Here is a 497,500-nt window from a genome sequence, read left to right as displayed (position 1 = left end):
TAAGACCAAAAAGCGAATATTTGTTTTCATGCTATTTTTACAATATAGCCAATTTTGACTTTGCAGCTGACCCATCCAGCAGAAATCTCTTAGTGCTGCCTCCAGGGCAAGATTCATGACAATAAACGTCAACCTGCGACACTGAGAGGAAGGATAGGACAGGGAGGGTGAGCGATGGCAGCACGGCTGGTAAAATGGAGTCAAGACAGCGAGCTGGGATGAGACCGTGTCAATGGATCAGGGGGTATAATGCTGCATTAAATCCCATTCTGCAGCTGTCTTACAGTAAGCAGCTTAAAGACCTCTGCAGGCCTGGTCTTTATGAAGGGACAGAGACAAGACAAAGACAAACCGCAGTGGAGACCATGGGACGGAGAGGGCAGGGTGGGACCTATCGGACCTATCGTCTGTTCTCTGTTCTTACTCTACCTATCTCAATCCATCCTTCCCACATGAAAAAATACTATGGTTTTCTCTGTACTGTTTTTGGAGCGAATACTGTTGTATTTACTGTAGTATTGCAGACATGACTGTAGTATTTCCAGTTTTCTATAGTATAAATACTGAAGTAAAAAAAAACTGTTGAATTTACTGTAGTATTAACTATAGTGTTTTTGTTTTATTAACTCTGACATATCAGTGGGGCCTTTCTCCTTGAGGAAGACTACTGGACAAATACTCAAGGCACATTTTATATAACCTGTAGGTAGGTAGGACTGGGGTCTGAATGGAGAGTTCAGAGCTTCTGCTCTTTTCTATAACCTGTAGAGAACACAATATATGGTCGATACTTGGCATGTACAGTTGAAGTGGGAAGTTTACATACACCTTAGCCAAATACATTTAACCTCTTTAATGGTTTAACTACTTAACCTTTCTGGGAAGAGGGTTCCGCTAGCAGAACACCCGGCCTACAGCCAGTGAAATTGCAGAGCGCCAAATTCAAACAACAGAAATCTCATAATTAAAATTCCTCAAACATACAAGTATTATACACCATTTTAAAGATAAACTTCTTGTTAATCCAACCACAGTGTCCGATTTCAAAAAGGATTTACGGCGAAAGCACACCATGCGATTATGTTGGGTCAGCGCCTAGCCACAAAAAACCATAGACATTTTCCAGCCAAGGAGAGGTGTCACAAAAGTCAGAAATAGCGTTAAAATGAATCACTAACCTTTGATGATCTCTATCTGGTGGCACTCCCAGGACTCCATGTTACACAATAAATGTTTGTTTTGTTCGATAAAGTTAATCTTTATGTCCAAAAACCTCTGTTTAAATTAGCGCGTTATGTTCAGTAATGCATTGTCTCAAACAAACATCCGGTGAAATTGCAGAGAGCCAAATAAATTTACAGAAATACTCATCATAAACATTGATGAATGATACAAGTGTTATACATAGGCTTAACGATACACTTCTTGTTAATCCAGCCACTGTATCCGATTTCAAAAAGGCTTTACGGCGAAAGCACACCATGCGATTATGTTAGGACAGCGCCTAGCCACAAAAACCATACAGACATTTTCCAGCCAAAGAGAGGTGCCACAAAAGTCAGAAATAGCGTTAAAATGAATCACTTACCTTTGATGATCTTCATCTGGTGGCACTCCCAGGACTCCATGTTACACAATAAATGTTTGTTTTGTTAGATAAAGTTAATCTTTATGTCCATAAACCTCCTTTTTTTTGCGAGTTTGGTTCAGTAATCCATATGCACAAAGCGCGGGTACAACTTCCAGACGAAAAGTCAAAAACGTTCCATTAAAGTTTGTAGAAACGTCAAACGATGTTTCTAATCAATCCTTGGGGTGTTTTTATCATAACTATTCAATAATGTTTCAACCGGACAATACTGTTTTCATTAGAAAGGAAAGGGAACGAACGTCGCGCTCACAGCCACTCGCGATAAACAACTCATGGCTTTCAGCTGAGCCACTTGCTCTGAGTGGTCTTATTCTCTCCCCTTTCACAATAGAAACCTGAAACAACTTCTAAAGACTGTCGACATCTACTGGAAGCCTTAGGAAGTGCAATCTGACCCCACAGACACTGGATATTTGATAGGCATTCACTTGAAAACTACAAACCTCAGAATTCCCACTTCCTGGTTCTATTTTTCTCAGGTTTTCGCCTACCATATGAGTTCTGTTATACTCACAGACATTATTTTAACCATTTTGGAAACTTGAGAGTGTTTTCTATCCAAATCTACTAATTATATGCATATTCTGGCTTCTGGGCCTGAGTAACAGGCAGTTTACTCTGGGCACACTTTTCATCCAAACTTCCCAATGCTGCCCCCTATCCCAAAGAGGTTTTAAACTCAGTTTTTCACAATTCCTGACATTAAATCCTAGTAAAAATTCCCTGTCTTAGGATCACCACTTTATTTGAAGAATGTGAAATGTCAGAATAATTGTAGAGAGAGTGATTTTATTTCTGCTTTTATTTATTTCATTGCATTCCCATTGAGTCAGAAGTTTACATACACTCAATTAGTATTTAGTAGCATTGCCTTTAAATTGTTTAACTTCGGTCAAACGTTTCGGGTAGCCTTCCACAAGCTTCCCACAATAAGTTGGGTGAATTTTGGCCCATTCCTCCTGACAGAGTTGGTGTAACTGAGTAAGGTTTGTAGGCCTCCTTGCTCGTGCACACTTTTTCAGTTCTGCCCACAAATGTTCTATATGATTGAGGTCAGGGCTTTGTGATGGCCACTCCAATACCTTGACTTTGTTGTCCTTTAGCCATTTTGCCATAACTTTGGAAGTTTGCTTGGCGTCATTGTCCATTTGGAAGACCCATTTGCGACCAAGCTTTAACTTCCTGACTGATGCCTTGAGATGTTGCTTCAATATACCCACATAATTCTCCTCCCTCATGATGCCATCTATTTTTTGAAGTGCACCAGTCCCTCCTGCAGCAAAGCACCCCCTCCAACATAATGCTGCCACCCCAATGCTTCACGGTTGGGATGGTGTTCTTCGGCTTGCAAGCCTCCCCCCTTTTCCTCCAAACATAACGATGGTCATTATGGCCAAACAGTTCTATTTTTGTTTCATCAGACCAGAGGACATTTCTCAAAAAAGTATGATCTTTGTCCGCATGTGCAGTTGCAAACCTTAGTCTGGCTTTTTTTATGGCGGTTTTGGAGCAGTGGCTTCTTCCTTGCTAAGCGGCCTTTCAGGTTATGTTGATATAGGACTCATTTTACTGTGGATATAAATACTTTTGTACCCATTTCCTCCAGCATCTTCACAAGGTCCTTTGCTGTTGTTCTGGGATTGATTTGCACTTTTCGCACCAAAGTACGTTCATCTCTAGAAGACAGAACGTGTCTCCTTCCTGAGCGGTATGACGGCTGGTGGTCCCATGGTGTTTATACTTGCGTACTATTGTTTGTACAGATGAACGTGGTACCTTCAGGCATTTGGAAATTGCTCCCAAGGATGAACTAGACTTGTGGAGGTCTACAATTCTTTTTCTGAGGTCTTGGCTGATTTCTTTTGATTTTCCCATGATGTCAAGCAAAGAGGCACTGAGTTTGAAGGTAGGCCTTGAAATACATCCACAGGTACACCTCCAATTGACTCAAATGATGTCAATGAGCCTATCAGAAGCTTCTAAAGCCATGACATCATTTTCTGCAATTTTCCAAGCTGATTAAAGGCACAGTCAACTTAGTGTATGTAAACTTCTGACCCACTGGAATTGTGATACAGTGAATTATAAGTGAAATAATCTGTCTGTAAACAATTGTTGGACTTGTGTCATGCACAAAGTAGATGTCCTAACTGACTTGCCAAAACTATAGTTTGTTCACAAGAAATTTGTGGAGTGGCTGAAAAACGTGTTTTAATGACTCCAACCTAAGTGTATGTAAACTTCCGACTTCAACTGTGGGTTTCTCACTTACGGGATATGGGTGAGTGGAATGGACACGGTATATGCAAATTAAATCATTTAGTATTTACTATAGTGTTTTTGTGGACTGTACTGTTTTTGCAGATATTACTGTAGTATTTAGCTACACATATGATTGAGGGATACAACAGTATGTAGTATAGTACGGGGTGTCAAACTCATTTTGCCCCAGGGGCCCCATTCGGTTTTCAACGAGGGCCGCACAACATTTTTTATATTTCCTTTGTCAAAATGTGCTAACAATAGTCCTCTATCCATCATTTTGGGAATTGTCAATGATCCCTGACTGTTTAGTGATTATTTGCGAGCTGGACATTCAAGAAACTGTACGAATATCACTAGACAGTCAGGGATCATCAGAAATCTCTCTCTCTGTTCAGTGAAGTACAGTGTGTGCTAACAGACAGGTCCTGGCACCGTATGAGTAACTGCATGATTTCTCCGGTCTCATCTGCCCATACATGATACCGCGAATGTAGCTAGTTGCCGCAAGTCTTGGGGAAACGACGGGATGGTGGGGTTGCCATGGAAACTGAGGCAGTGGCGCTCGCTTGGCGAAACGACGACATCTGTCGCTTGGCGGCACACAGTAGACATTAATATTTGAGCTTGATGAACACTGACATATGACACTTCCAGCAGAACCCTGATTCAGAACCTGTTATTTCACATGAGAAAATAGAGGAGATGGAAGCAGAACCCTGATTCAGAACCTGTTATTTCACATGAGAAAATAGAGGCGATGGAAGCAGAACCCTGATTCAGAACCTGTTATTTCACATGAGAAAATAGAGGAGATGGAAGCAGAACCCTGATTCAGAACCTGTTATTTCACATGAGAAAATAGAGGAGATGGAAGCAGAACCCTGATTCAGAACCTGTTATTTCACATGAGAAAATAGAGGAGATGGAAGCAGAACCCTGATTCAGAACCTGTTATTTCACATGAGAAAATAGAGGAGATAGAAGGTTGGAAAGAATCATTTACATACCTCACATTTAATCTGGGATAGAGAAAAGGAGAAAGAAAAATTGAGAAAATGGTGGTTAGAAATGAGAATGGTTAAGAGGATGAGAGAGAGAGAGGGAATCAGAGCAGGAACTGAAGAGAAGGCTGAGAGGAGAGACAGAGAGACTGGGAGATGGATGGGGCACAGGGGAGAAAGGAGAGCAGGGGTTGGAGAGAGAGAGAGTGATGTTGTGCTGTGAGACCAGTAAACTTGGGCAGTGGCGCTTCCTAGGCTGTGATACGCTTTTTTGCGTGCCTTTTCTTTTCTTGGAAGATCCTGCAGCATCTTCTTATGAATCCTCTCAGCAGGCTGTCTGTTTCCTCTGCAGCCATAACTCTCTAACTCCCTTAGCTCCACAATGAAATAGGGTGCAGGCCAGCCAGCTTAGTGGAGTCTGCCACTAGCACAGTCAGTGTAGTCAGCTCAGCTATCCCCATTGAGACCGTGTCTGTGCCTCGACCTAGGTTGGGCAAAACTAAACGTGGCGATGTTCGCCTTAGCAATCTCACAAGAATAAAGTCCTCCTCCATTCCTGCCATTATTGAAAGAGATTGTGATACCTCACATCTCAAAATAGGACTACTTAATGTTAGAGCTCTCACTTCCAAGGCAGTTATAGTCAATGAACTAATCACTGATCATAATCTTGATGTGATTGGCCTGACTGAAACATGGCTTAAGCCTGATGAATTTACCGTGTTAAATGAGGCCTCACCTCTTGCTTACGCTAGTGACCATATCCCCCGCAAAGGTGGAGGTGTTGCTAACATTTACGATAGCAAATTTCAATTTACAAAAAAAAAGAAGTTTTCGTCTTTTGAGCTTCTAGTCATAAAATCTATGCAGCCTACTCAATCACTTTTTATAGCTACTGTTTACAGGCCTCCTGGGCCATATACAGCGTTCCTCACTGAGTTCCCTGAATTCCTATCGGACCTTGTAGTCATCGCAGATAATATTCAAATTTTTGGTGACTTTAATATTCACATGGAAAAGTCCACAGACCCACTCCAAAAGGCTTTCGGAGCCATCATCGACTCAGTGGGTTTTGTCCAACATGTCTCTGGACCTACTCACTGCCACAGTCATACTCTGGACCTAGTTTTGTCCCATGGAATAAATGTTGTGGATCTTAATGTTTTTCCTCATAATCCTGGACTATCGGACCACCTGGTATACAGAAAATACCCGAGCTCTGAAGCAAGCTTCCAGAAAATTGGAACGGAAATGGCGCTACACAAAACTGGAAGTCTTCCGACAAGCTAGGAAAGACAGTACCGTGCAGTATCGAAGAGCCCTCACTGCTGCTCTATCATCCTATTTTTCCAACCTAAATGAGGAAAACAAGAACAATCCGAAATTTATTTTGATACTGTCGCAAACCTAACTAAAAAGCAGCATTCCCCAAGAGAGGATGGCTTTCACTTCAGCAGTAATAAATTCATGAACTTCTTTGAGGAAAAGATCATGATCATTAGAAAGCAAATGATGGACTGTGTATTAAACCTGTGTATTCCTCCAAAGCTCAGTTGTCCTGAGTCTGCACAACTCTGCCAGGACCTAGGATCAAGGGAGACACTCAAGTGTTTTAGTACTATATCTCTTGACACGATGAAAATAATCATGGCCCCTAAACCTTCAAGCTGCATACTGGACCCTATTCCAATTAAACTACTGAAAGAGCTGCTTCCTGTGCTTGGCCCTCCTATGTTGAACATAATAAATGGCTCTCTATCCACCGGATGTGTACCATACTCACTAAAAGTTGCAGTAATAAAGCCTCTCTTGAAAAAGCCAAAACTTGACCCAGAAAATATAAAAAACTATTGGCCTATATCAAATCTCCCATTCCTCTCAAAAATTGTTGAAAAAGCTGTTGCGCAGCAACTCACTGCCTTCCTGAAGACAAACAATGTATATGAAATGCTTCAGTCTGGTTTTAGACCCCATCATAGCACTGAGACTGCACTTGTGAAGGTGGTAAATTACCTTTTAATGGCATCAGACCGAGGCTCTGCATCTGTCCTCGTGCTCCTAGACCTTAGTGCTGCTTTTGATACCATCGATCACCACATTCTTTTGGAGAGATTGGAAGCCCAAATTGGTCTACACGGACAAGTTCTGGCCTGGTTTAGATCTTATCTGTCGGGCAGATATCAGTTTGTCTCCGTGAATGGTTTGTCCTCTGACAAATCAACTGTAAATTTTGGAGTTCCTCAAGGTTCCGTTTCAGGACCACTGTTGTTTTCACTATATATTTTACCTCTTGGGGATGTCATTCAAAAACATAATGTTCAATTTCGCTGCTATGCGGATGACACACAGCTGTACATTTCAATGAAACATGGTGAAGCCCCAAAATTGCCCTCGCTGGAAGCCTGCGTTTCAGACATAAGGAAATGGATGGCTGCAAACGTTCTACTTTTAACTCGGACAAAACAGAGATGCTTGTTCTAGGTCCCAAGAAACAAAGAGATCTTCTGTTGAATCTGACAACTAATCTTGATGGTTGTACAGTCGTCTCAAATAAAACTGTGAAGGACCTCGGCGTTACTCTGGACCCTGATCTCTCTTTTGACGAACATATCAAGATTGTTTCAAGGACAGCTTTTTTCCATCTGCGTAACATTGCAAAGATCAAAAATGTATCCATGCTTTTGTTACTTCTAGGTTAGACTACTGCAATGCTCTACTTTCCGGCTACCCGGATAAAGAACTAAATAAACTTCAGTTAGTGCTAAATACGGCTGCTAGAGTACTGACTAGAACCATAAAATGTGATCATATTACTCCAGTGCTAGCCTCCTTACACTGGCTTCCTGTTAAGGCAAAGGCTGATTTCAAGGTTTTACTGCTAACCTACAAAGCATTACATGGGCTTGCTCCTACCTATCTTTCCGATTTGGTCCTGCCGTACATAACTACACGTACGCTACGGTCACAAGACGCAGGCTTCCTAATTGTCCCTAGAATTTCTAAGCAAACACCTGGAGGCAGGGCTTTCTCCTATAGAGCTCCATTTTAATGGAATGGTCTGCCTACCTATGTGAGAGACGCAGACTTGGTCTCAACCTTTAAGTCTTTATTGAAGACTCATCTCTTCAGTAGGTCCTATGATTGAGTGTAGTCTGGTCCAGGAGTGTGAAGGTGAACGGAAAGGCACTGGAGCAACGAACCGCCCTTGCTGTCTCTGCCTAGCCGGTTCCTCTCTCTCCACTGGGATTCTCTGCCTCTAACGCTATTACAGGGGCCGAGTCACTGGCTTACTGGTGCTCTTCCATGCCGTCACTTGAGTGGGTTGAGTCACTGACGTGGTTTTCCTGTCTGGGTTGGCACCCCCCCTGGGTTGTGCCGTGGCGGAGCTCTTTGTGGGCTATACTCGGCCTTGTCTCAGGATGGTAAGTTGGTGGTTAAAGATATCCCTCTAGTGGTGTGGGGGCTGTGCTTTGGCAAAGTGGGTGGGGTTATATCCTGCCTCTTTGGCCCCGTCCGGGGGTAGTTTATGTGTCGGGGGGCTAGGGTCAGTCTGTTATATCTGGAGTATTTCTCCAGTGTCCTGTGTAAATTTAAGTATGCTCTCTCTAATTCTCTCTTTCTTTCTCTCTCTCGGGGAACCTGAGCCCTAGGACCATACCTCAGGACTACCTGGCATGATGACTCCTTGCTGTCCCCAGTACACCTGGCCGTGCTGCTGCTCCAGTTTCAACTGTTCTGCCTGCGGCTATGGAACCCTGACCTGTTCACCGGATGTGCTACCTGTCCCAGACCTGCTGTTTTCAACTCTCTGGAGACAGCAGGAGCGGTAGAGATACTCTGAATGATCGGCTATGAAAAGCCAACTGACATTAACAACAATAATCAAGGATCAAAATAACCATACAGTGGACAATAACAATGTCATTGAGGACATGTCCAGGTTAGTTGGTCTGTTAGACACTGTCCCTCATCTTATGGCAGGCAGCAATGTCTCTCTCTCTCTCTCTCTCTCTCTCTCTCTCTCTCTCTCTCTCTCTCTCTCTCACTAACCATGATTCCGACAGTCTTCGAACAAGGCATTGAATTATGAGAGGAGTTAATTGTGTATATTTACACAGAAACATAATCTGACTGCAATGCATTAAAATCCCATGAACTGACATATTTGTGTCCCAATTGTCTTTCATCTCTATAACTATGATTCATTTTAACATTACATTGTTGTTTTTGATCGACAAAGCCAAGGACCTAATAGTTTGACCTCTTATTCTGGCCAACAGTAGTATTATTGGGTCCCAGGAAGCCATTCCTACCATCCACGAATGATGTTGTTCGTATTGTCTCTTCATCGTGATGGTTTTCACACCTGCCCCAGAGGTTCCAACCAACGGTATGTTCCTTTATGGGCCTTGGTACTGAAAATACTGCCACTTGACAGAGTACTGCTGAAAGCTCTGAGTGTAGCCCTGTTTGAGTTAAGTTGTTTGAGGAGACTGGAATTCCCTAGCTCCAACGCCGGGTGGAATATGAGGTCAGCTATGAATGGATGGGGTTTATTCGGAATGGGCAGAGGGTAATAAGGGGGTGCTGAACCTAACCAATTAACCATCATTCACTTTCGGGGATGTGAGGGCTTTAAGGACTTGCTGATGCTGGACTAGGAGACACAGCAGGTTAAAGATCAGATATGATCAGCTGTAGCCTCCATTGTCAGCTTATATTTATGAGCAATTTACAAGTCTTGTTTGATGTTAAAAGGCTTTAGGCTTTTACAAGCCTGTTTCATTGCTTCTATTAAAGTTATTTGTATAGTTATTATCATCATCATACTATACTCACAGTGGGACCTTTGTAAATGTTATTATTCAGGCCTTGGGCAATGTAGCCTAATCCTGCTATAAGTTTCACACTCTCCAAAAAAAAAAGGTGCTATCTAGAACCAAAAAGGGTTCTTCAGCTGTCCCCCTTTGAAGTACCCCTTTTGGTTCTACATAGAACCGTATAGTTTTATCTGGAACCGAAAAGGGTTCTACCTGGAACAAAAAAAAGTGTTATCCTATGGGGACAGCAGCAGAAGCCTTTATGAACCCTTTTATTCTAAGAGTGCAGTATCTCATTCCATGGCTGTAGCTTAGGTTTGGACTGTGACACAAATGTTTAAGATATTATTTTTTTCTTTCAGTGAAATCATTCCAATCTCTGATCCAGGGAGGGATGTTTTAGTTTGGGGGGGGGGGGGGAAAGGGGAGGGATTTATAGTGAACGCTTATTATCCCAAAATATCCATGCAACAGCTGCATAATTTCCTCAGCAACACCTGTCGCCATGGCGCCGCGATGTCGACATGCCTCCATCTCAACGTTTTCTGGCATTCACTGGCTGACAAGAGGGTGAGAAACACACACACGTATTTTTACATTACACAAACACATTAGTACGCATAACAAAATTCTACAGTTTTATCCACTTGTCAGCACCCTCACGTTATAGCTTTATGAACACATGCAAACGCACAGGAACACCAGATTACATTCACACACACATGCAGACAGATACTACAGCCACATTACATTATCATAACAGTCTCATAGCAATCCCGTAACAGTCCCATTTAAAAAAAAATGTAACCGTTATTTAACTAGGGAAGTCAGTTAAGAACTAATTCTTATTTACAATGACGGCCTTCCAAAAGGCCTCCTGTGGGGATGGAGGATTAAAAATATAAAAATATAGGACAAAAACACAGATCACGACAAGAGAGACACCACAACACTACATAAAGAGAGACCTAAGACCACATAGCATGGCAGAAGCTTCCATCTGGTGCTGTGGTTTTAGGGAAACCTTCCCCCCACCTCATTCCCCCTCTAGTCTAGCCCCCTTAACCCTCCCCTCCCAATCCCTCTCTCAACTCATTCAACCACCCCTGTCCCCAATCACCCCCTACTCCCATTACAGTCCCACTACAGCCACATAACAGTCCCACTACAGCCACATGACAGTCCCACTACAGCCACATAACAGTCCCACTACAGCCACATAACAGTCCCATTACAGCCACATGACAGTCCCATTACAGCCACATGACAGTCCCATTACAGCCACATGACAGTCCCACTACAGCCACATGACAGTCCCATTACAGCCACATGACAGTCCCATTACAGCCACATGACAGTCCCATTACAGCCACATGACAGTCCCATTACAGCCACATAACAGTCCCACTACAGCCACATGACAGTCCCATTACAGCCACATGACAGTCCCACTACAGCCACATGACAGTCCCACTACAGCCACATGACAGTCCCATTACAGCCACATGACAGTCCCATTACAGCCACATGACAGTCCCATTACAGCCACATGACAGTCCCATTACAGCCACATGACAGTCCCATTACAGCCACATGACAGTCCCATTACAGCCACATGACAGTCCCATTACAGCCACACGACAGTCCCACTACAGCCACACAACAGTCCCACTACAGCCACACAACAGTCCCATTACAGCCACATAACAGTCCCACTACAGCCACATGACAGTCCCATTACAGCCACATGACAGTCCCATTACAGCCACATGACAGTCCCATTACAGCCACATGACAGTCCCATTACAGCCACATGACAGTCCCATTACAGCCACATGACAGTCCCATTACAGCCACATGACAGTCCCATTACAGCCACATGACAGTCCCATTACAGCCACATGACAGTCCCATTACAGCCACATGACAGTCCCATTACAGACACATGACAGTCCCACTACAGCCACATAACAGTCCCACTACAGCCACATCACAGTCCCACTACAGCCACATCACAGTCCCACTACAGCCACATCACAGGTCCCATTACAGCCAAATCACAGTCCCACTACAGCCACATCACAGTCCCACTACAGCCACATCACAGTCCCACTACAGCCACATCACAGTCCCATTACAGCCACATAACAGTCCCATTACAGCCACATAACAGTCCCATTACAGCCACATAACAGTCCCATTACAGCCACATAACAGTCCCATTACAGCCACATAACAGTCCCACTACAGCCACATAACAGTCCCACTACAACCACATAAGTCCAATTACAGCCACATAACAGTCCCACTACAGCCACATAACAGTCCCACTACAGTCCCACTACAGCCACATAACAGTCCCACTACAGCCACATAACAGTCCCATTACAGCCACATGACTGTCCCATTACAGCCACATAACAGTCCCATTACAGCCACATAACGTTCCCATTACAGCCACATAACGGTCCCATTACAGCCACATAACGGTCCCATTACAGCCACATGACTGTCCCATTACAGCCACATAACAGTCCCACTACAACCACATAAGTCCAATTACAGCCACATAACAGTCCCACTACAGCCACATAACAGTCCCACTACAGCCACATAACAGTCCCATTACAGCCACATAACAGTCCCACTACAGCCACATAACAGTCCCATTACAGCCACATAACAGTCCCACTACAACCACATAAGTCCAATTACAGCCACATAACAGTCCCACTACAGCCACATAACAGTCCCACTACAGCCACATAACAGTCCCATTACAGCCACATAAAAGTCCCATTACAGCCACATAACAGTCCCATTACAGCCACATAACAGTCCCACTACAGCCACATAACAGTCCCATTACAGCCACATAACAGTCCCATTACAGCCACATGACTGTCCCATTACAGCCACATAACAGTCCCACTACAACCACATAAGTCCAATTACAGCCACATAACAGTCCCACTACAGCCACATAACAGTCCCACTACAGCCACATAACAGTCCCATTACAGCCACATAACAGTCCCACTACAGCCACATAACAGTCCCATTACAGCCACATGACTGTCCCATTACAGCCACATAACAGTCCCATTACAGCCACATGACTGTCCCAATACAGCCACATGACTGTCCCACTACAGCCACATGACTGTCCCATTACAGCCACATGACTGTCCCATTACAGCCACATAACAGTCCCATTACAGCCACATAACAGTCCCATTACAGCCACATAACAGTCCCATTACAGCCACATGACTGTCCCATTACAGCCACATAACAGTCCCACTACAACCACATAAGTCCAATTACAGCCACATAACAGTCCCACTACAGCCACATAACAGTCCCACTACAGCCACATAACAGTCCCACTACAGCCACATAACAGTCTCACTACAGCCACATAACAGTCCCATTACAGCCACAGAACAGTCCCACTACAGCCACATAACAGTCCCATTACAGCCACATGACTGTCCCATTACAGCCACATAACAGTCCCATTACAGCCACATGACTGTCCCAATACAGCCACATGACTGTCCCACTACAGCCACATAACAGTCCCACTACAACCACATAAGTCCAATTACAGCCACATAACAGTCCCACTACAGCCACATAACAGTCCCACTACAGTCCCACTACAGCCACATAACAGTCCCACTACAGCCACATAACAGTCCCATTACAGCCACATGACTGTCCCATTACAGCCACATAACAGTCCCATTACAGCCACATAACGGTCCCATTACAGCCACATAACGGTCCCATTACAGCCACATAACGGTCCCATTACAGCCACATGACTGTCCCATTACAGCCACATAACAGTCCCACTACAACCACATAAGTCCAATTACAGCCACATAACAGTCCCACTACAGCCACATAACAGTCCCACTACAGCCACATAACAGTCCCATTACAGCCACATAACAGTCCCACTACAGCCACATAACAGTCCCATTACAGCCACATAACAGTCCCACTACAACCACATAAGTCCAATTACAGCCACATAACAGTCCCACTACAGCCACATAACAGTCCCACTACAGCCACATAACAGTCCCATTACAGCCACATAACAGTCCCATTACAGCCACATAACAGTCCCACTACAGCCACATAACAGTCCCATTACAGCCACATAACAGTCCCATTACAGCCACATGACTGTCCCATTACAGCCACATAACAGTCCCACTACAACCACATAAGTCCAATTACAGCCACATAACAGTCCCACTACAGCCACATAACAGTCCCATTACAGCCACATAACAGTCCCACTACAGCCACATAACAGTCCCATTACAGCCACATGACTGTCCCATTACAGCCACATAACAGTCCCATTACAGCCACATGACTGTCCCAATACAGCCACATGACTGTCCCACTACAGCCACATGACTGTCCCACTACAGCCACATGACTGTCCCATTACAGCCACATGACTGTCCCATTACAGCCACATAACAGTCCCATTACAGCCACATAACAGTCCCATTACAGCCACATAACAGTCCCATTACAGCCACATGACTGTCCCATTACAGCCACATAACAGTCCCACTACAACCACATAAGTCCAATTACAGCCACATAACAGTCCCACTACAGCCACATAACAGTCCCACTACAGCCACATAACAGTCCCACTACAGCCACATAACAGTCTCACTACAGCCACATAACAGTCCCATTACAGCCACAGAACAGTCCCACTACAGCCACATAACAGTCCCATTACAGCCACATGACTGTCCCATTACAGCCACATAACAGTCCCATTACAGCCACATGACTGTCCCAATACAGCCACATGACTGTCCCACTACAGCCACATAACAGTCCCATTACAGCCACATAACAGTCCCATTACAGCCACATAACAGTCCCATTACAGCCACATAACAGTCCCATTACAGCCACATAACAGTCCCATTACAGCCACATGACTGTCCCAATACAGCCACATGACTGTCCCACTACAGCCACATAACAGTCCCATTACAGCCACATAACAGTCCCACTACAGCCACATAACAGTCCCATTACAGCCACATGACAGTCCCATTACAGCAACATGACAGTCCCATTACAGCCACATAACAATCCCACTACAGCCACATGACTGTCCCATTACAGCCACATGACTGTCCCATTACAGCCACATGACTGTCCCACTACAGCCACATGACTGTCCCACTACAGCCACATAACAGTCCCACTACAGCCACATAACAGTCCCACTACAGCCACATAACAGTCCCATTACAGCCACATGACTGTCCCATTACAGCCACATGACTGTCCCACTACAACCACATAAGTCCAATTACAGCCACATAACAGTCCCACTACAGCCACATTACTGTCCCACTACAGCCACATTACTGTCCCATTACAGCCACATAACAGTCCCAATACAGCCACATAACAGTCCCACTATAGCCACATAACAGTCCCATTACAGCCACATGACTGTCCCATTACAGCCACATGACTGTCCCATTACAGCCACATGACTGTCCCATTACAGCCACATGACTGTCCCATTACAGCCACATGACTGTCCCATTACAGCCACATGACTGTCCCATTACAGCCACATGACTGTCCCATTACAGCCACATGACTGTCCCATTACAGCCACATAACAGTCCCACTACAGCCACATAACAGTCCCACTACAGCCACATAACAGTCCCACTACAGCCACATAACAGTCCCACTGCAGCCACATGACTGTCCCACTACAGCCACATGACTGTCCCATTACAGCCACATGACTGTCCCATTACAGCCACATGACTGTCCCATTACAGCCACATGACTGTCCCATTACAGCCACATGACTGTCCCATTACAGCCACATGACTGTCCCATTACAGCCACATGACTGTCCCACTACAGCCACATGACTGTCACACTACAGCCACATGACTGTCCCATTACAGCCACATGACTGTCCCATTACAGCCACATGACTGTCCCATTACAGCCACATGACTGTCCCATTAAAGCCACATGACTGTCCCACTACAACCACATAATAGTCCCATTACAGCCACATAATAGTCCCATTACAGCCACATGACTGTCCCATTACAGCCACATGACTGTCCCATTACAGCCACATGACTGTCCCACTACAGCCACATGACTGTCCCACTACAGCCACATGACTGTCCCACTACAGCCACATGACTGTCCCACTACAGCCACATGACTGTCCCACTACAGCCACATGACTGTCCCACTACAGCCACATGACTGTCCCACTACAACCACATGACTGTCCCATTACAGCCACATGACTGTCACACTACAACCACATGACTGTCCCATTACAGCCACATGACTGTCCCACTACTACCACATAATAGTCCCATTACAGCCACATAATAGTCCCATTACAGCCACATGACTGTCCCATTACAGCCACATGACTGTCCCACTACAGCCACATGACTGTCCCACTACAGCCACATGACTGTCCCACTACAGCCACATGACTGTCCCACTACAGCCACATGACTGTCCCACTACAGCCACATGACTGTCCCAATACAGCCACATAACAGTCCCATTACAGCCACATAACAGTCCCATTACAGCCACATAACAGTCCCACTACAGCCACATAACAGTCCCATTACAGCCACATAACAGTCCCACTACAGCCACATAACAGTCCCATTACAGCCACATGACTGTCCCATTACAGCCACATAACAGTCCCATTACAGCCACATGACTGTCCCAATACAGCCACATGACTGTCCCACTACAGCCACATGACTGTCCCATTACAGCCACATGACTGTCCCATTACAGCCACATAACAGTCCCATTACAGCAACATAACAGTCCCATTACAGCCACATAACAGTCCCATTACAGCCACATGACTGTCCCATTACAGCCACATAACAGTCCAATTACAGCCACATAAGTCCAATTACAGCCACATAACAGTCCCACTACAGCCACATAACAGTCCCACTACAGCCACATAACAGTCCCACTACAGCCACATAACAGTCTCACTACAGCCACATAACAGTCCCATTACAGCCACAGAACAGTCCCACTACAGCCACATAACAGTCCCATTACAGCCACATGACTGTCCCATTACAGCCACATAACAGTCCCATTACAGCCACATGACTGTCCCAATACAGCCACATGACTGTCCCACTACAGCCACATAACAGTCCCATTACAGCCACATAACAGTCCCATTACAGCCACATAACAGTCCCATTACAGCCACATAACAGTCCCATTACAGCCACATAACAGTCCCATTACAGCCACATGACTGTCCCAATACAGCCACATGACTGTCCCACTACAGCCACATAACAGTCCCATTACAGCCACATAACAGTCCCACTACAGCCACATAACAGTCCCATTACAGCCACATGACAGTCCCATTACAGCAACATGACAGTCCCATTACAGCCACATAACAATCCCACTACAGCCACATGACTGTCCCATTACAGCCACATGACTGTCCCATTACAGCCACATGACTGTCCCACTACAGCCACATGACTGTCCCACTACAGCCACATAACAGTCCCACTACAGCCACATAACAGTCCCACTACAGCCACATAACAGTCCCATTACAGCCACATGACTGTCCCATTACAGCCACATGACTGTCCCACTACAACCACATAAGTCCAATTACAGCCACATAACAGTCCCACTACAGCCACATTACTGTCCCACTACAGCCACATTACTGTCCCATTACAGCCACATAACAGTCCCAATACAGCCACATAACAGTCCCACTATAGCCACATAACAGTCCCATTACAGCCACATGACTGTCCCATTACAGCCACATGACTGTCCCATTACAGCCACATGACTGTCCCATTACAGCCACATGACTGTCCCATTACAGCCACATGACTGTCCCATTACAGCCACATGACTGTCCCATTACAGCCACATGACTGTCCCATTACAGCCACATGACTGTCCCATTACAGCCACATAACAGTCCCACTACAGCCACATAACAGTCCCACTGCAGCCACATAACAGTCCCACTGCAGCCACATGACTGTCCCACTACAGCCACATGACTGTCCCATTACAGCCACATGACTGTCCCATTACAGCCACATGACTGTCCCATTACAGCCACATGACTGTCCCATTACAGCCACATGACTGTCCCATTACAGCCACATGACTGTCCCATTACAGCCACATGACTGTCCCACTACAACCACATGACTGTCCCACTACAGCCACATGACTGTCACACTACAGCCACATGACTGTCCCATTACAGCCACATGACTGTCCCATTACAGCCACATGACTGTCCCATTAAAGCCACATGACTGTCCCACTACAACCACATAATAGTCCCATTACAGCCACATAATAGTCCCATTACAGCCACATGACTGTCCCATTACAGCCACATGACTGTCCCATTACAGCCACATGACTGTCCCACTACAGCCACATGACTGTCCCACTACAGCCACATGACTGTCCCACTACAGCCACATGACTGTCCCACTACAGCCACATGACTGTCCCACTACAGCCACATGACTGTCCCACTACAACCACATGACTGTCCCATTACAGCCACATGACTGTCACACTACAACCACATGACTGTCCCATTACAGCCACATGACTGTCCCACTACTACCACATAATAGTCCCATTACAGCCACATAATAGTCCCATTACAGCCACATGACTGTCCCATTACAGCCACATGACTGTCCCATTACAGCCACATGACTGTCCCACTACAGCCACATGACTGTCCCACTACAGCCAAATGACTGTCCCACTACAGCCACATGACTGTCCCACTACAGCCACATGACTGTCCCACTACAGCCCCATGACTGTCCCATTACAGCCACATGACTGTCCCTTTACAGCCACATGACTGTCCCATCACAGCCACATGACTGTCCCATCACAGCCACATAACAGTCCCATCACAGCCACATAACAGTCCCATGACAGCCACATAACAGTCCCATCACAGCCACATAACAGTCCCACTACAGCCACATAACAGTCCCACTACAGCCACATAACAGTCCCACTACAGCCACATAACTGTCCCACTACAGCCACATAACAGTCCCATTACAGCCACATAACAGTCCCATTACAGCCACATGACTGTCCCATTACAGCCACATGACTGTCCCATTACAGCCACATGACTGTCCCACTACAACCACATAATAGTCCCATTACAGCCACATGACAGTCCCATTACAGCCACATGACTGTCCCATTACAGCCACATGACTGTCCCATTACAGCCACATGACTGTCCCATTACAGCCACATGACTGTCCCATTACAGCCACATGACTGTCCCATTACAGCCACATGACTGTCCCATTACAGCCACATGACTGTCCCATTACAGCCACATGACTGTCCCACTACAGCCACATGACTGTCCCATTACAGCCACATGACTGTCACACTACAGCCACATGACTGTCACACTACAGCCACATGACTGTCCCATTACAGCCACATGACTGTCCCATTACAGCCACATGACTGTCCCACTACAACCACATAATAGTCCCATTACAGCCACATGACTGTCCCATTACAGCCACATGACTGTCCCATTACAGCCACATGACTGTCCCATTACAGCCACATGACTGTCCCACTACAGCCACATGACTGTCCCACTACAGCCACATGACTGTCCCACTACAGCCACATGACTGTCCCACTACAGCCACATGACTGTCCCACTACAACCACATGACTGTCCCATTACAGCCACATGACTGTCACACTACAACCACATGACTGTCCCATTACAGCCACATGACTGTCCCACTACAACCACATAATAGTCCCATTACAGCCACATAATAGTCCCATTACAGCCACATGACTGTCCCATTACAGCCACATGACTGTCCCATTACAGCCACATGACTGTCCCATTACAGCCACATGACTGTCCCATTACAGCCACATGACTGTCCCATTACAGCCACATGACTGTCCCACTACAGCCACATGACTGTCCCACTACAGCCACATGACTGTCCCACTACAGCCACATGACTGTCCCACTACAGCCCCATGACTGTCCCTTTACAGCCACATGACTGTCCCATCACAGCCACATGACTGTCCCATCACAGCCACATAACAGTCCCATCACAGCCACATAACAGTCCCATGACAGCCACATAACAGTCCCATCACAGCCACATAACAGTCCCACTACAGCCACATAACAGTCCCGTTACAGCCACATAACAGTCCCACTACAGCCACATAACAGTCCCATTACAGCCACATAACAGTCCCACTACAGCCACATAACAGTCCCATTACAGCCACATAACAGTCCCATTACAGCCACATGACTGTCCCATTACAGCCACATAACAGTCCCACTACAACCACATAAGTCCAATTACAGCCACATAACAGTCCCACTACAGCCACATAACAGTCCCACTACAGCCACATAACAGTCCCATTACAGCCACATAACAGTCCCACTACAGCCACATAACAGTCCCATTACAGCCACATGACTGTCCCATTACAGCCACATAACAGTCCCATTACAGCCACATGACTGTCCCAATACAGCCACATGACTGTCCCACTACAGCCACATGACTGTCCCATTACAGCCACATGACTGTCCCATTACAGCCACATAACAGTCCCATTACAGCCACATAACAGTCCCATTACAGCCACATAACAGTCCCATTACAGCCACATGACTGTCCCATTACAGCCACATAACAGTCCCACTACAACCACATAAGTCCAATTACAGCCACATAACAGTCCCACTACAGCCACATAACAGTCCCACTACAGCCACATAACAGTCCCACTACAGCCACATAACAGTCCCACTACAGCCACATAACAGTCCCACTACAGCCACATAACAGTCCCATTACAGCCACATAACAGTCCCACTACAGCCACATAACAGTCCCATTACAGCCACATGACTGTCCCATTACAGCCACATAACAGTCCCATTACAGCCACATGACTGTCCCAATACAGCCACATGACTGTCCCACTACAGCCACATAACAGTCCCATTACAGCCACATAACAGTCCCATTACAGCCACATAACAGTCCCATTACAGCCACATAACAGTCCCATTACAGCCACATAACAGTCCCATTACAGCCACATGACTGTCCCAATACAGCCACATGACTGTCCCACTACAGCCACATAACAGTCCCATTACAGCCACATAACAGTCCCACTACAGCCACATAACAGTCCCATTACAGCCACATGACAGTCCCATTACAGCAACATGACAGTCCCATTACAGCCACATAACAATCCCACTACAGCCACATGACTGTCCCATTACAGCCACATGACTGTCCCACTACAGCCACATGACTGTCCCACTACAGCCACATAACAGTCCCACTACAGCCACATAACAGTCCCACTACAGCCACATAACAGTCCCACTACAGCCACATAACAGTCCCATTACAGCCACATGACTGTCCCATTACAGCCACATGACTGTCCCACTACAACCACATAAGTCCAATTACAGCCACATAACAGTCCCACTACAGCCACATAACAGTCCCACTACAGCCACATAACAGTCCCATTACAGCCACATGACTGTCCCATTACAGCCACATGACTGTCCCACTACAGCCCCATAACAGTCCCATCACAGCCACATAACAGTCCCATCACAGCCACATAACAGTCCCATCACAGCCACATAACAGTCCCACTACAGCCACATAACAGTCCCATTACAGCCACATGACTGTCCCATTACAGCCACATGACTGTCCCATTACAGCCACATGACTGTCCCATTACAGCCACATGACTGTCCCATTACAGCCACATGACTGTCCCATTACAGCCACATGACTGTCCCATTACAGCCACATGACTGTCCCATTACAGCCACATAACAGTCCCACTACAGCCACATAACAGTCCCACTACAGCCACATAACAGTCCCACTGCAGCCACATGACTGTCCCACTACAGCCACATGACTGTCCCATTACAGCCACATGACTGTCCCATTACAGCCACATGACTGTCCCATTACAGCCACATGACTGTCCCATTACAGCCACATGACTGTCCCATTACAGCCACATGACTGTCCCATTACAGCCACATGACTGTCCCACTACAACCACATGACTGTCCCACTACAGCCACATGACTGTCACACTACAGCCACATGACTGTCCCATTACAGCCACATGACTGTCCCATTACAGCCACATGACTGTCCCATTAAAGCCACATGACTGTCCCACTACAACCACATAATAGTCCCATTACAGCCACATAATAGTCCCATTACAGCCACATGACTGTCCCATTACAGCCACATGACTGTCCCATTACAGCCACATGACTGTCCCACTACAGCCACATGACTGTCCCACTACAGCCACATGACTGTCCCACTACAGCCACATGACTGTCCCACTACAACCACATGACTGTCCCATTACAGCCACATGACTGTCACACAACAACCACATGACTGTCCCATTACAGCCACATGACTGTCCCACTACAACCACATAATAGTCCCATTACAGCCACATAATAGTCCCATTACAGCCACATGACTGTCCCATTACAGCCACATGACTGTCCCATTACAGCCACATGACTGTCCCACTACAGCCACATGACTGTCCCACTACAGCCACATGACTGTCCCACTACAGCCACATGACTGTCCCACTACAGCCACATGACTGTCCCACTACAGCCCCATGACTGTCCCATTACAGCCACATGACTGTCCCTTTACAGCCACATGACTGTCCCATCACAGCCACATAACAGTCCCATCACAGCCACATAACAGTCCCATGACAGCCACATAACAGTCCCATCACAGCCACATAACAGTCCCACTACAGCCACATAACAGTCCCACTACAGCCACATAACAGTCCCACTACAGCCACATAACTGTCCCACTACAGCCACATAACAGTCCCACTACAGCCACATGACTGTCCCATTACAGCCACATGACTGTCCCATTACAGCCACATGACTGTCCCATTACAGCCACATGACTGTCCCATTACAGCCACATGACTGTCCCATTACAGCCACATGACTGTCCCATTACAGCCACATGACTGTCCCATTACAGCCACATGACTGTCCCATTACAGCCACATGACTGTCCCACTACAGCCACATGACTGTTCCATTACAGCCACATGACTGTCACACTACAACCACATGACTGTCCCATTACAGCCACATGACTGTCCCATTACAGCCACATGACTGTCCCACTACAACCACATAATAGTCCCATTACAGCCACATGACTGTCCCATTACAGCCACATGACTGTCCCATTACAGCCACATGACTGTCCCACTACAGCCACATTACTGTCCCACTACAACCACATGACTGTCCCACTACAGCCACATGACTGTCCCACTACAACCACATGACTGTCCCACTACAGCCACATGACTGTCCCATTACAGCCCCATGACTGTCCCATTACAGCCACATGACTGTCCCACTACAGCCACATGACTGTCCCACTACAGCCACAGTACAGTCCCACTACAGCCACAGTACAGTCCCACTACAGCCACAGTACAGTCCCACTACAGCCACATAACAGCACTGAGACGTTGGCCTGTTCCTCTAATCCTACATGGAAGATTGCTCCCTTTGTTGGCTTTCTTTCTTTAATTCACTCCTCTCTTTTTCAGTATCTCTCCCACTCCTTTTCCCCTCTCACTCCCACTTCCGTGCCTTCTTCCTCCACTGTCAGAGAGGGGGAAAAGCACTGTTTCCAGGACAACTGCAGACGTGGAGGAAATGGATTTGTGAAATGTAGAGTGCTAATGGTGTGTTTTGCAGCTAGAACAGATATGGGAACAGGGGTAGGGGGATTGGAATGGGGTGATTGGGGACAGGGGTGGTTGAATGAGTTGAGAGAGGGATTGGGAGGGGAGGGTTAAGGGGGCTAGACTAGAGGGGGAATGAGATGGGGGGAAGGTTTCCCTAAAACCACAGCACCAGATGGAAGCTTTTGATCCCACAAGAGTCTCTGTTTCATCATGACTAATGAATGATATTCTACTCCATTTGATTCAGTTCAGTAGTTTTAATTCTGATTCACTGTATGGAGCTTTCTTAACCTACAGAGTGCTTGAATGCTTGAGTTCTTTCCCTTCTGAATCATCTACCTTAGTGGGCTGTTACCTCATAGAGCTCTGCACTTGACCTGAGTAAATGTATTTCATACGTTTGACCTTTGACTTCTGCTCTTGGTGGGGTTAAATTGGGGTAGCCAGTAGGAGTGAAAATACCCCCCTCATCAACCTCTTATTTTAAATCTTAGTTCTGATTACAGTGTAGCCCTGTCTGTCTGTCTGTCTGTCTGTCTGCCTGTCTGTCTGTCCCCTTTTCTGTCTGATTTCCTCCCAGCTGAGAAAACAGGCGCGGGGACTCTTGGCAGAAGAGACGAGGAGAGGCCTTTTCAGATGGAGAGAAAAGAGAGTTTGCCACAATGAAAGAGAGCATTGTGCTAGCCTTACATTGGGCTACACATCTCTAGGCTACATCTCTAGCTCTGTTAGCAACCACAGCATTACTGTGTCTCTTTAAAGCAGAGGAGATAGCCCCTGGCAATGCAATGACTGTGTCCCAGTGTGTTTATTCAATGGGTTCTTCCATTTCCTAAGGACACTTCTTGCCATTTTCTCTTACATCATAATATATACATGTAAACAGGAGTAATAGTGACCAGTACCAGGATAAATAGATACTAATGGTAATATATACATGTAAACAGGAGTAATAGTGACCAGTAACAGGATAAATAGATAGATACTAATGGTAATATATACATGTAAACAGGAGTAATAGTGACCAGTAACAGGATAAATAGATACTAATGGTAATATATACATGTAAACAGGAGTAATAGTGACCAGTAGCAGGATAAATAGATACTAATGGTAATATATACATGTAAACAGGAGTAATAGTGACCAGTAACAGGATAAATAGATAGATACTAATGGTAATATATACATGTAAACAGGAGGAATAGTGACCAGTAACAGGATAAATAGATAGATACTAATGGTAATATATACATGTAAACATGAGTAATAGTGACCAGTAACAGGATAAATAGATAGATACTAATGGTAATATATACATGTAAACAGGAGTAATAGTGACCAGTAACGGGATAAATAGATACTAATGGTAATATATACATGTAAACAGGAGTAATAGTGACCAGTAACAGGATAAATAGATACTAATGGTAATATATACATGTAAACAGGAGTAATAGTGACCAGTAACAGGATAAATAGATACTAATGGTAATATATACATGTAAACAGGAGTAATAGTGACCAGTAACAGGATAAATAGATACGAATGGTAATATATACATGTAAACAGGAGTAATAGTGACCAGTAACAGGATAAATAGATACTAATGGTAATATATACATGTAAACAGGAGGAATAGTGACCAGTAACAGGATAAATAGATACAAATGGTAATATATACATGTAAACATGAGTAATAGTGACCAGTAGCAGGATAAATAGATACTGATGGTAATATATACATGTAAACAGGAGTAATAGTGACCAGTAACAGGATAAATAGATACTAATGGCAATATATACATGTAAACAGGAGTAATAGTGACCAGTAACAGGAGAAATAGATAGATACTGATGGTAATATATACATGTAAACAGGAGTAATAGTGACCAGTAGCAGGATAAATAGATAATACTAATGGTAATATATACATGTAAACAGGAGTAATAGTGACCAGTACCAGGATAAATAGATACTAATGGTAATATATACATGTAAACAGGAGTAATAGTGACCAGTAGCAGGATAAATAGATACTAATGTTAATATATACATGTAAACAGGAGTAATAGTGACCAGTAGCAGGATAAATAGATACTAATGGTAATATATACATGTAAACAGGAGTAATAGTGACCAGTAACAGGATAAATAGATAGATACTAATGGTAATATATACATGTAAACAGGAGTAATAGTGACCAGTAACAGGATAAATAGATAGATACTAATGGTAATATATACATGTAAACAGGAGTAATAGTGACCAGTAACAGGATAAATAGATAGATACTAATGGTAATATATACATGTAAACAGGAGTAATAGTGACCAGTAACAGGATAAATAGATACTAATGGTAATATATACATGTAAACAGGAGTAATGGTGACCAGTAGCAGGATAAATAGATAGATACTAATGGTAATATATACATTTAAACAGGAGTAATAGTGACCAGTAACAGGATAGATAGATACTAATGGTAATATATACATGTAAACAGGAGTAATAGTGACCAGTAGCAGGATAAATACATAGATACTAACGGTAATATATACATGTAAACAGGAGTAATAGTGACCAGTAACAGAATAAATAGATACTAATGGTAATATATACATGTAAACAGGAGTAATAGTGACCAGTACCAGGATAAATAGATACTAATGGTAATATATACATGTAAACAGGAGTAATAGTGACCAGTAGCAGGATAAATAGATAGATACTAATGGTAATATATACATGTAAACAGGAGTAATAGTGACCAGTAACAGGATAAATAGATACTAATGGTAATATATACATGTAAACAGGAGTAATAGTGACCAGTAACAGGATACATAGATACTAATGGTAATATATACATGTAAACAGGAGTAATAGTGACCAGTAACAGGATAAATAGATACTAATGGTAATATATACATGTAAACAGGAGTAATAGTGACCAGTAACAGGATAAATACATAGATACTAATGGCAATATATACATGTAAACAGGAGTAATAGTGACCAGTAACAGGAGAAATAGATACTAATGGTAATATATTCATGTAAACAGGAGTAATAGTGACCAGTAGCAGGATAAATAGATACTAATGGTAATATATACATGTAAACAGGAGTAATAGTGACCAGTAACAGGATAAATACATAGATACTAATGGTAATATATACATGTAAACAGGAGTAATAGTGACCAGTAACAGGAGAAATAGATACTAATGGTAATATATACATGTAAACAGGAGTAATGGTGACCAGTAGCAGGATAAATAGATCGATACTAATGGTAATATATACATGTAAACAGGAGTAATAGTGACCAGTAACAGGATACATAGATACTAATGGTAATATATACATGTAAACAGGAGTAATAGTGACCAGTAACAGGATACATAGATACTAATGGTAATATATACATGTAAACAGGAGTAATAGTGACCAGTAACAGGATAAATAGATACTAATGGTAATATACACATGTAAACAGGAGTACTAGTGACCAGTAACAGGATAAATAGATAGATTCTAATGGTAATATATACATGTAAACAGGAGTAATAGTGACCAGTACCAGGATAAATAGATACTAATGATAATATATACATGTAAACAGGAGTAATAGTGACCAGTAGCAGGATACATAGATAGATACTAATGGTAATATATACATGTAAACAGGAGTAATAGTGACCAGTACCAGGATAAATAGATACTAATGGTAATATATACATGTAAACAGGAGTAATAGTGACCAGTAGCAGGATAAATAGATAGATACTAATGGTAATATATACATGTAAACAGGAGTAATAGTGACCAGTAACAGGATAAATAGATACTAATGGTAATATATACATGTAAACAGGAGTAATAGTGACCAGTACCAGGATAAATAGATACTAATGGTAATATATACATGTAAACAGGAGTAATAGTGACCAGTAACAGGATAAATAGATACTAATGGTAATATATACATGTAAACAGGAGTAATAGTGACCAGTAGCAGGATAAATAGATAGATACTAATGGTAATATATACATGTAAACAGGAGTAATAGTGACCAGTAACAGGATAAATAGATACTAATGGTAATATATACATGTAAACAGGAGTAATAGTGACCAGTAACAGGATACATAGATACTAATGGTAATATATACATGTAAACAGGAGTAATAGTGACCAGTAACAGGATAAATAGATAGTCTAATGGTAATATATACATGTAAACAGGAGTAATAGTGACCAGTACCAGGATAAATAGATACTAATGGTAATATATACATGTAAACAGGAGTAATAGTGACCAGTAGCAGGATACATAGATATACTAATGGTAATATATACATGTAAACAGGAGTAATAGTGACCAGTAACAGGATAAATAGATACTAATGGTAATATACACATGTAAACAGGAGTACTAGTGACCAGTAACAGGATAGATAGATACTAATGGTAATATATACATGTAAACATGAGTAATAGTGACCAGTAACAGGATATAATAGATACTAATGGTAATATACACATGTAAACAGGAGTACTAGTGACCAGTAACAGGAGAAATAGATACTAATGGTAATATATACATGTAAACAGGAGTAATAGTGACCAGTACCAGGATAAATAGATACTAATGATAATATATACATGTAAACAGGAGTAATAGTGACCAGTAGCAGGATACATAGATAGATACTAATGGTAATATATACATGTAAACAGGAGTAATAGTGACCAGTACCAGGATAAATAGATACTAATGGTAATATATACATGTAAACAGGAGTAATAGTGACCAGTAGCAGGATAAATAGATAGATACTAATGGTAATATATACATGTAAACAGGAGTAATAGTGACCAGTAACAGGATAAATAGATACTAATGGTAATATATACATGTAAACAGGAGTAATAGTGACCAGTAACAGGATACATAGATACTAATGGTAATATATACATGTAAACAGGAGTAATAGTGACCAGTAACAGGATAAATAGATACTAATGGTAATATATACATGTAAACAGGAGTAATAGTGACCAGTAACAGGATAAATACATAGATACCAATGGCAATATATACATGTAAACAGGAGTAATAGTGACCAGTAACAGGAGAAATAGATACTAATGGTAATATATACATGTAAACAGGAGTAATAGTGACCAGTAGCAGGATACATAGATAGATACTAATGGTAATATATACATGTAAACAGGAGTAATAGTGACCAGTACCAGGATAAATAGATACTAATGGTAATATATACATGTAAACAGGAGTAATAGTGACCAGTAGCAGGATAAATAGATAGATACTAATGGTAATATATACATGTAAACAGGAGTAATAGTGACCAGTAACAGGATAAATAGATACTAATGGTAATATATACATGTAAACAGGAGTAATAGTGACCAGTAACAGGATACATAGATACTAATGGTAATATATACATGTAAACAGGAGTAATAGTGACCAGTAACAGGATAAATAGATACTAATGGTAATATATACATGTAAACAGGAGTAATAGTGACCAGTAACAGGATAAATACATAGATACTAATGGCAATATATACATGTAAACAGGAGTAATAGTGACCAGTAACAGGAGAAATAGATACTAATGGTAATATATTCATGTAAACAGGAGTAATAGTGACCAGTAGCAGGATAAATAGATAGATACTAATGGTAATATATACATGTAAACAGGAGTAATAGTGACCAGTAACAGGATAAATACATAGATACTAATGGTAATATATACATGTAAACAGGAGTAATAGTGACCAGTAACAGGATAAATAGATACTAATGGTAATATATACATGTAAACAGGAGGAATAGTGACCAGTAACAGGATAAATAGATACTAATGGTAATATATACATGTAAACATGAGTAATAGTGACCAGTAACAGGATAAATAGATACTAATGGTAATATATACATGTAAACAGGAGTAATAGTGACCAGTAACAGGATAAATAGATACTAATGGTAATATATACATGTAAACAGGAGTAATAGTGACCAGTAACAGGAGAAATAGATAGATACTGATGGTAATATATACATGTAAACAGGAGTAATAGTGACCAGTAGCAGGATAAATAGATAGATACTAATGGTAATATATACATGTAAACAGGAGTAATAGTGACCGGTAACAGGATAAATAGATACTAATGGTAATATATACATGTAAACAGGAGTAATAGTGACCAGTAACAGGATAAATAGATACTAATGGTAATATATACATGTAAACAGGAGTAATAGTGACCAGTAACAGGATAAATCGATACTAATGGTAATATATACATGTAAACAGGAGTAATAGTGACCTGTAACAGGATAAATAGATAGATACTAATGGTAATATATACATGTAAACAGGAGTAATAGTGACCAGTAACAGGATAAATAGATAGATACTAATGGTAATATATACATGTAAACAGGAGTAATGGTGACCAGTAGCAGGATAAATAGATAGATACTAATGGTAATATATACATGTAAACAGGAGTAATAGTGACCAGTAACAGGATACATAGATACTAATGGTAATATATACATGTAAACAGGAGTAATAGTGACCAGTAACAGGATAAATAGATAGATACTAATGGTAATATATACATGTAAACAGGAGTAATAGTGACCAGTACCAGGATAAATAGATACTAATGGTAATATATACATGTAAACAGGAGTAATAGTGACCAGTAACAGGAGAAATAGATAGATACTGATGGTAATATATACATGTAAACAGGAGTAATAGTGACCAGTAGCAGGATAAATAGATAGATACTAATGGTAATATATACATGTAAACAGGAGTAATAGTGACCAGTACCAGGATAAATAGATACTAATGGTAATATATACATGTAAACAGGAGTAATAGTGACCAGTAGCAGGATACATAGATAGATACTAATGGTAATATATACATGTAAACAGGAGTAATAGTGACCAGTACCAGGATAAATAGATACTAATGGTAATATATACATGTAAACAGGAGTAATAGTGACCAGTAGCAGGATAAATAGATAGATACTAATGGTAATATATACATGTAAACAGGAGTAATAGTGACCAGTAACAGGATAAATAGATACTAATGGTAATATATTCATGTAAACAGGAGTAATAGTGACCAGTAGCAGGATACATAGATACTAATGGTAATATATACATGTAAACAGGAGTAATAGTGACCAGTAACAGGATAAATAGATACTAATGGTAATATATACATGTAAACAGGAGTAATAGTGACCAGTAACAGGATAAATACATAGATACTAATGGTAATATATACATGTAAACAGGAGTAATAGTGACCAGTAACAGGAGAAATAGATACTAATGGTAATATATTCATGTAAACAGGAGTAATAGTGACCAGTAGCAGGATAAATAGATACTAATGGTAATATATACATGTAAACAGGAGTAATAGTGACCAGTAACAGGATAAATAGATACTAATTGTAATATATACATGTAAACAGGAGTAATAGTGACCAGTAACAGGATAAATAGATAGATACTAATGGTAATATATACATGTAAACAGGAGTAATAGTGACCAGTAGCAGGATAAATAGATAGATACTAATGGTAATATATACATGTAAACAGGAGTAATAGTGACCAGTACCAGGATAAATAGATACTAATGGTAATATATACATGTAAACAGGAGTAATAGTGACCAGTAACAGGATAAATCGATACTAATGGTAATATATACATGTAAACAGGAGTAATAGTGACCTGTAACAGGATAAATAGATACTAATGGTAATATATACATGTAAACAGGAGAAATAGTGACCAGTAGCAGGATACATAGATACTAATGGTAATATACACATGTAAACAGGAGTAATAGTGACCAGTAGCAGGATAAATAGATACTAATGGTAATATATACATTTAAACAGGAGTAATAGTGACCAGTAACAGAATAAATAGATACTGATGGTAATATATACATGTAAACAGGAGTAATAGTGACCAGTAACAGGATAAATAGATAGATACTAATGGTAATATATACATGTAAACAGGAGTAATAGTGACCAGTAGCAGGATAAATAAGATACTAATGGTAATATATACATGTAAACAGGAGTAATAGTGACCAGTAACAGGATAAATAGATAGATACTAATGGTAATATATACATGTAAACAGGAGTAATAGTGACCAGTAGCAGGATAAATACATAGATACTAATGGTAATATATACATGTAAACAGGAGTAATAGTGACCAGTAGCAGGATAAATAGATACTAATGGTAATATATACATGTAAACAGGAGTAATAGTGACCAGTAACAGGATAAATAGATACTAATGGTAATATATACATGTAAACAGGAGTAATAGTGACCAGTAACAGGATAGATAGATACTAATGGTAATATATACATGTAAACAGGAGTAATAGTGACCAGTAGCAGGATAAATAGATAGATACTAATGGTAATATATACATGTAAACAGGAGTAATAGTGACCAGTAACAGGATAAATATGATACTAATGGTAATATATACATTTAAACAGGAGTAATAGTGACCAGTAACAGAATAAATAGATACTAATGTTAATATATACATGTAAACAGGAGTAATAGTGACCAGTAACAGAATAAATAGATACTAATGGTAATATATACATGTAAACAGGAGTAATAGTGACCAGTAACAGGATAAATAGATACTAATGGTAATATATACATGTAAACAGGAGTAATAGTGACCAGTAACAGAATAAATAGATACTAATGGTAATATATACATGTAAACAGGAGTAATAGTGACCAGTAGCAAGATAAATAGATAGATACTAATGGTAATATATACATGTAAACAGGAGTAATAGTGACCAGTAACAGGATAAATAGATACTAATGGTAATATATACATGTAACAGGAGGAATAGTGACCAGTAACAGGATAAATAGATGCTGATGGTAATATATACATGTAAACAGGAGTAATAGTGACCAGTAACAGGATAAATAGATAGATTGTAATGGTAATATATACATGTAAACAGGAGGAATAGTGACCAATAGCAGGATAAATAGATATATGGTAAATGAAATCAATAATCAACGAACAGCAGTGTAATTGAGTAATACATCTAATCAATAATTTTTTTAACAGCAGCGTAGGTTGTGTCTGAGTGGGTAGAGACCTGTGGAGCAGCATAGAGTTAGGTAAACTGTATAGATCATCTGTGGTAGATGGAGAGCACTAGTTGTTAGCCATTTAACAGGCTTATGGCTAGGGGATAGAAGCTGTTTAGGAGTCTGTTGATCTCAGCCTTTATGCACCGGTACCGCCTTCCAGACAGGAGCATGGAGAACAGTCCGTGTCTCGGGTGGCTGGAGTCTTTGGCAATTTTTCAGGCCTTTCTCAGACACTTCCTAGCATGTATGTCCTGGACGGTGATGCGCTGGGTCGTCCGCACCACCCGGTTGCGGGCGGTGCAGTTGCCATACCAGTTGATGATACAACCAGTCAGGTTGCTCTCGCCTTCTTCACAACTGTGCTGGTCTGAGAGGACCATGTTAGGTGATGTGGACACAGAGGAACTTGAAGCTCTCGCCACTACACGGCCCTGTCGATGTGGATAGGGGTTTGCAACAGGGGTTGGAACCAGTTCAGGGAACAGAACCAAAAGCCCAAAAATAACAATTTTAGCGGAACAGAATCAGAAACAAGAACGAAAGTAATTGATACTGTTCCGGAAGAGAACCATTATTTTAAAAGCATGGGATCCGGTAAATAATGTTATTTTACATTCTGGGCAGTTTTCTGTCCCACCAAAAACGCAATAAGACACCTATGCCAAAGCCCTCACTCTGTCACTCAGCTGAAAAGCTTTGCCAGTGTGTGTGTGTGTGATGTGTGTAGGCAACCTGCCACTCCCCCTCTGAAGCTTAGACTACTGTAGCCTACTGACGTTACAAGCGTGATTCAGAAATTAGGGAGAGATTTTAATTAGAAAAGAATGGATTAACTTTTTCAATGGTATAGTTATGGATACTGTAGTTATCACATTTCACATTGGATTTATTAACTACAAAAATGTAAGACATGTTTTTAATTCTGGTGCCGCTCCACCCACACATGCTTGTTAGCTAGCTAGCTAACTCTGGTCCAACTCTCGGAAGTTCAAAGGACATTCAACGTTCCTCCATAGAAGCCGCTCCTCCTAGGTATAATTCTGTGGAGTCAGATCATGCATGTCATAACAAGATGCCCAGCGCTTCAAGACTCCTCCTCAACCCTCTCTTGCTCTCTCCCCACCCACAAAATTTCAGTTGCATCTTGCGCCCAACACTGGGTTGTCCATTGCACATGTAAACAACTATAGCCTCGGCTGCCTAGGCTACAACAAATATAGCTTGCTCGCCTAATAGCAAACTTCTCTATCCACACTGATTGATGAAGTCATTTAATGTCCAGCTAATAGAAAAAAAAGTGGAACGGCCCCCCCCCCAAAAAAAGAATGGTTCTGAATCAAATGATTGGAAAATAATTTGGACTCCAACCCCTGGTGTCCCCCCCCCAACACCTTACTCTCACCACTTGTGGTCGGCCCGTCAGGAAGTCCAGGATCCAGTTGCAGAAGGAGGTGTTCAGTCCCAGGGTTCTGAGATTAGTGACGAGCTGAGATGGCACTATGGTGTTGAACACTGAGCTGTAGTCGATGAACAGCATTCTCACATGTATTCCTCTTGTTCAGGTGGGAGAGGGCAGCGTGGAGTGCAATTGCATTGTGGCGGTATGTAAATTGTAGTGGGTCTAGGATGATGGAGGTGATGTGTGCCATGAAAGCACTTCCTGATTACAGATGTGAGTGCTACAGGGCTGTAGTCATTGTGGCAGGTAGCCTTAGAGTTCTTGGGAACAGGAATGATGGTGGTCAACCTGAGACGTGGGGACTACAGTGACAGTGAAGATGCCTGCCAGCTGGTCTGCGCATGCTGTGAGAACGCATCCTGGAATATGGTCTGGTCCTGTGGCCTTGCGAGTGTTGACCAGAGATGGTTAGCTCATCGACGCTATCGCCGGAGCCCCGAAACATATCCAGTCAGTGCTAGCAAAGCAGTCCTGCAACTTAGCCTCTGATTTGGCGGAGCATTTTTCTACAGAGCGTGTCACGGATACTTCCTGTTTGAGCTTCTGTTTGTAAACAAGAAGCAGGAGTATAGAGACATAATCTGATTTGCCAAAGGGGGGACAAGGGATGGCCTTGTATGCTTGCTTTTGGGTTGTGTTACAGTGGTCTAAGACTTTATCGGCCCTAGTGGTGAAGGAGACGTGTTGATAAAAGTGTCTTAGTGAGGCGGATTTTAAAATCGCAAGCAACAAGAAAAGCAGTCTCCGTGTGCATGGTTTCCAGAGTAGATGGCGCGAAGAGAATGGCTGATGTTTTACATGCTCCTAACCAACTATGCTATTTTGTTAGTATTTTTGTTGTTTTTCCAAAAATATTTCACTTATTTTGTACATAATCAAATTCAAATCAAATGTATTTTTATATAGCCCTTCGTACATCAGCTGATATCTCAAAGTGCTGTGCAGAAACCCAGCCTAAAACCCCAAACAGCAAGCAAAGCATGTGAAAGAAGCACGGTGGCTAGGAAAAACTCCCTAGGAAAAACTCCCTAGAAAGGCCAAAAACCTAGGAAGAAACCTAGAGAGGAACCAGGCTATGAGGGGTGGCCAGTCCTCTTCTGGCTGTGCAGGGTGGATATTATAACAGAACATGGTCAAGATGTTAAAATATTAAAATATTCATAAATGACCAGCATGGTCAAATAATAATAATCAAAGTAGTTGTCGAGGGTGCAACAAGCACGTCCGGTGAACAGGTCAGGGTTCCATAGCCGCAGGCAGAACAGTTGAAACTGGAGCAGCAGCACGGCCAGGTGGACTGGGGACAGCAAGGAGTCATCATACCAGGTAGTCCTGAGGCATGGTCCTAGGGCTCAGGTCCTCCGAGAGAAAGACAGAAAGAGAGAAAGAGAGAATTAGAGAGAGCATATTTAAATTCACACAGGACACCGGATAAGACAAGAGAAATACTCCAGATGTAACAGACTGACCCTAGCCCCCCGACACATAAACTACTGCAGCATAAATACTGGAGGCTGAGACAGGAGGGATCAGAAGACACTGTGGCCCCATCCGATGATACCCCCGGACAGGGCCAAACAGGCAGGATATAACCCCACCCACTTTGCCAAAGCACAGCCCCCACACCACTAGAGGGATGTCTCCAACCACCAACTTACCGTCCTAAGACAAGGCCGAGTATAGCCCACAACGATCTCCGCCATGGCACAACCCAAGGGGGGGCTCCAACCCAGACAGGAAGACCATGTCAGTGACTCAACCCACTCAAGTGACGCACCCCTCCCATGGACGGCATGGAAGAACACCAGTAAGCCAGTGACTCAGCCCCTGTAAAAGGGTTAGAGGCAGAGAATCCCAGTGGAAAGAGGGGAACCGGCAAGGCAGAGACAGCAAGGGCGGTTCGTTGCTCCAGCCTTTCCGTTCACCTTCACACTCCTGGGCCAGACTATACTTAATCATAGGACCTACTGAAGAGATAAGTCTTCAGTAAAGACTTAAAGGTTGAGACTGAGTCTGCGTCTCTCACATTGGTAGGCAGACCATTCCATAAAAATGGAGCTCTATAGGAGAAAGCCCTACCTCCAGCCGTTTGCTTGGAAATTCTAGGGACAATTAGGAGGCCTGCGTCTTGTGACCGTAGCGTACGTGTAGGTATGTACGGCAGGACCAAATCGGAAAGATAGGTAGGAGCAAGCCCATGTAATGCTTTGTAGGTTAGCAGTAAACCTTGAAATCAGCCCTTGCCTTAACAGGAAGCCAGTGTAGGGAGGCTAGCACTGGAGTAATATGATCACATTTTTTGGTTCTAGTCAGGATTCTAGCAGCCGTATTTAGCACTAACTGAAGTTTATTTAGTGCTTTATCCGGGTAGCCGGAAAGTAGAGCATTGCAGTAGTCCAGCCTAGAAGTAACAAAAGCATGGATTCATTTTTCTGGCGTCATTTTTTGGACAGAAAGTTTCTGATTTTTGCAATGTTACGTAGATGGAAAAAAGCTGTCCTTGAAACAGTCTTGATATGTTCTTCAAAAGAGAGATCAGGGTCCAGAGTAACGCCGAGGTCCTTCACAGTTTTATTTGAGACGACTGTACAACCATCCAGATTAATTGTCAGATTCAACAGAAGATCTCTTTGTTTCTTGGGACCTAGAACAAGCATCTCTGTTTTGTCCGAGTTTAAAAGTAGAAAGTTTGCAACCATCCACTTCTTTATGTCTGAAACACAGGCTTCTAGCGAGGGCAATTTTGGGGCTTCACCATGTTTCATTGAAATGTACAGCTGTGTGTCGTCCGCATAGCAGTGAAATGTAACATTATGTTTTCGAATGACATCCCCAAGAGGTAAAATATATAGTGAAAACAATAGTGGTCCTAAAACGGAACCTTGAGGAACACCGAAATTTACAATTGATTTGTCAGAGGACAAACCATTCACAGAGACAAACTGATATCTTTCCGACAGATAAGATCTAAACCAGGCCAGAACTTGTCCATGTAGACCAATTTGGGTTTCCAATCTCTCCAAAAGAATGTGGTGATCGATGGTATCAAAAGCGGCTCCAAGATCTAGGAGCACGAGGACAGATGCAGAGCCTTGGTCTGACGTCATTAACTTCTTGGGGCTATGTGGGACGCTAGCGTGCCACCCCTGGTGCACCCTATCAACAGCAGGTGCATTTCAAGAGCGGCAAATTTGAAACCAAATAAATGTCAAAATTCAAATTTTTCAAACATACAACTATCTTACACCCTTTGAAAGATAAACATCTCCTTAATCTAACCACGTTGTCCGATTTCAAAAAGGTTTTACGGCGAAAGCATAAAGTTAGATTATGTTAGGAGAGTACATTGACAATAGCTGTGTGTAATGTTTTGTCAATTCAAAGACAGGGTCACCAAAACCATAAAACCAGTTAAAATGATGCACTAACGTTTTACAATCTCCATCAGATGACACTCCTAGGACATTATGTTAGACAATGCATGCATTTTTAGTTCTATCAAGTTCATATTTATATCCAAAAACAGCGTTTTACTATGGCATTGATGTTGAGGAAATCGTTTCCCTCCAATAACCGGCAGTCAAGTCAGCACCACAAATTAAATAATTAAAATTAGAAAACATTGGTAAAATATTATATTGTCATTTAAAGAATTATAGATTTACATCTCTTGAACGCAATCAACTTGCCAGATTTAAAAATAACCTTACTGGGAAATCACACTTTGCAATAATCTGAGCACTGCGCCCAGAAAAATATGCTTTGCTATACAGACAAACGGCCATGTTGGAGAGATCTAAAATCGAAAATACTATGTAAATAATCCATTACCTTTGATTCTCTTCATCAGATGTCACTTCCAGGAATCCCAGGTCCATAACGAATGTAGTTTTGTTCAAAAAAGCTCATCATTTATATCCAAAAAGCTCCATGTTGTTAGCACATGATCTAAGCCAGCCGGACTTCTCGTCATGAACGAGGGGAAAAAATATATTTACGTTCGTTCAAACATGTCAAACGTTGTATAGCATAAATCATTAGTGCCTTTTTTAACCAGAACATGAATAATATTCAAGGTGGACGAATGCATTCTCTTTTATAACATATTGGAACGAGGGTACCCAACATGAACTCGCGCGCCAGAGTCTAATCGGCCATCACCGTTCCATGGCTCTTGTTCGGTCAGATCTCACAGTAAAAGACTCAAAACACTTTGTAAAGGCTGGTGACATCTAGTGGAAGCAATAGGAAGTGCCAAAACATTAATCAACCCCTGTGTGTTTCAATGGCATAGGCTTAAAGGTAATTCAACACATCAGGTATCCACTTCCTGTCAGAAAATGTCTCAGGGTTTTGCCTGCCAAATGAGTTCTGTTATACTCACAGACACCATTCAAACAGTTTTAGAAACTTTAGGGTGTTTTCTATCCATATATAATAAGTATATGCATATTCTAGTTACTGGGTAGGATTAGTAACCAGATTAAATCGGGTACGTTTTTTTATCCAGCCATGAAAATACTGCCCCCTAGCCCCAACAGGTTAAAAGGTCATTTACCACCTTCACAAGTGCAGTCTCAGTGCTATGATGGGGTCTAAAACCAGACTGAAGCGTTTCGTATACATTGTTTGTCTTCAGGAAGGCAGTGAGTTGCTGTGCAACAGCTTTTTCAAAAATTTTTGAGAGGAATGGAAGATTCGATATAGGCCGATAGTTTTTTATAATTTCTGGATCAAGATTCGGCTTTTTCAAGAGAGCAACATAATGTTGCTGCTGTCTTTTATGACTGAAAATAATTTCTGGATATCAGTACAGAGATTACTCACCTCAAACTGGAAGAAGCTTTTTCCTTTAACGAGTCCGACGAGAAGGATATACTGCTTTCCCGGGAACAGGCTCAAATCCCTGTCATTTGCGTGAAGAAAAGACGGAGAAAAAGCGGGTGGAGGTCGGGCTGCCTTCTGAGAATTCGTAGGCGAGCGAGTAAACTCCCACTGCCATCCGTTGGCTAATGTGCAATCATTGGAAAATAAAATTGATGACCTATGATTAAGATTATGCTACCAACGGGACATTAAAAACTGTAATATCTTATGTTTCACCGTGTCGTGGCTGAAAAATGACGGATAATATAGGGCTGGAGGGATTTTCCAGAGCAGAGAAGCTACGTCTGGTAAGACGAAGTGTGGGGGTGTGTGTCTATTTGTCAATAACAGCTGGTGCGCGATGTCTAATATTAAAGAAGTTTTGATGTATTGCTCGCCTGAGGTAGAGTACCTTATGATAAGCTGTAGACCACACTATCTACCAAGAGAGTTCTCATCTATATTATTTGTAGGCGTCTATTTACCACCACAGACCGATGCTGGTACTAAGACCGCACTCAACCAACTCTATAAGGCCATAAGCAAACAAGAAAATGCTCATCCAGAAGCGACGCTCCAAGTGGCCGGGGACTTTAATGCAGGCAAACTTAAATCAGTTTTACCAAAGTTTTACCAGCATGTCACATGTAGAACCAGAGGGAAGAAAAAAATTATGTTTACTCCACACACAGAGATGCATACAAAGCTCTCCCCTGCCCTCCATTTGGCAAATCTGACCATAATTCTATCCTCCTGATTCCTGCTTACAAGCAAAAACTAAAGCAGGAAGTACCAGTGACTCGCTCAATATGAAAGTGGTCAGATGACGCAGATGCTACTCTACAGGACTGTTTTGCTAGCACAGACTGGAATATGTTCCGGGATTCATCCAATGGCATTGAGGAGTATACCACCTCAGTCATCGGCTTCATCAATAAGTGCATCTACGACGTCGTCCCCACAGTGACCATACATACGTATCCCAACCAGAAGCCATGGATTACAGGTAACATCCGCATCAAGCTAAAGGCTAGAGATGCCACTTTCAAGGAGCGGGACACTAATCCGGACATTTATAAGAAATCCTGCTATGCCCTCAGACGAACCATCAAACAAGCAAAGTGTCAATACAGGATTAAGATTGAAAACTATTATGGACTACAAAGGGAAACCCAGACGTGCGCTGCCCAGTGACACGAGCCTACCAGACGAGCTAAATGCCTTTTATGCTCATTATGAGGCAAGCAACACTGAAGCATGCACGAGAGCACCAGCTGTTCTGGATGACTGTGTGACAACGCTCTTGGTAGCCGATGTGAGCAAGACCTTTAAACAGGTCAACATACACAAAGCCATGGGGCCAGACGGATTACCAGGACGTGTACTCAAAGCATGCACAGACCAACTGGCAAGTGTCTTCACTGACATTTTCAACCTCTCCCTGACCGAGTCTGTAATATCTACATGTTTCAAGCAGACCACCATAGTCTGTGTGCCCAAGGAAGCGAAAGTAACCTGCCTAAATGATTACTGCCCCGTAGCACTCACGTAGGTAGTCATGAAGTGCTTTGAAAGGCTGGTCATGGTTCACATCAACAGCATCTTCCCGGATACCCTAGACCCACTCCAATTCGCATACCACCCCAACAGATCCACAGATGATGCAATCTCAATCGCACTCCACACTGCCCTTTCCCACCTGGATAAAAGGAACACCTATGTGAGAATGCTGTTCCTTGACTACTGCTCAGCGTTCAACACCATAGTGCCCACGAAGCTCATCACTAAGCTAAGAACCCTGGGAATAAACACCTCCCTCTGCAACTGGATCCTGGACTTTCTGACGGGCCGCCCCTGGTGGTAAGGGTAGGCAACAACACGTCTGCCACACTGATTCTCAACACTGGGGCCCCTCACCGGTGTGTACTTAGTCCCCTCCTGTACTCCCTGCTCACCCATGACTGCATGGCCAGGCACAACACCATCATTACGTTTGCTGACGACACAACAGTTGTAGGCCTGATCACTGACAACGATGAGACAGCCTATAGGGAGGAGGTCAGAGAACTGGCATTGTGGTGCCAGGACAACAACCTCTCCATCAATGTTAGCAAGACAAAGGAGCTGATCGTGGACTACAGGAAAAGACGGGCCAAACAGGCCCACGTTAACATCAAGGGGGCTGTAGTGGAGCGGGTTGAGAGTTTCAAGTTCCTTGGTGTCCACATCACCAATGAACTATCGTGTTCCAAACACACTAAGACAGTTGTGAAGAGGGCACGACAAAACCTTTTCCCCCTCAGAAGACTGAAAAGATTTGGCATGGGTCCCCAGATCTTCAAAAAGTTCAACAGCTGCACCATCGAGAACATCCTGACCGGTTGTGTCACTGCCTGGTATGGCAACTGCTTGCCATCTGACCGTAAGGCACTACAGAGGATAGTGCGTATGGTCCAGTATATCACTAGGGCCAAGCGTCCTGCCATCCAGGACCAATCCAGGACCTATATCAGAGGAAATCCCATAAAATTGTCAGAGACTCCAGTCACCCAAGTCATTGACTGTTTTCTCTGCTACCGCACGGCAAGTGGTACCTGAACGCTAAGTCCAGGACCAAAAGGCTCCTTAACAGCTTCTACCCCCAAGCCATAAGACTGCTGAACAATTAATCAAATGACCACCGGACTATTTACATTGCCCCCCCCGATTTGTTTTGTACACTGCTGCTACTCGCTATTTATTATCTATGCATAGTAACTTCACCCCTACCTACATGTACAAATTACCTCAACTAACCTGTACCCCCGCACACTGATGCACACAAATCGGAAGTTTACATACACCTTAGCCAAATACATTTAAACTCAGTTTTTCACAATTCCTGACATTTAATACTAGTACAAATTCCTTGTCTTAGGTCAGTTATGATCACCACTTTATTTTAAGAATGTGAAATGTCAGAATAATAGTAGAGAGAATGATTTATTTCAGATTTTATTTATTTAATCACATTCCCAGTGGGTCAGAAGTTTACATGCACTCAATTAGTATTTGGTAGCATTGCCTTTAAATTGTTTAACTTGGGTCAAACGTTTCGGGTAGCCTTCCACAAGCTTCCCACAATAAGTTGGGTGAATTTTGACACATTCCTCCTGACAGAGCTGGTGTAACGGAGTCAGGTTTGTAGGCCTCCTTGCTCGCACAGGCTTTTTCAGTTCTGCCCACAAATTTTGTAGATTGAGGTCACGGCTTTGTGATGACCACTCCAATACCTTGACTGTGTTGTCCTTAAGTCATTTTGGCACAACTTTGGAAGTATGCTTGGGGTCATTGTCCATTTGGAAGACCCATTTGCGACCAAGCTTTAACTTCCTGACTGATGTCTTGAGATGTTGCTTAAATATATCAACATAATTTTCCTCCCTCATGATGCCATCTATTTTGTGAAGAGCACCGGTCCCTCCTGCAGCAAAGCACCCCCACAACATGATGCTGCCATCCCTGTGCTTCACGGTTGGGATGGTGTTCTTCGGCTTGCAAGCCTCCCCCTTTTTCCTCCAAACATAACGATGGTCATTATGGCCAAACAGTTCTATTTTTGTTTCTTCAGACCAGAGTACATTTCTCCAAAAAGTACGATCTTTGTCCCCATGTGCATTTGCATACCGTAGTCTGGCTTTTTAATGGTGGTTTTGGAGCAGTGGCTTCTTCCTTGCTGAGCGGCCTTTCAGGTTATGTCGATATAGGACTCATTTTACTGTGGATATATATGCTTTTGTAACTGTTTCCTCCAGCATCTTCACAAGGTCCTTTGCTGTTGTTCTGGGATTGATTTGCACTTTTCACACCAAAGTACGTTCATCTCTAGGAGACAGAATGTGTCTCCTTCCTGAGCGGTATGATGGCTTATACGTAAGCATTTCACTGTAAGGTCTGTACTTGTTGTATTCGGCGCATGTAACAAATAAAGTTTGATTTGATTCCTGCTTGTTTATTGCCTTGTACTTTTCATCAAGTGCCAGTTTGTTGTTGTTGTTGTCCTGAGGTGGAACATATACAGCAGTCATGACAACAGATGAAGACTCTCTCGGGAGGTTGAAGGGTCGGCACTTGACCATCAGATTTTCCAAGACGGGAATACCTGATGCACACCATCTGTTGTTGATATAGAGACATATTCCTCCCCCTCTGGAGTTCCCTGAATCCGATGTCCTGAATTGAGAATCCATTGAGTTTGATAGCCATGGGGGGTATCTTGTCCGAAAACCATGTTTAAAAAATACTGAGAATGTTGCAGTTACGAGAGTTCCGTTGGTAGCAAATCAGCGATCAGAGGTTATTCATCTTATTATGAAGTGACAAATAGAATGAAGGGAAGTGGTGGCCAGTTTTCCCTTCACCTTAATCTCAACAGGACTTCAATCTCTTGTCACTTTTTCACTTGCGTTTCCTCTTGGGTAGCCTGAAGATTAGATCGGAGGTAAATGAAGAGACAAGGGCAGATAAGTTGAAGCCGATCTGATGTTAAAAAGTTTTTGAAGAAATGATAGCGGATACACCCCAAAATAATCACAAAATAGAAAAGTTGGGTCTCAAGACGGTAGCCATGAAGTATGGCGCCATCATAGAGAGAATGTTTCCTCTCTGTGTGAATGGTCTAACACTAAACTGCTCCCCTGGATCCCCGTCTGAGAGCCAACACCAGAAACAGATGTTCCATTTTCCCCCATGTTCATTTTTCATTAATCATTCCCAAGCCAGCGGAATCTCTCGCTCTCTCTCTCTCTCTCTCTCTCTCTCTCTCTCTCACTTTCTCCATTTCTCTCTCTCTCTCTTCTCTCCCTCTCTTTCTCTGCCTGTCCTGCTATGCTGGCTAGTGCCTCAGAGTGGAGATTACCTAGAACTCTGTGTTCTGTCACAAGTACCAGAACTCTGCTGCAGTCATCATTACACAGATATCATGATCTCATCTTTAATGTATCTTCAGGTCACCTGTTGCTGCTCTGGAAGAGACCTACAACTCTACCAGACATAGACATAACACAGACTTTATCCTTGTCTTTTATCCTGTGTCTGTCCAGGGCTGTATTTTATAGTACAGCATGTGTTGACCTATATTACTCTATAAAAGCACTGTGGCGCTTCATCCTCTGTCAGTGGGGCAGCTGCCGGATGCGGACACGGGGGTGGGGTGCTGGGTAGAGGTGGGGGTTCCTCCCCCCTGGACGGGCCAGAGCTGTAACGGCAGAGTAAAGAGCTTAAAATGGCACGGAAATGAACTTCCTGTCCCGCCATACACATATCTCATTACTTCCTGCTTTCCTCAAATGGATCAGATGCCTGTTTCCCAGAGCCTTCATTCCCTCCTCTGTCTTCCCTCCTCCCTGCTCTTCTACAGTGGCCTGATGGTTCAGATGAGGAAGAACAAGTTGTTTCCTGCCTTTACTTTCTATATAAACAAAAGGGGTGTTTTTGATAACTTTGTCTCAACAATCCATCCTAGATTTTTTTGTCTCTGTGTGGAAATCTATGTATGGTGTGTGAGTCTGGTGTGTGTGACTGTCTGGTGTGTGTGACTGTCTGGTGTGTGTGACTGTCTGGTGTGTGTGTCAGGTTGGTGTGTGTGACTGTCTGGTGTGTGTCAGGTTGGTGTGTGAGACTGTGTCTGTTGTGTGTGACTGTCTGGTGTGTGTGACTGTCTGGTGTGTGTGACTGTCTGGTGTGTGTGAGACTGAGTCTGGTGTGTGTGACTGTCTGGTGTGTGTGAGACTGTGTCTGGTGTGTGTGAGACTGTGTCTGGTGTGTGTGACTGTCTGGTGTGTGTGACTGTCTGGTGTGTGTGACTGTCTGGTGTGTGTGACTGTCTGGTGTGTGTGAGACTGTGTCTGTTGTGTGAGTCTGGTGTGTGTGACTGTCTGGTGTGTGTGAGTCTAGTGTGTGTGACTGTCTGGTGTGTGTGACTGTCTGGTGTGTGTGACTGTCTGGTGTGTGTGAGACTGTGTCTGTTGTGTGTGACTGTCTGGTGTGTGTGACTGTCTGGTGTGTGTGACTGTCTGGTGTGTGTGACTGTCTGGTGTGTGTGAGACTGTGTCTGTTGTGTGTGACTGTCTGGTGTGTGTGACTGTCTGGTGTGTGTGACTGTCTGGTGTGTGTGACTGTCTGGTGTGTGTTATTGTCTGGTGTGTGTGAGTCTGTTGTGTGTGATTGTCTGTTGTGTGAGTCTGCTGTGTGTGAGACTGTGTCTGTTGTGTGAGTCTGGTGTGTGTGTCATTCAGTGTATGATGACATGTGTGATGTCCTTTGTCCAGAATGTCTGACTAACGTTATTACCACACAAAGACAGTCTATTGTCAAGGTTCCCATTAGCCTGGCTAGGCCTGGGATCCCCTAATGCTCTTTCCAGTGCTGCACATGCCTGATCCGTGTGTTCATGTGAGACTGTGTATACCTCTTTGTGTACATCTGTGTGTGTGACTGGTGGAAATGTGCCTAATGAAGCCAGATGGGGAGATGGGATGAGTGTATGATAAAAGAACAATCCCCCCATTCTGTTGTGTGCCCCCCCAAGGCATCGCCTCACTTCCTGTTGCACAGTCACAGGAAGTAGGAAGTCTATGACATGTTGACCATGAGGACCGTTGCTGCCCCTGTCACTGGGAGAAACAGAGGGCCAGGTTGACAGAGGGGGATGGAGGTATTAAGGTAGGGGTAGGGTAGAGGGTTAGGGTTGAACTGGAACGTGGACATGAAGCTGAATTCCAAATTTAAGCCATGACTTCTACTTTCACAGAATTTGGCTTGGGCTACTAACAAGTGCTATAATATTGACTCATGTCTGTGTAAGTGTGGGATAAGCTCTAGCATAGTTCCTCTGCACGGTCCTGTACTGACTAGTAGCATGTGTTTGTGTTCTACAGCACATTATCTCTGCCAGCTTTACCCAGAATGGCTTGGGGCTGAGCTAATGAAGTCGACCAGAGGGTTTAATGAAGATGCTGAGAAACAGAACAGGGCCCTCTCAGAGCAACCGTTGCCTTGGCTAGAACCTAGGTTGAAAATATGCCATCTTTAATTTAGGGTAGAATAAGAGAGGAAGAGATGGACATTTTGGGTTTAGAAGTGGATCCACTGATGCCGAAATAGATTCCTTTTTCTTCAGAATTGACTGTAGGACTGCAGTACACAGTATGAGATGAATGCAGGTCAGAATTGAATATGACAGTGTAGACGTCTTAGCACCTTTGGCATTCAGAAACAGGTTAATTGTATCACATTTTGTATTGTGTTTCAATTTTCATGCTGTCTTGGATGTCTTCTGGTTTGTTAATTTTGAACTGTGTTGTTAATGTATTTTTGTCCTCAGGCGCAGGCTAACTAAGGCATCCTCAGAATAGCAGGGTGAGTTGTTTTGGTGAGGAAGGACTGATTCCCCAGCTTGGGTCTACATCAGTCTACTCCTCCATCCCTGAGTCAGGACCCATTCTCTTTGTTTTGGTTAGTGACGTGTACCGTTAGGGATATTTATACATGTTCTGTTATTGTGTAAGCTCTTGTAAGACCCTGAAACCTACGCCTGCCTGCCTGCCTGCCTGCCTGCCTGCCTGCCTGCCTGCCTGCCTGCCTGCCTGCCTGCCTGCCTGCCTGCCTGCCTGCCTGCCTGCCTGCCTGCCAGCCAGCCAGCCAGCCAGCCAGCCAGCCAGGAAAAGTGGCCCCACTGCTATGATGAAGAAAAGGAAAAGGGGCCCTGAATAATTAATTGATATGATAACTTTCTGGTGGCTTCCTCTTGACTGTCATCACTGGGATCCTAGGGGCTCGATTCAATCTGGACTGGCGGAATATCCTCACTATCGCACAATTTAAATTGAAAGGCAACGTTCCCATGTTTGCAGAGACCGCATTCACGGTATTTGCTGCACATGTCAGCTCAATCAGAAATGACCTTTAAATTTCAATCACATTATAACGTAGATATTCTGCGGTCCTGATTGAATCTAGCCTCTAGGATCCCAGCGACGCTAGTCACGAGGAAGCAATGAAGAGGAATCGTATGAAAGATGGATTCTATATTATATCAATGTGATACTAAAGATATTTATCCATTACATAGAATTGTGTAACATAGTATAAAATGTGTAGTGTATCCTAAAAGCTTAACAACATTCTCTCAATAATGTAGAATGTTCTGTATAGTTCCATCGATTGCAATACATACATATTTAAAACTTTGGAATATGATCAATTTATAGCAAAAAAATATGTCTTCAGATAGGCTATGTATTACATAATGCGTATCCACATTCACTTTGAGGACTGTCGGAGGAAGTTGTCACATTTGTGCTGAGGAAACATTGTCCTCTTTCTTTCATCCCCCCTTCCCCTCATCCCATTTCCCCTGTCTTCACATCGCAGCGGATACTTCAAACGGGCGTGGGAGTTGAGGCTGCTGGGAGCAGAGGATTGTGGGATAGCGTGATGCTGATGAAGCCTGGTGGATCTGGGTCACAGATAAAAGCTGAGAAACATTCAGCGAACTGATGCAGAACTACTGCATCTTAAAAACCCCTGGCCAACAGAACAGCCTGGAACACTGTGGCTGCCAGGACAACTTTACTAGTTGTTTAATGTGCTGTAATGCCTTAGTTGGGTATCTATAATCATGATACATTATGGTAGAATTTAAGTTGGATCCTAATTATGTTGTTAGTGACTGTCTTGAATATTGTATCATTCTGCACTATTTTATTATTTATTAACACAATTTATAAAATTCCCTTTGCTAAAATACATTTTTCCCATCTTACAAACCAAGCTGGATGGTAGAAAATACTCTAGATGGACAACGAGGGTTTAATGATTTCAGAACCTTTTATTTGAAACGTCAGTGTTCAAGAGAAAATAAAACAGCAATATAAATATTAGCATAACAAATAAGAGATTAGGGGGGGGGTCTAAGAGTTTCATAAGAAAGATATCAGGCCACAGCACGGGAGAGGATTAATTCAGCAGCAGACGGACGTACACACATATATAATATTTATAATAATTTGTTCATATGGACAGAGAGAGAGGCATTCCTGCACAAATGCGCGATATGAGTCACAGAAAAAAAACATAGAGGTTACAGAAGGATAGAAACATTTTTTCAATATACTTTTTTTGTTTCGTTTCTTTACAGGGTGGTAAAATGGAGAGAGTGAAAATGAACACAAAAATATGCGCAACACATATCACAAGTTAACTAGTCTATGTGTGTCACTGTTTCCTCATCGTCTAAAGTTAGAAACTTTATTTATTTACACTGAAGAGTTAGTTGACCTTCATGGTGTTTAGTTACTACATTGCAACACAAACTGTAGAAGAACATTTCAGAGATCTTTTTTTTCTCGTGTGGTTTTCATATTTTTCTTGAAAAACAAATGCAACACATTCCAGTAGTAAGCCACGCCTTGTGGAGAGGACTTTTAATTTGAAAATGCTGGACGTGGTCCGTACTATACAAACAACTGGCTCACGCCATCGACAGGACCAGTGTTTATTTACAGTGGGGAAGAGCCTTCACAGGACCAGGTAGTGGAGGGCAGAGTCTGAGGTTAGCTTTACCAGAGTGGATTTACACTGAGGGGATAAATACAGCGAGGAATGGAACTAGCGAACTCTGTCCCACCTCCCTTCTTCTGAAGTGGTATCTCCTCTGTGACATGGAGAGATGTGCTTGGCTCTGTCAACCTCTAACCTGGGTCAGTGCATTAGAGGAAGTTTAGGGGTGGACCTTGCCTATGTACATTCAGTGAGTAGAGCCAAGGTCATTGCCCCCCTACCCGTCAATCTAATGGTACCAACCCAGACGTCGTACCCCATCCCTTTCCACTCCCCCTTGAACCCTGCCTCCATGCTGCCTCTTCATGCAGTGGTGTCTAACCAGTTGACGGACGGACTGGCGGCAAAGGAAATACTTCATACTTATCTTCTAAACAACTCTTATACTACTGAGTCGTCAAAAAACCTATCTTATCACGTCAAGAAATAGAATCCTCTGCACTTCAGGATACATAGCAATCTGGAGCCTAGTGACCTAAGAAGTGTAACTTCTAAGCAATTTGTTAAAGATCTCTACTTGTGCCCTCCTGTGAAGGGCTTTTTACCCTACAGCTCATCTTTATAGTATGAACAGTGATCTCCTATGGTTGAAGTGGGATAGCCAGTGAGGGGAGGGGGCATAATGGGACAGCAGGTGGTCTCTATGCCCATCTATGGTGTTTTAAAAAAGGGGCAGTGCCTACTATGTCACCAAGCCAGCCAATAGGGCTGATGATAGTACTATAACATGCCCCTCCCCCTCAGCCCTCTAATAGGGTTCACGCTAAGGTCATAAAAACAACAAAAGATTCTAATCTTACCATTTAACTAATGCTTACAAAATCATATAACTTTTCTCTACCACGTCAGATAAATGCTACAAGTGCATTTATCAACCAGTATTTTTGGGAGAGGAGTTAAGGTGGTCATCCTCTTTGCAACACTTAAGCAACGCATTGTTGAATCTTCTAGAAGGTCTGTGGTTTGAAGCTATAGGAACATGCAGAGGAGTAGAACACTACCAGTGGACAGGATACCCTTGTGTTCCAAAGAGCTGTGGTGTAGGATCCTATGAGGCTGATCCTATATAGCGGTGGAGGCTCGAGGGTCATGTTGGGATTTTCATTTTCAACTAGGTGCCGCACAGATTGGTTTAAGAACTGCTATATAGGAATCTGAGCATGGCAAACTAGTATAGTCAACACTGATCTACTTTCCAAATCAGGAAAATAAAGAATTACAAATCCAACATGAAACATCTTAGGGAACATGGTTAAAATATCAACCTGTGAATACGTCAGTGGGTGAACCTTGTTACCCCAGCAAGGTTTCTTACACTCAATCTGTTGTCTGAAGTGAATCCAAATTCATGACCAAACCCCCCTCCAACTCCAGTCTTCCTTACCAGGAAATATCATTAATACTTTGCTGTTGAGTAGAACAGAAAACAGGCTTTCCAAAAACAGAAAGAAAACAAAAATAACCGTTTCTAACTAGCCTTCAGAAAGAAAACAAAAATAACCGTTTCTAACTAGCCCTCAGAAAGAAAACAAAAATAACCGTTTTTAACTAGCCTTCAGAAAGAAAACAATAACCGTTTCTAACTAGCCTTCAGAAAGAAAACAAAAATAACCGTTTCTAACTAGCCATCAGAAAGAAAACAAAAATAACCGTTTCTAACTAGCCTTCAGAAAGAAAACAAAAACAACCGTTTCTAACTAGCCCTCAGAAAGAAAACAAAAATAACCGTTTCTAACTAGCCTTCAGAAAGAAAACAAAAACAACCGTTTCTAACTAGCCTTCAGAAAGAAAACAAAAACAACCGTTTCTAACTAGCCCTCAGAAAGAAAACAAAAATAACCGTTTCTAACTAGCCCTCAGAAAGAAAACAAAAATAACCGTTTCTAACTAGCCTTCAGAAAGAAAACAAAAACAACCGTTTCTAACTAGCCTTCAGAAAGAAAACAAAAATAACCGTTTCTAACTAGCCTTCAGAAAGAAAACAAAAACAACCGTTTCTAACTAGCCTTCAGAAAGAAAACAAAAACAAGATGTCCATGCTGTTCACTCTTAAACCGTCAACCCTTTCCAGATTCAAGAGCCCAAAAACAAACATTCCCAAACCATCTCCATATTTTGTGTTATCATATGAGCATGACCAATACAATTCCAACCATGGTTAGAGTAAACGCATTGTGTGGAAAAGTGGGGGTGAGGGAGGGTTGAATTCACAGGAGGTTGGTGGCACTTTAATTGGGGAGGACAGGCCTGTGGTAATGGCTGGAGAGGAATGAGGCAACTTCATTACGAGCATTCCTCCCCTCAGCAGCCTCCTGTGGTTACATTTTAGTTCTCATCGGGTCGTTCTCTTCTCATCCTGTACTCCATATCTATCCATTCATCGTTCCTACTTCCATCCATCCTACTTCTTCTCCTTCTTGGTGGACTTCTTCTTGGAGGCGGGGGTCTGGGCAGCCTTGGGGGGTTCAGGCTGAGCCGAGGCCTCAGAGGGCTGGGCCTGCAGGGCCTGTTGTTGGGCTGCCATCTGCTGCTGCATCAGCATCTGCTGCTGCTGCTGCTGCTGCTGGGGATTGGAGGTCAGGGTGGCCGTGCTGCCAGGGATGTAGACGTTCTGACGGTAGTCGGGCACGTGCTGCAGGGTGAACTGGGGGCTGTAACGGGTGCTTAGACCCATGGTGCCCGGCCCCAGGGTGGCGGTCGCCTCGCTCACTTCTGGGGAGAATAGGGGCAGAGCGGGGAGGAGGAGAACAGAGAGGAGATGGAACATATTAATAACATGTTTTGATACGGCAGTGACGACTTGTATAATACATTGATTATTTACCATTTGTTACGATTTCAATGATCATTTCTATATGTTGCTTGGTAAAAGTGTGTGTTTATGCAAAGCTAATTGGACTGAAATGAAGTAAATCGAGAGAGACTGTAAAGAAATTGAGAAAGGCAGAGACCTTTTGTCAAGGTGGAGAAACTTGTGAATTTATGGTGTGCATAAGTGTTCATTTCTGAATGTGTGTGTTCATTTCTGAATGTGTGTGTGTGTGTGTGTGTGTGTGTGTGTGTGTGTGTGTGTGTGTGTGTGTGTGTGTGTGTGTGTGTGTGTGTGTGTGTGTGTGTGTGTGTGTGTGTGACCGACCTAGCTGCTAGCTCATAATTCTTTCCCAGCCCAGAGCTACAGGGGGACACACACATCCCGACCCTGCTCTCTGCCTCCACTACACGCACGCACGCACGCACGCACGCACGCATGCTCACACACACAAACGCAAACACACAAGCTTGTAGAATTAGACTACAGATAAAAGAAGCTGGGACAATAGCTGATTTGACAAGACTGTTTCTGCTACCTCCTAACGGACTGTGCTACCTCCTAACGGACTGTGCTACCTCCTAACGGACTGTGCTACCTCCTAACGGACTGTGCTACCTCCTAACGGACTGTTCTACCTCCTAACTGATTGTGCTACCTCCTAACGGACTGTGCTACCTCCTAACGGACTGTGCTACCTCCTAACTGATTGTGCTACCTCCTAACTGATTGTGCTACCTCCTAACTGATTGTGCTACCTCCTAACGGACTGTTCTACCTCCTAACTGACTGTTCTACCTCCTAACTGACTGTTCTACCTCCTAACTGATTGTGCTACCTCCTAACTGATTGTGCTACCTCCTAACTGATTGTGCTACCTCCTAACTGATTGTGCTACCTCCTAACTGATTGTGCTACCTCCTAACTGATTGTGCTACCTCCTAACTGATTGTGCTACTTCCTAACTGATTGTGCTACCTCCTAACTGATTGTGCTACCTCCTAACTGATTGTGCTACCTCCTAACTGATTATTAAAACACTACCTAAAGCACCATCTGCCTTTGATAACATTCTAAACCCTCTGTTTCTAGTTGTTAACATGACTGGTCTGGTAGCCTCTGTTTCTAGTTGTTAACATGACTGGTCTGGTAGCCTCTGTTTCTAGTTGTTAACATGACTGGTCTGGTAGCCTCTGTTTCTAGTTGTTAACATGACTGGTCTGGTAGCCTCTGTTTCTAGTTGTTAACATGACTGTCTGTAGCTGGTCTGGTAGCCTCTGTTTCTAGTTGTTAACATGACTGGTCTGGTAGCCTCTGTTTCTAGTTGTTAACATGACTGGTCTGGTAGCCTCTGTTTCTAGTTGTTAACATGACTGGTCTGGTAGCCTCTGTTTCTAGTTGTTAACATGACTGGTCTGGTAGCCTCTGTTTCTAGTTGTTAACATGACTGGTCTGGTAGCCTCTGTTTCTAGTTGTTAACATGACTGGTCTGGTAGCCTCTGTTTCTAGTTGTTAACATGACTGGTCTGGTAGCCTCTGTTTCTAGTTGTTAACATGACTGGTCTGGTAGCCTCTGTTTCTAGTCGTTAACATGACTGGTCTGGTAGCCTCTGTTTCTAGTTGTTAACATGACTGGTCTGGTAGCCTCTGTTTCTAGTTGTTAACATGACTGGTCTGGTAGCCTCTGTCTCTAGTTGTTAACATGACTGGTCTGGTAGCCTCTGTTTCTAGTTGTTAACATGACTGGTCTGGTAGCCTCTGTTTCTAGTTGTTAACATGACTGGTCTGGTAGCCTCTGTTTCTAGTTGTTAACATGACTGGTCTGGTAGCCTCTGTTTCTAGTTGTTAACATGACTGGTCTGGTAGCCTCTGTTTCTAGTTGTTAACATGACTGGTCTGGTAGCCTCTGTCTCTAGTTGTTAACATGACTGGTCTGGTAGCCTCTGTTTCTAGTTGTTAACATGACTGGTCTGGTAGACTCTGTTTCTAGTTGTTAACATGACTGGTCTGGTAGCCTCTGTCTCTAGTTGTTAACATGACTGGTCTGGTAGCCTCTGTCTCTAGTTGTTAACATGACTGGTCTGGTAGCCTCTGTTTCTAGTTGTTAACATGACTGGTCTGGTAGCCTCTGTCTCTAGTTGTTAACATGACTGGTCTGGTAGCCTCTGTTTCTAGTTGTTAACATGACTGGTCTGGTAGCCTCTGTTTCTAGTTGTTAACATGACTGGTCTGGTAGCCTCTGTTTCTAGTTGTTAACATGACTGGTCTGGTAGCCTCTGTTTCTAGTTGTTAACATGACTGGTCTGGTAGCCTCTGTTTCTAGTTGTTAACATGACTGGTCTGGTAGCCTCTGTTTCTAGTTGTTAACATGACTGGTCTGGTAGCCTCTGTCTCTAGTTGTTAACATGACTGGTCTGGTAGCCTCTGTTTCTAGTTGTTAACATGACTGGTCTGGTAGCCTCTGTTTCTAGTTGTTAACATGACTGGTCTGGTAGCCTCTGTCTCTAGTTGTTAACATGACTGGTCTGGTAGCCTCTGTTTCTAGTTGTTAACATGACTGGTCTGGTAGCCTCTGTTTCTAGTTGTTAACATGACTGGTCTGGTAGCCTCTGTTTCTAGTTGTTAACATGACTGGTCTGGTAGCCTCTGTCTCTAGTTGTTAACATGACTGGTCTGGTAGCCTCTGTCTCTAGTTGTTAACATGACTGGTCTGGTAGCCTCTGTTTCTAGTTGTTAACATGACTGGTCTGGTAGCCTCTGTTTCTAGTTGTTAACATGACTGGTCTGGTAGCCTCTGTTTCTAGTTGTTAACATGACTGGTCTGGTAGCCTCTGTTTCTAGTTGTTAACATGACTGGTCTGGTAGCCTCTGTTTCTAGTTGTTAACATGACTGGTCTGGTAGCCTCTGTTTCTAGTTGTTAACATGACTGGTCTGGTAGCCTCTGTTTCTAGTTGTTAACATGACTGGTCTGGTAGCCTCTGTTTCTAGTTGTTAACATGACTGGTCTGGTAGCCTCTGTTTCTAGTTGTTAACATGACTGGTCTGGTAGCCTCTGTCTCTAGTTGTTAACATGACTGGTCTGGTAGCCTCTGTTTCTAGTTGTTAACATGACTGGTCTGGTAGCCTCTGTCTCTAGTTGTTAACATGACTGGTCTGGTAGCCTCTGTTTCTAGTTGTTAACATGACTGGTCTGGTAGCCTCTGTCTCTAGTTGTTAACATGACTGGTCTGGTAGCCTCTGTCTCTAGTTGTTAACATGACTGGTCTGGTAGCCTCTGTTTCTAGTTGTTAACATGACTGGTCTGGTAGCCTCTGTTTCTAGTTGTTAACATGACTGGTCTGGTAGCCTCTGTTTCTAGTTGTTAACATGACTGGTCTGGTAGCCTCTGTTTCTAGTTGTTAACATGACTGGTCTGGTAGCCTCTGTTTCTAGTTGTTAACATGACTGGTCTGGTAGCCTCTGTTTCTAGTTGTTAACATGACTGGTCTGGTAGCCTCTGTTTCTAGTTGTTAACATGACTGGTCTGGTAGCCTCTGTTTCTAGTTGTTAACATGACTGGTCTGGTAGCCTCTGTTTCTAGTTGTTAACATGACTGGTCTGGTAGCCTCTGTCTCTAGTTGTTAACATGACTGGTCTGGTAGCCTCTGTCTCTAGTTGTTAACATGACTGGTCTGGTAGCCTCTGTCTCTAGTTGTTAACATGACTGGTCTGGTAGCCTCTGTTTCTAGTTGTTAACATGACTGGTCTGGTAGCCTCTGTTTCTAGTTGTTAACATGACTGGTCTGGTAGCCTCTGTTTCTAGTTGTTAACATGACTGGTCTGGTAGCCTCTGTCTCTAGTTGTTAACATGACTGGTCTGGTAGCCTCTGTCTCTAGTTGTTAACATGACTGGTCTGGTAGCCTCTGTTTCTAGTTGTTAACATGACTGGTCTGGTAGCCTCTGTTTCTAGTTGTTAACATGACTGGTCTGGTAGCCTCTGTTTCTAGTTGTTAACATGACTGGTCTGGTAGCCTCTGTTTCTAGTTGTTAACATGACTGGTCTGGTAGCCTCTGTCTCTAGTTGTTAACATGACTGGTCTGGTAGCCTCTGTTTCTAGTTGTTAACATGACTGGTCTGGTAGCCTCTGTTTCTAGTTGTTAACATGACTGGTCTGGTAGCCTCTGTTTCTAGTTGTTAACATGACTGGTCTGGTAGCCTCTGTTTCTAGTTGTTAACATGACTGGTCTGGTAGCCTCTGTTTCTAGTTGTTAACATGACTGGTCTGGTAGCCTCTGTTTCTAGTTGTTAACATGACTGGTCTGGTAGCCTCTGTTTCTAGTTGTTAACATGACTGGGTTCTGGTAGCCTCTGTTTCTAGTTGTTAACATGACTGGTCTGGTAGCCTCTGTCTCTAGTTGTTAACATGACTGGTCTGGTAGCCTCTGTTTCTAGTTGTTAACATGACTGTCTGTAGCTGGTCTGGTAGCCTCTGTTTCTAGTTGTTAACATGACTGGTCTGGTAGCCTCTGTTTCTAGTTGTTAACATGACTGGTCTGGTAGCTGTGCTCTGGCTCTGTCTGAACCTGCACAGAGAGTGTTTCCTCTTTCTCACTGTGATGACAAACACACTGTCCAGCCAGAGACATTCTATCATTCTCCTAATGGAAACCGTAAGATCACGTCTGAGGTGTGTGAGCAGTGTCTAGGAGGGAGGGGTGTATGTGTGGGCGTGGGAGGATTGATGTGTCAATGGTAGAAATAACAATGAAACAATGACAGAAGTCTATGTGCTAAGACGTCTTATTGAAGACTGTCTGTTTGTCTGTCTCTCTGTACAATGGGTCATGGAAACATCTTTACATCTGTATCAATGAGTCTGGCTTCATGCCCTCTAACATAACAGGAACAAATCCTGACCCCCCCCCCTCCCCCTTTACCCCACCTCATTGAGGGAGAGCGGGGGATAAAAACAAATGAAGATAGGGATGTGGTGATGGAAAGAGAGGGATAGAGAGTGGTAGAGGATTGGAATAAAGGATAGAGAGATGGGATAGAGAGATGAATGGAGAAGTGTTGGACTCACCGTTGGCAGCGGCCATCAGGGCTTGGAGCTGCTCAGCCTCGGTGGGGGGGTTGGGCCAGGGTCCGGTTCCCATGGTCATTTCAGGGGGGCCTCCAGCTCTGCAGGGACAGAGAGAAAGAGGACACATATGTCAACAACTGGCGGCCATTTTGGAACTCTAGTCTTTTGAGAGTGTTTTGTTGTGTTGCTGGTCCCTGGTGTGACGTTTGGTGGTTCATGATGTCAAGTCACAGCGTCTGATCATGAGTAGACACAGCCTGCATGTACATCCGCAGATGTGCACACACACACACACACACACACACACACACACACACACACACACACACACACACACACACACACACACACACACACACACTTCAGTACATTCTCACTCTCTCTAGCATGTCCCCTAGCACAGCACCATGTAGTAAATCTGATGAAACCTTAATGACACCACATTAAAAAGGAACAGCTGGCTAGACACACACGCAGAGACACACGCAGAGACACACACACACACGTTGAACATTTCCATATGGGCAGCGTTGATCTTCAAAAGGGTTGTTTTTTAGTCTGTAATTAGCATGTAGAGGAAGAAAGGAAGGAGTAGACCTGCTCTCTAGAACGCTCACCTTCTTACACTAACTCCCAGACCCCCCCCCCCACACACACACACACACACACATATTTAGGTCAAATAGTTCTCTGCTCGTCCCGTCCTGTTTCACAAGACCTAACGGAGAAGGCCACTGAAACTCTTCAGTTCTGTGTCTGACTGCCTGGGCTTTACAGGGTCCCTGTTCTCTAACCTTCCCTACCCTGCCATATCTCACAGAGACCTATAGGCATTAGGCACTGGCATGTCCTTGAAGCAGTCTACTGATGGTTTTCACCCACACCAGTCTCTTCAGCAGCTGTTTGATGGCCTAAAGCAGTAGTTCATTAGCTCCAGGAGGTTGTGGGCAGTGTTGGGGGTTACGTAATCAGGTTACTTTTATGAGTAACGGTGTAAAGTAACAAGTTACTTTTTACAGTTACTTTGTCAAACAACGCAACGCGTGCATTACTTTCAGAATCATATCTCTACCGGGTGCATGTATCCCTGATCCGGTCTCCATTTGTTTCCTCATTTAGTTCTGGAGTGAGCGGTAGTGCTGAGCAATTCCGTGACATTTAGGTTATTTTTCATTTTTTAAAACAACTAATTGACCGACGTCAATTCAATTATTTGAATTCCATTTCGTTCATATAATTTTTTTCTGTGAACTAAATGCAGTTTCTTTAGAGATAAATCAGATTAAGTCCGAACTGGGCAATGTAGTAGGAAGTTGTAGTTTCCAACAGGCCAATATCCTACATAGTTTAGCACAGAAAACGTGGTAATTAACTACATGACCATAATCCATTGCGCGCCTACTAGTCCGGTCTGTGTGGGGCAGACACAGAGGGAGAGAAGAGAAAGAAGAACGCGCGATGGAGAGGGATAGAGAGCAGTTGCTTCGCAAAGTATCTCTACCTAAAAATACATGATCTAAGTGATTGATAGTTGGTATTCAGCAGTCATAAAAGTATGCCTCATTTACTTTGAAGAACTGCTGAAATAGTGATTTTGGTAGACAGCAGCTCTATAGAGATGAGATGAAATGATGGTTAATAAGTGATAAGTAGTAATGAATGGACAGTCACTACCATCATGGGACTTTTATTCATCGTTTCAGTCTGTGTTGTTACAGCATTCAACCCACATAATGCAAAGTGCATTTCATGTTTTTTTTTAAATAATCTAAATCGTACCGAAACTGAACCGACCTTAAAAAGCACTAATCGCTCAGCACTAGCGAACAAAGAAAGGATGTTTGGAGAAATGCAATGACAGCTGCTTTCCATAGAAATGTGTAGAGGGCACTCCTCTGATCTTTGCCATTGATCGCTTCTGTAATATTTGTTTTGTTTATTTGGATCCCCATTAGCTTTTGCAGAAGCAGCAGCTACTCTTCCTGGGGTCCACAAGAAAAACAAAACATGACAAGTAACACAACACTGACAGACAAGGAAAGTCAAACATATAGGGCTTTCCCGTCTAGCGGCAAGTGTGCCCTCTATACATCGCTATGGGTCCGTGTACATGCAGTATAACCAGAATTGACGTCTCGAGAAAAAGATTTTGAATGAAAAGATAGGAAATCTGTACAGATGTTTGGCTTACAGTATATATGGCTAATTAAGCAACACGTGTATAGCACAGCACTTGTAGACTAGCACAGGAAAGCAGAGTCCCAGATGAAAGGAAGAATAAGTGATTAAACTTGAGTTAGTAAGTAGCCTATCAGATTGAAGGAACTAGCCATTAAACCTGAGTTAGTAAGTAGCCTATCAGATTGAAGAAGGAACTAGCCATTAAACCTGAGTTAGTAAGTAGCCTATCAGATTGAAGAAGGAACTAGCCATTAAACCTGAGTTAGTAAGTAGCCTATCAGATTGAAGAAGGAACTAGCCATTAAACCTGAGTTAGTAAGTAGCCTATCAGATTGAAGAAGGAACTAGCCATTAAACCTGAGTTAGTAAGTAGCCTATCAGATTGAAGAAGGAACTAGCCATTAAACCTGAGTTAGTAAGTAGCCTATCAGATTGAAGAAGGAACTAGCCATTAAACCTGAGTTAGTAAGTAGTCTGTCATTGGTAGAGCGTGCGCGGCTCGCCTTGCTGCTTCCGACAGTCAAACAAACAGTGAGATTAATTTTTTTTAATCATGAAACTAACGTAAAGTAATATAGCTACTAATATAGCTGGTAATATAGCTTTTTTATGATGTTTTAAATTTAACTAGGCAAGTCAGTTAATAAGAACAAATTCTTATTTTCAAAAACCAGGACGACGCACAAATGTAGCAAGTAAATGTAATATGTACTGTATTACTTTCCCAAGTAACTAATGACACCACTAGCTGTAGGTAAAGTCTGTGCCCCTGTTTGAAGCCCCAGGGAGGAAAGAGAATGGCACGCGAGGGGTTAAAAAGGTCTCAGGTCCAGCTTCCTGACTTATACGAGCAGCAGTAAAAATAAGATGAATGCGTGTTATGGACTGCAGTTTAAAAAAATAACTGAATGCCAATTAAAACCCCATTGGACTAAATCACATGGAGCGGGGGGGGATTTTGTTTATTATCTACTTCACTTGCTTGGGGAATGTTAACATATGTTTCCCATGCCAATAAAACCGTTAAATATGAGACCAGTGGAGGCTGCTGAGGGGAGGATGGCTCATAATAATGACTGGAACGGAGCGAATGGAATGGCATCAAACCATGTGAGGATAGAGATTGAGCATGTTTTTGTAAAAACAAGTGTGGCGATCCAGCTTGCCAAAATGTTCTGCCAAATTTTTACCCACTTTTAATTTTCTGCCAAAAAATTACTAATGTGCCAAAGCGTGAGACAGTCTTGCATGTTTGACCAGTGCCAGCATCTGAAATGAGAACCAGACAAGGTTAAAGCGGGGTCAGCGGAGGCCATTTTGATTAGTTTCCTTTGGTGGATTGGAGAGATGAGGATGCCTTGTTTGTCGCTAATTAGCCTCTCCTTGCTCTATCACTTCCTGCGGTCAGAATAATCACTTCCTGCGGTCAGGACTATCTCTTCCTGTGGCTAAGATGATTACTATTCATGCTCAGAGGGATCATTCTCACTGGTCAGTAAGAGCTGCTTCTGTAACCATGCATGAAATAACCCTCTTATCTATGAGGAGGCCTTCAAACGGCTTCCTCAACTCTACTGTCCACTTCAACTATGGGTTACTCCTGTCCAATCCTTCTACAGAGTAGTAGGCATTATTCCTGTCCTTCTTTACAAGGTCCTGTTCAACCCCCTTCTCAGCCAGCTGGGTTCAATCCATCATTACACAGTCGTTTCAAAACCCTCTTTTCTGGCCACCAGGGAGAGCGCAACAAATCACAGGAATCTCTATTTGGGATAAAACATATTTTACACCAAACTAAAAACAGGACAACTATTCCTCAGAGATTTGAGACGACAGTCTTTGATTACACAACCACACCATGTGAAACTCTCTCTCCTCTGCTCTCATACTTCTAGACCTATCTGCTGCCTTTGATACTGTGAACCATCAGATCCTCCTCTCCACCCTCTCCGAGTTGGGCATCTCCGGCGCGGCCCACGCTTGGATTGCGTCCTACCTGACAGGTCGCTCCTACCAGGTGGCGTGGCGAGAATCTGTCTCCGCACCATGCGCTCTCACCACTGGTGTCCCCCAGGGCTCTGTTCTAGGCCCTCTCCTATTCTCGCTATACACCAAGTCACTTGGCTCTGTCATATCCTCACATGGTCTCTCCTATCATTGCTATGCAGACGACACACAATTAATCTTCTCCTTTCCCCCTTCTGATAACCAGGCGGCGAATCGCATCTCTGCATGTCTGTCAGACATATCAGTGTGGATGACGGATCACCAGCTCAAGCTGAACCTCGGCAAGACGGAGCTGCTCTTCCTCCCGGGGAAGGACTGCCCGTTCCATGATCTCGCCATCACGGTTGACAACTCCCTTGTGTCCTCCTCCCAGAGTGCTAAGAACCTTGGCGTGATCCTGGACAACACCCTGTCGTTCTCCACTAACATCAAGGCGGTGACCCGATCCTGTAGGTTCATGCTCTACAACATTCGCAGAGTACGACCCTGCCTCACACAGGAAGCGGCGCAGGTCCTAATCCAGGCACTTGTCATCTCCCGTCTGGATTACTGCAACTCGCTGTTGGCTGGGCTCCCTGCCTGTGCCATTAAACCCCTACAACTCATCCAGAACGCCGCAGCCCGTCTGGTGTTCAACCTTCCCAAGTTCTCTCACGTCACCCCGCTCCTCCGCTCTCTCCACTGGCTTCCAGTTGAAGCTCGCATCCGCTACAAGACCATGGTGATTGCCTACGGAGCTGTGAAGGGAACGGCACCTCCATACCTTCAGGCTCTGATCAGGCCCTACACCCAAACAAGGGCACTGCGTTCATCCACCACTGGCCTGCTGGCCCCCCTACCTCTGAGGAAGCACAGTTCCCGCTCAGCCCAGTCAAAACTGTTCGCTGCTCTGGCACCCCAATGGTGGAACAAGCTCCCTCACGACGCCAGGACAGCGGAGTCAATCACCACCTTCCGGAGACACCTGAAACCCCACCTCTTTAAGGAATACCTAGGATAGGATAAAGTAATCCTTCTAACCCCCCCCCCCTTAAAATATTTAGATGCACTATTGTAAAGTGGTTGTTCCACTGGATATCATAAGGTGAATGCACCATTTTGAGCGTCTGCTAAATGACTTAAATGTAATGTAATGTAAATAAAAACTCCACAAAATACACACAGTGAAGAAACTCGAAGCATCCCACTACACACGAGGGAACCAATCAGAGATCCCCATCAAAGTCTCACTATCGCAGAGGGACCAACAGCCCAGCTCAGCACAGGCTAGTGAGTCTGCAGTCTAGCAAAAGGATCAGGGATGCCTACACACAACACTGCAGAGCTCTACCTACCAAGCTGTGGCTACTCTCTGCCCTTAACAACTGGTGTCAGATCAGCTCCCCTTACCTCAGCTCCAACATTACCCATTTACCAATGACTCAACAAAATTGATCCAGAACAGTTGTTAAGGGGATAAAGTGACCACACTGTATACTATACACATGTTGATACCTTATGCTTCGCTTCTGTGGCCATCTTATGTGATCACCATGGTAGTTGCAGGGACTGGAAACACAAGAGAAGTGTTATGACTTCTATTTCATTAGGATCTACAGGCTAGGGGAAGATCAGGCAATGTCAACTCAGCGGCGCTGCACTCTCCTGTGACATCCATCTAACTTTTCAAAGAGAAGCCAAGTTTTCCAAATGGACCACAACCACAGTGGCATACAGCATGGACAGCTGTCGTGTCTTTGTTCCCTGCTAAAGCTGCCTTGTGTGTGTGTGTCCGTGAGTGCATTTGTGTGTTGTGTAAGTGTGTCCGTGAGTGCATTTGTGTGTTGTGTAAGTGTGTCCGTGAGTGCATTTGTGTGTTGTGTACGTGAGTGCATTTGTGTGTTGTGTAAGTGTGTCCGTGAGTGCATTTGTGTGTTGTGTAAGTGTGTCCGTGAGTGCATTTGTGTGTTGTGTAAGTGTGTCCGTGAGTGCATTTGTGTGTTGTGTAAGTGTGTCCGTGAGTGCATTTGTGTGTTGTGCAAGTGTGTACGTGCGTGCGTTTGAGTGTTGTGTGTGTGTGTGTGTGTGTGTGTGTGTGTGTGTGTGTGTGTGTGTGTGTGTGTGTGTGTGTGTGTGTGTGTGTGTGTGTGTGTGTGTGTGTGTGTGTGTGTGTGTGTGTGTGCGTGCGTGCGTGCGTTGGGGTGTGTGCGTGTGTGTGTGTGTACGTGTTTGTGCAAGAGAAGCAGGCTAGGAGAGGAGAGAGAGTTTCCTCTCCCAGATGGTTGATTTCAGATGAGGACTCATGGAATGTGTTGTGTAATGTTCTGTTGTGGAAACTGTTGCAGCAATTTGGAACACAATGTGGGCCGAATAAGCAATGAAGGGGGACACAGTCACACACACACACACACACACACACACACACACACACACACACACACACACACACACAGATTGGGGTCGGTAGATGCCATTTCCCAGCTACCGCCATGAAACAGCCAATCATTGATGTCAAACAGTAAATCTCAAATGCAAGCACCCAGATGGAAACACAGCGATCAATGAGCCACAATGTGGAGGTTAGAAATCTGTACACTTATGTTCTCCCCTCCCTGTCACTCTGGTCCCCTCCCCCCTCACTCTGGTCCCCTCCTCTCATCACCAGTACTGAGTGATGGCACACAGGCTGGTTGAGCAGAGGGATGGAGGGAGAGGAATGGCAGCCATTTTGTATGTGAGGGAAAGAGCATCCTGGAGACAGGCAGGAGAGACACTCGGGAGAGAGAGAAGAATCTGACTGTTCACTCAGAGGAATCAGAGCTCAGATGCAATCTCTCCGTTATCTTCAGTCTTTGTGCCTCAGTATCTGATGTCATCACCGCTGAGAACTGTATGTTCCTACTGCTTCCTCTCCTCACTCCCTTCCCCCATCTCTCCATCTCTCTCGCTATCCATCGCTTTATCTAGCTGTCTCCCCATCTCCAGGCCTCACTCTCTTGCTCTGCTCACTCCTCTGTTGCTCTCCTTCCCTCTGAAAGCCTCTGAGCAACACCAAAGCCCAGTTACTTGTCATGAATACATAACGTGTGTGTGTGTGGGAGAATCTATGTACTCACCCACTGGGTCCAGGTCTCTGGCCTTGGGTGAAGCGCCAGTCGGCGTTAGGAGGCTTTTGCTGTGAAGAGAAAACAAAATAAAATCTCTGTTTCTACACACCAACAACGGAACCATGGGACTGTGTGTCCGTCTGTCTGTCTTATGCATTACTGTTTGGGTCGCAGGCCATTCGGGCGCGTGTGTGTGTGTGTGTGTGTGTGTGTATGTATGTGCGTGCGTGTACTCTTTTTGTCTGTAGTCAGGGGGCTGAATAAAGGGCATGTAGCTTCCAGCCTGCTTGGGAGGCCATTTTGTTCTGAAATCCATGGAGCAGAAAATGTCAGTGAAGTGCACAGAGACACACACAGAGAGACTGGGACACCGCTCCCAATTACAGTCACAAAACAAAATCAACTGGGGACATAAACGGGATTTCACGGGATATGGACGGGATTTGTGTCATCCTTGTTACCTTAATGATTATAAAGTCTCTACTAGCTTCTACAAGATGAAAGTCTTAGTTTATCAGAGTCAGACAACACAAGGTCTCCATTGAAGAGATATTCCCTAGCATTTATTCACAATAGGTGACAACATCTAAAACGTGTTGTGGCTGATTCACAGTGATAAGGACTCTATATAGCCTGTATATAGACAAGTTAACTGGTTGTAGCTGATTCACAGTGATAAGGACTATTTTCCCTTTCTCTCTTCCTATATTTCCTCTAGCTATTTTCTCTCTCTCCCTATTTCCCCCTCTATTTCTCTCTTATCCCTCTCTCCCTATTTTCCCTCTCTCTCTCCCTATTTCCCCTCTCTCTCTCCCTATTTTCCCTCTCTCCCCCTATTCTCCCTCTCTCTCCCTATTTTCCCTCTCTCTCCCCCTATTTTCTCTCCCTATTTTCCCTCTCTCTCCCCCTATTTTCTCTCTCTCTCTCTCTCTACCTATTTTCCCTCTCTCTCTCTCTACCTATTCTCCCTCTCTCTCTCTCTACCTATTTTCCCTCTCTCTCTACCTATTTTCCCTCTCTCTCTCTCTCTCTCTCTCTCCCTCTCTCTCTACCTATTTTCTCTCTCTCTCTCTCTCTCTCTACCTATTTTCCCTCTCTCTCTCTCTCTACCTATTTTCCCTCTCTCTCTCTACCTATTTTCCCTCTCTCTCTCTCTCTCTCTCTCTACCTATTTTCCCTCTCTCTCTCTCTCTCTCTCTCTCTACCTATTTTCCCTCTCTCTCTCTCTACCTATTTTCCCTCTCTCTCTCTCTCTCTACCTATTTTCCCTCTCTCTCTCTCTACCTATTTTCCCTCTCTCTCTCTCTCTCTCTCTCTCTCTCTCTACCTATTTTCCCTCTCTCTCTCTCTACCTATTTTCCCTCTCTCTCTCTACCTATTTTCCCTCTCTCTCTACCTATTTTCCCTCTCTCTCTCTCTACCTATTTTCCCTCTCTCTCTCTTTCGCGTTGGGCATCGAGGCGGTAAATAGACCCTTGGCTCTGTCTCCTAATCAACACAGGTTGGAGAAACCAGGAGAGAAAAGAGAGGCTCCCCAGAGAGAAGCCAGCACTGCTGCCGCCCACCTCCCTTGAATTATCAACAACTGTTCTGACACACAGAGAGGGAGGAAAGAGAGAGGGGGAGGGATAGAAGAAGGAGGGAGGTAGAGAGAGGGGTAGAGCAACACACTATCCATTTTCAATAACACCTTCCCCACCAACACGGAATTTACAAGCTGCACCAAAATGACCCACTGATTAAATAACAGTCTACCCAAGGGTCTCATGTAACACAATAATACACATCGCTCGCATCTGTATGCAAATTCTATCCTGTCATGGATCCTTTAAATGTATACCAATGAACAGCGGCAGCCATCTTTGTGTGCCACCGTGTGTGCCTATATGATTATATACTGATAAGAGACTGTGAATAAAACCAAACAGAAATACCCAGGTCTCTAAATCAGACAATCATGACCGGGAGGGAAGAACGATGTGTAATCTAATCTTCTCCACTCATGTCGTGGGTATTTGGTTTCAAACTGAGACACACACACAGATAGATATTTCCCCATTTCTCTCTCTGCTGGTTTTGGCGGCAGTTGTCATGGCAGTACGGGAGAAAAGAGAAAACGTGTTTCCTCATCTGAAAATGAACGAGGGGCCCAACATTCCAGCAGTGTGACGCTCACTGCCGACAAAAACATTCCCAGAGGTCATTCCCAGGTCTCGCCACAGGCATGTGGGATAAAGGTAAACAGGTTCTCGGCTGACGTTCCGTACAGGGACACTGTGTTACTGTACTGAGGTGAGTTCACACATTTAAAGGGTCAAGTGACGTTAGCAAGAGCACAAGCTTCTGTTAGAACAGAATTTCTTCAGTTTGTATGTAACGTAATTAATGTGTACTAACTTTCTGCCCCTAAAACCCTTAATTGTTCAAATAGGGACCAGTGCTCCAGAAGCTGATCCAGAAAGCTGATCCAGAGTCAGTTATTAAAGGCAGAACCAAGAAAGTGACCAGAGGATCAAATCCACTAGACTCCCTCAGTGAGAAGCTCTGCTGGCTCGGAGGGCAGATGGGGATTATAGTTTTCCTGTTCTGATCCATAGAGACTTACCAGAATTATAGCTCCTAGCACACAGTTACCACTGGACAGAGTTAGAACTCTAGGTAGAAAACCTACTGCCTTACAGCCTGTTCATGTCCGTAACATACTGTGGATGAAAACAGTCAGTACAGAGGTTTAAAATCATTGAGGATTTATCTGATGTGGAGAAGGATAATCACAGTGAGTGATAGCTCTGGACTCAAGTGGGAAAATACACTAATCGCTGGACATGAACGTCTGCCTGCCTGCCTGCCACCCACCCACCCACTCACCAGGCCAGAATCTGAAGAATAGAAGAGATTCACAGCAGGCTTCCCTGCCAAAACACACACACACACCCTCCATTGGGATGGTTATCACACAGGCTGGACCCACCTGGTGCTCTGTGCTGTGTGAGGAAGTTACCGTTTTCAAACACACACACACCCAAAGCTCTTGGCATTGACAGAACTGCTAGACTGCACCTGGTGCTCTGTCTGAAAGTGGAAGTCCTTCCACCAGTAAATAGTATAATAATAATAATAATAATAGTAAAATAATAAACAGTGCCAGACAAAAGTTTAAACACACCCACTCATTCCAGGCTATGTTTTAATTTGGGCTATTTTCTACGTTGTAGAATAATAGTGAAGACATTAGTACTATGACATTTTTAACTGGTACTGTACATAGGCCATTTAACAGATGTGGCATGTGTGCATCAAGTTTACATAAGGGGTGGTCCCGGGAATCGAACCCACTACCCTGGGGATACAAGTGCCATGCTCTATCAACTGGGCTTCACAAACCCCTCACTCCTGCATAATATTATCCTACTTTTCACAATACATGCTTTTTAGTTCCATTGTCCACTAAGCCATTCTGATGACGACACTTGAGGAAAAAGTGATTATTATGAATCCTAATACTAAAGCTCTAGCTGGACCCTAGGGCAGGAGACATGAAAGGAAGACTGTAGATGAGCTCTATTCAGATGCACTGGACCACACTGAGTCAGGGACAGAGTCAGTGAACAATGCAGGCCTGTTGGTGGCACGTGCTGCTTCTTCATCAGTAAAACACACAGTATTTACCAACCACTCTATATCTAGTCAACCCACGTGACCACGCGGACACAGCTACATACTATAGTGTCAACATGAGCCTATACACACACCCTGAATGTGGTACTTTACTCCTTGTTTTCAACCCCACTCCAACAGGTCCAAACACAAAGAGCCTTTGATGAAGAGCTACACACTCCTATTGAAACGAGAGGAGATACGGGGACACTGAGGAGTCTCTCTCTCTGTCACAATGGGACATTGGGAACCTAGGGCCCTGCTAAAATGACACACCCCTGTAGGGCTTGGAACACCTGACTATAAGCTGTTCACACACACACACACACACACACACACACACACACACACACACACACACACACACACACACACACACACACACACACACACACACACACACACACACACACACACACACACACATTGTGCCCTCTGTGGCCCTGGCCCATTAGAGGCCAGTCCATCTGTCACTGCGGCACACGTGCGTAAAGTCATCCCTTGCTCTATTTCTCTCCCTTCATTCTTCTCTCCTTCCCTCTATCGTCACAGTTCTACACGTGTCACTGGAGCATGGAGACAGATGTTACCCTGACAACCCCGGGGACAGGCAGATTCAGGGAGCAGAGAGAGACAGAGAGAGACAGAGACAGAGAGAGAGTAAAATCTGATGCAAAGGTAAACACCCTGCTATCTTTAAGGAGAGAAACGTAAGCTGTGTAATTCATCCAGAGAAACAGCTGCTGTGTAACTCACCAGAGAAACAGCTGCTGTGTAACTCACCAGAGAAACATAAGCTGTGTAACTCACCAGAGAAACAGCTGCTGTGTAACTCACCAGAGAAACATAAGCTGTGTAACTCACCAGAGAAACATAAGCTGTGTAACTCACCAGAGAAATCTAAGCTGTGTAACTCACCAGAGAAATCTAAGCTGTGTAACTCACCAGAGAAACATAAGCTGTGTAACTCACCAGAGAAATCTAAGCTGTGTAACTCACCAGAGAAACATAAGCTGTGTAACTCACCAGAGAAACAGCTGCTGTATAACTCACCAGAGAAACATAAGCTGTGTAACTCACCAGAGAAACATAAGCTGTGTAACTCACCAGAGAAACAGCTGCTGTGTAACTCACCAGAGAAACATAAGCTGTGTAACTCACCAGAGAAATCTAAGCTGTGTAACTCACCAGAGAAATCTAAGCTGTGTAACTCACCAGAGAAACATAAGCTGTGTAACTCACCAGAGAAACAGCTGCTGTGTAACTCACCAGAGAAACATAAGCTGTGTAACTCACCAGAGAAACATAAGCTGTGTAACTCACCAGAGAAATCTAAGCTGTGTAACTCACCAGAGAAACATAAGCTGTGTAACTCACCAGAGAAACAGCTGCAGTGTAACTCACCAGGGAAACGTAAGCTGTGTAAATCACCAGATGAAACGTAAGCTGTGTAACTCACCAGAGAAACAGCTGCTGTGTAACTCACCAGAGAAACAGCTGCTGTGTAACTCACCAGAGAAACATAAGCTGTGTAACCAACCAGAGAAACATAAGCTGTGTAGCTCACCAGAGAAACATAAGCTGTGTAACTCACCAGAGAAAAATAAGCAGTGTAACTCACCAGAGAAACATAAGCTGTGTAACCCACCAAAGAAACGTAGGCTGTGTAACCGACCAGAGAAACAGCTGCTGTGTAACTCACCAGAGAAACATAAGCTGTGTAACCCACCAAAGAAACGTAGGCTGTGTAACTCACCAGAGAAACAGCTGCTGTGTAACCCACCAGAGAAATGTAGGCTGTGTAACTCACCAGAGAAACAGCTGCTGTGTAACTCACCAGAGAAACGTAGGCTGTGTAACTCACCAGAGAAACATAAGCTGTGTAACTCACCAGAGAAACAGCTGCTGTGTGTAACTCACCAAAGAAACATAAGCTGTGTAACTCACCAGAGAAACGTAGGCTGTGTAACTCACCAGAGAAACATAAGCTGTGTAACTCACGAGAAACGTAAGCTGTGTAACTCACCAGAGAAACATAAGCTGTGTAACTCACCAGAGAAACAGCTGCTGTGTAACTCACCAGAGAAACAGCTGCTGTGTAACTCACCAGAGAAACGTAAGCCGTGTAACCCACCAGAGAAATGTAAGCTGTGTAACTCAACAGAGAAACGTAAGCTGTGTAACCCACCAGAGAAACGTAAGCTGTGTAACTCACCAGAGAAACAGCTGCTGTGTAACCCACCAGAGAAACGTAGGCTGTGTAACTCACCAGAGAAACAGCTGCTGTGTAACTCACCAGAGAAACGTAGGATGTGTAACTCACCAGAGAAACAGCGGCTGTGTAACTCACCAAAGAAACGTAAGCTGTGTAACTCACCAGAGAAACAGCGGCTGTGTAACTCACCAGAGAAACAGTGCTGTGTAACTCACCAGAGAAACGTAAGCTGTGTAACTCACCAGAGAAACCTAAGCTGTGTAACTCACCAGAGAAACATAAGCTGTGTAACTCACCAGAGAAACGACTGCTGTGTAACTCACCAGAGAAACAGCTGCTGTGTAACTCACCAGAGAAACATAAGCTGTGTAACTCACCAGAGAAACAGCGCTGTGTAACTCACCAAAGAAAAGGCTGTGTAACTCACCAAAGAAACGTAAGCTGTGTAACTCACCAGAGAAAAATAAGCAGTGTAACTCACCAGAGAAACATAAGCTGTGTAACCCACCAAAGAAACGTAGGCTGTGTAACCGACCAGAGAAACAGCTGCTGTGTAACTCACCAGAGAAACATAAGCTGTGTAACCCACCAAAGAAACGTAGGCTGTGTAACTCACCAGAGAAGCAGCTGCTGTGTAACTCACCAGAGAAACAGCTGCTGTGTAACCCACCAGAGAAACGTAGGCTGTGTAACTCACCAGAGAAACAGCTGCTGTGTAACTCACCAGAGAAACAGCTGCTGTGTGTAACTCACCAAAGAAACATAAGCTGTGTAACTCACCAGAGAAACGTAGGCTGTGTAACTCACCAGAGAAACCTAAGCTGTGTAACTCAGAGAAACGTAAGCTGTGTAACTCACCAGAGAAACATAAGCTGTGTAACTCACCAGAGAAACAGCTGCTGTGTAACTCACCAGAGAAACAGCTGCTGTGTAACTCACCAGAGAAACGTAAGCCGTGTAACCCACCAGAGAAATGTAAGCTGTGTAACTCAACAGAGAAACGTAAGCTGTGTAACCCACCAGAGAAACGTAAGCTGTGTAACTCACCAGAGAAACAGCTGCTGTGTAACCCACCAGAGAAACGTAGGCTGTGTAACTCACCAGAGAAACAGCTGCTGTGTAACTCAGCAGAGAAACGTAGGCTGTGTAACTCACCAGAGAAACAGCGGCTGTGTAACGCACCAAAGAAACGTAAGCTGTGTAACTCACCAGAGAAACAGCGGCTGTGTAACTCACCAGAGAAACAGCGGCTGTGTAACTCACCAAAGAAACGTAGGCTGTGTAACTCACCAAAGAAACGTAAGCTGTGTAACTCACCAGAGAAACATAAGATGTGTAACTCACCAGAGAAACATAAGCTGTGTAACTCACCAGAGAAACGTAGGCTGTGTAACTCACCAGAGAAACAGCTGCTGTGTAACTCACCAAAGAAACGTAAGCTGTGTAACTCACCAGAGAAACAGCGGCTGTGTAACTCACCAAAGAAACGTAGGCTGTGTAACTCACCAAAGAAACGTAAGCTGTGTAACTCACCAGAGAAACATAAGATGTGTAACTCACCAGAGAAACATAAGCTGTGTAACTCACCAGAGAAACGTAGGCTGTGTAACTCACCAGAGAAACAGCTGCTGTGTAACTCACCAAAGAAACATAAGCTGTGTAACTCAACAGAGAAACGTAGGCTGTGTAACTCACCAGAGAAGCAGCTGCTGTGTAACTCACCAGAGAAACAGCTGCTGTGTAACCCACCAGAGAAACGTAGGCTGTGTAACTCACCAAAGAAACATAAGCTGTGTAACTCACCAGAGAAACGTAGGCTGTGTAAGTCACCAGAGAAACCTAAGCTGTGTAACTCAGAGAAACGTAAGCTGTGTAACTCACCAGAGAAACATAAGCTGTGTAACTCACCAGAGAAACAGCTGCTGTGTAACTCACCAGAGAAACAGCTGCTGTGTAACTCAACAGAGAAACGTAAGCTGTGTAACCCACCAGAGAAACGTAAGCTGTGTAACTCACCAGAGAAACAGCAGCTGTGTAACTCACCAAAGAAATGTAGGCTGTGTAACCCACCAGAGAAACATAAGCTGTGTAACTCACCAAAGAAACGTAGGCTGTGTAACCCACCAGAGAAACATAAGCTGTGTAACTCACCAGAGAAACAGCTGCTGTGTAACCCACCAGAGAAATGTAGGCTTTGTAACTCACCAGAGAAACAGCTGCTGTGTAACTCACCAGAGAAACGTAGGCTGTGTAACTCACCAAAGAAACGTAAGCTGTGTAACTCACCAGAGAAACAGCGGCTGTGTAACTCACCAAAGAAACGTAGGCTGTGTAACTCACCAAAGAAACGTAAGCTGTGTAACTCACCAGAGAAACATAAGATGTGTAACTCACCAGAGAAACATAAGCTGTGTAACTCACCAGAGAAAAAGCTGCTGTGTAACTCACCAGAGAAAAAGTTGCTGTGTAACTCACCAGAGAAACAGCTGCTGTGTAACTCACCAGAGAAACAGCTGCTGTGTAACTCACCAGAGAAACATAAGCTGTGTAACTCACCAGAGAAACGTAAGCTGTGTAACTCATCAGAGAAACATAAGCTGTGTAACTCACCAGAGAAACAGCTGCTGTGTAACTCACCAGAGAAACGTAGGCTGTGCAACTCACCAGAGAAACAGCTGCTGTGTAACTCACCAAAGAAACATAAGCTGTGTAACTCACCAGAGAAACGTAGGCTGTGTAAGTCACCAGAGAAACCTAAGCTGTGTAACTCAGAGAAACGTAAGCTGTGTAACTCACCAGAGAAACATAAGCTGTGTAACTCACCAGAGAAACAGCTGCTGTGTAACTCACCAGAGAAACAGCTGCTGTGTAACTCACCAGAGAAACGTAAGCCGTGTAACCCACCAGAGAAATGTAAGCTGTGTAACTCAACAGAGAAACGTAAGCTGTGTAACCCACCAGAGAAACGTAAGCTGTGTAACTCACCAGAGAAACAGCTGCTGTGTAACCCACCAGAGAAACGTAGGCTGTGTAACTCACCAGAGAAACAGCTGCTGTGTAACTCAGCAGAGAAACGTAGGCTGTGTAACTCACCAGAGAAACAGCGGCTGTGTAACGCACCAAAGAAACGTAAGCTGTGTAACTCACCAGAGAAACAGCGGCTGTGTAACTCACCAGAGAAACAGCGGCTGTGTAACTCACCAAAGAAACGTAGGCTGTGTAACTCACCAAAGAAACGTAAGCTGTGTAACTCACCAGAGAAACATAAGATGTGTAACTCACCAGAGAAACATAAGCTGTGTAACTCACCAGAGAAACGTAGGCTGTGTAACTCACCAGAGAAACAGCTGCTGTGTAACTCACCAAAGAAACGTAAGCTGTGTAACTCACCAGAGAAACAGCGGCTGTGTAACTCACCAAAGAAACGTAGGCTGTGTAACTCACCAAAGAAACGTAAGCTGTGTAACTCACCAGAGAAACATAAGATGTGTAACTCACCAGAGAAACATAAGCTGTGTAACTCACCAGAGAAACGTAGGCTGTGTAACTCACCAGAGAAACAGCTGCTGTGTAACTCACCAAAGAAACATAAGCTGTGTAACTCAACAGAGAAACGTAGGCTGTGTAACTCACCAGAGAAGCAGCTGCTGTGTAACTCACCAGAGAAACAGCTGCTGTGTAACCCACCAGAGAAACGTAGGCTGTGTAACTCACCAAAGAAACATAAGCTGTGTAACTCACCAGAGAAACGTAGGCTGTGTAAGTCACCAGAGAAACCTAAGCTGTGTAACTCAGAGAAACGTAAGCTGTGTAACTCACCAGAGAAACATAAGCTGTGTAACTCACCAGAGAAACAGCTGCTGTGTAACTCACCAGAGAAACAGCTGCTGTGTAACTCAACAGAGAAACGTAAGCTGTGTAACCCACCAGAGAAACGTAAGCTGTGTAACTCACCAGAGAAACAGCAGCTGTGTAACTCACCAAAGAAATGTAGGCTGTGTAACCCACCAGAGAAACATAAGCTGTGTAACTCACCAAAGAAACGTAGGCTGTGTAACCCACCAGAGAAACATAAGCTGTGTAACTCACCAGAGAAACAGCTGCTGTGTAACCCACCAGAGAAATGTAGGCTTTGTAACTCACCAGAGAAACAGCTGCTGTGTAACTCACCAGAGAAACGTAGGCTGTGTAACTCACCAAAGAAACGTAAGCTGTGTAACTCACCAGAGAAACAGCGGCTGTGTAACTCACCAAAGAAACGTAGGCTGTGTAACTCACCAAAGAAACGTAAGCTGTGTAACTCACCAGAGAAACATAAGATGTGTAACTCACCAGAGAAACGTAAGCTGTGTAACTCACCAGAGAAAAAGCTGCTGTGTAACTCACCAGAGAAAAAGTTGCTGTGTAACTCACCAGAGAAACAGCTGCTGTGTAACTCACCAGAGAAACAGCTGCTGTGTAACTCACCAGAGAAACATAAGCTGTGTAACTCACCAGAGAAACGTAAGCTGTGTAACTCATCAGAGAAACATAAGCTGTGTAACTCACCAGAGAAACAGCTGCTGTGTAACTCACCAGAGAAACGTAGGCTGTGCAACTCACCAGAGAAACCTAAGCTGTGTAACTCACCAGAGAAACATAAGCTGTGTAACTCACCAGAGAAACAGCTGCTGTGTAACCCACCAGAGAAACGTAAGCTGTGTAACTCACCAGAGAAACGTAAGCTGTGTAACCCACCAAAGAAACGTAGGCTGTGTAACCCACCAGAGAAACAGCTGCTGTGTAACTCACCAGAGAAACAGCTGCTTTGTAACCCACCGGAGAAACATAAGCTGTCTAACTCACCAGAGAAACATAAGCTGTGTAACTCACCAGAGAAACAGCTGCTGTGTAACTCACCAGAGAAACGTAAGCTGTGTAACTCACCAGATGAAACGTAAGCTGTGTAACTCACCAGAGAAACAGCTGCTGTGTAACTCACCAGAGAAACAGCTGCTGTGTAACTCACCAGAGAAACGTAAGCTGTGTAACTCACCAGAGAAACGTAAGCTGTGTAACCCACCAAAGAAACGTAGGCAGTGTAACTCACCAGAGAAACGTAGGCTGTGTAACCCACCAGAGAAACGTAAGCTGTGTAACTCAACAGAGAAACGTAAGCTGTGTAACTCACCAGAGAAACCTAAGCTGTGTAACTCACCAGAGAAACGTAAGCTGTGTAACTCAACAGAGAAACGTAAGCTGTGTAACTCACCACAGAAACGTAAGCTGTGTAACTCACCAGAGAAACGTAAGCTGTGTAACTCAACAGAGAAACGTAAGCTGTGTAACTCACCACAGAAACGTAAGCTGTGTAACTCACCAGAGAAACGTAAGCTGTGTAACTCACCAGAGAAACGTAAGCTGTGTAACTCACCAGAGAAACGTAAGCTGTGTAACTCAACAGAGAAACGTAAGCTGTGTAACTCAACAGAGAAACGTAAGCTGTGTAACTCAACAGAGAAACGTAAGCTGTGTAACTCACCAGAGAAACCTAAGCTGTGTAACTCACCAGAGAAACGTAAGCTGTGTAACTCAACAGAGAAACGTAAGCTGTGTAACTCACCACAGAAACGTAAGCTGTGTAACTCACCAGAGAAACGTAAGCTGTGTAACTCACCAGAGAAACGTAAGCTGTGTAACTCACCAGAGAAACGTAAGCTGTGTAACTCAACAGAGAAACGTAAGCTGTGTAACTCAACAGAGAAACGTAAGCTGTGTAACTCAACAGAGAAACGTAAGCTGTGTAACTCACCAGAGAAACGTAAGCTGTGTAACTCAACAGAGAAACGTAAAAACTAAAACTAAACCACAACTCCACCCACTGACCTCTTTCTGTATGGACTTTACTAAAACTATAATCACTGGTTAGGCTAAATTAAAAAAAGGATAAAAGAAATGTAAATAGGGGAAAGAGGCCACAGTCTCTCCACATGAATCATCAAAACTAGAGCACAGGCAGCCATCTTGGAAACCCAGAGCTACATAGTGAGTCAGTGAACAGAGAGGTGTCCTCTGTATACTGTATGTGGACAGATTTTCAACAGAATATAACTTTCCATCCACACCCCGAGAACATAGAGTGGAATGGTATTCTTAACAAGTGCTCTGGGAATGAGGTTTGGGAATGTTTGGCCAGAGCTGCTGCCACAGGCGTACAGACGTCCACACAGGGCGAGGCCATGGTTGTCTTGTGACTCAGAAGCATGGAACCAATCAAGGTTCAGAGGACAACAGGAAGTGAGAGGTCGAGCGCTGACTCTGGAATTCCTGTTTTTCAGCTTCTGCTTTACTCTTTGACTGATTCACCCCCTCTTCTCCCTTTCCTTCCCTCTGTTCTATCCTCCCCCCTGTCCCTCACACCCCTCCTCTTTTCCAGCCCCTCTCTCTTCCGCTCTCGGTCATCCTGTTCCCTTCCACTTCCTATCTCACTATTCCATTACTCTATTTCCATCTGTCGTTACTCTCCTCCTCTCCATCTGTATACTCTAAACCTTCCCCTCTATCTCCCTCCTATCTCTGCCCTCCAATCCATCCATTCCCTCTCTCCCTCCAATCCCTGCCCTCCAATCCATCCATTCCCTCTCTCCCTCCAATCCCTGCCCTCCAATCCATCCATTCCCTCTCTCCCTCCAATCCCTGCCCTCCAATCCATCCATTCCCTCTCTCCCTCCAATCCCTGCCCTCCAATCCATCCATTCCCTCTCTCCCTCCAATCTCTGCCCTCCAATCCATCCATTCCCTCTCTCCCTCCAATCTCTGCCCTCCAATCCATCCATTCCCTCTCTCCCTCCAATCTCTGCCCTCCAATCCATCCATTCCCTCTCTCCCTCCAATCTCTGCCCTCCAATCCATCCATTCCCTCTCTCCCTCCAATCCCTGCCCTCCAATCCATCCATTCCCTCTCTCCCTCCAATCTCTGCCCTCCAATCCATCCATTCCCTCTCTCCCTCCAATCTCTGCCCTCCAATCCATCCATTCCCTCTCTCCCTCCAATCTCTGCCCTCCAATCCATCCATTCCCTCTCTCCCTCCAATCTCTGCCCTCCAATCCATCCATTCCCTCTCTCCCTCCAATCTCTGCCCTCCAATCCATCCATTCCCTCTCTCCCTCCAATCTCTGCCCTCCAATCCATCCATTCCCTCTCTCCCTCCAATCTCTGCCCTCCAATCCATCCATTCCCTCTCTCCCTCCAATCTCTGCCCTCCAATCCATCCATTCCCTCTCTCCCTCCAATCTCTGCCCTCCAATCCATCCATTCCCTCTCTCCCTCCAATCTCTGCCCTCCAATCCATCCATTCCCTCTCTCCCTCCAATCTCTGCCCTCCAATCCATCCATTCCCTCTCTCCCTCCAATCTCTGCCCTCCAATCCATCCATTCCCTCTCTCCCTCCAATCTCTGCCCTCCAATCCATCCATTCCCTCTCTCCCTCCAATCTCTGCCCTCCAATCCATCCATTCCCTCTCTCCCTCCAATCTCTGCCCTCCAATCCATCCATTCCCTCTCTCCCTCCAATCCCTGCCCTCCAATCCATCCATTCCCTCTCTCCCTCCAATCTCTGCCCTCCAATCCATCCATTCCCTCTCTCCCTCCAATCTCTGCCCTCCAATCCATCCATTCCCTCTCTCCCTCCAATCTCTGCCCTCCAATCCATCCATTCCCTCTCTCCCTCCAATCTCTGCCCTCCAATCCATCCATTCCCTCTCTCCCTCATTCTCTCAGAGCACAGTGCTTCCCTGCTGATCTTGTTTAGTAATTGAAAGTCAGAAAGAGAGGGAGACCTCATTTCCTAGCCTTGGGTCAGATGAAATATTAAATCTCTCCTCTTCTCCTTCATTTCCTCCTCTAGCTGGATGACACAGTAAGGAGGGCCCCTTCACCACGTCCTAAAGAGAAGGATGAGGCTCAACAACACTAGGCTTTAGGAGAAATACTGCATTGTTAGGTGACTTAGTCAATCTAGGTGAGAAGGCTCAAGACTGGATGTTAAAGATAGTATCATAACCATGAATTGAATTCTCCATACAATATGGTAAGCTAACTCAATAAAGACAACCATCTTTGGATAAAACCTTCACCGCCACTGGTTATAACCTAGTCCGTATAGACCTCAAATTTTCAGAAACACCTGTGATATGGCTAATAGAGTTATCTCACCAATACCCTGCCTTCTGCCCCCTGGTGCCCTCACCTCATTGGCTGAGTTCATTAGGTGCTTCCTGTTGAGCGTCATACTGAGTGTGTTGTTATGGCTCATCATGGGTGTCTTGACAAACATGAAGTCACTGCGGCTGGAGGTGGTGGAGTAGCAAGGTCTGTATGTTCGTGTTCCTGGGGGGTCCTGAGCCCCTCCCACCACCTCCATGTAACGGATGGGTCCATCTGTGTTGAGCTGCAGGTGGAGGTCCTTGTTGGGCCTCTGATGGTAGGCCCTGCTGGGCCGGTAATGGCTGTAGCAGCAGCCTGTCCCTCCGAGGTCGCTGCGGTGGCGGAGGCATCGCACCATGAGGATGAGGAAGGTGAGGAAGGACACGGCCGAGACGCAGGCCAGTGAGATGATGAGGTACAGGGTGATGTCAGACATCCCAGTCTGCCGCATCACCGACGTCTTCCGGTTGTCCATGGCGGTGGCGCTGGCGCCCTTCTCCTCCACGGTTACCGTAATGGCCACAGTGGTGGAGAGAGTAGGTTCGCCGTTGTCCTGGACGACCACGATGATGTCATAGGCGGAGCCACCCTCCTCCTCAGCTAGCTTGCGAGTGGTGCGGAGCTCGCCGGTGTGGGGGGTGATGAGGAACAGAGCAGCGTGAGGCCCGGGGGCGATGGAGTAGAACAACCAGGCGTTATGACCACTATCAGGATCCACCCCCAGCAGTTTATTAATGAGATGGCCTGGCCCAGCCGACTGCGGCACACTGAGCTGCAGCACCGTGTCCTGGGGGAAGGGGGGGTACACGATGACGGGCGCGTTGTCGTTAAGATCTACTACGAACACATGCACGGTGACGTTGGTGGTCCGGGGTGGCGCCCCGGCGTCTCGGGCCTGCACCTCAATGCGGAAGGCGTTGAGGGTTTCATGGTCCAGGGAGCGCATGCTGTAGATGTGGCCAGTCTCTGGGTTGATGTAGACATATGAGGAGATGGCTGAGCCCTGGACCATGCTGGGCAGGATGGAGAAGGAGACGCGGGCATTGTCCCCTATGTCCGGGTCAGAGGCCATCACCATGGCGATGGGGGTGCTGGGGGCGTTGTTCTCGGGGACGTCCACTGAGTAGGAGGGCTGGGAGAACGACGGAGCGTTGTCATTCACATCTGACAGCTTGACCACGAAGGTCGTACGCGACGACAGGGGAGGGGAGCCAGCATCGGTCGCCATGATGACCACGGTGTAATCAGCCATGGTCTCTCGGTCCAGGTTGCCGTCGGTAATGAGGTTATAGTGCTCTCCAAAGGCGGAGTTGAGTTTGAAGGGCAGGCCAGACTGGACCTTTAATGTTACCTTGCCGTTCTTACCAGAGTCCAGGTCCCTTGCGCTGATGAGGGCGATAACTGTGCCCGGTGCTGCGTCCTCCTGGATAGGACTGGTCAGTGACGTCAACATCACCTCCGGAGAGTTATCATTCACGTCAGTGACTTCAACTTTGATGTTACAGGATGCTTCCATGGCGGGCGTTCCCCCATCCCTGGCCTGCACAGTGAGGTGATACTCATTCGCTGTCTCATAATCCACGTGACCATTCACACGGACCTCACCGGTTTTCGAATCCACGTTGAATAGCTTGAGCACCCGGTCCGGCGTGTATTTACTAAACAGGAAGGAGATCTCCCCGTTCTGAGCATAATCCGCGTCGGTCGCGTTCAGTTTCGTTACTAAAGTGCCCTTTTCAACATTCTCCAACACGCTAACCTTTTTCACCGACTTGTCAAAGACGGGCGCGTTGTCATTGACGTCCAGAATTTTTATGAGTAGAAGAGTGGAGCCAGACTTCTCTGGCTGTCCCCCGTCTAGGGCAGTAAGCAACAGGCGAAACGAGGCCTGCGTCTCCCTATCCAAAGCCTTCTCTAAAACTAACTCCGGGAACTTACTCCCGTCACTTTTCGTTTCCACATTCAAAACAAAGCGGTCGTTGGGTGCGAGGTGATAAGTACGCAGAGAGTTGATACCCACATCTGGATCGTGCGCACTCTCCAGTCGGAACCGGGTGCCCGGCGCGGCCGCCTCTGATATCTCCAAGGAAATATTCTTAGTGGAAAACTGCGGCGCATTATCATTCACATCCACAATATCCACAAGAACCCGATGTATTGCTAAAGGGTCCTCGAGTACAATCTCAACATGTAGTGAACATGTTGCACTTAATTCGCACATGTGTTCCCTGTCAATTGTCTGTCTAATAATAAAATCCCCAGTCGCCTGGTTCACCTCGAAGTACTGCGCGTTAGATTCCGAGACCACCCGCAATTTTCTCTTAATTATCATTTGAACGGTGAGACCCAAATCCTTAGCGATATTCCCGACCACAGACCCCGGCCGGAGCTCCTCGGACACCGAGTAACTAAGCTGGGCGGTCGCGCCCATGAGGCACGCCAGGGAAAACCATAGCCCCAGCACGGGCCACCCTCCGCAGTGCTTCCTCTGTCTGGATTCCATTATGAGATGGGTTCGGGGGATGGAAAAAGTTAAAAGTTCCTCTTTACCGTAACTAATCCATAGTTTCGTGAAAACGACGGTACCAGGCTGTTGGTAAACACTTCCGTTTCAGAAAAAGTGCGGTGGGAAGTTTATAAGTAGTCATGACGCCCTAATTGTTATATGTAAAATAAAGAGGAAAGTTAAATTGTATGAAGGCTCGGCTAAAACTCTCCCCAGTCTGTCTCCTCTGCTCCGCTCCTCTTAGGGCGGGGACACAGACACAAAGACCCGTTTCCTATTGGCCGAGAACCCGGGGCTTGCTCCCCATACAGAAACAACTCTTTCACAAAGCGGAGAGAGTGAAAACTTTTTAGAGGCACTTCTTTTGCACTAACAACCAAGTTACCGACACGTTACAGGCTAAATCCATTATTGTTTTAAGCAAAACAACTCCGAATGCAGAACATAAAGGCAACGGGAAGCGTAAAATAAAATTATTGAGTTTTTTTTTTAAGAAAGTGACTTATGCCTTTTCCAAAGGCATGCTGCACAGACCGAAACAAACAAGGGTAGGTATGAACCACAAGAGTAAGTATGAACTTGTTGCTATGTTTTTTCAACGAAAGGAACTTATTCCACTGAATATAGGCAACGTTAAAAAGGAAGTGATAAACTGATGGTCAAATTGCAATGCTAGATTTAGCCGCAAGGTGGCATGTTTCCAAAGCGTTTCCTTTTCAGAAGTGTTGATAACGCTTGAACAATACACCATTATGTAACCTAGACTCGTCTTGACTAGGAGGCAGCAATGTCATTTATAACAAATACATTGGCCTACTTACAACAGCTGTGTTGTAACAGGCCTACTACAACAGTTAATAAATGGCATATGCACTTATTTACATTTGAGTAATTTAGCAGACGCCTTTATCCAGAGCGATTTACTGTTAGATAACAAAAGTCACTTATCGTTTGATCCGGTGCAAATTAGTAGGCCTACTGTACTGACAAAATACTTTAATGAGAAATTACAGTGCTACGATATAGGCCTAAAGAAATCCATATAATTCACTGGTATGCTAAATGAGGTAATAAACGAAAGAGGCTTTAATAACTATTAACACTATTTGTCTGATATAAATTCATATTTTGACAAATCATAATAGTCTTCATCATTTTCGTTATGAAGAAAATGTTTTTCATGAAACCACAAGTCTACATTTTTTATGTAGTTGATAAGTGTTTAAAATGTATTATTTTTCGGAACTACTCGACAACCATATATGACATGCAGGTTAAGATATCATCCCTTTCTCATAGGCTACAACGTTGAGGTGAATGTGCATACCGGTAAGCATGATTTGGCGCTAATAATATATAATATTAGGCCGACATTATTATATCATAAATTGCACCCTGGACAATTAAACGTCATAATACAGGCTAATGTTCATCATACACTCTCAGGGTGTGATGTCATAACTGATGGTGGATCTTCACTTACGGATTATAACATCATAGGCTACGTGAAAAAGTAACTCTGAATTCTCATGATAGGACGTCATATAGCACTAGAGTCAGGAATATTATTCGTCACAATGCTGTTGTTTACTGCTCACCTGCTGGCTCTCAAAGGTCCAGGCGCTGTCAGGTAAAGACGCGTCTAGGACGTTGATCATCTCCTTAAAGTCAGTGGTGCTGCTGGGCTTAACGAAGGTGAAATCACTGAACTCTGACATGGGAGAGAGACAGGACCTGAAGGACTGACTCTGAGACAACATGTCCCCTCCCAGGACCTCCACGTACTTAATAGGTCCGTCAGTGTTGAGCTGGATCTGCAGGTTTCTATTGGGGTTATTGTAGCCGTCCAAGTCGTCCAGTCTCATGCAGCAACTACCGCTGCTCCTGCTGTTTCTAACGCACTTGACCGCTAAGATGAAAAAAGTCACCAGAGACAGCATGGACACCGAGGCCAGAGAGAGGATCAAATACAGGGTGATTCTCCCGCTATTCTTTCCGGGCTCTGGCGCTTTCTGCCGCAGGTCCAAGATGGGTTCTTGGAGCCCGTCCTCTACCAGTATGGCCACTGTGACCGTGGAAGACTGTACCGGTTCCCCGTCGTCCTTTATCTCTATAAGCAGCCTCTGAGAGGAGTCATCCTGCTCGGACACAGCGCGTTTAGTCCTCACCTCCCCTGTGTAAAGATTGACATTGAACAGAGACGCGTCTGTGGCCTCCGCCAGCTTATACGAGATCCAGGCGTTATGGCCCGAGTCTGCGTCCACGGCCGTTACCTTAGTAACCAGGTGGCCTGCTTTAGCGGAGCGGGGCATCTTCTGGTGAGAGAGCGAGCCCAGGGCAGCGGAGGGGTAAATAACAGCGGGGGCATTGTCGTTCTGGTCCAGGATAAAAACATGGACAGTGGCGTTGCTGCTCAGAGACGGAGAGCCGTGGTCCTTTGCCTGCACCAGAATCTGAAACTCCTTCAGTGTCTCATAGTCAAACGAGTGCATGCTGTAGATGCTGCCGTTATCAGAGTTCATATACACATAGGAGGAGACAGACACGCCCTGCACTTTGGAGTCTAGGATGGAGTAGGAGATCTTGGCATTATCCCCGAAATCCAGGTCAGATGCGGATACTGAGGAGAGCGTGGATCCTGGTAGTCCGTTCTCTTTTAAATAGACATCATAGGAGGACTGAGTGAATTTAGGGGGGTTGTCGTTGACATCAATGATACTGACAGGTATAGTTTTCTTGGTAGTCAGGGGAGGGGAGCCCGAATCAGTGGCTGTTATCTCAATATTATACTCTGAGAAGCTCTCTCGGTCTAAAACACCACTGGTGACCACTGCGTAATTATTAGAAAATGACGGTTTCAGTTTAAAAGGATAGTGTCGCGGGAGCTGTAACGTTACGTTACCGTTATTCCCGGAGTCTAGGTCCCGGGCACTGATCAAAGCCACTACTGTGCCACTGGGTGCGTCTTCGCGCACAGGGCTCGGTTTAGAGGTGAGGACGATTTCAGGAGAGTTGTCATTAACGTCTACGACTTCTACCTGCACACTACAATGTCCCTCCATTTTAGGGGTGCCTTTGTCTTTCGCGCTGATGTCAATTTCAAAATGTACAGCACTCTCGAAATCTAATTCCCCCTTTAAAAACAATTTCCCGGTCACAGGATCAATCTCAAATACAGACAGCACGGAATCTGGTGTGTGCACACCGAACGAATACTCTACCTCCCCATTTTGGCCCTCGTCGATGTCTGTCGCTTTAGGTTGTAGTATTAAAGTACCCTTCCCGCTACTTTCACTTACATAAACATTTATACACAGTTTTTTCAAAAACGGGAATATTGTCATTATTATCAAGCACTGTAATGGTTATTTGTGCCGTTCCGGATCTTATGGGATTGCCCCCATCAAGCGCTGTCAATAATAGCTGATGGACAACTTTTTTCTCTCTGTCCAGAGGTTTAGCCAAAACCAGTTCTGGCACTTTTCTTCCACCAGTGATTTCTTTTAATTTTAAAGTAAAACATTCGTCTTTACTAAGAGTATATGATTTAAGAGAATTACTTCCAACATCTGGGTCTTGTGCGCTTTCTAATGGAAAACGTACACCTGCCGCAGTAGATTCTGCAATCTCTAATGTATGTTGTTTTGAAGGAAAACTAGGGGAGTTGTCATTCATATCTTGTATTTCTACCTCAACACGATACAACTGTAACGGGTTCTCAATGACAACCTGCAGAGGTAAAACGCAGCTGGCGCTTTGTCCACATAAAGTCTCTCTGTCTATTCTCTCATTGACGACCAGCTCGCCCTTCCCTGCATCCACACTGAAGTACTGCTTTCCAGCCTCAGAAGCGACACGCAGTTTACGGTCAAATATCTCAGATAGTCCCAACCCCAGATCTTTGGCTAGATTTCCTACCACAGAGCCCTGTTTCAGTTCCTCCGGGATGGTGTAGCGAGTCTGTCCGTCTATTGTACTCCACAAGAGAAAGAAATGATGCCACCAAAGAGCCAGCCATCCCCAGTCTCGGTATCCCATTCTCTTTGTCATCCCTGATCCGTTATAACACAATTCCCACTTAAATACTGTCCAGAACAAAGAGTTTCATATCAAAACACATCTCCAGAATGTATATTCCATTTAGCATCTTCCATTAGTTTTGATATAGAAACTGATGTTTAGATGACATTATCCTTCCATCTGTGTAAGCACATCTCTCTCTCTCCTCCAGCTCAGAGTAGTGTAAGGGTTACTGTGCTGAGGCTGGGGGGAGAGAGTAGATCTCTTTGTACAGTTCTGCACACTATTGGTGCACAGCGTACATCTCTAACACCCAATGAGGGGCCAACAGTACAGACCTCTTAAAGCCACAGCAGTCACACTACCCACGCGCTCTAACTTACAGCACACAGAGAGAGTACCATTAGCCCGTGCAATGATATACTGTTCATATTGATGTACAACATCCTATGGGCAGCCAAGAGGTAAGCCTATGACTCAGAATGTGTAAAGGTGTAAACCAGGATGGAAAATAAAATATTGTATTGCTCACAGACTTCATCCAAAACAGTCATTCTAAAAAGAGCCCAGTGGAAGGAAACACTTTTTTTTACTACTAAGTTTATATAAACTATCAAATGAGCTGCAATCAATCATAAAAATGCCAGCAATTGTACAATTTAAAAATGTACAACAACTGTAAATGTATTTCTCTGTTAGCCTGCCATGAGCCCACAAAATCACACCGTTGATTCAGAGGGGGTGTCGCCGTCCACACTGGTGGTGCTGAAACCCGTCAGCCCCCATTGCGTGGTCAGATACCAGAGCATCTTCATTATGTTAATCAGGGTCACAATAGAACTACCACCACGTTTAACACCCACAGAAACATTATCTCTCAGAGTCACTGATGATTATGTCCAGGGGATTCCTGGGCTTTTTCATATCATCCGTTGGAGATAGCTGCCTACGTCAGCAGTTCAATATTAAGAGTAACCAGCTGATAATAGTTTTTACATAATTGTATTATGAAAAACTGAAACCATGATTTCGATTCATATTATTGTAAGGTTTTTCACTGCGCCTACTTCCTCTAAAACATGACAAAATACTGAGCATAAACTATGCGCTAGCTACACAATATTCTTATTCAATCTAAACAACCACCCAAAACAACAGCTATGCTTTCTGGAATGAAAGACACCAGTGGAGGTTATTTTGTTACGTATTCTTCTAATGGTGATTAATGACGTCACTAAACAGTCTACATTCGAACATCATGATAGTCACAATCAACTACCATTCACTGCTCACCTGCTGGCTCTCAAAGGTCCAGGCGCTGTCAGGTAAAGACGCGTCTAGGACGTTGATCATCTCCTTAAAGTCAGTGGTGCTGCTGGGCTTAACGAAGGTGAAATCACTGAACTCTGACATGGGAGAGAGACAAGACCTGAAGGACTGACTCTGAGACAACATGTCCCCTCCCAGGACCTCCACGTACTTAATAGGTCCGTCAGTGTTGAGCTGGATCTGCAGGTTTCTATTGGGGTTATTGTAGCCGTCCAAGTCGTCCAGTCTCATGCAGCAACTACCGCTGCTCCTGCTGTTTCTAACGCACTTGACCGCTAAGATGAAAAAAGTCACCAGAGACAGCATGGACACCGAGGCCAGAGAGAGGATCAAATACAGGGTGATTCTCCCGCTATTCTTTCCGGGCTCTGGCGCTTTCTGCCGCAGGTCCAAGATGGGTTCTTGGAGCCCGTCCTCTACCAGTATGGCCACTGTGACGGTGGAAGACTGTACCGGTTCCCCGTCGTCCTTTATCTCTATAAGCAGCCTCTGAGAGGAGTCATCCTGCTCGGACACAGCGCGTTTAGTCCTCACCTCCCCTGTGTAAAGATTGACATTGAACAGAGACGCGTCTGTGGCCTCCGCCAGCTTATACGAGATCCAGGCGTTATGGCCCGAGTCTGCGTCCACGGCCGTTACCTTAGTAACCAGGTGGCCTGCTTTAGCGGAGCGGGGCATCTTCTGGTGAGAGAGCGAGCCCAGGGCAGCGGAGGGGTAAATAACAGCGGGGGCATTGTCGTTCTGGTCCAGGATAAAAACATGGACAGTGGCGTTGCTGCTCAGAGACGGAGAGCCGTGGTCCTTTGCCTGCACCAGAATCTGAAACACCTTCAGTGTCTCATAGTCAAACGAGTGCATGCTGTAGATGCTGCCGTTATCAGAGTTCATATACACATAGGAGGAGACAGACACGCCCTGCACTTTGGAGTCTAGGATGGAGTAGGAGATCTTGGCATTATCCCCGAAATCCAGGTCAGATGCGGATACTGAGGAGAGCGTGGATCCTGGTAGTCCGTTCTCTTTTAAATAGACATCATAGGAGGACTGAGTGAATTTAGGGGGGTTGTCGTTGACATCAATGATACTGACAGGTATAGTTTTCTTGGTAGTCAGGGGAGGGGAGCCCGAATCAGTGGCTGTTATCTCAATATTATACTCTGAGAAGCTCTCTCGGTCTAAAACACCACTGGTGACCACTGCGTAATTATTAGAAAATGACGGTTTCAGTTTAAAAGGATAGTGTCGCGGGAGCTGTAACGTTACGTTACCGTTATTCGCGGAGTCTAGGTCCCGGGCACTAATCAAAGCCACTACTGTGCCACTGGGTGCGTCTTCGCGCAACGGACTCGGCTTGGGAGGTGAAGACGATTTCGGGAGCATTGTCGTTCAGGTCAACCACTTCCACCTGAACACTACATTGTCCCTCCATCTCCGGAGTACCTTTATCTTTAGCACTGATATCAATTTCATAGTTTGCAGCATTTTCGAAATCTAATTTTCCTTTCAAAAATATCTCCCCTGTTTCCGTAACAATGTCAAATGTCGAAAGTACAGACTCGGGGGTGCGCTCACCAAATGAATACTTCACCTCCCCATTTTGACCATCGTCTATATCTATCGCCTTAAGTTTAACCATAAAAGTGCCTTTTGGACTATTTTCGCTTATGGAAACCTTGTACAATGATTTTTCGAACACGGGGATATTATCGTTTACATCAAGCACTGTGATAGTTATCTGTGACGTCCCGGATCTGACTGGACTCCCCCCATCTAGTGCTGTCAATAGTAGCTGATGGACAGCTTTTTTCTCCCGGTCAAGGGGTTTCTCTAATACTAACTCTGGGACTTTTCTTCCATTACGAAGCTCTTTTACCTTTAAACTAAAACAGTCGTCTTTGCTAATGGTGTAGGATCTTAAGTGCGTTGCTTCCCACATCTGGGTCCTCTGCGCTCTCCAATGGAAAACGAACACCCGCTACAACAGATTCTGCTATTTTTAAAGCCTGCTCCTTTGTGATAAAATTTGGTGAATTGTCATTTATGTCTCGTATTTCCACCTCAATTCGATACAACTGTAACGGGTTCTCAATGACAACCTGCAGAGGTAAAACGCAGCTGGCGCTTTGTCCACATAAAGTCTCTCTGTCTATTCTCTCATTGACGACCAGCTCGCCCTTCCCTGCATCCACACTGAAGTACTGCTTTCCAGCCTCAGAAGCGACACGCAGTTTACGGTCAAATATCTCAGATAGTCCCAACCCCAGATCTTTGGCTAGATTTCCTACCACAGAGCCCTGTTTCAGTTCCTCCGGGATGGTGTAGCGAGTCTGTCCGTCTATTGTACTCCACAAGAGAAAGAAATGATGCCACCAAAGAGCCAGCCATCCCCAGTCTCGGTATCCCATTCTCTTTGTCATCCCTGATCCGTTATAACACAATTCCCACTTAAATACTGTCCAGAACAAAGAGTTTCATATCAAAACTCATCTCCAGAATGTATATTCCATTTAGCATCTTCCATTAGTTTTGATATAGATACTGATGTTTAGATGACATTATCCTTCCGTCTGTGTAAGCACATCTCTCTCTCTCCTCCAGCTCAGAGTAGTGTAAGGGTTACTGTGCTGAGGCTGGGGGAGAGAGTAGATCTCTTTGTACAGTTCTGCACGCTATTGGTGCACAGCGTACATCTCTAACACCCAATGAGGGGCCAACAGTACAGACCTCTTAAAGCCACAGCAGTCACACTACCCAAGCGCTCTAACTTACAGCACACAGAGAGAGTACCATTAGCCCGTGCAATGATATACTGTTCATATTGATGTACAACATCCTATGGGCAGCCAAGAGGTAAGCCTATGACTCAGAATGTGTAAAGGTGTAAACCAGGATGGAAAATAAAATATTGTATTGCTCACAGACTTCATCCAAAACAGTCATTCTAAAAAGAGCCCAGTGGAAGGAAACACTTTTTTTTACTACTAAGTTTATATAAACTATCAAATGAGCTGCAATCAATCATAAAAATGCCAGCAATTGTACAATTTAAAAATGTACAACAACTGTAAATGTATTTCTCTGTTAGCCTGCCATGAGCCCACAAAATCACACCGTTGATTCAGAGGGGGTGTCGCCGTCCACACTGGTGGTGCTGAAACCCGTCAGCCCCCATTGCGTGGTCAGATACCAGAGCATCTTCATTATGTTAATCAGGGTCACAATAGAACTACCACCACGTTTAACACCCACAGAAACATTATCTCTCAGAGTCACTGATGATTATGTCCAGGGGATTCCTGGGCTTTTTCATATCATCCGTTGGAGATAGCTGCCTACGTCAGCAGTTCAATATTAAGAGTAACCAGCTGATAATAGTTTTTACATAATTGTATTATGAAAAACTGAAACCATGATTTCGATTCATATTATTTTAAGGTTTTTCACTGCGCCTACTTCCTCTAAAACATGACAAAATACTGAGCATAAACTATGCGCTAGCTACACAATATTCTTATTCAATCTAAACAACCACCCAAAACAACAGCTATGCTTTCTGGAATGAAAGACACCAGTGGAGGTTATTTTGTTACGTATTCTTCTAATGGTGATTAATGACGTCACTAAACAGTCTACATTCGAACATCATGATAGTCACAATCAACTACCATTCACTGCTCACCTGCTGGCTCTCAAAGGTCCAGGCGCTGTCAGGTAAAGACGCGTCTAGGACGTTGATCATCTCCTTAAAGTCAGTGGTGCTGCTGGGCTTAACGAAGGTGAAATCACTGAACTCTGACATGGGAGAGAGACAAGACCTGAAGGACTGACTCTGAGACAACATGTCCCCTCCCAGGACCTCCACGTACTTAATAGGTCCGTCAGTGTTGAGCTGGATCTGCAGGTTTCTATTGGGGTTATTGTAGCCGTCCAAGTCGTCCAGTCTCATGCAGCAACTACCGCTGCTCCTGCTGTTTCTAACGCACTTGACCGCTAAGATGAAAAAAGTCACCAGAGACAGCATGGACACCGAGGCCAGAGAGAGGATCAAATACAGGGTGATTCTCCCGCTATTCTTTCCGGGCTCTGGCGCTTTCTGCCGCAGGTCCAAGATGGGTTCTTGGAGCCCGTCCTCTACCAGTATGGCCACTGTGACGGTGGAAGACTGTACCGGTTCCCCGTCGTCCTTTATCTCTATAAGCAGCCTCTGAGAGGAGTCATCCTGCTCGGACACAGCGCGTTTAGTCCTCACCTCCCCTGTGTAAAGATTGACATTGAACAGAGACGCGTCTGTGGCCTCCGCCAGCTTATACGAGATCCAGGCGTTATGGCCCGAGTCTGCGTCCACGGCCGTTACCTTAGTAACCAGGTGGCCTGCTTTAGCGGAGCGGGGCATCTTCTGGTGAGAGAGCGAGCCCAGGGCAGCGGAGGGGTAAATAACAGCGGGGGCATTGTCGTTCTGGTCCAGGATAAAAACATGGACAGTGGCGTTGCTGCTCAGAGACGGAGAGCCGTGGTCCTTTGCCTGCACCAGAATCTGAAACTCCTTCAGTGTCTCATAGTCAAACGAGTGCATGCTGTAGATGCTGCCGTTATCAGAGTTCATATACACATAGGAGGAGACAGACACGCCCTGCACTTTGGAGTCTAGGATGGAGTAGGAGATCTTGGCATTATCCCCGAAATCCAGGTCAGATGCGGATACTGAGGAGAGCGTGGATCCTGGTAGTCCGTTCTCTTTTAAATAGACATCATAGGAGGACTGAGTGAATTTAGGGGGGTTGTCGTTGACATCAATGATACTGACAGGTATAGTTTTCTTGGTAGTCAGGGGAGGGGAGCCCGAATCAGTGGCTGTTATCTCAATATTATACTCTGAGAAGCTCTCTCGGTCTAAAACACCACTGGTGACCACTGCGTAATTATTAGAAAATGACGGTTTCAGTTTAAAAGGATAGTGTCGCGGGAGCTGTAACGTTACGTTACCGTTATTGGTGGAGTCTAGGTCCCGGGCACTAATCAAAGCCACTACTGTGCCACTTGGCGCATCTTCTCGCACCGGACTCGGTTGGGAGGTGAGGACGATTTCGGGAGCATTGTCGTTCAGGTCAACCACTTCCACCTGCACACTACAGTGTCCTTCCATCTCCGGAATACCTTTATCTTTAGCAGTGATATCAATTTCAAAGTTTGCAGCAGTTTCATAATCTAATTTACCTTTCAAAAACATATTCCCTGTTTCCGTAACAATATCAAATGTCGAAAGTACAGACTCGGGTGTGTGCTCACCAAATGAATATTTTACCTCACCATTTTGACCATCATCTTTATCCGTTGCCTTAAGTTTAACGATGAAAGTGCCTTTTGCGCTATTTTCGCTGATGGAAACTTTATACACTGATTTTTCGAATACGGGGATATTATCATTTACATCAAGCACTGTGATTGTTATCTGTGACGTCCCGGATCTGACTGGACTCCCCCCATCTAGTGCTGTCAATAGTAGCTGATGGACAGCTTTTTTCTCCCGGTCAAGTGGTTTCTCTAAAACCAGTTCAGGGACTTTTCTTCCATTACGAAGCTCTTTTACTTTTAAACTAAAACAGTCGTCTTTGCTGATGGTATAGGATTTAAGTGAGTTGCTTCCCACGTCTGGGTCCTCTGCGCTCTCCAATGGAAAACGAACACCCGCTACAGTAGATTCTGCAATTTTTAAAGCCTGCTCCTTTGTGAGAAAAGTAGGGGAATTGTCATTTATGTCTCGTATTTCCACCTCAATTCGATACAACTGTAACGGGTTCTCAATGACAACCTGCAGAGGTAAAACGCAGCTGGCGCTTTGTCCACATAAAGTCTCTCTGTCTATTCTCTCATTGACGACCAGCTCGCCCTTCCCTGCATCCACACTGAAGTACTGCTTTCCAGCCTCAGAAGCGACACGCAGTTTACGGTCAAATATCTCAGATAGTCCCAACCCCAGATCTTTGGCTAGATTTCCTACCACAGAGCCCTGTTTCAGTTCCTCCGGGATGGTGTAGCGAGTCTGTCCGTCTATTGTACTCCACAAGAGAAAGAAATGATGCCACCAAAGAGCCAGCCATCCCCAGTCTCGGTATCCCATTCTCTTTGTCATCCCTGATCCGTTATAACACAATTCCCACTTAAATACTGTCCAGAACAAAGAGTTTCATATCAAAACACATCTCCAGAATGTATATTCCATTTAGCATCTTCCATTAGTTTTGATATAGAAACTGATGTTTAGATGACATTATCCTTCCGTCTGTGTAAGCACATCTCTCTCTCTCTCTCCTCCAGCTCAGAGTAGTGTAAGGGTTACTGTGCTGAGGCTGGGGGGAGGGAGTAGATCTCTTTGTACAGTTCTGCACACTATTGGTGCACAGAGTGCATCTCTAACACCCAATGAGAGGCCAACAGTACAGACCTCTTAAAGCCACAGCAGCATCCAGGAGCTGCATATAACCACTCTGACACAACACACACACAGAGAGATAGTTATGGTCAACTCACTATTTTTGATAGACAGTATATCTATATTGTTGTGAAATCTATTATGGACAGGGCAGCCCATAGCCAACAGAAAGGAATAGGTTAAAGTGAAAACAACCATGATCATCATATAAATGCGTTAAAGTGTAAACCATGACCAGAAATATTCTCTCTCATTACGCGCAGACATCATCCAAAACACTGCCATTCTAGTGGAGCCCATAGGAAGGAAACACTTGGTTTTACTATTATACATTAACTATTGATTGAGCTGCAATGAATGTGAAAAATATCTTACAGCAATTATAGATGAGCCTCTCTTTGCCATCGCGGCCACAAAACCAACACAGTTCATTCAGATGGAATGTCTCTGTCCATGGTGCTGAAACCCTCAGCCTCTCTAAACCAGTCAGACTGAAACATAATCCTTCACAACACCCACTACAGACAGTAACAATAGATATTACACTGTCTCTGAGGATTACAACCAAGAGTCAAATCATTCAGCTATTTCGAAATCATAGCAAAATCATATAGCAAATGATCTAACGTGGATATGCCTAAAGGATGGAACAATTGCGCTGTTTTGTTCAATGGTGAAATGATTTCGAATTGACAAAACACTGGTTGAATTCTAAGTTTCACTCCGACTTCAGTTGCACAGCACAGTTAGTAACTATCTATTTACTGGCTTTAGTACGTGACATATGGAGTCTCAAAATGAACCTACCATTATATTCCATCATTGTAAAGGAAACTATTATCAGAAGAACAAGTTGAGATTTGGTAAATGTTGAAATACAAAATACTATACGTCACTAAACAGTCTACATTCGAACATCATGATAGTCACAATCAACTGCCATTCACTGCTCACCTGCTGGCTCTCAAAGGTCCAGGCGCTGTCAGGTAAAGACGCGTCTAGGACGTTGATCATCTCCTTAAAGTCAGTGGTGCTGCTGGGCTTAACGAAGGTGAAATCACTGAACTCTGACATGGGAGAGAGACAGGACCTGAAGGACTGACTCTGAGACAACATGTCCCCTCCCAGGACCTCCACGTACTTAATAGGTCCGTCAGTGTTGAGCTGGATCTGCAGGTTTCTATTGGGGTTATTGTAGCCGTCCAAGTCGTCCAGTCTCATGCAGCAACTACCGCTGCTCCTGCTGTTTCTAACGCACTTGACCGCTAAGATGAAAAAAGTCACCAGAGACAGCATGGACACCGAGGCCAGAGAGAGGATCAAATACAGGGTGATTCTCCCGCTTTTCTTTCCGGGCTCTGGCGCTTTCTGCCGCAGGTCCAAGATGGGTTCTTGGAGCCCGTCCTCTACCAGTATGGCCACTGTGACCGTGGAAGACTGTACCGGTTCCCCGTCGTCCTTTATCTCTATAAGCAGCCTCTGAGAGGAGTCATCCTGCTCGGACACAGCGCGTTTAGTCCTCACCTCCCCTGTGTAAAGATTGACATTGAACAGAGACGCGTCTGTGGCCTCCGCCAGCTTATACGAGATCCAGGCGTTATGGCCCGAGTCTGCGTCCACGGCCGTTACCTTAGTAACCAGGTGGCCTGCTTTAGCGGAGCGGGGCATCTTCTGGTGAGAGAGCGAGCCCAGGGCAGCGGAGGGGTAAATAACAGCGGGGGCATTGTCGTTCTGGTCCAGGATAAAAACATGGACAGTGGCGTTGCTGCTCAGAGACGGAGAGCCGTGGTCCTTTGCCTGCACCAGAATCTGAAACACCTTCAGTGTCTCATAGTCAAACGAGTGCATGCTGTAGATGCTGCCGTTATCAGAGTTCATATACACATAGGAGGAGACAGACACGCCCTGCACTTTGGAGTCTAGGATGGAGTAGGAGATCTTGGCATTATCCCCGAAATCCAGGTCAGATGCGGATACTGAGGAGAGCGTGGATCCTGGTAGTCCGTTCTCTTTTAAATAGACATCATAGGAGGACTGAGTGAATTTAGGGGGGTTGTCGTTGACATCAATGATACTGACAGGTATAGTTTTCTTGGTAGTCAGGGGAGGGGAGCCCGAATCAGTGGCTGTTATCTCAATATTATACTCTGAGAAGCTCTCTCGGTCTAAAACACCACTGGTGACCACTGCGTAATTATTAGAAAATGACGGTTTCAGTTTAAAAGGATAGTGTCGCGGGAGCTGTAACGTTACGTTACCGTTATTCCCGGAGTCTAGGTCCCGGGCACTGATCAAAGCCACTACTGTGCCACTGGGTGCGTCTTCGCGCAACGGACTCGGCTTGGAGGTAAAAATGATTTCAGGAGGGTTGTCGTTTACGTCAACTACCTCCACCTGAACACTACATTGTCCCTCCATTTCCGGAGTGCCGTTATCTTTTGCACTGATATCAATTTCATATGTAGCAGCATTTTCGAAATCTAATTCTCCTTTCAAAAATATCTCCCCTGTGTCTGAATCAATGTCAAATATAGAAAGCACAGCATTGGGGGTGCGCTCACCAAATGAATACTTCACCTTCCCATTTTGAACATCGTCTATGTCTATCGCTTTAAGTTTGACCATAAAAGTACCTTTTGGACTATTTTCGTTTATGGAAACCTTGTACAATGCCTTTTCAAACACTGGAAAATTGTCGTTTACATCAAGCACTGTAATAGTTATCTGTGACGTCCCGGATCTGACAGGATTCCCCCCATCTAATGCAGTTAATAGTAGCTGATGGACAGCTTGTTTCTCTCGATCTAGGGGTTTTTCTAATACTAACTCTGGGGCTTTTCTTCCATTACTAAGGTCTTTTACCTTTAAACTAAAGCACTCGTCTTTACTAATAGTGTAATACTTGAGTGCGTTACTTCCCACATCTGGGTCCTCTGCGCTCTCCAAAGAAAATCGCCTGCCTACAACAACAGATTCTGCTATTTTCAACGTGAGTTCCTTTGTTATAAAATTTGGTGAATTGTCATTTATGTCTCGTATTTCCACCTCAATTCGATACAACTGTAACGGGTTCTCAATGACAACCTGCAGAGGTAAAACGCAGCTGGCGCTTTGTCCACATAAAGTCTCTCTGTCTATTCTCTCATTGACGACCAGCTCGCCCTTCCCTGCATCCACACTGAAGTACTGCTTTCCAGCCTCAGAAGCGACACGCAGTTTACGGTCAAATATCTCAGATAGTCCCAACCCCAGATCTTTGGCTAGATTTCCTACCACAGAGCCCTGTTTCAGTTCCTCCGGGATGGTGTAGCGAGTCTGTCCGTCTATTGTACTCCACAAGAGAAAGAAATGATGCCACCAAAGAGCCAGCCATCCCCAGTCTCGGTATCCCATTCTCTTTGTCATCCCTGATCCGTTATAACACAATTCCCACTTAAATACTGTCCAGAACAAAGAGTTTCATATCAAAACACATCTCCAGAATGTATATTCCATTTAGCATTTTTTCCATAAATGTTTTATCACGATATGGATGTTGTGTTTAGAGTATATAGTCTTTCCGTGTATGGAAGCGCATCCCTCTCTCTCCTCCAGCTCAGAGTAGTGTAAGGGTTACTGTGCTGAGGCTGGGGGGAGGGAGTAGATCTCTTTGTACAGTTCTGCACGCTATTGGTGCACAGCGTACATCTCTAACACCCAATGAGAGGCCAAAATAACAGACTTTTTAAAGGCAGAGCAGGAGCTGTCCAAGCGCTCTGACACAGCACACAGAGAGAGAGCGCGCGAGAGAGAGTGAAGGACTGTATTTTCCATTGAACAATAATACACTGTTTATATTGATGTGAAAAATATTATGGACAGTCCAGAGGTAGGTTATACTTAAGAATTCATAAATGTGTGAAGCAGCGTCGGAAATATAGTGTGACTTTGCGCACAGATACCAAGACATTGGCATTCCAATAGAGCCCCTTGCTTGGAAGAAAATACATTTGACTAGATCTCTTATAGTTTACATAAAATAATAATTGAGTGGCAGAAAAAATACATCAAAATATCTCTAAATTCGGTGACCCAGTTATTCATTATTTATCAACCGACCTTTGTTCTGAATCTAAAATAACAAGCATTGATGTGTGCAATGTTGAAACAAAAGAGTGGTGCTGCTGGGCTTAACGAAGGTGAAATCACTGAACTCTGACATGGGAGAGAGACAGGACCTGAAGGATTGACTCTGAGATAACATGTCCCCTCCCAGGACCTCCACGTACTTAATAGGTCCGTCAGTGTTGAGCTGGATCTGCATGTTTCTGTGTCACACAGGAGGAGACAGACACGTCCTGCACTTTGGAGTCTAGGACGGAGTAGGAGATCTTGGCACTATCCCCCGGGTGTGGATCAGTAACGGAGATTGAAAATAATATTTTCCCTGGTGTGTAATTGTCTTTTACATATACTGGGTAGGAAGGCTGAGAGGATAGCGGTAGATTGTCATTCACATCCAACACATCAACAGTGATAGTTTTCTTGCTGGATAGAGGGTTTTTTCCTGAATCACTAGTACTGATCTCTATACTGGCAGTGACGCTCAAGAGGTGCGTTAGTTACCAGTGCATAATGCTTGGATACGGACGGGTTCAATTTGAATGGAGACGTTGGGGACACGCTCAACCCATTGTCTCCTGAATCTGGGTCTTTAGCGCTTGTCAAAGCTGTCCCTTTCCTGATAGGCGAATCCTCCGGAACAGTAGTACTTAGAGACGTCACAATGATTTCTGGGATGTTGTTATTTTAAGTTGAACACCACAATGCCCATCCATCTCTGGGTTGCCTTTGTCTTTAGAAATAACGTCAAATACATGTGAATACGTTTTTCATTATCTAGTTCACCTTTTACGATAATTACCCCAGATCAGGGGCGGAAATCCCGGGGGGGGACGGGAGGGACACGACCCCCCCATCCTGGGAAAAATATGATTTGTCCCCCCCAATATATCACTGAAACATAACTATGTAATTTAAATAATATTAATAATACGCAATGAAAGCAATTGTGCTGATTATAGACACTTAATAGCACGTTTTTAAGTTTCAAAAGATTGCGACCCCCCCACCCTTTGCCTCACAATGGTTTGATCCACTGCCAGTTCCTTAGTTGGCAAGGTAACAGAGGGGTCGTGTCTACTGTCTGAAAGGCACTCAATGAACGTAACTGACTTAAGGTTAATCCAGTCAATCGCGCACACACACTAGCTGAATATGCAGAGCTAGCGCGCAAATATTAACTATTAAGCTAGCTAGTACCTATTCCATTTATGTGGCGTCGTCAAAGATGGAATCTTTGCTATTGTCAATTTATTCCAAGATCAGCATGCAGATGATGTAAGGTTAGCGATAAACTGAAGTCCAAACTGAACTACACTCTCTTCTACCATTGTCTTAAATATATTTAATGGTCTCGTTGCAAAAGCTAAATTGTCGCAAGGGAACTTTTATTTATTTATTTTATTTCACCTTTATTTAACCCGGGTAGCAAAGATTATAGCAAACACCACTGAAACGGAATTGGTGCTCGCTAGCTTTGCAAATTCAGCTATTGTTGGAAGCCAGCCAATATGAAACAAACTATTACAATTACAAAAGGTTGCAGCATATGTTGTGTAAATGGTGAACTCATACAGCTGTCAACTCTTGTCATTTTAATCCGTTTCACATTTGCTAGCAACCTTTTAGATCGAAGCCCAAATAGAATGATAGAAGATGATAGAAGCCCATCTCCTACTGTAAATAACCTACACACTGTGTGTGTGTGTAGCCAGCCAGCCAGCCAGGTAGAAAAATGGCAGAAAAATAAAAGACGGACATCAGAGTATTTTTCAATACACCAAAACGCATAGTAAGAACCCTAGTAGCCTAATATCTCAAAGACTAGTTGATAAAATGTTCATAAGAAAGAAATGAAATTCTAATGAAAATGTTTCACAATGATGTCATTAGGCAGAGCAGGCAACAGATGGCACACAGACAGCAGAGTTGGGGACAGATATGCAGGGACAGACTGGCAGAGACAGGGAGTCTCAGGTAAGTTTGTTGAGTCTTTGTTTGGCAACATTATGAAAGGTTCTCAATTTTTTTGACTTGTAAAATAGGAACATAATTGGAAAATGCCATGGATACCCCCACTCTCAACTTAAACTGGTGACTGAACTAAGATTTGTTAAAGGCAATGGTATTGCTGTTGTGATTAGTTGTGTAGTTTTGGGTACCGGTAGTTAGGAGTACGGCAAACACCTTATTTCTTTGGTTCCTCAATATACATTTACCATATTACAATGTTGGCTATGTGTTACAGCACTACTTTTGGTGTCCCCCTCAGGAATTGCTCTTGAGAAAATGTAATGTAATTGTCCTCTCCAAAGTTGATATCAGATTTTCGCCCCTGCCCCAGATAAATGATGCATTTCAAATAATGTTGCCACTGAGTCTGGCGTTTGATCGACAAAGACCTACTTGATATCCCCATTACGTTCTTCATCTGGATATGTCGCTTTTACGCGTAAAATCACAGTGACATGAGCAACAATTTCGTTAACACTAGCATCATAAAGCTGTCGCTCAAACACTGGTGCGTTGTCGTTAATATCAGGCACCCTAATACTAGTCTCAGAGGTTCCTGAACGTACTGACCCCCCCCTCTCTGTCTATCCTCTCACTGACGACCAGCTCCCCACTCTGAAATACAGCTCATCATCCTCCGAGGTTATCCGTCATTTACGACGGTAAATCTCAGATAGTCCCAACCCCAGATCTTTGGCTAGATTTCCTACCACAGAGCCCTGTTTCAGTTCCTCCGGGATGGTGTAGCGAGTCTGTCCGTCTATTGTACTCCACAAGAAACAGACATGATGCCACCATAGCAGCACCTGCCACACACCCAGTCTATTCCACATTGTTCCACAACACATCAAAACCTTTATATTATTCCATCCAACATTCGGCCTCTCGCAGCAGTGGTAATAATCAGTAATCCAAAGCGTCTCATATTTTACAGTGATGGGGAAGCTTTTTGTCAATGCGCATGCTTCTCCGTGAGGGTTACAGTTCTGAGGCTGGGGGAGGGAGTAGATCTCTTTGTACAGTTCTGCACGCTATTGGTGCACAGCATCTAATATGAGTTAAACATCAGGATTTAGCTGTCATTTATAGCTACAGTGAAAATATCAGCACGTGGGAAACCGATGAAGCACCATAGCAATTCAACATGGGGAAAGAACAGTACTCAATTTCATGTGTAATACTAGTAGTACTGCTACTATACAATTTACATTACTCACTATTAGTAGCCGATAATGATCTTTTATCATTATCAGCTGGTGAAGGATCTAAATGTTCTTATTAAAATGTTAGAAATGAATTACAGATGGAATACTAGTGCACAGCTGTACTGTAAATAATTGCAGAGTTAAAAGAGGTGTTATAGGTTGTAAAGTGGTGGTTCTAAAACTCTAGGTATCATACAGTGTATCCCCACGGTCTCAATGCTTCCTGATGTCTGTGTGGGAGACAAAGGCTCTCCGTTGCCGTCCTGTGGTAACAGAAAGCAAGCGCAGCCTGAGCACGTCATCAGGGCAACCCACGTGGCTCCGAATAAAAATACATTCCACAAGCCGCCTTAAAAATATCTGCATGAGGTCTGTAGAGCAAATGAAAAGAGAGGGGGAGCGGAGATCGCTCTCTCACACACTCCACTAGCCTATTTCCATTACATTAACTAATTAGCTGAAAGCTGAATAGACCGCCCTAATATTTTTGATTTGGACATATTCTATCGACACTTTTGTTTTGGTCGACCACCAATCGGGTCTCCGAGATTAAAGGGTTGCGCGATTTCGTCATCCCTCAAGGTCTGCCTAGCAACACTGGCATCTGACGGAATTATTTATATCCGCAATGAAAAAAAAAAAAAAAAAACTCCAGTGAAAATAAACGCTATATTATTATACAAATCACAAGCCGTAGCTTACATCATATCACAATAGTGCAACGAATGTATCTAAATATGAAAACAATATATCAGCTTTGCTATTAGATAATCCGAGTTTGACAGAACGACGGAGGTAGGTAGAGAGAGCGAGAGAGGGAGGGGGAACGCGCTTCCACTGAGCTCTGAAGCGCGTTTCAGCACCACACGGGTGGACAGCTCACACTGCTGCTGAAATGTGGGCGACCGCGTGGTGGCTGCTGCACAGACACAGTCTGAGTCCTTCCCAAACAAAGACTTTCGAAAACACAACCACAACATACCCTTGCTAACCTCCTCTTCTCTCTCGATTCAAACAGAAAAACGTTCTGCCTTAATAAACAATCCAAATATTTTCCAATAACATAATTTTGATCGAGCAAATCATTTTGTTTTATAAACCTATTATTTTAAATGCACTGCCAAATCGGGTGCCGAAAGCAGTTATTGTAGGCTACCTACGCCACAACATACTTACGTCTAAAAACATTTAGTAACGTAGGATAAACATCGTGTTTGAACATCCATCATACTCTGATCGATGTCAGATTTGTTCTGACGTGCCAACACGGAGTCACTACAGAGATTTAGTCATCTATATGTCCTTATAGACTCTCTCTACATTGCAACGCTTTCAAACGTATCTGCCAACATAGAATCTGGTATCCACACATCATCCACCCATATAATGAAAGGCTCCAGCCTTATATTCAGTCCCTTTCCTTTGTTTGGAACTGTGGATTGCATGGCAATGTATAGTTTATTATGTGCAAATGATATACAGTCCATCTTCCCAGCTATTGGTGGAATAACACTCAGTGCTGGGTGCCACTGTATATGTGGATCATAAAGGTGCTTCGTTGTCTTACTTTGTCCGTTTCTATGAGGTCATTTCAGTCAGTAAGGTCATGGAGGTGTGCACTGTATGTGAGTTGTGATGGTGGAGTCCTTCTAACTTAAAGTATTTCTTACCTTATTTGGAGAGCCGGGTGAGTAACAGAAGACATGTCCGCAACAGCAGCAAAGGAGAGACATGGAAGAGAAGAACAGAGAGACAAAAGAGATGTGGGTTAGCACACAAAGTGTGTCTTGGGACAGACACATCCCTGATACTTACCGGTCACCTTACAACGGCAATGTAGCCTTGTAGCCTTGGGACAGACACATCCCTGATACTTACCGGTCACCTTACAACGGCAATGTAGCCTTGATTGACTCCAGAGTGGATGAGAGTGATGATATGCACTGTGAGACCTGTGACTTTTGGCCAAATGATGATGTTCCCAGAGACGATCTGCTATGTCAACTGTTTGTGTGCGTCAAAGAAAGGTGGGCTAATATCAAAACAATACAAATAAGTAATTTGTCTGCTGTATGTGAGGTGTGCTTCTTTGTTCACACACACAGAGAGACAGAGAGACAGAGAGACAGAGAGACAGAGACAGAGACAGAGAGACAGAGAGAGAGACAGAGAGAGAGACAGAGAGAGAGAAAGAGCGACAGAGAGAGACAGAGACAGAGAGAGAGAGAGAGACAGAGAGAGAGACAGAGACAGAGAGAGAGACAGAGAGAGAGAGAGACAGAGGGTGACAGAGACAGAGAAAGAGAGAGACAGAGAGAGAGAGAGAGAGAGAGAGAGAGAGACAGAGAGACCAGATCCCCACAAGAATCTGAAGTCAAATGTCTACTGTTGATGATCTGGAGCTTCTGTCCCCAACCAAGGAGGACCTACAGCAGAACCTAGATCTTCTGCACAGATTCTGTCAGACCTGAGCCCTGATAGTAAATCTCAGTAAGACCAAAATAATGGTGTTCCAAAAAAGGTTCAGTTGCCAGGACCACGAATACAAATTCCATCTAGACACCGTCGCCCTAGAGCACACAAAAATATACATACCTCGGCCTAAACATCAGCGCCACAGGTAACTTCCACAAAGCTGTGAATGAGCTGAGAGACAAGGCAAGAAGGGCCTTCTATGCCATCAAAAGGAACATAAAATTCCACATACCAATTAGGATCTGGCAAAAAATACTGGAATCAGTTATAGACCCAATTGCCCTTTATGTGAGGTCTGGGGTCCACTCACCAACGAAGTATTCACAAAATAGGACAAACAATAAATTGAGACTGCATAAATATCCTTCGTGTACAACGTAAAACACAAAATAATGCATTCAGAGCAGAATTAGGCCGATATTAGCAAATTATCAAAATCCAGAAAAGGGCCGTAAAATTCTACAACCACCTAAAAGGAAGCGATTCCCAAACCTTCCATAACAAAGCCATCACCTACAGAGAGATGAACCTGGAGAAGAGTCCCCTAAGCAAGCTGGTCCTGGGGCTCTGTTCACAAACACAAACGGACCCCACAGAGCCTCAGGACAGCAACACAATTAGACAATTAGTTTAATGAGAAAACAAAAAGATAATTACTTGACACATTGGAAAGAATTAACAACAAAAAAACAGAGCAAACTAGAATGCTATTTAGCCCTAAACAGAGAGTACACAGTGGCAGAATACCTGACCCCTGTGACTGATCCAAACTTAAGGAAAACTTTGACTATGTACAGACTCAGTGAGCATAGCCTTGCTATTGAGAAAGGCCACCGTAGGCAGACCTGGCTCTCAAGAGAAGACAGGCTACAAAATGAGGTGGAAACTGAGTTGCACTTCCTAACCTCCTGCCAAATGTATGACCATATTAGAGACACATATTTCTCTCAGATTACACAGACCCACAAAGAATTTGAAAACGAATCAAATTTTGAGAAACTCCCATATCTATTGGGTGAAATAGCACAGTGTGACATCACAGCAGCAAGATTTGTGACCTGTTGTCACAAGAAAAGGGCAACCAGTGAAGAACAAACACCATTGTTAAACACAACCCATATTTTCCCTTTTGTACTTTAACTATTTGCACATCGTTACAACACTGTACATAGACATCATATATTTGAAATGTCTTTATTCTTTTGGAACTTCTGTGAGTGTAATGTTTACTGTTAATTTTTATTGTTTATTTCACTTCGGTTTTTTTTAAATCTAGTTCACTTGCTTTGGCAATGTAAACATATGTTTCCCATGCCAATAAATGTGATTGAATTGAGAGGGTGGTTACGGAGGAGAAGACTTAATAAAAGAGAAATACAACACCCTTATTGACCCAGCCTCTCTAGAACAGGAGTGTGAGCAGTGGAGTTGATCATCATCTGCATGTCCCAGCCAGGAGGCTGATAGCGCCATTTAAAGAGGACTGAGGGTGTGTCCAATATGGCTCGCTATTCCCTATGTAGTGCACTACTTTGACCAGAGTTCTATGGGAACCTGGTCCAAAGTAGTGCACTATATTGGGAATAGGCTGCCATTTCAGATGCAGTGAGTCCCTGGGGGAGAGGGGGGGGGTTCTGTCCCAGAGTTGCTGCAGGATAACATCACTATGCTGCAGTACAGGACGTTGCTATGCTGCAGAGGAACACAGGAACAGCAGGTGCACTCGAGGAGATGCCCAGGTATTATGTACTCTTTATTAATTACTTGCTTTCATGCTGTGCTTCTGATAAAGGAACAGAGCTGGTGGTACTGTGTGTTAGACATTGATAACCACTATGATACACACACAAGAATGCACATGTACCAGTCAATAGAAAATCAATGTATAGCCTGTGATCAAAGGACACAGCATCTACAGAGCCTTGAGGGTTTAGTTTAGACAGCGTTTTCACATTCCTAGTCAGAGCAACAGGGAGGTGAAACCGTGAAAGGTATTCAGGGCAGGGCAGCGTCCATCTTACGGAAACAGAGAGGTAGAGCCTTCAACGTACCCCCACTCCACCCTGTCATACACCCTCTCTCCCACCAATCCAGCTCTGAGCCCAAGGACACTGCACCTCTGTGTCCTAAACAGGGGTACGTCTGCCCTCTTTAAAGCCCACAGCTGCCTGTATCCTATCAGACAGCAGACACTGCATCTGCTGATGCCCCCCTGTGTACCGCACCACAATGGTACAGTCCTGACAGTGAGTCAGCTTGTTGCTATGGTAACACATCCCACCTCTCTTCCTGAGAGTGGAAAGAAAAGAAGTATGTAGAAAACAGAATGGAGAAGAGAAGAGAGAAAGGAAGGGTGATAGGGTGTCTAAAAGGTTCCTCATACACTGTACAGTCCTCTCTTCTAATCATTCATCACTTACCAAGGCACCAATACAATTAGTAGCGTATCTAAGTTAAGAATGTACAGGCTTGTGGACAGCAGCAATAACCTACTGACCAGTTACATAAAGAGACCAGAGGGAAAAAGAGCTCCTCTGATAAACACAACACAGGTGTGACTTTGGACGCCCAAATGCGTCCATGGTATTATGCACACAGTACACCATGTTTTGGAACGAGCAGAGGAGATCTCGCTCTCCCTCTTCCTCTCTCTCTCTCCTCCAGCTCTCTCTCTCACACTCACTGAATCAGAACGGTGCAGCTGGAGAGGGGGAGGGGAGAGAAGCAGAGAAACAACGAGATCAGGAAGAAAAAGGAGAGGACCAACAAATCCAGAATGCCTTACAGAGGAAACAGCTCACCAACAGACAAACATACATGTTGAACCATCCCCAAAATGATTATCGCTGTCACCACTACTTTTATCCATGGACATCATCACTGGTAATGATCATGACAATAATGACATTAAGACTATTAACGATAACCATCATTGTGATGACATTAACAATCCTATTGACGACATGCAGTAGCCATTTAGTGCATACTAACTCTTTCTTCCTGCTACTGTTGTGTCAGGGCTCAGCCTGACTCCCAGCAAAATGGCTGCAGTGAGTCTATCCAGCCTGACTGATCAGAACAGCATCACACACCACCACCCACATGCCCTGACCTCAGGACTATCACCCAGTGTGTGTGTGCATCGCGGAGTGTGCATCATGTGAATGTCTGTGACTCAGATGGCGTGTAACAGTATGTGACGTACAAGACAATTCTGGCTGAGCCTTACTGTTACACTGGCCTGTATAATCTCTGGTGTAATCCTTTCCAGAGGAGAAGCAAGTCCAGACTCCATGGGCATCACTACTGGAACAGTAACACAAATAACACACAAACAAGCAGAGTGTAAAAACCAATAGAAACACACCACACACACAACTCCATCTGGGGCATACAAGAGCACCTGGACCTAAGAGTAATATAACAGGTGAATGTAGTCCTTAATATACACTGAGTGTACAAAACATTAAGAACACCTTCCTAATATTGAGATTCATCCCCTATTCGCCCTCAGAATAGACTCAGTTCATCAGGGCATGGACTCTACAAGGTGTTGGAAGCGTTCCACAGGGATGCTGGCCCATGTTGACTCGAAGGGTTCCCACAGTTGTGTCAAGTTGGCTAGATGTCCTTTGGGTGGTGGACCATTCTTGATACACACGGGAAACTGTTGAGCGTGAAAAACCCAGCAGTGTTGCAGTTCTTGACACACTCAAACCAGCGTGCCTGGCATCTACTACCATACCCTGTTCAAATACACTTAAAAATGTTGTCTTGCCCATTCACCCTCTGAATGGCACGTATACACAATCCATGTCTCAAATTTCTCAAGGCTTAAAAATCCTTCTTTAACCCGTCTCCTCCCCTTCATCTACACTGATTGAAGTGGATTAAACAGGGGACATCAATAAGGGATCATAACTTTCACCTGGTCAGTCTATGTCATGGAAAGAGCAGGTGTTCATTATGTATGTATGTATGTATGTATGTATGTATGTATGTATGTATGTATGTATGTATGTATGTATGTATGTATGTATGTATGTATGTATGTATGTATGTATGTATGTATGTATGTATGTATGTGCCCAGTTCCCTGCACATTGCTCAAAGGGCCAGGTCAGGCCAGGCCAGGTGAATACTCATAATGCCAATGACTGCTTTGAGCACCTGAGACTCAGTGTTCAGAGGACATCTGCCTCATCATCAGGCCTCTTCAGGCCTCTTCAGGCCCCTTCAGGCCTGCACACTGAAAGTACGTACGCAACATGGCCTCCTTTTCATTCTAATTATTGTCCATTGAATGTAGAGAGGCAAAGGAACCTTTGGCTGTAGACTATTGAGACAGCCTGGGACTGTAAGACTGTAGGATTGTGCCCCTTGGCCTGTAGGATGGAAGGACTGTAGGACTGTTGGGCTGTAGGCCACTGCAGGGAAACAGGACACTCTTACTACCAGGCCAGAGAAACCAGAACAGCAGATCACCACAGCTGAGAGCCTGAGGGTTTACTGTCATGACTGAAATAGACTGAGGGTATAGATGATAAGTATTCAGGGGTACATGGCAGTAGAAGCAGAGTTGAACTGAGATGACACCATACTGTTGGAGTGATTCCACAAGGAAGGATGATTAAAGAAAACGTACTGTTCCAGCTTCTCTTTACTTCCATCAGATCACACACAGTCACTACACAGACTTATGGATAGAGCTGACAAACTGTTGTGCGGTCTCAACTCCCCTTAGCAGAATATTTGAGTGTGTGCAGGTGTGTGAGAGAGAGGATAAAGTCCCTCACAAATCCTCCAGACATCCCTGATATCTAATCAAGGATCTTAATGGGGCAGGAGGAGCAGAGGAATCAGATATGTGAGAATCAGAACTTCTAACCCCACTTTCCAGAAGGCTAGATAAGAAGCAAGCAAGCACACACACACACACACACACACACACACACACACACACACACACACACACACACACACACACACACACACACACACACACACACACACACACACACACACACACACACACACACACACACACACACACACACACACACACACACACAGCTCAATGCATCCTGATCACCATACACAGCAACCATGCTCAGACACTGCTCAAAGTCCAACGTTACTCTTCAGACAGAGCAACACACTGTAGAGAAACAGCTGCTCACCAGATGACTGGGCCAGTGAGGAAGGAAGTACAGTATAAACAACAGCTGTGGGAAAGCAGTTTCTTCCCATCTCAATGTGGACAGTCACAAGGTCTAGAAACTACAGGACCTCGGCTCAGGGTGGGATCCAAAATGGCTGCCAAGGCAGGGGACTGCTAAATTCTGCTCCAGAGGACTATAGCCTTGACATACGTCAGCAACCCACTGTTCTACAGTTCAAAGGTCATCCAAGTGGGGATGTGAACCAGAAGCAAGAAGTCATATCCAAGGGTCACCCACACACCATCCACATCTATACACTGGACTGGACCATTCAGGGCTAGACCGAGGGGTGTATGGGTCGGTGGGGTCTGACCCCCACAGAGACGCAGTGAGTTCAAGGGTCCATAGTAAAAGCCTTCCTCGCTGACAAGCCTGAGAACCAGGGTTTAGTGGTTCAAAAGTGGTTTAAACGGGTAAAACGGACACCGATGTGGGGTGATAATGATGATAGACTGTTTCCAGAGGGACAGAGGTTTCCTCCATAAAACCTTGTGTTTTTGTGTCATGTCAGATGTTTATGAGAGGAATATGCTACTCTTCTACACAGAAACATTCAACACAAACAGCATGCCTGTGCAGTATGTACACAAACAGCATGCCTGTGCAGTATGTACACAAACAGCATGCCTGTGCAGTATGTACACAAACAGCATGCCTGTGCAGTATGTACACAAACAGCATGCCTGTGCAGTATGTATACAAACAGCATGCCTGTGCAGTATGTACACAAACAGCATGCCTGTTGTCTATGCCAGGGCCACACCCTCCATCTGCAGCTCTGCCTGAAAATACACCACCTCTAGCATTACATACTATGTCCCCCCATACAATAAAGCCAGCATCATGACTCCCTACTAAAGAATTTAACAACATTGACATACAATAGAATCACCACGTAGTGAAAAAGAGTGTGACCATCACCTATTTTATGAGGTAACCTATCAGTTGGCGGGACACACTCTTTTCACGCCACTTCGATACAAAGTGATTTTCGCGGCAGGTTAGGAGAGCATTTTCGCTAACCCTAACCCCTTTCCTAATCTTAACCTCAGTCTCCTAACCTGCTATGTTAATTCTCCTAACCTGCTACGAAAAAGTCCCTTCGGTATCGAAGTGCCATGAAAAGAGTGTTTCCAATCGGTTGGCCTGGTTACTTGCTGTGTGTGGCCTGGTGTGTGGGATTAGTATTATGGGCTGCATGTGAGAGCTATATGGAGGGCATTTCCTTCCTGTGTGTGTATCACCCAGTAAACATGGAGGCCTGCGGGCCACGGAGCTCTAATGACCCCTTTATGATGTCTGTGGTGAGGGAGGAGAAAGAGGGATCGAGGAGCTCTCCTCAGTGATACAAACAACATGTCACTATACTAGCATCATATAGAGGAATCTAGCACATTTTACTAATCTGTCTCTCTCTCCTTTCAGAACAGTAGTTTACTCATCTGTCTCTCTCCTTTCAGAACAGTAGTTTACTCATCTGTCTCTCTCCTTTCAGAACAGTAGTTTACTCATCTGTCTCTCTCTCCTTTCAGAACAGTAGTTTACTCATCTGTCTCTCTCTCCTTTCAGAACAGTAGTTTACTCATCTGTCTCTCTCTCTCCTTTCAGAACAGTAGTTTACTCATCTGTCTCTGTCTCACTCTCTCCTTTTAGAACAGTAGTTTACTCATCTGTCTCTCTCTCTCCTTTCAGAACAGTAGTTTACTCATCTGTCTCTCTCTCTCCTTTCAGAACAGTAGTTTACTCATCTGTCTCTCTCCTTTCAGAACAGTAGTTTAGTCATCTGTCTCTCTCCTTTCAGAACAGTAGTTTACTCATCTGTCTCTCTCTCCTTTCAGAACAGTAGTTTACTCATCTGTCTCTCTCTCTCCTTTCAGAACAGTAGTTTACTCATCTGTCTCTGTCTCACTCTCTCCTTTAAGAACAGTAGTTTACTCATCTGTCTCTCTCTCCTTTCAGAACCGTAGTTTACTCATCTGTCTCTCTCTCCTTTCAGAACAGTAGTTTACTCATCTGTCTCTCTCTCCTTTCAGAACAGTAGTTTACTCATCTGTCTCTCTCTCTCCTTTCAGCACCGTAGTTTACTCATCTGTCTCTCTCTCCTTTCAGAACAGTAGTTTACTCATCTGTCTCTCTCTCCTTTCAGAACAGTAGTTTACTCATCTGTCTCTCTCTCTCCTTTCAGAACAGTAGTTTACTCATCTGTCTCTGTCTCACTCTCTCCTTTAAGAACAGTAGTTTACTCATCTGTCTCTCTCTCCTTTCAGAACCGTAGTTTACTCATCTGTCTCTCTCTCCTTTCAGAACAGTAGTTTACTCATCTGTCTCTCTCTCCTTTCAGAACAGTAGTTTACTCATCTGTCTCTCTCTCTCCTTTCAGCACCGTAGTTTACTCATCTGTCTCTCTCTCCTTTCAGAACAGTAGTTTACTCATCTGTCTCTCTCTCCTTTCAGAACAGTAGTTTACTCATCTGTCTCTCTCTCTCCTTTCAGCACCGTAGTTTACTCATCTGTCTCTCTCTCCTTTCAGAACAGTAGTTTACTCATCTGTCTCTCTCTCCTTTCAGAACAGTAGTTTACTCATCTGTCTCTCTCTCTCCTTTCAGCACCGTAGTTTACTCATCTGTCTCTCTCTCCTTTCAGAACAGTAGTTTAGTCATCTGTCTCTCTCTCTCCTTTCAGAACAGTAGTTTACTCATCTGTCTCTCTCTCCTTTCAGAACCGTAGTTTACTCATCTGTCTCTCTCTCCTTTCAGAACAGTAGTTTACTCATCTGTCTCTCTCTCCTTTCAGAACAGTAGTTTACTCATCTGTCTCTCTCTCCTTTCAGAACAGTAGTTTACTCATCTGTCTCTCTCTCCTTTCAGAACAGTAGTTTACTCATCTGTCTCTCTCTCCTTTCAGAACAGTAGTTTACTCATCTGTCTCTCTCTCTCCTTTCAGCACAGTAGTTTACTTATCTGTCTCTCTCTCCTTTCAACACAGTATTTTACTCATTTGTCTCTCTGTTCCTCTCTCTCCTTTCAACACAGTAGTTTTCTCATCTGTCTCTCTGTCTCTCTCTCGTTTCAACACAGTGGTTTACTCAACTTTCTCTCTCTGCATCTCTCTCGCTGTCTCTCTCGTTAAGCGCTAAAACAGATTCCTCTCATCTTTTTGGCTGAATGTCATATACTGTCATTTTCTTTCTGCCTGCATCAATCTTTCCCTGCATCTATCTTTCCCTATTTCTATCTTCCCCTATTTCTATCTTTCCCTGCATCTATCTTTCCCTATTTATATCTGTCCCTATTTCTATCTTTCCCTGCATCTATCTTTCCCTATTTATATCTGTCCCTATTTCTGTCTTTCCCTGCATCTATCTTTCCCTATTTATATCTGTCCCTATTTCTGTCTTTCCCTGCATCTATCTTTCCCTATTTATATCTGTCCCTATTTCTGTCTTTCCCTGCATCTATCTTTCCCTATTTATATCTGTCCCTATTTCTGTCTTTCCCTGCATCTATCTTTCCCTATTTCTGTCTTCCCCTATTTCTGTCTTTCCCTATTTCTGTCTTTCCCTATTTCTATCTTTCCCTGTTTCTATCTTTCCGTTTCTATCTGTCCCTGCATCTATCTTTCCCTATTTCTATCTTTCCCTGCATCTATCTTTCCCTATTTCTATCTTTCCCTATTTCTATCTTCCCCTATTTCTATCTTCCCCTGTTTCTATCTTCCCCTATTTCTATCTATCCCTGTTTCTATCTTTCCCTGTATTGAGCCCTGCCTCATTTATATCGACACTCAATTATTTATAGTTGTTTATCCATCCCTTTCTACCTTAGAGGTTATGAGGAGCCTATTCCTCTGCAAACACTGCATCTTATGGTGCAAAATGGCTGCCGTGCCTCACTAACGCAGTGCTGCTGCGCATGAACGGTGGATGAGGCCAGCTACAACACATCTCTTCCCCTCCCCCACACCCTCCCTCTCTCTGGCTCCCTGCTACTGCCTCTCCCCATCCTCAATCCTTCTCTCCAACACATTTCCCACCTCTTTCAGTCCGATTCCTCTCTCATCTCTTCCCCTCCCCCACACCCTCCCTCTCTCTGGCTCCCTGCTACTGCCTCTCCCCATCCTCAATCCTTCTCTCCAACACATTTCCCACCTCTTTCAGTCCGATTCCGCTCTCATCTCTTCCCCTCCCCCACACCCTCCCTCTCTCTGGCTCCCTGCTACTGCCTCTCCCCATCCTCAATCCTTCTCTCCAACACATTTCCCACCTCTTTCAGTCCAATTCCTCTCTCATCTCTACCACTCCTCAATCTCCTCTCCTCTCTCTCTCCTCTCTCCATCTCTCGCTCTCTGTATGTACACGGTTCAAAGTCAGGAATATACAGTAACAGCAGTGTTTGAGAGAAAGGAATTTAGGTCGGTGTTAAAACCTGTTGGGGATAGGGGGCAGTATTTGCACGGCCGGATAAAAAACGTACCCGATTTAATCTGGTTACTACTCCTGCCCAGTAACTCGAATATTTGGATAGAAAACACCCTAAAGTTTCTAAAACTGTTTGAATGGTGTCTGTGAGTATAACAGAACTCATTTGGCAGGCCAAAACCTGAGAAGATTCTAAACAGGAAGCGCCCTCTCTGACCATTTCTTGGCCTTCTTGATCATCTCTATCCAAAACAGGGGATCTCTGGCATAACGTGACATTTTCTAACGCTCCCATAGGCTCTCAGAAGGCGCCAGAATGTTGAATGATGACTTTGCAGGCCATGGCTGAAAAACAGTAGCGCATTTGGTAAGTGGTCGATCTGAGAACAATGAGACTGGGGCGCTCGTGCACGAGACTCCACCATGTTTACATTTTCAATATTTGAACGAAAACAGGTTTTCCCGGTCGGAATATTATCGCTTTTTTACGAGAAAAATCGCATAAAAATTGGTTTTAAACAGCGTTTGACATGCTTCGAAGTACGGTAATGGAATATTTTGAATTTTTTTGTCACGAAACGCGACAGGCGCTTCACCCTTCTTTACCCTTCGGATAGTGTCTTGAACGCACTAACAAAACGCCGCTATTTGGATATAACTATGGATTATTTGGAACCAAACCAACATTTGTTATTGAAGTAGAAGTCCTGGGAGTGCATTCTGACGAAGAACAGCAAAGGTAATCCAATTTTTCTTATAGTAAATCTGAGTTTGGTGAGTACCAAACTTGGTGGGTGTCAAAATAGCTAGCCTGTGATGGCCGGGCTATCTACTCAGAATATTGCAAAATGTGCTTTCACTGAAAAGCTATTTTAAAATCGGACATAGCGATTGCATAAAGGAGTTCTGTATCTATAATTCTTAAAATAATTGTTATGTTTTTTGTGAACGTTTATCATGAGTAATTTAGTAAATTCACCGGAAGTGTTCGGTGGGAATGCTAGTCACATGCTAGTCACATGCTAATGTAAAAAGCTGTTTTTTGATATAAATATGAACTTTATTGAACAAAACATGCATGTATTGTATAACATAATGTCCTAGGAGTGTCATCTGATGAAGATCATCAAAGGTTAGTGCTGCATTTAGCTGTGGTTTTGGTTTTTGTGACATTATATGCTAGCTTGAAAAATGGGTGTCTGATTATTTCTGGCTGGGTACTCTGCTGACATAATCTAATGTTTTGCTTTCGTTGTAAAGCCTTTTTGAAATCGGACAGTGTGGTTAGATTAACGAGAGTCTTGTCTTTAAAATGGTGTAAAATAGTCATATGTTTGAGAAATTGAAGTAATAGCATTTCTAAGGTATTTGAATATCGCGCCACGGGATTCCACTGGGTGTAGCCCATACAGGTTAAAAATAGTGCAGTGTGTGTGTGAGAGAGAATAAACCCTCTGCAGGCCCTAGTCCAGTCCAGTCTCGTCCAGCCCAGCCCAGCCCAGCCCAGCCCAGCCCAGTTCAGTCTCGTCTAGTCCAGCCCAGTCCAGCCCAGTCCAGCCCAGTCTCGTCTAGTCCAGCCCAACCCAGTCCAGTCTCGTTAGTCCAGCCCAGCCCAGCCCAGTCCAGTCCAGTCCAGCCTAGTCTCATCTAGTCCAGCCCAGACCAGTCCAGCCTTGTCTAGTCCAGCCCAGACCAGTCCAGTCTCATCTAGTCCAGCCCAGCCCAGTCCAGTCTAGTCCAGCCCAGTCCAGTCCAGTCTAGTCTCGTCTAGTCCAGCCCAGTCTCGTCTAGTCCAGCCCAGACCAGTCCAGTCTCATCTATTCCAGCCCGGTCCAGCCCAGTCCAGCCTAGTCCAGTCCAGTCTCGTCTAGTCCAGCCCAGTCCAGCCCAGACCAGTCCAGTCCAGCCCAGTCCAGTATAACCATTCTTTGTGTTTCTCTATGGCCTTCAGCAGCACTGCCCTCTTTGTCCCCGAATGTATTCCATAAGATTATTTCATACAGGTTCACTGCTGTTTCAAAGGGCAGTCTTTGGCAACACTATAACCTATATTAATTACATAGGCATTATTCCAGAATGAGTATATAGGAATGTGATTGCCTGAAGACAGGTACATAGCATGTACCACCGCTAAAGACAAGACAAAAAAGGTCAGTGTCAAATTGGTAAGTACTTGGTATGTACGGCCTAATTACTTGTTCTAGCTTGTTACAAGGTAATTATATAGGTTACAGTCGATAATGCATGCTCACCTGACTGTCTGAATCGTCATTGATCAGCGTGTCCCTCTGCGCGTGGGGGAGGGTCTGTGTTCCGTTCAGACTAATGATGCTCTGACTGTAAGGTCTGACGTATTTCATATCACTCTTTCGAGAGTCAGTCGTTCCACACACATCGTAATTATACACCTGTCTCAGAGTCCCTGTGCTTCCTACGTCTGCGTAAAGGGGCGGGTAGTATGGAATAACTGGGAGATTCCCATTGGATTTGTAAAACATTTGCTCGCGTCTCCATCTGTAGCATTTCACTGACAGTATGGCTATGATGGATACGATAAAGAGAAAGGAGACTACAGCTAAAGCCAAGACTAAGTAAAAAGTCAGGTTGTCATTGTAGTCCTTGTCGTGCGTAAAGTCAGTGAACTCCGAGAGCACTTCAGGGAAGCTGTCCGCCACCGCCACGTTAACATTGACTGTAGCTGAACGAGAGGGCTGCCCGTTGTCCTCCACTACAACAGTGAGCCTTTGTTTCACAGCATCTTTATCAGTGACTTGGCCTATAGTTCTTATTTCTCCATTCTGTAAGCCCACTTCAAACAGCGCCCTGTCTGTCGCTTTCTGCAGTTTATAGGAGAGCCAGGCATTCTGTCCAGAGTCCACATCAACAGCCACCACTTTAGTGACAAGATATCCCACATCTGCTGAACGAGGCACCATTTCAGCCACCAGAGAGCTGCTAGTCTGGACTGGGTACAGAACCTGAGGCGCGTTGTCGTTCTGGTCCTGAATCATTATTTTCACAGTCACATTGCTACTGAGAGGAGGGGAGCCTCCATCCTGCGCTTTTACACGAATTTGGAACTCTTTTATTTGCTCATAGTCGAAAGAACGCACAGCAAGAATCGCCCCACTCTCTGCATTTACTCTAATGTACGCAGACGCCGACACTCCATTCACTTGATTATCACCAAGCAAATATGAAATACGCGCGTTGTTGCCTGAGTCTGTGTCGCTGGCCTTGACTGAAAATATTGACATTCCAGGTAAGTTATTCTCAATAACGTAAGCGGTGTATGATTGTCGTGTAAACAGGGGGGCGTTGTCATTCACATCTGATATTTTCAGTGTTACTGTCTTATTAGTGGAAAAAGATGGCGACCCTTCATCTGTGGCTGTTATTGTTATGTCATATTCAGACGTAGTTTCACGGTCCAAAGCCTGGTCTGACACTAAACTGTAGAAATTAGAAGAGGATGACTTTATGCGGAAAGGTAAATCTGGACTAACAGAACACTTCACCTGACCGTTTTTACCTGAGTCTGAATCTTTGATATTGAGCATGGCTATGACCGTCTCCGGGGCAGAGTCCTCGGGAATAGGGTTGGAGAATGAAATTATGCTAATAACGGGTGCATTGTCGTTCACGTCAGTCATTTCAATAAGCACTTTACTAGTATCTGTTAACCCTCCGTTGTCTGTCGCCTCTACATCTAGTTCATAATGCCTAACTTTTTCGAAATCTAACAGACCACTTATGATAATCTCACCGGTATGGGCGTCTATATTGAATAGAACTGAAGCACTATCTGTATTTTGAGAAAAGGAATAGATCACATCTCCATTTGTTTCCTGGTCTGCATCAGTGGCGCTCACTGTCAAGACAATCGTTCCCTTTGACGCATTTTCTGGCACGACCACCCTATACAGTGACTGGCCAAATACAGGGGCATTGTCGTTTGCATCTAAGACAATAACATTGATTTTGACGGAGCCAGATTTCTGGGGGCTGCCGCCATCATAAGCAGTTAAGATGAGTTTATGCTCTGCCTGTTTTTCCCTATCAAGTGCGCTCTGCAGAACCATTTCGACGTATTTCGTTCCATCAGAGCGAGATAGGGTTTTCAATTGAAAATGATCCGTAGGATTTAGTTTGTACGTTTGGAGACTATTTAGAGCCACATCGGGATCTTTCGCACCGTCGAGTGAAAACCGAGCCCCAGGAGCCGCAGATTCACTTATTTGGAAATTCATTTCCTTTTTAGCAAAAGCAGGAGCATTGTCGTTAATATCTAATATTTCCACATCAATTCGATGGAGCTCCATCGGATTTTCAACGATGATCTGAAAATGCAGAGAGCAAGGAGAGACTTGGCCGCACAGCTCCTCTCTGTCTATCCTTTCTTTCACCACAAGCGTTCCTTTATCAACATTCAGACAGATGCACTCACTGCTGTCCTCAGTAAAGATCCGCGCTCGACCAGATTTCAACCTTTTTACATCCAAACCCAGATCCTGTACGATATTCCCCACGAGTGAGCCCTTCGCCATCTCCTCGGGGACGGAATAACGGACCTGGGCGCGTGCTACCCTTGCGCCACAGAGACAGACAAACAGCATGACCCATGTCCTCCATGTACATATCCGCGAGCTGGTCCTCCCTGCGCCATGACAACAAAGATCGTCCATCGTCAGACTACTCAGGCTGAGAGAAAAAATAATACAAATACTAATTCCTCCACAATAATGAATATTGCGTCACCAACACGTCCCAACGATTGTGTGGGCTCTTTTAGGAGACTAGTTCTGATGAAATGGAAGTAGAGTCCGCTGCGCAGCTTGTGACGCAAAGAAGAGAGGGAGGGTCTACTGTCTGAGACGTATATATCCTGATACCAACCAACAGCGGCCCTTAGAGCCCTGAATAGATATTGCACAAATATCTGCACAAATATTAGTTTGCCATAAATTGTCCGATGTTTGAGATTGCATTTATGAGGCAGAAATGAAATGATCAAATGTGAAATGTCCAAACCCCTGCAAACGTCAAAAACCCAATACCATGCGTTTTGTTTGCTACTGTCTTGTTTAAATAGGCTAAGAAAAATCTGATGAAATGGTAACAGAACATGAAATGTATAACCTTGCCTTGAAATCGAACGAGATTTATAACCCAAACTACAGCTCTTGAAAACGAAAACCTATATGCTGATGACGTAGCCACGTTGTTCTCACCTGGTTTTCCCCATCGTCATTGATCAGTGTGTCCCTCTGCGCGTGGGGGAGGGTCTGTGTTCCGTTCAGACTAATGATGCTCTGACTGTAAGGTCTGACGTATTTCATATCACTCTTTCGAGAGTCAGTCGTTCCACACACATCGTAATTATACACCTGTCTCAGAGTCCCTGTGCTTCCTACGTCTGCGTAAAGGGGCGGGTAGTATGGAATAACTGGGAGATTCCCATTGGATTTGTAAAACATTTGCTCGCGTCTCCATCTGTAGCATTTCACTGACAGTATGGCTATGATGGATACGATAAAGAGAAAGGAGACTACAGCTAAAGCCAAGACTAAGTAAAAAGTCAGGTTGTCATTGTAGTCCTTGTCGTGCGTAAAGTCAGTGAACTCCGAGAGCACTTCAGGGAAGCTGTCCGCCACCGCCACGTTAACATTGACTGTAGCTGAACGAGAGGGCTGCCCGTTGTCCTCCACTACAACAGTGAGCCTTTGTTTCACAGCATCTTTATCAGTGACTTGGCGTATAGTTCTTATTTCTCCATTCTGTAAGCCCACTTCAAACAGCGCCCTGTCTGTCGCTTTCTGCAGTTTATAGGAGAGCCAGGCATTCTGTCCAGAGTCCACATCAACAGCCACCACTTTAGTGACAAGATATCCCACATCTGCTGAACGAGGCACCATTTCAGCCACCAGAGAGCTGCTAGTCTGGACTGGGTACAGAACCTGAGGCGCGTTGTCGTTCTGGTCCTGGATCATTATTTTCACAGTCACATTGCTACTGAGAGGAGGGGAGCCTCCATCCTGCGCTTTTACACGGAACTGGAAATCCTTGATCTGCTCGTAGTCAAAAGAGCGCACTGCATGGATGACTCCACTATCAGCACTAACGGACACATACGAGGAGACGGGCACTCCGTTAACCGAGGAGTCGTCCAGTATGTAAGAAACACGGGCATTCTGGTTCCAGTCAGCGTCTCTGGCTTTCACTGTGAATATAGAGAGGCCCGGTGTGTTGTTTTCTATAATGTAGGCCTCATATGAGCTCCTCTCAAAGACAGGCGCGTTGTCATTCACATCTGATATCTGTAAGGTGAGAGTGACGCTGCTGGAGAGAGAGGGCACTCCCTCATCAGAGCACGTCACACTGATGTTATATTCAGAGGCTCTCTCTCGGTCCAAGTCACTGTCTGTTACTAGACTATAGAAGCCATTAGATGTAGATTTAATGGTAAAGGGAATATTTTCAGTTAAAACACAGTCCACCACTCCGTTACTATCAGAGTCTGGGTCGTGGACGCTCATTACAGCTATGACTGTCTGAGAAGGGGAATTTTCTGGTATTGATTTAGAAGTTGACATCAAATCAATCAAAGGGCTGTTGTCGTTGACGTCCACAATGTCGACAACAAATTTACTGGAACCAGAAAGACCTCCTTTATCTTTTGCTTCTAAGTCAATCTGATAATGTTTATCGCTTTCATAGTCGACCTTGCCTATCAAACGCACTTCGCCATTACTCTCGTCTATTTCAAATAGGTCCAAAATACCAATTGTGCTGCTTGATATAGAATATGTGACTAAACCATAAGATCCATGATCTATATCAGTGGCACTAACTGTAGTTAATAAAGTACCCTTCTGTGAGTTCTCTACAACACTCGCCGTATATACTGCCTGTGTAAAAACCGGAGCATTATCGTTAGCATCTAGCACAGTGACGTGAATCTGCACTGTTCCCAGACATCTGAGGGTCTCCTCCATCGAGGGCAGTTAACACTAAAGACATCTGCTCCTGTTTCTCTCGATCTAAAGGCTTCTGTAAAACCATCTCTACCTTTTTGCTACCATCAGCCTGACCATGTAATTTTAGACTGAAATGATCAGTTGGATTAAGGGAGTAGCTTTGGAGTCCATTTGCTCCTATATCAGAATCAAAAGCTCTCTCCAGCACAAATGTAGCTCCAGTCACAGCTGATTCACTTATTTCGAATTTCATTGAATCTTTTTGGAAAACAGGCGCATTATCATTGATATCGATAATCTCAATTGTGACGCGATAAAATTCTATTGGATTCTCCAGAATAATTTGAAAATGCAGTGCGCAAGGCGTTGTCTGTCTGCAGAGCGCTTCGCGGTCTATTATCTCTTTGATAAGGAGAACTCCCCTGTCTTTATCCAACTCGATGTATTCTGCGCTATTTCCAACGTGTATTCGAGCTTTACCTGATTTCAATCGTTTGATATCTAAACCCAAATCCTGCGCTATGTTACCGACTAAAGAGCCTTTCGCCATTTCCTCGGGAATGGAGTAACTGACCTGCCCGTGTACTGAACTGAGAGAGAGGACCGAGATAAACAACAGTACTTGCCGTGTCATTGTTCTGCCCGACATATTCCCCTGCGCCATGACACAACAAACACCATAGAATCCGTTCAGTAATTTGCTCAATTCCGTCAAATTTATATCCAGAAAATTAAAATAATGATCTGTCAATAATCAACCCACGGAACAAAGGAATCCCAGCTCGGTGTCTCGGTGCTTAGTGTTCTCTGTAACCCAGACTGTGTTCTCTGCGTGCGGCTCTTTCTCTCTCTAATATACCGAGATGATGGGGGAGGTACTGTTGCAAATCCGCTCTAAAACTGCAACACACTGACCAACAGCGTCCCTTTGAGTTCAATCTACTGAACAACAGATATACTTAAAATATAAACACCTTCCAACATACTTGTGAAGGTTTAAGTCTCCAAAGGAGAAACATTAGCTCTACCATGCTATACCCAACATAACTATCAACACATCTAGGACAACTGTAAACGTAGATGCCACAGGACGTTGACGAGTAATCTCAAACAAGACACACGTTGCCTTAATATAGCCTACATCACGACGGAACACACATTTCTCAAATCTGATGTATGGTTGTGTGCATTCCATACAAATACACAAATACTGATATAGACTTATGAATTTATTTATTTATGCAAAAAGTCATCCTGATCTTGACAACGATGATTCACCCTTCATTCCGTTACAGGTCATCTGTGAAAAAGCCGCTGACCATGTCAGTGGTGCTGAATTGACAAAATCGGAAAAATGTGTCGAATTTCTGAACATGGAAAGTTTCCAAATTTAAAGACTCGATGTTACAGAGTTAAATGCACGACCCATACAAATATATATTTTTAGGAGAAAATGAATGATTCAAATATAACAAACCTCTATTGGGGAGTCTGATTCATCCAGGATGTTCTGCTCACTCTGCATCCGCTGCATCGTCCCTGTAGAACTGGGGTCCATTATCAGTACGTTCTGACTACAGGGTCTGACAAACTTACAGTCACTCTTTCTGGAGTCAGTCGTCCTGCACACCTCGTAATTGTACACGTGCTGTAGAGTTCCTGTCCCCAAAGTGTCTGCGTAACGAGGTGGATAATACGGAATAACAGGGAGATTGGAATGATAGAGGACGCGAGACTGTCTCCATCTGTATATTTTCACTGATATAATAACCACTAAACATGTGATGAACAGAAATGAGACTACAGCCAAAGCCAAGACTAAGTAAAAAGTCAGGTTGTCATTGTAGTCCTTGTCGTGCGTAAAGTCAGTGAACTCCGAGAGCACTTCAGGGAAGCTGTCCGCCACCGCCACGTTAACATTGACTGTAGCTGAACGAGAGGGCTGCCCGTTGTCCTCCACTACAACAGTGAGTCTTTGTTTCACAGCATCTTTATCAGTGACTTGGCGTATAGTTCTTATTTCTCCATTCTGTAAGCCCACTTCAAACAGCGCCCTGTCTGTCGCTTTCTGCAGTTTATAGGAGAGCCAGGCATTCTGTCCAGAGTCCACATCAACAGCCACCACTTTAGTGACAAGATATCCCACATCTGCTGAACGAGGCACCATTTCAGCCACCAGAGAGCTGCTAGTCTGGACTGGGTACAGAACCTGAGGCGCGTTGTCGTTCTGGTCCTGGATCATTATTTTCACAGTCACATTGCTACTGAGAGGAGGGGAGCCTCCATCCTGCGCTTTTACACGGAACTGGAAATCCTTGATCTGCTCGTAGTCAAAAGAGCGCACTGCATGGATGACTCCACTATCAGCACTAACGGACACATACGAGGAGACGGGCACTCCGTTAACCGAGGAGTCCTCCAGTATGTAAGAAACACGGGCATTCTGGTTCCAGTCAGCGTCTCTGGCTTTCACTGTGAATATAGAGAGGCCCGGTGTGTTGTTTTCTATAATGTAGGCCTCATATGAGCTCCTCTCAAAGACAGGCGCGTTGTCATTCACATCTGATATCTGTAAGGTGAGAGTGACGCTGCTGGAGAGAGAGGGCACTCCCTCATCAGAGCACGTCACACTGATGTTATATTCAGAGGCTCTCTCTCGGTCCAAGTCACTGTCTGTTACTAGACTATAGAAGCCATTAGATGTAGATTTAATGGTGAATGGGATGTTCTCATTTATGCCACAGTTAACTTTACCATTACTCTCAGAATCAGGGTCGTTTACGCTCATCATAGCTATTACTATGTTAGGACGGGAATCCTCTGGTATTATACCGGATTTGGAAATCAAATTGATTAGAGGACTATTGTCATTTACGTCACTAATATCAATGATTATTTTACTTGAGTCCGAGAGACCACCATTATCTATGGCTTCTATATCAATCTGATAACTTCTGGCTTTTTCATAATCAACTTGGCCATCTAATATCAAATCACCATCTTCATTTATGTGGAATAACGTTGAAAGACGGTTCATGCTATTTGCAATCACGTAAGACACTTCTCCATTTGTGCCTTTATCTGCATCAGACGCACTAACTGTCGTGACAAACGTTCCTTTTTGTGAATTCTCACTTATTGCTGCCTTATACACTGGTTTGGTAAAAACGGGCGCATTGTCGTTTGCATCCAGCACTGTGACGTGTATCTGCATTGTCCCTGATAGCTGAGGCTCCCCTCCATCCAAAGCAGTTAATATCAGAGACATCTGCTCCTGTTTCTCTCGGTCTAGAGGTTTCTGTAAAACCATCTCAACCTTTTTACTTCCGTCTGCCTGACTATGTAATTTCAGAACAAAATGATCAGCGTGTTTCAGTGAGTAGCTTTGGAGGCCATTTAAATCAATGTCTGGATCCACTGCTTTCTCTAACATAAATTTGGATCCAGTCACAGCAGACTCGCTGATTTCCAATCGTCGCTCAGTCTTTTGAAAAGTGGGAGCGTTGTCGTTTATATCTGTAATCTCTACAGTTACCGGGTATAATTCCATCGGGTTTTCTAAAGTAATTTGGAAATGCAGTGCACAAGGTGTTGTCTGTTCACAAAGCGCTTCACGGTCTATTTTCTCTTTGATGAGGAGAACTCCCCTTTCTTTATTCAGCTCGATGTACTCTGCTCTGTCTCCGGTATAAATACGAGCTTTACCTGATTTCAGTCTTTTGATATCTAAACCCAAATCCTGCGCTATGTTACCGACTAAAGAGCCTTTCGCCATTTCCTCGGGAATGGAGTAACTGACCTGCCCGTGTACTGAACTGAGAGAGAGGACCGAGATAAACAACAGTACTTGCCGTGTCATTGTTCTGTCCGACATTTTCTCTGGGATATAAAACACCTCACGTTATAATCCGTTAAGAAATCTGTAATATTCCATTTGTTCCAGTGCAAGAAACGTAAAGAAGATGTGCCCAAAATCCAGAACAAAAGAATCTCAGTTCGGTGTCTCGGTGCTTAGTGTTCTCTGTAACCCAGACTGTGTTCTCTGCGTGCGGCTCTTTCTCTCTCTAATATACCGAGATGATGAGGTACTGCTGCAAATCTGCTCTAAAACTGCAACACACTGACCAACAGCGGCCCTCTGAGTTGATACGTGTAAACTACACACAGAATACTGAAAAGACCTGTGCTCTCCAACCATGCGTAAAACCTAAGCATATCCAAACCCCAGTATCTTGCAGTAAAACACACTATACGCAAGGTATGATGACAATGACCATTTTCCTTTATAAATGAGCTGTGAAAAACAACACATCAACTGATGGTTGTTTGGCTTAAAGTATATAGCTGATGGTTACAATTGGGCCATTACGCATGGTGCGAAATCACAAATCAGTCAGAAGTAAAGGCCACAGGAAACACCTTTCAGATATTCAAGGGTGAAGCCAACCTTTCAGTGTAGGACAAAAGAAAACCTAGGCAACACTTGCAAAATAATGATAGTTAATGTTAAAATAAGAACAAGGTAGTATCAGTATAAGGTCATGACACCAAAAACGGCGAGGTCATAATTATTCTGAGGTTATGAGAGACGATTATTCATGCTTACCTGACTGTCTGAATCGTCATTGATCAGCGTGTCCCTCTGCGCGTGGGGGAGGGTCTGTGTTCCGTTCAGACTAATGATGCTCTGACTGTAAGGTCTGACGTATTTCATATCACTCTTTCTGGAGTCAGTCGTTCCACACACATCGTAATTATACACCTGTCTCAGAGTCCCCGTGCTTCCTACGTCTGCGTAAAGTGGCGGGTAGTATGGAATAACTGGGAGATTCCCATTGGATTTATAAAACTTGCTCGCGTCTCCATCTGTAGCATTTCACTGACAGTATGGCTATAATGGATACGATAAAGAGAAAGGAGACTACAGCCAATGCCAAGACTAAGTAAAAAGTCAGGTTGTCGTTGTAGTCCTTGTCGTGCGTAAAGTCAGTGAACTCCGAGAGCACTTCAGGGAAGCTGTCCGCCACCGCCACGTTAACATTGACTGTAGCTGAACGAGAGGGCTGCCCGTTGTCCTCCACTACAACAGTGAGTCTTTGTTTCACAGCATCTTTATCAGTGACTTGGCGTATAGTTCTTATTTCTCCATTCTGTAAGCCCACTTCAAACAGCGCCCTGTCTGTCGCTTTCTGCAGTTTATAGGAGAGCCAGGCATTCTGTCCAGAGTCCACATCAACAGCCACCACTTTAGTGACAAGATATCCCACATCTGCTGAACGAGGCACCATTTCAGCCACCAGAGAGCTGCTAGTCTGGACTGGGTACAGAACCTGAGGCGCGTTGTCGTTCTGGTCCTGGATCATTATTTTCACAGTCACATTGCTACGGAGAGGAGGGGAGCCTCCATCCTGCGCTTTTACGCGGAACTGGAAATCCTTGATCTGCTCGTAGTCAAAAGAGCGCACTGCATGGACGACTCCACTATCAGCACTAACGGACACATACGAGGAGACGGGCACTCCGTTAACCGAGGAGTCGTCCAGTATGTAAGAAACACGGGCATTCTGGTTCCAGTCAGCGTCTCTGGCTTTCACTGTGAATATAGAGAGGCCCGGTGTGTTGTTTTCTATAATGTAGGCCTCATATGAGCTCCTCTCAAAGACAGGCGCGTTGTCATTCACATCTGATATCTGTAAGGTGAGAGTGACGCTGCTGGAGAGAGAGGGCACTCCCTCATCAGAGCACGTCACACTGATGTTATATTCAGAGGCTCTCTCTCGGTCCAAGTCACTGTCTGTTACTAGACTATAGAAGCCATTAGATGTAGATTTAATGGTGAATGGAATGTTTTCATTTATCCCACAGTGTACCTGTCCGTTACTATCAGAATCTGGGTCGTTAACGCTGATCATGGCTATAACTGTATTAGAGATAGAGTCTTCCGCTATTGAACTAGACTTTGACATTATAATAATAATGGGGCTGTTGTCATTGACGTCAATAACATCTATGATTATTTTACTGGAATCAGAAAGCCCTCCTTCGTCCATTGCTTCGATAAACATTTGATAATATTTTGCCTTTTCATAATCTATATGACCGATTAGTCTAAATTCACCACTGTCGCTGTCTAACTCAAAGAGATCAGTGCTGATGGACAAAGAATAGCTAACCATGCTATTAGACCCTTTATCCGCATCAGAGGCGCTAACTGTGGCCAATAAGGCTCCTTTAGGTGAATTCTCAACAACCGTTGCTTTGTAAATCTCCTGCGTAAAAACAGGTGCATTATCGTTGATATCTAACACTGTAACATGTATCTGCACTGTTCCAGATAGCTGCGGTTCGCCTCCATCTACTGCTGTTAATACTAAAGAGAGCCGCTCCTGTTTCTCCCGATCTAAAGGCTTCTGCAACACCATCTCTACCTTTTTACTTCCATCGGGTTGGTTTTTTAGTTTTAACTGAAAATGATGAATGGGTGTAAGAGTGTAGCTCTGGAGACCGTTAAGATCAACGTCTGGATCTATTGCTATCTCCAGCATAAATGTAGCGCCAATCACTGCAGACTCACTGATTTCAAAACGTTTCTCGGTCTTCTTAAAACTAGGAGCATTATCGTTAACATCTGTAATCTCAACATTTACCCGAAAGAATTCCATGGGATTTTCTAGAATTATCTGAAAATGCAATGCACAAGGCGTCGTCTGTTCGCAGAGCGCTTCACGGTCTATTCTCTCTTTAATGAGGAGAACACCCCTTTCTTTATTCAGGTCGATGTACTCTGCGCTGTCTCCGGTAAAAATACGAGCTTTACCTGATTTCAGTCTTTTGATTTCTAAACCCAAATCCTGCGCTATGTTACCGACTAAAGAGCCTTTCGCCATTTCCTCGGGAATGGAGTAACTGACCTGCCCGTGTACTGAACTGAGAGAGAGGACCGAGATAAACAACAGTACTTGCCGTGTCATTGTTCTGCCCGACATTTTCTCTGCCACATCAAACAACAAACACGTTACAATCCGTAAAGAACGCCGTGATATTCCATTAGTTTCACTGTTTAGTGAATACATTTTTTTTAAAAGATGTCCCTAAACTCCAACACTCAGGAACAAAAGAATCTCAGCTGCGTATCTCCGTGCTTAGTGTTCTCTGTAACCCGGAATGTGCTCTGCATGCGCCTCTTTCTCTCTCTAATATACCGAGATGATGGGGGAGGTACTGTTGCAAATCTGCTCTAAAACTGCCACACTGACCAACAGCGTCCCTTTGAGTTCAATCTACTGAACAACAGATATACTTAAAAAAGAAACATCTTCCAATATATTCGGGAAGCTGTAGATCTCCATGGAATAAAGCATAGCACTATCAAACTTAACCCAACCCAGTAATGAAGGCTATATTAACACATTTCAGCCAATGTATGTAGGATACATGTAAACCATGATGCCAGTAGTATGTGGACAAGAAATATCAAACAAAATACACGTTACGCTAAACTATGCAACTATAACCAGCACTAAGGTATTACTGTGCATTATGTAGGATACAGAAAACGTGTATATACTGATGAATCCAATTTCTAGTACAGAAAACGTTTGCTCATCTTTACAAAGGTTAGGCAATATCCCTGTATAATTCACAATTTACTATGTTACAGGGTCTTTTGCAATACAGCCGCTTTGGAGAACAGCGCTGTTCACGACCGTGGTGCTGAAATGGCCACATATCAGTGGAATTCAGAGCATTTCTGACCACGGAACCTTCGCACCTATAAAGACAAGATTTAGAAACAGCTAAAATCGCAAGAAAAAGTTACAAATGTACATGTCACAGTTCAACCTTAGATTAAAGGGAAGGATAATGACTCAAATATTACAGACCTCTAGTGGAGAGTCTGGTTCATCCAGGATGTTCTGCTCACTCTGCATCCGCTGCATCGTCCCTGTAGAACTGGGGTCCATTATCAGTACGTTCTGACTACAGGGTCTGACGAACTTACAGTCACTCTTTCTGGAGTCAGTCGTCCTGCACACTTCGTAATTGTACACGTGCTGTAGAGTTCCTGTCCCCAAAGTGTCTGCGTAACGCGGTGGATAATACGGAATAACAGGGAGATTGGAATGATAGAGGACGCGAGACTGTCTCCATCTGTATATTTTCACTGATATAATAACCACTAAACATGTGATGAACAGAAATGAGACTACAGCCAAAGCCAAGACTAAGTAAAAAGTCAGGTTGTCGTTGTAGTCCTTGTCGTGCGTAAAGTCAGTGAACTCCGAGAGCACTTCAGGGAAGCTGTCCGCCACCGCCACGTTAACATTGACTGTAGCTGAACGAGAGGGCTGCCCGTTGTCCTCCACTACAACAGTGAGCCTTTGTTTCACAGCATCTTTATCAGTGACTTGGCGTATAGTTCTTATTTCTCCATTCTGTAAGCCCACTTCAAACAGCGCCCTGTCTGTCGCTTTCTGCAGTTTATAGGAGAGCCAGGCATTCTGTCCAGAGTCCACATCAACAGCCACCACTTTAGTGACAAGATATCCCACATCTGCTGAACGAGGCACCATTTCAGCCACCAGAGAGCTGCTAGTCTGGACTGGGTACAGAACCTGAGGCGCGTTGTCGTTCTGGTCCTGGATCATTATTTTCACAGTCACATTGCTACTGAGAGGAGGGGAGCCTCCATCCTGCGCTTTTACGCGGAACTGGAAATCCTTGATCTGCTCGTAGTCAAAAGAGCGCACTGCATGGATGACTCCACTATCAGCACTAACGGACACATACGAGGAGACGGGCACTCCGTTAACCGAGGAGTCCTCCAGTATGTAAGAAACACGGGCATTCTGGTTCCAGTCAGCGTCTCTGGCTTTCACTGTGAATATAGAGAGGCCCGGTGTGTTGTTTTCTATAATGTAGGCCTCATATGAGCTCCTCTCAAAGACAGGCGCGTTGTCATTCACATCTGATATCTGTAAGGTGAGAGTGACGCTGCTGGAGAGAGAGGGCACTCCCTCATCAGAGCACGTCACACTGATGTTATACTCAGGGGCTCTCTCTCGGTCCAAGTCACTGTCTGTTACTACAGTAAAGAAATTATTCGATGTTAATTTCATTGCAAAAGGAATGTTTTCATTTATGGAGCACTGTACTCTGCCATTTTCACCGGAGTCTGGGTCTTGAATATTGATCATAGTTACGACAGTACCAGCTTTGGCATCTTCGGAGATCACGTTGGATTTAGACATAATGTTAATATTAGGCTTATTATCATTGGTGTCAACTACTTCAACTATCACTTTGCATGAATCTGTAAGTCCTCCGTCATCACTTGCCCGCAGGCTGATCTGAAAACGTCGTGTCTTTTCGTAATCAATATTTCCTATCAATCTAATCTCGCCACTGTCCTCGTTAACTTCAAACATTTCTCTGACATCATCTAAAGTGTTTCGAACTGAATAGGTTACTTTGCTGTTTGAGCCATGATCTGCATCTGATGCGCTCACTGAAGTTACAAGTGTTCCTTTTGGGGAATGCTCAGTAACGGTGGCTTTATATATATGCTGCGTAAAAACGGGTGGATTGTCATTGGCGTCTAGTACAGTGATGATTATCTTCATTGTTCCTGATAGCTGAGGCTCTCCTCCATCTACTGCTGTTAATATCAGAGATATCTGCTCCTGTTTCTCTCGGTCTAGAGGTTTCTTTAAAACCATCTCCACGTTTTTATTCCCATCGGCTTGATTATGCAATTCAAGAGCAAAATTATCGGTTGGTTTCAACGTATAGCTTTCTAGGCCATTGATACCGACGTCCTGATCCATTGCTCCGTCTAATATAAATTTTGCTCCACTGACTGCAGACTCGCTTATTTTAAATTGTACGTCACTCTTTTCAAATGATGGATTATTATCGTTAACATCCGTTATCTCAACAGTTATGGTATAAAATTCCATCGGGTTCTCCAGAATAATCTGAAAATGTAGTGCGCAAGGCGTTGTCTGTCCGCAGAGAGCTTCACGGTCTATTTTCTCTTTGATGAGGAGAACTCCCCTTTCTTTATTCAGCTCGATGTACTCCGCGCTGTCTCCGGTATAAATACGAGCTTTACCTGATTTCAGTCTTTTGATATCTAAACCCAAATCCTGCGCTATGTTACCGACTAAAGAGCCTTTCGCCATTTCCTCGGGAATGGAGTAACTGACCTGCCCGTGTACTGAACTGAGAGAGAGGACCGAGATAAACAACAGTACTTGCCGTGTCATTGTTCTGTCAGACATTTTCCTTTCAACATGAAACAACAAGCACCATATAATCCGTTATGAAAATAGTATATTTCCTTCAGATATAAACCGAGAAAATAACAAAATGTTCTACCAATAATCCGTATCTCCAGAACAAAAGAATCCCAGTTCGGTGTCTCGGTGCTTAGTGTTCTCTGTAACCCAGACTGTGTTCTCTGCGTGCGGCTCTTTCTCTCTCTAATATACCGAGATGATGGGGGAGGTACTGTTGCAAATCTGCTCTAAAACTGCAACACTCTGACCAACAGCGTCCCTCTGAGTTAAATTCACTGAACTACAGAAGACGAAAAATATTACAAGATATTTGGGCTGGTTAGTCTGCATGAGATCAAATGCAGCACTATCATTCTATATCAACACATATAGGCCTACGTATTAATGACCCATGTAAACCAACATGACAGTAAGATGTGGATGAATTGAAACTATGCTAATATAGGAAACTACAAGCTACCCATTGAAATACAGCCTCTTTCCGCTGTCCATGACCATGGTGCTGAAATGGTCACATATCAGTGGAATGAAGAGCATGTCTGACCATTAAATCTTGCAGGTACATATTGGATTTCAACAGTTTAAATCACACGACGCATATTTTTAGGGAAAATATAATGATTCAAATATAACAGACCTCTAGTGGGGAGTCTGGTTCATCCAGGATGTTCTGCTGACTCTGCATCCGCTGCATCGTCCCTGTAGAACTGGGGTCCATTATCAGTACGTTCTGACTACAGGGCCTGACGAACTTACAGTCACTCTTTCTGGAGTCAGTCGTCCTGCACACCTCGTAATTGTACACGTGTTGTAGAGTTCCTGTCCCCAAAGTGTCTGCGTAACGCGGTGGATAATACGGAATAACAGGGAGATTGGAATGATAGAGGACGCGAGACTGTCTCCATCTGTATATTTTCACTGATATAATAACCACTAAACATGTGATGAACAGAAATGAGACTACAGCCAAAGCCAAGACTAAGTAAAAAGTCAGGTTATCGTTGTAGTCCTTGTCGTGCGTAAAGTCAGTGAACTCCGAGAGCACTTCAGGGAAGCTGTCCGCCACCGCCACGTTAACATTGACTGTAGCTGAACGAGAGGGCTGCCCGTTGTCCTCCACTACAACAGTGAGCCTTTGTTTCACAGCATCTTTATCAGTGACTTGGCGTATAGTTCTTATTTCTCCATTCTGTAAGCCCACTTCAAACAGCGCCCTGTCTGTCGCTTTCTGCAGTTTATAGGAGAGCCAGGCATTCTGTCCAGAGTCCACATCAACAGCCACCACTTTAGTGACAAGATATCCCACATCTGCTGAACGAGGCACCATTTCAGCCACCAGAGAGCTGCTAGTCTGGACTGGGTACAGAACCTGAGGCGCGTTGTCGTTCTGGTCCTGGATCATTATTTTCACAGTCACATTGCTACTGAGAGGAGGGGAGCCTCCATCCTGCGCTTTTACACGGAACTGGAAATCCTTGATCTGCTCGTAGTCAAAAGAGCGCACTGCATGGATGACTCCACTATCAGCACTAACGGACACATACGAGGAGACGGGCACTCCGTTAACCGAGGAGTCCTCCAGTATGTAAGAAACACGGGCATTCTGGTTCCAGTCAGCGTCTCTGGCTTTCACTGTGAATATAGAGAGGCCCGGTGTGTTGTTTTCTATAATGTAGGCCTCATATGAGCTCCTCTCAAAGACAGGCGCGTTGTCATTCACATCTGATATCTGTAAGGTGAGAGTGACGCTGCTGGAGAGAGAGGGCACTCCCTCATCAGAGCACGTCACACTGATGTTATATTCAGAGGCTCTCTCTCGGTCCAAGTCACTGTCTGTTACTAGACTAAAGAAATTATTCGACGAGGATTTAATCGCAAATGGAATGTTTTCATTGATGGAACAATTAACTTTCCCATTTTCACCGGAGTCTGGGTCTTGAATATTGATCATAGTTACGACAGTACCAGCTTTGGCATCTTCGGAGATCACGTTGGATTTAGACATAATGTTAATATTAGGCTTATTATCATTGGTGTCAACTACTTCAACTATCACTTTGCATGAATCTGTAAGTCCTCCGTCATCACTTGCCCTTAAATTTATCTGAAAATTCCGTGTCTTTTCATAATCAATATTTCCAATCAATCTAATCTCGCCGTTGTCCTCGTTTACTTCAATAATTCCACGAACATAATCTAAGGTGTTTGTAATTGAATACGTTATTTTACCGTTTGAGCCATGATCTGCATCTGATGCGCTGACTGAAGTTATAATTGTACCTTTTGGGGCATTCTCAGTTACAGTTGCTTTGTAAAACTCCTGAGTAAAAATAGGCGCATTATCATTAGCGTCTAGTACGGTGATGAGTATTTGCATTGTCCCTGACATACGCGGCTCGCCACCATCCACAGCTGTCAACACTAAAGTAACATCCTCATGCTTCTCTCGATCTAGAGCTTTCTGTAAAACCATCTCAACCTTCTTATTCCCATCGGCTTGATTAACCAATTTCAGAGCGAAATTATCGGTTGGTTTCAACGTATAGCTTTGGAGGCCATTGATACCGACGTCAAGATCCATTGCTCTCTCTAACACGAATTTTGCTCCATTGACTGCAGACTCACTGATTTTGAATTTGATTTCGTTTTTTTCAAAGGTTGGGGGGTTATCATTAATGTCTGTAATTTCAACCGTAATACTATAAAATTCCATCGGGTTCTCCAGAATAATCTGAAAATGTAAAGCGCAAGGCGTTGTCTGTTCACAAAGCGCTTCACGGTCTATTTTCTCTTTGATGAGGAGAACTCCCCTTTCTTTATTCAGCTCGATGTACTCTGCGCTGTCTCCGGTATAAATACGAGCTTTACCTGATTTCAGTCTTTTGATATCTAAACCCAAATCCTGCGCTATGTTACCGACTAAAGAGCCTTTCGCCATTTCCTCGGGAATGGAGTAACTGACCTGCCCGTGTACTGAACTGAGAGAGAGGACCGAGATAAACAACAGTACTTGCCGTGTCATTGTTCTGTCCGACATTTTCCCTTCAACCTGAAACAACAAGCGCCTTATAATCCGATAAGAGAACAGTATGATTCCTTCAGATGTATGTCCAACAATAAATACAAAAAATGCCAATAATCCGTATTTTGGGAACAAAATAATCTCAGCTCGGTGTCTCGGTGCTTAGTGTTCTCTGTAACCCAGACTGTGTTCTCTGCGTGCGGCTCTTTCTCTCTCTAATATACCGAGATGATGGGGGAGGTACTGTTGCAAATCTGCTCTAAAACTGCAACACACTGACCAACAGCGTCCCTCAGAGTTCAATCTACTGTACAACAGATATTCTTAAAAAGAAACACCTTAGAATATATTTGGGAAGGTGTGAGTCTCCATGGAATAAAGCATAGCACTATCAAACTTAACCCAACCCAGTGATGTAGGCAGTTGAATAACATATGACCTTTCTATACATCTGCCCTGGCCGACTCAGTAAGTAGAGCTCTTTGGGGGGTTAAAGGAAAAACAAAACACTCAAAGATATTGATTATGCCACGTATTCCAAACTGTATCAGACAGGTATGCGTATGTCCTGTTTTTGACTATTCAGCAGGAATGTGGGGTGCTAAGAGGTATCTCAAAAACGAACATATCCATAACATATTTTGTAGGTACCCACAATGTTTGCATCTATACTGGCAATAACCAGGGACATGGGCTGGGAACCCTATGAGATAAGATGGGAGGCGTGTATGGTGAGACTTTGGAATAGACCGTTGGATATATCAATTGCCAGAATAGTCAGCAAAGTTTTTCCAATGGGATCTCTCGATAGGGGAGCCTGGGCAACTGAAATGTCTGACCTTTTCCAACAGTCTGACTGGGAACAGTTGTACGAAAACCGAATGAAGTGAGACATAGACGCTGTTAAAAAACAACTGATGATGAAATATGAACAGAAATGAGTGGAGGAGATTCATCATAAACCCAATTTGAAAACCTTTTGTTTGATTAAGGGTGAATTCGTGTGTGAGAGAGATATTATGAACAACCTACATATAAGCAAGAGATCGCTATGTGCCCAGGTAAGATCAGGGATATTGCCCCTGCTATTGAAACAGGTCGGTATAATGGTGAAATGGAAGAGAAAAGACTATGCAACTATTGTGACCTCGAAGAAATAGACAATTAAATGAATTTGATCCTCTACGGACCTTTCTACCACAATATATGCTTGTCCTTATTGCAGAAAGCCCACCAGATAAACCCTGAAATGATGTGGCTGAGCCATGAGGAGAAACTGACATGGTTTTTGTCCATTGTGTATTTCTGTTTGCGGATTGTTTTAGATAAAGCCTGGAATAAAAGGAAAATGGCGACTTATAATTCCATTATACAAATAAGTAGCTCCTATATAGCAAATGGCACGTATGTATATCAATTGTGTGTAGACCTGTCTCACACTTGAATCATCTCTTTGTGCCACACTTGGTTCAAATGCCTTCCGTTTCATTTTTCTGAATGTATTTATTTACATATTTATTTATTTATTTGATCATTTTTCCTGCTCTAGGGATAAAACTACTGCTTGGATAACCTTATTTACTGCGGTGAGAACTGCACAGAACACCGGAAGAATTATCACAGTGCATTATTGTAATGTTTGTTTGTGTCAATGGGTTACAAACTGGCGATTTGACACGAAAATAAAATGTAATTCATTAATTCATATAAGCCAATGTATTTACGATAAATGTAAACCATGATACAAGAAGTAACTGGAGAAGAAAGGTCAAACAAAATACACCTTGCGTGAAGCTAATCATCGGGACAGAAAGCAACTTTCTGCAACTATAAGCAGCAGTATGGCATTACTGTGCATTATGTAGGCTACTGAAAATCTGTATATATACTTATGAATACAATTTATACTACAGAAAACGTTTGCCTCTTCTTTACAAAGATTAGGCAATATCCCAGTATAATTCATTCTTTACAATGTTAAAGGGTTTGTTGAAATACAGCCGCTTTGCAGAGCAGCGCTGACCACGAATGTGGTGCTGAAATGGCCACATATCAGTTGAATGAAGAGCATTTTTGACCATGGAAACTTCCCAGGTACACAGAGTCGATGTAGAAACAGTTCAAATAAAACATTAAAAACATAAACTAATTTACACAATGCTTAAACATTTTGGATTCAGGGGAAGGATAATGACTCAAATATAACAGACCTCTAGTGGAGAGTCTGGTTCATCCAGGATGTTCTGCTCACTCTGCATCCGCTGCATCGTCCCTGTAGAACTGGGGTCCATTACCAGTACGTTCTGACTACAGGGTCTGGCGAACTTACAGTCACTCTTTCTGGAGTCAGTCGTCCTGCACACCTCGTAATTGTACACGTGCTGTAGAGTTCCTGTCCCCAAAGTGTCTGCGTAACGCGGTGGATAATACGGAATAACAGGGAGATTGGAATGATAGAGGACGCGAGACTGTCTCCATCTGTATATTTTCACTGATATAATAACCACTAAACATGTGATGAACAGAAAGGAGACTACAGCCAAAGCCAAGACTAAGTAAAAAGTCAGGTTGTCATTGTAGTCCTTGTCGTGCGTAAAGTCAGTGAACTCCGAGAGCACTTCAGGGAAGCTGTCCGCCACCGCCACGTTAACATTGACTGTAGCTGAACGAGAGGGCTGCCCGTTGTCCTCCACTACAACAGTGAGCCTTTGTTTCACAGCATCTTTATCAGTGACTTGGCGTATAGTTCTTATTTCTCCATTCTGTAAGCCCACTTCAAACAGCGCCCTGTCTGTCGCTTTCTGCAGTTTATAGGAGAGCCAGGCATTCTGTCCAGAGTCCACATCAACAGCCACCACTTTAGTGACAAGATATCCCACATCTGCTGAACGAGGCACCATTTCAGCCACCAGAGAGCTGCTAGTCTGGACTGGGTACAGAACCTGAGGCGCGTTGTCGTTCTGGTCCTGGATCATTATTTTCACAGTCACATTGCTACTGAGAGGAGGGGAGCCTCCATCCTGCGCTTTTACACGGAACTGGAAATCCTTGATCTGCTCGTAGTCAAAAGAGCGCACTGCATGGATGACTCCACTATCAGCACTAACGGACACATATGAGGAGACGGGCACTCCGTTAACCGAGGAGTCCTCCAGTATGTAAGAAACACGGGCATTCTGGTTCCAGTCAGCGTCTCTGGCTTTCACTGTGAATATAGAGAGGCCCGGTGTGTTGTTTTCTATAATGTAGGCCTCATATGAGCTCCTCTCAAAGACAGGCGCGTTGTCATTCACATCTGATATCTGTAAGGTGAGAGTGACGCTGCTGGAGAGAGAGGGCACTCCCTCATCAGAGCACGTCACACTGATGTTATATTCAGAGGCTCTCTCTCGGTCCAAGTCACTGTCTGTTACTAATGTAAAGAAATTATTCGCGGTAGGTTTCATCAAAAAGGGTATGTTTTCATTTATGGCGCATTGCACCATGCCGTTTTCACCTGAGTCTGGGTCTTGAATATTAATCATTGTTACGACTGTTCCGGGTTTGGCATCTTCGGATATGACGTTTGATTTAGACATTAAATTAATAGCTGGTACGTTATCATTTATATCAATTACCTCAATAATAAGTTTACAATTATCTGCCAGACCACCCTGATCTCTAGCTTCAATATCAATCTGATAATGTTTCGTTTTTTCATAATCCATAAACCCAACTAAATTCACTACACCGTTGTCTTTATTAACTTCAAACAGATGAGCTGCTCCAGATTTTGGAATGGAATACGTAATTCTCCCATTAGCACCTTCATCGGTGTCCGATGCGCTTACTGTGGTTAAAACGGTTCCTTTTGGAGCAACTTCGGATATACTAGCCTTATACTCTGCCTGAGCACATACAGGCGCATTGTCATTGATGTCTAGTACAGTGATGATTATCTGCATTGTTCCTGATAGCTGAGGCTCTCCTCCATCTACTGCTGTTAATATCAGAGATATCTGCTCCTGTTTCTCTCGGTCTAGAGGCTTCTGTAAAACCATCTCTACATTTTTAACACCATCTGAACGAGTTAGTGTTTTCAATACGAAATTATCAGTGGGTTTCAGAGAGTAGCTCTGAAGGCCATTAACGCCAACATCGTGATCAGTTGCTCTATCCAATACGAATCTGGCTCCTGCTATTGCGGACTCACTAATTTCAAATTTCATTTCACTCCTTTCAAAAATAGGAGGATTATCATTGGTATCAGTTATCTCAATGGTAACAGTGTAAAATTCCATCGGGATCTCTAGAATAATCTGAAAATGTAGTGCGCAAGGCGTCGTCTGTCCGCAGAGAGCTTCACGGTCTATTTTCTCTTTGATGAGGAAAACTCCCCTTTCTTTATTCAGCTCGATGTACTCTGCGCTGTCTCCGGTATAAATACGAGCTTTACCTGATTTCAGTCTTTTGATATCTAAACCCAAATCCTGCGCTATGTTACCGACTAAAGAGCCTTTCGCCATTTCCTCGGGAATGGAGTAACTGACCTGCCCGTGTACTGAACTGAGAGAGAGGACCGAGATAAACAACAGTACTTGCCGTGTCATTGTTCTGTCAGACATTTTCCGCGGCACCATGGAACGACAAATACCATAAAATCCGTAAGAAATGTGAAATATTCCGTTAGATGTATATCCAGAAAATAACACACTTTTCTGCAAATAATCCGTATCTCTCGAACAAAAGAATCCCAGTTCGGTGTCTCGGTGCTTAGTGTTCTCTGTAACCCAGACTGTGTTCTCTGCATGCGGCTCTTTCTCTCTCTAATATACCGAGATGATGGGGGAGGTACTGTTGCAAATCTGTTCTAAAACTGCAACACACTGACCAACAGCGTCCCTTTGAGTTAAATTCACTGAACTACAGAAGACGAAAAATATTACAAGATATTTGTGCTGGTTAGTCTGCATGAGATCAAATGCAGCACTATCATTCTATATCAACACATATAGGCCTACGTATTAATGACCCATGTAAACCAACATGACAGTAAGATGTGGATGAATTGAAACTTTGCTAATATAGGAAACTACAAGCTACCCATTGAAATACAGCCTCTTTCCGCTGTCCATGACCATGGTGCTGAAATGGTCACATATCAGTGGAATGAAGAGCATGTCTGACCATTAAATCTTGCAGGTACATATTGGATTTAAAACAGGTCAAATCATGCGATGGATAAACAACAGAACATCGTATTTTTAGGGAAAAGATAATGATTCAAATATAACAGACCTCTAGTGGAGAGTCTGGTTCATCCAGGATGTTCTGCTCACTCTGCATCCGCTGCATCGTCCCTGTAGAACTGGGGTCCATTATCAGTACGTTCTGACTACACGGTCTGACGAACTTACAGTCACTCTTTCTGGAGTCAGTCGTCCTGCACACCTCGTAATTGTACACGTGCTGTAGAGTTCCTGTCCCCAAAGTGTCTGCGTAACGCGGTGGATAATACGGAATAACAGGGAGATTGGAATGATAGAGGACGCGAGACTGTCTCCATCTGTATATTTTCACTGATATAATAACCACTAAACATGTGATGAACAGAAATGAGACTACAGCCAAAGCCAAGACTAAGTAAAAAGTCAGGTTATCGTTGTAGTCCTTGTCGTGCGTAAAGTCAGTGAACTCCGAGAGCACTTCAGGGAAGCTGTCCGCCACCGCCACGTTAACATTGACTGTAGCTGAACGAGAGGGCTGCCCGTTGTCCTCCACTACAACAGTGAGCCTTTGTTTCACAGCATCTTTATCAGTGACTTGGCGTATAGTTCTTATTTCTCCATTCTGTAAGCCCACTTCAAACAGCGCCCTGTCTGTCGCTTTCTGCAGTTTATAGGAGAGCCAGGCATTCTGTCCAGAGTCCACATCAACAGCCACCACTTTAGTGACAAGATATCCCACATCTGCTGAACGAGGCACCATTTCAGCCACCAGAGAGCTGCTAGTCTGGACTGGATACAGAACCTGAGGCGTGTTGTCGTTCTGGTCCTGAATCATTATTTTCACAGTCACATTGCTACTGAGAGGAGGGGAGCCTCCATCCTGCGCTTTTACACGGAACTGGAAATCCTTGATCTGCTCGTAGTCAAAAGAGCGCACTGCATGGATGACTCCACTATCAGCACTAACGGACACATACGAGGAGACGGGCACTCCGTTAACCGAGGAGTCCTCCAGTATGTAAGAAACACGGGAATTCTGGTTCCAGTCAGCGTCTCTGGCTTTCACTGTGAATATTGAGAGGCCCGGTGTGTTGTTTTCTATAATGTAGGCCTCATATAAGCTTCTCTCAAAGACAGGCGCGTTGTCATTCACATCTGATATCTGTAAGGTGAGAGTGACGCTGCTGGAGAGAGAGGGCACTCCCTCATCAGAGCACGTCACGCTGATGTTATACTCAGGGGCTCTCTCTCGGTCCAAGTCACTGTCTGTTACTACAGTAAAGAAATTATTCGATGTTAATTTCATCGCAAAAGGAATGTTTTCATTTATGGAGCACTGCACTCTGCCATTATGCCCGGAGTCTGGGTCTTGTACATTAATTATGGTTACCACTGTTCCAGGTTCAGCATTTTCAGATATTGCATTTGTTTTCGACATAATGTTTATCGATGGTTTATTGTCGTTTGTATCAACTACTTCAACATGTATTTTACAAGAATCAGTTAGACCGCCGTCATCACTAGCTTGTACATGTATTTCATAATGTCGAGCTTTTTCATAGTCTATGTGTCCTGATAAAACCACAATACCACTGTCTTCGTTTATTTCAAATATTTCTGGAACATCATCTAGAGTATTGGTAATTGAATATGATACTCTACCATTAGAACCGTCATCGGCATCACTGGCGCTAACGGTACTCAAAACGGTGCCTTTTGCAGCATTCTCGGTAATGGTTGCCTTGTACATTTCTTGCGTAAAAACAGGCGCATTGTCGTTGGCGTCTAGCACGGTTATTTTTATCTGCATTGTCCCGGACATTGGCGGGTCGCCGCCATCGATAGCTGTCAGAGTTAAAAAAAGATGCTCTTGTTTTTCTCTATCTAGAGGTTTCTGTAGCACCATCTCCACCTTTTTGCTTCCGTCTGGTTGATTTTGCAACTTCAGAAGAAAATTATCGGTTGGTTTTAACAAATAACTTTGTAGGCCATTTACACCAACATCAAGATCCATCGCCCTTTCCAACACAAATTTTGCTCCGACCATTGCCGATTCACTAATTCTAAATTTCATCTCATTCTTCTTAAAGCTTGGTGCATTATCATTTATATCATGGATTTCGACTGTAACACTGTAGAATTCAATCGGGTCTTCTAGAGTAATCTGTAGATGAACAGCGCAAGGCGTCGTCTGTCCGCAAAGCGCTTCACGGTCTATTTTCTCTTTGATGAGGAGAACTCCCCTTTCTTTATTCAGCTCGATGTACTCTGCGCTGTCTCCGGTATAAATACGAGCTTTACCTGATTTCAATCGTTTGATATCTAAACCTAAATCCTGCGCTATGTTACCAACTAAAGAGCCTTTCGCCATTTCCTCGGGAATGGAGTAACTGACCTGCCCGTGTACTGAACTGAGAGAGAGGACCGAGATAAACAACAGTACTTGCCGTGTCATTGTTCTGCCCGACATTTTCCTTTCAAGAAGAAACAATAAACGCCTTATAATCCGTAATGAAGTCAGTAATATTCCATTCGTTTACAGTTCAAAACATCAAAGGAAAATGATTCAACAATCCATAATTCTCGAAAAAAAGAAACGCATCTCGATGTTTCCGTTCTAAGTGTTCTCTATAACCCAGACTGTGCGCTCTGCTCGCGGCTCTTTCTCTCTCTAATATACCGAGATGATGGGGGAGGAAGTGCTGTAAATCTGCTCTAAAACTGCAACACACTGACCAACAGCGTCCCTCAGAGTTCAATCTACTGAACAACAGATACACATTAAAATAAATCTAACATATTTGGGAATGTTCGAATCTCCAACGGACGAAGCAGAGTACTATAACGTTATATCAACACACATAAGCTAATTCATAGAATGACAAATATAAACTAATATGTTAATGAGATGTGGACAACAAGTACTAACGGAAGACACGTTGACTGAAACTCCTTACGGGAAACTACTGGCTACACATTGTAAAACAGCCTCTTTGCAAAGGTCCGTTTTCCACGACCATGGTTCTGAAATGGACACATCACTGGAATGAAGAGGATTTCTAAGCATGGTAAATTCCCAGGTATGCAGACTCGATATCGAATAGTTAAAAATCACATGATGATCTTAAAAACATACAGAAGAAAAACATTGTTTTAGGGACAAAATAATAGTTAAAATATAACAGACCTCTATTGGAGAGTCTGGTTCATCCAGGATGTTCTGCTCGCGCTGCATCCGCTGCATAGTCCCTGTAGAACTGGGGTCCATTATCAGTACGTTCTGACTACAGGGTCTGACGAACTTACAGTCACTCTTTCTGGAGTCAGTCGTCCTGCACACCTCGTAATTGTACACGTGCTGTAGAGTTCCTGTCCCCAAAGTGTCTGCGTAACGCGGTGGATAATACGGAATAACAGGGAGATTGGAATGATAGAGGACGCGAGACTGTCTCCATCTGTATATTTTCACTGATATAATAACCACTAAACATGTGATGAACAGAAATGAGACTACAGCCAAAGCCAAGACTAAGTAAAAAGTCAGGTTGTCATTGTAGTCCTTGTCGTGCGTAAAGTCAGTGAACTCCGAGAGCACTTCAGGGAAGCTGTCCGCCACCGCCACGTTAACATTGACTGTAGCTGAACGAGAGGGCTGCCCGTTGTCCTCCACTACAACAGTGAGCCTTTGTTTCACAGCATCTTTATCAGTGACTTGGCGTATAGTTCTTATTTCTCCATTCTGTAAGCCCACTTCAAACAGCGCCCTGTCTGTCGCTTTCTGCAGTTTATAGGAGAGCCAGGCATTCTGTCCAGAGTCCACATCAACAGCCACCACTTTAGTGACAAGATATCCCACATCTGCTGAACGAGGCACCATTTCAGCCACCAGAGAGCTGCTAGTCTGGACTGGGTACAGAACCTGAGGCGCGTTGTCGTTCTGGTCCTGGATCATTATTTTCACAGTCACATTGCTACTGAGAGGAGGAGAGCCTCCATCCTGCGCTTTTACGCGAAACTGGAAATCCTTGATCTGCTCGTAGTCAAAAGAGCGCACTGAATGGATGACTCCACTATCAGCACTAACGGACACATACGAGGAGACGGGCACTCCGTTAACCGAGGAGTCCTCCAGTATGTAAGAAACACGGGCATTCTGGTTCCAGTCAGCGTCTCTGGCTTTCACTGTGAATATAGAGAGGCCCGGTGTGTTGTTTTCTATAATGTAGGCCTCATATGAGCTCCTCTCAAAGACAGGCGCGTTGTCATTCACATCTGATATCTGTAAGGTGAGAGTGACGCTGCTGGAGAGAGAGGGCACTCCCTCATCAGAGCACGTCACACTGATGTTATATTCAGAGGCTCTCTCTCGGTCCAAGTCACTGTCTGTTACTAAAGTAAAGAAATTATTCGATGTTGATTTCATTGAAAATGGTATGTTTTCGTCAATAGAGCACTGCACTCTGCCATTATCACCAGAATCTGGGTCTTGAATGTTCATCATTGTTACGACAGTCCCAGGTTGAGCGTCCTCAGATATGGCACTCGTCTTTGACATGATATTGATTGATGGTTTGTTGTCATTTGTATCTATAACCTCAATAATTAATTTACAGGCGTCAGAGTGACCTCCCTGATCTGTAGCCTGAACGTCTATCTCATAATGTTTACGTTTTTCATAGTCAATATGTCCATTTAATTTTACCACACCGTAAACATGATCAATTTCAAATAGATGGGATGCTCCCGATTTTGGGATAGAATACGTAATTCTTCCGTTCGAACCTTGATCGGCATCAGTTGCACTGATTGTTGTTAAAACGGTGCCTTTTGATACGTTCTCTGATATACTAGCCTTATACTCTGCCTGAGAACAAACGGGCGCATTATCATTGGCGTCTAGTACAGTGATGATTACCTGCATTGTTCCTGATAGCTGAGGCTCTCCTCCATCTACTGCTGTTAATATCAGAGATATCTGCTCCTGTTTCTCTCGGTCTAGAGGCTTCTGTAAAACCATCTCTACATTTTTAACACCATCTGAACGAGTTAGTGTTTTCAATACGAAATTATCAGTGGGTTTCAGAGAGTAGCTCTGAAGGCCATTAACGCCAACGTCGTCATCAACTGCTCTTTCCAATACAAATTTAGCCCCTGTTAGCGCTAATTCACTAATTTCATATTTCATTTCACTCCTCTCAAAAATAGGTGAATTGTCATTGACATCTGTTATCTCAACTGTAGCTGTATAAAATTCCATCGGGTTCTCTAGAATAACTTGAAAATGTAGTGCGCAAGGCGTCGTCTGTCCGCAGAGAGCTTCACGGTCTATTTTCTCTTTGATGAGGAGAACTCCCCTTTCTTTATTCAGCTCGATGTACTCTGCGCTGTCTCCGGTATAAATACGTGCTTTACCTGATTTCAGTCTTTTGATATCTAAACCCAAATCCTGCGCTATGTTACCGACTAAAGAGCCTTTCGCCATTTCCTCGGGAATGGAGTAACTGACCTGCCCGTGTACTGAACTGAGAGAGAGGACCGAGATAAACAACAGTACTTGCCGTGTCATTGTTCTGTCAGACATTTTCCCTTCAACATGAAACAACAAGCACCATATAATCCGTTATGAAAATAGTCTAGTTATTTAAACTTCGAATCCAGAAAATAACACTTTGTTCTGCAAATAATCCGTATCTCTCGAACAAAAGAATCCCAGCTCGGTGTCTCGGTGCTTAGTGTTCTCTGTAACCCAGACTGTGTTCTCTGCGTGCGGCTCTTTCTCTCTCTAATATACCGAGATGATGGGGGAGGTACTGTTGCAAATCCGCTCTAAAACTGCAACACACTGACCAACAGCGTCCCTTTGAGTTTAATGGATTGAACTACAGACAATATACTTGAATAAAAAGACAGAAAAACGCTCCAGTATTGTTGGAAATGTCAGGGTGGATAAACTGGAGAAAATAATTAATATAAAGTAACCGTATACTATATCAACATATAATCTAGCTCAATGTACGCAAAATATAAACAATGATGTCAGGTAGTTGTGTCCAAGGAATGTCTGAACCAGGCCGAAACTTTACATTACACTACAGGCTAACAGCGACAGAAGGAAACTTACTGCAAGCAAAAAAACATGAATGGAATAAATGTGCATTAAATACACACAATCCATTGTCAAGCTTGATCATCATGAGGATGTATCCCCTTTACCATTCACGACGATAAACAGCTACAATGGAATTCACACCATATAGTGCAAAGCGCTGCTGTCCAATGGCCGTGATGCTTAAAGTACAGTAAGAATGGAATGAAGAGCTTTTCTGACAGGGAGGTAGGCTACACTTGAACAACGCATTTTTAACATACAGGACCAGTAAAAAGCTTGGACACATACACTCATTCGAGGGTTTTTCTATATTTTTACTATTTTCTACATTGTAGATTAATAGTGAAGACATCAAAACCATAAAATAACTCATATTGAATCATGTAGTAAGCAGAAAAGTATTAAACAAATCAAAATATATTGTATATTTGAGATTCTTCAAAGTAGCCACTCTTTGCCTTGACAGCTTTGCGCACTCTTGGCATTCTCTCAACCAGCTTCGTGATGTAGCCTCCTGGAATGCATTTCAATTAACAGGAGTGCCTCATTAAAAGTTAATTTGTGGAATTTATTTCCTTCTTAATGCGTTTGAACCAATCAATTGTGTTGTGACAAGGTAGGGGTGGTATACAGAAGATAGCCCTATTTGGTCAAATACCATATTATGGCAAGAACAGCTCAAATAAGCAAAGAAAAATGACAGTCCATCATTACTTTAAGACATGTAGGTCAGTCAATATGGAACATTTCAACAACCCTGTAAGTTTCTTCAAGTGCAGTCGCAAAAACCATCAAGCGCTATGATGGCTCACATGAGGACCGTCACAGGAAAGGAAGACCCAGAGTTACCTCTGCTGCAGAGGATAAGTTCATTACAGTTACCAGCCTCAGAAATTGCATCCCAAATAAATGCTTCACAGAGTTCAAGTAACAGACACATCTCAACATCAACTGCTCAGAGGAGACTGCATGAATCAGGCCTTCATGGTCGAATTGTTGCAAAGAAACCACAACATAAAGGTCATCATTAAAAATAAGAGACTTGAATGGGCCAAGAAACAGGAGAAATGGACATTAGACCGCTGGGGCTTTGTGAGACGCAGAGTAGGTGAACATATGATCTCCGCATGTGTGGTTCCCACCGTGAAGCATGGAGGAGGTGGTGTGATGGTGTGGGGGTGCTTTGCTGGTGACACTGTCAGTCATTAATTTAGAATTCAAGGGACACTTAACCAGCATGGCTATCACAGCATTCTGCAGCGATACGCCATCTCCTCTGGTTTGCGCTTAGCGGGACTATCATTTGTTTTTCAACAGGACAGTGACTCAACACACCTCCATGCTGTGTAAGGGCTATTTGACCAAGAAGGAGAGTGATGGAGTGCTGCATCAGATGACCTGGTCTCCACAATCACCTGATGTCAAACCAATTGAGATGGTTTGGGATGAGTTGGACCACAGAGTGAAGGGAAAGCAGCCAACATGTGCTCAGCATGTGCGAACTCCTTCAAGACTGTTGGAAAAGCATTCCATGTGAAGCTGGTTAAAAGAATGCCAAGAGTGTGCAAAGATGACATCAAGGCATACTTTGAAGAATGAAATGTATTTTAATTTGTTTAACTCTTTTTTGGTTACTACATGATTCCATGTGTGTTATTTCATAGTTTTGATGTCTTCAATATTATTCTACAATGTAGAAAATAGTAAAAAAAAAAAAAACCTTGAATGAGTAGCTGTGTTCAAACTTTGGACTGGCACTGTATAAATAGAAATAGATAACATTTTAGGAGTACAAAATTAAGAATAAAATATAACAGACCTCTAGTGGAGAGTCTGGTTCATCCAGGATGTTCTGCTCACTCTGCATCCGCTGCATCGTCCCTGTAGAACTGGGGTCCATTATCAGTACGTTCTGACTACACGGTCTGACGAACTTACAGTCACTCTTTCTGGAGTCAGTCGTCCTGCACACCTCGTAATTGTACACGTGCTGTAGAGTTCCTGTCCCCAAAGTGTCTGCGTAACGCGGTGGATAATACGGAATAACAGGGAGATTGGAATGATAGAGGACGCGAGACTGTCTCCATCTGTATATTTTCACTGATATAATAACCACTAAACATGTGATGAACAGAAAGGAGACTACAGCCAAAGCCAAGACTAAGTAAAAAGTCAGGTTATCGTTGTAGTCCTTGTCGTGCGTAAAGTCAGTGAACTCCGAGAGCACTTCAGGGAAGCTGTCCGCCACCGCCACGTTAACATTGACTGTAGCTGAACGAGAGGGCTGCCCGTTGTCCTCCACTACAACAGTGAGTCTTTGTTTCACAGCATCTTTATCAGTGACTTGGCGTATAGTTCTTATTTCTCCATTCTGTAAGCCCACTTCAAACAGCGCCCTGTCTGTCGCTTTCTGCAGTTTATAGGAGAGCCAGGCATTCTGTCCAGAGTCCACATCAACAGCCACCACTTTAGTGACAAGATATCCCACATCTGCTGAACGAGGCACCATTTCAGCCACCAGAGAGCTGCTAGTCTGGACTGGGTACAGAACCTGAGGCGCGTTGTCGTTCTGGTCCTGGATCATTATTTTCACAGTCACATTGCTACTGAGAGGAGGGGAGCCTCCATCCTGCGCTTTTACACGGAACTGGAAATCCTTGATCTGCTCGTAGTCAAAAGAGCGCACTGCATGGATGACTCCACTATCAGCACTAACGGACACATACGAGGAGACGGGCACTCCGTTAACCGAGGAGTCCTCCAGTATGTAAGAAACACGGGCATTCTGGTTCCAGTCAGCGTCTCTGGCTTTCACTGTGAATATAGAGAGGCCCGGTGTGTTGTTTTCTATAATGTAGGCCTCATATGAGCTCCTCTCAAAGACAGGCGCGTTGTCATTCACATCTGATATCTGTAAGGTGAGAGTGACGCTGCTGGAGAGAGAGGGCACTCCCTCATCAGAGCACGTCACACTGATGTTATATTCAGAGGCTCTCTCTCGGTCCAAGTCACTGTCTGTTACTAGACTATAGAAGCCATTAGATGTAGATTTAATGGTAAAGGGAATATTTTCAGTTAAAACACAGTCCACCACTCCGTTACTATCAGAGTCTGGGTCGTGGACGCTCATTACAGCTATGACTGTCTGAGAAGGGGAATTTTCTGGTATTGATTTAGAAGTTGACATCAAATCAATTAATGGTTTATTGTCGTTAACGTCGATAATGTCGACTATCAGTTTAGTGGAATCTGTAAGACCACCTTGATCTTTCGCTTTCACGTCTATTTGATAATGTTTTGCAGTTTCATAGTCGACCTCATTAATCAAATGCACTTCGCCATTACTCTCATCTATTTCAAATAGGTCCAAAATACCAACTGTGCTGCTTGATATAGAATATGTGACTAAACCATTTGATCCATGATCTATATCAGTGGCACTGACTGTAGTTAATAAAGTACCCTTCTGTGAGTTCTCTACAACACTCGCCGTATATACTGCCTGTGTAAAAACCGGAGCATTATCGTTAGCATCTAGCACAGTGACGTGAATCTGCACTGTCCCAGACATCTGAGGGTCTCCTCCATCGAGGGCAGTTAACACTAAAGACATCTGCTCCTGTTTCTCTCGATCTAAAGGCTTCTGTAAAACCATCTCTACTTTTTGATTCCATCAGCCTGACCTTGTAGTTTTAAAACAAAATTATCGGTTGGATTAAGCGAATAGGTTTGGAGTCCATTTAACCCGATATCAGAATCAAAAGCTCTCTCCAAGACGAATTTTGCCCCCGTATTAGCGGACTCGCTTATCTCAAATTTCATATCGTGCATTTGAAAAACTGGAGCATTATCATTGATATCGGTTATCTCAACAGTAACCCGATAAAATTCTATTGGGTTCTCCATAATTATCTGAAAATGCAATGCGCAAGGCGTCGTCTGTCTGCACAACGCCTCACGGTCTATTCTCTCTTTGACAAGGAGGACTCCCCTTTCTTTATTCAGCTCGATGTATTCCGCACTGTTCCCAACGTGTATGCGAGCATTACCAGATTTCAGTCTTTTGATATCTAAACCCAAATCCTGCGCTATGTTACCGACTAAAGAGCCTTTCGCCATTTCCTCGGGAATGGAGTAACTGACCTGCCCGTGTACTGAACTGAGAGAGAGGACGGAGATAAACAACAGTACTTGCCGTGTCATTGTTCTGCCCGACATATTTCCTTCACCATGTAACAACAAGTACGTTATAATCCGTAAAAAACTCAGGAAGATTCCATTCGTTTCCAGTTAAAAAACATCAAAGGTAAAATACTTAAAATCGGGAATTCCAGAACAAAGGAATCCCAGCTCGGTGTCTCGGTGCTTAGTGTTCTCTGTAACCCAGACTGTGTTCTCTGCGTGCGGCTCTTTCTCTCTCTAATATACCGAGATGATGGGGGAGGTACTGTTGCAAATCTGCTCTAAAACTGCAACACACTGACCAACAGCGGCCCTCAGAGTTCAATCTACTGAACAACAGATATACTTAAAATATAAACACCTTCCAATATATTTGGGAAGGTTTGCGTCTTCAAGAACAGACCTATCGTGCTTTACCCAACACAGTTCATAAAGGAAACACCACGTCTTTTTTCATTAGAAAAGATAACAAATATATTAGGTCTTGGCGATCGGCTCTGCTCCTTCAGGGTAGCTCACAGCCAGAGCAACGCGTCAAATGAACATGAGAAAACGACAGGCATTGAGCATGGTATGCTATACCAATATCCCCACTGAACACAAACAGAGCCAAACAGGTGGAGGCTGGGGTGGTGGTGGGAAAACATTAAACAGCAAGCACAGCGAATAAAAGGTAGTTACAGCGGCAGTGGCAAAAGACACCAGAGCACAGATTGCGCGCGTCATCCAGCATCGAGGATGCGTGTGCGCAGAACTGGTCAACTGAAATAGAGTAGCATGTTAAAAGTAGAGTGTGAATCCACGTGGTGCAATCTCAGCTGATGCGATGAGCTGGTTCCAGCACTCGGGTGTCCCTTCTCCACCGGCTTCGCTTTATTCATGCAGGCTGTATCAAAACATCCAGGCCAATGTGGGAAGGACTGATGTAAAACATGATACCAGATAGCACGTTGACTATAAATGTCATTCAAAATACATGTAGCAAAAAGCTATAGATTGTGACAGAAAGCAACTTTCGCTAATTTAAACCCAGCATTATGTTATTTATATATAGTCCTTCAGAAAGTATTCACACCCCCTGACTTTTTCCAAATGTTGTTATGTTACAGCCTGAATTAAAAATCGATTAAATTGATATTGTTTTACTGGCCTACACACACACAATACCCCATAATGTCAAAGTGAAATGATGTTTTTAGAAATTTTTATAAATGAATAAAAAAATCAAAAGCTGAAATGTCTTGAGTCAATAAGTATTCAAACCCTTTGTTATGGCAAGCCTAAATTAATTCAGGGTGAAATTGAATACCTCTTAGAGCATGGTGATGTTATTAATTACACTTTGAATGGTGTATCAATACACCCAGTCACTACAATGATACAGGCATTCTTCCTAACTCAGTTGTCGGAGAGGAGGGAAACCGCTCAGAGATTTCACAATGAGGCCAATGGCGACATTAAAACAGAGTTTAACGGCTGTGATAGGAGAACACCGAGATGGATCACCAACATAGCAGTTACTCCACAATACTAACCTATTTGACAGAGTGAAAAGAAGGAAGCCTGTACAGAATACAAATATTCGAAAACATGCATCCTGTTTGCAACAAGTAAAATTGAAAAAAATGTGGCAAAGAAATTAACTTTATGTACTGAATACAAAGCGTTATGTTTGGGGCAAATCCTTTCACAACACATTACTGAGTACCACACTTCATATTTTCAAACATGGTGGTGGCTGCATCATGTTATGGGTATGCTTGTCATCGGCAAGGACTATACGTTTTTTAGGATAAAAAGAAAAGGAATAGAGCAAAGCACAGCCATAATCCTAGAGTAAAACCTGGTTCAGTTTGCTTTCCAAAATACACTGGGAGATAAATTCACCTTTCAGCAGGACAATAACCTTAAAATACAAGGCCAAATATACACTGAAGTTGCTTACCAAGACGACATTGAAAATTCCTGTGAGGCATAGTTACAATTTTGACTTAAATCAGCTTGAAAAGCTTTGGCAAGACATGAAAATGGCTGTCTAGCAATGATCACCAACCAACTTCACATCACTTTAATAATTTTTAAAGATTAATGTACAAATACTATACAATCCAGGTGTGCAATGCTCTTAGAGACTTAGCCAGAAAGACTTACAGCTGTAACCACTGCCAAAACTGATTCTAAAATGTATTGACTCAGGAGAGCGAATGCCTATGTACATTAGCCATTTCTGTATTTCATTATCAATACATTTGCAAACACTTATAAAAACATGTTTTCACTTTGTCATTGGGGGTATTGTGTGTAAATGGTGAGAGAGAAATACAAATGTAATCCATTTAGGAATCAGGCTGTAACACAACAAAATGTGGATTAGGTCAAGGGTTATGAAAACTTTCTTAAGAGACTGCAAGATTATTTAATCAAATTACTATTAGAGAAAATGTTTGCCTCATTTTTACTACTGCAAAGGCTATGTGCAGAACAATTCAAACTTTACTATGGTACATGGTTCATTCAAATACAGCCTCTTTGCTGCAACCAACACAGAACCGCTGTCCATGACCGTGGTGCTGAAACAGCTACCTATCAATAGAAAAAAACACTACTTCTGACCATGGAAAATTCCCTGGTAAACATTGTGGATTTCAAATAGTTCAAATGCATGATGCATTTACAAATACAGCTGGACATAAATATAGTTTTGGCAAAAAAATTATGATTCAAATAACAGACCTCTATTGGAGAGTCTGGTTCATCCAGGATGTTCTGCTCACTCTGCATCCGCTGCATCGTCCCTGTAGAACTGGGGTCCATTATCAGTACGTTCTGACTACACGGTCTGACGAACTTACAGTCACTCTTTCTGGAGTCAGTCGTCCTGCACACCTCGTAATTGTACACGTGCTGTAGAGTTCCTGTCCCCAAAGTGTCTGCGTAACGCGGTGGATAATACGGAATAACAGGGAGATTGGAATGATAGAGGACGCGAGACTGTCTCCATCTGTATATTTTCACTGATATAATAACCACTAAACATGTGATGAACAGAAAGGAGACTACAGCCAAAGCCAAGACTAAGTAAAAAGTCAGGTTGTCATTGTAGTCCTTGTCGTGCGTAAAGTCAGTGAACTCCGAGAGCACTTCAGGGAAGCTGTCCGCCACCGCCACGTTAACATTGACTGTAGCTGAACGAGAGGGCTGCCCGTTGTCCTCCACTACAACAGTGAGCCTTTGTTTCACAGCATCTTTATCAGTGACTTGGCGTATAGTTCTTATTTGTCCATTCTGTAAGCCCACTTCAAACAGCGCCCTGTCTGTCGCTTTCTGCAGTTTATAGGAGAGCCAGGCATTCTGTCCAGAGTCCACATCAACAGCCACCACTTTAGTGACAAGATATCCCACATCTGCTGAACGAGGCACCATTTCAGCCACCAGAGAGCTGCTAGTCTGGACTGGGTACAGAACCTGAGGCGCGTTGTCGTTCTGATCTTGGATGAAGATGGTGACAGTCACATTACTACTGAGTGGAGGAGAGCCTCCGTCTTGCGCCTTAACCACGAGTGTAAGCTGTTTAATTTGTTCATAATCAAAGGAACGAACCGCATGTAAAACTCCAGTTTCTGAGTTTATGGATATATAAGTAGAGACTGCAGTTCCACTGATCTGCGTGTCCTCCAAGAGGTACGAGACTCTAGCGTTCTGATTCCAGTCAGAGTCCCGCGCGCTGACAGTAAATATGGACATTCCAGGAGAGTTATTCTCTGTGACGTAAGCAGAGTAGGTGCCTTTATCGAACAATGGGGCGTTGTCGTTTACGTCAGAGATTCTAAGGTGTATTGTTCTAACGCTAGAGAGTGGAGGCGAACCAGAATCTGTCGCTGTTATGGTTATATTGTATTCGGCCATCTTTTCTCGATCAAAACCAGAGTCAGTGATCAAATTATAATAATTTGTCAATGAGGATTTGATCTGAAATGGGAGTGTTTTGTCTACTGAACAGCTAACCTGTCCGTTTCTCTCTGAATCAGCATCTTTAACGTTTATAACGGCTATCGTGGTGCCAGGAGGAGCATCTTCAGACACAGGGCTGGAGAAAGACATGACGTTTATAACAGGTGCATTGTCATTTATGTCAACTATTTCTATGACAACTTTACCAATATCTGTCAAACCACCTTGGTCTTTAGCCTCAACTCTAATTTCATATTTCTTGTCTTTTTCAAAATCTATCTGTCCAGCAACAGATATCTTGCCAGTTGTCCTGTCAATGTCAAATAAATCAGCCAAGTTGCCTTTCAAATTTGAAAAAGAATAGGTCAGTAATCCATTCGAAAAACTGTCTGCATCGCTGGCATTTACGGTGGTAATATAGGTGCCTTTCAGTGCGTTTTCCATCACAGTAGCCCTGTACACTGACTGGTTAAACACGGGCGCATTGTCATTAGCATCTAGGACAGAGATCTCTATATTTACTGTGCCAGATCTCTGCGGATTTCCACCGTCTACAGCGATTAGCTTTAAAGAGAGACGAGGATGCTCCTCTCTGTCTAACGGTTTCTGGAGCACCATCTCTGCATATTTACTACCGTCTGCGTTAGAATGCTGTTTCAAAACAAAATGATCATTAGGAGTGAAGACATAATCTTGTAGACCATTAACTCCCACATCCGGATCCTCCGCACTCTCTAATACAAAACGAGATCCTAGAGCGACGGATTCGCTGATTTCAAATGTACTGTGATTGTTCTTGAAGAGAGGGGCATGGTCGTTAACATCCAATATTTCCACCGTTACACGATGTAATTCAATTGGATTTTCTAAAATGATTTCAAAGCTAAAGCTACACGGTGTGACGTCGCCACAAAGCTGTTCTCGGTCTATTCTCTCACTCACGACTAGAATCCCTTTGTCTGTCTGCAGCTCTGTGTACTGAATGCTTTCTCCGGATACGATACGGGCCCGACCCACTCGGAGCCTTTTCAAATCTAACCCCAGGTCTTGAGCTACGTTGCCGATAAAAAAGCCTTTCTTCATCTCTTCAGGTATGGAATACCTGATTTGACCACTGACAATATGACTGAAATACGGAAGAAATATAAGTACTTGCCATCGCAGTCCACAACACAAACGCCATTTTGCGCATTTAGGTTGAAGGAATCCTTCAGATGCCATAGCCAACGAATAATAAATCCAGCACGAATATTTCTTATACTGGATCGAGAGAAACGGTGAGGAAATAACAGTCGATGTTTCGCTTTATTCCAGCTTATTTTCACTATCTCGTTCGAATATATTGATCAGAGCGAATGTCTCATTGTCGCGCCCAACGTCTTATGAAGCGCAGAGTCTCTCCCTCTCCTCTGATAGAGCGCAGTGATAGGGGAGGGGACTCTACAGACTGACAACACTGGACAGACATTATTTCACTGATCAACAGCGGCCCTCAGAGTCTGAAACACGGACATCATAAAACACTTGAATATAGAAACCCGTTCAGAAATGATTTAACACAGTACAGGATTATTTCCTTTCCAAACTGATCCATATACAAACCACTGGCTAAACACTTCACTTTCTGCTATCTAAATAAATGAACGTTCATCACTACAACTCAAAACATGACAATGTCATAGGCTACTAAAGAATCCCACTATCCCATCAAACTCAGATTGGATCGTGCATAAAAATAATTCCATGAAACAGTCTTCCAAACCATGGCTCAACATTACAAACCAATACCTATGCATGTTGACCGTAATATTTTTCGTTAAGGCTAAAATCTATAGCGACATTTGGTCAATAGACAGAGGTAAGAACCAGGGATAATACACAGTGTGAGAGGGCGAAGCAGCCCTCTGCTGCAATGAAGACACAAGTGTCGCTGTCCACACAGGGTGGTGCTGAAGCAACATTGCAACACTACAGAGTTACCAATAAATCTCAAGCACTAACGCTCAGTTTGAAATAGGCAACATCTCTAAAAACACAGCACATATACAACACGAACCTAAAACATTACATAGGTTACTAAAACAACACGTAATCCTTTATTTACTGCTATAAAATAGAGAAGAGAGAGAAACCCAACTTCTGAGATACCGATAAAAATGAGTAAGGAACCAGGGTAAAACAATTGAGAAAAAGTTATACAAACAAACTTATTGTAAAGATGTACTCCAACAAAATCAGCTACATTATTTAAACTCCAAGAAACTCACCTCTAATGGGGAGTCTGGTTCTTCCAGGATGTTCTGTTCGCTCTGCATCCGCTGCATCGTCCCGGTAGAACTGGGGTCCATTATCAGTACGTTCTGACTACAGGGTCTGACGAACTTACAGTCACTCTTTCTGGAGTCAGTCGTCCTGCACACCTCGTAATTGTACACGTGCTGCAGAGTTCCTGTCCCCAAAGTGTCTGCGTAACGCGGTGGATAATACGGAATAACAGGGAGATTGGAATGATAGAGGACGCGAGACTGTCTCCATCTGTATATTTTCACTGATATAATAACCACTAAACATGTGATGAACAGAAATGAGACTACAGCCAAAGCCAAGACTAAGTAAAAAGTCAGGTTGTCGTTGTAGTCCTTGTCGTGCGTAAAGTCAGTGAACTCCGAGAGCACTTCAGGGAAGCTGTCCGCCACCGCCACGTTAACATTGACTGTAGCTGAACGAGAGGGCTGCCCGTTGTCCTCCACTACAACAGTGAGTCTTTGTTTCACAGCATCTTTATCAGTGACTTGGCGTATAGTTCTTATTTCTCCATTCTGTAAGCCCACTTCAAACAGCGCCCTGTCTGTCGCTTTCTGCAGTTTATAGGAGAGCCAGGCATTCTGTCCAGAGTCCACATCAACAGCCACCACTTTAGTGACAAGATATCCCACATCTGCTGAACGAGGCACTATTTCAGCCACCAGAGAGCTGCTAGTCTGGACTGGGTACAGAACCTGAGGAGCGTTGTCGTTCTGATCTTGGATGAAGATGGTGACAGTCACATTACTACTGAGTGGAGGAGAGCCTCCGTCTTGCGCCTTAACCACGAGTGTAAGCTGTTTAATTTGTTCATAATCAAAGGAACGAACCGCATGTAAAACTCCAGTTTCTGAGTTTATGGATATATAAGTAGAGACTGCAGTTCCACTGATCTGCGTGTCCTCCAAGAGGTACGAGACTCTAGCGTTCTGATTCCAGTCAGAGTCCCGCGCGCTGACAGTAAATATGGACATTCCAGGAGAGTTATTCTCTGTGACGTAAGCAGAGTATGAGCTCTGACGAAACAATGGGGCGTTGTCGTTTACGTCAGAGATTCTAAGGTGTAATGTCCTGGTGCTGGAGAGGGGAGGAGAACCAGAATCTGTCGTTGTTATGGTGATGTTGTATTCTGGTGTCGTTTCTCTGTCTAAAGCTCCGTCTGAGATCAAATTATAATAACTACTTAACGAAGACTGAATTTTAAATGGAAGGTTAGTATTTATAGAGCAAGTAATCTGTCCGTTTCTCTCTGAATCAGCGTCTTTAACATTTATAATAGCAATTGTGGTGCCAGGAGTAGCATTTTCAGATACAGGGCTGGAGAAGGACATGACGTTTATAACTGGTTCGTTGTCATTAACATCAACAACTTCAATAACAACTTCACTGGAGTCTGTTAAACCACCTTGATCCTTCACCTCTACCCTCATTTCAAATTTCTTATCTTTCTCATAATCTATTTCCCCCGCAACTGATATTGTGCCTGTTGTTTCGTCTATATTGAAAATGTCAGCTAAATGTTTTTTGAGGTTGGAGAAGCAATACGCAACAACACCGTTTGAACCACTGTCTGCATCGCTGGCATTTACGGTGGTAATATATGTGCCTTTCTGTGCGTTTTCCATCACAGTAGCCCTGTACACTGACTGGTTAAACACGGGCGCATTGTCATTAACATCTAGGACAGAGATCTCTATATTTACTGTGCCAGATCTCTGCGGATTTCCACCGTCTACAGCGATTAGCTTTAAAGAGAGACGAGGATGCTCCTCTCTGTCTAACGGTTTCTGGAGCACCATCTCAGCATATTTACTACCGTCCGGTTTCTCGTGTTGTTTTAAAACATAATTATCATTCGTGGTTAAGAAGTAATTCTGCAGGGCGTTTAACCCTACATCAGGATCCTCGGCAGTAGCCAACGTAAAACGGGAGCCTAAGGTAGCGGACTCGCTAATTTCAAATTGTATATCCCTCTTTGAAAAAGCAGGGGCATGGTCATTTACATCTATAATTTCTACAGTCACGCGGTGTAGCTCCAACGGATGTTCTAGAATAATTTCGAAGCTGAAGCTACACGGTGTGATATCACCACAAAGCTGCTCTCGGTCTATTCTCTGACTCACGACTAGAATCCCTTTGTCTGTCTGCAGCTCTGTGTACTGAATGCTTTCTCCGGATACGATACGGGCCCGGCCCGCTCGGAGCCTTTTCAGATCTAACCCCAGGTCTTGAGCTACGTTACCGATAAGAGAACCTTTCTTCATCTCCTCCGGAATGGAATACCGTATTTGTCCACTGACAATATGACAGAATGACAGGAGAAAAAGAAATACTTGCCACCGCAGTCCACATAAACGCCATCTTACGCATATAGGTTGAAGGAATCCTTCAGAAGCCATATCCAAGAATACAATAAATCCAACAAAAATATTCCTTATACCAGATCTGAAACGGCGAGTTAAGGGGAGAGTAATAAACGAGATATTATCTTAATCCAGGCTATTTTAACAGTTCTATGGTATTTGTAATCTACAAGTACCAGAGCAAGTGTGTCTCTTCCGCGCCCCACCTCGTATGAAGCGCAGAGTCTCTCCCTCTCCTCTGATAAAGCGCAGTGATAGGGGAGGGGACGCCACTGACTGACAATACTGGACAGAAATTATTTCACTGATCAACAGCGGCCCTCAGAGTCCACGACATGAACACCAGATTAAATGTGAACATAAATCGGTTCAGTAAAAATGCAATACTTTGCAGCTATACTTTTTCAAATGTATATTCAATCAAGTGCAAAGTGATATCTAAATAAATGCACCGTTCAATTACTAGAATATTATGACCAGCAGGGAACATAGTAATCATAAGATACTAAAACATGCCCTATCCTCTCAGTCCTAGAATGGATCGTGCGTAAAAACATGGCCATGTGTCCGCCGTCCAAACCATGACTGAAAATACACTCAAATACCTTTCTAGAGAGTTATTTCGTTCCCATTGCGTAGGCTACACAAGGCTGAGACTCTATAGACACTTTTCATCAATACACAGCAGTTCAACAATGGATACTTTGTGTGAGAGAGCGGAGCATACCTCTGTTGCAGGTTGACAGACGTTGCGCTGTCCACACAGAGTGGTTCTAAAGTTGCATTTTAGCGCCGCAACGTAACGATTGTAGCGCTTCGTCACGTACATTCTAAATAACATACTACAAACTCAGCAGGCATAGGCCTACTATGAATGTCAAAGCTTTAATAAACAAGTAAAAGACGACTTGGCCCTATAAAGTTCACCGTAGATACAGAATAAAGTGCACATTTTAGAGATGTATTCCATCAAGATGTGGTATATTATTCAACATCAGCTAAACTCACCTCTAGTGGGGAGTCTGGTTCATCCAGGATGTTCTGTTCACTCTGCATCCGCTGCATCGTCCCTGTAGAACTGGGGTCCATTATCAGTACGTTCTGACTACACGGTCTGACGAACTTACAGTCACTCTTTCTGGAGTCAGTCGTCCTGCACACCTCGTAATTGTACACGTGCTGTAGAGTTCCTGTCCCCAAAGTGTCTGCGTAACGCGGTGGATAATACGGAATAACAGGGAGATTGGAATGATAGAGGACGCGAGACTGTCTCCATCTGTATATTTTCACTGATATAATAACCACTAAACATGTGATGAACAGAAATGAGACTACAGCCAAAGCCAAGACTAAGTAAAAAGTCAGGTTGTCATTGTAGTCCTTGTCGTGCGTAAAGTCAGTGAACTCCGAGAGCACTTCAGGGAAGCTGTCCGCCACCGCCACGTTAACATTGACTGTAGCTGAACGAGAGGGCTGCCCGTTGTCCTCCACTACAACAGTGAGCCTTTGTTTCACAGCATCTTTATCAGTGACTTGGCGTATAGTTCTTATTTCTCCATTCTGTAAGCCCACTTCAAACAGCGCCCTGTCTGTCGCTTTCTGCAGTTTATAGGAGAGCCAGGCATTCTGTCCAGAGTCCACATCAACAGCCACCACTTTAGTGACAAGATATCCCACATCTGCTGAACGAGGCACCATTTCAGCCACCAGAGAGCTGCTAGTCTGGACTGGGTACAGAACCTGAGGCGCGTTGTCGTTCTGATCTTGGATGAAGATGGTGACAGTCACATTACTACTGAGTGGAGGAGAGCCTCCGTCTTGCGCCTTAACCACGAGTGTAAGCTGTTTAATTTGTTCATAATCAAAGGAACGAACCGCATGTAAAACTCCAGTTTCTGAGTTTATGGATATATAAGTAGAGACTGCAGTTCCACTGATCTGCGTGTCCTCCAAGAGGTACGAGACTCTAGCGTTCTGATTCCAGTCAGAGTCCCGCGCGCTGACAGTAAATATGGACATTCCAGGAGAGTTATTCTCTGTGACGTAAGCAGAGTATGAGCTCTGACGAAACAATGGGGCGTTGTCGTTTACGTCAGAGATTCTAAGGTGTAATGTCCTGGTGCTGGAGAGGGGAGGAGAACCAGAATCTGTCGTTGTTATGGTGATGTTGTATTCTGGTGTCGTTTCTCTGTCTAAAGCTCCGTCTGAGATCAAATTATAATAACTACTTAACGAAGACTGAATTTTAAATGGAAGGTTAGTATTTATAGAGCAAGTAATCTGTCCGTTTCTCTCTGAATCAGCGTCTTTAACATTTATAATAGCAATTGTGGTGCCAGGAGGAGCATTTTCAGACACAGGGCTGGAGAAAGACATGACATTTATAACTGGCGCGTTGTCATTTTTGTCAATAACTTCAATGACAACTTTACTGGTGTCTGTTAAACCTCCTTGGTCTTTAGTCTCAACTCTAACCTCGTATTTTTTATCTTTCTCATAATCTATTTCCCCCGCAACTGATATTGTGCCTGTTGTTTCGTCTATATTGAAAATGTCAGCTAAATGTTTTTTGAGGTTGGAGAAGGAATACGCAACGACGCCGTTTGATCCACTGTCTGCATCACTGGCATTTACGGTGGTAATATATGTGCCTTTCAGTGCGTTTTCCATCACAGTAGCCCTGTACACTGACTGGTTAAACACGGGCGCGTTGTCATTAACATCTAGGACAGAGATCTCTATATTTACTGTGCCAGATCTCTGCGGATTTCCACTGTCTACAGCGATTAGCTTTAAAGAGAGACGAGGATGCTCCTCTCTGTCTAACGGTTTCTGGAGCACCATCTCTGCATATTTACTACCGTCTGGATTCGTGTGTTGCTTTAGAATGAAATTATCATTGGGAGTTAAATCATAACTCTGCAGGGCGTTGAGCCCTACGTCGGGATCTTCTGCACTCGCCAACGTAAAACGAGAGCCCAAGGTAGCAGACTCGCTAATTTCAAATGTAATATCTTTCTTTGGAAAATCAGGGGCATGGTCATTTATATCCAGAATCTCCACAGTAATACGACGTAGTTCAATAGGGTTTTCTAGAAGGATTTCGAATCTGAAACTACACGGCGTCACGTCGCCACAAAGCTGTTCTCGGTCTATTCTCTCACTCACGACTAGAATCCCTTTGTCTGTCTGCAGCTCTGTGTACTGAATGCTTTCTCCGGTCACGATACGGGCCCGACCCACTCGGAGCCTTTTCAGATCTAACCCCAGGTCTTGAGCTACGTTACCGATAAGAGAACCTTTCTTCATCTCCTCCGGAATGGAATAGCGAATTTGACCACTGACAATATGACTGAAATACAGGAGGAAAAGCAGTACTTGCCACCGCAGTCCACAGCACAAACGCCATCTTAGGCATTTAGGTTGAAGGAATCCTTCAGATGACATAGCCAACAAAGAATAAAATCCAACACGAATATTCCTTAGACCTTATCCTCAGAGACGACAAGCGAAGAGGAAACTGATAGTGGAAGTGTTATTTTATTAGAGTCTATTAACTGTCTCCTTCACGTCTCCGTTTGAGCGAGTGTCTCTCTCTCGCGCCCCGCCTGCTATTAAGCGCAAAGAGTCTCTCCCTCTCCTCTGGCAAAGCGCAGTAATAGGGGAAGGGACTCTACTGACTGACAACACTGGATATCAATTATTTCACTGATCAACAGCGGCCCTTAGAGTCCAAAACATGAACACCAGATTATATTATAATTGATAAAAACGTAGAAATTATGAATCACTTCACAGCACAATTTTCCTACCAACATTTTGCAAATAGCTAGTTGAAAACGGTGCTTGGTGCAATCTCAATAAATTCAACGTTCAGTCACTGTAATACAATGACAAGGCAAATAGCAACAATATGATACTAAAGCACGCCACACTATCCTGTCAGCCACAGTTTGGAACACGTGTAAAAACATTTCCATGGATCCGCCTTCCAACCCATTATTGAACCACAGAGTAACAAAAGTATGATGAGCTATATTGACATATGACAAGCAGTCAACACTGGTTACGTGACTATGTAGTCATTTCATAGTGACTTTATCAAACCACAACGGTTGGCACAAGGGAGCAGTATGAGAGAGCGAAGCAGAACTCTGCTTCTATCATGACATAAGTATCGCTGTCCACACAGTGGTGCTGAAATATCCTTACCACACTGCCTCGTTTCTATTGTAGCACTTAGAGTAAAAACATCTCAGCAGGCATACTATAAAAACCCCAAATAATCAAAAAAACGTGGAGTAATTCCCACTACAGTAGAACGTAATATGTTAACGTCAAAACCTCAATCTGAAAACGCAGCTGACAATATAAAAGCCAAAGCTAAACACAAAAATATGTACCTGCTGATTTAACTACGCTGTTGACTAGAGAAGTACTGAGTACACAAACCTTTACGCACTATAACAAAAACATATGACAAATGATTTATTAATAAGAGCAGTATTTCAACCGTATGAGCAATATAATGTAAGATCCAATAAACTCACCTCTAGTGGGGAGTCTGGTTCATCCAGGATGTTATTTTCACTCTGCATCCGCTGCATCGTCCCTGTAGAACTGGGGTCCATTATCAGTACGTTCTGACTACAGGGTCTGACGAACTTACAGTCACTCTTTCTGGAGTCAGTCGTCCTGCACACCTCGTAATTGTACACGTGCTGTAGAGTTCCTGTCCCCAAAGTGTCTGCGTAACGCGGTGGATAATACGGAATAACAGGGAGATTTGAATGATAGAGGACGCGAGACTGTCTCCATCTGTATATTTTCACTGATATAATAACCACTAAACATGTGATGAACAGAAATGAGACTACAGCCAAAGCCAAGACTAAGTAAAAAGTCAGGTTGTCGTTGTAGTCCTTGTCGTGCGTAAAGTCAGTGAACTCCGAGAGCACTTCAGGGAAGCTGTCCGCCACCGCCACGTTAACATTGACTGTAGCTGAACGAGAGGGCTGCCCGTTGTCCTCCACTACAACAGTGAGCCTTTGTTTCACAGCATCTTTATCAGTGACTTGGCGTATAGTTCTTATTTCTCCATTCTGTAAGCCCACTTCAAACAGCGCCCTGTCTGTCGCTTTCTGCAGTTTATAGGAGAGCCAGGCATTCTGTCCAGAGTCCACATCAACAGCCACCACTTTAGTGACAAGATATCCCACATCTGCTGAACGAGGCACCATTTCAGCCACCAGAGAGCTGCTAGTCTGGACTGGGTACAGAACCTGAGGCGCGTTGTCATTCTGGTCCTGGATCATTAATTTCACAGTCACATTGCTACTGAGGGGAGGAGAGCCTCCGTCTTGCGCCTTAACCACGAGTGTAAGCTCTTTGATTTGTTCGTAATCAAAGGAGCGTACCGCGTGTATTACCCCACTCTCTGCATTTACCGAAACATAAGCAGCCACAGGAGTCCCGTTGACGTCAGTATCCTCCAGAATATAGTAAATATGGGAATTTTGATTGGAGTCGGAATCTTTAGCTCTAACAGTAAATATAGAGACGCCTGGAGAGTTATTCTCTGCGATATAAGAGTTGTACACGCCCCGTGGAAACACTGGGGCGTTGTCGTTGACATCTGACATCTTCAGGTGAAAGGTTCTCTTACTTGAGAGAGGAGGCGACCCTGCGTCCGTGGCGACTACAGTTATGTTATGTGCTGACACGATCTCGCGGTCTAAAACAGCATCGGTTACCAAGGTGTAGTAATTTCTTAAATTAGATTTTATCTTAAAGGGGATGTTTTGGTCTACGCTACAGCTCACACGTCCGTTTTCACCTGAATCAAGGTCTTTAACGTTGATGATACCAATGGTTGTACCGGGAGGAGAGTCTTCAGAAACGGGACTCGTGAATGACATGATGCTTATAACAGGCTCATTGTCGTTTTTGTCAATGACCTCAACAATAACTTTACTCGAATCCGTTAAGCCTCCCTGGTCCTTTGCTTCAATTCTCAGTTCAAACTTTTTCTCTTCTTCGTAATCAATCAACCCTGAAACGGATATTGTGCCTGTGGTTTCATTGATAGTCAAGACATCAGCAAGACCACCATTCATGTCTGAAATAGAGTATACAATAAAACTATTGGTCCCGCTGTCTGCATCGCTGGCATTTACGGTGGTAATATATGTGCCTTTCTGTGCGTTTTCCATCACAGTAGCCCTGTACACCGACTGGTTAAACACTGGCGCGTTGTCATTAGCATCTAGGACACAGATCTCTATATTTACTGTGCCAGATCTCTGCGGATTTCCACCGTCTACAGCGATTAGCTTTAAAGAGAGACGAGGATGCTCCTCTCTGTCTAACGGTTTCTGGAGGACCATCTCTGCATATTTTCTACCATCGACATTTGGATGTTGTTTTAGAATGAAATTATCGTTTGAACTTAAAACATATTCCTGTAGGCCATTAGATCCTACATCAGAGTCCTCTGCACTGGCCAACGCGAAACGCGCACCAATAACAGCGGATTCACTGATTTCTAAATTTATATTATTTTTCTTAAATATTGGAGAATTATCGTTAATGTCCAGGATTTCTATAGTAACGTGATGAAGCTCCATTGGATTTTCTAGAATAATTTCGAAGCTGAAGCTACACGGTGTGATATCACCACAAAGCTGTTCTCGGTCTATTCTCTCACTCACGACTAGAATCCCTTTGTCTGTCTGCAGCTCTGTGTACTGAATGCTTTCTCCTGTCACGATACGGGCCCGGCCCGCTCGGAGCCTTTTCAGATCTAACCCCAGGTCTTGAGCTACGTTACCGATAAGAGACCCTGTCTTCATCTCCTCAGGAATGGAATACCGTATTTGACCACTGACAATATGACTGAAATACAGGAGGAAAATAAGTACTTGCCACCACAGTCCACAGCACAAACGCCATTTTAAGTATTTAGGCTGAAGGAATCCTTCCAGTGCCATAGCCAACAAATAATAGATCCAACAGAAATATTCCTTTTATCCTCAACAAATACAAGAGCGATATTTGACTTATTTAAATCCAGGCTATTTTCACCGTCTTCTTTCGATATCTGTATAAATCAGAGCGAGTGTCTCTCTGTCGCGCCCCACCTCATATGAAGCGCAGAGTCTCTCCCTCTCCTCTGATAAAGCGCAGTGATAGGGGAGGGGACGCCACTGACTGACAATACTGGACAGAAATTATTTCACTGATCAACAGCGGCTCTCAGAGTCCAAAAAATGAACACACATTATATTTGAATCGGTAAAAACGTAGAAAATATTCACCAATTTACAGCACTAATTTGTTCCCAAAATATTTCAAATAGCCAATTGAAAACGGTGCTAGGTGAAATCTAAATCAATTAAACGTTAAATGACTATAATACTGGAACCAGTAAGGCAAACAGTAATAATTTGATACTAAATCATGCTATGCTATACTCTTAGAAAATAGATTCGAACGTGCGTAAAAACATTTCCGTGGATCTGCTATCCAAAGCATTATTGAACAACATATTCCGTACGAAAGTGGGTTGGTTATTTGACATATGACAAGCAGTTAACACTGCTCAAGGGACTCCGTAGTGACTCTTTGTCATAACACTGCCGTTGGAACAAAGGAGAGCAGTGTGAGCGAGCAGAGCAGACCTCTGCTGCTATCAGGACAGAAGTGGCGCTGTCCACAGAGAGAGTTGCTGAAACGGCCACACAGCCCACATTGCTGCTATTGTGATGAAAACAAATCAGTAGGTATACTATAAAAGCCAAAACTAACCAATAAACAAGTAATTGCTTCTATTGTAGCTATTAGTATGCTAACGTCGAAACCACAGTCTAAAAACTCAAGTGGCAATGAATTTCTATAAAAGCCAAAGCTAACCACAACTACTAACCACAACTACTAACTACTAACCACAACTACTAACTACTAACCATAACTACTACTTAACAGCTGGTTTGAACAAATACTGTTAACTGCAGAAATATTAAATAGGCACAATAGGTAAAATGGTTACAAAGGACACTTTGAAAAAGTATTGAAAATATATATTCCAACCCAATGAGCAATACTGTTTAAACTCCAACACACTCACCTCTAGTGGGGAGTCTGGTTCATCCAGGAAGTTCTGTTCACTCTGCATCCGCTGCATCGTCCCTGTAGAACTGGGGTCCATTATCAGTACGTTCTGACTACACGGTCTGACGAACTTACAGTCACTCTTTCTGGAGTCAGTCGTCCTGCACACCTCGTAATTGTACACGTGCTGTAGAGTTCCTGTCCCCAAAGTGTCTGCGTAACGCGGTGGATAATACGGAATAACAGGGAGATTGGAATGATAGAGGACGCGAGACTGTCTCCATCTGTATATTTTCACTGATATAATAACCACTAAACATGTGATGAACAGAAATGAGACTACAGCCAAAGCCAAGACTAAGTAAAAAGTCAGGTTGTCATTGTAGTCCTTGTCGTGCGTAAAGTCAGTGAACTCCGAGAGCACTTCAGGGAAGCTGTCCGCCACCGCCACGTTAACATTGACTGTAGCTGAACGAGAGGGCTGCCCGTTGTCCTCCACTACAACAGTGAGCCTTTGTTTCACAGCATCTTTATCAGTGACTTGGCGTATAGTTCTTATTTCTCCATTCTGTAAGCCCACTTCAAACAGCGCCCTGTCTGTCGCTTTCTGCAGTTTATAGGAGAGCCAGGCATTCTGTCCAGAGTCCACATCAACAGCCACCACTTTAGTGACAAGATATCCCACATCTGCTGAACGAGGCACCATTTCAGCCACCAGAGAGCTGCTAGTCTGGACTGGGTACAGAACCTGAGGCGAGTTGTCGTTCTGATCTTGGATGAAGATGGTGACAGTCACATTACTACTGATTGGAGGAGAGCCTCCGTCTTGCGCCTTAACCACGAGTGTAAGCTGTTTAATTTGTTCATAATCAAAGGAACGAACCGCATGTAAAACTCCAGTTTCTGAGTTTATGGATATATAAGTAGAGACTGCAGTTCCACTGATCTGCGTGTCCTCCAAGAGGTACGAGACTCTAGCGTTCTGATTCCAGTCAGAGTCCCGTGCGCTGACAGTAAATATGGACATTCCAGGAGAGTTATTCTCTGTGACGTAAGCAGAGTATGAGCTCTGACGAAACAATGGGGCGTTGTCGTTTACGTCAGAGATTCTAAGGTGTAATGTCCTGGTGCTGGAGAGTGGAGGCGAACCAGAATCTGTCGTTGTTATGGTAATGTTGTATTCTGGTGTCGTTTCTCGGTCAAAAGTTAAATCCGTGATCAAATTGTAATAATTTGTCATAGATAATTTGATCTTAAATGGGAGGTTCGTATCTATAGAGCATGTAACCTGACCATTCCTCTCAGAATCGACGTCTTTGACATTGATTATCGCAATGGTTGTTCCCAGAGGCGCATCTTCAGACACAGGGCTGGAGAAAGACATGACGTTTATAACAGGTGCGTTGTCATTTATGTCAACTATTTCTATGATAACTTTACCGAGGTCTGTCAAACCACCTTGGTCTTTAGCCTCAACTCTAATTTCATATTTCTTGTCTTTTTCAAAATCTATCTGTCCAGCAACAGATATCTTGCCAGTTGTCCTGTCAATTTCAAATATATCTGCTAAGTTCCCTTTTAAATTAGAAAACGAATAAGTAACTAATCCATTCGAACCACTGTCTGCATCGCTGGCATTTACGGTGGTAATATATGTGCCTTTCAGTGCGTTTTCCATCACAGTAGCCCTGTACACTGACTGGTTAAACACGGGCGCGTTGTCATTAACATCTAGGACAGAGATCTCTATATTTACTGTGCCAGATCTCTGCGGATTTCCACCGTCTACAGCGATTAGCTTTAAAGAGAGGCGAGGATGCTCCTCTCTGTCTAACGGTTTCTGTAAAATCATTTCGGCAAACCTTCTACCATCAGGATTCGCATGCTGTTTCAGAATAAAATTGTCATTCGGGGTTAAAACATAATTCTGTAGACCGTTAACTCCTACATCATGATCCTCAGCACTCTCCAATACAAAACGAGATCCTAGAGTGGCAGATTCACTGATTTCAAATTTGATATGATTATTCGGAAAAATAGGGGCATGATCATTTACATCCAAAATTTCCACAGTAACACGATGAAGCTCCATTGGGGTTTCCAGTATAATTTCGAAGCTGAAGCTACACGGTGTGACGTCGCCACAAAGCTGTTCTCGGTCTATTCTCTCACTCACGACTAGAATCCCTTTGTCTGTCTGCAGCTCTGTGTACTGAATGCTTTCTCCTGTCACGATACGGGCCCGACCCACTCGGAGCCTTTTCAAATCTAACCCCAGGTCTTGAGCTACGTTACCGATAAGAGAGCCTGTCTTCATCTCCTCCAGAATGGAATAGCGGATTTGGCCACTGACAACATGACTGAAATACAGGAGGAAAATCAGTACTTGCCACCGCAGTCCACAGCACAAACGCCATCTTAGGCATTTAGGTTGAAGGAATCCTTCCAATGCCATAGCCAACGGATAATACATCAGACACGAATATTCCTTATACCGCATCCACAGAAACGATGGTCAAATAGAAGAGTGATTGTTGAGTTTTTACTTTAATCCAGCCTATTTCAAATGTCCCCTCCGTGTATCTATAGATCAGAGCAAATGTCTCTCTGTCGCGCCCCGCCTCGTATGAAGCGCAGTCTTTCCCTCTCCTCTGATAGAGCGCAGTGATAGGGGAGGGGACTCTACTGACTGACAACATTGGACAGAAATTATTTCGTTGATCAACAGCGGCCCTTAGAGTCCAAAACATCAGATAACATGAACAATTTAGAACAGTGTAGAAATGATGAAATACTTTACAGCACTACTTGTTTTACAAATAGGTAGTTAAACACCGTGCTAGGTGCAACATATTTGAATACAAAGTTCATGTAGTACAATACTTTGACCAGCGGGAAAAATAGTATGATTTGATAGTGAAACATGTCACCCCCCCAAAAAAACATTCCCATTGGTCCGCTATTTAAGTCATTACTAAACAATACAGTGAGACAGCCGAGTTCTTTTCTTGCGATCAACACCGATCCAAGTGATTCTATGGGCAGTCTACAGCAAAGTAAATGTTGATCAAGCAGGACAAGGGATAGCACACTGTGTGAGAGAAGTGGCGCTGTCCACCTCGAGTGATGCTGAAATGAATTACCACATGCAGTCTTACTGAGTACAATGTCACCTTCTACAAACTCAGACAGCCAAAACGAACCAAAAAATATTAAAGCTTATAATGTTGACCAAAGAGATATGGCATTACGTAACCTAAAGGCCGGAGAGCACAATAGCTGATTTGGTTAAAAAGGACACATTGGAGAGATGAATTGCGACACAAGGTACTGCACTATTTAAACTCACCTCTATTGGAGAGTCTGGTTCATCCAGGATGTTCTGCTGACTCTGCATCCGCTGCATCGTCCCTGTAGAACTGGGGTCCATTATCAGTACGTTCTGACTACAGGGTCTGACGAACTTACAGTCACTCTTTCTGGAGTCAGTGGTCCTGCACACCTCGTAATTGTACACGTGCTGTAGAGTTCCTGTCCCCAAAGTGTCTGCGTAACGCGGTGGATAATACGGAATAACAGGGAGATTTGAATGATAGAGGACGCGAGACTGTCTCCATCTGTATATTTTCACTGATATAATAACCACTAAACATGTGATGAACAGAAATGAGACTACAGCCAAAGCCAAGACTAAGTAAAAAGTCAGGTTGTCGTTGTAGTCCTTGTCGTGCGTAAAGTCAGTGAACTCCGAGAGCACTTCAGGGAAGCTGTCCGCCACCGCCACGTTAACATTGACTGTAGCTGAACGAGAGGGCTGCCCGTTGTCCTCCACTACAACAGTGAGCCTTTGTTTCACAGCATCTTTATCAGTGACTTGGCGTATAGTTCTTATTTCTCCATTCTGTAAGCCCACTTCAAACAGCGCCCTGTCTGTCGCTTTCTGCAGTTTATAGGAGAGCCAGGCATTCTGTCCAGAGTCCACATCAACAGCCACCACTTTAGTGACAAGATATCCCACATCTGCTGAACGAGGCACCATTTCAGCCACCAGAGAGCTGCTAGTCTGGACTGGGTACAGAACCTGAGGCGCGTTGTCGTTCTGATCTTGGATGAAGATGGTGACAGTCACATTACTACTGAGGGGAGGAGAGCCTCCGTCTTGCGCCTTAACCACGAGTGTAAGCTGTTTAATTTGTTCATAATCAAAGGAACGAACCGCTGATACGTCAACAGGCTGATCTGAACACTTTGGACATATTGAAAATCAAGCAATGCGATTTAAACTCATTAAACTCACCTCTATTGGAGAGTCTGGTTCATCCAGGATGTTCTGCTGACTCTGCATCCGCTGCATCGTCCCTGTAGAACTGGGGTCCATTATCAGTACGTTCTGACTACAGGGTCTGACGAACTTACAGTCACTCTTTCTGGAGTCAGTGGTCCTGCACACCTCGTAATTGTACACGTGCTGTAGAGTTCCTGTCCCCAAAGTGTCTGCGTAACGCGGTGGATAATACGGAATAACAGGGAGATTTGAATGATAGAGGACGCGAGACTGTCTCCATCTGTATATTTTCACTGATATAATAACCACTAAACATGTGATGAACAGAAATGAGACTACAGCCAAAGCCAAGACTAAGTAAAAAGTCAGGTTGTCGTTGTAGTCCTTGTCGTGCGTAAAGTCAGTGAACTCCGAGAGCACTTCAGGGAAGCTGTCCGCCACCGCCACGTTAACATTGACTGTAGCTGAACGAGAGGGCTGCCCGTTGTCCTCCACTACAACAGTGAGCCTTTGTTTCACAGCATCTTTATCAGTGACTTGGCGTATAGTTCTTATTTCTCCATTCTGTAAGCCCACTTCAAACAGCGCCCTGTCTGTCGCTTTCTGCAGTTTATAGGAGAGCCAGGCATTCTGTCCAGAGTCCACATCAACAGCCACCACTTTAGTGACAAGATATCCCACATCTGCTGAACGAGGCACCATTTCAGCCACCAGAGAGCTGCTAGTCTGGACTGGGTACAGAACCTGAGGCGCGTTGTCGTTCTGATCTTGGATGAAGATGGTGACAGTCACATTACTACTGAGGGGAGGAGAGCCTCCGTCTTGCGCCTTAACCACGAGTGTAAGCTGTTTAATTTGTTCATAATCAAAGGAACGAACCGCATGTAAAACTCCAGTTTCTGAGTTTATGGATATATAAGTAGAGACTGGAGTTCCACTGATCTGCGTGTCCTCCAAGAGGTACGAGACTCTAGCGTTCTGATTCCAGTCAGAGTCCCGCGCGCTGACAGTAAATATGGACATTCCAGGAGAGTTATTCTCTGTGACGTAAGCAGAGTATGAGCTCTGACGAAACAATGGGGCGTTGTCGTTTACGTCAGAGATTCTAAGGTGTAATGTCCTGGTGCTGGAGAGGGGAGGAGAACCAGAATCTGTCGTTGTTATGGTGATGTTGTATTCTGGTGTCGTTTCTCTGTCTAAAGCTCCGTCTGAGATCAAATTATAATAACTACTTAACGAAGACTGAATTTTAAATGGAAGGTTAGTATTTATAGAGCAAGTAATCTGTCCGTTTCTCTCTGAATCAGCGTCTTTAACATTTATAATAGCAATTGTGGTGCCAGGAGGAGCATTTTCAGATACAGGGCTGGAGAAGGACATGACGTTTATAACTGGTGCGTTGTCATTCACGTCTAGAACCTCAATAACAACTTTACTGGAGTCTGTTAAACCTCCCTGATCCTTTGCCTCTACCCTGATTTCATATTTATTATCTTTCTCATAATCTATCTGACCGGAAACAGAAATGGTCCCAGTCGCCATATCAATGTTAAATATGTCAACTCTATTCCCTTTCAATTTCGACAAATAGTACGATATTTGCCCATTTGAACCACTGTCTGCATCACTGGCATTTACGGTGGTAATATATGTGCCTTTCTGTGCGTTTTCCATCACAGTAGCCCTGTACACTGACTGGTTAAACACGGGCGCATTGTCATTAACATCTAGGACAGAGATCTCTATATTTACTGTGCCAGATCTCTGCGGATTTCCACCGTCTACAGCGATTAGCTTTAAAGAGAGACGAGGATGCTCCTCTCTGTCTAACGGTTTCTGGAGAACCATCTCAGCATATTTACTACCGTCTGGATTAGCATGTTGTTTCAGAATGAAGTTATCATTTGGGGTTAAAATATAATTCTGAAGGGCGTTGAGGCCTACATCGAGATCCACTGCACTCTCTAGCAGAAATCGCGCACCAACATTAGCCGATTCACTGATTTCAAATAGTATATTTTGTATTGGAAAAGAAGGAGCATGGTCATTTACGTCCAATACTTCTACAGTCACGCGATGAAGCTCCATTGGATTTTCTAATATGATTTCGAAGCTGAAGCTACACGGTGTGACGTCGCCACAAAGCTGTTCTCGGTCTATTCTCTCACTCACGACTAGAATCCCTTTGTCTGTCTGCAGCTCTGTGTACTGAATGCTTTCTCCGGATACGATACGGGCCCGGCCCGCTCGGAGCCTTTTCAAATCTAACCCCAGGTCTTGAGCTACGTTACCGATAAGAGAGCCTGTCTTCATCTCCTCCAGAATGGAATAGCGGATTTGGCCACTGACAACATGACTGAAATACAGGAGTAAAAGAAGTACTTGCCACCGCAGTCCACAACACAAATGCCATTTTATTCCTTTAGGCTGAAGAAATCCTTCCAATGCCATAGCCAACAACGAATAAATCCAATACAAATATTCCGTATAATGGGTCCTCAGATACCGGAAACAAACATAAGAGTAATATTCAAAGTATTATATCAATACAGGCTATTTTCGTGTCCCCTTCGTTTATCGGTAACATGTATGGATCAGAGCGATGGTCTCTCTGTCTCGCCCCGCCTCGTATGAAGCGCAGTCTTTCCCTCTCCTCTGATAGAGCGCAGTGATAGGGGAGGGGACTCTACTGACTGACAACACTGGACAGAAATTATTTCACTGATCAACAGCGGCCCTCAGAGTCGAACATATTTACATCAAAAACCTTTCGGAAATGATTTAACACAGTACAGGATTATTTCCTTTCCAAACTGATCCATATCCAAACCACTGGCTAAACACTTCACTTTCTGCAATATAAATAAATGAACGTTCATAACTACAATTATATGACAATTTCATAGGCTACTAAAGAATCCCACTATCCCATCAAACTCAGATTGGATCGTTCATAACAATTATTCCATGAAACAGTCTTCCAAACCATGGCTCAACATTACAAACCAATACCTATGCATGTTGACCGTAATATTTTTCGTTAAGGCTAAAATCTATAGCGACATTTGGTCAATAGACAGAGGTAAGAACCAGGGATAATACACAGTGTGAGAGGGCGAAGCAGCCCTCTGCTGCAATGAAGACACAAGTGTCGCTGTCCACACAGGGTGGTGCTGAAGCAACATTGCAACACTACAGAGTTACCAATAAATCACAAGCACTAACGCTCAGTTTGAAATAGGCAACATCTCTAAAAACACAGCACATATACAACACGAACCTAAAACATTACATAGGTTACTAAAACAACACGTAATCCTTTATTTACTGCTATAAAATAGAGAAGAGAGAGAAACCCAACTTCTGAGATACCGATAAAAAATGAGTAAGGAACCAGGGTAAAACAATTGAGAAAAAGTTATACAAACAAACTTATTGTAAAGATGTACTCCAACAAAATCAGCTACATTATTTAAACTCCAAGAAACTCACCTCTAATGGGGAGTCTGGTTCTTCCAGGATGTTCTGTTCGCTCTGCATCCGCTGCATCGTCCCGGTAGAACTGGGGTCCATTATCAGTACGTTCTGACTACAGGGTCTGACGAACTTACAGTCACTCTTTCTGGAGTCAGTCGTCCTGCACACCTCGTAATTGTACACGTGCTGTAGAGTTCCTGTCCCCAAAGTGTCTGCGTAACGCGGTGGATAATACGGAATAACAGGGAGATTGGAATGATAGAGGACGCGAGACTGTCTCCATCTGTATATTTTCACTGATATAATAACCACTAAACATGTGATGAACAGAAAGGAGACTACAGCCAAAGCCAAGACTAAGTAAAAAGTCAGGTTGTCATTGTAGTCCTTGTCGTGCGTAAAGTCAGTGAACTCCGAGAGCACTTCAGGGAAGCTGTCCGCCACCGCCACGTTAACATTGACTGTAGCTGAACGAGAGGGCTGCCCGTTGTCCTCCACTACAACAGTGAGCCTTTGTTTCACAGCATCTTTATCAGTGACTTGGCGTATAGTTCTTATTTCTCCATTCTGTAAGCCCACTTCAAACAGCGCCCTGTCTGTCGCTTTCTGCAGTTTATAGGAGAGCCAGGCATTCTGTCCAGAGTCCACATCAACAGCCACCACTTTAGTGACAAGATATCCCACATCTGCTGAACGAGGCACCATTTCAGCCACCAGAGAGCTGCTAGTCTGGACTGGGTACAGAACCTGAGGCGTGTTGTCGTTCTGGTCCTGGATGCTGATTTTGACTGTGGCATTGCTGCTGAGAGGCGGGGAGCCTCCATCTTGAGCTTTAATATAAATCTCAAATGATTTAGTTTGCTCATAATCGAAGGAGCGCACCGCTTGGATGGCACCTGTCTCTGCATTAACAGAGATGTAGGACGATATCGGATTCCCATTAAATTGAGAATCTATGAGCACGTAGGACATGCGTGCGTTCTGACCCCAATCTGAGTCGTGAGCCTTCACAGAAAACACTGACACCGCCGGGACGTTGTTTTCCATCACAGTGGCAGAGTATAAGCTCTGCTCAAAAACGGGCGCATTGTCATTAACGTCTGAGATTCTCAGTGTGATGGTTTTACTGGCCGAGAGGGGCTGGGTACCCTCATCTACGGCGGTGAATGTAATGTTATATTCGGCATTACGCTCTCTGTCCAAAACACCATCTGTTACAAGGGTGTAATAGCTCTTTAGAGACGACTGGATGGCAAATGGGATCTTGGTATTTATCGAACATTCCACCTTTCCGTTTTTACCAGAATCTATGTCTTTGACATTTATTATAGCCACGGTTGTGCCACTGATCGAATCTTCAGATATTGGACTCGAGAATGACGTTAGTGTAATCAAGGGGACATTGTCATTCACATCAATTACGTCAATAATTACTTTTGTGGAGTCCATTTGTCCTCCTTGGTCTTTAGCCTGTAAACCGAGTTCATATTGCTTATTCTTTTCATAATCAATTTGGCCAGTAACTGTTATTTTGCCTGTATTTTCATCTAAAGAAAATAATTCTGCGACGTCAGGAGGGACACGAGCGAAATGGTAAGTGACATGACCGTATGGTCCCTCATCTGCGTCAGTGGCACTTACACTAGTCACTACAGTTCCTGTTGCGGCATTTTCGGTTACCGACGCTTTAAAAATCGGATGCATAAAAATGGGGCCATTATCATTGGCATCAAGCACAGTTATGTGTATTTGAAGTGCTCCAGATCTCTGCGGCTCCCCACCGTCCACAGCAGTCAAGGTGAGAACAAGGTTATCCCTCTTCTCTCGGTCTAAAGGCGCATACAGATACATCTCCACATATTTGCTGCCATCGGGACCAGTCTGGATTTTAATGCTGAAATGATCAGTAGGGTACAAGGTGTAGCCTTGCAGTGTATTGATACCGACATCTGGGTCTGTCGCACTCTCCTGTAATATCCTCGTGCCCGGCAGAGTAGACTCTGAGATTTCTATTTTGATTTCTTTTTCAGTAAAGAAGGGCGCGTTGTCGTTAACATCTAGTATTTCCACCACAATGCTAAGCAGCTGCATAGGATTCATCATAATCATCTCGAAGCTCAAGCTGCAGGGCGATGTCTGTCCGCATAGCTGCTCCCTGTCTATCCTCTCTCCCACGACCAGCGTCCCTTTGTCTACATCCAACCTGATATACTCGCTGCTGTCGCCACTAACAATGCGAGCGCCACCCGATTTCATTCGTTTAGCGTTAATTCCTAAATCCTCCGCCACATTTCCAACAAACGAGCCCTTTCTCATCTCCTCTGGGATAGAATAACGAATCTGCCCGTGAATAATCTGGGCGAGGAAAACAAGAATAAAGGCCTGTACTTGCCGTTTAAGCGAGCGTCCATTTCTGGCAGAACCCGTGGCCTCAAACCAAACCATCGAATTCCACATGGTAAAATGTCAAATAAGACCACACAAGCTATATCCAAATTCGATTAAACACAACTGGTCACTGTTGAAACTCTAAGCTAGAATCCATCAATGTAAAAGCTAGTGTCGACAAAAAAGGCTAGTGAAAAAGAGCGCATTCGTGCTGAGCACTCACTCGCTGACATACTGAGGGGAATATGGGAGGTACTGAAGAGGGTACAGCAGTGTTCACGTCGGTTCAAGTGTGATTTTAAGACCAACAGCGGCCCGCAGAGTCCGATATGAAAATAGTTGGTAGTCACTCAATATAATGATGTGAGAAACGCATGCAATCAAATTCTCTAAGTTATCAACGACAAATTTACTTCAAGTATTACAAACAACGAAACAGTTATTTGAAGGAGAAAGACCACAACGGGATAGATGATACACGGCACACATCACTTTAAGAATTATCCTTCAAACCATGATTAATAACCTGGTTCAAAACACGAGGAGCACAATGCCAGCATAACACTTATCACCCATAGAGCCAGAGGACGTCACGTGACACTTCAACATTCTCTGATGTTTTACTATGAAACTTTGGACATATTGATAAAATTACTCTCAATGCAATTTCAGCTACAATTTAAACTCATGAAACTCACCTCTAGTGGGGAGTCTGGTTCTTCCAGGATGTTCTTTTCGCTCTGCATCCGCTGCATCGTCCCTGTAGAACTGGGGTCCATTATCAGTACGTTCTGACTACACGGTCTGACGAACTTACAGTCACTCTTTCTGGAGTCAGTCGTCCTGCACACCTCGTAATTGTACACGTGCTGTAGAGTTCCTGTCCCCAAAGTGTCTGCGTAACGCGGTGGATAATACGGAATAACAGGGAGATTGGAATGATAGAGGACGCGAGACTGTCTCCATCTGTATATTTTCACTGATATAATAACCACTAAACATGTGATGAACAGAAAGGAGACTACAGCCAAAGCCAAGACTAAGTAAAAAGTCAGGTTGTCGTTGTAGTCCTTGTCGTGCGTAAAGTCAGTGAACTCCGAGAGCACTTCAGGGAAGCTGTCCGCCACCGCCACGTTAACATTGACTGTAGCTGAACGAGAGGGCTGCCCGTTGTCCTCCACTACAACAGTGAGCCTTTGTTTCACAGCATCTTTATCAGTGACTTGGCGTATAGTTCTTATTTCTCCATTCTGTAAGCCCACTTCAAACAGCGCCCTGTCTGTCGCTTTCTGCAGTTTATAGGAGAGCCAGGCATTCTGTCCAGAGTCCACATCAACAGCCACCACTTTAGTGACAAGATATCCCACATCTGCTGAACGAGGCACCATTTCAGCCACCAGAGAGCTGCTAGTCTGGACTGGGTACAGAACCTGAGGCGTGTTGTCGTTCTGGTCCTGGATGCTGATTTTGACTGTGGCATTGCTGCTGAGAGGCGGGGAGCCTCCATCCTGCGCTTTAATATAAATCTCAAATGATTTAGTTTGCTCATAATCGAAGGAGCGCACCGCTTGGATGGCACCTGTCTCTGCATTAACAGAGATGTAGGACGATATCGGATTCCCATTAAATTGAGAATCTATGAGCACGTAGGACATGCGTGCGTTCTGACCCCAATCTGAGTCGTGAGCCTTCACAGAAAACACTGACACCGCCGGGACGTTGTTTTCCATCACAGTGGCAGAGTATAAGCTCTGCTCAAAAACGGGCGCATTGTCATTAACGTCTGAGATTCTCAGTGTGATGGTTTTACTGGCCGAGAGGGGCTGGGTACCCTCATCTACGGCGGTGAATGTAATGTTATATTCGGCATTACGCTCTCTGTCCAAAACACCATCTGTTACAAGGGTGTAATAGCTCTTTAGAGACGACTGGATGGCAAATGGGATCTTGGTATTTATCGAACATTCCACCTTTCCGTTTTTACCAGAATCTATGTCTTTGACATTTATTATAGCCACGGTTGTGCCACTGATCGAATCTTCAGATATTGGACTCGAGAATGACGTTAGTGTAATCAAGGGGACATTGTCATTCACATCAATTACGTCAATAATTACTTTTGTGGAGTCCATTTGTCCTCCTTGGTCTTTAGCCTGTAAACCGAGTTCATATTGCTTATTCTTTTCATAATCAATTTGGCCAGTAACTGTTATTTTGCCTGTATTTTCATCTAAAGAAAATAATTCTGCGACGTCAGGAGGGACACGAGCGAAATGGTAAGTGACATGACCGTATGGTCCCTCATCTGCGTCAGTGGCACTTACAGTAGTCACTACAGTTCCTGTTGCGGCATTTTCGGTTACCGACGCTTTAAAAAATCGGATGCATAAAAATGGGGCCATTATCATTGGCATCAAGCACAGTTATGTGTATTTGAAGTGCTCCAGATCTCTGCGGCTCCCCACCGTCCACAGCAGTCAAGGTGAGAACAAGGTTATCCCTCTTCTCTCGGTCTAAAGGCGCATACAGATACATCTCCACATATTTGCTGCCATCGGGACCAGTCTGGATTTTAATGCTGAAATGATCAGTAGGGTACAAGGTGTAGCCTTGCAGTGTATTGATACCGACATCTGGGTCTGTCGCACTCTCCTGTAATATCCTCGTGCCCGGCAGAGTAGACTCTGAGATTTCTATTTTGATTTCTTTTTCAGTAAAGAAGGGCGCGTTGTCGTTAACATCTAGTATTTCCACCACAATGCTAAGCAGCTGCATAGGATTCATCATAATCATCTCGAAGCTCAAGCTGCAGGGCGATGTCTGTCCGCATAGCTGCTCCCTGTCTATCCTCTCTCCCACGACCAGCGTCCCTTTGTCTACATCCAACCTGATATACTCGCTGCTGTCGCCACTAACAATGCGAGCGCCACCCGATTTCATTCGTTTAGCGTTAATTCCTAAATCCTCCGCCACATTTCCAACAAACGAGCCCTTTCTCATCTCCTCTGGGATAGAATAACGAATCTGCCCGTGAATAATCTGGGCGAGGAAAACAAGAATAAAGGCCTGTACTTGCCGTTTAAGCGAGCGTCCATTTCTGGCAGAACCCGTGGCCTCAAACCAAACCATCGAATTCCACATGGTAAAATGTCAAATAAGACCACACAAGCTATATCCAAATTCGATTAAACACAACTGGTCACTGTTGAAACTCTAAGCTAGAATCCATCAATGTAAAAGCTAGTGTCGACAAAAAAAGGCTAGTGAAAAAAGAGCGCATTCGTGCTGAGCACTCACTCGCTGACATACTGAGGGAATATGGGAGGTACTGAAGAGGGTACAGCAGTGTTCACGTCGGTTCAAGTGTGATTTTAAGACCAACAGCGGCCCGCAGAGTCCGATATGAAAATAGTTGGTAGTCACTCAATATAATGATGTGAGAAACGCATGCAATCAAATTCTCTAAGTTATCAACGACAAATTTACTTCAAGTATTACAAACAACGAAACAGTTATTTGAAGGAGAAAGACCACAACGGGATAGATGATAAACGGCACACATCACTTTAAGAATTATCCTTCAAACCATGATTAATAACCTGGTTCAAAACACGAGGAGCACAATGCCAGCATAACACTTATCACCCATAGAGCCAGAGGACGTCACGTGACACTTCAACATTCTCTGATGTTTTACTATGAAACTTTGGACATATTGATGAAATTATTTTCAATGCAATTTGCTATAATTTAAACTCATTAAACTCACCTCTAGTGGGGAGTCTGGTTCATCCAGGATGTTATTTTCACTCTGCATCCGCTGCATCGTCCCTGTAGAACTGGGGTCCATTATCAGTACGTTCTGACTACACGGTCTGACGAACTTACAGTCACTCTTTCTGGAGTCAGTCGTCCTGCACACCTCGTAATTGTACACGTGCTGTAGAGTTCCTGTCCCCAAAGTGTCTGCGTAACGCGGTGGATAATACGGAATAACAGGGAGATTGGAATGATAGAGGACGCGAGACTGTCTCCATCTGTATATTTTCACTGATATAATAACCACTAAACATGTGATGAACAGAAATGAGACTACAGCCAAAGCCAAGACTAAGTAAAAAGTCAGGTTGTCGTTGTAGTCCTTGTCGTGCGTAAAGTCAGTGAACTCTGAGAGCACTTCAGGGAAGCTGTCCGCCACCGCCACGTTAACATTGACTGTAGCTGAACGAGAGGGCTGCCCGTTGTCCTCCACTACAACAGTGAGCCTTTGTTTCACAGTATCTTTATCAGTGACTTGGCGTATAGTTCTTATTTCTCCATTCTGTAAGCCCACTTCAAACAGCGCCCTGTCTGTCGCTTTCTGCAGTTTATAGGAGAGCCAGGCATTCTGTCCAGAGTCCACATCAACAGCCACCACTTTAGTGACAAGATATCCCACATCTGCTGAACGAGGCACCATTTCAGCCACCAGAGAGCTGCTAGTCTGGACTGGGTACAGAACCTGAGGCGAGTTGTCGTTCTGGTCCTGGACTAATATTCTAACAGCGACCATTGAACTGAGAGGTGGAGACCCTCCATCACGGGCAGTGACGTTGAATTGAAACGACTTGATTTGTTCATAATCGAATGACCTAACAGCATGGATGGCGCCATTTTCTGAATTTACTGAGACGAAAGAGGAAGCAGTCACCCCGTTAACTTGTTTATCATCGAGAAAGTAGGAGACGCGGGCATTTTGACCCCAGTCAGCATCACCCGCTCTCACTGAGAATATAGAAAACCCTGGCGAGTTGTTTTCCTGAATAGAATTACTATATACAGGTTGATCAAACTTGGGTGGATTATCATTTACATCTGAAACTTTAACAGTTATGTTCTTATTGCTGGAGAGAGGCGGAGTCCCTTCATCTGAAACTGTAATGGTGACGTTATACTCAGACACGGTTTCTCTATCCAATGTGCTTTCAGTGACTATGGTATAATAATCCGTTAACGAGGACTCTATTTTGAACGGAATATCTGCGTTAATAGAGCAAAGAACGACACCGTTGCCGTCTGAGTCTGCGTCCTCTACATTAATTACAGCTACAGTGGTTCCAGGGGGAGAGTCCTCGGGAATCGAATTAGAAAATGACATGAGTTGTATTGTGGGGACATTATCGTTCTCATCAGTAATTTGAATGACAACTTTACAGGTATCAGTAAACCCTCCGTGGTCGCTCGCCTGAACATTTAACTGATAACTTCTTGATTTTTCAAAATCCAGTTTTCCTACCACCTTAATCTCTCCAGTATCCACGTTGAGCTCAAACAGCTCCTTCGCCTCTTTAGCAACATGAGCGATGGAGAAAGTGACCTCTCCATTCACCCCCTGGTCTGCATCATTTGCACTAACGGTGGTTATCAAAGTCCCTTTTTGGGAGCTCTCCTTAACGTCTGTTTTATAAACGGGTTGACCACATACTGGCGCATTATCATTGGCATCCAGCACGGTAATATGGATGCGGACAGTTCCAGTTCTCTGAGGCTCGCCTCCGTCAGTAGCAATAAGCATCAGAGACAGAGTCTCCTGTTCCTCCCTATCTAAAGGGGTTTGCAGAATCATCTCAATGTATTTACCACCGTCGGCTTGGCTGTGCACCTCTAATTTAAAATTATCTGCCGGTTTTAGTGAATAATTCTGTATACCGTTAACACCAACGTCAGGGTCGTCGGCGCTCTCCAGAGAAAAACGCGCCCCGGAGACGGCATTTTCACTGATTTTGAAATTGAGTTCATCCTTTGGAAAGGACGGTGCGTTATCGTTAATGTCACGAACCTCTACTGTAACTCGATATAACTGAATGGGGTTTTCTATGATAAGCTCAAAGCTGAAGCTACAAGGCGTAGTCTGTCCGCAGAGCTCCTCTCGGTCGATTCTCTCTTTAACAACGAGGAGCCCTTTGTCTCGGTTCAGATCTACGTACTGTCGTGCTCCTTTTGTTATAATGCGAGCTTTACCGGACACTAGTCTCTTCACCTCCAAACCCAAATCTCTACCAATGTTTCCAACGATCGACCCCTCTGACTGCTCCTCTGGTATGGAATATCGTGCCTGCCCAGTTACAGAATCTAGGGCGCACAGACAAAGAAAGAAAAACAATACTTGCCACCCGCCTCTGCGGCCTGTCGACCTCCAATCACCCATTCCACCGAATAAAAACAGATCACCCTTATATTTACTGCTTTTGATTATATAATATCGATCATCAGTACATCCACGCAAAAACAGAAAAAAGCAACAGTATTTCCCAGAGAAACGAAATAAAATAATCCGTGAGGACGTTAATACCAAGAGCTCTCCGTCCGTTTGAGAAGGACTCTGTGTGCGTCGATCAGTAACAGAGAATATAGGATGGGCCACTGAGCCACCCAGATAGATAAATAACGTGTAGAGACTATCATTGATCAACAGCGGCACTCAGAGTCCGAACACGGCAAACGCACTATAGAAACGATGCTACAGTATGCAAATGTGTTACACAAAACGTCAAACAATAATCAATGACCCACAGCGCAAGCCAGGTAAGATGTTAATTCAAAACCGAGCTTTGACAACTACAGCATTTACAATGTACTTTAGGAAAAATAGAATTCACACATAGCTACAAAATAGGATAAAAAATGTAATGTATAAACTAATCGAATATATTTTAGAATGTGCCAGGCTACTATAAACATAAGCACTACCTAACAACAACGGTCTAAGTCTTCATCACCAGAGAAGTGGACAGCGACAGTGCGTATGTAGCACATGTAATCTTCCCAATTAATATGTGATCTTTCCTCTCAGTAACTAATCATCAATGCAAACGTGTTTTACCTACTACCTAAACGTTTGAGAACTGTATACTGTTTAGCCTAATCATTTTAACGCATGAAGTAGGCCTAAATCACACACAATTACACTCGTTCAAAAGACAACAGTTAAAAGGAGGCTATGCATAGACTGTAGTGTGCAGAACAGTCCTATGCTCGCTATCAAGACAAAACAGACGCAGTCCACATCGAGGTCGAGCTGAAAAAGCCGTACAACGCTAAGTTCAATAAACTTAGCTTTTATACTCTGTTTGAAATAATTTACTGGAAATTGAGCTGACATACTACACAAATCAGAGCTGACCAAAAACCATTTCTGACTTCGTTACAAAAAAATATATACATAACCTTTAATTCACCAAAAATAAGAGAGATGATGAGAAAAGGAGCCTTGAGTCTCCAGAACAAAATAGCTGAAAAATAACGATTTTTTTTTTTTTTACTGCAAGACAATGGCTTTTCTACAACAAACTCACCTCTAGTGGGGAGTCTGGTTCATCCAGGATGTTATGTTCGCTCTGCATCCGCTGCATCGTCCCTGTAGAACTGGGGTCCATTATCAGTACGTTCTGACTACAGGGTCTGACGAACTTACAGTCACTCTTTCTGGAGTCAGTCGTCCTGCACACCTCGTAATTGTACACGTGCTGTAGAGTTCCTGTCCCCAAAGTGTCTGCGTAACGCGGTGGATAATACGGAATAACAGGGAGATTGGAATGATAGAGGACGCGAGACTGTCTCCATCTGTATATTTTCACTGATATAATAACCACTAAACATGTGATGAACAGAAATGAGACTACAGCCAAAGCCAAGACTAAGTAAAAAGTCAGGTTGTCGTTGTAGTCCTTGTCGTGCGTAAAGTCAGTGAACTCTGAGAGCACTTCAGGGAAGCTGTCCGCCACCGCCACGTTAACATTGACTGTAGCTGAACGAGAGGGCTGCCCGTTGTCCTCCACTACAACAGTGAGCCTTTGTTTCACAGCATCTTTATCAGTGACTTGGCGTATAGTTCTTATTTCTCCATTCTGTAAGCCCACTTCAAACAGCGCCCTGTCTGTCGCTTTCTGCAGTTTATAGGAGAGCCAGGCATTCTGTCCAGAGTCCACATCAACAGCCACCACTTTAGTGACAAGATATCCCACATCTGCTGAACGAGGCACCATTTCAGCCACCAGAGAGCTGCTAGTCTGGACTGGGTACAGAACCTGAGGCGAGTTGTCGTTCTGGTCCTGGACTAATATTCTAACAGCGACCATTGAACTGAGAGGTGGAGACCCTCCATCACGGGCAGTGACGTTGAATTGAAACGACTTGATTTGTTCATAATCGAATGACCTAACAGCATGGATGGCGCCATTTTCTGAATTTACTGAGACGAAAGAGGAAGCAGTCACCCCGTTAACTTGTTTATCATCGAGAAAGTAGGAGACGCGGGCATTTTGACCCCAGTCAGCATCACCCGCTCTCACTGAGAATATAGAAAACCCTGGCGAGTTGTTTTCCTGAATAGACTTACTATATACAGGTTGATCAAACTTGGGTGGATTATCATTTACATCTGAAACTTTAACAGTTATGTTCTTATTGCTGGAGAGAGGCGGAGTCCCTTCATCTGAAACTGTAATGGTGACGTTATACTCAGACACGGTTTCTCTATCCAGTGTGCTTTCAGTGACTATGGTATAATAATCCGTTAACGAGGACTCTATTTTGAACGGAATATCTGCGTTAATAGAGCAAAGAACGACACCGTTGCCATCTCAGAGTCTGCGTCCTCTACATTAATTACAGCTACAGTGGTTCCAGGGGGAGAGTCCTCGGGAATCGAGTTTGAAAATGACATAAGCTGTATTGTTGGGACATTGTCGTTCTCATCAGTAATTTGAATGACAACCTTGCACGTATCCGAGAGGCTACCCTACTGTCTTTCGCCAAAACATTTAATTGATAATATTTTGTCTTTTCAAAATCCAGTTTTCCTACCACTTTAATCTCTCCAGTATCCACGTTGAGCTCAAACAGCTCCTTCGCCTCTTTAGCAACATGAGCGATGGAGAAAGTGACCTCTCCATTCACCCCCTGGTCTGCATCATTTGCGCTAACGGTGGTTATCAAACGTACCAACTGGGGAGCTCTCCTTTACATTAGCTTTGTAAACGGGCTGACCACATACTGGCGCGTTATCATTCGCATCCATCACAGTAATATGGATGCGGACAGTGCCAGTTCGCTGAGGCTCGCCTCCGTCAGTCGCAGTCAGCACCAGCGAAAGCGTCTCCTGTTCCTCCCTATCTAAAGGGGTTTGCAGGATCATCTCAACGTATTTAACTCCGTCTGCTTGGCTGTGCACCTCTAGTTTAAAATTATCTGCCGGTTTTAGTGAATAATTCTGTATACCGTTAACACCAACGTCAGGGTCGTCGGCGCTCTCCAGAGAAAAACGCGCCCCGGAGACGGCATTTTCACTGATTTCGAAATTGAGTTCATCCTTTGGAAAGGACGGTGCGTTATCGTTAATGTCACGAACCTCTACTGTAACTCGATATAACTGAATGGGGTTTTCTATGATAAGCTCAAAGCTGAAGCTACAAGGCGTAGTCTGTCCGCAGAGCTCCTCTCGGTCGATTCTCTCTTTAACAACGAGGAGCCCTTTGTCTCGGTTCAGATCTACGTACTGTCGTGCTCCTTTTGTTATAATGCGAGCTTTACCGGACACTAGTCTCTTCACCTCCAAACCCAAATCTCTACCAATGTTTCCAACGATCGACCCCTCTGACTGCTCCTCTGGTATGGAATATCGTGCCTGCCCAGTTACAGAATCTAGGGCGCACAGACAAAGAAAGAAAAACAATACTTGCCACCCGCCTCTGCGGCCTGTCGACCTCCAATCACCCATTCCACCGAATAAAAACAGATCACCCTTATATTTACTGCTTTTGATTATATAATATCGATCATCAGTAGTACATCCACGAAACGATTAAAAAATCGACTGTATTTCCCAGTGAAACGAAATAAAATAATCCGTGAGGACGTTAATACCAAGAGCTCTCCGTCCGTTTGAGAAGGACTCTGTGTGCGTCGATCAGTAACAGAGAATATAGGATGGGCCACTGAGCCACCCAGAGAGATAAATAACGTGTAGAGACTATCATTGATCAACAGCGGCACTCAGAGTCCGAACACGGCAAACGCACTATAGAAACGATGCTACAGTATCCAAATGTATTACACAAAACGTCAAACAATAATCAATGACGCACAGCGCAAGCCAGGTAAGATGTTAATTCAAAACCGAGCTTAAACAACTACAGCATTTACAATGTACTTTAGGAAAAATAGAATTCACACATAGCTACAAAATAGGATAAAAAATGTAATGTATAAACTAATCGAATATATTTTAGAATGTGCCAGGCTACTATAAACATAAGCACTACCTAACAACAACGGTCTAAGTCTTCATCACCAGAGAAGTGGACAGCGACAGTGCGTATGTAGCACATGTAATCTTCCCAATTAATATGTGATCTTTCCTCTCAGTAACTAATCATCAATGCAATCGTGTTTTACCTACTACCTAAACGTTTGAGAACTGTATACTGTTTAGCCTAATCATTTTAACGCATGAAGTAGGCCTAAATCACACACAATTACACTCGTTCAAAAGACAACAGTTAAAAGAAGGCTATGCATAGACTGTAGTGAGCAGAACAGTCCTCAAGACAACAGACGCATACATCGAGGTCGAGCTGAAAAAAGCCGTCTGTTCAATAAACTTAGCTTTTATACTCTGTTTGAAATAATTTACTGGAAATTGAGCTGACATACTACACAAATCAGAGCTGACCAAAAACCATTTCTGACTTCGTTACAAAAAAATATATACATAACCTTTAATTCACCAAAAATAAGAGAGATGATGAGAAAAGGAGCCTTGAGTCTCCAGAACAAAATAGCTGAAAAATAACGTTTTTTTTTTTTTACTGCAAGACAATGGCTTTTCTACAACAAACTCACCTCTAGTGGGGAGTCTGGTTCATCCAGGATGTTCTGTTCGCTCTGCATCCGCTGCATCGTCCCTGTAGAACTGGGGTCCATTATCAGTACGTTCTGACTACAGGGTCTGACGAACTTACAGTCACTCTTTCTGGAGTCAGTCGTCCTGCACACCTCGTAATTGTACACGTGCTGTAGAGTTCCTGTCCCCAAAGTGTCTGCGTAACGCGGTGGATAATACGGAATAACAGGGAGATTGGAATGATAGAGGACGCGAGACTGTCTCCATCTGTATATTTTCACTGATATAATAACCACTAAACATGTGATGAACAGAAATGAGACTACAGCCAAAGCCAAGACTAAGTAAAAAGTCAGGTTGTCATTGTAGTCCTTGTCGTGCGTAAAGTCAGTGAACTCTGAGAGCACTTCAGGGAAGCTGTCCGCCACCGCCACGTTAACATTGACTGTAGCTGAACGAGAGGGCTGCCCGTTGTCCTCCACTACAACAGTGAGCCTTTGTTTCACAGCATCTTTATCAGTGACTTGGCGTATAGTTCTTATTTCTCCATTCTGTAAGCCCACTTCAAACAGCGCCCTGTCTGTCGCTTTCTGCAGTTTATAGGAGAGCCAGGCATTCTGTCCAGAGTCCACATCAACAGCCACCACTTTAGTGACAAGATATCCCACATCTGCTGAACGAGGCACCATTTCAGCCACCAGAGAGCTGCTAGTCTGGACTGGGTACAGAACCTGAGGCGAGTTGTCGTTCTGGTCCTGGACTAATATTCTAACAGCGACCATTGAACTGAGAGGTGGAGACCCTCCATCACGGGCAGTGACGTTGAATTGAAACGACTTGATTTGTTCATAATCGAATGACCTAACAGCATGGATGGCGCCATTTTCTGAATTTACTGAGACGAAAGAGGAAGCAGTCACCCCGTTAACTTGTTTATCATCGAGAAAGTAGGAGACGCGGGCATTTTGACCCCAGTCAGCATCACCCGCTCTCACTGAGAATATAGAAAACCCTGGCGAGTTGTTTTCCTGAATAGACTTACTATATACAGGTTGATCAAACTTGGGTGGATTATCATTTACATCTGAAACTTTAACAGTTATGTTCTTATTGCTGGAGAGAGGCGGAGTCCCTTCATCTGAAACTGTAATGGTGACGTTATACTCAGACACGGTTTCTCTATCCAGTGTGCTTTCAGTGACTATGGTATAATAATCCGTTAACGAGGACTCTATTTTGAACGGAATATCTGCGTTAATAGAGCAAAGAACGACACCGTTCATTTCAGAGTCTGCATCTTCTACATTAATTACAGCTACAGTGGTTCCAGGGGGAGAGTCCTCGGGAATCGAGTTTGAAAATGACATAAGCTGTATTGTTGGAACGTTGTCATTTTCATCAGTAATTTGAATGACAACCTTGCACGTATCCGAGAGGCTACCACTATCTTTTGCCAAAACATTTAATTGATAATATTTTGTCTTTTCAAAATCCAGTTTTCCTACCACTTTAATCTCTCCAGTATCCACGTTGAGCTCAAACAGCTCCTTCGCCTCTTTAGCAACATGAGCGATGGAGAAAGTGACCTCTCCATTCACCCCCTGGTCTGCATCATTTGCGCTAACGGTGGTTACAAACGTACCAACAGGGGAATTCTCGTTTACATTAGCTTTGTAAACGGGCTGGCCACATACTGGTGCGTTGTCATTCACATCCATGACAGTAATATGGATGCGGACAGTGCCAGATCGCTGAGGCTCCCCGCCATCAGTCGCAGTCAGCACCAGCGAAAGCCTCTCCTGTTCCTCCCTATCTAAAGGGGTTTGCAGGATCATCTCGACGTATTTAACTCCATCTGGTTGGCTGTGCACCTCTAGTTTAAAATGATCGGTCGGTTTTAGTGAATAATTCTGTATACCGTTAACACCAACGTCAGGGTCGTCGGCGCTCTCCAGAGAAAAACGCGCCCCGGAGACGGCATTTTCACTGATTTCCAAATTGATTTCATCCTTTGGAAAGGACGGTGCGTTATCGTTAATGTCACGAACCTCTACTGTAACTCGATATAACTGAATGGGGTTTTCTATGATAAGCTCAAAGCTGAAGCTACAAGGCGTAGTCTGTCCGCAGAGCTCCTCTCGGTCGATTCTCTCTTTAACAACGAGGAGCCCTTTGTCTCGGTTCAGATCTACGTACTGTCGTGCTCCTTTTGTTATAATGCGAGCTTTACCGGACACTAGTCTCTTCACCTCCAAACCCAAATCTCTACCAATGTTTCCAACGATCGACCCCTCTGACTGCTCCTCTGGTATGGAATATCGTGCCTGCCCAGTTACAGAATCTAGGGCGCACAGACAAAGAAAGAAAAACAGTACTTGCCACCCGCCTCTGCGGCCTGTCGACCTCCAATCACCCATTCCACCGAATAAAAACAGATCACCCTTATATTTACTGCTTTTGATTATATAATATCGATCATCAGTAAGTACATCCAGAAATGATTTAAAAAATCGACTGTATTTCCCAGTGAAACGAAATAAAATAATCCGTGAGGACGTTAATACCAAGAGCTCTCCGTCCGTTTGAGAAGGACTCTGTGTGCGTCGATCAGTAACAGAGAATATAGGATGGGCCACTGAGCCACCCAGAGAGATAAATAACGTGTAGAGACTATCATTGATCAACAGCGGCACTCAGAGTCCGAACACGGCAAACGCACTATAGAAACGATGCTACAGTATCCAAATGTATTACACAAAACGTCAAACAATAATCAATGACGCACAGCGCAAGCCAGGTAAGATGTTAATTCAAAACCGAGCTTAAACAACTACAGCATTTACAATGTACTTTAGGAAAAATAGAATTCACACATAGCTACAAAATAGGATAAAAAATGTAATGTATAAACTAATCGAATATATTTTAGAATGTGCCAGGCTACTATAAACATAAGAACTACCTAACAACAACGGTCTAAGTCTTCATCACCAGAGAAGTGGACAGCGACAGTGCGTATGTTGCACATGTAATCTTCCCAATTAATATGTGATCTTTCCTCTCAGTAACTAATCATCAATACAATAGTGTTTTACCTACTACCTAAACGTTTGAGAACTGTATACTGTTTAGCCTAATCATTTTAACGCATGAAGTAGGCCTAAATCACACACAATTACACTCGTTCAAAAGACAACAGTTAAAAGAAGGCTATGCATAGACTGTAGTGAGCAGAACAGTCCACATCGAGGTCGAGCTGAAAAAGCCGTTCAATAAACTTAGCTTTTATACTCTGTTTGAAATAATTTACTGGAAATTCAGCTGACATACTACACAAATCAGAGCTGACCAAAAACCATTTCTGACTTCGTTACAAAAAAATATATACATAACCTTTAATTCACCAAAAATAAGAGAGATGATGAGAAAAGGAGCCTTGAGTCTCCAGAACAAAATAGCTGAAAAATAACGTTTTTTTTTTTTTTACTGCAAGACAATGGCTTTTCTACAACAAACTCACCTCTAGTGGGGAGTCTGGTTCATCCAGGATGTTCTGTTCGCTCTGCATCCGCTGCATCGTCCCTGTAGAACTGGGGTCCATTATCAGTACGTTCTGACTACAGGGTCTGACGAACTTACAGTCACTCTTTCTGGAGTCAGTCGTCCTGCACACCTCGTAATTGTAGACGTGCTGTAGAGTTCCTGTCCCCAAAGTGTCTGCGTAACGCGGTGGATAATACGGAATAACAGGGAGATTGGAATGATAGAGGACGCGAGACTGTCTCCATCTGTATATTTTCACTGATATAATAACCACTAAACATGTGATGAACAGAAATGAGACTACAGCCAAAGCCAAGACTAAGTAAAAAGTCAGGTTGTCATTGTAGTCCTTGTCGTGCGTAAAGTCAGTGAACTCCGAGAGCACTTCAGGGAAGCTGTCCGCCACCGCCACGTTAACATTGACTGTAGCTGAACGAGAGGGCTGCCCGTTGTCCTCCACTACAACAGTGAGTCTTTGTTTCACAGCATCTTTATCAGTGACTTGGCGTATAGTTCTTATTTCTCCATTCTGTAAGCCCACTTCAAACAGCGCCCTGTCTGTCGCTTTCTGCAGTTTATAGGAGAGCCAGGCATTCTGTCCAGAGTCCACATCAACAGCCACCACTTTAGTGACAAGATATCCCACATCTGCTGAACGAGGCACCATTTCAGCCACCAGAGAGCTGCTAGTCTGGACTGGGTACAGAACCTGAGGCGAGTTGTCGTTCTGGTCCTGGACTAATATTCTAACAGCGACCATTGAACTGAGAGGTGGAGACCCTCCATCACGGGCAGTGACGTTGAATTGAAACGACTTGATTTGTTCATAATCGAATGACCTAACAGCATGGATGGCGCCATTTTCTGAATTTACTGAGACGAAAGAGGAAGCAGTCACCCCGTTAACTTGTTTATCATCGAGAAAGTAGGAGACGCGGGCATTTTGACCCCAGTCAGGATCACCCGCTCTCACTGAGAATATATAAAACCCTGGCGAGTTGTTTTCCTGAATAGACTTACTATATACAGGTTGATCAAACTTGGGTGGATTATCATTTACATCTGAAACTTTAACAGTTATGTTCTTATTGCTGGAGAGAGGCGGAGTCCCTTCATCTGAAACTGTAATGGTGACGTTATACTCAGACACGGTTTCTCTATCCAGTGTGCTTTCAGTGACTATGGTATAATAATCCGTTAACGAGGACTCTATTTTGAACGGAATATCTGCGTTAATAGAGCAAAGAACGACACCGTTGCCGTCTGAGTCTGCGTCCTCTACATTAATTACAGCTACAGTGGTTCCAGGGGGAGAGTCCTCGGGAATCGAATTAGAAAATGACATGAGTTGTATTGTGGGGACATTATCGTTCTCATCAGTAATTTGAATGACAACTTTACAGGTATCAGTAAACCCTCCGTGGTCCCTCGCTTTCACGTTTAATTGATAGTTTTTCGTCTTTTCAAAATCCAGTTTTCCTACCACCTTAATCTCTCCAGTATCCACGTTGAGCTCAAACAGCTCCTTCGCCTCTTTAGCAACATGAGCGATGGAGAAAGTGACCTCTCCATTCACCCCCTGGTCTGCATCATTTGCACTAACGGTGGTTATCAAAGTCCCTTTTGGGGAGCTCTCCTTAACGTCTGTTTTATAAACGGGTTGACCACATACTGGCGCATTATCATTGGCATCCAGCACGGTAATATGGATGCGGACAGTTCCAGTTCTCTGAGGCTCGCCTCCGTCAGTAGCAATAAGCATCAGAGACAGAGTCTCCTGTTCCTCCCTATCTAAAGGGGTTTGCAGAATCATCTCAATGTATTTACCACCGTCGGCTTGGCTGTGCACCTCTAATTTAAAATTATCTGCCGGTTTTAGTGAATAATTCTGTATACCGTTAACACCAACGTCAGGGTCGTCGGCGCTCTCCAGAGAAAAACGCGCCCCGGAGACGGCATTTTCACTGATTTCCAAATTGATTTCATCCTTTGGAAAGGACGGTGCGTTATCGTTAATGTCACGAACCTCTACTGTAACTCGATATAACTGAATGGGGTTTTCTATGATAAGCTCAAAGCTGAAGCTACAAGGCGTAGTCTGTCCGCAGAGCTCCTCTCGGTCGATTCTCTCTTTAACAACGAGGAGCCCTTTGTCTCGGTTCAGATCTACGTACTGTCGTGCTCCTTTTGTTATAATGCGAGCTTTACCGGACACTAGTCTCTTCACCTCCAAACCCAAATCTCTACCAATGTTTCCAACGATCGACCCCTCTGACTGCTCCTCTGGTATGGAATATCGTGCCTGCCCAGTTACAGAATCTAGGGCGCACAGACAAAGAAAGAAAAACACTACTTGCCACCCGCCTCTGCGGCCTGTCGACCTCCAATCACCCATTCCACCGAATAAAAACAGATCACCCTTATATTTACTGCTTTTGATTATATAATATCGATCATCAGTACATCCACGCAAAAATAGAAAAAAACAATAGTATTTCCCAGAGAAACGAATGAAAATAATCCGTGAGGACGTTTATACGAAGAGCTCTGTGTGCGTCGATCAGTAAGAGAGAATGTAGGATGGGCTACTTCGCCACCCAGAGATAGAATGAACGTGTAGAGGCCACCACCGATCAACAGCGGCACTCAGAGTCCAAACACCGCAAACGCTCTGCAGAAACTACACAATCCACATGTTTCACATGCACCAAAACGTGAATCTGCATTCAATAACGCACAGCCCATGCAAGGTACGATGTCATAGAAAAAAAACAAGCATTGAAAACTAAAGTATGTCTTGTGCTTCAGTAAGAAAAAACATGTATATAGATAGCTACACAGGAAGACCGAAATAAGGAAATGTATAACTATTCGAATCCATCTCTGAATGTGTCACACTACTGTAAATGCACTATAAGCAACACCGAAGAGCAACGTCTGAGGGTTCAGCACCAGGACCGTGGACAGAGACAGATCGCTTGAGTATTGTGGAAAATACAGTGCGTATATTTCCACATGCCATTTCCCACATACATTTGTGCTCTTTACATTCACTATCTAGTCATTAATTCAACAGTGTTTTACCAACTACCTAAAAGCTTGAAAAAGCTGTATGCTGTTTAGCTGAAACATTTTTACACTTCACAGAAAAAGAACACTTGTTCAGCAGCCAGTGATTGAAAATAGGAAATGCATATAAGGTATGAGTGAGCGGGGGCTCCAGTGCTCGCTATAAAGACAAAATATGTGCTGTCCACACCGTGTATTTCTGAAACAGCCTGACAACGTCACGTTGTATCAATTAGCTGACCTACAACTACTGTTTTTGTTGCTAAAAACGGTACAATATTTCGTAGACCAAAAATAAAAAAGAGAGATGCTTAGAAAAACGAGCACCGAAGTTCCAGAAAAAAATATTTGTCAATTAGTAAAAAATAAATTAAAATTGCAACAATTAATTTGCTTCAATAAACTCACCTCTAGTGGAGAGTCTGGTGCATCCAGGATGTTCTGCTCACTCTGCATCCGCTGCATCGTCCCTGTAGAACTGGGGTCCATTATCAGTACGTTCTGACTACAGGGTCTGACGAACTTACAGTCACTCTTTCTGGAGTCAGTCGTCCTGCACACCTCGTAATTGTACACGTGCTGTAAAGTTCCTGTCCCCAAAGTGTCTGCGTAACGCGGTGGATAATACGGAATAACAGGGAGATTGGAATGATAGAGGACGCGAGACTGTCTCCATCTGTATATTTTCACTGATATAATAACCACTAAACATGTGATGAACAGAAATGAGACTACAGCTAAAGCCAAGACTAAGTAAAAAGTCAGGTTGTCATTGTAGTCCTTGTCGTGCGTAAAGTCAGTGAACTCCGAGAGCACTTCAGGGAAGCTGTCCGCCACCACCACGTTAACATTGACTGTAGCTGAACGAGAGGGCTGCCCGTTGTCCTCCACTACAACAGTGAGCCTTTGTTTCACAGCATCTTTATCAGTGACTTGGCGTATAGTTCTTATTTCTCCATTCTGTAAGCCCACTTCAAACAGCGCCCTGTCTGTCGCTTTCTGCAGTTTATAGGAGAGCCAGGCATTCTGTCCAGAGTCCACATCAACAGCCACCACTTTAGTGACAAGATATCCCACATCTGCTGAACGAGGCACCATTTCAGCCACCAGAGAGCTGCTAGTCTGGACTGGGTACAGAACCTGAGGCGCGTTGTCGTTCTGATCTTTAACATATATCAGAACAGTTGTATTACTGCTAAGAGGTGGCGAGCCTCCGTCTTGAGCTTTGACGTGTATTTTGAACTCCTTAACGTGTTCATAATCCAGTGAGCGCACTGAGTGAATCACACCGTTCTCAGAGTTAATTGAGAAATAGGTGGAGACTGGGTTTCCGTTTAGCTCACTGTCAATTAGATAGTAAGAGATACGTGCGTTTTGACCCCTATCTGGATCCGTCGCTTGAATAGCAACCACTGAAACGCCGGGAGAATTGTTTTCGATAACGTGCGTGCTATACAAATTTCTACTAAAAGCTGGTGCGTTGTCATTAACATCAGTGATGTCTAAAACGACAGTGTTCATGCTTGATAACGGAGGTAAACCTTCATCGGTGGCAATGAGGGTAATGTTGTAGCTAGAAACTTTCTCCCGGTCTAAGCCCTTCTCAGTTACCAATGTGTAGTAGTTCCTAAGAGACGTCTTTATCTTAAAAGGGAGATTTTCGTTGATGTTTAAACGCACCTGTCCGTTTTTACCAGAGTCTACATCCTGGACACTTATCAATGCCACAACTGTACCAGGGATAGCATCCTCTGCGATTTTACCCGAAAACGATGTCATGATTATGATCGGAGTGTTATCATTCACGTCTAGGATATCAATAATTAATTTACTCGCACTTGTCAGACCCCATGGGTCTTTAGCTTGAATGTGTATCTCGTAATTCTGAACAGTTTCGTAATCTATGGCACCAGTTACTTTAATCTCCCCGGTATAGGGATCTATATTAAACAAGGGCGGGGTACCCTCATCCATATGTGTGAAGGAATACGTCACATTTCCGTTATACCCTTGATCTGCATCGATGGCACTTACTTTTGCTACAGCTGTGCCTCCCAGCGCGTGTTCTATAACAGTGGCTTTGTACAAAGACTCAGTAAATACAGGTGCATTGTCGTTTGCGTCTAGAACAGTAATATGTATCTTAACGGTCCCAGTTCTCTGTGGGTCCCCACCATCGACTGCAGTTAGTATCAGGGAGTGCTCGCTCTGTTTCTCACGGTCAAGTCCAGACTGCAACACCATCTCTGCGTATTTACTGCCGTCGGCTCGACTATGCTGTTTGATAACAAAATGATCAGTTGGTTTTAGAGAATAGCTGTGAAGGGAGTTGATACCTACGTCAGGGTCCGCGGCACAGTCTAGCAAGAACACGGTCCCTATAGGTGCAGATTCACTGATTTCTAAATTAAGCTCCTTCTTAGAAAACGCTGGGGCATGGTCGTTTATGTCTTGAATTTCGATAGTAATCGAAAATAATTCAAGCGGATTTTCTAAGACAATCTCTAGACTGAAACTACAGGGAGATTTCTGACCGCACAGTTTCTCCCTGTCAATCCTTTCTTTCACAACCAAATGTCCTTTGTTCGGATTCAGCTCTACATATTGGTTATTACCGTCTATAACTAACTGCGCCCGACCTGCAACCAGCCTCTTTATGTCCAAACCAAGGTCTTTCGCCACATCTCCGACAAACAAGCCCTTTCTCATCTCCTCTGGTATAGAATATCGAATCTGTCCATTCACCGCACTCAGTACGCAAACAAGCAAAATGGAGACTCGCACTTGCCATCTCAAACCCCAGCCTGCGCTCTTCAAAGCCTCTCCTGCGCCCATCCTCCCAAAAATATCCATAACGTTACTCAAAACTGGCAAATATGATGCAATCCAAAAGTCCTATACAACAAAAAAGCCAACGTTTGAGATATATTTGTCCCAATAAGATATTGTTCCTGTTACTCCGTTAAAATGGCTTCGATGGCTTTGTGCGCAATGATCCTTGCTTGGTCTTGTCACTGACGTATGTTACTTAGTAACAGCAGTTATATGCGCTTGAGCTGAGATAGGTCTCTTGGACAACAGCACCACTCAGAGTGAGTGTGCAAAACGACAGACGAGACGTACGAGATACCAGACTCGGTCTCAGGGATGGCTAACTCTGGAAATTCAGTGAGTGATTGTTTTGTCCACCCGAAGTTTTTTGTAATGTTAAAGTAGTTTAATGATTTTATTTTTGGGTCAAAGAAGACTGTAAAATCACGAAAAAAAATGTTTAACTTAGGAAATCTGTTCCCAAGTAAACCCATGAATAAAACAAATAGACACAAGCTATGTGATCGTGTCTCAATGCAATCAAGGTATGAAATTATTGCTATTTTCAAATACAATCTCTTTTTGGGCTTAGTTGTGGTCAATTTGCAGTGTACAAATTATTATATTCCGGCCCCCGACTATTAACTCTGACAAAAATGGAAGTGTATTGATGTCTATTCAGGGCTCATCTGTGAAAGAGACCATGGTCTTAGTTTGACTCCCTGTTAAATTAAAGGCTAAATTATTTTTCTTTTTTTAAACGTCACAGGCCTATGAACCCTCTATTTAAATCCTTGGCCAATGAATGATTGCCCAACCAAATGTCGTTTCATACATCATGAAACAGAAGTGTCTGGTGTAGGGAGCCACATCTTAGGGTTTTAAACATCAGGTTTGTCTAAAAAGTTAGATAGGTGCACACAGCACTGTCCAATGGGACTCTAATGGGAGCTGTCAGATAATATTCTGTTTCCTGTTTCATTTACAACATGGACTTGTTAGTAAAACAGCATCCTTATGAATTGTGTTGTCAAGTGGGTCACAGATTCCATGTGAGTGTGCCCATGACATGGTAAATGCTGGTTTGATACTAAACAACCACCACTGGAGGGCAATAAGCAACCATAGTATAGACTACTGATGTCTGTTACACTCACAGTGTATGTATGAACAGAGAAAACCCAGCAAAACACAAACACACACTAACATAGTCACAAAGTCATTGTGCAGACAGTTTCTGAACACTGCATTACAAAATTACAGTGAGCACACACAACCCACTCTATCCACCTCCCTCCCTCCCTCCCTCCCTCCCTCCCTCCCTCCCTCCCTCCCTCCCTCCCTCCCTCCCTCCCTCCCTCCCTCCCTCCCTCCCTCCCTCCCTCCCTCCCTCGACAAACACAAATGTGTTATATGATTTGATTAGGATCTCTTTAAAATGTAAGTCTAATCTTCCAAGAGTCCTATTTAAATAGGAATCCATTTTCACATATGACACACTGTTACAAACAGACATGACATATTGACCAGATAAATACTCTAACAGTCTAAAAAGATACCATAGTATAGTCCAGCACAACATTCCTATGTATTATATTTAAATGGTTTTAAAGTATTGTTTGAATGTATATATTGAAAGGTTTCTGGTTTGCTCAGATAAGTGATTCCATTTCTTTAATGCTCTAAATCGAAATGTTATTTTGCCTATCTCTTTTCTGTCTGGATAACACATAGATGGTGGACAATCTAATCCTAGTATTTACTGAATGTCTGTCTCTTACCAGCTGAATACTGTTGTGAATAGAGTTTGGCCGTTTTAAATGGTGTATATTATAAAATAAGCATGTTTTCTTTTCAATTACCTTGTTGATTGATGACCAACCAAGAGCATTGTGCATGACTACAACAGAAGAATCATATCTCCACCTTAAAACAATCCTTGCTGCTTTGTTCTGTGCAATCTGCAGCCTCCTAATTTGACTTGCTGATGCATTTTCCCCAGACCACAGAACAGTAGTTCACCTGACTCCCAATTAATGCTTGGGTTGTTTGCTTAAGAATCTTTCCTGGTAAATATTTATCTATCCTTCTGATCATGCATGCAGTTGTACTTTTTTTTTTACATAGATTAGTTATTTGAGACGGCCATGATAAGCAGGTGTCTAGCTGCACTCCTAGTTGTTTGGTTTCTGCCACTTCCTCAATTTGTACTCCACCATACTTAATTGTATCCCATGCTGTGTTGGCCTTTTCCTGGTCGAACAGACCAACAAAACTTTGATTTTCTTGGTGTTTAAAACAAGTTTGTTCCGGCAAATCCACTCCCTGATATTTTCCAAATCTACTTGTAGAGCTTGCTGTACCTGTTGAACTGATTGTCTTGCTGTATAAATTGTAGTATCATCTGCAAATATAGTAGCTTGAGTTTCAGATGAGGCATAAGGAAGGTCGTTGGAATATATTAAGTAAAGAAGTGGCCCAAGGCAGCTGCCCTGCGGTATTCCACAGTTTAAAGCATGAGGGGAAGAAAATGAACCATTGATATAGGTGCTGTTTCCTGTCAGTTAGATATGACTGTACCCAATTCAATGCTACCTCCTTAAAACCATAATGCATTCATTTTGTCAAAAATTATTTCATGATCCTCCTAATCAAATGCGGCACTAAAATCTAAAAATAGTACACCCATAAACCTGCCATTATCCAAAGCATTGAGCCACTGGTCAGTCATGTCAACCAATGCAGCGGTAGTGGAATGGTTTTTGCAATAAGCATGCTGATTGGCTGTAATCAGATCATTATTTCCATGTACTCCCATATTTGTCTACTCATAATACCCTCCAATATTTTACTGAGAGAAGGGAGTAGACTAATTGGTTGACTATTGGCAGGAGTAATGGGTTCTTTGCTGTCTTTCAGGATAGGACACAGTTTATCATGCTTCCATACATTTGCAAACATCCCCTTTTCCAGTGACTAATTAAATATGTATTTCAGTGGAGCTGCAGTCTGGGGAGCAGCATAGTGAAGTAAAATATTGTCCATAAGATCATAACCTGTAGATTTACCATCGGGTAATGACTTCAAGAGGTTTAACACCTCCTCTACTGGCACCATTTGTAGACTAAAAGAGCAGGTTTTTTTGCTCATAATATGATCATCAATCCATTGGACAATAGCTTGTTTGTAAGAATGGGTGTTTTCATTATCGCTCAGTAAATGAATTTTCTTAGTAAAAAAAATCAGCAAAATGATTGGCAATATCAGCTGGTTTTGTTATGTTCTCTCGTCAACCTCCACACTAGATGGGTATGATGAGATAGATGTACCAAGTAAGCCCTTCACTATATTCCATACCTTTTTACAATCATTTTTACAATCAATAAAATAATTTTTGTAAAATAATGTTTTTTTCTTATGATTTAATTTAACTGCATAATTATGTAGTGTTCCATAATTCTGTTAATCAATTTCTAGTTTAGATTTGGCTGCTAAGACTTTTGCCATATTTCTTTGAGAAAATGCCTCACCCAGTTGATCATCAATCCATGGAGATGGACGAGCCCCAACTGTACTCTTTCTTACTGGGGCATGATGGTCCATTACCTCAGTGAGCAAATCAATAAACATTCTGTAGCGTGATTTAAATCATCCTCTAGGTAAATCAGCTCCCAGGGTACAGCAGCCGAATCATTTAGAAATAGCTCATGATTAAATGTTTTAAAATTTATCTTGACCACAATCCTAGGGGGTTTCTTTGGAAACTTGGTGTTCATGGTTATGGTCACAATATTATGGTCTGTCCAGCCCACTGGCATTGATCTGGCTTTTAAGCATTGCAAAGGTATATTACAGAAGATCAGATTAATGCACGTGTCTGAACGGTAACCCACCATAATTGATGATCTAGTAGTATCATTAACCATTTGTTTCAAACCACAGTTCTCGGCATATCTCATCAATTTAGTTATATTTGAATTATTATGATCCTTCCAATTTATATTAAAATCACCCAAGGTAAATACATCTGTTACTATCTGTGGCCTGGTCAAACCCAGGGCATAAGTCATCCAGATAGGACACCTTAGAGCTAGGTCTATACACACATCCTATCAATATGACTGCCTGGTGAGGCAGATGTACTTGAGCCCATAGTGCATCTACTTGACATACATTAAGGTCATCCCTCCTCTTAAAAGGTATCTGATTCTGAATGTACAGTGCTACACCCCCACCATTCCTATTCCTGTCCCTTCTAAGTAGACTATATCCATGAATGTTCATTTGCCCATCATTTACAGATGCATCTAAATGCGTTTCGGTCAAAGCCAAAATATGAATATTATTTATGTTGACCAAGTTAAAAACCTCATGTATTATGTTAGGAAGGCTACATACATTAACCTGGGCTATATGCAACCCTGTCCTTGTCAAGTGGAGATCAATAGAGCATGTATTGGTTATAGTTGAATTTGTCATGATACACTACAACACACAAACTCAGATTTGAACATTGAATTAAAATAGGCAAAATTACTCTACATGTAGAGTCCCGATACAGTTGCCAGTTGATGTAAAGTTTATCCATCCCCATGGACACTCGTTGATTCAGGCAACGCTTTTCCTTCATGATGGGATTCTCCTTTCATTGATCTCCGTGGGGAAGTGATCATTCATTCCAAAGTCAGTGTTTTGGAGTTCTCTGCCCCTGCTCTTCGTCATTTCCTTTTGCCTAAAATGGTCAAAACATGCAATAATAGCCCGTGGCCTATTCCCAGAGGCCTTACCCATTCTATGGACTCAGGAGAAAGTGACATTACGCATGACATCAGTGGGCAGTTTAAGTTGACATACAGTGGGGGAAAAAAGTATTTGATCCCCTGCTGATTTTGTACGTTTGCCCACTGACAAAGAAATGATCAGTCTATAATTATAATGGTAGGTTTATTTGAACAGTGAGAGACAGAATAACAACAAAAAAATCCAGAAAAACGCATGTCAAAGATGTTATAAATTGATTTGCATTTTAATGAGGGAAATAAGTATTTAACCCCTCTGCAAAACATGACTTAGTACTTGGTGGCAAAACCCTTGTTGGCAATCACAGAGGACAGACGTTTCTTGTAGTTGGCCACCAGGTTTGCACACATCTCAGGAGGGATTTTGTCCCACTCCTCTTTGCAGATCTTCTCCAAGTCATTAAGGTTTCGAGGTTGATGTTTGGCAACTCGAACCTTCAGCTCCCTCCACAGATTTTCTATGGGATTAAGGTCTGGAGACTGGCTAGACCACTCCAGGACCTTAATGTGCTTCTTCTTGAGCCACTCCTTTGTTGCCTTGGCCTTGTGTTTTGGGTCATTGTCGTGCTGGAATACCCATCCACGACCCATTTTCAATGCCCTGGCTGAGGGAAGGAGGTTCTCACCCAAGATTTGGCGGTACATGGCCCAGTCCATCGTCCCTTTGATACGGTGAAGTTGTCCTGTCCCCTTAGCAGAAAAACACCCCCAAAGCATAATGTTTCCACCTCCATGTTTGACGGTGGGGATGGTGTTCTTGGGGTCATAGACAGCATTCCTCCTCCTCCAAACACGGCGAGTTGAGTTGATGCCAAAGAGCTCCATTTTGGTCTCATCTGACCACAACACTTTCACCCAGTTGTCCTCTGAATCATTCAGATGTTCATTGGCAAACTTCAGACGGGCATGTATATGTGCTTTCTTGAGCAGGGGGACCTTGCGGGCGCTGCAGGATTTCAGTCCTTCACGGCGCAATGTGTTACCAATTGTTTTCTTGGTGACTATGATCCCAGCTGCCTTGAGATCATTGTCAAGATCCTCCCGTGTAGTTCTGGGCTGATTCCTCACCGTTCTCATGATCATTGCGACTCCACGAGGTGAGATCTTGCATGGAGCCCCAGGCAGAGGGATATTGACAGTTCTTTTGTATTTCTTCCATTTGCGAATAATCGCACCAAATGTTGTCACCTTCTCACCAAGCTGCTTGGCGATGGTCTTGTAGCCCATTCCAGCCTTGTATAGGTCTACAATCTTGTCCCTGACATCCTTGAAGAGCTCTTTGGTCTTGGCCATGGTGAAGAGTTTGGAATCTGATTGATTGATTGCTTCTGTGGACAGGTGTATTTTATACAGGTTACAAACTGAGATTAGGAGCACTCCCTTTTAGAGTGTGCTCCTAATCTCAGCTCGTTACCTGTATAAAAGACAGCTGGGAGCCAGAAATCTTTCTGATTGAGAGGGGGTCAAATAATTATTTCCCTCAATAAAATGCAACTCAATTTATAACATTTTTAACATGCATTTTTCAGGATTTTTTGTTGTTGTTATTCTGTCTCTCACTGTTCAAATAAACCTACCATTAAAATTATAGACTGATAATTTCTTTGTCAGTGGGCAAACGTTCAAAATCAGCAGGGGATCAAATACTTTTTTCCCTCACAGTAAAGTTGACATAAAAGCTTGAACACTGTCCTCACAGCTTCTGCTGTTGTCATTCTCTGGTATCCCTGAAAAGATTAGATTGTCACGCATTGATCGACACTGTACATCAAGCAAGGTTTCTTTAACTTGTTTGTTCTTCCTTTGTACCACCTCCACCTTGCTATAAATAGAGACTACAGTACCTTTCATCCCTTTGCACCACCTCCACCTTGCTATGAATAGAGACTACATTACCTTTCATCCCTTTGCACCACCTCCACCTTGCTATGAATAGAGACTACATTACCTTTCATCCCTTTGCACCACCTCCACCTTGCTATGAATAGAGTCTACAGTACCTTTCATTCCTTTGCACCACCTCCACCTTGCTATGAATAGAGTCTACATTACCTTTCATCCCTTTGCACCACCTCCACCTTGCTATGAATAGAGACTACAGTACCTTTCATCCCTTGGCACCACCTCCACCTTGCTATGAATAGAGACTACAGTACCTTTCATCCCTTTGCACCACCTCCACCTTGCTATGAATAGAGTCTACAGTACCTTTCATTCCTTTGCACCACCTCCACCTTGCTATGAGTAGAGTCTACATTACCTTTCATCCCTTTGCACCACCTCCACCTTGCTATGAATAGAGACTACAGTACCTTTCATCCCTTTGCACCACCTCCACCTTGCTATGAATAGTCTACATTACCTTTCATCCCTTTGCACCACCTCCACCTTGCTATGAATAGAGTCTACAGCACCTTTCATCCCTTTGCACCACCTCCACCTTGCTATGAATAGAGACTACATTACCTTTCATCCCTTTGCACCACCTCCACCTTGCTATGAATAGAGACTACAGTAACTTTCATCCCTTTGTACCACCTCCACCTTGCTATGAATAGAGACTACAGTACCTTTCATCCCTTTGTACCACCTCCACCTTGCTATGAATAGAGACTACATTACCTTTCATCCCTTTGCACCACCTCCACCTTGCTATGAATAGAGACTACAGTACCTTTCATCCCTTTGTACCACCTCCACCTTGCTATGAATAGAGACTACATTACCTTTCATCCCTTTGTACCACCTCCACCTTGCTATGAATAGAGTCTACAGTACCTTTCAGCTCCGTCTTCTGTTTCCTTAGATCATCGATCTGACGTTGGCTGAATTCTAGACTGGCACATAATGCATTGATGTCCTCTCGTAACATATCCAATATATCAAGTTTGACAAGCCTTTCATTGATGGATTTTAACAAGTCAACATCCATATCAGTGAAACTCTCCCCACGCGCGCCCTCTTACTAGGGGATGGTTTGGTTCCATCGTTGATACCGCTTGGCCAACTTGGCTTTGGTTTGTTTTGTTGACTGGGTTTGTTGTCCTTAACAGTGCTTGAATCCTCCGAAACCAGCGACATGTTTCTTTGAGCTCGTAAGTATCTCTCATCAATGAATCGTTCAAGCTTTTCAATGGATTCTGAATCACCCAACGTGTTTGCAGGCAGAGTAAAACAAAAATAACAAAACAACGGATGTATCTTTCCGGACCTGTACTGGCCGTCGGTAGATACAAGCAAGAAAAAAACGATTATGTACTCACTCGCGGTTGGAGGAAGTGCTAGAGTTAAAGAGAATAAGAGGAACACAGTTGTTTGGTTGAGTTGTAAGCAGGAGTTGTTTGTGCTGCTCACATGCCAGATGACTGTAGACAGACAGGAGAGCTTGGTTTGGGTGTACTCAGGAGTAGGGTTGATTTGAGCGTTCTGACCTTACAACTGCAGTCAAGCACATGTACAACTATAACAAAATATTGCCACGTTTGAAATCCATAACACACAAAAATGTGCCAATGTAGTGTACACACCACACACCATACACACACACACAGTCACAGAGACTGATATGTGTGATCCAGTAACCATTCCTGTATGAATCTGAAATACGATTAATGACCCAAGTCCAGTGACCTACATCTGAGATAGGAGAGAAACCCATTCAGCAGAGAGAGAGTCCAGTTCAAAACTCCACTAAGGACAGAAGTAATACTAATACTGCCCTTTAATCTCTCTACCTTGGTGATTTGTGTATGTACGGTTGATCAGCACAGCAGGTTAGTGTGCGTTTTTAGTAGGTCACACAGGTGGGCCATCTGGCTGTCAGCATTTAAAACAGCTGACTGCATCAGTCCTGCTGTGGCACAGAGCAAGGCATTTGCATGTTATGTAGCCGCAAACCACATTATTCAGTTGGTGGCCCCACATCAGGAGGCAGTGGTATAAATATTAATGCCAGATTAAAGTAGGTCTAGAAGTGCATTGCACACACTGAAATGATAACACAGTTTTAAGACCACCATTGCAACTTTACTTGCTTTGTTTTTTAATACAAAGCTACTTTCAAACGATAGAGTTTGCATTGATGCATACTTTCTTTGGAGATTTACAAAGCAAGATACAAAAAAGTTGCTGTTTGGAAGGGGGAACATTGGAGAGAGAAAATACATTGGGAAAGAGAGAAAGAGAGAGAGAGAGAAGGAAAGAGGGAGTGGGTAAGAACCCGTTGTTGTCTTAGCTAGCTCTCCCAATCAACATCACGTGACACAACCCCCTTAGGCTGTAGGCGTGACACAACCCCCTTAGGCTGTAGGCGTGACACAACCCCCTTAGGCTGTAGGCGTGACACAACCCCGTAGGCTGTAGGCGTGACACAACCCCGTAGAGTGTAGGCGTGACACAACCCCGTAGGCTGTAGGCGTGACACAACCCCGTAGGCTGTAGGCGTGACACAACCCCGTAGGCTGTATGCGTGACACAACCCTGGTAGGCTGTAGGCGTGACACAACCCCGTAGGCTGTAGGCGTGACACAACCCCCTTAGGCTGCAGGCGTGACACAACCCCCTTAGGCTGTAGGCGTGACACAACCCCGTAGGCTGTAGGCGTGACACAACCCCGTAGGCTGTAGGCGTGACACAACCCCGGTAGGCTGTAGGCGTGACACAACCCCGTAGGCTGTAGGCGTGACACAACCCCGGTAGGCTGTAGGCGTGACACAACCCTGGTAGGCTGTAAGCGTGACACAACCCCGGGAAGGTGTGACATAACCCCTGTGGGTGTGACATATCCCCAGTGGGTGTGACATAACCACGGTAGATAATAGGTGTGACATAACCGCTGTAGGTGTGACATAACCACTGTAGGTGTGACATAACCACTGTTGGGGTGACATAACCACTGTATGTGTGACATAACCACTGTAGGTGTGGCATAAACACTGTAGGTGTGACATAACCACCCTAGGTGTTTCATAATCACTGTAGGTGTGATATAACCCCTGTGGGTGTGACATAACCACAGTAGGTGTGACATAACCACGGTAGGTTGTAGGTGTGACATAACCACTGTAGGTGTGGCATGACCACTGTAGGTGTGACATAAAGACTGTAGGTGTGACCTAACCACTGTAGGTGTGATATAACCACTGTATGTGTGACATAACCACTGTATGTGTGACATAACCACTGTATGTGTGACATAACCACTGTATGTGTGGCATAAACACTGTATGTGTGACATAACCACCCTAGGTGTTTCATAATCACTGTAGGTGTGATATAACCACAGTAGGTGTTTCATAATCACTGTAGGTGTGACATAATCACTGTAGGTGTGATATAACCACTGTAGGTGTGATATCACCACAGTAGGTGTGACATAACCACTGTAGGTGTGGATTTTAACCACGGTAGGTTGTAGGTGTAACAAGATTAAATTAGCAAAAAATATATAGAAACTGGAGAGGTAAACGCTGCACACTGCTGCTCATGCTCCCAGATGATTTTATTTATAATAATGTTTTGACCTTAGGATGCCTGATGAAGACCTGAGGGTTGAAACGTTGTAAATAAATATCACCTGGGAGCATCAGCAGCAGTATGCAGCGTTTTCCTTTCTGTTTTCCATGAGTTTGTCTACAACTCCAGCACCTGTGGATGTACGTATGTTCTTCAGCTTTTGTACAAAAAAATATATAGGTAATCAAATTGTACAACTGAAGATCAACACAGAAGGAAAAGACTGACAGAGTGTGAGTTAAAAGAGCAATCTTAATTGTGCTAGCTAGCTAAATTCAAATTTGTCAGCTAGCTTACTGGCTAGCTCCAACTGTTTACTGGTGGTAACCATAGCAACATGGCCACTGAGGCAAAGCAAGCAGCACCCCCATTTTTTAAATTTCCAGCAGAAATCAATTCAGAAACGGGAAGAATCCATTTTAATCTAGAAAAAAGAAACGCACACCTATAAAGGCGAGGTGCTGGCTAGCGGAGTAGAAAACTAGAAAATAAGGGAAAGCAATGATATTAGGCCACACTTGGCCATGATTACAAACACCTGTGTGTCTCTTGACACTATATAAATGACTCATCTCGCAGTGTTTGTGATGATACCCTGATGAAGACAGCTTCGCTGTCGAAACGTTGGTTATTAAATTTTTGCATCTGAGCTCTTAGAGTGTGCGGCTTTCCCTTATTTTCACGAATCCATTTTAAACACAGAATGCTGAGGGAGAACCCGGAAACTTTGTTTGCCGACTGCTCACACAACAGGACTGTTACAAACCTTTTATTTTACACAGACCACACTACTGCCTGGCATACAGCTGTAACCAGGCATTTCAGCTGTACCACAAAGAAAGGCATCTGCAAGGGAAGGCAAATATACATGAGGACAGCGAAAAGGACCAGGAAAACAGGTTTCTGACGGTAACCGAGTACCAGAACGGCACTGTCATGCACCAGGACAGCACACCGACCTCTCCTCTCACCTCAGGCACTCCAACAGCAGGAGCCCAAACACAGATCCACCAACAGGTCTATCCTAGCCCCCTCCCCCTGCCCGTCTACGATCACCAGAGCCATGACCATACCACCATCAGCCTGCTGAGAGACAGGCTGGTTCTGTTAGAGCTATGGGTTACTGAGCTGAAGGAGCAGCCCTCAGCTACACCACCATCAGCCTGCTGAGAGACAGGCTGGCTCTGTTAGAGCTATGGGTTACTGAGCTGAAGGAGCAGCCCTCAGCTACACCACCGTCAGCCTGCTGAGAGACAGGCCGGCTCTGTTAGAGCTATGGGTTACTGAGCTGAAGGAGCAGCCCTCAGCTACACCACCGTCAGCCTGCTAAGAGACAGGCTGGCTCTGTTAGAGCTATGGGTTACTGAGCTGAAGGAGCAGCCCTCAGCTACACCACCATCAGCCTGCTGAGAGACAGGCTGGCTCTGTTAGAGCTATGGGTTACTGAGCTGAAGGAGCAGCCCTCAGCTACACCACCATCAGCCTGCTGAGAGACAGGCTGGCTCTATTAGAGCTATGGGTTACTGAGCTGAAGGAGCAGCCCTCAGCTACACCACCATCAGCCTGCTGAGAGACAGGCCGGCTCTGTTAGAGCTATGGGTTACTGAGCTGAAGGAGCAGCCCTCAGCTACACCACCATCAGCCTGCTGAGAGACAGGCCGGCTCTGTTAGAGCTATGGGTTACTGAGCTGAAGGAGCAGCCCTCAGCTACACCACCTCCAACCCAGACACAGAGCTTCTACAGGACCAGATCAACCAGTGCAGGACCCAGCTAAAGAACTTGTCCAGGAGCTGAGAGCGAGAGAGTCTTACCACAGCGCTTGAGGAGGTAAAGGCCACCATGAGGAGTTGTCTGTCATCAAGAGGGTACTGCAGCATAGAGAACAGACAGAATGGACTCCTTGAAATAATCTGCAGCCCCTACAGATGTGTCCAAAATATGGTGCCCAACAACGTAGGATGCACTCCACATCCTGTCCCAACCTGACTTTGGCACACAAGGCCACATTATCATTCACACCGGCACCAACAACCTGCGAGTGGAGCAGGAGAGAGTAGGCAGCCTGGTCAACAGAGTAGCAGAGAGGGCCTCTGAGTCGTTCCCCAACTCCCACATCACCATCACCACTCTGCTGGCCCGCAAAGACTTTCATCCCCATACCATTCAGAAAGTCAACGCTGACATCACGAATATGCACGTTGCTCATCACCCCAGAGCATCTGCATGACCACTCCCACCTGAGGAAGCAGACAGTAGGGATGTTTGCAAAGACTCTAAAGGATGTGGCACTTGGTAAGACAAACACCGCACTGGACAGAGGACCACCCAGAGACCCCTACCAGACCCAGAAAACCCCACAGGCCCCACCCACCACCAGAGCACCACCACCTCCATCGGCGCAGCCAGACTGGACCAGGCCTAGCCTACTACCCCACACCAGACCACCACCTCCATCGGCGCAGCCAGACTGGACCAGGCCCAGCCTACTACCCCACACCAGACCACCACCTCCATCGGCGCAGCCAGACTGGACCAGGCCCAGCCTACTACCCCACACCAGACCACCACCTCCATCGGCACAGCCAGACTGGACCAGGCCCAGCCTACTACCCCACATCAGACCACCACCTCCATCGGCGCAGCCAGACTGGACCAGGCCCAGCCTACTACCCCACACCAGACCACCACCTCCATCGGCACAGCCAGACTGGACCGGGACCAGCCTACTACCCCACACCAGACCACCACCTCCATCGGCGCAGCCAGACTGGACCGGGCCCAGCCTACTACCCCACACCAGACCACCACCTCCATCGGCGCAGCCAGACTGGACCGGGCCCAGCCTACTACCCCACACCAGACCACCACCTCCATCGGCACAGCCAGACTGGACCGGGACCAGCCTACTACCCCACACCAGACCACCACCTCCAACAGATCAGAGAGGCAGCCCCCCCCGGCCCAGACCTGCCCCCCCTCCACAGGGCCCAACAGCAGGACCAGCGCAGCTATGCGGAGGTCCTCAGAGGTCAGGAGAACTCTGTAGGATTGAGTGAGATTAAACAGCTCATCCAATACATCTGCAATAAAATTAACACACAAGGGCACACAGACACAGCTATTGTACTAAAAGTTTACTTGTTCAATGATTAGGAAGAAGGAAAATAAAAGAGAACTCATGTTTGCTGTTATGCTGTTTATCTCACTCTGAACAACTTAGTAGTTACTATAGTTCTGACTGTGCTGTTTCTCACTCTGAACAGCTTAGTAGTTACTATAGTTCTGACTGTGCTGTTTCTCACTCTGAACAACTTAGTAGTTACTATAGTTCTGACTGTGCTGTTTCTCACTCTGAACAACTTAGTAGTTACTATAGTTCTGACTGTGCTGTTTCTCACTCTGAACAGCTTAGTAGTTACTATAGTTCTGACTGTGCTGTTTCTCACTCTGAACAGCTTAGTAGTTACTATAGTTCTGACTGTGCTGTTTATCTCACTCTGAACAGCTTAGTAGTTACTATAGTTCTGACTGTGCTGTTTCTCACTCTGAACAACTTAGTAGTTACTATAGTTCTGACTGTGGGTTTCTCACTCTGAACAGCTTAGTAGTTACTATAGTTCTGACTGTGCTGTTTATCTCACTCTGAACAACTTAGTAGTTACTATAGTTCTGACTGTGCTGTTTCTCACTCTGAACAGCTTAGTAGTTACTATAGTTCTGACTGTGCTGTTTATCTCACTCTGAACAACTTAGTAGTTACTATAGTTCTGACTGTGCTGTTTCTCACTCTGAACAGCTTAGTAGTTACTATAGTTCTGACTGTGCTGTTTATCTCACTCTGAACAACTTAGTAATTACTATAGTTCTGACTGTGCTGTTTCTCACTCTGAACAACTTAGTAGTTACTATAGTTCTGACTGTGCTGTTTCTCACTCTGAAGAACTTAGTAGTTACTATAGTTCTGACTGTGCTGTTTCTCACTCTGAACAGCTTAGTCGTTACTATAGTTCTGACTGTGCTGTTTATCTCACTCTGAACAGCTTAGTAGTTACTATAGTTCTGACTGTGCTGTTCATCTCACTCTGAACAGCTTAGTAGTTACTATAGTTCTGACTGTGCTGTTTCTCACTCTGAACTTAGTAGTTACTACAGGACCTTGTAGTCATCGCAGATAATATTCACATTTTTGGTGACTTTAATATTCACATGGAAAAGTCCACAGACCCACTCCAAAAGGCTTTCGGAGCCATCATCGACTCAGTGGGTTTTGTCCAACATATCTCTGGACCTACTCACTGCCACAGTCATACCCTGGACCTAGTTTTGTCCCATGGAATAAATATTGTGGATCTTAATGTTTTTCCTCATAATCCTGGACTATCGGACCACCATTTTATTACGTTCGCAATCGCAACAAATAATCTCCTCAGACCCCAACCAAGAAGCATTAAAAGTCATGCTATAAATTCTCAGACAACCCAAAGATTCCTTGATGCACTTCCAGACTCCCTCTGCCTACCCAAGGACGTCAGTGGACAAAAATCAGTTAACCACCTAACCGAGGAACTCAATTTAATCTTGCGCAATACCCTAGATGCAGTTGCACCCCTAAAAACTAAAAACATTTGTCATAAGAAACTAGCTCCCTGGTATACAGAAAATACACGAGCTCTGAAGCAAGCTTCCAGAAAATTGGAACGGAAATGGCGCCACACCAAACTGGAAGTCTTCCGACTAGCTTGGAAAGACAGTACCGTGCAGTATCGAAGAGCCCTCACTGCTGCTCGATCATCCTATTTTTCCAACTTAATTGAGGAAAATAAGAACAATCCGAAATTTCTTTTTGATACTGTCGCAAAGGTAACTAAAAAGCAGCATTCCCCAAGAGAGGATGGCTCTCACTTCAGCAGTAATGAATTCATGAACTTCTTTGAGGAAAAGATCATGATCATTAGAAAGCAAATTACGGACTCCTCTTTAAATCTGCGTATTCCTCCAAAGCTCCGTTGTCCTGAGTCTGCAAAACCCTGCCAGGACCTAGGATCAAGGGAGACACTAAAGTGTTTTAGTACTATATCTCTTGACACAATGATGAAAATAATCATGGCCTCTAAACCTTCAAGCTGCATACTGGACCCTATTCCAACTAAACTACTGAAAGAGCTGCTTTCTGTGCTTGGCCCTCCTATGTTGAACATAATAAAAGGCTCTCTATCCACCGGATGTGTACCAAACTCACTAAAAGTGGCAGTAATAAAGCCTCTCTTGAAAAAGCCAAATCTTGACCCAGAAATTATAAAAAACTATCGGCCTATATCGAATCTTCCATTCCTCTCAACATTTTTAGAAAAAGCTGTTACGCAGCAACTCTCTGCCTTCCTGAAGACAAACAATGTATACGAAACGCTTCAGTCTGGTTTTAGACCCCATCATAGCACTGAGACTGCACTTGTGAAGGTGGTAAATGACCTTTTAATGACGTCAGACCGAGGCTCTGCGTCTGTCCTCGTGCTCCTAGATCTTAGTGCTGCTTTTGATACCATCGATCACCACATTCTTTTGGAGAGATTGGAAACCCAAATTGGTCTACATGGACAAGTTCTGGCCTGGTTTAGGTCTTATCTGTCGGAAAGATATCAGTTTGTCTCTGTGAATGGTTTGTCCTCTGAGAAATCAACTGTAAATTTCGGTGTTCCTCAAGGTTCCGTTTTAGGACCACTATTGTTTTCACTATATATTTTACCTCTTGGGGATGTCATTCGAAAACATAATGTTAAATTTCACTGCTATGCGGATGACACACAGCTGTACATTTCAATGAAACATGGTGAAGCCCCAAAATTGCCCTCGCTAGAAGCCTGTGTCTCAGACATAAGGAAGTGAATGGCTGCAAACTCTCTACTTTTAAACTCGGACAAAACAGAGATGCTTGTTCTAGGTCCCAAGAAACAAAGAGATCTTCTGTTGAATCTGACAATTAATCTGGATGGTTGTACAGTCATCTCAAATAAAACTGCGAAGGACCTCGGCGTTACTCTGGACCTTGATCTCTCTTTTGAAGAACATATCAAGACTGTTTCAAGGACAGCTTTTTTCCATCTACGTAACATTGCAAAAATCAGAAACTTTCTGTCCAAAAATGACGCAGAAAAATGTATCCATGCCTTTGTTACTTCTAGGTTGGACTACTGCAATGCTCTACTTTCCGGCTACCCGGATAAAGCACTAAATAAACATCAGTTAGTGCTAAATACGGCTGCTAGAATCCTGACTAGAACCAAAGAATTTGATCATATTACTCCAGTGCTAGCCTCCCTACACTGGCTTCCTGTTAAGGCAAGGGCTGATTTCAAGGTTTTACTGCTAACCTACAAAGCATTACATGGGCTTGCTCCTACCTATCTTTCCTATTTGGTCCTGCCGTACATACCTACACATACGCTACGGTCACAAGACGCGGGCCTCCTAATTGTTCCTAGAATTTCTAAGCAAACAGCTGGAGGCAGGGCTTTCTCCTATAGAGCTCAATTTTTATGGAATAGTCTGCCTACCCATGTGAGAGACGCAGACTCAGTCTCAACCTTTAAGTCTTTACTGAAGACACATCTCTTCAGTAGGTCCTATGATTAAGTGTAGTCTGGCCCAGGGGTGTGAAGGTGAACGGAAAGGCTGGAGCAACGAACCGCCCTTGCTGTCTCTGCCTGGCCGGTTTCCCCTCTTTCCACTGGGATTATCTGCCTCTACCCCTATTACGGGGGCTGAGTCACTGGCTTACTGGTGTTCTTCCATGCCGTCCCTGGGAGGGGTGCGTCACTTGAGTGGGTTGAGTCACTGACGTGGTCTTACTGTCTGGGTTGGCGCCCCCCCTTGGGCTGTGCCGTGGCGGATATCTTTGTGGGCTATACTCGGCCTTGTCCCGGGATGGTATGTTGGTGGTTGGAGATATCCCTCCAGTGGTCTGGAGGCTGTGCTTTGGCAAAGTGGGTGGGGTTTTATCCTACATGTTTGGCCCTGTCCGAGGGTTTCATCGGATGGGGCCACAGTGTCTCCTGACCCCTCCTGTCTCAGCCTCCAGTATTTATGCTGCAGTAGTTTATGTGTCGGGGGGCTAGGGTCAGTCTGTCACATCTGGAGTATTTTTCTTGTCTTTTCCGGTGTCCTGTGTGAATTTAAATATGCTCTCTCTAATTCTCTCTTTCTCTCTTTCTTTCTTTCTCTCTCTCGGAGGACCTGAGCCCTAGGACCATGCCTCAGGACTACCTGGCTTGATGACTCCTTGCTGTTCCCAGTTCACCTGGCCGTGCTGCTGCTCCAGTTCCAACTGTTCTGCCTGCAGCTATGGAACCCTAACCTGTTCACTGGACGTGCTACCTGTCCCAGACCTGCTGTCCCAGACCTTACTGGAACCCTGACCTATTCACCGGACGTGCTACCTGTCCCAGACCTGCTGTTTTCAACTCTCTAGAGACAGCAGGAGCGGTAGAGATACTCTCAAAGATCGGCTATGAAAAAGCCAACTGACACTTACTCTTGTGTTACTGACTTGTTGCACCCTCGACAACTACTATGATTATTATTATTTGACCATGCTGGTCATTTATGAACATTTGAACATCTAGGCCATGTGCTGTTATAATCTCCACCCGGCACAGCCAGAAGAGGACTGGCCACCCCTCATAGCCTGGTTCCTCTCTAGGTTTCTTCCTAGGTTTTGGCCTTTCTAGGGAGTTTTTCCTAGCCACCGTGCTTCTACACCTGCATTGCTGTAAGGGCTGTTTGAAGAGAGAGTGGACCAAGGTGCAGCGGAGTTAGTGTTCATCATTTCATATTTAATTGAACAACTTGAACACTATAAAAAAACAAGAAAAGAGAAAACCGACAGACAACAGTCCTGTCAGGTGCAAACACTAACAGAAACAATTACCCACAAACCCCAAAGGAAAAGTAGACTACTTATGTGTGACTCCCAATCAGCAACAACCCTCTACAGCTGTGCCTGATTGGAAGCCACACGGCCAAAATAAACGAAACAAACCAACCTACACACTTCTCTTCTGCCACGTCCTGACCCAAATACACCCTCTACTGGTCAGGACATGACAATTGCTTGCTGTTTGGGGTTTTAGGCTGGGTTTCTGTACAGCACTTTGAGATATCAGCTGATGTAAGAAGGGCTATATAAATACATTTGATTTGAATTTCATTTGATATAGTTCTGACTGTGCTGTTCATCTCACTCTGAACAACTTAGTAGTTACTATATTTCTGACTGTTATCCTGTTTATCTCACTCTGAACAGCTTAGTAGTACAGATGCACAATTGAAAGCATCCTGTCGGGCCATATCACCGCCAGGTATGGCAACTGCACCGCCCGTAACCGCAAGGCTCTCCAGAGGGCTGCCCAACGCATTACCGGGGGCAAACTACCCGCCCTCCAGGATACCTACAGCACCCGATGTCACAGGAAGGCCAAAAAGATCATCAAGGACATCAACCACCCGAGTCACTGCCTGTTCACCCCGCTATCATCCAGAAGGAGAGGTCAGTGCAGGGGCATCAAAGCTGGGACCGAGAGACTGAAAAACAGCTTCTATCTCAAGGCCATCAGATTGTTAAACAGCCATCACTAACATTGAGTGGCTGCTGACTATATACATAGACTAGAAGTCACTGGCCACTTGAAGGAATGGAACACTAGTCACTTTAATAATGTTTACATATTTTGCATTACTCATCTCATATGTATATACTGTATTCTATTCTACTGTATCTTAGTCCATTCCGCTCTGACATCGCTCATCCATATGTATATAGTCTTAATTCATTCCTACTTAGATTTGTGTGTATTGTATATGTTGTGTAATTTGTTTGATATTACTTCTTAAATATTACTGCACTGTCGGAACTAGAAGCACAAGCATTTCACTACAGCCGCAATAACATCTGCTAATCACGTGTATGTGACCAATAAAATTGTATTAATTAGAGGTTACTGTATGTCTGACTGCTATTCTTTCTTTTTGCAACATGAAATCCCATGTGGAACATTCAGGGCCTAAACTCATCAACCTATCAGTTAGCATGTGGAACATTCAGGGCCTAAACTCATCAACCTATCAGTTACCATGTGGAACATTCAGGGCCTAAACTCATCAACCTATCAGTTAGCATGTGGAACATTCAGGGCCTAAACTCACCAACCTATCAGTTAGCATGTGGAACATTCAGGGCCTAAACTCATCAAGCTATCAGTTAGCATGTGGAACATTCAGGGCCTAAACTCATCAACCTATCAGTTACCATGTGGAACATTCAGGGCCTAAACTCATCAACCTATCAGTTAGCATGTGGAACATTCAGGGCCTAAACTCCTCAACCTATCAGTTAGCATGTGGAACATTCAGGGCCTAAACTCATCAACCTATCAGTTACCATGTGGAACATTCAGGGCCTAAACTCATCAACCTATCAGTTGTCATGTGGAACATTCAGGGCCTAAACTCATCAACCTATCAGTTACCATGTGGAACATTCAGGGCCTAAACTCATCAAGCTATCAGTTAGCATGTGGAACATTCAGGGCCTAAACTCATCAACCTATCAGTTACCATGTGGAACATTCAGGGCCTAAACTCATCAACCTATCAGTTACCATGTGGAACATTCAGGGCCTAAACTCATCAACCTATCAGTTACCATGTGGAACATTCAGGGCCTAAACTCATCAACCAATCAGTTAGCATGTGGAACATTCAGGGCCTAAACTCATCAACCTATCAGTTAGCATGTGGAACATTCAGGGCCTAAACTCATCAACCTATCAGTTACCATGTGGAACATTCAGGGCCTAAACTCATCAACCTATCAGTTAGCATGTGGAACATTCAGGGCCTAAACTCATCAACCTATCAGTTACCATGTGGAACATTCAGGGGCCCTGGGCCCTGACAGTAAACCCCCAAAATACAAAAATAATGATTTTCAAGAGAAGATCCAGCTCTCAGGGAATTAGACAAAAGTTTTCAAATGGGACAAAATACAATGCCTTCAGAAAGTATTCATACCCCTTGACTTTTTCCACATTTTGTTAAGTTATAGACTTATTCTAAAATGGATTAAATTGTTTTTTCCCCTCATCAATCTACACACGATACCCCATAATGACAAAGCAAAAACAGGTTAAGAAATTTTAGCAAATTCATAAAATAAATAAGACTGAAATCTCACATTTACATAAGTATTCAGACCCTTTCCTCAGTAATTTGTTGAAGCTCCTTTGGTAGCGATTACAGCATCGAGTTTTCTTGGGTATGACGCTACAAGTTTGGCACACCTGTATTTGGGGAGCCCCATTCTGAGGTCCTGAGCACTCTGGAGCAGGTTTTCATCAAGGATCTCTCTGTACTTTGCTCCGTTCAGCTTTGCCTCGATCCTGACTAGTCTCCCAGTCCCTGTCGCTGAAAAACAACTCCACAGCATGATGCTGCCACCACCATACTTCACCGTAGGGATGGTGCCAGGTTTCCTCCAGACGTGACGTTTGGCATTCAAGCCAACGAGTTCAATCTTGGTTTCATCAGACTAGAGAATCTTGTTTCTCATGGTCTGAGAGTCTTTAGGTGCCTTTTGACAAACTCCAAGCGGGATGTCATGTGCCTTTTACTGAGGATTGGCTTCCATCTGGCCACTCTACAATAAAGGGCTGATTGGTGGAGTGCTGCAGAGATGGTTATCCTTTTGGAAGGTTCTCCCATCTCCACAGAGGAACTCTGGAGCTCTGTCAGTGTGACCATTAGATTCTTGGTCACCTCCCTGATCAAGGCCCTTCTCCCCCGATTGCTCAGTTGGGCCGGACTGCCAGCTCTAGGAAGAGACTTGGTGGTTCCAAACTCCTTCCATTTAAGAATGATGGGGGCCACTATATTCTTGGTGATGATCAATTATGCAGAAATGTTTTGGTACCCTTCCCCAGATCTGTGCCTCGACACAATCATGTCTCGGAGCTCTATGGACAATTCCTTCGACCTTGTTGCTTGGTTTTTGCTCTGACATGCACTGTCAACTGTGGGACCTTATATAGACAGGTGTGTGCCTTTCCAAATCATGTCCAATCAATTGAATTTACCACAGGGGGACTCCAGTCATCTCAAGGATGATCAATGGAAACAGGATGCACCTGAGCTCAAATTCGTGTCTCATAGCAAAGGGTATGAATACTTATTTAAATAAGGTATCTGTTTTTTTTTTTTTAACACATTTGCAAAAATGTCTAAAAACCTGTTTCCGCTTTGTCATTATGGGGTATTGTGTGTAGATTGCTGAGGATTGTTTTTTTATTTCATCCATTTTCGAATAAGGCTGTAACTAACAAAAATGTGGAAAAAGACAAGGGGTCTGAATACTTTCCTGCCATTAAAAAACAAATTAAAATACCAATAAAAATGTGGCTAAAATGAATTGTATGTGTTATTGAACAAATTGAACTTGATGGCGGCGAGGTGTGGTGTCCACTTACAAAACAAGATTTGATCCAATGGGACAAACACCTCATTGAAACCCTGCATGCAGAGTTCTGTAAGATTCTCCTACAAGTCCAGAGGAAGACTACAAACAAGTAAGTGAGTGAGTGACAATTAGGCCAATATCCACTAATAATAATGGCTACAAATAGAGCAAATACGTTTTGGAAACATATAAAATACAGTGACCCCCTCTCATATCATTACCAAGACCTGCAATGCCAAGAGCTGAGCAAAGAAAAGAGTCCCCTCATCCAGCTGGTCCTGGGGCTGAGTTCACAAACCTGTTCTACTAACACACTGAGCCTCAGGACCAGAACATCCAATCAATCAGAATAAACCAAACTACAACGCAGTCAAAAGAAAACTACATTACTTATTGGGAAACAAGCACAAAGCAAAAGGCAGTGCTATGTGGCCCTAAATCGACAGTACACCGTGGCTAACTATTTGACCATGGTTACTGATCAAAACCTTAGAAAAACCTTGACAAAGTACAGGCTCAGTGAGCACAGCCTTGTCATTGAGAAGGGTAGACAAAGGAAAACCTGGCTCCCTGTAGAGGAAAGGCTGTGTAACCACTGCACAACAGCAGAACCTGAGACGGAGCTGCATTTCCTGACAAAATGTAAAAAATATACAACAATTAGAAAGTGTCATTTCCCCAAATTTGAAACCCGTATTCAAGGTTTCAAAGACCTCTCTGATGAGATTAGGCTACCAGTCCTGTTCGGGGAGGACGCAGAGAGCTGTGGGTTGGCAGACACCTACATTACAGCCTTCCATAAGATGAGGGACAGTGTCTGACAGACCAACCAACCTGCACATGTCCTCTATGCCATTGTTATTGTTATTGTCCATTACATGGTTATTTTGACCCTTGATTATTGTTGTTACTATTGTCCCGTTGACCGTATCGATTATTATTATTTAATTATCATGCTTTGGCAATAAATATGCTTTGGCAATATTTACATTGTTATGTCAAACCAATAAAGCAAATTGAATTGAGAGAGAGAGAGACACCAGGTTAACTCCTCACAAATCCGAATCAATAACTTCAAAATAATTCAAATTGACTTGTGAGACACTGGCGAGACACATTAGATGTGGACTATGTTGGACAAACAGCACGCATGTCTGAGGCTATTGACTAACTTTTCATCCTTTAATGATCAATGAGTAATTGACCCACGCCATGTGCTTTGCAATAGCTGATACTTAATGAGGTGCGTCATCAGAAGTTCATTCCCCAAGGCTCACCTTGAGACTAGCTGTGCTTGTCCGTCTGACTGTGTCTTTTTGATAGGCCATGCTGTTTTCCTCAACGAGTCTGTGTCTATGGAATACCCAAAATGTATGTCCCCCTTCCATGAGCCAGTGGTCAGAAAATAGTTGAAACTGTCATCTTTCAGGAGAGTTCCACACCGGCTGAAGTCTGTGTAGCTCAGAGGGTCGTAGACCTGTGGGGAAAACAGGGAGGCTGGACACGAAGTACCAGCGTCTACACATCTTGAAGTACACGACTGCACTGATCATAAGGAGTAGGAGAGAAGACACGGTCACCAGGGCGATTATCAAATAAAGCATAAAGTTATAGCTCGCCTGTGAGTGAATTCATCCATGAATTCAAAAAGCTTGTTCAAAACAGGCCAAAACTGCATTGACTGTTGCAGTGGCTGAGAGGAACTCAGGCCCGTTGTCCCTTGCCATGATCACATGGGTTTGTTTAGTCTAGTCCTGCTCTTCAAAACAGCCTCACAGTCCTGATTTCTTCACTGTGCAGGTCAATAGTGAAGGGTTTGGGCTGCGACGCTTAGGAGAGCCACACGTTATGGCCGGAGTCGGCGTCCACGGCAACCACTTTGGTATCCAGGTAACTTTTAGGTCCTCTGCGATGAAGCCAGATGATTGGACAGGATACAGAACAACAGGTATGTTGTCATTATGGTCACCGATGAACACCCTCACAGTGCAGGTGCTGGAGAGGAGGGGCACCATCGTCTTGAGCTGTGACTCCCACCTTATAGTGACTAGCCTGCTCGTAATCAAAGGGGCGCGAAGGGAAGAGCTCTCCGGTCTGCGTTAATGGAGAGGGTAAAGGATGTTTCTGGGTTCATGCCCTATGATGAAGAGTATAGTATTTTAGCATTGGATCCCGTGTTAAGATCCTCGGCTCTCATCCTGATCACTAATGTGCCTCTGCGTTGGTTTTCCCAAACTTTAGCGGTGTACTCAGTCTGAGTAAAAGTATGGGGATTGTCATTCACGTCGTCCACTGTGATGGATATTAATTTTCTACTGGATAGTGAGGGAGAATCAGAGTCACCGGCTGTCACCGTGATGTTATAGTGTGGGTTCATCTCTCTGCCCAATATACCCCCAGTCACCAAAACAAAGTCATTCTTAACCTCTGATATCAATTTAAAAAGGAATACTGTCTGAGATGGCACACTTGACCCGGCCGGTATTTCCAGTGTCCAGGTCATGCATATTTAGCAAAGCAACCATGGTACCGGGTTGAGAATCCTCGGCCACCATAACAGAGGCAGATTTCACAGCTATCACAGGCTCACTGTCATTCACATCAATCACTTAAATGATGAGTTTACAGAGTGACATCTGACCCCTGCCATCTTTAGCTTGGACATCTAGCTTACGCGCGCTCGCCTCCTCACAGTCCACTTGACCCACTACCCTCACCTCACCGCGGGGACATTGTCATTGGTATCCAGAACATGGACGTGAATAGACGCGGTGCCTGACCTGGCAGAATTACCCCCGTCAACACCACTGATGGTCAGAGTTTATTCTGCCTGGGTCTCCCGGTCCAATGCTTTTTTCAGAACCAGTTCTGGGTATGCTATTTCATTAATTGGGGTGTTAATTTTTAGGGCAAAATGATTAGTGTGGCTCAGTTTATAACCAGGAACTGAGTTGGTGCCCAAATCAGGGTCATGCACACTCTCTAGAGGGAAGTGTCTATCCCAGCACCGTCGACTCGACCAGGTCAAGATCAATTTCCCCAGTAGCAAAAGCAGGGCTGTTGTCCTTCATATCCTGAATATCTAAAACAAGACTGTACACTTTGAGAGGATCCTCCAGCAGCAGCTGATACTATAGAATGCATACATCCTCTTGTACGCACAACCCCTCTCTATCTATTTGCTCGCTGACCAACAGAGAGCTGGACCCAGAGTCAAGACTCACAGAGCTGCCGAGTGCCCTCCGCCACGATGCGGGCTCGACGTGCTCCAAGCTCCGGCAATTTCTTCCTCAGATCTTTAGCCACATTCCCAATCACCAAGCAGCGATCAATCCCCTCTGGTACGGAGTAGCACACCTCTCCAAGCAACGGGACGAAGAGAAAGATATTCACACAAAACTGCATCCCGTAACTGCGTTTTAAGCATTGTTGTTCTATGGTACATCCTTTGTTGACATAAAAAAATAAAGTATATATATATACAGTACCAGCCAGTTTGGACACACCTACACATTCAAGGGTTTTTCTTTATTTTTTACTATTTTCTACATTGTAGAATAATAGTGAAGACATCAAAACTATGAAATAACACATACGGAATCATGAAGTAACCACAAAAAATTAACAAAATCTAAATATATTTTAGATTTAGATTTCTTCGAAGTAGCCACCCTTTGCCTTGATGACAGCTTTGCAAACTCATGGCATTCTCTTAACCAGTTTCACCTGGAATGCTTTTTCAACAGTCTTGAAGGAGTTCCCACATATGCTGAGCACTTGTTGGCTGCTTTTCCTTCACTCTGCGGTGCAACTCATCCCAAACCATCTCAATTTGGTTGAGGTCGGGTGATTGTGGAGGCCAGGTCATCTGATGCAGCACTCCATCACTCTCCTTCTTGGTCAAATAGCCCTTACACAGCCTGAAGGTGTGTTGGGTTACTGTCCTTTTTTGAAAAACAAATGGTAGTCCTACTAAGCACAAACCAGAGGGGATGGTGTATCGCTGCAGAATGCTGTGGTAGCCATGCTGGTTAAGTGTGCCTTGAATTCTAAATAAATCACTGACAGTGTCACTAGCAAAGCACCCCATAACCATCCCACCTCCTCCTCCATGCTTCATGGTGGGAACCATACAAGCGGAGATCATCTGTTCACCTACTCTGCGTCTCACAAAGACACGGCAGTTGGAACCAACAATCTCAAATTTGGATTCATCAGACCAAAGAGCAGATTTCCACCTGTCTAATGTCCATTGCATGTGTTTCTTGGCCCAAGCAAGTCTCTTCTTATTATTGGTGTCCTTTAGTAGTGGTTTCTTTGCAGCAATTCAATGAAGGCCTGATTCACGCAGTTGCCTCTGAACAATTGATGTTGAGATGTGTCCGTTACTTGAACTCTGTGAAGCATTTATTTGGGCTGCAATTTCTGAGGCTGGTAACTATAATGAACTTATCCTCTGCAGCAGAGGTAACTATGGGTCTTCCTTTCCTGTGGCCGTCCTCATGAGAGTCAGTTTCATCATAGCACTTGATGGTTTTTGTGACTGCACTTGAAGAAACTTTCAAAGTTCTTGAATTTTTCCAGATTGACCTACCTTCATGTCTTAAAGTAATGATGGACTGTTGTTTGTCTTTGCTAATTTCAGTGGTTCTTGCCATAATATGGACCTGATTTTTTAAAATCAAATAGGGCTATCTTATGTATACCACCCCTACCTTGTAACAACACAACTGATTGGCTGAAACGCATTAAGAACAAAATCAATTCCATAAATTAACTTTTTACAAGACACACCTGTTCATTGAAATGCATTCCAGGTGACTACCTCATGAAGCTGGTTGAGAGAATCCCAAGAGTGTGCAAAGCTGTCAGCAAGGCAAATGGTGGCTACTTTAAAGAATCTAAAATATATTTTGATTTGTTTAACACTTTTTTGGTTACTACATGATTCATATGTGTTATTTCATAAGATATCCTCATGATCCTTGGAGTCCCGGCTTTCGGTGTGAATCAACATATTCCGTGTTTATTTAATTTATGCTTCACAACGCTAACCGGAATGAAGGTAGCAGCAACCTTGAAATGAGGTCATCGGCTCGACCTGCTCTTATACATTCGTATTCCTACATATGGTAGTAAGTCACACAAAATAATTTAAGGCAGAGATAAATTGTAACGCTCGTCTGAAGAAGGATCAGACCAAGGTGCAGCATGGTAAGCGTACATCATTTAATTTAGATGAACACCGAAACTAAACAAAACCAAAATAAATACAAAACAAAAACGTAACGTTCTGTAGGGCATTCAGCTCAGTACCAAAAACAAGAACCCACAATCACAGGTGGGAAAAAGGGCTGCCTAAGTATGATCCCCAATCAGAGACAACGATAGACAGCTGCCTCTGATTGGGAATCATACCCGGCCAACAAAGAAATAGAAAATCTAGAATGCCCACCCAAATCACACCCTTACCTAACCAAATAGAGAAAAAAGTCTCTCTAAGGTCAGGGCGTGACATAAATAGCCAAGATGTTCAGCTTTCCGCAGACATCCTGTGTTTGCAGATAGGGTCTACCGTTCTCATACCAGACTGAATTCAATAAAACAAATCCAATTGGGTCCCCAAATATGGGGACTTTACATTTAAGAGGTTTTAAGAATAAAGGTTGTCAACAAGTGGTTGGAAAAGTCTATAATGTCACTTCAACAACAGACATGTTCACATAAATATTAGCAAGACAACTGTACACAGTAACTAGTGCAGTACAGCTAAACCATTTCTAAACATCTCTTAGCACGGGATGTAACGTATATAAATCATTACAAGGAACAAAGGAAGTCTCACATGTATAAGGGGTGTTCAGTGACATGGAAAGTGGCAGCCAACTGCAGCATGGAGGCACACACTATCAAAACAGGCTTCTCATCTCATCCTTCTGTCTAAATTGCTCCACCCTTCCAAAATCGTTCTCACCTGACATCTGCCATCTATTCTACACTGTGATTACAAATGTAGGCCTAAGTACCTAGAATACACATTAAACGCTTAACACTTTTGAATAGAGAGGCCTACCTCTGGGGACCCCTGGGAGTCATCTAATGCTTCAGCAAAGTCTGTTGGAGTTTTTCTAAGAGTCTGGTCTGCAGGCAGTGTGTTGTCATTGTAAGATGTGACGAACTTGAAGTCACTTGTTCGCGAACCCGTCGTCAGATATGCGTCATAATTATAAGTGCTGCGGAGAGTTCCTGCGCCGTCCACCTCTGCGTAGTTGGGAGGGAGATACGCGCTGGGGATGGCGACCGCTCCGTCAAACAACAGTCTGGGCTTTCTCCTGCGGCAAAACCTCACGGCCAGGATGACAATAATGAAGGTGAGGAAAAAGGTGGAGACGGACACCAGCGCGATGATCAGATAAGAGGTGAGTTTGGAATTGTTCTCATCATAAGAGACATCTTTCAGTTCTGGCACTTCAGCCAAGTTATCAGAAATCACTAAATACATGGTACAGGTGGCAGAGAGAGAGGGCTGTCCGTTATCTTTCACTGACACAATGAGGTTCTGTTTCATGCTGTCAGATTCAGAAATGTCCCGCTGTGTCCTGATCTCTCCACTGTGGAGACCAATAGTGAAAAGTCCCGGATCAGTGGATTTGACTATATGATAGGACAGCCAGGCGTTCTGGCCGGAGTCCGCGTCCACCGCTATCACCTTGGAAACCAGAGAGCCTCCGTGCGCAGCTTTGGGGACCAGCTCGGTCATGAAGGAGTTCCCCTCTGGGGCGGGGTATAGTATGTGAGGAGAGTTGTCATTCACATCCGTTATGAACACACTGACCGTGACGTTGCTGCTGAGCGGAGGAGAACCGTTGTCTCTGGCCACCACGTGGACTTTAAAACTCCTGAACTGCTCATAATCAAACGACCTCACAGCGTGGATCACCCCCGTGTCTCCGTTAACGGATAAAAACGAGGACACCGGGACACCGTTCACCTCACCAGATAAGATAGAATAAATCACTGTACCGTTCTGTCTCCAGTCTGGGTCTCGTGCAGTAACGGAACACACGGAGGCACCGGGTTTGTTATTTTCAGTCACGTGGGCTTTATAGGACTGTCCCTCAAACACAGGTGGGTTGTCGTTGACGTCAGCTACAGATAACTGAACACTTTTAGAGGAGGACAGAGGTGGAGAGCCCTCGTCGGTGGCAGTGATTGTAATGTTGTAATCAGACACTAGTTCCCGGTCCAGTTCGCCCGTGGTCACCAGAGAATAGTAGTTTTTGATGGACGGCACCAGCTTAAAGGGAAGGTTTTGCTGAATGTAGCAGCGGACCTGTCGGTTATTCTCAGAGTCTCTATCCTGCACGTTAATGATGCCCACCTCTGTACCAGGTGACGCGTTCTCAGGTATGGGGCTAGTCAGAGATTTTAGATATATCACAGGAGCGTTGTCATTTATGTCTGTAATATCTATAATAACTTTACTGTCCGAGGAAAGTCCATAACCATCTTTCCCTTCAATAAAAAGTTCAAATTGTGTCTCTTCTTCATAATCTATTTCTCCTGTCACTCTAATTTCTCCTGTATTCTGGTCCATAGTAAATACATTCCTTGCTGTTTCAGATACTCGACTAAATTCATACGTCACTTCCCCATTCACTCCCTCATCTGCATCCGTAGCACTCACTGTAACCACTACAGTATCTAAAGGAGAGTTTTCAGGCAGACTGGCTTTATAGACGGCCTGGCTAAACACTGGGGCGTTATCGTTAGCGTCCAGTACAGTGACGTGTATGACTACAGTTCCTGATCTCTGCGGAGAGCCCCCATCTACAGCTGTCATCAACAGTTTCAACTCCTGCTGCTCCTCGCGGTCTAATTCTTTGTCCAGAACTAACTCACCGTATTTAATACCAGCATTATTCGTTTGCAAAACCAAAACAAAATGATTATTCCTTTGTAATACGTAGCTTTGCACTGCGTTTTGCCCAATATCTGCGTCGTGAGCTGCGTTTACACGATAGCGCGCTCCTTTCAGAGCGGATTCTCTGATTTCTACCTTAATTAAATCCTTGGGAAATATGGGTGAATTATCGTTTATATCTTGGATTTGAAGTGATATATGATGCAACTCAAGTGGACTCTCTAGGACCAATTCTAATTTTTAGTATGCATAAAACCTTTTCTCCACAAAGCCCCTCTCTGTCAATCCTCTCCGCAACAATCAGATCTCCGGTACTCAGATTAATGTCACAATAACGTTTGCGATTTCCTTCAGTATCAATTCGGGCTTTACGAGCGGACAGTCTGCTCCCCTCCAGCCCTAGATCCTTGGCTATATTTCCAATAACAGATCCTCGTTTCATCTCCTCCGGAAAAGAATAGCTCACGTCTCCATTGGCGGAATGCAGCGGTAGAAGAAAGAAAGCAAAGCAGAAGACCAGGCTTGACATTGAGAATCCTTTGTTCAGCATCCTTAGACTTTCAATAACATCCATATATATAGTTAAACAGATCGATGTAAGGAGAAAGTATTCCACAAAAAGATCAACATTCACTAGATTATCAAAACAAAATACAAGTGTGTGAGCAGTTTGACCGTTTACCTCTATTATTTTATGTAGTGAAACGACACTAGAGCTTTGTTAATGACAACACCAATGGGTGGAGAGCTGTATCTATTCTACCTCCGCTAGTGAACAGCGACACTATGAGCACCATTCAGAAATTACACGCTGACATTGGGCTAAGAACATTTCAATAAAAGTCGCAGACAGACATTATTCATGATCAAACATTGGAGACATACATGATGTATGCCCCCAGGATATGGGGATAACCTAATAAGCACAGTCAGTAGCTCAACTTTAGTTTTAGAAGTTAGAAGGGACATAACCTGTCGGGGTGTCTGGGGGTCCTCCCCCATAATTGTTTTTTGCATCTAAAGCAGATTTTCTACATTTCTACTCAATCTAATATGACCCACGGCCCTTCTAACCATCTCTATTTAGAACAACAGAAAGTAAACAAAAATACCCACAGTCATCAAGCTATAGGTAAGAGATAATTATTTCATATGTTTAAGTGATTGATAAAACTGAACTAGATCAAATGTAATTCAATAATCAATATTGTGCTGGACCTTTAACCAATAGCCAAACAAATAAACAACTCTTTAAAAAATAAAGTACAGACTTAACTTCTTTATTAAGACATCTTCATATGACAATTCAGCCCGAGCCACCTCCATGCCCAATCCTCACCATTCTAGTCAATAACTAAATTCTCTCCCCAACACAATTTTCTTCCCACATTTTTTGGTTTCATTTCCAAGGGAAAGGTTTGGAAACAAGGTAAATATATATACAGCTCAAAAAAATACAGGGAACAAAATGTGGCTCAGTAGTGTGTGTGGCCTCCACGTGCCTGTATGACCTCCCTACAATGCCGAGGCATGCTCCTAATGAGGTGGCGGATGGTCTCCTGAGGGATCTCCTCCCAGACCTGGACTAAAGCATCCGCCAACTCCTGGACAGTCTGTGGTGCAAAGTTGCGTTGGTGGATGGAGCAAGACATGATGTCCCAGATGTGCTCAATTGGATTCAGGTTTGGGGAACGGGCGGGCCAGTCCATAGCATCAATGCCTTCCTCTTGCAGGAACTGCTGACACACTCCAGCCACATGAGGTCTAGCATTGTCTTGCATTAGGAGGAACCCAGGGCCAACCGCACCAGCATATGGTCTCACAAGGGGTCTGAGGATCCCTTGTGAGGATCTCGGTACCTAATGGCAGTCAGGCTACCTCTGGCGAGCACATGGAGTGCTGTGCGGCCCCCCAAAGAAATGCCACCCCACACCATGACTGATCCACCGCCAAACCGGTCATGCTGGAGGATGATGCAGGCAGCAGAACGTTCTCTACGGCGTCTCCAGACTCTGTCACGTCTGTCACGTGCTCAGTGTGAACCTGCTTTCATCTGCGAAGAGCACAGGGCGCCAGTGGCGAATTTGCCAATCTTGGTGTTCTCTGGCAAATGCCAAACGTCCTGCACGGTGTTGGGCTGTAAGCACAACCCCCACCTGTGGACGTCGGGCCCTCATACCACCCTCATGGAGTCTGTTTCTGACCGTTTTAGCAGACACATGCACATTTGTGGCCTGCTGGAGGTCATTTTGCAGGGCTCTGGCAGTGCTTCTCCTGCTCCTCCTTGCACAAAGGCGGAGGTAGCGGTCCTGCTGCTGGGTTGTTGCCCTCCTACGGCCTCCTCCACGTCTCCTGATGTACTGGCCTGTCTCCTGGTAGCGCCTCCATGCTCTAGACACTACGCTGACAGACACAGCAAACCTTCTTACCACAGCTCGCATTGATGTGCCATCCTGGATGAGCTGCACTACCTCAGCCACTTGTGTGGGTTGTAGACTCCGTCTCATGCTACCACTAGAGTGAAAGCACCGCCAGCATTCAAAAGTGACCAAAACATCAGCCAAGAAGCATAGGAACTGAGAAGTGGTCTGTAGTCCCCACCTGCAGAACCACTCCTTTATTGGGGGTGTCTTGCTAATTGTCTATAATTTCCACCTGTTGTCTATTCCATTTGCACAACAGCATGTGAAATTTATTGTCAATCAGTGTTGCTTCCTAAGTGGACAGTTTGATTTCACAGAAGTGTGATTGACTTGGAGTTACATTGTGTTATTTAAGTGTTCCCTTTATTTTTTTGAGCAGTGTATATATATGTGTGTGCGCATATATATACCAAGCCTATATATATATATATATATATATATAAAACACATCCACCTACACATATACTGTACATTAACACACAGAAACAACACATCCTCCTTATAATTCATCTCATAGCCCTAATAGTACTGTGGAGTTTATTTTACTTGCACACAATATAGCTGGGTCACCCAGTCCTGCCCAAAGTGGTCCACCACCCTGCAACCCCCAACCCAACACACCCCACTCAGCTTTAGGATCTTAGTGAAAAATTCATTATTGGTTTCAGGTGTGTTAGGCCAAGGCCAGAGAGACAACCAACAGGACGGCAGATCCCCAGGGCCAGGACTGAGCAGCCCATCAGCTAGGGATAGCCTAAATAGGTATCTCCCCTGATGTGGGCATGTTTTCAATACAGACTCTTTTTGTCATACAGTATTCCATAGAAGTCATTCAGACCTTATAAAAGTTGCCCAGTATACCCTTAATCTTGTAATAATCAAATCTAATGATACATAATCTGATATTTCTGCGATCTATTGTGACATTGTGGGAGGATAACCAACCTTCCAATTAAGGGCAATGCATTTCTTAGCCTTTATAAATGCTAGGTTATACAGTTTCCATAACAAATGCAAATAGGTCCTCTTTTGTGCTTTACACCTCCAGCACAGGAATGACATTTCTGAGTGCACATTATTCAGTTTCACTCACATATAGTATGTTCTATGGATGGTCTTCTTAGTGACAGGGGGCAGTATTCAGAAATTCAGATGAATAACGTGCCCAAATTAAACTGCCTGCTACTCGGGCCCAGAAGGTAGGATATGCATATTATTAGTAGATTTGGATAGAACACTCTGAAGTTTCTAAAACTGTTCGAATGATGTCTGTGAGTATAACAGAACTCATATGGCAGGCAAAAACCAGAGAAAAAATCCAACCAGGAAGTGGTTTGTAGTTTTTCAACTTATTGCCTTTCCAAACTACAGTGTCTGTGGGGTCATTTGGCACTTCCTAAGGCTTCCACTAGATGTCAACAGTCTTTAGAACCTTGTTTCATGCTTATACTGTTACTGGGCAGAGAATAAGAGCTGTCTCAAGCCTGAGACCAACAAGTTGTTTAATGTGCTGGTACGCAGGCACGCCGTTCCTTCTTTTTCCTCTGTAATGAATACGCTATTGTCCAGTTGGAATATTATCAAAGATTTATGTTAAAAAGACCCTACGGATTGATTGTAAACATCGTTTGACATATTTCTACAAACGGTAATGGAACTATTTGACTTTTCGTCTCGGGTTTTGCGCTCACGCATTATGCCTTTGGATTGGTGATCTGAACGCGCAAACAAAATGGAGGTATTTGGACATAAATATGGAGTTTATCAAACAAAATTAACATTTCTTGTGGAAGTGGGAGGCCTGGGAGTGCATTCCGACGAAGATCAGCAAAGGTAAGTGAAGATTTATAATACTATTTCTGAGTTTATTTGACTCCAGAACTTGGCGGGTAACTGTATAGCTTGCTTTGATGGCTGAGCTCTGTACTCAGAATATTGAACAATGTGCTTTCGCTGTAAAGCTATTTTGAAATCTGACACAGCGGTTGCATTAAGGAGAAGTGTATCTATAATTCTTTCAATAACTGTTGAAAATTTTATCAACATTTATGATGAGTATTTTTGTAAATTGATGTGCTCATTCACCGGAAGTTTTGGAGGCAATACATTTTCTGAACATCATGCGCCAATGTAAAATGGGGTTTATGGATATAAATAATTACTTTATTGAACAAAACATACATGTATTGTGTAACATTGAGTCCTGGGAGTGTCATCTGATGAAGATAATCAAAGGTTACTGATTAATTTTAGCTGTATTTCTGGTTTTTGTGATGCCTCTCTTTGCTTGGAAAATGGCTGTGTGGTTTTTCTTGTTTAGGCGCTGTCCTAACATAATCTAATGTTATGCTTTCGCCGTAAAGCCTTTTTGAAATTGGACAATGTGGTTGGATTAACGAGAAGTGTATCTTTAAAATGGGATATAATAGTTGTATGTTTGAGAAATTTGAATTATGAGATTTTTGTTGTTTTGAATTTGCCGCCCTGCTATTTCACTGGCTGTTGAATAGTGTGTCCCGCAGGTGGGACCCTAGCGTCTCACATACCCCAGAGAGGTAACGTGCAGTCATTTATGTCTGAGATTATATGACTGGGAATTTAAACATAACTATCCATTCATGATCCTCAATAGCTTTTCCCAGGTCTTCCTCACATCTTTCAATCCTTGATACAGCTGAAATCAACTTTAGACGATTGTCAGACTGCCTTAAAATAGTTTAAATCTTTTTGGCTTGTCCAGTGTTTGCTGCACAGAGTGAATAAAGTGTTGTATCTACAAAACTTCACCTCAGCTTCATCACAGACTGGTCTTCCCTGGCTGCCTGACCCTGCTGAGACCCCTGTTACCATCTGATCCTGCTCAGATGAGGCATGACAAAGAATTACCTTGGTGTACATTTATACATTATTTTATACAAGAATATATTTAATGGTTCAATAATTGAAATGACCATTATTCCCAGATCCCAGACTGTAGCTTTAAGCTGCTGTCCTGTAGCTACTGTAGGTCTACCAATCAATTCAAGATGCAACTTTATATAATTCACTGATATTGTTAATATACTGCAAAATTCACCTGACCTCCGTAGACTGGTCTTCCCTCTCTGTCTGACTCTGCTGGGACACCTGTCACCATCTGACCCTCCTAAGACATGATGAGCATAGTGTTGTGTCTTGACTGTGCACCACGACAGTGAAGCCTGTAGAGCTGTTTATTACTGTGTCAGTGTGAAAAGTAGGGAATTAGCTAGGGAAAGTTATAGATCAATATAACGTTACATTGCTATACTGCCTCTAATAAAAAGTCACATTGAGCTGAAAAAACTTCAGAATGTCGATCTACAATCGTTTGCCCGCTGGATTCATTGTTTGATTCAGGTCTAGTGTGATTGTGGCAAAAATAACAGCTAACATTAGTGAGCTAGTTAGCTCGCTAATGTTAGACAACGTTTGGCTAGCTCTCTCCTGCTAACGGTACTTCAACTGGTGAAAGATAGCCAAGTTCATTTACATCTGTTGAAACGGGACAAAACAAAATCTACAAAACATTTCCATACACACAACAGCTGCTAGATATGCAGTGGCATGTATTCATGGATGCCAAGTGAAGACAAAATAAATTGACCAATATTATTACATTTTTTTACATTTAAAATAATGTATCTTTCGTCTCTCTGTGGTTTTGTAATTTTACTTCAATTTGGAAGAGGCTGAACGTATCTCACCGGAGAAAGCATCTGAGTGAGCAAAACAGCGCCCCTCTGTCTTTGTATGTGTAGGCCATCTAACTGATGCTGTCTGGTCATAAATAGTATGACATTGTTGCCGCACGTAGAATTGAATGCAAGGGAAGCCAGCGAGCATTTGGCCTCCCTTGATAAAAAAAGTTTAAAATAATAGCCAATCAGCCTTGAGCTAAACTGAGTGAGCTCAACTGTGAATGGTCCTGGCACATAAGAAAAAAATCCAGTTTGGATTTAGTTTCAATCCTATTACATTCTATCAAGAGAAATATGTAATTGACAGAAACAACTTGAATTGTTGCATCTCATTGTGTTGTCCTCCGTTGGCCAGCTAGCTAGCTAAAATTGGCACTTTCATGAATTAGCAATGGTGGAGACAGGGATTTGAACTTGTGGTTTTACTTAGTTATCGTACTGGCCAATGATTACAACTGCTATTCTGATCTAACCATACATTCATACATTGTGCACCTGGACTGAGAGGATGGAAGTTCAATATGTAATTAGATGTAGAAGGCTAATGTTAACTAGCTAACGTTGCCCATGAATGGAAGTTAGGCTAGCGAGCAAGCGTTTTAGCCAGGTAGCCTAGGACAAAAAAAATAAAAGTGTGTACTGTATGACAGAGTCATAGACCGTTTTATCAATATGAAAGAGATGAGGAGGGCATTGGCTTTTTTCTACTAATAGGGTGAGTCAACATGTTTTTTCAACTTGCACGAAGGCACACACACACACAGAGAAATCAGAACCATGGAAGCCACATCATATTTAGTTTACGTTGATTGGACTAAATAGTTTTTGGTATCTTTTAGTTGTCACTGTATTAGACTAAGTAGAGGTGAGGCTGGAATAGTGGAGGCAGCTCCTGTTTTCTTTGTGACTTGCAGTAATTCTCCATGGTTCTAAATCAATAGTTATTTAGTGGTCTGAAAATGTCGGAAACATTAACTTGATTGACCATGCAGTCGGTCATGTAAGTGTTTATTAGATGCAATTTGCTTTGTGGACGTCAGACAGAGGTTGCTCTCTGGTTTTGTGATAAAACCAAGGTGTGGTTGAATTTACGATGCCACTGTGTCTTCTTATTGTCTCGGCCTGAGGCCTATATATCATTGTCACAAGACATATGAACTAACAGATTATAGAGCAAACAACACAATTATCACAACACAAAGATTGTAATATGGCTTTCCTTCTGGCTTGGCTTCCCCAGTGATTTTACCTACGCACCGCTAGTGGCTTATGAGGTGGCTTTGGTACACTGTACGACTTTTCTGTAATTTCAACAGTAAAACCCTGTAGGATGCACAGTAAAATACCATACATGTGTTTTACAGCATTCGTGGTGTAGATTGAACTGCATGATGGGTAAAATGATGAAAATGAACTGTAATTTGGAAGCCTCATAAAAATTACTCTAACATACTGTATTTCTTTACAGTAATAGCTAATACACTGTAGATTCAAATGATCAGTTTCAGGCGCCAACCTCATCCTGTCGGGAGAGACAGATAAAGCTCAGACGATTTTAGTAAATATCTTCTTGAAGCGCCTGTGAAGTGAAATAATATTTTTAGCAGCTGCTGGGTAGTTAAATTGAGTTGTTTATAAGTATATTTATTGTTAGCCAACATTGTATTACCACATGTTTCCTTAGCTAAACTAGCTGGCTAACGTTTGCTAGCTAGCTAGCTAGCTCAAGTTGACAAAATACATTTTGGTCTGCTCTAAATTGCTCTTAAATAACTAGCTGTGCGACCTGGAAAAACATCACCCAGAGAATAATGATTGTGATTATAGGCGGTGTGCCTGCCCCGGAGTGCCATACAGAATAGACTGAGTGCAGATTCATGACAGATATGTTTCCACTGTTACTACAGAGAAAATGGTTTGTTTCTAGCAGTTCCAGAAATTACCCATATGTTTTCAGATGGACGGGCCACATTATACACATAAAACACGTTGTGCCTACCTACGGTGCAGTGCCACTGGTCAGCTGTAGCCTAACACAGTGTCGGTGGTGGAACCTAGTCACATGGCAAACTCTTTCCCCTCCCAGGATTATATAGCATTTCAAGTAGGATAGCAGCCTACACAAGAAATAACTAATATTGGTAGCCATCTAGATGTCACCGTGGTATATTCTAGTCAATGGGGAGAGCATAAATGTCAAAACCACCGGGACAGCGTCCTCCTTAGATGTTACAACCCTGTGGGATTCGGTTCACATGGCTCTCATCTGTGCAACATAAATCATCATTTTTCATGCCAGGACTGTCTGTATAGCCTCTTCCGCCAACCATTTGCTTAATTAGAAAACATTGTTCCATAATGTTACAGTGTTAGCTAAATCTGTTCACTGTACCAGTAGTATGCAATCATTTGGTTACACAGCTAGAAAGGGACATGTTGTGAGTCTGGTAAAATAACATGTGATATTGCGTAGCCTATAGCAATGTTGTATTAGTTAGCTAGGGTTTGATGTACAGTGGGGAAAAAAGTATTTGATCCCCTGGCGATTTTGTACGTTTGCCCACTGATAAAGAAAGGATCAGTGGATAATTTTAGTGGTAGGTTTATTTGAACAGTGAGAGACAGAATAACAACAAAAATATCCAGAAAAACGCATGTCAAAAATGTTATAAATTGATTTGCATTTTAATGAGGGAAATAAGTATTTGACCCCCTCTCAATCAGAAAGATTTCTGGCTCCCAGGTGTCTTTTATACAGGTAACGAGCTGAGATTAGGAGCACACTCTTAAAGGGAGTGCTCCTAACTGCAGCTTGTTACCTGTAAAAAAGACACCTGTCCACAGAAGCAATCAATCAATCAGATTCCAAACTCTCCACCATGGCCAAGACCAAAGAGCTCTCCAAGGATGGCAGGGACAAGATTGTAGACCTACACAAGGCTGGAATGGGCTACAAGACCATCGCCAAGCAGCTTGGTGAGAAGGTGGCAACATTTGGTGCGATTATTCGCAAATGGAAGAAACACAAAAGAACTGTCAATATCCCTCGGCCTGGGGCTCCATGCAAGATCTCACCTCGTGGGGTTGCAATGATCATGAGAACGGTGAGGAATCAGCCCAGAACTACACGGGAGGATCTTGTCAATGATCTCAAGGCAGCTGGGACCATAGTCACCAAGAAAACAATTGGTAACACACTACGCCGTGAAGGACTGAAATCCTGCAGCGCCCGCAAGGTCCCCTTGCTCAATAATACATATACATGCCCGTCTGAAGTTTGCCAATGAACATCTGAATGATTCAGAGGACAACTGGTGAAAGTGTTGTGGTCAGATGAGACCAAAATGGAGCTCTTTGGCATCAACTCAACTCGCCGTATTTGGAGGAGGAGGAATGCTGCCTATGACCCCAAGAACACCATCTCCACCGTCAAACATGGAGGTGGAAACATTATGCTTTGGGGGTGTTTTTCTGCTAAGGGGACAGGACAACTTCACCGCATCAAAGGGACGATGGACGGGGCCATGTACCGTCAAATCTTGGGTGAGAACCTCCTTCCCTCAGCCAGGGCATTGAAAATGGGTCGTGGATGGGTATTCCAACATGACAATGACCCAAAACACACGGCCAAGGCAACAAAAGAGTGGCTCAAGAAGAAGCACATTAAGGTCCTGGAGTGGCCTAGCCAGTCTCCAGACCTTAATCCCATAGAAAATCTGTGGAGGGAGCTGAAGGTTCGAGTTGCCAAACGTCAGCCTCGAAACCTTAATGACTTGGAGAAGATCTGCAAAGAGGAGTGGGACAAAATCCCTCCTGAGATGTGTGCAAACCTGGTGGCCAACTACAAGAAACGTCTGACCTCTGTGATTGCCAACAAGGGTTTTGCCACCAAGTACTAAGTCATGTTTTGCAGAGGGGTCAAATACTTATTTCCCTCGTTAAAATGCAAATCATTTTATAACATTTTTGAGAAATGTTTTTCTGGATTTTGTTTTTGTTATTCTGTCTCTCACTGTTCAAATAAACCTACCATTAAAATTATAGACTGATCATTTCTTTGTCAGTGGGCAAACGTACTGTCACGCCCTGACCTGAGAGAGCCTTTTTTATGTCTCTATTTAGGTTTGGTCAGGGTGTGATTTGGGTGGGCATTCTATGTCCTTTATTCTATGCTTTGTATTTCTTTGTTTTGGCCTGGTATGGCTCTCAATCAGGGACAGCTGTACATCGTTGTCGCTGATTGGGAGTCATACTTAGGCAGCCTCTTTTCCTTTGGGGTTTGTGGGTAGTTAATTTCTGTTTAGTGTTTTGCACCTGACAGATCTGTTTGGCTGTCGGTTTCTTGTTTTTTTGTTTAAAGTGTTCTATCTTTAATAAATTCATGATGAGCACTAACCACGCTGCGCCTTGGTCTACTCTCTTCAACGACGGCCGTTACAGAACTACACACCTACAACGGCCCAAGCAGCGTGGTAAGGAGGAGCAGAGGGTTCAGGACTCCTGAACTTGGGAAGAAATACTGGACGGAAAGGGACCCTGCAGACAGGCTGGAGAAAACCGCCGCCCGCCGGAGGAGATAGAGGCAGCGAAGGCAGAACGGCGTTTCTGGGATGATCGGCTGGCACGGCAAGAGGAGGAGAGGCAGCCCCAAGATTTTTTTTTGGGGGGGGGGCACACAGGACGGTCGGCGGTGCCGAGGATGGAACCAGAGCCAGTCGGGGTGAAGTTGGAAGTGAGCGAAGGGAGCGAAGCAGAGACAGTGAAGGAGTTGATGGGGTGATTGGAGGAGAGAGATATGAGAGAGCTGCTGTGTTGGTGCATGAGGCACGACATTCGCCCTACGGAGCATGTCCTCAAATTGATGTCACCTGAGTCAGCTCTCCATACTTGTCCTGAGGTGCGTGCTAGCCGTCTGGTGAAGACTGTGCCAGCCCCACGCACCAGGCCTCCTGTGCACCTCCCCAGCCCTGCACGTCTTGTTCCTGCTCGCAGAGCCAGGACTCCTGCATGTCTCCCCAGCCTGGTGAGTCCTGTGCCTGCGCCCAGAGCCAGGCCTCCTGCATGTCTCCCCAGCCTGGTGAGTCCTGTGCCTGCGCCCAGAGCCAGGCCTCCTGCATGTCTCCCCAGCTTGGTGAGTCCAGTGCCTGCGCCCAGAGCCAGGCCTCCTGCATGTCTCCCCAGCCTGGTGGGTCCTGTGCCTGCGCCCAGAGCCAGGCCTCCTGCATGTCTCCCCAGCCTGGTGGGTCCTGTGCCTGCATCCAGAGCCGGGTCTCCTGCAAGTCTCCCCAGCCTGGTGCGTCCTGAGCCAGAGTCGCCCGCCTGTCCTCCGGCGCAGCCAGAGTCGCCCGCCTGTCCTCCGGCACGGCTAGAGTCTCCCGACTGTCCTCCGGCGCGGCCAGAGTCGCCCGCCTGTCCTCCGGCGCGGCAAGAGTCGCCCGCCTGTCCTCTGGCGCAGCCAGAGTCGCCCGCCTGTCCTCCGGCGCAGGCAGAGTCGCCCTCCAGTCAGGGGCCCGCGGCGAGGGACCCCGCTCTAGAGGCTCCACCAAAGTGGGGTGAGCCAGTGGTGGAGCGGTGTCTGCGTCCCGCTCCAGAGCCGCCACCGCAGAGAAATGCCCACCCAGACCCTCCCCTATAGGTTCAGGTTTTGCGGCCGGAGTCCGCACCTTTGGGGGGGGGGGGGGTACTGTCATGCCATGACCTGAGAGAGCCTTTTTTATGTCTCTTTTTAGGTTTGGTCAGGGTGTGATTTGGGTGGGCATTCTATGTCCTTTTTCCTATGCTTTGTATTTCTTTGTTTTGGCCTGATTGAGAGCCATACGCTCTCAATCAGGGACAGCTGTACATCGTTGTCGCTGATTGGGAGACATACTTAGGCAGCCTGTTTTCCTTTGGGGTTTGTGGGTAGTTAATTTCTGTTTAGTGTTTTGCACCTGACAGAACTGTTTGGCTGTCAGTTTCTTGGTTTTTTTGTTTAAAGTGTTCTATCTTTAATAAATTCATGATGAGCACTAACCACGCGGCGCCTTGGTCTACTCTCTTCAACGACGGCCGTTACACGTACAAAATCAGCAGGGGATCAAATACTTTTTTCCCCCACTGTAGGTATATCTATCTTTCTTATTTGTGTTTGTTCAATGCCTCAACTGATTTCCTAAAATATGTTGGAAATATGCTGTAGGTTTGAAAAAACCCAAGATGATGAATCCTGAAGATGGGACAAAGTGCATGACAAGGTGGCCCAGAGGAAGCCCGCTGTTTGTTCTCAACCCCTACCATGCCGCATTCTCCCAAGAGCTCACTGAGTTTGAATGAAGACCTCTAGTGAGGTAAGTACCCATACACAGGACACCAGCTTGATATGTCCCTGTCCCCTGTCTTTTTACCCACAGAGTAACAGCCCTGGTGCTCTCTGTCTCTCATTCTATTCTTTCTTTTTCTATGCTTGTCCTAGGGGTGAGATGAGCTGACAAATCAGAACTGAGGAGGATTGTTACGGAGCCCCATGAGGAACACTGGATGCTGCGCTGACTTCTCTCTCCTGGATGCTCTACTGCCCTAACTGTCCTGTTGTGTCTTTTACCACCTCTGAACCCCCTTACCCCGAACAGAGTTGCCCCTGATCATAGATTGGGATGCATCATAACCTGGTATGGCAACTCTACCACCGCAGACCGAAAGGAGTTTCAGAGGGTGATACGTGCAGCCAAATGCACAATTGGGTGCACACTGCCTGCCCTCCAGGCACCTACAACACCAGGTGTCGCAGGAAGGCCAAGAAGATCATCAGGGACCCCCCACCTGAGCCACGGCCTGTTCAACCCGTTTTCATTACTCAGCGAGGGCAGCACAGGAGCACTAAGGTGAAAACTGGAAGACTGGCAAATAATTTCTAACCCCAGACCATCAAGGCACAGATCTGGGGAAGGGTACCAAAAAAATGTCTGCAGCATTGAAGGTCCCCAAGAATTCTTAAATGGAAGAAGTTTGGAACCACCAAGACTCTTCCTAGAGCTGGCCGCCCGGGCCAAACTGAGCAATTGAGGGAGAAAGGCCTTGGTCAGGGAGGTGACCAAGAACCCAATGGTCACTCTGACAGAGCTTCAGAGTTCCTCTGTTGAGATGGGGGGCAAGGACTGGGAGACTAGTCAGAATCGAGGGAAAGATGAACGGAACAAAGCACAGAGAGATCCTTGATGAAAACCTGCTCCAGAGCGCTCAGGACATCAGACTGGGGCGATGATTCACCTTCCAACAGGACAACGGCACTAAGCACACAGCCAAGACAATGTAGGAATGGCTTTGGGACAAGTCTTCCTTTTCTGTGGAGGTCCTCATGAGAGCCAGTTTCATTTCGTGCTTGATGGTTTTTGTGACTGCACTTGAAGAAACTTTCAAAGTTCTTGAAATGCTCCTCATTAATTGACCTTCATGTCTTAAAGTAATGGTGGACTGTCATTTCTCTTTGCTTATTTGAGCTGTTCTTGCCATAATATGGACTTGGTCTTTTACCAAATAGGGCTATCTTCTGTGTACCACCCCTACCTTGTCACAACACAACTGATTGGCTCAAATGCATTTAAGAAGGAAAGACATTCCACAAATTCCACAGGCACACCTGTTCATTGAAATGCATTCCAGGTGACTACCTCATGAAGCTGGTTGAGAGAATGCCAAGAGAGTGCAAAGCTGTCATCAAGGCAAATGGTGCCTACTTTAAAGAATCTGAAATATATAATATATTTTGATTTGTTTAACACTTTTTTGGTTACTGCATGATTCCATATGTGTTATTTCGTAGTTTTGATGTCTTCACTATTATTCTACAATGTAGAAAATAGAAAAAATAAAGAAAAACCCTGGAATGATGTCACGTCCTGACCAGTGAAGGGGTTATTTGTTATTATAGTTTGGTCAGGACGTGGCAGGAGGTATTTCTTTAGAGCGTTTCGGGGTTTGTTGGGATATGTAATTATGTAATAGGGGTGTTTGTTTTATGTGTTCCGGGGTTTTGGGGTGTTGTTCTATGTTTTGTATTTCTACGTTTTTTCTATGTTGTTTATTTCTTTGTTGGCCTGTTATGGCTCTCAATCAGGAACAGCTGTACATCGTTGTTGCTGATTGGGAGTCATACTTTGGTAGCCCTTTTTTCACCTGTCTTTTGTGGGAAGTTGTTTTTGCACTGCTGTGTTAGTCTGCAATACTGTGCGTTCGTTCGTTTTCTTATTTTGTTTTGTAAGTGTTCAATAAACGTTAATATGAGCACTCAACCCGCTGCGCCTTGGTCCACTACACACGACGACCGTTACAAATGAGTTGGTGACTCCAAAATGTTTAATGGTACAATATATTTAACCCCAATATTTCTTGCTTCAACTGAAGAGGTCAAAACAATAACCTAAGAGTCTACATGACCAATTACATCAAACATGGAGCCTATCAACTTGCCTATACAGTGTCAAAAATGTCCCTGTAAATTTATAGATTCATACTGTCAGCAGAGTTGTCAGGCAAATACTGAATGTTAAGTGATACACAATACAATATGCAATACAGAAGTATACTGTAAATGAGCCAACTGTAATCATTACAGCAACACAGCTAATATATAATTACAGTAATTTGCTCTGTTGCCATTATAATGCTGTATGTTTACAGCATGTTACTGTAATCCGTTTTATGGTACAATACTCTTACTGTAATATTTTTATGGTAATTGTAATGAATTAATGGATGGATGGTTTAATTAATTAAATTAATTGAGGGGAGGCAGGGTTTGTATTTTACAGTAATTTAGTGTAATTCCATGGGATTGGTACAAGCAGGTTAGCTGATAGGTAATATGATTTCATATTACTGGGTATCAAATATATATAAATAATTGGTGTTTAAAATCACTTGCACTTAAGAAAGACTTCCAAATATTCAGTGACTAATTTTGTTTACAATAAAGGCCTACCTCTGGGGGGGACACGTTGGAATCGTCAAGATCTTCAGCAAAGTCTGTTGGAGTTTTTCTCAGAGTCTGGTCTGCGGGCAGTGTGTTATCATTGTAAGATGTGACGAACTTGAAGTCACTTGTGCGCGAACCCGTCGTCAGATATGCGTCATAATTGTAAGTGCTGCGGAGAGTTCCCGCGCCGTCCACCTCTGCTTAGTTGGGAGGGAGATACGCGCTGGGGATGGCGACCGCTCCGTCAAACAACAGTCTGGGCTTTCTCCTGCGGCAAAACCTCAAGGCCAGGATGACAATAATGAAGGTGAGGAAAAAGGTGGAGACGGACACCAGCGCGATGATCAGATAAGAGGTGAGTTTGGAATTGTTCTCATCATAAGAGACATCTTTCAGTTCTGGCACTTCAGCCAAGTTATCAGAAATCACTAAATACATGGTACAGGTGGCAGAGAGAGAGGGCTGTCCGTTATCTTTCACTGACACAATGAGGTTCTGTTTCATGTTGTCAGATTCAGAAATGTCCCGCTGTGTCCTGATCTCTCCACTGTGGAGACCAATAGTGAAAAGTCCCGGATCAGTGGATTTGACTATATGATAGGACAGCCAGGCGTTCTGGCCGGAGTCCGCGTCCACCGCTATCACCTTGGAAACCAGAGAGCCTCCGTGCGCAGCTTTGGGGACCAGCTCGGTCATGAAGGAGTTCCCCTCTGGGGCGGGGTATAGTATCTGAGGAGAGTTGTCATTCACATCCGTTATGAACACACTGACCGTGACGTTGCTGCTGAGCGGAGGAGAACCGTTGTCTCTGGCCACCACGTGGACTTTAAAACTCCTGAACTGCTCATAATCAAACGACTTCACAGCGTGGATCACCCCCGTGTCTCCGTTAACGGATAAAAACGAGGACACCGGGACACCGTTCACCTCACCAGGTAAGATAGAATAAATCACTGTACCGTTCTGTCTCCAGTCTGGGTCTCGTGCAGTAACGGAACACACGGAGGCACCGGGTTTGTTATTTTCAGTCACGTGGGCTTTATAGGACTGTCTCTCAAACACAGGTGGGTTGTCGTTGACGTCAGCTACAGATAACTGAACACTTTTAGAGGAGGACAGAGGTGGAGAGCCCTCGTCGGTGGCAGTGATTGTAATGTTGTAATCAGACACTAGTTCCCGGTCCAGTTCGCCCGTGGTCACCAGAGAATAGTAGTTTTTGATGGATTGCACCAGCTTAAAGGGAAGGTTTTGCTGAATGTAGCAGCGGACCTGTCGGTTATTCTCAGAGTCTCTATCCTGCACGTTAATGATGCCCACCTCTGTACCAGGTGACGCGTTCTCAGGTATGGGGCTAGTCAGAGATTTTAGATAAATCACAGGGGCGTTGTCATTAACATCTGTGATGTCTATTATGACTTTAGAATATGACGCTAAGCCTAAACCATCCTTTGCTTTGATACGCAGTTCAAAGTCTGACATTTCTTCAAAATCAATAGGGCCGATAGCTCTAATTTCTCCGGTCTTCCGGTCGATAGAAAATAATTTGTCATCTTCCTCTGACACATGAGCGAAGTCATACGTCACTTCCCCATTAACTCCCTCATCTGCATCCGTAGCACTCACTGTAACCACTACAATATCTAAAGGAGAGTTTTCAGGCAGACTGGCTTTATAGACGGCCTGGCTAAACACTGGGGCGTTATCGTTAGCATCCAGTACAGTGACGTGTATGACTACGGTACCGGATCTCTGCGGAGAGCCTCCGTCTACAGCTGTAAGCAATAATTTGATTTCATTGCTTTGTTCACGATCAAGCTCTTTCTCTAGAACAAGCTCAACAGTATGACTATCAACGGTCAACAGGAAATTGTTATTTTTTTGTAAAGTGTACCTTTGCACTGCATTCTGTCCTATATCTGCATCGTGTGCCTGATCAAGTAAAAAACGAGCGCCTTTAACTGCTGATTCGCGCATTTCAATTTTAATCACTTCGTCCTTAAATTGTGGAGAATTATCATTAATATCTTCAACATGAAGACTGATACGTTGCAGCTCCAAAGGATTCTCCAATACAAGTTCCTGGTTTAAAACACACGAAGCCTTCTTTCCACAAAGCCCCTCTCTGTCAATCCTCTCCGCAACAATCAGATCTCCAGTACTCAGATTAATGTCACAATACCGTTTTCGGTTCCCTTCGGTATCAATACGGGCCTTACGAGCGGACAGTATCCTCGGCTCCAGCCCGAGATCCTTGGCTATATTTCCAATAACAGATCCTCGTTTCATTTCCTACGGAATAGAATAGCTCACGTCTCCATAGGCGGAATGTAGCGGTAGAAGAAAGAAAGCAACGCTGCAGACCAGGCCTGTCACCGAGATTCCTTTGTGCCCCATCCTGGGATTAAAAACGTCAAAACACAATATAGCCTTGATAATACAATGTGAACAAATAGTATTCCACAAAAAGATTCAGCTTGATGAAAATAATATCCTCAAAATGTTCCAGCAACCTGACCGCGTCCAATATTTAATACAGAATGACACCCGAACACCCGAGTCTTGTAACAACAGCAGTGGGTGGAGAACTGGATCTATCCAAACACAGCTGGTCAACAGCGACACAGTCAGTACTCTTCAGAAATTACACAAGTAAACACACATTCTTTTATATCTGTATTTCAGGTCAAGTCGTAATAGGAAGCTATAGTTGTAGGCTGCATGATTGAATAATGTGCAGCATACTAATATAGACCTACATCTATTAAACCCAAAATAAATGTAATTCTATGTTGCAAAATAACCTTATAGAAATACACAGAAAACAACATTAAAAAGCCTAAAACATAAACAATTGCTTTAAAATCATGCTCACAGCATTGAGTTAAGATTGGTCTAGCTGAAAGGAACACATTAGAAAAGGTTATGACACATCGGCGAGAAAATGTATGGGCGACCTACATAGCAAATGAAATGTTATGTTGCTATTTTAGTCGACACACTCGTCAGAATGAACAAACACAAAAACAGAGAGTAGCCTATGGGAAAGAAGGAAGGTGAGGACAGTCAAGTAGCGATGACTCGGACTAAACCCTACTGGCTTTATGTTGGATTTTCTGCATGTTCAGCACCATGGACAGCAACACTGAGGCTCAAGCCGCAAATCAGATACTCTCACACCGCTTGTCCACAGACAGTACTTTTTATTTTCTAACCTTTTTCCAAATAAGCCTATTCCAACAGAGCAAAACTCCTATATCAACCCATTTTCAGTGAACTCAAAACGCTGCTCCGTGTATGTGAAAAATCCAAACAATCAATTCATCAAAAAATAACAGAATCACAAATCCCATCACAACTAAAAAGATCTATCAGCAGCTGTACATCAGCGCCTCAGTATTTCTCACTTCAGCTGGTCAAACCGGGATCACTAACACATTACGTCAAACCTGGATCACTAACACATTGCATCAAACCTGGATCACTAACACATTACCTATAGACAAATTGTGATTTTGAAGTACTGCTGTAAAAAAAAATCATCAGGAAAATATGTATTTTTCATAGCATCATTACTCTAATTTTAGCTCGAGTTGTTTCAAAACGTGTCTTAACTGAAAATGTGTAACACACAAAAAGATACTATTTTTTTTTATTTACGATGAAGGCCTACCTCTGGGGGGGACCCGTCGGAGTTGTCAAATTCTTCAGCAAAGTCTGTTGGAGTTTTTCTCAGAGTCTGGTCTGCAGGCAGTGTGTTGTCATTGTAAGATGTGACGAACTTGAAGTCACTTGTTCGCGAACCCGTCGTCAGGTATGCGTCATAATTGTAAGTGCTGCGGAGAGTTCCTGCGCCGTCCACCTCTGCGTAGTTGGGAGGGAGATACGCGCTGGGGATGGCGACTGCTCCGTCAAACAACAGTCTGGGCTTTCTGCTGCGGCAAAACCTCACGGCCAGGATGACAATAATGAAGGTGAGGAAAAAGGTGGAGACGGACACCAGCGCGATGATCAGATAAGAGGTGAGTTTGGAATTGTTCTCATCATAAGAAACATCTTTCAGTTCTGGTACTTCAGCCAAGTTATCAGAAATCACTAAATACATGGTACAGGTGGCAGGGAGAGAGGGCTGTCCGTTATCTTTCACTGACACAATGAGGTTCTGTTTCATGTTGTCAGATTCAGAAAAGTCCCGCTGTGTCCTGATCTCTCCACTGTGGAGACCAATAGTGAAAAGTCCCGGATCAGTGGATTTGACTATATGATAGGACAGCCAGGCGTTCTGGCCGGAGTCCGCGTCCACCGCTATCACCTTGGAAACCAGAGAGCCTCCGTGCGCAGCTTTGGGGACCAGCTCGGTCATGAAGGAGTTACCCTCTGGGGCGGGGTATAGTATCTGAGGAGAGTTGTCATTCACATCCGTTATAAACACACTGACCGTGACGTTGCTGCTGAGTGGAGGAGAACCGTTGTCTCTGGCCACCACGTGGACTTTAAAACTCCTGAACTGCTCATAATCAAACGACCTCACAGCGTGGATCACCCCCGTGTCTCCGTTAACGGATAAAAACGAGGACACCGGGACACCGTTCACCTCACCAGGTAAGATAGAATAAATCACTGTACCGTTCTGTCTCCAGTCTGGGTCTCGTGCAGTAACGGAACACACGGAGGCACCGGGTTTGTTATTTTCAGTCACGTGGGCTTTATAGGACTGTTCCTCAAACACAGGTGGGTTGTCGTTGACGTCAGCTACAGATAACTGAACACTTTTAGAGGAGGACAGAGGTGGAGAGCCCTCGTCGGTGGCAGTGATTGTAATGTTGTAATCAGACACTAGTTCCCGGTCCAGTTCGCCCGTGGTCACCAGAGAATAGTAGTTTTTGATGGATGGCACCAGCTTAAAGGGAAGGTTTTGCTGAATGTAGCAGCGGACCTGTCGGTTATTCTCAGAGTCTCTATCCTGCACGTTAATGATACCCACCTCTGTACCAGGTGACGCGTTCTCAGGTATGGGGCTAGTCAGAGATTGTAGATAAATCACAGGGGCGTTATCATTAACATCAGTGATTTCTATTATCAATGTAGAGTAGGATGCTAAGCCTAAACCGTCCTTTGCACTGATCTGCATTTCATATGAAGACTCCTTTTCATAATCTACTGGACCAACAACTGTAATTTTTCCAGTCTCATGATCAAGAGAAAATAGATTGCTATTTTCATCTGAAACATCATCGAATTCATAAGTAACTTCACCATTCAATCCCTCATCTGCATCCGCAGCACTCACTGTAACCACTACAGTATCTAAAGGAGAGTTTTCAGGCAGACTGGCTTTATAGACGGCCTGGCTAAACACTGGGGCGTTATCGTTAGCATCCAGTACAGTGACGTGTATGACTACGGTACCTGATCTCTGCGGAGAGCCTCCGTCTACAGCTGTCAGTAATAACTTGATTTCATGGTGCCCCTCGCGGTCTAGCTCTCTGTCTAACACTAACTCGCTGTATTTGCGTCCACCACTTTTGGTTTTGACATTCAAAATAAAATGTTCATTTCTTTGTAGTGTATAGCTCTGAACCGTATTCTGTCCTATATCAGCGTCATGGGCCTCATCTAGAGAGAAAGGAACGCCTTTGACTGCTGATTCCCTAATTTCCATTTTGATAATATCCTTTTTAAACAGTGGAGAGTTATCATTTATATCTTGAACATGAAGACTGATACGGTGAAGCTCCAACGGATCTTCAACCACAAGTTCCTGGTTTAAAACGCACGAAGCCTTCTTCCCACAAAGCCCATCTCTGTCAATCCTTTCAGCTATAGACAAATCTCCCGTACTCAGATTAATGTCACAATAACGTTCGTGGTTCCCTTCCGTAACAATTCGGGCCTTGCGAGCGGACAGTATCCTCACCTCCAGCCCGAGATCCTTGGCTATATTTCCAATAACAGATCCTCGTTTCATCTCCTCCGGAAAAGAATAGCTCACGTCTCCATAGGCGGAATGCAGCGGTAGAAGAAAGAAAGCAACGCTGCAGACCAGGCCTGTCACCGAGATTCCTTTGTGCCCCATCCTGGGATTAAAAGCGCCGATACACCGTATAGCCTTGATACTACACTGTAAACAAATAGTATTCCACAAATAGGTTCAGCTTGATGAAAATGATATCCTCAAAATGTGCTCGCTATCTGACCGTCTCCAGTCCTTTCCGCAGCTTAATGACACCCGAACACCCGAGTCTTGTAACAACAGCAGTGGGTGGAGAACTGGATCTATCCAAACACAGCTGGTCAACAGCGACACTATGCGTACTCAACATAAATTACATTATTTACTTACAGTTTTCTTAATGTTTCACTGAGAAGTGGTTAGAAATACCCCTCGGTAAGTTTAATTGGTTAATTTACGATTAGAAAATGAAAGAGAAACACAGAAAATGATAGGATATTAAACCATACAAACATAAATGATTAAAATCACCCCCACTCTTTTTTCATATTTAAGATCAGGTATACTATGAATATAAAATACAACACATCTGCAAGAGAGGCAACAAAGCAATATATCCGTTGCTGGTTCCTCAGTCAGAGCAAACTCATAACTACTATAGAAAAAACAGGGCAGGGCAAGAAATAAGAATATCAAGGTCAAACAGCGATCAATAGTAAATCCTACTGGTTTAAAATTAGATTTTACACATTTCAGCACCATGGACAGTGACACTGCGAGAACTCTCGTTGCTCTTCAGACGCTCTCACACCGCTTCTCCCATCACGCTGTTACTAATAAATACAAAGGCCCAATTGACTGGAATCATTTACTTATAGATATCAGGGTATTACAATCACACAGTGAAGTTTAAGAAAGCCCCTTTTCCAATGTTAAGAACAAACTGTTTGTGTTTTTAACTAGTAGAAACGTCACCATGTGACAATATTTGTAATATATTTGTATATATGATATGTGTATATTATAGACAGTCTACTTAGTGTTATTAGTTGCATCATTTATTTGTATTTGTTGTAGGCCCATTAGTAGGTGTATAACAACCTTTTTATGCTCATAATTTACCTTTTATTATCAGTATTATTATTATTTTTATTTATTTTTATTTCATTGTTATTGTTATTATTATTGTTATTATTATTATTATTATTAGACAGTAGTTGCCATATTAACCTTGTTAATAAGTATTGTTTGTTTTTTCGGGGGTTGTTCTTTCATTTTGGACATTCTTTACAACGAGAAGGTGCATCTCAAGAGATTTCATCCTGTAAAAAAAAAATACAAAATCTCTCCAAACACCGCACTTCTCTTTTCTTGCCTCTTTCCAAACAGGCTTTCACTCCTCTAGTGCCAAAACACAATTGAAACTCATTGCTACTGCGCCCCTAATCACAAAACTGTGAAGAATAGGCTATCGTGAAAAATCCACAGATTCTATCAATCACAAAAAGAGCTTACCACATTACAACTCAAGCAAACCACGAATAATAGACCATCGGGATTTGTCAAGTAAAAATAGAGGGGGTGAAATAGTATTTTAAAACATTTCAAATATCATGAAACCAAAGCATACATAACTTGCTGTTGTTGTCAAGCTGGGCTAATGAGGAAAAGTGGTTTCTCCAGAAAAAATGTAATTATACAAAACATGTCAGCTACAGTTAATTTAGCCTCAATACTATCATATAGGCCTAAAATCAACTGTATTATTGCATTAAAAACCTACCTTTGGTGACCCTTCGGAGTCGTCAAGTTCATCAGCAAAGTCTGTTGGAGTTTTTCTCAGAGTCTGGTCTGCAGGCAGTGTGTTGTCATTGAAAGATGTGACGAACTTGAAGTCACTTGTTCGCGAACCCGTCGTCAGATATGCGTCATAATTGTAAGTGCTGCGGAGAGTTCCTGCGCCGTCCACCTCTGCGTAGTTGGGAGGGAGATACGCGCTGGGGATGGCGACCGCTCCGTCAAACAACAGTCTGGGCTTTCTCCTGCGGCAAAACCTCACGGCCAGGATGACAATAATGAAGGTGAGGAAAAAGGTGGAGACGGACACCAGCGCGATGATCAGATAAGAGGTGAGTTTGGAATTGTTCTCATCATAAGAAACATCTTTCAGTTCTGCCACTTCAGCCAAGTTATCAGAAATCACTAAATACATGGTACAGGTGGCAGAGAGAGAGGCCTGTCCGTTATCTTTCACTGACACAATGAGGTTCTGTTTCATGTTGTCAGATTCAGAAATGTCCCGCTGTGTCCTGATCTCTCCACTGTGGAGACCAATAGTGAAAAGTCCCGGATCAGTGGATTTGACTATATGATAGGACAGCCAGGCGTTCTGGCCGGAGTCCGCGTCCACCGCTATCACCTTGGAAACCAGAGAGCCTCCGTGCGCAGCTTTGGGGACCAGCTCGGTCATGAAGGAGTTCCCCTCTGGGGCGGGGTATAGTATCTGAGGAGAGTTGTCATTCACATCCGTTATGAACACACTGACCGTGACGTTGCTGCTGAGTGGAGGAGAACCGTTGTCTCTGGCCACCACGTGGACTTTAAAACTCCTGAACTGCTCATAATCAAACGACTTCACAGCGTGGATCACCCCCGTGTCTCCGTTAACGGATAAAAACGAGGACACCGGGACACCGTTCACCTCACCAGGTAAGATAGAATAAATCACTGTACCGTTCTGTCTCCAGTCTGGGTCTCGTGCAGTAACGGAACACACGGAGGCACCGGGTTTGTTATTTTCAGTCACGTGGGCTTTATAGGACTGTTCCTCAAACACAGGTGGGTTGTCGTTGACGTCAGCTACAGATAACTGAACACTTTTAGAGGAGGACAGAGGTGGAGAGCCCTCGTCGGTGGCAGTGATTGTAATGTTGTAATCAGACACTAGTTCCCGGTCCAGTTCGCCCGTGGTCACCAGAGAATAGTAGTTTTTGATGGATGGCACCAGCTTAAAGGGAAGGTTTTGCTGAATGTAGCAGCGGACCTGTCGGTTATTCTCAGAGTCTCTATCCTGCACGTTAATGATACCCACCTCTGTACCAGGTGACGCGTTCTCAGGTATGGGGCTAGTCAGAGATTTTAGATAAATCACAGGGGCGTTGTCATTAACATCTGTGATGTCTATTATGACTTTGGCATATGAAGCTAAACCTAAACCATCTTTCGCTTTGATACGCAGTTCAAATGACGAAACCGCTTCAAAATCAATTGTGCCTATAACACCAATTTCTCCTCTTGGACGGTCAATAGAAAATATTTTCTTTACTTCTTCTGAAACATGACCAAAGTCATACGTCACTTCCCCATTCACTCCCTCGTCTGCATCGGTAGCCTTCACTGTAATTACTGCAGTATTTAAAGGAGAGTTTTCAGGCAGACTGGCTTTATAGACGGCCTGGCTAAACACTGGGGCGTTATCGTTAGCATCCAGTACCGTGATGTGTATGACTACGGTACCGGATCTCTGCGGAGAGCCTCCGTCTACAGCTGTAAGCAACAGCTTCAAACCATGCCTTTGTTCACGATCAAGCTCTTTCTCTAGAACAAGCTGGACAGTATTACTATCTACAGCCAATACGAAATTCTCATTTATTTCTAGTGTGTATTTTTGAACTGAGTTTTGTCCTATGTCCGCATCATGAGCTTCCTCTAATAGGAAACGAGTGCCTTTTGCTGCCGATTCTCCTATTTCCATATCTATCATCTCCTCGTTAAATAGTGGTCCGTTATCGTTAATATCTTGGATGTGGAGGTTGATACGATGAAGCTCCAAAGGATTCTCTAATACAAGTTCCTGTTTTAAAACGCATGAAGACTTTTCGCCACAAAGCCCTTCTCTGTCAATCCTCTCCGCAACAATCAAATCTCCGGTACTCAAATTAACGTCACAGTAATGATTGTCGTTCCCTTCGGTATCAATACGGGCTTTACGAGCGGACAGTCTGCTCGCCTCCAGTCCGAGATCCTTGGCTATATTTCCAATAACAGATCCTCGTTTCATCTCCTCCGGAAAAGAATAGCTCACGTCTCCATAGGCGGAATGCAGCGGTAGAAGAAAGAAAACAACGCTGCAGACCAGGCCTGTCACCGAGATTCCGTTGTTTCCCATCCTGGGATTAAAACGTCGAACAACTTGGTTAGATTTTGAAATGGGAAGAAAGAGTATTCCACCAAAAAATATTTAGCTTGATGAAACTAGTCAGAACACAATGTGCACGCGATTTGAAACGTCTCCAATCTTTTCTACAGCTCAGTGGCACCCGAGCACCCGAGCGTTGTGACAACACCAGTTGGTGGGGAACTGGGTTTATCCAAGCATTGCTGGTGAACAGCGACACTTTGAGCATATCTTTAGAAATTACACATAGCAACGATTTTTCTAAATATTTCATAAAAAGTTAAGCATGCTTATAATTAAGCTGCTTTATAGCTATTGGGAATAACTTTTACCTCCAGTGTGTTGAAATAAGCATAACCAACTGGACGGATAGGAAAGGGCATTATATTAAATCACAACAGATAAATAATTGTATGAAAACCGTCTACATACTCTGGTGAAAGAGACATAACAAAACAGTTTAGGCCTACATATCTGGTTTGAATCCCTAGCTACTAGGTGAAAATCGTCGAACTGTAGGCGGGCTTCCATTGACCCAGGTTTATTCGACAAAAGCAATGTCTCAAAACAATTCATTGCGACACGTAATGGAAACTGCAGCCAGAGGAGACATTTTCTAAAGATAAAACCTGGTCTCAGAGCATTTTAAATGATTCTTTACGTAAATCCAAGACACTCCATTTAGCATGATATGTTACGTTTTAAATTCTATGTATTAATATGTGAATGTCCATCACCGATTTCATATGATACACTATATGAACTGTGGACACCCCTTACAATTTGTGGATTTGGCTATTTCAGCCACACCAGTTGCTGAAAGGTGTATAAAATCGAGGACACCGCCATGCAATCTCCATAGACAAACATTGGCAGTAGAATGGTCTCACTGAAGAGCCCAGTGACTTTCAACGTGGCACCATCATAGGATGCCACCATTCCAACAAGTCAGCGCATCAAATTTCTGCCCTGCTAGTGCATCTCCAGTCAACTGTAATTGCTGTTATTGTGAATTTGAAACGTCTAGGAGCAACAACAGCTCAGCCAGGAAGTGGTAGGCAGCACACGCTCACAGAACTGGACTGCCCAGTGCTAAATATCATCTGTCCTCGGTTGCAACACTTGCTACCGAGTTCCAAACTGCCTCTGGAAGCGACTTCAGCACGAGAACTGTTCGTCGGAGCTTCATGAAATGGGTTTTCATGGCCAAGCAGCTGCACACAAGCCTAAGATCACCATGCGCAATGCCAAGCGTCAGCTGGAGTGGTGTAAAGCTCGCCGCCATTGGACTCTAGAGCAGTGGAAATGCGTTCTTTGGAATGATGAATCACGCCTCACCATCTGGCAGCCCGACGGACTAATCTGGGTTTGGCGGATGCGAGGAGTACGCTACCTGCCCGAATGCATAGTGCAAACTGTAAAGTTTGGTGGAGGAGGAATAAAGGTCTTGTGCTGTTTTTCATGGTTTGGGCTAGGCCCCTTAATTCCAGTGAAGGGAAATCTTAATGCTACAGCATACAATGACATTCTAGACAATTCTGTGCTTCCAACTTTGTGGCAACAGTCTGGGGAAGGCCCTTCCTGTTTCAGCATGACAATACCCCCATGCATAAAACAAGGTCCATACATAAATGGTTTGTTGAGATTCGTGTGGAAGAACTTGACAGGCCTGAACAGAGTGGAAAGCCTTCCCATAAGAGTGGAGGCTGTTATAGCAGCAAAGGGGCGACCATCTCCATATTAATGCCCGTGATTTTGGATTGAGATGTTCGACGACCAGGTGTCCACATATTTTTGGTAATGTAGTGTATGTTATGAATTACAATTCAGATTATATGTTACGAATTTGCAAAAAGGACAATATGTTATGAATTTGCAAAATGTACAATATGTTACGAAAAAAACTAAACTTACAATATGTTACGAATTTGTGAAACGTCTGATATGTTACAAATTCTAGCTAGGTGGCTAACGTTAGCTAGCTCGCTAGCATTAGCTAGGCTTGGGGTTAAGGTTAAGGGTTAGAGTTAAGGTTAGGGTTAAGGTTAGGGTTAGGTCAAGGAAAGGGTTAGCTAACATGCTAAGTAGTTGCAAAGTAGCTTAAAAGCAGTAAGTAGTTGAAAAGTTGCAAATTAGCTATAATGCAAAAGTTGTGCGTGATGAGATTCAAACTCGCAACCTTTGGGTTGCTGGAAGTTTGCGTTATACCCCATCCACCACGACCAACCACCCTACTTTCGTTTTTGCCTTAAGTAACCATCTGTCTTATGTAACCATACTAAACATATTATACATACTAAATGAAGAGTCTAGGATTTACGTACAGAATAATAGGACATTCTCTGAGACCAAGTTGAAAAATCGACTACATTTTTATCCATTTAACGGGTGGATTTTTCATTTTTTCTAACTTTTTTTATTTCGACAAATGATGATGGAAAGAAACAACAAAATTATTGACAAATACTTTTGAAGGTTCGTGGGTGCACGTGATGTCATCACGTAACTATAAGCTCCACTCCACATTTAATTCTAAATGCCTACTGCTTGCAAAATAAAAATGTAAAAAAGTATGTTTCTTTGCAGGACAAGATTTGTCCTGACTTTGAAGAAAGTCCGAATTGCTTCGCCTTGCGTTTCTGGTAGGCTGGTAATTTTCACCGTTCAATTATTTCAGATCTACAGGATTGCAAGTTTCACCATAGCATGGACTTAGTCGATACTGTCACATGACAATTATTAGAATATGGCAAATATTTATCAATTATTGCATTCTATCTACGCTGGCTTTCGCAGGCTACCTGAGACATGAAACAGATAGGTGGAAGTGCATACAGACTCTCGATCATTTGTTAATGAGCAATTTCTCTAAATGGGTAATGGAAACACTTCAACCACTAGAGTTTTATTCCACACTGTAGGTTCTTTAGAAAAAGTGTTGTGGTTTTAGGTGTGACGTCATTACATCTGGCTGTTTTTATCGACACAAGATAGTTCAATAGAAACGCACCCTAGCAAGCAGTTGCCGCGTATATTTTCTATGCAAACATGTTTAATGTTGACAAAAAAAAATCACTGTGCAAGTTACTGGAAAGAGGTAATGATGAATGAGCGTTAGCCTACAGAGATTTTCTGAATTTCAGCACCATGGACAGCTATACTGTAATAAGCTCTCCACAGACAGTATTTACTCATTTTCTTTTAACCTCAAAACTGTGAAGCATGCAGGCTATGTGAAAACTCCACCTAATACAACAATCACAAACACACCCCATCAAAAAAGGACATTAGCATCTGAAGACTGAGACTATCAGATAAATAGCGAGGGGATGGAAATAATCATCTAACAAAATGACATATTTCCTGAAACATGTGTAAGCTGCCTAAATAACCCAGCTAGAGAATTGAGTAAGTCCTGGGGACTAGTGAATTCTCCAGGGGGAAAAGTGACTGTAAAAAGAGATTTAGATGAAATCTGAAAGAAGTATAGCCTCTATTCCATCATGTACGTCTTAAAGCAAATCTAGATTATAAATATTTGCAGGCCTACCTCTGGGGACACATCAGAGTCATCAAGAGCCTCAGCAAAGTCTGTTGGAGTTTTACTCAGAGTCTGGTCCGCGGGCAGCGTGTTGTCATTGTAAGATGTGACGAACTTGAAGTCACTTGTGCGCGAACCTGTCGTCAGGTATGCGTCATAATTGTAAGTGCTGCGGAGAGTTCCCGCGCCGTCCACCTCTGCGTAGTTGGGAGGGAGATACGCGCTGGGGATGGCGACCGCTCCGTCAAACAACAGTCTGGGCTTTCTCCTGCGGCAAAACCTCACGGCCAGGATGACAATAATGAAGGTGAGGAAAAAGGTGGAGACGGACACCAGCGCGATGATCAGATAAGAGGTGAGTTTGGAATTGTTCTCATCATAAGAGACATCTTTCAGTTCTGGCACTTCAGCCAAGTTATCAGAAATCACTAAATACATGGTACAGGTGGCAGAGAGAGAGAGGGCTGTCCGTTATCTTTCACTGACACAATGAGGTTCTGTTTCATGTTGTCAGATTCAGAAATGTCCCGCTGTGTCCTGATCTCTCCACTGTGGAGACCAATAGTGAAAAGTCCCGGATCAGTGGATTTGACTATATGATAGGACAGCCAGGCGTTCTGGCCGGAGTCCGCGTCCACCGCTATCACCTTGGAAACCAGAGAGCCTCCGTGCGCAGCTTTGGGGACCAGCTCGGTCATGAAGGAGTTCCCCTCTGGGGCGGGGTATAGTATCTGAGGAGAGTTGTCATTCACATCCGTTATGAACACACTGACCGTGACGTTGCTGCTGAGCGGAGGAGAACCGTTGTCTCTGGCCACCACGTGGACTTTAAAACTCCTGAACTGCTCATAATCAAACGACTTCACAGCGTGGATCACCCCCGTGTCTCCGTTAACGGATAAAAACGAGGACACCGGGACACCGTTCACCTCACCAGGTAAGATAGAATAAATCACTGTACCGTTCTGTCTCCAGTCTGGGTCTCGTGCAGTAACGGAACACACGGAGGCACCGGGTTTGTTATTTTCAGTCACGTGGGCTTTATAGGACTGTCTCTCAAACACAGGTGGGTTGTCGTTGACGTCAGCTACAGATAACTGAACACTTTTAGAGGAGGACAGAGGTGGAGAGCCCTCGTCGGTGGCAGTGATTGTAATGTTGTAATCAGACACTAGTTCCCGGTCCAGTTCGCCCGTGGTCACCAGAGAATAGTAGTTTTTGATGGATTGCACCAGCTTAAAGGGAACGATTTGCTGAATGTAGCAGCGGACCTGTCGGTTATTCTCAGAGTCTCTATCCTGCACGTTAATGATGCCCACCTCTGTACCAGGTGACGCGTTCTCAGGTATGGGGCTAGTCAGAGATTTTAGATAAATCACAGGGGCGTTGTCATTAACATCTGTGATGTCTATTATGACTTTAGAATATGACGCTAAGCCTAAACCATCCTTTGCTTTGATACGCAGTTCAAAGTCTGACATTTCTTCAAAATCAATAGGGCCGATAGCTCTAATTTCTCCGGTCTTCCGGTCGATAGAAAATAATTTGTCATCTTCCTCTGACACATGAGCGAAGTCATACGTCACTTCCCCATTAACTCCCTCATCTGCATCCGTAGCACTCACTGTAACCACTACAATATCTAAAGGAGAGTTTTCAGGCAGACTGGCTTTATAGACGGCCTGGCTAAACACTGGGGCGTTATCGTTAGCATCCAGTACAGTGACGTGTATGACTACGGTACCGGATCTCTGCGGAGAGCCTCCGTCTACAGCTGTAAGCAATAATTTGATTTCATTGCTTTGTTCACGATCAAGCTCTTTCTCTAGAACAAGCTCAACAGTATGACTATCAACGGTCAACAGGAAATTGTTATTTTTTTGTAAAGTGTACCTTTGCACTGCATTCTGTCCTATATCTGCATCGTGTGCCTGATCAAGTAAAACACGAGCGCCTTTAACTGCTGATTCGCGCATTTCAATTTTAATCACTTCGTCCTTAAATTGTGGAGAATTATCATTAATATCTTCAACATGAAGACTGATACGTTGCAGCTCCAAAGGATTCTCCAATACAAGTTCCTGGTTTAAAACACACGAAGCCTTCTTTCCACAAAGCCCCTCTCTGTCAATCCTCTCCGCAACAATCAGATCTCCAGTACTCAGATTAATGTCACAATACCGTTTTCGGTTCCCTTCGGTATCAATACGGGCCTTACGAGCGGACAGTATCCTCGGCTCCAGCCCGAGATCCTTGGCTATATTTCCAATAACAGATCCTCGTTTCATTTCCTACGGAATAGAATAGCTCACGTCTCCATAGGCGGAATGTAGCGGTAGAAGAAAGAAAGCAACGCTGCAGACCAGGCCTGTCACCGAGATTCCTTTGTGCCCCATCCTGGGATTAAAAACGTCAAAACACAATATAGCCTTGATAATACAATGTGAACAAATAGTATTCCACAAAAAGATTCAGCTTGATGAAAATAATATCCTCAAAATGTTCCAGCAACCTGACCGCGTCCAATATTTAATACAGAATGACACCCGAACACCCGAGTCTTGTAACAACAGCAGTGGGTGGAGAACTGGATCTATCCAAACACAGCTGGTCAACAGCGACACAGTCAGTACTCTTCAGAAATTACACAAGTAAACACACATTCTTTTATATCTGTATTTCAGGTCAAGTCGTAATAGGAAGCTATAGTTGTAGGCTGCATGATTGAATAATGTGCAGCATACTAATATAGACCTACATCTATTAAACCCAAAATAAATGTAATTCTATGTTGCAAAATAACCTTATAGAAATACACAGAAAACAACATTAAAAAGCCTAAAACATAAACAATTGCTTTAAAATCATGCTCACAGCATTGAGTTAAGATTGGTCTAGCTGAAAGGAACACATTAGAAAAGGTTATGACACATCGGCGAGAAAATGTATGGGCGACCTACATAGCAAATGAAATGTTATGTTGCTATTTTAGTCGACACACTCGTCAGAATGAACAAACACAAAAACAGAGAGTAGCCTATGGGAAAGAAGGAAGGTGAGGACAGTCAAGTAGCGATGACTCGGACTAAACCCTACTGGCTTTATGTTGGATTTTCTGCATGTTCAGCACCATGGACAGCAACACTGAGGCTCAAGCCGCAAATCAGATACTCTCACACCGCTTGTCCACAGACAGTACTTTTTATTTTCTAACCTTTTTCCAAATAAGCCTATTCCAACAGAGCAAAACTCCTATATCAACCCATTTTCAGTGAACTCAAAACGCTGCTCCGTGTATGTGAAAAATCCAAACAATCAATTCATCAAAAAATAACAGAATCACAAATCCCATCACAACTAAAAAGATCTATCAGCAGCTGTACATCAGCGCCTCAGTATTTCTCACTTCAGCTGGTCAAACCGGGATCACTAACACATTACGTCAAACCTGGATCACTAACACATTGCATCAAACCTGGATCACTAACACATTACCTATAGACAAATTGTGATTTTGAAGTACTGCTGTAAAAAAAATCATCAGGAAAATATGTATTTTTCATAGCATCATTACTCTAATTTTAGCTCGAGTTGTTTCAAAACGTGTCTTAACTGAAAATGTGTAACACACAAAAAGATACTATTTTTTTATTTACGATGAAGGCCTACCTCTGGGGGGGACCCGTCGGAGTTGTCAAATTCTTCAGCAAAGTCTGTTGGAGTTTTTCTCAGAGTCTGGTCTGCAGGCAGTGTGTTGTCATTGTAAGATGTGACGAACTTGAAGTCACTTGTTCGCGAACCCGTCGTCAGGTATGCGTCATAATTGTAAGTGCTGCGGAGAGTTCCTGCGCCGTCCACCTCTGCGTAGTTGGGAGGGGAGATACGCGCTGGGGATGGCGACTGCTCCGTCAAACAACAGTCTGGGCTTTCTGCTGCGGCAAAACCTCACGGCCAGGATGACAATAATGAAGGTGAGGAAAAAGGTGGAGACGGACACCAGCGCGATGATCAGATAAGAGGTGAGTTTGGAATTGTTCTCATCATAAGAAACATCTTTCAGTTCTGGTACTTCAGCCAAGTTATCAGAAATCACTAAATACATGGTACAGGTGGCAGGGAGAGAGGGCTGTCCGTTATCTTTCACTGACACAATGAGGTTCTGTTTCATGTTGTCAGATTCAGAAAAGTCCCGCTGTGTCCTGATCTCTCCACTGTGGAGACCAATAGTGAAAAGTCCCGGATCAGTGGATTTGACTATATGATAGGACAGCCAGGCGTTCTGGCCGGAGTCCGCGTCCACCGCTATCACCTTGGAAACCAGAGAGCCTCCGTGCGCAGCTTTGGGGACCAGCTCGGTCATGAAGGAGTTACCCTCTGGGGCGGGGTATAGTATCTGAGGAGAGTTGTCATTCACATCCGTTATAAACACACTGACCGTGACGTTGCTGCTGAGTGGAGGAGAACCGTTGTCTCTGGCCACCACGTGGACTTTAAAACTCCTGAACTGCTCATAATCAAACGACCTCACAGCGTGGATCACCCCCGTGTCTCCGTTAACGGATAAAAACGAGGACACCGGGACACCGTTCACCTCACCAGGTAAGATAGAATAAATCACTGTACCGTTCTGTCTCCAGTCTGGGTCTCGTGCAGTAACGGAACACACGGAGGCACCGGGTTTGTTATTTTCAGTCACGTGGGCTTTATAGGACTGTTCCTCAAACACAGGTGGGTTGTCGTTGACGTCAGCTACAGATAACTGAACACTTTTAGAGGAGGACAGAGGTGGAGAGCCCTCGTCGGTGGCAGTGATTGTAATGTTGTAATCAGACACTAGTTCCCGGTCCAGTTCGCCCGTGGTCACCAGAGAATAGTAGTTTTTGATGGATGGCACCAGCTTAAAGGGAAGGTTTTGCTGAATGTAGCAGCGGACCTGTCGGTTATTCTCAGAGTCTCTATCCTGCACGTTAATGATACCCACCTCTGTACCAGGTGACGCGTTCTCAGGTATGGGGCTAGTCAGAGATTGTAGATAAATCACAGGGGCGTTATCATTAACATCAGTGATTTCTATTATCAATGTAGAGTAGGATGCTAAGCCTAAACCGTCCTTTGCACTGATCTGCATTTCATATGAAGACTCCTTTTCATAATCTACTGGACCAACAACTGTAATTTTTCCAGTCTCATGATCAAGAGAAAATAGATTGCTATTTTCATCTGAAACATCATCGAATTCATAAGTAACTTCACCATTCAATCCCTCATCTGCATCCGCAGCACTCACTGTAACCACTACAGTATCTAAAGGAGAGTTTTCAGGCAGACTGGCTTTATAGACGGCCTGGCTAAACACTGGGGCGTTATCGTTAGCATCCAGTACAGTGACGTGTATGACTACGGTACCTGATCTCTGCGGAGAGCCTCCGTCTACAGCTGTCAGTAATAACTTGATTTCATGGTGCCCCTCGCGGTCTAGCTCTCTGTCTAACACTAACTCGCTGTATTTGCGTCCACCACTTTTGGTTTTGACATTCAAAATAAAATGTTCATTTCTTTGTAGTGTATAGCTCTGAACCGTATTCTGTCCTATATCAGCGTCATGGGCCTCATCTAGAGAGAAAGGAACGCCTTTGACTGCTGATTCCCTAATTTCCATTTTGATAATATCCTTTTTAAACAGTGGAGAGTTATCATTTATATCTTGAACATGAAGACTGATACGGTGAAGCTCCAACGGATCTTCAACCACAAGTTCCTGGTTTAAAACGCACGAAGCCTTCTTCCCACAAAGCCCATCTCTGTCAATCCTTTCAGCTATAGACAAATCTCCCGTACTCAGATTAATGTCACAATAACGTTCGTGGTTCCCTTCCGTAACAATTCGGGCCTTGCGAGCGGACAGTATCCTCACCTCCAGCCCGAGATCCTTGGCTATATTTCCAATAACAGATCCTCGTTTCATCTCCTCCGGAAAAGAATAGCTCACGTCTCCATAGGCGGAATGCAGCGGTAGAAGAAAGAAAGCAACGCTGCAGACCAGGCCTGTCACCGAGATTCTATTGTGCCCCATCCTGGGATTAAAAGCGCCGATACACCGTATAGCCTTGATACTACACTGTAAACAAATAGTATTCCACAAATAGGTTCAGCTTGATGAAAATGATATCCTCAAAATGTGCTCGCTATCTGACCGTCTCCAGTCCTTTCCGCAGCTTAATGACACCCGAACACCCGAGTCTTGTAACAACAGCAGTGGGTGGAGAACTGGATCTATCCAAACACAGCTGGTCAACAGCGACACTATGCGTACTCAACATAAATTACATTATTTACTTACAGTTTTCTTAATGTTTCACTGAGAAGTGGTTAGAAATACCCCTCGGTAAGTTTAATTGGTTAATTTACGATTAGAAAATGAAAGAGAAACACAGAAAATGATAGGATATTAAACCATACAAACATAAATGATTAAAATCACCCCCACTCTTTTTTCATATTTAAGATCAGGTATACTATGAATATAAAATACAACACATCTGCAAGAGAGGCAACAAAGCAATATATCCGTTGCTGGTTCCTCAGTCAGAGCAAACTCATAACTACTATAGAAAAAACAGGGCAGGGCAAGAAATAAGAATATCAAGGTCAAACAGCGATCAATAGTAAATCCTACTGGTTTAAAATTAGATTTTACACATTTCAGCACCATGGACAGTGACACTGCGAGAACTCTCGTTGCTCTTCAGACGCTCTCACACCGCTTCTCCCATCACGCTGTTACTAATAAATACAAAGGCCCAATTGACTGGAATCATTTACTTATAGATATCAGGGTATTACAATCACACAGTGAAGTTTAAGAAAGCCCCTTTTCCAATGTTAAGAACAAACTGTTTGTGTTTTTAACTAGTAGAAACGTCACCATGTGACAATATTTGTAATATATTTGTATATATGATATGTGTATATTATAGACAGTCTACTTAGTGTTATTAGTTGCATCATTTATTTGTATTTGTTGTAGGCCCATTAGTAGGTGTATAACAACCTTTTTATGCTCATAATTTACCTTTTATTATCAGTATTATTATTATTTTTATTTATTTTTATTTCATTGTTATTGTTATTATTATTGTTATTATTATTATTATTATTAGACAGTAGTTGCCATATTAACCTTGTTAATAAGTATTGTTTGTTTTTTTCGGGGGTTGTTCTTTCATTTTGGACATTCTTTACAACGAGAAGGTGCATCTCAAGAGATTTCATCCTGTAAAAAAAAAATACAAAATCTCTCCAAACACCGCACTTCTCTTTTCTTGCCTCTTTCCAAACAGGCTTTCACTCCTCTAGTGCCAAAACACAATTGAAACTCATTGCTACTGCGCCCCTAATCACAAAACTGTGAAGAATAGGCTATCGTGAAAAATCCACAGATTCTATCAATCACAAAAAGAGCTTACCACATTACAACTCAAGCAAACCACGAATAATAGACCATCGGGATTTGTCAAGTAAAAATAGAGGGGGTGAAATAGTATTTTAAAACATTTCAAATATCATGAAACCAAAGCATACATAACTTGCTGTTGTTGTCAAGCTGGGCTAATGAGGAAAAGTGGTTTCTCCAGAAAAAATGTAATTATACAAAACATGTCAGCTACAGTTAATTTAGCCTCAATACTATCATATAGGCCTAAAATCAACTGTATTATTGCATTAAAAACCTACCTTTGGTGACCCTTCGGAGTCGTCAAGTTCATCAGCAAAGTCTGTTGGAGTTTTTCTCAGAGTCTGGTCTGCAGGCAGTGTGTTGTCATTGAAAGATGTGACGAACTTGAAGTCACTTGTTCGCGAACCCGTCGTCAGATATGCGTCATAATTGTAAGTGCTGCGGAGAGTTCCTGCGCCGTCCACCTCTGCGTAGTTGGGAGGGAGATACGCGCTGGGGATGGCGACCGCTCCGTCAAACAACAGTCTGGGCTTTCTCCTGCGGCAAAACCTCACGGCCAGGATGACAATAATGAAGGTGAGGAAAAAGGTGGAGACGGACACCAGCGCGATGATCAGATAAGAGGTGAGTTTGGAATTGTTCTCATCATAAGAAACATCTTTCAGTTCTGCCACTTCAGCCAAGTTATCAGAAATCACTAAATACATGGTACAGGTGGCAGAGAGAGAGGCCTGTCCGTTATCTTTCACTGACACAATGAGGTTCTGTTTCATGCTGTCAGATTCAGAAATGTCCCGCTGTGTCTTGATCTCTCCACTGTGGAGACCAATAGTGAAAAGTCCCGGATCAGTGGATTTGACTATATGATAGGACAGCCAGGCGTTCTGGCCGGAGTCCGCGTCCACCGCTATCACCTTGGAAACCAGAGAGCCTCCGTGCGCAGCTTTGGGGACCAGCTCGGTCATGAAGGAGTTCCCCTCTGGGGCGGGGTATAGTATCTGAGGAGAGTTGTCATTCACATCCGTTATGAACACACTGACCGTGACGTTGCTGCTGAGCGGAGGAGAACCGTTGTCTCTGGCCACCACGTGGACTTTAAAACTCCTGAACTGCTCATAATCAAACGACTTCACAGCGTGGATCACCCCCGTGTCTCCGTTAACGGATAAAAACGAGGACACCGGGACACCGTTCACCTCACCAGGTAAGATAGAATAAATCACTGTACCGTTCTGTCTCCAGTCTGGGTCTCGTGCAGTAACGGAACACACGGAGGCACCGGGTTTGTTATTTTCAGTCACGTGGGCTTTATAGGACTGTTCCTCAAACACAGGTGGGTTGTCGTTGACGTCAGCTACAGATAACTGAACACTTTTAGAGGAGGACAGAGGTGGAGAGCCCTCGTCGGTGGCAGTGATTGTAATGTTGTAATCAGACACTAGTTCCCGGTCCAGTTCGCCCGTGGTCACCAGAGAATAGTAGTTTTTGATGGATGGCACCAGCTTAAAGGGAACGTTTTGCTGAATGTAGCAGCGGACCTGTCGGTTATTCTCAGAGTCTCTATCCTGCACGTTAATGATGCCCACCTCTGTACCAGGTGACGCGTTCTCGGGTATGGGGCTAGTCAGAGATTTTAGATAAATCACAGGGGCGTTGTCATTAACATCTGTGATGTCTATTATGACTTTGGCATATGAAGCTAAACCTAAACCATCTTTCGCTTTGATACGCAGTTCAAATGACGAAACCGCTTCAAAATCAATTGTGCCTATAACACCAATTTCTCCTCTTGGACGGTCAATAGAAAATATTTTCTTTACTTCTTCTGAAACATGACCAAAGTCATACGTCACTTCCCCATTCACTCCCTCGTCTGCATCGGTAGCCTTCACTGTAATTACTGCAGTATTTAAAGGAGAGTTTTCAGGCAGACTGGCTTTATAGACGGCCTGGCTAAACACTGGGGCGTTATCGTTAGCATCCAGTACCGTGATGTGTATGACTACGGTACCGGATCTCTGCGGAGAGCCTCCGTCTACAGCTGTAAGCAACAGCTTCAAACCATGCCTTTGTTCACGATCAAGCTCTTTCTCTAGAACAAGCTGGACAGTATTACTATCTACAGCCAATACGAAATTCTCATTTATTTCTAGTGTGTATTTTTGAACTGAGTTTTGTCCTATGTCCGCATCATGAGCTTCCTCTAATAGGAAACGAGTGCCTTTTGCTGCCGATTCTCCTATTTCCATATCTATCATCTCCTCGTTAAATAGTGGTCCGTTATCGTTAATATCTTGGATGTGGAGGTTGATACGATGAAGCTCCAAAGGATTCTCTAATACAAGTTCCTGTTTTAAAACGCATGAAGACTTTTCGCCACAAAGCCCTTCTCTGTCAATCCTCTCCGCAACAATCAAATCTCCGGTACTCAAATTAACGTCACAGTAATGATTGTCGTTCCCTTCGGTATCAATACGGGCTTTACGAGCGGACAGTCTGCTCGCCTCCAGTCCGAGATCCTTGGCTATATTTCCAATAACAGATCCTCGTTTCATCTCCTCCGGAAAAGAATAGCTCACGTCTCCATAGGCGGAATGCAGCGGTAGAAGAAAGAAAACAACGCTGCAGACCAGGCCTGTCACCGAGATTCCGTTGTTTCCCATCCTGGGATTAAAACGTCGAACAACTTGGTTAGATTTTGAAATGGGAAGAAAGAGTATTCCACCAAAAAATATTTAGCTTGATGAAACTAGTCAGAACACAATGTGCACGCGATTTGAAACGTCTCCAATCTTTTCTACAGCTCAGTGGCACCCGAGCACCCGAGCGTTGTGACAACACCAGTTGGTGGGGAACTGGGTTTATCCAAGCATTGCTGGTGAACAGCGACACTTTGAGCATATCTTTAGAAATTACACAAAGCAACGATTTTTCTAAATATTTCATAAAAAGTTAAGCATGCTTATAATTAAGCTGCTTTATAGCTATTGGGAATAACTTTTACCTCCAGTGTGTTGAAATAAGCATAACCAACTGGACGGATAGGAAAGGGCATTATATTAAATCACAACAGATAAATAATTGTATGAAAACCGTCTACATACTCTGGTGAAAGAGACATAACAAAACAGTTTAGGCCTACATATCTGGTTTGAATCCCTAGCTACTAGGTGAAAATCGTCGAACTGTAGGCGGGCTTCCATTGACCCAGGTTTATTCGACAAAAGCAATGTCTCAAAACAATTCATTGCGACACGTAATGGAAACTGCAGCCAGAGGAGACATTTTCTAAAGATAAAACCTGGTCTCAGAGCATTTTAAATGATTCTTTACGTAAATCCAAGACACTCCATTTAGCATGATATGTTACGTTTTAAATTCTATGTATTAATATGTGAATGTCCATCACCGATTTCATATGATACACTATATGAACTGTGGACACCCCTTACAATTTGTGGATTTGGCTATTTCAGCCACACCAGTTGCTGAAAGGTGTATAAAATCGAGGACACCGCCATGCAATCTCCATAGACAAACATTGGCAGTAGAATGGTCTCACTGAAGAGCCCAGTGACTTTCAACGTGGCACCATCATAGGATGCCACCATTCCAACAAGTCAGCGCATCAAATTTCTGCCCTGCTAGTGCATCTCCAGTCAACTGTAATTGCTGTTATTGTGAATTTGAAACGTCTAGGAGCAACAACAGCTCAGCCAGGAAGTGGTAGGCAGCACACGCTCACAGAACTGGACTGCCCAGTGCTAAATATCATCTGTCCTCGGTTGCAACACTTGCTACCGAGTTCCAAACTGCCTCTGGAAGCGACTTCAGCACGAGAACTGTTCGTCGGAGCTTCATGAAATGGGTTTTCATGGCCAAGCAGCTGCACACAAGCCTAAGATCACCATGCGCAATGCCAAGCGTCAGCTGGAGTGGTGTAAAGCTCGCCGCCATTGGACTCTAGAGCAGTGGAAATGCGTTCTTTGGAATGATGAATCACGCCTCACCATCTGGCAGCCCGACGGACTAATCTGGGTTTGGCGGATGCGAGGAGTACGCTACCTGCCCGAATGCATAGTGCAAACTGTAAAGTTTGGTGGAGGAGGAATAAAGGTCTTGTGCTGTTTTTCATGGTTTGGGCTAGGCCCCTTAATTCCAGTGAAGGGAAATCTTAATGCTACAGCATACAATGACATTCTAGACAATTCTGTGCTTCCAACTTTGTGGCAACAGTCTGGGGAAGGCCCTTCCTGTTTCAGCATGACAATACCCCCATGCATAAAACAAGGTCCATACATAAATGGTTTGTTGAGATTCGTGTGGAAGAACTTGACAGGCCTGAACAGAGTGGAAAGCCTTCCCATAAGAGTGGAGGCTGTTATAGCAGCAAAGGGGCGACCATCTCCATATTAATGCCCGTGATTTTGGATTGAGATGTTCGACGACCAGGTGTCCACATATTTTTGGTAATGTAGTGTATGTTATGAATTACAATTCAGATTATATGTTACGAATTTGCAAAAAGGACAATATGTTATGAATTTGCAAAATGTACAATATGTTACGAAAAAAACTAAACTTACAATATGTTACGAATTTGTGAAACGTCTGATATGTTACAAATTCTAGCTAGGTGGCTAACGTTAGCTAGCTCGCTAGCATTAGCTAGGCTTGGGGTTAAGGTTAAGGGTTAGAGTTAAGGTTAGGGTTAAGTTTAGAAGTTAGGTTAAAGGGTTAAGGTTAGGGTTAGGTCAAGGAAAGGGTTAGCTAACATGCTAAGTAGTTGCAAAGTAGCTTAAAAGCAGTAAGTAGTTGAAAAGTTGCAAATTAGCTATAATGCAAAAGTTGTGCGTGATGAGATTCAAACTCGCAACCTTTGGGTTGCTGGAAGTTTGCGTTATACCCCATCCACCACGACCAACCACCCTACTTTCGTTTTTGCCTTAAGTAACCATCTGTCTTATGTAACCATACTAAACATATTATACATACTAAATGAAGAGTCTAGGATTTACGTACAGAATAATAGGACATTCTCTGAGACCAAGTTGAAAAATCGACTACATTTTTATCCATTTAACGGGTGGATTTTTCATTTTTTCTAACTTTTTTTATTTCGACAAATGATGATGGAAAGAAACAACAAAATTATTGACAAATACTTTTGAAGGTTCGTGGGGGCACGTGATGTCATCACGTAACTATAAGCTCCACTCCACATTTAATTCTAAATGCCTACTGCTTGCAAAATAAAAATGTAAAAAGTATGTTTCTTTGCAGGACAAGATTTGTCCTGACTTTGAAGAAAGTCCGAATTGCTTCGCCTTGCGTTTCTGGTAGGCTGGTAATTTTCACCGTTCAATTATTTCAGATCTACAGGATTGCAAGTTTCACCATAGCATGGACTTAGTCGATACTGTCACATGACAATTATTAGAATATGGCAAATATTTATCAATTATTGCATTCTATCTACGCTGGCTTTCGCAGGCTACCTGAGACATGAAACAGATAGGTGGAAGTGCATACAGACTCTCGATCATTTGTTAATGAGCAATTTCTCTAAATGGGTAATGGAAACACTTCAACCACTAGAGTTTTATTCCACACTGTAGGTTCTTTAGAAAAAGTGTTGTGGTTTTAGGTGTGACGTCATTACATCTGGCTGTTTTTATCGACACAAGATAGTTCAATAGAAACGCACCCTAGCAAGCAGTTGCCGCGTATATTTTCTATGCAAACATGTTTAATGTTGACAAAAAAAAATCACTGTGCAAGTTACTGGAAAGAGGTAATGATGAATGAGCGTTAGCCTACAGAGATTTTCTGAATTTCAGCACCATGGACAGCTATACTGTAATAAGCTCTCCACAGACAGTATTTACTCATTTTCTTTTAACCTCAAAACTGTGAAGCATGCAGGCTATGTGAAAACTCCACCTAATACAACAATCACAAACACACCCCATCAAAAAAGGACATTAGCATCTGAAGACTGAGACTATCAGATAAATAGCGAGGGGATGGAAATAATCATCTAACAAAATGACATATTTCCTGAAACATGTGTAAGCTGCCTAAATAACCCAGCTAGAGAATTGAGTAAGTCCTGGGGACTAGTGAATTCTCCAGGGGGAAAAGTGACTGTAAAAAGAGATTTAGATGAAATCTGAAAGAAGTATAGCCTCTATTCCATCATGTACGTCTTAAAGCAAATCTAGATTATAAATATTTGCAGGCCTACCTCTGGGGACACATCAGAGTCATCAAGAGCCTCAGCAAAGTCTGTTGGAGTTTTACTCAGAGTCTGGTCCGCGGGCAGCGTGTTGTCATTGTAAGATGTGACGAACTTGAAGTCACTTGTGCGCGAACCTGTCGTCAGGTATGCGTCATAATTGTAAGTGCTGCGGAGAGTTCCCGCGCCGTCCACCTCTGCGTAGTTGGGAGGGAGATACGCGCTGGGGATGGCGACCGCTCCGTCAAACAACAGTCTGGGCTTTCTCCTGCGGCAAAACCTCACGGCCAGGATGACAATAATGAAGGTGAGGAAAAAGGTGGAGACGGACACCAGCGCGATGATCAGATAAGAGGTGAGTTTGGAATTGTTCTCATCATAAGAGACATCTTTCAGTTCTGGCACTTCAGCCAAGTTATCAGAAATCACTAAATACATGGTACAGGTGGCAGAGAGAGAGGGCTGTCCGTTATCTTTCACTGACACAATGAGGTTCTGTTTCATGCTGTCAGATTCAGAAATGTCCCGCTGTGTCCTGATCTCTCCACTGTGGAGACCAATAGTGAAAAGTCCCGGATCAGTGGATTTGACTATATGATAGGACAGCCAGGCGTTCTTGCCGGAGTCCGCGTCCACCGCTATCACCTTGGAAACCAGAGAGCCTCCGTGTGCAGCTTTGGGGACCAGCTCGGTCATGAAGGAGTTCCCCTCTGGGGCGGGGTATAGTATCTGAGGAGAGTTGTCATTCACATCCGTTATGAACACACTGACCGTGACGTTGCTGCTGAGCGGAGGAGAACCGTTGTCTCTGGCCACCACGTGGACTTTAAAACTCCTGAATTGCTCATAATCAAACGACCTCACAGCGTGGATCACCCCCGTGTCTCCGTTAACGGATAAAAACGAGGACACCGGGACACCGTTCACTTCACCGAGTAAAAGAGAATAAATCACTGTACCGTTCTGTCTCCAGTCTGGGTCTCGTGCAGTAACGGAACACACGGAGGCACCGGGTTTGTTATTTTCAGTCACGTGGGCTTTATAGGACTGTTCCTCAAACACAGGTGGGTTGTCGTTGACGTCAGCTACAGATAACTGAACACTTTTAGAGGAGGACAGAGGTGGAGAGCCCTCGTCGGTGGCAGTGATTGTAATGTTGTAATCAGACACTAGTTCCCGGTCCAGTTCGCCCGTGGTCACCAGAGAATAGTAGTTTTTGATGGACGGCACCAGCTTAAAGGGAAGGTTTTGCTGAATGTAGCAGCGGACCTGTCGGTTATTCTCAGAGTCTCTATCCTGCACGTTAATGATGCCCACCTCTGTACCAGGTGACGCGTTCTCAGGTATGGGGCTAGTCAGAGATTTTAGATAAATCACAGGGGCGTTGTCATTAACATCTGTGATGTCTATTATGACTTTAGAATATGACGCTAAGCCTAAACCATCCTTAGCTTGAATACGCAGCTCAAATGAAGACACCTCTTCATAGTCAATAGATCCAATAACTCTGATTTCACCCATTTTCGAATTGATGAAAAACATGTTCTTATCCTCCTCTGAAATATGGCCGAAGTCATAGGTAACTTCCCCATTCACCCCCTCATCTGCATCCGCAGCACTCACTGTAACCACTACAGTATCTAAAGGAGAGTTTTCAGGCAGACTGGCTTTATAGACGGCCTGGCTAAACACTGGGGCGTTATCGTTAGCATCCAGTACAGTGACGTGTATGACTACGGTACCGGATCTTTGCGGTGTGCCTCCGTCAGATGCAGATAGCAATACTGTTAACTCCCGTTCCTGCTCACGATCAAGCTCTTTGTCCAGGACTAGTTCAATGACATTTATATCAACACTCAAAATGAAATGACCATTTATTTGTAATGTATAGCTTTGGACCGCATTCTGTGCAATGTCTGCATCGTGGGCCTCTTCTAATAAGAAACGGGCTCCTTTAATAGCTGATTCTCTTATCTCTATTTTTATCAATTCATCTTTAAATTGCGGAGAATTATCATTAATATCTTGAACATGAAGACTGATACGTTGCAGCTCCAAAGGATTCTCCAATACAAGTTCCTGGTTTAAAACACACGAAGCCTTCTTTCCACAAAGCCCCTCTCTGTCAATCCTCTCCGCAACAATCAGATCTCCGGTACTCAGATTAATTTCACAATAACGTTTGCGATTTCCTTCAGTATCAATTCGGGCTTTACGAGCGGACAGTCTGCTCGCCTCCAGCCCGAGATCCTTGGCTATATTTCCAATAACAGATCCTCGTTTCATCTCCTCCGGAAAAGAATAGCTCACGTCTCCATTGGCGGAATGCAGCGGTAGAAGAAAGAAAGCAAAGCAGAAGACCAGGCTTGACATTGAGAATCCTTTGTTCAGCATCCTTAGACTTTCAATAACATCCATATATATAGTTAAACAGATCGATGTAAGGAGAAAGTATTCCACAAAAAGATCAACATTCACTAGATTATCAAAACAAAATACAAGTGTGTGCGCAGTTTGACCGTTTACCTCTATTATTTTATGTAGTGAAACGACACTAGAGCTTTGTTAATGACAACGCCAATGGGTGGAGAGCTGTATCTATTCTACCTCCGCTAGTGAACAGCGACACTATGAGCACCATTCAGAAATTACACATACTTAACTATACACACTGGCATTGGTCTAAATAGGCCTACATTTCAATAAAAGTAGTAAGTAAACTGTATTTGCGTCATCAAACATTGGAAACATGATGTATGCCCCCAGCATATGGGAATAAAGAAACATGGAAGAAAAAAAGAACCCCCCCCACCATGGACAGCAACATGTTGAAGCCTCAAGTTACTCTTCGGTCACCCAAACCACTCATACAAAGACAGTATCAATCTTTTTTAACATCTTCCCATGGAGCAAAAAATACAATTCTAGGAAACAGAGCAAAACTCCTTTATCATCCCATTTCCTGAAACCTCAGAATGGTGCTGCATGTCCGTGATAAAGAGGAGCAGAAAATACTGTATACAATAAATAATCCAAATACTGACCTATAATGTTGTACACAAATTCTATAATTTCATACTAATAAATTTGCTCAGAGTAAAACATTCTGTATAACAAGTAATACAAAAAACCTCAAAACATTAGTTGTAAAAATTATTGGCAGCCCTGTTTTCAATACTTTTTGCACCCTCCACTTGCAGTGATAACAGAATCCTAGCTTTTTCTATAAAATAAAAAAATATGAGATTGGAGAACACATTGGGAGGAATCTTAGACCATTCCTCTCTACAGAATATTTCAAGATCCTCGATATCCTTAGATCTGCTCTTACAGTGCTTTCCTCTTCAATTCAAACCACAGGTTTTCAATGAAGTTCAAGTCCGAAGACTGAGATGACCATTGCAAAATGTGGATTTTATGGTCAATGAACCATTTCTTTGTGGATTTTGATGTGTGCTTTGGGCCACTGTCTTGCTGGAAGATCTACTTGTGGCCGAGTTTCAGCTTCCTGGCAGAGGCAACCAGGTTTTTGGCTAAAATGTCCTGGTATTTGCTAGATAACTTATAGTAGGTATGAGGGTTTTTTTCTGCATTGCATCCTTCTTTTGAGCCAAACTGGTGTGCGTGGCCAAAGAGCTCTATTTTACGTCTCATCTGACCATAGCATCTGGTGCCAATCCAAGTGCCAATGCAGTTTAGCAAACTCCACGCTTTTACATTTGTTTATTGCTCTCAATAAGGGCTTTCTATGGCAACCCTTCCAAATAGTCCATTGGCATAGAAGTGTCAACTAATTGTAGATTTGGAGACTTGGTGTCCCCAAGATGTGACTTTTCTTTTCCCCGAACCAACTTCCTCACTGTGCGTTGGGACAAGATACACTTGCATCCTCTTCCAGGCAAGTTTACAACCAAATTCAGTGGTTTTACATTTTTCAATTATTGCCCTAATAGGGGTAAGTGGTATATTTGATTTTACAGTAGTTTTTTTAGACCTAAAGTCTGATATATGAAAGTCAACAACGATTTGTCTCTCTCTTCATTTGTGAGTTCGTTGCCTTTCCCCCTGGTGATGGATGACAAAGGACTTTACATGCGTGTTAAGTCATTTTTATACCCAAGGGAAGCAGGAAGCCATGGATGGCCACAATAGAGTTAATGAAGATGAGATCTACTTAAAAAAGTAAAATGTTAACGCAGATTTAAATTTTCTTTCATTTATTCACCAGAATCATGGCGCTGGCAAAAATATTGACACCAATCTTTTTGAGATTTTATTTTTTACTTGTTAAACAAAATCTCTTTCTCTGAGCAATTATAGTAGTATAAATGAATATAATTTTGCACACAATAGCTCTATAATTGTATTATTTATTTCATAGTCTGTATTGCTCATCTTTATCAAGGCTGTCAATAATTTTGGAGGTGACTGTAATCACTGTAGGAACAAACTCACTCCTGAGTGGCGCAGCGGTCTAAGGCACTGCATCTCAGTGATAAAGGTGTCACTACAGACCCTGGTTTGTTTCCAGGCTGTATCACAACCGGCCGTGATTGGGAGTCCCATAGGGCGGCGCACAATTGGCCCAGCGTCGTCCGGGTTAGGGTTTGGCCGGGGTTGGCCATCATAGTGAAAAATATTTGTTCTTAACTGACTTGCCTAGTTAAATAAACAAACTAACCCCATCACAACTCAGATTATATATCAGCACCTCCAATATTTCTCACTTCAACTGAGTGGGTCAAAATAATCATTTAACCTGTTGGGGCTAGGGGGCAGTATTTGCACGGCTGGATAAAAAACGTACCCGATTTAAACTGGTTACTACTCTTGCCCAGAAACGAAAATATGCATATAATTAGTAGATTTGGATAGAAAACACTCCAAAGTTTCTAAAACTGTTTGAATGGTGTCTGTGAGTATAACAGAACTCATATGGCAGGCCAAAACCTGAGAAGATTCCATACAGGAAGTGCCCTGTCTGACAATTTGTTATCCTTCTGTTGCATCTCTATCGAAAATACAGCATCTCTGCTGTAACGTGTCAATTTCTAAGGCTTCCATTGGCTCTCAGAAGGCGCCAGAAAGTGGAATGACGTGTCTCCTGTCTCTGGGCGAAGAACAGCAGGGGAATTTGTGAGTGGTCAAGCTGGGAACACTGACACTGGAGATGCGCGTTCAAGAGAATTTCAATTTTTTTCTTTCAGCCTTTGTATGAATACAATGTCGCCCGGTTGGAATATTATCGCTATTTTACGAGAAAAATAGCATAAAAATAGATTTTAAACAGCGTTTGACATGCTTCTAAGTACGGTAATGGAATATTTTGCATTTTTTTGTCACGAAATGCACTCGCACGTCACCCTTCGGATAGTGACTTGAACGCACGAACAAAACTGAGCTATTTGGATATAACTATGGATTATTTGGAACCAAAACAACATTTGTTGTTGAAGTAGAAGTCCTGGGAGTGCATTCTGACGAAGAACAGCAAAGGTAATCCAATTTTTCTTATAGTAAATCTGAGTTTGGTGAGGGCCAAACTTGGTGGGTGTCAAATTAGCTAGCCGTGATGGCCGGGCTATGTACTCAGAATATTGCAAAATGTGCTTTCGCCGAAAAGCTATTTTAAAATCTGACACCGCGATTGCATAAAGGAGTTCTGTATCTATAATTCTTAAAATAATTGTCTTTAAAATGGTGTAAAATAGTCATATGTTTGAGAAATTGAAGTTATAGCATTTTTAACCTGTTAGGGCTAGGGGGCAGTATTGACACGGCTGGATAAAAAACGTACCCGATTTAATCTGGTTACTACTCCTGCCCAGTAACTAGAATATGCATATAATTATTGGCTTTGGATAGAAAACACTCCAAAGTTTCTAAAACTGTTTGAATGGTGTCTGTGAGTATAACAGAACTCAAATGGCAGGTCAAAACCTGAGAAGATTCTGTACAGGAAGTAGCCTGTCTGACCATTTCTTGGCCTTCTTTGTCATCTCTATCCAAAACAAAGGATCTCTGCTGTTACGTGACACTTCCTACGGCTCCAATGGGCTCTCAGAAGGCGGCAAAAAGCTGAATCGTGGCTTTGCAGGCTCTGGCTGAAAAAAAGTAGCGCGTTTGGGTAGTGGCTGGTTACAGTACTGTGAGACTCAGGCGCGTGCCCGCGTCGACCGAATGCTTTGTTTTCTTTCCTCTGTTTACCTAAACGCAGATTCCCGGTCGGAATATTATCGTTTTTTTTACGAGAAAAATTGAATAAAAATGGATTTTAAACAGCGGTTGACATGCTTCGAAGTACGGTAATGGAATATTTAGAATTTTTTTTTGTCACGAATTGCGCCATGCTCGTGACCCTTATTTACACTTCGGATAGTGTCTGGAACGCACGAACAAAACGCCGCTATTTGGATATAACGATGGATTATTTTGGACCACACCAACATTTGTTATTGAAGTAGCAGTCCTGGGAGTGCATTCTGACGAAGACAACAAAGGTAATCAAACTTTTGTAATAGTAAATCGGAGTTTGGTCAGGGCTAAACTTGGTCGGTGTCTAAATGGCTAGCCGTGATGGCTGGGCTATCTACTGAGAATATTGCAAAATGTGCTTTCACCGAAAAGCTATTTTAAAATTGGACACCTCGATTGCACAAAGGAGTTCTGTATCTATAATTCTTAAAATAATTGTTATGTTTTTTGTGAACTTTTATCGTGAGTAATTTAGTAAATTCACCGGAGGTTTGCGGGGGTATGCTAGTTCTGAACGTCACATGCTAATGTAAAAAGCTGGTTTTTGATATAAATATGAACTTGATTGAACAAAACATGCATGTATTGTATAACATAATGTCCTAGGTGTGTCATCTGATGAAGATCATCAAAGGTTAGTGCTGCATTTAGCTGTCTTCTGGGTTTTTGTGACATTATATGCTAGCTTGAAAAATGTTATAATGTTATAATTATAATGTTTTGCTTTCGTTGTAAAGCTTTTTTGAAATCGGACAGTGTGGTTAGATTAACGAGAGTCTTGTCTTTAAAATGGTGTAAAATAGTCATATGTTTGAGAAATTGAAGTAATAGCATTTCTAAGGTATTTGAATAACGCGCCACGGGATTCAACTGGCTGTTGAGTAGGTGGGACGATTTCGTCCCGCCGACCCTAGAGAGGTTAAACACCAATTGTTCATATATATTTGTTTGATATGCTGTAACATGAAAACACATTACCTAGCTGCCAACCTGCTTGCACCAATCCCATGGAATACCACTAAAATACTGTATTTACAAACCCGCCTCCCCTCAATGAATTTAATTAATTAATCCCAGTATTAAAATATTTACTGTAAAACATGTACAATTACAATATTCGCCTGGCAACTCTGCTGGTAATATAATTCTGTAAATTTACAGGGAAAGGTTTGACAGTGTATAGGCAAGTTGATAGGCTCCAGGTTTGATGTAATTTGTAATGTCGTAGCGTCCCACCCTAGTCAACAGCCAGTGGAATTGCGTGGCGCGAAATACAAATACCTCAAAAATGCTATAACTTCAATTTCTCAAACATATGACTATTTTACACCATTTTAAAGACAAGACTCTCGTTAATCTAACCACATTGTCCAATTTCAAAAAGGCTTTACAGCGAAAGCAAAACATTAGATTATGTCAGGAGAGTACCCTGCCAAAAATAATCACACAGCCATTTTCAAAGCAAGCATATATGTCACAAAAATCAAAACCACAGCTAAATGCAGCACTAAACTTTGACGATCTTCATCAGATGACACTCCTAGGACATTATGTTATACAATACATGCATGTTTTGTTCAATCAAGTTCATATTTATATCAAAAACCAGCTTTTTACATTAGCATGTGATGTTCAGAACTAGCATACCCACCGCAAACTTCTGGTGAATTTACTAAATTACTCATGATTAACGTTCACAAAATACATAACAATTATTTTAAGAATTATAGATACAGAACTCCTTTATGCAATCGCGGTGTCAGATTTTAAAATAGCTTTTCGGCGAAAGCACATTTTGCAATATTCTGAGTACATAGCCCGGCCATCACGGCTAGCTATTTTGACACCCACCAAGTTTGGCCCTCACCAAACTCAGAATTACTATTAGAAAAATTGGATTACCTTTGCTGTTCTTTGTCAGAATGCACTCCCAGGACTTCTACTTCAACAACAAATGTTGTTTTGGTTCCAAACAATCCATAGTTATATCCAAATAGCTCTGTTTTGTTTGTGCATTCAGGTCACTATCCGAAGGGTGACGCGCGAGCGCATTTCGTGACAAAAAAATGCAAAATATTCCATTACCGTACTTAGAAGCATGTCAAACGCTGTTTAAAATCAATTTTTATGCTATTTTTCTCGTAAAATAGCGATAATATTCCAACCGGGCGACGTTGTATTCATTCAAAGGCTGAAAGAAAAACATGGAGAATTCTAATGAATGCGCATCTCCAGTGTCACTGTTCCCAGGCTGACCACTCACAAATTCTCCTGCTGTTCTTCGCCCAGAGACAGCAGACACCCCATTACACTTTCTGGCACCTTCTGAGAGCCAATGAAAGCCTTAGAAAATGTCACGTTACAGCAGAGATGCTGTATTTTTGATAGAGATGCAACTGAAGGACAACAAATTGTCAGACAGGGCACTTCCTGTATGGAATCTTCTCAGGTTTTGGCCTGCCATATGAGTTCTGTTATACTCACAGACACCATTCAAACAGTTTTAGAAACTTTTGAGTGTTTTCTATCCAAATCTACTAATTATATGCATATTTTCGTTTCTGGGCAAGAGTAGTAACCAGTTTAAATCGGGTATGTTTTTTATCCAGCCGTGCAAATACTGCCCCCTAGCCCCAACAGGTTTTAACAAAGACTTCCAAATATTCAGTGACTACAGGGAAAAACAGACCAGGGACAAAACAAATACTTAACCATTAAAGGTTAGAGGCTTGCTGCCGCTCCAATCTGTCCCCTATACATATTGAATTTGTGCCTCAAAATATGTTAATGAGCAAGAATCAACCATACCCAGTAGAGGTCAAAAGGTTTTTTGGCGATCCAAAAATATGGTAGGGTAATATATTCATATATTCTGTGGGGTGGAAATATAGTACAATGTTAACTTATTTACAGTAACGTACTGTTAAACCAACGTTTTATTGGAATTGAGGGATCATCTACCATTTACCAGTTACGCCTAATATCACCCAGAGGGCATCATATTTATGGCTATATACTGTAAACAGGTAATACAGTAAATTGCTGTTAGTTTTATTGTATAATACTGTAAAAACTACAATGTATGTAACCAAAGAAAGCATAATTACAACACTAATTCAAAACCTACAGTATATTACGTGTCGGTTTATGGGGGGTAGGTGTTGGGAGAGAGAGAGACAGAGAGAGAGAGAAGGAGATGGACGTAACATTGGGATTGGGTACAATCTTAGATCTATGATCAGGGGCATATCTATTCAGGGTAAGGAATTAATAGTCTGAACCTCATGTGTCTTACCCACCGCACGAGGTTGGTGCCTGAAACTGAAAATTGTAATCTACAGTAGGAATAAGCTATTACTGTAAAAAAAAAAAAAAAAAAAACAGTATAATACAATCATTTTTACAGGAGGCTTCCAATTACAACGAATAAAAGCATTTTTCAGCATTTTAGCCATAAAGGAGTGCAATCTATAGAATGTAAGCTATTCTGTAAAACACATTTAACAACCATTTGTCTCATTCTGTTGCAAATACAGACTGACAATGTAGACAAACATTGGAAAATTAATGTATTGCTGTGAAAAATGTGATTTCCTATAGGACAAAGGATCTTGCTCCATTTTGAGGCTTTAATAGTTTTGATTTGCATTACACCTGAACATCTATGGAAAAGTATAGCCTCTATTTAATAAAACATAAAACCAATAGCATATTTTTGTTTACAATAAAGTCCTACCTCTGAGGACACATTGGAGTCGTCAAGATCTTCAGCAAAGTCAATAGTTTTTCTCAGAGTCTGGTCTTCGGGCAGAGTGTTGTCATTGTAAGATGTGACGAACTTGAAGTCACTTGTGCGCGAACCTGTCGTCAGGTATGCGTCATAATTGTAAGTGCTGCGGAGAGTTCCTGCGCCGTCCACCTCTGCGTAGTTGGGAGGGAGATACGCGCTGGGGATGGCGACCGCTCCGTCAAACAACAGTCTGGGCTTTCTGCTGCGGCAAAACCTCACGGCCAGGATGACAATAATGAAGGTGAGGAAAAAGGTGGAGACGGACACCAGCGCGATGATCAGATAAGAGGTGAGTTTGGAATTGTTCTCATTATAAGAGACATCTTTCAGTTCTGGTACTTCAGCCAAGTTATCAGAAATCACTAAATACATGGTACAGGTGGCAGAGAGAGAGGGCTGTCCGTTATCTTTCACTGACACAATGAGGTTCTGTTTCATGCTGTCAGATTCAGAAATGTCCCGCTGTGTCCTGATCTCTCCACTGTGGAGACCAATAGTGAAAAGTCCCGGATCAGTGGATTTGACTATATGATAGGACAGCCAGGCGTTCTGGCCGGAGTCCGCGTCCACCGCTATCACCTTGGAAACCAGAGAGCCTCCGTGCGCAGCTTTGGGGACCAGCTCGGTCATGAAGGAGTTCCCCTCTGGGGCGGGGTATAGTATCTGAGGAGAGTTGTCATTCACATCCGTTATGAACACACTGACCGTGACGTTGCTGCTGAGTGGAGGAGAACCGTTGTCTCTGGCCACCACGTGGACTTTAAAACTCCTGAACTGCTCATAATCAAACGACCTCACAGCATGGATCACCCCCGTGTCTCCGTTAACGGATAAAAACGAGGACACCGGGACACCGTTCACCTCACCAGGTAAGAGAGAATAAATCACTGTACCGTTCTGTCTCCAGTCTGGGTCTCGTGCAGTAACGGAACACACGGAGGCACCGGGTTTGTTATTTTCAGTCACGTGGGCTTTATAGGACTGTTCCTCAAACACAGGTGGGTTGTCGTTGACGTCAGCTACAGATAACTGAACACTTTTAGAGGAGGACAGAGGTGGAGAGCCCTCGTCGGTGGCAGTGATTGTAATATTGTAATCAGACACTAGTTCCCGGTCCAGTTCGCCCGTGGTCACCAGAGAATAGTAGTTTTTGATGGATTGCACCAGCTTAAAGGGAAGGTTTTGCTGAATGTAGCAGCGGACCTGTCGGTTATTCTCAGAGTCTCTATCCTGCACGTTAATGATGCCCACCTCTGTACCAGGTGACGCGTTCTCAGGTATGGGGCTAGTCAGAGATTTTAGATAAATCACAGGGGCGTTGTCATTAACATCTGTGATTTCTATTATCAATGTAGAGTAGGATGCTAAGCCTAAACCGTCCTTTGCACTGATCTGCATTTCATATGAAGACTCCTTTTCATAATCTACTGGACCAACAACTGTAATTTTTCCAGTCTCATGATCAAGAGAAAATAGATTGCTATTTTCATCTGAAACATCATCGAATTCATAAGTAACTTCACCATTCAATCCCTCATCAGCATCCGTAGCACTCACTGTAACCACTACAGTATCTAAAGGAGAGTTTTCAGGCAGACTGGCTTTATAGATGGCCTGGCTAAACACTGGGGCGTTATCGTTAGCATCCAGTACAGTGACGTGTATGACTACGGTACCTGATCTCTGCGGAGAGCCTCCGTCTACAGCTGTCAGTAATAACTTGATTTCATGGTGCCGCTCGCGGTCTAGCTCTCTGTCTAACACTAACTCGCTGTATTTGCGTCCACCACTTTTGGTTTTGACATTCAAAATAAAATGTTCATTTCTTTGTAGTGTATAGCTCTGAACCGTATTCTGTCCTATATCAGCGTCATGGGCCTCATCTAGAGAAAAACGAACGCCTTTGACTGCTGATTCCCTAATTTCCATTTTGATAATATCCTTTTTAAACAGTGGAGAATTATCATTTATATCTTGAACATGAAGACTGATACGGTGAAGCTCCAACGGATCTTCAACCACAAGTTCCTGGTTTAAAACGCACGAAGTCTTCTTTCCACAAAGCCCATCTCTGTCAATCCTTTCAGCTATAGTCAAATCTCCCGTATTCAGATTAATGTCACAATACCGTTCGTGGTTCCCATCGGTATCAATACGGGCCTTGCGAGCGGACAGTATCCTCGCCTCCAGCCCGAGATCCTTGGCTATATTTCCAATCACAGATCCTCGTTTCATCTCCTCTGGAAAAGAATAGCTCACGTCTCCATAGGCGGAGTGCAGCGGTAGAAGAAAGAAAACAACGCTGCAGACCAGGCCTGTCACCGAGATTCTATTGTGCCCCATCCTGGGATTAAAAACGTCAAAACACAATATAGCCTTGATAATACAATGTGAACAAATAGTATTCCACAAATAGGTTCAGCTTGATGAAAATGATATCCTCAAAATGTGCTCGCTATCTGACCGTCTCCAGTCCTTTCCGCAGCTTAATGACACCCGAACACCCGAGTCTTGTAACAACAGCAGTGGGTGGAGAACTGGATCTATCCAAACACAGCTGGTCAACAGCGACACAGTCAGTACTCTTCAGAAATTACATGATTTACTTACAGTTTTCTTAATGTTTTGTTAACAGATGGTTATAAATACGCTTAAGTAAGTTTATTTGATCAATTAACTATTGGAAAACGAAAGAGAAACACAGAAAACGATAGGATACCATATTAAACCATACAAACATAAATGATTAAAATCACCCCCACTCTTTTTTCATCATTTAAGATCAGGTATACTATGAATATAAAATACAACACATCTGCAAGAGAGGCAACAAAGCAATATATCCGTTGCTGGTTCCTCAGTCAGAGCAAACTCATAACTACTATAGAAAAAACAGGGCAGGGCAAGAAATAAGAATATCAAGGTCAAACAGCGATCAATAGTAAATCCTACTGGTTTAAAATTAGATTTTACACATTTCAGCACCATGGACAGTGACACTGCGAGAACTCTCGTTGCTCTTCAGACGCTCTCACACCGCTTCTCCCATCACGCTGTTACTAATAAATACAAAGGCCCAATTGACTGGAATCATTTACTTATACATATCAGGGTATTACAATCACACAGTGAAGTTTAAGAAAGCCCCTTTTCCAATGTTAAGAACAAACTGTTTGTGTTTTTAACTAGTAGAAACGTCACCATGTGACAATATTTGTAATATATTTGTATATATGATATGTGTATATTATAGGCAGTCTACTTAGTGTTATTAGTTGCATCATTTATTTGTATTTGTTGTAGGCCCATTAGTAGGTGTATAACAACCTTTTTATGCTCATAATTTACGTTTAACAATTATTATTTTTATTTAATTGTTAGTATTATTAGACAATAGTGGCCATATTATAAGTATTGTTTTTGGGGGTTGTTTTTTTATTTGGGCATTCTTTAAACCGAGAAGGTATCTCAAGAGATTTCATCCTGCAAAATGTCTAATAATTAATTATCTCTCAAAACACAGTAGTTCTATTTTCGAGCCTCTTTCCAAACAGCTTTTCACTCCTCCAGCGCCAAACACACAATAGACATTAATTGTGGTGTGGAGGCTGTGCTTTGGCAAAGTGGGTGGGGTTATATCCTACCTGTTTGGCCCTGTCCGGGGGTTTCATCGGATGGGGCCACAGTGTCTCCTGACCCCTCCTGTCTCAGCCTCCAGTATTTATGCTGCAGTAGTTTGTGTCGGGGGGCTAGGGTCAGTCTGTCACATCTGGAGTATTTCTCTTGTCTTTTCCGGTGTCCTGTGTGAATTTAAATTTGCTCTCTCTAATTCTCTCTCTCTTTCTTTCTTTCTCTCTCTCGGAGGACCTGAGCCCTAGGACCATGCCTCTGGACTACCTGGCTTGATGACTCCTTGCTGTCCCCAGTTCACCTGGCCGTGCTGCTGCTCCAGTTCCAACTGTTCTGCCTGCAGCTATGGAACCCTGACCTGTTCACCGGACGTGCTACCTGTCCCAGACCTGTTGTCCCAGACCTGCTAGAACCCTGACCTATTCACCAGAAGTGCTACCTGTCCCAGACCTGCTGTTTTCAACTCTCTAGAGACAGCAGGAGCGGTAGAGATACTCTCAAAGATCGGCTATGAAAAAGCCAACTGACACTTACTCTTGTGTTACTGACTTGTTGCACCCTCGACAACTACTATGATTATTATTATTTGACAATGCTGGTCATTTATGAACATTTCAACATCTAGGCCATGTGCTGTTATAATCTCCACCAGGCACAGCCAGAAGAGGACTGGCCACCCCTCATAGCCTGGTTCCTCTCTAGGTTTCTTCCTAGGTTTTGGCCTTTCTAGGGAGTTTTTCCTAGCCACCGTGCTTCTACACCTGCATTGTTTGGGGTTTTAGGCTGGGTTTCTGTACAGCACTTTGTGATATCAGCTGATGTAAGAAGGGCTATATAAATACATTTGATTTGATTTGATTTAATTGTCAGTAAAACCCTAATCAGAAAACCGAGAAGCGACCGACGTCTATTATTTGAAAAATCCACAGATTCTATAAATTACACCAATAGCACATAGACGTTACAACTCTAGCAAACCACAAATAAACGCACCTCGGGATTTTGCAATGAAATTGCGACGGGACTGAAATAATATTCTAAAACATTTCAAATTGAATGAAAGTGAAGCATAAATCATTTGCTTAATAGTCAAGCTGGGTTAATGACGAAAAGTGGTCTCTCCAACAACAACAAAAATATTACACAAAGCATATTAGCTGCAATTTTAAAATAATATAGCCTCAACCTATCATATAAGCCTAAAAAAACAAATCGCATTATTATTTGCATTAAAAGCCTACCTCTGGGGACCCGTCGGAGTCGTCAAGTTCTTCAGCAAAGTCTGTTGGAGTTTTACTCAGAGTCTGGTCCGCGGGCAGTGTGTTGTCATTGTAAGATGTGACGAACTTGAAGTCACTTGTGCGCGAACCTGTCGTCAGGTATGCGTCATAATTGTAAGTGCTGCGGAGAGTTCCTGCGCCGTCCACCTCTGCGTAGTTGGGAGGGAGATACGCGCTGGGGATGGCGACCGCTCCGTCAAACAACAGTCTGGGCTTTCTCCTGCGGCAAAACCTCACGGCCAGGATGACAATAATGAAGGTGAGGAAAAAGATGGAGACGGACACCAGCGCGATGATCAGATAAGAGGTGAGTTTGGAATTGTTCTCATCATAAGAGACATCTTTCAGTTCTGGCACTTCAGCCAAGTTATCAGAAATCACTAAATACATGGTACAGGTGGCAGAGAGAAAGGGCTGTCCGTTATCTTTCACTGACACAATGAGGTTCTGTTTCATGCTGTCAGATTCAGAAATGTCCCGCTGTGTCCTGATCTCTCCACTGTGGAGACCAATAGTGAAAAGTCCCGGATCAGTGGATTTGACTATATGATAGGACAGCCAGGCGTTCTGGCCGGAGTCCGCGTCCACCGCTATCACCTTGGAAACCAGAGAGCCTCCGTGCGCAGCTTTGGGGACCAGCTCGGTCATGAAGGAGTTCCCCTCTGGGGCGGGGTATAGTATCTGAGGAGAGTTGTCATTCACATCCGTTATGAACACACTGACCGTGACGTTGCTGCTGAGTGGAGGAGAACCGTTGTCTCTGGCCACCACGTGGACTTTAAAACTCCTGAACTGTTCCTCAAACACAGGTGGGTTGTCGTTGACGTCAGCTACAGATAACTGAACACTTTTAGAGGAGGACAGAGGTGGAGAGCCCTCGTCGGTGGCAGTGATTGTAATGTTGTAATCAGACACTAGTTCCCGGTCCAGTTCGCCCGTGGTCACCAGAGAATAGTAGTTTTTGATGGATGGCACCAGCTTAAAGGGAAGGTTTTGCTGAATGTAGCAGCGGACCTGTCGGTTAGTCTCAGAGTCTCTATCCTGCACGTTAATGATGCCCACCTCTGTACCAGGTGACGCGTTCTCAGGTATGGGGCTAGTCAGAGATTGTAGATAAATCACAGGGGCGTTGTCATTAACATCAGTTATTTCAACAATCACTTTTGAATCAGATGAAAGACCATAGCCATCTTTACCCTCTATGCGCATTTCATATTTTGGGTCGCCTTCGAAATCTATTGGACCTATCACCTTAATTTCTCCAGTACTGTGACCCAAAGAAAATATCTTTCTTGCTTTGTCTGATATGCGACTGAATTCATACGTCACCTCCCCATTCACCCCCTCATCTGCATCCGTAGCACTCACTGTAACCACTACAGTATCTAAAGGAGAGTTTTCAGGCAGACTGGCTTTATAGACGGCCTGGCTAAACACTGGGGCGTTATCGTTAGCATCCAGTACAGTGACGTGTATGACTACAGTACCTGATCTCTGCGGAGAGCCCCCATCTACAGCTGTAATAAGTAAACTCATCTCTTGCTTTTCCTCACGATCTAGTTCTTTATCTAAAACCAACTCGACATTCTTTCCTCCATCTGTGTAATCGTGAATAGCCAGCACAAAATGTTCATTCCTTTCTAATGCATACCTTTGCACTGCGTTCTGTCCTATATCTGCGTCATGTGCCTCGTTAATTCGATAGCGAGCCCCTTTGTCTGCCGATTCTGTAATTTCCAATTTGATTGTATCTTTCGGGAAAATGGGTGAATTATCATTGACATCCTCAACAAGGAGAGATATCTGATGCAACTCCAATGGACCTTCTAGAACCACCTCGAATTTAATCATACACGAAACCTTCTCTCCACAAAGCTCCTCCCTGTCAATCCCGTCCGCAACAATCAAATCCCCGGTACTCAGATTAATGTCACAATAACGTTGATTTTTCCCTTCGGTATCAATTCGGGCCTTACGAGCGGACAGTCTGCTCACCTCCAGCCCGAGATCCTTGGCTATATTTCCAATAACAGATCCTCGTTTCATCTCCTCCGGAAAAGAATAGCTCACGTCTCCATAGGCGGAATGCAGCGGTAGAAGAAAGAAAGCAAAACCGCAAACGAGGCCTGTAACCGAGATTCCTTTGTGCCCCATCCTGGGATTAAAAATAGACAACCGTATAGATATTCAAAAGAAAAACTCCAGAAAAAGATTCCGTTTGCTGAAAAGAACATCCACCGAATGTACAAGCGATCTGACCACCTCCAATCTTTGTGCAGTTAAATGACATCCGAACACGATGCCTTATGATAGCAGCGCTGGGTGGAGAACTGTAACTATCCAAACACAGCTGGTGAACAGCGACACTGTGAGTACTTAACAGAAATTACACGTTAACTAATATTATTCTAAATCTCTATTTCGCGAAAAGTTGACATATGCATATATTCTCCTATAAGAAGAATGCATGATTGATTACTGTAACTATTGGGGGGAAATCACCCGAAGCTTATGGCCATAATTAGAAACTCAGAAAACGTCAGTAAAAAAAACCCCCATAAATAATGACATTAAAATACATCTCAGACTATTTTCACGAGTTAAGATACAGTTTAGGAGGATGAAATCTGTTCCAAAGGGAACACATCTGCAAGAAAATGTACAGGTCTTCGTTGTAAGTATTAGATTTATAGTACTGGTATTTTACTTAACACAAACTCATCAAGTGTAATACACAAAAACAGAGATTATGGCAATGAATTTAAGTGATGACAGTCAAACAGCAATGAAAAGTAAGGGAACGTGTCTAAAAAAGGATTTCAGCACCATGGACAGCGACATTCCAAAGCCGCCGAATTTCAGACACTCACAACGCTTCTCTCATCACTCTGTCTTAGTAGCTCTCCACATACTGCATTTTTATTTTTGTAACCCTTTTCCAACTAGAACTCCACTAGAACAGGCAAAACTATTAACCCATTGTTTACCTCAAACGTGCAGCGTGTAGGCCTATGTCAACAATCCAAATCAATCACAAACAGAAATATCACAACTCAAAACCAAATAGCAGCATCAACCTTTTTTCATCTCAATTGTGAGGGGACATGAATTATCATCAATACATTACAAATAGCATTCAATCTAAAGCAAAAACAAGTTGCCAAAGAAACAAGCTGGGGTATTGACGTAGGTTACCTCGTGCGAATACTGATTTACTCCAGGGGTCAAAAGCTTATTGTACAAGGCAACTAGCTGTGATTGTAGAAAAATAATAGGTTCTGTTCTATGATAGCCTATACAAATCAAATCTATCGTTTAACAGTTCAAGCCTACCTCTGAGGACCCATCAGAATCGTCAAAAGCTTCAGCAAAGTCAATAGTTTTTCTCAGAGTCTGGTCCCCAGGCAGTGTGTTGTCATTGTAAGAACGTATGAACTTGAAGTCACTTGTGTGCGAACCTGTCGTCAGGTATGCGTCATAATTGTAAGTGCTGCGGAGAGTTCCTGCGCCGTCCACCTCTGCGTAGTTGGGAGGGAGATACGCGCTGGGGATGGCGACCGCTCCGTCAAACAACAGTCTGGGCTTTCTCCTGCGGCAAAACCTCACGGCCAGGATGATAATAATGAAGGTGAGGAAAAAGGTGGAGACGGACACCAGCGCGATGATCAGATAAGAGGTGAGTTTGGAATTGTTCTCATCATAAGAGACATCTTTCAGTTCTGGCACTTCAGCCAAGTTATCAGAAATCACTAAATACATGGTACAGGTGGCAGAGAGAGAGGGCTGTCCGTTATCTTTCACTGACACAATGAGGTTCTGTTTCATGCTGTCAGATTCAGAAATGTCCCGCTGTGTCCTGATCTCTCCACTGTGGAGACCAATAGTGAAAAGTCCCGGATCAGTGGATTTGACTATATGATAGGACAGCCAGGCGTTCTGGCCGGAGTCCGCGTCCACCGCTATCACCTTGGAAACCAGAGAGCCTCCGTGCGCAGCTTTGGGGACCAGCTCGGTCATGAAGGAGTTACCCTCTGGGGCGGGGTATAGTATCTGAGGAGAGTTGTCATTCACATCCGTTATGAACACACTGACCGTGACGTTGCTGCAGTAACGGAACACACGGAGGCACCGGGTTTGTTATTTTCAGTCACGTGGGCTTTATAGGACTGTTCCTCAAACACAGGTGGGTTGTCGTTGACGTCAGCTACAGATAACTGAACACTTTTAGAGGAGGACAGAGGTGGAGAGCCCTCGTCGGTGGCAGTGATTGTAATGTTGTAATCAGACACTAGTTCCCGGTCCAGTTCGCCCGTGGTCACCAGAGAATAGTAGTTTTTGATGGATGGCACCAGCTTAAAGGGAAGGTTTAGCTGAATGTAGCAGCGGACCTGTCGGTTATTCTCAGAGTCTCTATCCTGCACGTTAATGATGCCCACCTCTGTACCAGGTGACGCGTTCTCAGGTATGGGGCTAGTCAGAGATTTTAGATAAATCACAGGGGCGTTGTCATTAACATCTGTGATGTCTATTATGACTTTGGCATATGAAGCTAAACCTAAACCATCTTTCGCTTTGATACGCAGTTCAAATGACGAAACCGCTTCAAAATCAATTGTGCCTATAACACCAATTTCTCCTCTTGGACGGTCAATAGAAAATATTTTCTTTACTTCTTCTGAAACATGACCAAAGTCATACGTCACTTCCCCATTCACTCCCTCGTCTGCATCGGTAGCCTTCACTGTAATTACTGCAGTATTTAAAGGAGAGTTTTCAGGCAGACTGGCTTTATAGACGGCCTGGCTAAACACTGGGGCGTTATCGTTAGCATCCAGTACCGTGATGTGTATGACTACGGTACCGGATCTCTGCGGAGAGCCTCCGTCTACAGCTGTAAGCAACAGCTTCAAAACATGCATTTGTTCACGATTAAGCTCTTTCTCTAGAACAAGCTGGACAGTATTACTATCTACAGCCAATACGAAATTCTCATTTATTTCTAGTGTGTATTTTTGAACTGAGTTCTGTCCTATGTCCGCATCATGAGCTTCCTCTAATAGGAAACGAGTGCCTTTAGCTGCCGATTGTCCTATTTCCATATCTATCATCTCCTCGTTAAATAGTGGTACGTTATCGTTAATATCTTGGATGTGGAGGTTGATACGATGAAGCTCCAAAGGATTCTCTAATACAAGTTCCTGTTTTAAAACGCATGAAGACTTTTCGCCACAAAGCCCTTCTCTGTCAATCCTCTCCGCAACAATCAAATCCCCGGTACTCAAATTAACGTCACAGTAATGATTGTCGTTCCCTTCGGTGTCAGTACGGGCCTTACGAGTAGACAGTCTGCTCGCCTCCAGCCCGAGATCCTTGGCTATATTTCCAATAACAGATCCTCGTTTCATCTCCTCCGGAAAAGAATAGCTCACTTCTCCATTGGCGGAATGCAGCGGTAGAAGAAAGAAAACAACGCTGCAGACCAGGCCTGTCACCGAGATTCCTTTGTGCCCCATCCTGGGATTAAAACGTCAAATAACCACCATACAGTTAGACAGATCGATGTAATGGAAAATTATTCGACAAAACCATGAAAATTCCCTATATTATCAACAAAGTATATGTGCATCTACCTCTACTGTTATCTGCAGTGAAATGGCACCAGAGCTTTGTCAATGACAACACCAATGGGTGGAGAGCTGTATCTATTCTACCTCCGCTGGTGTACAGCGACACTGTGAGTACCCTTTCAAAATTACACATAAACCCTTATCAACCTTATCAGAAAAACCTATCAAACCACGCGACTCTATTATTTGAAAAATCCACAGATTCTATAAATTACACCAATAGCACATAGACGTTACAACTCTAGCAAACCACAAATAAACGCACCTCGGGATTTTGCAATGAAATTGCGACGGGACTGAAATAATATTCTAAAACATTTCAAATTGAATGAAAGTGAAGCATAAACCATTTGCTTAATAGTCAAGCTGGGTTAATGACGAAAAGTGGTCTCTCCAACAACAACAAAAATATTACACAAAGCATATTAGCTGCAATTTTAAAATAATATAGCCTCAACCTATCATATAAGCCTAAAAAAACAAATCGCATTATTATTTGCATTAAAAGCCTACCTCTGGGGACCCGTCGGAGTCGTCAAGTTCTTCAGCAAAGTCTGTTGGAGTTTTACTCAGAGTCTGGTCCGCGGGCAGTGTGTTGTCATTGTAAGATGTGACGAACTTGAAGTCACTTGTGCGCGAACCTGTCGTCAGGTATGCGTCATAATTGTAAGTGCTGCGGAGAGTTCCTGCGCCGTCCACCTCTGCGTAGTTGGGAGGGAGATACGCGCTGGGGATGGCGACCGCTCCGTCAAACAACAGTCTGGGCTTTCTCCTGCGGCAAAACCTCACGGCCAGGATGACAATAATGAAGGTGAGGAAAAAGATGGAGACGGACACCAGCGCGATGATCAGATAAGAGGTGAGTTTGGAATTGTTCTCATCATAAGAGACATCTTTCAGTTCTGGCACTTCAGCCAAGTTATCAGAAATCACTAAATACATGGTACAGGTGGCAGAGAGAAAGGGCTGTCCGTTATCTTTCACTGACACAATGAGGTTCTGTTTCATGCTGTCAGATTCAGAAATGTCCCGCTGTGTCCTGATCTCTCCACTGTGGAGACCAATAGTGAAAAGTCCCGGATCAGTGGATTTGACTATATGATAGGACAGCCAGGCGTTCTGGCCGGAGTCCGCGTCCACCGCTATCACCTTGGAAACCAGAGAGCCTCCGTGCGCAGCTTTGGGGACCAGCTCGGTCATGAAGGAGTTCCCCTCTGGGGCGGGGTATAGTATCTGAGGAGAGTTGTCATTCACATCCGTTATGAACACACTGACCGTGACGTTGCTGCTTGAGTGGAGGAGCTCTCCCCCACGCGGACTTTACACCCCCGGCAAAAAACCAGGACACCACTCACCTACCCGCGACACCTTCTCACCGAAGAGATATCCTGTACCGTTCGTCTCCGTCTGGGTCTCGTGCAGTAACGGAACACACGGAGGCACCGGGTTTGTTATTTTCAGTCACGTGGGCTTTATAGGACTGTTCCTCAAACACAGGTGGGTTGTCGTTGACGTCAGCTACAGATAACTGAACACTTTTAGAGGAGGACAGAGGTGGAGAGCCCTCGTCGGTGGCAGTGATTGTAATGTTGTAATCAGACACTAGTTCCCGGTCCAGTTCGCCCGTGGTCACCAGAGAATAGTAGTTTTTGATGGATGGCACCAGCTTAAAGGGAAGGTTTTGCTGAATGTAGCAGCGGACCTGTCGGTTAGTCTCAGAGTCTCTATCCTGCACGTTAATGATGCCCACCTCTGTACCAGGTGACGCGTTCTCAGGTATGGGGCTAGTCAGAGATTGTAGATAAATCACAGGGGCGTTGTCATTAACATCAGTTATTTCAACAATCACTTTTGAATCAGATGAAAGACCATAGCCATCTTTACCCTCTATGCGCATTTCATATTTTGGGTCGCCTTCGAAATCTATTGGACCTATCACCTTAATTTCTCCAGTACTGTGACCCAAAGAAAATATCTTTCTTGCTTTGTCTGATATGCGACTGAATTCATACGTCACCTCCCCATTCACCCCCTCATCTGCATCCGTAGCACTCACTGTAACCACTACAGTATCTAAAGGAGAGTTTTCAGGCAGACTGGCTTTATAGACGGCCTGGCTAAACACTGGGGCGTTATCGTTAGCATCCAGTACAGTGACGTGTATGACTACAGTACCTGATCTCTGCGGAGAGCCCCCATCTACAGCTGTAATAAGTAAACTCATCTCTTGCTTTTCCTCACGATCTAGTTCTTTATCTAAAACCAACTCGACATTCTTTCCTCCATCTGTGTAATCGTGAATAGCCAGCACAAAATGTTCATTCCTTTCTAATGCATACCTTTGCACTGCGTTCTGTCCTATATCTGCGTCATGTGCCTCGTTAATTCGATAGCGAGCCCCTTTGTCTGCCGATTCTGTAATTTCCAATTTGATTGTATCTTTCGGGAAAATGGGTGAATTATCATTGACATCCTCAACAAGGAGAGATATCTGATGCAACTCCAATGGACCTTCTAGAACCACCTCGAATTTAATCATACACGAAACCTTCTCTCCACAAAGCTCCTCCCTGTCAATCCCGTCCGCAACAATCAAATCCCCGGTACTCAGATTAATGTCACAATAACGTTGATTTTTCCCTTCGGTATCAATTCGGGCCTTACGAGCGGACAGTCTGCTCACCTCCAGCCCGAGATCCTTGGCTATATTTCCAATAACAGATCCTCGTTTCATCTCCTCCGGAAAAGAATAGCTCACGTCTCCATAGGCGGAATGCAGCGGTAGAAGAAAGAAAGCAAAACCGCAAACGAGGCCTGTAACCGAGATTCCTTTGTGCCCCATCCTGGGATTAAAAATAGACAACCGTATAGATATTCAAAAGAAAAACTCCAGAAAAAGATTCCGTTTGCTGAAAAGAACATCCACCGAATGTACAAGCGATCTGACCACCTCCAATCTTTGTGCAGTTAAATGACATCCGAACACGATGCCTTATGATAGCAGCGCTGGGTGGAGAACTGTAACTATCCAAACACAGCTGGTGAACAGCGACACTGTGAGTACTTAACAGAAATTACACGTTAACTAATATTATTCTAAATCTCTATTTCGCGAAAAGTTGACATATGCATATATTCTCCTATAAGAAGAATGCATGATTGATTACTGTAACTATTGGGGGGAAATCACCCGAAGCTTATGGCCATAATTAGAAACTCAGAAAACGTCAGTAAAAAAAACCCCCATAAATAATGACATTAAAATACATCTCAGACTATTTTCACGAGTTAAGATACAGTTTAGGAGGATGAAATCTGTTCCAAAGGGAACACATCTGCAAGAAAATGTACAGGTCTTCGTTGTAAGTATTAGATTTATAGTACTGGTATTTTACTTAACACAAACTCATCAAGTGTAATACACAAAAACAGAGATTATGGCAATGAATTTAAGTGATGACAGTCAAACAGCAATGAAAAGTAAGGGAACGTGTCTAAAAAGGATTTCAGCACCATGGACAGCGACATTCCAAAGCCGCCGAATTTCAGACACTCACAACGCTTCTCTCATCACTCTGTCTTAGTAGCTCTCCACATACTGCATTTTTATTTTTGTAACCCTTTTCCAACTAGAACTCCACTAGAACAGGCAAAACTATTAACCCATTGTTTACCTCAAACGTGCAGCGTGTAGGCCTATGTCAACAATCCAAATCAATCACAAACAGAAATATCACAACTCAAAACCAAATAGCAGCATCAACCTTTTTTCATCTCAATTGTGAGGGGACATGAATTATCATCAATACATTACAAATAGCATTCAATCTAAAGCAAAAACAAGTTGCCAAAGAAACAAGCTGGGGTATTGACGTAGGTTACCTCGTGCGAATACTGATTTACTCCAGGGGTCAAAAGCTTATTGTACAAGGCAACTAGCTGTGATTGTAGAAAAATAATAGGTTCTGTTCTATGATAGCCTATACAAATCAAATCTATCGTTTAACAGTTCAAGCCTACCTCTGAGGACCCATCAGAATCGTCAAAAGCTTCAGCAAAGTCAATAGTTTTTCTCAGAGTCTGGTCCCCAGGCAGTGTGTTGTCATTGTAAGAACGTATGAACTTGAAGTCACTTGTGTGCGAACCTGTCGTCAGGTATGCGTCATAATTGTAAGTGCTGCGGAGAGTTCCTGCGCCGTCCACCTCTGCGTAGTTGGGAGGGAGATACGCGCTGGGGATGGCGACCGCTCCGTCAAACAACAGTCTGGGCTTTCTCCTGCGGCAAAACCTCACGGCCAGGATGATAATAATGAAGGTGAGGAAAAAGGTGGAGACGGACACCAGCGCGATGATCAGATAAGAGGTGAGTTTGGAATTGTTCTCATCATAAGAGACATCTTTCAGTTCTGGCACTTCAGCCAAGTTATCAGAAATCACTAAATACATGGTACAGGTGGCAGAGAGAGAGGGCTGTCCGTTATCTTTCACTGACACAATGAGGTTCTGTTTCATGCTGTCAGATTCAGAAATGTCCCGCTGTGTCCTGATCTCTCCACTGTGGAGACCAATAGTGAAAAGTCCCGGATCAGTGGATTTGACTATATGATAGGACAGCCAGGCGTTCTGGCCGGAGTCCGCGTCCACCGCTATCACCTTGGAAACCAGAGAGCCTCCGTGCGCAGCTTTGGGGACCAGCTCGGTCATGAAGGAGTTACCCTCTGGGGCGGGGTATAGTATCTGAGGAGAGTTGTCATTCACATCCGTTATGAACACACTGACCGTGACGTTGCTGCAGTAACGGAACACACGGAGGCACCGGGTTTGTTATTTTCAGTCACGTGGGCTTTATAGGACTGTTCCTCAAACACAGGTGGGTTGTCGTTGACGTCAGCTACAGATAACTGAACACTTTTAGAGGAGGACAGAGGTGGAGAGCCCTCGTCGGTGGCAGTGATTGTAATGTTGTAATCAGACACTAGTTCCCGGTCCAGTTCGCCCGTGGTCACCAGAGAATAGTAGTTTTTGATGGATGGCACCAGCTTAAAGGGAAGGTTTAGCTGAATGTAGCAGCGGACCTGTCGGTTATTCTCAGAGTCTCTATCCTGCACGTTAATGATGCCCACCTCTGTACCAGGTGACGCGTTCTCAGGTATGGGGCTAGTCAGAGATTTTAGATAAATCACAGGGGCGTTGTCATTAACATCTGTGATGTCTATTATGACTTTGGCATATGAAGCTAAACCTAAACCATCTTTCGCTTTGATACGCAGTTCAAATGACGAAACCGCTTCAAAATCAATTGTGCCTATAACACCAATTTCTCCTCTTGGACGGTCAATAGAAAATATTTTCTTTACTTCTTCTGAAACATGACCAAAGTCATACGTCACTTCCCCATTCACTCCCTCGTCTGCATCGGTAGCCTTCACTGTAATTACTGCAGTATTTAAAGGAGAGTTTTCAGGCAGACTGGCTTTATAGACGGCCTGGCTAAACACTGGGGCGTTATCGTTAGCATCCAGTACCGTGATGTGTATGACTACGGTACCGGATCTCTGCGGAGAGCCTCCGTCTACAGCTGTAAGCAACAGCTTCAAAACATGCATTTGTTCACGATTAAGCTCTTTCTCTAGAACAAGCTGGACAGTATTACTATCTACAGCCAATACGAAATTCTCATTTATTTCTAGTGTGTATTTTTGAACTGAGTTCTGTCCTATGTCCGCATCATGAGCTTCCTCTAATAGGAAACGAGTGCCTTTAGCTGCCGATTGTCCTATTTCCATATCTATCATCTCCTCGTTAAATAGTGGTACGTTATCGTTAATATCTTGGATGTGGAGGTTGATACGATGAAGCTCCAAAGGATTCTCTAATACAAGTTCCTGTTTTAAAACGCATGAAGACTTTTCGCCACAAAGCCCTTCTCTGTCAATCCTCTCCGCAACAATCAAATCCCCGGTACTCAAATTAACGTCACAGTAATGATTGTCGTTCCCTTCGGTGTCAGTACGGGCCTTACGAGTAGACAGTCTGCTCGCCTCCAGCCCGAGATCCTTGGCTATATTTCCAATAACAGATCCTCGTTTCATCTCCTCCGGAAAAGAATAGCTCACTTCTCCATTGGCGGAATGCAGCGGTAGAAGAAAGAAAACAACGCTGCAGACCAGGCCTGTCACCGAGATTCCTTTGTGCCCCATCCTGGGATTAAAACGTCAAATAACCACCATACAGTTAGACAGATCGATGTAATGGAAAATTATTCGACAAAACCATGAAAATTCCCTATATTATCAACAAAGTATATGTGCATCTACCTCTACTGTTATCTGCAGTGAAATGGCACCAGAGCTTTGTCAATGACAACACCAATGGGTGGAGAGCTGTATCTATTCTACCTCCGCTGGTGTACAGCGACACTGTGAGTACCCTTTCAAAATTACACATAGTGTACACATACACGCTGACATTGCGCTAAATACATTTTTACAAAGTAGTAGGTAAACATTGGAAACATGATGTATGCCCCCAGCATAAGGAAGGGCATAACCAAATAGGCACAGGAAACAACATAAAACCACAAGCACTCATTTCCCTAAAACCATTCGCACTCTCGAGTTAAGTATATGCCAGGTAGAAATGAACTACTATTTACTAAATGGTAGCTAGGCCTATAAAGTCTGAAGAGGGGCAGGGTCCTTCTATCTCTCAACTGTCACTCATTGGTAAAATGCACAAAGCCAGTGAGTAGAACTGTCAAGGAAGATATAGTTGAAGTCGGAAGTTTACATGCACCTTACACCTTACATACACCAGAAGTTTACATACACATTTAAACTCAGTTTTTCACAACTCCTGACATTTAATCCTAGTAAAATATTCTCTGTCTTAGGTCAGTTAGGATCACCACTTTATTTTAAGAATGTGAAATGTCAGAATAATAGTAGAAAGAATGATTTATTTCACCTTTTATTTCTTTCATCACATTCCCAGTGGGTCAGAAGTTTACATACACTCAATTAGTAGCATTGCAGCTACAGGCTTTACAAAAGAAAACACGAGCGTTTCAACACAATGGACAGCGACACTCCGATACACTTCAGTACTTGTCTCAACATTGTGCTCTCTACACGTTGTTCTTTAGCCTTCTGAGGGTACATAAAATCAACGGTTGCAAATAGAACCAGGCTATAACACGCTCTCTGTAATATTAAAACTGGGCGGTAGGCTATGAGGGAGAAAACATTTGTTTATCAATCCCAAACCAAACGTATCCAAACACAATGCAAAGAACATAATATCATCTGGGATGTCTACCTTGAAATAAGGAGGGTTGATTTCAAAGCAGAAAATACAACACATCCATCATATTTGAAAATACAAACAAGGGTGAAATTGTGGCCACAAAATACTTTAACTACAAGTGTAAAACCTGCTACAGAGCAGTGGCACCCGTCATTCAGGGAAATCCCCACCTGTTTTGAGCTCCAGCTGTTTAGCCAAAAAAGTAAATACTGTATATACAGTACCAGACAAAAGTTTGGACACCTACTCACTCAAGGGTTTTTCTTAATGTTTTACTATTTCCTACATTTTAGAATAATAGTGAGGGAATCAAAACTATGAAATAACACATATGGAATCATGTTGTAACCAAAAAAGTGTTAAACAAATCAAAATATGTTTTATATTTGAGATTACTCAAAGTAGCCACCCTTTGTCTTGATGACAGCTTTGCACACTCTTGGCATTCTCTCAACCAGCTTCATGGGGTAGTCACCTGGAATGCATTTCAATTAACATGTGTACCTTGGTAAAAAGTTAATTTGGGGATTTTTCCCCCTCTTAATGCATTTGAGCCAATCAGTTGTCCTGTGACAAGGTAGGGGTGGCATACAGAATATTTGGTAAAAGACCAAGTCCATATTATGGCAAGAACAGCTCGAAAATAAGCAAAGAGAAACAACAGTCCATCATTACTTTAAGACATGAAGATCAGTCAATGCATTACATTTCAAGAACTTTTAAAGTTTCTTCAAGTGCAGTCACAAAACCATCAAGCTCCATGATGAAACTGGCTCTCATGAGGACCGCCACAGGAATGGAAGACTCAGAGTTACCTCTGCTGCAGAGGATAAGTTCATTTGAGGGCTAGGCGGGACGAATTCGTCCCACCTATGCAACAGCCAGTCTAATCCAGTGGCGCGATTTTCAAATACCTTAAAAATCCTATTACTTCAATTTCTCAAACATATTACTATTTTACAGCTATTTAAAGACAAGACTCTCCTTAATCTAACCACACTGTCCGATTTCAAAAAGGCTTCACAACGAAAGCAAAACATTAGATTATGTCAGCAGAGTACCAAGCCAGAAATAATCAGACACCCATTTTTCAAGATAGCATATAATGTCACAAAAACCCAGAAGACAGCTAAATGTAGCACTAACCTTTGATGATCTTCATCAGATGACAACCCTAGGACATTATGTTATACAATACATGCATGTTTTGTTCAATCAAGTTCATATTTATATCAAAAACCAGCTTTTTACATTAGCATGTGACGTTCAGAACTAGCATACACCCCGCAAACTTCCGGCGAATTCACTAACAATTTACTAAATTACTCACGATAAACGTTCACAAAAAGCATAACAATTATTTTAAGAATTATAGATACAGAACTCCTCTATGCACTCGATATGTCCGATTTTAAAATAGCTTTTTGGTGAAAGCACATTTTGCAATGTTCTAAGTACATAGCCCAGCCATCACGGGCTAGCTATTTAGACACCCGGCAAGTTTAGCACTCACCAATATCAGATTTACTATTCCAAAAGTTTGATTACCTTTTGTTGTCTTCGTCAGAATGCACTCCCAGGACTTCTACTTCAATAACAAATGTTGGTTTGGTCCAAAATAATCCATCGTTATATCCGAATAGCGGCGTTTTGTTCGTGCGTTCCAGACACTATCCGAATGGTAAATAAGGGTTGCGCGCATGGCGCAATTTGTGACAAAAAAAAATCTAAATATTCCATTACCGTACTTCGAAGCTTGTCAACCGCTGTTTAAAATCCATTTTTATTCAATTTTTCTCGTAAAAAAGCGATAATATTCCGACCGGGAATATCCTTTTAGGTAAACAGACAAAGGAAGAGAAAGCTTTCGGTCGACGCGGGCACGAGCCTGAGTCTCACCGTACTGTAACCAGCCACTACCCAAACGCGCTACTTTTTTTCAGCCAGAGCCTGCAAAGCCACGATTCAGCATTTTACCGCCTTCTGAGAGGCTATGGCAGCCGTAGGAAGTGTCACGTTATAGCTAAGATCCTCACTCTTCAATAAACAGAGACAAGAAGAACGACACCTTGTCAGACAGGCCACTTCCTGCATGAAATCTTCTCAGGTTTTTTCCTGCCATATGAGTTCTGTTATACTCACAGACACCATTCAAACAGTTTTAGAAACTTTAGGGTGTTTTCTATCCAAAGCCAATAATTATATGCATATTCTAGTTACTGGGCAGGAGTAGTAACCAGATTAAATCGGGTACGTTTTTTATCCAGCCGTGTCAATACTGCCCCCTAGCCCTAACAGGTTAACTGCACCTCAGATTGCAGCCCAAATAAATGCTTCACAGAGTTCAAGTAACAGACAGATCTCAACATAAACTGTTCAGAGGAGATTGCGTGAATCAGGCCTTCATGGCCGAATTTCTGCAAAGAAACGACTACTAAAGGACACCAATAAGAAGAAGACACTTGTTTGGACCAAGAAGCATGAGCAATGGACATTAGACTTGTCGAAATCTGTTCTTTGATCTTTTGAGTCCAAATTGGAGACTTCTGGTACCAACCCCTGTGTCTTTGTGAGATGCAAAGTAGGTAAACGGGTGATTTCCGCATTTGTGGTTCACACCGTGAAGCATGGAGGAGGAGGTGTGATGGTGTCGGGGTGTTTTGCTGGTGACAATGTTGGTGATTTATTTAGAATTCAAGGCACACTTAACCAGCTTGGCTGCCACAGAATTCTGCAGTGATACGCCGTCCCATCTGGTTTGCGCTTAGTGGGACTATCACTTTTTTTTCAACAGGAAAATGACCCAAAACACACCTCCAGGCTGTGTAAGGGCTATTTGACCAAGAAGGAGAGTGAAGGAATGTTGCATCAGATGACCTGGCTTCCACAATCACCCAACCTTAACCAACTGAGATGGTTTGGGATGAGTTGGACCGCAGAGTGAAGGAAAAGCAGCCAACAAGTGCTCAGCATGTGAGAACTTCTTCAGGACTGTTGGAAAATCATTTCTCATGAAGCTGGTTGAGAGAATGCCAAGAGTGTGCAAAGCTGTCATCAAGGCAAAGGGTGGCTACTTGGAAGAATCTCAAATATAAAATATATTTTGATTTGTTCAACACTTTTTTGTTTAATATATGATTCCATGTGTGTTATTTCACAGTTGTGATGTCTTCACTATTATTCTATAATGTAGAAAATAGCAAAAATAAAGAAAAACCCTTGAATGGGTGTGTGTGTCCAACCTTTTGACTGGTACTGTATATATATATATATATATATATTTTATTGACTGTTTTGTATGTTATTTCTTCATTAATACTTGTCACATTTCAGTTTGCAAACAATGTAAACCATTTTATTGAGTTAATAAAGCTGCATACAAACATGGGCTGCAGTCCAAGAAAGTTATATTTACCCTCTCAGCTCTTGCGCTAGCCACTGTCCCTCGGGGGGAATCCCGGTCCAAACTGGATGCAGATTGCCATATTAAATGGAGGTCCAATTCACTAAAGTTTCCCCCTCGGCCTTCGAATTAGCTCGAGGGAGAGAGTGAACATCTTTGGTCTCTTGCGGGATTGAGATAACCCACAATTCAATGCAAACTGTAGTCAAGTCAAACTCTGGTGGCCGCAAAGTCTCAAATTTAATCAACAAGGCTGCATGTTCAGCATGTCAGAAAAAAACTATGAAGCTAGCTTGCTAAAAAAGATATATAGACATTGATTTTAGCGTGAGCAAATTGGCTTAGTCTCAGTAAACAGCCTATAAATATAAAACATAGCTAGATTCATAAACATATTTTGGGAATATCTGAAATGGATTGGAATAAATTACCAAACTATAAAACTAGCTAGCCAGCTATGGGTAACTGTAGCTAGCTACCTGACAGGAGTGCTAGCTAGATACATTAGCTTACTATAGCTTTAGGTAGGTTTTAAACTTCACGATTTCCACTAAGGACGTTGCCTCTCCGATCATCACTCTCCCTCGCTTGGGCAAGGGACATTTAAGGTACACTCAGATTTGACGATGTAAAACGTAATTCAAGGGCTGAGGGTTTAGGTCCGAGGGCTGTCTATTTTGAGTTTGAAACGCAGCAAACTTATCTTTTTCGCTTTCTTGAGTAAGGCTGCTCTAAAATGCAGGTGTTTCAGCCTAGCTCATTGCTTTCTGTGGTGGAGGGGCAGCCAGTGGGGAACACAAAGCGTAGGGCTTGGTAATCTTCTGTAGTTGCGCCATTATTGGCTCAGTGTTCTGTCACTCATGGGGACACTCCCTCACTGCAAAATCTACAGGGAGAGCTTGAAGGTTCAAGAACCCTTGGTTGCTGCCTTAGATTTACATTTAAATGAACTCCGACTGGGGAAATACGTTTTGAACGATCATCCAACTCACAATTCCAAGTCGGGTAACTTGGGCCTCTTTCTAGAGCTCCGACCCAATCCTCACTGACGTCACTGACGTGATTCAACCTTGTTTTTTTAGAGTTCTCAGTTGTCTTGAAAGCAGCATAAACCCAGAGAATGCCAGACTTTGATGACAAAGTTTGATGACAAAATGTGCCCACAAGAAGGACCTCCGCGCCACCTTCCTGTTCATGTTAGCACAGCACAACTGTGAGTCCAAAAATGTATGTTGCTACATAAATGATGTAATATATTGTGTAATATGCCAGGGATTATGTACTATGCCAGGGAGATATGTATACTGTAACTAAGAAGGTAATACTAAGTGTATGTTAAGTAGTAAGCTGTTTGTAGCCCATGTGCCTCACCTTAATAATTCTGTCCCTTTCCCCTCATCTGACTTGGTGGTGCACATGTAGGCTTTAGCCTGTTTTAGAGAAATGTCATCATCGAATATTGTAAGAGCTTTCATTGTCTGCTAACATGCCCCGTTTATTTGTCCTATGGTTCTGATTTGGTGTACAGGGAGAATACTGTAAAAATGGCCCATGTTCTGAATTCTGTCGCTGTACATTTCAAAAGGGGCTGAACAAATAGTTGTATTGACTATGTCCGTCTTAGCTCACTCATTCATGTCTTAATCGAAATTACGGATTGCCTCATTTCCACTCATCGTTCCCTTATGCCATAGTTTGTACAGCTCAATTGTCAGTAGAATTTACATTTGTTTAAGCAAGTCAGCCATATCAGCTCTGTTTTTTTAAGGCAGTAAATTAGGCTGAATATACTCTTTCACTGCCAGACAAGGCTCCGCTGATGTAGCAGTGTGGCAGTGGTAAGGATTCACTCCATGGTGCTGAAAGGAAAGCTCATCTGTTGGGATAGCTTTATGTAGGCCCTAACAGTTTATGGGCACGTCTTTGTCACCATTACAGTGGAATTCATGTATGGTTTCGTGTTGTGTTGTGTAGTGACTTTGCTGGCGTGAATTACATTTTTGGGGGGGAGTTCACCCCACCAAGATATACATGCAAAAAACACCACAGATACAGAGCCTAATTAGTGCCAAGTCTATTAACGGTAAAGTCCTACCTCTGGGGACACATCGGAACCTTCAAGATCATCAGCAAAGTGTGTAGTAATTTTTCTAAGAGTCTGGTCTTCGGGCAGAGTGTTGTCATTGTAAGATGTGACGAACTTGAAGTCACTTGTGCGCGAACCTGTCGTCAGATATGCGTCATAATTGTAAGTGCTGCGGAGAGTTCCTGCGCCGTCCACCTCTGCGTAGTTGGGAGGGAGATACGCGCTGGGGATGGCGACCGCTCCGTCAAACAACAGTCTGGGCTTTCTCCTGCGGCAAAACCTCACGGCCAGGATGACAATAATGAAGGTGAGGAAAAAGGTGGAGACGGACACCAGCGCGATGATCAGATAAGAGGTGAGTTTGGAATTGTTCTCATCATAAGAAACATCTTTCAGTTCTGGTACTTCAGCCAAGTTATCAGAAATCACTAAATACATGGTACAGGTGGCAGAGAGAGAGGGCTGTCCGTTATCTTTCACTGACACAATGAGGTTCTGTTTCATGTTGTCAGATTCAGAAATGTCCCGCTGTGTCCTGATCTCTCCACTGTGGAGACCAATAGTGAAAAGTCCCGGATCAGTGGATTTGACTATATGATAGGACAGCCAGGCGTTCTGGCCGGAGTCCGCGTCCACCGCTATCACCTTGGAAACCAGAGAGCCTCCGTGCGCAGCTTTGGGGACCAGCTCGGTCATGAAGGAGTTCCCCTCTGGGGCGGGGTATAGTATCTGAGGAGAGTTGTCATTCACATCCGTTATGAACACACTGACCGTGACGTTGCTGCTGAGTGGAGGAGAACCGTTGTCTCTGGCCACCACGTGGACTTTAAAACTCCTGAACTGCTCATAATCAAACGACCTCACAGCGTGGATCACCCCCGTGTCTCCGTTAACGGATAAAAACGAGGACACCGGGACACCGTTCACCTCACCAGGTAAGAGAGAATAAATCACTGTACCGTTCTGTCTCCAGTCTGGGTCTCGTGCAGTAACGGAACACACGGAGGCACCGGGTTTGTTATTTTCAGTCACGTGGGCTTTATAGGACTGTTCCTCAAACACAGGTGGGTTGTCGTTGACGTCAGCTACAGATAACTGAACACTTTTAGAGGAGGACAGAGGTGGAGAGCCCTCGTCGGTGGCAGTGATTGTAATGTTGTAATCAGACACTAGTTCCCGGTCCAGTTCGCCCGTGGTCACCAGAGAATAGTAGTTTTTGATGGATGGCACCAGCTTAAAGGGAAGGTTTTGCTGAATGTAGCAGCGGACCTGTCGGTTATTCTCAGAGTCTCTATCCTGCACGTTAATGATGCCCACCTCTGTACCAGGTGACGCGTTCTCAGGTATGTGGCTAGTCAGAGATTTTAGATAAATCACAGGGGCGTTGTCATTAACATCTGTGATGTCTATTATGACTTTAGAATATGACGCTAAGCCTAAACCATCCTTTGCTTTGATACGCAGTTCAAAGTCTGACATTTCTTCAAAATCAATTGTGCCGATAGCTCTAATTTCTCCGGTCTTCCGGTCGATAGAAAATAATTTGTCATCTTCCTCTGACACATGAGCGAAGTCATACGTCACTTCCCCATTAACTCCCTCATCTGCATCCGTAGCACTCACTGTAACCACTACAGTATCTAAAGGAGAGTTTTCAGGCAGACTGGCTTTATAGACGGCCTGGCTAAACACTGGGGCGTTATCGTTAGCATCCAGTACAGTGACGTGTATGACTACGGTACCGGATCTCTGCGGAGAGCCTCCGTCTACAGCTGTAAGCAATACTTTGATTTCATTGCTTTGTTCACGATCAAGCTCTTTCTCTAGAACAAGCTCAACAGTATGACTATCAACGGTCAACAGGAAATTGTTATTTTTTTGTAAAGTGTACCTTTGCACTGCATTCTGTCCTATATCTGCATCGTGTGCCTGATCAAGTAAAAAACGAGCGCCTTTATCTGCTGATTCGCGCATTTCAATTTTAATCACTTCGTCCTTAAATTGCGGAGAATTGTCATTAATATCTTGAACATGAAGACTGATACGTTGCAGCTCCAAAGGATTCTCCAATACAAGTTCCTGGTTTAAAACACACGAAGCCTTCTTTCCACAAAGCCCCTCTCTGTCAATCCTCTCCGCAACAATCAAATCCCCGGTACTCAGATTAATGTCACAGTAACGTTTACGGTTCCCATCGGTATCAATACGGGCCTTACGAGCGGACAGTCTGCTCACCTCCAGCCCGAGATCCTTGGCTATATTTCCAATAACAGATCCTCGTTTCATCTCCTCCGGAAAAGAATAGCTCACGTCTCCATAGGCGGAATGTAGCGGTAGAAGAAAGAAAACAACGCTGCAGACCAGGCCTGTCACCGAGATTCCTTTGTGCCCCATCCTGGGATTAAAAACGTCAAAACACAATATAGCCTTGATAATACAATGTGAAGAAATAGTATTCCACAAAAAGATTCAGTGTAATCAAAATGATATCCTCAAAATGTGCACGCTATCTGACCGTATCCAGTCCTTTCCGCAGCTTAATGACACCCGAACACCCGAGTCTTGTAACAACAGCAGTGGGTGGAGAACTGGATCTATCCAAACACAGCTGGTCAACAGCGACACTGTGAGTAATCTTTAAAAAGTACACATAATAACAGTAATTATTCTGAAAATATATTTCAGGAAAAGCCGTCATAAGAAAGTCAATAATTGGTCTGCATGATTGATTACTGAACAATTTCATATAAAATCCCCCTTAGCTTATGAAAATAACCAAATAGAACCAGGAAACGATAAAAAGCCACACAGGAACAGAAAGGATATATAAACCGATCCCAAGCTTTTTTTTACGAGATATAAATTATGTGGAAGAAATACTTTGCAAATATCAGATTTATAGTGCTGTTTTTTTGTTTGTTGTCAACACACATTCATCAGCGAAATACGCAAAAACAGATAGTATGGCAATGGGTAGAAATGATGATAGTCAAACAACGATGAATTGTAAACCCTTCAGGTTTATAATAGGACTTCAGCACCATGGACAGCGGCACAGCAATGCCGCTGCATTTCAGACGTTCTAACGCCAAACGACACTTCTCTCGTCACTCTGTTAAAATACGCTGGCTCTCCACGTACAGCATTTCTCTTTTGTAACCCCTGTCCAAATAGGCCTTCATGCCAACAGCCCACAATTCTAAGAGCAACCACATTTTAACTTAAAGACGTGCCAACATTTTTTCAATAGAACTCCTGCTTGCCTATATGCTTGATCAACTGGATACAGTTTGTCCCCGGTCAGGATTAACTACATAAAACACAAGAAGTAGTTATACATAAAAACAGAACAAATAATTAATCAAATGAAAACCATCGACAATCTTTGAAACAGCTAAAATCATATGGACAAAACAGACGGAGTGCAGCATTACAAGAAAGAAAACAAAGCCGCAGAACAGACCTGTCACCGAGATTCCTTTGTGCCCCATTTTGGTTTCAAAAACGTCGATACACCTTGAATCCAAAATATTATAATGTAGATAAATACTATTCCACAAAAATAATATTTTTTCATCACTCCATTCAGTCAGAGCCATGCCCTGAAAAGTATGTAAATAAGTTGGGGTAGGAAGGTGATTATGCCAAAAATATACTGAATAAAAATATAAACGCAACATGCAACATTTCATTGATTTTACTGAGTTACAGTTCATGTAAGGAAATCAGTAAATTGAAATACATTCATTAGGGCCTATTCTATGGATTTCAGATCACTGGGCAGGGGTGCAGCCTTGGGTCGGCCTTGGAGGGCATAGGCCAACCCACTTGGCAGCCAGGTCCACCCACTGGGGAGCCAGCCCCAGCCAATCAGAATGAGTGTTTTTCCCTACAAAATGGCTTTACTACAGACAGAAATATATATATATATATATATATATATATATATATATATATATATATAAATGCCAACGATCTACACAAAATGCTCTGTAATGTCAAAGTGGAAGAAAAATGATATATTTTTTAAAGGTTAAAATCACCAATGGCCCTAAGCACTGTCCTTCCTGTCCTGCAGCTCAGTTCAGAAGGAAGACTGCATATTTGATGTGTCTGGGTGATTTAATACATCATCCACAGTAACATTTTTTACTTGACCATTCTTAAAGATATATTCAACGTCTGATTTGTTATTGTTACCCATCCACCAATCACTGCCTGTCTTTAGGAGGCTTTCGAAAAGCACCCTGGTCTTTGTAGTTGAATCTGTGCTTCAAATTCAATACTTGACTGAGGGACCTTACAGATATTGTATGTATGGGGGACATTGGAAGGGGTAGTCATTCAAAAATCATGTCAACACCTATTATTTCAGTCCATATAACTTATTATGTGATTTGTTAAGCCACATTTTGCTTCTGAAATAATTTAGGCTTGCCTAAACAAAGGGGATTATTACATTATCTTTTCACTTCGACATTATGGAGTTTTTTGTCTAGATCAATCTATTTATGACTTTTTGCAAATCCAATCAGTTTTCCACGTTGATTCAACGTCAGCACAATTATTTTTTTAGGGTTTAAATTATGTGGAAAAAACGTTGATCAACCAGTTTTTGCCCAGCGGGATAGCATAAAAAATGTAATCCAGCCTTTAAGTTATCATAAAACCATACCTCTGGGGACCGCTCAGAATCGTCAAGTTCTTCAGCAAAGTCTGTTGGAGTTTTTCTCAGAGTCTGGTCTGCAGGCAGTGTGTTGTCATTGTAAGATGTGACGAACTTGAAGTCACTTGTTCGCGAACCCGTCGTCAGGTATGCGTCATAATTGTAAGTGCTGCGGAGAGTTCCTGCACCGTCCACCTCTGCATAGTTGGGAGGGAGATACGCGCTGGGGATGGCGACCGCTCCGTCAAACAACAGTCTGGGCTTTCTCCTGCGGCAAAACCTCACGGCCAGGATGACAATAATGAAGGTGAGGAAAAAGGTGGAGACAGACACCAGCGCGATGATCAGATAAGAGGTGAGTTTGGAATTGTTCTCATCATAAGAGACATCTTTCAGTTCTGGTACTTCAGCCAAGTTATCAGAAATCACTAAATACATGGTACAGGTGGCAGAGAGAGAGGGCTGTCCGTTATCTTTCACTGACACAATGAGGTTCTGTTTCATGTTGTCAGATTCAGAAATGTCCCGCTGTGTCCTGATCTCTCCACTGTGGAGACCAATAGTGAAAAGTCCCGGATCAGTGGATTTGACTATATGATAGGACAGCCAGGCGTTCTGGCCGGAGTCCGCGTCCACCGCTATCACCTTGGAAACCAGAGAGCCTCCGTGCGCAGCTTTGGGGACCAGCTCGGTCATGAAGGAGTTCCCCTCTGGGGCGGGGTATAGTATCTGAGGAGAGTTGTCATTCACATCCGTTATGAACACACTGACCGTGACGTTGTTGCTGAGTGGAGGAGAACCGTTGTCTCTGGCCACCACGTGGACTTTAAAACTCCTGAACTGCTCATAATCAAACGACCTCACAGCATGGATCACCCCCGTGTCTCCGTTAACGGATAAAAACGAGGACACCGGGACACCGTTCACCTCACCAGGTAAGAGAGAATAAATCACTGTACCGTTCTGTCTCCAGTCTGGGTCTCGTGCAGTAACGGAACACACGGAGGCACCGGGTTTGTTATTTTCAGTCACGTGGGCTTTATAGGACTGTTCCTCAAACACAGGTGGGTTGTCGTTGACGTCAGCTACAGATAACTGAACACTTTTAGAGGAGGACAGAGGTGGAGAGCCCTCGTCGGTGGCAGTGATTGTAATGTTGTAATCAGACACTAGTTCCCGGTCCAGTTCGCCCGTGGTCACCAGAGAATAGTAGTTTTTGATGGATGGCACCAGCTTAAAGGGAAGGTTTTGCTGAATGTAGCAGCGGACCTGTCGGTTATTCTCAGAGTCTCTATCCTGCACGTTAATGATACCCACCTCTGTACCAGGTGACGCGTTCTCAGGTATGGGGCTAGTCAGAGATTTTAGATATATCACAGGAGCGTTGTCATTTACGTCAGTTATTTCTATTATAACTTTTGTGTCTGAGGAAAGTCCATAACCATCTTTTCCTTCTATGAACATTTCATATTTGGATTCATCTTCGTAGTCTAACTCTCCTATTACTGTAATTTCTCCAGTTACGTGGTTCAATGTAAAGATTTTCCTTGTCTTATCAGACATTCGACTAAATTCAAATGTCACTTCTCCATTCATTCCTTCATCTGCATCAGTACTGCTGACAGTAAGAACTAGTGTACCTAAGGGAGAGTTTTCAGGCAGACTGGCTTTATAGACGGCCTGGCTAAACACTGGGGCGTTATCGTTAGCATCCAGTACAGTGACGTGTATGACTACAGTACCTGATCTCTGCGGAGAGCCTCCATCTACAGCTGTAATAAGTAAACTCATCTCTTGCTTTTCCTCACGATCTAGTTCTTTATCTAAAACTAACTCTCCATATTTACTACCGGCAGCAGTCGTTTGAACTATTAAAGCAAAATTATCATTTCTCTGCAGAGTGTAGCTTTGAACAGCATTCTGTCCTATATCCGCGTCGTGAGCTGCGTTCACACGAAAGCGAGCGCCTTTGAATGTGGATTCCGCTATTTCCAGTTTGATTGTATCCTTTGGAAAGATAGGTGTATTGTCGTTGATATCTTGGATTTGAAGTGATATACGATGCAACTCCAGAGGACTCTCTAAGACCAACTCAAACCTAAGAATACAGGACATCTTTTCTCCACATAGCTCCTCTCTGTCAATCCTTTCGGCAACAATAAAATCCCCGGTACTCAGATTAATGTCACAATAACGTTTTCGGTTCCCTTCGGTATCAACTCGCACATTACGAGCGGACAGTCTGCTCACCTCCAGCCCGAGATCCTTGGCTATATTTCCAATAACAGATCCTCTTTTCATCTCCTCTGGAATAGAATAGCTCACGTCTCCATAGGCGGAGTGCAGCGGTAGAAGAAAGAAAACAAAGCTGCAGACCAGGCCTGTCACCGAGATTCCTTTGTGCCCCATCCTGGGATTAAAAACGTCAAAACACAATATAGCCTTGATAATACAATGTGAACAAATAGTATTCCACAAAAAGATTCAGTGTAATCAAAATGAAATCCTCAAAATGTGCACGCTATCTGACCGTGTCTAGTCCTTTCCGCAGCTTAATGACACCCGAACACCCGAGTCTTGTAACAACAGCAGTGGGTGGAGAACTGGATCTATCCAAACACAGCTGGTCAACAGCGACACTGTGCGTACTCAACATAAATGACACATGTTCACACATCATTCTAAATCCATATTTTAGGAGAAGTCGTTATATGAATTTATAGAAGTAGGATGCATGACTGACTACTATTTGAAATAATTTTCACCCTATTGGAAAACACAGGAAACGACAGTTGCTCACATAAAGCCCACACACCATAAATTATGACATGAAAACCATCCTCATACTACATGAGTTAATTGGATGGAAAAAATACATTACAAAGCGAACCAATTTGCGTGAAAATATCGGCCTACATTGCAAATGTCCGATTTTAGTGTTGATCTATCAGTCAGTACACTCGTCAATGCAATACACAAAAACAGAAAGGATGGTAATCAGTGCAAGTGATGACAGTCTAAACGTGATGAATACCTCTGCCTACTGCCTTCAAATGGGATTTTAGACATTTCAGCACCATGGATAGTGACCATGCGACGCTTCCCGATGCATTTCAAATACTCTCACACCACTTCTCTGGTAACCAAATAGCTCTCCGTAGACAGTATTTCTCTTGTAAACTACAACCCAATTCCAAATAGGCTTTCATTCCTACAGTGATAAATTCCTGACATCGAACCATTTTCTGTAATCTCAAAACTGTGCAGCCAGCGTGAATGTGAACATTAACATCAATCAATCACAAACCGTAAATAGCCCATCACAAATGAAACCCTATCATTATATCTGGACTTCTCACAACACTCTCAGGGGATTCAAATAATCATCCAAAACTTTACATCCGAACTGGATTACAAACAAGTTACTTAAAGCCAAGATCCCCGTGGACCCGTGGGATTAGGGATTTTCTCCAGGGAAAAAATAATCATATTTATTTTAGCTGTATAAAAAGATATCTAGCCTCTATTCCATAATGAATCCAAATCTAGGTTATTTTTATTAACAGTAAAGTCCTACCTCTGGGGACCCTTCAGAATCGTCAAGATCTTCAGCAAAGTCTGTTGGAGTTTTTCTCAGAGTCTGGTCTGCGGGCAGTGTGTTGTCATTGTAAGATGTGACGAACTTGAAGTCACTTGTTCGCGAACCCGTCGTCAGGTATGCGTCATAATTATAAGTGCTGCGGAGAGTTCCTGCGCCGTCCACCTCTGCGTAGTTGGGAGGGAGATACGCGCTGGGGATGGCGACCGCTCCGTCAAACAACAGTCTGGGCTTTCTCCTGCGGCAAAACCTCACGGCCAAGATGACAATAATGAAGGTGAGGAAAAAGGTGGAGACAGACACCAGCGCGATGATCAGATAAGAGGTGAGTTTGGAATTGTTCTCATCATAAGAGACATCTTTCAGTTCTGGTACTTCAGCCAAGTTATCAGAAATCACTAAATACATGGTACAGGTGGCAGAGAGAGAGGGCTGTCCGTTATCTTTCACTGACACAATGAGGTTCTGTTTCATGCTGTCAGATTCAGAAATGTCCCGCTGTGTCCTGATCTCTCCACTGTGGAGACCAATAGTGAAAAGTCCCGGATCAGTGGATTTGACTATATGATAGGACAGCCAGGCGTTCTGGCCGGAGTCCGCGTCCACCGCTATCACCTTGGAAACCAGAGAGCCTCCGTGCGCAGCTTTGGGGACCAGCTCGGTCATGAAGGAGTTCCCCTCTGGGAAGAGTTGTCATTCACATCCGTTATGAACACACTGACCGCGACGTTGCTGCTGAGTGGAGGAGAACCGTTGTCTCTGGCCACCACGTGGACTTTAAAACTCCTGAACTGCTCGTAATCAAACGACCTCACAGCGTGGATCACCCCCGTGTCTCCGTTAACGGATAAAAACGAGGACACCGGAACACCGTTCACCTCACCGAGTAAAAGAGAATAAATCACTGTACCGTTCTGTCTCCAGTCTGGGTCTCGTGCAGTAACGAGTAATTTCACAATAACGTTTGCGATTTCCTTCAGTATCAATTCGGGCTTTACGAGCGGACAGTCTGCTCGCCTCCAGCCCGAGATCCTTGGCTATATTTCCAATAACAGATCCTCGTTTCATCTCCTCCGGAAAAGAATAGCTCACGTCTCCATAGGCGGAATGCAGCGGTAGAAGAAAGAAAACAACGCTGCAGACCAGGCCTGTCACCGAGATTCCTTTGTACCCCATTGTTAGAATGCGGTGAAGAGATCCCCTTATATTTAGATCGATCGAATTATAACGATTCCACAGGTTGAGATATGGTTTGGTTAAAATTACAACAAAATATAAACCAAGAGAATGCGCAATCTGACCATTTCCACGGTTTTCTGCATTAGTGGCAAACCCTGAGCTGTAAATACGACAGCAGTGGGAGGAGAGGTGTATGCAGTGTATTCAACCTCAGCTAGTGAACAGCGACACTTAGAGCAACCTTCAGATATGACGCATCTTTAATTACATTGCACTGTTAAATATGTTTGATATAGGAAATATTTGCGTATACTTTACTCATAGTATATCCTGTAGGCTTCTATGTTGAGGAAACGAAGCCATTGTAAACGTATAGAGCAATCAATAGCCGTAGGTCACAGCCAGTATGTTTCAGCACCATGGACAGCGACCACTAGGGACCGCGGTAGACGTACACTCAAACTTCTCGTCTCTCGAGTCTCTCTATACAAATAGTGTTACGAGTTGGAAACTAAAAACCAACTTACCATGCTGCTAGCTACTCTTACAGTTAAGGCTCCTTTACGTTATGAGGCGACAGAGATGGTTGGTTAGCAAAAAATAAATACATTGGAATCACACCATTCTAAGAGCATGCAAATGAACAAAACGACCCGAAAGGCCCAAACCTGTCAATCCTCATCTCAATTTAGTTTGGCTGCTATAAAGATACCCATACCCATGTGTTAATACACATGTCGTTAATACAGTTTTTTCCAACTGCTTACACACGTTTTCAAAACTGTGTCCTTTTTTTCAAAACTCTACACACAATTCCCCAAACTGCACACACAAAATGCAAAATTCCTCACATCTCCTTCAAAATGTAACACTGCATTCAAAATGCCATAAACACATGTCAGAATGAAGAATTTGCATCAAATGGCAAACACTGCTTTCATAATAGTACATTTTTGGATATACCATGTAAACACTGTTCTAAATCTAAAGCTCTTTGGTCTTTCATAGGCTTATATCTACATTTCAATGCAATGTTCTACAGTGAAAGTAATCTGCTGAGCGGGGTAACAAGTACACTGTAAACACCAATGCAATGTAGAAACAGAAAATATTTATTAGGCCAAACATTACTGTTGTATACAGTAGCATGCAACAAAACCATAAACATATGTAAACCAAAAGTATATTCTTTAGAATACAGTAAAGAACACAACTGTGTGTGTGGGGTCCCGGGGGGGGCAGTCCAGGAATTGGTGGGGGGGAGGGGGGGGGGCAGTCACCGTGATAAGCTACGCTTCATCTCTTCCCCGGGATGGGTCTGGCCACAATACTTCGTCCACATCACAAGATACGTTTTCTCTTGCCAAACAGCGAGGGAAGTATCTCCTAGCATGGCGTATCCAACCTTGGACAGAGGCAACCTCTATGTCCCCACATGCGTCCTCCATTGCCTGGAGAAGCGGTATGCGGGCATAGGGTTGGTGATCATACACTTTCCAGTGCCAGGCTGAGAAGAATTCCTCTATGGGATTTAGAAAAGGTGAATATGGGGGTAGGTACAAAACTACAAATTGTGGATGGGTGGCAAACCAGTTTTGGACCAGAACAGCCCGGTGAAAACTAACATTGTCCCATAAAACCACAAATCTAGCAGGCTCCTGATCTGGATCAGGGACAAGCATTGTGTAAATTGCATCCAGAAAAGTGAGCATATGGCCGGTGTTGTACGGACCCAGTGTGGCATTGTGATGGAGGACCCCGTTTTGAGTGATGGCAGCACACATAGTTATATTACCCCCACGCTGTCCAGGGACATTGGTAATTGCCCTCTGTCCTATTACATTTCTTCCGCGGCGCCTGGTTTTGGTGCGGTTGAAGCCAACCTCATCCACATAAATAAATTCATGGCGAATTACATGGGCATCCAGCTCCAATACTCTGTAACAGACAAAAGGATATACAGATGAGTAAATATGGTATGTCTGAAGTACTGGAAGTAGTGTTGCATACATACCTCTACAAAGTCATGTCGCAGATTCTTGACTCTGTCACAGTTTCTCTCAAATGGCACCTTGTAAAGTTGTTTCATCGTCACGCGGTGCCGTTGGAGGATGCGTTGTATGGTCGACAGGCTTACAGCATTGATGTTGTTAAATATGGTGTCATTATTCTAGATATGCTCTCTTATCGCTCTAATCCTAATTGCATTGTTGGCCAAAACCATATTTATAATTGCAGTCTCTTGTACATCTGTAAACAAGCGTCCTCGTCCTCCATGATGTCTTTGCCTTTCCACTTTGTACAGTATGTGTTCAGCATAGGAACTGTAAACAATGTACAAAAAAATGTAGTTCAGCATGATAAGCAACCTCATTCATTCAATACAGTGCAGTAAATGGATGGCTTAGAGTTACAAATGTTTATTCAATACTATGCAGTCATACGTATTTTACAGTACATTACTGTAATGCTAAAATAGTCATTGGATAGTTGCATACCTGGTCTCATTTCTGAAGGTTCGAATTATGGACGCCACTGTAAATCGACTAAAGTTGGGCTGGACTCTCAGTCCAGCCTCTCTCATGGTCAAACCGTGGTTGATCACATGATCAACAAGTGTTGCCCTAATCTCATCAGAGATGGCTCTCCTTCCTTCTCTTCTTTGCCCTGGTCCTCTTCTTCCTCTTCCTCCTCCTCCTCCTCCTCCTCCTCCTCTTCATCTTTGAATTTGTCCTCGTTGTTGTCTCTGCCTCTCCCTCCTATTCCTTTTGTTCTCTGTCCATTGTTCAAAACAGGTAATCTGACCTTTGACCTATTTATAGGCCAATACTACAGTAAAGCAGTGATTGGTTAGTGATTAGTTAAGCAATTAGTGTTTGCACATGTGAGGAGTGTGTGTGTGACCTGGTGAATAAGTGTAGCATTTTGATTAGTTGTGTTTGGAAAAGGAAAGCAAGTCACTTCCTGTTAGATTTCTGTGTTTTAGGTAGAGAATTGTGTGTAGTGTTTTGAAAAAAGTGTTTCATGCAATTGACAATATTTGTACATTTTAGTAGATGCTCTTATCCAGACCGACTTAGAGTAGCGAATACATACATTTCATACATTTTTTTTCCTGTGCTGGCCCGCTGTGGGAATCGAACCCACAACGCTGGCGTTGCAAACACCCTGCTCTACCAACTGAACTACAGGGGCTGAGTCGAAGGCTGAGAAATAGCTTATGGTTTTGGATATTTGGTGTGTAGTTTTGCTCTTTGAGTGAGAGGTTTCAAAAATCGTGTGACATGAAAAGATTTTGTGTGTAAGCAGTTGTAAAAAACTGTAAGTGCCTGGATCCCATTTTATGGGCCTACTGTTAGTGTACTGAGGGGATAGAGAGCTCGGGACGGAGGGAAAGAGCAGCGCGTGCGCAATTCATAAGAAGCAGCTCCTGCCTGGTGCTACACAGCGGCATACAGAGAGTCATTTTAGAACTGCACACAGCGATGAAATAAAGTCACCGGCCAAGTCGACTGATTAGCCGTTGTACTTAAATGCAAGGTATTTCTTCCAGTGATATTAAACACCAGCCTTTGTACTTAAATGCACGGTATTTCTTCCAGTGATATTAAACAACATAGTTAGCCTACGTTTTCGGGATTGCGAGGCCGAGGCAGTATTCTTCAAAAGAGATTTAGTCTAATATTTACTTTCTGTAAGGCTACGTTTCAGACACACAAAGCTTCATGATTGCAACCCTGTTATTCAACATTCCAAAGGGCTGGGCATACACTGAAGCATAACCATCACCTGTCAATCCTCCATCAAACGTTCTACATGTATCGATGAATCCATAGCGCCATACCTTTTCTCTGTGGGATCCATGAAGACCTTCATCCTCCCTGAAACTGATCCCGTGGTCATGGGAAACAACCTGCAATGATAAAAAGCTCGTTAAATATAATTGCTCACATATTGCTGTTTGCTTGGAAATCACGGAATGGAACCGTAACTGCACGTTTAGCTTTCATATGCTTATTTTCCCAATCAAATCAAATTGTATTGGTCGCAGGGGTAGGCTACATGGGTACAAGGTTGAAGAGGGTAATAAATGAAGTTTGAGTAACAGCCTTCCCCCTAAAGTTTAGCATGATTGACCCACTCTCCAAAGGGACTGGCCTGGGAATGCGCTGGCTTGCTTACCTTGCATATGGCTCCATCAGACTATATACTCGTGTAAACATGCCTTTTTTGGGGGGCAAGGATGATGATACTGTGTTGAAAATGCACTGCCTGTTATCGGCTGTAAACGAAAGCATGTTTAACAACGCTGGTCCCCTTGCTTGACTGTAACAGCTTTGTTTGTGTGTGTTGTGTTTCTCCAGCAGAGAGCGACTTTCACTCAGAGCGCGCCAGCCCAAGCAACTCAGCCAGACTCAATGCGGGCGAAAGCTATTAACGATGTCTTCACACCACTTGTGCTTTACAACAGCTCTGCAACATGTCACGTTGTTGGTCTAAAGCATATTTAAATTGCATACATTATTTCACATTTGTTATCAACCTGTAAATTGTTTGTTTGTGTGTGATGATAAAGTATTAATTCCGGGAGATAGGAGCGTGTGCCTTCTTCTCTGAAATATTGGCGTTCGTACAAATTGTATGTGCATTCCGGCGCCTGTTTGACATTAGAATTATTCCAAAATACTGACGAGGGATCAGCACGCTAAACGTCTTTGATATTACTTAAAAAACACTAAAATCTACGCTGCCATGTTCTGCAAGGTCAATGCACCTCAAAACCAGGGCGTGTAGTCTGGGCATTTCCCTCCGTACAAGGCAAGGAAGCGCTTGTTGGTAGGAGGCAGATTGAAATCTATAACCAAATGTCCATGAAGAAACACTGAGAATGCATTTAGTGTTTTCTATAGAGTAGACTGTTATGCATATGAGCGAGAGAGAGAAAAGAGAAACGAGAACATAGAACGGAGACTCAGATTAAACGTGGTGAACTCTTCAGCCCTGCAGTCTCTGGGCTCCTCATTAGACCAGTCTCTCTGGCCACTGCGGCCAAGATAGCATCAGTAGCCATTTTGTTTGGTCTAATCAGCTCTTTTAAGACCTCCCCTGTGCCCTGTTCACTGTGCCCTGTTCACTGTGCCCTGTTGACTGTGCCCTGTTGACTGTGCCCTGTTGACTGTGCCCTGTTGACTGTGCCCTGGCTCTTATGACCACCCAGCTACAGCCATGCCCCTGGCACATAGCCTGCAGCGGGACAGAGGACACACGCACCTCACAGGCGCATACACACAAAAACACACTCACCTCACCTCTAGCTCTATCTCTCTTTCTCTCTCTCTCTCTCTCTCTCTCTCACACACACACACACACACACACACACACACACACACACACACACACACACACACACACACACACACACACACACCACTTTGCCTCATTCCTCACAGCTATGACTTCCTTCACATATTTCTCTCGCTGTTTTGACTTCTTTCCAAAGTGGAGTTTAACAAAACGGTGTCCACCCAAGCAGAAGGAACAGGTAACCTCTGCGGTGTGGTTGTGAGGTGTGGTATGGCTGTGAATGTGACCGTGAAGGTTGGTCAGAGGCGGACAGTGCTATGCTGCTGCAGCCTGCTTTGTGCAGAGTGGGCAACATGGGGAGATGGTGTTTGTCTGGCACATCCTGTGAGACAGGTGTGGCTGCCAGGTCTGTGAGCCAGCAACACTACCCAGCTCTGCTATAATAGAATAGGGAAATACTGCAAAGGTTGACATTCATCATATTGAAACTCCTTCTGTAAGTGCAAATGACATACACAACACTTAGCCTGGTCTCATAGACTAGACGTAACATAGTAAACGTAAATCCGGGACACTCAAATGAGTATGATATGTTTCGTTTAGTATGGTTACATAAGACAGAAGGTTAAAACCAAAGTAGGGTAATTGATTGTGATGGATGGGTAAGTGTATAACGCTAACATCTAGCAACCCAAAGGTTTCGTGTTCGAATTTCATCATGGACAACTTTAGCTAATTAGCAACTTTGCAACTACTTACTACTTTTTTTAGCTACTTTGCAACTACTTAGCATGTTAGCTAACCCTAACCCTAACCCTAACCATACCCTTAACCTTAACACTAACCTTAACCCCTAACACTAAACCCTAGCCTTGTTAACATTAGCCATCTAGCTAGCATTAGCCACTGAGCTATCGTTACTAAAAACAAATTGTAATTCGGAAAATATCACACAAAATGGATGATGGACATCCACAAATTAACACCTATCATATGAAACGTAACATATCATCCTAATTGGAGGGTCCCGGATTTTCATTTACTGTGTTATGTCTACCCCTGTGTCCAGGTTGCAACACTTCACAGAAAAATCTGTATCTTTATAAAATCTATAGTGTGTATTGTATTCTTCATCAGAACTGCTCAAACACACAATCACTCTCTTCAGATTGTGTTTAAATGTTCTTGTCTCTAAGTCACTTTCTGATACTGGAGTGTCCGTCAGTCACACACTGACTCTGTCCTTGCCCACTCCCCCTCCGTCTCCTAGACCAAATGTGACTTTATGTCAGTCACTTAATTGTCTGCCTGTCTCCTCTTCCTGTCTTCACATCTTTCATTATCTCTCTCTCAGACTCTCTAGACACTCTGTATTTCTCTCAGCAAGGTTTGGTGCTGCTGTTGCTGTCGAGTGAATTTATTACAGAGATGAATCTCCCCGTCTGTGTGGCTGTGGTCATGTCTCCGACCGGCGCTGTTTGCTTCTCTCAGCAGGATGTTGTTCTTTCTGAGTCACTGTGGCTGGATAGCTGGCTGACCCCAACATGACAACCCCCACCACAGACACCCCAAACCCTTACCCTTTGAAACATTATATCCCAATCCCTCAAACCCCAAATACTCAAACCCCCTACAATAGACATTCACACCCCAATGGCCAAATACTCTCTTAACGTCAATTAAAAGCAAACATATTATTATTAGTTTGAATGACGTGGGAGAATTAGTGGGACAGACACGATAGTGAAATGTTTCAGCCATTGATATATACATTAAACAGAACCTTACTCTACCTGCTTTTTGCACTTCAGTCCTCCAGCGCTTCAGGTCAGTAGTCCCCTTGACTTCAGGTTAGGCTGTACTCCTTCATCCCCTTCTCCACAATCCCTCTCTCCATTTTCAGGGTTCATTTCCTTCTTCTTTTTCTTTTGCAGTTAGCTAAAGGGTTGGAGACGTTCAGGGCCTTTTTATATTAATTCTCTAAAAACCAGTCCTACCATTCGTTGTTGTTGTGTGGGACTAAATGGTTCTCCTATTTATCTCTGTGGATTGCATATGAGTGGATCATGGTTGGTAGAAGAGAGACCAGAGACCCCTGTTAGTGCAGCAGCCTATTGCTAGCAGTGCTGGAGGTCTGTTAATTCTGCCACAATGCATATCTATATTCATTAACTGGAGCGACGCAATACTCTACAGACCAAATGCTGCTGGCTATGCTTTTTTCCCCTTCGCTTGTATGTTTGTTTGTTTTACTGAGGAAGTTGAAATGAGACAAAATGCAGAAATTAGGAGCGGCCAGGACCCCCTTGTGAATGCTCTGGGGAGAGCTAAGATGTTCCCACACATGCAGACCAGGATGTCTGTGAGTGTATGTTTCTTTGGCGGTGTGTCTGGAACATATGTTGTAGTGGTGATTCTGACTGCAGTTTTTCCTGACAGTGTACTATAGCTTTGATTGGTGGAGGACTCATTGACGATGACACCAGGACAAAGAAAGGTGTGTGTGTGTGTGTGTGTGTGTTAGAACTCTGACAGTCCTTTGAACCTTTGAAGTTGTGTCTGTCAGACATAAAGGACCCCACCCATCCTGCCTTCCTGGTTCAAAACTGTTTCCACCGTCCACCTCTGCACAAGGAGTTTATCAGGCTCCCGAGTGTTGCAGTGGTCTAAGACACTGCATCTCAGTGCAAGAGGCGTTACTGCAGTACATTTTTCTAATCCAGGCTTCATCACATCCGGCTGGGATTGGGAGTCCCATAGGGCGCCGCACAATTGGCCCAGATTCGTCCAGGTTTGGCCGGGGTAGGCCGTCATTGTAAATAAGAATTTGTTCTTAACTGACTTGCCGAGTTAAATAAAGGTTAAATATATATATATTTTTAAATCAGGAGGCTGTTGCCATGGAGACTGTCCCCTACTGGTGGTAACCATAGAAACTTCCTTGTCTGGCTCCCACATGGGGCGAGGGAGAGATAGGGTTGTTTTGGCAGACATTAACCCTTGAACTCTCTTCACCGCTGTCTCCCTACCCTCTCCAAGATGCAGGATGAAAGAGAGGAGGAGAGACAGAGAAAGAGAGCGATAGAGAGAAAATGAGAGAGGAGGGTGAAAGATGATAAGCAACAAACATCGTCTGCAGCTCAAAGACCCAGATGACAGGCAGCAGAGAATAGACAATTGAAAAGAGACAAGAGCTCCCTGATCTTTCAAAGCTTTGTGCTTGATAAACAGCCATTAATCACTGAGCTACAGTAGCAATGTGCTGGAGAAACACTTAGTTACTCCAGAATCTAAACCTCATGATGAGCACTGTGGAAATCAGAGAACACAGTCAATGGTTAACAGTCTGATTGGAACATTCCTAGAATTCTAAATTAGCCCTTTGGAGATCAGTAGAGTTCATGAGAATATGCAGTCAGACACCATCATTTCTACATTATATCAAATGTATTTCTAAAGCCCTTTTTAGTCAGCAGATGTCACCAAGTGCTTATTCAGGAACCTAGGAAGATACCTAGAGAGGAACCAGGCTCTGAGGGGTGGCCAGTCCTCTTCTGACAGTGCTGAGTGGAGATTAATTTACAAGTTACTGGATCATTATAATACATACGCAGGGCTCATCTAGCGACTTGATAAAGATGTATATCAGTATGGTATTACTTAGCAGTATTGTTCCAATGTTATACTTGTGATTTCACTTATACTTGTCCACTGTACTCTACATACCATTTACCAACCATTGCTGTCTTCTTGGTGGACCGTCGTTGTGATCTCCTAATGCATTGTGAGGCTTCAATGTATCCACTGTGCTCTATGGTCAAATGATTTGACCTCTTAGTATGCATAGTCAATAAACAATTCATTTCAGAGTAGTTGAATGAAGGTTTGATATAATGCAGATCAATGTCTGTTCTCTCTCTCTCTCTCTCTCTCTCTCTCTCTCTCTCTCTCTTACTCTCCCTTGCAACAATGTCCCACTGTGAGGCAAATATACTGATGTGCATGGATGAATGCCTGTTTCCAAACAAGCTGTAAGGCGACAACGTCAGTCTCATTTTTATGAAAGAAAACTTTATTTAGTGATTTATAAACAAAACACATTACCACTGTATCCATTTAGGGCAAATAAAAAAACGGAAAGAAAAGCAATTTCACAATTTTACAGTCATAGTAGATGAGCAGGTGTACAAAAAAAGGTTTTACAACAGATCAGTACTGCCCAGTAGGCCAGGACAGCGCCACCATTGGTCACCACCGTACTCAAAATAAAGAATGACAGCGTGAACGCTCACTAAACACAAGCATACACTACATATACCATTTTTACATTGGACTTTTTTTTCTGTCATTTTTTTATTTTTTAATCTGTTGAAAGGGGGTGGAAGGGAAAATATAGCTCATCACAGGATCATACATATTTCAATTACAATATTAGTGTTAGGTAGAGCATCATGTCAAAGCCGGACACAAAACATATTATTATAATAATTTTTTTTTTTTTCCTTTTCTTTGCTTGTTCTCAAAAACGAAAATGATATTTTGCTAAAACAAAATGAACAGAGTTGCATTCAAGGCCATCACACTATAGCATTTACAAATATCTAAGAGGTTTAGTTAACGTATAACACCACTGTGGAGTGTGTAGGATGTCATATGCACAAGATGCATGGTAGAGACGGTACACACAAATATCTCCTTTGCGAGTCATGAAGTAAAATGATAATACAAAATAATAAAATCATAGCCATCTATTTCTATATATATATATTTCTCTATATACTATGTTTCCTTTGAGACTTACATGCAGCAGCCACTTTAGTGGAGTGAAGTCATACTGAGCTGCAGAACTTGGGGGGTGTGGCAACAACTTACAGGCAAGGGAAGGGGGAACCAATAGAAGCAGGGTGAAGCATGTCTCCGCCCCTTCACAAAACCTCCTGAGAGAGGATTGGTGGGATAGAGCTGTGGGGTAGGAATCCTTAGATGTAGGAATCATTAGATGCTCGTATTTAGTCATTAATAATGTAATAATTAGGTTACACATCGCATTTATTAATGCAAAGTCCATGTATGAAAAGCAAATCTAAATCTACATTTATCGTGTACATAAAAGCCAATGGGTGACCTACTGTTTTCATATATGTTTACCCAGGAACATGGAGGACAGGGATAGTCCTCAGCACCATGTCCCAGACCTCCATCCCTGTCCCCATCCCACCTCGTCCCCTCTCGCCAGTGACCACAAACAGGAATGAACAGCGTAGTATTCACAAGTTAAAAGCAGTCAACTGTTTTGCACTTGGAGGCATCTGACATTGGCTAACAGAATACTGGACCACCGGCACCGGCTGGATTCTACAGGCCTCACACATATTACTGACCCCAGTACACCACAAGGTTCAGAGTAGCCCTTCCCAGTTCACCCTGAATCAACAGGGGGTTAGAGGGGGAGTCTATGGCCAGAAAAAGAGAGAGATGAAGGGCAGGGGTGGGACAAGAAGAAGCACTGCAGATCAGTTAAAGCTAACAAAACAGAGAAGGAAATCGTGGCTCTTCTCCAAGAACAAATAAAAAGAGAAAAAGATTCACAAAATGTCATCATCATCATCACGTGAAGAAGCAGTCTGTGGTTGGGGTAAGGGTGGGGTTGAGGGGTGGTGTGGGGTTGAGGGTGGAAAGGTCAGGGGAGTGGGGAGGATGGAGGTCAGGTTGGGTATCAGGTAAAGGATGGTTGCTACCAAACATTCAGAGCAGAAAGCATCAGGCTTTTGCTGAGTGGCAGGGGAGAGGTCATCACTCCTGCTATTCTACAAGGTTCCAACTGAGCCCTGATCAACAAGCTGAATCACAAGCCAACTCAGCTGGACTCCTCTTTTGTTCTCAAGATAATCTGAAGAGTGTTCCTCCTTTCTCTCATTCCCTCTTACTCTCTCTTCGCATTGAGCTGTTGGCTTTGAGAGAGAGGTATCTCATTGAGCTGTTGGCTGCTTTGAGAGAGAGGGATCTCATTGAGCTGTTGGCTGCTTTGAGAGAGAGGGATCTCATTGTCCCAAAATAGAGTATTGAGCAGACCAACCAGGAGTAATTAATTGCAGGGGATGCGGCTGTGTCGATCCTGAGAGGCTAGATCTACAGTACATGTGTGTCCTGCTGAGGAGACTGCTGCTGGGGGAAAAGCTTGCATTCGGTATTAAACATATTGTTATTTGTTTGCTGTTGTTTGTTGGCAGCTCCTAGATTTTGTACCTCTCTCCAGGTCTCAGGTGTTCTCAGTGTCCATGTTTGTGAGTATCATTGACAGCCATGTTTTCCTTGCCGTCTCAGGGAACACTGACAGACAGAGAGCGCGATAGGAAGCTGCAGCAGCAGTGTCATGTTAGCCTTTAGCCTCAGCTTTAGCGACTCTCTCCTGTGCTATTTACAAGTGTGAGTGTCCAGCTCTAAACATTTGGCTCTGTCTGTGTCCTCTTCAATTTACTTTCTTTTCTTCTTCTTGACATTTGCTTTTTTTGTTATTTTTCCGAGGCTGGAACAGAGCTGTTTTCTTCTCATCCTCAGATTTTCTTTTCCTCTCAAAGAAAAGAGATTATACAACATGGTGGGAAAGGGTAAGACCGAGGTGCCAACGTATCCGTGGGAGAGAAGGTGAATAGCAGAGGACAAAGGGAGACAGTAGCTCTTGTCCCCTTGCTGAGAAGAGTGGGAGGGTATTATTTGGCTCAGGGTGTATAGGCAGGCACCAGGGGGCATGGAGGAAAATGCATCAATACATTTTTTATCATCAAGGCATGATTATTAAGCAATTACCCAAGACAGGGATTTGGAGGAGACGTTAAACTACAGTAATCTTGGTAAGGCCAGATTATTACCAGAGAGCGTTAGAAAGACCTGGGCTATTATCTTTGTTCCAGGGGTGGGTATCGAGCGGAGGAGGGCAGTGTGACTTTGTCTGCCTGTCTGTGTTACTGAGCCAGAGATGATGAAGTTGAACTGGGGATCTCTCTTTTCACCTGTTGTCTCAAATACTTTTATTTTTGTTACCAGGTGGACTTTGGTTGGTACCTCTGTTTTAACAGCTCCCTTTCCTTCTCTTCCTCTTCCTCCTCCTCCGCTACTCGTCATCATCCTTCCCCTTATCCTTCTTATCTTTCTTCTCCTTCTTCTTCTTTTTCTTCTTCTTGGCCTCCTCCTTCTTTCCGAAAGTGATGAAGTCACTCTTGTCGTCCTCTCCCCCCTGCTGGCGGATTGAGATGATTGCGGGGGATCCAGGGATGATGAAGGCTTCGGGGGGGACCTCGCCAGGCTTCAGGTGCTGGGGGGGCCCACCGGGACCGCCTGCACCGTAACGGAAGTGCCAGCTGTTACTATCCACTCCGGCTCCCATTGGTGGGGACGTCTCTCCACCCTCAGCATCTAGGGAGAGAGAGAAAGATGGGGGGTTATTGATGTTGAGATAGAGTCACCAATCTCATTTATAGTGCATAAAGAGGGTTGTAAGATCGGTGTTACTGTCATTGTCATGGCAATGGACACTTCACAGAAAACCATGAGAAACCTCTGCCATATCAGACTGCATCCTTTGGTGATGCATCATGACACACAGTCCACACTGTGCTCCTTCGAAAAACCACAGGAGTACTCTGATCACCCTGACTCCCATTGTGATGTCACTAATCGGTCACTAATCCACAGAAACAGCCATAACACCCCTCAAAAGGAAGGGGTGGCGACTCAGAATGCAAGCTTTCAAATGCTTCCACTGGTAAGCGGCTATACAGAATCAAAGCGTCTGTCACACCTGTCCTTCCCACGTCTAGCATCCTGGATTGGTGCTATGAGATAAGACATGAATGGCTCCGTCACGCCGGGAGAGGCAGGGAAAGGTCAGGGAATAAGGACATGGCATTTGAAAGGAAAGCCAACAAGCAGTTTACAGGCTGAGTGCTTGTTCTGGGAGATGACTGTGCTTTAACTTCCATCGCAGATCACCACTGAAGCGCTATACTAAAAAGGTAAATACAGACTTTTCCTGTTCAATAGAAGTGGTTATGGCCAGCACAGACTGAAGAGCCTACATTATACACAGTATACAGCTGTGTGTGTATGTGTGTGTGCGTGCTTGTGTCAAAATCAAATCAAATGTATTTATAATGTGTATGTGTGTGCAAGACGTGTCAGTCAGTGGCTTCAACAACAGTGAACTAAACCCTCTCCAACACTCAGTATTTGAAGTGGTCTCCAGTTAGTTAAACAAGGCTGTACTCAGTGCTTTGAGACAGACAGGTGTGACACAGCCTCTCTCTACTGCCTCCATCTCTAGACACATGTCATGACTCACTGCAGCAGAGCAGAGTGACTCTTGGCTCAGCTCTCCCCTCCCGACCCTATCAGTCTGCCCAAGGAGAGAGAACACTCCCCTGTACACATAAATAATACAATTAAAGGGGCGAGAGTGCACACATAAATAACTTCTCATTAAAGGAGATGGGGATGGCAGAGGTGCCTGGTCGGTCAAAGTCACTGTGACTGCGTTATTCAAAGGACCCAGGGATCCAGAGAGGACTGTTCTAACTACTACCCTCTGTTATGTCTTCTCAGTCCCCTAACACACACACGAGATGCACACACACAACAGCAAAACACTCCCCACACCACTTTGCCTCGTTCCTCACAGCTATGACCTAGTTTCTACACTTCCTTCACATTTCTCCTTTTATTTCTCGCTCTTTTTTGACTTCCTTCCAAAGTGGAGTTTAACAAAACTGTATTCACCCAAGTAGAATGAACTGTGTCTGGAAGAGGGAGTGCTGGCCTCATAACACCCAGAGTATGGAAGCCCATCTCACCATTCCCTGTCCTCCCCAACCAAGCCTCTATTGGACAGTTAGGAGGGCATGTCCTGCCCTGGTATAGTCTAATTAAAAAAATATATTTTAACCTTTATTTAACTAGGCAAGTCAGTTAAGAACAAATTCTTATTTACAATGACGGCCTACACCGGCCAAACCCGGACGACGCTGGGCCAATTGTGCGCCGCCCTATCGGACTCCCAATCACGGCCGGGTTGTGACACAGCCTGGATAGTCAAAGTACTTTCAGCTCAAATTCCCATCAGCATAACTTTTTTTCTTGACAGATGTGCTAAAGGCAGCCAAAATACCTTGGATATATACAGCACCAGTCAAACGTTTGGATAAACCAACTCATTCAAGGGTTTTTCTTTATTTTGAAAATGTTCTACATTGTAGAAAAGTAGTGAAGACATCAAAACTATGAAATAACAGATATAGAATCATGTAGTAACCAAAAATGTATTAAACCAATCAAAATCTATTTTATATTTGACATTCTTCAAAGTAGCCACCATTTGCCTTGATGACAGTTTTGCACACTCTTGGCATTCTCTCAACCAGCTTCATGAGGTAGTCATGTCACCCCGCTCCTCCTCACACTCCACTGGCTTCCAGTTGAAGCTCGCATCTGCTACAAGACGATGGTGCTTGCCTACGGAGCTGTGAGGAGAACGGCACCTCCGTACCTTCAGGCTCTGATCAGTCCCTACACCCAAAGAAGGGCACTGCGTTCATCCACCTCTGGCCTGCTGGCCCCCCTACCTCTGCGGAAGCACAGTTCCCGCTCAGCCCAGTCAAAACTGTTCGCTGCTCTGGCACCCCAATGGTGGAACAAGCTCCCTCACGACACCAGGACAGCGGAGTCAATCACCACCTTCCGGAGACACCTGAAACCCCACCTCTTTAAGGAATACCTGGGATAGGATTAAGTAATCCTTCTAACCCTCCCCCCTACCCTCCCCCCAAAAAATATATAAATGTACTATTGTAAAGTGGTTGTTCCACTGGATATCATAAGGTGAATGCACCAATTTGTAAGTCGCTCTGGATAAGAGCGTCTGCTAAATGACGTAAATGTAAGTCACCTGGAATGCATTTTAATTAACAGGTGTGCCTTGTTAAAAATTAATTAGTGTCATTTATTTCCATCTTAATGCGTTCGAGCCAATTAGTTGTGTTGTGACAAGGTAGGGTTGGCATACAGAAGATAGCCCTATTTGGTAAAATACCAAGTCCATATTATGGCAAGAACAGCTCAAATAAGCAAAGAAACATGAAGGTCAGTCGCAAAAACCATCAAGTGCTATGATGAAACTCGCTTTCATGAATTACCTCTGCTGCAGAGGACAAGTTCATTAGAGTTAACTGCACCTCAGATTGCAGCCCAAATAAATGCTTCACAGAGTTCAAGTAACAGACACATCTCAACATCAACTGTTCAGAGGAGACTACGTGAATCAGGCCTTCATGGTCGAATTGCTACAAAGAAACCACTACTAAAGGACACCAATAAGAAGAAGAGACTTGTTTGGGCCAAGAAACACGAGCAATGGACATTAGACTGGTGGAAATCTGTCCTTTGGTCTGATGAGTCCAAATTTCAGATTTTTGGTTCCAACCTCTGTATCTTTGTGAAACGCAGAATAGGTGAATGGATAATCTCCGCATGTGTGGTTCCCACCATGAATTATGGGGGAGGAGGTTTGATGGTGTGGAGGTGCTTTGCTGGTGACACTGTCTGATTTATTTAGAATTCAAGGCACACTTAACCAGCATGGCTACTACAGTTCTGCAGTAATACGCCATACAGTGCCTTGCAAAAGTATTCACCCCCCTTGGCATTTTTCCTATTTTGTTGCATTACAACCTGTAATTTAAATGGATTTGTATTTGTATTTCATGTAATGGACATACACAAAATAGTCCAAATTGGTGAAGTGAAAAGAAAAAAATTACTTGTTTCAAAAAATTCAAAAAACAAAAACGGAAAAGTGGTGCGTGCATATATATTCACCCCCTTTGCTATGAAGCCTCTAAATAATATCTGGTACAACCAATTACCTTCAGAGGTCACACAATTAATTAAATAATGTCCACCTGTGTGCAATCTAAGTGTCACATGATCTGTCACATGATCTCAGTATATATATATATACACACACATGTTCTGAAAGGCCCCACAGTCTGCAACACCACTAAGCAAGGGGCACCACCAAGCAAGCGACACCATGAAGACCAAGGAGCTCTCCAAACAGGTCAGGGACAAAGTTGTGGAGAAGTACAGATCAGGGTTGGGTTATAAAAAAATATCTGAAACTTGGAACATCCCACAGAGCATCATTAAATCCATTAGAAAAAATGGAAAGAATATGGCACCACAACAAACCTGCCAAGAGAGGGCCTCCCACCAAAACTCACGGACCAGGCAAGGAGGGCATTAATCAGAGAGGCAACAAAGAGACCAAAGATAACCCTGAAGGAGCTGCAAAGCTCCACAGCGGAGATTGGAGTATCTGTCCATAGGACCACTTTAAGCCGTACACTCCACAGAGCTGGGCTTAAAAGAAGAGTGGCCAGAAAAAAAACATTGCTTAAAGAAAAAAATAAGCAAACACGTTTGATGTTCCCCAAACATATGGAAGAAGGTACTCTGGTCAGATAAGACTAAAATTGAGCTTTTTAGCCATCAAGGAAAACGCTATGTCTGGCACAAATCCAACACCTCTCATCACCCCGAGAACCACATCTCCACAGTGAAGCATGGTGGTGGCAGCATCATGCTGTGGGGATGTTTTTCATAGGCAGGGACTGGGAAACTGGTCAGAATTGAAGGAATAAAGATTGGCGCTAAATAAAGGGATATTCTTGAGGGTAACCTGTTTGAGTCTTCCAGAGATTTGAGACTGGGACGGAGGTTCACCTTCCAGCAGGAAAATGACCCTAAGCATCCTACTAAAGCAACACTTGTGGTATAAGGGGAAACATTTAAATGTCTTCGAATGGCCTAGTCAAAGCCCAGACCTCAATCCAATTGAGAATCTGTGGTATGACTTAAATATTGCTGTACACCAGCAGGAACCCATCCAACTTGAAGGAGCTGGAGCAGTTTTGTCTTAAAGAATGGGCAAAAATCCCAGTGGCTAGATGTGCCAAGCTTATAGAGACATATCCCAAGAGACTTGCAGCTGTAATTGCTGCAAAAGGTGGCTCTAAGAAAGTATTTACTTTGGGGGAGGGTGAATAGTTATGCACGCTCAAGTTTTCTGTTTTTTTTAAACTTATTTCTTGTTTGTTTCACCAAAAAATATTTAGCATCTTCAAAGTAGTAGGCATGTTGTGTAAATCAAATGATACAAACCCCCTTAAAATCTATTTTAATTCCAGATTATAAAGCAACAAAATAGGAAAAATACTTTTGCTAGGCGCTGTACCATCTGGTTTGCGTTTAGTGGGACTATCATTTGTTTTTCAACAGGACAATGACCCAACACACCTCCAGGCTGTGTAAGGGCTATTTGACCAAGAAGGAGAGTGATGGAGTGCTGCATCAGATGACCTGGCCTCCACAATCACCTGACCTCAACCCAATTGAGATGGTTTGGGATAAGTTGGACTGCAGAGTGAAGGAAAAGCAGCCAAAAAGTGCTCTGCATATGTGGAAACTCCTTCAAGACTGTTGGAAAAGCATTCCTCATGAAGCTGGTTGAGAGAATGCCAAGAGTGTGCAAAGCTGTCATCAAGGCAAAGGGTGGCTACTTTGAAGAATGTCAAATATAAAATATATTTTCATTTGTTTACCACTGTTTTGCTTATTACATGATTCCATATGTGTTATTTCATAGTTTTGAGGTCTTCACTATTATTCTACAATGTAGAAAATAGTAAAAATAAAGAAAAAGCCTTGAATGAGTAGGTGTGTCCAAACTTTTGACTTGTACAGAAGAACGGGACTACTAGGTTTTAAGGACTATGAAGCACCCTATGGGACAGAGTCCCATCCCTTGGTACAGGGCAAGAGTTCCGTGAGTCAGTTTTGATCAGCCAGTACATGTCTCATCTAGCAGGTAGTAATTGATGTTGCCAGAGGGAGGCATTGTTACATGGCTTCAAAGAACAGGAACAAGACAACAGATCTAGCCTGCCTCCACCACCTCCACCAGCACCATCACCACCTCCTTCACCTGTCACGGTTGTCGTTGGGAAAGGAGGACCAAAATGCAGCAGGAATGTGGATGCTCATCTTTACGTTTATTAAAATAACGAAGTGAACACCAAAATTATAAAAGAACGAACTCACGATCAACAAAACAGTCTTGAAAGGTTTACTCACGCTAAACAAGAAACAGGCAAAATAAGAAACAATCTCCCACAAAATACAAAACCAAACACACCCTAATATATAGGACTCTCAATCAAAGGCAAAGAGACAACACCTGCCTTCAATCGAGAGTCCCAACCCCAATTAACTAAACATAGAAACAGATACACTAGACTAAACATAGAAATACATGAATATGACACAGTGCCCAAAAACCCCGGAATACATGAATCAAATTCCCTTCTACAACAACCACCACCCCGAACCACATAAAACAAATACCCTCTGCCACGTCCTGACCAAACTACAATAACAATTAACCCTTATACTGGTCAGGACGTGACATCACCACCTCCACCTCCTTCACCCCCTCCACCACCACATCCACCACTACCTCCACCAAACAAAGCTCACAACTAGAACACTGATGCATTCTAACACTACACTATTCCTCTCTCTCTCGCTTTCTCTCTGAATTCAAAGGGAACAAAAATAGTTGTTTGTTGCCCAAAGCATTTCTAAGTACTATAAACAGTAGCTGAGGGAACAAGCAAAAACACATTTTATGACAATTAGTGACCATTAAAACAATTAAAACTATGGATTATGATGATGTTTACAATCTCTTCATCCTCATCTTCCTCTCCTCTCTATCTCTCTCCCGCACTCTTCCCCTGCCATCCCTTCTCCTTTCCTCCCCCTCTCCCTCCCTGCTCTCACCCCCTCTGTCCCAGCCCGGGCTCTCTGCTAGAGCTGCTCAGAGTGATGGATTGTGGGAGTAAATCCAGTCCAGGCGTGGGCAGCGTCACGTCCATGGCACACACTCCTAATCTCTCTTATGGAGTCAAACACTGCAGGAAGTCTTTCAGGCTGATGGGATGGTGTCCTATTCACCACTCTCATACATAGCCTACAGAAGATGTCCTATTCACCAACCTGGTCTCAGAGCATTTCATACTATTCTGTATGTAAATCTGAGACACTCCATTTGGTAAGATATATTAAGTTTTGTATGGTATGTATTAATTTGTGGATGTCCATCACCCATTTCATATGATATGTTAGGAATTATGATTCGCATGTCTTATGAATTTGCAAAATGTACAATATGTTACAAATTTGCTAAACGTACGATATGATATGAATTTGTAAAACGTATGATATGTTACGAATTCTAGCTAGGTGGCTAGGTGGCTAATGTTAGCTAGCTGGCTAACATTAGCTAGGGGTTAGGGTTAGGGGTAAGGGTTAAGGTTAGGGTTATGTTTAGGAGTTAGGTAAAAGGGTTAAGGTTAGGGTTAGTGCAAGGGGAAGGGTTAGCTAAAAAGGTTCAAGTTATGGTTAGGGGAAGTGTTAGCTAACATGCTAAGTAGTTGCAAAGTAGTTAAAAAGTAGGTGTGAGTGGCAAATTAGCTAAAATGCTGAAGTTGTCGCTGATGAGATTCAAATTTGCAAACTTTGGGTTGCTAGACGTTTGCATTATATGCCTACCCATCCACCATGACCAACCACCGTACTTTTGTTTTTGCCTTAAGTAACCATCTGTCTTGTGTAACCATACCAAACGTAACATATCATACTCATTGGCCTGTCCCGGAATGACGTTTACTATGTTACGTCTAGTCTATGAGACCAGGCTGTATTCATTCTCGTACATAGTCCTCTTTCTCTACTCTTCTCTCCTACATTGTACATTTGCTCACTTCCCTTCATGGATTTTAAAGGAAATCACTGGTGTAAGAAATATGGCGGCAACTCTCTAACCAACGCTCAAACTAATCCAATGCTTTTTAAATACATGGAGAGGATTGCACAATTTGAACGCAAGGAAGGAAACATTACAGAGAATATCCTCACTACTACCAGCCATTTTGCATTGTCTTCTCTGTGAGAGGGCACATACCACAGACCGGCCGACAGACAGACACAGACACTATAGTTCCAGCAGTCACATAGTCCTACTTCTCACTTCCGATTCTAGCCAGGAGTGCTATCTGACCTCCACTGATTCTGTCATCAGAGTCATGAGACCTATGAATAGACAGAGTCAGACAGACAGAAAGACAGAGGATGAGGAGAAGAGGAGAAGAAGAGCAGAAGACAGACACGGTCACTGCTCTCTCTCTCTCTCTCTTTCTCTCTCAGACTCGGAGATAGTGAGAAAGTCTGATTAATTTGCTGTGAGAGATCCCACTCTCCCTCTCTGTGTCAACCTCGGCTAAATGCCATTATCTGACTCCCAGCCAACATTGTGAACTGATTCTGCTCTTTAAAAGGGAAAACAATAAGTGAAAGGAGTAATGAGAGGAGAAAAGGAAAGGAAAGAGAGCGATCCTAGAAAGTGGTAGGGTATTTACTCTAGAATGCCTTTGCTCAGCTTTCCTGCCCCTAAGTAATTTCCTGTCTAAAACAGCTCAGGCAGATGATGAGACACCCGTAATACAAACAAAGAGGATTCCAGAGAGTGATGAGTCACTGCGAGAGAGAGACCAGACATTATGGCTTGGTAGAATCGCCTTATAATTGTCTGACATATCATGGCCAAGCCAAAAGCCCCATGACTGGGTCTGACTGCACATCGAGATATCAAAATCCAGGTCCAAATTAATCTAGCCACCTCTCCTCCCACCACTCTGAATCCATTAATGCTACATTACTTGCTTGTCTATATCTTTCTATCTTTTTTGCTCACTGCCCTCAAGCCTCAATTAGATTAGATTCAGCCATAACAATCAAACAGGAATAGAACATCTGACTGTATTCCATCATCACATGCCTCGCCCAGCAGAGATCCACACGCGGCCACAGCGACTTATCTGATTTGTCGATGGCTGTTGCAGTGCAAAGAATCTCTCTCACTGATTCTCCCTCCCTCCCTTGCTCCCTCCTTTGCGCTCTCTCTCTCTCATTTCTTCTGACCTTTCGTCTAATCTAGCGCGAGACCTGGTCCAGCAAACCCCCGTCCCTTCCAGTTACTGATAGAGCATTATGCCTATCACTGTGGTGGAAACATTATTGTGATTGGAAATGAAACCGCTTGTCCATCACTGATCACGAAGAGGCACATTAGTGATGGGAATGATTTGTTTTACACTGAGATGATCACAGCCTAACACCCTCTCTGTATCAGTGTATCTCTCTCTGTTGTGTTGTTACATTTTTCAGTCTCTTCCTCTGCCTCTGTCTTTAACAAAGATAAAAATCATAGCCCGACACTCTTATTTCATAACTTCTACAAAAACATGGATTTTTTCTCTCTCAGAAGCAGATATAGAAAGCAATACACTTATCTAATGTAGCCTAACTCTCCCTCTGTCTCTCTCGGTCTTCTCTCTGCTATCCAAGGTTTTCACAGTGACTTAAATCATCCAGGAGCTCCATTTTGACACGTCTACTTTATTCATCCCCTCGTCTCGCCCCACGATCTATTGGCCGCTTGGGCAGAAGCGCAGTGGAGCGCAGTGCAGCGTTACATAATGAGGGGAGGAGGAGGAGAAGAGAGGAGGAGGAGGAGAGAGGAAGAAGGGAGAGAGGAAGTGCAGGGATGCAAGTATGAAATGTGATCCACCCAGAAAGGCAGAAAACATTCAACTACAAATTGTGAAGGTGCAGATTCTTTTAGCGAGAGAGGCACTGCAGTGGTGGAGGATGCTTGTCATGATAGAAAGCTCTCCGTGCTGGGACCACACCCTTCTCTATCAAAACACATATGCTACGTATGTGCTCTGTGTGTTTGTGCTCTGTTTGTGTGTCCGTGTGTGTGTGTGCGTGTGTGCGTGTATGTGTGTGTGTATGTGTATGTGTGTGCGTGCGTGTATGTGCCCGTGTGCACACCTTGAAGTGTAATGTCCAGATGGATCATGTGACACCTGGTGGAGACAAGCTTTCCCAAGAGACAGTCTTCAACAGGAGGACGAGCCACTACCAAGTGTGTGTGTGTGTGTGTGTGTGTGTGTGTGTGTGTGTGTGTGTGTGTGTGTGTGTGTGTGTGTGTGTGTGCTCATCTAAAGGAGAGTAGTGCTTCTAATGAGGATGATAGAGTCATTAATAGTGACTAAATAGCAGACTAGAAGAAACAGATTTATTCTCAGTGGAGCAGAGAGGGGGATGGGGAGAGGGGAAGGGAGGGAGAGAGGGGTAGGGAGGGAGAGGGAGAAGGAGAAGGAGGAAGAGGGAGATAGATAGAGAGAGAGAGAGAGAGAGAGAGAAAGGGGGAGAGAGAGACAGAGAAAGAAAGAAAGAAAGAAAGAAAGAAAGAAATAAAGAAAGAAAGAAAGAAAGAAAGAAAGAAAGAAAGAAAGAAAGAAAGAAAGAAAGAAAGAAAGAAAGAAAGAAAGAAAGAAAGAAAGAAATAGCCTTGCTATTGAGAAAGGCCGTTGTAGGCAGACCTGGCTCTCAAGAGAAGACAGGCTATGTGTACACTGCCCACAAAATGAGGTGGAAACTGAGTGGCACTTCCTAACCTCCTGCAGAATTGTATGACCATATCAGAGACACGTATTTCCCTCAGATTACACAGATCCACAAAGAATTCAAAAACAAATCCAATTTTGATAAATTCACATATCTACTGGGTGAAATACCACAGTGTGTAATGACAGCAGCAAGATGTGTGACCTGTTGCCACAAGAAAAGGGCAACCAGTGAAGAATGAACACCATTGTAAATACAACCTATAATTATTTTTATTTATTTTGTACTTAAACTATTTGCACATCATTACAGCACTATATATAGACATAATATGACATTTGAAATGTCTTTATTCTTTTGGAACTTTTGTGAGTGTAATGTTAACTGTTCTTTTTTATTGTTTATTTAACTTTTGTTTATCATCATCTCGTTCACTTGCTTTGGCAATGTTAACATACTGTATGTTTCCCATGCCAATAAATTTCCCATGCCAATTGAAAATTGAATTGGGAAAGGGAGAATGAGACAGGACAGAAGAAAAAGAGACAGATAATGAAATGGTGAGGAGCAGAAATGAAACCAAAAAGTAAGACAGAGATACAGTGCCTTGCAAAAGTATTCATCCCCTTGGTGTTTTTCCTATTTTGTTGCATTACAGCCTGTCATTTAAATTGATTTGTATTTGTATTTCATGTAATGGACATACACAAAATAGTCCAAATTGGTGAAGTGAAAATAAAAAAATTACTTGTTTCAAAAAATTCAAAAGAATGTCAAACCGAAAAGTGGTGCGTTCATATGCATTCACCCCCTTTGCTATGAAGCCTCTAAATAATATCTGGTACAACCAATTACCTTCAGAAGTCACACAATTAGTTAAATAAAGTCCACCTGTGTGCAATCTAAGTGTCACATGATCTGTCACATGATCTCAGTATATATACACCTGTTCTGAAAGGCCCCAGAGTCTGCAACACCACTAAGCAAGGGGCACCACCAAGCAAGCTGCACCATGAAGACCAAGGAGCTCTCCAAACAGGTCAGGGACAAAGTTGTGGAGAAGTACAGATCAGGGTTGGGTTATAAAAAAATATCTGAAACTTTGAACATCCCACGGAGCACCATTAAATCCATAATTAAAAAATGGAAATAATATGGCACCACAACAAACCTGCCAAGAGAGGGCCTCCCACCAAAACTCACAGACCAAGCAAGGAGGGCATTAATCAGAGAGCCAACAAAGAGACCAAAGATAACCCTGAAAGAGCTGCAAAACTCCACAGTGGAGATTGGAGAACTTCCTCCCTCTCTCTCACCCTTCCTCCCCTTCGCTCACCCTTCCTCCCCTTCACTCACCCTTCCTCCCCTTCGCTCACCCTTCCTCCCCTTCACTCACCCTTCCTCCCCTTCGCTCACCCTTCCTCCCCTTCACTCACCCTTCCTCCCCTTCACTCACCCTTCCTCCCCTTCACTCACCCTTCCTCCCCTTCGCTCACCCTTCCTCCCCTTCGCTCACCCTTCCTCCCCTTCACTCACCCTTCCTCCCCTTCGCTCACCCTTCCTCCCCTTCGCTCACCCTTCCTCCCCTTCACTCACCCTTCCTCCCCTTCACTCACCCTTCCTCCCCTTCGCTCACCCTTCCTCCCCTTCGCTCACCCTTCCTCCCCTTCGCTCACCCTTCCTCCCCTTCGCTCACCCTTCCTCCCCTTCGCTCACCCTTCCTCCCCTTCACTCACCCTTCCTCCCCTTCGCTCACCCTTCCTAACCCTCTATCACCCTTCCAAACCATCTCTCTCCCCCTTCATCACCCTTCCTAACCCTCTATCACCCTTCCTCCCCCTCTATCACCCTTCCTAACCCTCTATCACCCTTCCTAACCATCTCTCTCCCCCTTCCTCCCCCTCTATCACCCTTCCTCCCCCTCTATCACCCTTCCTAACCCTCTATCACCCTTCCTCCCCCTCTATCACCCTTCCTAACCCTCTATCACCCTTCCTAACCCTCTATCACCCTTCCTAACCCTCTATCACCCTTCCTCCCCCTCTATCACCCTTCCTCCCCCTCTATCACCCTTCCTAACACTCTATCACCCTTCCTCCCCCTCTATCACCCTTCCTAACCATCTATCACCCTTCCTAACCATCTCTCCCCCTTTCTCCCCCTCTATCACCCTTCCTCCCCCTCTATCACCCTTCCTAACCCTCTATCACCCTTCCTCCCCCTCTATCACCCTTCCTAACACTCTATCACCCGTCCTCCCCCTCTATCACCCTTCCTAACCCTCTATCACCCTTCCTAACCCTCTATCACCCTTCCTCCCCCTCTCTTTCTCTCCACCCTCATCCTCTATCCTCTGTTTAGCCTCGACAGGTGCAAGCTGTCGTTGACTCCTGTCCCCCCTCATCAAATCAGGCTGTGTGTGTGTATATGTGTGTTTGTGTGTGTGAGCATGTGTGTGTGTGCGTGTGTGTGTGTATGTCATCAGATACAGCAGTAATGCAGAAAGACCTGCACTAAACCTGCCTCCACCTCTGCAGTACAGCACAGCCCTTTCTATGTAGGTCAGCCTCCCTCTCTCCTTCTCCCTCACTCCCTCTCTCCTTCCCTCTCTTCCTCACTCCCTCTCTCCTTTTTTACCCTTGCCATGCCCTTCTCAGAACATCTCTAGCTAACACAACCTCTTCCTCCCTCCAAATACCTCTCCCTCCTTTCCTCTCGTCTTTCCTCTAACACTTGTTTTTATTCTCTCCCTCGTAGTTTTGTTTTTAACCAACAGTCACCTCCCTTTCTCTCGCTTTATAAACAGGCTTCAACCTCAATGCACTCCACGTCCATATTTCCATTTCCTTTTCCCTCTCTCCCTCCATATTTCTCCCTCCCTCCCTCCCTCCTCCCTCCCTCCCTCCCTCCCTCCCTCCCTCCCTCCCTTTGTCTCTCTCCCCCCCTCCATTCCTTTGTCTCTCTTTCTCCCCCTCCATCTCTCTCTCCCAACACCCTCTCTTTTCTCTCTCTATCCACAGTATCTCTCCTACTCTCTCGACACTCAGTTCTGGGCTATGAATGGTTGCCGTGGAAACTGCATCCTCCAGTGAAGCGGTAGGACATGGGCGTCACAGTGACAGTACTGATGCTGATGGAGAATAATGCAGCAGGCTTTCACACTCTCCCTGTTGCTAGTGGAGAGTCCAACCACTCTCCGCTAGAAACAGCAGCCTTGAACCCCCTCCTCTACCTCCATCTCTCATTTTCTCTCTCTCCCTCCCTCTCATTCTCTCTCTCCCTCCCTCTCTCATTCTCTTTTTTTTACTCATTGTCACACTCTCCCCTCTCTCTCCCAGTCCCCTCCTTTATCTCCCCTTTCCTTCTCTTGCCTCTCACTGCTCTCCATCTCTCCTCTCCTTCCTTTCCCTCTCCTTCTCTTTTCTCTCTCCCAGGGGATCGTTCAGATCCTACACTGTACGCTGTGAATCCCCATGCGTGCCTCTGCTTCAGAGACAGAGCCCTGAAATGGAGGGAAAGAGGGAGGAGAGGAGAGAGGGAGAGAGATAGTTAGGCAGCAGGCAGAACCCTGATTTCATTAATGTGAGTCTGTTAATCTGGGCTCCATCTGTCACACCAGGAGCTGCACACAAAGTAGGGAGCCAACACACACACACACACACACACACACACACACACACACACACACACACACACACACACACACACACACACACACACACACACACAATCTCTCTTTCATAGATAAAAATACATACACATAAGTACTTACATATGTGACAGCACATATGCACACTCACAAACAAACACACCAAAGCACCCTGGGGGATGAAACAGAGGTGTAATGTTTTGCTGTGGCTCTTCATCCAACAGGCAAAAATAGACTGTCAGACACAAACCCACCCTGCAGTTCTAACACTCCCAGGATATAACTACACTCTAAACAACACTAACCCCTCGTCTCACACTGCAGCAATATATTAGTTACTTCAGGTCCAAACCTGCAGAAAGCAGACAAGCAACGACTGGCTGGGCATGATATCAATTGTAGAGTGTGTGTGTGTGTGTGTGTGTGTGTGTGTGTGTGTGTGTGTGTGTGTGTGTGTGTGTGTGTGTGTGTGTGTGTGTGTGTGTGTGGACAGAGAAATCACAATCTACTCAGTTATTGCACTGTCATCCCTCTCTTCCTGTGTCAGTCCATCTCTCTCCCATTCTTTCTCCATCTCTCTGTCCTCCACATTCTATCTCTTCTACTCCTCTCTTTACCCTCCACTTTCTATACCTCTTCTACTCCTCTCTTTACCCTCCACTTTCTATACCTCTTCTACTCCTCTCTTTACCCTCCACATTCTATCTCTTCTAACCCTCCCTCCCTCCTTCCTTGGTTTTCTACTTCATAACACATTCTAGCTGAGTTCCTCTCCACCCAAACACACGTCTTTTCCGGATGGTACTGACCTTGAGATCAGATGTTAATGCTGCTTCTGCAGTCATAATTAGTATGCTAATTAGGTATAGAGCAGCTGAGAGCAAGAAGCCATGACCTGTCTTGTCCTCCACGGATTACAGCAGTGACAAGAACAGTCAATGGGGTTACAAAATGATGGTGGATGAATACGGTTTTGGCAAAAAGGCAAGCTGACACTGCATCACATTAAGCCTATAATAAGAAGGAAGAGTGTTTATGTGAGAGGGGGATGGAGGGAAGGAGGGGGAGAGAGAGAGAGAGCGAGAAAGTGAGAAAGTGAGAGAGAGAGAGAGAGAGAGAGAGAAAGAGAGAGGGCGAGAGAGAACAAATAGGCGAGGGCACTAGAACAGTCTGCAGCACCCGGCCTCACCCTACTAGAATCTGAAGTCAAATGTCTACTGTTTGCTGATGATCTGGTGCTTCTGTCCCCAGCCAAAGAGGGCCTACAGCAGCACCTAGATCTTCTGCACAGATTCTGTCAGACCTGGGCCCTGACAGTAAATCTCAGTAAGACAAAAATAATAACTCTGCATGCAGAATTACGCAAACATATCCTCCGTATACAACGTAAAACACCAAAAAAATGCACACAGAGCAAAATTAGGCTGATACCCAGAGAAAGAGCCCTTAAATTCTACAACCACCTAAAAAGGATGCGATTCCCAAACCTTCCATAACAAAGCCATCACCTACAGAGAGATTAACCTGGAGAAGTGTCCCCTAAGCAAGCTGGTCCTGGGGTTCTGTTCACAAACAGACCCCACAGAGCTCCAGGACAACAACACAATTAGACCCAACCAAATCATGAGAAAACAAAAACATAATTACTTTACACATTGGAAAGAATTGACAAACAAAACGAGCAAACTAGAATGCTATTTGCCCCTAAACAGGGAGTACACAGTGGCAGAATACCTGACTATGTACAGACTCAGTGAGCATAGCCTTGCTATTGAGAAAGGCCGCCGAATGCAGACCTGGCTCTCAAGAGAAGACAGGCTATGTGCACACTGCCTACAAAATGAGGTGGAAACTGAGCTGCACTTCCTAACATCCTGCCCAATGTATGACCATATTAGAGACACATATTTCTCTCAGATTACACAGATCCACAAAGAATTTGAAAACAAATCTAATTTTCATAAACTCCCATATCTACTGGGTGAAATACCACTGTGTGACATCACAGCAGCAAAATGTGTGACCTGTTGCCACAAGAAAAGGGCAACCAGTGAAGAATGAACACCATTGTAAATACAACCTATATTTAAGTAGATTTTTTCTCCCCCTTTTGTACTTTGACTATTTTGCACATCTTTACAACACTGTATATATACATAATATGGCATTTGAAATGTCTTTATTCTTTTGGAACTTTTGTGAGTGTAATGTTTACTATTCATTTTAGATTTTTGACTTCACTTTGTTGATTATCTATTTAACTTACTTTGGCAATGTAAACATATGTAGCCCATGCCAATAAAGACCCTACATTGAAATTGAGAGAGCAAGAGAGACAGAGAGAGAGAGAGAGAGAGTGTGTTTAATATGTCTCTGTGATTATGTGTATGAGGCTCAGAATCTCTTAGCCTCTGTAAATGTTATCTATCCTATTGTCTCTGGACATCTCTATCTCTTTCTCTCTGTCTCTCTGTCTCTCTAAATTGCTTTATTGGTATGACGTACCTGTTACAAAAGCATACTTTAAGTGATTCATTTACAATATTAACATAATTAAAATAATAATAATCGATACGGTCAACGGGACAATAGTAACAACAATAATCAAGGGTCAAAATAACCATGTAATGGACAATAACAATAACAATGGCATAGAGGACATGTGCAGGTTGGTTGGTCTGTCAGACACTGTCCCTCATCTTATGGAAGGCTGTAATGTAGGTGTCTGCCAACCCACAGCTCTCTGCGTCCTCCCCCAACAGGACTGGTAGCCTAATCTCATCAGAGAGGTCTTTGAAACCTTGAATAAGGGTTTCAAATTTGGGGAAATGACACTCTCTAATTGTTTTATATTTTTTCAGGAAATGCAGTTCTGTCTCAGGTAATTTGGTTTATTCTGATTGATTGGATGTTCTGGTCCTGAGGCTCAGTGTGTTAGTAGAACAGGTTTGTGAACTCAGCCCCAGGACCAGCTGGATGAGGGGACTCTTTTCTTTGCTCAGCTCTTGGCATTGCAGGTCTTGGTAATGATGTGATAGGGGGTCTCTGTATTTGAGATGTTACCAAAACTTAATAGCAGGTTTTGGAGCTTTTATTATTAGTGGATAATGGCCTAAATCTACCCTGCATGCATTGTTTATAGTTTTCCTCTGGACATGTAGGATAATATACAGCTGGTAAAATGCATTTTGCATCATATGGTGCAAAATGCATCAGGCTGTATTTCTGTATTTTGAAAGTTGTATATCTTGAAAACCTAATTGCTGACATGCAAAACATTTTGGAACCATATCAACAATAAACTAATGAAACAAATACAAAAAGATAGTTTTGGGGTAGAATTTTCTTTTAAGAGTAAGGTAAACAATATAGATAACAGCAAACATTTCTTATCTTTTCATATTTCTTCTTCCTATTCATTGAACAAGTCAACGTTTAGTGCAATAGCTGTGTGTGTGTTTGATTAGTGCAGATGAACTGGAGGAGCCGTTTTATCAGTCCTACAGAGTTCTCCTGTCCTCTGAGGGCCTCCGCGTAGCTCCGCTGGTCCTGCTGTTGGGCCCTGTGGAAGTCTGGGCCGGAGGGCTGCCTGTTTGGTCTGGTAGAGGTGGTGGTCTGGTGGTGGGTAGGGCCTGTGGGGTGCGTTGGGTCTGGTGTGGCGTTGAGGGGGTCTGGGGCTCCTTGGTGGTGCGGTGGTCTGGAAGGGGTCTCTGGGTGAAGCTCTGTCCAGTGTGGCATGGGCTGTTTGTCTACCAAGTGTCACATCCTTTAGGATCTTGGCAAACATCCCCACTTTCTGCATCCTCTAGGGGGAGGGGTTGTGCAGGTGCTCTGGGGTGATTGTTAGGTTGTGAGCAACGTATACATTCAAGAGCAGGGCAAGCTGTCAACATGATGTCAGGATTGACTTTCTGGATGGTACGGATGAAAGTCTCTGCAAGGCAGCAGAGCGGAGATGGTGATGCGGGAGTTGGGGAAGGACTAACGCCCACTCTACTGACCAGGCTGTCTACTCTCTCCTGCTCCTCTCTACTGACCAGGCTGTCTACTCTCTCCTGCTCCTCTCTACTGACCAGGCTGTCTACTCTCTCCTGCTCCTCTCTACTGACCAGGCTGTCTACTCTCTCCTGCTCCTCTCTGTTGACCAGGCTACCTACTCTCTCCTGCTCCTCTCTACTGACCAGGCTGTCTACTCTCTCCTGCTCCTCTCTGTTGACCAGGCTACCTACTCTCTCCTGCTCCTCTCTACTGACCAGGCTGTCTACTCTCTCCTGCTCCTCTCTACTGACCAGGCTGTCTACTCTCTCCTGCTCCTCTCTGTTGACCAGGCTGTCTACTCTCTCCTGCTCCTCTCTACTGACCAGGCTGTCTACTCTCTCCTGCTCCTCTCTGTTGACCAGGCTACCTACTCTCTCCTGCTCCTCTCTACTGACCAGGCTGTCTACTCTCTCCTGCTCCTCTCTACTGACCAGGCTGTCTACTCTCTCCTGCTCCTCTCTGTTGACCAGGCTGTCTACTCTCTCCTGCTCCTCTCTACTGACCAGGCTGTCTACTCTCTCCTGCTCCTCTCTACTGACCAGGCTGCCTACTCTCTCCTGCTCCTCTCTACTGACCAGGCTGCCTACTCTCTCCTGCTCCTCTCTACTGACCAGGCTGCCTACTCTCTCCTGCTCCTCTCTACTGACCAGGCTGTCTACTCTGTCCTGCTCCTCTCTGTTGACCAGGCTACCTACTCTCTCCTGCTCCTCTCTACTGACCAGGCTGTCTACTCTCTCCTGCTCCTCTCTGTTGACCAGGCTACCTACTCTCTCCTGCTCCTCTCTACTGACCAGGCTGTCTACTCTCTCCTGCTCCTCTCTGTTGACCAGGCTACCTACTCTCTCCTGCTCCTCTCTACTGACCAGGCTGTCTACTCTCTCCTGCTCCTCTCTGTTGACCAGGCTACCTACTCTCTCCTGCTCCTCTCTACTGACCAGGCTGTCTACTCTCTCCTGCTCCTCTCTGTTGACCAGGCTGTCTACTCTCTCCTGCTCCTCTCTACTGACCAGGCTGTCTACTCTCTCCTACTCCTCTCTACTGACCAGGCTGCCTACTCTCTCCTGCTCCTCTCTACTGACCCGGCTGTCTACTCTCTCCTGCTCCTCCTGTTGAACAGGCTGTCTACTCTCTTGGGGGGGGGGGGGCTCTCTAGGAGTCTACGGTCTCTACAGTTTGTTCCTGTCATCTTCTTGTTGACAGACTCCTTTTCAATCTCCTCCTTCACCTGCACTTGCTCTCTCCTCATGGTGGCCTTTACCTCCTCAAGCGCTGTGGTAAGACTCTCTCGCTCTCAGCTCCTGGACAAGTTCTTTAGCTGGGTCCTGCACTGGTTGATCTGGTCCTGTAGAAGCTCTGTGTCTGAGTTGGAGGTGGTGTAGCTGAGGGCTGCTCCTTCAGCTCAGTAACCCATAGCTCTAACAGAGCCAGCCTGTCTTTCAGCAGGCTGATGGTGGTGTAGCTGAGGGCTGCTCCTTCAGCTCAGTAACCCACAGCTCTAACAGAGCCGCCCTGTCTCTCAGCAGGCTGACGGTGGTGTAGCTGAGGGCTGCTCCTTCAGCTCAGTAACCCACAGCTCTAACAGAGCCGGCCTGTCTCTCAGCAGGCTGACGGTGGTGTAGCTGAGGGCTGCTCCTTCAGCTCAGTAACCCACAACTCTAACAGAGCCAGCCTGTCTCTCAGCAGGCTGACGGTGGTGTAGCTGAGGGCTGCTCCTTCAGCTCAGTAACCCATAGCTCTAACAGAGCCAGCCTGTCTCTTAGCAGGCTGATGGTGGTGTAGCTGAGGGCTGCTCCTTCAGTTCAGTAACCCATAGCTCTAACAGATCCAGCCTGTCTCTCAGCAGGCTGATGGTGGTGTAGCTGAGGGCTGCTCCTTCAGCTCAGTAACCCACAGCTCTAACAGAGCCGCCCTGTCTCTCAGCAGGCTGACGGTGGTGTAGCTGAGGGCTGCTCCTTCAGCTCAGTAACCCACAGCTCTAACAGAGCCGGCCTGTCTCTCAGCAGGCTGACGGTGGTGTAGCTGAGGGCTGCTCCTTCAGCTCAGTAACCCACAACTCTAACAGAGCCAGCCTGTCTCTCAGCAGGCTGACGGTGGTGTAGCTGAGGGCTGCTCCTTCAGCTCAGTAACCCATAGCTCTAACAGAGCCAGCCTGTCTCTCAGCAGGCTGATGGTGGTGTAGCTGAGGGCTGCTCCTTCAGCTCAGTAACCCATAGCTCTAACAGAGCCAGGCTGTCTCTCAGCAGGCTGATGGTGGTGTGGTCATGGCTCTGGTGATCATAGACGGGCAGGGGGAGGGGGGCTAGGATAGACCTGTTGGTGGATCTGTGTTTGGGCTCCTGCTGTTGGAGTGCCTGAGGTGAGAGGAGAGGTCGGTGTGCTGTCCTGGTGCATGACAGTGCCGTTCTGGTACTCGGTTACCGTCAGAAACCTGTTTTCCTGGTCCTTTTCGCTGTCCTCATGTATATTTGCCTTCCCTTGCAAATGCCTTTCTTTGTGGTATAGCTGAAATGCCTGGTTACAGCTGTATGCCAGGCAGTAGTGTGGTCTGTGTAAACTAACAGGTTTTTCTCCCTCCCTCCCTCCCTCCCTCCCTCCCTCCCTCCCTCCCTCCCTCCCTCCCTCCCTCCCTCCCTCCCTCCCTCCCTCCCACAGAACATGTGTCATTTACTCTCTGAGTGGATAAGGGGCGGTGAGCAGAAGAGTCAGGGTGATTGAGTACCTGATCTCTACCTGAGTTATATTATAGTTGGTCTGGGTTAAACTGTGTCAGTCAAAGTCAGTAAAGGTTTGCTTTGGTCAGTCTGGATTGTTCTGGGTTGTTCAGGATTCGTTAGTCGGGGTGGTCTTAGTCTGGTTTCTTCTGCTTTGGTCTGGGTTGGTCAAGATCAGAGCAGTTCAGTGTGTGGGGTCGGGGCCCGGCTCTTACCTCCGGTGGCGCTAGACACGGTCGGCCAGTTCTGGACCAGAACCCCCTGGGCTCCCTGCATCACCGACGACTCCTCCATGTGCACTGAGCTGGAACACAACACACACACACTGAGGTTACACACTGGAGAAATATAACACACACACACTGAGGTTACACACTGGAGAAATATAACACACACTCAGAGGTTACACACTGGAGAAATATAACACACACACTGAGGTTACACACTGGAGAAATATAACACACACACTGAGGTTACACACTGCAGAAATATAACACACACACTCAGAGGTAACACACTGGAGAAATATACTGCTCAAAAAAATAAAGGGAACACTTAAACAACACAATGTAACTCCAAGTCAATCACACTTCTGTGAAATCAAACTGTCTACTTAGGAAGCAACACTGATTGACAATAAATTTCACATGCTGTTGTGCAAATGGAATAGACAACAGGTGGAAATTATAGGCAATAAGCAAGACACCCCCAATAAAGGAGTGGTTCTGCAGGTGGTGACCATAGACCACTTCTCAGTTCCTATGCTTCCTGGCTGATGTTTTGGTCACTTTTGAATGCTGGCGGTGCTTTCACTCTAGTGGTAGCATGAAACGGAGTCTACGACCCACACAAGTGGCTCAGGTAGTGCAGCTCATCCAGGATGGCACATCAATGCGAGCTGTGGCAAGAAGGTTTGCTGTGTCTGTCAGTGTAGTGTCCAGAGCATGGAGGCGCTACCAGGAGACAGGCCAGTACATCAGGAGACATGGAGGAGGCTGTAGGAGGGCAACAACCCAGCAGCAGGACCGCTACCTCTGCCTTTGTGCAAGGAGGAGCAGGAGGAGCACTGCCAGAGCCCTGCAAAATGACCTCCAGCAGGCCACAAATGTGCATGTGTCTGCTAAAACGGTCAGAAACAGACTCCATGAGGGTGGTATGAGGGCCCGACGTCCACAGGTGGGGGTTGTGCTTACAGCCCAACACCGTGCAGGACGTTTGGCATTTGCCAGAGAACACCAAGATTGGCAAATTCGCCACTGGCGCCCGGTGCTCTTCACAGATGAAAGCAGGTTCACACTGAGCACGTGACAGACATGACAGAGTCTGGAGACGCCGTGGAGAACATTCTGCTGCCTGCAACATCCTCCAGCATGACCGGTTTGGCGGTGGGTCAGTCATGGTGGGGTGGAATTTCTTTGGGGGGCCGCACAGCCCTCCATGTGCTCGTCAGCGGTAGCCTGACTGCCATTAGATACCGAGATGAGATCCTCAGACCCCTTGTGAGACCATATGCTGGTGCGGTTGGCCCTGGGTTCCTCCTAATGCAAGACAATGCTAGACCTCATGTGGCTGGAGTGTGTCAGCAGTTCCTGCAAGAGGAAGGCATTGATGCTATGGACTGGCCCGCCCGTTCCCCAGACCTGAATCCAATTGAGCACATCTGGGACATCATGTCTCGCTCCATCCACTAACGCCACGTTGCACCACAGACTGTCCAGGAGTTGGTGGATGCTTTAGTCCAGGTCTGGGAGGAGATCCCTCAGGAGACCATCCGCCACCTCATCAGGAGCATGCCCAGGCATTGTAGGGAGGTCATACAGGCACGTGGAGGCCACACACACTACTGAGCCTCATTTTGACTTGTTTTAAGGACATTACATCAAAGTTGGATCAGCCTGTAGTGTGGTTTTCCACTTTAATTTTGAGTGTGACTCCAAATCCAGACCTCCATGGGTTGATAAATTGGATTTCCATTGATTATTTTTGTGTGATTTTGTTGTCAGCACATTCAACTATGTAAAGAAAAAAGTATTTAATAAGATTATTTCTTTCATTCAGATCTAGGATGTGTTGTTTAAGTGTTCCCTTTATTTTTTTGAGCAGTGTATAACACACTCAGAGGTTACACACTGGAAAAATATAACACACACACTGAGGTTACACACTGGAGAGAAATATAACACACACACTCAGAGGTTACACACTGGAGAAATATAACACACTCAGAGGTTACACACTGCAGAAATATAACACACACTGAGGTTACACACTGGAGAAATATAACACACAGTCTGAGGTTACACACTGGAGAGATATATAACACACACTGAGGTTACACACTGCAGAAATATAACACACACACTCAGAGGTTACACACTGCAGAAATATAACACACAGTCTGAGGTTACACACTGCAGAAATATAACACACACTCAGAGGTTACACACTGGATAAATATAACACACAGTCTGAGGTTACACACTGCAGAATTATAACACACACTCAGAGGTTACACACTGCAGAAATATAACACACAGTCTGAGGTTACACACTGCAGAAATATAACACACACACTGAGGTTACACACTGCAGAAATATAACACACACACTGAGGTTACACACTGCAGAAATATAACACACAGTGTGAGGTTACACACTGGAGAAATATAACACACACTCAGAGGTTACACACTGGAGAGAAATATAACACATGGTGACATGGTGAGGTTGGACCCAGGTGCAGAGAAGAGACCAGACGAGGAATCAGTGGTTAAGGATAAACATAATACTTTACTGAGAAACTGTAGCCGCAGGATCACAGTACACTTGAAGAAACAACAAACACTAAGTTTCGAAAACCCAAACTGACACTCGAATAGCGACAGTCCAGTGGATGAGTTGGCAGTGTGTTGTGAGCATACTCTGCCCAGACAAGGAACTTGCTCCAGTTGCTGACCTGGGTGGAGATTAAACAGCAGAGGAACTTCTCCAGCTCCTGGTTGGCCCGCTCCATTTGCCCATTCGACTGTGGGTGGAACCCTGATGAGAGACTCACCAACGCCACCAACAGGGAGAAGAAGGCTTTCTGTGCAACGAACTGGGGCCCACAATCCAAGACAATGTCCTGGGGAAGTCCGTGTAGTCGGAAGACATGGGTAATCATGAGATCAGCGGTCTCCTTTGCTGAGGGAAACTTGGGTAAGGTGATAAAATGGGCTGCCTTGGAAGACCAATCGACAACCACCAGGATAGTGGTAAGCCCTTGGAATGGGGGTAACCCTGTGATAAAGTCTATGGACAGGTGGGACTCGGGCCCGGATGGGGATGGGCAGAGGTTGGAGAAACCCAGCCGGTCACTGTCGTGCTTTGGGCACAGGTGGAGCAAGTTGTAACGAAGGATCTCACATCCTCAATCATGTTGGGTGACCAGAATTTCCGCCTCAGGAACTCCAGTGTCCGATTAACCCCTGGATGCCCAGTTCATTTAGAGGAGTGGCCTCATTGTGGTACTCGGGAACAGACTCATCGTGGACCATAAAGTCTGTTAGTGGGTCCTTCGCCGGGGTCAGGTTCTCGGATCTGGGCTTGTCGGACCATGGTCTCAATACTCCATATCACAGGGGCCACAATGTGGGAGCTGGGGATGATGGGCTCGGAGTCCCTCTCCTCATTAGAGACATCGTGTTGACAGGACAGGGCGTCTGCTTTCTGATTCTTGGTTCGCGGACGATAGACTAGTGTGAAGTTGAACCTGTTAAAGAACAGAGCCCATCTAGCCTGGCGAGCGTTCAACCTCTTGGCTTCTTGAATAGAGACCAAGTTCTTATGGTCGTTCTAGATCACGAAATGTTGAGGTGCCTTCTCCAACCAGTGTCTCCACCCCTCAAGGGCCCACTTAACTTCTTATGGGCAGGTGCGTCCCACCTCAACAACATCCGGTGAAATTGCAGAGCGCGAAATTCAAAATACAGAAATACTTATAATAAACATTCATGAAACATACAAGTGTTATACATCGACTTAAAGATTAACTTGTTAATCCAGCTGCTGTGTCAGATTTCCAAAAGACTTTACGGCGAAAGCATACCATGCGATTATCTGAGGACAGCGCCCAGCACACAAAACCATACAAACATTTTCCAGCCAAGTAGATTAGTCACGAAAGTCAGAAATAGCAATAAAATGAATCACTTACCTTTGATGATCTTCATATGGTTGCACTCACAAGACTCCATGTTACACAATAAATGTTCAGTTTGTTCAATAAAGTCCCTCTTTATATCCAAAAAACTCTGTTTTGTTGGCGCGTTTTGTTCAGTAATCCACTGGCTCAAAGGCGGTCACAACAGGCAGACGAATAGATCCAAATAGTACCGGTAAAGTTCGTCGAAACATGTCAAATTATGTTTTTTATTAATCCTCAGGTTGTCTATTGTCTTTATAAATCGATAATATTTAAACCGGACAATAGCGTATTCAATACAAAGGAGAAAGAACGGCGGGCACGCTCCCGGTCGTGCGCGCAAAAAGCTCTGGTTCATTCGACCGACCACTCAGATAATGTTGTCATTCTTACTCATTTTTCAGAATAAAAGCCTGAAACAATGTCTAAAGACTATTGACATCTAGTGGAAGCCATAGGAACTGCAATCTAGGTCCCATCCATTTATATGGTGGATAGGCTTTCAATGGAAAAACACTTGATTCAAAAGAATGCCACTTCCTGGATGGATTTTCCTCAGATTTTCACCTGCCATATCAGTTCTGTTATACTCACAGACATTATTTGAACAGTTTTGGAAACTTTAGAGTGTTTCCTATCCAATACTACCATGCATATGCATATCCTAGCTTCTGGGCCTGAGTAACAGGCAGTTTACATTGGGCCCCTCATTCATCCAAAATTAAAATTACTGCCCCCTACCCAAGAGAGGTTAACTGCCAACATCGTAGTTGCGTTCCGCTGGCGTGAACTGCTTGGAGAGAAAGGCACAGGGGTGCAGTTTCATGTCCCCCTCTTTCCGCTGTCAAAGGATTGCTGCTGCTCCGGTGTCCAAGGCGTCCACCTCTACCACGAAGGGGCGGGTAGGATCAGGATGGACGAGGATCCAGAGGGTCCAGACATCCAGACGTCCCTTGAGCTCCCCAGATGCCCTGTCAGCCTCGGGGGTCCAGCAAAAATGGTTCTGGGACTTGCGTTTTAGGGTCTTGAGAGGCGCTGCCACCACACCAAAGTTGCGTATAAAACGCCTGTAAAAATTGGCAAACTGTTGGATTTGTTTGAGTGAGGCGGGACGGGGCCAGTCGATGAGCCTTCTCACCTTTACGGGGTCCATTTGGATGCTGGCGGTAGAGATAATGTGGCCCAGGAAAGAAACTTGGGATACATGGAACTCACACTTCTCTATCTTGATGTATAGTTGACTCTGCATCTCAGGACTTGGAGGATGTGCAGTATGTGTTCCGGAAGGTTCTTGGAGAAGATCAGGATATCGACAAGGTAAACAAAGACGAACCGATTCAACATATCCCTAAGCATGTCATTGACCAATGCTTGGAAGACTGCCTGTGAGTTCGATAATCCAAAGAGCATGACCAAATACTCATATTGGCCACTCAGGGTGTTAAAGGCAGTCTTCCATTCATCTCCCTCCCTGATTCTCACCAGATTGTAAGCATTGCGGAGGTCCAGTTGGTGAAGAATTGGGCCCCATGGGCCAACTCCAAGGCAGTGGACATCAGGGGTAGGAGTCAACGATTCTTAATCCTAATCCTGTTCAGCCCTCTGTAATTGATGCAGGGACACAGACCTCCATCCTTCTTTCCCACGAAGAAGAAGCCTGCACCGGTTGGGGATGTAAAGGAGTGAATGAAACCTGCCTCCAGCGACTCCGGATGTAATTGTCCATGTCTGCTGCTTCAGGGGTCGAGAGGGAGGAGTTCTATGGTGCAGTCGTATGGACGATGAGGAAGGAGGGTGGTGGATTGCCTCTTACTGAAGGCCTCCCAGAGGTCGAAGTACTCGCGAGGGAGAGTGGAACAGTCTTGGTCTTCAATGGATGCCGGGGAACATGGCAAGGCTCTTGGTGGGTGTCTTAGTCTGGCAGTTCTTACCCCAGTCTAGTAGGTATCCCGTGGACCAGGAGAATAGGGGGTCATGTAGCACTAGCCAGGGGTACTCTAGGATAAGGGGATTCTCAGAAGCTGTGATTAAAAGACAACTAAGAGTCTCTGAGTGGTTAACCCCAAACTGCAGTAAAATGGGCTTGGTCTGATATTACACCTGGCCAAAGCCGATGGGGCATACATCAAGGGCTTGAATCTGCAGAGGGATGGGACATTTCACGCACTGGATTTGCAATTCTCTGGCGAAGTCTTGGTCATTGAAATTATCCGCGGTCCCGGAGACCACGAAGGCTTGAATGTGGTGCTGACGGTTGTGCCAATGGAGGGTTGTGGGTAGTGTCAGACGGTGACCGGGTAGCTGGGGTGTAACTGCACAGCTCGTCAGGGTCTCCCCTTGTCCTGGCGATGACCGAGACCTCCGTATTAGAGGCAGCAGACGTCGCACATGCACCTGCCACATTCCTGTGGGCTCAGACGTGTGCGTCCCAGCTGCCTGGATGCCTCAGGGTGCTCCAGAAACCGGGATATGGGAGTGGTGTCAAAAAGGCGCTGTCTCACACGTTCTCGGATGTCAACCCTGATGGCCAGCGTTATCAGGGTCGAGGTCCTCTCCCAGTTCCCGAGCGGCCAGTTCATACTTGATGGAGTTAGCCAGACCCTGCTGGAAAGCGGTGACCAGTGCCTCAGTATTCCACCCACTCTCGGCGGAGAGGGTGCGGAACTCAATGGCAAAGTAAGCCACTGGTCTGGCACCTTGACGGAGGTTGAACAGTCAGTTTGCCGCTTCTCGTCCACTGACTGGGTGGTTGAAGACTCGTCGCAGCTCAGCAGTGAAGGCTAATATGGAGCTGCAGGATGGTGGCTGCTGTTCCCACACTGCCATTGCCCACGCCAGGGCAATGCCTGAGAGTAGAGAGATGATGTAGGCGATCATGACCCGATCGGTGTGGAACGAGGACTGTAGCTTGAACACCAGAGAGCACTGAGTGAGTAACCCCTTGCATCCTCCCGGGTGGCCGTCATACCGCTCGGGGTCTGGGATCTTGGGTTCCCGGTGCAGTTTCCCTGGAGGAACTACGGTGACGCCTGTAGCACTGGGCGATGAGACTTGGGCATTGGCTTCTCCTGGTTTGGGGTTGGGCCATTGTTGTAGGGAGTTGGGTCTCGGGAGGGTCTCTGATATTTGGGAGAGTTGTTCTTGCTGCCACCTCAGCAGTGCTCCTTGGTGGGTTATAGCATTCTGGATCTGGGTGATCTCTGCTGGGTCCATGTTGTGGCAGAAGCTTGCTGTGATGTGGTGAGGTTGGACCCAGGTGCAGAGAAGAGACCAGACGAGGAATCAGTGGTTAAGGATAAACATAATACTTTACTGATAAACTGTAGCCGCAGGATCACAGTACTCTTGAAAAAACAACAAACACTAAGTTTCGAAAACCCAAACTGACACTCGAACAGCGACAGTCCAGTGGGCAAGTTTGGCAGTGTTACACACTGGATAAATATAACACACACACTCTGAGTTTACACACTGGAGAGAAATATAACACACTGAGGTTACACACTGGAGAAATATAACACACACACTGTCTGATGGTATACTATGAGAGTGTTTCTGTAGTACATACAAACACACCCACATTTTCTGGGTGATGGTAATATTATAGTGGCAGCAGCTATAAGCTTCTGTGGACCGAATCCTCTCTCACTCTGCATTTTCCCAATAATAATATAATTTAACCATGGCAGGGAGCCACAGGATGTGTGTGTGTGTTTGTGTATATACAGTCAGTAGTGGGGGTCAGCCAATTCCATCTGAGGAACTCAAGCAGGACCCTGGATTAGGATAAATCACGCCAAGCCCAGGGATTTCAGCACACCCTCCCACTAAAATGTACTGCGCTTTGCAGTGTGATAAAAAAAAGCGACAGGATGCCACCACAACACAGCAAACACAGAACCTTAAACACACAGACTCTCGCCATATTAAAATGTAACGGATCACATTTCACTAAATCCATTGTCCTCTATTCAAACTTCAAAACATAATTACGGAGTTTAATTATGCAAAGGTTCAGGAACATTTCATGTCGCTTTTGAAACAATCTGCATATTCCAGTATCATTTATCCAACAGGGGTATCACCTTGTGGAATAGTGAGCTGCTGAGCAGGGTTTTAACTGAGGATTAAAGACACTCTCTATCTTTCTCTTTATTGTGTTAGCAGATAGAGGATGGAACCAGGTATCAGAACATCTCCTGATAAATATAGAAACCCATGCATGTGCTTTTAAGGCAGTGCTCTCCCTCTCTCAATCCCCCCTGCGCTTCCATTTTTCATCCCCCTCTCCTCTCCTGCCATTTTCCCCTGCTTGGAAAACTGGGTCTCATTTAGTCTCACTAAGGTCAGGTGAGAAGAAAACATTAGCCACTTCAGCAGGAATCGCTCTGCCTTTCTCTTTCAATGTCTCTGTTGCTGTATTTTTCACTCACAGACACACACGCCAATATGTTATTGACTATGAAAATTCTCTACGTTTTCCCCCACCTCTATACTGAAAAACGTCAATGTTCAGCTGCAAGGACATGTTCTCCATGAGGTAAATTAAAGTATTGTATGATATAATAGTTGAACATATACAGTAAGAGAGACAAGAGGAAGGGGAACATTGTGGGAGGAGGTAGCAGGATAGCCACCATTTTAGTTGCACTTCTTCTCAATGCTCTACACACGTCTGGTCGTCTGCGCGTACACGTGCGTGTGTGTCCGTGTGCGCATTTACACGTCCAAGGTCAGGCAATCACAGCTCGGTTTCCATCCTCTCCTCTCTCTCTCCCTCCCCCATTCTCTCTTTATTCATTTGTCCCTTCCCCCTCTCCCTCTCTTTCTTGCTATGCAATTTTTCACTCTAGCTATATTGAATAGTGTGTGTGTGTGTGTGTGTGTGTGTGTGTGTGTGTGTGTGTGTGTGTGTGTGTGTGTGTGTGTGTGTGTGTGTGTGTGTGTGTGTGTGTGTGTGTGTGTGTGTGTGTGTGTGTGTGTGTGTGTGTGTGTGTAAATGTCCTCCTGTCTTGGTGTAGCGGTGTAAGGAGATGAATAGAGATTTGGTAGGGGGGCCATTTTGTATAGACTGCTGTGTAGAGTTGGAGTCAATTATTAATGGGGAACACGGGACCGAAAAACATGTTACCTCAGCTAATGGCTGTATCTGTTTCTCTCTCTCATTGTCTCACTTTCTCCTTGTGTCCCTCTGTCTGTCTGTCTGTCTGTCTGTCTGTCTGTCTGTCTGTCTGTCTGTCTGTCTGTCTGTCTGTCTGTCTGTCTGTCTGTCTGTCTGTCTGTCTGTCTGTCTGTCTGTCTGTCTGTCTGTCTGTCTGTCTGTCTGTCTGTCTGTCTGTCTGTCTGTCTGTCTGTTCGCCTGTCGTACTTACAGCCATGAACCCATATAGACACACTGCCCTCTAGATAAGCATGGTTCATAATTACAGTGAAATAGATGTGGGCTACAAAACTAAGCAGGTCAAAATCATTACAGAAGTTGATATTGTGTTTGGGGTATACATTCAAAATCTCTCAAAATCTTTCAAGCAAACTGTAATCTCATTAGATTAGAGTATAAAGAGATAAATCAGCATCTCAGATTGGGGGAGGGAGAGGAAGAGGGAGGAGGGAAGGAGGGGAAAAGAGAGAGGGAGGGAGGGAGGAGAGGAGGGAGGGAGGGAGGGAGGGAGGGAGGGAGGGAGGGAGGGAGGGAGGGAGGGAGGGAGGGAGGGAGGGAGGGAGGGAGGGGAAGAGAGAGGAGGGATGAATGGATAAAGTAGGGCTCCATGCTAAAGTAACAAGAGATTCAGTGCATTAGAATGATTTGCTCAAGCCAATTAACTCACAGTAAACCCTGCTGTAATTATGAGGGAATCAGTGTAACACTAATGACACTAGGATGTTACACTCGTATTAATCTGACACACAAACACATTAATGTACTCGTAGAATGAGACTTATACTGTAGAAAGACACATAAAACATTAAATGATAACTCATAAAACAAAGACAAACACATACATGCTGCAGCTAGTGCTGACCCTAGTGCTGACCCTAGTGCTGACCCTAGTGCTGAGCCTAGTGCTGACCCTAGTGCTGAGCCTAGTGCTGAGCCTAGTGCTGACGATAGTGCTGACCCTAGTACTGAGCCTAGTGCTGAGCCTAGTGCTGACCCTAGTGCTGAGCCTAGTGCTGACCCTAGTGCTGACCGTAGTGCTGACCATAGTACTGACCCTAGTGCTGACCCTAGTGCTGACCCTAGTGCTGAGCCTAGTGCTGACCATAGTACTGAGCCTAGTGCTGAGCCTAGTGCTGACCCTAGTGCTGACCCTAGTGCTGAGCCTAGTGCTGACCCTAGTGCTGACCCTAGTGCTGAGCCTAGTGCTGAGCCTAGTGCTGACCATAGTACTGAGCCTAGTGCTGAGCCTAGTGCTGAGCCTAGTGCTGACCATAGTACTGAGCCTAGTGCTGAGCCTAGTGCTGACCCTAGTGCTGACGATAGTGCTGACCCTAGTGCTGAGCCTAGTGCTGACCCTAGTGCTGAGACTAGTGCTGAGCCTAGTGCTGACGATAGTGCTGACCCTAGTACTGAGCCTAGTGCTGAGCCTAGTGCTGACCCTAGTGCTGAGCCTAGTGCTGACCCTAGTGCTGACCGTAGTGCTGACCATAGTACTGACCCTAGTACTGAGCCTAGTGCTGACCCTAGTGCTTACCATAGTTCTGACCCTAGTGCTGACCCTAGTGCTGACCCTAGTGCTGAGCCTAGTGCTGACCCTAGTGCTGACCCTAGTGCTGACCATAGTGCTGAGCCTAGTGCTGACCCTAGTGCTGACCCTAGTGCTGACCATAGTGCTGACCCTAGTGCTGACCATAGTACTGACCCTAGTGCTGACCCTAGTGCTGACCCTAGTGCTGACCATAGTGCTGACCCTAGTGCTGACCATAGTGCTGACCCTAGTACTGAGCATAGTGCTGACCATAGTGCTGACCATAGTGCTGACCATAGTGCTGACCCTAGTGCTGACCCTAGTGCTGAGCCTAGTGCTGAGCCTAGTGCTGACCCTAGTACTGAGCCTAGTGCTGAGCCTAGTGCTGAGCCTAGTGCTGAGCCTAGTGCTGACGATAGTGCTGAGCCTAGTGCTGACGATAGTGCTGAGCCTAGTGCTGACCATAGTGCTGACGATAGTGCTGATCCTAGTGCTGAGCCTAGTGCTGACCCTAGTGCTGAGCCTAGTGCTGAGCCTAGTGCTGAGCCTAGTACTGAGCCTAGTGCTGAGCCTAGTGCTGACCCTAGTGCTGACGATAGTGCTGACCCTAGTGCTGAGCCTAGTGCTGACCCTAGTGCTGAGCCTAGTGCTGACCATAGTGCTGACCCTAGTACTGAGCCTAGTGCTGAGCCTAATGCTGACCACAGTGCTGACCATAGTGCTGAGCCTAGTGCTGAGCCTAGTGCTGAGCCTAGTGCTGACCATAGTGCTGACCCTAGTACTGAGCCTAGTGCTGAGCCTAGTGCTGACCCTAGTGCTGAGCCTAGTGCTGAGCCTAGTGCTGACCCTAGTACTGAGCCTAGTGCTGAGCCTAATGCTGACCACAGTGCTGACCCTAGTGCTGAGCCTAGTGCTGAGCCTAGTGCTGACCCTAGTGCTGAGCCTAGTGCTGAGCCTAGTGCTGACCATAGTGCTGACCCTAGTACTGAGCCTAATGCTGACCACAGTGCTGACCATAGTGCTGAGCCTAGTGCTGAGCCTAGTGCTGACCCTAGTGCTGATCATAGTGCTGACCCCAGTACTGAGCCCAGTACTGAGCCTAGTGCTGAGCCTAATGCTGACCACAGTGCTGACCATAGTGCTGAGCCTAGTGCTGACCCTAGTGCTGACCCTAGTGCTGAGCCTAGTGCTGACCCTAGTGCTGACCATAGTGATGACCCTAGTACTGAGCCTAGTGCTGAGCCTAATGCTGACCACAGTGCTGAGCCTAGTGCTGAGCCTAATGCTGAGCCTAATGCTGACCCTAGTGCTGAGCCTAATGCTGAGCCTAATGCTGACCCTAGTGCTGAGCCTAATGCTGAGCGTAATGCTGACCACAGTGCTGAGCCTAGTGCTGAGCTTAATGCTGACCACAGTGCTGAGCCTAGTTCTGAGCCTAGTGCTGAGCCTAGTGCTGAGCCGAGTGCTGACCATAGTGCTGACCATAGTGCTGAGCCTAGTGCTGAGCCTAGTGCTGACCACAGTGCTGACCACAGTGCTGACCATAGTGCTGAGCCTAGTGCTGACCACAGTGCTGACCACAGTGCTGACCACAGTGCTGACCATAGTGCTGACCACAGTGCTGACCATAGTGCTGACCACAGTGCTGACCATAGTGCTGACCACAGTGCTCAGCAATTTGTGCTTTTTGAGGTCGGCTTCGCTTCGGTTTGTAAAAAATAATAGTGGTTTTTGATTTCGGTTCGGATTAATTATTTTTTCATTAAACGTATTATGAAATATGACCTTGAAATAATTTTTGGGAGCTTTTGAATTGAAAATCCAAAGCCAAATATTGAGAACGTTCAATTGCCAAAACATTGAAAACATTCCATTGTCTCTAACAACACAGAATGAAGGAATGAATAAAGTCCCATGATAGTAGTGACTGCCCATTACTGCTGATGACTTATTAACCATCATTTATTCACACTACTTTACTTTAATCAAATATTTCAGTTGTGTATATTCTGATTAGATTTTTTATGACTTTATTATTTCATTTCTTAAAGTCATCATCTCAGCGCAGGCAGTAGCAGCCAGACAGCCAGACAGACAGACAGATTGCCAGACAGCTAGCTAGACAGACAGACAGCCAGCCAGACAGACAGACAGACAGACAGACAGACAGACAGACAGACAACCATCTAGCGCTGCCGCTGTGCTCCCCAACGAGCCAAGCTCCCCTTGACTAGTGAAAAGGATAGCCCGCGATCATTGGGATGCCACAACTGCCCATGCTGCAGAGCTGTCTGACAAAATCACTATTTTAGTAGTTATTTTAAGAAGATAAGGCACACTTTCAAGACTGCTACAACTATCAGTTGGGTAGAGCTACCTCACAAACTGTCTTTATCGCTCTAGTAGTCGCTGTGTTGTGTACATTCCTCTCTCATGTGGTCTAAGTGCATCGCCGAGAAGAATAGGTGCAATGGTTTCTGGTCATTGAAGTTATTTACCACGTTTTCTGCGCTGAACTAGGTAGAATATTTTCCTATTGAAAACTCAATACAACGCCCCGCAGTTTGTTCTTGATTTGATGTCTCTCATGCTTGATAGGATTTCTCTCTAGAGAAACAGTGTGTTGAGCTCACAAAAAAAACTAGAACTAAATGGGAATTCAAGTAATTGAACCGACGTTGGTTAATTAGGTCTTTAATAATCGGGGGGGAAATAAACTTTGGTTAATCGCTCAGCACTAGTTGACCCTGATAAAGCAGCATGTCTCTGAGCAGACATTAGGACGGACAGTCAGTTTTGTCATCTCTCTTGTCCCTCATCACTTTCACAATGCTGTCCGCCACGGCCGGAGGGACAGACTTCTGTGTGTGTGTGTGTGTGTGTGTGTGTGTGTGTGTGTGTGTGTGTGTGTGTGTGTGTGTGTGTGTGTGTGTGTGTGTGTGTGTGTGTGTGTACTATGAGATGGCCCGGGCGCAGTGCAGTGGGCAATGTGGTTCGCCTGGCTCGTTATGGCTGGCTCTGCTCGTTAACTTGGTCCCTCCCTCTCATTAGCATGCTACTCGTTTGAGTCAGGCTCAGACCATACCCACAGCAGCTAGTGGCCCAATGGCTCATGGGTAATGTGATCCCTGAATTGTGCATTCCCAGTGTCCCGACGGGCCATATTTCCACCTGACTGCCTTCACTTTCATCCCTCTCTCCTTCCCTCCTTCAGTCCCCTCATTCTTTCACTGACCCCTTGTTTACCCCTCGCTCTCTGTCTGTCTACTACTGTCCAATGGCCAAGCTGATAGAAGACTGTCAAACGGATGCTTATAAATATGATAATATCTGGTTTAATTGTAATGTATTGACAGAAGGAAATAATTCTGTAGTTCAGTGGGGTTTGTTAAACAAGCAGCATCATGCGAGGTTCCTTTGGTGGAGGGTAATGGGTAGAGTAGTTAATGATTTAAGAGGGATTAGAGGAATGGAATACTGGTGAAATGTGAATTCTCATTCTTCTGGACAGCGGACACTTATTGAGGAATGGTAAAAGGATGGTAAAAGGATATATGTGCTTACCTCTGCATCCCAGTCCTAAGTGAGGCAGAGTAACGCCAGTCTGAATTCGGCACCTTGGGCTGCAAGAGAGAGAGCGAGAGAAAGGGATTGAGTCTTAAGTACTGCAAGAGATCACGCAGGCAAAACCCAATATCTTCTCATTAATGAATCATGGCGTGAACCACAAGTATGTGCGCGCACACACACACACACACACACACACACACACACACACACACACACACACACACACACACACACACATACACACACACATCATAACAGCGACAGCTTGCCTCTGCCTGTGGAGAGAAATTAATTCTGAGTTGCGCTGGAGCCCCCTGCTCCTCTCCTCCTTTCCTCCCCTCCTCCTCCTCCCTCCCCTCCTCCTCCTCCCTCCCTGTCCTCTGTGAGAGTGATGACTTCAAGAGATAAGCCTGTTCACAGACTGCCCACACCAGACCGGTCCAGTGACCCTGCCTCTCTGCAACAGACCTTCAGGCCACCCTCACCCTGGGTCAAACCACTCAGCTTCCAGTGGTACACTCCGTTACCATGGAGACGCAGTGGAATTCTCAAATGGCAGTTTGTGTTGATGGACTCCATCAGGGCTGCAGCTCTATCTCACTCTCTCTCTCGGTCTTTCACACTTTCACTCTGAATCTCCTTCTTACCAATTTACTATTTTCTTTCTGACTTCTCTTGTACTAGGCTTGGTTCAGCTCTCTCTCCTTCTCTCCTTCTCTCCTCTCTCCTTCTCTCCTTTTCTCTCCTTCTCTCCTCTCTCCTCCTCTCTCCTCCTCTCTCCTTCTCTCTCCTTCTCTCTCCTTCTTTCTCCTTCTTTCTCCTTCTTTCTCCTTCTCTCTCCTTCTCTCCCCTCACTTTCTTTCTTCTCTCTCCTTCTCTTGTCTGTCTCCTTCTCTCCTCCTCTCTCCTCCTCTCTCCTCCTCTCTTCTCTCCTTCTCTCCTCTCTCCCCTCACTTTCTTTCTTCTCTCTCCTTCTCTTGTCTGTCTCCTTCTTTTGTCTCTCTCCTTCTCTCTCCTTCTCTCTCCTCCTTTCTTCTCTCTCCTTCTCTATCCTGCTTTCTCTCTCCTCTTTCCTCTCTCCTTCTATCTCCTCCTCTCTCCTCTCTCCTTCTCTAACCTGCTCCCTTCTCTCTCCTGCTCCCTTCTCTCGACTCTCTCTCTTCTCTCTCCTCTATTTCTCTCTCTCTCTTTCTTTTCCTTCTCTCCTCTGATCTAAACCTTGAGTGTCACTGTCACAGAATCAGCCTGAGCTGGTCCCACAGACCTCACCATGGTAACCACATGGATCCCCCTACCCCACCCCCCTCGTCTCTCTCCATTCAAGGTCACAGGTGGAGACGTAGAGGCGAGGGGGAGGTGATGGGGAGGTGAGGGGAAGGAGAGGGAGCGGCGATATCAGTTTAACACCCTCAGGTCTGCACCTGGACAGAGAATATGTGACATCACCATCACAACTGAGCCATGAGAGAGGCACATGAAGGGGCCATAACCTCTGTCTGCAGGGAAATCACTCTATAGTGTAGTGACATCATCAGGTGAACGATGAATACCAGCCAACACCGGGGGAACTAGCCACCAAACCCCCATTTACCCTAAAAGGTCAATGAAAAAAATTTAACTGTCATAAAGTAATAATTTGAATGGTCACCTTTCCAGAGTTTCCATGTCCTATAAATATGTGGCTAAAGGATGGAGTTTCTCCTCCATATGGCATGGAGTAAGTCAGAGATCCAGCTAACTAACATTGGGCCATAAACATCAGCTAGTGACTGTATGAGCTTCCTCTATGACCACATGACCCATTTCCCATTCCAAACCTTCACCATTACTGATTCAAAACATCTCTGTTTGGGAGTCTAATACATGACTGGTGTGATGAGGTTGTTGAGTGGCTTCACTGCAAGTATATTGTATGTTTTAAATATTCAATAAAAAAAAAAAAACATCATTTTTAAAAACATCTCTGTTCCAGTACCAGTAGTAGGAACAACCTCTAACTTCTCCACAGTGTTGACCCATTTCCTGTGCTGTCCACAAGACAGATGTTAACTTCCTGGCGATGGAGAATCGACCATAGTCTCTCCACACAGCACATTCATGACGCCAAAATCTAATATTTGGGCCTAATGAGAAGGTCTTGGTATCCCTCCAGGAGTCATTCAGACAGCCCATCACATCATCCACAGGGAAACAAACAGCTCAACACTCCACAGCTACACACAGACAGCTATACACAGAGACAGCTACACACAGACAGCTACACACAGAGACAGCTACACACACAGAGACAGCTACACACACAGAGACAGCTACACACACAGAGACAGCTACACACAGAGACAGCTACACAGAGAGACAGCTACACACAGAGAGACAGCTACACAGAGAGACAGCTACACACAGAGACAGCTACACACAGAGACAGCTACACACAGAGACAGCTACACACACACAGAGACAGCTACACACACACAGAGACAGCTACACACACAGAGACAGCTACACACACAGAGACAGCTACACACACAGAGACAGCTACACACAGAGAGACAGCTACACACAGAGAGACAGCTACACACACAGAGACAGCTACACACAGAGACAGCTACACACAGAGACAGCTACACACAGAGACAGCTACACACACAGAGACAGCTACACACACAGATACAGCTACACACACAGATACAGCTACACACACAGATACAGCTACACACACAGATACAGCTACACACAGAGACAGCTACACACAGAGACAGCTACACACAGAGAGACAGCTACACACAGAGACAGCTACACACACAGATACAGCTACACACACAGAGACAGCTACACACAGAGACAGCTACACACACAGAGACAGCTACACACAGAGACAGCTACACACAGAGACAGCTACACACACTCCTCTACACAGGAACAGGAACACATTTTAGACCCCAAAAATTCAGAGAAACCATATTTGTATTCGTGTTGCGTCAAATCCACAAAGAAGTACATGTTATGGAGGAGTGATAACCTCTATACTGGTCTTGCAAATCCAAGGATAAAATAGACTTTGTTCGCACAATCAGGATGGAGATAGACTTCACACCTACAATATTCAAAGGCATATTTTAACACTCCAACCAACTGTGATACTTACAGTGAGAGACTGACTTCACAGTCCACACTAACATTCATAAATAAGAGAGTTAAAGAGAGGGGAGATTGTTAAGAAATACAAACGCCATCATTAAGCATTTATCCTGTTGTACCAGAATGGCCGATGGGGGAGTGGTCTGGCCGTCCTTATGGTGTCTGTGTGTGTAAATGAGAACAGACACACACTAACACTGCAGGTTAGAGACGAGCATCTGGACCCTAAACACATCCACAGTCTGATGCACTCCCACAAGAGGACACACACACACACACACACACACACACACACACACACACACACACACACACACACACACACACACACACACACACACACACACACACACACACACACACACACACACACACACACACACACGGGCTTGGAGTATATCAGCACCACCCAGTGAAAGCAAATACTCACAGGTCATAGGGTGATAACGGAGCTGATATTGTAAATGGAATTTGGTATCTGAGAGAGAGCAAGATAAATGGAATGAGAGAGAGAGAGAGATTTATCGCTATGGGCTTTTTGTGTACTCCTTCCCTCCCTGCCTAGCTGTGTGGACACAAATTAGGGCCTTGGGTTTGATTTGGCATCTATCTCCTCGCCCCTTTCTTTCTCTCTCTCCCTCTCTTTCTCCCTCTCCCTGTCTTTCTTGCTCTCCCTCTTTCTCTCTGAGTAGAAACCCCTCGCATGGATACAGTGTGCGCACCTCCGCCATCGAAGCCTCGTCCAATGACCTTGCTTCCCCTGGCCCCGTCCTCACCGAACCGACCAATCCCGCGGTGGTATAGAGAAACACGTCGCTGCCAGTTAATTACACGGCAAGAACAAACATGAATGGCATTTAATGAGGAAAATGCCAGGGGATAGAGGAGCAATTACCTGAACATTGTTGTATGTCTCCCTCCTATTTTCCTCTTTAATCACTTTTATTTTCTTTGCTCAGACCACCCATACATATGCAGGTGTTGACAATAACGACCAGGACCCCATCCAGCTATTTCTGAATGAAAGCCTTAAATGATGTCTGAATTTAACAGTAGCTGTGTCCCTACTGTCAATATTCTTTTGTAGTAATGGTAATTTTCTCTACTGCATCTCTATGACAACACTGCAGTCATAACAGTTTCCTAGAAACAGAGAGCCAGTCAACAGTCACCAGTTTCCACGTCACACCTGTCAGTAAGAATGAACCACTCCATTAATGATGTAAAGCCACCAGAAACATACTAATGGTTTCTATCTCTTTTTCCCTGCTTCTCACATGATGGCAAACGAATGAGAAAACCCAGTGAAGTGAAAATGGGTGTTTAATCCAGCTCCGAATGTCTGTCTCTCATCTCATCTCTAGCCCACCGAACCAAACTCAAGGCTATCCTTTTGTGCCCTGAGCGCGACTGACCTGTGGGGGATTTTAATGCTGTAGGACCCATGACTCTTTAAGCTGGACAGAACAACACTAATACCCAGACTATCTCTCTGCCCAGAGACAACCGCACCAGACAAGTCTGTGCCTATTGGACCACAACTAGTGGACCAATCCTATTGACTGGCGGAGGTCGTACTAGACCAATCACACTAACCCTTTACACTTTAACCCTCAACATTCCAATCAAGTTTCCAACAGGTATACCCCTACCCCTGGACCAAGCATGGATCCCATTCCCACGTGTATTTTCTACATATGGATCCAGCAGTAGAGTTCACAGAGGAGTGGAGAAGGGAGTAGGAAATGGAGGGAGAGAGATGTTTACTTTGAATATCCATGCTGAAAAGCATGATACCCTGACTCAGAGACAAACACCAGCTCTCTGAAGAAGCTCTGAGCACCACACACACACACACACACACACACATAGAGCTGAGGGCATACCCTCCCACACAAACACACTGCTCCAACAAAGAAGCTCTGCGCATGGGTGAACACTCACACCTCGAATCTGAACACAAGCATAAAGTGCTGGAAAAACTAGAGAACATATTGTAGGAAACTGCATGTTTGTACATACGGAGCTCGCGATAGAGCACTGCAAATGCAAAACACCTATGCTACAGCAACACAATGCAGCCTGAGCAGGTAACAGTACCAGACTACGGACAAAAAATAAACAAAGGATAGGAAGGAGACCTGGGAGTGGCACTGTGATTTTCAGGTTTTTAGTGTTCAAGGTCTCTGACATAAGAGTGATATAGATACAGTATATCTACAGTACAGGTCAGAAGTTTGGACACACCTACTCATTCAAGGGTTTTTCTTTCTTTTTACTATTTTCTACATAGTAGAATAATAGTGAAGTCATCAAAACTATGAAATAACACATATGGAATCATGTTGTAACCACAAAAGTATAAAAAACATTGAAATATATTATATACATATTTGATTCTTCAAAGTAGCCACCCTTTGCCAAGAGTGTGCCAAACTGTCATCGAGGCATTCTCTCAACCAGCTTCACCTGGAGTGCTTTCCAACAGTCTTGAAGGAGTTCCCACATATGCTGAGCACTTGTTGGCTGCTTTTCCTTCACTCTGCTGTCCAACTCATCCCAAACTATCTCAATTGGGTTGAGGTTGGGTGATTGTGGAGGCCAGGTCATCTGATGCAGCACTCCATCACTCTCCTTGGTCTAATTACCCTTATACAGCCTGGAGGTGGGTTTTGGGTCATTGTCCTGTTGAATAACAAATGATAGTCGCACTAAGCGCAAACCAGATGGGATGGTGTATCACTGCAGAATGCTGTGGTAACCATGCTGGTTAAGTGTGCCTTGAACTTTAAAAAGAACACAGACAGCAAAGCAACCACACACCATTACACCTCCTCCTCCATGCTTCACGGTGGGAACTACATGTTGACCTACTCTGCGTCTCACATGTCGGTTGGAACCAAAAATCTCAAATTTGGAGATTTCCACCAGTCTAATGTCCATTGCTTGTGTTTCTTGGCCCAAGCAAGTCTCTTATTATTTCTGAGGCTGGTAACTCTAATGAACTTATCCTCTGCAGCAGAGGTAACTCTGGGTCTTCCTTTCCTGTGGCGGTGCTCATGAGAGCCAGTTTCATCATAGTGCTTGATGGTTTTTGCGACTGCACTTTCCGCATTGACTGACCTTCATGTCTTAAAGTAATGATGGACTGTCGTTTCTCTTTGCTTATTTGAGAGGTTCTTGCCATAATATGGACTTGGTCTTTTACCAAATAGGGTTATCTTCTGTATACCACCCCTACCTTGTCACAACAAAACTAATTGGCTCAAATGCACTAAGAAGGAAATCAATTCCACAAATTAACTTTTAACAAGGCACACCTGTTAATTGAAATGCATTCCAGGTGACTACCTCATGAACCTGGTTGAGAGAATGCCAAGAGTGTGCAAAGCTGTCATCAAGGCAAAGGGTAGCTAATTTGAAGAATCTCAGATATAAAATATATTTTTTTAACTTTTTGGTTACTAGTTTATTTCATATGTGTTATTTCATAGTTTTGATGTCTTCGCTATTATTATACAATGTAGACGCTACAAGGTGTCAAAAGCATTCTACAGGGATGCTGGACCATGTTGACTCCAATGCTTCCCACAGTTGTGTCAAGTTGGCTGGATGTCCTTTGGGTGGTAGACCATTTTTGATACACGCAGGAAACTGCTGCACGTGAAATAAACAGCAGTGTTGCAGTTCTTGACACACTCAAACCGGTGCACCTGGAACTTACTGCCTTACCCTGTTAAAAGGCACTTAAAAATGATGTCTTGCCCATTCACCCTCTGAATGGCACGCATACACAATCCATATCTCCACTGTCTCAAGGCTTAAAAATCCTTCTTTAACCTGTCTCATTAACACTGATTGAAATAGATTTAATGTAACATCAATAAGGGATTATAGCTTTCACCTGGTCATACTATGTCATGGAAAGAGAAGGTGTTCCTAACATTTTGTACACTCAGTGAAAATGATTTATGCGAATTCAAAATCCTCCATATCTGCCAAATAGTTTTATTTTTTTAAATTGGATAAAAAAAGAGCACTGCTTAAAGGTAAAATACACTCAAAAACGTTTGTTATTTTTTTAAATTAGTCACTGATGATACAGTTCTAAAATGTTTTGCATGTCAGCAGTCAAGTTTTTAAGGATTTGGGCTTCAAGCAGCAAAGTGTAACTTTCCACACCATCACGATGACGCAAAATGTTGATGTGGCCGGTGACACTTTCCTTCTTCAGCGTCCAATATCTTGAAAACTTGACTGCTGACATGCAAAAGATGTTGTGACTGTATCAATAGTGGACTAATGAAGAGGATTTCCCCTTTAATATTGCATAAACCCAACAAAAAAGATGGAAGCCCTCACACATCCCTCACCTTCCTTGGAATTCTAAATGCCAAACACCTCTGTTCCACAAAACATTGTCTGTGGGGAAAAACCCAAATACTAAAACATCCCAAAACAACAGGCCATGAATAGCTTCTCAGTGTATTGTGGATGGTGTGTTGTTGGGATGGGATGACAGGACACACACACACACACACACACACACACACACACACACACACACACACACACACACACACACACACACACACACACTCACACACACACATACACACACACACACACACACACACACACACACACACACACACACACACCTGTATGGCGGTTGCATCTGGCATGCTGAGCCTGCGTACAAACATCTGGCTCTGTCCACTCTGGCTTGTGACGTATCCCCCGGAGCTCCAGGTGCCGCTGTGGGGCCGACCCGTGTTATAGAACATGAAGGTGTCACTCCCCGACGTGGCCGTCATGCATGTCTTATAGCAGTACGTTTTGGTCATGGAGCCGTTCCCCCGCACCTCGATGTAGTGAGGTTCAACCTTCAGGTCTCGCCGCAGAGCAACGTTGTTGTTGGGTTGACCCTGACCTCCCCCACCACCGCCACCTCGACCCAATGACCCTCCACCCCCACCAGCTGAGGTGCCCCCCTCGGGGACACTCTTTTGGGACACACAGCAGGGCGAGCAGGAGCCGGGCTGGGTGCAGTAGGCGTGGCAGCGGACAATGGCCAGCACCACAATGGTGACCAGGAACACAAAGGTGGTGGCGCTCAGGGCCACGATCAGGTAGAGGGTTACGTTGGAGAACAGCAGCGGGCTGTGAGGCCTGATAATGCGTTTGGGGTCGGGGGTCAGCTTGGGTGGCAGCTCCATGACATGCACATTGATGGTGGCGGTGGAGGAGAGCGGCGGGAGGCCATGGTCGCGGACCAGAACGGTCAGCAAGAAAGAGGTGGAGTTGTCCTCGCTGACACGCCGCGTGGTGCGTATCTCCCCCGTGTGCTCGTGGACTTTAAACAGGTCCAGCTCGGAGGTGGTCTGCTCCAGGACGTACACCAGCCAGGCGTTCTGACCTGCGTCCCCGTCCCACGCTACCACCTTGGTCACCAGAGCCCCCGCCTCTGCATTCGTCATCAGCGTCTCAGTGGTCCGCGTCCCATTGGCTGGAGGATGGACTATCCTAGGGGAGTGGTCGTTCTGGTCCATGATGTAAACGTAGACTGTTGCTACGCGGCTGAGGGGCGGCACGCCACCATCCTGGGCTTTCACCTGGAAGTGGAACTCTCTGAGCTTCTCGAAGTCGAAGGCTCGCAGGGCATAGGCCTCTCCCGTGTCGGGTTTGATGCTGACGTAGCTCGCCACAGGGATGCCGTGGTTGTTGTCATTGAGGACGGTGTAGGTGATGCGAGCGTTCTCCCCAGCGTCTGCATCCATTGCCTTTACAACGCACATTGACGCCCCAGGTGCATTATTCTCCATCATGTACACCGTGTAGGAAGTCTGTTCGAAGCGGGGAGGGTTGTCATTGACATCGGCCACGTCAACTTTAATGGACATGTGTGAAGACAGGGCCGGCGTTCCCCCATCGATGGCGGTTACTGTGACGTTGTAGGTGGAGATGGTCTCTCGGTCCAGGAACGCAGCGGTGACCAAGGTGTAGTGGTTCCGGAAGGACTTGATCTTAAACGGGACACCAGGTTGGATCTCCAGGGTCACCTGTTTGTTCTGGGCGGAGTCTCGGTCATTAAGACTGATCAGAGCCACCACGGTGTCAGCCCGTGCATCCTCACGGACCGGGCTGGAAAGAGATGACAGCACAATTTCAGGAATGTTGTCGTTCATATCCAAAACCTCCACCACCACTTTACAGTGGACGACCACTGCAGAAGGACCCCTGTCCATAGCTTGTATGTACATCTCATACGAGTTAGTCTCCTCATAGTCTATGTTTTTCTTCACTCTGATCTCTCCTGTATCTGTGTCCATGGAGAACATTTGTCTCACCCTCTCTGGGGTGTAACTGCTGAAAGAGTAAAACACATCCCCGTTTGTGCCTTCATCCCGGTCTGTGGCGTTTAACTTTATCACCAGAGCGCCCTTGGGCGAGTTCTCCGACAGTTTCACTTTGTACACGGAGTTGTCGAACACAGGCACGTTGTCGTTGGAATCCAGGACACGCACGTTGATTTTGGCTGTACCTGTGCGCGCCGGGGTGCCTCCATCGACAGCAGTCAGTATTAACTGATGAGATGGTGTATGCTCACGGTCAAATGGCTTTTTGAGCACGAGCTGGATGTTCTTGCTATTTGCCGCGGGCTTGTTGGAGTCCAGCGCGAGGTGCTCATTGTTGCTGAGCCGGTAGAGGCGAACTGAGTTGGATCCTTCGTCTGCATCCTGCGCGCCCTCGATGGGGAACCGGGACCCAGTTATGGCGGACTCTGAGATTTCCAGCTGGTACTCGTCCCGGGGGAACTGTGGCGAGTTGTCGTTCGCATCCAGAATCTCCACCTCCACATTATGCACCTCGAGCGGGTTCTCAACCCCCACTTCTAGGTTGAGCAAACAGGTGCCACTGAATTCACACAGCGTCTCCCGGTCGATGCGGTCACTTACCGACAGCTTGCCATTTTTATGATTTATGTTGAAATATCTCCGTGCGCTGTCCGAGGTGATTCTGATGCGTCGGGAGGAGATCTTTTGCAGGTCCAGACCCAAATCGCGAACAATGTCGCCGACCACAGCCCCATTCTCCAGCTCCTCCGGAATGGTGTATCGTATTTGTGCATTTGTAAGGCCACAGAGTACAAAAATTACCAAATAAAAAGTATAAGGCACATTCTGAGTTATGCTGTAACAGCATCGCACCGCCACAGCCATTGCAAGCAGGCAGGATCCGCAGACGGATTAGAGAAAGCTTTCCATGCGTCCCCACACGCAACATTAAAAACGGGGGGGAAGAGTCCTTGAGTTACCCCCTACTATGTGCAGGACGACCAAAGCATCCTCTCCGGTACATGTGCTTGTTTTAAATAGCGTTTTTCCGTTACATCCATGTTTTCCTTTGTCCGTTTGGCTACTGCTTTTTTCTCTTCTCTCTCCGCGCGGCTGAATCTTGTTCCCCTCACGGGTGCTGACTATCGCTCTCCCTCTCCTCTCTCTCCTTCCCCCTCCCTCTCTCCCTATCTGTGCAATGGTGTCTGTGGGAAGCGGGGGAGGGGGAGCAGTGCTCTCAAACCGTACTGGCTGCATTTCACCGATTGAAAACAACGTCAAATAAAAAGAAAAAAACACATTAATACCTTGAGAATAGCAATAATAGCAATAATTGTATTGCAATTCATCATTATTTTTAACCTTCGGTCGTTTTTCTATTTTTAAGAGAGCGCGCTCGAGCAAGCTGTGTTTTTTTTATCAGAGAGGGAGAGAGAGTGAGCGAGCGAGCGAGTGCCACCGCCCTTTTCATTGTGTGCGGCAGATACTTTGCTGATCTGATTTAACCGTACGCCCAAGCGATTACTTTTCTCTTTTCATTGATCCAAACCTGCCATTAAGTCAAAGCTCTGGACCCAAAAGAATAAATAAAAATAAAACGAATAATGGATATTTAATCGAAAAGTCTATGGAAATAGATCAATAAATTCACTAACAAATGAAATGTATTTGTGCAGCAATTATCATCATAAAAGTAGTCGTTACATTTTAAGTATAATCACGGCAGTTTATTGAAATATTTGCATTATTGTAGAGAACAGAGGCTCTGTCCTCAATGGAATCAACAGGGCAGTGCAAATCAAGTCAGGCTGAGCATTAAAATATGGAGTTAACCAACAGAGACAATAGAACGAGAAAAACAATACAAAAATAAAAAATGAAATCTCAAAACAAGGCTCTCCAGCGCTCTGTCGCTGTCCCACGAGCCATAGTGCTGAAATATTGCTGCTCGCGCCCTCCTCTCACTTATTGCCCTGGGAGTGACAGCTGGGTTGATCGTATATTAAGACTACAGGGGTACTTGACTGCCGCTTCAGTTTCGCATCATATTACTCGCAGTACACAGGACCACCCCCTTTAGGCCTATATGTTATCATATGAAGCATGTTAACTCGGGGTGAGCGGGCGAAACGAACCAGGTCACCAACAAGATGCTCGAGACTTAGCCCCTCGCCATATCTGTCAAAACAAACTAGGATGCCCTCTTCTGTCAGACCCAAATTGCTGGAATAATACAGAGCTCGCGCACGCTGTAGATGCGGAAAGCACAAAGAATTTAAACTCATGTCGATTTGTTGACAAGCGGTTCTCCATTTCCTTTCGAAAGTCGCACTTGCCCCAAACATCTAAGCTATTGCCCAATACAATTCAGCAAATACAAATGTCCACCTGGTGTAAAAGACCAACTAGGGCTAACTGTTTAACACCCCCAAAAAGATTTTGAATCCATGAGTGCTTGGACGGCTTTTACAGACACCTTAATTCCTGACAGTTTCAGAGATTGCTTTGGGGGCAGTTCACACCAGGTAATGGTAATGTAATAGTCTGGCAGACATTAATGGACACACTGCCCTGTCTCATGGCGCCTTGATATACTGTCATTAATCCATTAAACAGTGGACCTCAGCTTTATAGACATCGTAACGTGTTTTAATTTCTTGAAAATTCTGCGCCACCGACCCTTCTGACTTGGCAATCACACTGGCTATATTAACCCTCCTCCTGTGTTCCGGTCGAATTGGACCGATTTACAAGTTTTCTCTCTGAAAAATGTAATTAATTTCATCTGATTGTCATAAGGTTCCATGACTTTGTCCACACAGGGCATCTGAACACACAAAATACATTTTGATGATTTTCATTACATTTTAGGTGTTTTATTTAACTTTTGTACACTTGTAGTGTTCCGGGTCAAAAATGACCGGTCATTAGAAGTGAATGGTGGAGACTATAATTAGTGTATCCAATTGAGTTCAGCCACATGTCCAATCATTAGATGGACACACTTCCTCTTCCAGACCCCCACATGCATGTGTGTTTGAGCGCGCGCACACACACACACACACACACACACACACACACACACACACACACACACACACACACACACACACACACACACACACACACACACACACACACACACACACACACACACACACTTTACCCCCCTTCTTGGCTTCCAAGGAAACCCCCACGGGAACCTTCCCCAATAGAATCTTTCCCCCACGGCCACTGGAAACAGACCTGTTGACATTCTCACAAACAATCGCAACATTGTTTCAATAATATATAGAACTTTTCTCGCAGCTCTGGTATATAAAGCCTTTTTGAGGCCTTGCTCACAATTCATTCAGTGACAGCACAATGACCAAACGATATACTGTATGTGAGGCTCTTGATCATATCTTTGATCATGACACTGGTGAGGAGGAGAGAGTCCTTGTTAAACTTTGACACAAAGTAGTCTGTGATAAATAGCACAATATGTTTCATCTGAGTATTTGTTATAGTCAAAATAATCCATACATTATGCTTTTATTACTCAAAAACTAGTTGTATGAGCTCAGGTCAATGAAGCCTACAGAACATAAATAGCACATAGAAGTTCAAAACTTGTAATGTTCACAAGAACTTAAGTTGATAAAAAGATTTAACACAACATTAGGTGATAATATATGTTTTAATATGGATGTATAATCAGCTATAATGGGGCGGCCATTTTGGACCAGGAACACGTAATGAATTAACATGAAACAACACAACAGGAGGGTTCAATACATTTCAAGTACAATATAATTGCACAACCAACGTATGTTCATAAAATGTTGTAGTGGTGTTAAGCCTTTGCTGGTTTTTCATTTAAATTCGACTCAATATCTCAAACACCTCAAACATCTGCCCATGGGGCCGACATGTCTCATATGCGGATGTCTGTCCGCAGGTGGTCGGATAGTAGCGTTAAATGCCCAAATCATCCCGCTCAGACTTTCCTCCTAATTAGTACAGTCTGAACCCATGTACCCCTATTAAAATCCAATTTAAATCGGATTCAATTCAATTAAGAGGGGGCCTCTAGTCCAAACGCGACCAGAACGACAAAGTGAGAGGGAGCATCTTTCGACAGTAATTTCATTTCTACACCAGCGGCAGTGGTTCATACTGAATTGAATCGCGGCTCTCGTCTCATCTCCGAGCCCTTTACCTCTGGAAAAGCTCAATAGTTAGATAACACTCAGACAGCCAGTTTGCTAGACAATCGACTTTCACACCATTCAAATTGATTGAGTCATGCAGTGAGTGCAGTGCCATTCAAAGCACCTCTAGGAAGGACATTGTGACCTAAAAGGGGATGTCATTGGATGCTGGTCTCATCATATGGATTTATGCAATCTAAAAGGAGACTGTCTGGGATATATTAGCATTACCTGGAGCCCAATTCATGTTAAAAAAAAAAAGACAAAACAAAATTACAATATTGGCTTAGATAGACTGCCTTTGGTCATTCATTGTTGTGTATATCTATCTCTGAATAAGTCAAACATTCAGGTTAGTAAGTATAGCCTGAGTGGTATATCTGTATGGTAGACTGAGCATGAAGTTGTTTATTTGGGATGTGGCCTCAGAGAAGCCCCAGTGCCAGCCTGATTCACCCGGCCACCGGGCCACGCTACGCGCCCACACAACCCTTCCCTCTCCCAGTGCGGCTCCAGCTCTCCTTCACCGACCCCTCTGCCTACAGCTGTGAAAGGCGCTGGCAGCCTGCGAGAACGCCGCTCAGCGGTGAGTCACACCGTTGTTAGGAGTGGATGGATAGATAGCTGAGAGACTCTTCTTCACACTCCAAAGCCAGACTGAGGGGATGGTGAACTGGGAGCTGAAGAGATACAACGGAAGAGAACAGAGATGGAACGGAACTTCCGTTAGGTTCGATGGGCCTAGAGGGAACTCTTCCTTTGTGCTGAAATGGACGTTTTGTGATTTCAACTGTCCTTTTCTAACTCCTATTTAACTCAGCGGTGGAGATGAGACAGCGTGGGTCTCGTGTCAGTCCGGGCGGGGTCCGCGCGGTGGAGATGAGACAGCGTGGGTCTCGTGTCAGTCCGGGCGGGGTCCGCGCGGTGGAGATGAGACAGCGTGGGTCTCGTGTCAGTCCGGGCGGGGTCCGCGCGGTGGAGATGAGACAGCGTGGGTCTCGTGTCAGTCCGTTCTCGTGAGTCTCAGAGGCATGCGAGTAGCAGAGCTCCTGACATTTAGCAGATTCTCCCGGTGGTGCGCGCAAGCTTTGTGTTTAAGGCAATTTGAGAAAGAGATTAAAATAGGAGACTATTATCTCGTCAATTGCACACGCCGTCGGATTTATACCTGTCCTTTTCCAACTCGTTCTGTTGTCTCCTCTCTCTCTGTGTATATTGAGCTGTACACAGGCAGGTAACTGATCTCTCTCTGTACCTGTTAAGAGTCCCGTACCATCTGTCCCGCCGTTCATTGCGCGCAACAGAGCTGTGGGTTGTTTTATTTTCACTCAAGGGGCTCGAGATGAAGTTATCTCAATTCCTTCTCCGGAGACAGACATATGTCTCGCCAGAACAAACACGTCCTAATGCTCTTAAATTGATCCCTCTCTCTGTCTCCCTCTATCCCATCTTTCTCTTGTGTCTACTCTTACCCTTCCCCACTCTATTCAGTTCAAGGGTCTTTATTGGCATGGGAAACATATGTTAACATTGCCAAAGCAAGTGAAGTAGATAATATACACAAGTGAAATAAACAATAAAAAGGAACAGTAAACATTCCACTCTCACCTCACTCTCACCACCCCCTCTCTCTCCCCCTCCCAACTTCCTCGCATTTCCCTCCTCAGAGCATCTATCCCCCCTCTCTCCTGTTTCACATCTTCTTCCCCCTTCCATCCCCTCCCTCCTCTACCCCCATCTCTCTGTGACATCCGCTGCTCCAGCTGGGAGAGCTGTGGCCGAGGGGCACCGGAACGTCTGAAGTGGAAACACAGGAGCTAATGTCTCCGCTGCTGCCTCTGCCTCTACACTACACTGTCCTGTCTTCTCTAAAAAAACACCCCAGAGAGAGAAAGGGAGCAGGAAGAGAGAGGGGGAGGGGAGAGACAAGGAACAGGGGAGCAGGAGGATAGAGAAGGGAGAGAGACTAACAGGCGAGCTCGACAGCAGATAAAGGGAGAACTCTGACGCGCCCTATCATCACTTTTTGGAAATAGAGGAGCCTTTTTGAAAAGTGGAATATTAACTACCTTCTCACCATCCATTATGCAAGATGGCGGACATATTAATAAAACGCTCTCCAGTAACCCTCTCTATTAATAATACACAGTAATCGTCCCTGTTTAAAAGCCATCCTTTCACTCCCTAAGCGTCTGTTATCCCATGTGGGAAGACCGCCGTTTGTGAGTCAGATTTCCCACACACGACTGGGACCGGGACTGACTGGGCTTGGGGAAGAGTCTGAATGAGTGTCTGGGCTGGAGCCGCTCTCTCTCTCTCTCTCTCTGAGAGTATTTCTTTGTTATTGTCAGCTGCTGTCTCGTCTGGTGTGCTCAGGGCAAGGAGTGATGACCTCATACATGTCCCGCCTCACTCTCGCCACACCAGACGGGGTCCGAGCTCTGAGTCGCCTACTGTTCACCATGCAGACACACAGACAACATGTGTTTTTATTGAACTACTAAGTTAATACTTAGTGTTTAGGCCACCCAGTGAGACACGTGGCTTTTACATGACTATTGATGCCATACGACGCAGATAAAATAGGGTACAACATACAACATGTCCTTCTAGGACGTTTGCTTTTAGAAAATACATTAAAGAAATTAGGAAAATACCAAAAATATATTTCTCTCTTTCGATCTTTCATTATTTTACACATGGAAATGCCTGCATGCTGTTGTGTAGGAAGACAGTAATCACAGTGTCTGTGTTGCAAGGGGGAAAGGCCAGAGCGATAAAGAATCTGCATCGACAGACAGAAAATGACAAAACATCAATTTCCTCAGAGAAAATGATTTAGGTTATAGCAGGAGAGGCTGGCAACCATGAAATAAATAGAATAGAAGTGCTGATAATCTAGCTACAAAATCACAATTTTATATCAACATTTTATTTTCAGAATATCCAGACCATCACGGAGAATTAAATAAAATGCTTGCTTTTCAGTGGCCAAATCACATATTGGAAAACGAGTTCCATAAGAAAATTTGCTCAATGATGGAGATTAATCCATTCTAACATTTAAAATATTGATTTTGGCCTGTACTACTAAACAAGGTTTTGAAGTGTCAGTCCTAAATCTAGGAGATATAAAAAAAAACTCAGCATATATATAGATATTTATGTGCACATATTTAACTCCTTTTTAAGGGTAGGCGTAAAACTACCTTCAGACCTTCACTCATTGTTTTAACCAGTACAGTTACATTCAGACGAGTTTTGTGACACTTGTGGGGGCCGTAGTGTAAAACCGAGAACACCATAGTGTTCGTGAGAATCTCCCCGTTCCACAGTGGGGTCCATTAGTTTGTAGTCCAAACGGCTCGGAATCCGTCAGATGAAGGCCATAAAAATGGTCAAAGACACCGTAGTCATAGACTGTTCTCTCTGCTACCGCACGGCAAGCAGTAAGTCTAGGTCCAAAAGGCTTCTTAACAGCTTCTACCCTCAAGCCATAAGAATCCTGAACAGCGAATCAAATGGCTACCCAGACTATTTGCATTGACCCCACCCCCTTTTTTTACAACGCTGCTACTCGCTGTTTATTATCTATGCATAGTCACTTTACCCATACCTACATTTACAAATTACCTCAATTATCTCGACTAACCTGAACCCCCGCACATTGACTCGAGCCTCGTTTTATTATTTTATTGTTACATTTATTATTTTTATTTTAGTTCATTAAGAAAATGTTTACTTAACTTTACATTACATTTTTCTTAAAACTGCATTGTTGGTTAAGTCCTTGTAAGTAAGCATTTCACGGTAAAGTCTACACTTGTTGTATTCGGCGCATGTGACAAATACAATCAGAAGTTGGCACATCGACTGTACCAACTTCAGACGAGTCTCCTGACACTTTTTTCTAGGTCATTCTGTTCAATGCTACAGACGTTTACGTGAGAAGTCCGATTTTCGCGATGGCTCTGTCACCTTTCACCGCAGATCCGGAAGTGCGACTGGCGGATGTGGTGGATTGAGACTCATCCCTTGCAAAAATAAACATAAATCTATCTTAAACTGATGGATTTTGATGGGGATCTTTTTTGTTATGTAACTGAGATTGACTCACCGGTGCGTCAATCGACCAGGGGATTACTTGATAGGTACAATATATGCCATGTTGTGAGGAACAGGAGGGAGAGAGATGTTTTTCAGGAACTAAACGTATTAGAATCTGTGCCACAGAGAGCGAGAGAAAATCAAAGGGGCGGTGGGGTTCTGTCTCAGTGCCAAGAGCACTGCAGCTTGCAGCCAGGACAAGATGAGAGAGAGAGAGAGAGAGAGAGAGCGAGAGAGAGAGAGAGAGACAGTAGTACTGGGACCTCTATTGGTGTAAGAGGGTACTGCAGAGACAGTGGACTCAGCATGGTCTCCATCTACTGACTGCCATCGCTAAGCTATGTCACTACTGAAACCTGATTGCAAGCTGCTGAGTGTGCTTGTGTGCCTGTGTGTGTGTGTCCCAAGCCGCAGATCGCCTCCTTTCCTCTCCTTCAGTGTCTGACAGTGTGACTGTGAAGGGCAGATTCAGGCCCCCTCCAGAGGAGAGAGATGGAAACAAAATATGCTGATGAGAGAATCTGTTTCCAAGGACAACACCCTCACTCCGCAAGAGAGTATTCCTCTGCCACAAAGCATTATTAATCACACAAGCCAGATCTGGCAGATTGATCACAACACTCTGAGGTAGAAATGATCAACCCTTAAGCACAAAATCAGACCAAACTATCAGACATCCTACAGTATTCATACCCCTTGACTTCTTGCACATTTTATTCAACCTTTTGTTGTGTTACAGCCTGAATTTAAAATGGATTACATTTAGATTTTATGTCACAAATTAATTAAAAAAGAAAAGCTGAAATGTCAGGAGTCAGTGAGTATTAAGCCCCTTTGTTAAATAAGTTCAGGAGTAAAAATTCAGTCAGGTCAGTATTCAACGTTAGCAGATGACATGGAAACCAGCCACTATGGGCAACAGTGAGTACTGTGACCTTCAAGTAGGCTTTGGTTTTGCTAGGGCGTTGTGGACAGGGATGGTGGATGGGCGAGATAGGAGTAAGCATCTGCCTCTGTTTTTATATATTTTTCTTTAAGCCTATCCCAAACCTTAACCCTAACCCTAACCATTCTAATGCCTAACCTTACGATTTCTGAGTTAATGTCTGAAGACAGATTACATTTCCACAGGCATCAGGAATCATCATGTCAGTGTCTGAATCCAAGACTGTGTCAGCCAAATTTACAACACCACCAAAAAGTAAAGACACCCACTTTCTCAAAAGGTGATGGAGAGTTGGAGGTAGACCAATGGAGACCAACAGAGACAAAATGTCTCCTCTCTCTCAAAGAAACCAAACAATGCAAACCTACAATCCATTCCGGTGTAGACTAAGATTGGATTAAGTGGTCCACTCACCGATGGTATCCCATGCTACTCTGGGAACCTGTCTAGCAAGATAGTTCAAACTAAGGTCCAGTCACTGTTACATGTAATGCTGCTAGATTTACATCCAGAATTCATAAATGTAGAAAATATTGCTTTAATAGCCTAGCCAAAGCGACACTAAGGAGTGCTACAACTAAGAACCATCTCAGTGCACCAGTAATAGACTTAGGCCACTATAATCCTCAAATTCATTATTCATTATCATTGTTGAGTTTCTGAAGCTCTGAATTAGACTGGGTAGTAACAATTCTGTGTTGTTATCGTCACTGTGAAATATGGATACAAGTATGAGCTCCAGATGTTGTAGGTCAGGAATGTCTGGGTCACTAAATCAAATCCGTATTGCTGTTGCAACGTTTTAGGATGCTCGCAATACTTAACCTTGGAACGATAGAGAGAAGTAACCAATCAGTTTGAAATTTGACGTTTGGAACAACTTTGAAATGTGACGTTTGAGAAACATGGATGAACGTCTAGTTCTGACGTGAGACTGTGGGAGCTCGTTGTAAAAAAATTCCTTAACAAGTCACATAATAAGTTCCATGGACTCACTCTGTGTGTAATAACAGTGATTAACATTAATTGCACTTTGGATGGTGTATCAATACACCCAGTCACAACAAATATACAGGCGTTTTTTTTCCTAACTCAATTGCCGGAGAGGAAGGAAACCACTCATGGATTTCCCCAAGAGATCAATGGTGACTTAAAACAGTTACAGAGTTTAATGGCTGTGAAAGGAGAAAACTGAGGATGGATCAACAATATTGTAGTTACTCCACAATACTAACCGAAGTGACAAATTGAAAAGAAGGAAGCGTGTACAGAATACTATTTTTCCAAAACATGCATCCTGTTTGCAATAAGGCACAAAAGCAAAACTGCAAAACATGTGGCAAAGAAATTAACTTTATGTCCTGAATACAAAGTGTTATGTTTGGGGTAAATCCAATAAAACACATCACTGAGTACCACTCTTCATATTTTCAAACATGGTGTTGGCTGCATCACGTTATGGGCATGCTTGTTATCGGCAAGAACTAGGGAGTGTTTTAAGATGAAAATAAATGGGAAAGAGCTAAGCACAGGTAAAATCCTAAAGGAAAACATGGTTCAGTCTGCTTTCCAACAGACACTGTGAGACAAATTCACCTTTCAGCAGGACAATAACCTAAAACACAAGGCCAGATATACACTGAAGATGCTTACCAAGACAACATTGAATATTCCTGAGTGGCCTAGTTACAGTTTTGACTTAAATCGGCGTGACAATCTATGTAAAATATTGAAAATGGATGTCTAGCAATGATCAACAACCAATTTGACAGAGCTTGAAGAATTTCTAAAAGAATAATGTGCAAATATTGTACAATCCAGGTGTGCAAAGCTCTTAGAGACTTACCCATTTTTTTACATTTTAGTCATTTAGCAGACGCTCTTATCCAAAGCGACTAACAGTAGTGAGTGCATACATTTCATACATATTTTTCCATACTGGTCCCCCGTGGGAATCGAACACACAACCCTGGTGTTGCAAACACCATGTTCTACCAACTGAGCCACACGGGACCCAGAAAGAGTCAAAGATGTTTAAAAAAAATATATAATAATAATAATAATAATAATAATAATAATAAAAAAATAAAAAAACAATAATAAAAAAAGTGCTTCTACACTGAACAAAAATAGAAACATGTAAAGTGTTGGTCCCATGTTTCATGAGCTGAAATAAAAGATCATAAACATGTTCCATACGCATAAAGAGCTTATTTCAGTCAAATTTTTGGCACAATATTTTTGTACATCCCTGTTGGTGACCATTTCTCCTTTGCCAAGATAATCCATCCACCTCGCAGGTGTGGGATATCAAGAAGCTGATTAAACAGCATGATCAATACACAGGTGCACCTTGTGCTGGGAACAATAAAAGGCTACAGATGTCTCAAGTTTTGAGGGAGTGTGCAATTGGCAAGCTGACTGCAGGGATGTCCACCAGAGCTTTTGCCAGAGAATTGAATGTTAATTTCTCTACCATAACGTCATTTTAGAGAATTTGGCAGTATGTCCAACCGGCCTCACAACCGCAGACCACGTGTATGGCATCGTGTGGGCAAGCGGTTTGCTGATGTCAACGTTGTGAGCAGTGCCCCAAGGTGGTGGGGTTATGGTATGGGCAGGCATACGCTACGGACAACAGACACAATTGTATTTTATCAATGGAAATTTGAATGCACATAGATACCGTGATGAGATCCTGAGGCCCATTGTCATGCCATTCATCTGTATTCCCAGTCATGTGAAATCCATAGATTAGGGCCTAACAATTTTATTTCAATTGACTTATTTCCTTATATGAACTATAACTCAGTATAATCGTTGAAATTGTTGCATGTTGCATTAATATTTTGGTTCAGTATACAAAGTACTGACTCAGGGGTGTGAATAGTTACAGTACCAGTCAAAAGGTTGGACACACCTACTCATTCAAGGGTTTTTCTTTCTTTTTACTATTTTCTACATTGTATAATAATAGTGAAGATATCAAAACTATGAAATAACACATATGGATTCATGTAGTAGCCAAAAATGTGTAAATCTAGAAGGCCAGCATCCTGTAGTTGCCTCTTCATTGTTGACATTGAGACTGGTGTTTTGCGGGTACTATTTAATGAAGATGCCAGTTGAGGACTTGTGAGGCGTCTGTTTGTCAAACTAGACACTCTAATGTACTTGTCCTCTTGCTCAGTTGTGCACCGGGGCCTCCCACTCCTCTTTCTATTCTGGTTAGAGCCAGTTTGCGCTCTTCTGTGAAGGGAGTGGTAAACAGCATTGCACGAGATCTTCAGTTTCTTGGCAATTTCTCGCATGGAATAGCCTTAATTTCTCAGAACAAAAATAGACTGACGAGTTTCAAAAGAAAGTTCTTTGTTTCTGGCCATTTTGAGCCTGTAATCGAACCCACAAATGCTGATGCTGATGCTCCATATACTCAACTAGTCTAAAGAAGACCAGTTTTATTGCTTCTTTAAGCAGAACAACTGTTTTCAGCTGTGCTAACATAATTGCAAAAGGGTTTTCTAATGATCAATTAGTCTTTTAAAATGATAAACTTGGATTAGCTATCACAACATGCCATTGGAACACAGGAGTGATGTCTGTACGCCTATGTAGATATTCCATAAAAAATCTGCCGTTCCCAGCTACAATAGTCATTTACAACATTAACAATGTCTAAACTGTATTTATGATCAATTTAATGTTATTTTAATGGACAAAAAATGTGCTTTTCTTTCAAAAACAAGGACATTTCTAAGTGACCCCAAACTTTTGAACGGAAGTGTATATTTTCTTTACATTGTTTGCAAAGTGATATGTGACAAGAATTAATGCCAAAATAATATACAATACCGGTCAAAAGTTTTAGAACACCTACTCATTCAAGGGTTTTTCTTTATTTTTACTATTTTTTACATCACTATTTTTTATAACACATATTGAATCATGCAGTAACCCATAAAAGTTTTAAACCGATCAAAATATATTTTACATTTGAGAATCTTCAAATAGCCACACTTTGCCTTGATGACAGCTTTGCACACTCTTGGCATTCTCTCAACTAGCTTCATAAGGTAGTCACCTGGAATACATTTCATTTAACAGGTGTGCCTTCCTAAAAGTTAATTTGTGGTATTTCTTTCCTTCTTAATGCGTTTGAGCCAATCAGTTGTGTTGTGACAAGGTAGGGGTGGTATACAGAAGATAGCCCTATTTGGTAAAAGTCCAAGTCCATATTATGGCAAGAACAGCTCAAATAAGCAAAGAGAAACAACAGTCCATCATTACTTTAAGACACGAAGGTCAGCCAATCCAGAAAATTTCAAGAACTTTGAAAGTTTCTTCAAGTGCAGTTGCAAAAACCATCAAGTGCTATGATGAAACTGGCTCTCATGAGGAACACCACAGGAATGGAAGACCCAGAGTTACCTCTGCTACAGAGGACAAGTTTATTAGAGTTACCAGCCTCAGAAATTGCAGCCCAAATAAATGTAACAGACACATCTCAACATCAACAACTGTTCAGAGGAGACTACGTGAATCAGGCCTTCATGGTCAAATTGCTGCAAAGAAACCCCTACTAAAGGACACCAATAAGAAGAGACTTGCTTGGGTCAAGAAACATGAGCAATGGACATTAGACTGGTGGAAATGTGTCCTTTGGTCTGGAGTCCAAAAATTGAGACGCGGTGTGGGTGAACGGATGATCTCCACATGTGTATTTTCCACCGTAAAGCATGGAGGAGGAGGTGTTATGGTGTGGGGGTGCTTTGCTGGTAACACTGTTTGTGATTTATTTAGAATTTAAGGCATACTTAACCAGCATGGCTACCACAGCATTCTGCAGCAATATGCCATCCCATCTGGTTTGCACTTAGTGGGACTATCATTTGATTTTCAACAGGACAATGACCCAACACACCACCAGGCTGTGTAAGGGCTATTTGACCAAGAAGGAGAGGGATGGAGTGCTGCATCAGATGACCTGGCCTCCACAATCCCTCAACCTCAACCAAATTGAGATGGTTTGGGAAGAGTCGGACCACAGAGTGAAGGAGAAGCAGCCAAAAAGTGCTCAACATATGTGGGAACTCCTTCAAGAATGTTTCAAAAGCATTCAAGGTGAAGCTGGTTGAGAGAATGCCAAGAGTGTGCAAAGCTGTCATCAAGGCAAAGGGTGGCTATTTGAAGAATTTTGTTTTGTTTACTACATGATTCCATATCTGTTATTTCATAGTTTTGATGTCTTCACTATTATTCAACAATGTAGAAAATAGTAAAATTAAAGAAAAACCCTGGAATGAGTAGGTGTGTCCAAACTTTTGACTGGTAGTGTATGTAAAGTTATGTATTTCATTTTCAATAAATTTGCAAAAATGTCTAAACACTTTGGCGTTATGGGGTATTGTGTGTAGATGGGTGAGAAATAAAATCAATTTAATCCTTTTTGAATTCAGGCTGTAACACAAAAAAATGTGGAATAAGTCAAGTGGTATGAATACTTTCTGAAGGCTCTGTATCTCCTATTAATACATCCAGAGCAGAAACATACATCTTCCACATCTTCTGGTGCACTGAGATGAGATCAAAGACAACTATGCGGCAAAACTAACTGCATTGCATCATGTCTGATTAATAACATTCTACTACTCTAGCAGCATCAGCACTTTAACTTTTTAAAACCATGTATTATTAAAGACTGCATATACTTCTACCAAGAATCTCTATCTAAAGACGCAGGCATCTAAGACTCTACCCAAAAGTGTTGTGCGGTTTTACCCCTGTGTATTTAACTAATTAACAACATGCTTTAGAACCTCTTCATCTCAGATATCAAATCGTAGTTTCAATAGAGATGATGATTCCTTTCCCATGTATAAAGAATGAGGTGGAGAGACTGTTCTGGATGCGCTTGGCTATGCCTTCCCCAGTGTACCTCCTTTCAGTGTAAAGGGTTGGATGGAGAGGTTGTTCTTGGTGCGCTTGGCTATGCCTTCCCCAGTGTACCTCCCTTTCAGTGTAAAGGGCATGACAGAACTAAAAGCCATGTAAATCTCTCCCCCGGAGTCCTGGAAGAGTTAAACAGCATTTGGTCTGTCCCTGTTCTGCCTGAAAATAAATCAAACAGATTCATGTTGTGGTAAACAAAGCTATCTGAGACAGCAGGCAGCCACCGATCCCCACTACCGCTCCACTCAGAACCCTGGTTTTGTATCCATGCTGGGTAGATGGGGATGGATGTGGAAGAACCCTGTGGTTCTGAGCATGACAAGGCTAATCTAATGACTGCACAACATCCTTACACCATAAAGGGTGTGTGTGTGTGTGTGTGTGTGTGTGTGTGTGTGTGTGTGTGTGTGTGTGTGTGTGTGTGTGTGTGTGTGTGTGTGTGTGTGTGTGTGTGTGTGTGTGTGTGTGTGTGTGTGTGTGTGTGTTCAGTCATTTTATCTGTGACCAATTCTCAGCCCTACGCATGGGAAACACATATTTAATTGTTTTCTTCCTCCTCATCCTGACTGCCTCTCCTTGTCCTTCTTCTACATATTTTACATGATCTCACACTCCATGGTAAAACCTGTACCCTTATTGCTGTCTTCCTCTCCCTCCCTCTCTCTCAATCCCCTTTCCTCTCTCTATTCTCTCACTTTTTTCCTTTCCACTCTCTCTTTGTCCATCTTTGAATGTGATAAATGGGAGGATGGCTTAGTGGGGGTGGATGCACATTTGAAGCTCTCTCTCTCTCTCTCTCTCTCTCTCTCTCTCTCTATCTATCTCTCTGAGAAACAGACTGGTGCACTATCAGTAATGAGGATCATCTCTATGGCAACCTCCATGGCAACCTCAGCTGAGCTCCCATCCCCTTGCCAAAACCCACACCCAGGAGGGAGGAAAACAGGAAGTGACGTTTTAACACACGTCCATGAAACAAAACCAGGACAAGGAGTAGACTGTCTGGAGGGGCCCAATTATCATTAGCCCAATCACATTGACCAAGATGCAATCAACATCTGAGCCAGATCTCTGGGGGTAAGGGTGGGGTGAGGAGAACAATTCTAAGTCATGTTTTTGGGTCACGATAGTTGATCCCATCTGGATGCTTACTGAACCTAAATGACTTACAGTAGGTGAATTATGGCCTTGCTGTGTAGAAATACCATCCAGTTCAGATGTGAAGCACTTAGCTGGCTACCTCATCCAGGATAATGTACTTAGATAATCAATAATGTAATGCTTTTTGCAACACTGGGGCCAGCAGAGCAGAGGAAGAGGCTTTTAGCCAACACACATTAACACACAGTCACTGCAATACACATATTAATAAAGAACTGACACACAGCTAAATACATGACTACATACACTGCTGCTCTTACAAAAAAAAGAAACACCATATACACTGCAATACTCTGAAATACAAATAATATCTATTGCTATGAAGCAGAACGCACACACTCACACATACTCAGAGAACACAGTGTACACACTGCCACCCACACACAGAAGGAGTGGTGATCTGAGGGATAGGAATAAGCGCCTCCACCTCATTCCCCTAGCCCTTTGTCCCGCCTCCCCGGTTTAGCTGTGATTGACAGCTGGATTCCTGCCGGTGATGTCAGCCTCGCCCAGCCCAGGGTGTACCTCACTGAGACGTGTACCAAGGCTCCGAGAGATCCCTGCTGCTGCAGCGCAGAACGGAAAATTACCAGCGCCTCCCCCTCCTGTTCTCTCTCTCTCTCCCTCCGTCACTCTCCGTCACTCTCCCTCTCTCTCACACACACAGTGTCTACAGAGCGCAGGGTGAACCACTCAAAAGCAAGGAGACAGCTCCAGGCATTATAACTGGAGCCATACTGGGCCCAAACACATCAGAGAGAGAGATAGCATGGCAATATAGAGAATGTGTTATTTATTACTCTCAGACACCTAGTGATCTTCCTAACACACCCTGACCCACTTCCACATGCACAGCACTGCAACATTCAGAACCCCAGCGTGATCATACAGAGACCCAAAGCACATGGAGAAGACTAAAATATCAACCAACCAAAAGATCATACAGTGGCTCTGAGCTTGTATTTTACTTCGTTGATTATACTGACCCACCACTCACTAAAATTAGGTCAGTGCATTATCAAATAGTATGAAAAAATGTATTAACAAACAGGATACATCATCGCGCTTAATGTGAGGCAGTGCCTAAGAGCACACAATATTAACAAAACCACTTGAATGCCACTGGTTACAAACAAGCACCACTTTAAATGGCCAAAAGAAAGCTAAATCCACACAAGTAGATAGCGTTTGCAGTTGATATACACAGTTTGTGGTCAAATAAAAGGGTCTGAGCAGCTTACATGCTGAGCGGATCAAGCCGCCCTGACATACTTAGTGTAAGTTAATGAAAATGGAGAGAATCCTGTTTACAGAGTGCTGAGGCAGATAGTGTACATGTCTGGGGAGAGGGATGACAATTCACCATTCCTCCTCTCAGCTGCTACCCACACACTTCCACAGATACCCACACACTCCCACAATACGCACACACACACACACACACACACACACACACACACACACACACACACACACACACACACACACACACACACACACACACACACACTTCCACAGATACAGATACACACACACTCCCACAGATACAGATACACACAAACCCCCACAGATACAAATACACACACACTCCCACAATACACACACACACACACACACACACACACACACTCCCACAGATACAGATACACACACACTTCCACAGATACAGATACACACACACTCCCACAGATACAGATACACACTTCCACAGATACAGATACACACACACTCCCACAGATACAGATACACACACACTTCCACAGATACAGATACACACACACTCCCACAGATACAAATACACACACACTCCCACAATACACACACACTCCCACAGATACAAATACACACACACTCCCACAATACACACACACACACTCCCACAGATACAGATACACACACACTTCCACAGATACACACACACTCCCACAGATACAAATACACACACACTCCCACAATACACACACACACTCCCACAGATACAGATACATACACACTCCCACAATACACACATACACACTCCCACAATACACACACATACTACCACAGATACAGATAAACTCACACAAATACACACACACTCCAACAATACACACACACTCCCACACATCCAGATACACACACACACTCCCACTACCACAGATACAGATACACACAGACACACACACACACACACAGAGATACACACATTCACACACACTGAGAAAACAAGGCCGATGGACTGAAAGAGGGAGGGGAGAGGGAAGGAGGGGGTGGGGAGAGATAGGGAGACAAAGAGATAGATATACTGTACATTGATATTTAGGGAAATACCATGAGACTGATGGAAAGCAACATGATACGTAAAAATATATACACAGAGATGCACTGACAGAAAGACAGACAGAGAAAGAAAGAGATGGATACAGAGGTGGACTGACAGAAAGACAGACAGAGAAAGAAAGAGATGGATACAGAGGTGGACTGACAGAAAGACAGACAGAGAAAGAAAGAGATGGATACAGAGGTGGACTGACAGAAAGACAGACAGAGAAAGAAAGAGATGGATACAGAGGTGGACTGACAGAAAGACAGACAGAGAAAGAAAGAGATGGATACAGAGGTGGACTGACAGAAAGACAGACAGAGAAAGAAAGAGAGATGGATACAGAGGTGGACTGACAGAAAGACAGACAGAGAAAGAAAGAGATGGATACAGAGGTGGACTGACAGAAAGATAGACAGAGAAAGAAAGAGAGATGGATACAGATGGACTGACAGAAAGGGGGAGGGGAAAGATAGAGAAACAGTGAGAATGGAGGAAAGAAAAAAATATGAATGAGACAAGGTGACATAGACCACGAAGGAAATACAAATCAAATCAAACTTTATTTGTCACATGCGCCGAATACAACAAGTGCAGACCTTACCGTGAAATGCTTACTTACATGCCCTTAACCAATAGTGCAGTTCAAGAAGAGTTAAGAAAATATTTACCAAATAGACTAAAGTAAAAAATTCTAATAAAAAGTAACACATCAAGAATTTGTACATGTAGGTAGGGGTGAAGTGACTACGCATAGATAATAAACAACGAGTAGCAGCAGTGTACAAAAGGGAGGGGGAGGGGGGGGGTTCAATGTAAATAGTCTGGTGGCAATTTTATGAATTGTTCAGCAGTATTATGGCTTGGGGGTAGAAGCTGTTGAGGAGCCTTTTGGTCCTAGACTTGGCGCTCCGGTACTGCTTTCCATGCGATAGCAGAGAAAACAGTCTATAACTTGGGTGACTGGAGTCACTGACAATTTTATGGGATTTCCTCTGACACTGCCTATTATATAGGTCCTGGATGGCAGGAAGTTTGGCTCCTTACACGGTCGCTGTGTAGCTGTAGAAACTTTTGAGGATCTGGGGATCCATGCCAAATCTTTTCAGTCTCCTCAAAATATTTTGTTGTGCCCCCTTCACGACTGTCTTGGAATGTTTGGAGCATGATCGTTTGTTGGTGATGTGGACACCAAGGAACTTGAAACTCTCAACCCGCTCCACTACAGCCCCATTGATGTTAATGGGGGCCTGTTCAGCCTGCCTTTTACTGTAGTCCAAGATCAGCTCCTTTGTCTTGCTCACATTGAGGGAGAGGTGATTGTCCTGGCACCACAGTGTCAGTTCTCTGACCTCCTCCCTGTAGGCCGTTTCATCATTGTCAGTGATCAAGCCTACCACTGTTGTGTCGTCAGCAAACTTAATGATGGTGTTGGAGTCGTGTTTACCCACGCAGTTGTGGGTGAACAGGGAGTACAGGAGGGGACTAAGTACACACCCCTGAGGGCCCCAGTGTTAAGGATCAACGTGGCAGACGTGTTGTTGCCTACTCTTACCACCTGGGGGCGGCCCGTCAGGATGCCCAGGATCCAGTTGCAAAGGGAGGTGTTTAGTTCCAGAATTCTTAGCTTACTGATGAGCTTTGTGGGCACTATGGTGTTGAACACTGAGCTGTAGTCAATGAACAGCATTCTCACATAGGTGTTCCTTTTATCCAGGTGGGAAAGGGCAGTGTGGAGTGCGATTGAGATTATGTCATCTGTGGATCTGTTGGGACGGTATGCGAATTGGAGTGGGACAAGGGTGTCCAGGAGGATGCTGTTGATGTGAGCCATGACCAGCCTTTCAAAGCACTTCATGGCTACCGACGTGAGTGCTACGGGGCAGTAATCATTTAGGCAGGTTCCCTTTGCTTTCTTGGGCACAGGGATTATGTTTGTCTGCTTGAAACATGTAGGTATTACAGACACGGTCAGGGAAAGGTTGAAAATGTCAGTAAGGACACTTGACAGTTGATCCGCGCATGCTTTTAGTACACATCCTGGTAATCCGTCTGGGCCAGCGGCTTTGTGAATGTTGACCTGTTTAAAGGTTTTGTTCACATCGGCTACCGAGAGCGTTATCACACAGTCATCCAGAACAGCTGGTGCTCTCAGTGTTGCTTGCCTCAAAGCGAGCATAAAAGGCATTTAGCTCATCTGGTAGGCTTGCGTCACTGGGCAGCTCGCGTCTGGGTTTCCCTTTGTAGTCCATAATCATTTTCAAGCCCTGCCACATCCAACAAGTGTCAGAGCCGGTGTAATAGGATTCAATCTTAATCCTGTATTGACGCTTTGCTTGTTTGATGGTTCGTCTGAGGGCATAGCGGGATTTCTTATAAGCTTCCGGATTAGTCTCCCGCTCCTTGACAGCGGCAGCTCCAGCTTTTAGCTCGATGCGGATGTTGCCTGCAATCCATGGCTTCTGGTTGGGATATGTACGTACGGTCACTGTGGGGACGACGTCGTCGATGCACTTATTGATGAAGCCGATTCCTCAATGCCATTGGATGAATCCTGGAACATATTCCAGTCTGTGCTAGAAAAACAGTCCTGTAGTGTAGCATCCGCATCATCTGACCACTTCCATATTGAGCGAGTCACTGGTACTTCCTACTTTAGTTTTTGCTTGTAAGCAGGAATCAGGAAGATAGAATTATGGGCAGATTTGCCAAATGGAGGGCGGGGAGAGCTTTGTATGCATCTCTTTGTGTGGAGTAAAGGTGGTCTAGGATTTTTTTCCCCTCTGGTTGCACATGTGACATGCTGGTAAAAATTTGGTAAAACTGATTTAAGTTTGTCTGCATTAAAGTTCCCGGCCACTACGAGCGCCGCTTCTGGGTGAGCATTTTCTTCTTTGCTTATGGCCTTATAGAGTTGGTGCCAGCTCCGTTCTGTGTAGGTAAATTGACGCTATGAATAATATAGATGTCAACTCTCTTGGTAGATAGTGTGGTCTACAGCTTATCATAAGGTACTCTACCTCAGGCGAGCAATACCTCGAGACTTCTTTAATATTAGACATTGTGCACCAGCTGTTATTGTCAAATAGACACACACCCCCACACTTCGTCTTACCAGACGTAGCTTCTCTGTTCTGCCGGTGCACGGAAAATTCCACCAGCTCTATATTATACGTATCATCGTTCAGCCACGTCTCGGTGAAACTTAAGATATTACAGTTTTTAATGTCCCATTGGTAGGATAATCTTAATCGTAGGTCATCCATTTTATTTTCCAATGATTACACGTTAGAAAGAAGAACGAATGGCAGTGGGAGTTTACTCGCTCGCCTACGGATTCTCAGAAGGCTGCCCGATCTGCGACCCCTTTTCCTGCGTCTTTTCTTCAAGCAAATTACGGGGATCTGGGCCTGTTCCACTGAATGCAGTATATCCTTTTCGTCGGCCTCGTTAAAGGAAAACGTTTTGTCCAGTCCACGGTGAGTAATCGCTGTTCTGATGTCCAGAAGTTATTTTCGGTCATAAGAGACGGTAGCAGCAAGATTATGTACAAAATAACTTTCAAAATATGTTACACAAAATGCTAAAAAACTAACAAAATAGCACATTTGGTTGGGAGAGTGTAAAATGTCAGCCATGTCCTTCGGCACCATCTTTTCAAGGGAGAGAGATAGAGAGACGGGAAGGTCAGGGGGGTAGAGAGAAATCGATATTAAGAGTTGGGAACCCAAGAGAAAAACAGAGACCATGAGATTGAGAGAAAGGCACAGTGAGTCAGGGAAATGTAGAAAGAAGGGGAGAGAAAGAGGAATATATATATTTTATAAAAGGGTAGAGAATGAAAGAAAAGGATTACTCATGCACTCAAAAGTGAAATCAAGGGTTGTTACAGCAGACATCTTGCAAGGCGTGGGAACAGCATAAATAAGGGCAGAGAGAAAGGCTTCTCCTATCATCCACATACCTCCTGAGGACTCAGAGAGATAGACAGACCCCTGACTGTGCCAGGCCAGCTCACTCGCATACAGAAACACATACTCCTCCATAAAAATTATGGTCTGTTTGTTTCAATTGCTATATCAGTTAACTTGGGTGGTGTTTGTGAAAGATTCAACAACATGCAATCACAATCTATCAATCTACCTTGTGAATGCAAGGGATTGCCTTACTGACTGACAGAGGAGCCTATTTTCAATGTTCAGAGAGGGAGTGATGGACTCAGAAGAATGCACTGAGTGGTAGCATTCTGGACATGGGGATAGGCATTGACATGATATAATTACAACAACAAAAAACATAAAACTACACCCTGTGAAAGTATTGAATCCTTCACAATCATGACAACCAATAATCCATCAAAGAACTAAAACAGCTGACATTCTGATTTTGCTTTCATTACAAAGTTCACAATTTGCCTTTTTCAGTCAGTCTACAACTCTATCCGTGGTAAAAAAAATATATATAAAAAAATATTCATTGAAATAGAATCAATACAAAAGTAGATTTCAACTAGTTTCCACTAGCATCATGAAGAGCCATTCATACCTCACGGAGGAATAAACACTTAGCGCGAACATTTAGTTCTGAAAGTTTAGCGCGACTTCAGCACCTTGGAAAGCAACACTCGATCTATTTACCTTGGAGGCCATACGGACAGTGCAAAACAAAGCCAATGTGACAACTCTCGAGTGGTGGGCTGATTTCCGGAAAAGAGGCATTTCGAAAACCATAATCTTGACTGCATCACGTTAAAATGAGCAATACAGGTTCAATTTCATAGAAAATAGGCCCGTTAATGTATATAGATCTTACCTCCTCTTTGTTGGGTAACGTCTGAGTCCTGTTAAACGTGTCATTTCCATTAATACTGATCAGTTCTGCATCTGCAGGTGGATACGGAGCGGGGAAAACCACTACGTCACTCTTCAGTGTGTCTGAGCTGAAACACACGTCATACTGCTGAGTAGATTTAGAGTAAGACCAGCTTCCGTCAGGGTGTGTGGTGATCATTGGGGCGCTGTACCTTCTGAAACTGTCCTCTGTCCTGTGGCATTTTACAGCTATTAAACTGATGAGGCTCAGTAAAAATATCACTGATACCGAGGAAATGGCGATCAACAAATACAGGTTTAAATCAGAGAAGTTCTCCTCCTTTCTCGGTACATTTCTGAACTGAGTCTGGATTTCACCTGTACTTTCAACCACCACTACATCAATAGACACAGTCGCTGACAGTGAGGGTTCTCCGTTATCAGAAACCAACACGACCAGAGGGTGAGTTTTCAGGTCATTGTCACTCATTCTCCTCTTAGTCCTCAGTTCCCCGCTGCTGGTTCCGATTCGGAAGAGGTTGGTTCCCTTGGGCTCAGAGATGTGATAAGAAAGCAGCGCATTGTAGCCAGAGTCGGCGTCTACAGCCCTGATCTTGGCCACAAAGTAGCCCGCTTCAGCAGAATAGGGAACGTTCTCAGCGTTAACGGAGCCGTGTTCAGAATAGGGCGCGAGAATCCCAGGACTGTTGTCATTCTCATCCAGGATAAAAACGTTCACAGTCACGTTGCTGCTGAGTGGAGGAACACCAGAGTCTGTGGCCTGAACTTTAAACTGGAAAGTTTTCATCTCCTCATAGTTAAAAGACTGCAGACTGATTATATCTCCAGTATCCGAGTTTATATTTACAGATGATGATATTGAAACACTTTTATCTAATATCGAATACGTCATCTTTGCATTTTCTTCTGAATCTGGATCAAAAGCAGATATTGTATAAATGACGTCTCCTACCGGACTGTTCTCTTTCACATAAACATTAATCACCGGTTCTGAGAAGCGAGGAGCGTTGTCATTTACATCAGAAACGTGTACTGTAATAACGCTGGTGCTGGAGAGAGGCGGGGTCCCTTCATCAGTAGCTGTGATGGTGACATTATACTGAGAAGCGCTCTCCCTGTCCAGAGGCCCGTCGACCACTAAAGAATAATGATTATTGTATGAGTTGTTTATCGTAAATGGCACAGAGCCTAGTATTTTAACCTGTACAGCGCCATTTGTGCCTTCGTCATTGTCTTTCGCTGTTATCAGACCAACCGTTGTCCCCAATGATGCATCCTCTTTCACAAAGCTAACTAATGAAGTGATAAATATCTCTGGTGTATTGTCATTCACGTCAGTGATTTCAACCAGGACTTTACAGTGAGATGCTCTAGGATTGTGTCCCCTGTCTTGAGCTTGGACACGTATTTCAACAGCATTGTTTTTTTCGTGATCCAACTCGCTTTTAACGGTTATTTCACCGGTAGCTGCATTAATGGAAAATGCGGCAACGTTATTATCACTGTTTTGGTTAATGAAAATATAAACAATTTCCCCATTCAGATCTTCATCTGCGTCACTCGCTTGAACCGTGATGACGGATGCACCTATAGGCGTATTCTCAGGAATACGAGCTTTATAAAGTGGCTTTTTAAAAATGGGTATATTATCGTTAACGTCTTTCACATTTACAATGATCTGTAACGTTCCTGATCTAGGAGGTTTTCCTCCATCTACAGCGGTCAGTGTGAGCTGGATAACGGGCTGTTTCTCTCGGTCTAAAGCTTTCTGCAGCACTAACTCAGCAGACACACTCTGCTCTCCACCGCTCTGTACATCCAGGGAGAAGTGTTCATTCGGGCTCAGCGTGTAGCTGTTTACTGCGTTAGCCCCTACATCCGTGTCGTAGGCGCTTTCCAAAGGAAATCTCTCCCCTGGAAATGCAGATTCAGATACATTCAAATATGTTTTAGAGGACCTAAACGACGGTGAGTTGTCATTTATATCCAAAACATTCACTTCAAATCTGTATAGATTCAATGGCAAATTCACAATGGCTTCCAGTTCTAACGAACACTTCGTGCTCCGAGCACAGAGCTCGTCTCTGTCTATTCTCTCTCTCACCGACAGAATTCCTGTTTTTTTATTTACATCAAAATACCTCTGATTGGGTCCGGAAATCTTAAACCCACGATATTCAAGTTGCTGCACGTCAAGATGCAAATCCTTTGCCAAATGACCAACAACAGTGCCCCGGTTAGATTCCTCGGATATGGAATAGACGATCTGTGCTGACGCGATACTCCAAAGATGACATAACGGGAGGAGATAGGACATCCGCGAAGGAAACATAACCCCTTTGTGAGTCATTGTGTCGGTATTCCGTTAACGAAACATTGTGAAGAACAGAGGCTATCACCCGCATAGATGCGTAAACCAAAACAGAACCAGACGAGAGCCACGATGTTCTGCTGCTCACCCGAACAAAGCCTTTTTTTTCAACAACGACCAATGCTCCTGTGTAGGGCGGAGCCTCGCACGGCGAGCGAGGATTTACACTGCGTGAGTGGATAGCGATACCGTGTGGACATATAAAAACAATCAAATATTTCTGTGGAAGTGGAGACCAAACACAGTAATCTCCCCCCAAAAAAGTTAGTGACCAAAAGATGACCAAATGATGACCTTGGTGAGTTCTGATCAACATGATTAGGGTCTGTACTAAACATACACCAACACTTTACAATGTTCATAGGCCTACAGTTTAAAGGACATGGTGCATTTCAGAACCATGAACAGCAAGGCCTGCATCTTTTTCACCGCACGCAAATAGTAAGCCGATTTTACAACAGGTGAAAACTTCGAAATGTCCAGTATTTCACTGATCATTTAAAAGAGTGAAAAAATAATAACAATGTCATAAGGACCTATAGAAGACAAAATGCAGTCATTACGGCACACATTTCGTTCACTGAACTGTAATATCTTACCTCCTCTTTGTTGGGTAACGTCTGAGTCCTGTTAAACGTGTCATTTCCATTAATACTGATCAGTTCTGCATCTGCAGGTGGATACGGAGCGGGGAAAACCACTACGTCACTCTTCAGTGTGTCTGAGCTGAAACACACGTCATACTGCTGAGTAGATTTAGAGTAAGACCAGCTTCCGTCAGGGTGTGTGGTGATCATTGGGGCGCTGTACCTTCTGAAACTGTCCTCTGTCCTGTGGCATTTTACAGCTATTAAACTGATGAGGCTCAGTAAAAATATCACTGATACCGAGGAAATGGCGATCAACAAATACAGGTTTAAATCAGAGAAGTTCTCCTCCTTTCTCGGTACATTTCTGAACTGAGTCTGGATTTCACCTGTACTTTCAACCACCACTACATCAATAGACACAGTCGCTGACAGTGAGGGTTCTCCGTTATCAGAAACCAACACGACCAACGGGTGAGTTTTCAGGTCATTGTCACTCATTCTCCTCTTAGTCCTCAGTTCCCCGCTGCTGGTTCCGATTCGGAAGAGGTTGGTTCCCTTGGGCTCAGAGATGTGATAAGAAAGCAGCGCATTGTAGCCAGAGTCGGCGTCTACAGCCCTGATCTTGGCCACAAAGTAGCCCGCTTCAGCAGAATAGGGAACGTTCTCAGCGTTAACGGAGCCGTGTTCAGAATAGGGCGCGAGAATCCCAGGACTGTTGTCATTCTCATCCAGGATAAAAACGTTCACAGTCACGTTGCTGCTGAGTGGAGGAACACCAGAGTCTGTGGCCTGAACTTTAAACTGGAAAGTTTTGATCTCCTCATAGTTAAAAGACTGCAGACTGATTATATCTCCAGTATCCGAGTTTATATTTACAGATGATGATATTGAATTACTTTTATCTAATAACGAATACGTCATCTTTGCGTTTTCTTCAGAATCTCGATCAAAAGCTGATATCGTAAAAATGACGTCTCCTACAGGACTGTTCTCTTTCACATAAACATTAATCACCGGTTCTGAGAAGCGAGGAGCGTTGTCATTTACATCAGAAACGTGTACAGTAATAACGCTGGTGCTGGAGAGAGGCGGGGTCCCTTCATCAGTAGCTGTGATGGTGACATTATACTGAGAAGCGCTCTCCCTGTCCAGAGGTCCGTCAACCACTAACGAATAATAGTTTATTTAGTTTGACTTTGTTTACTAATGGCACAGACCCCAGAACTTTACAATCTGTAAGCGCCGTTATTACCTTCATCTTTATCATTTAGCTGTTACCAAGACCACCCGGTCCCTAACTCATGCATCCTCTTTAACTAGGCTCACTAATAAGTGATATAACTTGATCTCAGGTGCATTGTCATTGACATCAATAACTTCTACTAACACTTTAGAATAACCACTGCGATGCTCTAGGAGCTTGGTCCGTCGCCTGAACACGAATTTCATATGCTGCATTTTCTTCGTAATCCAACTCCCTTTTAACAGTAATTTCACCACTTTCTGCATCTATTGAAAAATCTCTGCAGAATTATTACCACGTTTCTATGAAGCTATAAACAATTTCACCATTCAGTACCTTCATCTACGAAGCTTCCAGCTTCAATATTGTTGACCCTAAAGATACATTTTCATTAACACGGGCTTTATAAAGTGGTTTTTAGCAAATGTTGGCGTATTATCGTTGACATCTTTCACGTTTACAATGATCTGTAACGTCCCGGATCTAGGAGGTTTTCCTCCATCTACAGCGGTCAGTGTGAGCTGGATAACGGGCTGTTTCTCTCGGTCTAAAGCTTTCTGCAGCACTAACTCAGCAGACACACTCTGCTCTCCACCGCTCTGTACATCCAGGGAGAAGTGTTCATTCGGGCTCAGCTTGTAGCTGTTTACCGCGTTAGCCCCTACATCCGTGTCGTAGGCGCTTTCCAAAGGAAATCTCTCCCCTGGAAATGCAGATTCAGATACATTCAAATATGTTTTAGAGGACCTAAACGACGGTGAGTTGTCATTTATATCCAAAACATTCACTTCAAATCTGTATAGATTCAATGGCAAATTCACAATGGCTTCCAGTTCTAACGAACACTTCGTGCTCCGAGCACAGAGCTCGTCTCTGTCTATTCTCTCTCTCACCGACAGAATTCCTGTTTTTTTATTTACATCAAAATACCTCTGATTGGGTCCGGAAATCTTAAACCCACGATATTCAAGTTGCTGCACGTCAAGATGCAAATCCTTTGCCAAATGACCAACAACAGTGCCCCGGTTAGATTCCTCGGATATGGAATAGACGATCTGTGCTGACGCGATACTCCAAAGATGACATAACGGGAGGAGATAGGACATCCGCGAAGGAAACATAACCCCTTTGTGAGTCATTGTGTCGGTATTCCGTTAACGAAACATTGTGAAGAACAGAGGCTATCACCCGCATAGATGCGTAAACCAAAACAGAACCAGACGAGAGCCACGATGTTCTGCTGCTCACCCGAACAAAGCCTTTTTTTTCAACAACGACCAATGCTCCTGTGTAGGGCGGAGCCTCGCACGGCGAGCGAGGATTTACACTGCGTGAGTGGATAGCGATACCGTGTGGACATATAAAAACAATCAAATATTTCTGTGGAAGTGGAGACCAAACACAGTAATCTCCCCCCAAAAAAGTTAGTGACCAAAAGATGACCAAATGATGACCTTGGTGAGTTCTGATCAACATGATTAGGGTCTGTACTAAACATACACCAACACTTTACAATGTTCATAGGCCTACAGTTTAAAGGACATGGTGCATTTCAGAACCATGAACAGCAAGGCCTGCATCTTTTTCACCGCACGCAAATAGTAAGCCGATTTTACAACAGGTGAAAACTTCGAAATGTCCAGTATTTCACTGATCATTTAAAAGAGTGAAAAAATAATAACAATGTCATAAGGACCTATAGAAGACAAAATGCAGTCATTACGGCACACATTTCGTTCACTGAACTGTAATTCTTACCTCCTCTTTGTTGGGTAACGTCTGAGTCCTGTTAAACGTGTCATTTCCATTAATACTGATCAGTTCTGCATCTGCAGGTGGATACGGAGCGGGGAAAACCACTACGTCACTCTTCAGTGTGTCTGAGCTGAAACACACGTCATACTGCTGAGTAGATTTAGAGTAAGACCAGCTTCCGTCAGGGTGTGTGGTGATCATTGGGGCGCTGTACCTTCTGAAACTGTCCTCTGTCCTGTGGCATTTTACAGCTATTAAACTGATGAGGCTCAGTAAAAATATCACTGATACCGAGGAAATGGCGATCAACAAATACAGGTTTAAATCAGAGAAGTTCTCCTCCTTTCTCGGTACATTTCTGAACTGAGTCTGGATTTCACCTGTACTTTCAACCACCACTACATCAATAGACACAGTCGCTGACAGTGAGGGTTCTCCGTTATCAGAAACCAACACGAGCAACGGGTGAGTTTTCAGGTCATTGTCACTCATTCTCCTCTTAGTCCTCAGTTCCCCGCTGCTGGTTCCGATTCGGAAGAGGTTGGTTCCCTTGGGCTCAGAGATGTGATAAGAAAGCAGCGCATTGTAGCCAGAGTCGGCGTCTACAGCCCTGATCTTGGCCACAAAGTAGCCCGCTTCAGCAGAATAGGGAACGTTCTCAGCGTTAACGGAGCCGTGTTCAGAATAGGGCGCGAGAATCCCAGGACTGTTGTCATTCTCATCCAGGATAAAAACGTTCACAGTCACGTTGCTGCTGAGTGGAGGAACACCAGAGTCTGTGGCCTGAACTTTAAACTGGAAAGTTTTGATCTCCTCATAGTTAAAAGACTGCAGACTGATTATATCTCCAGTATCCGAGTTTATATTTACAGATGATGATATTGAATTACTTTTATCTAATAATGAATACGTCATCTTTGAGTTTTCATCAGAATCTCGATCAATAGCTGAAATCGTAAAAATGACGTCTCCTACAGGACTGTTCTCTTTCACATAAACATTAATCACCGGTTCTGAGAAGCGAGGAGCGTTGTCATTTACATCAGAAACGTGTACAGTAATAACGCTGGTGCTGGAGAGAGGCGGGGTCCCTTCATCAGTAGCTGTGATGGTGACATTATACTGAGAAGCGCTCTCCCTGTCCAGAGGTCCATCAACCACTAACGAATAATAGTTTTTATAGTTTGACTTTAGTTTAAAGGGGACAGACCCCACAACTTTACAATGTGTAAGTCCGTTATTACCTCCATCTTTATCAATTACTGTTACCAAGGCCACCACGGTCCCTATCTCAGCATCCTCTTTAACTGGGCTCATAAGTGATGTTACTGTGATTTCAGGAGCATTGTCATTGACATCAATAACTTCTACTAACACTTTAGAATAACCACTGCGAGGCGAGGAGCCTTGGTCCGTCGCCTGAACCCTAATTTCATATGCTGCATTTTCTTCATAATCCAATTTCCCTTTTACAGTAATTTCACCACTTTGTGCATCTATTGAAAAATCATCTGCAGAATTCACATTTCCACGTTTCATGAAGCTATATGCAATGTCAGCATGTGTACCTTCATCTAAATCCGAAGCTTCCAGCTTCAATATTGTTGTCCCTAAAGATACATTTTCATTAACACGGACCTTGTAAAGTGGTTTAGCAAATGTTGGCGTGTTATCATTGACATCTATTACGTTGACAATGATCTGTAACGTCCCGGATCTAGGAGGTTTTCCTCCATCTACAGCGGTCAGTGTGAGCTGGATAACGGGCTGTTTCTCTCGGTCTAAAGCTTTCTGCAGCACTAACTCAGCAGACACACTCTGCTCTCCACCGCTCTGTACATCCAGGGAGAAGTGTTCATTCGGGCTCAGCTTGTAGCTGTTTACCGAGTTAATGCCCGTATCTGCGTCATTACCTATCGGTAGCGGATATCGCTCACCAGAGGAGGAAGACTCTGATATGTTAAATATATGAACGCTTTCTAGAAATGTCGGTGCATTATCATTGATGTCTAATATATATATTTCAATACGGTGAACAAGCATAGGATGGCTCAATATGGCTTCTATATTTAAGGAGCACTTCACCGTATTCGGACAAATCTGCTCTCTATCAATCCTCTCGTTAACGTACAGAATTCCTGTTTTCAGATTAGCCTCGAAAAATCTCTTACTCTGATCGAATGCAATCCTTAGACCCCTCGACTCCAGTTCCTGAACATTAAGGTTTAAATCCTTAGCCAGATTCCCCACAAACGTGCCTTTGTCCACCTCCTCTGAAACGGAGTAAGAGATCTGCGCTGCAGACCAGTCAAATAAACAAAGCAACGCGACGCACAGGATCCAAACGCGTTCTCTTTGTCTTCGACGACCCATCGCTGCTTGGGCAAAACAACTGAATTCAAGTAATGGTCATGTATCCATTAAAACTCTCGAATATTCCGTTATATGTCAGAGATCCTGTACAGCCCAGCCCTCTCCGTCTCACCACCATTCGAGTTCTTTGCTTCACAATACGCTCGAGACTGGTGGGGCTCGACTCTTTTTCATTCAGAGAGGAGGAGTCATAGTATCTCGATAGCTTCTCTCCCATTTATGGTCCATAGTGACACCGTGTGTTACTTTCATACATATATTATTCTTAACTTTACAATGTCTTTTTTCACAGTTTTTTTTACGATACTGAGATAACCTGAAGTAGACAACCTCGTGTTGATCATTCACTCACAGAAAGGCCTATATATGTAAACGTCAAACTGTTCTGTTAAATGGAAAACAAATGGAAAGCATCAGAAAAGTAAATCAACCTCATGTAATGGAATAAGTGTCATCTAGTGTCATCTTCGGATAACAATGGCAGAAGAAATACCGATATAATTCAATAGAAAATAGTCAATAGAAGCATGACGACCATCACTTCTGAACACACATGTATGTGATGTTTCATATGAAAAGATATAACACATAGTCAGGGCAACAAAAGCGTATCCAGTACATTACGTGAAACAACAGGCAAAAGCAGGTAGCCAAGACCGTGATAGATTTCAGAACCATGGGCAGCGCCTATATGTTCATCTTGACAGCGAGCAAAAGAGCGCGGCATTTATCCAACTTGAACCGGCAGCAAGATGACTATTATTTAACTGAACATGCAAATGAGATAGAGAAGAAAAGTTCAACGTCATCCAAAGACATTGAGAAAAACAACAAAGCAACAAAACAGGCTACCTAAAGGATGGATTTCTGGGTAATGTGAAACTATAGTTCTTACCTCCTCTTTGTTGGGTAACGTCTGAGTCCTGTTAAACGTGTCATTTCCATTAATACTGATCAGTTCTGCATCTGCAGGTGGATACGGAGCGGGGAAAACCACTACGTCACTCTTCAGTGTGTCTGAGCTGAAACACACGTCATACTGCTGAGTAGATTTAGAGTAAGACCAGCTTCCGTCAGGGTGTGTGGTGATCATTGGGGCGCTGTACCTTCTGAAACTGTCCTCTGTCCTGTGGCATTTTACAGCTATTAAACTGATGAGGCTCAGTAAAAATATCACTGATACCGAGGAAATGGCGATCAGCAAATACAGGTTTAAATCAGAGAAGTTCTCCTCCTTTCTCGGTACATTTCTGAACTGAGTCTGGATTTCACCTGTACTTTCAACCACCATTACATCAATAGACACAGTCGCTGACAGTGAGGGTTCTCCGTTATCAGAAACCAACACGAGCAACGGGTGAGTTTTCAGGTCATTGTCACTCATTCTCCTCTTAGTCCTCAGTTCCCCGGTGCTGGTTCCGATTCGGAAGAGGTTGGTTCCCTTGGGCTCAGAGATGTGATAAGAAAGCAGCGCATTGTAGCCAGAGTCGGCGTCTACAGCCCTGATCTTGGCCACAAAGTAGCCCGCTTCAGCAGAATAGGGAACGTTCTCAGCGTTAACGGAGCCGTGTTCAGAATAGGGCGCGAGAATCCCAGGACTGTTGTCATTCTCATCCAGGATAAAAACGTTCACAGTCACGTTGCTGCTGAGTGGAGGAGCACCAGAGTCTGTGGCCTGAACTTTAAACTGGAAAGTTTTGATCTCCTCATAGTTAAAAGACTGCAGACTGATTATATCTCCAGTATCCGAGTTTATATTTACGGATGATGATATTGAAACGCTTTTATCTAATAACGAATACGTCATCTTTATATTTTCATCTGAATCTGGATCAAAAGCAGATATTGTATAAATGACGTCTCCTACCGGACTGTTCTCTTTCACATAAACATTAATAACGGGTTCTGAGAAGCGAGGAGCGTTGTCATTTACATCAGAAACGTGTACAGTAATAACGCTGGTGCTGGAGAGAGGCGGGGTCCCTTCATCAGTAGCTGTGATGGTGACATTATACTGAGAAGCGCTCTCTCTGTCCAGAGGCCCGTCGACCACTAAAGAATAATCGTTTTTATAATTCGACTTCAGTTTAAAAGGAACAGACCCAGTAAGTTTACAGTTGGTGATGCCATTTTTACTACTATCTTTATCTGTCACTGTCACTAAGGCGACCACTGTCCCTATCTCGGCATCCTCTTTCACTGGACTCATGAGTGACGTTACTGAGATTTCTGGAGAATTGTCATTGACATCAATAACTTCAACTAATACTTTACAGTGTGTGCTACGAGGTGGAGTGCCTTTGTCTTTAGCTTGAACACGAATCTCAAAAGCGGAGTTAATCTCGTAATCTATACTCCCCTTCACAGTAACTTCTCCAGTTTCAGAGTTAACGGTAAAAACATCCGGGGTGTTTGAACTCCCGCGACCAATAAGAGAATATTCTATTTCACTGTTAATTCCCTCATCTAAATCTGTGGCATTGAGTGTTGCAACAATAGTACCAAATCGCACGTTCTCAGTAACACGAAATTTGTAAAGCTGTTTGTTAAAAACTGGAATATTATCGTTAACGTCTTGCACATTGATAATTATAAGTAACGTCCCGGATCTAGGAGGTTTTCCTCCATCTACAGCGGTCAGTGTGAGCTGGATAACGGGCTGTTTCTCTCGGTCTAAAGCTTTCTGCAGCACTAACTCAGCAGACACACTCTGCTCTCCACCGCTCTGTACATCCAGGGAGAAGTGTTCATTCGGGCTCAGCTTGTAGCTTTTTACCGAGTTACTGCCCGTATCTGCGTCATTCGCTATCGGTAGCGGATATCGCTCACCAGGAATGGAAGATTCAGCTATGTTGAGTATATGCAATTTCTCGATGAATGATGGTGCATTGTCATTGATGTCTAAAATAGTCACATCAATACGGTGGAGAAGCATAGGATGGCTCAGTATGGCCTGTATGTTTAAAGAGCACTTTACCGTATTCGGACAAAGCTCCTCTCGGTCTATCCTCTCATTTACATACAGAATCCCTGTTTTCAAATTTGCCTCAAAATACCTCTTACTCTGTCCTGATACAATCCTCAGACCCCTCGACTCCAGTTCCTGAACATTAAGGTTTAAATCCTTAGCGAGATTCCCCACAAACGTGCCTTTGTCCACCTCCTCTGAAACGGAGTAAGAGATCTGCGCTGCAGACCAGTCAAATAAACAAAGCAACGCGACGCACAGGATCCAAACGCGTTCTGTATGTCTTCGACGACCCATCGCTGCTTGTACAATATGAATAAATCCAATAGTAAATAGTCACATATCATTGAAACCTAAAAAATCCGTTATAGAGACCGTGAACAGCCCAGCCATTTCCGTCTCACCACCAATCGAGTGTTTCTTTCGACAAAGCGCTCGGGACTGATGACGCAAGTCTTTTTCTCATTCAGAGAGGAGGAGTCATAGAATATAAGCGACTACATTCATTTCTGTGGTCTACAGCGACACCATGTGTAATGTTGTACATAGTCTATATTACTCATGTAAAATAAGAATGTATACTATTTCACGTGTTATTATCGTTTCACTTGTTAGAATATTGAGACAAACTCCAGTAGACAACATCGTGTTGGATATTCACTACCCAACATGCATGTGTGTTAAACGGAACAACGTTCTATTCAATGCAAAAAGACAGGGAAAGTAGGTGAAGAAATGCCAACCTAATCTAATGAAATAAATATTCAGATTGTCATGTTCTGATAACAATGACAGAAGCCATAACAATCAAGGACGAGTGAAGATGCAAAAAGGACATTGATGTACAAAGCTCAAGAGGTTAACATTGTGATATTGTCAAGATTGCTGAAACACTTTTCTCTAACGTAAATTCCACTTAGCATCTGTTCCATTACACCAGTGACAAGTTAGCAAAGAGCAACAACGGCTGCAGCACCATGGACAGCACTTAGTAAGATTTCAGCTTCGGAAACAAGTAGACACGGTTGAAATTGATAAATATACAGCACGGACCTTTAAGATTACAATGTCAATGGCAATTGTTTAGCCTATAAGATTAAGCTGCAACATGATGCAACTCTGTATTTATCCATTCGTTGTAAACCTTCCTGGCTATTTTCTCAAAATACACTACATACAACTTTTCTGGGATGTGACATATTAAAACATTCCTGAAGCACAAAACTATTGTACAGCGTCATAGAAATCCATTCATACGTTATAGCGCATTGAACACCAGGCGCGAATCTTCAGCGTTGAAGTTTAGCTCGCTTTCAGAACCATGGACAGCAACACTCGCTCTATCAAGCCAGTAGACCAGGGTACCCCAACTGTTGGTTTTAGTTGTCCCGGCAAGCTTCCTGAGCTTTTCTTTTTTCTTCACATTTTCATTTGTTGGACATAAAAGACTGTAACGACAGGAAATGAGCTCCAAGTGATTCCAATTTTGGAAATGTATTCTCACACATACTAGAGAGACGTGACCGTATACAAATGTAAGCAAGGTTTGAAGTGATTATGTTTCAGTCAAACATTAGATCTGTTTGGGCTAGTTGCAGTCAATATGCAATCTACAAATTATTTGCAATCATAAATGGCAGGTTCGAGCCCTGAATACTGATTGGCTGACAGCCGTGGTAAATCAGTCCGTATACTACCACGGGTATGACAAAACATTTATTTTTACAGCTCTAATTACATTGGTAACCAGTTTATAAAAGCAATACGGCACCTTGGGGGTTTGTGGCACATGGCCAATATACCACGGTTAAGGGCTGTATCCAGGCACTTAGCGTTGGGACGTGCATAAGAACAGCCCTTAGCCTTGGTATATTGGCCATATACCACACCCCCTCAGGCCTTATTGCTAATTTTGATCCGGCCCCCGATCGTCCGATCAAGTAACAAAATCGTCCAGAGGCTGAATCTAGTTGATGATCCCTACAGTAGGCCATAGGCGGAGTGTAAAACACATCCAATGGGACTAATCTCGGATGTCTGATTTCAAGGTAAGAGAAACTGAGAAATGCATATTATTTGAATGCAAGGCGTTCAATAGATGAATATAGATGCAGTACAGTTTTATAGAAAATAGGCCCGTTTAGGTGTAGATCTTACCTCCTCTTTGTTGGGTAACGTCTGAGTCCTGTTAAACGTGTCATTTCCATTAATACTGATCAGTTCTGCATCTGCAGGTGGATACGGAGCGGGGAAAACCACTACGTCACTCTTCAGTGTGTCTGAGCTGAAACACACGTCATACTGCTGAGTAGATTTAGAGTAAGACCAGCTTCCGTCAGGGTGTGTGGTGATCATTGGGGCGCTGTACCTTCTGAAACTGTCCTCTGTCCTGTGGCATTTTACAGCTATTAAACTGATGAGGCTCAGTAAAAATATCACTGATACCGAGGAAATGGCGATCAACAAATACAGGTTTAAATCAGAGAAGTTCTCCTCCTTTCTCGGTACATTTCTGAACTGAGTCTGGATTTCACCTGTACTTTCAACCACCACTACATCAATAGACACAGTCGCTGACAGTGAGGGTTCTCCGTTATCAGAAACCAACACGACCAGAGGGTGAGTTTTCAGGTCATTGTCACTCATTCTCCTCTTAGTCCTCAGTTCCCCGGTGCTGGTTCCGATTCGGAAGAGGTTGGTTCCCTTGGGCTCAGAGATGTGATAAGAAAGCAGCGCATTGTAGCCAGAGTCGGCGTCTACAGCCCTGATCTTGGCCACAAAGTAGCCCGCTTCAGCAGAATAGGGAACGTTCTCAGCGTTAACGGAGCCGTGTTCAGAATAGGGCGCGAGAATCCCAGGACTGTTGTCATTCTCATCCAGGATAAAAACGTTCACAGTCACGTTGCTGCTGAGTGGAGGAGCACCAGAGTCTGTGGCCTGAACTTTAAACTGGAAAGTCTTGATCTCCTCATAGTTAAAAGACTGTAGACTGATTATATCTCCAGTATCCGAGTTTATATTTACAGATGATGATACTGAAACACTTTTATCTAATAACGAATACGTCATCTTCGTATTTTCATCTGAATCTGGATCAAAAGCAGATATTGTATAAATGACGTCACCTACAGGACTGTTCTCTTTCACATAAACATTAATAATGGGTTCTGAGAAGCGAGGAGCGTTGTCATTTACATCAGAAACGTGTACTGTAATAACGCTGGTGCTGGAGAGAGGCGGGGTCCCTTCATCAGTAGCTGTGATGGTGACATTATACTGAGAAGCGCTCTCCCTGTCCAGAGGCCCGTCGACCACTAAAGAATAATCGTTTTTGTAGTTTGACTTTAGTTTAAAAGGAACAGACCCAACAATCTTACAGTTGGTAAGTCCGTTTTTACCTCCGTCCATATCAGTTACTGTCATCAAGGCCACCACTGTCCCTATCTCAGCATCCTCCTTGATAGGGCTCATGAGTGACGTCACGGACACCTCAGGAACATTGTCATTGACATCAATAACTTCAACTAACACTTTAGAATAACCACTACGAGGTGAATGACCTTGGTCCGTAGCTTGCACACGTAGCTCATATGCTGCGTTTTGTTCATGATCCAATTCAGATTTTACAGTAATTTCGCCACTTTGTTGATCTATAGAAAACACATCGGCCGAGTTAACACTACCACGTTTGCTAAATGAATAAACAAGTTCACTATTCACACCCTGGTCTAAATCTGTAGCTTCCAGCTTTAATATTTTTGTCCCTAAAGATACATTTTCATTAACACGGACCTTGTAAAGTGGTTTAGCAAATGTTGGCGTGTTATCATTGACATCTATTACGTTGACAATGATCTGTAACGTCCCGGATCTAGGAGGTTTTCCTCCATCTACAGCGGTCAGTGTGAGCTGGATAACGGGCTGTTTCTCTCGGTCTAAAGCTTTCTGCAGCACTAACTCAGCAGACACACTCTGCTCTCCACCGCTCTGTACATCCAGGGAGAAGTGTTCATTCGGGCTCAGCTTGTAGCTGTTTACCGAGTTGCTGCCCGTATCTGCGTCATTACCTATCGGTAATGGATATCTATCTCCAGGTGAAGATAATTCCGAAATGTTAAACGTGTGATATTGTTCAAGGAAGATCGGCGCATTGTCATTTGTATCTAAAATATTCACCTCAATGCGGTGGAGCTGCATTGGATCCCTCAGTATGGCCTGTATGTTTAAAGAGCACTTTACCGTAATCGGACAAAGCTCCTCTCGGTCTATCCTCTCGTTAACGTACAGAATCCCCGTTTTTAAATTCGCCTCAAAATACCTCTTACTCTGTCCCGATACAATCCTTAGACCCCTCGACTCCAGTTCCTGAACATTAAGGTTTAAATCCTTAGCCAGATTCCCCACAAACGTGCCTTTGTCCACCTCCTCTGAAACGGAGTAAGAGATCTGCGCTGCAGACCAGTCAAATAAACAAAGCAACGCGACGCACAGGATCCAAACGCGTTCTCTTTGTCTTCGACGACCCATCGCTGCTTGTATAAAGCAACTACTTATTCAAGTAGAATATATTGAAATATCCATCAAGCCTTCAGAACCTGTAAGATAGATCCTGTACTAGCCTGCTGCCCGGCCCTCTCCGTCTCGCCACTATTCAAGTGTTTCTCTTCACAAAGCTGTCTGGACTGGTGACACCCGTCTCTATCTCATTCAGAGAGGAGGAGTCCTAGAATATCGGCGACGACATTCATTTCTGTGGTCTACAGCGACACCATGTGTTACTGTTGTACATAGTCTATATTACCAACGTAAAATACGGGTGTATACTATCGATGTCTGTTTCTAGTAACCAGGCTGATTATTTGACTTGTTAGAATACTGAGAAACTGCAGTAGACCACATCGTGTTGGACATCTACACCCGGAATGCCCGTGCATTTGAAAGGACAACAATTCTATTCAATGCAAAACACAGGGAAAGTAGATGAAGAACAGTCAACCTAACATAACTAAATAGATTTTCAGACAGTCATGTTTTGATAACAATGACAAAAGCCATAACAAAGACACACATTGATGTACAAAGCTCAAGGAGTTAACAGTGTGATACTGTCAAGACGGCAAATACACAATTCTCAAACGTTAACGTCCACGTTGAATCTTTTTCATTACACCAGTGAGAAGTATTCATCTAAAAAGAACACTGCCTGCCCCCACCAGCAGAGAGCCATAATGGTTTCAGCACCATGGACAGCACACGGTACGATTTCACCACTTCCTCAACGTTCACCACTTCCTCCTCAACTTTGTAAACAAATATTTACTGTTGAAATGGATGAAGATAAAGTATGCACCATTTAAACTGACAATGTTAAGTGTAATTGAGTAGCCTATATTATTCATCTGTAACATGATGGATGTGTATTTCCTATACGTCGTAGAAGGTTCTGCCTATTTTCTCACAATACTATACTTACTACAGTACCCGACCACAGCGTCAGAGAAAGCCATTCATATGTCATAGAGCAGAGGTATTCAACTCTTACCCGGGGTCCAGAGCATGCTGCTTTTCTGTTCTACCTGATAATAAATTGCACACACCTGGTGAACCCTGGTCTAAATCAGTCCCTGATTAGAGGGGGACAATGAAAAATGCAGTGGAACATGCTTCGAGTTTCAGAGTTGAGTTATGAGGGTCAAAGAGCAAAGAGCATTGAACGCTTGGCACGAATCCTTCAGCTCTGAAGTTTAGCCCGCTTTCAGAACCATGGACAGCAACACTAGTTCAGTTAGACAAAGAGGTCATGCGCACAGTGCAAAACAAAGCCAATGTGACAACTCTCGAGTAGAGGGACGTTTTTGAAGTAACATGAACTTAGAAAACAATATTATTTGACTGCAAGTTCAAAAGAGTAAAACATTGATAATTAAAAACCAAAATCGGCCCAGTTATGTATAAATCTTACCTCCTCTTTGTTGGGTAACGTCTGAGTCCTGTTAAACGTGTCATTTCCATTAATACTGATCAGTTCTGCATCTGCAGGTGGATACGGAGCGGGGAAAACCACTACGTCACTCTTCAGTGTGTCTGAGCTGAAACACACGTCATACTGCTGAGTAGATTTAGAGTAAGACCAGCTTCCGTCAGGGTGTGTGGTGATCATTGGGGCGCTGTACCTTCTGAAACTGTCCTCTGTCCTGTGGCATTTTACAGCTATTAAACTGATGAGGCTCAGTAAAAATATCACTGATACCGAGGAAATGGCGATCAGCAAATACAGGTTTAAATCAGAGAAGTTCTCCTCCTTTCTCGGTACATTTCTGAACTGAGTCTGGATTTCACCTGTACTTTCAACCACCACTACATCAATAGACACAGTCGCTGACAGTGAGGGTTCTCCGTTATCAGAAACCAACACGACCAGAGGGTGAGTTTTCAGGTCATTGTCACTCATTCTCCTCTTAGTCCTCAGTTCCCCGGTGCTGGTTCCGATTCGGAAGAGGTTGGTTCCCTTGGGCTCAGAGATGTGATAAGAAAGCAGCGCATTGTAGCCAGAGTCGGCGTCTACAGCCCTGATCTTGGCCACAAAGTAGCCCGCTTCAGCAGAATAGGGAACGTTCTCAGCGTTAACGGAGCCGTGTTCAGAATAGGGCGCGAGAATCCCAGGACTGTTGTCATTCTCATCCAGGATAAAAACGTTCACAGTCACGTTGCTGCTGAGTGGAGGAACACCAGAGTCTGTGGCCTGAACTTTAAACTGGAAAGTTTTGATCTCCTCATAGTTAAAAGACTGCAGACTGATTATATCTCCAGTATCTGAGTTTATATTTACAGATGATGATACTGAAACGCTTTTATCTAATAACGAATACGTCATCTTTATATTTTCATCTGAATCTGGATCAAAAGCAGATATCGTATAAATGACGTCTCCTACCGGACTGTTCTCTTTCACATAAACATTAATCACCGGTTCTGAGAAGCGAGGAGCGTTGTCATTTACATCAGAAACGTGTACTGTAATAACGCTGGTGCTGGAGAGAGGCGGGGTCCCTTCATCAGTAGCTGTGATGGTGACATTATACTGAGAAGCGCTCTCTCTGTCCAGAGGCCCGTCGACCACTAACGAATAATAGTTTTTATAGTTTGACTTTAGTTTAAAAGGAACAGACCCAATAATATTACAGTTAGTGAGGCCGCTTTTACTGCCATCTTTATCAGTTACGGTCACCAAGGCGACCACGGTCCCTATCTCAGCATCCTCTTTAACTGGGCTCATAAGTGATGTTACTGTGATTTCAGGAGCATTGTCATTGACATCAATAACTTCTACTAACACTTTAGAATAACCACTGCGAGGCGAGGAGCCTTGGTCCGTCGCCTGAACCCTAATTTCATATGCTGCATTTTCTTCATAATCCAATTTCCCTTTTAGAGTAATTTCACCACTTTGTGCATCGATAGAAAACACATCGGCAGAGTCAACACTACCACGTTTGCTAAATGAGTAAACAAGTTCACCATTGAAACCCTCGTCTAAATCGGATGCATCCAACTTTAATATTTTTGTCCCAAAGGAAGCATTTTCATTAACACGGACCTTGTAAAGTGGTTTAGCAAATGTTGGCGTGTTATCATTGACATCTATTACGTTGACAATAATCTGTGAATTCCCGGATCTAGGAGGTTTTCCTCCATCTACAGCGGTCAGTGTGAGCTGGATAACGGGCTGTTTCTCTCGGTCTAAAGCTTTCTGCAGCACTAACTCAGCAGACACACTCTGCTCTCCACCGCTCTGTACATCCAGGGAGAAGTGTTCATTCGGGCTCAGCTTGTAGCTGTTTACCGAGTTACTGCCCGTATCTGCGTCATTCGCTATCGGTAGTGGATATCTATCTCCAGGTGATGAAGACTCGGAAATGTTAAATGTATGATATTGTTCGAGGAAAGATGGTGCATTGTCATTGATGTCTAAAATATTCACTTCAACGCGGTGGAGAAAAATAGGGTGGCTCAATATGGCCTCTACATTTAATGAGCATTTTACCATATTCGGACAAAGCTCCTCCCTGTCTATTCTGTCGTCAACGAACAGTACCCCCGTTTTCATATTAGCTTCGAAATACCTCTTACTCTGTCCCGATACAATCCTTAGACCCCTCGACTCCAGTTCCTGAACATTAAGGTTTAAATCCTTAGCCAGATTCCCCACAAACGTGCCTTTGTCCACCTCCTCTGAAACGGAGTAAGAGATCTGCGCTGCAGACCAGTCAAATAAACAAAGCAACGCGACGCACAGGATCCAAACGCGTTCTCTCTGTCTTCGACGACCCATCGCTGCTTGTACAATATTAATTAATCCAATAGAAAATAGTGACATATCCATGAAATCAGAAAAATCCGTTAGAGAGATCCTGTACAGAGCCCAGCCCTCTCCGTCTCACCATCATTCCAGTGTCTCTTCACAAAGCTTTCGGAATGATGACGCAATTGTCGTTCTTATTCAGAGAGGAGGAGTCATAGAATATCAGCGGCTACATTCATTTCTGTGGTCTATAGTGACACCATGTGTTATTGTTACACATAGTTTATATTACTCATGGACAAGAAGAACGTTTATTATTCGACTTGTTAGAATAGTGACATAAACTCCAGTAGTCAACATCGCGTTGGATATTTACTACACAAAAGGCCTATGTATTTAAATGGACGAACGTTCAATGCAGAACCCAGGGAATGTAGCAAAAGAAACAACCTCATCTAATGAAATAAATATTCACGTCGTCATGTTCTGATTAGAATGACAGAAACTATAACAATCAAGGCCGAGTAACGCGGAGTAAAGCCACGCAGGGAACCGTGGCATCTGAAAAGCTAAAGGGGGTAACATTATAATACCAAGACAGCAAAACCAAATGATCCAAAGCAAATGACCACGTTGCATCAGTTCCAATACACCAGTGACAAGCACCACGGAGAGCACTCGGTAACATTTCACCGCCTGCTGAACATAGAACTTTGGAAACATATATACACCGTTGAAATAGATAAAGATATAGTATGCAGCATTTAGGCTGATATTGTCGAGGGTAATTGTGTAGCATACTATATATCATCAATATGTAACATGATGTATGTTTATATTTCCCATAAGTTACTGCCTATGTCCTGACAAAACACATACACGCCTTTGCTGATGTTTTACGCATTCATGAAGCTCAACACTATTGTACAGTGACATACAAAGCCATTCATATCTCAAAGAGCATTAAACACTTGGCACATATCTACAGCTCTGAAGATCAGTGTGATTTCAGAAGTAGGGACAGCAACACTCGCTCTATCACGCAAGGAGGCAATAAGCATAGTGCAAATCAAAGCCAATGTGACAACTCTTGAGTGAACGGCTGTTTTTTAATAAGAGAAAGGTAGAAACAATATTATTTGACTGCAAGGAGTTCAAATGAGTAATACAGGTATGATGCAATAGATAAATCGGCCCATTTATGTATTACTCTTACCTCCTCTTTGTTGGGTAACGTCTGAGTCCTGTTAAACGTGTCATTTCCATTAATACTGATCAGTTCTGCATCTGCAGGTGGATACGGAGCGGGGAAAACCACTACGTCACTCTTCAGTGTGTCTGAGCTGAAACACACGTCATACTGCTGAGTAGATTTAGAGTAAGACCAGCTTCCGTCAGGGTGTGTGGTGATCATTGGGGCGCTGTACCTTCTGAAACTGTCCTCTGTCCTGTGGCATTTTACAGCTATTAAACTGATGAGGCTCAGTAAAAATATCACTGATACCGAGGAAATGGCGATCAGCAAATACAGGTTTAAATCAGAGAAGTTCTCCTCCTTTCTCGGTACATTTCTGAACTGAGTCTGGATTTCACCTGTACTTTCAACCACCACTACATCAATAGACACAGTCGCTGACAGTGAGGGTTCTCCGTTATCAGAAACCAACACGAGCAACGGGTGAGTTTTCAGGTCATTGTCACTCATTCTCCTCTTAGTCCTCAGTTCCCCGCTGCTGGTTCCGATTCGGAAGAGGTTGATTCCCTTGGGCTCAGAGATGTGATAAGAAAGCAGCGCATTGTAGCCAGAGTCGGCGTCTACAGCCCTGATCTTGGCCACAAAGTAGCCCGCTTCAGCAGAATAGGGAACGTTCTCAGCGTTAACGGAGCCGTGTTCAGAATAGGGCGCGAGAATCCCAGGACTGTTGTCATTCTCATCCAGGATAAAAACGTTCACAGTCACGTTGCTGCTGAGTGGAGGAGCACCAGAGTCTGTGGCCTGAACTTTAAACTGGAAAGTTTTGATCTCCTCATAGTTAAAAGACTGCAGACTGATTATATCTCCAGTATCTGAGTTTATATTTACAGATGATGATATTGAAACACTTTTATCTAATAATGAATACGTCATCTTTGCGTTTTCATCTGAATCTGTATCAAATGCATAAATTGTATAAATGACGTCTCCTACCGGACTGTTCTCTTTCACATAAACATGAATCACCGGTTCTGAGAAGCGAGGAGCGTTGTCATTTACATCAGAAACGTGTACTGTAATAACGCTGGTGCTGGAGAGAGGCGGGGTCCCTTCATCAGTAGCTGTGATGGTGACATTATACTGAGAAGCGCTCTCTCTGTCCAGAGGCCCATCGACCACTAAAGAATAATAGTTTTTATAATTCGACTTCAGTTTAAAGGGGACAGACCCAGTAAGTTTACAGTTGGTGATGCCATTTTTACTACTATCTTTATCTGTCACTGTCACTAAGGCGACCACTGTCCCTATCTCAGCATCCTCTTTCACTGGACTCATGAGTGACGTTACTGAGATTTCTGGGGAATTGTCATTGACATCAATAACTTCAACTAACACTTTACCGTGTGTGCTACGACGAGAATGCCCTTGATCAGTCGCTTGAACTCTTATTTCGTATGAAGGACTTTCTTCATAATCCAAATTCCCTTTTATTGTAAGTTCACCCGTGTCTGAATTGATGCTAAACATAATGGATGGGTCCCAATTACCCCGTTTAAAGAAAGAGTACACTATTTTACTATTTACGCCCTCGTCTAAATCTGTTGCAAAGAGAGTTAGAACAGCTGTCCCAAAATGTGCATTTTCATGGACACGTACTTTATAAAGCGGCCGGGAAAAAATTGGAGAATTATCATTGACATCTATTACGTTGACAATGATCTGTAACGTCCCGGATCTAGGAGGTTTTCCTCCATCTACAGCGGTCAGTGTGAGCTGGATAACGGGCTGTTTCTCTCGGTCTAAAGCTTTCTGCAGCACTAACTCAGCAGACACACTCTGCTCTCCACCGCTCTGTACATCCAGGGAGAAGTGTTCATTCGGGCTCAGCTTGTAGCTGTTTACCGAGTTACTGCCCGTATCTGCGTCATTCGGTATCGGTAGCAGGTATCTCTCACCGGGAGAAGCTAATTCAGTAACATTCAAATGATGTATTTTTTCAAGAAAAGACGGAGCATTGTCGTTAATATCAATAATATTCACCTCAATACGGTGGAGAAGCATAGGATGGCTCAATATGGCCTGTATGTTTAAAGAGCACTTTACCATATTCGGACAAAGCTCCTCTCGGTCTATCCTCTCGTTAACGTACAGAATCCCCGTTTTCAAATTCGCCTCAAAATACCTCTTACTCTGTCCTGATACAATCCTTAGACCCCTCGACTCCAGTTCCTGAACATTAAGGTTTAAATCCTTAGCCAGATTCCCCACAAACGTGCCTTTGTCCACCTCCTCTGAAACGGAGTAAGAGATCTGCGCTGCAGACCAGTCAAATAAACAAAGCAACGCGACGCACAGGATCCAAACGCGTTCTCTTTGTCTTCGACGACCCATCGCTGCTTGTACAAGATTAATAAATCCAACAGAAAATAGTGGCATATGCTTCAAAACTAAAAAATCCGTTATAGAGACCGTGAACAGCCCAGCCATTTCCGTCTCACCACCAATCGAGTGTTTCTTTCGACAAAGCGCTCGGGACTGATGACGCAAGTCTTATTCTCATTCAGAGAGGAGGAGTCATAGAATATGTGACTACATTCATTTCTGTGGTCTACAGCGACACCATGTGTTACTGTTACACATAGTTTATATTACTCATGGACAATTAGACCTTTGGCCTATTATTTCACTTGTTTTTAGAATACGATGATAAACTCCAACATCCTGTTTATTAAAAGGACACGCGTTCTTCTCATGGCAAAACACAGGGAAAGTAGGTGAAGGCAAGTCAACCTAACATAATGAAATAAATGTTCAGATAGTCATGCTTTGATAACAATGACAGAAGCCATAACAAAGACACACTTTGATGTACAAAGCTCAAGAGGTTAACATTGTGATATTGTCAAGATTGCTGAAACACTTTTCTCTAACGTAAATTCCACTTAGCATCTATTCCATTACACCAGTGACAAGAATCCATCCAAAAAGAACACTGCCCCTAATTAGCAAAGAGCAACAACGGCTGCAGCACCATGGACAGCACTTAGTAATACTTCACCTCAGGGAAGAAATATACACTTTGAAATGGATAAATATACAGCACGGACCTTTAGGCTGACAACGTCAATGGTAATCCTGTAGCTGTATGATTAAGCTGCAACATGATGTAACTGAATATTTCCCATACATTGTATACACTCCTGTCTATTTTCTCAAAATAGCCTACATACAATGTGGAATCTGATCTGACAGATTTCACATTCAGATTACACATCCCTGAAGCGCAACACTATTGTACAGCGCCGTAGAAGTCCAATCATATCTTATAGATCATTAATACGAATCCTCAGCTCTGAAGTATAGCATGCTTTCAGGACCACGGACAGCAAAACTCGCTCAATGAAGAATGAAGGCCAGACGCACAATGCAAAACAAAACCAATGTGACAACTCTCGAGTGGATGGATGGCTTTTTTCAAGGTAAGAGGAACTTATAAAACAATATTATTTGACTGCAAGGAGTTCAATGGAGTAATTCACATATAATTCAATAGAAAATAGTCAATAGATCTTACCTCCTCTTTGTTGGGTAACGTCTGAGTCCTGTTAAACGTGTCATTTCCATTAATACTGATCAGTTCTGCATCTGCAGGTGGATACGGAGCGGGGAAAACCACTACGTCACTCTTCAGTGTGTCTGAGCTGAAACACACGTCATACTGCTGAGTAGATTTAGAGTAAGACCAGCTTCCGTCAGGGTGTGTGGTGATCATTGGGGCGCTGTACCTTCTGAAACTGTCCTCTGTCCTGTGGCATTTTACAGCTATTAAACTGATGAGGCTCAGTAAAAATATCACTGATACCGAGGAAATGGCGATCAGCAAATACAGGTTTAAATCAGAGAAGTTCTCCTCCTTTCTCGGTACATTTCTGAACTGAGTCTGGATTTCACCTGTACTTTCAACCACCACTACATCAATAGACACAGTCGCTGACAGTGAGGGTTCTCCGTTATCAGAAACCAACACGACCAACGGGTGAGTTTTCAGGTCATTGTCACTCATTCTCCTCTTAGTCCTCAGTTCCCCGGTGCTGGTTCCGATTCGGAAGAGGTTGGTTCCCTTGGGCTCAGAGATGTGATATGAAAGCAGCGCATTGTAGCCAGAGTCGGCGTCTACAGCCCTGATCTTGGCCACAAAGTAGCCCGCTTCAGCAGAATAGGGAACGTTCTCAGCGTTAACGGAGCCGTGTTCAGAATAGGGCGCGAGAATCCCAGGACTGTGGTCATTCTCATCCAGGATAAAAACGTTCACAGTCACGTTGCTGCTGAGTGGAGGAACACCAGAGTCTGTGGCCTGAACTTTAAACTGGAAAGTTTTCATCTCCTCATAGTTAAAAGACTGCAGACTGATTATATCTCCAGTATCTGAGTTTATATTTACAGATGATGATATTGAAACGCTTTTATCTAATAGCAAATACGTCATCTTCGTATTTTCATCTGAATCTGGATCAAAAGCAGATATTGTATAAATGACGTCTCCTACCGGACTGTTCTCTTTCACATAAACATTAATAATGGGTTCTGAGAAGCGAGGAGCGTTGTCATTTACATCAGAAACGTGTACTGTAATAACGCTGGTGCTGGAGAGAGGCGGGGTCCCTTCATCAGTAGCTGTGATGATGACATTATACTGAGAAGCGCTCTCCCTGTCCAGAGGCCCGTCGACCACTAAGGAATAATAGTTTTTGTAGTTCGATCTCAAATTAAAAGGAACAGATCCAACAAGCTTACAATTGGTGAGGCCGTTTTTACCTCCGTCTTTATCAGTTACTGTCACCAAGGCGACCACTGTCCCTATCTCAGCATCCTCTTTGACTGGGCTCATGAGTGACGTCACCAATATTTCAGGGACATTGTCATTGACATCAATAACTTCAACTAACACTTTACCGTGTGCACTACGGGGGGAGGAGCCTTGGTCTGTCGCCTGCACTCGAATTTCATATGCAGGACTTCCCTCATAATCCAAATTCCCCCTGACCATAATTTCACCTGTTTCTGAATTTATATCAAATAAAACAGACGGGTTCAAGTTGGCACGTTTGATAAAGGAATATTCAATCTTACCGTTAACCCCTTCATCTAAATCTGTGGCAATAAGTTTTACGACTACAGTTCCAAACGGAGCATTTTCATTTACTCGGACTTTATACAGCGGTTTGCTAAAAGTAGGTGAATTATCATTTGCATCAATCACGTTAACAATGATCTGTAACGTCCCGGATCTAGGAGGTTTTCCTCCATCTACAGCGGTCAGTGTGAGCTTTATAACGGGCTGTTTCTCTCGGTCTAAAGCTTTCTGCAGCACTAACTCAGCAGACACACTCTGCTCTCCACCGCTCTGTACATCCAGGGAGAAGTGTTCATTCGGGCTCAGCTTGTAGCTGTTTACCGAGTTAATGCCCGTATCTGCGTCAACTGCGAGAGGAAGCAAATATCGTTCGCCCTTTGATGATGACTCAGATATATTAAATGTGTGCAATGTTTCATCAAAGGCCGGCGCATTGTCATTGATGTCTAAAATATTCACCTCAATACGGTGGAGAAGCATAGGATGGCTCAGTATGGCCTCTATGTTTAAAGAGCACTTTACCATATTTGGACAAAGCTCCTCTCTGTCAATTCTCTCGTTAACGTACAGAATCCCCGTTTTCAAATTAGCCTCAAGATACATCTTGCTGTGTCCCGATACAATCCTCAGACCCCTCGACTCCAGTTCCTGAACATTAAGGTTTAAATCCTTAGCCAGATTCCCCACAAACGTGCCTTTGTCCACCTCCTCTGAAACGGAGTAAGAGATCTGCGCTGCAGACCAGTCAAATAAACAAAGCAACGCGACGCACAGGATCCAAACGCGTTCTGTATGTCTTCGACGACCCATCGCTGCTTGTATAAAGCAAATTATATCAGAGTTAAAGTCACATAGGTCCTATCCATTAAAACCAGAAAAATCCGTTATGAAAGAGATCCACACAACCCAGCCATCCGTCTCACGATCATTCGAGTGTTTCTCATGACAATGCGCTCGGGACAGGCGTCGATTGTATTTTATTCAGAGGAGGAGTCTTGGATTATCAGTGACTTCTCTCCGATCTGTGGTCTACAGCGACACCATGCGTTGCTTATTGATTGTTTTTATTGATATCACTGACTTTTGTGATGGTAGTCAGGAAATGCCAAATATAACTGTATATTAATCAGTGACCAATGTCTCAAATCTGAAACCATCACGTGATATCGTCCAATTTGAATACATGTGCTCGTGATAAGAACTGCATAATGTGAAGTGAAAAACACTGGGGAACATGTCATGATGAAATGACTGTACTTAGGTAGAAACACTGTTGATAAAGGTTTGTAATAAGGACAGCTGTTAGTGAGTGAATAAACCAATTTGATTGTCTATATAGGAAACTGCCAGATGTCGTTTTCAAGGGGGAGACAAGTAGAGAGATAAAAATGTATATTTAAATCAACTTTTTACATCAGTAGAACAGTTCAATTCCACTGTCAATACATAATAGCAAAAATCCAAATAGTCCTTTACCACCCAAAACAGAAGACCAATGACCGTTTCAGCACCATGGACAGTGACCTCCCTTTCACGGAAAGGTTATTTTGCACATTGACCTAGCTATTTATGCTAATATATCTATATTATTTTATGACATCAATCACTAAATTAACCATGAAAACACATGTATCATACCTATGAATTAAACACATAAATATTAGCGCAGTGTATTACTCTTACCTCCTCTTTGTTGGGTAACGTCTGAGTCCTGTTAAACGTGTCATTTCCATTAATACTGATCAGTTCTGCATCTGCAGGTGGATACGGAGCGGGGAAAACCACTACGTCACTCTTCAGTGTGTCTGAGCTGAAACACACGTCATACTGCTGAGTAGATTTAGAGTAAGACCAGCTTCCGTCAGGGTGTGTGGTGATCATTGGGGCGCTGTACCTTCTGAAACTGTCCTCTGTCCTGTGGCATTTTACAGCTATTAAACTGATGAGGCTCAGTAAAAATATCACTGATACCGAGGAAATGGCGATCAGCAAATACAGGTTTAAATCAGAGAAGTTCTCCTCCTTTCTCGGTACATTTCTGAACTGAGTCTGGATTTCACCTGTACTTTCAACCACCACTACATCAATAGACACAGTCGCTGACAGTGAGGGTTCTCCGTTATCAGAAACCAACACGAGCAACGGGTGAGTTTTCAGGTCATTGTCACTCATTCTCCTCTTAGTCCTCAGTTCCCCGCTGCTGGTTCCGATTCGGAAGAGGTTGGTTCCCTTGGGCTCAGAGATGTGATAAGAAAGCAGCGCATTGTAGCCAGAGTCGGCGTCTACAGCCCTGATCTTGGCCACAAAGTAGCCCGCTTCAGCAGAATAGGGAACGTTCTCAGCGTTAACGGAGCCGTGTTCAGAATAGGGCGCGAGAATCCCAGGACTGTTGTCATTCTCATCCAGGATAAAAACGTTCACAGTCACGTTGCTGCTGAGTGGAGGAGCACCAGAGTCTGTGGCCTGAACTTTAAACTGGAAAGTTTTCATCTCCTCATAGTTAAAAGACTGCAGACTGATTATATCTCCAGTATCTGAGTTTATATTTACAGATGATGATACTGAAACGCTTTTATCTAATAACGAATACGTCATCTTTGCATTTTCATCAGAATCTCGATCAAAAGCAGATATTGTATAAATGACGTCTCCTACCGGACTGTTCTCTTTCACATAAACATTAATAATGGGTTCTGAGAAGCGAGGAGCGTTGTCATTTACATCAGAAACGTGTACTGTAATAACGCTGGTGCTGGAGAGAGGCGGGGTCCCTTCATCAGTAGCTGTGATGGTGACATTATACTGAGAAGCGCTCTCCCTGTCCAGAGGCCCGTCGACCACTAACGAATAATAGTTTTTATAATTCGATCTCAAATTAAAAGGAACAGATCCAACAAGCTTACAATTGGTGAGGCCGTTTTTACCTCCGTCTTTATCAGTTACTGTCACCAAGGCGACCACTGTCCCTATCTCAGCATCCTCTTTGACTGGGCTGATGAGGGACGTCACTGATATTTCAGGGACATTGTCATTGACATCAATAACTTCTACTAACACTTTGCAATACGTTTTCCGTGCGGTGTGCCCTCGGTCCGTCGCCTCAGCCCGAATTTCATAGGCGGCAGTTACCTCATGGTCCATAGTTTTCTTAACAGTAATTATGCCTGTATCTGAATTTATAGCAAATGTATCGGAGTGACTTAAACTACCTCGACCTATTAGTGAGTACATAATCTCGCTATTTACGCCCTCGTCAAGATCCGTCGCGGTGAGAGTTATTATTGCTGTACCAGATGAAACGTTTTCAGGAACGCTAACCTTATAAAGTGGTTTGCTAAATGAAGGTGCATTATCATTAACGTCTTCCACATTTACTGTGATCAGTAATGTCCCGGATCTAGGAATTTTTCCTCCATCTACAGCGGTCAGTGTGAGCTGGATAACGGGCTGTTTCTCTCGGTCTAAAGCTTTCTGCAGCACTAACTCAGCAGACACACTCTGCTCTCCACCGCTCTGTACATCCAGGGAGAAGTGTTCATTCGGGCTCAGCTTGTAGCTGTTTACGGAGTTACTGCCCGTATCTGCGTCATTCGCTATAGGTAGTGGATATCGCTCACCAGGAAATGCCGCCTCGGTGATATTAAGTATATGTATTCTTTCGAGGAAAGATGGTACATTATCATTTATGTCTAAAATATCAATTTCAACTCGGTGGAGCTGAGTAGGATGGCTCAATATGGCTTCTATATTTAAGGAGCACTTCACCGTATTTGGACAAAGCTCCTCTCTGTCTATCCTCTCCTCAACGAACATAATTCCTGTCTTCAAATTAGCCTCAAAATACCTCTTCTTATGTCCCGATACAATCCTTAGACCCCTCGACTCCAGTTCCTGAACATTAAGGTTTAAATCCTTAGCCAGATTCCCCACAAACGTGCCTTTGTCCACCTCCTCTGAAACGGAGTAAGAGATCTGCGCTGCAGACCAGTCAAATAAACAAAGCAACGCGACGCACAGGATCCAAACGCGTTCTGTATGTCTTCGACGACCCATCGCTGCTTGGGCAAAACAACTGAATCCAAGTAATGGTCATGTATCCATTACAACTCTCGAATATTCCGGTATAAGCCAGAGATCCTGTACAGCCCAGCCCTCTCCGTCTCACCACCATTCGAGTTTCTCTTCACAAAGCTCTCGAGACTGGTGGCTGACGCAGTTCTTTTTGAGAGAGAGAGAGAATTAGAGTCTTAGAATATGAATGACTTCTCTCCTATCTGTGGTCTATAGCGACACCACGTGTTACTATTTATTTGTTTCGTTTCATTTTATATACCATAGTATGACTTTTTGCGATAGTAACCACATATTAAAAGATAACTGGGAGAAACCAGCGAGCAACGTTGACTCAAATGTTAATCAATCCCTTCATGCATCAAATAGTTCAATTTGAATACACGTGCTCATGATCAGTAGTACAGATGTGGGAACAAAGAATGGGGAACACTTCAAATGAGTGGTGATAGTCGTACACAGTGGCGAAGTTGAAAGTGGACATGATCAAAGCTTTCGAGCAGTCAAGAAACCAAATAAAGTATGATCGACTTAAAAGAAACGGAATCACAAAATATACAAATGGATTGTTAGATTAAAAATACACATCTTTCAAAACAAACTTCGTAAATCACTTGAGTGAATGCATTGCACTTTCAACAACGAAAAGCATGTATCAAAATAGGCCTCTGTCCATGAAAACCATTTCAGCAACTTTGACAGATTCCGGACTTTCACAGCAATGTCCAAACAACAATTCGTCTGACGTCAAGCCAATATGTATTACATGTTCTCAAACGATATATTACAACACAGCTACTACCATATAAACTAACTGACCTCATGATACCATATAAGCTTTTGCCAAATGTCGGTAATTTTGACAACTGCCACAATAAGGAACTTTCTTGCATTTTGAGAAACAAAAGCAAACAATTGTCCATAGATCTTACCTCCTCTTTGTTGGGTAACGTCTGAGTCCTGTTAAACGTGTCATTTCCATTAATACTGATCAGTTCTGCATCTGCAGGTGGATACGGAGCGGGGAAAACCACTACGTCACTCTTCAGTGTGTCTGAGCTGAAACACACGTCATACTGCTGAGTAGATTTAGAGTAAGACCAGCTTCCGTCAGGGTGTGTGGTGATCATTGGGGCGCTGTACCTTCTGAAACTGTCCTCTGTCCTGTGGCATTTTACAGCTATTAAACTGATGAGGCTCAGTAAAAATATCACTGATACCGAGGAAATGGCGATCAGCAAATACAGGTTTAAATCAGAGAAGTTCTCCTCCTTTCTCGGTACATTTCTGAACTGAGTCTGGATTTCACCTGTACTTTCAACCACCACTACATCAATAGAGACAGTCGCTGACAGTGAGGGTTCTCCGTTATCAGAAACCAACACGACCAACGGGTGAGTTTTCAGGTCATTGTCACTCATTCTCCTCTTAGTCCTCAGTTCCCCGGTGCTGGTTCCGATTCGGAAGAGGTTGGTTCCCTTGGGCTCAGAGATGTGATAAGAAAGCAGCGCATTGTAGCCAGAGTCGGCGTCTACAGCCCTGATCTTGGCCACAAAGTAGCCCGCTTCAGCAGAATAGGGAACGTTCTCAGCGTTAACGGAGCCGTGTTCAGAATAGGGCGCGAGAATCCCAGGACTGTTGTCATTCTCATCCAGGATAAAAACGTTCACAGTCACGTTGCTGCTGAGTGGAGGAGCACCAGAGTCTGTGGCCTGAACTTTAAACTGGAAAGTTTTGATCTCCTCATAGTTAAAAGACTGCAGACTGATTATATCTCCAGTATCCGAGTTTATATTTACAGATGATGATACTGAAACGCTTTTATCTAATAACGAATACGTCATCTTTGCATTTTCTTCTGAATCTGGATCAAAAGCAGATATTGTATAAATGACGTCTCCTACCGGACTGTTCTCATTCACATAAACATTAATAACGGGTTCTGAGAAGCGAGGAGCGTTGTCATTTACATCAGAAACGTGTACTGTAATAACGCTGGTGCTGGAGAGAGGCGGGGTCCCTTCATCAGTAGCTGTGATGGTGACATTATACTGTGAAGCGCTCTCTCTGTCCAGAGGCCCGTCGACCACTAATGAATAATAGTTTTTATAGTTTGTCTCCAGTTTAAATGGGACTTTATTCACAATATCACAATTCACTATTCCATTTTTGCCATCATCTTTATCGAGGACTGACACTAGAGCGATGACAGTGGCCATCTTAGCGTCCTCCTTCACCGTGTCTAAGAGTGACGTCACAGAGATCTCAGGGGCATTGTCATTCATATCCATAACCTCTATCAATAATTTAGAGTGAGACGTCATGGGGGGTTGTGCACCGTCATGAGCTTGTATACGGAGCTCAAAAGCATTGTCTTTCTCGAAGTCAATATTTCCTTTTACTGTTATCACTCCAGTCCGTTGATTAATTTGAAAAATGTTCAACACGTAATCTTGGTCTTTTTGTCTTAGGGAGTAAACGACTTCACCATTTGTTCCTTCGTCTGCGTCTGTCGCATTCAGAGTTATTACTGTCGTGCCAATTGGAATGTTTTCAAAAACACGAGTCTTATACAAATAACTGCTAAAAACTGGAGCGTTATCATTGATGTCCAAAACATTAACTACAATCTCTGATGTGGCCGACCTCGGTGGGTTGCCACCATCAACAGCGGTCAGTGTGAGCTGGATAACGGGCTGTTTCTCTCGGTCTAAAGCTTTCTGCAGCACTAACTCAGCAGACACACTCTCTCCTCCCTTATGCACCGCTAAAGAAAAATAATCATTTGTGCTCACCTTATATGTGCCCAATGCATTTTTACCACTATCGGCATCTGACGCTTCAGACAGTGGGAACCTCGCCCCTGGTAAAGTGTTTTCTGTAATATCTAAGACCTGTGACTTCGTACTAAAAGACGGAGCATTATCATTAACATCTAAAATAGTGATTTCTAGACGGTAAAGCTTCAACGGACTGTTTAGAACGGCCTCTACACTGACTGTACATTTCGGAGCCTTCACACAGAGCTCCTCTCTGTCTATCCTCTCATTCACATAGAGAACACCAGTCTTTAGATTTACCTCGAAATACTTTCTCTTGGACCCGGTGACAATCTGAAACATACGCGACTCCAAATCCTGGACATTGAGATTTAGATCCTTAGCGATATTTCCCACAGAAGTCCCCGGGTTTACCTCCTCTGAGACGGAATAGGAGAGCTGCCCAGACACCGCTTCCCAGTAACACTCCAGCAGCACAAGCACTACATACGTCACAATAGAGCTCCTTCTGTTCGGTAAAGACATCATTCCATCGAATGTCAGCAACGCATAGATCCAAAGAGATTAGTATCCTTCAAAAAATCTTAGCATAGAAAATATATGTATCAAATCCAGCTGAATTTGTAAGCGGTAAACACCGGTATGGCCTGAGACCACCGTCTCTCTCTCGTCTGGCGTCTCTTTTTAACAAAGCCCCCAAAAACCTCATCACTCTTTGAAACTGGGAGGGACCTCGAGACTCGAAATAATATCTCAATGGCACGGTCAACAGTGACGCCACGTGGGGAACGTACCAGCTTACAGTAACTCAGAAGATCCCAATACCTTCCATGACACCCTTCCAAACACAATAGAAGCATGACGACCATCACTTCTGAACACACATGTATGTGATGTTTCATATGAAAAGATATAACACATAGTCAGGGCAACAAAAGCGTATCCAGTACATTACGTGAAACAACAGGCAAAAGCAGGTAGCCAAGACCGTGATAGATTTCAGAACCATGGGCAGCGCCTATATGTTCATCTTGACAGCGAGCAAAAGAGCGCGGCATTTATCCAACTTGAACCGGTAGGAAGATGACTATTATTTAACTGAACATGCAAATGAGATAGAGAAGAAAAGTTCAACGTCATCCAAAGACATTGAGAAAAACAACAAAGCAACAAAACAGGCTAACTAAAGGATGGATTTCTGGGTAATGTGAAACTATAGTTCTTACCTCCTCTTTGTTGGGTAACGTCTGAGTCCTGTTAAACGTGTCATTTCCATTAATACTGATCAGTTCTGCATCTGCAGGTGGATACGGAGCGGGGAAAACCACTACGTCACTCTTCAGTGTGTCTGAGCTGAAACACACGTCATACTGCTGAGTAGATTTAGAGTAAGACCAGCTTCCGTCAGGGTGTGTGGTGATCATTGGGGCGCTGTACCTTCTGAAACTGTCCTCTGTCCTGTGGCATTTTACAGCTATTAAACTGATGAGGCTCAGTAAAAATATCACTGATACCGAGGAAATGGCGATCAGCAAATACAGGTTTAAATCAGAGAAGTTCTCCTCCTTTCTCGGTACATTTCTGAACTGAGTCTGGATTTCACCTGTACTTTCAACCACCACTACATCAATAGACACAGTCGCTGACAGTGAGGGTTCTCCGTTATCAGAAACCAACACGAGCAACGGGTGAGTTTTCAGGTCATTGTCACTCATTCTCCTCTTAGTCCTCAGTTCCCCGGTGCTGGTTCCGATTCGGAAGAGGTTGGTTCCCTTGGGCTCAGAGATGTGATAAGAAAGCAGCGCATTGTAGCCAGAGTCTGCGTCTACAGCCCTGATCTTGGCCACAAAGTAGCCCGCTTCAGCAGAATAGGGAACGTTCTCAGCGTTAACGGAGCCGTGTTCAGAATAGGGCGCGAGAATCCCAGGACTGTTGTCATTCTCATCCAGGATAAAAACGTTCACAGTCACGTTGCTGCTGAGTGGAGGAACACCAGAGTCTGTGGCCTGAACTTTAAACTGGAAAGTTTTGATCTCCTCATAGTTAAAAGACTGCAGACTGATTATATCTCCAGTATCTGAGTTTATATTGACCATTGTAGACAGCGGTGCTGATTTGCCGTTACTCTCTAAGAATGAGTAGGTCACTTGGCCATTTTCATTGACGTCAGAATCAAGTGCAGACACGGTTTTAATGACATCTACCGGACTGTTCTCTTTCACATAAACATTAATCACCGGTTCTGAGAAGCGAGGAGCGTTGTCATTTACATCAGAAACGTGTACTGTAATAACGCTGGTGCTGGAGAGAGGCGGGGTTCCTTCATCCGTAGCTGTGATGGTGACATTATACTGAGAAGCGCTCTCTCTGTCAAGAGGTCCATCAACCACTAAAGAATAATAGTTTTTGTAGTTTGTCTCTAATTTAAAAGGGACCTTATTCTTGACCTCACAATGAACCTCTCCATTTTTGCCACCATCTCTATCGAGGACGGACACGAGAGCAATAGCAGTGCCCATCTTGGCGTTCTCCTTCACTGTGTCTAAGAGTGACGTCACAGTGATCTCAGGCGCATTGTCGTTGAGGTCCACCACCTCTACCAACACTTTACAGTGAGCTGCCATCGGGGGCTGGCCTCTGTCACTCGCCTGCGCATGAATCTCAAAGGCAGGACTTTCCTCAAAATCAACCGTGCCTTTAACTGTTATTGTTCCCGTTTTAGAATCGATTTGAAATCTATCTAATATGTGATCTTGGCCTTTAGTTCTAAGAGAGTACACTATTTCACTGTTTGTGCCCTCATCGATATCATTTGCATTCACATTTATTACTGTTGTTCCTATGGGCACGTTCTCGAAAACACGAGTCTTATACAACGAGTTACTGAATATGGGACGGTTATCATTAATATCTAAAACATTTATTTTGATTTCTGACGTGCCAGACTTCGGTGGATTTCCTCCATCAACAGCGGTCAGTGTGAGCTGGATAACGGGCTGTTTCTCTCGGTCTAAAGCTTTCTGCAGCACTAACTCAGCAGACACACTCTCTCCTCCTTTGTGAATATCAAGAGAGAAATATTCATTAGGACTAAGCTTGTATGTGCTAACAGTATTCTTTCCAACATCGACATCAGACGCTTCTAAAAGAGAGAATTTCGCTCCCGGTAATGTACTCTCAGCAATGTCCATACTTTGTGATTTCTCTGCAAAAGACGGAGCATTATCATTAACATCTAAAATAGTGATTTCTAGACGGTAAAGCTTCAACGGACTGTTTATAACGGCCTCTACACTGACTGTACATTTCGGAGCCTTCACACAGAGCTCCTCTCTGTCTATCCTCTCATTCACATAGAGAACCCCAGTCTTTAGATTTACCTCGAAATACTTTCTCTTGGACCCGGTGACAATCTGAAACATACGCGACTCCAAATCCTGGACATTGAGGTTTAGATCCTTAGCGATATTTCCCACAGAAGTCCCCGGGTTTACCTCCTCTGAGACGGAATAGGAGAGCTGCGCAGACACCGCTTCCCAGTAACACTCCAGCAGCACAAGCACTACATACGTCACAATAGAGCTCCTTCTGTTCGGTAAAGACATCATTCCATCGAACGTGTGCCGAGCATTGATGCAAAAATAGAAATATCAGAAAAAAAATCAAAGCACAGAAAATATGTCTCAAATCCAGCTGAATTACAACATGGTAAATGTTTTGGCCTCCAACCACCGTCTCTCTCGTCTTGCTTCTTTTTGTAACAAAGCCAGGAGAAATCTCCTCACCCCGTGAAACTGGGAGGGGACTCGAAACTCGAATGTAATATCTCAATGCCTGGTCAACAGTGACGCCACGTGGTAATATTGAAGCGTACACCACATTAGAAAACCACATTAACCAATGACATCCATCCACAAAGAAGCATTGTGGGAACAATATAGCCTAATTGTATGGCAAGATTTACTGAAAATACCGAGATGAAACCAAGTTAAGAGGGGTATTTTACGAAGCAGGTTTGAGGAGTTGGCGAGGTAACTTTGGTCAACTGTGAGCTCAATTTGGGATAACCGGTGATCCAAATGTGGCTCACCTTTTAGCCAGGTACATTTATATGGCAGCGAATTATTCAGAACTAACATGCTGCGGGGCAGGCTAACTCACGGCTAACTCCACTTCCCTTGAATAAAATGACTGAGCCGCGAGTCAAGGACCATTAAATCAGATTCCCTCCCTCTGGCAAAGATTGCGTCATCATCCCCCTCTTTGAGGAAGACAACTTATTAAATATGTTATTCAAAAATAGTCATGTTAAAATATATAACTTTACACATTTAGTAATGATAGAATGGATTTTAAACTTCACGCACACTAACCACGTTTCCATCCAACCATTTCATTACATTACTCATTGTGAAGGAGAAGTCCAATAGCAACACGACTCAGGCTGGTTCGCAGAGTAGCCCTCTACAAGATCGTAACTAGACTATTCATCAACCATCTGGCCACCTTCCCCTGATCAAGCCATGAACTGTCCCTCTCCATATTTGGAGGATGCATGCACTCAAAGACTTGGCCTCTATTGGTTGACCTGCTGGCTACTCATGATTTTGAATTGCTTGTTTGTTTTTTGCTTTTGAAGCGCTTTGAGATTCTTCAAATATATACAAAAAGTATTTCAGCAGATTTCGTGCGGTTTTGTGCGTTTTTGAGTGGCTTAATTCGTGTGAAAAGACACACATTTGTGAGACTTAATTCGTAGTAAAATAAAAAAAATTGTGCGACTTCATTCATAGGAAAATCCATTTTTTGGGGGCAAACTTCAGTTCAATCTTTTGAAAGTTATTGGTGCAATGCATTTTGTTCTAGACTAAATCTGCTCAAATACCTTTTGTACATATTTACAGGAATTGACTTTGAGATTGTCACCATGACACATCAGGAACATTGGTCTTCTCACAAAATCGTCTGTAGCGTCCGAACGGTTTGGCCTAAAAACTATTATGACCCATCTATGGAAAGATGAGACTCTCCCGAACATGACGAGGCTCTATGTCCTCCACAATTATCCACAAATATCGGTATAGCCGATCTGCCAACTTCTGTCTGTAGCGTCTGAACTGTTTGGCCTACAAACTAACATACTCCTCTATGCAAAGGTGACTCATGAACATGTAAGAACGAAAACACGTACACGTCGGATATTTTGTTCTAGGACAACCATAGGCCTCACAATCCTCGGCTTAAGGTCCCCCGGTACCAGTTGTAAAAAGTAATCAAAGTACAGTTCCAGTCAAAAGTTTGGACACACCTACTCATTCAAGGGTTTTTCTGAATTTTTACTATTTTCTACATTGTAGAATAATAGTGAAGACGTAAAAAAATATGAAATAAAACATGGAATCATGAAGTACAAAAAAAGGTTAATCAAATCAAAATATATTTAACATTTTTGTTTCTTCAAAGTAGCCACACTTCGCCTTGATAACAGCTTTCCACACTCTTGGCATTCTCTCAACCAGCTTCATGAGGAATGCTTTTCCAACAGTCCTGAAGGAGTTCCCACATATGCTGAGCACTTGTTGGCTGCTTTTCCTTCACTCTGCGGTCCAACTCATTGCAAACCATCTCAATTTGGTTGAGGTCGGGTGATTGTGGAGGTCAGGTTATCTGATGCAGCACTCCATCCATCTCCTTGGTCAAATAGCCCTTACACAGCCTGGAGGTGGGTTTTAGGTCATTGTCCTGTTGAATAACAAATTATAGTCCCACTAAGCACAAACCAGATGAGATGGCGCATTGCTGCAGAATGCTGTGGAAGCCATGCTGGTTAAGTGTGCCTTGAATTCTAAATAAATCACTGACAGTGTCACCAGCAAAGCACCCCCACACCATCACACCTCCATTCTTCATGGTGGGAACCACACATGCGGAGATCCTCCGTTCACCTACTCTGCGTCTCACAAAGACACAGCGGTTGGAACCAAAAATCGCAAATTTGGACTCATCAGACCAAGGGACAGATTTCCACCAGTCTAATGTTCATTGCTCGTGTTTCTTGGCCCAAGCAAGTCTCTTTTTCTTATTGGTGTCCTTTAGTAGTGGTTTCTTTGCAGCAATTCGACCCTGAAGGCCTAATTCATGCAGTCGCCTCTGAACAGTAATGTTGAGATGTGTCTGTTACTTGAACGCTGTGAAGCATTTATTTGGGCTGCAATCTGAAGTGCAGTTAACTCTAATTAACTTGTTCTCTGCAGCAGAGGTAACTCTGGGTCTTCCTTTCCTGTGGCGGTCCTCATGAGAGCCAGTTTCATCATAGCGCTTGATGGTTTTGCAACTGAACTTGCATAAACTTTCAAAGATTTTGAAATTTGGCCTCACGAGTGGCGCAGGCATCTAAGGCACTGCATCGCAGTGCTAGCTGTGCCACTAGAGATTCTGGGTTTGAGTACAGGCTCTGTCGCAGCCGGCTGCGACCGGGAGACCCATGGGGCGGTGCACAATTGTCCCAGCATCGTCCGGGTTAGGGGAGGGTTTGGCTGGCAGAGATGTTCTTGTCCCATCATGCTGACACGGTCGCCAGGTGTACGGTGTTTCCTCCGACACATTGGTATGGCTGGCATCCGAGATAAGTGGGCATTGTATCAAGAAGCAGTGCAGCTTGGTTGGGTTGTGTATCAGAGGACGCACGACTCTCGACCTTTGCCTCTCCCGAGTACGTACGGGAGTTGCTGCGATAAGAAAAGACTAACTACCAATTGGATACGATGAAAATGGAGTAAAAAAAATATATGTTTTTTGTTTGTTTATATTAAGCATTGACTGACCTTCATGTCTTAAAGTAATTGATGGACTGTCATTTCTCTTTACTTAGTTGAGCAGTTCTTGCCATAATATGGACTTGGTCTTTTACCAAATAGGGCTATCTTCTGTTGTCACAACACAACTGATTGGCTCAAACGCATTAAGAAGGAAAGAAATTCCACAAATTAACTTTTAACAAGGAACACCTCTTAATTGAAATGCATTCCAGGTGACTACCTCATGAAGCTGGTTGAGAGAATGCCAAGAGTGTGCAAAGCTCTTTTTTGGTTACTACATAATTCCATATGTGTTATTACATTGTTTTGATGGCTTAACTATTATTCTACAATGTAGAAAATAGAAAATTTCAGAAAAACCCCTTGAATGAGTAGGTGTGTCCAAACTTTTGACTGGTTCTGTATTTATAGCGACTGTGTAAGGACAAAAATAAGGGGATAAATACATGTAAAAAAGAAAATGTATATATTTTTTCCTGATTTTTCTTATATCTCTCAGATAAAGGACAGACACTTCAGAACAAACTTCCTTTCGATTTTTTGGGGACTATTTGTTGCTCCATGTAGTGAATCTGTTATTCAATGCATTTGTATGGGCTAAAAGCAGTAAGCACTCCGGCTTAGACAGGGCTTAGACTCTATGAGGGTTGTTATTTTCATTCGGTACATGGGAATTTAACAGAAAAATATATTTTTATGTGCACTACATTATTACGCACAGCTTTTTATCCGCAAAAAGTCAGTTTGATTGAAACACATCTCTGGTGGGAATGTTGTTTTATGCAGATTTTAGAATATTTGCCTGAAAATCTGTTGCAAATTGGATGACCTAGCTAGTAACACTTTAGTATCACCTAAAACAAAGATTTTATTGATAGGAGTTGGAAAAAGAGGTGCTTGTGGTTCTGCATTAATAAGCACACCAAAGTCAGCGTAAACTGTGCACAACCTGTGGGGCTGCAGATAGCCTAGTGGTTAGAGCGTTGGGTTAGTAACCGGAAGGTTGCAAGATCGAATCACCGAGCTGACAAGGTAAAAGTCTGTCCTTCTGCCCCTGAACAAGGCAGTTCCTTGGCCGTCATTCAAAATAAACATTTGTTCTTAACTGACCTGCCTAATAAAAAAAAACGTAAGTAAAGACTACAAAAAAGAATACGTGGCTCTGACTCGCCAATGGATTGATGTTTCACCATTGTCTCAATGAAGAGTTCTGCGTTCGAAAAGCCTTGTGCGATATGCACGCGCCTGCCTGCTACAATTAGCGGCAGGCGGACGAGCAATATCTCCCGTGCTAGTACGGAAGGAGCCTGAGCTGGAATGTGAAGATAACTGGATATGGTTAGCTTTAGAAAACCCTGAATACATCTAGCTTGCTTCATAGGATACCCCTTAGCTCTTCTGCTAAATTATAGTTCCGACAACCTGCAAAAGAGGGTGAATCGTTTCAGCACCATGGACAGCGCGTCCAACTTTCTCTTCAACGTGGGAAAATAGCAAGGAAGTTTAACATCTTAAATATGTCATTCAAATGAGATAACGAAGCAAATAACAACGTTAACCAAAAACATTGAAAATTAAAACAAAGCGACAAAGGACAGAAGGAAAACCAATTTCTGTGTTAAAACTACAGTTCTTACCTCCTCTTTGTTGGGTAACGTCTGAGTCCTGTTAAACGTGTCATTTCCATTAATACTGATCAGTTCTGCATCTGCAGGTGGATACGGAGCGGGGAAAACCACTACGTCACTCTTCAGTGTGTCTGAGCTGAAACACACGTCATACTGCTGAGTAGATTTAGAGTAAGACCAGCTTCCGTCAGGGTGTGTGGTGATCATTGGGGCGCTGTACCTTCTGAAACTGTCCTCTGTCCTGTGGCATTTTACAGCTATTAAACTGATGAGGCTCAGTAAAAATATCACTGATACCGAGGAAATGGCGATCAACAAATACAGGTTTAAATCAGAGAAGTTCTCCTCCTTTCTCGGTACATTTCTGAACTGAGTCTGGATTTCACCTGTACTTTCAACCACCACTACATCAATAGACACAGTCGCTGACAGTGAGGGTTCTCCGTTATCAGAAACCAACACGACCAGAGGGTGAGTTTTCAGGTCATTGTCACTCATTCTTCTCTTAGTCCTCAGTTCCCCGCTGCTGGTTCCGATTCGGAAGAGGTTGGTTCCCTTGGGCTCAGAGATGTGATAAGAAAGCAGCGCATTGTAGCCAGAGTCGGCGTCTACAGCCCTGATCTTGGCCACAAAGTAGCCCGCTTCAGCAGAATAGGGAACGTTCTCAGCGTTAACGGAGCCGTGTTCAGAATAGGGCGCGAGAATCCCAGGACTGTTGTCATTCTCATCCAGGATAAAAACGTTCACAGTCACGTTGCTGCTGAGTGGAGGAACACCAGAGTCTGTGGCCTGAACTTTAAACTGGAAAGTTTTGATCTCCTCATAGTTAAAAGACTGTAGACTGATTATATCTCCAGTATCCGAGTTTATATTTACAGATGATGATATTGAAACACTTTTATCTAATAACGAATACGTCATCTTTGCATTTTCATCTGAATCTGAGTCAAAAGCAGATATTGTAAAAATGACGTCTCCTACCGGACTGTTCTCTTTCACATAAACATTAATCACCGGTTCTGAGAAACGAGGAGCGTTGTCATTTACATCAGAAACGTGTACAGTAATAACGCTGGTGCTGGAGAGAGGCGGGGTCCCTTCATCAGTAGCTGTGATGGTGACATTATACTGAGAAGCGCTCTCCCTGTCCAGAGGCCCGTCGACCACTAAAGAATAATAGTTTTTATAGTTTGTCTCCAATTTAAAAGGGACATCATTAGCAATTTCACACTTCACTATTCCATTTTTGCCACCATCTCTATCGAGGACGGACACGAGAGCAATAGCAGTGCCCATCTTGGCGTTCTCCTTCACTATGTCTAAGAGTGACGTCACCGTGATCTCAGGGGCATTGTCGTTGAGGTCCACCACCTCTACCAACACTTTACAGTGAGCTGCCATCGGGGGCTGGCCTCTGTCACTCGCTTCTGCACGGATCTCAAAGGCAGTACTTTCTTCGAAATCTATATGACCTTTAACTGTTATTGTTCCCGTTTTAGAATCGATTTGAAATCTATCTAATATGTGATCTTGGCCTTTACTTCTGAGCGAATACACCATTTCACTGTTTGTGCCCTCATCGACATCAGACGCATTCAGTGTGATTACTGCAGTCCCTATTGCCACGTTCTCCAAAAGTCGAGTCTTATACAACGAGATACTAAAAACCGGAGCGTTATCATTGATGTCCAAAACATTAACTACAATCTCTGATGTGGCCGACCTCGGTGGGTTGCCACCATCAACAGCCGTCAGCGTGAGCTTTATAACGGGCTGTTTCTCTCGGTCTAAAGCTTTCTGCAGCACTAACTCAGCAGACACACTTTCTCCTCCTTTGTGTATATCAAGAGCGAAGTATTCATTAGGGCTAAGCATGTATGTACTAACAGTATTCTTACCCACATCCGCATCATTTGCCTCTGCTAGGGCGAATCTCAAGCCAGGTAATGCATTCTCTGCTATATTGATACTTTGTGATTTTTCAATAAACGACGGAGCATTATCATTAACATCTAAAATAGTGATTTCTAGACGGTAAAGCTTCAACGGACTGTTTATAACGGCCTCTACACTGACTGTACATTTCGGAGCCTTCACACAGAGCTCCTCTCTGTCTATCCTCTCATTCACATAGAGAACCCCAGTCTTTAGATTTACCTCGAAATACTTTCTCTTGGACCCGGTGACAATCTGAAACATACGCGACTCCAAATCCTGGACATTGAGGTTTAGATCCTTAGCGATATTTCCCACAGAAGTCCCCGGGTTTACCTCCTCTGAGACGGAATAAGAGAGCTGCGCAGACACCGCTTCCCAGTAACACTCCAGCAGCACAAGCACTACATACGTCACAATAGAGCTCCTTCTGTTCGGTAAAGACATCATTCCATCGAATGTCAGCAACGCATAGATCCAAAGAGATGAAATTATATTTAAAACAATCAAGATTTTGAAGAAGTTATTTGTCAAATTCGGATGCAATTGTAGAAGGTATAAACAGACTGATCTAGCTGCCGAATGTTCGCTTTCTCGTCCTGCGTCTCTTTGTAACAATGCAGCAAGACATGTCCTCACCCTGTGAAGGCGGGATGGGCCTCTTAACGCCCGTGACCATTTCTCACACTAACGGTCAACAGTGACGCCAAGTGGTGAAAAATGTGACATAGTCCAATCATGAAGCGTAGAAATGCAATTGCCTGCAAAACCAGCAGGTACTGTGTATTATGCATGTTCCACCAGATAGCGCGAATCCAATAATCAAATCTAAACACTTAACAACACTGCACATGAATTTCTGAAAATGGGGTGTATCTTGTAGGCAAAATGTAGTTTTAGCGTTCAGCACCATGGACAGCACTAGCAGCCTATGCAGTTCAAAACTCAGTCAGGTTGCTGGGAAAAACATATATCAGTGTGTGTGTGTGTGTGTGTGTGTGTGTGTGTGTGTGTGTGTGTGTGTGTGTGTGTGTGTGTGTGTGTGTGTGTGTGTGTGTGTGTGTGTGTTCGCATAATCGGCAATAATAGTAATTCAGAGTTAATGTATGTAGGCCATGATAATGAGTAATACACTCCAACCAACAGCAGGCATCAAACCCTTATGAATGACTTAAGTCTATTTCTCTCTATCTCCTTCATCAAACCCTTATGAATGACAAAGTCTCCTTCAATCTCTCTATGTCTTTCCCCTCTTCCATCCCACTCTCAGGAGCATAAGCCTGAAGTAGGAAGGTGTAGTGACATCTATCTATCTATCTATCTATCTATCTATCTATCTATCTATCTATCTATCTATCTATCTATCTATCTATCTATCTATCTATCTATCTATCTATCTATCTATCTATCTATCTATCTATCTATCTATCTATCTATCTATCTATCTATCTATCTATCTATCTATCTATCTATCTATCTATCTATCTATCTATCTATCTATCTATCTATCTATCTATCTATCTATCTATCTATCTATCTATCTATCTATCTATCTATCTATCTATCTATCTATCTATCTATCTATCTATCTATCTATCTATCTATCTATCTATCTATCTATCTATCTATCTATCTATCTATCTATCTATCTACATTCCCAGTGACAACTATTCCATTTCTACCCAATATAGCCAGTAAGGCACCTTGGCTTGCTATTAATGGAAGGCTGACCATAACTTACTGTTATAGCATTACTAGTGATCTTTAATACTGTAGGGTACATAGGCACAACACTGTATGTGTCTAACTAAGAACATCTACAGTACCAGTCAAAAGTTTGGACACACCTACACATTCCAGGGTTCTTCTTTATTTGTACTATTTTCTACGTTGTAGAATAATAGTGAAAAAATCAAAACTATGAAATAACAAATATGGAATCATGTAGTAACAAAAAAAGTTTTAAACAAATCAAATATATATTATATCTCCTTCAAAGTAAACACCCTTTGCCTTGATGACAGCTTTGCACACGCTTGGCATTCTCTCAACCAGCTTCATGAGGTAGTCACCTGGAATGCATGTCAATTAACAGATGTGCCTTGCTAAAAGTTAATTTGTGTAATTTCTTTCCGTCTTAAAACCTCTTACATCTAGACGTTCCGCTAGCGGAACACCTGCTCCAATATCCAATGATAGGCGTGGCATGAATTACAAATTCCTCAAAAATACAAAAACTTCAATATTTCAAACATATGACTATTTCACAGCATTTTAAAGACAAGACTCTCCTTTATATAACCACACTGTCCGATTTCAAAAAGGCTTTACAGCGAAAGCAAAACATTAGATTATGTCAGCAGAGTACCAAGCCAGAAATAATCAGACACCCATTTTTCAAGCTAGCATATAATGTCACAAAAACCCAGAATACAGCTAAATGCAGCACTAACCTTTGATGATCTTCATCAGATGACACACCTAGGACATTATGTTAAACAATACATGCATGTTTTGTTCAATCAAGTTCATATTTATATAAAAAAACAGCTTTTTACATTAGCATGTGACGTTCAGAACTAGCATACCCCCGCAAACTTCCGGGAATTTGCTAACAATTTACTAAATTACTCACGATAAACGTTCACAAAAAGCATAACAATTATTTTAAGAATTATAGATACAGAACTCCTCTATGCACTCGATATGTCCGATTTTAAAATAGCTTTTTGGTGAAAGCACATTTTGCAATATTCTAAGTACATAGCCCAGCCATCACGGGCTAGCTATTTAGACACCCGGCAAGTTTAGCCTTCACCAAAATCAGATTTACTATTATAAAAGTTTGATTACCTTTTGTTGTCTTCGTCAGAATGCACTCCCAGGACTGCTACTTCAATAACAAATGTTGGTTTGGTCCAAAATAATCCATCGTTATATCCGAATAGCGGCGTTTTGTTCGTGCGTCCCAGACACTATCCGAAATGGTAAATCAGGGTCGCGCGCATGGCGCAATTCGTGACAAAAAAATTCTAAATATTCCATTACCGTACTTCGAAGCATGTCAACCGCTGTTTAAAATCAATTTTTATGCAATTTATCTCGTAAAAAAGCGATAATATTCCGACCGGGAATCTCCTTTTCGGCAAACAGAGGAAAAATCACAAAGACGGGGGCAGCCAGGGCACGCGCCGAAGCCCACAGTCCCTTGATCGGCCACTTGCGAAAGGCGATAATGTGTTTCAGCCTGGGGCTGGGATGACGACATTCAGGTTTTTCCCGGGCTCTGAGCGCCCATGGAAGACGTAGGAAGTGTCACGTTAGAGCAGAGATCCTTTGTAAAAGACAGAGATGGCAAAGAAGTTCAAGAAATGGTCAGACAGGCCACTTCCTGTAAAGGAATCTCTCAGGTTTTGACCTGCCATTTGAGTTCTGTTATACTCACAGACACCATTCAAACAGTTTTCGAAACTTTGGAGTGTTTTCTATCCAAAGCAAATAATTATATGCATATTCTAGTTACTGGGCAGGAGTAGTAACCAGATTAAATCGGGTACGTTTTTTATCCAGCCGTGAAAATACTGCCCCCTAGCCATAACAGGTTAATGAGTTTTAGCCAGTTAGTTGTGTTGTGACAAGGTAGGGGTGGTATGCAGAAGATAGCCCTATTTGGTAAATGACCATGTCCATATTATGGCAAGAACAGCTCGAATAAGCAAAGAGAAACAACAGTTACTTTAACTTCTTTGGGATAGGGGGCAGTATTTTCACATCCGGATAAAAAACGTACCCGATTAAATCTGGTTACTACTCCTGGCCAGAAACTAGAATATGCACATGATTAGTATGCACGAACAAAACATAGCTATTTGGATATAACTATGGATTATTTGGAACCAAAACAACATTTGTTGTTGAAGTAGAAGTCCTGGGAGTGCATTCTGACAAAGAACAGCAAAGGTAATCCAATTTTTCTAATAGTAATTCTGAGTTTAGGTGACCCCGAAGTTGGCGGATGTCAAAATAGCTAGCCGTGATGGCCGAGCTATGTACTCAGAATATTGCAAAATGTGCTTTCGCCGAAAAGCTATTTTAAAATAGGACATAGCGATTGCATAAAGGAGTTCTGTATCTATAATTCTTAAAATAATTGTTATGTATTTTGTCAACGTTTATCATGAGTAATTTAGTAAATTCACCGGAAGTTTTCGGTGGGTATGCTAGTTCTGAACATCACATGCTAATGTAAAAAGCAGTTTTTTGATATAAATATGAACTTGATTGAACAAAACATGCATGTATTGTATAACATAATGTCCTAGGAGTGTCATCTGATGAAGATCATCAAAGGTTAGTGCTGCATTTAGCTGTGGTTTGGGTTTATGTGACATATATGCTTGCTTGGAAAATGGCTGTGTGATTATTTGTGGCTATGTACTCTCCTAACATAATCTAATGTTTTGCTTTCACTGTAAAGCCTTTTTGAAATCGGACAATGTGGTTAGATTAACGAAAGTCTTATCTTTAAAATGCTGTAAAATATACTGCTCAAAAAAATAAAGGGAACACAAACAACACATCCTAGATCTGAATGAAAGAAATAATCTTATTAAATACTTTTTTCTTTACATAGTTGAATGTCCTGACAACAAAATCACACAAAAATAATCAATGGAAATCCAACTTATCAACCCATGGAGGTCTGGATTTGGAGTCACACTCAAAATTAAAGTGGAAAACCACACTACAGGCTGATCCAACTTTGATGTAATGTCCTTAAAACAAGTCAAAATGAGGCTCAGTAGTGTGTGTGGCCTCCACGTGCCTGTATGACCTCCCTACAACGCCTGGGCATGCTCCTGATGAGGTGGCGGATGGTCTCCTGAGGGATCCCCTCCCAGACCTGGACTAAAGCATCCGCCAACTCCTGGACAGTCTGTGGTGCAACGTGGCGTTGGTGGATGGAGCGAGACATGATGTCCCAGATCTGCTCAATTGGATTCAGGTCTGGGGAACGGGTGGGCCAGTCCATAGCATCAATGCCTTCCTCTTGCAGGAACTGCTGACACACTCCAGCCACATGAGGTCTAGCATTGTCTTGCATTAGGAGGAACCCAGGGCCAACCGCACCAGCATATGGTCTCACAAGGGGTCTGAGGATCTCATCTCGGTACCTAATGGCAGTCAGGCTACCTCTGGCGAGCACATGGAGGGCTGTGCGGCCCCCCAAAGAAATGCCACCCCACACCATGACTGACGCACCGCCAAACCGGTCATGCTGGAGGATGTTGCAGGCAGCAGAACGTTCTCCATGGAGTCTCCAGACACTGTTACGTCTGTCACGTGCTCAGTGTGAACCTGCTTTCATCTGTGAAGAGCACAGGGCACCAGTGGCGAATTTGCCAATCTTGGTGTTCTCTGGCAAATGCCAAACGTCCTGCACGGTGTTGGGCTGTAAGCACAACCCCCACCTGTGGACGTCGGGCCCTCATACCACCCTCATGGAGTCTGTTTCTGACCGTTTGAGCAGAGACATGCACATTTGTGGCCTGCTGGAGGTCATTTTGCAGGGCTCTGGCAGTGCTCCTTCTTGCACAAAGGCGGAGGTAGCGGTCCTGCTGCTGGGTTGTTTCCCTCCTACGACCTCCTCCACGTCTCCTGATGTACTGGCCTGTCTCCTGGTAGCGCCTCCATGCTCTGGACACTACGCTGACAGACACAGCAAACCTTCTTGCCACAGCTCGCATTGATGTGCTATCCTGGATGAGCTGCACTACCTGAGCCACTTGTGTGGGTTGTAGACTCCCTCTCATGCTACCACTAGAGTGAAAGCACCGCCAGCATTCAAAAGTGACCAAATCATCAGCCAGGAAGCATAGGAACTGAGAAGTGGTCTGTGGTCCCCACCTGCAGAACCACTCCTTTATTGGGGGTGTCTTGCTACTTGCCTATAATTTCCACCTGTTGTCTATTCTATTTGCACAACAGCATGTGAAATTTATTGTCAATCAGTGTTGCTTCCTAAGTGGACAGTTTGATTTCACAGAAGCGTGATTGACTTGGAGTTACATTGTGTTGTTTAAGTGTTCCCTTTATTTTTTTGAGCAGTGTAGTTGATTGTTTGAGAAAATTGAATTGTGGTATTTTAGTTGGTTTTGTATTTCGCGCCGTGCGATGCCATTGGCTGTTGGCTAGGGGTTCCGCAGGCGGAACGGGGTTCCGCTAGCGGAACGTCTGTCCTCAACAGGTTTTAAGACATGAAGGTCAGTCAATCCGGAAAATTTCAAGAACTTTGAAAGTTTCTTCAAGTGCAGTTGCAAAAACTATCAAGCACTATGATGAAACTGTCTCTCATGAGGACCGCCACAGGAAAGGAAGACCCAGAGTTACCTCTGCTGCAGAGGATAAGTTCATTAGAGTTACCAGCCTCAGAAATTGCAGCCCAAATAAATGCTTCAAAGAGTTCAAGTAACAGATACATCTCAACATCAACTTTTCAGAGACTGCGTGAATCAGGCCTTCATGGCCGATATGCTGCAACGAAACCATTACTAAAGGACACCAATAAGAAAAAGAGATTTGCTTCGGCTAAGAAACATGAGCAATGGACATTAGACTGGTGGAAATCTGTCCCTTGGTCTGATGAGTCCAAATTTGAGATTTTAGGTTCCAACCGCCATGTCTTTGTGAGACGCAGAGTAGGTGAATGGATGATCTCCACATGTGTGGTTCCCACCGTGAAGCATGGGGGAGGAGGTGTGATGGTGTGGGGGTGCTTTATTTAGAATTCAAGGCACACTTAACCAGCATGGCTACCGCAGCATTCTGCAGCCATACACCATCCCATCTGGTTTGCGTTTTGTTGGACTACCATTTGTTTTTTTAACAGGACAATGACACAACACACCTCCAGGCTGTGTAAGGGCTATTTGACCAAGAGGGAGAGTAATGGAATGCTGCATCACATGACCTGTCCTCCACAATCAGCTGTCCTCAACCAAATTGAGATGGTTTGCAATGAGTTGGACCGCAGAGTGAAGGAAAAGCAGCCAACAAGTGCTCAACATATGTGGGAACTCCTTCAAGACTGTTTGAAAAGCATTCCAGGTGAAGCTGGTTGAGAGAATGCAAAGAGTGTGCAAAGCTGTCATCAAGGCAAAGGGTGGCTACTTTAAATCATCTCAAATATATAATATATTTAGATTTGTTTAACACTTTTTTGGTTACTCCATATGTTTTATTTCATAGTTTTCATGTCTTCACTATTATTCTACAATGTAGAAAATAGTAAAAATAAAGAAAAGCCTTTGAATGAGTAGGTGTGTTCAAACTTTTGACTGGTACTGTATGTCAGTATACCAGGGAGGACCATTCGAAAAATAGACAACCCCCTCCCACCTCTCTTTACCCCTCTTGCGCCCCCTCTCCTCACTCTATTGCTTTCTCTATATATATTTATCACACACACACACACACACACACACACACACACACACACACACACACACACACACACACACACACACACACACACACACACACACACACACACACACACACACACACACACACACACACACACAAGCTGATGGGCATAACTGTGCCACATTGTTTTCCTGTTCATTGATGATGCAGGACCGAATGAGCTCTGCTCTATCAACAGATTTCTGGTTATTTTTGTGTATTTTTTGTATGTTACCCAGAGACAGCGGTTAGGAGTTTACGGACGTTTGGTTATGTATAATCCCAGGATTAGGCCCTGGGTGCAGAGGCTCCTGTCCCATTTCCATTCAGTTTGAAACATGAAACATGATTTGAAATATTAATCATCATCATATTCCGAAGTCATAATCTTCTATGCCCAATAGAAATAATAACTTGGCAGGTCTGACCACATCAGAGGATTTCTAGGTCACAATAGGAGAGACCAGAGCAGACACATAACAGTATGGGTCTACATGCACAAGAATCAGTCATTCTTGCACGTACGTACTGCTCTCTCTGTTATACACAGACACACACACACATAAGGGCTGCACGATATGGGCCACATTGTTTTTAACCAAATATTGCGATTGCGATTTGGCTTGCAATGTGGACCAAAACATTTCGGTGAACTGTTGGAATCCTACAACTAGGATGATGGATATTGGTATTGTAAATGTCAACATGTGATTTCTATGTGAATTTGATTAGTTATGTAGCCCTAACACACACACTCAACTTGATCTCCTACACAGTGCAGAATCATCTGATTTGGGGTTATGGGTCACAGTCTACTGAAAAGCCTGATGAACCCTGACCCTGGCTGAGCCAAAATCACTACATTTACAAACTACTCTAACAAACTCACAGCTAAAATGAACTATGAACACACAGCTAAACTGAACTACACTACATTTTCAAAAGTATGGGGTTGAGGTCAGGGCTCTGTGCAGGCCAGTCAAGTTCTACCACACCGATCGACAAACCATTTCTGTATGGACCTTGCTTTGTCCACAGGGGCATTGTCATGCTGAAACAGGAAAGGGCCTTCCCCAAACTGTTGCCACAAAGTTGGAAGCACAGAATCATCTAGAATGTCATTGTATGCTGTAGCGTTAAGATTTCCCTTCAGTGTAACTAAAGGGCCTAAACCGAACCATGAAAAACAGCCCAAGACCTTTATTCCTCCTCCAACAAACTTTACAGTTGGCACTATGCATTGGGGCAGGTAGCGTTCTCCTGGTATCTGTCAAACTCAAATTTGTCCATCGGACTGACAGATGGTGAAGTGTAATTGATCGCTTCAGAGAACGTGTTTCCACTGCTCCAGAGTCCATTGGCGGCGAGCTTTACACCACTCCAGCCGACGCTTTGAATTAGGCATGCTGATCTTAGGCTTGTGTGTGGCTGCTCAGCCATGGAAACCCATTTCATGAAGCTCCCGACGAACAGTTCTTGTGCTGATGTCGCTTCCAGAGGCAGTTTGGAACTTGGTAGTGAGTGTTGCAACCGAGGACAGATGATTTTTATGTGCTACGCGCTTCAGCACTCGGCAGTCCCATTTTGTGAGCTTGTGTGGCCTACCACTTACCAGCTGTTGCTCCTAAACATTTCCACTTCACAATAACAGCACTTACAGTTGACTGGGGCAGCTCTAGCAGGGCAGAAATTTGCAGAACTGACTTGTTGGAATGGTGGCATCCTATGACGGTGCCACGTTGAAAGTCACTGACCTCTTCAGTAAGGCCATTCTACTGCCAATGTTTGTCTATGGAGATTGCATGTGTGCTCAATTTTATACACCTGTCAGCAATGGGTGTGGCTGAAATAGCCAAATCCACTCATTTGAAGGGGTGTCCACATACTTTTGTATATACAGTGGCAAGAAAAAGTATGTGAACCCTTTGGAATTACCTGGACTTCTGCATAAATTGATCATAAAATTTGATCTGATCTTCATCTAGGTCACAACAAAAGACAAACACAGTCTGTTTAAACTAATAACACGTTTTCATGTCTTTCTTGAACACACCGTGTAAACATTCACCGTGTAAACATTCACCGTGTAAACATTCACAGTGTAAACATTCAAGGGTGTAAACATTCACAGTGTAAACATTCACTGTGTAAACATTCACAGTGTAAACATTCATCGTGTAAACATTCACAGTGTAGGGTGGAAAAAGTATGTGAACCCTTGAATTTAATAACTGGTTGACCCTCCTTTGGCAGCAATAACCTCAACCAAACGTATTCTGTAGTTGCGGATCAGACCTGCACAACAGTCAGGAGGAATTTTGGACCATTCCTCTTTACAAAACTGTTTCAGTTCAGCAATATTCTTGGGATGTCTGGTGTGAACCGTTCTCTTGAGGTCATGCCACAGCATCTCAATCGGGTTGAGGCCAGGACTGACTGGGCCACTCCAGAAGGCGTATTTTCTTCTGTTCAAGCCATTCTGTTGTTGATTTACATCTGTCTAATGGGTTGTTGTCCTGTTGCATTACCTAACTTCTGTTGAGCTTCTATTAGCGGACAGATAACCTAACATTCTCCTGCAAAATGTCTTGATAAACTTTAGCTGACACTCTAGGATTCTTCTTAACCTCATTGAGCATTCGGCGTTGTGCTCTTGCAGTTATCTTTGCAGGACGGCCACTCCTAGGGAGAGTAGCAACAGTGCTGAACTTTCTCCATTTATAGACAATTTGTCTTACCGTGGACTAATGAACATCGAGGCCTTTAGAGATACTTTTGTAACCCTTTCCAGCTTTATTGTCACAAAAAGAGCTGTGTTGAATAGACCAAACTGCAGCGGGAATATGGATGCTCATATTTTCATTTAAAAAAAGGAGTAAAGCATCCACAGGAAAAACAATACACACGACAGGAACAGTCTTACAGGCATTCAAAAACGCAGTGCAAGAACAACTACCCACAACCCCAAAGAAAAAAACACACACCTATATAGGACTCCCAATCAAAGGCAACTCAACACACCTGCCTTCAATTGGAAGTCCCAATCACCAACACAAACATTCACACACACAAAACTGCCACGTCCTGACCCCAAAACTAATACAACTCCATCTGCTGGTCAGGACGTGACAGTACCCCCCCCCAAGGTGCAGACCCCGGAATGCACCTACCAACAGAAAACACCAACAACAAAAAATCCCCAACAAAACCAATTAACCTGTTAGGGCTAGGGGGCAGTATTTGCACGGCTGGATAAAAAAATGTACCCGATTTAATCTGGTTACTAATCCTACCCAGTAACTAGAATATGCATATACTTATTATATATGGATAGAAAACACCCTAAAGTTTCTAAAACTGTTTGAATGGTGTCTGTGAGTATAACAGAACTCATTTGGCAGGCAAAACCCTGAGACAGATTCTGACAGGAAGTGGATATCTGATGTGTTGTATTACCTTTAAACCTATGCCATTGAAAAACACAGGGGCTGAGGAATATTTTGGCACTTCCTATTGCTTCCACTAGATGTCACCAGCCTTTACAAAGTGTTTTGAGTCTTCTGGAGGGAGATCTGACCGAACAAGAGCCATGGAACGATGATGGCCCATTAGACACCTGGCGCGCGAGTTCATGTTGGGTACCCTCGTTCCAATACGTTATAAAAGAGAATGCATTCGTCCACCTTGAATATTATTCATGTTCTGGTTAAAAAAGGCCCTAAGGATTTATGCTATACAACGTTTGACATGTTTGAACGAACGTAAATATATTTTTTCCCCTCGTTCATGAAGTGAAGTCCGGCGGGCTTAGATCATGTGCTAACAAGACGGAGATTTTTGGACATAAATGATGAGCCTTTTTGAACAAAACTACATTCGTTATGGACCTGTGATACCTGGAAGTGACATCTGATGAAGAGAATCAAAGGTAATGGATTATTTACATAGTATTTTCGATTTTAGATCTCCCCAACATGGCGGCTAGTCTGTATCGCAACGCGTATTTTTCTGGGCGCAGTGCTCAGATTATTGCAAAGTGTGATTTCCCAGTAAGGTTATTTTTAAATCTGGCAAGTTGATTGCGTTCAAGAGATGTAAATCTATAATTCTTTAAATGACAATATAATATTTTACCAATGTTTTCTAATTTTAATTATTTAATTTGTGGTGCTGACTTGAATGCCGGTTATTGGAGGGAAACGATTTCCTGAACATCAACGCCACAGTAAAACGCTGTTTTTGGATATAAATATGAACTTGATAGAACTAAAAATGCATGCATTGTCTAACACAATGTCCTAGGAGTGTCATCTGTTGGAGATTGTAAAAGGTTAGTGCATAATTTTAGCTGATTTTATGGTTTTGGTGACGCCTGTCTTTGAATTGGCACAACATTACACACAACTCTTGTAAATGTACTGTCCTAACATACTCTAAATTTATGCTTTCGCCGTAAAACCTTTTTGAAATCGTAAAACGTGGTTAGATTAACCTGTTAGGGCTAGGGGGCAGTATTTGCACGGCTGGATAAAAAAAATGTACCCGATTTAATCTGGTTACTAATCCTACCCAGTAAATAGAATATGCATATACTTATTATATATGGATAGAAAACACTCTAAAGTTTCTAAAACTGTTTGAATGGTGTCTGTGAGTATAACAGAACTCATTTGGCAGGCAAAACCCTGAGACATTTTCTGACAGGAAGTGGATACCTGATGTGTTATATTACCTTTAAACCTATGCCATTGAAAAACACAGGGGCTGAGGAATATTTTGGCACTTCCTATTGCGTCCACTAGATGTCACCAGCCTTTACAAAGTGTTTTGAGTCTTCTGGAGGGAGATCTGACCGAACAAGAGCCATGGAACGATGATGGCCCATTAGACACCTGGCGCGCGAGTTCATGTTGGGTACCCTCGTTCCAATACGTTATAAAAGAGTATGCATTCGTCCACCTTGAATATTATTCATGTTCTGGTTAAAAAAGGCCCTAATGATTTATGCTATACAACGTTTGACATGTTTGAACGAACGTAAATATATTTTTCCCCTCGTTCATGAAGTGAAGTCCGGCGGGCTTAGATCATGTGCTAACAAGACGGAGATTTTTGGACATAAATGATGAGCTTTTTTGAACAAAACTACATTCGTTATGGACCTGTGATACCTGGAAGTGACATCTGATGAAGAGAATCAAAGGTAATGGATTATTTACATAGTATTTTCGATTTTAGATCTCCCCAACATGACGACTAGTCTGTATCGCAACGCGTATTTTTCTGGGCGCAGTGCTCAGATTATTGCAAAGTGTGATTTCCCAGTAAGGTTATTTTTAAATCTGGCAAGTTGATTGCGTTCAAGAGATGTAAATCTATAATTCTTTAAATGACAATATAATATTTTACCAATGTTTTCTAATTTTAATTATTTAATTTGTGATGCTGACTTGACTGCCGGTTATTGGAGGGAAACGATTTCCTCAACATCAATGCCATAGTAAAACGCTGTTTTTGGATATAAATATGAACTTGATAGAACTAAAAATGCATGCATTGTCTAACATAATGTCCTAGGAGTGTCATCTGATGGAGATTGTAAAAGGTTAGTGCATCATTTTAGCTGGTTTTATGGTTTTGGTGACCCTGTCTTTGAATTGACAAAACATTACACACAACTCTTGTAAATGTACTGTCCTAACATACTCTAAATTTATGCTTTCGCCGTAAAACCGTTTTGAAATCGTAAAACGTGGTTAGATTAAGGAGATGTTTATCTTTCAAAGGGTGTAAAATAGTTGTATGTTTGAAAAATTTGAATTTTGACATTTATTTGGATTCAAATTTGCCGCTCTTGAAATGCACCTGCTGTTGATGGAGTGCACCACGGGGGGGGACGCCTGCGTCCCACCTAGCCCATAGAGGTTAAGGAGATGTTTATCTTTCAAAGGGTGTAAAATAGTTGTATGTTTGAAAAATTTGAATTTTGACATTTATTTGGATTCAAATTTGCCGCTCTTGAAATGCACTTGCTGTTGATGGAGTGCACCACGGGTGGGACGCTTGCGTCCCACCTAGCCCATAGAGGTTAAACAATAACCCCTAAACAATAAGGGAGGGAAGGGAGGGTGGCTGCCGTCAACGACGGCACTGTGCTACACCCTCCCTCCCTAACCCACCTATCCTGGAGGTGGCTCAGGTGCAGGACGTGGACCTCGCTCCACCTTCGGCGTCGCCCACTTCGGTGGCGCCGCTAGCTGCGCCGGGCAGACGGGCCACTCGGGCTGACCCTGGCAGACGGACCACTCGGGCTGGGCCGGAGGAGAGGAGGGCCACTCGGGCTGGGCCGGAGGACAGGAGGGCCACTCGGGCTGGGCCGGAGGACAGGAGGGCCACTCGGGCTGGGCCGGAGGACAGGAGGGCCACTCGGGCTGGGCCGGAGGACAGGCGGGCCACTCGGGCTGGGCCGGAGGACAGGCGGGCCACTCAGGCTGGGCCGGAGGACAGGCGGGCCACTCGGGCCACTCGGGCAGCTCCGGGCAGTCGGGCCACTCTGGCAGCTCCGGGCAGTCGGGCCACTCTGGCAGCTCCGGGCAGTCGGGCCACTCCGGCAGCTCCGGGCAGTCGGGCCACTCTGGCAGCGGGACTCTTGACTGGCGGGCAGCTCAGGCGACTCTTGACTGGCGGGCAGCTCAGGCGACTCTTGACTGGTGGGCAGCTCAGGCGACTCTTGACTGGCGGGCAGCTCAGGCGACTCTCGACTGGCGGGCAGTCGGGCCACTCTGGCAGCTCCGGGCAGTCGGGCCGCTCTGGCAGCTCCTGACTAGCGGGCCGCTCTGGCAGCTCCTGACTAGCGAGCGGCTCTGGCAGCTCCTGACTGGCAGGCAGCTCTGGCGACTCTTGACTGGCGGGCAGCTCAGGCGACTCTTGACTGGCGGGCAGCTCAGGCGACTCTTGACTGGCGGGCAGCTCAGGCGACTCTCGACTGGCGGGCAGCTCAGGCGACTCTTGACTGGTGGGCAGCTCAGGTGACTCTCGACTGGTGGGCAGCTCAGGTGACTCTTGACTGACGGGCAGCTCAGGTGACTCTTGACTGGCGAGCAGCTCAGGTGACTCTTGACTGGCGGGCAGCTCAGGTGACTCTTGACTGGTGAGGCTGGGCTGACGCACTAGACGCCTGATGCGTGGGGCTGGTACTGTGCCTACCGGCCTGAAAATCCCAGGCCTCACCACAGCCCCAACCCCAAAGCACGGGACCTGTCCAGTCTGCGCTACAAGGGTACGGGGAGCTGGCCTGGGGCTCCAATCTCGCCCCGCCAAATAGCCCTTGTGCCCCCCCCCAAAAAATTATTGGGGCTGCCTCTCGGGTTCTACCTGCCTCCCAGGCAGGTTGTCACAGTGGGCCCGCAACTGCTCCCATGTCCAGTCAATCCTCTCCTCCAATACTTCCAGCGACCAGGAATCCATCTCCTCCCGAGCACGCTGCTTCCAATAGTCCTCCTGTGGCTTCCTCCTCTTCCGCTGCTTGGTCCTTTGGTGGTGGGTAGTTCTGTCACAAAAATAGCCTTGTTGAATAGACCAAACTGCAGCGGGAATATGGATGCTCATATTTTAATAAAAAAAAAAGGAGTAAAGCATCCACTGGAAAAACAATACACAGGACAGGAACAGTCTTACAGGCATACAAAAACGCAGTGCAAGAACAACTACCCACAACCCCAAAGAAAAACACACACACCTATATAGGACTCCCAATCAAAGGCAACTCAACACACCTGCCTTCAATTGGAAGTCCCAATCACCAACACAAACATTCACACACACAAAACTGCCACGTCCTGACCCCAAAACTAATACAATAGCTCCATCTGCTGGTCAGGACGTGACATTTATGCAAGTCAACAGTTCTTTAGGTCTTCTGAGATCTCTTTTGTTTGAGGCATGGTTCACATCAGGCAAAGCTTCTTGTGAATAGCAAAATCACATTTTGTGAGTGTTTTTTTTATTTGGGCAGAGTAGCTCTAACCAGCGTCTCCAATCTCGTCTCATTGATTGGACTCCAGGTTAGCTGACTCCTGACTCCAGTTAGCTAATGGAGAAGTCATTAGCCTAGGGGTTCACATACTTTTTCCAACCTACACTGTGAATATTTAAATAATGTATTCAACATAGACAAGAAAAATACAATCATTTGTGTGTGATTAGTTTAAGCAGACTACGTTTGTCTCTTGTTGTCACTTAGATGACGATCATATCAAATTTGATTACCAATTCATGCAGAAATCCAGATAATTCCAAAGGGTACACATACTTTTTCTGGCCACTGTAAAGCGTACGAAGACACAGCTGAACTACACTCCCTTAACAAATGAAACTCAAGCAGACGAGATGCTTTCATATCCCACACTTTCAGATGCACAAAGTCCTAAAAGATAATAATGAGTACGTGTTGTGGCGTTGTAGCCGTTCACCAGGGAAAAGGGATTTCATATCTACTCAGCACTTAGTGACCTATCAACATTCCAATATAGCCCTGCCTCGTGGTTATTTAACTATGTCAGGAGGGTAAGTGCCTTCATATATTGTCATCAACTTATATAGCACTTTCAAAGAAAGTGATTTAGAAAAACAACATCCTGACATCATGACATCAAGACATCAAGACATCATGACATCATGACATCCTGACATCATGACATCAAGACATCCTGACATCATGACATCAAGACATCAAGCATCATGACATCATGACATCAAGACATCCTGACATCAAGACATCATGACATCGAGACATCGAGACATCGAGACATCGAGACATCATGACATCATGACATCAAGACATCATGACATCATGACATCATGACATCAAGACATCCTGACATCCTGACATCCTGACATCAAGACATCAAGACATCAAGACATCCTGACATCAAGACATCAAGACATCAAGACATCCTGACATCGAGACATCGAGACATCAGGCAGCGTGGTCTCATCAAGGTGCCTCGCTGTCTGTCTTTTCCGTAACGTTAGCTATATACTATCATTGTTCTTTAAGTAAATGTTAGCTGACCCATATCTGGCCATATCCATCTCTCCCATTGACCCACTCTGAGTGGAGTCAGACCTCAAATAGAGCATGCTCAGTAGGGACATGCAGTGTGAAATTGATCATTCCTAATTATTCCTCTGAGGTGTGAAATATGCTGATGTCATAGACCAACGGCATAATTTCCTCCTCTCTTTGCTCACTATACTGCCGGGATGGGCCAGTGGAGGACCCGCAGAGGGGGCAATGAAACAATTAGCAATGAAGACACGAGGCTTGCACACAAGCAAAAACACAAACACCCCTACACAAATACACACACACACACACACGAGTATTCAGTCTCCTCAATTACACTGGAATTCTGCTGCATGGAATCACCCAGACTATTCCTCATTACATTTCCTTTAATGAGAAGCAACATGTCCAGAGGGTATGATAACCGAATGCTCTACATTATTAATAACTAGTAAACGGTTGGTAAATAAAGAGACAGAACATTCGCATCCTGATTGTAGATAAATGGGGTATGATGAGTCTGTCTGTCTGTCTGTCTGTCTGTCTGTCTGTCTGTCTGTCTGTCTGTCTGTCTGTCTGTCTGTCTGTCTGTCTGTCTGTCTGTCTGTCTGTCTGTCTGTCTGTCTGTCTGTCTGTCTGTCTGTCTGTCTGTCTGGCTGGCTGTCTGTCTGTCTGTCTGTCTGTCTGGCTGGCTGGCTGGCTGGCTGGCTGTCTTATTAACCAGGAGGGGCAGGGAGAGAGAGGGAGCAAGAAGGTGGGTACCAAGGGAGATTTGTTCTAGGGTGTTGATGTGTGTGTGTGTGTGTGTGTGTGTGTGTGTGTGTGTGTGTGTGTGTGTGTGTGTGCGTGCGTGCGTATGTGCGTGTGTGTATGTGCCTGTGCGTCCTGAAATTAGAGCGTGTCTGGGAGGAGAAGGTGATGAGTAGCCTACTCATGTTTATTTATTTTGAAACAAACACCCATTGTTTCATACTGTTGAGTGAATGGGCATGTATTCTCTCTCTCTGTGTGTGTATGTTAGTGTGTGTGTTAGTGTGTATGTTAGTGTGTATGTTTCTGCTTGAGTGTGTATGTTAGTGTGTGTTAGAGTGTGTGTTAGAGTGTGTGTTAGTGTGTGTGTTAGTGTGTGTGTTAGTGTGTGTGTTAGTGTGTGTGTTAGTGTGTGTGTTAGTGGGTGTGTTAGTGTGTGTGTTAGTGTGTGTGTTAGTGTGTGAGAGAGTGTGTCTGTGTTAGTGTGTGTGTTAGTGTGTGTGTCAGTGTGTGTGTTAGTGTGTGTGTTAGTGTGTGTGTTAGTGTGTGTGTTAGTGTGTGTGTGTTAGTGTGTGTGTTAGTGTGTATGTTAGTGTGTGTGTTAGTGTGTGTGTTAGTGTGTGTGTTAGTGTGTGTGTGTTAGTGGGTGTGTTAGTGTGTGTGTTAGTGTGTGTGTTAGTGTGTGTGTTAGTGTGTGTGTGTTAGTGTGTGTGTGTTAGTGTGTGTGTTAGTGTGTGTGTTAGTGTGTGTGTTAGTGTGTGTGTTAGTGTGTATGTTAGTGTGTGTGTTAGAGAGTGTGTGTGTTAGTGTGTGTGTTAGTGTGTGTGTTAGTGTGTGTGTTAGTGTGTGTGTTAGTGTGTGTTAGTGTGTGTGTTAGTGTGTGTGTTAGTGTGTGTTAGTGTGTGTGTTAGTGTGTGTGTTAGTGTGTGTGTTAGTGTGTGTGTTAGTGTGTGTGTTAGTGTGTGTGTGTTAGTGTGTGTGTTAGTGGGTGTGTTAGTGTGTGTGTTAGTGTGTGTGTTAGTGTGTGTGTTAGTGGGTGTGTTAGTGTGTGTGTTAGTGTGTGTGTGTCAGTGTGTGTGTTAGTGTGTGTGTTAGTGGGTGTGTTAGTGTGTGTATGTTAGTGTGTGTGTTAGTGTGTGTGTTAGTGTGTGTGTGTTAGTGTGTGTGTGTTAGTGGGTGTGTTAGTGGGTGTGTTAGTGTGTGTGTTTGTGGGTGTGTTAGTGGGTGTGTTAGTGTGTGTTAGTGTGTGTTAGTGTGTGTGTTAGTGTGTGTGTTAGTGTGTGTGTTAGTGTGTGTGTGTTAGTGTGTGTGTTAGTGTGTGTGTTAGTGGGTGTGTTAGTGTGTGTCAGTGTGTGTGTTAGTGTGTGTGTTAGTGTGTGTGTGTTAGTGTGTGTGTTAGTGTGTGTGTTAGTGTGTGTGTGTTAGTGTGTGTGTTAGTGTGTGTGTTAGTGTGTGTGTTAGTGTGTGTGTGTTAGTGTGTGTGTTAGTGTGTGTGTTAGTGTGTGTGTTAGTGGGTGTGTTAGTGTGTGTGTTAGTGTGTGTGTTAGTGGGTGTGTTACTGTGTGTCAGTGTGTGTGTTAGTGTGTGTGTTAGTGTGTGTGTGTTAGTGTGTGTGTGTTAGTGTGTGTGTGTTAGTGTGTGTGTTAGTGTGTGTGTTAGTGGGTGTGTTAGTGTGTGTGTTAGTGTGTGTGTGTTAGTGTGTGTGTTAGTGTGTGTGTGTTAGTGTGTGTGTGTTAGTGTGTGTGTGTTAGTGTGTGTGTTAGTGTGTGTGTGTTAGTGTGTGTGTTAGTGTGTGTGTTAGTGTGTGTGTTAGTGGGTGTGTTAGTGGGTGTGTTAGTGTGTGTGTTAGTGTGTGTGTTAGTGGGTGTGTTAGTGTGTGTGTTAGTGTGTGTGTTAGTGTGTGTGTTAGTGTGTGTGTTAGTGTGTGTGTTAGTGTGTGTCAGTGTGTGTGTCAGTGTGTGTGTTAGTGTGTGTGTTAGTGTGTGTGTTAGTGTGTGTCAGTGTGTGTGTTAGTGTGTGTGTTAGTGTGTGTGTTAGTGTGTGTGTTAGTGTGTGTGTTAGTGTGTGTCAGTGTGTGTGTCAGTGTGTGTGTTAGTGTGTGTGTTAGTGTGTGTGTTAGTGTGTGTGTTAGTGTGTGTGTGTTAGTGTGTGTGTTAGTGTGTGTGTTAGTGTGTGTGTCAGTGTGTGTGTTAGTGTGTGTGTTAGTGTGTGTGTTAGTGTGTGTGTTAGTGTGTGTTAGTGTGTGTGTTAGTGTGTGTGTTAGTGTGTGTGTTAGTGTGTGTTAGTGTGTGTGTTAGTGTGTGTGTTAGTGTGTGTGTTAGTGTGTGTGTTAGTGTGTGTGTTAGTGTGTGTGTTAGTGGGTGTGTTAGTGTGTGTGTTAGTGTGTGTGTGTTAGTGTGTGTGTTAGTGTGTGTGTTAGTGTGTGTGTGTTAGTGAGTGTGTTAGTGTGTGTGTTAGTGTGTGTGTTAGTGTGTGTGTTAGTGTGTGTTAGTGTGTGTGTTAGTGTGTGTGTTAGTGTGTGTGTGTCAGTGTGTGTGTTAGTGTGTGTGTTAGTGTGTGTGTTAGTGTGTGTGTGTTAGTGTGTGTGTGTTAGTGGGTGTGTTAGTGTGTGTGTTAGTGTGTGTGTTAGTGGGTGTGTTAGTGTGTGTGTTAGTGTGGGTGTTAGTGTGTGTGTTAGTGTGTGTGTTAGTGTGTGTGTTAGTGTGTGTGTTAGTGGGTGTGTTAGTGTGTGTGTTAGTGTGTGTGTTAGTGTGTGTGTTAGTGGGTGTGTTAGTGTGTGTGTTAGTGTGGGTGTTAGTGTGTGTGTGTTAGTGTGTGTGTTAGTGTGTGTGTTAGTGTGTGTGTGTTAGTGTGTGTGTGTTAGTGTGTGTGTTAGTGTGGGTGTTAGTGTGTGTGTTAGTGTGTGTGTTAGTGTGTGTGTTAGTGTGTGTGTTAGTGTGTGTGTGTGTGTTAGTGTGTGTGTTAGTGGGTGTGTTAGTGTGTGTGTTAGTGTGTGTGTGTTAGTGTGTGTGTTAGTGTGTGTGTTAGTGTCTGTGTTAGTGTGTGTGTTAGTGTGTGTGTTAGTGTGTGTGTTAGTGTGTGTGTGTTAGTGTGTGTGTTAGTGTGTGTGTTAGTGTGTGTGTTAGTGTGTGTGTGTTAGTGTGTGTGTTAGTGTGTGTGTTAGTGTGTGTGTGTTAGTGTGTGTGTGTTAGTGTGTGTGTTAGTGTGTGTGTTAGTGTGTGTGTTAGTGTGTGTGTTAGTGTGTGTGTGTTAGTGTGTGTGTTAGTGTGAGTGTTAGTGGGTGTGTTAGTGTGTGTGTTAGTGTGTGTTACTGTGTGTGTTAGTGTGTGTGTTAGTGTGTGTGTGTTAGTGTGTGTGTGTTAGTGTGTGTGTGTTAGTGTGTGTGTGTTAGTGTGTGTGTTAGTGTGGGTGTTAGTGTGTGTGTTAGTGTGTGTGTTAGTGTGTGTTAGTGTGTGTGTTACTGTGTGTGTTAGTTTGTGTGTTAGTGTGTGTGTTAGTGTGGGTGTTAGTGTGTGTGTTAGTGTGTGTGTTAGTGGGTGTGTTAGTGTCTGTGTTAGTGTGTGTGTTAGTGTGTGTGTTAGTGTGTGTGTTAGTGTGTGTGTCAGTGTGTGTGTTAGTGTGTGTGTGTTAGTGTGTGTGTTAGTGTGTGTGTTAGTGTGTGTGTTAGTGTGTGTGTTAGTGTGTGTGTTAGTGTGTGTGTTAGTGGGTGTGTTAGTGTGTGTGTTAGTGTGTGTGTCAGTGTGTGTGTTAGTGTGTGTGTTAGTGTGTGTGTTAGTGTGTGTTAGTGGGTGTGTTAGTGTGTGTGTGTTAGTGTGTGTGTTAGAGTGTGTGTTAGAGTGTGTGTTAGTGTGTGTGTTAGTGTGTGTGTTAGTGGGTGTGTTAGTGTGTGTGTTAGTGTGTGTGTTAGTGTGTGTGTTAGTGGGTGTGTTAGTGTGTGTGTTAGTGTGTGTGTTAGTGTGTGTGTTAGTGTGTGTGTCAGTGTGTGTGTTAGTGTGTGTGTGTTAGTGTGTGTGTTAGTGTGTGTGTTAGTGTGTGTGTGTTAGTGTGTGTGTTAGTGTGTGTGTTAGTGTGTGTGTTAGTGTGTGTGTTAGTGTGTGTGTTAGTGGGTGTGTTAGTGTGTGTGTTAGTGTGTGTGTCAGTGTGTGTGTTAGTGTGTGTGTTAGTGTGTGTGTTAGTGTGTGTTAGTGGGTGTGTTAGTGTGTGTGTGTTAGTGTGTGTGTTAGAGTGTGTGTTAGAGTGTGTGTTAGTGTGTGTGTTAGTGTGTGTGTTAGTGGGTGTGTTAGTGTGTGTGTTAGTGTTTGTGTGTTAGTGTGTGTGTCAGTGTGTGTGTCAGTGTGTGTGTTAGTGTGTGTTTTAGTGTGTGTGTTAGTGTGTGTGTGTTAGTGTGTGTTAGTGTGTGTGTTAGTGTGTGTGTGTTAGTGTGTGTGTCAGTGTGTGTGTTAGTGTGTGTGTTAGTGTGTGTGTTAGTGTGTGTGTTAGTGTGTGTGTTAGTGTGTGTTAGTGTGTGTGTTAGTGTGTGTGTTAGTGTGTGTGTGTTAGTGGGTGTGTTAGTGTGTGTGTTAGTGTGTGTGTGTTAGTGTGTGTGTGTTAGTGTGTGTGTTAGTGTGGGTGTTAGTGTGTGTGTTAGTGTGTGTGTGTTAGTGTGTGTGTTAGTGTGTGTGTGTTAGTGTGTGTGTTAGTGTGTGTGTGTTTAGTGTGTGTGTTAGTGTGTGTGTTAGTGGGTGTGTGTTAGTGTGTGTGTGTTAGTGTGTCTGTGTGAGTGTGTGTGTGAGTGTGTGTGTTAGTGTGTGTGTTAGTGGGTGTGTTAGTGTGTGTGTTAGTGTGTGTGTTAGTGTGTGTGTTAGTGTGTGTGTTAGTGTGTGTGTTAGTGTGTGTGTTAGTGTGTGTGTTAGTGTGTGTGTTAGTGTGTGTGTGAGTGTGTGTGTTAGTGTGTGTGTTAGTGTGTGTTAGTGGGTGTGTTAGTGTGTGTGTGTTAGTGTGTGTGTTAGAGTGTGTGTTAGAGTGTGTGTTAGTGTGTGTGTTAGTGTGTGTGTTAGTGGGTGTGTTAGTGTGTGTGTTAGTGTGTGTGTTAGTGTGTGTGTTAGTGTGTGTGTTAGTGTGTGTGTTAGTGTGTGTGTTAGTGTGTGTGTTAGTGTGTGTGTTAGTGTGTGTGTTAGTGTGTGTGTCAGTGTGTGTGTTAGTGTGTGTGTGTTAGTGTGTGTGTTAGTGTGTGTGTTAGTGTGTGTGTGTTAGTGTGTGTGTGTTAGTGTGTGTGTGTGTTAGTGTGTGTGTTAGTGTTAGTGTGTGTGTTAGTGTGTGTGTTAGTGTGTGTTAGTGTGTGTGTTACTGTGTGTGTTAGTTTGTGTGTTAGTGTGTGTGTTAGTGTGGGTGTTAGTGTGTGTGTTAGTGTGTGTGTTAGTGGGTGTGTTAGTGTCTGTGTTAGTGTGTGTGTTAGTGTGTGTGTTAGTGTGTGTGTTAGTGTGTGTGTTAGTGTGTGTGTCAGTGTGTGTGTTAGTGTGTGTGTGTTAGTGTGTGTGTTAGTGTGTGTGTTAGTGTGTGTGTTAGTGTGTGTGTTAGTGTGTGTGTTAGTGTGTGTGTCAGTGTGTGTGTTAGTGTGTGTGTTAGTGTGTGTCAGTGTGTGTGTTAGTGTGTGTGTTAGTGTGTGTGTTAGTGTGTGTTAGTGGGTGTGTTAGTGTGTGTGTGTTAGTGTGTGTGTTAGAGTGTGTGTTAGAGTGTGTGTTAGTGTGTGTGTTAGTGTGTGTGTTAGTGGGTGTGTTAGTGTGTGTGTTAGTGTGTGTGTTAGTGTGTGTGTTAGTGGGTGTGTTAGTGTGTGTGTTAGTGTGTGTGTTAGTGTGTGTGTTAGTGTGTGTGTCAGTGTGTGTGTTAGTGTGTGTGTGTTAGTGTGTGTGTTAGTGTGTGTGTTAGTGTGTGTGTTAGTGTGTGTGTTAGTGTGTGTGTTAGTGTGTGTGTTAGTGTGTGTGTTAGTGGGTGTGTTAGTGTGTGTGTTAGTGTGTGTGTCAGTGTGTGTGTTAGTGTGTGTGTTAGTGTGTGTGTTAGTGTGTGTTAGTGTGTGTGTTAGTGTGTGTGTGTTAGTGTGTGTGTTAGAGTGTGTGTTAGAGTGTGTGTTAGTGTGTGTGTTAGTGTGTGTGTTAGTGGGTGTGTTAGTGTGTGTGTTAGTGTTTGTGTGTTAGTGTGTGTGTCAGTGTGTGTGTCAGTGTGTGTGTTAGTGTGTGTTTTTAGTGTGTGTGTTAGTGTGTGTGTGTTAGTGTGTGTTAGTGTGTGTGTTAGTGTGTGTGTGTTAGTGTGTGTGTCAGTGTGTGTGTTAGTGTGTGTGTTAGTGTGTGTGTTAGTGTGTGTGTTAGTGTGTGTGTTAGTGTGTGTTAGTGTGTGTGTTAGTGTGTGTGTTAGTGTGTGTGTGTTAGTGGGTGTGTTAGTGTGTGTGTTAGTGTGTGTGTGTTAGTGTGTGTGTGTTAGTGTGTGTGTTAGTGTGGGTGTTAGTGTGTGTGTTAGTGTGTGTGTGTTAGTGTGTGTGTTAGTGTGTGTGTGTTAGTGTGTGTGTTAGTGTGTGTGTGTTAGTGTGTGTGTTAGTGTGTGTGTTAGTGGGTGTGTGTTAGTGTGTGTGTGTTAGTGTGTCTGTGTTAGTGTGTGTGTTAGTGTGTGTGTTAGTGTGTGTGTTAGTGGGTGTGTTAGTGTCTGTGTTAGTGTGTGTGTTAGTGTGTGTGTTAGTGTGTGTGTTAGTGTGTGTGTTAGTGTGTGTGTTAGTGGGTGTGTTAGTGTGTGTGTTAGTGTGTGTGTCAGTGTGTGTGTTAGTGTGTGTGTTAGTGTGTGTTAGTGGGTGTGTTAGTGTGTGTGTGTTAGTGTGTGTGTTAGAGTGTGTGTTAGAGTGTGTGTTAGTGTGTGTGTTAGTGTGTGTGTTAGTGTGTGTGTTAGTGTGTGTGTTAGTGTGTGTGTTAGTGTGTGTGTTAGTGTGTGTGTTAGTGGGTGTGTTAGTGTGTGTGTTAGTGTGTGTGTTAGTGTGTGTGTTAGTGTGTGTGTTAGTGTGTGTGTCAGTGTGTGTGTTAGTGTGTGTGTGTTAGTGTGTGTGTTAGTGTGTGTGTTAGTGTGTGTGTGTTAGTGTGTGTGTTAGTGTGTGTGTTAGTGTGTGTGTTAGTGTGTGTGTTAGTGTGTGTGTTAGTGGGTGTGTTAGTGTGTGTGTTAGTGTGTGTGTCAGTGTGTGTGTTAGTGTGTGTGTTAGTGTGTGTGTTAGTGTGTGTTAGTGGGTGTGTTAGTGTGTGTGTGTTAGTGTGTGTGTTAGAGTGTGTGTTAGAGTGTGTGTTAGTGTGTGTGTTAGTGTGTGTGTTAGTGGGTGTGTTAGTGTGTGTGTTAGTGTTTGTGTGTTAGTGTGTGTGTCAGTGTGTGTGTCAGTGTGTGTGTTAGTGTGTGTTTTAGTGTGTGTGTTAGTGTGTGTGTGTTAGTGTGTGTTAGTGTGTGTGTTAGTGTGTGTGTTAGTGTGTGTGTTAGTGTGTGTGTTAGTGTGTGTTAGTGTGTGTGTTAGTGTGTGTGTTAGTGTGTGTGTTAGTGTGTGTGTGTTAGTGTGTGTGTGTTAGTGTGTGTGTTAGTGTGTGTGTTAGTGTGTGTGTTCGTGTGTGTGTTAGTGTGTGTGTTAGTGTGTGTTAGTGTGTGTGTTAGTGTGTGTGTGTTAGTGTGTGTGTGTTAGTGTGTGTGTTAGTGTGTGTGTGTTAGTGTGTGTGTTCGTGTGTGTGTTAGTGTGTGTGTTAGTGTGTGTTAGTGGGTGTGTTAGTGGGTGTGTTAGTGTGTGTGTTAGTGGGTGTGTTAGTGTGTGTGTGTTAGTGTGTGTGTTAGTGTGTGTGTTAGTGGGTTTGTTAGTGTGTGTGTTAGTGGGTGTGTTAGTGTGTGTTAGTGTGTGTTAGTGTGTGTGTTAGTGTGTGTGTTAGTGTGTGTGTTAGTGTGTGTGTGTTAGTGTGTGTGTTAGTGTGTGTGTTAGTGGGTGTGTTAGTGTGTGTCAGTGTGTGTGTTAGTGTGTGTGTTAGTGTGTGTGTGTTAGTGTGTGTGTTAGTGTGTGTGTTAGTGTGTGTGTGTTAGTGTGTGTGTTAGTGTGTGTGTTAGTGTGTGTGTTAGTGTGTGTGTGTTAGTGTGTGTGTTAGTGTGTGTGTTAGTGTGTGTGTTAGTGTGTGTGTTAGTGGGTGTGTTAGTGTGTGTGTTAGTGTGTGTGTTAGTGGGTGTGTTACTGTGTGTCAGTGTGTGTGTTAGTGTGTGTGTTAGTGTGTGTGTGTTAGTGTGTGTGTGTTAGTGTGTGTGTGTTAGTGTGTGTGTTAGTGTGTGTGTTAGTGGGTGTGTTAGTGTGTGTGTTAGTGTGTGTGTGTTAGTGTGTGTGTTAGTGTGTGTGTGTTAGTGTGTGTGTGTTAGTGTGTGTGTGTTAGTGTGTGTGTTAGTGTGTGTGTTAGTGTGTGTGTTAGTGTGTGTGTTAGTGGGTGTGTTAGTGGGTGTGTTAGTGTGTGTGTTAGTGTGTGTGTTAGTGGGTGTGTTAGTGTGTGTGTTAGTGTGTGTGTTAGTGTGTGTGTGTTAGTGTGTGTGTTAGTGTGTGTGTTAGTGTGTGTGGGTTAGTGTGTGTGTGTTAGTGTGTGTGTTAGTGTGTGTGTTAGTGTGTGTGTTAGTGTGTGTGTGTTAGTGTGTGTGTTAGTGTGTGTGTTAGTGGGTGTGTTAGTGTGTGTGTTAGTGTGTGTTACTGTGTGTGTTAGTGTGTGTGTTAGTGTGTGTGTGTTAGTGTGTGTGTGTTAGTGTGTGTGTGTTAGTGTGTGTGTTAGTGTGGGTGTTAGTGTGTGTGTTAGTGTGTGTGTTAGTGTGTGTTAGTGTGTGTGTTACTGTGTGTGTTAGTTTGTGTGTTAGTGTGTGTGTTAGTGTGGGTGTTAGTGTGTGTGTTAGTGTGTGTGTTAGTGGGTGTGTTAGTGTCTGTGTTAGTGTGTGTGTTAGTGTGTGTGTTAGTGTGTGTGTTAGTGTGTGTGTTAGTGTGTGTGTCAGTGTGTGTGTTAGTGTGTGTGTGTTAGTGTGTGTGTTAGTGTGTGTGTTAGTGTGTGTGTTAGTGTGTGTGTTAGTGTGTGTGTTAGTGTGTGTGTTAGTGGGTGTGTTAGTGTGTGTGTTAGTGTGTGTGTCAGTGTGTGTGTTAGTGTGTGTGTTAGTGTGTGTGTTAGTGTGTGTTAGTGGGTGTGTTAGTGTGTGTGTGTTAGTGTGTGTGTTAGAGTGTGTGTTAGAGTGTGTGTTAGTGTGTGTGTTAGTGTGTGTGTTAGTGGGTGTGTTAGTGTGTGTGTTAGTGTGTGTGTTAGTGTGTGTGTTAGTGTGTGTGTTAGTGGGTGTGTTAGTGTGTGTGTTAGTGTGTGTGTTAGTGTGTGTGTTAGTGTGTGTGTTAGTGTGTGTGTCAGTGTGTGTGTTAGTGTGTGTGTGTTAGTGTGTGTGTTAGTGTGTGTGTTAGTGTGTGTGTGTTAGTGTGTGTGTTAGTGTGTGTGTTAGTGTGTGTGTTAGTGTGTGTGTTAGTGTGTGTGTTAGTGTGTGTGTTAGTGGGTGTGTTAGTGTGTGTGTTAGTGTGTGTGTCAGTGTGTGTGTTAGTGTGTGTGTTAGTGTGTGTGTTAGTGTGTGTTAGTGGGTGTGTTAGTGTGTGTGTGTTAGTGTGTGTGTTAGAGTGTGTGTTAGAGTGTGTGTTAGTGTGTGTGTTAGTGTGTGTGTTAGTGGGTGTGTTAGTGTGTGTGTTAGTGTTTGTGTGTTAGTGTGTGTGCAGTGTGTGTGTCAGTGTGTGTGTTAGTGTGTGTTTTTAGTGTGTGTGTTAGTGTGTGTGTGTTAGTGTGTGTTAGTGTGTGTGTTAGTGTGTGTGTGTTAGTGTGTGTGTCAGTGTGTGTGTTAGTGTGTGTGTTAGTGTGTGTGTTAGTGTGTGTGTTAGTGTGTGTGTTAGTGTGTGTTAGTGTGTGTGTTAGTGTGTGTGTTAGTGTGTGTGTGTTAGTGGGTGTGTTAGTGTGTGTGTTAGTGTGTGTGTGTTAGTGTGTGTGTGTTAGTGTGTGTGTTAGTGTGGGTGTTAGTGTGTGTGTTAGTGTGTGTGTTAGTGGGTGTGTTAGTGTCTGTGTTAGTGTGTGTGTTAGTGTGTGTGTTAGTGTGTGTGTTAGTGTGTGTGTTAGTGTGTGTGTCAGTGTGTGTGTTAGTGTGTGTGTGTTAGTGTGTGTGTTAGTGTGTGTGTTAGTGTGTGTGTTAGTGTGTGTGTTAGTGTGTGTGTTAGTGGGTGTGTTAGTGTGTGTGTTAGTGTGTGTGTCAGTGTGTGTGTTAGTGTGTGTGTTAGTGTGTGTGTTAGTGTGTGTTAGTGGGTGTGTTAGTGTGTGTGTGTTAGTGTGTGTGTTAGAGTGTGTGTTAGAGTGTGTGTTAGTGTGTGTGTTAGTGTGTGTGTTAGTGGGTGTGTTAGTGTGTGTGTTAGTGTGTGTGTTAGTGTGTGTGTTAGTGTGTGTGTGTTAGTGTGTGTGTTAGTGTGTGTGTTAGTGTGTGTGTTAGTGTGTGTGTTAGTGTGTGTGTTAGTGTGTGTGTTAGTGGGTGTGTTAGTGTGTGTGTTAGTGTGTGTGTCAGTGTGTGTGTTAGTGTGTGTGTTAGTGTGTGTGTTAGTGTGTGTTAGTGGGTGTGTTAGTGTGTGTGTGTTAGTGTGTGTGTTAGAGTGTGTGTTAGAGTGTGTGTTAGTGTGTGTGTTAGTGTGTGTGTTAGTGGGTGTGTTAGTGTGTGTGTTAGTGTTTGTGTGTTAGTGTGTGTGTCAGTGTGTGTGTCAGTGTGTGTGTTAGTGTGTGTTTTAGTGTGTGTGTTAGTGTGTGTGTGTTAGTGTGTGTTAGTGTGTGTGTTAGTGTGTGTGTTAGTGTGTGTGTGTTAGTGTGTGTGTCAGTGTGTGTGTTAGTGTGTGTGTTAGTGTGTGTGTTAGTGTGTGTGTTAGTGTGTGTGTTAGTGTGTGTTAGTGTGTGTGTTAGTGTGTGTGTTAGTGTGTGTGTTAGTGTGTGTGTGTTAGTGTGTGTGTGTTAGTGTGTGTGTTAGTGTGTGTGTTAGTGTGTGTGTTCGTGTGTGTGTTAGTGTGTGTGTTAGTGTGTGTTAGTGTGTGTGTTAGTGTGTGTGTGTTAGTGTGTGTGTGTTAGTGTGTGTGTTAGTGTGTGTTAGTGGGTGTGTTAGTGGGTGTGTTAGTGTGTGTGTTAGTGGGTGTGTTAGTGTGTGTGTGTTAGTGTGTGTGTTAGTGTGTGTGTTAGTGGGTTTGTTAGTGTGTGTGTTAGTGGGTGTGTTAGTGTGTGTTAGTGTGTGTTAGTGTGTGTGTTAGTGTGTGTGTTAGTGTGTGTGTTAGTGTGTGTGTGTTAGTGTGTGTGTTAGTGTGTGTGTTAGTGGGTGTGTTAGTGTGTGTCAGTGTGTGTGTTAGTGTGTGTGTTAGTGTGTGTGTGTTAGTGTGTGTGTTAGTGTGTGTGTTAGTGTGTGTGTGTTAGTGTGTGTGTTAGTGTGTGTGTTAGTGTGTGTGTTAGTGTGTGTGTGTTAGTGTGTGTGTTAGTGTGTGTGTTAGTGTGTGTGTTAGTGTGTGTGTTAGTGGGTGTGTTAGTGTGTGTGTTAGTGTGTGTGTTAGTGGGTGTGTTACTGTGTGTCAGTGTGTGTGTTAGTGTGTGTGTTAGTGTGTGTGTGTTAGTGTGTGTGTGTTAGTGTGTGTGTGTTAGTGTGTGTGTTAGTGTGTGTGTTAGTGGGTGTGTTAGTGTGTGTGTTAGTGTGTGTGTGTTAGTGTGTGTGTTAGTGTGTGTGTGTTAGTGTGTGTGTGTTAGTGTGTGTGTGTTAGTGTGTGTGTTAGTGTGTGTGTGTTAGTGTGTGTGTTAGTGTGTGTGTTAGTGGGTGTGTTAGTGGGTGTGTTAGTGTGTGTGTTAGTGTGTGTGTTAGTGGGTGTGTTAGTGTGTGTGTTAGTGTGTGTGTTAGTGTGTGTGTGTTAGTGTGTGTGTTAGTGTGTGTGTTAGTGTGTGTGTTAGTGTGTGTCAGTGTGTGTGTCAGTGTGTGTGTTAGTGTGTGTGTTAGTGTGTGTGTTAGTGTGTGTCAGTGTGTGTGTTAGTGTGTGTGTTAGTGTGTGTGTTAGTGTGTGTCAGTGTGTGTTTCAGTGTGTGTGTTAGTGTGTGTGTTAGTGTGTGTGTTAGTGTGTGTGTTAGTGTGTGTGTGTTAGTGTGTGTGTTAGTGTGTGTGTTAGTGTGTGTGTTAGTGTGTGTGTCAGTGTGTGTGTTAGTGTGTGTGTTAGTGTGTGTTAGTGTGTGTGTTAGAGTGTGTGTTAGTGTGTGTGTTAGTGTGTGTGTTAGTGTGTGTTAGATTGTGTGTTAGTGTGTGTGTTAGTGTGTGTGTTAGTGGGTGTGTTAGTGTGTGTGTTAGTGTGTGTGTTAGTGTGTGTGTTAGTGGGTGTGTTAGTGTGTGTGTTAGTGTGTGTGTGTTAGTGTGTGTGTTAGTGTGTGTGTTAGTGTGTGTGTGTTAGTGAGTGTGTTAGTGTGTGTGTTAGTGTGTGTGTTAGTGTGTGTGTTAGTGTGTGTTAGTGTGTGTGTTAGTGTGTGTGTTAGTGTGTGTGTTAGTGTGTGTGTCAGTGTGTGTGTTAGTGTGTGTGTTAGTGTGTGTGTGTTAGTGTGTGTGTGTTAGTGGGTGTGTTAGTGTGTGTGTTAGTGTGTGTGTTAGTGTGTGTGTTAGTGGGTGTGTTAGTGTGTGTGTTAGTGTGGGTGTTAGTGTGTGTGTTAGTGTGTGTGTTAGAGTGTGTGTTAGTGTGTGTGTTAGTGTGTGTGTTAGTGTGTGTGTTAGTGGGTGTGTTAGTGTGTGTGTTAGTGTGGGTGTTAGTGTGTGTGTGTGTTAGTGTGTGTGTTAGTGGGTGTGTTAGTGTGTGTGTTAGTGTGTGTGTTAGTGTCTGTGTTAGTGTGTGTGTTAGTGTGTGTGTTAGTGTGTGTGTTAGTGTGTGTGTTAGTGTGTGTGTGTTAGTGTGTGTGTTAGTGTGTGTGTTAGTGTGTGTGTTAGTGTGTGTGTGTTAGTGTGTGTGTTAGTGTGTGTGTTAGTGTGTGTGTTAGTGTGTGTGTGTTAGTGTGTGTGTGTTAGTGTGTGTGTTAGTGTGTGTGTTAGTGTGTGTGTGTTAGTGTGTGTGTTAGTGTGTGTGTTAGTGTGTGTGTTAGTGGGTGTGTTAGTGTGTGTGTTAGTGTGTGTTACTGTGTGTGTTAGTGTGTGTGTTAGTGTGTGTGTGTTAGTGTGTGTGTTAGTGTGGGTGTTAGTGTGTGTGTTAGTGTGTGTGTTAGTGTGTGTTAGTGTGTGTGTTACTATGTGTGTTAGTGTGTGTGTTAGTGTGTGTGTTAGTGTGTGTGTTAGTGGGTGTGTTAGTGTCTGTGTTAGTGTGTGTGTTAGTGTGTGTGTTAGAGTGTGTGTTAGTGTGTGTGTGTTAGTGGGTGTGTTAGTGTCTGTGTTAGTGTGTGTGTTAGTGTGTGTGTGTTAGTGTGTGTGTGTTAGTGTGTGTGTTAGTGTGGGTGTTAGTGTGTGTGTTAGTGTGTGTGTTAGTGTGTGTTAGTGTGTGTGTTACTATGTGTGTTAGTGTGTGTGTTAGTGTGTGTGTTAGTGGGTGTGTTAGTGTCTGTGTTAGTGTGTGTGTTAGAGTGTGTGTTAGTGTGTGTGTTAGTGTGTGTGTTAGTGGGTGTGTTAGTGTCTGTGTTAGTGTGTGTGTTAGTGTGTGTGTTAGTGTGTGTGTTAGTGTGTGTGTTAGTGTGTGTGTGTTAGTGTGTGTGTTAGTGTGTGTGTCAGTGTGTGTGTTAGTGTGTGTGTGTTAGTGTGTGTGTTAGTGTGTGTGTTAGTGTGTGTGTGTTAGTGTGTGTGTTAGTGGGTGTGTTAGTGGGTGTGTTAGTGTGTGTGTTAGTGTGTGTGTCAGTGTGTGTGTTAGTGTGTGTGTTAGTGTGTGTGTTAGTGTGTGTGTTAGTGTGTGTTAGTGGGTGTGTTAGTGTGTGTGTGTTAGTGTGTGTGTTAGAGTGTGTGTTAGAGTGTGTGTTAGTGTGTGTGTTAGTGTGTGTGTTAGTGTGTGTGTTAGTGTGTGTGTTAGTGTGTGTGTCAGTGTGTGTGTTAGTGTGTGTGTGTTAGTGGGTGTGTTAGTGTGTGTGTTAGTGTTTGTGTGTTAGTGTGTGTGTCAGTGTGTGTGTCAGTGTGTGTGTTAGTGTGTGTGTTAGTGTGTGTGTTAGTGTGTGTGTGTTAGTGTGTGTTAGTGTGTGTGTTAGTGTGTGTGTTAGTGTGTGTGTGTTAGTGTGTGTGTCAGTGTGTGTGTTAGTGTGTGTGTTAGTGTGTGTGTTAGTGTGTGTGTTAGTGTGTGTGTTAGTGTGTGTGTGTTAGTGTGTGTGTGTTAGTGTGTGTGTTAGTGTGTGTGTTAGTGTGTGTGTTCGTGTGTGTGTTAGTGTGTGTGTTAGTGTGTGTTAGTGTGTGTGTTAGTGTGTGTGTGTTAGTGTGTGTGTTAGTGTGTGTGTTAGTGTGTGTGTTAGTGTGTGTGTTAGTGTGTGTGTTAGTTTGTGTGTTGGTGTGTGTGTGTTAGTGTGTGTGTTAGTGTGTGTGTTAGTGTGTGTGTTAGTGTGTGTGTTAGTGTGTGTTAGTGTGTGTGTTAGTGTGTGTGTTAGTGTGTGTGTTAGTGTGTGTGTGTTAGTGTGTGTGTTAGTGTGTGTGTTAGTGTGTGTGGTCAGTGTGTGTGTCAGTGTGTGTGTTAGTGTGTGTGTTAGTGTGTGTGTTAGTGTGTGTTAGTGTGTGTGTGTTAGTGTGTGTGTTAGTGTGTGTGTTAGTGTGTGTGTTAGTGGGTGTGTTAGTGTGTGTGTTAGTGTGTGTGTTAGTGTGTGTGTTAGTGTGTGTTAGTGTGTGTGTTAGTGTGTGTGTGTTAGTGTGTGTGTTAGTGTGTGTGTTAGTGTGTGTGTTAGTGTGTGTGTTATTGTGTGTTAGTGTGTGTGTTAGTGTGTGTTAGTTTGTGTGTTAGTGTGTGTGTTAGTGTGTGTGTTAGTGTGTGTGTTAGTGTGTGTGTGTTAGTGTGTGTGTTAGTGTGTGTGTTAGTGTGTGTGTGTTAGTGTGTGTGTTAGTGTGTGTGTTAGTGTGTGTGTGTTAGTGTGTGTGTTAGTGTGTGTGTGTTAGTGTGTGTGTTAGTGTGTGTGTTAGTGTGTGTGTGTTAGTGTGTGTGTTAGTGTGTGTGTTAGTGTGTGTGTTAGTGGGTGTGTTAGTGGGTGTGTTAGTGTGTGTGTTAGTGTGTGTGTTATTGTGTGTTAGTGTGTGTGTTAGTGTGTGTTAGTTTGTGTGTTAGTGTGTGTGTTAGTGTGTGTGTTAGTGTGTGTGTTAGTGTGTGTGTGTTAGTGTGTGTGTTAGTGTGTGTGTTAGTGTGTGTGTGTTAGTGTGTGTGTTAGTGTGTGTGTTAGTGTGTGTGTGTTAGTGTGTGTGTTAGTGTGTGTGTTAGTGTGTGTGTTAGTGGGTGTGTTAGTGGGTGTGTTAGTGTGTGTGTTAGTGTGTGTGTTAGTGTGTGTTAGTGTGTGTGTTAGTGTGTGTGTTAGTGTGTGTGTGTTAGTTTGTGTGTTAGTTTGTGTGTTAGTGTGTGTGTTAGTGTGTGTTAGTGTGTGTGTTAGTGTGTGTGTTAGTGTGTGTGTTAGTGTGTGTTAGTGTGTGTGTGTGTTAGTGTGTGTGTTAGTGTGTGTGTTAGTGTGTGTGTGTTAGTGTGTGTGTTAGTGGGTGTGTTAGTGTGTGTGTTAGTGTGTGTGTTAGTGTGTGTGTGTTAGTTTGTGTGTTAGTTTGTGTGTTAGTGTGTGTGTTAGTGTGTGTTAGTGTGTGTGTTAGTGTGTGTGTTAGTGTGTGTGTTAGTGTGTGTGTTAGTGTGTGTTAGTGTGTGTGTGTTAGTGTGTGTGTTAGTGTGTGTGTGTTAGTGTGTGTGTTAGTGGGTTTGTTAGTGTGTGTGTTAGTGTGTGTGTTAGTGTGTGTTAGTGTGTGTGTTAGTGTGTGTGTTAGTGTGTGTGTTAGTGTGTGTGTTAGTGTGTGTTAGTGTGTGTTAGTGTGTGTTAGTGTGTGTGTTAGTGGGTGTGTTAGTGTGTGTGTTAGTGTGTGTGTTAGTGTGTGTTAGTGTGTGTGTTAGTGTGTGTGTTAGTGTGTGTGTTAGTGTGTGTGTTAGTGTGTGTGTTAGTGTGTGTGTTAGTGGGTGTGTTAGTGTGTGTGTTAGTGTGTGTGTTAGTGTGTGTTAGTGTGTGTGTTAGTGTGTGTGTTAGCACATGAAGGAGGGCTGGGGAGGTCTGTTAGCAGAACAGGCGAGTTTCTCCTCCTCTCTCGTTCTGCACAGCTCTCTGGTCTCCGTGGTAACCACACCTCACCATGAGGGAGCGGGGGCTGAGGACATGTGCGCACACACTCAAACACACACTCAAACACACACTCAAACACAATCAAATGCACACACACGCACACACACACACACACACACACGGCTGAAGGCTTATTATTCAAAGGCAGCTGAGAGCATGAATGATAACACAATTCCTTCTGCACAGCTCTCCTATTCAGAGATTCCTATCTGCTTCTGTTCATATTCACACTGCCCTGTTATCTCTGAGCAGTGAGTACAAAGCATACTCCCCACGATGTGACACCCAAAGAAACACACACACACACACACACACACACACACACACACACACACACACACACACACACACACACACACACACACACACACACACACACACACACACACACACACACACACACACACACAGGGCTGCTGCTGGCTTGCTCATGCATTGATAATGTAGCTCAGCAGCAACATATTCACTGTGAGAGCTAGCAGCTCCCATCTCCACCACCACACCCCCACAGAGAGGCTGACCTTCTCACTCGGCCTGCCCAGCTCCCTGCACCCTCCCTGGGCCAAGGCTCCAGAGACCTCCCCCCTATCTGTGGTAACACAGACCATACAGTGACCATATCCCTTTATTAGGACAGATACTGATACAGACACACACCACGTTGTCTATGTATTGCTATGGTAAGCACAGTATAGGGAGCAGAATCTATGCCATACACCTATGTGATGCATCTCTTTAGTACCATGCCTCCCTTATGGACAAGACCAGACAAAGAAATACCCTTCCTATACCACATAGTGACCCATCTCCCACAGCTGTATGCCTCCTCTGTGTGTGCTTCCTGCTGTAAGAGCAGTGCAGCAGAGATACAGCCCTCTGAAGGCTTGTGTAACAGACAGACTATTACAGTCCTCTGAAGGCTTGTGTAACAGACAGACTATTACAGTCCTCTGTAGGCTTGTGTAACAGACAGACTATTACAGTCCTCTGAAGGCTTGTGTAACAGACAGACTATTACAGTCCTCTGTAGGCTTGTGTAACAGACAGACTATTACAGTCCTCTGAAGGCTTGTGTAACAGACAGACTATTACAGTCCTAAGAAGGCTTGTATAACAGACAGACTATTACAGTCCTCTGAAGGCTTGTGTAACAGACAGACTATTACAGTCCTCTGTAGGCTTGTGTAACAGACAGACTATTACAGTCCTCTGTAGGCTTGTGTAACAGACAGACTATTACAGTCCTCTGTAGGCTTGTGTAACAGACAGACTATTACAGTCCTCTGTAGGCTTGTGTAACAGACAGACTATTACAGTCCTCTGTAGGCTTGTGTAACAGACAGACTATTACAGTCCTCTGTAGGCTTGTGTAACAGACAGACTATTACAGTCCTCTGTAGGCTTGTGTAACAGACAGACTATTACAGTCCTCTGTAGGCTTGTGTAACAGACAGACTATTACAGTCCTCTGTAGGCTTGTGTAACAGACAGACTATTACAGTCCTCTGAAGGCTTGTGTAACAGACAGACTATTACAGTCCTCTGTAGGCTTGTGTAACAGACAGACTATTACAGTCCTCTGTAGGCTTGTGTAACAGACAGACTATTACAGTCCTCTGTAGGCTTGTGTAACAGACAGACTATTACAGTCCTCTGTAGGCATGTGTAACAGACAGACTATTACAGTCCTCTGTAGGCTTGTGTAACAGACAGACTATTACAGTCCTCTGTAGGCTTGTGTAACAGACAGACTATTACAGTCCTCTGTAGGCTTGTGTAACAGACAGACTATTACAGTCCTCTGTAGGCTTGTGTAACAGACAGACTATTACAGTCCTCTGAAGGCTTGTGTAACAGACAGACTATTACAGTCCTCTGTAGGCTTGTGTAACAGACAGACTATTACAGTCCTCTGTAGGCTTGTGTAACAGACAGACTATTACAGTCCTCTGTAGGCTTGTGTAACAGACAGACTATTACAGTCCTCTGTAGGCTTGTGTAACAGACAGACTATTACAGTCCTCTGTAGGCTTGTGTAACAGACAGACTATTACAGTCCTCTGAAGGCTTGTGTAACAGACAGACTATTACAGTCCTCTGTAGGCTTGTGTAACAGACAGACTATTACAGTCCTCTGTAGGCTTGTGTAACAGACAGACTATTACAGTCCTCTGAAGGCTTGTGTAACAGACAGACTATTACAGTCCTCTGTAGGCTTGTGTAACAGACAGACTATTACAGTCCTCTGTAGGCTTGTGTAACAGACAGACTATTACAGTCCTCTGTAGGCTTGTGTAACAGACAGACTATTACAGTCCTCTGTAGGCTTGTGTAACAGACAGACTATTACAGTCCTCTGAAGGCTTGTGTAACAGACAGACTATTACAGTCCTCTGTAGGCTTGTGTAACAGACAGACTATTACAGTCCTCTGTAGGCTTGTGTAACAGACAGACTATTACAGTCCTCTGTAGGCTTGTGTAACAGACAGACTATGCAGGACTGTGTTATAATAATGCTATCAATAGAACCCCACCCTACTGCAGCATTACACTAATGACAAAGATACTGTGGTACAGTGGGAAGGGAGAGAGAGAGGGAGGAGGAAAGGAGGGAGGGAGGGAGGGGGAGGGAGGGAGGAGGGGGGAGGGAGGGAGGGAGGGAGGGAGGGAGGGGAGAGAGAGAGGAGGAAGGGAGGATGGAGAGAGGAGGAAGGGAGAGAGTGGGAGGCAAGTGAGAGAACGAGAGAGAGAGGGGGAGGGAGAAATACATTAAATGGGAGAGAATGAGAGAGGTGGAGAGAAAACAAGGGAGAGACGGGGAGTGAGGGAGAGAGAGAAAGTGGAAGAGAGCTGAAAAGGAAAGAAAGAAGGAAGAGGAAGAGGGGTTTGGAGAAATGTATAATGATGCATGATGGGAAGTCATGCAGAAGAAACCCATAACTTGTGTAACATCACATGGCCAATTGCCTATTCCTTAAATATATTTTTTATCACCACAAATTATTCACAGAGATAGATTTGAGGAATTTATAAACCTCATGCACACACACACACACACACACACACACACACACACACACACACACACACACACACACACACACACACACACACACACACACACACACACACACACACACACACACACACACACACACACACACGATGAATCGCTCCCAGTATTTAATCCAACTAATACTTAATCATTTATTTCCAAATCTGTTTTCCCCTCGTTCCTGGATAAGTAGGACAGGGGCGGGACCAGAGTCACAGGAAGGAACTAGATGAAAACCAGGACACGGCAATATGCAGCGCGCACACACACACCCGGCAGATATACAGACCGAGTAACCAAACACAACACTCACTCACATGGAAAACAACGGCGCAATGCCCACAATGCTTTGGAATCACATAATTATCTACTGCACTGTGACAGCAAAATAACTGGATGAAAACTAGCATCTTACCATGGCTAAAATCACACTGTTGTCTACCTTCGTGCCTTCATGGCTTATGTCAAATTGATAGAAAGACATGAACGTAATGCTATAGCGATCATCTTTCATATCAGAGTAACTGCATAAGGAAATGTGACCTCAGAAAAGACCAAGCAAACTATAATTTGTAAAGTCAACAGACGACAGTGTGTTATTGAAGCTGCAGAGATGAATCTAATTGGAAGTCAGCATGCATGCAAGTGTCTGGGTTAGTAGTTTAGTAGTGTCTGGGTTACTAGTTTAGTAGTGTCTGGGTTACTAGTTTAGTAGTGTCTGGGTTACTAGTTTAGTAGTGTCTGGATTACTAGTTTAGTAGTGTCTGGGTTAGTAGTTTAGTAGTGCCTGGGTTACTAGTTTAGTAGTGTCTGGGTGAGTAGTTTACTAGTGTCTGGGTTAGTAGTTTAGTACTGTCTGGGTTACTAGTTTAGTAGTGCCTGGGTTAATAGTTTAGTAGTGTCTGGGTTAGTAGTTTACTAGTGTCTGGGTTAGTAGTTTAGTACTGTCTGGGTTACTAGTTTAGTAGTGTCTGGGTTACTAGTTTAGTAGTGTCTGGGTTAGTAGTTTACTAGTGTCTGGGTTAGTAGTTTAGTACTGTCTGGGTTACTAGTTTAGTAGTGTCTGGGTTACTAGTTTAGTAGTGTCTGGGTTACTAGTTTAGTAGTGTCTGGGTTAGTAGTTTAGTAGTGTCTGGGTTACTAGTTTAGTAGTGTCTGGGTTAATAGTCAAGTAGTGTCTGGGTTACTAGTTTAGTAGTGTCTGGGTTACTAGTTTAGTAGTGTCTGGGTTACTAGTTTAGTAGTGTCTGGGTTATTAGTTACTAGTTTAGTAGTGTCTGGGTTACTAGTTTAGTAGTGTCTGGGTTACTAGTTTAGTAGTGTCTGGGTTACTAGTTTAGTAGTGTCTGGGTTAATAGTTTAGTAGTGTCTGGGTTACTAGTTTAGTAGTGTCTGGGTTACTAGTTTAGTAGTGTCTGGGTTACTAGTTTAGTAGTGTCTGGGTTATTAGTTACTAGTTTAGTAGTGTCTGGGTTACTAGTTTAGTAGTGTCTGGGTTACTAGTTTAGTAGTGTCTGGGTTACTAGTTTAGCAGTGTCTGGGTTATTAGTTACTAGTTTAGTAGTGTCTGGGTTTGTAGTTTAGTAGTGTCTGGGTTACTAGTTTAGTAGTGTCTGGGTTCATAGTTTAGTAGTGTCTGGGTTACTAGTTTAGTAGTGTCTGGGTTACTAGTTTAGTAGTGTCTGGGTTACTAGTTTAGTAGTGTCTGGGTTACTAGTTTAGTAGTGTCTGGGTTATTAGTTACTAGTTTAGTAGTGTCTGGGTTACTAGTTTAGTAGTGTCTGGGTTACTAGTTTAGTAGTGCCTGGGTTACTAGTTTAGTAGTGTCTGGGTTACTAATTTAGTAGTGTCTGGGTTACTAGTTTAGTAGTGTCTGGGTTACTAGTTTAGTAGTGTCTGGGTTATTAGTTACTAGTTTAGTAGTGTCTGGCTTACTAGTTTAGTAGTGTCTGGGTTAATAGTTTAGTAGTGCCTGGGTTACTAGTTTAGTAGTGTCTGGGTTAGTAGTTTACTAGTGTCTAGGTTAGTAGTTTAGTACTGTCTGGGTTACTAGTTTAGTACTGTCTAGGTTACTAGTTTAGTAGTGTCTGGGTTACTAGTTTAGTAGTGTCTGGGTTAGTAGTTTAGTAGTGTCTGGGTTACTAGTTTAGTACTGTCTGGGTTACTAGTTTAGTAGTGTCTGGGTTACTAGTTTAGTAGTGTCTGGGTTACTAGTTTAGTAGTGTCTGGGTTATTAGTTAGTAGTTTAGTAGCGTCTGGGTTACTAATTTAGTAGTGTCTGGGTTACTAGTTTAGTAGTGTCTGGGTTAATAGTTTAGTAGTGTCTGGGTTAGTAGTTTAGTAGTGCCTGGGTTACTAGTTTAGTAGTGTCTGGGTGAGTAGTTTACTAGTGTCTGGGTTAGTAGTTTAGTACTGTCTGGGTTACTAGTTTAGTAGTGCCTGGGTTACTAGTTTAGTAGTGTCTGGGTTATTAGTTACTAGTTTAGTAGCGTCTGGGTTACTAATTTAGTAGTGTCTGGGTTAATTGTTTAGTAGTGTCTGGGTTAGTAGTTTAGTAGTGTCTGGGTTAGTAGTTTAGTAGTGCCTGGGTTACTAGTTTACTAGTGTCTGGGTTAGTAGTTTAGTAGTGTCTGGGTTAGTAGTTTAGTTGTCCCTGGGTTACTAGTTTAGTAGTGTCTGGGTTACTAGTTTAGTAGTGTCTGGGTTACTAGTTTAGTAGTGTCTGGGTTACTAGTTTAGTAGTGTCTGGGTTATTAGTTAGTAGTTTAGTAGCGTCTGGGTTACTAATTTAGTAGTGTCTGGGTTACTAGTTTAGTAGTGTCTGGGTTAATAGTTTAGTAGTGTCTGGGTTAGTAGTTTAGTAGTGCCTGGGTTACTAGTTTAGTAGTGTCTGGGTGAGTAGTTTACTAGTGTCTGGGTTAGTAGTTTAGTACTGTCTGGGTTACTAGTTTAGTAGTGCCTGGGTTAATAGTTTAGTAGTGTCTGGGTTATTAGTTACTAGTTTAGTAGCGTCTGGGTTACTAATTTAGTAGTGTCTGGGTTAATTGTTTAGTAGTGTCTGGGTTAGTAGTTTAGTAGTGTCTGGGTTAGTAGTTTAGTAGTGCCTGGGTTACTAGTTTACTAGTGTCTGGGTTAGTAGTTTAGTAGTGTCTGGGTTAGTAGTTTAGTTGTCCCTGGGTTACTAGTTTAGTAGTGGCTGGGTTACTAGTTTAGTAGTGTCTGGGTTACTAGTTTAGTAGTGTCTGGGTTACTAGTTTAGTAGTGTCTGGGTTACTAGTTTAGTAGTGTCTGGGTTACTAGTTTAGTAGTGTCTGGGTTAGTAGTTTACTAGTGTCTGGGTTAGTAGTTTACTAGTGTCTGGGTTAGTAGTTTAGTACTGTCTGGGTTAGTAGTTTAGTAGTGCCTGGGTTACTAGTTTAGTAGTGTCTGGGTTAGTAGTTTACTAGTGTCTGGGTTACTAGTTTAGTACTGTCTGGGTTACTAGTTTAGTAGTGTCTGGGTTACTAGTTTAGTAGTGTCTGGGTTACTAGTTTAGTAGTGTCTGGGTTATTAGTTACTAGTTTAGTAGCGTCTGGGTTACTAATTTAGTAGTGTCTGGGTTACTAGTTTAGTAGTGTCTGGGTTAATAGTTTAGTAGTGTCTGGGTTAGTAGTTTAGTAGTGTCTGGGTTACTAGTTTAGTAGTGTCTGGGTTACTAGTTTAGTAGTGTCTGGGTTAATAGTTTAGTAGTGTCTGGGTTAGTAGTTTAGTAGTGTCTGGGTTACTAGTTTAGTAGTGTCTGGGTTAATAGTTTAGTAGTGTCTGGGTTACTAGTTTAGCTGCAGGGAGAAAAGTATGTGGAATATTTGACACACAAACAAGACAACAAAACAATCTCATAGGCAGGAAAGAGGCTGAGTGCTTGGACTAGATACGCGCCAACTTGAGAATGTGTAACTGTGTGTCCTGTGTGCTGTGTGTGCAGCTAATATAACTCCATGATAATGCATTGTATCAATCATTGCATAAAATGGCTTAATTGAATCCATGAAATGGATTGCTATAGTGATACGAGACAGAGGAATGACCTGTGTTAGAGGAAACCAACCATGCTACCAAAACCAAGGCCATGGTTGGCTGTTGATTGGGTATCCACACAATAAGCATCAGAAATAATAACTCTGATAGGCTGTCCAAACCTCACATGCCTATAACAAGCTCTTTGATTTGCTCTCAAAGAGTGTCTGGGACACAGGCGGTGTCCGATAGATTCACAGTCCCCTTGGGGCCACCTCCGGAGGGGTAAGAGCTCCACAGCATAACTGATTCGCTACCTCCCCCCTTTCACCCACCGTGACACACATGCCCCCCCCCTCCCAGTCCCCCTACCCCTCCCTCATCTCCCCATTCTAAAGAGCACTATCATGAATCGAGGATGGGGAGCCCACAAGGACAGAATAGGCATCTATTATGTACAAACACTGTCAGTGACACACTATTACACACGTATAGAGAGAGACTAAGACGACATGAAGAGCTATGTAACACATTGAAACACGTATAATCAGGGATTTTACTATACCGTTAGTTTTCTGGGTTGTGTGTGAGAGAGAGACTGGGGGCGACTTCGGGGATCCTGCCTTAACGTTTCACTTCTCATCTGTATCCAAAACAGAAACACAACAAACATTTGTAGCCCACCAACAATATGATCTGCCATCCCACGTCTGTTAGGCTTGCAGGGAAAAACAGAGAAATACGTCCGGAATTGCCAACTTTACATACTGTATATAAACCGGGTGATATTCACAACGCATTTAATAACTGTTACACATGCACACATATGGGTAAAGAGAACACGCACATGTTTGCGTGTGAGTGAACAGGATATGGGCCAGAAGCCACAACCTCCAGCTAAACAATATAGACGAGAAATACATTAGCAATAGCCATCAATACCTCTCTGAACACGCACTCAGTGTAAGCATAGTACATCACTGAACATTGACACACACACACACACACACACACACACACACACACACACACACACACACACACACACACACACACACACACACACACACACACACACACACACACACACACACACACACACACACACACACACACACACACACACACACACAGATTGAGTTAGTTCAGCCTTTGACCAGGAGAGGGGGATTTTTCCATTAGTTCCTTTCTAAACCCTGGCTCTCGACTAGAGATGAGATGATCAGATTCTCCTCACAATACACCCACTCTCACCCACCCACAAAACCACATATCACTTGATAAATACACCCACTCTCACCCACCCACAAAACCACATATCACTTGATAAATACACCCACTCTCACCCACCCACAAAACCACATATCACTTGATAAATACACCCACTCTCACCCACCCACAAAACCACATATCACTTGATAAATACACCCACTCTCACCCACCCACAAAACAACATATCGCTTGATAAATACACCCACTCTCACCCACCCACAAAACCACATATCGCTTGATAAATACACCCACTCTCACCCACCCACAAAACCACATATCGCTTGATAAATACACCCACTCTCACCCACCCACAAAACCACATATTGCTTGATAAATACACACTCTCACCCACCTCCACAAACCACATATTGTTTGATAAATACATTGACTCTCAGACACGCAGCACATAAACTATATCCATGGTTCAGGTATTAAATCTGTCTGGGATGCTACCATTTGTGCATCTCTCTTCCCTGCGGAAATGAAAAAGACAAACTCCCATTGTGTTCTGAACAAGAGAGACAGAGTACACAGCTGTACAAAACCCAGCCCTCTCAGCCAGATACTCATCAACACAATGACTCGCTGCAGCAAATCTACATTTACACACAAATCTAAATGCTTCTCACTGACAGCCTAGTCATCCACAGAACGGCTGTGTCACTCTTTCTCAATAGACAGATATATAAGATAGCAGTACAGCCTTAACGTATTTTTATAATACCGGTCTCCTTCATACGTATTAGGAGGTATGCAGGTAGTACACAGTACTGCCTGGTCTGCTAGGACCAGCCTTGGAGTGCGAGGCCTCGACCCACTTCTTCAGATAAGACTGAATAATGCAGCGGAGCTCTGGTCTGCAGAGAGAGAGAGAGAGAGACTTTGGAAGCAGTTTGAAAGGGTTTCTCAGCCTGCTCCACTTTATTAAATAATAACTCAGCCATTCCCAAAGCTTCACCTCTCGCTGTAGTTCTTCTTGGAAAACCTTCCACTTTCAACATAAAAACTGAATCACGTACATGGACATCTCCCCAACACATGCATCATCAAAAGCCTTTTATAATCCGCGTCTTGCTGTCATGCCAGATGCATGCATTAACCAATGTGGTGTGTGTGTATGCTACATTTCAGTGGTGCCCTGTATGTAGGTCACATGTCCAACATACATTACAGTTCTCGAAGGGGGCTAAAGACCCTAGACCCTAGACTCACACTCAATTCTTCCGCTGCTCTGTCGTTCGCTACATACTTTAGTCTGAGACTGGCGTCATTTAAGTCATTTGTGGGAACGAGGGGCGCGAGGGGAGTTGTACAAAACAAAGTCATTAGTGATTGGATGATCTCTAACCAATCAGAGTATCAAAGCAAACAAGGATTTTTCAAACCGCCGCTTTACCTACGCGTGTTCTGACTCTGACCCAACCCATCGGTTTCTGGACCAATCAGACGGCCCTGAATGTGTTCGCAATCGGTAAAGGGTCGGGGAGGTACTCAGATCCAGACTCATTGAGGAGAAGAAACTAACATCCATGGGCGTGGCGTAGAGTTTGTCCTGAGCAAGAAGTCTGGGTAGCCAGGCAATTATAACCCTGTTAACCTGGGTCGTTAGATTTATTTCTGCCATCTGATTTGTTCCACCAATTAGGTGCCTTTTGAGTAGTGTAACTGGGTGACATTTTTGGGGAGTTTTCATATATATTTATTTCACCTTTATTTAACCAGGTAGGCCAGTTAAGAACAAGTTCTCATTTACAACTGTGACCTGGCCAAGATAAAGCAAAGCAGTGCAACAAAAACAACAACACAGAGTTACACATAAACAAACGTACAGTCAATAACATAAAATAAAAGAAAAATAGAAAAATCTATGTACAGTGTGCAAATGTAGAAGAGTAGGGAGGTAGGCAATAAATAGGCACTAGAGGTGAAAATAATAGATGTGCAGATGATGATGTGCAAGTAGAGATACTGGGGTGCAAAAGAGCAAGAGGATAAATAATAATATGGGGATGAGGTAGTCGGGTGTGCTATTTACAGATTGGCTGTGTACAGGTTCAGACAGCTGATGCTTAACTTAAGGATTGGGGTTCCGTCAACGGGACAGTTGTAAATCATGCAGTGCATTAGGTCAAGATCGCAGATTGTAGATAAACAACAAAATGTCGATACATATAAGTGTCTTATATCTGAAAGCTTAAATTCCAGATAATATAACTGCACTGTCCAATTTACAGTAGCTATTACTGCGAAAAAAATGCCATGCTATTGTTTGAGGAGAGCTCCTAACAACAAAACACTTTTTTCACCACGATAGGTTTGATAAATTCCACTCTGAAGGTGAAATGTGTACTTACATTCTGAAATATTGCTCTGATTTATCATCCAAAGGGTCCCAGAGATAATATGAAGTGTCGTTTTGTTAGATAAAATCCTTTTTCATATCCTAAAAAGGTCCATATAGTATGCACGATCGATTTTGTATTTCCACTCGTTCAATTTGCAAAGAAAATAATCTGTGAAAATCTCACCCTACAAGTTGTTTCAACAAGTCAAATCACATTCGTATGTATTTTTCAGAGATCCGAGGTAACAAGACTTCACTATATCATTAGGGGTGTAGTATATCCTATAGGACACCATAATTGGTCAGAGAGCGACGCCTTCATGGCATGCCGATGAAGCGGGCTGTCATCACTTGAACGACTGTATCCTTGTCAAATAAGCACCAATTGGGGTCAAACAAAGCTAGATAGATAGCCAATGAGCTGGGCTTTACGGGACTATCCGGAAACCGTGTATATGTCGTAAAATGAAGCTACTAACCTTGTACGACAGCATGCCTTTTCATTTTGGACAAAAATGAGTTATGAAGTTATGTAAACTGGTTGTTTTGCAAATATTGAACTTATAATATGGCTACTAATACTTGGAAAGTTAAATCAAAGTCCAAGTATACAGATTTGATGATATTCTTGCAGAAAAATGTAATATGAATGTGAATACCTTCTTCACGATTTGCCCAAATGCACCTGGGGAATTCACACTAAAAGTCTTGTAGTTCACTCATACTTCAAGTTATCCATCTGAAATATTGCACATACACTGCTTCCATCTTTTGGACACTATCGGAATTACAACCAGAGTGATGGCTAGAACTGTGACCTTTTGCTTGCATTTCAAATATGGTGTGGTGAAAAAAAAACGTAGTTTTTTTTCTTTGTATTTTCTTCTACCAGATCTATTGTGTTATATTCTCCTACATTCAATTCACCTTTCCACAAACTTCAAAGTGTTTCCTTTCAAATTGTATCAAGAATATGCATATCCTTGCTTCAGGGCCTGAGCTACAGGCAGTTAAATTTGTAATTTAGGCGAAAATTGAATTAATCCTTATCCTTATTAAAGTTAGAGAGGGAGATATAAGACTCCAATTTCAGAGATTTTTGCAATTCGTTCCAGCCATTGGCAGCAGAGAACTGGAAGGAAAGACGGCCAAAGGAAGTGTTGGCTTTGGGGATGACCAGTGAAATATACCTGCTGGAGCGCATGCTACGGGTGGGTGTTGCTATGGTGACCAGTGAGCTGAGATAAGGCGAGGCTTTACCTAGCAAAGACTTATAGATGACCTGGAGCCAGTGGGTTTGGCAACGGATATGTAGTGAGGACCAGCCAACGAGAACATACAGGTCGCAGTGGTGGGTAGTATATGGGGCTTGGGGATAAAACGGATGGCCCTGTGATAGACTACATCCAGTTTGCTGAGTAGAGTGTTGGGGGCCGAAGTCAAGGATCGGTAGGATAGTCAGTTTTACGAGGGTACTGTATGTTTGGCAGCATGAGTGAAGGATGCTTTGTTGCAAAATAGGAAGCCGATTCTAGATTTCATTTTGGATTGGAGATGCTTAATGTGAGTCTGGAAGGAGAGTTTACAACCTAATCAGACACCTAGGTATTTGTAGTTGTCCACATATTCTAGGTCAGAACTGTCCAGAGTAGTGATGCTAGTTGGGCGGGCGGGTACGGGCAGCAATCGGTTGAAGAGCATGCACTTAGTTTTACTAGCATTTAAGAGCAGTTGGAGGCCACGGGAGGAGTGTTGTATGGCGTTGAAGCTCATTTGGAGGTTTGTTAGCACAGTGTCCAAAGAAAGGCCAGATGTATACAGAATGGTGTCGTTTGCGTAGAGGTGGATCAGAGAATCACCAGCAGCAAGAGCAACATCATTAATATATACAGAGAAAAGAGTCGTCCCGAGAATTGAACCCTGTGGCACCCCCATAGAGACTGCCAGAGGTCCGGACAACAGGCCCTCCGATTTGACATACTGAACTCTGTCTGAGAAGTAGTTGGTGAACCAGGCAAGGCAGTCATTTGAGAAGCCAAGGCTATTGAGTCTGCCGATAAGAATGTGGTGATTGACAGAGTCGAAAGCCTTGACCAGGTCGATGAAGACGGCTGCACAGTATTGTCTTTTATCGATGGCGATTATGATATCGTTTGGGACCTTGAGCGTGGCTGAGGTGCACCTATGACCAGCTCGGAAACCAGATTGCATAGAGGAGAAGGTACGGTGGGATTCGAAATCGTCAGTGATCTGTTTATTAACTTGGCTTTCAAAGATTTTAGAAAGGCAGGGCAGGACTGATATAGGTCTATAACAGTTTGGGTCTAGAGTGTCTCCCCCTTTGAAGAGGGGGATGACCACGGCAGCTTTCCAATCTTTTGGGATCTCAGATGATACGAAAGAGGTTGAATAGGCTAGTAATACACGTTGCAACAATTTCGGTAGATCATTTTTGAAAGAGAGGGTCCAGATTGTCTAGCCCGGCTGATTTGTAGGGATCCATATTTTGCAGTTCTTTCAGAATATCAGCTGTCTGGATTTGGATGAAGGAGAAGCGGGGGGGGGGGATTTGGGCAAGTTGCTGCAAGGGTGCTGAGATGTTGGCCAGGGTAGGGGTAGCCAGGTGGAAAGCATGGCCAGCCGTGGAAAAATGCTTTTTGAAATGATCGATTATCGTAAATTTATCGGTGGTGACAGAGTTTCCTATCCTCAGTGCAGTGGGCAGCTGGGAGGAGGTGCTCTTATTCTCCATGGACTTTACAGTGTCCCAAAACTTTTTGGTATTAGTGCTACAGGAAGCAAATGTCTGTTTGAAAAAGCTAGCCTTCGCTTTCCTAACTGACTGAGTATATTGGTTCCTGACTTCCTTGAAAAGTTGCATATCGCGGGGGCTATTCGATGCTAATGCAGAACGCCACAGGATGTTTTTGTGCTGGTCAAGGGCAGTCAAGTCTGGGGTGAACCAAGGGCTATATCTGTTCTTAGTTCTACATTTCTTGAATGGGGCATGCTTATATAAGATGGAGAGGAAAGCACTTTTGAAGAGCAACCATGCATCCTCTACTGTCAAGAGGTTAAATAAAATGTTTAAAAAGGACTGTAGTAAGTGCCTATTAAGTGCCTAATAAAGTAACAGGGTTGACCGTAACAAGGTTGACCGTAACATGGTTGACCGTAACATGGTTGACCGTAACAAGGTTGACAACTTCAGCCATAAATCTCCTTGTGACCGTGGCAATAGAAGAGGGATAATTTAATGCATGCTTCACAAATGTTTAAATTGTTCAAACATTTCTAGCCTCTCTATCTACTAGGGCTGAGAATTGCCAGGGACCTCACGATACGATATTATCATGATACTTAGGCGCCCATACAATATGTATTGCGGTTCTCACGATTCTATATGTATTGCGATTCAATACTGCGAATGTATTGTGACTTGATGTTCGAAACATATTTCTCACTGTATGTCTGCTGCAGAGGGACAAGAGAAGTCCATGAGAAAATAAGTTTTGATCAGTCATGGAAATCAAAGTACTGAAAACATGTTGGATCACTTTTTAATAAGAAGATGGATAGCAAGCTATAGGATGACAAATACCGGAGTATTGGCGCAGGTACAGCCGACTAGCGCTAGCTAACACTACCTAGCAACAACAACAAAAATGTTGGGGTTAAGTGGGAAGTGTCACGATCGTCAAAAGGAGTAGACCAAGGTGCAGCGTGGTAAATGTTCATCCTTGTATTTATTTAAATCAGAACACTAAACACAAAATAATAAACAATGATAACGAGTGTCACGTCTTGCAGGCTTAACAAGCAGTACAAAAATAAGATCCCACAACTACAGGTGGGGAAAGGCTGCCTAAGTATGATTCCTAATCAGAGACAACGATAGACAGCTGCCTCTGATTAGGAACCATACTCGGCTCAACACAAAGAAATATACACCATAAAATGCCCACCCCACATCACACCCTGACCTAACCACATAGAGAAACAAACCATCTCTCTCAGGTCAGGGCGTGACAGGAAGTCACGGAGTATTCACTTTAGCAAGTCTTTATTCATATATAAAATCAGATGTGGTCTATAGTAGAGGGCACTTCATTTAATATAAAACTCAATATTTGTGCACAATTTCTACTTAAATGACAAAGGCACCAAAAGGCACTCATTTGGTGGAACAACCTGTCTACAGTATGATTCACAGAGAGGAGAGAGGGAGGGGAGACAATATATCTGAAGAGAGAGAGACGGGAGACAATATATCTGAAGAGAGAGGGAGGGGAGACAATATATCTGAAGAGGGGAGACAGTTTATATGAAGAGAGAGGGGAGACAGTATATCTGAAGAGAGAGGGGAGACAGTATATATGAAGAGGGAGGGGAGACAGTATATATGAAGAGGGAGGGGAGACAGTATATATGAAGAGGGAGGGGAGACAGTATATATGAAGAGAGAGGGGAGATAGTATATATGAATACGGAGGGGAGACAGTAGATATGAAGAGAGAGGGGAGATAGTATATATGAATACGGAGGGGAGACAGTAGATATGAAGAGAGAGGGGAGACAGTATATATGAAGAGAGAGGGGAGACAGTATATCTGAAGAGAGAGGGGAGACAGTATATATGAAGAGAGAGGGGAGACAGTATATATGAAGAGAGAGGGGAAACAGTATATATGAAGAGGGAGGGGAGACAGTATATATGAAGAGAGAGGGGAAACAGTATATATGAAGAGAGAGGGGAGACAGTATATATGAAGAGAGAGGGGAGACAGTATATCTGAAGAGGGAGGGGAGACAGTATATATGAAGAGGGAGGGGAGACAGTATATATGAATAGGGAGGGGAGACAGTATATATGAAGAGGGAGGGGAGACAGTATATATGAAGAGAGAGGGGAGACAGTATATATGAAGAGGGAGGGGAGACAGTATATATGAAGAGAGAGGGGAGACAGTAGATATGAAGAGGGAGGGGAGAAAGTATATATGAAGAGAGAGGGGAGACAGTATATATGAAGAGGGAGGGGAGACAGTATATATGAAGAGAGGGGAGACAGTATATATGAAGAGGAGGGGAGACAGTATATATGAAGAGAGAGGGGAGACAGTATATATGAAGAGTGAGGGGAGACAGTATATATGAAGAGAGAGGGGAGACAGTAGATATGAAGAGGGAGGGGAGACAGTATATATGAAGAGGGAGGGGAGACAGTATATATGAAGAGAGAGGGGAGACAGTATATATGAAGAGGGAGGGGAGACAGTATATCTGAAGAGAGAGGGGAGACAGTATATATGAAGAGAGAGGGGAGACAGTATATATGAAGAGGGAGGGGAGACAGTATATCTGAAGAGGGAGGGGAGACAGTATATATGAAGAGGGAGGGGAGACAGTATATATGAATAGGGAGGGGAGACAGTATATCTGAAGAGAGAGGGGAGACAGTATATATGAATACGGAGGGGAGACAGTATATATGAAGAGAGAGGGGAGACAGTATATATGAAGAGAGAGGGGAGATAGTATATATGAAGAGAGAGGGGAGATAGTATATATGAAGAGGGAGGGGAGACAGTATATCTGAAGAGAGAGGGGAGACAGTATATATGAAGAGAGAGGGGAGACAGTATATATGAATACGGAGGGGAAACAGTATATATGAAGAGGGAGGGGAGACAGTATATATGAAGAGGGAGGGGAGACAGTATATATGAAGAGAGAGGGGAGACAGTATATATGAAGAGAGAGGGGAGACAGTATATCTGAAGAGAGAGGGGAGACAGTATATATGAAGAGAGAGGGGAGACAGTATATCTGAAGAGAGAGGGGAGACAGTATATATGAAGAGAGAGGGGAGACAGTATATATGAAGAGGGAGGGGAGACAGTATATCTGAAGAGAGAGGGGAGACAGTATATCTGAAGAGAGAGGGGAGACAGTATATCTGAAGAGAGAGGGGAGACAGTATATATGAAGAGAGAGGGGAGACAGTATATATGAAGAGAGAGGGGAGATAGTATATATGAAGAGGGAGGGGAGACAGTATATATGAAGAGGGAGGGGAGACAGTATATATGAAGAGGGAGGGGAGATAGTATATATGAAGAGGAGGGGAGATAGTATATATGAAGAGGGAGGGGAGACAGTATATATGAAGAGAGAGGGGAGACAGTATATATGAAGAGAGAGGGGAGACAGTATATATGAAGAGAGAGGGGAGATAGTATATATGAAGAGGGAGGGGAGACAGTATATATGAAGAGGGAGGGGAGACAGTATATATGAAGAGAGAGGGGAGACAGTATATATGAAGAGGGAGGGGAGACAGTATATATGAAGAGGGAGGGGAGACAGTATATCTGAAGAGAGAGGGGAGACAGTATATATGAAGAGAGAGGGGAGACAGTATATATGAAGAGGGAGGGGAGATAGTATATATGAAGAGGGAGGGGAGACAGTATATATGAAGAGAGAGGGGAGATAGTATATATGAAGAGAGAGGGGAGAGAGTATATATGAAGAGAGAGGGGAGACAGTATATATGAAGAGGGAGGGGAGATAGTATATATGAAGAGGGAGGGGAGACAGTATATATGAAGAGGGAGGGGAGACAGTATATATGAAGAGGGAGGGGAGACAGTATATATGAAGAGGGAGGGGAGACAGTATATATGAAGAGAGAGGGGAAACAGTATATATGAAGAGGGAGGGGAGACAGTATATATGAAGAGGGAGGGGAGACAGTATATATGAAGAGGGAGGGGAGACAGTATATATGAAGAGGAGGGGAGACAGTATATCTGAAGAGAGAGGGGAGACAGTATATATGAAGAGAGAGGGGAGACAGTATATCTGAAGAGAGAGGGGAGACAGTATATATGAAGAGAGAGGGGAGACAGTATATATGAAGAGGGAGGGGAGACAGTATATCTGAAGAGAGAGGGGAGACAGTATATCTGAAGAGAGAGGGGAGACAGTATATCTGAAGAGAGAGGGGAGACAGTATATATGAAGAGAGAGGGGAGACAGTATATATGAAGAGAGAGGGGAGATAGTATATATGAAGAGGGAGGGGAGACAGTATATATGAAGAGGGAGGGGAGACAGTATATATGAAGAGGGAGGGGAGATAGTATATATGAAGAGGGAGGGGAGATAGTATATATGAAGAGGGAGGGGAGACAGTATATATGAAGAGAGAGGGGAGACAGTATATATGAAGAGAGAGGGGAGACAGTATATATGAAGAGAGAGGGGAGATAGTATATATGAAGAGGGAGGGGAGACAGTATATATGAAGAGGGAGGGGAGACAGTATATATGAAGAGAGAGGGGAGACAGTATATATGAAGAGGGAGGGGAGACAGTATATATGAAGAGGGAGGGGAGACAGTATATCTGAAGAGAGAGGGGAGACAGTATATATGAAGAGAGAGGGGAGACAGTATATATGAAGAGGGAGGGGAGATAGTATATATGAAGAGGGAGGGGAGACAGTATATATGAAGAGAGAGGGGAGATAGTATATATGAAGAGAGAGGGGAGATAGTATATATGAAGAGAGAGGGGAGATAGTATATATGAAGAGGGAGGGGAGATAGTATATATGAAGAGGGAGGGGAGACAGTATATATGAAGAGGGAGGGGAGACAGTATATATGAAGAGGGAGGGGAGACAGTATATATGAAGAGGGAGGGGAGACAGTATATATGAAGAGAGAGGGGAGACAGTATATATGAAGAGGGAGGGGAGACAGTATATATGAAGAGGGAGGGGAGACAGTATATATGAATAGGGAGGGGAGACAGTATATATGAAGAGGGAGGGGAGACAGTATATATGAATAGGGAGGGGAGACAGTATATCTGAAGAGAGAGGGGAGACCGTATATATGAATAGGGAGGGGAGACAGTATATCTGAAGAGAGAGGGGAGACAGTATATATGAATAGGGAGGGGAGACAGTATATCTGAAGAGAGAGGGGAGATAGTATATATGAATAGGGAGGGGAGACAGTATATATGAAGAGGGAGGGGAGACAGTATATATGAAGAGGGAGGGGAGACAGTATATATGAAGAGGGAGGGGAGACAGTATATATGAAGAGGGAGGGGAGACAGTATATATGAAGAGGGAGGGGAGACAGTAGATATGAAGAGGGAGGGGAGACAGTAGATATGAAGAGAGAGGGGAGATAGTATATCTGAAGAGGGAGGGGAGACAGTATATATGAAGAGAGAGGGGAGACAGTATATATGAAGAGGGAGGGGAGACAGTATATATGAAGAGGGAGGGGAGACAGTATATATGAAGAGAGAGGGGAGACAGTATATATGAAGAGGGAGGGGAGACAGTATATATGAAGAGGGAGGGGAGACAGTATATATGAAGAGAGAGGGGAGACAGTATATATGAAGAGGGAGGGGAGACAGTAGATATGAAGAGAGAGGGGAGACAGTATATATGAAGAGGGAGGGGAGACAGTATATATGAAGAGGGAGGGGAGACAGTATATATGAAGAGGGAGGGGAGACAGTATATATGAAGAGAGAGGGGAGACAGTATATATGAATACGGAGGGGAGACAGTATATATGAAGAGAGAGGGGAGATAGTATATATGAAGAGGGAGGGGAGACAGTATATCTGAAGAGAGAGGGGAGATAGTATATATGAAGAGGGAGGGGAGACAGTATATATGAATAGGGAGGGGAGACAGTATATATGAAGAGAGAGGGGAGACAGTATATATGAAGAGGGAGGGGAGACAGTATATATGAAGAGGGAGGGGAGACAGTATATATGAAGAGAGAGGGGAGATAGTATATATGAAGAGAGAGGGGAGACAGTATATATGAATACGGAGGGGAGACAGTATATATGAAGAGAGAGGGGAGATAGTATATATGAAGAGAGAGGGGAGATAGTATATATGAAGAGGGAGGGGAGACAGTATATATGAAGAGAGAGGGGAGATAGTATATATGAAGAGGGAGGGGAGACAGTATATATGAAGAGAGAGGGGAGATAGTATATATGAAGAGAGAGGGGAGACAGTATATATGAAGAGAGAGGGGAGACAGTATATATGAAGAGGGAGGGGAGATAGTATATATGAAGAGAGAGGGGAGATAGTATATATGAAGAGAGAGGGGAGACAGTATATATGAAGAGAGAGGGGAGACAGTATATATGAAGAGGGAGGGGAGACAGTATATATGAATAGGGAGGGGAGACAGTATATATGAAGAGAGAGGGGAGATAGTATATATGAAGAGAGAGGGGAGACAGTATATATGAAGAGAGAGGGGAGATAGTATATATGAAGAGGGAGTGGAGACAGTATATATGAAGAGAGAGGGGAGATAGTATATATGAAGAGGGAGGGGAGATAGTATATACAGTTCAAGTCAGAAGTTTACATACAATTAGATTGGAGTCATTAAAACTAGTTTTTCAACCACTCCACAAATTTCTTGTTAACAAACTATAGTTTTGACGAGTCGGTTAGGACATCTACTTTGTGCATGACACAAGTCATTTTTCCAACAATTGTTTACAGACAGATTATTTCAGTTATAATTCAATGCATCACAATTCCAGTGGGTCAGAAGTTTAGATATACTAAGTTGACTGTGCCTTTAAACAGCTTGGAAAATTCCAGAAAATGATGTCATGGCTTTAGAAGCTTCTGATAGGCTAATTGACAGTATTTGAGTCAATTGTAGGTGAAGAGGGAGGGGAGACAGTAGATATGAGGAAGGAGATGGACACAACAAAGAGTTAGAATGGGATTACACAAGGAGAGAAAGAGTGACAATGCTGTGAGAAAGGTGAAAAAATATCCTAGAAAGAGAAAAAAATAGGGAAAAAGAGAGGCCAAAGAGACAGAATGGAGAGGAGTAGAGGGGAAAGAACTGGCACAAGTTAACCACTCCTCTGAGACTGACATCCCCATTTGTTCTTTCTCTCAGCTCTGCTTTTATAAATCCACTTTTCATGGCACCGTTAAGATGTTTCCTGCGAATCGCATTACACAAGCAACAAAGTGGAATTATCACTTACACACGTTTAACGGACGCCCTAATCCTGGAAAAGTGGGAATACTGACAGCACCGGCAGAATACAAGTATTCATGGAAGCAGATTTAAACCAGCGCTCCTGGAGGAAGTGGAAGCATTGTGTGTTTGTAGTGAGAGCTAGACAAGGTCAGAGGAAACGACTCAATGACAGACCTTGCTTCAGGACTATGGGACTGGAAAGGGAGTGTGAATTAGATAGTTAGAAGTAAACAGGAGATTAACAAAGCAACCGCATGACCACGCTTCTTTCCTCTCTACTCCAATCACAAACAGACAGGAAGTGAAACAGAATTACAGTGAGGGAAAAAAGTATTTGATCCCCTGCTGATTTTGTACGTTTGCCCACTGACAAAGAAATGATCAGTCTATAATTTTAATGGTAGGTTTATTTGAACAGTGAGAGACAGAATAACAGCAAAAAAATCCAGAAAAATGCATGTCAAAAATGTTATAAATTGATTTGCATTTTAATGAGGGAAATAAGTATTTGACCCCCTCTCAATCAGAAAGATTTCTGGCTCCCAGGTGTCTTTTATACAGGTAACGAGCTGAGATTAGGAGCACACTCTTAAAACCTGTTGAGGGTAGGGGGCAGTATTTGCACGGCCGGATAAAAAACGTACCCGATTTAATCTGGTTATTACTACTGCCCAGAAACTAGAATATGCATATAATTATTGGCTTTGGATAGAAAACACCCTAAAGTTTCTAAAACTGTTTGAATGGTGTCTGTGAGTATAACAGAACTCATATGGCAAGCAAAAACCTGAGAAGATTCTGTACAGGAAGTGCCCTCTCTGACCATTCCTTGGGCTTCTTGACTCTCTTTATTGAAAACTTAGGATCTTTGCTGTAACGTGACACTTCCTACGGCTCCCATAGGCTCTCAGAAGGTGGGAAAAAGCTGAATGATGTCTTTGCAGCCCCTGGCTGAAAAACATTAGCGCCTTTGGTAAGTAGTCTATCAGAGGACAATGAGACTGAGGCGCGTGCACGAGGCGACCCCATGTTTTTATTTTCTCTCTCTTTGAACGTAAACACGGTTTCCCGGTCGGAATATTATCGCTTTTTTACGAGAAAAATGGCATAAAAATTGATTGTAAACAGCGGTTGACATGCTTCGAAGTACGGTAATGGAATATTTAGAATTGTTTTGTCACGAAACGCGGCGGGCGCGTCACCCTTCTTTACACTTCGGATAGTGTCTTGAACGCACGAACAAAACAGAGGATATTTGAACATAACTATGGATTATTTTGAACCAAACCAACATTTGTTATTGAAGTAGAAATCCTGGGAGTGCATTCTGACGAAGAACAGCAAAAGTAATCAAATTTTTCTTATAGTAAATCTGACTTTGGTGAGGGCTAAACTTGGTGGGTGTCTAAATAGCTAGCCCTGTGATGCCGGGCTATCTACTCAGAATATTGCAAAATGTGCTTTCACCGAAAAGCTATTTTAAAATCGGACATAGCGAGTGCATAAAGGAGTTCTGTATCTATAATTCTTAAAATAATTGTTATGTTTTTTGTGAACGTTTATCGTGAGTAATTTAGTAAATTCACCGGAAGTTTGCGGGGGGTATGCTAGTTCTGAACGTCACATGCTAATGTAAAAAGCTGGTTTTTGATATAAATATGAACTTGATTGAACAAAACATGCATGTATTGTATAACATAATGTCCTAGGATTGTCATCTGATGAAGATCATCAAAGGTTAGGGCTGCATTTAGCTGTGGTTTGGGTTTATGTGACATTATATGCTAGCTTGAAAAATGGGTGTCTGATTATTTCTGGCTGCGTACTCTGCTGACATAATCTAATGTTTTGCTTTCGTTGTAAAACCTTTTTTAAATCGGACAGTGTGGTTAGATTAACGAGAGTCTTGTCTTTAAAATGGTGTAAAATAGTAATATGTTTGAGAAATTGAAGTAAAAGCATTTCTAAGGTATTTGAATAACGCGCCACGGGATTCCACTGGCTGTTACGTAGGTGGGACGATTTCGTCCCACCTACCCTAGAGAGGTTAAAGGGAGTGCTCCTAATCTCAGTTTGTTACCTGTATAAAGACACCTGTCCACAGAAGCAATCAATCAGAGAAGGTGACAACAGTTGGTGCGATTATTCGCAAATGGAAGAAACACAAAAGAACTGTCAATCTCCCTCGGCCTGGGGCTCCATGCAAGATCTCACCTCGTGGAGTTGCAATGATCATGAGAACGGTGAGGAATCAGCCCAGAACTACACGGGAGGATCTTGTCAATGATCTCAAGGCAGCTGGGACCATAGTCACCAAGAAAACAATTGGTAACACACTACGCCGTGAAGGACTGAAATCCTGCAGCGCTCGCAAGGTCCCCCTGCTCAAGAAAGCACATATACATGCCCGTCTGAAGTTTGCCAATGAACATCTGAATGATTCAGAGGACAACTGGTGAAAGTGTTGTGGTCAGATGAGACCAAAATGGAGCTCTTTGGCATCAACTCAACTCGCCATGTTTAGAGGAGGAGGAATGCTGCCTATGACCCCAAGAACACCATCTCCACCGTCAAACATGGAGGTGGAAACATTATGCTTTGGGGGTGTTTTTTCTGCTAAGGGGACAGGACAACTTCACCGCATCAAAGGGACGATGGACGGGGCCATGTACCGTCAAATCTTGGGTGAGAACCTTCCCTCAGCCAGGGCATTGAAAATGGGTCATGGATGGGTATTCCAACATGACAATGACCCAAAACACACAGCCAAGGCAACAAAAGAGTGGCTCAAGAAGAAGCACATTAAGGTCCTGGAGTGGCCTAGCCAGTCTCCAGACCTTAATCCCATAGAAAATCTGTGGAGGGAGCTGAAGGTTTGAGTAGCCAAACGTCAGCCTCGAAACCTTAATGACTTGGAGAAGATTTGCAAAGAGGAGTGGGACAAAATCCCTCCTGAGATGTGTTCAAACCTGGTGGCCAACTACAAGAAACGTCTGACCTCTGTGATTGCCAACAAGGGTTTTGCCACCAAGTACTAAGTCATGTTTTGCAGAGGGGTCAAATACTTATTTCCCTCATTAAAATGCAAATAATTTTATAACATTTTTGACATGCGTTTTTCTGGATTTTTTGTTGTTGTTATTCTGTCTCTCACTGTTCAAATAAACCTACCATTAAAATTATAGACTGATCATTTCTTTGTCAGTGGGCAAACGTACAAAATCAGCAGGGGATTAAATACTTTTTTCCCTCACTGTACATCACATGTAACGTTTGGGTGTTCTTTCCATCTGTTTGATTTCCTGGAAATAGTCTTTGGCTTTTAACAAACAACAACTTTAACAAAAGCAATCAACTACAACTCAGTTAAAACTGAATCAGAATGACACAAAGAGTCCCAAAATCTCACCACACAGATTCAATACAATATTTTAGTCTCAGTGCTTGAGGCTACAGAGACTGTGAATGGTAGCCCTTTCCCTCCCACTGTCCCTGTCGCAGCCACACACAGGTGAAAGGCACTGCTGATGACAGCTTCATTCTCCACAGAGAGAACAGAGGACTGAGAGGAGATGATGGGGTGAGGAGAGGAGAGGACTGTCCCCACTGAGAGAAGAGAGGATGAGGTGAGGAGAGGAAAGGACTTTCCCCACTGAGAGAAGAGAGGATGGGGTGAGGAGAGGAGAGGACTGTCCCCACTGAGAGAAGAGAGGATGGGGTGAGGAGAGGAAAGGACTTTCCCCACTGAGAGAAGAGAGGATGGGGTGAGGAGAGGAGAGGACTGTCCCCACTGAGAGAAGAGAGGATGGGGTGAGGAGAGGAGAGGACTGTCCCCACTGAGAGAAGAGAGGATGGGGTGAGGAGAGGAAAGGACTTTCCCCACTGAGAGAAGAGAGGATGGGGTGAGGAGAGGAGAGGACTGTCCCCACTGAGAGAAGAGAGGATGGGGTGAGGAGAGGAGAGGACTGTCCCCACTGAGAGAAGAGAGGATGGGGTGAGGAGAGGAAAGGACTTTCCCCACTGAGAGAAGAGAGGATGGGGTGAGGAGAGGAGAGGACTGTCCCCACTGAGAGAAGAGAGGATGGGGTGAGGAGAGTTGAGGACTGTCCCCACTAAGAGAGGAGAAGATGGGGTACGGAGAGGAGAGGACTGTCCCCACTGAGAGAAGAGAGGATGGGGTACGGAGAGGAGAGGACTGTCCCCACTGAGAGAGGAGAAGATGGGGTACGGAGAGGAGAGGAGAGGACTGTCCCCACTGAGAGAAGAGAGGATGGGGTACGGAGAGGAGAGGACTGTCCCCACTGAGAGAAGAGAGGATGGGGTGAGGAGAGGAGAGGACTGTCCCCACTGAGAGAAGAGAGGATGGGGTGAGGAGAGTTGAGGACTGTCCCCACTAAGAGAGGAGAAGATGGGGTGAGGAGAGGAGAGGACTTTCCCCACTGAGAGAGGAGAGGATGGGGTGAGGAGAGGAGAGGAGAGGGGAACTCCCACCATAGACAAACAGACAGACTGACTGAGACTGGGCAGGAAAGAGGAAAGGAAAGGACAAGAAAGATAAGGAAAGAAATGGAAAGAAATGAGAGCAGATCGTGGGGGAATAAATTAAAGGAGGATAATGAAACAGAAAAGGGGAGAATATAGGATAGGAGGAGCCAACAGAGTAAACACAGGGAGAGAGAGAGAAGAAGAAAGGTGTCAGCCATTTTACATCAGACTGCACTCACACTAGGAGACAGAGGGGGGCATAAGAGAGAGAGAAGGAACGAGGGAGAAACAGGATGTGTGGGAGGAGGTGGAGATAGCAAGATCAGCTGTGTGTGAGAGAAGGAAAGATGGAGTGAGAGAAATGGAAGGAGTTAAAGAGAGACAGATGGAGTAGAGAGAAAGTAAGAAGCAGAAACTAAGGACAGAGGAAGTGGGAAATAGCTAAGAAACAGAGTGGCTGTTAGAATAAGGGAGAGGAGGAGAGAAGGAGGGAGAGGAGAAGAGAAGGATGGAGAGGGGGGAGAAGGAGGGAGGGGGAGAGAATGAGGAAGAGGGGGAGAGAAGGAGGGAGGGGGAGAGTAGTAGGGAGGGGAGGTGAGAAGGAGGGAGAGAAGTAGGGAGGGGAGGTGAGAAGGAGGGAGAGGGGGAGAGGGGGATGGAAGGAGAGGGGAGAGAAGGAGGGAAAGGGGAGAGAAGGAGGGAAAGGGGAGAGAAGGATGGAGAGGGGGAGAGAAGGAGGGAGAGAAGAAGGGAGAGGGGGAGAGAAGGAGAGAGGGGAGAGAAGGATGGAGAGGGGGAGAGAAGGAGGGAGAGAAGAAGGGAGAGGGGGAGAGAAGGAGGGAGAGGGGGAAGAGAAGGAAGGAGAGGGGGAAGAGAAGGAAGGAGAGGGGGAAGAGAAGGAAGGAGGGGGGAGATAAGGGGGAGAGAAGGAGAGAGGGGAGAGAAGGGGAGAGGGGGAGAGGAGGGAGGAGGGAGAGTGGGGAGAGGAGGGAAAGGGGGAGACATGGAGGGAGAGGGGGGAGAGATGGGGAGAAGAGAGAGAGGGCTGTCTGAGTCATTTAGTCTCATAGTGTAATACTCATCCATTACACCGGCACCCCACTGTTAATTCATACAGGAAAGAGAGTAGAGGAGAGAGTAGAGGAGAGCATTGACTGACAGAGGCAGAGGAACATCCCACACACACACACACACACACACACACACACACACACACACACACACACACACACACACACACACACACACACACACACACACACACACACACACACACACACACACACACACACACACACACACAACACACACACACAAAAGAAGGGTGGATAAATAGGTTTGACAGGCAAAGCTTGAGCAGGTCTGCCTCGCTGTGCAGATGGTTGTCTCACTGACGTCAAGCTATTATAATGCAGTTATTACCCACAATGCCCAGCTCTCTGAAAAATCTTCTTTATGGCAGATGGTCTCCCTAAAAATAAACAGCCCACAGACAGAGACAGAGGGACATAAAAAACTACCTGTGGGCTAGATGAGTCACTGACTGTCCAGGCCTCAAGTACTCTCAATCGTGGGCAGTTATTTCCAGGAAAGCAAGGCTCAAAATGTATCAAAGAGAGATTTCCAGCAACGCTTACAAAGACACAGTTAGATAAAAGCAGCAAACACAGGAACATCGTCCTCCCATTAACCTGTGAATATAGAGTTGTAAACATATGTTCAGGGAATAGAGAGAACAATGGTCTTCTGAGACCTGGCCTATTCACATATATAATAGAGTGGAAATACACAGGTCAAGACGCATGCATTAACCAATGGTGTGTGTGTGTGTGTGTGTCTCTGTGTGTGTGTGTGTCTCTGTGTGTGTGTGTGTGTGTGTGTGTGTGTGTGTGTGTGTGTGTGTGTGTGTGTGTGTGTGTGTGTGTGTGTGTGTGTGTGTGTGTGTGTGTGTCTCTGTGTGTGTGTGTGTGTGTGTGTGTGTGTGTGTGTGTGTGTGTGTGTGTGTGTGTGTGTGTGTGTGTGTGTGTGTGTGTGTGTGTGTGTGTGTGTGTGTGTGTGTGTGTGTGTGTGTGTTTAGGCCTGTGTTTAGGCCTGTGTATGTAGCCTACATGTGGGGGAATCATACAGGACGTCAACCCACATGGGACATTTAATACACAACTGAATGCTCTCATAACAGGCCCAGCATTACCCAGGATGCGAACGCACCAGGAAGGGCAAATGGCCACAGGGGAGTCAGAACCCTGCAGTAGGTGACTCTGCTCTGCTATCTCCAACAGCCAGAAAAACACTTTCCATTCAGTCTTCTATCGGTGGATAAAAGTCAACATTAAATGGTTTGGTCAGTGAAGTGTGCATCAGCAACTGTGGCCACATTCAAGTGTAGGCGTCTTACATCTAGTCAGCCTGCAGTGGGCGTCATTACAGTGCGTGTGGGCGGGCAGCTTAACAGGTCCGAGTTCAACATGCTGAAAACGTTTTGCAGTGTGGCACAAACATTTTCACAATCTTGAATGAAAGGTCACAGTAACGTCGAAATAGTGGCAGTAACATTCCTTTTCTTCAACCATCATTCTGCAAGTGGACGTTCAACAAATGTGTTTACGTTGTATAACTCTACACTGTGTGGCTCTCCTGGCTCAGTGACTTGGATGACCTAGTGACCTCTAGCCAGCTCGATCTGTTTGGTCTGCTGTGGGAACACACAAACTCCACAAGACTGGATAAGAGTACAGACAGACTAATGTAAAATCAGAGTATAGACTACTGTAAGATAAGAGTATAGACTGCTGTAAGATAAGAGTATAGACTGCTGTAAGATAAGAGTATAGACTACTGTAAGATAAGAGTATAGACTACTGTAAGATAAGAGTATGGACAGACTAATGTAAAATCAGAGTATAGACTACTGTAAGATAAGAGTATAGACTGCTGTAAGATAAGAGTATAGACTACTGTAAGATAAGAGTACAGACTACTGTAAGATAATAGTATTTTCTACTGTAAGATAAGAGTATAGACTACTGTAAGATAAGAGTACAGACTACTGTAAGATAAGAGTATTTTCTACTGTAAGATAAGAGTATAGACTACTGTAAGATAAGAGTATAGACTTCTGTAAGATAAGAGTACAGACTACTGTAAGATAAGAGTATTTTCTACTGTAAGATAAGAGTATAGACTACTGTAAGACAAGAGTAAAGGCTGATACTGTGTATCCACACTGACATTCCTCCCCCTTAAGTGCTCAAAATAGACAGCTGATTCCTTATGTAGTGCATGTGAAACTGTACAGGGCATTAGGAAAGTATTCAGACCCCTTCACTTTTTCCACATTTTGTTATGTTACAGCCTTATTCTAAAATGGATTAAAAATAATTAAAAACTCATTAATCTACACACAATACCCCATAATCAAATCAAAGTTTATTTGTCACGTGTGCTGAATACAACAGGTGTAGACCTTACAGTGAAATGCTTACTTACAAGCCCTTAACCAACAGTGCAGTTTTGAAGTAAATAATAGGTATTAGGTAAACAATAGATAGATAGACAGTAGATAGGGGGGGGGACACAATGCATAGTCCGGGTAGCCATTTGATTAGCTGTTCAAAGCGAAAACAGCTGATAAAACAGCTGACAAAGCGAAAACAGCTGATAAAACAGCTGACAAATCGAGAACAGGTATATATACATTTTTGCACATACATATATCTATTTTTTAAATAGCTTATTTATATAAGTATTCAGACCCTTTGCTATGAGACTCGAAATTGAGCTCAGGTGCGTCCTGTTTCCATTGATTATCCTTGAGATGTTACTACAACTTGACATGATTTGGAAAGGCACACACCTGTCTATATAAGGTCCCACAGTTGACAGTGCATATCAGAGCAAAAACCAAGCCATGAGGTTGAAGGAATTGTCCGTAGAGCTCCGAGACAGGATTGTGTCGAGGCACAGATCTGGGGAAGGGTACCAAAAAATGACTACAGCATTGAAGGTCCCCAAGAACACAGTGGCCTCCATCATTCTTAAACGGAAGAAGTTTGGAACCACCAAGACTCTTCCTAGAGCTGGCCGCCCGGCCAAACTGAGCAATCGGGGGAGAAGAACCCAATAATCACTCTGACAGAGCTCCAGAGTTCCTGTGTGGAGATGGGAGAACCGACAAAGACAGAGACAGACAGAGACAGACAGAGACAGAGACAGAAAGAGACAGAGACAGACAGAAAGAGAGAGAGAGACAGAGACAGAAAGAGACAGACAGAAAGAGAGAGAGAGACAGACAGAGACAGACAGAAAGAGAGACAGAGACAGAGACAGAAAGAGACAGACAGAGACAGACAGAGACAGACAGAAAGAGAGAGAGAGACAGACAGAGACAGACAGAAAGAGAGACAGAGACAGAGACAGACAGAGACAGACAGAAAGACAGAGAGAGACAGAGACAGACAGAGACAGAAAGAGACAGACAGAGACAGAAAGAGACAGAGAAAGAGAGACAGACAGAGACAGACAGAAAGAGAGACAGAGACAGACAGAGACAGAAAGAGAGAGAGAGACAGAGACAGACAGAGACAGAAAGAGACAGAGAAAGAGAGAGAGACAGAGACAGACAGAGACAGACAGAAAGAGAGACAGAGACAGAGACAGACAGAGACAGACAGAAAGAGAGAGAGAGACAGAGACAGACAGAGACAGACAGAGACAGAAAGAGACAGACAGAGACAGAAAGAGACAGACAGAAAGAGAGAGAGAGACAGAGACAGACAGAAAGAGAGAGAGAGACAGACAGAGACAGACAGAAAGAGAGAGAGAGACAGAGACAGACAGAGACAGACAGAGACAGACAGAGACAGAGACAGAAAGAGAGAGACAGAGACAGAAAGAGACAGAGAAAGAGAGAGAGACAGAGACAGACAGAGACAGACAGAGACAGACAGAAAGAGAGAGAGAGACAGAGACAGACAGAGAC

The 497,500-nt window shown here is 43.8% G+C and overlaps 31 protein-coding genes and 5 pseudogenes across 61 annotated transcripts in view; all 36 read right to left on the bottom strand.

Annotated features, from left to right (window-relative positions):
• Window positions 1-48,163: 48,163 nt before the first annotated feature.
• LOC106611851 (protocadherin gamma-A11) lies at window positions 48,164-307,607 on the bottom strand. 26 transcript variants are annotated; one of them, XM_045723977.1, is made up of 4 exons: window positions 305,067-307,607; window positions 64,072-64,130; window positions 56,789-56,886; window positions 48,164-51,626 (listed from the first exon to the last, which is right to left on the bottom strand). In XM_045723977.1, exons 1-4 carry the CDS (start codon window positions 307,464-307,466, stop codon window positions 51,316-51,318), a joined length of 2,868 nt encoding a protein of 955 aa, XP_045579933.1. In that variant the 5' UTR covers window positions 307,467-307,607; the 3' UTR covers window positions 48,164-51,315. The 26 variants fall into 26 exon arrangements, with proteins under 26 accessions (XP_045579933.1, XP_045579928.1, XP_045579929.1 ...); XM_045723972.1 differs by lacking the exon at window positions 305,067-307,607 and adding an exon at window positions 243,324-245,918; XM_045723973.1 differs by lacking the exon at window positions 305,067-307,607 and adding an exon at window positions 243,324-245,912 and having other exon boundaries at window positions 48,164-51,623.
• On the bottom strand, window positions 83,637-85,611 carry LOC123744657 (protocadherin gamma-C5-like). Its single transcript, XM_045724000.1, has one exon. The coding sequence runs from the start codon at window positions 84,673-84,675 to the stop codon at window positions 83,917-83,919; it is 759 nt and encodes a 252-aa protein (XP_045579956.1). The 5' UTR covers window positions 84,676-85,611; the 3' UTR covers window positions 83,637-83,916.
• LOC123744647 (protocadherin gamma-C5-like) lies at window positions 85,729-88,451 on the bottom strand (annotated as a pseudogene).
• Window positions 89,621-92,417, bottom strand: LOC123744646 (protocadherin gamma-C5-like). The gene has a single exon (XM_045723985.1). The coding sequence runs from the start codon at window positions 92,102-92,104 to the stop codon at window positions 89,636-89,638; it is 2,469 nt and encodes an 822-aa protein (XP_045579941.1). The 5' UTR covers window positions 92,105-92,417; the 3' UTR covers window positions 89,621-89,635.
• On the bottom strand, window positions 93,275-96,022 carry LOC106611833 (protocadherin gamma-C5-like). The gene has a single exon (XM_014212433.2). The coding sequence runs from the start codon at window positions 95,807-95,809 to the stop codon at window positions 93,290-93,292; it is 2,520 nt and encodes an 839-aa protein (XP_014067908.2). The 5' UTR covers window positions 95,810-96,022; the 3' UTR covers window positions 93,275-93,289.
• Window positions 123,210-125,977, bottom strand: LOC123744645 (protocadherin beta-8-like; annotated as a pseudogene).
• Window positions 134,318-147,907, bottom strand: LOC106611852 (protocadherin beta-16). The gene is given in 3 exon segments (XM_045723993.1): window positions 134,318-134,347; window positions 145,273-147,116; window positions 147,119-147,907. Coding segments are annotated over 3 exon segments (2,412 nt in total). The 5' UTR covers window positions 147,672-147,907; the 3' UTR covers window positions 134,318-134,332.
• On the bottom strand, window positions 136,466-140,511 carry LOC106599833 (protocadherin beta-16-like). The gene has a single exon (XM_014191174.2). The coding sequence runs from the start codon at window positions 139,812-139,814 to the stop codon at window positions 137,400-137,402; it is 2,415 nt and encodes an 804-aa protein (XP_014046649.2). The 5' UTR covers window positions 139,815-140,511; the 3' UTR covers window positions 136,466-137,399.
• Window positions 167,610-171,113, bottom strand: LOC123744582 (protocadherin beta-11-like). Its single transcript, XM_045723325.1, has 4 exons — window positions 168,660-171,113; window positions 168,014-168,527; window positions 167,712-167,908; window positions 167,610-167,618 (listed from the first exon to the last, which is right to left on the bottom strand). Exons 1-4 carry the CDS (start codon window positions 171,096-171,098, stop codon window positions 167,610-167,612), a joined length of 3,159 nt encoding a protein of 1,052 aa, XP_045579281.1. The 5' UTR covers window positions 171,099-171,113.
• Window positions 172,101-174,596, bottom strand: LOC123723876 (protocadherin gamma-A5). The gene has a single exon (XM_045723986.1). It carries the CDS (start codon window positions 174,579-174,581, stop codon window positions 172,116-172,118), a length of 2,466 nt encoding a protein of 821 aa, XP_045579942.1. The 5' UTR covers window positions 174,582-174,596; the 3' UTR covers window positions 172,101-172,115.
• LOC123744581 (protocadherin beta-4-like) lies at window positions 174,732-183,043 on the bottom strand. The gene is made up of 3 exons (XM_045723324.1): window positions 182,579-183,043; window positions 175,211-175,942; window positions 174,732-174,746 (listed from the first exon to the last, which is right to left on the bottom strand). The coding sequence occupies exons 1-3, from the start codon at window positions 182,627-182,629 to the stop codon at window positions 174,732-174,734; spliced, it is 798 nt and encodes a 265-aa protein (XP_045579280.1). The 5' UTR covers window positions 182,630-183,043.
• LOC106611808 (protocadherin beta-16) lies at window positions 176,898-181,732 on the bottom strand. Its single transcript, XM_014212393.2, has one exon. The coding sequence runs from the start codon at window positions 180,697-180,699 to the stop codon at window positions 178,243-178,245; it is 2,457 nt and encodes an 818-aa protein (XP_014067868.2). The 5' UTR covers window positions 180,700-181,732; the 3' UTR covers window positions 176,898-178,242.
• On the bottom strand, window positions 188,896-192,369 carry LOC106611575 (protocadherin beta-16). Its single transcript, XM_045723992.1, has one exon. The coding sequence runs from the start codon at window positions 191,330-191,332 to the stop codon at window positions 188,900-188,902; it is 2,433 nt and encodes an 810-aa protein (XP_045579948.1). The 5' UTR covers window positions 191,333-192,369; the 3' UTR covers window positions 188,896-188,899.
• On the bottom strand, window positions 222,102-226,013 carry LOC106593197 (protocadherin gamma-A11-like). The gene is given in 2 exon segments (XM_045723990.1): window positions 222,102-224,795; window positions 224,797-226,013. Coding segments are annotated over 2 exon segments (2,451 nt in total). The 5' UTR covers window positions 225,136-226,013; the 3' UTR covers window positions 222,102-222,683.
• LOC106611491 (protocadherin gamma-A11-like) lies at window positions 238,939-243,275 on the bottom strand. The gene has a single exon (XM_045724001.1). It carries the CDS (start codon window positions 241,937-241,939, stop codon window positions 239,855-239,857), a length of 2,085 nt encoding a protein of 694 aa, XP_045579957.1. The 5' UTR covers window positions 241,940-243,275; the 3' UTR covers window positions 238,939-239,854.
• Window positions 253,219-256,797, bottom strand: LOC123744651 (protocadherin gamma-A11-like; annotated as a pseudogene).
• Window positions 256,970-259,622, bottom strand: LOC106611492 (protocadherin gamma-A11-like). Its single transcript, XM_014211748.2, is given in 2 exon segments — window positions 256,970-257,197; window positions 257,199-259,622. Coding segments are annotated over 2 exon segments (2,424 nt in total). The 5' UTR covers window positions 259,395-259,622.
• LOC106596914 (protocadherin gamma-A11-like) lies at window positions 260,512-263,686 on the bottom strand. The gene has a single exon (XM_045723996.1). The coding sequence runs from the start codon at window positions 263,438-263,440 to the stop codon at window positions 261,044-261,046; it is 2,397 nt and encodes a 798-aa protein (XP_045579952.1). The 5' UTR covers window positions 263,441-263,686; the 3' UTR covers window positions 260,512-261,043.
• Window positions 266,910-270,010, bottom strand: LOC123744650 (protocadherin gamma-A10-like). The gene has a single exon (XM_045723991.1). It carries the CDS (start codon window positions 269,431-269,433, stop codon window positions 266,998-267,000), a length of 2,436 nt encoding a protein of 811 aa, XP_045579947.1. The 5' UTR covers window positions 269,434-270,010; the 3' UTR covers window positions 266,910-266,997.
• On the bottom strand, window positions 276,956-279,623 carry LOC106611849 (protocadherin gamma-A11-like). The gene has a single exon (XM_014212447.2). The coding sequence runs from the start codon at window positions 279,401-279,403 to the stop codon at window positions 276,956-276,958; it is 2,448 nt and encodes an 815-aa protein (XP_014067922.2). The 5' UTR covers window positions 279,404-279,623.
• On the bottom strand, window positions 281,920-284,270 carry LOC106611838 (protocadherin beta-15-like). Its single transcript, XM_014212438.2, has one exon. It carries the CDS (start codon window positions 284,122-284,124, stop codon window positions 281,920-281,922), a length of 2,205 nt encoding a protein of 734 aa, XP_014067913.2. The 5' UTR covers window positions 284,125-284,270.
• On the bottom strand, window positions 285,127-287,407 carry LOC123744580 (protocadherin beta-15-like). Its single transcript, XM_045723323.1, has 3 exons — window positions 287,400-287,407; window positions 286,150-286,440; window positions 285,127-286,105 (listed from the first exon to the last, which is right to left on the bottom strand). The coding sequence occupies exons 1-3, from the start codon at window positions 287,405-287,407 to the stop codon at window positions 285,286-285,288; spliced, it is 1,119 nt and encodes a 372-aa protein (XP_045579279.1). The 3' UTR covers window positions 285,127-285,285.
• On the bottom strand, window positions 287,990-290,585 carry LOC123744655 (protocadherin gamma-A12-like; annotated as a pseudogene).
• Window positions 291,200-299,723, bottom strand: LOC123744579 (protocadherin beta-15-like). Its single transcript, XM_045723322.1, has 3 exons — window positions 299,677-299,723; window positions 292,464-292,754; window positions 291,200-292,419 (listed from the first exon to the last, which is right to left on the bottom strand). Exons 1-3 carry the CDS (start codon window positions 299,721-299,723, stop codon window positions 291,600-291,602), a joined length of 1,158 nt encoding a protein of 385 aa, XP_045579278.1. The 3' UTR covers window positions 291,200-291,599.
• Window positions 307,608-319,187: 11,580 nt separating the features above from the next.
• The window catches only part of LOC106611843 (protocadherin alpha-C2), a 214,791-nt gene continuing 36,478 nt past the window's right edge, over window positions 319,188-497,500 (bottom strand). For 2 of the 6 annotated variants that reach the window (XM_045723956.1, XM_045723955.1), the window contains exons 2-5: window positions 474,911-474,988; window positions 357,556-357,614; window positions 343,335-343,423; window positions 319,188-322,551 (exon numbers count right to left, since the gene is read on the bottom strand). In XM_045723956.1, the coding sequence (XP_045579912.1) occupies window positions 322,250-322,551; window positions 343,335-343,423; window positions 357,556-357,614; window positions 474,911-474,988 (528 nt within the window). In that variant the 3' untranslated portion in view covers window positions 319,188-322,249. Of the gene's footprint in view, window positions 322,552-336,108; window positions 336,224-343,334; window positions 343,424-357,555; window positions 357,615-365,360; window positions 368,509-390,510; window positions 393,141-474,910; window positions 474,989-497,500 lie in introns of those variants that run through there. The other 4 variants (XM_045723957.1, XM_014212444.2, XM_045723959.1 and 1 more) reach the window with 4 other exon arrangements.
• Window positions 393,009-395,988, bottom strand: LOC123744578 (protocadherin alpha-8-like; annotated as a pseudogene).
• LOC106611845 (protocadherin alpha-2-like) lies at window positions 396,457-398,987 on the bottom strand. The gene has a single exon (XM_014212445.2). The coding sequence runs from the start codon at window positions 398,860-398,862 to the stop codon at window positions 396,472-396,474; it is 2,391 nt and encodes a 796-aa protein (XP_014067920.2). The 5' UTR covers window positions 398,863-398,987; the 3' UTR covers window positions 396,457-396,471.
• On the bottom strand, window positions 399,653-402,255 carry LOC123744648 (protocadherin alpha-2-like). The gene has a single exon (XM_045723988.1). The coding sequence runs from the start codon at window positions 402,125-402,127 to the stop codon at window positions 399,668-399,670; it is 2,460 nt and encodes an 819-aa protein (XP_045579944.1). The 5' UTR covers window positions 402,128-402,255; the 3' UTR covers window positions 399,653-399,667.
• LOC123744652 (protocadherin alpha-8-like) lies at window positions 403,748-406,664 on the bottom strand. The gene has a single exon (XM_045723995.1). The coding sequence runs from the start codon at window positions 406,355-406,357 to the stop codon at window positions 403,952-403,954; it is 2,406 nt and encodes an 801-aa protein (XP_045579951.1). The 5' UTR covers window positions 406,358-406,664; the 3' UTR covers window positions 403,748-403,951.
• Window positions 407,739-410,260, bottom strand: LOC123744649 (protocadherin alpha-2-like). The gene has a single exon (XM_045723989.1). It carries the CDS (start codon window positions 410,211-410,213, stop codon window positions 407,754-407,756), a length of 2,460 nt encoding a protein of 819 aa, XP_045579945.1. The 5' UTR covers window positions 410,214-410,260; the 3' UTR covers window positions 407,739-407,753.
• LOC106611685 (protocadherin alpha-3-like) lies at window positions 411,253-413,829 on the bottom strand. Its single transcript, XM_014212136.2, has one exon. The coding sequence runs from the start codon at window positions 413,812-413,814 to the stop codon at window positions 411,268-411,270; it is 2,547 nt and encodes an 848-aa protein (XP_014067611.2). The 5' UTR covers window positions 413,815-413,829; the 3' UTR covers window positions 411,253-411,267.
• LOC106611686 (protocadherin alpha-8-like) lies at window positions 414,235-418,015 on the bottom strand. The gene has a single exon (XM_014212138.2). It carries the CDS (start codon window positions 417,269-417,271, stop codon window positions 414,863-414,865), a length of 2,409 nt encoding a protein of 802 aa, XP_014067613.1. The 5' UTR covers window positions 417,272-418,015; the 3' UTR covers window positions 414,235-414,862.
• On the bottom strand, window positions 418,100-421,121 carry LOC106611687 (protocadherin alpha-8-like). The gene has a single exon (XM_014212139.2). It carries the CDS (start codon window positions 420,512-420,514, stop codon window positions 418,100-418,102), a length of 2,415 nt encoding a protein of 804 aa, XP_014067614.2. The 5' UTR covers window positions 420,515-421,121.
• On the bottom strand, window positions 421,231-423,837 carry LOC106611688 (protocadherin alpha-8-like). Its single transcript, XM_014212140.2, has one exon. The coding sequence runs from the start codon at window positions 423,835-423,837 to the stop codon at window positions 421,246-421,248; it is 2,592 nt and encodes an 863-aa protein (XP_014067615.2). The 3' UTR covers window positions 421,231-421,245.
• LOC106611689 (protocadherin alpha-3-like) lies at window positions 423,889-427,916 on the bottom strand. Its single transcript, XM_045723984.1, has one exon. The coding sequence runs from the start codon at window positions 426,918-426,920 to the stop codon at window positions 424,449-424,451; it is 2,472 nt and encodes an 823-aa protein (XP_045579940.1). The 5' UTR covers window positions 426,921-427,916; the 3' UTR covers window positions 423,889-424,448.
• Window positions 431,202-434,663, bottom strand: LOC106611847 (protocadherin alpha-8-like). Its single transcript, XM_014212446.2, has one exon. It carries the CDS (start codon window positions 434,141-434,143, stop codon window positions 431,705-431,707), a length of 2,439 nt encoding a protein of 812 aa, XP_014067921.1. The 5' UTR covers window positions 434,144-434,663; the 3' UTR covers window positions 431,202-431,704.

This window comes from Salmo salar, chromosome ssa09, assembly GCF_905237065.1.
Source record: "Salmo salar chromosome ssa09, Ssal_v3.1, whole genome shotgun sequence".
NCBI classification, from domain to species: Eukaryota; Metazoa; Chordata; class Actinopteri; order Salmoniformes; family Salmonidae; genus Salmo; species Salmo salar.
Note: the sequence above shows the minus strand (reverse complement) of the source record. Positions and strands in the feature narration are given on the sequence as shown.

Excerpts from the sequence above, each read along its gene's own strand:
- LOC106611689 (XM_045723984.1), bottom strand. The coding sequence starts at position 426,920 with ATGATGTCTTTACCGAACAGAAGGAGCTCTATTGTGACGTATGTAGTG.
- LOC106611808 (XM_014212393.2), bottom strand. The coding sequence starts at position 180,699 with ATGGGTGATTGGAGGTCGACAGGCCGCAGAGGCGGGTGGCAAGTATTG.
- LOC106611838 (XM_014212438.2), bottom strand. The coding sequence starts at position 284,124 with ATGGGGCACAAAGGAATCTCGGTTACAGGCCTCGTTTGCGGTTTTGCT.
- LOC123744652 (XM_045723995.1), bottom strand. The coding sequence starts at position 406,357 with ATGGGTCGTCGAAGACAAAGAGAACGCGTTTGGATCCTGTGCGTCGCG.
- LOC106611686 (XM_014212138.2), bottom strand. The coding sequence starts at position 417,271 with ATGGGTCGTCGAAGACATACAGAACGCGTTTGGATCCTGTGCGTCGCG.
- LOC106611685 (XM_014212136.2), bottom strand. The coding sequence starts at position 413,814 with ATGGCTGGGCTGTTCACGGTCTCTATAACGGATTTTTTAGTTTTGAAG.
- LOC106611849 (XM_014212447.2), bottom strand. The coding sequence starts at position 279,403 with ATGGGGCACAATAGAATCTCGGTGACAGGCCTGGTCTGCAGCGTTGTT.
- LOC106611845 (XM_014212445.2), bottom strand. The coding sequence starts at position 398,862 with ATGGGTCGTCGAAGACAAAGAGAACGCGTTTGGATCCTGTGCGTCGCG.
- LOC123744649 (XM_045723989.1), bottom strand. The coding sequence starts at position 410,213 with ATGGATATGTCACTATTTTCTATTGGATTAATTAATATTGTACAAGCA.
- LOC123744582 (XM_045723325.1), bottom strand. The coding sequence starts at position 171,098 with ATGGCATTGGAAGGATTTCTTCAGCCTAAAGGAATAAAATGGCATTTG. Across the intron at positions 168,528-168,659 it reads AACCAGACTCTCCAATAGAG|GCGCAAGACGGAGGCTCTCC; the intron begins GTGAGTTTAATG and ends CTCGTGGTTAAG. Across the intron at positions 167,909-168,013 it reads CTCATTTCTGTTCATCACAT|ACACTTTGGGGACAGGAACT; the intron begins GTTTAGTGGTTA and ends CGCGTTACGCAG.
- LOC106611833 (XM_014212433.2), bottom strand. The coding sequence starts at position 95,809 with ATGACAAAGAGAATGGGATACCGAGACTGGGGATGGCTGGCTCTTTGG.
- LOC123744657 (XM_045724000.1), bottom strand. The coding sequence starts at position 84,675 with ATGACAAAGAGAATGGGATACCGAGACTGGGGATGGCTGGCTCTTTGG.
- LOC106611851 (XM_045723960.1), bottom strand. The coding sequence starts at position 166,862 with ATGCGGTATAAGGAATATTCGTGTCTGATGTATTATCCGTTGGCTATG. Across the intron at positions 56,887-64,071 it reads CAGAGACCTGGACCCAGTGG|AGCTGGAGGCCCCCCTGAAA; the intron begins GTGAGTACATAG and ends CTGTCCCTGCAG. Across the intron at positions 51,627-56,788 it reads CCTGATGGCCGCTGCCAACG|AAGTGAGCGAGGCGACCGCC; the intron begins GTGAGTCCAACA and ends TATTCTCCCCAG.
- LOC106611491 (XM_045724001.1), bottom strand. The coding sequence starts at position 241,939 with ATGAAACGAGGATCTGTTATTGGAAATATAGCCAAGGATCTCGGGCTG.
- LOC123744581 (XM_045723324.1), bottom strand. The coding sequence starts at position 182,629 with ATGGTCGCTGTTAGAATATTAGTCCAGGACCAGAACGACAACTCGCCT. Across the intron at positions 175,943-182,578 it reads AGAACGACAACTCGCCTCAG|GTTCTGTACCCAGTCCAGAC; the intron begins GTTCTGTACCCA and ends AACACGCCTCAG.
- LOC106611687 (XM_014212139.2), bottom strand. The coding sequence starts at position 420,514 with ATGGGTCGTCGAAGACATACAGAACGCGTTTGGATCCTGTGCGTCGCG.
- LOC123723876 (XM_045723986.1), bottom strand. The coding sequence starts at position 174,581 with ATGTGGAATTCGATGGTTTGGTTTGAGGCCACGGGTTCTGCCAGAAAT.
- LOC123744648 (XM_045723988.1), bottom strand. The coding sequence starts at position 402,127 with ATGGGTCGTCGAAGACATACAGAACGCGTTTGGATCCTGTGCGTCGCG.
- LOC106611847 (XM_014212446.2), bottom strand. The coding sequence starts at position 434,143 with ATGATGTCTTTACCGAACAGAAGGAGCTCTATTGTGACGTATGTAGTG.
- LOC106596914 (XM_045723996.1), bottom strand. The coding sequence starts at position 263,440 with ATGGGAAACAACGGAATCTCGGTGACAGGCCTGGTCTGCAGCGTTGTT.
- LOC123744579 (XM_045723322.1), bottom strand. The coding sequence starts at position 299,723 with ATGTGCACCACCAAGTCAGATGAGGGGAAAGGGACAGAATTATTAAG. Across the intron at positions 292,755-299,676 it reads AAAGGGACAGAATTATTAAG|CCCCATACCTGAGAACGCGT; the intron begins GTGAGGCACATG and ends ATCTCTGACTAG. Across the intron at positions 292,420-292,463 it reads GTCAACGACAACCCACCTGT|AACCCGGTGCCTCCGTGTGT; the intron begins GTTTGAGGAACA and ends CTGAAAATAACA.
- LOC123744650 (XM_045723991.1), bottom strand. The coding sequence starts at position 269,433 with ATGGATGTTATTGAAAGTCTAAGGATGCTGAACAAAGGATTCTCAATG.
- LOC123744646 (XM_045723985.1), bottom strand. The coding sequence starts at position 92,104 with ATGACAAAGAGAATGGGATACCGAGACTGGGGATGGCTGGCTCTTTGG.
- LOC106611575 (XM_045723992.1), bottom strand. The coding sequence starts at position 191,332 with ATGGGTGATTGGAGGTCGACAGGCCGCAGAGGCGGGTGGCAAGTAGTG.
- LOC106611688 (XM_014212140.2), bottom strand. The coding sequence starts at position 423,837 with ATGTCTTTACCGAACAGAAGGAGCTCTATTGTGACGTATGTAGTGCTT.
- LOC106599833 (XM_014191174.2), bottom strand. The coding sequence starts at position 139,814 with ATGTCGGGCAGAACAATGACACGGCAAGTACTGTTGTTTATCTCGGTC.
- LOC123744580 (XM_045723323.1), bottom strand. Across the intron at positions 286,106-286,149 it reads GTCAACGACAACCCACCTGT|AACCCGGTGCCTCCGTGTGT; the intron begins GTTTGAGGAACA and ends CTGAAAATAACA.